Below are 558,929 nucleotides of genomic sequence, written 5' to 3' on the forward strand. Positions count from 1 at the left end.
GGCACAGAGCAAGCAAGTGACCCTCAGCCAGCATTTCTCTGTGTGGTGGCCTATGGGATGACAGACCTGTGGGCCTCAGAGGGACTGGTCGGAGGCAGTGTTGAGCTCTCGTGTTGAGGCTCCTGAAAGTAACATGATGATGACTGCATGTGGCGGTGTCCAGGTGTTCTGTGACTATGGGGCACCCAGACATAGCAAGACTCGCCACAGCAGTGACCTTACGTGGCAGCATCCAAGCTGTCCGGACATATATTAGGTCTGTGGGGCACACAGGCATGGCAAGACTCCATGTGGCAGTGACCCGACTTAGCAATGTCCAATGTCCAGGCTGTCCAGACACACTGTGACTCTGTGGGGCACTCAGATCTGATATGACCTGCATGGCGGTGGCTCCATGTGGCAGTGTCCAGACACTGTATGCCCAGATGTGGCAGCGTCCAGACACTGTATGCCCAGATGTGGCAGCATCCGTCCAGCTGTGTGGCTGCCCTCCAGGTCTTCCCATCCAGGGTGGCCCTATCACTGTGACCCCCTCTCTCAGGCTCAGCAGCGGCCGACACGGGCCAGGATGCGGGCGTTGGTGGTGGCCTGCTCCCTGGCAGCCCCGGCCCGGGCTTGCTCCAGTAAGATCTGCAAGAGGCCGATGGGGACATCCAGCGATAGGACAATGCGCGAGCCAGGGTGGCGGGTGGGGCTGCGGTGGCTCTGGGCAGCCCACGGCCATGTGGGAGCAGCTGAGGGGCTCTCTGAGGCCGCAGGTCAGGGAGTGGTCTGGGGAGAATTCTGAGGGCGGAGCTGGAAGGTTGGGATAGGGGTCACTGGGACAACCAGGACTCTGCCCAACATCAGGACCATCAGCAACAGCAGAGCAAACCTGGTCATCGTGAGGTCAGGCTGCAAGGAGAAAATGGGCTCAGGGCAGGGGCTCTGGTCAACTGGGGTCCATGAACAGAGACAGATGGCAAGGGCAGAGTGACAGAGCGGGGGATGGAGAGAGAGGAAGACACCGAGAAAGGGGTTAGAGAGGCCAGGCCAGGCCAGAGACAGAGAAGGGGAGACAAGAGGAGAGCCAGAATGAGACAAAGAGGCAGAAAGCAAGACAGAAAAAAAGAAACAAAGAAATCCAGAGACAGAGAGACAGCAAGAGAGGGAGATGAAGGAGATGGAGGCAGAGCAAAATGGAGACTAGAAGAAAAAGACAGACAGAAACCATCCCAGAGACAGACAGCATGATGGAAAGAAAGATTCAGACAGAAACACAGAGTCCACAGGAGGGCAGGCGGTTCTCAGCAGGAGAGCTTGCAGCTGATCCAGGAAACAGAAGGGCAGGAATCGGATCTCAGAGGCAGAAAAGCAGCCAGAGATCCCAGAGTCCCCTGGGTCCAAGCCCTCCATAAAGCCAAACCCCACATCCACTCAACCTCCAAGACCCTTCCCATCCCGACCCAACCCAGTCCTACTGCCACCAGCTGCTTCTGGGGTAAGGCAGCCTGCTGTGGCTGCCTGGGGCTGGGGCCAGGCACTACTGTCCTGTGGTCTGACCCTCTACCCCACTTCAGGGCCCATTTATCTCCCTCAGCCCCCTGGGGTGGGAGCTGGTACATGCTTCCTGGCATGAGGCAGCCCCCCACCTATGACTCATCCCTCCCGGGGGGCAGTGGAGACGTCCTTAGCCCCCACCCTATCTACTCTTTTCCGGGGACAAGTTGGGGACTGAGAATCACAAGACAGTGACCAGGACTGGGCAGAGGGACTCTGTACCCATGCAGAATAATACCAACCCCCCAAGGAAAACCTTCCCCCTTGACACCCCCCATCTTCCCAAACAGTCACAACAGGAGCCTTTTAAAACAGCAGCTTTAATGCCCCCCAGAATCAGCACCATGTCATCACAGGCTTGGGTCAAGGGGCGGGTCAGACACCAGTCACATCCGCTCACTGCCCACAGCCACCCCCCACAGTGAGTCATCTGCCAGGGTGGCAGGAGCCACAATGGGGGTTTGTCCACAGGGGGGAAGGCTAGACCCACGGGACCAAGTCATTGAAATAACGGACGTGCACACGCACGCTCACATGCACACAAGCCTCTAGCACCAAGGGGAGGGACAGTGGGGTTCTGCTGAGTCCCCGACTCCTCCAGGGGACGCTGAATCTCAGCTCATTATCTGGGCCTCAGTCCTGGGCAGTACCTGGTGAGGACAGGTTGGAAACGGTCGTCAGCCATCTGACCTTCCCCGGAGAAGCTCAGGCAGAGGCACCCAAGGGGAGGCTACAACAGGAAGTGGGGGCTCTGACCTCAGAGGGGTCCATACTTAGGTCTTTAAAGGAGGGAACATGGAAGGGGACCCTACTGGGGGCTCCACGGCTGGGGCTCTATATTCAGCTCTTTGGTCTGGGCGTCTGCCCCAGGTCCCCTACTGTGAGGGAGCGTCTCCTCCAGGACCCTGACCTGGAACCCTGGCCCAAGGACTCCTCCCCCAGAACCCGATCCAGGCAGGCTCAGTGCCCAGTTCCCCACTGTGGGGGCTCAGCCCATACCTGTCCCCTGGCTCTGGACCACCCGGGGTGGGCAGCGGCGCTCGCAGGCCTCACGGGTCCCAAAACGGTTGGCATTCCCTCCACAGCCACCATAGACAAAAGGGTGACAGGCCTCTGTGCTGCCTGTCACAGCCCGATGGTACCAGCGCAGGGTGTAGGCAGTGCAGGAGCCCTCATCCAGTGGCAGGGAACAGGGGTCTGGGCCAATGGGGTCAAGTCAGCAGGGTTTGTGGGAATCAGAGAGGGTTGAAAGGTCAGGGGGAGGTCAGCAGGGCTCAGCTCTGCCTGCCCCTCCCCAGACCCCGCTGGGCGCAGCCCCCCATTCTCACCATCACTATCCCAAGGAGCTTCAGGGTCCTGGTACTCCTCCACGGAATACTCGGAGTATTCAGAGTACTCATCATCCTCAGGGGGTACCCGCTCTGCAGGTAGGGCAGGGTGTGCTGGGAGCAGTGGCTGCTGGCCCCGGGGCAAGGTGGGCAGCACTGATTTCCACTGTGTGCACACAGTGCCCATGCGTGTGCCCTGCATGCAGACCCTATGTGCTTGGCGTGTGCCCTGCATTCATGGACACCCATGTGCGTGTCTCGGCCCCACCCATAGCTGCCCCACGGGTTCAGCTGTCCTCACCTTCCTCCTCTGCATGAGAGACGCGGAGCACAGGCACAGCATGGAGCTGGGAGCCGGCAGTGTCTGCAGCATAACTAGGGAGGGGTCCTGGAGCCAAGAGCAGGGGCCTCAGGGCCCTGAAGTCACCATGGGCAGCCATCCCAGCCAACCCCCCTGAGAGGACCCCAGTTGATAGGCAGGGCAGGGCCTGGGGTGAAGAAAGTTCCGGGAGTAGAAAACTACTCACGTGATCCAGATGCGATGAACTGGCCCTGGCAGGCTAGAGGGGGCAGAGAGGGATAGAGAGACAATGACAGAGAGAAGGATGTGAAGATGGAGAGACAGACAGAGACACACAGGCAGAGGGGTAGAGATACACAAAGAGATAGCAGGAGAGGGTAACAGACAGGAGAGAGAGGAAGAGAGAGGGTGGGAGGTAGATAGAGAGATGGAAAAAGAGAAGAAGGCAGAGGAGAGGGAAGTTGGGAACAGGCCAACAAAAGGCAAGAGACAGAAGCAGGCCAGACACAGAAACAGGCAGGTGGTGCAGACAGAGACGGGAAGAGACAGCTTCACTCTGATGCCCCTCCCACCGGGTCCAGGTCAGGCCCAAGGGGACCAGCTCTGCTCCCACCATCATCCCACTCCCCACACAGCCAAGCTGGACATCTGAGAGCACTGCATGGCAATCCTCATCTGCCTGTGTGTCTCCCTCCACTGGGGACACATGTCATGTGTCAGTCCTGCAGCACATGTGTCCTTCTGTGTATCCATCCATCCCCCCATCTTCTTGACTGCTTGCCCTGTAAGTTCTAGGGGCCTGCCTGCCCTTGCCTAGGGTGCTGGGGTGGAGTGGGAGACTGCGGGCTGGGCACCACTCACCACAGTGCTGACTCATCTCTTGGCGCACAAAGCCCCGGATGTCATCCTCCTGGGAGCAGAAGACCACGGGGACCATAAAGAACCCATGGCCCACAGGAAGGACATAGGGCACATAATGCAGGGACTATGGTGAGACTGCATGGAGCCAGGGCCCAGGGGTCAGGGTGCTGGGTGAGGGAGGTAGGGCCCCAGCCCACCCAGGCCCACCCAGGCCCTCCCAGGCCCACCCAGGCCCACACTCACCGTCAGTGCAGCTTCTCCCTTCTCGCCTCGAGGACCGGCAGGCCCTGGCCGCCCCTGTGTGCAACAGATGGGACCAGGCTGTGACCTCTGACCTCAGGGACAACAGAAGTCACCCCGATCTCTGACCCAAGCCTTGGAATCCATACTCACCTGCTCCCCTCTCTCGCCAGGAGCTCCAGGGGCCCCAGGATCCCCCACCACTCTCTCTCCAGGGGGACCTCGCTCACCCTGTCAGACACAGGGACCAAGTGAGCAGGGTCAGAGGCAGTGGGGATCAGGAGTCAGGCAGGTTGGGGGCCACAGCTTCAGAGGTTGGGGCAGGCAGGCTGGAAGATGGTTATGAGGTTGGAAGGGTAGGGAAGGTTCAGGGATCAGGAGTCAGAGCTGGGGCCCCTTACCTTCTGGCCCTGAAGTCCTTCGGGGCCTCTGGGACCAACACTGCCAGGTGGCCCTGGGGGACCAGCAGAGCCATCATTTCCACTGGGGCCTTGGAAGCCCCTAATTCCTGGGGTTCCCTGGGGAGATATAGGACAGAGTCAGTAATCAGAGGCCCCAAAGATGGACCCTCTCCCAAAGTGCACGCTCCCCTCAATTCACCATGACCATGGCTTCAACTCACCCGCTCCCCTTTCTCTCCCTGGTCACCCTTGGGGCCTGGCTGCCCGTCAAAGCCTCGGTCACCCTGGGAACAGAAGAAGCATGAGAAACCTTCTGCCCTGACCTCCCTCAGCTCTGGAACCTCCCTGAACTCCCATGAGCTCCCTGGCCTAATGCCCAAACCTTCTGTAACCCAAGCACCTGTGAGCCAACCAGATGTGATCTCCATGACTCCAACTCCACTATAGCCCCCTGCCCTGATGCACATGCCCCCTCCACCTCCCATGCTTTCATCCTAACTCCACTGTGACCCCAACCCACCTTGACACCTCGAGACCAGCCCCACTTCAGCCCCCAAAGTCCCAACCCTCTACAGCCTTCCTTGTCCCTACACCCCCATGACCCGACCATGAGCTTCCCTGCCCCATCCTGACTCCCTGTCATGTCCACTGTCCACAGACCCTGTACCTTGGGACCGATCAGGCCCTCCTTGCCAGGGGCCCCCGACTGGCCCGGCACACCAGGCTCCCCCTGGAGAAAAAAAGACATGAACTTGGCCCCCGTCCACCCGTGGCCCCCTCATTCTGAGCGTGCCCACACTCACCATCTCTCCTTTGTGTCCTGCCAGCCCGGGGCGGCCTGGGGGACCAGCTTCTCCCTGCAGGCATCAGGCAGTGGGGTGAGCCTTAGGCCCCAGGCCACGTAGCCCCCCAGCCCCCATCCCCTCTGTACCTTGTCTCCCTTCTCTCCATCAAGGCCACAGGCTCCCTTCACTCCCCGTTCACCCTGAGGGAGAAAAGCAGATGAAGAAGTGATTCCCAGACACCTCACTCTCTGACCCCCTTCACCCTGAAACCAACTCTCCAAACAGGCCTCAGCTACTCCAGCCTCTGACCCAGTGCCCTAATATCTGACCCCAGGTCCCTCGCCCTTCAACATTAGGCCTTCCTGACCAGAAAAAAACCAATCTTGTTTCTTTCCTACCTTGAGGCCCCGGGGACCCATGAAGCCAACATCTCCTTTTTCTCCTCGGATACCAGGCACTCCATCCTTTCCTGGGGATCCCTAGCAGGGAGAGGGTCCATGTGAGGTCAGAGGAGGTCAGTGAGGGACCAAAGAGAATCGCCCTGGATAGTGGGTAGGGAACACCATGGGGTGGGAGTCACCTCTGGAGGCCAGAGCCACTGGGGCTTGCCATGGGGACAAGGGTCACCATAGGCAGGGGACACCATCATAGGCGGCTACTGTGGAGGTGGGGGACGCTGGGTGACATGAGGACACCATGAGAGCACTGGGTCACTATAAGGTCAAAAGCTACCACACTGGTGGGACCACCATGGTGACGGGGGCCCTCTGGGGACAGGGGGCCCCTGTGGGAGCAGGGGCATCTTACCGGGTCACCAGGGATCCCTGCTGCACCAGGTTGACCCTGTGAGAAACACAGATGGGGGAGCCCTTCAGTGGGACTGTCCCCAACACTGGCCCATCCGCTGCATGTGTGGCCACTCAGATGCTCAGCGGCCGGGGCCCAGGCCACACACAGATCCCGGGTGAACACACATGGGGCCAGCAGCAAGGGAGCCAGAACCCCCAGCACTTAGAGGACCCCCAGGATATGTGTGTGTGTGATGCTGGCTCTGGACCTGGGCCTGGGCCTGGGCCTGGGGCAGGACTTGCCTGGGGTCCCGGGAGTCCACGCAGTCCTGGCAACCCGGCTGAGCCCTTGTCACCAGGCTCTCCCTTGCTGCCCTGTGGGAGTGACCAGGAGAGGGATTCAGTCAGGACCACATCAGGCTGGGGGCTTAGAATACAACGAGCCCGCCAGCTGGGGCAGAGCTCGAGTCACTCCTGAACGGCCCTAGCAGCACACCCTCCCAGCCTGTGCCATAGCGGGTGGAACTGGGGGCTGTAGTCCACAGACTGGCTCATTTCTCACCCCAAGGACTCCAGACCCTTGCCCCGCCTTCTTATCACTGGGTTCCTCATCCCATCTGAAGCACCTTCAGATGGGGACACCCACGGAGCCCCTTTCCTGTCCCTATAGGGCCCCTTCATAGGGCCGGTCCACAGAGCTCTCCTAACCTCACACCAAGGCCTTGAGCCCTCCCTAGAGCCCCTCCTCTCGGCCACTCCATAGTCAGCCACAGAACCCCTTCCCCCTGAACCCCAGAAAGCCTCCTCCTGTCCTCCCCTCCTGCCCTCACAGATGCTGTGGAACCACCACAGCCACAGGACCCCACAGAGAGTACACCACCCTCTTCCCTGTACCTTGTCACCAGGGTCCCCATTGTCTCCCCGAGGTCCTTTGTCACCATCCAAGCCCCGAGGCCCTCGTTCACCCTGGGTTGGTTTGGGTAAGAAGTCACAGTAAGGGGCTGAAGGTCCCTCACCCTCTGGGAGTTTGAACTCTCAGATGCCCTGGGCCAGCCCCACGGGGTCCCTCTCGCACCCAGGGGAGACCCAGTCCACACGTGGGCCCACTCACCATGTCCCCCTTGGCACCCCGTGGCCCTGGAGGCCCCAGGATCACGGCCGAGTCTCCCTGAGGGGGCAGGGAGGAATCAGAGGAGTCGGGAGCACCCTGGCCCCTGCCCTGCCCTCCCCATGCCCACACTCACCTTGTCACCCTTTAGTCCTGCACTCCCAACATCACCCTATTGGGCAAAAGAGTGTGAGTCCCGCCCAAACTGGGGAGGCCCCGCGCCTGAATTCTAATATCATACAAGATCCACTCACCCCCCTACTCATGCCAGGACCTTCCCCACGTTCCTACCTTCTCCCCACGCTCTCCCCTGCTGCCAGGGGGCCCCTGTGTGAGAGAAGGTGACCGTGAGCTACAGGAACCAGGGCAGTGGAGGACGGAGGAGGATCAGGGGGAGGAGGGAAACAGTGGGGACCAGACAAAGGGGACAGGGGTAGACGAGGAGGGCCAGAGGGCTAGGGAGGATGGCAGAGAGTCCTGGGGTACAAAGGGCACAGGCAAGGGACTGAAGTCACAGCACTGTCACTTTCCCCAGCGGGACCCACCGTGAGTCCTCGGGGTCCCTCCTGGCCGGGGCGGCCATCTTCACCCTGGATGGTGACATTAGGTTCATTGACTCAGAGGTTGGAAATCAGAGGCAAGAGCTGGGATGAAGGGAGTTCGGCTGTGGAGTAGGACATACGTACCCGGATGCCTGGCTCCCCACGCTCGCCTCGGGGCCCAGGCAGCCCTGCTCCAGGGTCTCCCTGGAGACCAACAGAACACCGGGGATCAGTGAGGGGAATCAGTGGGGGACGCAGGGTCATGGGAGGTCAGTGGAGGCTGGAGGGGGTGACCAGGGCACAAGAGAGAGTCAGCAGTACTTGTCCCACCTACCTTGTCTCCTTTGAGTCCAGAGGCCCCAGGTGGTCCCTGTAGGTCAGAGTGAGGTGAGGGTCCTGTGGCTCTCAAAGCGCCTCCCCCAACACCCCACAGTGTGGCCCGGCCCCCATCCTAAGTCCTCACGAGGACAGGAAATCAAATACGTGGGGCTTTAGGGCACCTCTACTCACCACTGACCCCGGTGGTCCAGGTGGCCCCAGGGGGCCTGGGATTCCTTCTCTCCCTGGGGGGCCTGCCAGACCCTACCAGAAAAATGGGGCAAGAGAGGCAGAGAGTGACTTGGGAACCCTCCTACCCTCTGCCCCCTCAAGACTGGGAACCCCCAAGACAGGGCCCCCTCCTCACCCACCATGGATTCACCATGCCCCTACATGCTGTTCCCAGCCCCTCACCCGCTCTCCACTAGGGCCTGGCTGACCCATCTCTCCTCGAGGGCCTGTCTGACCCGGGAACCCAACAACACCAGGAGCACCGGGGGGGCCAGGGAGGCCCAGATCTCCCTGAAATAAAAACAGCAAAGGGAGGGAATGGTCAATGCAGGACCCCTCCCAGGACTCTCATCAGAACTCCCTCTTCCTCCTACCTCCAGTGGCTGCCCGGCCTGCTGCCCCCACAACTGGTGATGGGGCATTGACTTACCTTCACACCTGGAGGGCCAGGAGGCCCAGGGGAGCCCGGGACCCCGACTCCTGGGTCACCCTTTGAGGAAAAGAGGCATCGGATCAAGCTCAGGGAGTCTCACGACCAGGACCCCAGCAGGGACCCTTCTGGGTACACATACCTTGAAACCTTTGGGTCCTGGAGCCCCTTTCTGACCCTAAGAAAACCCAGCAAACAGCATTTGAGAGGGTAGGAACATGAGCACAGAGTTCAGACACGGGCTGAAAATATTCCCAGGGGAGCTCTGATGTGACCATGAACACATGGGAACTCAGACATGCGACCACGAATTGGCTCACAGGAGCTCAGACATGACCATGGCCTATCTCAGGACAGCACAGACAGAGGGATGCTCAGATACGACCATAGACAGGTGGGAATTCAGGCATGGCACAGGCACAGGGAGCTCACACGCGAGTGCAGACATCTGGCTCCACAGACGTGAGTGCGGACACACGGGCGCTCAGAGGGGAACCCCAACATGTCCACTCCCGGGTAGAGCAGGCATGGCCACAGGCTGAACGCTGGCAGCCAGGGGCAGGGGAAAGGAGGATTGTAAACACAGGACCAAGGAGAGGTTCACAAGAACTCAGGTGTGTCCTGGGATCTGGGAGATCAGACCAGAGCACACGTGTGCCCAGATGTGGTGAGGAACAGACCAAGGATGGGCACACAGAAGCCAAGACAGGGCCCCCAGAGCTCAGAGTGTGGAAGCCGACAGTGTGTGGCTCCCTGTGATCCAGAGAGCAGGCTCCTGGATGTTGGGACATGCAGCCCGACTCAGGGACTCAGACATGTGCCCCGGCCCAAGAGTGGCCCCTTATGCCCGCCATCACACTCAGGCCAGGCTCGCCCTTGCCTAGGCCCCGGACTCACATCTTCCCCAGGGTCTCCGGGCTCCCCTGCACGGCCAGCTTCACCCTGCACAGAATGGCAGGTGAGGGGTGTCTGTACTGAGCCTTCTCTGCTCAGTACTCAGGCCCCAGGGCCAACCCACCTCACCTTCTCGCCTCGCGGCCCTGGCAGTCCTCGGTCACCTTTGGCTCCCTGTTGACAGAGGTCAGGAGGCAACACAGGCATCAGTCACAGAAAGATGAGACTCCAGAGGGAGGCATGGGGCCAGAGCTTAAATATGCGGTCTACTATGAAAGCTGAGGGTCATGAGGGTGGGTAAACTATGGGTCGAAGGTCAGAAGTTAGGCCACTGGAGAGACAGGACCCCCAGAACGTCTGCTGTCAGAAGTTCCCTACTTACCGGCTCACCCACCAGGTCTCCAGCAAGGCCTCCAGGGGCTCCCTGGTAAGGGGGAGAGGTCAGTGGGATTCCTTGGCCCCCACCAGTTGACCCCCCCTCACTGGCAGCCCCACACACACTCACCTTCTCTCCCTTTGCTCCAGGGAGCCCGACCACAGCCTGTGGGGAATGCTAGTGAGTTTCCTCCTCCTCCCCCGCCCCCACCCTGCCACCCCCATGGCATTTGGAAACAGGCTTGTGGGTGAGGCAGAGGAGTAGCTGCAGGGGGTGGAAGTCAGGGTCAAAGATCACCTGTCCAGGGGCCCCCGTGGGGCCAGGTTCTCCTTTAGGTCCGACAGGGCCGGGCAGACCTGGTGACCCCTATGGCAGAGCAGCGTGAGGAACTCAGTGCCTCTCCACCACCACCCCTGCTGCCCCACTCCTCATATTTCAGGCCCACAGCTGGGCACCACACCCTAGCGAGCTGCCCCCAGAACACATACTGGCACACCAGGGCTCCCTCTGTCTCCATCTTTTCCACTGGCACCATCTCGACCTGGGGCTCCCGGCTTCCCTGTCTCCCCCTGAGAGGGAAGAGCTCTGTCAGGGCTGCCTGTCGACCCTTGACCCCTGGAGCCCAACCCTTGACCCCCAGAACTCACCACTTGTCCAGGCAAACCTGGAGACCCCTGTGGACCCTGACGGAGAACAAGTCGGATGTCAGGGTGACAATGGACACAGGACGATATGAGAGAACATGGGCCCCAAGGAGTGAAAACACGGTGTCCCTACAGGGGCCACAGGGACTCACTCACCACAAGGCCTGAAGGGCCGGGGGGTCCAGGAAGTCCCACAGCTCCAGTAGGTCCAGTCAGGCCCTGGAGGAAGAGAAAGTTCAGGGCAATGCCAACCCCACCCATCTCCCTATGACCCTAACCTGTGAGCTAGGCCACTCACCCGTCCTGGAGGTCCTGTCTCTCCAGGCTCCCCCTGCAAACAACCCAGAGACTGCATGAGCAGAGCCCACGTGGTCAGGGCTCCTGGAACTCAGCCTCATTGCAGGAGATGACAGCCCAGGAGGTTGGCGCACACTACCCCAGGCATGGACACAGCTTGAAGGAGCCTCCTTCTCCCATCCACACACCTAGACTCACCTTCAGGCCAGAAGGTCCTTGGGGTCCTGCAGGGCCAGCAAAACCCTAGAGAAAAGGGTCAAGGGCAGGGAACAGGGCTCAGGGATTAACACAGAGAAGGCCTGGCTCATCAGCTGTGGCCAATGCCTATCCCAGCCCTTCCAGACCCTCATCAGGCAGTGTTCCCTGGTCACTCACCGGGGCACCAGGTGGTCCAGGGTCTCCATGACCACCCTGTTGTGGCAAAAAAGAGTCTGATGAGGGGGAGTTAGCCTCACCCCACCAAGGAAACTGAGGCAGTACTGGTCACTGGGGCAGGGCACAGGATGGGGGCAAGACAGGTGAAGGTTCTTGGGTACTCACCACTGGGCCAGGGGGGCCTCTTGGACCCTGCAGACCCTACATAGAGAGGGCACTGATGAGCCTCAATCTGGGCCTCACTTGGGCCTGTTCCCAACCTCTGGGGGCTTTTTCCTTGGGGGTCAATTTCCATACCTCACCCTTTCCAGTCACAGATAATACCTACCCATGGACTGCCTCTCATAGATAGCACACACGGGCCTGCACACACACATCCACATACAACCACACACAGACACAGGCACACACAGGCACACACAGACAGGCACACACAGACACAGGCACACACAAGCAGGCACACACAGGCACACAGACACAGGTACACACAAACACACACACACAGACATGCACACACACAGCAGCAGCAGCACCTAGCGGAGGGTCCGGAGCCTGGGGCCAGGTGCTTCAGCCACCACTCACCGGCTTCCCTTCAGGCCCAGCCACACCACGCTCTCCTGGTAGACCCTGCAGAGAACAGGTTTAAGGCCTTAGTTTCCCAGTTCCAACTTCCCCTCCACCCACCATCCCCCTAGACAGAGTCAGGACCCAGACAGTCCCAGGCAGTACAGACCCCAGCCCTGCACACAGGACAATACATGTGAGAGCCACCTTCTTGCACATGTGTGGCTGTTGGGCAAGGACTTACCGGGTTGCCGTCCTGACCCCTCGGTCCAGGCTCTCCCCGGTCTCCTTTGATGCCTGGCACACCCTGAAGGCAGAGTGTCGTGCCCTGAGCCCCCAGTCCCTGCCACGTGCCCAGGTGCATATGCACACCACCTCTAGTGTGGCCCCAGAAAGGAGGGGGACTCTATGGAAGGGTGGAGAGAGGCCTCACCCTGTCTCCTTTGGGACCTTGGTCACCATCGCTGCCCGGCTCCCCCTGTGGGGATGAGATGTCAAGTCAGTCCCTAGTGCCATGGCAGAGGGTGGCCCCGAGCTGATTCCACACACTGACCTTAGCACCCTTGAGTCCAGGGGGTCCCTGTTCTCCAGAGAGTCCAGGACCTGGCTCATCCACAGACACCTACAAACACAAGGTCACAGGGGAGAGATGTCTCTGTCATAGAGGCATGGGGGGGTCATCACAGATCTCAGGATCACAGAGGGTTATAAGGTCAGAAATTCCAGGGTTATGGCACACACTACCATATTTCTGGGGACCAAGCTAAGGGTGGCTTCCTGGTCACTAGTCACAGGACTAAGGCAGGGATGGGGTGATCACCTTGGGGCCAGGGGGTCCGGGGGGCCCAGGGGTTCCAGGGAGTCCAGGAGGGCCATCTCTGCCCTGCAGGAAACAAGAAAATGGGGTGGCAGCCCCAGCACAGCCTCCAGACAGCCTGCCCCACAAAGCCCATCGCAGCCCACCTGTTCTCCACGTTCTCCTTTCTCTCCCCGTTCTCCCTGAAATGCAAATAGCGGGTGAGGGCCAAGCCCATGGGGGGTCCCACCCCTCCCAACCCCTCTTCCCTCACTCTCCTGGCCAGCCCCCAGCCTCACCCTCTCTCCTGGCCTTCCTGCCTCTCCCACACCCCCAGCCCTGCCTGGGAGCCCGGGAATACCAGGCTTTCCAGGCTCCCCGGCAAGGCCGGAAGGTCCGGGGGGGCCCCTCTCCCCAAGGGCCAGACCAGGTGGCCCCTGAGGGCCAGGGTCTCCACGGTCGCCCTTCAGCCCGCGTTCTCCAGGAAAACCGATGGGGCCCTGCAGGAGTGGAAGAGAGAATGCTGGTGGCTGTACAGCTACACCCCACTCCACGGGGCACAACCCACTGAGCCACTTCTGCTCACCTCCTTGCCTGGGGGGCCCTGTTCGCCTGAGTCCCCCTTGGGGCCTCGACGCCGTTCGGGCACAGGCAGGAAGCTACCAGAGCTCTCATCCCAGGTCTCCACGATCTCCCGCAGGGCAGACGCCTGAGGGACAGCGAGAGGTCAGAGGAGCGGGGTGCGTCGCCGCAGCCCCTATGCCTGTGGGCACCACTAGCCCCAAGGGCCCCCACTTGTCCCTACCCCCAGCCCCTAAACAACCCACCTTGATGCCAGCAGTTTCCAGCAACCGATCCACATTCTGGGGACAAAGTCTGGGTGAAGGGCTGCCCATGACAGAGAAGCTCCTGCCTTCTGCCCCACACGGCCTCAGGAAAGCACCTTCACACCCTTTTCCCTAGGCCTCTTGCCCAGAGCACCCTTTAGCACTTGGTTGAGGCATGGCTGGAGACCCCTGGGAGCCCCTTTCTGGTGTGTCCCCACTGCCCAAGTTCCCTTGAGTGTGGGCTACAAGAACCCCAATGGGGCAGGGTACTGAACACACAGCACAGAACCTATGTAGCCTCATGGCAAGGGGAAGGGGATGGCAAGGTGGCCCCAGTGGGCATGCAAAACAGAGTCAAGGGGACATCCCAAGCCTGGCTCACCGGCACACTTCCAGGCTCTCCTCGCAGGCCACGCTCTCCAGGGAGGCCCTGGAGAGATGAAGACAAACTGCTAGGAACCAGCCTATGGGCGTGCATGTGCACATGTGGGTGCTGTGGCTACCTGGGCATGTGGAAAAGGTGGGGGCCTCACCTGCTCCCCTTTGGATCCAGTCTCCCCACGGTCACCCTGAAAACAAGAATGACCAGGTGGGGAAATGGCCCCCAGCCTGGTCAGCCCCCTCACCACGCCCCCTACCCAACATCCGCACTCACCTTGGGGCCCGTGCCTCCTGGGACACCAGGAAAACCCTGAGATACGGCAGAACACAAAGGGGTCACAAAGGCCCATGGCTTCCCAGGAGGGTTGCCCATTGAAACATCATGGCTTCTAATGCTCTAAAGTCCCAGAATGACCCAGGACACTCACCTGGCCAGGAGGGCCCACTGGCCCTGGGAGGCCTGGAGGCCCCTGGGGTCCAAGGATACCAGGAGCTCCACGCTCACCCTTGGGGCCATCACGACCCTGTGAAGGATGCAGCCAGCATCAGCACCCTGAGACCTCAGAAAAGAGTGGAGTCATATTCCCCCAGAGTCAGGGTCAGGGGTCAGAGGTTGCAGAAAACTCCAATACTCACTTCTCTCCCAGAGGCGCCTGAATCTCCTTTCTCTCCCTAAGGAAGACAAGGATGCTTCAGGCATGGCTCCAAGCAGAGACCAGAGAGACCCCAGGTGGGGGACTTTACCTTCCTCCCGTCTTCTCCAGGGTCCCCAGGTTCTCCCTGTGGGCAGAGGACTCACATCAGTGCAAACATTCACTGGTGTCTGGCTGCAAGACACTACCTTGCTAGATTTCAGAGGACTGTGACTGTATTTCTGTGCCTGTAGCTCCATGGTTGTGTGTGTCTTGGAGCATGGCCTGTGGCCGTCTGAGTGAGCTGCTACATGTCTAAGGGTGTGCCTGCATAGGCCTGCTCACCCCAACAGGCAACTGCACACATGTCCTTTGACTCTGGCTCTCTAGAGGTAGCTCCACATTTATGCATCTCTGGGTTGGTGATCGTCCACATGTCCTGGGTGTGTGCATATCCATGTGTGTCTTAGTACATGTACCCATGGGTCTGTGTGTCCTGGTCTGTTTGCACATCTTGGCCCATGTCTGCATATGGGCATGGGCTTATACATGTCTCCAAAGAGCATGGGCTTATACATGCCTTGAGAGCCATGTGTCTTGGCATCTGTCTGCAACTCTTGTGTGTAGCTCAATGTGTATGACCATAAGCGTGTGGGTGACCATATAAAGTCATGGGCCAGCATGTCCTAGCACATGTCACAGGTCAGCGCCATCCATGTGTGTCTCACCATGTCTCAACACAGGTCCACATACGGTCTTGGGTCCATGTCTTAGCACATGAGTCTGGGTGGAAGTGTCTGGGTATCAACATGTCTCTAAGTGCCCCAAATGTGGCTACACACCAGTGTGTTTGTGCCTGTCAACCTGTCTGTGGCTCTTCACCTGTGCCTATGGCTGTGGGTTATCTGGGCATGTGTCAGCCCATCCTGGCATAAATTGGCCCATTCACCTAACTCCCTATGTGTCTGTGAGGCTGCCTGTGTGTGCATATAGAACTATGTTTCCAGGCCTGGCGCAATGGCTCACGCCTGTAATCCCAGCACTTTAGGAGGCCGAGGCGGGCGGATCACCTGAGGTCAGTTTGTGATCAGCCTGACCAACATGGAGAAACCCCATCTCTACTAAAAATACAAAATTAGCCAGGCATGGTGGCGCATGCCTGTAATCCCAGTTACTCAGGAGGTTGAGGCAGGAGAATCACTTGAACCCGGGAGTCGAAGGTTGCAGTGAGCTGAGATCGTGCCACTGCACTCCAACCTGGGCAACAAGAGCGAAACTCCATCTCAAAAAAAAAAAAACTATGTTTCTGGATGCATCTGTATGTCTGGGCCAGGATGCATGTGTCTACACGTGTGCCTCATGTGTTGCTACAGATCTTGGCTGTGTAGGTGTGCTGGCGTTTCTTGGCAGGTTTCGCCGCAGCTGCCCTGGACACACTCACGTTTTTTCCATTCAGGCCAGGTTTGCCATCCTCGCCTGGCTTTCCCTGTGGGAACAGATCACTGGTTGGATGTCGGGGATCAGGTGAGGGTAGTAAGGGGGAAAAGGGGGTAACATGAAAGTCTGGTCTCACCGGTAATCCAGGGGGACCAGAGGGGCCAGGGAGGCCCTGTTCTCCACGGAGGCCTGGAAGCCCCTGGAAAAAGTCTTTGTTAAGATTTATAGGGCCTCTGAGATATCCCTTGGGGCACACCCCATGGACTAAGAGGACCCCAAAAAGATCTCCCTCCAGGGTAGAGACCCCCAGGACTGAGAGGTCCCATTGAGATCCCTCAGGCACAGATCCCATGGATGGGGGCCCCTGCTGAGACTCCCAAGGGAAGAACCCCCAGGACTTGGAGGGCCTATGAAGACCCCCAAGGCAAAGAAGGTCAGAAAGGGGGATTCTACTAAAACCTGTGTGCCAGGGACTGAGACCCTCCCAAAGGCAAGGCTGAACCGACCCCCCACCAACTCTCTCGGATGCTGTGACTATGATGATCTGGTCGGAGCTCACGCAGCCCCGAGCCCCCTCTGTCCCAGCATCTCCCCTCACTTACGTCTCTCCCTGGGTCCCCAGCTTTGCCTGCAGCACCCTGAGGAGAGACTCAAAGTCAGTTCATCATGGTCATGGGGTCAGGGGCTCTAGTCCCTGTGAGCCTAAGGCCTGCATGGCAAGAACATGACCCACCCAGGCAGGGCTCTGGGAGAAGACACAGACAACAGGTCTCGCCCTAGAGCTCGTCAAGGCCAAGACCAACCAATGAGGCTGGGGTCTAGGGTCCTCATGTGAAGGGGTAGGGGAAGGGGACAACCAGGCAGGACTACCAAGACTCACATTCGGCCCAGAGGGCCCAGGGGCTCCTGGTTTCCCATCCAGTCCGCTCCGGCCATCCAGCCCAGGGGGACCCCGGTCACCCTGTGGAAAATAGAGTGGTAAGAGGCCACCAAGGCTGAGGTGGATTTGATAACCCAGGCTCATGTCCTAAGAAACCCCCACACCCTCTCACCTTTTCTCCTGCTGGGCCTCGGACACCTGGGTCCCCCTGGAGGGAACAGGGTCAGATAAGAGGTGAGGGTAAGATGGGGACTTGGCAGACGGGGCAAAGTGCATCACTCACCTGTGGGCCTGGGGGTCCCCGAAGCCCTTCAATGCCCTGAGGATAGGGGAGGAAGAAATCAGAGCAGGCCCTCCCATGCCTGCACCCCCCAGGACCAATCATACTCACCCTTTCCCCAGGGGCTCCAGGGAGGCCAGGATCACCCTTGGGCCCTCGAGGACCCTCTTGTCCGCGGTCCCCAGGCTCTCCCTGTGGCAGAGATAAGCTTGCTGAGGAACAGCCTTGAAGCCAAGCCATGCCCAAGGTAGAACCTGCTGGGAGGGGCACTGGGGTCTTTCTTACCCTCCACCCACAGACCCTAATACCTTCTCTCTGGCTCCAGGTCCTGTGTCTACCTGTGGGGGGAATGACCAGTGAGAAGAATGGCGCAACAAGGGGAAGAGGAGTTGGCGAGGGGATACAGGGTCTGTGAGGGGCTCCAGGGATCCGTGGAGGTTTCAGAGGGACAGTGGGGGAAGTGGGAGTTAGTGGAAGGAATGAGGGGACATGATGTGGAGCCAAAGGGGCAAGTGAGAACAATGACAGAGGACCAGACCCAGCGCAGCCCTTACCAGCCGTCCCGGGGGTCCTGGGGGACCCTGGGAAAGGAAATGATTATAGTCAATAGGAGCCCTCAGGTCCCAGGCCATGGCTCTGGTTTGCCCCAGGCTCAACTCTGCCCCCAAGTTACCCGAAGCACCCCAATGCCAGCCCCCAGCAGGCATGGGTGGCCATCCATGCTTCCCACCTGGACCTCCAGACCCCTTGTGTGAAGGCACACTGGCAGCAGCGCCAGGGGACCCTCCATCCCTTCTGAGCCCAGGACACCAGCCCTACTCACCGGCTCCCCACGGTCACCCTTGGGTCCAGATGATCCAGGGCTGCCCTGCAGAAAGGCAGGGGTCAGGGCCACTCAAGGTAGGCAGCAGTTTGGGAGAGCTTTGGAAGCACCATGAGGACTCATGGGAATGTTGGTAGCCTTCAGATGCGTGTGTGCAGGGGTCAAAGGAAGTGAAGATTGGGAGGGTTTAGCATTACAGGGTTGGGGGGTAGGATCAGGTATTGGGAATTGGCTGGTTGGAGGGTTAAGGTTGGGGTGAGGAGTCATAGGCTGGGACTCACATTTCGTCCATCCTCTCCAGGATCTCCCTGGTCTCCCTTTTCACCCACAGGCCCCCGAACTCCAGGTGCCCCCTAAGAAGAGCAGCTGGCCTGAGACAGACCGTCCCAATATTTTGCAGGTGCCCCTATGACCCGCTACACTGCCCCAGGTTCCCCATTACTCCAAAATCCACATCAGAGGTTCCCATCACCCCATGCCTCCCTGCAGGGCCTCCCATCACCCCTTACCCCCCTCAGCCTTTCCTATCACCTTCATGCCCACCTCCCATCACCCCTGTTACTTCTCTCTGCCAAGACTCACCCGAAGGCCACGCTCGCCTGCTTTTCCAGGCAAACCCGGGTCACCCTGGTGATAGAGAGAAAAGTCATACTGCACAGGGCAGTCAGGATCTAACTCACTCAGGGAGAGGGGACAGAGAAGGGTCTGAGCAGCAGCTGGACAGGAGGCAGGGAGTGGATGGATGAACTGGTGGAGCACCAGCCTACTGGGATCCTAGTTCAAGGGTAAAGGATCAGAAACCACAGTGGGAAGGAGTCTCACCGGAGGACCCTCGTCACCTTTCTCTCCAACTTCACCCTGTGAAACATGAGAGTCAGCCCTGGTTCCAAGAACCCCCATGATGCTGGCAACAGCCCTACTCCCTTACCCGCCGTGACTCCCCCGACTCCAGCCTCTTACATCTCGTCCTCGGGGGCCAACAGGTCCTGGGGGGCCAGGCCGCCCAGGGTCTCCCTTCTCTCCAGGAGGCCCTGAGTCACCCTGTGGAGGAGGCAAGAGGGAGGTGATGCAGGACGCTCGAAGTAAGCAGTTCTCAAGGGGAGGGGACCCCAGAAGCCTTGAGGTTGCCCAGGGTAATGGGTACTCACTGGGGGTCCTGCTCTGCCAGTAAGGCCAATGGGACCCTGAAGGGGACAGAAGGGGGGCAGGACTTAGTCAGGGTCCCACCACCTCATCTCCCTCTGTCACACTCCCCATTCCCACATTGATTCACCCGATCTCCAGGGTCTCCCTTGGGGCCAGGGTCTCCAGGAAGAACCAAGCCGGGTGGGCCCTGTGGATGGAAGGATAAGAAGTCAGGAAGACAACCTTCACCAACTGCCCCCTAAACACTTCGCTTCACTTACCCGTTCCCCTTGGACTCCGGTAGCTCCTCTGGGCCCAGCAGGCCCCACATCTCCCTGGAGGTGACAAAGACCATCAGTGCTAGTCCCAGGCTCCAGTTAACCCCCTGACCCAGCAAGTCCTGTGACCCCCCAAGTCCCATAGATAGGCCCTATGACCTAGACCTCAACCCTGTAGAAACCTCCCCTTGCCCCATACCAGGCTTACCTTTTCTCCTTTGGGTCCAGCAACAGCAGGTCCCTGAAAACAAACAGGAAAGATACAGCTTGGCCCTGCCTTGGGGTTGTATGACCAAAGTCTTCATTGGAATGGAGGTCACATGGAATTGGAAGTCATACAGCTCAGTCCCCGCCCAGAAGTTACAGGGTCACCGCTGACAGCAGGGAAGGGGTTATACAAAATGGACTGACACGAAGAGCTCATGACCTGCATGGCGGTCTTGGGGTCACAGGATCATAGCCAAGAGTCTGGGGGCAGGTTCTAGCAGAAGGAGAGCCGCAGAGCTCCCAGCCTGCTCACGGGCCCAGCACTGTGGAATCACAGCCCAGATAGTGTTCTATAGGAGGGTCACTGCTCAAGGGCTGTGCTGTGCTCAGAGCGCCATCCTCCCGTCACTCACCACCACTGCAGGGTCCCCAGGGCGACCAGGCTCCCCCTGTGGAGAGAGGATAGGAGCAGGGACAGGTCAGGGAGTCACCTAGGAGCCCAAAATCCCAGTGTCCCACCTGCCACATCCCTAGTACCAGACAGTGCCACCCCCAGCCGAGGACCCACCTTCTCTCCTTGGCGGCCAATGGGTCCTGGTGGCCCCTGAATGTAGAGAAAGTGTGAGCCCAGGAGGGGAAGGGAAAGGGGAGGGGCACACAAAAGTCCCACTCCTGGTCCCACCACAGTCACAGACTCACTTCAGGACCCTTGGCTCCAGGACGTCCAGCAACCCCTGGCAGCCCCTGGAGGAGAGGAAGGGAAGAGCTTTGCAGGTGGGTGGGGATGGGGGATATGGACAGACAGGGCTAGAGGCTGGGGTGGGGGCTGGAGAGGGGTCAGGGAAGATTGGGATTTAGGTTGGCAGGGGTAAGACTTGGCAGGAGAACAGAGACCAGGTCAGTGAAAATCAAGGTCAGTTCAGCAGGGTCAGAGGTTCAAAGCCAGGTCCCTGGGGCTGAGGGTTAGAGCCTGTATCAGCAGGGATAAGTGGTCATTGAGGAGGGGTGAGGAGCAGGGGTAGCAGGGGTCAAGGGCAAGAAGTCAGAACCAGAAAGGGCACAGCCAGGTCAGCTGGTATGAGCATTGCAGCCAGTGGGTTTACCCGGGATCCCGCTGGGCCTGGGGGTCCACGTTCGCCCTGATGGAACAGAAGAGGTCAGAGCTGAGTTGGGCCCAGATCCTCCAGGGCCCTTGGCACCCCCCAGGTTGCACTTACCTTCTCTCCAGCCTCACCCAGGGGCCCTGGAAAGCCCCGGTCACCCTGAAGAGAGAGGGTGAGAGAAAGACAGAGAGAGGGTTGGTGGTGGGGCTTGAACGTCCAACCCCAGACAAGGGGTCCCAAACTCCAACCACCCCCTCCAAAACCACAACCTCTGACCTGGAGGGAACTCTTATCTCCTTATCTTCCAGCCTCCCCTAACACCATGGGGAGCCCAGAGTAGCTCCCCTCACACCTGAATCCCCCAACTGGTACTCACTTTGGGGCCAATAGCTCCAGGAGGTCCCCGTGGGCCCTGGAAGGGATGAATTTGGGGGTTCAGAGATTTGGGTTTGGGCATGAGGATGGAGCAGTGGTTGATGATTGAGGTAGGGGCTGGAGCTGTCCCACCATATTCAGAATCCCTGGCCCCTCCACTCACCTGCTCACCCGGAGACCCAGGTTGTCCTGGGAGGCCTGGAGCTCCATCCTCAGAGTCACCCTGAAGGAGAAACACACGGGTGGGAAGACCGAAGGGAGGCCCTGACCCCAGCACGCAGCCTCCCACCCCAGAACTGGGACATCATCAAGTCAGCCTTCCTACTTTTTCTCCTTTCTTTCCAGGGGGGCCAACGGGGCCTTGGGGTCCAGGGCTTCCGGGAAGACCCTAGGAAGAAGTGAGTAAAAATATGAGCCAAGAACTATGAAGCCCAGCACCCAACCACTGCCCCAGGAGAGACCCACACCCCTGAGCAGGGCCCCCAGCAGAGCCTCAAGGCCCCTCACCGGCAGCCCAGGCTCCCCAGGAGCAATGCCACCTTCACCTGGTCCAGGGGGACCCTGGGAGAGAACAGCAGGTCAGGGAATGAACAGGGGAATCAGACTCCAAGCCACCCCTAGCACAACCTGTCCCTCACTTACCCGCTCCCCACGATCGCCTTTGTCACCCTAGAAAACAGATGACGACCCCATGACCCTGGGCCACACCTCACTCCCAAAGATACCAGGAGGGATGAGGGTCATGGGGTCCAATTGGATTTCAAGGATTTTGGGAGAACTGAGGCGTCATGGTGAGGATGGGGGTAATCAAAGGGTCACAAGGGCCAGAGTAACTGGTAGGGGTTATGTGGGTTCAAATGGGGTCACCAGGTCTCTGCATCACATGGCACTCATGAGGCTGTCACCTTCATGGCTGTTCCAGGAAGCCCTGGGGGGCCACGGGGTCCTGGGTCCCCCAATGGTCCACGAGGTCCAGGGGGGCCCTGATGGAGGAGACAAAGTATAAGGTGCAACCCCACAGACCTCACTCTCGCCCCCCTCGTGTTGGTCCCCCCACTACACATCACTTGCCTCCACATACCCTGCACTTACCGATGGTCCAGGGTCCCCTTTCCGCCCAGGAAGCCCAGGTCCTTCACCTCCGATGACTTGTCCGGGAGCCCCCTGTAAGGACAGAGAGCAGTGGGCAGGATTCAGGCTATAGGGGCCTTGAGCTGGAAGAAGCCCCTAGACATGTCCAGCTATTCCTATTCGCGCCTTAGGCCCTGCACAGGGTCTGGTGTGGGGCAGTCCTGCTCCTCCCTGGGACATCCTGGCCGCCTCCCTTCCCCCTTCACCTACCGGCTCCCCCTTTGGGCCTCGAGGTCCTTGCTCTCCCTGAGGACGAAACAGAGCAGAGGGTGGTGCTTGGGCTCAGGCGAATGTCAACGTGGGCACTGCACCACCACCCCCAGGCTCCCACCCTGTGGAAGAACCCTGGGAAGACACTTAGAGAGCAAAGAAGGGAAGGCACCTTACCGGGTCCCCACGAGGGCCAGGCAACCCTGGAGAGCCCTGCAAATGGAGGCCAGAGGCAGAACAGTCGGAGCCACCCCACCCACTCAGGCAGCGCCCACCCTGACCTGCAGGACAAGGCTTGCTCACCTTTAGGCCAGGGGCTCCAGGGGTCCCAGGATTCCCGGGGCGGCCAGGGCTGCCTGGACGCCCATCTGCTCCAGGGAAGCCCTGAGGAGGTGAAGAGGTCAGGACAGGAAGGGACCCTCCCCCAAGGCCCCTGGTTTGCTGGAGGGGCCTCACCCCATCAACAAGGGGTCGCCTACCCCACTGACCCCCAAGTGTTATTGGGGGTGGAACAGTGAGGCAGAGAAATGGCCCCTCAGAGCTTCACAGAGCCCAATTCCAGGCACAAGGGCAGTGACAAGGCAGAGGGCTTCCCTGCCTCTGGGACTTGGAGCTGCTGCTCAGGCTCTGCAGGGGGGCTAGAGGCCCCACTGGCCCTTCTATTTCAGAGTGTCCCCCAAAGTCTCTGTGGTGGTTTATAACCTCCAGCTGGGCTTCTAGGAATTCCCGATGATTCTAACTCTGCTTCTTCCTTCTCTCTTGTAAAAACCCTGAGAAAGCTTTGAGGAGTGCCTCAGAGAAACCTCGATGGTCTCCACACTCACCCTCTCGCCCTTGGCAGTGGCACTTCCAGGGGGCCCCTGGGGGCCGGGAGCACCGGTCCTGCCCTGAAAGAAGACAGCAGTTAGGTGGGGATAAGCCAGTCAGGGTGCAGGGACAGATGTGGGGGACACTCACCGGGAGGCCAGGGTCGCCAGGAGGCCCAACTTGTCCTCTCAGGCCCTAGGAAGGGTAATCAGTGAGACCTGTGCTGCCAACCTCTCCTGCCCCACTGACACCCAACCCATTCTCTATTCCCCACCCGCAGGGGCACTCACCATCTCTCCAGGTTCCCCCTTCTGGCCCTGGGGAAAGACATGTCAGATGTGGGTCAGAGTGGCTAGCCCCAGGTGCAGCCTCTGTTCACCTCTCGATGAGGGACTCTTACCTTTGGACAATACACTGGGCAGGGCTCTGGCCGGGGCTGCGGACATAGGGTCTCTTTGAGGTTGAACATTTCTACCAAGAACCCCCAGACCCCTTATATTCTACCACCCAGTCCCCCAGAGGCCTCTTCCAAACCTGAGTAGTGAAGGATGCCTGACACAGGGCTGTGGCCAGACCACTGACTGCCTGGTCCAGGCTTGGCCCATCATCCACGGCGAAGAAGGTCTGGACAGAGTCCATACCCGGTGCCAAGCGACGCAGCTGCTCTGGGTCCGCTCCAGCCATTCCCAACATCACCACATTAAGCCCTAAGGTGGGGTCCAGTGGCTGCATGATAGCCTTTTCAGGGCCACCCCTATTCCCAGACCCCTTCCCCATCAGCCTACTCCTTACCAGCAGCCTGGGCCTCACGGATGGGGCTGAATATGTCACCTCTCAAGGGTTCATCCACTAGCAGAACCATCACCCCTGGTACGTGCTGGCGGCGCCCAGGAGCATCTGGTGCCAACATGTATCTGTGAGCTGTGACCACGGCTGTGCCTGGAAGGAAGGACATGTCAGAACCCTGGGGCACCAAGTTCCCAGTGGATAGCCCCAGGAGTCCATGCCTGCTGCAGTCCTCACCCAGGTTGTTCCCACTTGGGTCCATGTAGGGCATGTCACGGATCCTTTGCAAGATAATGCCAAGGTCATGGGAGCCATTCAGTGGGAACAGTGGGGAGGGCCGATGACTGTAAGACAGCAGGCCAACCTGGGGTGGAAGGAAACACAGAGCCTGAGGAGGATGACAGAGCAGGGATGGGGGTGCACAGAGCCTGGAGAAACACATCAGGGTGTGTGTGACCAAACCCTATCTATTAGGGAGTCAGCAGTGATGGCAGGATAGGGAGCCAGGCAGTAGGTGAGGTCTGGAGCCTGTGGGAGAGCTGGGAGAATGCCTGAACCTATTGGGTGGTCAGGAGATGGTAACTGGTATGGAGCCTGGGTGGGGGGCCTCAGGGAGAGGTAGAATCTGGCTGCCCCAGGGCCAAACCTGAACTGCCTGTGGCCCAAGAGGCCCAAGTGCCAACACCAGACGCTCCAGGACCCTCCTCGTAGCCTCCGCACGGTGAGCATTGTCTTGAGTGGCATGTGGTAGGAACACCACATCCGCCAGGCCACGGGGGCACACTGTAGGAAGGGGAACAAGTTACTGAAGCGGGCAGCCCACCCAGACACACCTTTCTGCCCTTCCCACTATGCCCACTATACCTGGCGTCTGTGTGACAGATGCCTCAGGACCCCGCACACCATCCAGGACAGGCGTCAGGGAGAAGATGTAAGAGACGCCAGGCTCTAGCCCTGTCACCCGCTGGGAGCTTGAGATCCCTGGAAGTGTCTGCGGGGACCCAGGCACTTCTGCAGGAGACAGAACTTGATTAAAAAGCTGTCTCCACAGAGCCCCAACTGCCAGCCCACCCAAATCCTGGCCTCCCCCTCACCCTGGCCAGGGCCTCTGAGTGGCCGCCAGGATAGGATGTAGCTGGATGCCCTGGACACTGGAGTCCAGGCCAAAGTCACCGAGTCGATCGAGGTGTCCACCACACGTAGTTCAATGCTTGGAACACGAGGTGACTCTGAAGGAGGAATGAAAGATCGAGGATCAGAGGCTGAGTCCTGAGAACCCAGAAGGGAGAGATCTGAGATCCTGGGTCCGGTCTGTCTTATTGAAGCATCATGGGAGGTCATGCTGGGGTCACCCAGGGTCAGAGGGTGAGGTGTAGGGGTACAGGAGGAGTCACTCAGAGTCGGGGTGCAGGAAGTCAGGGTGGGTCATCAGCAGGGGAGGAGCACGCCAAGGTGAGGCAGGCTTACCAGTGCGCGCAGTCACCTCTGCAGAGGGCCCTTCTCCAGCCGGCCCTAGGACACTCAGCCTCACGCGGTACTGTGTCGCTGGCTCCAGCCCATCCAGGTGATAGCTGCTGAGCTCGGGCCCCAGGACCCGGGACTGTTCCTGGCCACCTGGGGCAGGCGTGAGGGTGGGGGCCAAGAGCATGTGGGATAGTGACACCTGGGGGCATTAAAGGGCCTGCCCACTTCACTGGCTCTGTTAACTGGGTCCACCCTCCTGACTGATCTTCCTCATCCTCACTGACCCTGCCCACTTTACGGACCCTGCCAGACTGACCCTCCATGAACTCATTGATCCCACCCACTTCATTGATTGATCTTACCTACTGTCACGGATCCCGCAGACCCCCAGTGACAGACCCCGCCCACCATCACTGTCCTCGCTTACCTTGCGGAGTCTGCCACAGCCCTGCCCCCACTGGTCCCTAACCTCCTCCTGGGGACACCTCTCACCCTCAGGTTGCCAGTGCAGAAGGAAGCCCTGTGCTCTGGGCACCGGCTCCCAGCGCAGCCTCAGCGAGTGCTCCCCGCGCTGCACCACGTGAAGCGTCCCCAGGGCTGGCGGAGCCTCAGGCGCTGGAGAGAAAGCTCAGGAATCAGGGAGGCTCTGCCCCCATGGCCCCTGCACCAATCCCAGGCCCACCCTGGCACACGCACCCCGCCCAGCCTCTCAGACCCCTCTCCCTCCTCTCAGACCCTGCCCCCAAAGGCTCACTACCAATCCTGGTCCTTTCTCCAATCCAGAGCACAAGCCCGGATCCCCAAACCATCCACACCACCCATCCAAAGCTCTCCAGCGCATGCTCTGCCTACGCGTGGTGACAACAATGGAGACAGGTGTGCCCTCGCGGTCCCCGACAAGTGCAGTCACTCGCACTGAGTAGCTGACTCCACCTTCGAGACCCCGGATCTCTGCAGAGTCTGTGTTTCCTGGGAGTATCTGGTGTCTCATGGGGCCGCCTGGCCAGGTGGGCATACAGCAATGGTTAGGGGTGAGCAGTCCCAGCCAGGAAGGACAGGGGTGGCGTCAGGGAGCCATACCTTCACTCCGGCCCCAGGCCAGTCTGTAAGCTGTGGCTCCAGTGACCCCTACCCAGGTGATCCGTAGAACATCGCTGGAAGCATTGAGGATCTGCAGCCTCGACACACGACCCACAGGCTCAGGGGCTGGGGACAGAGGCAAGGTAAGGGGTCCTGGTAGAGAACAGAGAGGCAGTGCAGGAATGGTTGACGCAGGGGTGATCTGAAAGTCAGTGTGAGGTTAGTGTGGACAGGTCACTTTAGGCAGCCCTGAGAAGGAGGAGGTCAGTGCCTTGGGGTGGGCAGTGTGGGGCCACCAGGAGGTCACCGTGGGTGGACACTTAATCAGTGTGGGGTGGGTCAGTGTGGACAGGACAGTCACTGAGCAGGGGCGTGGAGGCAGCTGGGCAATCAGGAACACACAGCAGGGCAGGGTAGCTAATGCGGTGTGGCTAGTAGCTGGCCAGGGTCCACTCACCAGTCCTCACAACCACAGAGGCAGGGGGCCCATCCATGCCAGCCACATGGGCCCTCACATGCACTGTATACTCAGTATCTGGCTCCAGTCCATCCAGCTCAGCCACCGTGGCCTCCCCAGAAACCAACTGGGATTTCTCTGGGCCTGGGGGCAGAGATGGAGGCAGCTCCAGGGCTAGCAAACTCTGTGCCCCAGAGCCCCACCTGGACCCCCAATAAACCCCCAGCCCCCATTCCACCCTGACCTGCCCCCTCCCAAACCCCAGTCCCCACCGTGGGCTGAGTGCCAGGAAACCCTGTATCCTGTGGCGCCAGGAACCCTGGTCCAGGTAATGGTGACAGATGAGCTGCCGGCCTGAGTCACATGGACTCTCCTCACTGGGCCCAGTGGGTCTAGTGTGGAGAGGCAATGGGGAGTCTGCTGGAGCAGGCAGGAAGGAGTGGGGCTATCTGATAGGGGAAGACGATGGGAGTCTAACAGGAGACGGGAATTTGATAGAGGAGATGGTGAATAGGTCCAGTGGAGGAGTGGGGAGGTGGAGGTTTTAGGAAGCAGTGAGCGGGTCTGATGGAGGAGAAAGTGTAAATCTCAGAGGAGATTTGGGTCCAGCAAAAAAGGATGGGGGTCTGAGGGTTGAAGTGGTGGATATTTGAGGGCAAAGGCTGTGGGAGTCTTAGGAGAGAAGCGGAGGAATCTGAATACGGGGAGGGCTTAAGGGGAGACAGCTGAAACTGAAGAGGAAGCAGCGTCTCTGAGGGAGGAGGGAGTGGGAATCTGAAGGGGGAGGCAGGAGTTCTGGGGAGAAGCAAGGGTCTGCAACGGAAGGCATGGGGGTCTGAAAGAGCAATGGAGGCAGAGAGCAAAGGGATGGGGGCAGGGCCTGACCCGTTCGAGCCACGATGACTGCAGCAGGGCCCTCCTCTCTGCCTCGCAGTACCGACACAGCCAGCTGGTAGGTGGTTCCAGGCTGCAGCCCTGTGATGTCTGTGGCAGTAGAGTCTGGGGGCAGTGTCTGGCTGGACTCCGGACCTGAGGTCAGAGGGAAATGCTGGCATGGCTCCTGCCTGTCCCCTCTGGCCCCCATACCCTCATTGGTCCCTTCGGCAGTCCCCCCACACACCCCACACTGACCACTGCCTGTGCTCCAGCTAATCCGAAATCCACTGGCTCCAGGGACAGGTCCCCAGGCCACCCTCACTCGCGTTGCATCTGACACCACAACCCGCAGCCCTGGAACAGCAAGTGGAGTTTCCGGCTCTAGGAGTTACAGACAGAAGTCAGAAGTCAGAACCAGGACCAGAGTGAGGCAGGCAGCTGTCCTCCACAAGCCTCCTGCAGTACTCACCCCGGCGGACAGTGAGGACACTGGCACTGCCCTCACGGGGACCCACTCGAGCAGACACCCGCACAGTGTAGCTAAGCCCAGCCTGAACGTCATCCAAGTCGAATGCTGTCTGACTCCCAGGAAGCACCAGGGTCCGCTCAACCCCTAAGAGAGAAGTCAGGGTAGGTGGGGAGGGGTCAGAAAGAGACAGGGATGTGGGACGATGGCAGTGATGGACAGGGACGCAGAGTGAGAAGGGCCATGGGGGTGGGGATGTGGGGTTGTGGGGACCAGAGAGCTGGGATATGGCTGAAAAAAGTGAGTGCAAGACAAGGACATAGGATGAAAGGGGCCAGTGATGGTCAGGGACACTGGAGGACAGGAGTCCATGGGATCTTAGCATGTAGGATGACAGGAGTCAGTGGACTGCAGTGAGAACTGATGAGCCATTGACAGACACTGATGTGGGATGGCAGAGGTCAGTGCTGGATGGGGACATGCAATGAGAGGTTGGTGTACAGTGGTCACCACTAGGGTAACAGAAAGACAGGTGATTGAGCTTGTGGCTGTGCAGAGGTGAAAGCCGTGGATGGGGTGTGGGGCAGGGAGGAGATTGGTTGGGGTAGGGTAGGGGCAGACACACCCTGTTGACAGTTCAGGGCTCAGTGCCATCTTGGGAAGCAGATGGATAAGGAGACAGGGAGGAGACTATAGGGACCCAGGTGTGGAAGGAGAGGGCTGGAGGTACACTCAGACCCCTCAGGCTGGAACTTCAGTGTGTGTGGTGGGGGTGCTGGCTGCGTCCACCTCACCCTGGGTGCTGCGCACAATGATGCGGTACTGGGTGGCACCAGGGACTGGGCTCCAGGACACTCGCACCCGCTGCCCAGGCAGCTCGGTGGCTTGCAGGTCTGTTACAGGGCTCACAGGCAGCTCTGGTCCTGTTGGAGAGCACAGCATAGAGGCAGCCTGGGGCTCCGACACCTCCCCCACTCACTGGCCCAGCCCACAGAGCCCTCACCAGTGGGAACCACAGTTGCAGGAGTGGCCACCTCGCGGCCCTCCAGCAGAGTGTAGAGTGTGAGGCGGTACTCAGTGCCCGGCTGCAGCCCATCCAACTGGTAGCGGGTCACATCAGAGGGCAGCACCACCTTCTGCGGTGGCTCCAAGCCTGCAAGATGACAGGGTCAGACCAGCAGAGGCCATGCCCTGACCCTTGCCTGTCCATCCCTTCCCCCGCACTGACCAGTCTCACGCCGCCATTCCAACCGGAAGCCACGGGCCTCAGGCACCAAGTTCCAGGAAAGGAGGATGGATGTGGGGCCCAGGATGACCGGGCGCAGGGTCTGCTCAACAGAAGCGTCTGCCCAGGGCACATGGGATGTCAGTGGCCTCCGGGCCTTGCCCTGCCTGCCCGTCCCAGCCTGAAGAAAGTGCCCAGCCTTCTCACCAGTGCGAGCCGTCAGGGAAGTGGCGGGCCCCACACTGCGGCCAAATAGGGTGCTCACGGTCACCTCATAGTCCATGCCAGGCTCCAAGTCACGCAGCAACACTGAACCCTGCCCAGGGCCCAGCTCCTGCTGCTGTGTGGGCCCACCTGCATGGGGGGACACCAAGGGGCCAGTGGGCCTTGCAGACTCAGGACTCTACAGCCTTGTCTGAGGCGCGGGGACTCCCCTCAGCCCACATCTCTCACTCACCACTGAGGACCCGCCATGTCACACGGTAGCCAGTGGCACCTGGCACACTCCGCCAGGCCACCAGGAGGCTGTGGGCTGTGGTATTCTGGATGGTCAGTTCCAGCCCTTCTAGGGCAGCTGGGGGAGAGTCCCACCAGGGATTCATGGAGTCAGGAGTGGGAGGGGGTACTGGGGTCGGGGGTTAGGTGAATGGGGTCAGAGGCTGGCAGAATTGCTCACTGGTCCGAGCTGTCCCGCTCACAGCCTCCCCGATGCTGTTGGCGTAGAGGGCAATCACAGTCACTTGGTACTCGGTCAGTGGCCGGAGACCCTGCAGCCGCACACTGGTCTCACCAGCTGGGACGTTCACCTGCCCAGGGCAAGAGGTCACTTTATCTTGCCCAGCCAAGTCCCCAGCCACCACCTATCACTCCTGACATCCTACCTCCTGCCGCTCACTCGGCAGTGGCTGTCCCAGCCCCATCAGAGGAGTGTACTGGACCTTGTAGCCAGTCACAGGGCCACTGGCCGCTGTCCACTGTACTCTCAAGGATTGGCTGCTTGGCTCAGACAGCACCAGGTCTCGTGGAGCAGAGGTCGAGTCATCCGCTGGGAATGTGGGATCAGGGGATCAGGCAGGAAGATTGGGGTGGGCATGTATGATGCAGAGTTGGGGTCGGGGTCAGGAGCACATAGGATGGAATCAGCACTGCCAAGTGGGGATTGGGGTCCGGGGTCTAGGTCAGGGTACACCGTGTGGGCAGGAACTCACGAGGTCGGGTCACAGGCACGCCACCAGCAGTCGTGCACACTCTCCTGGAAACGAGGGGCAGTAGTGTCCTCAAGATGCTGAAGTCATTGACGAAGAAGAAGAAGTCACTGGTGGGCTGTGAGGCAACTCGCTTCAGCTCCTCAGGGTCAGCATTCTTGATCCCTGAAGTGACGACCAATCAGGACTCAGTCACCCACATGCTCTCTGACTGCCCCCACCCCCCAGCTGACCTGTCACTCCTGCTCGGTCCTTACCCACAGCAAATAGCTTGACCCCCTGCCCCTTCAGCCTTTGGGCAGCTGTGTCCACCAGGTCCTGGGACTTCCCGTCTGTGATCAGGATGCAGACCTGGGACAGGTGCAGGGGTCAAATCACGGTTCCCCTGGACACTTCATTTGGGGTCATCTTGGGAGGCATGGTAGGGGTAGGGATCACCTTGGGGACACCAGGTCGGGCCAGCTGGGGCAGGAAGACATGGTCAGCCACATGGAGAATTGCAGCCCCTGTGCGAGTGTTGCCCCCCTTGTAGCTGAGCTCACGGATGGCGCGGATCACATCACCCCCAGAGCCAAATGCATCCAGGCCGAACTCTGTCCTGTTGGAGAGTAGGGGTGGCAACAGGCTAGGACTCAGGATCTCTTCTGGCCCTGGCCTTGAGGAGGCCTCTAGGGTGAGGGTTACGGGTATCAGGCTCTCTTGAGGGGTCCCTTCGTTCTGTCATTCTCCACACCCACTTGCCTCTGGAACCCCCAGGTTAACAAACTCCCCAGGGGCTCCTTTGTGCACCATCTGCAGCTGGGCCTGGGCAGACCTGAAGGAGCCCTTAGGGGCTCACAGTCTGTGGGGAACAAGATGCTGCTTAATTAAATAATTGCAGGAGGAGGGGTCCAGATGTAGGAAAGTGGATGCTGGCCAGATGGAGCACCTCTGGTGAATGGCTGCAGGGGTTAGAGGGCTAGAACGTGGAGAATCCAACAGGCGTGGGGGCCCCCTCCTGGGCTCCCCATCTCCAGATCAGAAAACACAGCCTCACTGTCTTGCACCTTCCTGTCTTGCAGTAGCCTGGAGGTGCCTCAGGGCACGAAGGTTCTACCTAGGGAATCCTTACCTCTGTCTCCAGAGGAGGTCCTGGCTAGGGGGTCTCTAGGTTCCCCAAAACTTGTTTCTGCAAAGACCCGGCCTGGGGTTTCCAGGGTCTCCTCCCTCTCTGGGGAAGGAGTCTTGGTGGGGATCTCGTGGTCCCCAGCCCCCAGGGCCCCTACTCACCGTGGGTCATCGCTGTACTGCACTGTGGCAAAGCGCACACCCTGTGCACTGGCTGCTCCAGAGAAAGGCAGCACCAGCCCTTCGAGAAAGCTGCGGACCTCGCGGAAATTGCTGCGGCCAATGGATGAGGAGCCATCCAGTAAGAACACAATGTCAGCGGCGTAAAGGCGCGTGCAGGTCACTGGGGCGGGCAGGAGAGATTAGGGCCTCTTCTGGGAGGCCAACCACCCGCCTACCCGCACGGTGGCCTCACTGGGACTTGGGATGGTAGGGAGAGTAGGCCTCATCTTATGCAAACCAGGGCCGAGTCGGCCTGAGCCTGAGGGCCTTGGAGGGAGTTGAGCTCGGTGGGTCCCAGAGCAGACTCCCGCGGAGGGTTGGGGGTGCGCGGGGGAGGGAGAGTCGCCAGCACGGGTGTGGACTTGGGACTGAGGTCAGCCTCTAGGGGCCGGCGTGGATTGGCATAAGGCAGGGGACCCCGCACGCATCCAGGGAGCCAGAATTTGGGTCGGAACAGGATAGGAGGCGGTTTAGGGAACCCAGCACCGATCGCGGAGGGTTCGGGGAGTCCCAGAATTAGGAGGAATCCGCGGGGCGTCGTGGAGTTGGCTGGGTTGTGGGCGGGGGGTGTTGGGGATGAAGGCCGAGTGGAGCGGAGGGTGGCACGGTGCAGTGCCCCGGGCCGGGTCCTCCCTTGCGGTGCCCACCTCTCTCCCTGTGCTGGGCTCGCACTCGGGGCGCCTCTGCCAGGATCCCGGCGCAGAGCGCGGCCACCAGAAGCCGCAGCGTCATCCTAGGCAGTAAAAGCCGTCAGCTAGGACCCCCGCCTCTGTCCCTTGCTCCCCCGTGGCCTTGGCAGGTCCGAGCCCAGCGCCCCTCCAGCCCGAGTCCTGGTCTTGCCTGCGCGTCCGCCTGCTCCCGCCGCCGCCGCTGCAGTCTCTGGGGCAGAGCAGAGAAAAGTCCCTGATCTCGGGGGGCGGAGCGGCAGGCGGGAACCCAGGCACCCGCCCTCACCCATATCCCTGAGAGGTCGCCGCCCCCCCCCTCCCCCAGGCAAACGATATGACGCACTTAACTATAAACCCCCCGACCCCCCGTGGCTTCTGGGAATTTCCCAGAAGGTTCTGCATGGGCAGATGCTGAGGGAGTACCCCCAACTCCATCTAAGGTCACAGGTCTTGGCTGCTTTAGGTCAATCACAGTGACCAGGCTGAGGAGTGGACAGGTTCCTGCAGAGCCACAAGGCAGCAGTGCCGTGGGGGGTGGGGGCTGCAGTTGGGGATGACTCACCCCCAATCCGGTGGGGGTGCCCAGACAAGCCCTCAGGCCATGGGTCCCGCCGGCCACTCCTGTGATTCAGCCATCTGTCTGGTGGGCCTCCTGGGCCCCATCCGGATCTCCTTGACAGGCAAGAAGCCCTGGCAAATGAGTGACTCTGGGCCGGTCTTAGGGAAACCAAGGTCCCCTTGGCCTGGATCCAAGTAACTCACCCTCTCTTTGTAGGGGATAAGCCGGAAGGAGGAGAGAACCTGTGTCATGCTTATGCATACATCCCAGTGTCCCACATCCCCTACCATGTCACAGGCAGATGCAATCCAGCTGTGCCTGCAGGGATGGGGCCGCCCATGTGTGGAGGGCGGGACCACCCACAGTGACAGCTCATCTCTCAGGAATCCAGCCCTCCATGCCCCAGGCCAGGTCCCCCTACCTACATGTCCTCACCCACAGGCATCCTCTCCTTCCATCTACTTTTCTTGTAGGTCCCTGCCACCCATCTCCCCCACCAGGCCAAGGTCCCCTTGGGCCCCTTCCTCCTTTCCTCACTGCCCTCATGGTACCTGTAGCTTCCAGCTTCATAACTGCCCCCTACCTTACTCCTGTCCCCTTACCCAGGCTGACTTCACACCCTCCCCCAGCTTCGCTTCTGAGGCTGTGGACAGTCCTCCAACACACACCAGGCCAGGGCCACTGTCCGAAGGAGGTGGGGCTCTGTATATGCGTATCTCTCCATTAGATGGGTGACACTAAGGCAGAGAAGCACCGCTAAGAAGGGCAGGCCCCCATCTGGGTCCTGCTCTCCCTTTTTTTCCTGCTAATCCTGAATAACTCTGGGCACCCCAGAAAGCACATCTATACTCACCAAGGCTGCTGGGACCCTTCTAATATGCCCGGCCCCACAGCCTCCCCTGGGATCCACAGGGAGATATGGGGACAGCACTGGCTGGACTCCTGCACAGCCCGAGGACTCTGGTGTGGCCAGAGCTGGAGGCAGTGAAGACCATCCATGCTGCCTGCTTTCCTATTGCCCAAGGAAGGCTGGGGCTCTATCCCTTATTACTGACCCCCCAAACTATCCTAGGGCATAGTGCTGTGACCCCATGGGGCCTATAACCTTATTCCAAGGTCAGGGTCTCCTCAGCCATGTCCCAGGACCCCCCATCCCTGCAAGGTGTGCTCCAAGTGGGGGGCTGCAGAGAACCAGGTATGTTATCACACAGGCAGCCCCTTCCCCCTAAGACTGTCACCTCCTCCCGTGCAGCCAGGGCGGGCAAGAGCAGGCCAGTGGCATGGACAGTACGGTACAGACATATGTGCACACGTGGGCCAGTCTTAGGGGAGACAGGAGGCCCAGCTGGGAGGGTGGGTGCTCAGGCAAACCTCATCAGAATTGAGGTGCCTCCAAAAGAAAGGACAAGCTGCTGTGAGAGGGTCTCTCAAAGGGTGCTGGGAGAGGCTGTTGAGAAGGTAGGAGTAAGGTTGGAATGACTCCACGTCTGGAGCTTCTATGAGACTCACGAGCAGGAGTGTGGCCCTCTGAAGCCCCACCTCTGGCCTCCTGGGAGGCACACAGCCTAGGGCACAGCCCGAGGCCAGTGCCTACCTGCAACCCCATCAGGGCGGTGGAGCCCCCAGAGCACATCCTTCTCCCTCCCAAGCTTCCCTGAACATTTCCTTCCCTGGCCTCAGTCACTACCTCACCCCATCTGTTTCCAACCAGGGCCTCTTTATCAGGTCCCAGCCCCACACATCCCACTGTACCCTGGACACCACCAAACTCCTCACTGGACTATGGAAGATTACCCTCCTCCAACCCACTCGCGCCTCCGCGTCTCCCAGCCCTGCTGGGAATGTAGTTCTGTGTCCCCTACAGCTGGCTCCAGTTCGTGTGGCCATGACCTCTGTTCTGCCACAGCACAGCTCACCAAGACTGATACAGAAATATGGCCTGAGAGTCCCCATGCTGAATCTCAACTCTGACCAAGTCACTTCTCTTCACAGTAACCTCCAACACACCTCCCCAGCATGGCTCCAGGGTAAAGACCAGAGTCCCTGGCTTGGTATGCAAGGTCCCTTAGAACCAGACCACTCCTAGCAACTCAAGCTCTCGTGTCCAGCACACCTGTAGCCTCTAAGGGCCAGGCTGGGCTTAGAAATGAAGCCCCATCCTCCAGGAGCTCAAACTTGGCAACAGACTTGGCACTTGTTCCCCTGCCTGGGTGTTGCACCTCCATGAGCACCCAGGGTTGGGCCTGTCAGGGTTCTGCGCTGCCCAGCATCTTCTCTCCAGCCGTTCACAAAGTAGAATGATCTGCGCAATGCCCCAGTCCCGGGCCGTAGAAGGTGCTTAACAAATGTCTCCGAATTGGCAACATATGGCAACCAATGGTGAGGGAAAGGCAGTGGGGCAGGGTGATAGTGATACAAGGGTTCCTTGGGCTACTTCCAAGCTAGGATGCTGGGGGGACTTCTGAACAGCCCTCTTCTAAAAGACCTTGTCCCAGCACCCTGCTTGTGACTGCCAGGCAGCGACTTCCTCAAAGGAAAATTGGGCCCCTCGCTTTCAACTTCCCCCTGGGATCCCAGAGAACCTGACTGTGGAAGCACTGCGGGGTGCAGGAGGAGCAGCCTACCTGCGCACCCACCATGGGGACCAGAGCCGAAAGAGATAATAGAGGGACTAGGTAGCTAAGAGCTGTACCAGGTTCTGGCTGCCTCAGGAAAATGGGGAGGGGATTGTCAGGCCAGCAGCTCTGGACTTGCCTGGGACAGATGTAGTAGAGGGAGGGGGCTCGGGCCCCACTGAGCTCAGGGCTATTCTTGGAGCCTGAGTCAGCGGAGGCAAAGGATTCCTGCCCTGCTTGTCCAGGCAGCAGTTAGAAACCAAATGAGAACACTATGCCCCAGGCTATCCTCCTCCCAGAATGCTGAGTAAACACACACAAGAGGCATCCTTGGAGACACCCCTTGGCCCCTTCTGGTCCACCAGGGACCACCAGGGGGTGACTTGGCACAAGGTCCACAGTGAGGGGTTTCCCACCTGAGCCTGCAGGGATTGCAGGCTGGGACTCCTACGGGGCAAAGGCTGGGTTTACACTTCCTATGGACTCCCACAGCCCAATCTTGGGACCAGCTGGCTGAGGAACTCCCCTAAGTGGCTGAGTGGAAACATCTGGGCTCAGCTCCCTGTAGGCATCAAAGACTTCCGGCCTCAGCTGCAACCCCCACGCTTGCCCCTGGCTGAGGACACATCAGCCTGTGGGAAGGCAGGAGGATCCAGGAGCCACAGAACTAGAGGGAAGTCCTTGCTCCCCATCTACTGCCCCATGGACTCCATGCCAATGCCAAAAGAGGGATGACACACTTCTCAGCAGAGGATTTTATTGGTGGTCACCTGTGGCACAGGTTAGAGGAGCCGAAGTGCTGTGTTTGTGGTGGGGGGGGACCACAGAGCCCGGCCCCGCCCTCTTGCTTACACAGGCTTCCTGCCTAGAAGCGCAGCCAGAACATGCCGCTACGGATCCGGTTGTAGTCTGGGAGCTGCTCAATGGGGCCTGTGGGGATAGGGTGGAGCGTCAGGGTGGGGTACCTGGCCTGCACAGGGACACCTGGCCCTGTGCCGCACCCAGCTCGGAGATGCTGCCCAGAGCAGCACAAGACAGGCTTTGAGTGGAAAGAGAGGAGAGAACATTCCCCCAGGGGTGCTGAGCCTGTCCCTTCATGTTCTGGCCCTTGAAGCCCCACCCCACATGGAGGTGCCCGTTACCTGACGGGTGCAGGGTATTGATGAAGGCACCTTGGCAGGCAGTCAAGGAACTGCTGGGACAGGTTTTCTGAGCAAGAACTCCCTGGCAGCCAGGGGACTGGGGAGAGCTGCTTGGGGCCTTAACTGGCTGCTCTGTAAGCTGAGCAGCAGTGTGGGAGCAGAGGTGGAAGGGGAGGCCAAGAGAATGGCCTGAGGAAATAAACAAAGAGCAGACCCCCTAGGCCACTTACCATATCCAGCCACTGCTGGGCACTGATCATAGATGTACTTGGAGCAGATCTCACGTACCACACTGGCATCCACCTCCTGCAGGGTGAGGCAGAGGGCATACTGGCTAACGGGCACCTGGCCACCACCTCAGCCAGTCAACATCATCCAACTAGCAGAGATCTCCCACAGGCAGCATGCAGCTGTCCCCAGCCCAAAAGAGGAAAGGCAGAAGGGATCCCTGCTATAGACTTCCATGGGCCCCGCCCATCTCCACAGCCATCAGCACCTCTGCCCTGCCCTCCCACTATGCTACCCCTGCAGGTGACAGCTGCCTAGGACACCAGGGATGCCTACAGGAGCAGGCTGCGCTATGCCAGGCCCCAACCCTACACCTCCCAGGTGTCTGCCAGGCCAAGACTCCAGAACCTCTCCCAGGGGTCCATGTTACCGCAATCCGGCTTTCCCATTCAGCCAGGGGGATACGGCGGCCATAGGTCAGGAGGCTGCGTCCGATGTCCTCACACACAGGAGTAGTGCCTTTAAGGGTGAGAGAAGGCTCAGAGGTCCACCCAGCCCAATCCTGGACCCACAGGTACACAAACAATCTCCAGCCTCAGGTTGACAAGGACCTCCCTGACCTCATGCTGACTCAGATCACAGCCCTTTCTTCTATGGTCACCTATTACGGCAGTGATGGGCTGTGGACCTGTCTCACACCTGCCTGCATCCAAGGGTGGGGTGATGGGGCATGGCGTGGTCTTCAAAGTTTTCCTTTCTAACCTTGGTTAGTTAGGAGCAGTGGCCACCTTGGTGCTGTCGCTGGCAAGATGTACTCTACCCCTCCCCGCTGAGCTGTAGGACTCACCATCTAGATGAGATACCAGGGCATTTCTGAGGATGTTTTTGCCCCGGGCCACCTCACTCTCCGTGGCACTGGTACACAGGCGCATCCTAAAGTGGGGGGGTGGGTGGTATTCATTCTGAGCCAGTGTGTCATCTCTCAGCCTCCCACTGTGCTGGTTAAAGCCGCCATCCCACCTAGGAATACCAGGCTGCCACTTACCACTGCCCTTGCAGGACGAACATCATGTCATCGATTTTCATTCGGTCACAGACAAAGTGTGCACCCAGCAAGCCCGTCTCTGCATAGCAGATGCTGAAGGTCTGGAAACTCTGGCATAGCTTGTTGGCCACAGCACCTGAAGCCAGTGGGCTGGACAGGTGCTGCCAAGGGGATAGGTGGTCAGCACCCACCCTCTTGTCTTCAACGCACACTGTGACCCCCACGCACAGGAGCACACAGCCCCAGCACCCTCTCTTCCCTGAAGGCGAGGTCCCATGCTCGCTCTGGCACTCACCACGCCACCACCATAAGTGCAGTCATAGTGGCCGATGATGGCATTGGCCACTTGCAAGGCCACATTGTCCGGGCTGGCCCAGCCAGGACCCTCTACTGCAATGGCCACGTGGGCAAAAGGTAGAGCATCATCACGGTGGCGGATCTGAAACAGTACATGACAAGGCTGAGGGACAGCCAGACTGCCAGGGGAACAGAAAAGGTGGCAGGTGTGGGTAGAGGGTGTATGTGTGTGAACATGTGTGCCTGTGACGCAGCAGCCACAGAACCCCTTCCCAACTGCTGAGGTATCTCTGGAGTCACCAGGATAACCATGCACATGGGGGTCCTCCCACAGGCCCCCAGCTGAGCACTACTCCTGCCCAAAAGGCAGCATACCTCACTGCCAGTGAAGCGGCATGGAGTAAGAGTGGGCACAGCGTCCTCTGCATACGTCCACGGGATGCCACCGAGGTGCTTCTGGGCGAGGTCTAACAGTTGCTGGTGCTCCACTCCTGCTGAGACAGACAGTGGCATTACTGACCAGCCAGGGCCCAAGGCACAGGGTGGGGCGATTCACAGACAGGCAGAGGACCCCCATGTCCTGTCTTAGTGGGAGAAACCAGGAGTATGTGACATTAGAACTGGGTGAGGAAAGAAGGTCCTCCTCAGACAGACCCTGCCTTGTGGACAGGACAGGCACCTCAGGGCCAAATAGCTCCCCTGGCCTCAGTCCCAGGAGAGCAGCAGCGTTCAGAGTTTCAAAATGGGCTGCCATGTGATCCAAGTGTGGGTTCTCACTTGAGAAGATGCATTCCACCTACATCAAGGACAAGACTGGTACTCCTGGGCACAAAGCCACCTGGCCTGCCTTTTCCCTCTAGCTCTCCCTCAAGTATTTCTGGCTGCTGGCCCTGCAGGGGGTGGCAAGTGAGGGGGCAGAAAGAGGCGCTATTACAGGGCTGTGATTAGCTCTTGGGTCCCCTGAGAGCTGGGGACATTTGCAAATAATGTTACAAACGTATACCCTAGGACTCCTTGGATCTTGCCTCCTCACCTCCACAAGAGGAGGGCTCTGTGGTGCCACCAGTTGCATTGGCCTTTTTTTTTTTTTTTGAGACGGAGTCTCGCTCTGTTGCCCAGGCTGGAGCACAGTGGTGCGATCTCAGCTAACTGCAAGCTCCACCTCCCGGGTCCACGCCATTCTCCTGCCTCAGCCTCCCGAGTAGCTGGGACTATAGGCGCCCGCCACCACGCCTGGCTAATTTTTTTGTATTTTCAGTAGAGACGGGGTTTCACTGTGTTAGCCAGGATGGTCTCGAGCTCCTGATCTTGTGATCCGCCCGCCTCGGCCTCCCAAAGTGCTGGCATTACAGGCGTGAGCCACTGCGCCCGGCCTGCGTTGGCCTTTCATTCCTTCCTTCCATGAGCTCAAGCCCTGCTAGTCTGACACACACGTCAGATTGCTCTTGCCCCCAGGTTCCCCAGCTCCAAAGCCCCTGGTCATGCTCTTCCTATTGGTCTTTTCTGCACACTCAGCCGCCAAGGTCATAAGCTGGGAAGTATGTTTTTGTTTTTTTTTTTTTTTTTTGAGATGGAGTCTCACTCTGTTGCGCAGGCCGGAGTGCAGTGGTACAATCTCAGCTCGCTGCAACCTCCGTCCCCCGGGTTCAAGGGATTCTCCTGCCTCAGCCTTCCAAGTAGCTGGGATTATAGGCAACTGCCACCAAGCCTGGCTAATTTTTGTATTTTTACTAGAGACGGGGTTTTGTCATGTTGGCTGGGCTGGTCTCGAACTCCTTACCTCAGGTGATTCACCCACCTCGGCCTTCCAAAGTGCTAGGATTACAGGCGTGAGCCACCACGACCAGCCAAGATGGGAAGCACCTTGACCTCAGTTCCTTACCCATGTCCAGACCCCAACCAGGTTCCATCTATAAAACCACCTGGAGTCCATCTACTGCTCCCCCTTGCTCCTGCCATCTCCTGCCCAGTCCCTGCCACAGCCCCTCTCTAGCCAGCCTACCTGCACTGTGACCCCACACAGCAGCAGAGCAAACCTTAGACCATGACACTGCTCTTTCCCCGCGCTCAGTTCCCCACACCCCACCTAAATAACACTCACCACCTTTCAGGCTTCTGTTCAAACTACAGGTGCTTTAAAAAGCCCCTCCCCCAAACTCCAATTCTGAGTCCCCAGTGAAATCTTCCCCACCCTTCTGTGCCTTCCTTTCAAGGCACTTCTTGGTTTGTTATCAGGCATGCATCAACACACAACTAATGGCTGGCTCTCCCAAGGGCAAGGCCACAAGGAACAAGGCCAGGAGCTTGCATCCCCTACCAGCCCATGAACTCAGTATCCTAGAACCAGGTGGGGCTAAGACAGACCTGTACCAGAGGGACAGCATCCTGTGTAACCAGTCCCAGTGGTGGCAGCAGGGTAGAATCCTATCCCACCTCAGACAGCACAGGAGGAAGGTCATTCCCCTCAAGGTTAGGGTGGGAGCAGAGTCCCCTGGGGTGAAAGGTCCCCTATGGTGGGAACCAGGACCTCGGCTTTGATAACCAAGGCTGGGACCCCACTACCCAGGACTTCAGTGATTCCATCACTCACCTCCAGCTGCTGCCAGCACCATTCGAGGGGCCTTGTAATGTGTGCTGAGGTACTCGGTCAAGTCTGCACGAGACAGCTTCCTACAAGACATATGGTCAGTGTGTCAACACCTCTACCACACTGGAGTGAGTTGGGGTGCATGCATGAATGGGACTGAGGAGGCAGACTAGGAGACGCATGGTTTCTCCGAAGAGTGGGCCCTAGCACATTCCCCAACCCCCTTCCCCTATCTCTGCCACCCACCCCTCCAGGGCCCAGAGGGCAACCCTTGTCTGCCCTTCCCTCATGCCTGACTTCAGGACAGGCTCATAGTCTTCTCTGAGAAGGCGTGAGCCAACACTGTGGGACTCTCAAAGGGCAGCATCAAAGCTCCCGGAGCCATCCACAAAGGAGACAAGAGACCACATGGAGGGGACACCCAGACACTTCGCCCTTGGACTGTCAGGACATGCACCAAAACATACCTTAAAACAAAGCCCAAAATTCAAGTGAAGCCCACAAAGCCATTAAAAAAGACTCACTGGACCACATGGATACAGAAACTGTCTCCAGTTGCATAACTCAGGAAAATAACCCCGACAGACAGCTAGCCAACTAAAAATGTGACCTGGAAAGGGTCTGGCCAGGCCAGAATGGAGCAAGCATCCCACCACAAGGCCAGCCAACTCTCACCTGACATTCTCACTGGGCCCCTCCACAGCCTGGGCTAGAGGTGTGCCCTGGAATGCTGTGGCATGCAGGTAGTTAAAGACCACATCTCGCATAGATGCATCATTCTCCTGCATCTCCCGCAGGATCACATCACGTTCCTTCTCAATCTGTGAGTCTTCCAGACTACAGTTCTGCACAATGTCACCCAGGAGCTCCACAGCTAGATGCAAGGAGGACATGTTTAGGTGCCAGGTGGACCACTGCAGACCAACGACAGCACAAAATCCCCAGGCCTGGCATCTCCTGCTGCCCACCCCTAGTTGCCCGGCTGCAAAGCCATACGCTAAGGGTAATATGATTCTGTGGTCAGCCAGGGGCTCCTAGGTAGCTGTCCTCTGCTCCCCTGCCCTCTGTCCCCGCCTCTTCCTCCAGGTGTTACCTTTCGGCAGATCCTTGGACAGCGCCTTGATGTAGTAAGCTGTGTGCTCCCGGGTGCTGTAGGCATTAAGATGGGCCCCCATGCTCTCCACCTCCTTCTCCAGGGCACTGCCAGGCCGATTCTTTGTTCCCTGGAACCAGATATCAACCAGAACAATCAGGAGCTACACAGGAACCCAAGAACCCTGTCCTCAGAGGCTAAACACCCAGCAGGACCACTGGTCCACAGGTACCTCCCTCAGCATAGACTCTGGGGACACAGATCCCAGAGTCTGTTTACCAAGCACTAAGCAGGCCTTGAGGTGACCAAAACCATGGCATCATGCGCCAACAGAACAGAGATAGCCAGGGCCAGGACTGAAGGGCATGGCCAGAGCAAGTGTTGCCTAAAGCTCCTGTAACAGCTTACCAACAAGCTGTGGGGGTCATTACCAGTACACCTCCCCCCTCCTTATTGACAGCCATGGTCAGGTAAGCCCACACCTGTGTTCAAGTGATAGAACCCACTCCTCCCATGCCATTCCCATGACTGTATGTTTGTGAATACATGCTAGTGGCCTCTGTGGGACCCAATCCTAGTCCTGTGTGTGGAGAACAGTGGTGCTATCTCTTGGTGTGCACACACATGTTAATTCTGCACACATACCTGTGACACTGCAGCTGGCTAGGTTGCCTACTATGGCTCCATGGCCCTGCCCACCCGATAATCCTTCTCCATGTTTTTCATTCCTTTAAAAAACATGGGTCTTTACAACCAAGGGATGCCTAGATATTCCACCAGAGAAGAACATTTCATAAGCAAGCATGCATGCCCATGTCTGTGGGTTTGTTAAAATGCATGTGCATATCTACGTGTGTTCCACAGGCCTCCTGTATGAATACAAATAACACAGGCCTGGCTTCTCTGGTGAAAAGTGGGGCTCCTGTGGTTCCTTGGGTCCTCTTGGCTCTGAGGGCCTCAGGCAGGGGCTCATCAGATACGTGCCCACTCAGGAGAGGTTAAGCTCATGTGGCTCCTTTTAGGAAAGCCAGCCAGACATCAGCCCCGCAACTGAGGCCCATAATCAGGCTAATTTTTCTGACCTTCATCCTCAGAAGGGACAACAGGCAGCCCTAAGCCCAGAGGAGACAGACTTTAAGAGCCTCACCTTGAAAGCCAGATGCTCCAAAAAGTAGCCCGCCCCATTATTCTTCTCAGTCTCAAAACGGCTGCCAACATCAATCCACACTCCCACCTGGTCAAGAAGCCACCAGAAAAGGTTACAAACAAACCACTCCCCAGCCCCCTACTCACACCCCACCTGAGTGACTCAGTACAAGCCCCAGGCAGGGACTTATGAATCCTGGAGTCAGGGAGAGCTGCCCCAGCAGGACCCCTGTGCTTGGGGACACAGTCATGCCTGGAAAACAGAGGGGCAGCCGAATGACTCGTCACACCGCATCATTGCTCTCCTGATTGGCTATCAAGGACCCCCAGGGACACTTCTAACTGTGCACATTTACCTGGTCTCACCAGCATACAAATCCTTAAATTCACTCTCACTTTTCAGTTAATTATTTGTTTTTGTCTAAGCATACAACATATCATTTGCAAACAACAACTTATTTTTTCCTTTCTAAAAATTACACGCTGCCTTTGTTCTGGCAATGATTTTATCCTTTCATCATTAAGGAAGGGACTATTGGTTTAGACTGTATATTTTATCACACTAAATATTGTTCCTATAATATCTTTTTTGTTGTTGTTTTTAATCAGCTCTGAACACCAAACACAGTGTTGCCTCGGCACCCAATAAGGTAATATTAATTTTCTTGACAGCCTCCTGGTTGCTGTGAAACACGCACCACAGGCTGGGCGCGGTGGCTTATACCTGTAATCCCAGCACTTTGGGAGGCCGAGGCAGGTGGATTACGAGGTCAGCAGTTCGAGACTAGGCTGGCCAATATGGTGAAACCCTGTCTCTACTAAAAATACAAAAATTAGCCAGGTGTGGTGGCACGTGCCTGTAGTCCTAGCTACTTGGGAGGCTGAGGCAGAAGAATTGCTTGAACCCAAGAGGCAGAGGATGTAGTGAGCCAAGATCGTGCCACTGCACTCCAGCCTGGGTGACAGAGAGACTCCATCTCAAAAAAAAAAAAAAAAAAAAGTAAAAGAAACACGTACCACTCACCCCACTTGGTCACACGGTCTAGTCTTTTAATTTACTATTTGTTCACAGCTGATTTAAGTTTTTCACATCTACTTTCCTAAGTACTTTTTTTTTTTTTTTTGACATGGAGTCTCACTCCGTCACGAGACGAGTGCAGTGGTGTGATGTCGGCTCACTCAACCTCTGCTTCCTGGGTTCAAGTGATTCTCCCGCCTCAGCCTCCCGAGTAGCTGGAACTACAGGCGTGCACCACCACGCCCAGCTAATTTTTGTTTTTGTGTGTGTGTGTTTTTTTTTTGAGACGGAGTCTCGCTCTGTCACCCAGGCTGGAGTGCAGTGGTGCGATCTTGGCTCACTGCAAGCTCTGCCTCCCAGGTTCATGGCATTCTCCTGCCTCAGCCTCCCGAGTAGCTGGAACTACAGGCGCCCGCCACCACGCCCGGCTAATTTTTTGTATTTTTAGTAGAGACGGGGTTTCACCGTGTTAGCCAGGATGGTCTCAATCTCCTGACCTTGTGATTCGCCCGCCTCGGCCTCCCAAAGTGCTGGGATTACAGGCGTGAGCCACCGCGTCTAGCCTAATTTTTGTATTTTTAGTAGAGGCGGGGTTTCACCATGTTGGCCAGGATGGTCTCAATCTCTTGACCTCGTGATCCGCCTGCCTCGGTCTCCCAAAGTGCTGGGATTACAGGCATGAGCCACTGCGCCCAGCCAAGACTTTTTTTTATTGTATAAATTTATGGGGTACAAGCACAATTTTCAGAAATTTCTATCCACACCTGAAACTCCATTTTTTTCTTTTTCTTTTTTAAGACAGAGGGCCTTGCTCTGTCACCCAGGCCAGAGTACAGTGACATAATCATGGCTCACTGCAACCTCTTATTCCTGGGCTCAATCGATCCTCCTGCTTTGGCCTCTCAAAGCCCTGGAATTACTGGTGTAAGCCACTGTGCCCCGCCCACAAGTGTGATGTCATTACATGCACAGAATGCACAAGTAGTCAAATCAGGGATTCTGAATTATCCATCACCAGAATAACAAACCTTGTACCCATTAAGTAATTTCTTCTTTTTTTTTTTTTTTGAGATGGACTCTCACTCTGTCACCCAGGCTGGAGTGCAGTGGCTCCATCTCGGCTCACTGCAATCTCTGCCTCCCGGGTTCAAGCAATTCTCTTGCCTCAGTCTCCCCAGGAGCTGGGATTACAGGCGTGTGCCATGCATGGCTAATTTTTGTATTTTTAGTAGAGATGGGGCTTCACTATGTTTGCCAGGCTGGTCTTGAACTCCTGACCTCAGCTGATCCGCCTGCCTTGGTCTCCCAAAGTGCTGAGATTACAGGTGTGAGCCTCCAGGCCTGGACCCATTAAGTAGTTTCTCATCATCCACCCCTTCATCCTTCCAAGTCTTCACTGTCCATCATTCCACTCTCTACATCTGTATGTACATATTTTTTAGCTCCCACTGATAAGTGAGAACATGTGATATTTGCTTTCCTAAGAGATGTCAATGCATATACCATATATCACACAATCTTAGATGAACATGTATTTCACATCTAACATCTTGGAATGCAAGAGGCATTTTACAATCTATAGTATCCTTTGATTAAAATTGGCAACATTCTTGAGATTCTTTCTCTGGCACTGGAGCAGACAGCTCCTTACAATCTAGCACATTTTAGAGTTCATGTAATACAGCATTCTTTACTATAACAAGTGACATATAACAAGGAAGTTGCAGGCCACCTTTTCCTATGCTTAGTAACAATTTAAATCGCAGGACATTGTTTCTGGAAAAACTAAAAGGATGTGTCAATAAAACCATCTGGCCCTGGGGCTGAGGGCTGAAAGGAGGAGGAGATAATTATTTCTTGGGAATCTTCTCACCTATTCATATATCTATCTGTGACTCAAGATTTCTTGTGTCAATTTAGAGAATTTGTATTTTTTGGAAAATCACACATTTCATTGTACTGTTAAAATGCATTTCTTCCTAAAATGTATTTCTGGTCTAGCCTGGAGATTATGACCTTGGGCAGTGAGGCTGATAGACCTGGACCCCTGCAAGTCACCTAAGGTGTCTGAATCCCATTTTCCGCATTATAAGAGGAGACATGATCACTTCCCTTATATGGGCTCCTTAACAAAAGGCTGGAAAAGAATTTGGCCGCCTACTTGACGGACATTATATGCTAAATAATGTTGGCTTATAGTGAAGACTGTCCCGTGAAGCCAAGGCGTGGCTAGGATAGGGAATGGGGCCATTCTCGGGGTGAGTGGTCCTGGGTCCGAACCCAAACCACAAACGGGAAGACTCGAGCCCGAGGTCACACCCCAACCAGGGAAAAGACGGCAGGCCCAACCTGGAGGCCCTCTCCCCAAAAGCGTCCCCAACTCACCGTGCAAGTGGGCTGAGAGGACTGCTCGGAGGCCACACGCAGGCCGTTGTCCAGCAGGCTAACCTGCGTCTCCGGCACGAACTGGAGCGCCTGAGCGAAGGTTGCCGTACTCCGCAAGGCTGGCGTCCGCAGCAGGGCCGGCTGTGGAAGGGAACAGCCGCGAGTGAGGAATCGGTCAGGGGATCTCTCCCCACCTCCCAGGTCCTCAGGAGGACCCCCGAACCCCGCCCCTAGGCAAGCGGCGAGATACCTTTCCCCGCCCTCCGCCGTGACCTTCCCACGGCCCTGACCCCGCGTCCTCCCCACCTCGACCTGCCACTGCTAACAGCCCACACCCGTCCGCTTCCCGAAGCCCTGTCCCGAAGCCCCGCGCTCTCACCACCACCTCACCGAGCGGCGGGCGCGCAATAGCACTTGTGCCCCGGCGGTAGCGGCCCGACAGACCACGGACGCCGCCATTTTCCAGCTGCAGTCGGCCCTGTTGCACCGCGCAAGCGTAGACTGGGCGCGTTGGCGGTCGCGGCGCAGGCGCAGTACCGTACAGTTGGTGCTCGGCCGCCTCCTGGCGGGAACCGGGACAGTCTATTGTGCTGGCCTGGCTTTGGCTGGCTGGCTCTGACCGCGCTGCCGCCAGTCCCTGCGCACATCAGTCCACCTGCCGTCCATCAGCCCGAGCAGGTCCGCCCGCCGTGCAGTCCATCTCCCCATTCCACGCGTGGAAGTCAGAGTGCATTATGTTTCTCACCAGCCGCGCTGCGTACTCTGAGGTCTGGCGGGCGGGGAGTTGCAGCCACAGCGTGTCCGCAGGTTCGAGCCCAGGGCTAAAGTACCAGCGTGGAAACTTACCTGGGACCACAAGGCGGTGCTGAAAGTCAGTATTTTTTTCTCTTTATTTATTTTTTATTTTCTGAGACAGGGTCTCGCTCTGTCGCCCAGGCTGGAGTGCAATGGCGCGATCTCGGCTCACTGCAACCTCCGCCTCCCGGCTTCAAGCGATTCTCCTGCCTCAGCCTCCCGAGTAGCTGGGATTATGCCCGATAATTTTTGTTTCTTTAGAAGAGACAAGGTTTCTCCATGTTGGCCAGTTTTGCGCCCTGCCAGTTTTCTCTTTAAAAGAACTAAGTACAGGCCGGGAGCGGTGGCTCACTCCTGTAATCCCAACACTTTGGGAGGCCGAGGCAGGTGGATCACTTGAGGCGAGGAGTCCAAGACCAGCCTGGCCAACATGGTGAAACCTTTCCTTTTCTCTAAGAGGAAAAAGAATTCTGGCTGGGTGCAGTGGCTCATGCCTGTAATCCCAGCACTTTGGGAGGCCGAGGCGGGCGGATCACCTGAGGTCGGGAATTTGAGACCAGCCTGACCGACATGGAGAAACCCCGTCTCTACTAAAAATACAAAAGTAGACGGGCGTGGTGGCGCATGCCTGTAATCCTAGCTACTCGAGAGGCTGAGGCAGGAGAATCACTTGAACCCGGGAGGCGGAGGTTGCGGTGAGCCGAAATCGCGCCATTTCCAGCCTGGGCAACAAGAGCGAAACTCCGTCTCAAAAAAAAAAAAAAAAAAAAGACTTCTAAGGTATGCTTTGTTATGTCAACTAAAGAAAAAAAAAATCAAGCTTTTAAATATTTAAAGTTAGTTCTATTCAGAAGTCTTACCAAGAATTGCAACCCGGGAGAGCCTTTCAGGGAGTTTCTGCTAGACTGCTCCAAAGCAGTGTTTCCGACAGTTTATACACTGGTGGTGGCGGCTCTCCATGTGCTCAGAAATTACATCAAATGTGCTCAGAAGTTACATTAGAGCATAAATCTCATCAAGGTTTGGGTGCAAGAGTACATCTGTTTATAGGTCACAGAAGCATAATCATTAATCCTGTCAGACAGTATCTTAAGTACAGGAAGAGGCAAGGGCTAGGATCATTGCATTTTTTACCATGTTGGCCAGGCTGGTATCAAACTCCTGGCCTCAAGCAATCTACCCACCTCAGCCTCCCAAAGTGCTAGGATTACAGGGGTGAGCCACCACACCTTACCCAAAAACTACTCTTATACTTAAAATAAAACTATCTTTATAAAAATCATGCCAGATGCCATGACCACAGGCTCTCACACCACACCCAGCTAATTTTTTTTTATTTTTTGTGGAGACGGGGGTCTCATTATGTTGCCCAGGCTGATCTTCAACTCCTGAGCTCAAGTGATCCTCCTACCTCAGCCTCCCAAAGTGCTGGGATTACAGTCATGAGCCACCGTGCCAGGCTGACTTTATTTCTTATAAAGGGTTACAACCTGCAGGCTGGGAGGTGGGCTTCTGGTCAAAACCAGAGACAGACCCTTAAAAAGAGGCAGGAGCTTTATGTCGAATGGCTTGGCTAAACATACATATTCGGCCGGGCACGGTGGCTCACACCTGTAATCCCAAACTTTGGGAGGCCAAAGAGATTGAGACCATCCTGGCTAACATGGTGAAACCCCGTCTCTACTAAAAATACAAAAAATCTGCCAGGCATGATGGCATGTGCCTATAATCCCAGCTACTCGGGAAGCTGAGGCAGAAGAATCGCTTGAACCTGGGAGGCGGAGGTTGCAGTGAGCCGAGATCGCGCCACTGCACTCCAGCCTGGGTGACAGAGCGAGACTCTGTCTCAAAAAAGAAAAAACAAAAACAAAAAATACCATATTCAACAGGTTACAGGAAGAGCTATAGATACTCATGAAGGGGGTCCTAATGCAAGTATACTGAATAAACGTGTGTTGTATATGACCCATGTTCACTTTGGGGTGGAGACTTAACATTGAAATACATTACAGGCCGGGTGCGGTGGCTCACGCCTATAATCCCAGCGCTTTGGGAAGCCGAGGTGGGTGGCTCACGAGGTCAGAAGATCAAGACCATCCTGGCTAACACAGTAAAACCCCGTCTCTACTAAAAATACAAAAATTAGCTGGGCGTGGTGGCGTATGCCTGTAGTCCCAGCTACTCAGGAGGGTGAGGAAGGAGAATCACTTGAAACCGGGAAGCGGAGGTTGCAGTGAGCCAAGATCGCGCCACTGCACTCCAGCCTGGGCTACAGAGGGAGACTCCATCTCAAAAAAAAAAAAAAAAGAAAAAGAAAAAGAAAAGAAATACAATTAGCACCATATGTCAAAATGAAGGATACAAAAGCACTCAGTGCACAGGTTCCATAAACCAACTGAAGCCAGTCCCTGGTCAGTGGTCTCTTATTAGGAAAAAGTCACCAAAAGCCATCTCTTGTCCAATCAAAGCTATAGTTATGGCTTGTGGGGTCAGTGTCTGGTGATGGATGAACTGCAATTGTTTCTATATTGCTTATCTCAAGGCCAGTGCTTGTTTAGCTGCTGGAGAAAAAGAAAAACCTTGCAGCAGTTAGAACATAGTTTATTCTTTGGTGAACGGCTTAACTCTTGCCTGGCATGGCCTTAATGTCTTGTTTATACTTTGGTATCTTATTGCTACAAAGAGTTCATTCTCTCAGTCTTATGATCTCTATTTTTTTCTTTCTTTTTTGAGACAGAGTCTCATTCTGTCACCCAGGCTGGAGTGCAGTGGCAGGATCTCTGCTCACTGCAACCTCCACCTCCCAGGTTCAAGCAATTCTCCTGCCTCGGCCTCCCGAGTAGCTGGAACTGCAGGCAAATGCCAACGTCGCTAATTTTTGACAGAGTCTCATTCTGTCACCCAGGCTGAAGTGCAGTGGCATGATCTTGGCTCACTGCAACCTCAGCCTCCTGGATTCAAGCGATTCTCCTGCCTCAGCCTTCCAAGTAGCTGGGACGCCACACGCCACCATGCCCTGGCTCAAGTGATCCTTCTACCTCAGGCTCCTGAGTAGCTGGGACCACAGGTGCACACCATCATACCCAGCTAACTTTTATATTTTTTGTAGAGACAGGATTTCACTATGTGGCCCAGGCTGGTCTCGAACTCCAGGCTCAAGTGAGCCTCCTGCCTTGGCCTCCCAAAGTGCTGGGACTACAGGTGTGAGCCACCGCCCCTGGACATGATCTCTTTTTTTTTTTTTGAGATGGAGTCTCGCTCTGTTGCCAGGCTGGAGTGCAGTGGCATGATCTTGGCTCACTGCAACATCCGCCTCCTGGGTTCAAGCGATTCTCCTGCCTCAGGCTCCCAAGTAGCTGGGACTAAGGCATGTGCCACCACACCCAGCTAATTTTTGTAGTTTTAGTAGAGATGAGATTTCACCATGTTGGCCAGGATGGTCTCGATCTCTTGACCTCGTGATCTGCCAAAGTGCTGGGATCACAGGCATGAGCTACCACGCCCGACCTTTTTTATTTTTGAGACCGAGTTTCGCTCTTGTTGCCCAGGTTGGAGTGCAATGGCGCAATCTTAGCAGCAACCTCTGCCTCCCGTGTTCAAGCGATGCTCATGCCTCAGTCTCCCGAGTAGCTGGGACTACAGGCATGTGCCATCACGCCTAGCTAATTTTGTATTTTTAGTAGAGATGGGGTTTCTCCATGTTAGTCAGGCTGGTCTCAAACTCCCGACCTCAGGTGATCCACCCACCTTGGCCTCCCAAAGTGCTGGGATTACAGGTGTGAGCCACCGCACCCGGCCTGCCTGCTTCCTTTCCTTCCTTCCTTCCTTCCCTCCCTCCTTCCTTTCCTTCCTTCCTTCCTCCCTTCCTTTCTCTCTCTTTCTTTTTTTTTTTTTGAGAGGGTCTGGCTGTCACTCAGGCTGGAATGCAGTGGTGTGATCATGGCTCACTGCAGCCTCAACCTTCCAGCTCAAGCCATCCTCCCACTCCAGCCTCCTGAGTAGCTGGAACTATATAGGCATGCACCATCACACCCAGCTAATTTTTAAAAACATTTTTCTAGAGATGGGGTCTCACTATATTCCCCAGTCTGGTCTTGAACTCCTAGGCTCAAGTGATCCTCCCACCTCAGCCTCCCAAATGAAATATTCCTAAACCCAGTCACCTAGCCTCCCTACCTATACCCACTGCTACCCTGGGCTAAGAAGGGAAGGCCATTGAAGTAGGAGACAACTAGGAAGTGTGATGCTGGTTGGGAACGATGCGTTTCAAGGGGTTGGTCAAAACAGGAAATATTACTGAAAGGTTAAGTGCAAGCAGTGATCATTGCAATAATTTTGCAACAGTGTTTGGTGACTCATTGATTCTCTGGAATTTACTTGGTATATAGAGTGAGGTAAGGTCAAAATATCCTCTCTCCCCCTAAAAGGCAAACTAAATTTTGTAACACCGTTTCTTGATGAGGCCCTGTTTCCCTACCCATCTCTGTTGTTCTCTCTATCATCCCATAGATTCTCAAACTTGTACCAGGTCCATGCAGGCTGTGTTCTGTAGGGAGGGCTCTGGCACTCAACTTACCCTTCTTACTCTGTTTGATACATTCACCTATTTATTCTTCTAGATGTTTCTTTTTATTTTTTAAATTTACTTTTAATTTTTTTAAATAGAGATGGGATTTTGCCACATTACCCAGCTTGGTCTCGAACTCCTGGGCTCAAGTGATTCTCCTGCCTTGGTCTCACAAAGTGCTGGGATTACAGGCATGAGCCACTGCACGCAGCTTTTTTTTTTTTTTTTTTTTTTTTTTTGAGACGGAGTTTGCTCTTGTTGCTCAGGTTGGATGGAGTGCAGTGGTGTGATCTCGGCTCACTGCAACCTCCACCTCCTGGTTCAAGCAATTCTCATGCCTCAGCCTCCCAAGTAGCTGGGATTACAGGGGCCTGTCTCCATGCACAGATAGTTTTTGTATTTTTAGTAGAGACAAGGTTTCACCATCTTGACCAGGCTGGTCTCGAACTCCTGACCTCAGGTGATCCGCCCACCTCGGCCTCCCAAAGTCCTGGGATTACAGGCGTGAGCCACCACGCCTGCCTGTTCTATTCATTATTGAAAGTGGGGGGTTGAAATATGAACTATAATTGTAGAGCTGACCACTTTCAATTCTGCTAATTTTTGTTTCATTATTTTTGGGGCTCTGTTAGGCACATAAATGTTTCTAATTGTCATATTGCCTTGTTTTGAAACTTTTATTAGGTGGGTGGATCACCTCAGGTCAGCAGTTCAAGACCAGCCTGACCAACATGGATAAACCCCGTGTCTACTAAAAATACAAAATTAGTAGGGCATGGTGGCGCATGCCTGTAATCCCAGCTACTCAGGAGGCTGAGGCAGGAGAATTGCTTGAACCCGGGAGGCAGAGGCTGTGGTGAGCCAAGATCATGCCATTGCACTCCAGCCTGGGCAACAAGAGCGAAACTCTGTCTCAAAAAAAAAAAAAGGCTGGGCGCAGTGGCTTACGCCTGTAATCCCAGCACTTTGGGAGGCCAAGGCAGGAAGATCACGAGGTCAGGAGACAGAGACCATCCTGGCTAACACAGTGAAACCCCGTCTCTACTAAAAATACAAAAAAAATTAGCTGGGTATGGTGGCGGACACCTGTAGTCCTGGCTACTCAGGAAGCCGAGGCTGGAGAATGGCATGAACCCAGGAGGCAGAGGTTGCAGTGAGCCGAGATTGCGCCACTGCACTCCTGCCTAGGCGACAAAGTGAGACTCCGTCTCAAAAAAAAAAAAAAAGCAATTTTTATCAATAGATAACGTCCTTCTTTGTCTCTTGTAATCTTTTTGATTTAGAGGCTACTATACCTGACAATAATAAAGCCACCTTGACTCTCTTCTGCTTGCTATTTGCATGAAGTATTTTTTTTTCTTTTTCTTTTTCTTTTTTTCTTTCTTGAGACAGGGTCTCACTCTGTTGCCCCAGGCTAGAGTGCAGTGGTGTGATCATGACTCACTGCAGCTTTGACCTTCCTGAGATCAGGTGATCCTCCCACCTCAGCCTCCGGGGTAGCTGGGACTAAAGGTGCACACCACCATGCCCAGCTAATTTTTTGTGTTTTTTGTAGAAATGGGGTTTTGCCTTGTTGCCCAGGCTGGTCTCAAACTCTTTAAGCAATCCACCTGCCTCAGCCTCCCAAAGTGCTGGGATTACAGGTGTAAGCCACCATGCCTGGCCATAAAATATTTCTTCCATCCTTTTACTTCCGGTGTTTTTATGTTCTTATATCTGAAGTGAGTCTCTGATAGACAACATATAGATTAACCTTTTTTTAAAAACCAATCTGAAAATTCATTTATTAATAGGAGAGTTTAATCTATTTATATTTAATGAGATTACTGACAAATGATTTGCTTTCAGGTTCAGAATTTGGTCCCTTTAAAATTTTTCTCTGTATTAATTTTTTTTTTTAAGACAGAGTCTTGCTCTTTCACCCAGGCCACAGTGCAGTGGCACTCTTGGCTCGCTGCAAGCTCTGCCTTCCCAGTTCACACCATTCTCCTGCCTCAGTCTCCTGAGTAGCTGGGACTACAGGTGCCCACCACTGTGCCCGGCTAATTTTTTGTATTTTTAGTAGAGATGGGGTTTCACTGTGTTAGCCAGGATGGTCTTGATCTCCTGACCTCGTGATCCACCCACCTAGGCCTCCCAAAGTGCTGGGATTACAGGCATGAGCCACCGCGCTCGGTCCTCTTTATTAGTATTCTTTATGTTCAGACATAATTTTCCTAATTTCCTTTAGTTCTTTGTCCATGGCTTCCCTTAGTTCATTGAACATACTAAGACAGTTGATTTATTGTTTTTGATTAATAATTCCAATGCCTGGGCTTCCTGAGGGATACTTCCCATCACAATCTCTTTTTCAGCCAGGTGCAGTGGCTCATGCCTATGATCTCAGAACTTTGGGAGGCTGAGGTGGGAGAGTCATTTGAGTCCAGGAGTTTGAGACCAGGGCAACATAGTGAGACCCTGTCTCTCTTTTGACTCCAGCCCACTTCCCCTCACTTGGAGGACATCAGAGAGGCTGTGGCATTTTTGGGGTCCAGCCAAAGGGAAGGTGGGTTGAAGATGGTCCCAGGTTGGGTTCTCTAGGAATCCAACTCCAAGAGGAAGATCAGAGCACAAGATATTTACAAGAGTCCCTTGAGACGAGCACCTCAGGGAAGGAGGGAAAGGGTTGGGCAAGGAAGAAGTCTGGCTATAGGGGCTCTGCCACAGCCAGAGTGGACCTGTCTGCTGGCCGTCCCCCGAGTGGCTGGCAGCAGCTGGCCTTTGTGTGGCACATCTCTGAGTCTACCACAGGGACACACTGGGTGTTATAAGTAAAATGTTTATTCAGAAACAGAATGCTGTTCTTCAGTACCGCAAGGAAAAATTAGCATTGAGACAAAAAGTTTTCTCAGCAAGGCAAATTTACTTTCTGCAGAAAGGGTGCTCCTTGCAGATGAAACAATGGTGAGAGCACACTTGAACAAAGGAGAGAAGCAATTTTTATTCTTTATGCAGCTTGTCCTTGCTACTGTGTCCTGCCTCCATTGGCTGGAGACGGACTGCACAATCTAAGCTAAACTTGACTGGCTAATAACTTAAAATTTTCTTAAATAGGTAAAGGCAAGGGAGAACAAAGGAAAAGAGGAAATTGCTTACGAAAGGACTTAGAAGGACTTAGAAAAGTAATAACATTTCTTTTTTTCTTTTTTTTCTTTTTTGAGATGGAGTCTTGCTCTGTCGCCCAGGCTGGAGTGCAATGGCATGATCTCGGCTCACTGCAAGCTCTGCCATGGGTTCACGCCATTCTCCTGCCTCAGCTTCCGGAGTAGCTGGGACTACAAGCACCCACCACCATGCCTGGCTAATCTTTTTTGCATTTTTGGTAGAGGCGGGGTTTCACTGTGTTAACCAGGATGGTCTTGATCTCCTGACCTCATGATCTGCCCGCCTCAGCCTCCCAAAGTGCTGGGATAACAGGCGTGAGTCACTGCACCCGGCCAAAAGTAATAACATTTCGAAATAAGGACGGCACATAGGCTGCAAGCTGGAATGTGCCTGTGAGCATGTCCAGCACAAATATTTTGGTTAAAGTACAAGGACACAGAATGTACTTATTTCTTTATATCTAACAGCTACATAAGATAGGGCTTAACAAAGAGTTATTAGCACAAAGTGAGGAGGCTTAAAGGAAGTTAGTCTTTAAAAGAAACTATTATTTGTAACACTTATAATTTATTCTTTAACAAGAAGGGAAACTTTGAAGAGGAACTTTTTTTTTTTTTTACTTTCTACACCAGGTTAAGAGGGACATATTTATGTGGTTTGCTCCACCCTTGTGTAAAGTTAGTTTATTGGTCTTGTTCTAGAATAAACTAGGAATGTGGCTCGTAGGAAAATCCTGCTGGGTAAGGACAGAAGTGCAAAGTCCTATTGCCTTAAGGACATGCCCCACAGCACCCAGTGCTGGGAAAACTGTGAGCCATGGAAGGAAAACAAGGTTTGAAATGCGTGGAGCCAGAACCTCGTCTGTGGAAAATTCTTCCAAATTTCATAGTTCCTATATGAAAGAAGGCTGATGACAGTTTCTCAAATTTTACAACAATCCAGAACATTTGTATGGCACCATCAACAACAGATTAGGAAGTTTAACTTTCCTAAACTACCAATAATTAAAACACAAATTTCAACCATGTTAGGAGGAAGACTGAACTATCTTTTCTCTGTATGGAAAATATCTCCCCCAAAAATCACAAAATCCTTGTCCTCTGTAGAGGCCTTCAGAGTAAGAAGCCAGACCACGTAGGGGACCAAAGTATTAGAAATATGTCAGGAAGTTGCCACAAGTTATGTTATTTTTCTGGATTTAGTATTGTAGTATTTGTCAATTTTAAAAAAAAGTTTTCAAAAAAAAAGTTTCATCATTTCTTTTCTCATTATTTTAATTCACTTCCATTTTTGAATTCATAACGTTGTTGCCTTTTTCTAAAACAGGAACCTGGGACAGGCACTGTGGCTCATACCTGTCATCCCAGCACTTTGAGAGGCTGAGGCAAGAGGATCAGTTGAAGCCAGCCTGGGCAAGATAGACTCCATCTCTACAAATATATATATATATTTTAATTAGCTGGGTATGGTGATGTATGCCTATAGTCTCAGCTACTTGGGAGGCCAAGGCAGGAGGATTGCTTGAGTTCATCAAAAAAACAAAAAGAAACAATTTTTAAAAAGGGGAAAAAGAAAGAGAAAGGGATTAAAGTGAGGGTCTCTTCTTTTCCAGGGTCCTTAGAGCAAGGGCCGCTGAGGCACTAGAGCACGTTTGAGACTGCCATAGAAACAAAGGCAGCTAGGGCGGCCTGCCTGACCCCAGGTTGGGGCTGCTGGAGCCAAGAATCTGGGGAGGGGCTGTTATTGGAGACAGAGCAGTGGCCTCTCAAGGGAGGGCCTTGCAGGGCCTGGGAAGAAGGAAGCCAGAGCCAGCTGCTGTTTGATGGCAGGACTAAAGTCACCTCCCTGAGGTGGTGACAAGGATGGGTGAAGCCAAAGGGTGTGCGACTCCACAGTGATGGGGGCTTGGGGCTCTCAGTCCCCCATCAGAGATCCTCAGCATCTGGTTCCAGCTTCACCACTGCCCCCACCCCTCCTCAGCTGACCAGGTCCCTCCTCAGCTCACCCTGTGCACTGGAGAGGCCCAGTACCCTCACTCAGCACTTGAGGCCCTTTATCATGTGCACTGCCCACCTTGCCCATGTGCAGAGAGTACCAAACACAGCACGTGGCTTTTGCTCAGAACCAGACCGCCACCTGGATTTCCCTTCCTCACACCCATTTCCCCTCAGGGCTCAGCCAGGTTGTCGGCTCCTCTGGGCAACCCTTCCTGAGCCACCCAAGCCTGTCCCGTTGGTAAGTCCTCTCCCATCACACAGGGAGTCCCCAGGTACTGGTCAGGCCAGAGTTTTTGTTTGTTTTGAGACAAGTTCTTGCTCTGTCACCCAGGCTGGAGTACAGTGGCACAATCTTGGCTCACTGCAACCACTGCCTGCCAGGCTCAAGCCATCCTCCCACCTCAGCTTCCTGAGTAGTTGGTACTACAGGCACACACCACTATGTGTGTGCTCAGCTAATTTTTGTTTGTTTGTATTTTTTGTAGGGATGGGGTTGCCATGTTGCCCAGGCTGGTCTCGAACTCTTGAGCTCAAATGATCCCCTCCCACCTCGGCCTCTCAAAGCGCTGGGATTACAGGTGTGAGCCACCACGCCCAGCCCAGAGGAGCAGTTGTGTCTCCAGGAGGGATCCTTAGGGAGGAAAGGTCAGTTGGTGGGGGCAATGGAGCAGTGTGAACCAGCCTGTGCCCCACCTGCCCGCCCGTCCTGGACACCAAGTCAGCTGACTCTAAAAGCTGAAAAGGGACACACGGTCCAGACAGGCCTGGAAAGAGCAGACCTGGCCCAGGACCTCAGGCTGTCAGGCAAAGAGAGGCACATGTTCGGTCACCCACTCTGGGTGGAAGTCCCCTTTATTTGGATTTGCCGCTGGGTGGCTAGATGACGTAGGTGGCCTTCGATGTGGACCAGGAGGGCATCCAGCATGTGCAGGACCCCACGGAGCAGGGTGTGGTCTGAGATTGGGGCCCGCCGTTTCCAGGGTCTGCAGGGCTCAGTGGTCACCTGCGGATGCTGAGAACAGGACCGAGAGGCAGGAGTGAGAATGGTGGGCAGAGAGGGAGATGTGACAAGGGGCAGTGATGGAGCGGGGGAGCAGGGAGTAGGGTGTGGGGCAGTGCCCAGATGGGATGGGAGGGAGACTCAGGGTGATAGAGGATCACCGAGGGTCTGTTGTGGGCTACAGTGGTCATGGGGCCCACAGGGGCTGGATGAGAGCAGGGGTACTAAAGGGGAGAGTTGGGGGCAGGGTGCTGGCTGTGGGTGGTGGACATGGGTTCCACGAAGGTGTGTGGACACAGGGACAATGGGCTGTGAGCTGGGGGTGGGGGTGTGGGAGGTCCACAGGCCAGTGTGGACCCATGGGGCAGGGTTGGGTGGAAGACGGGCTCACTGAGCGTACGTATATTGAGGCAGGGGCTGTGGGGGAGAAAGAAGAGCTGTGCTCACCTCACCCTTGGTGGCCTGTGAGCGCCGCCGCCCCTGCAGTATCTTGCGGCAGATCATCAGCATCGTGGTGGTGATCATGACCGCAGCCACGGGGTAGATGCGGCTTGCTCCAGGGCCCAGCCAGTAGCCAGGACAGCTCAGGCCACCCCTACAGCCCTCCACACTCTTTGGCTGACACCCCCAGGGCTGCAAGTCCAGCCCCACCTGGTACCAGAGGGGTCTCGACCAGGCGTGGGTGGAGGCAGACGTCACCAGCAGGAGCAGCAAAGGCAGCGAGGCCAGCACATGCAGCATGGCCGCCGCTAGTGCCAGGGCCGGAACCCGGGCACCTGGCAACGGGCAAACGCCCCTCCCCCGGGAAGAGGCGTGGCTCTAAGGCAGCAGGTTCCAGCCAGGCCCATGGCCTTTCATGAGCAGCCTGGCCAGAAACTGGCTGTGGTCTGGGGGCTGGAGTCCAGGGCTTGAGGACAACGGCAGACCTGGGTTCTGGGTCCTGCTGTCCCAGCGGGCCTAGCTGGCCCCAAACTGAGGGAGCACCTCCTTTTGAAGCTGGGCCCTAGGCTGGGTGTAGTGGCACACACCTGGAATCCCAGCACTTTGGGAGGTTGAGGCAGGTGGATGGCTTGAGCCCAGAAGTTTGAGACCAGCCTGGGCATCACGGCAAAACCCCACCTCCATAAAAAATACAAATAATTAGCTGGGTATAGTGGCACATGCCTGTTGTCCCAGCTACCCAGGAGGCTGAAGTGGGAGGATCACCTAAGCCTGGGAGGTCAAGACTGCAATGAGCTGTGATTGCACCACTGCACTCCAGCCTGGGCAACAGAGTGAGATTTTTTCTCAAAAAAGATAAAAAAAGAAACTAAGTCCCAAACAGTTAAAGAAACCAGTAACTAACAGAAATTCTTTTTTTTTTTTTTTGAGACGGAGTCTTGCTCTGTCGCCCAGGCTGGAGTGCAGTGGCACGATCTCCGCTCACCGCAAGCTCTGCCTCCCGGGTTCACGCCATTCTCCTGCCTCAGCCTCCTGAGTAGCTGGGACTACAGGCGCCCGCCACCTCGCCCGGCTAATTTTTTCTATTTTTAGTAGAGACGGGGTTTCACCGTGTTAGCCAGGATGGTCTCAATCTTCTGACCTCGTGATCCACCTGCCTCGGCCTCCCAAAGTGCTGGGATTACAGGCGTGAGCCACCGCACCCAACCTTACAAACTTTTTTTTTTTTTTTTAAACTAGGCTGGGCACCATGGCTCAGGCCTGTAATCCCAGCACTTTGGGAGGCCAAGGCAGATGGATCACCCGAGGTTGGGGGCTTGAGACCAGCCTGACCAACATGGAGACCTGCCTCTACTAAAATAGCCGGGCGTGGTGGTTCATGCCTGTAATCCCAGCTACTCAGCAGGCTGAGGCAGGGGAATCGCTTGAACCTGGAAGGTGGAGGTTGTGGTGAGCCGAGATCGCGCCATTGCATTCCAGCCTGGGCAACAACAGCAAAACTCCATCTCAAAAAAAAGAAAAAGGCCAGCTGTGGTGGCTCACACTTGTAATCCCAGCACTTCAGGAAGCTGAGGTGGGTGGATCACGACATCAGGAAATCGAGACCATCCTGGCTAACATGGTGAAACCCCGTCTCTACTAAAAATACAAAACAAAAAAAAAAAATTAGCTGGGCATGCTGGCACACCCCTGTAGTCCCAGCTACTTGGGAAGCTGAGGCAGGAGAATCACTTAAACCCGGGAGGCAGAGTTTGCAGTGAGCTGAGATCATGTCACTGCACTCTGGCCTGGGCGACAGAGCGAGACTCCATCTCAAAATACAAACAAACAAAAACTAGCTGGGGCTGGGTGCGGTGGCTCACCCCTGTAATCCCAACACTTTGGGAGGCCAAGGCAGGAGGATCACTTGAGGTCAGGAGTTCAAAACCAGCCTGGCCAATATGGTGAAACTTCGTCTCTACAAAAATACAAAAATTAGCTGGACATGATGGTGGGTGCCTGTAATCCCAGCTATTCAGGAGGCTGAGGTGGGAGAATCACTTGGACCCAGGAGGTGGAGGTTGCAGTGAGCCAAGATCGTACCATTGCACTCCAGCCTGGGCGACAGAGCGAGACTCTGTCTTGGGTGGGGGGAGGTGGGGGAACTAGCTGGGTGTGGTCGCATGTACCTGTAGTCCCAGCTACTTAGGAGGCTGAGGCAGGAAGATCGCTTGAGCCCAGGAGGTCAATGCTGTAGTGAGTGGTGATCACAGCACTGCACTCCAGCCCGGGGAACAGAGCAAGAGCCGATTTAAAAAGAAAAAAAAAAAAATCCACACGGCCCCTAAAACCTTTTGCTTTCCACCAGGGGCATCACCTCTCTAGGCTGACCAAACTCGCAGGTCCCCCACACCCAACCTCAGCCCCACAGTCCACATCGCAGTTGGGTGAGTGCTCAAAGATGTGGGATCAAAATCCACAGGCAGCTCCCCCGCTGTCAGAACAAAGCCCAAAGTCTCCCCCTGGACTGTGAGGTCCCCCCACCCTCTCACCTCAGCTCATGCTGCCCCTGCCTCCCACAGGCCTGCCTCAATACCCCCACTGCCAGCACCACAGCTCCCCAGGCCTAGAAAGTCACCTTCTTTCTTATGGCTGGAATTTCAGTTCCAGGGTCACCTGCTGAGTCCCCCTCCCATGAACATCTTGGGTAACATATGACCTCTTCTATCACGTGACCCTGCTTTATTTTCTTCAAAGCATTTCTAACTACCTGCAATTTCCTGTTTGAGGTCTAAACTGCCCTCTCCAACATATAAAGCTTCATTCAAACAATATTTACTGAGCAGCTGCCAGGCACCATTTCTGATGCTAGGACGTGGTGTGACAGAGTAAATAAAAGCTCTTATTTCCTGGGGCCGAACTTCTAGGCCATGAGTTGGGGGGTGGGGGGTGATGGTGCCAGGCACCAACACAGACCATGATAAAACAGAGCCAGGCAAGGGTACCTCTGCGATTTGAAGGGCAGGGTGGCCTCTGTCCATGCTCAGGATGGTGCCCAGACCCCCGCACAGAGCCTGGCACCTGCTCAGCACCTGATGAACAGCAGTGCTCGCATGTTTGGAGGAGAGGACCTGAGCCCAGCATTGTTTTCGCATTTCCTGGCATTTCCTCATTTATTTTTGAGACAGGGTCTTGCTCTGTCACACGAGCTGGAGTGCAGCTCCCTCCAGCATGATTTCAGCTCACTGCAACCTCCGCCTCTTGGGTTCAATTGATCCTCCCACCTCAGCCTTCCCAGTAGCTGGGATTACAGGCATCCAGCACCATGCCCAGCTCATTTTTGTATTTTTAGTAGAGATGGGGTTTCACCTGCCTCGGGCCTCCCAAAGTGCTGGGATTATAGGCCCGGCATCTACTCATTTAATATTCACTGAGCAACCCCTGAAGCAAGAATTGTAGCCACTCACGCTCTACCGATGAACAGCACACTGAGGCCCAGACAGATCCTAAGACCCGGTCCCTCCCCTGCCATCACTGTCAGCTGACCCAACGCCCCACTGCCTGCTGGGTCACATGCCCAGATGTCGGCATTTAATGGCAGAAATCAACACACACTCCTTGGCTGACAGTGTTCTACCATGCCCAGGTGATCTGTCACCCATGCAGGGGCATGATCTGGGCTCACTGCAACCTCTGCCTCCCAAGTTCAAGCGATTCTCATGCCTCAGCTTCCCGAGTAGCTGGGATTACAGGCATGTATCACCACGCCCGACTAACTTTTGTATTTTTAGTAGAGGCGGGATTTCACCATGTTGGCCAGGATGTTCTTGAACTCCTGATGTCAAGTGATCCACCTGCCTCTGCTTCCCAAAGTGCTGGGATTACAGGTGTGAACCACCGTGCCCGGCCCGGTCATGCTTATTCTTAAGCATAGAGCAGCAGTGCGGGGGAACAGCTGCTCCTAGGTGTTCACTCTGTATCCTCCAGGGACTGCCCATTGGCACCCACGCTGCCCTGTACCTTCTCGGGTATTCCTGAGAGCAAATTATTCCTGAGAAGCAGCTCTGGTTCCAACTGTTTCACATCTGAGGAGACAGCGAGTGAGGGCTATGCATGGCTGGGGAGAGACCTTAACAGGGGATGCCTCCACAGCTCCCCTGCTCTGTACCCTAACCTCCCGAGTCTTTCCTACACCTTCTGCCCCATCTCACCTCCAGGGCACAGGAAGGGTCAGCAGCCACAGCTGTGGACCACCCACCACCAGGGCCCCACCAAGCCACAGCAGAGCCTGGAGTTGAGCAGACAAATCTTTATTCCTGAGGCTAAAATATGCACCAGTTCCCTCCCTGTACCGCGCCACTGCCAGCCTGACTGCATGCAGGCCCTGTCCCAGACCTGGAGCGCTGAACTTGGAGTCCAGGACCTCCTTCCCTGAGTTGTGTGTGTGTACATGGAGGGGACTCCTGGGTAGCACCTGGAGGCGGCCTAGGGGTGAGGGGCTTCTCAAGGGTGCCCTGCACCTCCAGAGGTGCAGTCTTGGGCAGGATGTAGCATGTTCAGAGTCTGGTGACCTGAGCAGGCAGAGGAGGGGAGGCTCTAGTCAGTTTCCAAAGGACACAGACCAACCCCCGCCCCTAGGAACAGCTTTATCCAAAGACAGCGGAGAAAGCACTGGGCCCACTGGGGACAGAGCCATGGCCACCAGGAAAGACTCCCTGGAGCTGGGGCCAGGGTGGGGACAAGCAATAGATTAACAAAAAAGAGCTCGGCAGGCCAGAGGTCGGCTCACCGAAACAGGGCTGTCGGGGACAGGCCTCGGGTGTTGGAGGGCAAAGGTGACAGCATCATGGACAGAGGCAAAGAGATGCTTCTTGGTGATGGATGCATCGAAGAAGTGCCCAGCCTCAAGCTGGCTGACCACAGGGCCTGTGGGCAAGAAGTAGGCCTCCCCTGACTCTCAGAACCTCTAGGAACTCAACTCCCGGGAGCCAACAGAATGCCCTGACCTCATCACCCCTGACCTCCACCCCTGAGGCTACAGCTGAATCCACATCACTTGTAACCCTGGACTCCTGTCTCCCAGGACACCTCTGACCTCCAGTTCCAGAGAAAGACTTTTTCCTTGTGCTACTTGGAAAACCCCTTGGCCAAAAGTATCCTACCCTCTTCCCAGGTCCCTCCTGCTGTTCCCACCCTACTCACTGTGGCAGGCCGCCATGTACACCTCCACCTCAATCTCCCGGAAGTCGTGGAAAATCTGTAGCGGAAAAGGGGGCCAGCCTCAGAGGGAGGCTCAGGGACTCAGAGGGGGGCTCGGGCAGGCTTGGGGAGGGAGTTTAGAAGGGGAGCTTTGAGGGTTTGGGGAGTCAGAGGCTGGGAGTGCTCTCAGGGCAAATTACAGGGTCAGTGTGGAAGCTCGAGGGGCCTTGGCCTGCCCCCGTCCTTACATTCTTCAGGCTCTTGAGGCACACAGTGTCCACAAAGGAGAGGGCACCCAGGTCCAGGATGAGGCTGTGGAAGTCTGGCTGAGGCAGGCCCAGGGCCTTCAGTGTGGACCCATCTGGGGCCTTGGAGTCTTCTTGACCATTGGCTGTTGCATCTTCCATCTTATCTCCTGAGCTCACCTGCTGGGGAGCCAGACATGCTGCCAGGGCCACCCATGAGAGAGTGAAGGCAGGACTGGCCGCACACAGACATGCGAGAACACGCAAGGTCAGATGGGGAGCATGCATGGGACACATAAGGACACAAACATGCGGGAGTCACATAGGTGTGCAAAGACAGGAATGACAGATGTGTGGGGACATGCAGGAGGGCACACCCAGATGTGCATATACTGCTCTGCTACCTCCTGGGCCGAGGCTGCACAGGGACACGAGAAGGGAGTCCCTGTCCCATTCTCATCAGCCAGGGCTGAGTGGGGAGGGGGCCCAGGAGCAGGCCAGAATAGACACAGGCATCCACATTAAACGCATGCAGACACCTCGGCACCCTGCCCTGTCTGAGTCTCTAATTAAGTTTGGCATCCTCTTTGACCCCTCAATTTTTTTTTTAGAGACGGGGTCTCGCTTCATTGCCCAGGCTGAATGCAGTGGTTATTCACAGGCACCATTAGAGCGCACTGCAGCCCCGAGCTCCTGGGCTCAAATGATTTTCCCGCCTTAGCCTCCCGAAGAGCTGGGACTACAGGCGCGTACCACCACGCCTGCCTTTGACCCCTTGATTTTCCCCCATATACCCAATCCCTTTCCTCTACCCATGAGCAGACTCTGGGGTAAGTCTCTGGGATCTACAAATTCAAGGTCTTCATCTAGGCCTGAGAATCTAAGCCTAGATTCTGTGGCATATCACGACGCTCCCTGAAGAATATCTGATCCAGCCTCCCCACTCCTCCTGCCATCGGCGCAACACCCTCGAGCCCACAGCTGCTGGGTCCATGGCATTCCTCATGAGACATGTGGATCCTGCATCTCTGCAGCTCACAGCTGTCACCTCCTTTCCCACCTCCAGTCTCACCATCATCTTGCAGTCCTCAACGTTGTTGCTCCTCATGTCTTCAAGGCTGGTGTTGACATTAATGGAAACTGAGGCGCCCTTGGAGGAGGCAGCCTACACCAGGGAAGACAGGGAATGGGAAACAGCTAGCCGGGCTGCCATGACAGCCATGTTACATAGGCCTGGTGATGCCCCCTGGTGCTGGGCAGGTGGGTGGGCCAGGACCAGAAGCTGTGGGACCTGCAGCAGCCAGGCTGAAGCTCCTGGAACAGCCGTGAAAGGGAAGAGGACTGTGACGGTTCTCACTGTCACTGGTTCAGATGATGGGAGAGAAAATGCTGCCTAGAGCCCGGACCTGCTAGGGGAGTGAAGCAGGGTCCCTGGGAGCATGAGGGAGAAAGGGGAAGGGATGAGGAGTGAGGACGAGGGAGGAGTCGGGGGCCAGGAGAAAGGCTGGGGCAGGGAACGGGGCAGGAGATGGGGGTCACCAGACAAAAGGGGCCCTGCCTGTTTCTGAAGCTTCTCCTCTTTCTGCAGTTGCTTCAGCTTCAGCTGCTCCTGCTTCTTGAGCAGTTTCTTCTTCTGGGAGATGAGGAAGTCGACATCCACACCACACTGGAGGCAAACATCAGAGAAGGGTTGGTGAGCTCTCTGGGAGCTGGGGCCTGACACCCATCCTGGGGACTCCGTCTCACCCTCTGCTTCAGCGCATCACTGTAGAACTCAGCATTGGCAAAGTACACGGTGGCCGAGGAGCGGAAGACCTTCACCCCCGGGACTTCCTTGGCCTGGGGATGAGGCAGAACTGGTGGTGGCTGAATCTCCTCTCTCCTGGCTGCATCCTGTTCTCCTGCCTTTCCTTCCCTAGTGTGCCCAGTGCCTACCACCGCCCAGCCCTCTGCTCCCCAGGCTGCAGTCCAGGCCCTCCCAGGGGCTTAGGCCACAAGCCCGACGGTGTCATCCCCATCCCCCCACAGTGCCTCTCCCTCCCCACCTCTCCTGCCACCACCCAGGCAGGCTTCACAGGCTCTTAACCTTTCTCTTGAGTTTCCAACCCCTGCCTTGTGTTCTGTTTTCTGCACCCAGACAGAGGTCCTCCTAGGCTGTCATATCAATCAGACCTTCCCCGCTCCCACCCCATTCAGGTCACAGCCCGGGTCTCTGCTGGGCTCCAGGCATGCATGGTAAGGGCTGGGCTGCCCCCTCATCCTCTCCCATGTCTCAGACCCCTTAATTCCTCCCCGCACTGCCTAATTGCACTGTGCCCATGTTGCAGGGAACAGCCTTGTTTTATTCCAGAGCCCCCCACCTATGTTCCTAGCACTTGGCCCAAGACCTCTCAGGAGATAAATGGATGACTGAGGACTTAGTAACCCCACTGATCAGATCAGGAAATGCCTCCCTTCCAACCTGGCGCCCCAGGGAGCTGCCATTCCGGCTCTCTGACCCACGGCTGCTCTGCAGGTGGAGCTTGTGCTGTTGACTCCACGACAGACCCCTCCCCAGCCCCAGACCCATTTCTGTCCACTCTCCCTCTGTCCCTTCATACCTCTAGAGGGGGTCGTAGACCTAAACTCCTCCCTTGAAATCCCAAAGACCAAAGCCAAAGTATCCTCAGCCCCCAGTTCCCTGGCCAAGTGTGGAATGAATCCACAAAGGCTCATTCTTCCTCCGTCTCCCCATCCACACCATCTCGCTCAGCCCCTGACACTCACCTCTGAGTACTCTGCCACATCTCTGTAAATATCCGTGTCTGGCACCTGCCCCAGGACAGAGTAGTGGGGCCTGTGAAGGAGAGAGAGAATGCACGAAGAGGGGGCAGAAAAAGGGGATAACGGAGGGGTCCGAAGGAGCCTGAAGTCCCCAGAGATGTGGGGAAAGCTGCGGGGAGCCCTGTGGCACTCTCTCACTAGCTGGAATGAGGGGACCAACATGGCGGACTCACATCTGTGTCCGGACCACCACGAGCAGCAGGGAGAAGATGACCGCAACCACCAAGCCAAGGTCCAGGTTCAGCAAGATGGTGGCCGTGAAGGTCACCAGCCAGATAAGCTGAGAACAGAGGGCAGCGGTTGGAGGGTGGTGAGGAGCCATGGGGCTGCCCAGTCCCTGCCCTGGGCTCCCAGTGCACTCACCAGATCCGCCCGATTGGCCTTCCAGAGGGAGCGCATGTCGCTGAGCTGCCGCAGCATGCCCTTCAGGTTCACAATGATGATGGCTGCCAGGACCGCCTGGGGTGGGGACAGTGCCACCAGGGGCCATTGAGGGCACCCGATGCTGACAACCCTCCTCATTGAGGCAAAGCCAGACTAAGCCCAAGCACTCAGGCAGTACCCCAGACACAAACCCCCACCCAGCCCCTGACCCTTGTCTCCAAATCTCACCTTGAAGATCTCAGCCTTGAAAAACAGAACCTAACCTTGTGTCCCCACCCCTCGCCTGAACCTAGACTGGCTGATTTGAGGCCTAGCCTGGCCAAGACCTGAAACCTGGCTGGGTGGGGGCTCACCTTGGGCAGGTCATGGAAGAGTTCCCCAAGTTTGACAATGATGAGGAGGATGAAAAGGGAAGAGATGGCTCCAGCAACCTGTTCGGGGAGGGGGTGAGCAGGGGAGAGACCACCTTCCCCAGGCAAAGCAGTGTGCATGCCCACACCCATGCCCACACCCAAAGCCCACCTGCGAGTTGCCCCCGGTGCTCTCCTGTACCAGGCTCCGAGACATAGAGCAACTCACGGGGAAGCACTGGAAGATGCCTCCGATGAGGTTACTGAGGCCCAGGGCCACCAGCTCCTGACGGGGGACAGTACGGGTGTGAGAAGACTTCCTAGAAGTGGCTGGTCACTGTTCCACTGTATCTAGGCCTGTGCATCCCCAATCTCCATCCCCACCAAGTGGCCCCCAGAGACTGGATGCTGTCCCACACGTCCTGCTCTCCCACCCTCAGTCCCCCACGTGGCCTCAGCACATCTGCTGTCTCCCTGTGTCCCACCTGTTCCTCCCCCACCCGTTGCTGGCGCCTCCATACACTTGGATGCCTCCTACACATCCCGCATCACCCAGACCTGGTTGCTGTCCACCCGGTAGCCGTGCCTCAGGGCGAAGATCTTCCCCAGTGAGATGGCAATGGCAAACCCAACCACAGCGATGGTGAAGGCGCTGCCCACGAGCTTTGAGAACAGCTTGGTGTTGGGGGCCACTGGGGGCACCAGCCTGTGAGAGGTATCTGTGAGGCCAAAGCAAGGTCCTGTCCTGGCTGCCCAACCCTCCCTAACCTGATGGAGGCCAGAGCTCACCCTGCAGGGATGTTGCCCACGACATCTACCTCAAATCTGTGCTTCAGACCCATGCCATAGGAGATGCCTGTGGCCCCGATGAGCTGTGGGAGAGGACAGAGTCAGGGAGGCAGGTGCTGGCATCATGGTCAGGGGGACACATAAACCACTGTGAGGTGAGGAGGGAGATACTGGGCAAAACCTTCTTCGAGGGTGGGAAAAAGTCAAGTAGGGTGAGAGACGGGCAATACCATTTCAGCTATGGGGAGATGCTGTCAGGGGCAGGAAGAAACCAACATAGGGGCTTTCTGCTGTGCCCCCCACAATACCCAAGAACCCTCCCAGCCCCCCTCCAGCTGGCCCTCAAATACAGGAGGCTGCCCACGTGGCAGGGACCCAGCCTGACCTGCCCTTCTCCCCTGCCCTCCACTCCCTGGCCCTCGAACCGTGAGCAGCTCCCCGGGTATCGGCATGGGCAGCTGCTGCTGCAGCTTGTCATTCAACAGCTTCACCACCACGAGCACCACCCCAGCCACAGCTGCAGTGACCACGGTGCCAACCTTGCTCTGGGGCAGCTTCCAGCAGACCTCCAGCACTGTCTGAGGAGAGGCCAGGTCACAGCTAGCACTCAAGGCCATGGGGCACACCTACCCCTCCCTCCCCCTACCCTCACTCACATAGATGAGGGACAGTGGCCCAGAGTGGCTGCTCAGATGGAGGCCAAACACATACTTGAGCTGTGAGACGAAGACCTGCACAGCTGCAGCTGTGGTATAGCCTCGGACAAGAGGTTCTGACAGGTAGGTGACCACGAAGCCGAAGTGGATCAGGCCCAGCCCCACCTGTGGGGTGACCAGGGGCAGTCAGGAGAGGCAGGGGTCCTGGGGTTGCTAATGAGGAGCGCAGGGCAAGTGGGATGGGAGGGGGATGAGCAGACGGCAAGAGGAGGACGACGATGGTCAGACACTCAGGGGAGTACAGACAGGACAGTGGTGGGAGCAGAAGTGGTGGGGGGGGCACATACTCCTGACTGTTCCACACCTGGAAGAGGCCAACCAGGACACTGAGTGTGGAGGCCACCGGTACCCGGGCAGCGTCTCTGGCTGTCTCATTGATCATGGAGTCGTTCAAGGCCTGCGGGGCCAGGGATTCTGTCACACTGCCCACCATCACAGACATGACAGCAAAGGTCCCTGTAAGGACGGCACGGGGCAGGTCTGAAGGGGAGAGCACACTGCCCTGCCCTGGAGCCCTGGTCTTAAGAGAGAGGCCAGGAGACTTCCAGTTCTGGACAAATGTACTCAGATTATGGCTGCATGAACAGGGACAGTGCTGGCGGTTCAGGTTTGGCCAGGCCAGGAGTAAACCCTGAGCTCACAGGCCCTTAAGCATGGCTAGAAATGCTGGCCCTGTCTCATCTACCCTGTCCCACCTGTGTCTACTGGTCCCGGGACACAGAGGCTCTCTGTGGAGTAGGGAAGGGGTCAGGGCTGGCCTCAGGCTGCTCAGGCCTCTGCCAAGTTCCAGGCCCCTTGGGCTGCCTCACCCACTCTCATCTTCCTGGAGCCAGGGCTTTGAGGTCACCTGCCTCTGTGGTCCTACAGTCAGGGGTCTAGTCCTGCCTGGGGATGACTCGTGGGCTAGCCCAGGGATGCAGCACCAATGCTGCCCTCTTCCCCAGCCGCTCCTGCCCTGCTCAGTGCCCCCTCACCCTGCCCTCCATGATGGATGTGGGCATCCTCCTGGAAGGCTAGGCCTGCCTCCACTTACCCACGGAGATGTGCCGGGAAGTGCCAAACAGGAAGTAGATGAAGACAGGGTAGAAGGAGCTATAGAGGCCAAACACGGGGGGCAATCCAGCCAGGAGGGCGTAGGCCAAGCCTAGGGGTAGAATGGTAGCAGTGCGGGCCTGGAGAGCAGATCTTGAAACGATAAGGGAATCCCAGCCCTGGGTTAGGTGCCATAGTTCCAAGGTAGAGGTCATGGCCCCAGTTTTGGGCATCACAGACCACAGGGTTTCCAGGCCGACGCACTGAAGGTGGCTCACCCTGCGGAAGCTGCATGATGGCCACACTCAGGCCGGATAACAGGTCACCCAGGAGCCAGTCACGCACAGGATACCGGGGTAACCAGACCAAAACCGGGAGGTGTTGGAGCAGAAGGGCATAGGCCTGAGCACGGGAGCACCTAGGGACATGATATGAGGGGTAGGTGTCAGGAACAGGGGCTACCTGGGCCCCGCCAGCGCCCCCAGGCCCCAATCTTGGCCTTACTGCAACCAGGTCCGCCACTGGTGGGTCCTAGGTGCTGAGCCCCAGCGCCCCAGCTCCTCCAAATGCTCCTGGTTCAGCAGCGGCCGTTCCATGTGGTAGTCTCGCATCCGCAGCTCCATTGCTTGTGTTGCAGACAGCAGTGCCTGTGTGTCCCTCGGTCTGGGGTGGCAAGACCAGAGAGACACAGTGAAGGCATCCCTGGCCCAACCTCCCCTACACCTCCACCTAGGACCAGAGAGTTACCTACCTGATTTTTCCAGGCCCTAAGATCAAGGTACAGTATTCCAGCCCCCAGCTGGCATCTGTGGGCCACATGTCCAAACTCAGACAGGGGCAGTACCTGAACTTTGGCTGGTGAGAAAGCCTCTTTCTAGGACAAAGTCCCCCAAGTAGGGACTGCAGGATGAGCACTATCTATACCTCCAGCCGAGATGTGGCAGCCCAGTGCTGAGTGTTCTACCAGTCCAGGTCCCAGGCTGCTCCCTCCCCCACCCAGTCCCTCTCCCCTAGCCAATCCCTGTCCAGTCCCCAGGTCCTCCTCCAGCTGCCCCGGGAGCCCACTGCTGGCTGAGAGCACACTCAGGGAAGGGGTCCAGCAAACCAGGGGTCCAGCTCCTCAAGCAACTCCTTTCCCAAGCCTCAGGCCTCAGATGAGACCCTCCCCTCTAAGGGAAGGAAAGTGTTGGGGCCAAGCTTGCCCCTGGGCCTCCAGCCCCAGGGTTCAGGTTGTAGACGGCTCAGGCCTGTTACGGGGAAGCCAAGGACTGGCTCTCACCTGAGAAGGAGCTTGCTCTTGGAGTGGCAATCTCTCACCTAGAGGGAGAGGCTCCCACATGGAAAGGGAAGTACCCACTTGAAGTGGGGAAAAGAGCTCACCTGGGAATAGAAGCTTTCAAGGGGAATCTCACCTAGAGGGATCTCTGACCTACCAGGGAATCTTTACCAGCCTGGCAAGTTCTGATACAGGGGGAATCTTCCCTCTGCCCAGAGGCACCTACTTGAAGTCAGAGAAAGATCTCACATGGGAAGAAAAGACCTAGAGGGAGAGGGTTCTCACCTGGGGGGTACTCTCCCATAAAGAAAGCTCTGACCTGGGGCGAGGCTCCCACGTGGAATGGGGAAAAGCTGTCACCTGGGAATAGATCTCACAGAAGGATCTTACCTGGGGGAAAACTCTAGCCTGTTGGGGAAGCTTTCACCAGTCAGGAAAGTTCTGATCTAGGAAAAGCCCTGACCTGGGGAGAGGATCCCATTTGAGGGACAGGAACTCACCTGGGAAGCGCCTCTAACCTGGCTGTACTGTTGGAGGAGTGTGGAGTGGGTGCAAGGAAGATCCTCAGAGACTCTTGGGACCGCTATCTCAAGGAGATCGTAGAGCCCCCTCTCCTTTCCTACGTGAGTCACTCAGGTCTTCTTAAAGGGCTCCCTCCCCCGACAACTTGGGACCCGCGTTTGGAGGGCGGAGCCTTGATCATTGGCCCCTCCCCGTAGGAAGGCAACTGGGGCCAGAAAGGCCGGAGCGCTCACTCCGGGGTCAGTGGAGCTGGGTGGACTCGGGACTCAGCTGAAAGCAGCTAGTCCACGGGCCGCTGCCAGGGACTCCCGGCCCCCACGCACCCCCGCCGGCACATCTCCTGGCCGGGCTCCTCCGCACGCAGCTGCCTCCCTGTGGCCCGGGATGGCCCTCGGGCGTCACACCAGCGGCTTTCCGCACAGCCCAAGGGACTGGGGTCGCGCCGGCTCCCGCCCCCACCCCTTGCTGCAGAGGGGCAGCCGCCTGCAGAAAATCGGCAGAGGTAAACCGAGGCGTCGCAAGCGGAGAATGCCTGCTCCAGCGAGGCGCTCGCGCGGGACTACCGGGAATGTGCGCTGAACTCACCCCGACGCATCCGCCAGCCCCATGGCTCGCAAGTTGTCCGGTGCGGGCTGCTCCTGCTGCTCTGGCTAGAGGCCGCTACGCTCCGGAAGGCGGCGCCGGGACCGGGTGAGGCCAGCTGCGCTCTCCCGGGGGCTAATCCCGGGGCAGGACGGGGAGGCTTGGGCCAATCAGCGCGCTGGGGCGGGGCCTAAGTGGCGCGCGCCGGGCGGGGAGAGACTGGAGAAGGAGGATTTAACCGCTTCCTCCCCGGCGACTTGGCCTATGAGGCCTCTCGCTGCTCGCCCGGCCCTCTGCCCGGAGCTGGATGGGACTGCAGAACTGGAACTAAGCACCCGCGCCGGGCTGGCCGCAGTCGCGCCCCCAGGCCCTGAGTAGGTTGGAGCTGATCCCAGGTCCTGGCTCGGCGGAAGGTGCTCACGGAGTGGGAAAAGGAAACTCCACTGGCCGGTGACCCCAGCCTTAACTCGTAGGGGATCCAGGTCTGTGGGGCCTCTCTTGCCTTCAGCTGAGAGCGCCACCCGCAGGCTTTCTGCGACTACGCATCTCTTTGAGACCCGGAGCCGACGGTCCCCAAGTCCTCCCCTTTAACTCTGGCCACCCAGGCCAGAAATGGTTGGAGGATCCCCTCCGCTGCACTAAGCACAGCCCGGACGTAGCTCCCAGAAGGTTACTGCGCGGGCCGCCGAGGAGAATGGTGGGGGTCAGTGCTGTTGGGTGGGCAAGGCAGGAACTGCAAGAGCAGTTCCTCAGGTTGGTTTCACCGCAGGTGAGGGCAAAAAATGCCGGGTCAGGGCTGCGGACCCTGAAGAATTAGGAAGTCCTGTTGCCGTTGCCTTGACCAGCGGGGAGGTTTCCCTTAGCACCTTATTTTCAGCACCTGTGCTCCAACATCAGGCCCCAATCACAAAGTGAGGGGCCAGATTTCAAGGTGAAAGAGATCTGCCATGAAATGGGCTAAAAATAGCTGGATATTCTTGGGAGGGGCTCAGATTCCTCCCAAAGGTCAGTCTGGCTTGAATCATTCACAGCTTCCATCCTACCTCCCCAGCCCCCAACAGGAAAAGGCAACAACTGTTTTCTATAGAAGTTTATTCCCAAAACAGAGCGCGGCTTCACGGAACAATTTACACAGACAGGAAAGAGGGCCGCTGGGCTGGAGGAGGGGAACCCCAGAGAGGGGCATCTACGAAACCTAGGACATAGTAAAGACACCCTCCCACCCCCAGCAGGCCACTCAGCCCTTCAAGAGCTGGGGTCCTTCTCGGTAAGGAGAGTTTGGGTCCTGGCTGGTGGGATTTAGCTCCAGTCAGGGAAGTAGAATTTCTAATCTCCCAGGAAACTGCTTCCCAAGAGTATGCATGGGGTGGTGGGTGAGGAGGTGTCTGCACAGACCACCCCCCAACCCTGCACAGCCACTCTCCCCAGTGGTTAGAGGACGCCTACTCTCAAGGTCTTCTGGGTCTGCTGTTAAACGGGACTCAAGGCTGACCTTCGGCCTGGGAGAGCTGGGGGTTAGAGAAAACCCCTCAAGATGGCCAGGTCAGGGTCCTCACAGGTGGGTCCTCCAAGTCCCTCTCCCACTTTCCCTACCTTTCACTTGTAAACAAAGGAAAAAAAGTTATCTACTGTAAACAAAGTGTAAAACTCAAAGTTTTGAGTTGTAAACAAAGTAAAAACATTTTTTGAATCTGGACTTGTAAACAGTAACAAAATTTTAAAGTCTTCAGTTCTGGACAGCAGACAAAATAGCAAAAGTAAGAGTTTTGTGAACAGGGTCGTAACAGTCATTTTTCCCTTTTTAAGGGAATAAAGGAGGAGTGGAACGGAGTCACTTCCTGCAGCCCAGGTGCCTAGGGCCACGGAGGATCCTGTAAACATAGGAGGCAGTGGCACCTACATTCTGGGTCTTGAATTCCCTTGTTTCTGCTCCCTTTGCTCACCTTCCCACCCTACCCTTCAGAATCAATTCAAGCAGGGGGCAGTGTCAGGGAATCAAATGGCACCACAGACAACTTTTGCTTGCTGCAGGGGCAGGTGAATGACCCCTCCACCGACCCTCTGCAGGAATGTCTGACTAGAGGCCCGAGCCCCTCCCCGTGGGAGACAGGGAAGCCTTGCTCTGTAAACACGACATCAGCTGCTCCACCAGCACCCCACAGCATCAGTCCTAGGTCATAAGGCAGTAAGTGGCAGGGACTCCACATAATAAACACACACATCCACCAGGAGGGGCGGTATGAGCGAGCCCCCATGAGGAAGTCAGAGGACCCCTGTTTCCAAGACCAACCCCCAGCCCCAGAAGTTTGGCCTTTGGAGCATTCAATAAAAAGCAAAGAACAATTCTGTACTTTGGGCCCCTGACGATACTCAGATCAACTTGGGGGTGGAATAGGGGGAGGAAGGCATGTGTCCCACCCATCTGAGTCCACCCCAGGAAGGAGAGAGAGATGAGCATAGGGTTTGCTCAGGACCCAAATGGGGTCAAACTGCATCTCTCCCTCTATCTCCCTCCCCCTCCCAGCCCAGCCTCAAACCCCCCAGGAGACAGAAAAGCTGAAAAATAACATAAGCATCTCTCTGGTTACAAAGGTACAAAACGTATAAAAGTCTCCCTCCAGTCCCCCGTCTCTGCACCTGTCACACGCATGCTCACAGATGCACATGGAGCCTCAGCCCTGCCACACCAGGTAGAGCTGGGGCACCCACCACTGGGGAGCAGGAGGCTGCCTTGGGATCTGCCCCCACTCCTGGAGTCTCTCCTGTTAGCCTAGATCCTCTGTCGCCCTCAGCTGTTCCTCGTCCACGCCGTCATCCCTTCAGGAGTGACCCTCACTTCTGGGAACTCTGGAGGCACATGAGGAAATCAGAGGTTGATGCCCAGAGGACTCCGAATCAGGCGGCTCTGGACTCCCCCACCACATTTGGCCTGGCTGCTTCCCTTGCCTCCACCATTGCTCTCACCTCTTAGCTCCCAGCCCCTTCATGCCCACTCCAGGGTTCTCAGAGTCCTCCATTCCGCGCCCCTAGACTCAGCAAGGCTCCTTGGCTGCCCAGGTGTTTTCTCTAAGTGCTTCAAGAGCACCTACTGTTTACAGATGCTATGCTGAGCACTTGACAGATATTATCTCATAGATTTCCACATCTCAAAGAGTTTGTTACTACAGACTTCTTTACAGATGAGGAAACTGAGGCCCAGAAAGGCTTGCCTCTGCCTAAGGTCACGCAGCTAGTAAGGTAAGACACAGAGCTCAAACTCAAACCTGTGCGACTCCAGAGCCTGGACCCCTGCTCAGTCCCTAGTCTACCTCCCAAACAGCCAGACCCCAAAGCTAGACTGCAGGGGGACCCAGGCCGTGGGTTAGCTCCCTCTGGTCCCCAGCCCCCAGCAGCCCTCAGTGCCCAAGCCCCAGGATCCCCAAACCCCTGCTCTTTCCTCCTTCCTTTGTCCTCTCTCTGCCCTGGGTCCTGCTCAGTTCTGTTGATCCCCTGCCCCACCCCTAGGGCCCCCTTCCTCCCCAAGCCATCTCTTACCCCACAAACCCCCAGAGCCTGACCCAGCTGTTTCTCCTCCTTGAAACTCAACTCTCCTCTTGGCTTACAAGAGACCTGGAAGCTCCTGGTTCCTCCCCACTCCCACCAGTCCCTCTCGGACTCCTGTGTATCCAGCTATTTCCTGGGTCTGTCCGCCATCCCCTTCCCCACAGATGCTTCACACATACCCGAGATGAACCAGGTTCCAACTCAGTTCCTGTGAGCCCCACCCCAAAGTGTCCACAGACAGGAGGAACTCAATGTTGACTGAATACATCGATGAATGAATGATTTATCCTCAACAAAGCAAGCCCTTCAGCCTGGTATATCCTGGCACCACTTCCAGCCTCTCCTTGTCCTATATGACCCCCTAGGCGAACCTTCCCAAGCAAGGCCTCCTGCTCTCCTCCCTGCCCCTTGCATATTCCAGGTCATCTCCCACTTCTAGGCCTCAGCTCCTGCCCTCCCATCCGCTAGCTCAACCCATCGGATGACACCTATTTCTCCTTAGCCTGGGAGGTGCTGGGAAGGCTGGCTGGCTCCAGTCACACAGCCAGCAAGTCCCTGCTAGTCACACCCCCATTTCTTGCCAGATTCCTGTCCCCAGCCTGTGGCCCTCTGGCTGTGCTGAGCCTGGGGTAGCCCACACCTGTCTGCCAGCCCTCATCCCCTTCTGTGGCAGAACACAGGGCAGGGCACATAGGAGGTTGCCCTAAGCTGATGAGGGTGCAAGCAGGTGGCTGGACCATACTTACTCTGAGTCTGGCGACAGCTCCGAGATGCTGTGAGATGTGGCAGAACGTGGCGTGGAGGGCCCAAGCACAGAGGCTGTGGCAGAAGGTGTGGCAGTGGTGTGAGGGCCCAAGGGTGTGCTTGAAGATTGCACAGAGGAGAGGGCCGAGGAGTTGAAAGAGGCAAGGATGGAGGAAAGAATGTCCAACTGTTCTGTGGAGGGGCCATGGCTGGGGCCACTGACCGAGTCCTCCCTAGCTCTGAGCAGCTGCGGGGGTGGCCCAAGGGCTTCTCGTGAGGGGTGCCGGCTAGGCACCTGGTCCAGCTGCTCCCGAGAGTTCGAGCTCCTAGACAGAGAGTCCAGCGGCCGGGATGGCAAGAGGGGGTCCCTTGAGAGTTGCCGCTGGGGAGACAGGGGCAGAGGTGGGGGCTGTGGGTCAAGGTCCCGGGTGCGGCGGGGCGGAGGCAGCGTGCTTAACCACTCTCGAGGTGCCCCTAAGTCGAGCGCATCCCGTGACCCGAAGCGGCCAGCCATGGTGCCAGGGTAGTCCCGAGGTGGCTGCCTCCGTGGCAGGGTGCTGCCCCGATCTCTGGGCTCCAGTCGGCCTGGTGCAGCATCCATGCATTCCTGGGACCCTGGCCGGCTCAGGGGACGTAGAACAGGGGCAGGGGCTTCCTCTAGTCGCTCACGGCTCAGTTGCCGCCGGAGGAGCAGGTCCAGCTGTTCTCTAGAAGAGTAGCGGCTGGCTGGCTGTGAAAGGCTACCCGTGCCCCCGCCAGCATAGATGCGACCGTAAGAGGCAGCTGGCACAGCACGGTGGCCCAAGGTGGCTGCACGGCACCAGGACAGCTCAGGGGCACCTCGGGTCTGTGGCACCAGTGGGTATTGCAACCGGTTCTTCAGGATGCCTGTGAGAGGAAGAAAATGGGGGGCAGGGTTTGTGTGGGAGGGGGAGAGCAGGCAGGAATTGCTGAGTCTAGGGGTGTGGCAGCCCTTGGGATCCTTCCAACACAGGGATGGGAGCAGGAACCCCTTGGGGAGCAGCAGAGGCAACCCTGGTGGTCCCAGAGAGGCAGCAGGACAGGGGTCAGAGTGGAAGGGCAGTCATCTTCCAGTTGTGGTCCCGGGGCAGGGGGAGGGCGGGCAGGTCTCATGGTGCAGGGGATGGGGCAAACTCCCTGAGGTCAGAAGAGGGGCAGCCCTCAGGTCCTGACAATACAGGCCTGGCTGAAATGCAGGAACCCCCCGGGTTGGACAGGAGCAGTCCCCAGGGTCCCTGTGATGCAAGGGTGAGGGCAGAAACCTCTTCTCTGGGTCCCCATAAAAGCAGAGTAGGGGGCAGAAATCTTCCAGATCAGAGCACGGGCTCTGGGATCTGGGTGGGGGGCAGGGGGAAGCAGCTCCTAGGGTCTCTGAAAAACAGATGGGCTGGGGCAGGAGTGGTCGCCTGTGGTCCCCCTGTGGTGCTGGCCAGGGTAGAGGGGGACAGAGAATTCCCAGGTCAGGACAGGAGCAGTCCCTGAGGACCGTGAAGCAGGCTAGAGAAGCAGAAGCGCCCTAGGTCAGAGTAAGAAGAGCTCTCAGTTTGGGATGAGGAAGCTGCAATCCCTTGGCTCAGGGCATGAGCAGCCCCCAGCGTGTCTGCGGTGTGGGCCAGGGCTCAGGGACTGTACCTTTCCTCTGGCGCTGGGCCCGGCCCAGAGAAGTCTCATCCCCACTGGTCAGGGCCGGGTCTGGCTGGTTGTTGTTAGCTGCATCCTTGCTGGTGTCCAGCCCCAGGCGCCTTTCAGAGCCCCAAGTCTGCAGAGCACAGGGGGCTGCCTCGCACTCCCCCAGGGCTGGCCAGTAGGACAGGAGGTCATTGCCATCCACATCTGTGGAGCCAGGGCAGGTTACAGGAGCTTCTGGGTTGATCCCAGTGACTCATGACCCCTGACCCTAATGACCCTTGAAACCCTGGCTGTTCTCATTGAGCAGAGGTGGGAACAGGAGGGTATCTCCTCAGAGATCAATGGGTGGGGGTGACTGGTGAGCTCCCTCCCCTTAACTGGAGGTGGACAGAGACTAAAAGTTGGGGAACCTGATGACTGAGGGGTCAGAAAGACCAGGATGAACCCCAACCGCAGGAAAGATGGGGAGCTGGAGGGATAACAAATGGGGCATCCCTTGGTCACCCAAGGGGTCAGAGGGCGCCTGGCACCTTTGGGGTGGGTGAGGAGCCTCTCACTCTGGGCTGCCCGGCAGAGTGGCCGTTGGAAGCGCCCCCGCGTCCGGCCATTGTCCTCGCTTTCTGAAGATGGAATGGAGAGACTCCTCTCCTCCTCCAAGGACAGGTCACTGTCAGAGTCGGAGTCTGCGCCTGGAGTTGGGAAAGTCAGAAGTACTTTCAGAGGTAAGGGACTTGGAGATAAGGGAACTTGGAGTTGAGGGTCTAGAGGTAGGTACAGCAAGGGGGTTAGGGTTGGGGACAGGAACCGGGGCTTGAAGTGGAGGTAGCAGCCGAAGGGCTGGGACTTATCAGAGGGAAGGACGAATCAGGAGTGGACTGGGAGAACCAGGGCTGGAGAGGTAGGTGCCTCCTGAGGCAGGGACCCTGGGGGAGATCGTCCCACCCCAGTCAGCCACTGCTTCCAGTATGGGGTAGAAGAAAAGGGGATGGGGAGAGATCCTCTGCCTCCCTCCTCCCTGCCCCAGGCCCCAACTCCACCAGCATCTCGATGGAACATGGCCACGTCCAGGTCAGTGGGGCCAGCATGAGCCTGGAGGCTGTGGTCAGTGTGGTCAGCGGCTGAGCCATGTCGAACCAGGACATTGTCCCTGGAAAAGCAGGAGCCCCCCCACCATGAAAGAGGGATGTGATGGGGTGCCTTGGAGGCTGGAGTGTCTTTGAGTGCACAGCCAGCTGCGGGTGGAATGGCATCCCTGGGTGTGTGTGGTGGGAAGCATTTAGGGCAGAGGCAGAAGCAGGGCCCCAGATGGCCAAGATGGGTGGAGCCACCCGCCCTAGGACCTGGTCAGCCAAGCCCTGGTAAGGTGGGGCTGGACTAAGCTGAGTGTTCCCTCACAAGGAGGCTCTTCCTCTCACCTGAGGTAGCTGCGGCCCCGCTGGCTGTCCTGGTCCTGGGTCCGGCCGGAGCGGGCACTGCTCACAGAGGAGACAGTGGAGGCGCCCAGAGTGATGCGGATGAGGCCACTCTCCTCAAAGAGAGCCGTGTTGTTGTAGGCCCCAGGTCCCTGGGGGTGGTGGGGACAGAGTGTGAGCCAACCCTGAAGCAGCCTAAAACTCTGGCTTCTCAGGGCCCCCATCCCGACTCACCATCCCAGGTGCTGGCCTTGCCTCCTCAGGCGCTGCCTTCCTGCCCAGACAGGCTGGCGTCCAGGCAGCCCGAGCATCTGCATTTAGGACACAGAAGAGCAGCAGCACCGCCAGGCCCTGTGGGTCAGCGAGGGTCAAAGCAGGGTCGGCAGGGATCAATCAGGGACCAGTATAAGTCACTGTGGGTCAGCAATGGGGTCAGTCACTGTAGGCTAGTGTGGGTCAGTGAGGAGCCCATGCGGGACTCAGTAAGGGAGTTGGGGAAGGTCAGCAGGGGAGAGGTTGGAGCAGCAGGAGTGGCTGGAGTCTGTAAGGTCGGTGTGGATCAGCAAGGGGGCGGGAGCCTTGGTGTTGGTGAAGGTCGATCCAAGATCAGCACTCAGTCTGGCATCAGTGCCTAAGTTAGAGTCAGCTCCAGGCCTGGGGGCAGCAGCTAGGGCCAGTGTCTGCTCTGGGGTAGTACCCAGCCTGGCAAAGTTATCCAGTAAGAGTCAGCTCCAGGCCTAGGGTCAACGTCTGCCTAGGGATGGCCCCAGCCTACTGAAGGCCCACCTGGTTCTGGGGCAAGGGAGGGGCACCAGAGTCACCTGGAGGCCGCAGAGTCCAGCATGGAGGTAGTGGAAGGCTAGGATGCTGTGGTTGACTGCCAGGAGCCCAAAGAGCCAGGAGGCACTGACCAGCAGAAGCAGCAGGAAGGAGCTGCGAAGGGTCCTGCTGTGGGGACATGGGAAGACACAGGAGGACGTGCAAGGCTCATGTAGGACTCATGCAGGGAACACGGGAGGACACACAGGGGCCACACACGAAACGTGAAAAAAAGGAACTCACACGGGAACATGGAGGTCTCTGGAGGACACTGGGGGAGATGGGAGGTCCCACAAAGAAGCAGGAGAGCAGTCAAAGAGCCATGAGGACACGTGGGGAAAACACAGGGGTATGGGAGCCACAAGGGAGGGCACGGAAGACAGGTGGGAACACACAGGGCAGGGGGCAAAGTGAGCCACCCAGGCCATGGGAGACTCTGGGGGGACCCAGAGGACAAGGAGAGACAGCAGGGCAGAAGCACATGTGGGGTCACAGTATAGCGAGGGCGCCAGAGAGGGACCACAGGTCAGGGCAGGTGTGACTTCATTCCTTCATCTAGAACTTGGAGCCCAACCTGCACCAGGGAAGATCTGGGGGCCCCAGACCCCACCCAGGAGGGACCTGCCATCCTGAGAAGCCCCCTTCCTCCAGCCAGCCAACTCACAGTGCAGAGGTCTTCTTGGCCTCCCTCTGCCCTGTGGAGCAGGATGTGCGGGCAGCGAGGAGAAACATGGTCCCGTTCATCTGGACCCACGGCCAGACATGTGGGGCCGGGCAGGGCAGAGAGAGAGAGAGAGAGAGAGAGAGGCAATGAGAGACAGAGAGAGACTAAGATTCATGGAGAGAGGCAGAACCAGTGAGAAATTCACACATATACACACACACCAAAGGAGCTTAGCATCACAGAAAAAGAAATTGGGAACCAGAGAGGGACTGAGAGAGAGAAGCAGAGACAGAGGCAGGGACAGGCAACTGAATCTCTGACCCCGCGCCCCCATCTCCATGCCAGTTGAATGGGGGTGGCTACTGACCAGAGGACAGAAAAAATGAAGGCCGAGCCCAGGAAGCCTGCAGAATGCCACCTGACCGCCCTCAGCTGAGTCCACTGCACCTCCTCCCCCCATGAGGGAGGGAAGTACAGAGGGGGCACCAAGTCCAGGGCACTCACCACTATGACCAGGACAACAGGGCCAGCAAAGCTCCAGATGAGGGGCTCGTGGACTGAGATCCAGCAGAAGTCAGGGTTCCCATAGCCCTCAGGGTCCAGGCCCACAGCAAGGCCTTGGGAAGAGAAAGGGTAGGACTGAGGGTGTGTGTTCCAGAGCTGCTGACCAGCCCATGTATGGGAGAAAGCATGGGTGAGGGCAGAGCAGCAACCCCATGAATAGATGGCTTGGGGTTTGAGGTTGGGGGTCATGAGCAGGAGTGGGGACAGGGTAAGGGGTCAGGCCATGTGATGGTTGGAGGTTGGGGGTCACAGCCCTCACCCAGCAGCACAGCAGGGACGCCCCAGCCCAGGGCATGGTAGAAGCGCATGGCGCCGCGGTCCACATTGCGTGGCTCAACCTGCATGCGGTAGAGGTGCAGCCCCTGCACGAAGAGCCACGCGAAGGTGCTGAGGAAGAAGTAGTGCAGGAGGATGGCGACTGCAGTGCACACCAGCTGAGGGCAGGGGGGCGTGTCAGGACCTCTCCTGCCTCACCCACCTCTGACCCCTACCCCAGGCATCTGCTTCCCACCTCTCACCCCTAAACCACAATATCTTACCCCAGCATCCTGCTGAAAACCCTGGCCCCAACCTGAGCATCCCTGACCTCTGACCCTGAGTTTTGGCCCCAGGCCTCCTGGGCCAGTAGGGTCATCAGGACACAAGTTCCCTGGCCCTGATCCTGCACCTGATTGTGGGTCCTGTGAATCCCCAGCAGGAAGAGGAGCTCTGCCACCCCCAGGGCGGCTGCCACATTGGCATGGATCCCACGCACATTGGACTTGAGGCTGCGCAGGCTCAGCAGGATGGCTGCAGTCAGCACCAGCGCAGCCACAGACACAGCCACGACCACGTGGGTGAACACAGCCAGCAGCTCCAGGTCGCCCTCCAGCCTCTACAGAGACAGGGATGGTTGATGGGTTGTTGGGCAGAATCCCCGTGTCCCTTTGACCCCCTACTTCCTTGGGACACTGAACACAGCCCCACCTCACGGGGAGAGGCATCCATGAGGACCCCAAAGGTCCCTGTCCGGCTGCAGCGACACCGTGCGTGGGACCCATTCCTGTGCACCAGCTCGCAGTCCCGTGCTGTCCACACACCATGCTGCTCCGCCCTGCAGCCACAGGGCAGTTAGACACAACTGTGACCCAGTGTCAGGCAGGGGTTTGTGAGAGATCATGGGAAGGGCTGAGGGTGCCTGGAGTTGGGGTACAGCATTCCTCATGGTCCGGGTTGCACAACAGCACTAGTGGGGGCCCCAGGGGAAGGCTGGGACTATTAGTTGGCCTCCCAAGGGCTAACGGGACCAAGGGTTTCCAGAATGGGGGTCCTCACAGGCCAGGTGGGTCCCACTGCACACAGATCGCCTTGCTCCGATTCGCTGTCTGTAGCAGGCGAAACTCTAGGCTGATGGGGGACTCCAGGATTCCCCTTAGGAAGTTGCGTCCGTGGAACACAGCCACGCTGACCACCGGGGAGTTCATGACGGGGTTCTGAGGAAGCCTGGGGAGACACCCATGTGGGCTTACACACTGCTGACCTCCCCATGCTCAGCCTGCTTGCCTCACCCCGTCTTCATGCCACTCGCCAGGGCTGACCCAGGGTCTGGGATGTCCCCAGAGTGGAAGCTGTTTCTAAGAATCCCTCCAGCTTCTGCTGGGCTGCTGAGGGGCTGAGCAGCTCCAGGGGACCTGCAACTGTTTGCCTCTGATTGCCCTCCCTCCTACCCCCATCGGTCAGCCTGTCCTTGTCTGTCTCTGTCAGCCCTTTGGTCTGTCTGTACCTGGCTCATGGATCCCTCCTGTGTGTGGCTCTGTGTCTGTCAGCCTGTGGCTCTGTCACTCTGCACAACTCCAGAGAATAAGATTCACACAGAACCCGGCAAGGATGGGGCTCCCTGGAGCTGTGCTCCTCTCTGTGTGTTGTGAACCTACGCATCTACCCACCAAAAAAGGGGCTGCCAGGCTGAGAAGTTCGCAGGAAGCTCAGGGGTGAGGGGCCTGAGTACCTGGCACCTCGGCGTTCCGCCTGGAACTGGGCAGGGAGCAGTCCCCCTAAGGTGCGGTAAACGAGGAGAATGATGATGGAGATCCCAGGCTCTGGCTCTGGTGGGGCTGGTGGGGGGACCACACTTGAGGTGGTGGAGTTTTCTATGCTGCTGCTTGTGGGCAGAACTGCCAGGAGAGAAGGAGGAGCTTCTGTCAGTGACCTTTGACCCAAAGCACCCACCAACCCAGCTCTGAACCCGATCAAGCATGGGGGTCTCTTCCCTGCAGGAGCAGAATTGGGGAGTGCAGGGAGCATGAACCCAGAAAGTAACAGTCAAGGCCTGGGAGGGGTCATTTGTGATGAGGGAGAGGGTCTGACAAAGTGAAGGTGTGGCAAGGTGGACAGTGGAGGGGAGATGTGGGAGGGAGGGTGGAGGGGAGATGTGGGAGGGTGGATGGTGGAGGGGAGATGTGGGAGGGTGGAGGGTGGAGGGGAGATGTGGGAGGGTGGAGGGTGGAGGGGAGATATGGGAGGGTCGAGGGTGGAGGGTGGAGGGGAGATGTGGGAGGCAGGGTGGTGGGTGGAGGGGAGATGTGGGAGGGAGGGTGGAGGGGAGATGTGGGAGGGTGGATGGTGGAGGGGAGATGTGGGAGGGTGGAGGGTGGAGGGGAGATGTGGGAGGCAGGGTGGTGGGTGGAGGGGAGATGTGGGAGGGAGGGTGGAGGGGAGATGTGGGAGGGTGGATGGTGGAGGGGAGATGTGGGAGGGTGGATGGTGGAGGGGAGATGTGGGAGGGTGGAGGGTGGAGGGGAGATGTGGGAGGGTGGAGGGTGGAGGGGAGATATGGGAGGGTCGAGGGTGGAGGGTGGAGGGAAGATGTGGGAGGGAGGGTGGAGGGTGGAGGGGAGATGTGGGAGGCAGGGTGGTGGGTGGAGGGGAGATGTGGGAGGGAGGGTGGAGGGGAGATGTGGGAGGGAGGGTGGAGGGGAGATGTGGGAGGGTGGAGGGTGGAGGGGAGATGTGGGAGGGAGGGTGGAGGGGAGATGTGGGAGGGTGGAGGGTGGAAGGGAGATGTGGGAGGGAGGGTGGAAGGGAGATGTGGGAGGGAGGGTGGAGGGGAGATGTGGGAGGGTGGAGGGTGGAGGGGAGATGTGGGAGGGAGGGTGGAGGGGAGATGTGGGAGGGAGGGTGGAAGGGAGATGTGGGAGGGAGGGTGGAGGGGAGATGTGGGAGGGTGGAGGGTGGAGGGGAGATGTGGGAGGGTGGAGGGGAGATGTGGGAGGGAGGGTGGAGGGGAAATGTGGGAGGGAGGGTGGAGGGGAGATGTGGGAGGGTCTGACACTGGGGAGGTCTAGAAAGGGGAAAACTGGCAGGAGGACAACATAGTATCTGGTTGGGGGGACAGAGAGACAGGACTTGGCCCAGGGGTCCCCCAGGGGCTCTCACCTTCAGATGGGGATGGCCGTGGGGACTGGGAAGGCAGCAACACATGGGTGTGAGGATCCCAGGCATACTGGCCTCGAAAAAGGTTGCTATGGTAGCGAGGGTAGCGATGGGCCCCCCGGGGAGAACTGGCGTGCTCCATGCGGTCAATGCTGAGCACTACCCAGGAGAAAGAAAGGGGAGGCCCATCATGGACCTCTTCCCCCTGCCAAGGGTTCTACTCCCTCTTACTCGCATCCCGCACCTGAGTCCCACAATCTGTTTTCTGTGCTACCAGCTCGGAGCCTGTCCCTACAAAACGCTGAGGGCGGTGGCTGAGTCTCCTGCCATTAACGTTGGCATTGATAGCCACAGCCCCTCGGACCTTCAGGTACCTGCCCTTTCATGGCCCCCCTGCTGTGCCCCGCCCTACCCCACCCACAACGCACTGATATTAGGCGTCACCAGCCCCATGGGATTCAGGTATGTGAGTTCCATATTCCTTGCGAGTGTGGCTGCATACTCCTCCAGGTGCCTCACCAGCCCCGCGCTGCCTGGGGAGCCCCCAGGGGCCCGCTGCCCCAGCGCCGCCCACAAGTCCCCTGTCTCTGGGGCAAGCAGTGCAGAGCCAGCCCACAGCAGATTCTGGGAAGATAGAGATAGAATTGGGTTCAGCCAGGTGGTGAGGATGTATGAGGGGATAGGGCAGGCATGAGAGGTCTGGACAGGTGCTCAGAGGGGCTCCAACAGGCAAGGGGGTGGGGCTGGAGAGGACAAGGACAGAGGGAGAGCCCAGGACCTTCACTTCCCAAGAGGACAGCAGGAACCTGAGCTGGGGATCCAGGGGCAGGAGGCTGGGAGCTGGGGGGCCAAGGCACTGAGAACATAGGGCACAGCCCCACCTCATTGAAGTGGGCATCCTGTGTGGCTGTCAGCCCGAAGCCCTGCTGATGGCTCTCGAAGGCCAGCAGGTGGGCCAGCAGGCGGGCAGTGACTCGAACATCTTGGCTAAAATAGTGGTCAGTGTGGCCAGTCACCTCCCGTAGCCGCTGAGCCAGCTTCTTGGCCTCCATGGTATCCAGTGCCGTCTTGTTCAGCTCTAGGCCATCCAGCTGCCAAGACAAGGAGATGGTTGCTCTGTGGTCCCTTAGGCCTTCCTCCAAAGCTTCACAGGGAGAAAGGCTTGCCAGATTAAAGGGCAACCAGGAAAGGCTCAGGAGTTCAAGGGCTAGGGTGTGGTATCTGGGGCCCACCACAGGCCAAGGAAGGTCTTAGGTTGCAGGAAAAGGTCTGGGCAGTCTCACCAGCAGACTGAGCTCTTGAAAGGCAGGGGAGGTACAGTTGAAGAGGTCGGGCTCCAGCCAACCCTGGGCCTCATCACACAGCCGCACAGCAGCACCTGGAGGCAGGCAACCCCTGGTCAGGCCTGGGGCCTGGATACCTTTGCTGAGGAGATAACCGCAGCACCCTCTCCTATGCTGGGGGAATCCCTGAGGCAGAAGTCAGAGTCATGAGCATCTATAGCTGCACCCCTGGAGGTAGCGGCCCAAGCCCAGGTAGGCCCCAGCTGCTTGTCGGGCAATTCCTGAGAGGGCTGTAGACCATTCTCAACCAGCAACCACACAAAGCACAAGGGTGGGGCTGCACACACTCACCCACGTGGGCCAGGACTGGCTCATAGATGTGCCAGTTCACACAGACACACACCAATGCTCACCAATTACACACAGATGTATGGACCAGACCAGTACGCAGACACACAATGCTCTCTCGCACACACACAGACATGCCAACACAGAAGAGGGCTTCTAGGAACATCCAGTGAAAGTCAGGTGGGAGAATTCTCACACAAGTTTTAACTGCCCCAGTGGTTACTTTGCTGTCATTTCTCTCCCTTGTCTCTGGGGTTGGGATGGAGGTTGAATGAGAATTGACTTGGATCTTTAAAAAGTTTGTAGCTACCAACAAGAGAGAGCCTAACTTAATCACAGAATCCCCTCCCCGCAACAGGTTCACAGACACGTGCACAGGCACAGAGATACACACGTGAGCATGCGTACGCAAACAATCTCTGTCCAGCCACTGCAGAGACCTCAAGCAGCAGGGAGTGTTCTGAGGGGACCTCAGGCAGTGGGGAGGGGCCCCCAAGCAGCAGGAAGGAGCTATAGGGTCCTCAGACTGAGGAGGGATCTTTCGTGACCTCAGGCAGTGGGGAAAGTTCTATGGGGACCCCAGGAACTGAGAAGGGGTCAGCAGGGTCCTCAGGCAATGGGGAGGGGTCTCTGAGGATCTCAGGCATCAGAGAAGGGCCCCTGGGGTACTCAGATAGCCAGAAGGGGCCTGCAGGGACTTTAGGCAGCAGGGAGGGGTCTGCAGGGACCTCAGGCAGCAGGAGGGGTCTGCAAAAGCTCTGGCAGTGGGAGGGGGCAGTGCACCTGAGCAAACACGTACCCCTTACCTGCACCCCGCAATCCTGCCCAGAAGCCAAGAGAAACAGATGGAGGCTCAATGAGGGTGTAGGGAGGGGCCCACATGGACTCCCACCCCACTTCCACCTCTTTGCAGGAACAAAGCCACCCAATTTAGGAAAAGAGATGGCTCTAGCAGTCAGAGTACAGGCCCACCCCCACCCTCAGTGATGTCCTTTCCCCCTACATACTCACCCAGGGCCCCCCGGGGACAGGGCACTGTGGCCAGGACGCCAAACTTTGTCTGGGGCCACCACACACCAGATCTCAGGGACTTAGGGCAGGCATCATAGAGCACTAGAGAGAGAAGAGGTGCTGAGCCAGGCAGTCAGGGTCCAGGGCAGTTGACAGCCACACCCACTGCCCCTCCACCACCCCCCACAAGGCCCACTGCCCGCCACTCCTGCTGGCTTCTCAGGAGCTGACCTGTCAGATTCTGTGACAGGTCAGCAAAGTACTTGGGGCAAAGGTAGGGTTCCCTGGGTGTAAGTGGTCTCCCTCAGGAGAAGCTTCCAGAGTCCCCAAGGAGCCATGTGTGCCACTGACACGAGATGGTGGCACACTGGAACCAGCCCTCTATGGGTGGAGCTGGGTGGAGCCTGCTCACCCCGGCAGCCGCTGGCTGTCACCTCTGCGAAGGGACTGTCACAGCTGTTGCACTGGCGGCCAAGGGCTCCTGGGCGACAGGGGCACTGCCCGCTGTGGGGTGCACATGAGCGCGAGGTGGAGCCCACAGGGTAGCAGTCACATGGGAGGCAAGAGTCACTGCCCCGCGGTCGGTAGTGGAACTCCTGTTTGAGGATGGGCCAGGGGCCTGAAGTCAGAGGTCAGGGCTTGGGGAATGAGTGGAATCAAGGATAAAGGGTCAAGAGAACAGTGCTCATGGGCCAGAGGACACCTGGGTCATGTGTGAAGCCAAGGGAGGGGTCACGGGTAAAGGATGAGAGACAGCAACTTGGTCACAGGACACAGGCAAGAGGTTAGGACCCAAGTCAGGTGGCGGAGGTCAGCAAGCTGGACAGGAATTGCAGATTGCGTCCAAGGAAGGGTTAAAAGGTCAGGGGCCAGGCGCACCTTGCAGTGACACTGCCCATTTGTCTTGTTGCAGTTGGGATCAAAACCTTTGTGAACATCACAGTTGCAGGGGCCACAGGTTGGGCTCCCCCACCAGCCCCGTGGGCACTGCTGGTCCATCCTGGGGGTGCAGAGCCAGGTAAGATGCCTCCATGGTATCCCAGTGACCCTCCCTGTCCCTGCCAGGTCTCCCCATCGCCTCAGCCCCAGCCTCTTACCTGTGCTCACAGTGGTGCCCGAAATAGCCACCCACACAGTCACAGGTATAGCCATGGGGGGCTCCTGGCAGGTGCCGGCATGATCCCTCGTTCTGACAGGGGTTCAGGAGGCAGGCATCCACACAGCCTGGGCCGTAGTAACCTGCAGATTGGGTCAGAAAGCTCAGGATCCTGGTCGCAGAGCATGGAAGGAAGCAGGCACCCGTCCCGAGTCCCTGCCTCCTTCAGGTTCCCCAGTCTTCATCATGGGCCCCTAACGCCTGCCCAGGTCACCCTTCCCCCAACCCTCTCAAGGCTCACCTGGCCGGCAGGTGCAAGAAAAGGTCTGCCAGAGGTCCCGGCAGTCTGCGTGAGGTGGGCAGGGCCCAGAGGCACAGGCGTTGGTCACAACACAACCAGGCTCCGCATTCACTCGGTGGCTGGGGGGTAGCAGGGCCGGGGAGCCAGAGGGTGTGGAGCCGAGCCACACCCCCTGTGGACACACAGCCAGCAAGGGGTGAGACCACGTTAAGGCACCTCAGCCTCAAGTACTGCAGAGCCAGCCACCCGGTCTGATGATCCTTGACATGCAGTCTTCTGATACCCTCAAAAAACCCAGGCCTCAAAAATATCCCCAATTTGGTACCCCTGTGGGACCCTAATTGTGCTGTTTCTGACACAGATTCCTAAAGGCCCTTGATAATCCAAGCTAGACTCCCACCTCCAATGCCACAGAAAGGCTTGACCTAGCTCTCAACTCTGGGTCATTCACCCCCTCGCACCAACCCCCACTTGAATGCTGCCTTTCAGGTCCCAAGGAGCCCCTGACTTCTGACCCCTGACCCTAATGCCCCATATCACATTCCCATGCTGACCCCCACCTGGATGCAGCCAACCAGACCCTGAGGAGCCTCCTCTGCACTGCCGGGGGGCAGGCCTCCCACGTGGAGCTGCTTTACCTTCAGGCCCTGCAGCTCACTCCCCACCGCCATGGTGTCCTGGAGGAAGTGGGGCAGTCAGCACTGAGGGAGAGGGGCCTGATGAACCCCTGTCATAGCCCAGAGTCAGTCTTGGCCTTCTTCTAGCCCTTCTAGGCTGCCCCCTCCCTCCTGGACCCACAGCAGACCTTAATATTGCTTGATTTTGACCGGGGGTGGGTAGAGACTGGGGCAGAGACTAGAAGGGGCTTCTAGGAATCAGGCAAAGTGCTGGCTACAGAGGTTCCCCAAGACCAGGCCCCAAATCTGGCACAAAGAGGGCTTGAGAGTGGACCAACTTGGCTGGTGGGTGGGCTCAGTGCAAGGATATATGGTGGGGAACTGGGGGTAGAACATCAGACTCAGTGCAGTGGAGGGAACTGAGAGGAGCTGGACTAGAGGTGGGGTCAAAAAAGGCGGATCTGGTTGGAAGGCTGAGAACAGACTACCCCGGGGTCAGAGGCCAGACCTGGAAGAGGCTAAAGTCCAGTGAGACCATAAGGACATGGTGGCCCCGCCGGCCACCTGGTTCCTCCTGCAACTCCAGCCGCAGATCGTGCCACCGGCCATCACTGACAGTCACCTGGTCCAGAAGGAGATGGGAAGCACGGCCCGAGCCCCTGGTCACTGTCACAGACAGTAACCCCCGATCTAGCTGTGGGCAGAGATGCATAGCCCTGGCGTTAGAGCCCCATGTGGGCTGGGACTTGGAGGTGAGATCAGAGGGCTCAGAGGTCAGGAATATCAGAGGTCAGAACAGTGGGGTCAAGGTTATACCTGGCACAAAGGGCACTGTGCCAGGGGACATCATGTTGCTGATATGGGGTCAGGGGGCAGAGGATAGGACCAGGTGTTGTGGGTGGGTTGGTGCAGCTTGCATAAGAGAGAGTTATGCTGGAGCCCTGCACCTGCAGAGGATATAATGATGGAAAGAGAATCAAGGGCTAGGGTCCAGAGCAGGGTCAAGTGTGGTTGGGACACCTGGCAGAAAAGTATGCTGTGTGACCAACCTGAACCCACAAGAATGTCAGTGGCGGCCTAAGAGACTGAGAACTGAGGGTATAGGGAGGGTGAGCAGAGTGGACACACCTGGCAAAGGAGCGTGCTGTGTGGCCCAGCCTGCACTTGCATCAGGACCCCCTGCGTTGCCCGTGTCCGAAATGCCAGCCCCAGGTACCATGGCACAGACACAGCCATGTCACTTCCAAAGTTCCAGCTCAGTGTGCCGTTGCCACGGAAATGGTGGGGATGGGCCATAGCTGAGTGGATAAGAGAAACAGGGTTACAGCCCCTGCCCCAGGAACAGATCTGACCCTGCAGGCCCCCCTGCCCCATGCTGCCCACTTACTAAGCCGACAGTCTTTGCCGCCAAAGCCCACAGGGCAGTCGCAGCTGAAGCCGCCCCAGCGCTCCGAGCAGAAGCCACTGTTCTTGCAGGGGCCTGAGTCACAGAAGTGTAGCTTGGCTTGGCAGCCTGGGAGAGGAAAGCACATGGCGGACATGAGAACAAGGGTTGGGGGGCACAAGTGCTGGACAGGACTTTAGTGTCCAGAGGGGCTGAAAGAGACCAAGATCTCAGCCCCATTTCCCATTTTCTTTTGATGAGTGGGGTTGGTAAGAGTCAGGCCCTAAAGTCTGGGCTGTAGCATGGTGCTTGCCACCAAAGGAGACTGGCTTGAAGGCAGGTATGGAGTCACCCCATGGAGTCCTCCACTTCCTCCCTATGATGGGGACAGGGCCATGGGCTAGGCTGGTGGAAGCTTCAGGCCTACCTGCCATGGTGCCATTATTTGCGACAAAAGCCGCCATGTCCACTCGGCGGCCATCAATGTGCAGGTCCCGCATACAGCCGATGAAGTCCTTATGGGATACGGGGAAGTTCTCGGGGAGGTTGGGGACACCTCCCAGAAGAAGAGGGCCCGTCAGGTCCAGGGACCTGGGGATCAGGGGTCTGGGTCATTGGTGGGACTGGGGCCAGAGTAGAGTTGCTCCTGGGGGGCCACAGGAAGCAGGGGGGTAGGACCCAGAGGGTAGGGTGATTGAGAGAGGAAAATAAGGCCGAGCTGTGGAAGGAGTTAGGATCTTACTTCAGTTGGGGTGCAAAGGGGCGCCCGTGATGGGCCGATGGTCTGGGGAAAGGTAGGTGAATGGGGGTTGAGAGCTATGATGAAAGAATGAGGCATCTGGCTGGCTGGGGAGGGGATGGAGACGTGAAGACTCTGGGGGACTGGACATGAGATGAAGGGACTCGGAGGGGATGTGGGACATTAGTGAGACTGGGGTGGGGAGGTGGAGGCTTTGGAGGACTGCCTGGGGACTGTGTGTGGGAGGAGGGAGTATGGGGTGGAATACAGGATTGGGGGCTAGGGTGAGTAGGCTTTCAGGATCTTTGAGAGGAGAGGGAAATCTTGGTGGTTTGGGGGAAAGATGGGAGAGTTTGGCAGGATGGGATGAGGAATGGGATGTGAAGGGTTGGAGTGGGCTTTGGTAGGCAGGGGACAAGGGGACTAGGGGGCAGGGGCCTCACTTCTTGGAGCTTGTTTGCACACCAGCAGCCGCGCATGAGTAGTTGCCAATCTCAGCACCAAACTGCAGAGCCACGGCCACATCACAATCATCCACGCTTAGCACAGCCACCTTGTCCTTGGAGGGGCCCTGTGCACCCCCTAGGGCATCTGTCCGGGGCTGAAGACGCAGGCACACCAGTCAACAGTGCCCCCAGTAACCCCTGAGGAGCAGAAGTCAGCATCCCAACTCCCCTCATACCCGATGCCAGGGATGGCCCCCACCTTGTTGTAGTATCTCAGATGCACTGTATGCCATTGGCCATCACTCAAGCCCCCTGGAACTGTGGGGCTGACCACGGTGTTGGATTCACCTGGAGGGGAGATGCATGTGGAATCATCAGGAGCAGCGGAGTCGCCCCATCCCACCCGTCATATAAGCACAACCATTCCCAGGGCCACCCTGGATGCATCAGATCAGTCCCCCCACTGGTGACCACAATGGCTGGCTCAGAGTGCCTTTGAACAGACAGGAGAAACAGACTTCTTGGAGGGAGGGACCTTCCCACAGGGAATGGCCAAGGAGCTAGGTCTTCAGGGCTTGTATGGCGTGGAGTGTGTGCTCAGGTGCACAGTGAAGCAAACCTGAGGGGACTTGGGCCCTGCGTCCTCCAGCACACATGCACCCTTTCGCCGTCACATCCGGGGCACCCACCCGTGGAATATGTGAGCCGCACTTGGCCAGCCACGAGTTCCAGGGCCAGGAAGTCGTGCTTCTCGTTCAGGCGCCCGTTGTAGAAGAGCAGCCCGCTCTGCTGCACTGTCGCGAACCTGGGCGGGGTGGGAGGGGGTTGCGGGGGTGGGAGCGTCAGGAGCAGGGTACCACTTCACACCCACCATCCCTGCGAGGAGAAGGGGCTGGGGCGAGAGAGGAAGCGACGAGGGACGGCGGGACCGACCGGGGGGACGCGGGTGCAGCGAGGTCAGGAGACCCCGGGCGGGGCGTCAGGGGAGGGGCGGTGTCTCATGGGGATGCCAGGACGGGGCAGTCAGGAATCTGAGTCAGGGCGGGTAGGTGGGGGCGGCGTGGAGGCGCTCAGACACGGGGCGGGCACCTACGAGAGGGACAGCGTAAGGTGGAATCGCTGCCGCAGGCCGCGAAACATGACGAACGAACTGGGCGGGAAGGAGCGCGCAGCCACCTCGCAGCGCGGGCCCTCGAAGGCGCCGCCTGCCGGGCACTGGCAGCGAAAGCCGCCGTTGGGCGCGTCGGTGCAGGTGCCCCCGTTGCGGCAGACGCCCGGCACGCAGCGGCCGGCCACGGTGTCCAGCTCGCAGTCCTCTCCTGGGGGCCAAGCCGCGGTCAGAGGCGGTCACGCCCACGCCCGCCCCTGCTCCGGCCCCTTCAAAGACCGCGCGCCCAGAAGCCGGGTGCCAAGACCCCCGAAAGGTCGCGCTCTTCGGTGGACACGCCCCTTCCATCTGGCCCCGCCCCCTCCCCGGTCTCATCGCTGCCTCGGCGGCGGCCCCTTCCGGCCACGCTCTACCGCTTCTGGCCTAACCGCGTCCATACCAGGCCGTGGCCTCGGAAGTGACTCCCAGTACTCACTCGCATTGTGGTCCCGCCCCCAGCCTTGGCCCGTGCTTCCCCCGGCTCTGGCCCGGCGCCCTGCTCACCGGTGAAGCGCGGGCGGCAGACGCACGTGTAGCCTCCCTCGCGCCGCGCGCAGGCTCCGCCGTTGCGACATGGGTTGGAGTAGCAGAGGTCGAGCTCGGTCTCGCAAAAGTCTCCCGTGAATCCGGGCGGGCAGCGGCAGCGCAGGCCAGCGATGGGCTGGATGGGTCGGAACAGCGTGGAGGCCGAGGCCAGGAAGGGCGCGGACGAGTCAAAGCGGAGCACGGACACGCATTTCATGTAGTTCTCACAGGGCTCTCGCAGGCACACGTTGTCGTCGAAGGGCAGTACGTCGAGCAGGGAGCGAGCCGCCAGCGCCGCCCGGCGCACGTACAACTGCTCCTGCAGCTCCTCGGAGCTGAACCAGGGCCCTGCAGCGCCCGCCCCGGCCCCACGTGGAGCCAGCGCCGAGAAACTCACATTGAGCACGGTGCCCCCTACGTCTGTGTCGTTCTGGATGTTGAAGATGAAGACGTCCTCAGCGGGCGTAGCGAGCACCGCAGCCACGCCCTCGAGGAAGCGGCCCAGCAGCGGTGACAGGAAGCGCTCCTGCCACATGTTCTCAAGGCGCACGGTCAGGCTGTTGGCCAGCAACTCCTCCGTGATGATGACCACGCGCAGCACACACTGCGCCGTCACGCTGTGCAGGCCATCTGCAGGCGGGGGCAGGGGCAGTGGTCATCCTGGGGACAGTGGCCACCCCTCCCTGGGACACAAGAGGGCTGGGGCCAGTGATAGCCTAGGCCCCCAGAACCTCTAAGTCAGCAGGCTGACCCCACCAGGACACAAGGGAGTCTGGGGCTAGTGACCACCAGCTCCCCCAGCATCAAGGTGTCAAAAAGCTGCTGCTTCCTCCCCCAATCCCCAATACACGGAGGGGTCTGGGCCAAGGATCAAGCAACCCCACACAGTGCCCATGGGTTAGCAAGTCACTCCTGCAACAGCACTCAAGTACCCTAAGTATTCAGTAACCCACACTTCCCCAAGTTATCATGGTCAGCAGGCCACCCCAACTCAGGACACAGAGAGGAGCTAGGGCCACTGGCCACTCATTCCCAGCCACCTTTCCCTTCTCCCCTCCTCCAGCATAGCAGAACCAGCAAAACATCCCCCTCCAGAAAACAGGGGTTCCAGATCAGGGATCACCTATCTCCTATTTTTGGTCAGCAAATTGCTCTTCCATGACACTAGAAGGGGCCCTGGCCCAGTGAAGACTCAATGCCATCCTCCAGAATCCTGGGTTATCAAGCTCCAGGAGGGTCTTGAACCCTGACATACACACACACACACACACACCAGCATTCTTGAGTTAGCAGCCTGCTCACCACTCCAGACCTGGGTCCTGTGGTTTCACAGTCACCACCCCAGAGATGAAGGTGAGGTGCTTAGCTGCCTTGTTCGTCTTGTCCCCACACCCTAGCACATACTGGGTGGTCAATAAGGATAGACTGTTGAGTGAGTTGAGGGATAAATGAAGGTTGTGCCTTCTCAGGCAGTGCCAGGAGTCCCTGCTCCAGAACTGAGGAATGAGCACCAGTAAAGCCTATTTCCCAACCTCTGCAGCCTCCAGTAGGCAGGACTTCAAGAGCCTCTCCCACCTGCACTCTCCTATTATGGAGGGGTTTCTGAAAGACTGGAGCAGATGGGGCAGGAAAGAGGCAAGTGGACCTCTGGACATTTTCCCAAAGGTCAGGGTCTCAGGCCCTACGAAGCCACTGTCCACCTGAAGCTTCCATAGTAAGCTGCTGTTCCTGACCACTCAAGTATTGGTCATTTCCTGCACAGATGGGGTAAGCGTCAGAATGGACCCAAAGTAACCCTTCGTCTGAACATGGGCATAGTGTGGACTGACTGGCCCATACTGGCTTTGCCTAGGACCTCCAGAGGATTACCCCAGGACCTCTGACCTTTTATCAGGAGGGGAGATATCCCTAGGTAGCAGACAGTTCTTTACAGGCTTTATGGGGTCTGCTAGATGCCTTGGAATCACTGGGATTCTGTGGAGATTATCCAGGAACCTAAGCAGAGTCCTTGTGAGGTCTATGGCAGATCTTGTAGGGTGCAGGAACCCTACCCTTAAGGGGTTCTTGGAAGGCTTAGAAATCCCTCTTTGGTTTGAGGTGCCCTGTGGAGTCCCTGAGGCCCAACAGGTTGGTGTCACTGGGTCACTTGCCTGCCCCCTGCCCCTCACCTGTGACAGTCACCAACATGGAGGCCACCAGTGGGCGGTTATTGTCTAGCTTTCGGCTGAGTCGCAGCTCCCCACTGGTCTGGTTGACTACCAGCAGCTGCAGCTCATTGCCACGCTCAAAGGAGTAGAAGAGGTGGTCGGAGACATCGGGGTCATAAGCTGGGATGCGCCCAATAATGCCCGATGGGAAGGTGTCTGAACGGTTGGATACATAGTTGTTGAAGAGGATCTGGAAGTTGTTGAGCACAGGGCTGTTGTCATTCTGGTCAACCAGGCGGATGTGCACAGTGGCCCGGCTGACCAAAGGAGCAGATGTGGCCTGCACCACAATCACATATTCTTGGCGAGCCTCATAGTCTAGGTCAATGAGTGCCGTCAGTTCTCCAGAGAAGATGTCCATTTGGAACAGCTCAGGGATGTTCCCCTCCACGATCTGGTACATTATATGGGCATTGGGGCCTTCGTCAGGGTCCACTGCAGTGATCTGGGCCACCACTGAGCCCACAATGCTATTCTCTTTCACCCGCACCTCAAACTCCTCAGCTGGGAAGACAGGTGCATTGTCGTTCACATCCTGCACCATCACCTGGATACTGACTGGAGTCCGGAGTGGGGGCACACCTCTGTCCACTGCGTAGGCAGTCAACTCATACACTGATACTGCCTCCCGGTCTAGCCGCCTTACTGTACGGACAATTCCAGAGGTGGGCTCAATGGTAAAATCTCCATCCCCGTCTTCACCATTCTGGAAAGTGTACTGGACCCGGCCATTGGCATGAGCATCCCGGTCAGTGGCTGAGATCTGCAGGACACTGGTGAAAGGTGGGGCATCCTCAGAGACCAGCCCCGTATAGTGGGAGGCCACAAATTGTGGAGCATTGTCATTCACGTCATTGACCATCACCTCCACATAAGTAGTGTCTGCCTTCTGTGGGATGCCATTGTCCCGAGCTGTGATAGCCAGGGTGTAGGTCACCTGGTCCTCATAGTCTAATGGGGCCTGTAATGTAATGGCTCCTGAGTCTGCATCAATGCGGAACTGGGGCAGGTTGTCCTCCAGGAGATAGGTGATACGAGCATTCTCACCCACGTCATCATCAGAGGCACTGATGACCACTATGGTGCTACCCACTGGCCGATCTTCATTCACACTCACTGAGTAGTGGGCACTTTGAAAGACCGGCCGATGAGTGTTGGCATCTGTGATGTTGATGTGCACATAGCAGTGATCATGAAGGGCACGGTCAGATGCAGTTAGTACCAGCTTGAAGTAGCGTTCCTGCTTGTAGTCCAGTGGCAGAGCCAGAGTCACCAGACCCACACCCCCCTGGGTGCTGATGGCAAAGCGATTCCGGGTATTGCCGCCTGTGATCTGGTAGCTGATGGCACTGTTGGCATCACGGTCTACTGCGGTCACGCTGACCACACTGGTGCCCACAGCTGCATCCTCATTCAGTCGTAGGTGGTACTCCTTCATTGTGAACTCAGGCCGATTGTCATTAACATCCAGCACAGTCACGGTGACACTGGCTGAGGCAGAGAGTGGGGGTGAGCCATGGTCTCGAGCCTCCACACCAAAGAAGTAATGCTCCACAGACTCACGGTCCAGGGGACCACTCACAGAGACCCAGCCAGTGGCGCTGTTTATCACAAAAGGAGTATCAGGTGCCACACCAGTTAGGGAGTACTCCAATCTGGCATTCTCCCCATGGTCTGCATCGACTGCCTGAATGTGGATGACTGAGTGACCCAAGGGAGCATTTTCCAAGACAGAAACTTGGAAGGGCGTGCTGACAAAAATAGGAATGTGGTCATTGATGTCCACCACCTGGATGCTGGCCAGGCCCGTGTTGTTGGACAGCGGTGGCCGGCCAGCATCCTGCGCCCTGATGCGCAAGGCATACTCTCTCTCTGCCTCGAAGTCCAGAGGTGCCACCACCTGGATCTCGCCAGTGAGGCTGTCGATGGCAAAGTGGCCACGGCTATTGCCACTGATGATGTTGTAGTGCACCAATCCGTTGGCGTCCTTGTCCCGGTCAGTGGCCGTGACGCGCAGCACGACTGTGTGGGGGCGCACATCCTCGCGCACCTGCGCCACGTAGCGCTTCTCGCTGAACTGAGGAGCATTGTCGTTCTCGTCTAGCACAGTTATGTGTACGCGCACAGTGGCCGAGCGCGGCCCGGGTTCCTGGCCCTGGTCGCTGGCTTCCACCACCAGCTCATAGCTTTCCATGTGCTCGCGGTCCACTCGACCGCTGGTGCTGATGAGGCCGGAGCGTGGATCAATCTCGAAGGCGGCGGCAGCTGCAGCGCGCGCAGCTGGCGGCCCCACGAAGCGGTAGCGCAGGTTGGCGTTGGGGGGCGCGTCGCCGTCAGTGGCACGCAGCTGCAGGATAGGGTAGCCCTCCTCCACATTCTCGCGAAGCGTCTCCCGGTACTGCGCTTGCTCAAAAACCGGCGAGTGGTCGTTGCGGTCGGCTACTGTCACGGCCACCATCGTGGTGGCCGAGAGGCGCGGCGAGCCGTGGTCCTGCGCGGTCACACGCAGGTAGTGACGCTCCATGCTCTCGCGGTCCAGAGCTGCCGCCGTACGGATAAGGCCGCTCTGCGGGTCGATGCTGAACAGCTCCAGCGAGCGGCTGTTCATGAGTGCCGCCAGCGAGTAGACTAGGCGCCCGGCCTCGCCGGCGTCCGGGTCCTGAGCAACCACGCGTAGCACCGCGGTGCCTGCTGCCTCATTCTCCGGCACCAGCGTCTGGTAGTTGTACTGCGGAAACTGCGGGTGGCGGTTTGCGGCGCGACGAAAGCGTGCCCGGTTCGCCGAGGTTATTTTCCTGGCTTCAGGACGGGCCGGGAGTCCCGGGGGACGCGGCCCGGGGCGCTGCGGAAGGAAGCGGCGGCGGAAGACACCCCGGGAGCGCATGCGCTTGGGCGCCGGCTCGGGAGCTGTCCGAGACTCGCGGGGTGCTGAACCTGATGCAGGAACTGTCCTCGCCGTGCGTGGTGCTGAATCCAGCTCGGGGCCAGATCCCGAGGCCCCTGGAAGACAGTTCCGCCGGGGGGCTGTCCTTTCTGCTCCGGATGTCGTGGCTCTCTCGCCCTGACCCTTGCTCCCTGTTGCCCATAATTCCCCACAGCAGCGCGCGGTGCCCACTCTTTTGCGGGAGCCTGTCCCAGCGTTCCGCTGGGAGGACACCGGCTTGGGACCGTGGTGCCGAATCAAAAAGTCTGAAGGGAGGGGCGAGCTGTTCCCCGAGCCCGGGACCCCTGAGGACAGAGCCCCTGGTGACAGACTACCTCTTTGCAAAGGTCCTGTCCGCCCGCAAGAGGAGACCTCTGGGCGCCAGTATAACACAGACCCTGGTCCCTGTCCTGTCTCTCGTTCGCGGCTGCCCAATGGCTGGACGCCGTGTTCAATCCCCAGCTCCTCGTTCGGCTGCTCAGGGGGCCCTCGACTATTCCGGGCGCTTTGCCTTCTCCCTCGGAGCCCCACGAAGATAGGCTCCCTGACCCCCAGGCCAGGCCCCCCATCCTCCCGGACCCCGGAAGACTCCGGACAAAGAGCTAAGGCTCCGCCACCGATATGCGCCCTTGGCCCCGTAGTGGCAGCTAAGCCTGGGTCCCAGCCCTGGTGCCCACCGCCCCCCAGCTCCTCCTGGCTGAGGGGGAACAAAGAGAGGAGAAGGAGCAGGAGTATGGGGGTCGACCGTCCCCCGAGGCCCCGCCACGGCGGCCGCCTCGCCATCATCCCCCGCCTCCCTGCACGGCCTCCACCGCCCCCCGCCCCGGTCCGGGCCTTGGGCTGGCCCCGCCGCTCGGGCCCCCTCCCGGGCCCCTGCCGCCGCCCCGGGCCCCCGCCCCTCCGCCTGTCTCTCCGCACCCCCGCCGCCCTCTGGGCACCATCTACTCCGCGGCCGGAGCCCCTCCGGCGTGCGGCCCTGGCTTTTTCCGCCCCCACCACAGCATCCCCGACGCTGCTGCCGCCTCCCGCCGCTCCAACATGGCTCCCGGCCGCCCCGATGGTTCGCTCCACCTCTGCCCCGGCGCCCGAAACACGGTGGTACAACCCATCGCGCATGGCAGCTCTGAGGACCGAAGATGTTGCCGCCATCTTTATTGAGGACGTGAGCGTTGCTCCTGGTGCTGAACAGAGCGCGGAGGTTCGCCGTCGTTGGGTCCGCCCTCCCGACTTTCGGTCGCCGCCTTCACCCACCTCCCTCCTTCTAGGGCGCTGTCCCAGCTCCGTCTCCCAGCCTTTTTCTGTCCTTCCAGATCTCTTGTTCCCCCTTCCTGACCACTAGTTCTGAACCGTGTCCCGGATTTTGGTCTGAAATTTTGGTGCCCATGAGCGTTCTCATAGCTCTGGGAGGGGGTACTGTGTGAAATCCTGGGGTAGAGGGGACGATGGCTGGACAGGGGTCTGGGGTGCCAGCACCCCGAACAATAGCTTTAACTATCCCATCAGCTAGTTTTATGAAACATGTCGCGACCACCTGCTTGTTTGGATCGCCCCTGCGGAGCAGGGACCAGAGATGACCCTCCCGAGGCGGGAGCAGAGGCCAAATTCTTCCCTGCCTTGCTGGTCCCCAGCAGTCTCCCGGGCTCGGGGACCCTTCACTGGAGGCTGCACCCCCTCCCAGGCTGCGAGTCCCGAGTGCTCTGGGATGCCACGTGGAGCCCGGCGTTGCCCCATGGCTGCGGGCCCCGCTTCTTCGGGTCCCCGCCCCTCGTCCGTCACGACCGCATGCCTTAACCCCTTGAAGGGACTGACACAGAAACTCAGTCCTCCCACCACCCTCGGTGCATTCCAGCTCTCCCTGCGTAACTCCTGGCACGCGCCGGTCTCGCCAGGCCAATGGGTGGACCTGGCGCAACAGACGTCACGAGAGGAGCGGAGGCGAGGGGTGAACGCAGAGCACTCCAATCAGTCAGTCATTGTTTCTATTGGCACAATGGGAGGCCCCGCCCCTCACGGCGGACTCATCGCATGGGGGAGGGGGCTCCGCGGGTTGCCGGCTAACCGTGAGAGATAGTCCGGGAGGTACACTATACGGACTGGCCTCCAAAGGCGGAATCGATAACGAGCTGCAGCGCCGGGTGCAGAGGACGCGGGCATCCCGAAGCCCAGGAAGAGGTCAGGGCCGGGACCCCAGAACGCTCCACAGGGTGCGGCTCCCGCGATGGGGTGGATCCTGGTTCTAACAGGCGAGGAACTCCTGGCCAAGGCCTCTGGCCCGCCCCGAACGGTCCCTATGACATCACCATCAACCAATCAGTCGGCGCATCCTTTCGCCCCTTGACTGCTCCGCTTCCGGGAGGCGGGGCTTCTGCGGGTTCCACCTCCCGAGCGCCCCTTGTGGCTACCAAGGACAGGCAACAGGTGTCCAGTTGTTCCCTCTCCTGTCTACGAATCTGACGACCTCCCCAGGATCAGAGCTCTGGGCCGGATACACGGCCGGGGTTCCTACGGGTTTGTGGGTGGGGGTGGAAGATCTGCAGAGGCACTTAGGGCTGAACTCCTTTGAATGGGAGCCAATCGGTGCAGGGGCTGGAGGAGCGAGTCCCCCAAAGTAGTTTTATTTATTTATCTATTTAGAGACAAGGTCTCACTTTTTCGGAGTGCAGTGGTGATCACAGCTCACCGTAGCCTCGAACTCCCCAGGCGATTCTCTCACCTCAGCCTCCCGAGTAGCTGGGACTACGGGTACATGTCATCACACTTGGCTAATTTTTGCATTTTTTATAGAGACAGGGTCTCACCATGTAGGCCAGATTAGTCTTGAACTCCTGGGCTCAAGCAATCCGCCCATCTTGGCCTCCCAAAGTGCTGGGATTATAGGTGTGAGCCACCGCGCCCGGCAACCCAGAAGTGGTTTTGACAGCACCAGCGCTTTCTGTGTCCACAATCTAGTGAGTAGAGGACACAAAACCTGACACCACGGAGGCAGACAGGCAGGGGCTCTGCCGGGGAAGGGTGTTGGAGTCCCAAAGGAGGCGTCTGAGTCACCTTCGCAACCTGGGAAGCCTTCTTGCGTAAGATGCCTGACCAGTGCCTTGAATGACCAAGGGGAGATCCGCATCTGCAAAGGAAGGGCAGGGAGGGATAGGGATTGGGGGTGGGCATCCTAGGTCTTGGAGACTGTGTGGGCAAATGTGCAGAGACATAAAGGGACTATGGCTGAGGGAAATCAAGCCCTGCCCTCTCACCAATAGGGCTGGCGCTGGTCCCAGCTAACATTCCTTTTGGAGAGCAAAGCTCCTCACTTCTGAGTAGTGAGATTGATTGCGGATCGCTCTCCATGTTGCTCCCTGCTGTGTGTCATCCCACTGTCATCCTCCCTTTGTGGCTGTTCTGTGGAGCCCCTCTCCCTCAATCTGCACTCACCTCTATGCCCCAGCCCCAGTGGCAGTTCCTAATGCACTCCCGGTAAAAAAAAAACAAAAACCAGATGTTAGTGATAGTGGTGGTTGTTCTTCTCTCCACCTCCAAATCTTGCCCTTGCCTCCTAATAAGACCCCTATGTGGTTTAACCTCATTTTTTTTTGAGATGGAGTTTCACTCTGTCACCCAGGCTGGAGTGAAGTGGTGTGATGGGGCTTCACCATGTGATGGGGCTTCACCATGTTGGCCAGGCTGGTATCAAACTCCTGACCTCTAGTGATCTGCCCGCCTCAGCCTCCCAAAGTGCTGGGATTACCGGCATGAGGCACCGTGCCCAGCCTATCCTCCTTCTCTTATCAGCTCCCAACTAGAGGTCCACCCAGGACCCAGAGACCTGGATTTGAGGCTGCTGGGCGGCAGATGGAGCGATCAGAAAACCAGAGGGTAAGGGTGTGGCAGATACTGCCGCTAACACTTCTCAGCCTTTCCTTCTCCTGCCTTTTCCACCCCACCCTGTGTTTGTCTACTCCCAGCCAGGTGTACCTTTCCAGGGGAAGACCTGGCCAACCTCTCCAGCTCAATTATCCAGCAGTTCTTTGACCTCACTGAGATCTCGAGTCCATTGTTCATCACCTCAGCTATTGACCTGTGTCATTAGCCTTATAGAGTTCAGTGCCACGGAAACTACCTGCCCTGTTCTTTTTCTTTTTTTTTTCTTTTTTTTTGAGACAGAGCCTTGCTCTGTCGCCCAGGCTGGAGTGCAGTGGCGCGATCTCGGCTCACTGCAAGCTCTGCCTCCCGGGTTCACGCCATTCTCCTGACTCAGCCTCCCGAGTAGCTGGGACTACAGGCGTCCACCACCATGCCCAGCTAATTTTTTTTTTTTGTATTTTTAGTAGAGACGGAGTTTCACCGTGTTAGCCAGGCTGGTCTCGATCTCCTGACCTTGTGATGCTCCCGCCTCGGCCTCCCAAAGTGCTGGGATTACAGGCGTGAGCCACTGTGCCCGGCCCGCCCTGTTCTTCTTAGACAAACTTGCTGGGCTAAAATCTAACCCCGTTAAAATAGACTATTTATGTATTGTTTGCCTCTAGCGCAGCAGAACATTGCTGGAGAAAAACAAACAACCGTGCTAATTGGTCTCATTTTATATTCATGACCATAAGCCTCAGTATTATATCGGAGGGCCTATCCAGTGCAGTAGGGCAAGAAAAATAATAAGTTATGAAGATTGGAAGGGAAAAAAAACTCATTCACAAGCAGTAGGATTGTATATGTAAAAATTTCAAAGGAACCTATAGGTAAGTTGTTAGAATGAGTTCAGCAAAGTTGTTGGACACAAGATCAATATATAAAAATCAGTTGCAATTTCTATATGTCACCAACAGTTAGAAAATAAATTTCTTGCCTGGGCATGTTGGCTCAAGCCTGTAATCCCAGCACTTTGGGTGGCCAAGGCGGGCAGATCACCTGAGGTCAGGAGTTTGAGACGAGCTTGGCCAACATGGTGAAATCCCGTCTCTACTAAAAATACAGAAATTAGCCGGGCGTGGTGGTGGGCACCTGTAGTCCCAGCTACTGAGGAGGCTGAGGCAGGAGAATCACTTGAACCTGGGAGGCAGAGGTTGCAGTGAACGAGAAAAAAAAAATTTTTTTTTCTTAAAAACAATGATGTTTACAATAGCATCAAGTAATATCAAATGCTGAGGAATAAACCTAATGAAAGATGTGCAAAGACTACATACATACATACAAAAAAACTATAAAACATTATTGAGGGAAATAAAGACATAGGCCTGGCATGGTGGCTCATGCCTGAAATCTCAGCACTTTGGAGGGCCAAGGTGGGTGGATCATTTGAGGTCAGGAGTTAGAGATCAGTCCGGCCAACATGGTGAAACCTCATCTCTACTAAAAATACAAAAAAATTAGCTTGGCCAGGCACAGTGGCTCACACCTGTAATCCCAGCACTTTGGGAGGCTGAGGCGGGCGGATCATGAGGTCAGGAGATCGAGACCATCCTGGCTAACACGGTGAAACCCTGTCTCTACTAAAAATACAAAAAAAAATTAGCCGGGCCTGATGGCGGGCGCCCGTAGTCCCAGCTACTCGGGAGGCTGAGGCAGCAGAATGGCGTGAACCTGGGAGGCGGAGCTTGCAGTGAGCCTAAATTGCGCCACTGCACTCCAGCCTGGGTAACAGAGCAAGACTCCGTCTCAAAAAAAAAAAAAAAAAAAAAAAAAAAAAAATTAGCTGGGCATGCTGTTGTGCACCTGCAATCCCAGCTACTCTGGAGGATGAGGCAGAAGTGCCTGAACCTGGGACACAGAGGTTGCAGTGAGCCAAGATCATGCCATTGCACTCCAGCCTGGACAACACAGCCAGATGCTATCTGAAAAAAAAAAAAAAAAAAAAAGTAAAAAAAATGAGAAATAAAGACATAAGTAAAGTGAAAAACTGTTCCAATATTGGAAAAGTCAATATTATAAAGGTGCCAATTTTCCCAAATTGATATATGGATTCGATGCAACTTCAGTTAAAAATCCCACTAAATTTTGGCTGGGTGTGGTGGCTCACACCTGTAATCCCAGCACTTTGGGAGGCTGAGGCGGGCGGATCACAAAGTCAGGAGATCGAGACCATCTTGGCTAACATGGTGAAACCGTCTCTACTAAAAATACAAAAGTTAGCCGGGTGTGGTAGCGGGCACCTGTAGTCCCAGCTACTTGGGAGGCTGAGACAGGAGAATGGTGTGAACCTGGGGAGGCGGAGCTTGCAGTGAGCCGAGTTGACGCCACTGCACTCCAGCCTGGGCGACAGAGCAAGACTCCGTCTCAAAAAAAAAAAAAAATCCCACTAGATTTTGTGTGTGTGTAAACTGACAAACTAGATTCAGCAGGCTGAGCAACATAGCAAAACCCCATCTCTACAAAAAATACAAAAATTTTGCACATGCCTGTAGTCCCAGCTACTTGGGAGGCTGAAGTGGGAGGATCATGTGAGCTCTGGGGAGGTCGAGGCTGTAGTGAGCTATGATCACATGCTGCACTCTAGCCTGGGCAACAGAGCAAGAGACCCTGTATCTAAAAAAAGAATGAAAATTAAAAAATAAAAAGAAACCAAGATTGTGTGGTACTGGTACGAGGATAGGAAGACTAAAGGAACGAAATCCAGAGACAGGCCTGAAGATGTGTGGAAACTTGAATTTTGACAAGGGTGGTTCTTCAGAGCCAACATGAAGAAAGGGTTGTTTTCTTTTTTTTGTTTCCCCAGGAGCAACTCTATTAACTGAAAGAATGGGCTTTTCAATAAATGATGCTGGGTCAGTTGGATATCCATATAGAAAAAATTAAATGAGATCTCTATTTCACACTGCTTGCATAATCAATTCCATATAAATTTGACATCTGAAAATATACAGTTTCTAGAAAACAGTATTGACCTTGTTTTTTTTGTTGTTGTTGTTGTTTTTTGTTTTGTTTTTTGTTTTTTGAGACAGAGTCTCGCTCTGTCGCCAGACTGGAATACAGTGGTGCAACCTTGGCTCACTGCAACCTGACTCCCTAGTTCAAGCAATTCTCCTGCCTCAGCCTCCCGAGTAGCTGCGATTACAGGCACATGCCACCACGCCCAGCTAATTTTTGTATTTTTAGTAGAGATGGGGGTTTCACCATGTTGGCCAGGATGGTCTCGATCTCCTGACCCTGTAATCCGCCCACCTCGGCCTCCCAAAGTGCTGGGATTACAGGCGTGAGCCACTGCACCTGGCCAAGAGAAGATCTTAAAGGTGACTTTAAGCAAACTTTTTATTTTATTTTTTTTTACAGAGACGGGAGCTGGAGTGCAGTGGCTGTTCACAAGCGTGAAAGCAAAGATTAAAAAATTTGTTTTTATATTTAAAAAGTTTTTAGAGATAGGGGTCTCACTTTGTGGCCCAGCCTGGAGTGCAGTGGCGCGATCATAGCTCCCTGCTGCCTCGACTTCCTAGGCTCAAGGGACCCTCCTGTCTTGGCCTCTGAGTAGCTGAGACTACAGGTATGCTCCACCACACCCAGCTAATTTCTTTACTTTTTTGTAGGGACAGGGTCTCATCATTTTGCCCAGGCTGGTCTGGAACTCTTGAGCTCAAGTGATCCTCCTGCCTTGGCCTCCCAAAGTGCTGGGATTACAGGCATGAGCCACCACAGCCAGTCAAGATTTTTTAACAGGACAGGACTGTCTAACAGGATTGTCTAATAGGACATAAAATACACTAACTATAAAGGAAAGTATTGATAAATTGGATTACATAATGATTGAGAACCTTCTTTTATCAAAAGACATTAAAAGTGGGAGAAGATACTCTAAGATAGAACATCCATGGACTCATATCCTGCATACTACAAATCAATAAAATATACACAAACAGATAAATGGGGCAAGAGATTTGAATAGTTACTTCACAAAAGAGAACATTCAAATAATATTGAAAAGGTGCTCAACCTCTTTAGTCATGAGGGAAATGCAAATTGAAAAAAATAAATACTGGCTAGGTGAGGCGACTCACATCTGTAATCCCAGCACCTTGGGAGGCTGAGATGGACAGATCACTTGAGGCCAGGAGTTTGAGACCAGCCTGGCCAGCATGGCAAAACCCTGTCTTTACTCAAAGCACAAAAGTTAGCCGGGCATGTTGGCCCACGCCTGTGGTCCCAGCTACTTGGGAGGCTGAGGCATGAGAATCGCTTGAACCCAGGAGGAGGAGGATGCAGTGAGCTGAGAATGCACCACTGGACTCCATCCTGGGCAACAGAACAAGACTTTACCTCCCAAAAAAAAAGGTGGGGAGGGGAGGACTACTGCACTCTACCAGGATAGCGAAAATAAAAATGACTTGACAATACCAAGTTTTGGGAAAGATAGGAGAAGCTTGAACTGTCTGACACTACTGAAGGAGCATACATTGGTACAACTACTTTGGAAACCTATTTGGCAGTATCTGCCTGTGACCGTGAAATTCCACTCTTTATTTGGGAATATACCCTCCTAAAATAATGCGTATGAGCAACATGAAGACATGTACAACAGTGCTCCTGGCAGCAGTATTTGCAACAGACAAAAATTGGAAACAACTGAAAGGTCATCAACAGTGGATGGATACGCTGGGTGTGGTGGCTCATGCCTGTAATCCCAGCACTTTGGGAGGCCAAGGAGGGTGGATCACCCGAAGTCAGGAGTTTGAGACCAGCCTGGCCAACAAGGAGAAACCTTGTCTCTACTAAAAATACAAAAATTAGCTGGGTGTGGTGGCGCACGCCTGTAATCCCAGCTACTCGGGAGGCTGAGGCAGAATTACTTGACCCCTCATCCTGGGGTTGGCCTTATGCATGTGCAGCTTATGGCTCAGCACATATGCCAAAGACACGGTGCCAGCACTCGCACTTTTTTTTTTTTGAGTTGGGGTCTCACTCTCACCCAGGCTGGAGTGCAGTGGTGCAACTGCTCCTGAGCATAAGTGATTCTTCCACCTCAGCCTCCCGAGTAGCTAGGACTACAGGTGCGGGCCACCACGCCCAGCTAATTTTTGTATTTTTTGTAGGGATGGGGTCTTCCTATGCTGTCCAGGTTGGTCTCAAACTCCTGGGCTCAAGCGATTTTCCCTCTGCGGCCTCCCAAAGTGCTGGGATTACAGGCGTGAGCCACCTGCACACTTACACACCCATTCCTAGCTGCAGCTTCAGAAACTTCTGACCCAGGAAGTCAGCCCAAACCCCCTCACTGTCCCCCAAAATTTGAGTTCTTCTCAACTCTACCCAAACACTCCCCTTTCTTGGGGTGGCTTAATGCTCTGTCTCATTGCCCTTCCTACTGCCTACCCACATATCACATCTACCAACCTTCCACGCAGCCATAGATGTGTTCTATCAAAGACAGTTCCCTCCCCAAGAGGACTTCTCTGACTAATCATAATCTGCCTTTGGTTGTAATTTTGTGTTGTGAGGCCACCACAAGGGTGTTTGCTGAAGAGGTCCTGGAGTCCCCTCAGAGCACGCTTGCTACCAGGAGTCAGAAGGTATGTAACTTCATCAGCTGGGGCTTCTGCTTCTCTTACAAACAGGTGCCAGGGCCCACCTTGGGCACTCCTGCAGAAGTGAGCAGAGGCTTCTGCCATGGGGCCATACCTTGTTTGACCTAGGTGCCAGCACTGGGACAGATGGCACAGCACAGTCCTGCCGTTCCCACAGGGTTTGTGTGTGCATCATGACAGGAAACACAGCAAGTCACAAAGGCTGTCCGATGTCCCTGCCTCCGCTTCCTGAGGACCTGTGCTTTTTACTGAAATACACTATCTCATAAGAATACTTCCCTGCCTTCCGCACCCCAGTGAGAAAGGAGTTGTGACTGGAAGTCAGTGTCATTGACTTTGGATATGAAAAGGAGGCAGAATGTCTCCAGGGTTAAAAGTAGTAACCAGGCCAGGCGTGGTGGCTTATGCCTGTAATCCCAGCATTTTGGGAGGCGGAGGTGAGTGGGTCACCTGAGGTCAGGAGTTCAAGACCAGCCTGGCCAACATGGCGAAATCCCATCTGTACTGAAAATACAGGAATTAGCCGGGTGTGGTGGCAGGCGCCTGTAATCCCAGCTACTGGGGAGGCTGAGGCAGGAAGAATTGCTTGAACCCAGGAGGTTAAGGGTTGCAGTGAGCCAAGATCACACCACTGCACTCCAGCCTGGGTGACAGAGCACGATTCCATCTTAAAAAAAAAAAAAGGGGGGGGGGCTGGGCGCGGTGGCTCACACCTGTAATCCTAGCACTTTGGGAGCCTGAGACAGGTGGATCGTCTGAGATCAGGAGTTCGAAACCAGCCTGACCAACATGGTGAAACCCCGTCTCTACTAAAAATACAAAAATTAGCTGGATGTGGTGGTGGGCACCTGTAATCCCAGCTATTCGGGAAGCTGAGGCAGAGGAATCATCGCTTGAACCTGGGAGGTAGAGGTTGCAGTGAGCCGAGATCACACCATTGCATTCCAGCCTGGGTGACAAGAGCAAAACTCCGTCTCAAAAAGAAAAAAAAAAAAGTTAATAACCAGGTTGTGTCCCACAGAGCTTTACTGGGGGCCAAACACTGTCAACCCCTCCTCAGGTCCGAGTGAGTTTGTGCACCTGGCCTTCTGACAGTAAGCGGTGAGCAGGGCATCCCCCACCAGGACCCCATACTTTCCTCGCGTGGGTTTCCTATGGAATGTTGCTGCTTCGACTTCTGAGAGCCTCTTGCTGGGGGGCCCCATCCCTAGCCCTCGCCTCCCTGTGCTGCTTTACCTTCTTTTTGGGAGGATAACTGCCCTCTGTTTTCAGCACCCCAATGAGAAAGAAAAAGTCATGACCAGAAGTCAGTGTCAGTGATTGCTGATGTGTGGAACCATCTGATGAATGAAGAGTTTGGGTAAAAAATAAAGGGAACTGATGAAAACCACTTGTGTGTGAAGCCTATATAGTGGTGTGTGCCTGTAGTCCCAGCTACTCGGGAAGCTGAAGTGGGAGGACTGCTTGAGCACAGGAGTTGGACATCAGCCTTGAAAAGATAGTGAGACTCAATCTAGAAAACAGAAACAACACTTCTGACTGGTGTCTGCCTGTGGGTTTCTGACTCTGCTCCCAAACTTATGGTGAGAACTTCTTTGCTAACTTGAGAGTCTGCAAGAGTGAAGTTTTTGCCAAATTTTGGCCCTTAGTTCCTCTAAAACACTAATGGAAACGTAACCCCATGCTTGTTAAGACCCTCCTTCTGCCCTACCATGATTACCAGATCTCTGCTGAGATTGCAAGATGAGGTGATCTTGCTGGACACAAGGACAAATGGGGGAAGAAAATAGGGCTGGACAGGCCCAAGCATTCACAGAGGCCAGGGCTGGGGGTAGGTAGGGGCCTGCGTCATTTGAGAACAACTATGAAGGACAATAGGGTTTCAACAGGGGAGAGAGTAGCGGTATTCAAAGCAAAGCAAAAGATGTAAGTGAAAGATGTAAGCGGGCCGGTGCGATGGGTCACGCCTATAATCCCCGTACTTTGGGAGGCCAAGGCAGGAGGATCACCGGAACTGAGGTGTTTGAGACCTGCTTAAGCAACATAGTAGGACACTGTCTCTACCAAAAAAAAAAAAAAAAAAATTAAATTAGCTGGGCATGGTGGCTACTGTAGTTTCAGCTACTCAGGAGGCTGAGGCAGGAGGATCACTTGAACCTGGGAGGTCAAGGCTACAGTGAGCCTGGGTAACAGAGTGAGACTGTCTCAAAAAAAAAAAAGAGAAAAAGAAAGATGTAAGTGTGTAAGTGAAGCCTGGAGATGCAGACACCTGCGAATGGGCTGCTGGGGGGCACTTGGCTATGGCTGGGGCTCAGGAAAAGTGGAGCTCAGGGAAGAGAGGCTAGAACACGGCTCAAAGGGCCTTGAAGGCCAGGCCTGTCAGGATCCATCACCTCCTCAGGCTGGAGAAGTCAGTGCAAGCTGCAGTGATGGGGTCCTGAGGCCCCAGTACTTCTGCCCATCCTCTCCCACTGTCTCCCAAGATCATACAGGGAAGCCTGTTTCCAGATGCCTGTGATTTATTTCCAAAGGAGAGCTACAGCACATAGGAAAATACACATGGCTTTTCGGTCTACATTTTTACAGAGAAAAGAGATTCGGTCATTGGCTTTCTCAGTGCCATCATCCTGTTCCATGAGGCTCCAGGATGGATGGCCTGTCTCCAAGATCCCGCTTTCAAAGCAGCAGCTTGGCCAAGGCCTCTGGGGGTAGGAGTGAAGGGCAGCGACCCCCATGTGCGGGTAGAGGGGAGGACATGAGCAGCACTCACTGCAAAGCTAAGGCAAAGAATAGAGCTGGTGGGAGATGCCTCCCCTCACCCCAGGGGCATGGCTTGCTGAGGCCCAGGATACAGACCAGGAGGGGTGGGGATGGGGGTCTGGTCCAGCCTGGAGCAGCAGCAGGACTCTGAGTGTACACATGGGTGTGGGGTGAAGAGGGGGGCATGCTGAAGAGGAAGCCTACCAGGGTATAGAGGGGCTTTAGCTTGCATATTCCCCCTGCCCCAGAACAGCTCCCAGACCATGGTCCCCAATCCTACACTTGGCCCCTCTCTTAAGTTCTACTTCAGGTGGGGGTCCTGCTCAGGTTCCTTCTGCCACCTTATCCCCTCCCACTGTCAGTGCAAAACATTCTTAGGGCCAAGCCCCTGAGTCCCCTGCACACTGACTGGAGCTGCAGGGAAGGGAGGACAGCAAGGTGCTAGCTGGGAGCCTCCCCCAGCACCGGGAATTCCTTGCACATCTCTCGGACAATCATGCGGTCCATCTGGCACTGGGGTGAGGTCTCCTCCTCATTCAGGATGCGTCGCAGTATGGCCTGCAGGTCAGGTAGCCGGTGGCGGTGCTGCAGGTAGGGTGTGGTGCGGACTATAGCATGCATCAGGGAGAGGTACTCCATGCGCAGCTGTGGGAAGAGCAGGCCAGCTCAGGGACCCCAGGGAGGTACTGCAACCACCACTGGACAGGGACAGGACCCCACTGTCCCACAGACCCCAGGGCTGTGGACCTGAACATCAGGGCTGCATCCCCAGCACCCACAATATACCTGGCACAGAATTGGTCTTCAATAGTTTTTGAGTAAGCGAATAAATGAATCATCCCAGCCACAGACAGCCCCAAGTATGTGGCCTGCCCAGGGAAGTCCTGCCCATCCTTTGAAGCTGGGTCTCTCAAGGTGCCTCTGTCTATCAGTCAGAGGCCCTCTGCTTCTCACCCTATCCTCTCTTACCCTGGAAGATCTCGTGCACATTCACAGCTTCAAATAGTGAACCACTCTCATACCTCTTACCTAGAACTCCCCTGTGAGCTCCAGACAAGAATATTCAACTGCCCACTTGACATCTCCTGCACATGTGACAGACCTCAAATCCACATATCTACCATCAAACTCATGATCTTTCCCATCCTCCCAGAGTTGAAGGTTTTCTCATGTTCTTACCTTTAGAAAGAGCACTGTTGCCGATTCAAAAGCACAGGCCTGAAATATGGTGTCCTCTTTGCTTCTTGTCTCCCACGTACCTCATATCCAAGCCATGTCTAAGACCTGGCCATCCTACCTCCTACATATGCCCCAAATTCATCTCCAACAGCCTCTCCTCCAACCTATACTCCCAACACCTCTGGATGAACCAGTTCCAACAGCCCTTATGATCTATATATATATCTGATATATATATATATCTCTCTCTCATATATCATATATATATATGAGATATATATATATATCATTTTTTTTTTTTTGAGACAGGGTCTCGTGCTGTCACCCAGGCTGGAGTGCAGTGGCATGATCTCGGCTCACTGCAACCTCTGACTCCTGGGTTCAAGTGATTCTCCTGCCTCAGCCTCCCAAATAGCTGGGATTACAGGCATGTGCCAAAATGTCTGGCTAATTTTTGTATTTTTTTTTTTAGAAGAGACGGGGTTTCGCCATGTTGGCCAGGCTGGTTTCAAACTCCAGACTTCAAGTGATCCACCCACCTCGGCCTCCCAAAGTGCTGGGATTACAGGCGTGAACCACCGCGCCCGGCCAGCCCTTATGACTTGACAGCTTGTTCTCACAGAGACCCCCAGTCCACTGACCTGATGTCTGCTTCCCTCAACATCCTTCATTTCTCTTTTTACCTTTAATTAGAGAAATAATACCAAAACCTCCTTTAGGCAGCACATTCTGCTAAGTCCCAGCCCTGGGAGTCATACTGAGGTGCCTGCACATCAAACGCCAGTGTCTAAGCTATAGACAAATGCAGAGCCATGTGCAGGCCTGAATGTCATTCACCACCACAAACCTCAAACGGACACGCAGCACTGCCTGAGCCTCCCGCTGCTTTTCTCTGCTGTGTCACTCTCCCTTAGAGTAGTAATAATGTCCACCTTCTCTGTCTTTGAAACCTACCTACCTTGTCAGCTGGCCTTGTGCTTCATAGAGAATACAGAAGTAATCTTGCAGAAACCCATCTTTCCCCTCAGTACCCACATCTCACCTGTCCCTACCAGAATGAGCAGCCCTAGCTCCTGTCCATGTGGGCCTGGACCTGGACTCTCCCCTCCTGCCCCATCCACTTGACTCCTGTGGTGGCTCACCATCTCCAACACATCATCCATCTCTCTGTGCTTGCTGGATCATTCCCTCCGGCTCAGAACATGCACCATCATCCGTACCATTTTTGTTTTTGTTTTTTAAAGAGACAAGGTCTGGCTTTGTTGCCCAGGCTGGAGTGCAATGACACAATCGTGGCTCAATGCAGCCTTGACCTCCTGGGCTCAAGTAATCTTCCCACTTCAGCCTCCAAAGTAGTCGGAATTACAGGTGCATACCACCATGCCCAGCTAATTTTATTTTCTACTGTGGTCCATCAGGCTATACAGAGGTCTCACTATGTTGCCCAGGCTGATCTTGAACTCATGGACTCAAGTGGTCCTCCCACTTCGGCCTCCCAAAGTGCTGGGATTATAGGCGTGAGCCACTGCACCTGGCCAACATCCCCCATCTGTCGCCCAAGCTGGAGTGCAGTGGTGTGATCTTGGCTCACAGCAACCTCCACCTCCCGGGTTCAAGCAATTCTCCTGCCTCAGCCTCCCAAGTAGCTGGGATTACAGGCTCCCACCACCATGCCCAGCTAATTTTTGTATTTTTCGTATTTTGTATTTTTAGTAGAGACCATTTTGACCAGGCTGGTCTCGAATTCCTGACCTCAAGTGATCCACCCACCTCAGCCTCCCAAAGTGCTGGGATTACAAGCATGAGCCACCGCGCCTGGCCAACATCCCCCATCTTCAAAACACTCTCCCTGGCCAGGCACGGTGGCTCACACCTGTAATCCCAACACTTTGGGAGGCTGAGGCAGGTGGATTGCATGAGGTCAGGAGTTCAAGACCAGCCTGGCCAACATGGCAAAACCCTGTCTCTGCTAAAATATAAAAATTAGCTGGGTGTGGTAGTGGGTGACTGTAATCCCAGCAACTTGGGAGGCTGAGGCAGGAGAATCACTTGAAACCAGGAGGCGGAGGTTACAGTGAGCCACGATCGTGCCACTACACTCCAGCCTTGGCAACAGTGGGAGACAAACAAACAAACAAACAACAACAACAAAAAAACACCAAAAAAACACTCTCCCTATCCCCATGTCATCTCTCTCCAGCAACCTCCCTCCCATTTTTCTCTTCCCCTTAATAGAAAATTCACAAGAGTTGTCTCCATTTACTGCTTCCAACCCTCCCCTCATTTCTACTCCCCAATAACTTCAAGCTCTCAAACTTTCATTCAGACTCTCCTCCTTGCACCCCACTGACACTGCTTGTCAGGCACCACTGACCTCTGTGTGGTGAATCCAATGGCCAACCCCAGTCTCGCTCAGGCTCCTAACGGTATAGAGATGGCTGATCGTCTTCCTCTAAACATGTGACTTTGGGCTCCTGCTTTCTTGGTTCTCTTCCTGGGTTTCTCCCTAGTTGTTTCAGCTGTGCCCAGGGCTGCAGCCCGAAATTCCCGCTGACCTGCCTATCTATCTCATTTCTGAGGCAATCACATTGTCACAGGCTTCCCATCGTATCTCTGTATAGGCCACTCCGAAATGTCTCTCTAGTCTCAACTCATTCCCTACTGCCTCCCTGATGCCCTCGGTACCTGGGTGTCTAGCAGATATCTCCTCATTCTTGACACATTCAAAACACGACTCTCTATTTTCCCCCAAGAAGTTCTCCCAGCCTCCCCAACTTCAAAAATCAGCACTTCATCCATCTAGCTGCTCAAGATAAATCAAGTGGCAAGCCCTGCCAGATCCACTTACTAAACACTCCACAGCTGGCCTCTTCTCGCCATTGCCACTGCCACGACCTATCCCATCCCCACCCCATCCATGCCACCTGGACCACTGAGGCTGCTTCCTCCCTGGCTGGCTTCTACTCTGCTGGCATGCAGTTGATTCCATGTGGGATGTTAATCACATCACATTCCCCGGTCCTGAGATCACAACCTCTTGCAGCAGCCTCCAAGGCTTTGTGTAAACTCCATCCTCCATGCCTCATCTCCCTCCACTCCCTCCTCTCCAGCCTCCTCCAGCCGCACCACCTCCAGATCACCTCATGGCTGGCTCCTTTGGGTCTTGGTGCACCTATCATGGCCTCCTACACTTACCTGGCTCCAGCAGTGGCCTTGCCCCCTCATCTCCACTCAATGTCATGCCCCCCACCATTTTGTTTCAGTTTCCACACAGTGACCCCCGCTGCTGCAGCCACCTCCAGGCACCTTGTCTCCTGGTGACAGGTCTGCGATGTGCCGCACAGTGATGTCAATGAGAGCCATCATGTCTGTGTGGTAGAAGATGGCAGCTGTGGCCGGGCTGCCAAACACGTCCTGCAGGAACTTGAGGACAGAGTGTGGTGGCTGTGGCTCATGTTTGAAGATGCGCACAGGGTCATCTAGGAGGCAGGGGTCACAGCGGTCAGGGTGGACCTTGTGGGGATCCCAGAGTCACCCCAGGGGGTTACGGGAGTCATTGCAGGGGTCATGGAGTCACAGGGCATGGAAGTGGTACCCACGCAGATTCCCGGGCCCTCACCCCCTCTGTTCAGGAGCAACAACAGCTTCTCGGAGAAGATCTTGACATTGGCGTGTTTGCTCAGGGCAGCCATGATGACATTCTGGTCAGCAGCTAAGGAAGGACATGGGTATAGACAGGGTGCTGAGCCTGAGAGCCACCATGTGCTCAGCCACCGCCCGGCCAGGCCCCACCCCACCTGGCAGGTGCAGGTTGAGAGCCAGAAGCAGGTTCACGCAGAGGTCCGGCAGCTGCTCTGTGGTGTCCAAGGGCAGCCCATCCTCGACGATGTTCAGTAGGAACTGGGCGAAAGGCGTGCCCAGGTGCTCTGGGAGAGGGGCGCACAGAAGTCTGCAGCCCCATTCCCCTCCGACCCCCGCACCACCCACCCTTCCTGGCTTTCTGTGAGCCTTGGGGATAGCCTCTCCCTGCTAGACTGTGTAGTCAGCAGGTCCCAGGCCCTCGGGCAATGGGCCCTGGCTTAGGACCTGTGATCAGCTGGTCGGTGACTGCATTCTTACCATAGTGTGCATAGGGCACTGCCTCTCCCATGGAGAAGACCATGGCCAGGATGAGGGCAGAGTAACAGAGTTTCTGGTGGTCTGGGGGGGACAAGGCAGGCAGTCAGAGTCCCCAAAGATGGCAGGAAACCCCAGTAGATGGCAGGAACACCCTCCAGATAGCAGGAAGTTCCCTCCTACCCCGCCCTCCAGCCTCACCCTGCGTGTCTGTCTGCATGTCCCTCGCCAGCTCTACAGGCAGCACGGATGACACAAGCGTGGAGATGATGGCTGCGTCCAGGCTGCACATGGCACCAAAGCACTTGAGGAGCAGCAGCCGCAGTGATGCTCGGTGTTCCTGGCAGGGAACCCTGCGTGCTCAGTACCTGGAACTCCCCCACTATCTAGGTCTCTCCATTACCCCTCCCCTCCATCCTGCACATACCATTTGGTAATAGGCCACCAAGGCCAGGACAGACTCGAACTCGTTTCTCTTGCACATTTTCTTGCAAACTTCAGGGTCTGCATCAGTCTACAGAAATGAGGAAGTGAGAGCATCAGCCACCATGAGCGGAGCTGTGCAGCCGCACAAGAGAGGGCTGAGCACGTATGTGTAGGGGAGACTCCTAGCACTGTGAGGGATGCTACAGGGTGGGGGCCACTGTTCCCCATGTGGGGTATGTGTGTGGGACCCCACCCTTACCAGAATATGCAGCAGCTCCTCTAGGTAGCAGCGGATGACACCCTCGTCCTCATATAGTGCCCAACTGCGCTGCTGGGCGTCGTCCTTCCGTCGAGCCAGGTCTGCAAAGATCACCTCCAGCCTCTGCTGGTCGTGGCAGACCTGCCCTGAGGGCAGGGCCGTGCTGAGGTCCTAGAGGGAGAGGGCAAGGTATGACTCAGCACACTCCCTGCCCTCACCATCTCCAGGGAGCCTCCAAGGCCTGGAGAGGCCATCTGTGGACTTTTACTCCATGAACTCAAGTCCCTCCTGGCCCACACTGGACAGGAGGCTCAACTCCAGTCTTGATGACCTCCCAGGACAGGAGTCAATGGGAGACTCATCTGTAGGGGGTTTTCAACAGCTCGCCTCTCATCCCAGACCTGGATAAACACCCCCAACTAGGAGGGCCATGAACTCTGTCACTGCCAGAATATGACTCTGAGACCTCACTCTCCCATTCCACACAAAATGGCACAGGCCTGTCATCTACCAACTTGCCACATTTTCCTTGAACCCTGCTTACCAGGCACTAGCTGTTGTGCCCAGCACAGCCAAGCCCATTGGCCCACTCCCCAACACCCAAACCAGAAGTGTAAGAGGAACCATGGAGCACTAAAGAGGGACCTTTGGTCTGTCTGACCCCCATCATGTATGCTGGGCTCACTGCCCCCATCCTGCTCATGAGTGCCAAGGATCCCACCCATCCCATGATGCCCACACACCTCACTCCCTCTCATCCAAGTCAGCACCTAGGACTCCATCACAGCTCTCCCAGCACCCATGTCTCTTACTGCCAAGCTCAGCAAGGCACTACCCTCACCCATGCCGTGTCCATTCCTTCCCTGCAGCCAGACAGAACTCTTGGCCACCAGCATCTGGTCTTATCTGTCACCTGCCCCAGGTCTCACCTCCTCCTACAGCACCCACTCCCTCACTCCCTGTGTTCCAGTCCTGCAGGCCTTGTTCCACTTCCTCCCACAAGCCAGGCTCAGTCCTGCCTTGTGGCCCTTGTCCAGGCTGCGCATCTGCCTGGAATGCTTGTCCTTCCTTTCTGCTTCAGAAATCAGCTCAACGTCCCCAGTGCCCAGCACAGTAAGAGCTCAGAGCCAGAGCTTGAGAAATACCTGTAATGTACAGGCTGGACAAGTGTGTGACGGTGGGAACAGGGTGGGTAGCAGGGTGGCCCTGCTGTGCCGCCCACCCTCACCTTGCCCTCTACGAGTGAGAGGAGGACCTGCTCCATGACTGGTGAGCTGGCCGGCACTGAGGCCTGGATGTGACCCACTATGATGCCGATGGCCACCCGGCATAATTCGTGGCTCAGGCCAGTGTTTCTCCGCACCAGCTCCATCAGCTCGGCCCCAATGGTCCTGGGCACAGCCGCCTCAGCTGCTGCCTTCTCCTCTGTGGTCCCCAGGCTCAGTGTACCCAGGGCTTCCAGGTCATCAGAGGCTGAGGTTGTACCAGTTGCCACTTCTTCTTCTGCAGGGGGTTCAGGTGCTGATGCCTTGGAGGGAGGGGGCTGGACTTGGGACACGGTGGTGTGGGTGCCTCGGCGGGGCACAGGTGGGGGTGTGGGTGAGCAGCTGGAGCCTGGTTCAGATGGGCTGGAGCCGGTATAGAGCGTGTCCAGGGAGGTGCTGCTGACTGAGGAGCCGCTGGACACAGAGTTACCCCCGGAGGGCATGGTGTTGTGGCCACCTGCGAGCAGTGAGTAGAAGCTGGGCCAGGGCAGCCCCCTGGAAAACCATACCCTTCACAGCCCAGATCCCCTGTCCCCTAACACAGGGCCTAGTTTCTCTGCTAGGCACTGCCTCCTCACAAAGCCCAGAGCCCCTAATTGCCCCAAAATGGGAGTCCTGTCCTCTTCCCCAGCTTAGAGCCTCCATTTCCCTAACACAGGCAGCACAACCATTCCAAGCATAGGGTGCCTCCACCTGAATTCCCCTAACCCTGCCTTCTTACCACTCCCAGAGGCCATCAGGGCCTCGCGGTCTCGGCGCTTCACTGGTGGGGGCGGTGTGGTGGGTGCTGCTCGGCGAGGCTGTGGTGGGATCTGGGAAGATGGAAGTGGGATCTGGAAGATGGAAGTAGGATCTTGGAGGACAGACTGACATCTAGAGCGTCAGCGAGGCTCGGGCCCTGAGCCCTGGCTGTGGGCAGGACTATGGCTCTGGGCCGCATCACTCCTGAGTGGACCCCTTGAGCCTCTCGATGAAGCCTCAAGTTCCACCCACCTCCTTTCTCCACGATGTCCTCACCACACACCTGGTAGAGGCCTCCATCTGCCCCAAGATGCTCAGAACTGGGTAGGCTGTGCTGCCGCTCGAACCCAGCTTGACACACCCCATTGGGCTGCCTGGCTGCAGCAGCATCCAAGTGGTGGTCACTGGTTGATGAGGTCATAACTGCAACACTGGAGGCTGAAGGGCCTCTGCGTGACAGGGTCTCTTTCCGGTGGTGGATCAGCTTCCTGATGGAAAGACAGGAAGACTATTGGGGGGTTGCATCTCACAGCTCAAAGTCCTCATATGCCCCTGTGGGATGCTGGGACCCCATAGCCCAGGCCCCTCAGACATCCCCATCTCCTCCATGCTCCACCCCAGCCTACAGTACCCCATACTATCCTCAGTCCTGCGCTCTGCACACCCCTGGTGCTCACTGAAGGACCCGACCCCACCTTGCTCGCTGGGAGGTGCCATTCCCCCACCACCCTTGCCAACCCTCGCATTTCCCAGGCCCACCTGCCCCATGACACTCATTGAAGAACCCCACCCCACCATGCTCACCGGGAGGTCCCACTTCACTCCCCTCAACACTCACTGGAGGACTCCACGCTGTTCCAGGCTGTACTTGCCACCATCCCGCATGGCTGTGTTGTGTACAGCCTCGATGGCCCGGTCAATGGCCTGGAGGACATCCTGCTCCAGGCCCTGGGGGGGGCAGGGGACAGCAGTTAGACCTGAAGGCCAAACGGAGGTGCTCAGCCCAGGCCCAGCCCGAGATAGAACCCAGGGCAGAGAACCAATATAGCTAAAGCCTGGAATGCTAGACATAGCACAGAAAGTTGAACCAGAATATGGAATGGGGTTCTCAAACTGTATCACTCAGGGAGCTGAGGCACAGGGTGACCCCCATGCTGCCACATTACATATTAGGTCCTGATCAGGATTTTACCCCACAGCAAGGCTCTTGGCTAACATGTTTCTGAAAATCAGAGGTCTAAAGCAAAAACATAGCCCAGGGGCTCCCAGCTTGCAGCCAGGAGCGCATACCTCGTCTATCCCTGGTCTTGGCTCAGAGCCCAGGTTGAGATGCCAAACAGGAAGTCTCCAGTATCTGGAATCCTTAATACATCACTCTGCATCTTGCTGATCTTTCACAAAACCAAGGTCATACCCCAGAACAGCCCTGTCCTTGTAAGGGCCCTCTGTAAGCCCTGGGAGCTGAGAATGGGTCAAAGGGACTTGCCCTCCCCAACCCTGCTGCTGGCCCTCATCCCCACAAGGTGTCTCAGTAAGCCTCCAGACCCGCCCTGGGAAGCAGTTCTGTGTTTGTGGCAAAGGATAAACATGAGAGAGGGGCCTAGCCCCTGTTCCAGGCTCTGTACTGCCATCCCCAACATTCCAGGGATCCAGTCTACTCTGCCTATCTGACATGGGGAGTGTAGGGTAGCAGCTATCAAACCAGCTACCCCCAGCCCTCCCCTGGCCCTGGCACACGTAGTCCATCAGGCTACATAGGAGTCCTGGAGCTGAGATGAACTCATTCCACCATGGGTTTGAGAAGCTTCCCTGATGGGGACAGACAGGTGGGCACAGAGGTCAGCAAAGCCCTCCAGGTGGTATGAGGTGTGCCAGAGTGCAGGGAGAGGAGACAGGGGGATAGAAAGACACGAAGACACACACACACACAGAGACAGAGAGAGAGAGAGAGAGAAAGAAAGAAAGGAATGGGGAAAGAGAGGAGCTCAGAGAGGAACGGAGAGGCAGACAGAGGGAAACAACGCAGAAAGAAACAGAGCCAGAGCCAGAGTGTGGGGGGAGCCGGAGGAAGAAACAAAAACACACACATGTGGAGTCGGAACGACACAGGCAGAGAGGCACAGAGTCGCAGCAATCCAGACAGAAAGAGACACGCAGAAAGAAACAGACAGTGACAGAGAAGATGGTAGCCTCTCTGCCCTCCCCAAACACCTTGCCCCACTGGTCCTGGCTGGGGGCAGGGGACTCACAGGCCCTTGACCTATGCCCAGTAGGGGAAGAGACAGGACTTTTCCTCAGAGGCCTTCAATGAGACCCCATTCCCAAAAAGGTTGGGTCTGACACACAGCAGCCATGGTGTCCACGGCCCCCACTCCCACCCCTGGCACTCCTAGATGGGATCACGCCAAGGGTCTATGAGGAAGCCCCTAGGCCCCCAGGGCCCATCCTTCCTGGTAAGACCAGATGACACTTCCAAATTTATCCCGTTATTTCTGTCCTGAACTGGGCTGGGACAGGATGTTTCCTAAAGGATAAGGACTAGGACGGGGCGGGGGTGTCTGGCACAGGCCCGGCAGCTCTGGGCCCTTCTTCCCCCTGTGGTCAGAATAGACCAGCTGGAGATACCGCAACCCAACCCCCTCAGCAGGGCTACTCTTAGGGAAACAGGAACTGGGACTGCAGCTTCCACTGGAAGGAAATGGGGCCACGGTCAGACCAGGAGAAGCTATAAGAACTCACTTCGTCACAATGTGAGCAGTCCCCACTCCAGGCTGGGAACAAGTAGGGATGGAGCCCATTTTCAAAGGAAGAAAGTTTGAGAAGTCAGGGTTGGGGAGTGGAGCAGACAGTGTCAGCAGGGGCATGGGTCCTTGGTTCAAATAAGGTTGGGAGAGACTTAAGAAGAGCTTAGAGGGTGGCTGAACACAGGCTAGTGAAAGACACTGAAGTACCAAAGCTTAGGTGTCACATAGGGGATGGAGGTGTCTATGGCTCTAGGGTCCAAGTTGGGGCGTTGAGGACCTGGAGGATGGCTGGGGAAACAGGTGGTGTCCAAGGTGGTCCAGGTCTCAGTGGTGGCTCCAACGGGGGGCAAGGCGCGGGGTTGGGGGAAGAAGGAAGGAAGGAAGGAAGGAAGGGAGGGAGGGAGGGAGGGAGGGAGGGAGGTTGGTTGTGGGGTCCTAGGAATCCAGAGAAGGGGCATATTAAGGATCTGGGGTCTCAGGGATTTGAATAATTGGCCAGGATTCGGTGGGGCTCAGGGTCGCCCTTCAGATGGCGGACTCGATACTGAAGGGTCTGGGGTCCTGAGAAGTCTCAGTCCCAGAGTTAGGCTTTTGGTCGATCGGGAGTTGGTCTGTCAAGGGCCTGGTCTTTTGTGGGTGATGCTGACTCTTGGGGTCTCAGTCCCCGTGGGTCCGGGGGTCTCAGGGTCAGGTTCTCAAACTCCCTGTCTGATAGAGGTCCTGGCCTCGGGTCCCGGAGAGGGTGGGGTCCCTGGGTCGGTTCCGCGGGGCTGTGAAGGGGTCCTGCCCCAGGGGCGCGGAGGCCGGGCAGGAAGGGGCGCACTCACCTGCAGGCGGCGCAGGTAGGCTGGCGGCACGTAGCCCGTCTCACCACTGCGCGCCCGCGCGGCCAGCCACCAGTGCGCGCTGCTTCGCTCTAGCACCAGGAAGGTCTCGCCCGCGGCGAACGCCAGCGCGTTGGGCTCCGCCGAGCGGAACGCGTACAGCGCGCGGTACATGAGGCCGGGCAGGGCAGGTGCAGGGAAGGTGGCAAGGGCTGCGGAGCCACAACGCCAGGCCGGGAGCGCCGAGCCGCGCCGCGGTCGTCCCGCACCGTGACACACTACGCAGGCGCGCGCGCGCGCGCGCGCCCGCCCGCCGAAGCCCCGCCCTGGGCTGTATCGTTCCATGCATCGGAGAGCAGCGCCCCCGCGCGGCCCCAAGAGGTGCGGCGGGGCTGGGGTCGACAGCTCGCTGTCTCCTCTGGTCCCTCCCGGCTCCAGGCCCCTCATCCCCGGACACCGCACCCTCACTCCTCACCCCGGCCTCAGTTTCACCCGTCCAGCCCTCTGCTCCTTTTCCCCGCTTAAGTCCGAGCGCTGCGTCCCGTCCTACCTCCCGGTGAAAGCGCGCTCCGCTCGTAGCGGGTGCGCCCCTGCCGCCCTGGGGCAGTGGGTCCCATCTACTAATTGCAAGGACGGCGACCTCGAAAGGATGATCTTGCTGATCCGACACTTGGAAGCCCCCGCGGGGCCCGGCTCTCGGTGTGTCTAGGCCTCACCACCTGTCTTCACCGAGTGCCGGTGGTGGCCAGTGGGGAGCAAGTGTGGGGAGAAGGGGGCCACAAAAGCAGAAACCAGGCGGGGCTATTCCCTGTCTAAAGCCCTCCCATCTTTGCTCCCCACCCCTACTCCTCCTCTCTCTTCAGCTATGGCTGTTTTTCTCTATATTGGGCCTTTGCATATTCTGTTCCCTCTACCTGGGACAATTTTCCCTTCCCTCTCCTATAGTATTTGTCCGTCAAGCTCCCACCCCCATCAATCGCTATCATCTTGCTGTGTTTTATTGTCTTTATAGGACTTAAGATTTGCGATGCCCCTTTCTGAGAGCATAGAGGAGGGATGAAAGAGGGAGTGGGGTACCACGGTGGCCTTAAGAGCCTATTTGATCCACCCAGCTTTCCAGTCAGCCCAGATCTCCAGATATATGAAATCCTTGTAATGAGTGCCTGGAAGACCCAGGGAAGAGGCCCTCAGGGTCCTGGAGAGACTGTGGCTGAGAATGGTCCAGCTACGCTCCACAGGAAGCCCGAGCCCAGGAAGCAGGAGGCGTGTACAGGCCAGTGTGTGCAAGTTTTCTATTTTTATCTGTATTTATTTTTTGAGACAGGGTCTTGCTCTGTCGTCCAGGCTGGAGTGCAGTGGGATGATCAAGCTCATTGCAGCCTTGACCTTCCAGGCTCAAGCCTACTGTCTCTGGGACTACAGGCATGCACCACCACACTCAGCTTTTTTTTTTTTTTTTTTTAGTAGAGACAAGGTCTTGCTATGTTGCTCTGGCTAGTCTCAAATTCCCAGACTCAAGCAGTCCTCCCACCTTGGCCTTCCAGTGTTGGGATTATGGGTGTTATCCCGTAATCTGTCTGACCCAGTTGCCTATTTTTAGGCCTAAAGTACATAGGCCTAGTGTGAGGTTCAGGTGAGGGGTAGAACTGCTAGAAACTGACATCCAGACCCTGCCTTCTCTGCACCAGGTCTGGCTCTGCAGTTCAAGACCTCTCTTGGCCCTTCCTCCTCCCAGAAGCCCTCCTGGGGCAGAGCAGAATCTCGGGGTCTGTGCTGTCTGGGACTGCCTGAAGAATAAGACTGGTGAAATTGCAATGGGGACTAGGGCTGGGCAGGAGTGGTGACAGGTGGTGTGGCCAAGAGGACCACCCTACCTACCCAAACACGCCTTTTTATGGTACCCTCCATCACCTGGGCCCCTTTACAACACAGTCCATGGCTGCCAATGGACCAGACCCGAGGCTAGAGACCCTAGTATTGCTTCCAGGACATCTATCACAATAGCCAGCCAATTAGCTGCTGCCAGTGGCATAGGAGGGATTAAAAGCTGGACCCAAGGTTTGGATCACCTGCTATCTAATTGGCTTAAGCTGCATACGGCCCATGAGAAGACCTGTGTCAAGCGTCATGTGGTTTTTGGATAGAGGTGCTGAGACACTTAGCCAGCACAGACCCCAGAAGGTATGTAAGTTGGGAATCCTTTCTGGGTAACCTTCAGGATGCTGGGTTGGAGACTGTACACCATGCCAAGAGGCTGTGCTGACTTTAGGATCCATGGGGTGGGGGTGGCAGCCAGGAGAATACTGAGCCAGGGAGGTGGTCACAGCATGTGGTGAGGCTTGGGAGGGGGACTGCCTGCCCTTGGAAAGAATGACAGGAGCACTATATACAATAAACAAAAAGATTTGTATTAGAACATATACACTCAGGGAAGAAAGAGGTATCATCATCAAATGTGGAATGTTGAAGAAATAGTTAAAATAAATAAAGACTCCAAGCACAGCTGGGACTGGCTCAGGCTGGGGCTCACAGAGGCCACTGCATATCAGCTCCAGGCTGCAGGAGCCACCACCTGGCCACACTGGCCTCCTCCCTGACGCAGCACAGCTGTGCCTGGGACACAGAGTCGCTCTCAAGTACTGGAGCAGCTAGCAAGCTCACTCCCCACTCTCCTCACTTATCTCTGTGACAATGTCTATCAGGCTCTGGAGCCCGAAGATATAGCCAGCATCCTGGCCCTCATGCACCACAGTGTCCTCGCCATACAGCCTGCAGGTGGTGTGTGCAAAGTCGATCATGCGCACATCTACAGAGCTGGCGCCGATGGGTTTGTAGGCATAGGCACCAGCAGACTCATCAGCTGATTCCTCTGACAGGTCCTCCAAATCCTCAGCATCTGAGTCCAGGACCACTTCGGGCCGCTCCTTGCCATCATAGATGACCAGCAGGGAGCTTGAGTAGAAGCGGTAGGACTCCTGTCGCTCCAACACTGCCTTGAGCTCAGTCAGCTTCTTGAGCACAGGGCCCAGGAGTTCACGGCGCAGGTACCGCCCATTGTGGAAGAACTGGAAAAGTGCCTCCTTGAAGCCCTGCACCGATAGCTTCCGTCCATGGTACTTGTTCATGAACATGAGTTGCCCACTGCCTGCTTGGTACACCTGTAGGAGAGAGACCAGCAAGTCAGGGGCTGAGGGCCATCTCAAACCCTGGACCCTGGGCAGGGGTGGGGTGGTGTGGTGGTGGCGGCATGTGACAGCCCAGATCAGATAAAGTACACCAGTTGCACATGAGCCACTGTCCACTATGCTCTCTGATCAGCCCCCACCTGGGATGCAGCCATCCAACATGGGTTTGGTCATTGTGCCCCAGCACCCCACCTCAACATCTGGGTCACTGGAGAGGACCTAACCCTTTTGCCTTCCTCCCTACTACTATCCACAGATTCTGGACTCAGCCAACCAGACCAATCTGAGAGAGGATCATGCAGGCATGCATGCTTTCTTTTTTAACCAAAAAGCAACAGACTCATGTAGGGTCGAATCTGGAACCTTTTTATTTTGAGACAGTCTCGCCGTCGCCCAGGCTGGAGTGCAATGGCGTGATCTCAGCTCACTGCAACCTCTGCCTCCTGGGTTCAAGCTGTTTTCATGCCTCAGCCTCCCAAGTAGCTGGTATTACAGCCGTGCACCACCACGCCTAGCCAATTTTTGTATTTTTAGCAGAGACAGGGTTTCGCCATGTTGCCTGGGCTGGTCTCAAACTCCTGACCTCAGGTGATCCACCCACCTTGACCTCCCAAAGTGCTGGGATTACAGGTGTGAGCCACTGCACCTGGCCTGGAATCTTTTGAGCAAACAGGACTATACCAGGGTGGGGAAGTGACAGCCACTGGATGCCCTAGCCAGCCCTAGCATCCCCCTCACCTGCATGCCACACACACGCACACCAATGACTGCAGATGTGCTCTGCTGACATTTTCGGATCTGGTTGGCTGCCTTCTCCTCTGAAGCATCATCACCATGTTGTCGTGTGCCCATCTTGAGGTCAAGGACACAAGGCACCTCGTAGCGGGAAGTCAGGTTTTCCAGTAAGATAAATTCTGAGTAGTTAAGAATAATACCCCCAAAAGGAAGTGCTACTGCATGGGTCCTTGGCACTCTCAAGGTACAGTGCCTTGATGCAGTGACCCAGAGAAGCCTGAACCCACAGGAGACTCCATTAGTCCTGCCATCCCTGACACAGGGAGTCCAGAGCTGACTATAAAGCTAAGAGACACCTTTACTTCTTGTCAGGGAACTGGCATGGAAGCAGCCTGCACCTGGACTCAACAGAGGCCTAGGCTCTTCCTGCCTGGGAGACACACACGCCATCTTCTGAACTCTTAGCTAAGTGTAGGACTAGGGTCCAAAAACAAAGTCCTCAATTACAAGTAGAACATCAAGAAAGTTCAGTAAATCCTGTAGCCTTAAATGTGAACTGGAAATATTAGTATAAACTCATGAAAATACTTTGCTCTTTAAATGTCTGCTTCCCAGCTGTGTGCACTAAAAAGGTCTAGAAACAATAACCAGAAATAATGAGTGTCTCTAGTGCACAGACCATTGTCTCATTATTCCCCATTCAAGGAATCAGTGCTCCCAACAGCAGAAACTGGTAAACTATGGCCCAGTGCTTGCTGTTTATGGCCTATAAGCTAGGAATGGTTTTTACATTTTTAAGAGACCAAAAAATAGATAAAAGGCTAGGCGTGGTGGCTCACGCCTGTTATCCCAACATTTTGGGAGGCTGAGGCAGGAGGATCACTTGAGCCCAGGAGTTTGAGACCAGCCTGGGCAACACAGTGAGACCTTACCTCTACAAAGGGGAGGGGAGGGGAGGGGCAGGGAGGAAGAGGGCTGGGCGTGGTGGTTCATGCCAGTTATCCCAGCACTTTGGGAGGCCAAAGCAGGTGGATCACCTGAGGTCAGGAGTTTGGATCAGCCTGGCCAACATAGTGAAACCCTGTCTCCACTAAAAATACAAAAATGAGCCAGACGTGGTAGCGGATGCCTGTAATCCCAACTATTTGGGTGGCTGAGGCATGAGAATCGCTTGAACCTGGGAGACGGAGGTTGCAGTGAGCTGAGATCACACCACTGCACTCTAGCCTGGGGGACGAGCAAGACTCTGTCTCAAAAAAAAAAGAAAAAAAGAGAGAGAGAGAGGAAAAAAAGAAAAGAGAAAAGAAAACCAAGATTTCCTTATGCACAGCTCATGTCCCAGTGGCGGTCTGGTGAACCAGGACTGAAAGGTCAGTCTCCTCACCCAAACACCCCAGCCCTTGGCAGGTGAGCAATGTTTTCAGACTTCTGAAAAGTCTGAAAACAGGGAGCAGCTCCTTGCCCTCTTCCTCTAGGTTACCTAGGCTAAAGCCCACCTGATGCAAGCTGGCCCCTTCATGAGGCACCCCTCACCTCCCAGAAACCCATTATACCCCACTCCTCATCATCTGCACTCCTAGGTCAGTAGCTGCCCTGAGGGAAGTGATTATTTGCCCATAATTATCATACAGGTCCTGGAATAACCCAGGTAGGAGAAACTCAACCATGACTATAAAAACCTAACTTCTCTCTCCAAGCTTCAAGGGACTTCCTCATTTCCTCTCCTCTTACCCTCAAATGCAGAGATGCCCGTGAACAAAGGATACTGTACTGGTTCCGATGCTTTGCATTCTCCTTCATTCTCTGTAACTGTTGCTGGTGACATTTCATGCTCCAAGGGTTATAGTGTTTAAGCTGGGAACTTATATTCCCCTTCTTCTCTACAGTGTAGTACAAGACTTCAGATTTCTTTAGCCACTCAAATTCTTCTTCTAACTTATGGCTATAAAGAGATAAGGACCAATAAATCAGTATGTCTTATCAGAATTCAGAAGGCCGGGCGTGGTGGCTCATGCCTGTAATCCCAGCACTTTGGGAGGCCGAGATGGGCAGATCACTTGAGATCAGGAGTTGGAGACCAGCCTGGCCAACAGGGTGAAACCCTGTCTCTACTAAAAATACAAAAATTAGCCAGGCGTGGTGATGTGCTCAGGAGGCTGAGGCAGGAGAATCACTTGAACCTGGGAGGCAGAGGTTGCAGTGAGCCTAGAAGATCGTGCCACTGCACTCCAGAGCCTGGGCAACAGAACAAGCAAGACTCAAAAAATAAATAAATAAATAAATAAATAAATAAATAAATAAATAAATAAATAAAATCCAGGGTTAAAGCACAAAGAAACTTTCTTTTTTTTCTTTTTTTGAGATGGAGTTTCGCTCTTATTGCCCAGGTGCAATGGTGTGATCTCAGCTCACTGCAACCTACGCCTCCCGGTTCTAGAGATTCTCCTGTCTCAGCTGGGACTACAGGCGCATGCCACCACACCGGGCTAATTTTTGTATTTTTAGTAGAGACAGGGTTTCATCATATTGGTCAGGCTGGTCTCGAACTCCTGACCTCAGGTGATCCGCCCGCCCTGGCGTCCTGAAGTGCTGGGATTACAGGCATGAGCCACCGCACCCGGCCAGAAACTTTCTACAGTAATGAAAAGTGACTTCTTGATGTGGTGGTGGCTTACCGTGTAAACATCTGCCAAAACTCTCTGAACACTCCAAATGGGTGCATTTTACCACATGTATACCTCAAGAAAGTTGATTTTAGAAAATAAAATTAAGGGACCAGTCAACCACTATTTTCTACAGCAAAAAGAACCTAAGATCCAAGATCAGCCCCTGCTCCCCAGCCCTGTATGTGGAGAGCCTTCACTGCCCTCTTCTAGGCAGTGGTACCACCTAGCCTCCAGTACAACCAGGTTCCCCTGACTCCAAAAGCTGGCAACTGGGAAAATAGGAACTGAAATTCCATGGGACTAAGTCAACCTACTTAGCTACATTACATGTACTTTACTTTATATATACTATTTATATTTTCACAAGCTTTGCCAAGGTGCAAGGGTAGGATGGCCCTGCTTAGGGGGATTGCTGAGTTTCAGGGATGCCCAACTGCTCATTTCATCCCCCACCACTGGTGAACAACCTGAGGTAAAAGGATGGCTCCTCTCTTAGTCACTGCTACATCTCCAGAACACAGCCTAGCACAGAGCAGTCATAGAAGAGTGAGTGAATCTCTTACAGCTGCCAGTGCAGCTGTTTGCCCAAACTGGCATGATCTAACCAGAGTCAATTAAACAAAGAGAGGCTGAGTATGCCATGTGGGAATTGGCCACTGAATGACAAGGTACCTACTAAATCCACTTCAGTCCTTAGCTCCAGGGAACTGGGCTGTAACCAAAACCCCCAACACTTCCCCTCCCACATAGCCCAGAGTTGCCCTCTGTCTACACTCACCTCTTCATTTTCTCCTCTTTACGGTGCTGACGCACCCAGTCCTTAGGGGTCTTTTCTGTTTCTAAGACATGATGTTTTTTGTTTGTTGTCCACCTTAGGAGCTTACTTTTTGGTTCACAGTCTGAATTATCTACAATGTCCACAATTCCATGGTCCCCTTTCAATGGATATGCTATTAGACACAAGTTCCTGTCTTCATCTTCTTCAAAGCGCACAGATACCACACCTGGAAGGGGGTGAGGAGCAGAAAGAACTTTTAATTTAGCAGGAAGAAGCGTTGTAAGTAACATGATTGTAACATTTGTTTTTTTCTTACCCAGTTCCTTAGTCTCTATGTTGCCAGAGGCCCCAAACTCATCTGCAAACTTAACAAATATCAAAACAGCTAGAAAAGATGACACCATACAAGACAAGCAATTAGGGAGCAAACATGGCTGAGAGTCTTCCTCTCTGATGTACTCAACGAGGCAAGAGCCAAAGAATTACAAGACACATTTTTCCATCATTGAAAATGTTTATTAATTTTTATGTAATTCTTCTAATCCTAAAAGACTGAAAACATTGCTCTTTATAGTTTGCAGGAATTTTTAATGCCCTAAACAGAAACTCCAACAGCCTCATGCCTTGCTTTAAAGCAGAGCCTGAATACAGGGGGAACACAGGTTTGCCTGAGGGTTAAGAAGCATCCAAGAGTAAGGGAAGACTGGGTAAGCAAAGCAAAATAAAGGGGCAAACAAAACAAACCACACAGCACAAGACACCCTAGCAAAGGCTTCCCACAGTGCCCCCACACGGGTAGGCACCCAGGCCTTTTGTTCTTATAAAATATGTTTTTATTGGTCTTTGCAGTCTCACGTCACAAAATAACAAAATGAACACAAGGCAGATAGAGCTGGTTGGGGAGCACAGACATGTGGTGGCCTTGAAAGCAGCTTTTCCCCTTAAGTCTCTAGAACCTGCCATGAGTAATTAGACAGTCTTTGAGGATGGGGCTGTCAGGTGGGGGCGTTTCAGCAGGTGCCGACGAGCGCCTTACAAACGACTGGCTGAACACCTTTCCTCCCAGGCCTCTCTGCCCCAGCATCACTCAATCTGCTCAGTCCTCGACTGCTGCAGGGGAATGCGTGCTCAGAGAGAGATGACACTTCTGAGGTGGCCCCCAGCTCTGGGTGCAGAGGAGCCGGGGTGGGGTATTCAGGCCACACTTCCCTGTGGCCACAGGGGAAAGGACCAGGGGAAAAAATGGGGCAGGGATGGCCAGCTAACAAGGGGCCTTTGGCTTTGTCCTGGAAAAAAACAACAGAGAAGGACCAAGTGAGGGCCCCCAACTCCCCCATCCCCACCGCAATACACATGCATATTCAGAGTACAGAGAAAGGCACCCAGTACATTCTGTCCTTAAAGACAATGTTTCAACAGTCCCAAAAGAACCTAAGTTGTTCTAGAGTCCTTTATGTAACCAGGTAATGCACATTTAAAATTAATTTCTTTAATGGATTCTTACTTGATTTACAAAAGACTCCCCCACTCCCCCCAGCAAAGACCCCACCATGCTGGTGGCTGCTGATGTCCCCTATAAAATACATTATAAAAAGAAATAAAAAAATTATCATATGTGAATCGAAGGGTTGCTTTCATATAGCAATTTTGGGGACATTCTGTAACAGCAAAGGGCTTGGGCTAATCAGCACAGGCCTCCCACTCCTGCATTCCATCTGACTCAATGCTGCTCCCCGGCCTACCTAATCACCCGGGCTTCTGGTTTCCTGGAGGACAAAAAGCAGGCGGCAAGTATTCTGGGTAAAATCCTCCCAAAGTCTTCCCCCACCGTCCCCCCAATGGGGGACTATGGGTTACTGTGATCAAGAGACACCTGAACATAAAACACAACTACACTTCTACCAAAATCAAACTCAAATCCACAAAACAAAACAGAATTGAGCAATCTTACCAGGGCTTGAAAACTGAGGGTGTGAGATGCTGGGCTGAGGGCCAGGAGGAGGAGAAGGAGGAGAGGGAGGGAAAGCACAGAGTGGGAGGGAGTGAGGGCTCCAGGGATGGCTGCCAGGGCCTTCCATGGCCACGATCTCTCACATCTCCTCGCCAGTGTGGCAACCCCTCCAGCAGCTGGGACTTACCTTTGTACTGGGGAGTGAATTTGCGCATCTCAGCAGGGAGGGTCTCGTAGAACTGATGTTCCCTTGGGACCAGGGGCTTGCACAGGGTTGTCTCATTGAAGCGGAGCACGCATGAGTGCCCCCCGACCTGGTGGACAAAGGGCTCCAGAAGGACGCCTTTGGCGCGGGGCTCCACATCCATGGCCCTGAAGGCTGGGCTCATCCTCCGGGCGCAGATGGCGGGGAGATGGGGGAGGCAGCGGAGTCCAGCGGCCAGTACGTCTTCTGTCTGTTGTTTGTCCGTGTGTCCCTCTCGTCTTGGCTCCTTGGCTTGTTCTGGCCAGGACGCTCTGCTGGAAGCAAACACAATGATGACATGGGGGTTCGAAGTAGCGTGGGAAGTGCCTTAGAGCTGCTCACCCTGCTCCTTCAGCAGAAAGACAAAGACAAACAGTCTGAGCTCTTGCGGGACTCCGCCCATGCCACCCACCTTGGCCCCGCCTTCTCCGGCAGAAAAACAAAAACACTATGAGCTCATGGGGCGGGGTTAGATGCAGACAGGCAGGGAATGGGTTCAGGGGCCCTAAAAAGGCAGAGGTCCCACTACGGTGTTAGAAAGCCACTGCCGCAGGCAAAACTGATGCCATGGTGAGGTGAAATCACAATTTCAAGCCTAATATTTGGATTAAATCTTACCATTTTCTAATAAGAGTGTCAAGCTTTAAGTGGATGATGCCCAGGTCTCCCATTAATTTTATATATTATATATAATATATATTATATATATAATAAATATATATTATATATATAATTTTTTAATATATATAATTTTTTTTTGAGATGGAGTCTCACTCTATCGCCAGGTGGGAGTGCAGTGGCACAATCTCGACTCACTGCAACCTCCGCCTCTCAGGGTTCAAGCCATTTTCCTGCCTCAGCCTCCCGAGTAGCTGGGATTACAGGTGCGCACCACCACGCCCAGCTAATTTTTGTATTTTTAGTAGAGACGGGGTTTCACCACGTTGGCTGGCATGGTCTTGATCTCTTGACCTCATGATCTGCCCAATCGGTCTCCCAAAGTGCTGGGATTACAGGTGTGAGCAACCGCACCCAGCCCCATTAATTATATTTTTATAAAATGCATTTAAATATAGGGAAAACCTGCTTACTCATTATCTAGTAAGACTCATTATTTACTTGTCCAGGTTGTCTACCCACACTGCTCCTGCCCAAGGCCAAAGACGAGCCCCATTAACCTTGTTAGCAATGGAGCTTGGGTCTAGCTTTAATGATTAACATCTGTATCTAAAAACAACTGATCAAGGCTGGTTAACTCCATTTAAAAAGATACACAGTGTTCTAGGTCACTATTTTTATCAGTTCTATCCTGATCACCAAAAGCTGGTACACACCTTTAAACCAAAGTTATGCTCTTGGGGCAATCAGAGCTCGCATCCACTCACTCAGCCACGCACTGGATGCCACATCAACGAAGCACATTTCTGCATGCACCCTGTTAACCGGTTCAGGCCATCTCACACTCATTCTCTGTTTTGTCTAATTTACAAATTAGACAGTCTCTACTAGCATTACTTACAGGGCTTGAGTTACATTTCAGTATCTGTACAGGGATTTTACTGGGAACTCCTTCAGTTCCCATGACTCCAACTGAGAGAGGAGTGAGGATGGATCTGGAAGAGATGTGCCCTCTGTCCTCTAATGTGGGGAAAGCACCTATTATGTATCAGGCTCATGACAGGAATTTCTTATGTCATTTGGTCCTGACACTTTCTTTGAGGTAGACACTACTCTCCCTGTTGCAAACAATGAAGGTGATTAGAGATGGTTAGGAAATTCACCCAGGGCCAGAGACAATAAGCCACTTCTCCCAAGTGAACCCCATACAGCTGCCTCTAGGGCACATGATATCTGGCACTGCCCAGCTGAATTTTTACTTTTTTTTTTTGAGATGGAGTCTCGCTCTGTCACCCAGACTGGAGTGCAGTGGTGAGATCTCGGCTCACTGCAAGCTCCGCCTCCCAGGTTCACGTCATTCTCCTGCCAGCCTCCTGAGTAGCTGGGACTACAGGCGCCCGCCACCACGCCCGGCTAATTTTTTGTATTTTTAGTAGAGACGGGGTTTCACCATGTTAGCCAGGATGGTCTTGATCTCCTGACCTCGTGATCCGCCCACCTCGGCATCCCAAAGTGCTGGATTACAGGCGTGAGCCACCGCACCCGGCCAGTTGTTTTTTCGTTTTGTTTTTTTTTTTAGATGGAGTCTTGCTCTGTCGCCCAGGCTGAAGTGTGATCTCGGTTCACTGCAACCTCTGCCTCCCAGTCTCATGCGATTCTCCTGCCGCAACCTCCCAAGTAGCTGGGACTACAGGCACCCACCATGCCTAGCTTTTTTTTTTTTTTTTTTTTTTTGTATTTTTAGTAGAGACAGGGCTTCACCATGTTGGCCAGACTGGTCTTGAACTCCTAACCTCAGGTGATCTGCTCACCCTGGCCTCCCAAAGTGCTGGGACTATGGATGTGAGCTACTGCACTTGACCAATTTTTAATTTTTTCTTAAAAAAATTAAACGTTTTACTGTTTTCTTAAAAAAAGTCAACAGGGTCTCACTCTGTCGCCCAGGCTGAAGTGCAATGACACGATCATAGCTCAAAACACCCTCAAACTCCTGGGCTCAAGGGATCTCCTGTCTCAGCCTCCCAAGCAGCTAGGACTACAGGCGCATGCCACCACGCCTAACTAATATTTTCTATTTATAAAGCAGCCTCTTTTAAAGAGTTTAAACTGGTGTTAATCTCTTCCTTTTAGAGAGTACCCGACTATGGGCCTCAACTGAACTCAACGGCTAGGAATCAGTAAGTTTTCCCATATGCAAAGAGCAGAGAATCTAAACCTAAGGTTCTGATTACTTGGCACTACCTTCTCATCACCACAAAAGCCTCCAGGAAGGCACGTATTGAGAAGAGTCCAGAAACTCAACACAGGCAATGGGACTGTAAATATGAGTACATTCTAACCATTCCAGGCTCTATCCAGAAGATGGAGCTCTGAGAAGTCTGGCCACACAAGCCTTTTCTCTAGGTCTATGCAGACTGGTTGACACTAGTCTACTGAAAAGACCTTTTGAATAAGAGTAATACCAAAAGAAGCTACTGATTCATGGTCCGCCGGCCAGTACTAAAGCACATGTCAGGTACCATAATTATGAATTGTTAAAGCACAAGATGCTCCTCATGGGCCAGGCTTTAGAAACACAATCCAGGCCAGGTATGGTGGCTCATGCCTATAATCCCAGCACTTTGGGAGACCAAGGTAGGAGATCACTTGAGACTAGGAGTTGACAACATAGTAAGCCCCATCTCTACAATTTTTTTGTTTTTTAATTGAGATGGAGTCTTGCTCTGTTGCCCAGGCTGGAGTGCAGTGGCGCGATCTTGGCTCACTGCAACCTCTGCCGCTCAGGTTCAAGCGATTCTCGTGCCTCAGCCTCCCGAGAAGCTGAGGACTATAGGCGCACGCCACCACGCCTGGCTAATTTTTTTGTATTTTTAGTAGAGATGGGGTTTCGCCATGTTGGCCAGGCTGGTCTCGAAATCCTGACCTCAATTGATCTGCCCGCCTTGGCCTCCCAAAGTGCTGGGATTATGGGCATGAGCCACCGTGCCCAGCCCAAAATTTTTTTAAAACTCAGCTAGGTGTAGTGGTGCATGCCTGGAGTCCCAGCTATTCAGGAGGCTGAAACAAGAGGATCACTTGAGCCCAGGACATTGAGGCTGCAGTGAGCCATGACTGAGCCACTGCACTCCAGACTGGGTGAGAGAGTAAGACCCTGTCTTTTGCTATCACAGCAATGCTAACAACAATGCAAATCCCTTATCAACTCTGCTCAGGATTCCTTAAATGTACTCAGTTACATAGAAAAATAACTCTGTGTAGGTATGTCTTACCCATCCCCACCTCCAACGAAAATAAACAAAAACAGTCCTTCATGGCGTCTCTAGAGTGTGGCTCAAGAGCATAGCTGGGGCCGGGCGTGGTGGCTCACACCTATAATTCCAGCACTCTGGGAGGCCTAAGCGGGTGGAATCACCTGAGGTCTGGAGTTCGAGACCAGCCTGACCAACATAGAGAAATGCTGTCTCTACTAAAAATACAAAATCAGCTGGGTGTGGTGGCGCATGCCTGTAATCCCAGCTACTCGGGAGGTTGAGGCAGGAGAATCGCTTGAATCTGGGGGGCAGAGGTTACATACAGTGAGCCACTGCACTCCAGCCTGGGCAATGAGAGCAAAACTCCATCTCAAAAAAAAAACAAAACAAAAAACAACAACAACAAAAAAACGTAGCTGGAGGCCAAAAGGCCCAGTGAGGGTCTCCAACTTCACTTCTCCAGAGTGTTAATTAGCTGCTGGGCATGATGTGCCACCTTATCACCCTTCCTCTTGCATCCATCTCTGGCGGTCCATAGGATGCTGCTCTTGGGAAAATCATCATCATTTTGGGTAGAAAGATAGGAAAAATCAGGCTCATCCTTGCCTGAGCCAAGTCTGATAAGAAACTTCCAAATGTGAGGCAGAATTAGGGAAACAATTGACCATCCTGTAGTGAGGTGGAGCCACATTTTAGTACCAGTTCTGCTACTCAATAGCGTGGAGAAAGACTCCAAGTCCGTGGCTCCCTTTGGGTTCGTTTTACGGTCTGTAAAATGGGAAAAGAGAGGCTTAGAGTAGATCTCTACTCTGTGGGTTGTGTAAGCAAGTTAGTGAGTAGTAACTAGTAGTTTTTTAAAAAAATTAAACAGAATACAACAAAATATGGCTGGGTACAGTGGCTCACTCCTTGTAATCCTAGCACTTTGGGAGGCCAAGATGGGAAGATTGCTTGAGTTCAGGAATTCGAGACTAGCCTGGGCTATGTAGTGAGACCTCAACTCTATAAAATAATAATAATAAACAAAATATCAATGCATTGCACATAGTAAGTCTTGCTTTTTGATCCTTTTGTTTTAATTATGTTCAATCTCTCAATATGAACATAAGTATGGTTTTACTGTAAAACATACTTCTCACATTTGGAGTTGCAAAGAAGTGGCACTTCTGTTCTAGGGTCCCTCACAGCCCCTATCTCTGCAAGGAAATGAAGGATCAATTTTCCAAAGATTACAAAGCAAATCAGCTTCCTCCCTAGGAGCCTCAACTACACCAGAAGAAAGAAAAGCCCCAAAGCACCAATCTCCATGTCACCTGTTTCTCTCTCTCTTTTTGAGCAGTGTGATCTCTAAGGTCTAAAGCTGTTTCCCTGGAAGGCTGGAAAATTAATGGTTACGATAAAGCCCATGCAATGTGTGGGCCCAGTACCTAGAAAGACAGGAAATAACTGCAAAATACTGGCTTCAGATTTAGCATCTATTTTAGCTTTCCACATTGCCTCACATTTGTCCATGAAACTATGAACAGGTAAGAAACACAGAACATCCATCCTAGCACAGCATACAGTTTTCCCACTCAGTCCCTCCCCCAAATCTATCAAATTGGTTTAAGGATCTGTTGGAAACAATGCCTTAATATTCTTAACTTTTAAAGTAATGCAAATAAAATGGCTATGACTCATGAAAGCCCCTGGGTCCTTAGTTCACTCATCCAGAATTTAGTTAAAGAGGCTACAAAATGGGATCCACTGGGGCTACTTACTCTGGCTCAAGAAAAGCCCCAGGGTCAGGCAGTCACAGAGGGGTGGCATAAGGCACACTATACTGATGGTGGAAAAACAACCCTTACCACCCATACCTCCTCCCTGTGTGTTCCAGAGCCACCACCCAGCATCTGCCTGGTACACATTCATATACAAGCCAGGGTTAATTATGCAATGCCTCATACATTGCTGGTAGCAATGCAAAGCCACTTTGGAAAACAGTCTGGCAGTTTCTTATAAACATATACTTATTATATACATAGCAATCCCACTCCTAGGTGTTTAACTAAGTGGAATGACAACGTGGCTGGGCGCGGTGGCTCACGCCTGTAGTCCTGGCACTTTGGGAGGCCGAGGCGGGTGGATTACTTGAGGTCAGGAGTTTGAAACCAGCCTGGTCAACATGGTGAAACCCCATCTCTACTAACAATACAAAAAATTACAGGGCACTGCGCCTGGCCCATAAGTATGTATTATTTTAATAATCAGAAAAGATTATGCTGGCCAGGAGTGGTGGCTCACGCCTATAGTCCTAGCACCCTGGGAGGCTGAGGCGGGCGGATTGCCTGAGCTCAGAAGTTCGAGACCAGCCTGGCCAACATGGCAAAACCGTCTCTACTAAAAATACAAAAAGTAGCTGGGCGTGGTGGCAGGCGCCTGTAATCCCAGCTACTCGGGAGGCTGAGGCAGGAGAATCACTTGAACCCAGGAAGTGGAGGCTACAGTGAGCCAAGATCGTGCCATTGCACTCCAGCCTGGGCGACAAGAGCAAGACTCCGTCTCAAATAAAAAAAAAAAAAAAAAAAAAAGATTATACTTAAAAAGATCCTGCTGGGTGCGCTGACTCATACCTGTAATTCCAGCACTTTGGGAGGCCGAGGCAGGTGATCACTTGAGGTCAGGAGTTCAAGACTAGCCTGGCCAACATGGTGAAACCCCGTCTCTACTAATAATACAAAAAATTAGCTAGGCGTGGTGGCAGGCGCCTGTAGTCCCACCTACTTGGGAGGCTGAGGCACAAGAATCGCTTGAGCACGGGAGGCGGAGGTTGCAGTGAGCTGAGATCGCACCACTGTACTCCAGCCTGGGCAACAGAGCGAGACTTCGTCTAAAAAAATAAATAAATAAAAATAAATCCTACTCATTGTCCAATAGTTTCTACATACAAACTCATTGGCTGAAATTTCCTTTTGCATCCATTCTATTTGGACTCATCTGCATCACTTTGAGTATCTTGAATCACTCATGCTAAGGTCAGCCTTGACCTCTACTAAAATAAATAAATTTTTAAAAAATGAGCTGGGCATGGTGGTGGACACCTGTAATCCCAGCTACTTGGGAGGCTGAGGCAGGAGAATTGCTTGAACCCAGGAGGCAGAGGTTGCAGTGAACCAAGATTGCACCACTGCACTCCAGCCTGGGCAAAAGAGCGAGACTCCATCTCAAAAAAAATAAAATAAAGCATCCATAGAGGAAAAAATATCAACATCAAATGTGGCCCAATTATACTGGCTTCCTTATTTCTCAAATATGCCTGATACACACGTACCTCAGGGCCTTTTTACTTGCTATTCCCTTTGCTTGATATGTTCTTCCCCCAGATATCCCCCTTGGCTCACTCTCTCAACCTCCTTCAGCCCTTTGTGCAAATGTCACCCCCCCCCCTTTTTTTTTTTTGAGATAGAGTCTTGCTCTGTTGCCCAGGCTAAAAGTGCAGTGGCGTAATCACGGCTCACTGCAGCCTCAAACTCCTGGGCTCAAGTGATCCTCTCACCTCAGCCTCCTGAGCAGCTCTGACTCCAGGAGTGCATCACCACAGCTAGCTAAGCAAATGTCATCTCTTTAATGGGATCTTCAGCCACTCTATCTAAAAGTGAGTGCCACTCCCTGGGGCACCCCTGCTTTATTTTCTCCTCAGCACTTATCACCGTCTACGTTTCTTACTTGTCTTGTTAATTGTCTCCTCCCACCCAATTTCCACTTGAAAACATAAGGTCAGATTTTTGACTGCAGTGTTCACTGCTGAATCTCCAGGATTTACAAGAGCACCAGCATAAAGTAGGCACTCCACAAAATGTGCCTCAAATCACTACTGTGTCATGAATACCTAACACATACAGATCAGCAGAGAACTCATAAGGCACCCACTGCAATCATCATCCAAATCCACACCAATCATATGGTGAGCACAATTATTAAAATGTGGCCTGCTGCACACTTTACAAAATGCATTCCAAGCACTGGCTAATATTAGTTTACTTTGCATTTATTATTTTCCACCTTATAAGTCTGCATTAACTGGGGAGTATAAATTAAGGACCCACGCCTGAACATTCATCTGAGACCTGCTGGTGTAGAAACATTTCATGTCAAACAAAACCCAAGTTCTTAATGTAACGACAACTAACCTTTTGGAAAATTCTCTCTTGTAGAAAATCAGGTGAGAAAAGACTAGCTAATGAAGAATAAATTTTCAAAATGTGGCTACAAGATTTCAATTCTATCACAGTTTAAAACAAATATATTAACCAGCATTCAAATATTCTGTGTTGATACTGAGGTCATATCCCAAAGACCCAAGGTTTTCAGGTTGCTAAATCGTCACTAAAAAATAATTATCTCGGCCAGGCACGGTGGCTCACGCCTGTAATCCCAGCACTTTGGGAGGCCGAGGCGGGTGGATCACGAGGTCAGGAGATCAAGACCAACCTGGCTAACACGGTGAAACCTCATCTCTACTAAAAATACAAAAAAAAAAAAAAATTAGCCAGGCATGGTGGCAGGTGCCTATAGTCCCAGCAACTCAGGAGGCTGAGGCAGGAGAATGGCGTGAACCCAGGAAGCAGAGCTTGCAGTGAGCCAAGATTGCACCACTGCACTCCAGCCTGGGACACAGAGCTAGACTCTGTCTCAAAAAACAAAACAAAACAAAAATATCTCTTGCTAACCATGGAGATGAGGAAATAAATATAAAAATATTTTTAAAAATAAAAACTATCAGCCAGGAGCAGTGGCTCACGCCTGTAATCCCAGCACCTTGGGAGGCCGAGGCGGGCAGATCACTTGAGGCCAGGAGTTCAAGACCAGCCTGGCCAACGTGGTGAAACCCGGTCTCTACTAAAAAATACAAAAATTAGCCAGGCATGGTAGCACATGCCTGTGATCCCAGCTACTTGGGAGGCTGAGGTAGGAGAATTGCTTGAACCCAGGAGGCGGAGGCTGCAGTGACCGGAGATTGCGCCACTGCACTCTACCCTGGCAACAGAGTGAGACTCCATCTCAAAAAAGAAAAGAAAAGAAAAAAACAAACAATAAAAAACTAAAAAGCATTTTTAGTAAAATAAAGCCAGGAAGGACACAGTCAATGTCTGACTCTGAAAGGATGTCTTGTGGGGAACACCAAATTGACCTGTCTGGGTACATGGCATCAAACTACCATCAACCTCAGGAAAACTCCATAAAAATCAAGTCCACTGCTCCATAAAATCAGGACATCTATCATCCTTGATGATGAACACATTCGCCTCCACATCCAGCAATAGGAGATGAATGAAACAAAAATATTTTTTTCATTCAATTGTATGACGGACTATTAGGATAGCATGAAGAGCTTTCTTATCAATTTTATATTTTTTAACCAGGAGAAAATGCTTATGATACACTTTTTTTTTTTTTTGAGACAGGGTCTCCATTGTTAAGGCTGCAGTGCAGTGGCGTAATCTCAGCTCACCACAGCCTTGTCCACCCAGGCTCAAGTGATCCTCCCACCTCAGCTTCCCAAGTTGCTGGGGCAGCTATAAGCACACGCCACCATACCCGGCTAATTTTTGTATTTCTTTGTAGAGACGGGGTTTTGCTATGTTGCTCAGGCTGGTCTTGAACTCTTGAGTTCAAGTGATCCTCCTGCCTTGGCCTCCCAAAGTGCTGGGATTAGAGGCGTGTGCCACCGCACCGGGCCGTTTATGATACACTTTTTTTTTTTCTCTGAGAGTCTTGCTCTGTTGCCCAGGCTAGAGTGCATGATCTCACCTCACGGCAACCTCTGCCTCCCAGGTTCAAGCGATTCTCATGCCTCAGCCTCCCGAGTAGCTGAGATTACAAGCACGCGCCACTGTGCCCGGCTAATTTTTCTAATTTTTTTTTTTTGAGACGGAGTCTCACTCTGTTGCCCAGGCTGGAGTGCAGTGGCGCATTCTCAGCTCACTGCAAGCTCCGCCTCCCTGGTTCACGCCATTCTCCTGCCTCAGCCTCCCGAGTAGCTGGGTCTACAGGCGTCTGCCACCACAACCGGCTAATTTTTTGTATTTTTTTAGTAGAGATGCGGTTTCACCGTGTTAGCCAGGATGGTCTCAATCTCTTGACCTCGTGATCCGCTGCCTCAGCCTCCCAAAGTGCTGGGATTACAGACGTGAATCACCCCACCCAGTAGAGACTGAGTTCAGTGTGTTGGTCAAGATGGTCTCAAACTACTGGCCTCAAGTGATCTGCCCGCGTCAGCCTCCCAAAGTGCTGGGATTACAGGCATGAGCCACTGCACCAGGCCTCACTTTTGATAAACTTTTAAGTTATAAGAAGGAAGATGGGGCCAGGCGCAGTGGCTCACATCTGTAATCCCAGCACTTTGGGAGGCCGAGGCGGGCGGATCACGAGGTCAAGAGATCGAGACCAGACTGGGCAAGCTGCACAGTGACAGCCAGTCTCTAAATAATTTTTTAATTAGTCAGGCATGGCGGGGAGACTGAGGTGGGAGGATCACTGGAGTGCAGGAGTTCCAGAATTCTGTGAGGTATGATCATGCCACTGCACTCCAGCCTGGATGACAGAGCAGGACACTGTCTATTAAAAAAAAAAAAAAAGGCTATTCACAAGCCTTCTCTAAAAGAATTATTCAAGGATATACTACAGCTTGGCCAAGCGTGGTGGCTCATGCCTGTTATCCCAACATTTTGAGAGGCTGAGGTAGGTGGATCGATTGAGCCCAGGAGTTCGAGACCAGCCTAGGCAACATGGCAAAAACCCCTCTCTACCAAAAAATAAAAATAAAAAATAAAAAAAATAAAATAAAAAATAAAAAAATAAAAAAAAATAAAAACAGAAGGACAGGCATAGTGGCTCACACCTGTAATCCCAGCACTTTGGGAGGCCAAGGCAGGTGGATCACCTGAAGTCAGGAGTTTGAGACCACACTGCCCAACATGGTGAAACCCTGTCTCTACTAAAAATACAAAAAATTAGCCGTGCATGGTGGTGGGCGCCTGTATTCCAAGCTACTCGGGAGGCTGAGGCAGGAGAATCACTTGAACCCGGGAGGCGGAGGTTGCAGTGAGCCGAGACTACGCCATTGCACTCCAGCCTGAGCAACAAGAGTGAAACTCCATCTCAAAAAAAAAGAGGCCAAGGCAGTAGGATCACTTGAGGCCAGAAGTTCAAGACCAGCCTCGGCAACACAGCAAGACCCTATCTCTACAAAAAAATTAGCAAGTTGCGGTAGTGCACATCTGTAGCCCTAGCTACTCAGGAGGCTGAGGCAGGAGGATCTCTTGAGCCCAGGAGTCTGAGGCTGCAGTGATCTCTAATTATACCACTGAGCTTCAGCCTGCATGACTGAGTGAGACCCTATGTCAAACAACCAAATAAAGAAATAAAAGATAGGATCAATTACCCTTGAGGAGTGACTATGGCGACCCTTCTGTTCTCTCTACAGAAAGTTGTAATATTGCTATTATAGAAAGAGGTGGTCAGGCCAGGTGCGGTGGCTCAGGCTTGTAAAAGTAGCACTTTGGGAGGCAGATCACTTAAGCTCAAGAGTTCAAGACCAGCCTGAGCAACGTGGCAAAACCCCATCTCCACTAAAAATACAAAAACTAGCTGGGCGTGGTGGCACGGGCCCATAGTCCCAGCTACTTGGGGGGCTGAAGCAGGAGAATAGCTTGAACCTGGGAGGCTGAGGCTACAGTGAACCTGGGTGACAAAATGAGACCCTGTCCCCAAAAAAAATAAAAAAGAAAGAAAGCGGTGGTCAAAATGCTGCCCCAAAATGTAGGGAGGTAAGTACTATAGAACTTTCTTCTGCATTTTTAAATGTGTAACTTTTTGTGATTTTTTTCAATCTAAACAAACATTCACTTTCTTACCTAATTTTGTTATCATATTTGTACATTATTTTGTTTAAAGATGGCATTTATAATTACACGTATAATTACAAATTATGTATTTATGTTACATATATTTATATTATTTTATATAAGCTTCAGACACCACAAAACCTGCCCTATACTAGGTGGTAAGATCATGATTGCCCGCTTTTCAGTTTTCTGAATGTTTCAAACTTATAATATCCTCCAACTCTGAGCACACATTACCTTTATAACTGAGAGAGAAAATACTGGGGGAAGAGGAGGATTCAAGATTGAAACAGGAAAACACAGATGGCTGCCTGGCTCTTGATGGTTTTAAATCCACCTAGAAACAAACACTGATCCAGCCCACCCTTCGTACTCAGAGCTTCACTCCAAGTGAGAATAACAACCACAACACCACAACACACACTGTCCTTAAGATGTATACAAGGTGCTAGAAGGTCAGAGCCCTCAATAGCATCTCATTCTGGTTTTATTTTATCTTTTGAGATGCAGTTTCGCTCTTGTTGCCCAGGCTGGAGTGCAATGGCCTGATCTCGGCTCACCACAACCTCTGCCTCCCGGGTTCAAGTGATTCTCCTGCCTCAGACTTCCAAGTAGCTGGGATTACAGGCATGTGCCACCACGCCCGGCTAATTTTTATATATTTTTTAGTAAAGACAGCGTTTTTCCATGTTGGACAGGCTGGTCTCAAACTCCCAGCCTCAGGTGATCCGCCCCCCTTGGCCTCCCAAAGTGCTGGGATTATAGGTGTGAGCCACTGCACCCAGGCTCATTCTGGTTTTAATGAAGAAACCACAGATTTTAACTGGAGTGATTACATGAAAGTCATACAATAATGTAGCTTCTTCCCCCAAAACAGCAGATTGTTCCAAAAATCTGGACAAATCTCAGGTTTTCCATAAGGGACACAGTAGCCTCTCAGCTGCTTCTCCTTTCTAGAACCACCAGCACAACTAGCTGCCCTATCTCTTTGCCTCGTCTGACCAGGTTTCTGGAATGACAGACTAGAGGGCTCCAAGGTAAAGGGAACAGGAAGAAGGAACTTTCAGTCTACCAAGAAATATGTGTATCACCAGCCTGGGCAAGATGGGGACACCCTGTCTCTACCAAATAAAAATAAAAAAAAAAATAGCCAGGTGCAATGGCGCATACCTGTGGTCCCAGCTACTTGGGAGTCTGAGATGGAAGGGTCACTGGAGCCTGGGAGGTCAAGGCTGCAGTGAGCCGTGATCACATGACTGTACTCCAGCCTGGGTGACAGAGCGAGACCCTGTCTCAAAAAATAATAATAATAATACATAAATAAATAATAAAAAAGAAATATGTTTATCAGAATAACCTGCTAGAATTAGAAAGAATTTAAGCAATTTTAAAAGCTTCTCGCTAAAACAATGATTGATTCTAAGGTCTCATATGTCCCCTTTATCAATATATCAAACTTTATTTTGAGATGGGGGCTCACTATGTTGCCCAGGCTGGCCTCGAACTCCTGGCCTCAAGTGATCCTTCCGCCTTAGCCTCTCCAAGTGCTAGGATTACAAGGCATGAGTCAACTGGCCAAATTTTCTTACAAATAGCTGAATGTATTCTATACACATACCAGGAATTTTCAGTTCTGTTGTAAAAGCCAGTTACCCCTTTTTCAAGAACAATTCTCAGTCTCCAGTCTCCCACCACATTGTAAGAAACGTAACTCAACAAGAACACAGAGAAGCAACTCTCTCAGACTAAAGCCAAAATTGCTTACAGGTCTCAATCTATGAGGGATTTTTGCAATCCTCGAGTCATGGTTCTTTCATATGCCAATAAGTAATGGTTCCATAGGGCCCGTGTGGTGGCTCACACACGTGTAATCCTAGCACTTTGGAGGCCAAGGCAGGATGACTGTTTGAGCCCAGGAGTTTGAGAACAATCCTGGCAAAATAGTGAGACCTTGTCTCTACAAAAAATAACTAGCCAGGTGTGGTGGTACATGCCTGTTGTCCCAGCTACTCGGGAGGCAGAGGTGGAGGGATCACTTGAGCCTGGAAAGCTCAAGGTTATAGTGAGCAGAGATTGTACCACCATACTCCAGCCCGGTGACAGAGCGAGACACTGTCTCAAACAACCAAAAAAGTAACGGTCCATTAGCTTCAGACAAGATTATATGTTTCCTGCCAGTGGGCAATGTTTACCCCATTTAGCTCTTAGCTCACTGCCAAACCCAAATGACACATGAATTCATCCTCTGAAATAAGGGATGCCAACAGTGATTCAGTCCCAATGGGCAGCCACAGACGCAGGGCATCCCGGACCTGCCCAGGCAAGCACCTGAGTGCTGCATTTGCTGGAGCAGGAACGAAAGTGTACCCTATGCAGCACTAGTTCCTGCGACCAAGGGAACTCTGACAATTTCCTCTGGGTCCTTTCAACATCTCGCTTAGACAAATACTCCTCGCAAGGGTCTGCAAACTATTCCAGGTTTGTGGCAGCAATCTGGCAGCTTGTATCACCCAACCCACTTGGCCTGAGTGCAGTCAGTGTTCTTCCAGACCAGCCCAGAAAAAAATGAGATACGATTCTGAGAAAAGTCTTAAGACTACACCAGTCAGGCTGGGCGCGGTGGCTCACGCCTGTAATCCCAGCACTTTGGGAGGCCAAGGCAGGCAGATCACGAGGTCAGGAGATCGAGACCATCCTGGCTAACATGGTGAAACCCCATCTCTACTAAAAATAAAAAAATTAGCCAGGCATGGTGGCAGGTGCCTGTAGTCTCAGCTACTGGGGAGGCTGAGGCAGGAGAATCACTTGAACCTAGGAGGCGGAGCTTGCAGTGAGCCGAGATCGCACCACTGCACTCCAGCCTGGGCAAGAGAGCGAGACTCCATCTCAAAAAAAAAAAAAAATTAATTAATTAAAAAAAAAAGACTGCACCAGTCACAGCACTATGTCCTAATAAAGAGACACCTGCCAATTATCCTTCAAAAGTCCTGAGTTAGCTCTCCAAAATAAGATCCAGAAAAATATTTTAAAATTTTTGTTACGGAAATCAAGTTCAATTGCATTCACAGTTCCAAAGCAAAGGTCACACTGATCTCTTCAGAATCACCCAGTTTGTGAGGAAAGCAGTGGATTCAGTCAATCAAGATCGCACGCATTTGAGGCCAGGCACGGAGGCTCACACCTATAATCTCAGCAGTTTGGGAAGCTGAGGCGGGAGGATTGCTAGAGCTCAGAAGTTTGAGACCAGCCTGGGCAACACAGTGAGACCCTGTCTTCACAAAAAATGTTTTAAAAATTAGCCAGGCTTGGTGGCATGCGCCTGTAGTCCTAGCTACTCAGAAGGCTGAGGCAGGAGGATCACTTTAGCCCAGAAGGTTGAGGGTACTGTGAGCTATGAGATTGTGCCACTGCACTCTAGCCTGGGTGACAGAGTGAGACCCTGTCTCTAAAAAAAGTAAAAATAAGATTGCATTTCAGGACCAGCAGTGAAGGTCAACAAGGTACTTCCAGTTTTAATATCTTACTCTTCTCTCGCTCATTACAAGGAGCTTAAGTTATTTTCCAAAGTAAAAACGGTCTTTGAGCGTGAGATAAATCATCCTAGGGGTCCTGTCCCTTACCTTTCCCAGGCCTCACCTGCCCCAGTCCTGCTGTTCATGTTCATTAGTTTAGTTTTTTTTTTTTTTTTTTTTTGAGACAGAGTCTCACTCTGTCACCCAGGCTGGAGTGCAGTGGCGGGATCTCGGCTCACTGCAAGCTCTGCCTCCCGGGTTCACGCCATTCTCCTGCCTCAGCCTTCCGAGCAGCTGGGACTACAGGTGGCCACCACCACACCCGGCTAATTTTTTGTATTTTTAGTAGAGACAGGGTTTCACTGTGTTAGCCAGGATGGTCTCGATCTCCTGACCTCGTGATCCATCCGCCTCGGCCGCCCAAAGTGCTGGGATTACAGGCGTGAGCCACCGCATCTGGCCTTGTTTTTGTTTTTTTAACACAGGGTCTCACTCACGTCTCCCAGGCTGAAGCGCAGTTGGTGTAATCACAGCTCACTGCAGCCTTGCCTTCCTGGGTTCAAGTAATTCTCCCATCTCAGCCTCCCAAGTAGCTGGGACTACAGGCACATGCCACCATGTCGAGCTAATTTTTTGTTATTTTTAGTAGAGACAAGGTTTCGCCACGTTGCCCAGGCTGGTCTCGAACTCCTGGGATTAAATGATCCGCCTACCTCAGCTTCCTGAAGTGCCAGGATTACGGGCATGAAACACTGAACCAGGCCACACATCTATTAGTTTTTAAGCCCCAGAATCTAAACCTGTCAGCTGCCAACTGGCACCCCTGTAAGTTCTACCCTCCCAAATCCCCCAGGACCTTGTATCCTGGATTTACAGTCCTCCTCTGGCCTTCCCAGTGTAAATGCAGCATTCTGACTAACCCATAAAGTCTTCAACATAAGACCCTGGAAGTTGCTGTGTTAGTTCCAAAGGCCCAGCAGAGAATCTACGAAGGGCAGAGGCAGCCCAAAGACCTGAGGAAGAGACAGACACTTTTATCCTCATGCTCAGATACAAACACAAAGCAAGAAAAACCCAAGCCCTTCAGTAGTGGGTTTGTAATCAACTGGGCTCTCTCTCCTTCAGAGGCACTTGCCTGGAAGAACAGATACTGTTCAAGGAATGACACCTTTTACTGCCTTACAAGTAAAACTTCCATTCATAATAGATGAAAAATTGAAAATGTTTAATAAGAATTAACTAATTTAGGAAGATCATAATCTCAGCAACATGCAAAAAGATGGTTTAACAAGTTATTTGTTATTGTTTTTCTTGTCAGGTTGTTCAAGCTCATAAAAACATACATTCCTCGGTCAAGTATACTACAATCAGCCCTCCTCTTTCTTCCTCGAGTAACTAGGCAAGTTCTCAAGAAATATGATGACTCTTCAGCACTCGAGCCAAGCAGATAACTCCACAGGGCACCCCATAAAAGCACGTAAACTGAACTTACCACCACCCCCTGCTGATGAGGAGGAAGGAACCATGGCACAGTCCACAGACACCAAGTTTAAAGCACATCTAAACAAATGGGCATCAGAGTGAAAGTGGGCAGGCTTGGAGTTAGGTTAATCCCCAAACAAATGTGGCTGTAGCCTCAGCAATACCATGTAGAAAAGGGATCTTTGCCAAATGCAGTGGCTCACACCTGTAATCCTGGCGCTTTTGGATGCTGAAGCAGGAGGATTGCTTAATGCCAGGAGTTCAAGACCAGCCTGGGTAAAAAAAAGCGAGACCCTGTCTCTACAAAAAAAAAAATTTTTTTTTTTTTTTGAGACGGAGTCTTGCTCTGTCTCCCAGGCTAGAGTGCAGTGGCGCGATCTCAGCTCACTGCAAGCTCCGCTTCCCAGGTTCACACCATTCTCCTGCCTCAGCCTCCCGAGTAGCTGGGACTACAGGCACCCACCACCACACCCGGCTAATTTTTTGTATTTTTTTTTTAGTAGAGACAGGGTTTCACCGTGTTAGCCAGGATGGTCTCAATCTCCTGACCTCATGATCCGCCTGCCTTCACCTCCCAAAGTGCTGGGATTACAGGCATGCGCCACCGTGCCCGGCCTACAATAAAATTTTTAAAATGAGCTGCGCCCAGTGACATGTGCCTGTAGCCCCAACTGCTTGGGAGCCTGAGGCAAGAGGATCACTTAAACCCAAGAGGTTGAGGCCATAGCGAGCTATGATCGCTGCACTGCCTTCCAGCCTGGGCAACTGAGTGAGACTGTCTTTATTTAAAATTTGTATGTGCAGGCTGGGCGCAGTGGCTCACACCTGTAATCCCAGCACTTTGGAAGGCCAGAGTAGGCGGATCACTTGAGGTCAGGAGTTCGAGACCAGCCTGGACAACATGGTGAAAACCCATCACTACAAAAATACAACAATTACCCAGGCGTGATGGCAGATGCCTGTAGGCCCAGCTACTTAGGAGGCTGAGGCAAGACAATCGCTTAAACCCAGGAGGCAGAGGTTGCAGTGAGCCGAGATTGCGCCACTGCACTCCAACCTGGGCAACAGAGTGAGACTCCGTCTCCAAAAACAACAATAATAATAATAAATATATAAACCTAAGACACTAGGGCACATAAAAATCTGAATGGGCAGGTGAGTAGTTATACCAAAAAGCCATATCCAATGTTAGTTTCATACTTGCAAAGCAAAAATAACCTACTATTCTTATAAAACAAATACTGAAGGGGGATGCGAGATTTTTGCAATCCCCATGAAAGCTGAGACAAGCTCACACAGCCCATGGGGCATCTCATTTGAGTGTGCAGCTTCAGTTACGAAGGCCTGTTGGCCCCGAAGCAGCCCAAACTAAAAGAGCAAGACAAGGTTCAAGGCAAGGAGCCATAACAGGTGGGCTCTTCTAACAGGTAGGGTTTTAAGGTAGAGTAATATGGCCTGGGGAACTTGGGCCACAGCACCCCAGGGCCAGAGCAGGCAACGTGGCAGCCTTCCACAAACCCAGACTTAGGAGATCTAGCCCAGGTTCCAACTGGGCACATTCTCACAAACTAAGTGCAAAAGCAACACTAGAGCCAGATGTCTGCTTCTTGGTAACTAACATGTTTTATTCCATTAAAAGAAGTTTTACTCTTCCTTAGGTTTGGGATTAGACACTCAATTTCGAAAACACATAGGAGTGTCTCAAGTAAGATAGGTGGATACATAGAAAAAGCAAACAACATTAATTAGCCGGGCGTGGTGCCACGCGCCTGTAATCCCAGCTACTCGGGAGGCTGAGGTTGCAGTGAGCCGAGATCACACCACTGCACTCCAGCCTGGGTGACAGAGTGACATTTAAAAAAAAATAATAATAATAATAGTAATACAAAAAAGAAAGAAAAAGGCCAGGTGCGGTGCAGTGGCTCACGCCTGTAATCCCAACACTTTGGGAGGCCGAGGTGGGTGGATCACCTAAGGTCAGGAGTTCGAGGCCAGCCTGGCCAACATGGTGAAACCCCGTCTCTACTAAAAATACAAAAATTAGCCAGGTGCGGTGGCACATGCCTGTAGTCCCAGCTACTAGGGAGGCTGAGGCAGGAGAATCGCTTGAACCTGAGAGGCGAAGGTTGTAGTGAGCTGAGATCTGGCCACTGCACTCCAGCCTGGGTGACAGAGCGAGACTCTGTCTCATTAAAACAAAACAAAACAAAACAAAACAAAAAACCCCTGAATCTTAAAGGGAGCATATCCCAGAAATTTGTTTAGTTTTGTTTTTTTGAGACAGAGGATCCTGCCACCACACCCAGCTAATTTTTGTATTTTTAGTAGAGACAGGGTTTCACCATGTTGGCCAGACTGGTCTCAAACTCCTGACCTCAAGTGATCTGCCCACCTCGGCCTCCCGAAGCATTGGTGTTACTGGCGTGAGCCACCACGCTCGGCCCTTTCTTTTTCCTTTTTTGTGTGTGTGTGTGTGTGTTTTTGAGATGGAGTCTCACTCTGTCGCCCAGGCGGGAGTGCAGTGGTGCGATTTTGGCTCACTACAATCTCCACCCCCTGGGTTCAAACGATTCTCTTGCTTCAGCCTCCTGAGTAGCTGGGATTCCAGGCACCTGCCACAGAGGCTGGCTAGTTTTTGTATTTTTAGTAGAGACGGGGTTTCACCAGGTTGGCCAGGCTGGTCTTGAACTCCTGACCTCATGATCCAACCGCCTTGGCCTCCCAAAGTGCTGGGATTACATGCATGAGCCACCAAGCCTGGCCCTGGCCCTTTCTTTCTTTAAAAGGTAGGGCAGGCCAGGCGTGGAGGCTGAGGCAGGCTGAGGCAGGAGAATGGCGTGAACCCGGGAGGCGGAGCTTGCAGTGAGCCGAGATCGCACCACTGCACTTCAGCCTGGGCGACAGAGCGAGACTCCGTCTCAAAAAAAAAAAAAAAAAAAAAAAGTAGGGCAGTGATGGGGATAGGCACAGTGTAGATGAAACAAGATTGGCCAGGAATTAGTAACTACTGAAGCTGGTTATGGATGACAGACCCAAATCAACTGTGCATCATCTCGGCAAATTGACTTCTCCAAATCCTGAAGTGGGCTCTAAACTCAATTTTTGGAGAGAAGGACATTTCCTTGCCACCAGAATATACTGTAAAACACAACTACTTCTTATTACTTTTATTATATGGTACACAAATAGGCAAAAACATAATTTATTTAAAAAAACAAAAACATGCTTTAAAATGTAATAACATGAGAATAATCATCTGCTTACTTTCTAATGTACAAGAGTGTGTTCAATTTGTTACCTAAGATTATCCCACTAGGTGAAATAACTTCACTTAAAGGGAAAATTCTTCCCCAATGCATCCTCTTTATGAGCCAAACAATGGAAAATTTTCACCTCAGCAAGCTGGCCTCAGGGAGGTTCAGGCTCATCCCTGTTGCCTAGATACCAGTGACATCTCAGGAGCTTACAGAAGGCTCTGGCATCCTTCTTGGAAGGGAGACTGGCAAAGGTTCATCAGTCAGTGGTTGCTCCTTCTTTCCTGGCACATTCCACTGCTCAGACAGATACAGGGCTAGCATACAGTGTACCTGTCTGTCACCTAGGAAGCTTTGAAACACAAAAGAAGTCTATTATATCTGTTACACTGATTTCTAGATCTCCCAGGTCCCTGCCTTGCTCCCTCCCTACCCAGGCCCTGCATAAAAAACAAACCAAACAAACAAAAAGCTAGTTTCTACAATTGTATTAACTCTAGTCAGTGTTCTTATCCATTTGATTTCTTTCTCTCTCTCTCTCTTTTTTTTTTTTTTTTTTGTAGAGACAGGGTGTTGCTATGTTGCCCAGGTTGATCTTGAACTGCTGGGCTCAAGTGATTCTCCATTTGATTTCTAACAATGCCTGTGAATTCTAAAGTCACAAAGCAGGTAAATCTATCGAAATGACAATGTCAGACAAGACCACAGAAAATAGAAAAAAAATTTTAAATGACAGTTAACAGTTTAACTTTTTCTCAAAAAAAAAAAGTTACTAGGCCATCAATTTGCCTATTATGTCAAATGTGATAAAGTATTCATTTGTCCCTTTCTAACTCTGATAGTGGCTAAAGTTAAAACAACACCCTGAAGCTTCTCTTTAAATACTTAACACCCAAGTTACACGATGCAATTATACAAACCCCACAGCAACAACCTATATAAATAAGCATCTTAGTTCACTTAAAATATTACCTGGCTACAACTGCAAATACAGCAAACATTTTAAACACTAGAATTCAACAAAATTACTGTAATCATGGTCCTTTATTAAAAATATCATAGAACCGATGATCTACAACATTTTTGTTACCACGTTCCAAAGTGCCAGTACTTTTTCTTAAAACTATTCAAGATGATTTTTTGTTCTGTGTACATTCTGCTACGGAAATGTTTAATTCCAAGCAGTGACTAGTTCTGTTTTCCCTGGTATTTAAGAGCACTGGATTTTACTGGTTTCTACATTTTATTTTCACTCACTTTTCTGCTAGTGTAGCTTAGTTGATATATGAGAACGAATACAATCCTAAAATGAAATAAGCCATTAGGATGCAAAAGACAAAAGTGGTCTGTAATCAAACGTAAAGAGTGGAAATATCACTATAAAGGTGTCCTCTTATCCATTTAAAGGCGTTTTTTCTATAATAAGGTTAAGTGTGTAGATTCCCTCATCGAACACCATCTGACGGGCCCAAATGGCATTCAACACTCAAAATGGCTGCACATCTGCCGACCCCAGGTAACAGTACCTGAGGCGCTGAGCTGACTCCCTATCCAAAGATCCGGGAAGACCCCTCCACCCGCCAAATATCTGGGGAGATCGTGGCCGCCACTGACCTGGGGAGACCCCTCAATGACACCGTAGATCTTGCGCTTCCCAAGACCCGGGGAGATCTCAATGACCAGGAAAGATCCTGCCCCCCCAAACCCGGGAGACCCCTCCAATGACCGGGGAGGATGCTGCACCCCCAAAACCACGGAAATCTCTCCCCCAATGATCAGAAGAAAAACCCTCCTCCCAAATGACCCAGGGAAATCGAATCCACAGGGACCCCGGGAGATTTCCCCCACAATGACCACGGAAGAAGTCTTTCCCAAATAACCTGGGAGACTCCAATGATCAGAGATCCCGTTTCCCAGTAGCCTGAAAAAATCTCCCTCAAAGCTCCTCGGGCACTAGGGCCATAGGACGCGAGCTTTACCTGCCGCCTCAGCCGGGTTCCTCGGCGTTTCCGTCCTATTGTTTCTCTCGCACCAAAATGGCTGCGGCCAGGCCGAGCCCCGCCCCCTGCACCTCGCTCCCGGTGCCCCTCACTATTGGCTCGTCCTAGGAGCTGCGCACGCGGACTGGACAGCCTGAAAGGCGCTGTTGCTAGGGTGCCAGGATTCGCCGCAGCAGCTTCCGGAAAAGGCGGTGACTGGGGGCGGGGCCAGAGAGGGCGGAGCATTGTCCTCCGTCTGGGAGGGTGGGCCGGAGGTCTGATGGGCGGTTGGGTGGATAGACTAGCTGCGGGCCGATGGACAGCAGGATACCTGGGAAACAGATGGATTGACCAACAGTCTTGGTTTGTTCAGTAGTGAGCGATTTCGCAGGATGCAGGAATTTCAGTGCTAACACAGAGACAGTCCACTACAAACTGGGAAGTTGGTCACTCTAGCAGATGGACAGAAGACTGGATGTGAATAGACGGAAAGAGGGACAAAAGAGTGCCTGTAGACGGTGGACAAAGAAATGGTTATAGATACAGACAGACATATTATTAGATATGGAAGGGTGGACAGAGAAGTGGCCATAGAGTTTTCTGGGGACTGGTGGATGACCCAGTGCCCAGCCCAGCTCCCACCAAGCTCCACACCACAGGGCTTGTCTGAGGCTCATTTGTCTTGGGCCTGTGTTGGACAGAAGGGCTCTCACCTGAGTGAATGTCAGCATAGCTGTGAAAGGCAAAGGAGAGGGTTAGTGCCACTGAGAATGGGCAGAGCCTCCTACCTGATCTCTGCTCTTTCTGTAAAGGAGAACAATGTTGCAGCCCTGTGTACTGGGCATTTGCAAAGGTGTAAATTCACTCATACACTTTTTAATTCAACAGGTATTTATTAAGCACTTACACTCGGTATTGGAAATACAGCAGTGAACAAAAAAGGAAAATAAATATCCCTGACCTTATAACAGTGGATAGGAGAGACTTCTGTGAGCAGCTCCTCTCACCTTAGCATGTGGTTTCCAGGGCTCCATGTCCTCCTGGTTTCCTCCAGTCTCACCAGTTTCTCATCTGTGTGTTTTCTCTTTGTCTACACTCACTCTTCCAAAATCTTATCCAGGCTCATGACTTCAAATGCCACCTACATGTCAATCACTCCTAAAAGTGTTTGTCCAGTCCAGACCCTTCCTGAGTGGCAGATTCACTAGTCCCACTGTCAACTAGACGTCTGCACTCTGACTTCCAGTCGCTGGCATCTCAAACGCAACTTGTGCTACCCTAACACTGGCTCATCCGCCAAACCTACTTCACCCCACTTTCCCCAAATTGAGTGATAGCATCTCAGCCCTTCTTATTGCTCAAGTCAAACACCTCAAAGTACCCCTTGACTACTCTCTTTCCCATCTATATTCAGTGCACCAGGAAGGTCTGCTATCTCCATCAGCATCATCTACCCAGAATGAAATCACTTCTTGCCACGTCCATACCTTTCACTGAGTCCAAACTGCCACCATTTCTCTTGAGTGCAATGTCACAGCTGCCTCCTGGTCTCCTCTTGCTGCCCCTGATGCCTTCAGTCTGTTCTGCACACATCAGCCTGTGAATACATGAGTCAGATCCTCCCATTCCCTGCTCAGAACCCTGGAGTACTTCCTCCCCAAGGGAAAACCAGAGACATCAGGACCTTCATAATTCCCTATCACCCCCCTGACTGTATCTCCCCGGCCAGCTTTTGGCCTTGCTGCTCAATCTCCCAGTGTTCCTCACACATCACACCCCATGCACTCTCCTGCACAGTGTATGAGTTATGGTTGTTCCCATGCCTGGATTGCACAGATTTCCAAAGAGCTGCACCCCAGCTCTCAGAGCCCCTCATTTCAGACTGTAACCTGCCCCACTCTGCCCCCAGCACTCAGTATCACCTTTATCCCCTCATCCTGGCTCTATATGTTTCCATAGCAGTTACCACCTTCTCAGAATTTTTTTTTTTTTTTTTGAGACATAATCTTGCTCTGTCACCCAGGCTGCAGTGCTATGACATTGCAACCTCCGCTTCCAGGGTTGAAGTGATTCTCATGCCTCAGCCTCCCAAGTAGCTGGGATTACAGGCGTGTGCCACCACACCCGGCTAATTTTTCTATTTTTCAATAGAGACGGGGTTTCACCATGTTATCCAGGCCAGGCTGGTCTCAAACTCTTGGCCTCAAGTGATACACACTCCTTGACCTCCCAAAGTGCTGGGATAACAGGCATTAGGCACCGTACCCGGCCGCTTCATAGCAGTTACCACCTTGGGGCCGCCCTAGCATTAATTCACTCTTCCATTCCTTTCACAAGTGCTTATCAAGGTCTGACTTAGATTAGACACCAGGGATGCAGCGTGAATAAACACAGCAAGAATTCAAATGATTTATTTGTCCGGAGGTGGGTGAGAGGCAACAGACAGTAAAAGAACAAATAACATAATTATAGGCAGAGTGACTACAATGGAGAAAAGGAACCAAGCAAAAGTGCAGAGTATGGTGTTTATGTCTAAGGCAGCAGGAGAGGTAGATCTGAGAAGGGAACATCTGAGCTAAGATCAGCCCAAAGGCACTGGCTGAGCATGGAAAGATCTAGAGGAAGCCATTTCTGACAAAAGCACAGCAAGTACAAAGACCCCGAGGAAAGAAGAAGTTTGATATTTTGAGGGAATATGAAAAAGCCACTTGGGTCTAATGGAAGAAATAGCTCAGAACTTAAGGGAAAGATGCACAGAGCTGAAAACGATGAAGGAATAGACCACAGATCTGGGGGGCAAGTCCAAGAATTCTGATGTGCAGACAGTAGGAGTCCTAAAAGGAGAAAAAGGGACAGCTGAAATGGAGGCACCAGCTAGTCAAATTACAGAAGAAAACTTTCATGACATGAAGAAAACTCTGTGTCAGCCGGGCGCAGTGGCTCACACTTGTAATCCCAGCACTTTGGGAGGCTGAGGCAGGCAGATCACTTGAGGTTAGGAGTTTGAAACCAGCCCGGCCACCATGATGAAACCCTGTCTCTACTAAAAAATACAAAAATCAGCCGGGCGTGGTGTGGTCCCAGCTACACCTGTAGTCCCAGGTGTAGCGTGGTGTAGTCCCAGAGCACCTGTAGTCCCAGCTATTCCGGAAGCTGAGACAGGAGAATCACTTGAACCCAGGAGGTAGAGGTTGCAGTGAGCCAAGATCACGCTACTGCACTACAGCCTGGGTGACACAGCAAGACTCCCTCTCAAAAAAAAAAAAAAGAAAGAGAAAAGAAAAAAGAAAAAGCTGTGTGTAGATGGGAGGGGTTGGCCACATTCCCAAGCAGGATGAAAGAGAAAGACTACAGTAAAAGTCTTAAACTCCAAGGAGAAAGAGACCATTATACAAGCTTCTAGATAGATAAAACAAATTACATACCAAGGAAGAAGGGCCAGCTGGCCTCAAACTCTTACCCGTAACACAGGTGCACTATCTGCCCACCTAGACCCAGCTAAAGGACAGTTGTCATGCCTGGAGAGGAACAATAACCATAAATGGAATGAGGAAAAAATAGTAGAATGTCCAAATTACCAAGGGGAACCATTAAATGAATGACAGTTTAATCAAAGAGAGCAAAGAGAAAGAGGAAAATATTAGGTTGACCCTGTGAAACTGCTAATATTCAACTGTTTTAACCTACAAAAACAGTAGTTTCATACAGGTCAACTAAATAAAAATATAAAACTACAAAGTAAAAAATAATAAACCTAGGCCAGGTGTGGTTGCACACGCCTGTGAGCCCGACACTTTGGGAGGCCGAGGCGGTCGGATCACGAGGTCAGGAGATCGAGACCATCCTGGCTAACACGGTGAAACCTGGTCTCTACTAAAAAAATACAAAAAAATTAGCTGGGCGTGGTGGCGGGCGCCTGTAGTCCCAGCTATTCAGGAGGCTGAGGCAGGAGAATGGTGTGAACCTGGGAGGCAGAGCTTGCAGTGAGCTGAGATCGTGCCACTGCACTCCAGCCTGGGCAACAGAGCGAGACTCCATCTCAAAATAATAACAATAATAATAATAATAATAAACCTAAATTATGGGGCTGGGCACTATGGCTGTCACCTTTAATCCCAGCTACTCTGGAGGCTGAGGCAGGAGGAACACTTGAGCCCAGGACCTGAAGTCCAGCCTGGGCAACATAGCGAGATCCTGTGTCTTTAAAAAAAAAAAAGGAATTTATGGAATGAGCAAAACTAAACATCTTTATCACAGTAAATAAATCCTGAACTCCCTTTAAAGGCATAGAGACTGGATTAGAGAGACAAAACCCAGCCACATGCTATTTATAGGATATTTGAGACCACACAAACAGAAAAGGCTGAAAAATAAAGGAGTGGGCAGAGAGATCAGGCCAGCACAAACTAGAAGAGAACAGGAGTACATGACATGAGAAAAGGTAGGATTTAAGGTGATAGGCATTGAGCAAAATAAACAGGGCCACTGTCTAACATAGAAACAGACAATTTATGAAACAGACATGGCCAGGCACTGTGGCTCACACCTGTAATCCCACCATTTTGAGAGGCCAAGGGGGGCAGATCACTTGAGACCAGGAGTTCAAGACAAGCCTGGCCAACATGGTGAAACCCCATCTCTACCAAAAATACAAAATTAGCCGAGCGTGGTGGTGCATGCCTATAGTCCTAGCTACTTGGGTGGCTGAGGCACGAGAATTACTTGAACCCAGGAGGTGGAGGTTGCAGTGAGCTGAGATCACACCACTGCACTCCTAGGTGACAAAGCAAGACTCTGTCTCCAAAAAAAAGAAAAGAAAAAAGAAACAGATATAAACTATACATAAACGATATAATAATAAGTTCAGGTACACCAGATATGCAAAACATTTTTTTAAATCAGGAACTAGACAGGGATGATGGTAACACTATTATAACACATTGCCTTAGAATTCTAGCAAATATTTCTAAAGTATTTGGCTTTGGAGGGAAAAAAAGAATCCTAACGAATATAATAAGAAAAGAAAATGGCATGTTATAAATATTGGAGAGAAAGACATTAAACTATCTCTTTAGTTAATGCCATGGTTACAAATCTAGAAAATCCAAAGGACTTTCTTGAAAATTATTACAATTAATAAGATAAAATGTTAAGGTGATAAATACAAGAAAAATAGATTAAAAATAATAGCATTTGCTACAAATTGGCCCCTAGAAATGAATAAAAATGAGAAAAATATTTAATTTCAAATATTTAAGAACAAAAATATAAAATATTGTTTTTGTTTTTGTTTTTGTTTTTGTTTTTGAGACAGAGTCTTGCTCTGTCGCCCAGGCTGGAGTGCAGTGGCGTGATCTCGGCTCACTGCAACCTCCTCTTCCCAAGTTCAACCGATTCTCCTGCCTCAGCCTCCTGAGTAGCTGGGACTACAGGCGTGCACCACCACTAATTTTTGTATTTTATGTAGAGACAGGGTTTCACCATGTTGGTTAGGCTGGTCTCATACTCCTGACCTCAGGTGATCCACCCACCTCAGCCTCCCAAAGTGGTGGGATTACAGGCGTGAGCCACCGTGCCTGGCCAAATGTTCTTTTACATGTCTTTTGGTGGACACACCATTTGTTTCTGTTGCATATAACTCAGGCTATTTGGATACTTCCACCATCATCCTTGATGTGTTGGATTCTGTCCTCAGGCTTATGGCCCTTGCATTGAAAGATAGCTGCATCCTTTCCAAACATCATATCAGTATTCAAAGTAGGAGGTAGGCTGGCACCAGCCACATCTATCCCCTTTATCAGGTAAGCAAATGCTTTCCCAGAAGCCCCAGCAGACTTCCATTTATTGTTCATTGACCAGTGACTCAGGCTTCTCAGGCTCACAAGGAGGCTGAGAAGTCAGAGAATGGGTCAGGATTTGTCTATTACTTGGGACTGGACACTTACCCTCCTGGACAAAATTGAGGTTTGTTAGCAAAGAAGGAGAAAAGGGTATTAAGAGGCAATGGACAGAACCTCACAACATGAAAAGATGTTGAAACTCATCAGAAGGCAAGGAATGGTCATCAAAGTAAGCAATATAGCAACGACAAAACTATGGAGAGAATAGGACTTCATCAGGGTGAAAGTATTGGAGTGTACCTTGCCACTGAAGATCTTTTATTTACTTCAAGAGAGATTTAAGGGTGGCAGTTTGAGATAAAACCAGGAGATATCAGTTATGATGGTTTGGAGGAAAAGTGTAAACTGGCAGTGTAAACAAGGGCAGGGCATTTACGAGTAGTTGAGAATGGTGAATAGGAGTATGACTACACAGAAGATAGTAGGGATGACAAGTTTTTGGGGCATAGTCCAAGTAGTGGGGGTGACTGCGTATAGCCCTGTTGCAAAAAGTAGGGTAGGGATGAATAGACTTAAAAGAATGAAGGGATGTATTAGGCTCATAAGGGTTGTTACGGTTTTTCAGAAATGCGAGTGAGTTTAAGGGAAGTAGGGGAGAGTACTTCCGACTTCCAGGAGGAAGAAGAGAGATCAGGCTGGCTGGCTGACAGACACAGCTTTATTCTGGAATGGTGAACCCAATGGGGAGGGTCCTGCAGGCGGATGGCAGTTGGGGTGCTATAGATGACTAAGTAGGGTCCAGTCCATCGAGGTTGTAGAGTTTGAGGGGTCAGATTTTTAATAAGAACTGATCGTCCAGCTAGGGTGTCTTTATATGTCTGGGAATCTGGAGTAGGCAAGAGAAGATTAGCAGCCTGGCCAATTTCCTGTCTAGCCTGCTTGAGGACTGGAAGATAGTCACCTAGAGGGCTGGTGTCTGGGACGAGGCTGGGGCTGAACAAGAAAGTACGTCCATATAAAAGTTTAAATGGACTGTGCCCTGTAGCATCTCGAGAACAGGCTCTAATTCTGAGAAGGGCAACAGGTAAAAATACTGTCCAGTCCTTTTTAAGTTGAAGGATGAGCTTAGTGAGGTGTGTCTTTAAAATACCATTAGTCTGGCCAGGCACGGTGGCTCACACCTGTAATCCCAGCACTTTGGGAGGCGGAGGCGGGCGGATCATGAGGTCAGGAGATCGAGACCATCCTGGCTAACATGGTGAAACCCTGTCTCTACTAAAAAAAATACAAAAAATTAGCCGGGTGTGGTGGCGGGCGCCTGTAGTCCCAGCTACATGGGAGGCTGAGGCAGGAGAATGGTGTGAACCCGGGAGGCAGAGCTTGCAGTGAGCAGAGACTGGGCCACTGCACTCCAGCCTGGGAGACAGAACAAGACTCTGTCTCAAAAAAAAAAAAAATACCATTAGTCCATTTTACCTTTCCTGAAGATTGAGGACAGTAAGGGGTATGAAGGTTTTGCTGAATATCAAGAGTCTGAGAAACTGCTTGGGTGATTTGACTAATAAAGGCCAGTCTGTTATCGGACTGTATAGAGATGGAAAGGCCAAACCGAGGAATTATGTCTGACAGAAGGGAAGAAATGGCCGCGGTGGCCTTTTCAGACCCTGTGGGAAAGGCCTCTACCCATCCAGTGAAAGTGTCTACCCAGACCAAGAGGTATTTTAGTTTTTTGACTCAGGGCATGTGAGTAAGTCAATTTGCCAGTCCTGGGCAGGGGCAAATGCCTGAGCTTGATGTGTAGGGAAGGGAGGGGGCCTGAACAATCCCTGAGGAGTAGTAGAATAGGAGATAGAACACTGAGAAGTGACTTTTTTGAGGATAGCTTTCCACAATGGAAACAAAATAAGAGGTTTTAAGAGACGGGCTAGGGCCAGGCGTGGTGGCTCACACCTGTAATCCCAGCACTTTGGGAGGCCGAGGTGGGCGGATCACAAGGTCAGGAGATTGAGACCGTCCTGGCTAACATGGTGAAACCCCATCTCTACAAAAAACACAAAAAAATTAGCTGGGCGTGGTGGCGGGTGCCTGTAGTCCCAGCTACTGGGGAGGCAGAGGCGGGAGAATGGCGTGAACCCGGGAGGCGGAGCTTGCAGTGAGCCAAGATCGTGTCACTGCACTCCAGCCTAGCCAACAGAGCGAGACTCTGTCTCAAAAACAAAAACAAAAACAAAAGAGATGGGCTAGCGGCTTGTAACCTACATTAAAGAGGTTATGAAATGATGACAGAATAGAATGGGCCTGTGAAGCTGGAAGGAGATATTCTTCTTGGTCTAAGAACCACTTGCCTTGTGTGGGAAGAGATTGACAGGTGGGAGTTTTAGTGGGAGAGTAGGTGGGAGTGACTGATAAGAGGAAGAAAAACTGGCCACGAAGGACAGAAGTTAGAATGCTAGCTGCTTGTTTAGCTGTCTTATCAGCATAACTGTTGCCTTGAGCGATGAGATCTGATGCCTTTTGATGGCCCTTGCAGTGAATGACTCTTTGGAAGTAAAGCAGCCTTGAGAAGAGTTTTTATTAAAGAGGCGTTAATGATGGAGGACCCTTGCGTAGTGAGGAAACCTCTTTCAGCCCATATAATAGCACGGTGGTGCAGGATATGGAAGGCATATTTAGAGTCAGTATAAATATTGACGTGTAGTCCTTTTGCAAGAGTGAGGGCCCGAGTTAAGGCAATGAGTTCGGATTGCTGAGAGGTAGTGGGGCGGGGCAGAGTGGTAGCCTCAATGATAGATGTGGAAGATACTATAGCATAGCCTGCCTTTGCTGGTGAGTGGCAATTAGGCCTGGTGGAACTGCCATCAATAAACCAAGTATGATCAGGGTGAGGAACAGGAAAGAAGGAAATATGGGTAAATGGAGTGAATGTCAGGTGGATCAGAGAGATACAGTCATGGGGGTCGGAGTGGTATCCGGAATAATGTGGGAGGCCAGATTGAAGTCCGGACCAGGAACAATGGTAATTGTGGGAGACTCAACAAAGAGTGAGTATAGCTGAAGGAGCCAGGGAGCAGAAAGTATATGCGTCAGGTGTGAGGAAGAAAATAGATTTTGGAAGTTATGAGAACTGTAGAGAGTGAGTTGACCATAGTTTGTGAATTTGAGGGCCTGTAAAACTATTAGGGTGGTGGCAGCCACCGCACAGAGGCATGATGGCCAGCTTAAAATAGTAAGGTCAATTTGTTTGGACAAAAAGCCCACAGGGCGCAGTCCCGGTCCTTGTGTAAGAATTTTGACTGCACAGCCCTGCACTTCAGCTGTGTGTAATGAAAAGGGTTGGGATGAGACAGGGAGAGCTAGTGTGGGAGCAGTCTCTAGAGCTGTCTTTAAGGAATGGAAACAGGAGTGGGGAAAGGATTTAGGATCTATGGGGTCAGCTAGGTTTTTCTTTGTGAGTTTATATAATGGTTTTGTTAGGATGGCAAAACCACGTATCCAAAGGTGAAAGTATCCAACCATGCCCAGAAAGGAAAAGAGTTGTTGTTTTGTAGAAGGGGTTGGGGTTTGGGAGATTAGCCAGACATAATCACCAGACATAAACACCATGTGTGTTTTTATGAAAAATTATGCCAAGATAGGTAATTGGGTGAGGAAGAAATTTGGGCTTGACTGAAGTAATGGGGGCTGTCCCTGAAGCCTTGCGGCAGTATAGCCCAGGTAAGTTGCTGAGGCTGATGGGTGTCAGGGTCAGTCCAGGTAAAAGCAAAGAGGGCCTGGGACAAGGGGTGCAGGGGAATAGTGAAAAAGTGTTTCTAAGATCAAGAACGGAATAGTGGGTTGTGGAGGAAGGTATTGAGGACAAAAGAGTGTATGGGTTGGGCACCACAGGGTGGATAGGCAAAACAATTTCGTTGATAAGGCGCAGATCCTGAGCTAACCTGTAAGACTTGTCTGGTTTTTGGACAGGTAAAATGGGGGAATTGTAAGGAGAGTTTATAGGCTTTAGAAGCCCATGCTGTAGCAGGTGAGTGATAACAGGCTTTAACCTTTTTAAAGCCTGCTGTGAGATGGGATATTGGCATTGAGTGGGGTAAGGGTGATTAGGTTTTAAAGGGATCATAAGGGGTGCATGATTGGTCACCAAGGTAGGAGTAGAGGTATCTTATACTTGTGGATTAAGGTAGGGAGACACAAGGGGAGGATGTGAAGGAGGCTTTGAATTGGGGAAAAGGGCAGCAATGAGGTGTGGCTCTAGCCCAGGAATAGTCAGGGAAGTAGCTAATTTAGTTAGAATGTCTTGACATAATAAGGAAAGTGGGCAGGTGGAAATAAATAAAAAGGAGTGCATAAAAGAATGTTGTCCACGTTGGCACCAGAGTGGGGGAGTTTTAAGGGGTTTTGAAGCTTGGCCATCAATACCCACAACAGTTATGGGGGCAAGGGAAACAGGCCCCTGAAAAGAAGGTAACGTGGAGTGGGTAGCCCTTGTATCGATTGAACAGGGGATGGACTTAGCCTTCACTGTGAGAGTTACCCGAAGCTCGGCATCCGTGATGGTCCAGGGGGCTTCTGAAGTGATCGGGCAGCATCAGTTTTCAGCCGCTAAGCCGAGCAGATCTGGGAAGGAGTCAGTCAGAGAGCCTTGGCCCAGAGCTTTAGGGACTCCAGAAGTGGCTGCCAGGCAAGATGGGCAGTCTGATTTCCAGTTGGTCCCTGCACAGATGGGACATGGCTTGGGAGTAATCCCAGGCTGCGGGCACTCCTTGGCCCAGTGGCCAGATTTCTGGCATTTGAAGCAAGATCCTGATGGAGGAGGTCCTGTAGGAATGCCTGACCACTGTGGTTTAGGCATTTTGAAGGTCTTATGTGCTGGAGGTGCGGCTGGATTTTGTCTCACAGCAGAGGCAAGTAATCGTAACTCAGAAATGTGTTGCCGTCTGGCTGCCTCCTCTCTATTACTGTACACCTTGAAGGTGAGATTGATTAATTCCTGTTGTGGGGTTTGAGGGCCAGATTCCAATTTTTGAAGCTTTTTTTTTTTTTTTTTTCATGTCAGGAGCTGACTGGGTGATAAAATGTATATTGAGAATGAGACGGCCTTCTGACCCTTCAGGGTCTAGGGCTGTAAAGTGTCTCAGGGTTGCTGCCAAATGAGCCATGAACTGGGCTGGGTTTTCGTCTTTACCTTGGGTAGGTTTTTTTTTTAAGTTTATCGTAATTAACAGCTTTGTATGCTGCCTTTTTAAGCCCTTCAACTAGGCAGGAAACCATGTAATCTTGCCTAGCTATACCTGGGGAATCTGCCTGATAGTTTCATTGGGGATCCGCTTACAGAACTGCTCTACTGCCTTCTTGGAGGTCTGGCTCATGACGCCAGCAGTTGTCAGCATGAGACTGGGCTAGAGAAAAAACTCTTTCCTGTTCATGTGGGGAGAGGGTAGAAGTTAGGACGACATTTAAGTCACTCCAGGTTAAATTGTACGACAGAGTTAGATATCGGAATTCCTGTATATATTTAGTGAGGTCTGATGAGGAAGAGCCTAAAAGCTGGCTGATTTGGGAAAGGTCTGATAGAGAAAAAGGCACATGTACCCTGACTATGCCTTCAGCTCCAGCCACCTCTCTAAGAGGAAATTGTTGGGCAGGTGGGGAAGAGCTAGTCACAGAACGAAACTGTAAGACAGACCAGGTATCAGGAGGGGAGGTGATAGAAGGGTTGTAGGGTGGAGGAGCAGAGGCTAAGGAAGAATTTGAGCCTGATTCAGACTGGCGGAGAGCGACCTGAAGAGGAGCAGTCTGGGGCGGAGGGGAGAGGTCAGATGGGTCGGTAGAAAAGGAAGATTGAGAGGACTCAAGAGCTTGGGGTGGAGACTGAAGGAACAGACAGGAGAAAAAGAAGAAAGATTTGGGACGAGTCACATTGGGAGCAGAGACCAGGGAGGGAACAAAGTGTGAAAAATGCCTGGATGTAAGACACCTCAGACCATTTGCCCATTTTTTGACAAAAATTATCTAGATCTTGTAGGATGGAGAAATCAAAAGTGCCGGTGTTTTTTTGTTTTTGTTTTTGGTTTTGGTTTTTTTTGCCATTTAGAGCCATTATCAAGTTTGTATTTGGGCCAAGCCATGTTGCAGAAGAAAATAAGACACTTAGGTTTTAGGTCAGGCGAGAGTTGAAGAGGTTTTAAGTTCTTGAGAACACAGGCTAAGGGGGAAGAAGGAGGAATGGAGGGTGGAAGGTTGCCCATAGTGAAGGAGGCAAGCCTAGAGAAAAGAGAGGGTAGAGACACTTCGGGGGGTGGGGGGTGGTACTTGCCACCCAGAGGAGGTGGTACTTGCCACCAAGGTGAAGGATCAAGGCAGGCATCCCCGCGGTGATCAGACACCTCTGAAACATGGGTGAATAATCAGGCAGGCATCCCCGCTGTGATTAGACACCTAGACAACAAGGGAAGACTGTCTTCCCGAGTCCTTGACCGGTGCCGGAGTTTTGGGTTCACAGATAAAACACATCTCCTCTGTTTCTACCAGAAAAGGAAATGAACTGAAATTGAGGGAAGGGAGAGATTGAAGGGTAGCGCAGAAATTGAAAGGAGAAAGAAGTTGAGGGATAGCGAGAGAGGTTGGAGAAGAGGGTAAAAAGAGGCTGCTTACCCGATTTAAAATCGGTGAGATGTTCCTTGGGCTGGTTGGTTTGAGGACTGGAGGTCGTAGGTGGATCCTTCTCATGGAGCAAAGAGCAGGAGGACAGGGGATTGATCTCCCAAGGGAGGTACCCTGATCCGGAGTCACGGCACCAAAATGTCACACGTGTCCATGTGAAGAGACCACCAAAAGGCTTTGTGTGAGCAACAAGGCTATTTATTCACTTGGGTGCAAGTGGACTGAGTCTGAGAAAGGAGTCAGCAAAGGGAGTTAGGGATGGGGCAGTTTTATAGGACTGGGGTAAGCAGTGGAAAGTTACAATTAAAGGGGGTTTTTCTCTTGCGGGCAGGGGTGGGGATCACAAAGTGCATGGTGGGGAGATCATAAGTCTCATTGTCCAGAAGAATGTCACGAGGTCGATCTATCGATCAGTTGGGACAGGGCAGAAACAAGTCATAATGGAATGTCATAAGGTTGGTTAATCAGTTAAGACAGAAGCTGGAGGCTGGGTGCGGTGGCTCACACCTGTAATCCCAGCACTTTGGGAGGCCGAGGTGGGCAGATCACGAGGTCAGGAGATCAAGACCATCCTGGCTAACATGGTGAAACCCTGTCTCTACTAAAAATGCAAAAAATTTGCCAGGTGTGGTGACGGGCGCCTGTAGTCCCAGCTACTCAGGAGGCTGAGGCAGGAGAATGGCGTAAACCCAGGAGGTGGAGCTTGCAGTGAGCCGAGATCACGTCACTGCACTCCAGCTTGGGCGACAGAACAAGACTCTGTCTCATTTAAAAAAAAAAAAAAAAGACGGGAGCTGGCTGTTTCACTTCTTTTGTACTTTTTGGTTGCCTCAGGCCATCTGGATGTATACCTGTAGGCTTGAGCTGACAGGCCTGACACCCAGGAGATGGAGGTTGCAGTGAGCTGAGATCACGCCACTGCACTCCAGCCTGGGTGACAGAGTGAGACACTGTCTCAAAAAAAAAAAAAAAAAAAAAAAGAGAAGAGTAACAGAGTAACAGGGCCGGGTGCAGGGGCTCACGCCTGTAACCCCAGCACTTTGGGAGGCTGAGGCGGCCAGATCACCTGAGGTCGGGAGTTCGCGACCAGCCTGACCAACATGGAGAAACCCCATTTCTACTAAAAATACAAAATTAGCCAGGTATGGTGGTGCATGCCTGTAGTCCCAGCTACTCAGGAGGCTGAGGCAGGAGAATCGCTTGAACCCGGTTGCAGTGACCCGAGATCATGCCATCGCACTTCAGCCTGGAAAACAAGAGCAAAATTCCATCTCAAAAAAAAAAAAAAAGGCCAGGCTTGGTGGCTCATGCCTGTAATCCCAGTAATCCCAGTATTCCCAGCACTTTCGGAGGCCGAGGTGGGCAGATCACAAGGTCAGGAGATCAAGACCATCCTGGCTAACACGGTGAAATCCTGTCTCTACTAAAAATACAAAAAAAAAAAAAAAATTAGCCGGGTGTGGTGGCGCGCACCTTTAATCCCAGCTACTCGGGAGGCTGAGGCAGGAGAATTGCTTGAACTTGGGAGGAGGAGGTTGCAGTGAGCCAAGATCACACCACTGCACTCCAGCCTGGGTGACAGAGTGAGACTCTGTCTTAAAAAACAAAAGAATAACAGTTGCCAGGCATTTTGGGAGGCCAAGGCAGGTGGATCACTAGGCCTGGAGTGTGAGTGCAGCCTGGCCAACATGGCAAAACCCTGGCTCTACAAAAAAATACAGCTTGGCATGGTGGCTCACGCCTGTAATCCCAACTCTTAGGGAGGCAGAGGCGGGAGGATAGCTTGAGCCCTGGGGTTCAAGACTTGCCTGGGCAATATAGCGAGACACCATTCTCCACAAAAAGGGGGAAAAAAACTGTAAAAATTACAAAAATTGGCTGGGCACAGTGGCTCACGCCTGTATTCCCAGCACTTTGGGAGGCCAAAGCAGGTGGATCATGAGGTCAGGAGTTCAAGACCAGCCTGGTCAACATAGTGAAACCCTGTCTCTACTAAAAATACAAAACATTAGCCAGGCGTGGTGGCAGGCACTTGTAATCCCAGCTACTCGGGAGGCTGCAGCAGGAGAATTGCTTGAATCCAGGGGACAGAGGTTGCATTGAGTGGAGATCGCGCCACTGCACTCCAGCCTGGGTGACAGTGCAAGACTCCCTCTCAAAAAAAAAAAAAATAGCTTTGTGGTGGCACATGCCTGCAATCTCAGCTACTGGGCTGAGGCACAAGAATTGCTTGAACCCGGGAGGCAGAGGTTGCAGTGAGCCAAGATCATGCCTCTGCACTCCAGCCTGGGTGACAGAGCAAGACTATCTTTCTCTCTCTCTTTCTCTCTCTCTCTCTCTATATATATATGTATATATGTACATATATATGTATATTTGTACATATATATATACACACACATATATATATATGACATAATATATAAGTCGCTTTATTACCAACAGACTAGCAAAAATCAAAAAGAGCTGCACCAGGCTGGGCGTGGTGGCTTACGCCTGTAATCCCAGCACTTTGGGAGGCTGAGGCGGGTGGATTGCCTGAGGTCAGGAGTTCGTGATCAGCCTGGCCAACATGGTGAAACCCCGTCTCTACTAAAACTACAAAAATTAGCTGGGCGTGGTGGTGTACGCCTGTAGTCCCAGCTACTCAGGAGGCTGAGGCAGGAGAATTGCTTGAACCCAGGAGGTAGAGGTTACAATGAGCCGAGATCGCACCACTGCACTCCAGCCTGCAGCCTGGGTGGGTGGCAGAGCAAGACTCTGTCTCAAAAAAAAACAAAAAACAAACAAACAAAAAAAAACAGAGCTGCACCAACTCTTGCTTTCAGGGATGTGAGAAAAAGGATGCTTCCAAACATTGTTGACAGAGGTAAGACTGGCTACAGCCTTTTTGGAAAGCAATTTGGCAAACTCCAGTAAAATAAAAATGCATATACTTCTGGGTCCTGTAATTCCAATCTTGGGATTCTCACTTATAGAAATAAAAGCACTGAGATGGCCGGGTGCGGTGGCTCACGACTGTAATCCCAGCACTTTGGGAGGCCAAGGTGGGCGGATCACGATGTCAGGAGATCGAGACCATCCTAGCTAACACGGTGAAACCTCATCTTTACTAAAAATACAAAAAATTAGCCAGGCGTGGTGGTGGGCGCCTGTATTCCCAGCTACTTGGGAGGCTGAGGCAGGAGAATGGGGTGAACCCGGGAGGCGGAGCTTGCAGAGAGCTGAGATTGCACCACTGCACTCCAGCCTGGGCGACACAGCAAGACTCCGTCTCAAAAAAGAAAAAAAAAAAAGCACTGAGATATGAACAATATAGTCAGGGATATTTATTGCTATATCACATGTAGTGGGAGAAAAAGCCTGCAAAGTGATGGCCCATCCACAAGGGCATAGTTAAAGACATTTTGGGACCTCTAAAGTGTTATGGCTACTACATTGTGTAACAAATTACCTCAAATTTAGTGGCTTATAACAACTTATTTTGCTCACAAATCTGCCATTTGAGCAAGATTCAATGGAGATAACTTTTCTCTGATGCATTAGCTGGGGAAGCTTGCAGGCTGGGGTTGGAATCATCTGAAGGCTCCTCACTTGAAGTCTGCCATTTCAGGCTGGCTATCATCTGAGAATTTAGCCAGGGCTGAAAACCTGCATGTGGCCTCTCCTGGACTTCCTCACAACATGGTAGATAGATTCCAAGGATGATTATACTAAGTGAGAGCAAGTAAAGTGGAAGTTCTGATACAGGGCAGGTGAGCCCCAAAGTGGAGCTTAGCCCATGAGGGTTCTTGGCTTTGCCCAGGAAAGAATTCAAGGGCAAGCCAGAAGTAGAAGAAAACAGCTTTGTTGAAGAGGCGGTGTTAGGGCTCCGTGACTGCTCCTGCAGAGCAGGGCTATCCCTTGGGCAGAGAGTAGCAGCTCAGGGCAGTTTTGCAGTCATATTTATATCCACTTTTAATTGCATGCAGATTAAGGAGCTGTTTAAGCAGAAATCTCTAGGGAAGAGGTAGTAACTTTTGGGTCATTGGATCATTGCCACGGAAAGAGGCAGTAACTCCTGGGTGTTGCCATGGCAATGGTAAATTGAAAGCACGTTGGTGGGCATGTCTGATTGAAAGCCTCTTCCTCCCCAGGCCCTGTTTTAGCTAGTCCTCAATCTAGTGCAGCGTCCGAGCCCCACCTCTGGAGTCAAGTACCCACCTCCTACCTAAGTTCTTTTTTTATTTTTATTTTTAAATAGAGACTGGGTCTATATGTTGCCCAGGCTGGTCTTGAACTTCCAGGCTCAAGTGATCTTCCCACCTTGGCCTCCCAAAGTACTGGGATTACAGGTGTGAGTCACTGTATCTGGATCCTGTTTTAGTTCTATCAACTTTTCTAACCTAGATTCAGATATCACACAGTATAATTTCTGCCCCATTCTATTCAATAGAAGCAGTCACTGAAGCTGGCCCATATTTAAGGAGAGGGAGCTTAGACTCCACTTTTTGTGGGAAGAGTATAAAAATATTCGTGGACAGGTTTTATATTAACATCAAAAAGAAGGAACTGGGATAATGCCACTTCATTTGGAGGGCCTGCCACAAAGTTGGAATGAGTAAGAAAAGTGAGATGCAGAAAAGTATGTACAAAATAACCTAAATGTGTACAACAAAGACAAACCACTTTGTGTGAATATGTGTATGCTTTTTTTTTTGAGACAGAGTCTCATGATGTCTCCCTGGCTGGAGTGCAATGGCGTGATCTCTCTTAGCTCACTGCAACCTCCGCCTCCCAGTTTCAAGCGATTCTTGTGCCTCAGCCTCCCGAGTAGCTGGGACTACAGACATGCACCACCATATCCAGCTAATTTTTTGTATTTTAAAAACATTATTTATTTAATTTTTAGATGGAGTTTCGCTCTTGTCACCCAGGCTGGAGTGCAGTGGCACAATCTCGGCTCATTGCAACCTCTTTGCCTCCTGAGTTCAAGTGATTGTCCTGCTTCAGCCTCCCAAGAAGCTGGGATTACAGGCGCCTGCCACCATGCGCAGCTAATTTTTTGTATTTTTAGTAGAGACAGGGTTTCGCCATGTTGGGCAGGCTGGTCTTTAACTCCTGACCTCAGGTGATCCACCTGCCTCAGCCTCCCAAAGTGCTGGGATTACAAGCATGAGCCACTTGCACCTGGCCGTGTGTATGCTTTTATAATTATATAAGCCAGGAGAAAAGTAGGGAACATACAGTTTGTAAACATGGGTTGCAGAAAATGGTGATAGAAGGGAGGGAAAGGAAAAGAGGAAAAGATAAAAGATTTAAAGGACAGCAGTTATGATGGGTTCTCTCTTATGCAATTAATTATAGGTATATATTTAGCTGGAGGAAGGAAGAAATTCTTTAGAGAGGCATCCTTAGGTGACAGAAAGATTAAGAAAATCAAGGAAGTGATGACCTCCTTATCTTAAAACTCAGGATAGGGTAGGGAGGGGTGACTGGTGGGCCACAAGGGGGTGCTGCAGGGCACTGGGAATGTTTTTCATCTGTGTTGGGTTTCTGAGTGTTTGGTCTGTGAAAAATAATTGAGCAAAACATCTTTGTTTTATGTACTTTTATGTATTTGTTATATCCTACACTTTAAAAATTAAATTAAAAAAACAAAACCTGCTGGGCACGGTGGCTCACACCTGTAATCCCAGCACTTTGGGAGGCTGAGGCAGGCGAGTCACTAGGACAGGAGTTCAAGAACAGCCTGGCCAAAATGGTGAAACCCCGTCTTTACTAAAAATACAAAAAATTAGCTGGGTGTGGTGGCACACACCTGTAGTGCCAGCTACTCGAAAGGCTGAGGCAGGAGAATCGCTTAAATCTGGGAGATGGAGGTTGTAGTGAGCTGAGACTGTGCCATTGCACTCTAGCCTGGGTGACAAAGCAAGACTCTGTCTCAAAAAACAAACAAAACCAAAAGCAAAGCAAAATTTGCATAAGGTTCCCAGTGGTTGCAGTGAAGGGACAGTAGATAGGCCTTGGCCCGGACCATTTACGCCTTTGCAAGGCTGGAAGGAAGTTACATGAGCACTCAGCCGAGGGCTGATGTGGCAAAAGTCGCATTTCAAAAATAAGACTCTGGCTGTTGATCCTAGAGGGTAATTAAGACTGGGACTAAGGCCAAGTATTAAGTCCAAGGAGGGGAAAGAACTGGAGGGATTTTAAAGAAGAGTTGGGATCTGAGAGTGGACAGATTAGAGGTGCTGGCAATTGGAGACTTCTTCAGGACAGAAGGGTGGTACAACTGGAGAGGGAGTACTGATGAAAAATAAGAGGATGGGCCGGGTGTGGTGGCTCATGCCTGCAATCCCAGCACTTTGGGAGGCCAAGGCGGGCGGATCACATGAGATCAGGAGTTCGAGACCAGACTGGCCAACATGGTGAAGTCCTGTCTCTACTAAAAATACAAAATTAGCAGGACGTGGTGGCCTGCACCTGTAATCCCAGTTACTCAGGAGGCTGAGGTAGGAGAATCCATTGAACCTGGGAGGTGGAGGTTGCAGTGAGCCGAGCTCATGCCACTGCACTCCAGCCTGAGCAACACAGCGAGGCTCCATCTCAAGAAAAAAAAAAAAGACAATATTTGGGACAGCTGTTTCATAGCCTAGTGGAGATGTCAAGCAGTGGGACAACTAGTTCAGGGTGAAGTGTCCCAGCTGGAAGTATAAATTCAGAGAGAGCAGCATGGTGATAACACTCAAAGCCACACTGTTCCTGACAAAATTCCATAAGGAGGGAGGGAGGGAGAAGAGCCCAGAGTACAGTCTTGGGTCACTCCAACATTTAACTATGTGTAGTTAAAGGTGGCAACAGAGATGAGGATGATCATAAGAGCTGGAAGGAAAACTAGGAGGGCTGAATGATTCCTGAGAATGTGGTCCTTGAAGCAGGAGGGAGAAGTCAATCCCAGTGAATTTTGCTGGGATTCCAGAGAGCTAGTATGTGCACTGGTTTTGTCAGCGGAAGTCACTGGGGACTGTGCCATGGGCTGTGGCAAGAATGGGAGGTGAGGAAGGGTAATGGCAACCACAGGCAAGTTTCAGAATGGGGCAGGAGCTAGAGGAGGATGGTGGGGAGCAAAGAGGGAGACCGGAGTTTCTGACCCATGGCAAGTCATTGCTGAGGGAGGCAGAGGTGCGAGAGGTTGGAGGACAGGGCTCTAGGGCAAGGCGGCAAGCACTGCAATGGTTTTGGAGATGAAGGGTACAGGTGAGATGCTGAGCACAGACCTCACCTCCAGGATGTAGGTCTTCAGGCCCCTGGCAGAGATGGGCCTCTGATCCCCAAAGAGGACCTCCAAAGGTGGAGGGGGCAAGAGTCTGATGAGGAGGTAGAGGGGTGCTTCTGCACTCCAGGTTCCTTTTCCTGCCCATTCCTTAAACCCGCTGGCTGTTCTTGCTCACCCCCACTCCCTCCTGCCTGGAGTCAGCCCAGGGCCTCCAGCGCTGAAGAACTGGACAGGCAGCTCAGCTCGGAGTTGGGAACACAATGTTCCCACTCTGGCAGAGGTGGGGCTAAGGTCTCTGATGACCCTCAGCTGCACCCACAGCCCTGGGACGTGGGCCATGCAGAGAGGGGTTGGTGGCAAATAATTCCTAGATTTTTTTTTTCCAGAACAAAAGACAGGAAAATTACCAAGAAAAGGATCCCACAAGGCCAGGGTTGGGAGGGTTCCTAGTATATCCTGGACACACACACCCTGTCCCCAGCACGTCCAGGCAGGACAAAGCTGGATGGGCCAGCTGAGGTATTCCCATTGTGCTAGAAGCCCGCCCAGTGTCAGTGGGCCCCACCCCTGCACTCTTAATATGCCCTTGCATGCACGTGGCCCTTGAACTAGTTCCCCAGTGCCAAGTGAGGGCCTTCCCGGTTTTCAGTTGTGAGGCCAGCTCTGCGTTAGGGGTGGGGGCTGCTTTTGCTGTAAGCCAGAGATACAAACCTTGAGGTGAGCACAAAGGCAGAGACCACAGCAGCGAGTGGACCCCAGACACTTGATTGTAGTTGGGTCTTGGCCCAGCCCAGGTAGGCGAGGGACTCAGGCAATGCCAGGGTCAGTGGGAGTGGACATCCTCCCATAAGCCTGCCATCTTCGTACACAGCTGCAAGCGGAGGCCCAGGATGAGGGTCCCAACCCGTTTTTGTCTGGCTAGACTGAGACAGGAGCTGTCAGCCAGGTGGAACCATCTTGAGTTCCGAGGGAGGTGCAGCTCAGGGACCCAGTGCCACCAAGGCTGGAGCTTCCTGGAGAACAACCCCTCGTGCGGGGTCTGGGCTGAGACTTGGAAGGTCAGCGGGGGCCCTGAGCCAGTGCGCAGCCTCATTTGTCACCCTGGGCTTGGGGCCGGCTGCGCAGTTCTGGGGCAGGATGCTGGGAGCTCCAGGACAGCCCGGCCCCTGCTGGCCAAAGTGGCAAAATGCAGTACTGCCGCTCACACGTGCTTCCAGCATGTCCCGCGTCCCAGGCTTACCCGTCCCAAAGGCCTTCTCCCTACCTGGCCACAGGCCAAGACTCAGCTCACAGCAGACTGGGAGTGTGTACTGCAGCTGTCCACTCGTGCCCACGCCAGCAGTTTCAGAATGAAAGTGAACAGTTTGACCATCACTGGATGTTATACTCTAAAGTGCTGGTTTGCTTATCTGGTGGGTCTAGATTTTAGCTCCTTTTTATCTGTTTAGCAGACAAAAAACAACTGCACACACCTCCCCTCCTTCCGGGAGTTGGAGGCTAGCCAGAAAGGGGATTGCTGGATCCTGGCTTATAGCAGAGTACACAGTGACCTTTGTCCCCTGGCTCAGTGCAGTTCTGCAGAGGGAGGAAGGGGTAGGCCCATGGCCAAGAAGGCCTACAGGGGATTTGGCTGGTATCTTCTGTTTCAGCAGCCTTCCCCAACAGCTGCCTGTCAAATGTGCATTCGTCTGCCTATCAGCATAGACTGACTGGTGAAGAGTCCTGCTGGTTTTCCTAGTGGGTAGTGCCAATCCTCTGGTCTCATACTGTAGCCTGGCTAGCCTCCTGCCCTGTGGTGTACAAATGGGCTGGGCAAGCCTAACTTTGTGTACTGAAAGACATGCCAGATAAATGGTTTTATAGAACAGAAAGAAATGCCCATAAGATCAAGGATTCTGGTTGGGAAGAAGTGAGAGGGAGGGTTAGAAATGTCGTAAGTGGCTGGGCGCGGTGGCTCACACCTGTAATCCCAGCACTTTGGGAGGCCGAAATGGGTGGATCACTTGACGTCAGGGATTCGAGACCATCCTGGCCAACATGGTGAAACCCCATCGCTACTAAAAATACAAAAATTAGCTGGGCGTGGTGGCGCATGCCTGTAATCCCAGCTACTCGGGAGGTGGAGGCGGGAGAATTGCTTGAACCCGGGAGGCGGAGGAGGTTGCAGTGAGCCAAGATCACGCCACTGCACACTCCAGCCTGGGCAACAGAGTGAGACTGTCTCAAAAAAAAAAAATTCACACATAAGAGACACCTTCAACTGGGCGCAGTGGCTCACGCCTGTAATCCCAGCATTTTGGGAGGCCGAAGCGGGCGGATCACCTCAGGTCTCTACTAAAAATACAAAATTAGCTGGGCGTGGTGGCACATGCCTGTAATTCCAGCTACACTAGGAGGCTGAGGCAGAAGAATTGCTTGAACCCGGGAGGCGAAGTGCAGTGAGCCAAGATTACGCCATTGCACTCTAGCCTGGGCAACAAGAGCGAGACTCTGTCTCAAAAAAAAAAGAGACACCTTCAGAAAAATTTGATTCCTAGCACCTGACCTCACAGAAGGCAATTGAGGCCAGAAATGCCTTGCTGGCCAAACTTTCTCATGATGTTTAGAATAACTAGCATAAAGATCACAATTTCTGGCTGGGCGCAGTGGCTCACACCTGCAATCCCAGCACTTTGGGAGGCTGAGGCAGGCGAATCATTTGAGCTCAGGAGTTCCAGAGCAGCCTGGCCAACATGGTGAAACCCTGTCTCTACTAAAAATACAAAAATTAGCTGGGCATGGTGGTGGGTGCCTGTAATCCCAGCTTCTTGGGAGGCTGAAGCAGGACAATCACTTGAACTAAGGAGGCAGAGAGGTTGCAATGAGCCGAGATTGTGCCACTGCACTCTGGCCTGGGCGACAAGAGTGAAACTCTGTCTCAGAAAGAAAAAAAAGATGACAGTTTCTGAGGAGTCCCTACCTGGGGGGAGTCCTTCAAATCTTAAATCTAGTTGTTCTTGGCCAGGCGCAGTGGCTCACACCTATAATCCCAGCACGTTGGGAGGACAAGGAGGGCGGATCATGAGGTCAGGAGTTCGAGACCAGCCTGGCCAACATAGGGAAACCCCGTCTCTACTAAAAATACAAAACTTAGCTAGGCGTGGTGGCGCATGCCTGTAGTCCCAGCTACTTGGGAGGCTGAGGCAGGAGAATCGCTTGAACACGGAAGGCGGAGGTTGCAGTGAGCTGAGATCACACCACTGCACTCCAGCCTAGGTAAGAGAGTGAGACTCTGTCTCAAAAAACAAAACAAAATACAACAAAACAAAACAAAACAAAAAACTAGCTGTTCTTTCACTGCTCCCCCAGAATGCTTCTATAAACAGAATTGTATGATGCAAGGTAGAGCAGCAAGGGACATCACATGCTTGTGTGTCTAGGTTACTCATTTTATGAAGACACAACAGCAGCCCAGAGAGAAAAGAGTAGCATGACTAAAGACAACAGACACTAGAAGCATAATCATCCTTGAGATAGGAGAGGGGCTGCTATCTGCATGAGTCCAGAAATGTGGAGGAACAGGCCCGGAGCGGCAGCTCACGCCTGTAATCCCAGCACTTTGGGAGGCTGAGACTGGCGGATCACCTGAAGTCAGGAGTTTGAGACCAGCCAGGCCAACATGGTGAAAACCCGTTTCTACAAAAATACAAAAATTAGCCAGGTATGGTGGCACATGCCTGTAATCCCAGCTACTCTGGAGGCTGAGGCTCGAGAATCACTTGAACCCGGGAGGCGGAGCTTGCAGTGAGCTGAGATCGTGCCACTGCACTCAAAAAAAAAAAAAAAAAAACAGAGAGAAACATGGAGGATAAACTCCATGGGCACTGGATGAAAGCTCCAGGAATCACCTGATAGATCTCAGTACCATTATTGTTGCTAATTCTTGGGGTTTAAACACAGAGTTAGAAACATCCACAGCTGGTCATCAGGATTTATTCAATGAACAAATGAGCTTAGGCAGACCTAACTTCTAACATTCCAAGTTAGAACTTGGTAATACTTGTCTGAATTCACAACTGATTAGTAGGTTCCTGGTCAACACTCAGCATTTTTTTTTTTTCTTTTTTTGAGACGGAGTCTCACTCTGTTGCCAGGCTGGAGTGCAGTGGCACGATCTCAGCTCACTGAAAACTCCGCCTCCCAGGTTCAAGCGATTCTCCTGCCTCAACCTCCCGAATAGCTGGGACTACAGGCGCATGCCACCACGCCCAGATAATTTTTGTACTTTTATTTTTTTTTTTCTTTGAGATGGAGTCTTGCTCTGTTGCCCAGGCTGGAGTGCAGTAGCACGATCTCGGCTCACTGTAACCTCCGCCTCCCAGGTTCAAGTGATTCTCCTGCCTCAGCCTCCTGAGTAGCTGGAATTACTGCACACCATCACACCCGGCTAATTTTTGTATTTTCAGTAGAGACGGGGTTTCACCATGTTGGTCAGGCTGGTCTCGAACTCCTGACCTCATGTTCTGCCCACCTCGGCTTTCCAATGTGTCGGGATTACAGGTGTGAGCCACTGTGCCCGCCCTAATTTTTGTATTTTTAGTAGACGCGGGGTTTCACTACGTTGGCCAGGATGGTCTTGATCTCTTACCCTCATGGTCTGCCTGCCTCGGCCTCCCAAGGTGCTGGGATTACAGGCGTGAGCCACAGCACCTGGCCAACACTCCACATTTTATTTATATATCAGAAAACAATCAGGTAACAGTATGTATCACTGGCCATGATTTGTCTCTAGAGAGAATGGGTAAAGGAAGCAAAATTTATACTTAATATGATGCTTTGTTAAGTGACCCCAATTTCCTCCCACTTTTTAATACTGTTTTAATTGTTGTTATAAAATTAAGTGATTCCCTATCACTATATACTCAGGTAATATATTCAGGTAACTTTGATGGGACAAATTTCTAGCTTCCTGTTAGGACACACTAACATAGTCCTCATGTAATGTTCCCTCTTCAAGGCTGAGACTACGGATGATATGATCTTGACATTGTCCTGGAATGTCTTATGTCATAGCAGTACTACCACGAAAACAAAACCACAATTTTTTTTTTTCCTTTTGGTGGAGAATGGGGTCTCGTTACGTTGCCCAGGCAGGTCTCGGACTCCTGGGCTCGAGCTATCCTCCTGCCTCTGCCTCCCTAAGAGCTGGGATTATAGGCGTGAGCCACTGTGCCCAGCCACAATTTTTTTTTAATTAAAAAAATTTTTTTAGAGATGCGGTTTCATGATCGAGACCATCCTGGCTAACACGGTGAAACCCCGTCTCTACTGAAAAAAAAAAAAATTAGCCGGGCATGGTGGTGGGCGCCTGTAGTCCTGGCTACTCGGGAGGCTGAGGCAAGGAGAATAGCATGAACCCAGGAGGTGGAGCTTGCAATGAGCCAAGATCACGTCACTGCACTCCAGGCTGGGCGACAGAGCAAGACTCTGTCTTTAAAAAAAAAAAAGAGCGAGAGATGCGGTTTCACTATGTTGCCCAGGCTGGTCTTAAACTCCTGGGCTCAAGCGATCCTCCCACTTCAGCCTCCCAAAGGGCTGAGATTACAGGAGTGAGCCACCATGCCTGGCTGACATTTAATTTTTAAAGCTTTCAAACAAAGACACTTTGGTTTTTAGAGGGTTCAGCTACCAGTTTATTGGGCCCTAGTCAGTCTCAAGATTTCCATCTACCAGTTTCTTGGGTCCTAGATTTCATATGCTCCCACAGCTTGGCCCTTTGGTACAGGCAGGTGTCTCTGTCCAAATGTGGGCAAGATCAAACTGCAACAAGGCGCTTCCTTTGGTCACCTGAAAAGAAATTGTAGGTACAGTGGGCTGTCACAGCATCCTTGCTAGTTCTGGTTATAGCCATGTCACAGAGAAGGAAATTATGTAAATAATATTGAGTGACAGATGTTTTCTACTTTTTTTTTTTAAACGGAGTCTCACTCTGTTGCCCAGGCTGGAGTGCAGTGGCGCAATCTTGGTTCACTGCAACCTCTACCTCCTGGGTTCAAGCAATTCTCCTGCCTCAGCCTCCTGAGTAGTTGGGATTACAGGCACCCGCCACCACACCTGGATAATATTTGTATTTTTAGTAGAGACGGGGTTTCACCATGTTGGCCAGGCTGGTTTTAAACTCCTGACCTCAAATGATCCACCTGCCTCAGCCTCCCAAAGTACTGGGATTATAGGCATAAGCAACCGCACCCAGCCTTTTTTTTTTTTTTTCAGACACCGTGCCCGGCTATTTTTTATTTTTTGTAGAGACAGGGTCTTACTATGTTGCCCAGGCTGGTTTCAAACTTCAATGATCCTCCTGCCTTAGCCTCCCAAAGCACCTGGATTACAGGTGTGAGCCACCATACCCAGCTCTGCTGGATTTCATTGGTGAGTTTGTCTTCCTGGCAAGGGATATACAGGATACCCTTGCACATCATCCACAACCATTCAAATACCATGTTGTGATTGCTAATTTTATGTGTTAACTTGACTGGGCCACAGTGTGCCCAGATATTTGATCCAACATTATTCCAGATGTTTCTGTGAGGGTGTTTTTGGATAAGGTTTTTTTTTTTTTTTTGAGACTGAGTTTCACTCTTGTCACCCATGCTGGAGTGAGTGGAATGATGCAATCTCGGCTCACTGCAACCTCCACCTCCTGGGTTCAAGTGACTCTCCTACCTCAGCCTTCCAAATGGCTGGGATTATAGGAATGTGCCACCATACCTGGCTAATATTTGTGTTTTTAGTAGAGACTGGGTTTCACCATGTTGGCCAGGCTGGTCTCAAACTCCTGACCTCAGGTGATCCGCCCACCTCCACCTCCCAAAGTGCTGGGATTACAGGCCTGAGTCATCGTGCCCAGCCTGGATAAGATTAACATTTAATCTGGTATAGAAGTAAAGTAGATGACCTTCCCTAATGTGTGTGGGCCTCATCCAATCAGTCGAAGGCATGAATAGAACAAAAAGGCCAACTCTTCCCCAGGTAAGACAGAATTCTCTTTCCTGCCCACCTTTGAACTGGGATGTTGTCTTTTTTCCTGCCTTTGGACTCTAACTGAAACACTGGTTCTTCCTGGGTCTTGAGCCTGCTGGCTTTTGGACAAGAACAACAACATTGGCTCTTCTGAATCTCAGGCCTTCACATTTGAACTGGAACTAAACCATTGGCTCTCCTGGGTCTCCAGCTAGCCAATTCACCCTGCAGATCTTGGGACTTGCCCACCTCTATAACTGTGTGAGCCAATTCCTTATAATAAATCTTTAGGCTGGGTGCAGTGGCTCACACCTATAATTCCAGCACTTTGGGAAGCTGGAAGCTGAGGCAGGAAGACTGCTTGAGCCCAGGAGTTTGAAACCAGCCTGGACAACATAGTGAGATCCTGTCACTAAAAAAAAAAAAAAAAAAAAAAAAAAAGAATCTTTATACACATACACACACACCCTACTGACTGCTTCTCTGGAGAACCCTGACTAGTACAAGGGGTCCCTAATTTTCAAGGGCTCATACCCTAATCCCAGATCTGCCAGAAGAATGAATCTGCCAAAGGAGTGCTATGACGGCCTGGAGCCCTGAAGCAAAATGGCAAACACGTAACGTAAGACTGCACCAGAAAGTCAGACATGATTTGTCAGCCTTTATTAATCAAGAGTAAAGCCGAGCCCTAGGGTTTCCTTAACAACAACAAAAAGAACATCAACCTTGTTTATGGCAAACAGTGACTTAATTCTTAATGACTGTTCATTATATGTTTAACACCACAGAGCAAGAATTGATCACGTTTCAATCACTTATTCTTCTGAGATTAAAATACAAGATTAAAACAGATTAAAATAAAATTCACTCCAAGGATTTAAAAAATAATTCCAATTGAAAGACATTTCAAACACTGTATATAGAACTCAGGACCAAAAGAAGACCTTAAAACATTTTTTACCTTTGAGGTAGCACAATAATGCTGAATTAGATTTATTTTATTACAGTGAGCTTAAAAAAACAACACAGAATCTACCCTTTGCTCAAGGTGGGCTAAATGGTTTTACGCAAACCCCCCCATGAGGTTAGTGACAGTTCTTGTCCTTTTTTTTTTTTTTTTTTTTTTTAAGTATAAAGATAGCCCTGCAGTGTGTAAAAGGAAACCTATGGGAAGGCTGCTTCCCATAAAATAGACAATAGAATCATTGAGGAACGTCAGCAGTCAAGACAGGAGGAACAAGAGGTCACTGTAGTGAAAAACCAAAACAACTTGTATCTTGGCAAGATTGGTTTACAAGTTCATGACAAGAACAAAAATTCCAACATCAGCCAACTGAAAATAAAAGATAAAAGATGACATTCATGGATCTTTTTATTATTCTCTGTGCAAAATGCTCTTCTTTCTAAATTAGAGAGGGTAGCTTGTACACTGTGACATGACATGAAATGCTGTGTGCCCAGGGTGCTGCTGGGTGCCAACAGCACCTCTCATTGAATACGATATCACTGTGTGCAGAGAAAATGGGCAATCAGAGGATAAACATAACCTCTCCTGGCTGAAGAACCATTTCTTGCCACTTTGCTGCTGAATTCACTCATTAAACTGCTCAAAGGAAAAGCTCTACCCTGATTTCTGAGAGTCTACAGCAATATATGTAACACAATTATATATGAAGACTATTGACTAACAGGACAATAGCACATGAACCTTTCCTTCAGAGAATTCAACCAAGAGAAGAGAGTGGGTGGGATAAGCTGGGGGCCAAAAGGAAGGCTCTCAGGAATATTCTCTACCATCCAAAATCAACAGCAAAGCCAGAAAAGGGGCATGAGCTCTAATTCATTGAAGAGAACACCACAAAACAGTTAACAAAGGGATCTCTTTCCAACACATGCTCCTCTCCATGAGGCTCAACCATCAGTGCAGGGCTTGCCTGATGTGGACAATGTGGATACCTCAGCCCTGAGTTGAACTTGGCATGCCACCTTTGATTCCCCATGCTGCAAAAAGAATTGGAACGCTGTCAGGTCCTGGCACCGTGGTAATGGCTATATCCTATTTCACTCACACACGTCCTTTTAAAGTCTCCCTTCCTCAAGCTATTAAATAGAACCCTCTAGGGATCCTGTATGCAGTGAGGGTCTGAACTGATGATCCATATGTCAATCAGTAGTTGGAGGAGGATGACTTTTTTTTTTTTTTTTGAGATAGGGTCCCACTTTGTCCCCCAGACTGGAGTGCAGTGGCACGATCATGGCTCACTGCAGCTTCAGTCTCCCAGGTTAAAGGAATCCTTTCACCTCAGCCTACTGAGTGTGCACCACCAGGTCCAGCTAATTGTTTTTTTAACTTTTCTTTTTCTTTTTTTTTTTTCTTGGTAGAGACAGGGTCTCCCTCTGTTGCCCAGGATGGTTTGGAACTCCTGGGCTCAAGCAATCCTCCCACTTTGGCTTCCCAAAGTGCTGGGATTACAGGCATGAGCCACTATGCCCAACCTGAGCAGGATGACTTAAACCTGATCAATTCTACTCCAAAACAGCAACTATCATTAAGTCAGGGGTGTCAAGGAGGACTCTGTGAAGGCAAAGACTAGACTGGGATGTGTGCGAGAGTGGGATAAGAAGGCCCATCCCTAGCAGACTGCAGGAGTGACTCTGGCATAGAATTCATGGCCAGCCCTAACTAGTGTGATGGGTGGCAGGGAGGAGGCATCTGCTCAGTGTTCAAACAAAATCCTCACAAGTTCTGGGGCTGGACCTCTGTGTCACTCCTGAATCCCAATGTATCCGTTACCTTTGCAAGAAACTGGTGTGGTTCTTGTCTGCTAAGGGCAAGACCTGTTTTCTGAATTTACTTTCTGATAATAAAGTAACACCATGGAAAAGAAGAACCTCAGAAAAATATGGGGTCACCACATGGGCTTTCCCAGTGCTAGCTGCCTGTTTTGGAAAGCTGCAATGTAGGCTACAGAGGGCAGTCTGAAAAGAGTCCTTCTGCTTTCGCTTCCTGGAGCTTAAGAAGAAAAGAGGAATTACCAAGGTTGTGGTGGGTTATTTACTCTGGAAATATCTTGGTCACACTGTCCGTGGCAAAAGCGGAAAGCCTAGCTTATGTGGACAGTTGAAGGTGACTGTGTGGGCCATCATTATCTACAACAGAAATGACTCAAGCCCTAGCATGTAATCTCTTAGGGACTTAACAAGTTAAAAAGAAACAAAAAATCATATTGGAAATGGCCTCTTGGTTTAATATAAACTTGGTTACAACATTCAAATTTATCTTTACGGAAATTTCACACTGCTCCTAGGAGCCCTTATAGCATCTGATTCTAAGTTATTCTGAAGGGAAAAAAAATTATTCTGAAATACACCTTATTAGGATGATCACTGGAATTCTACCAGATATAAGTAAAAGGCTAAATGGGTTTTAAATAAATACAAGCTAAATTACCTTCTTCTGGGGTTAACAATTAGAATCCCAAATACCCCAACATCTCAACTAGAAAGGCCTTCACAGTAATTCTATGAAATTGTAAATGATGCCAAATTTTTTTTTTTTTTTTTTTTGAGATGGAGTCTTGCACTGTCACCCAGGGTGGAATACAATGGTGCAATCTCGGCTCACTGCAACCTCCACTCCCAGGTTCAAGCGATTCTCCTGCCTGAGCCTCTCAAGTAGCTGGGATTACAGGCGCCCACCACCATGCCCGGCTAATTTTTTGTATTTTTAGTAGAGACGGGGTTTCACTATGTTGGCCAGGCTGGTCTTGAACCCCTGACCTCGTGATCCGCCCGCCTCGGCCTCCCAAAGTGCTGGGATTACAGGCATGGGTCACCATGCCCGGCCAATGCCAATTTTTGAAAACAGATTTGATCTTTAGGGTAAATGCCTGAGTCAGCTGACAAACTCCATATACATGAATATGTCCAAGTGAAATTACCTAAAGAATAATTTTTTTTCTTTTTTTTTAAGAGACAGGGTCTCACTGTGTCACCCAGACTGGAGTGCAGTGGCATGATCATAGCTCACTGTTGCCTTGACCTCCTGGGCTCAAGTGATCCTTCCACCTCAGCCTCCTGAGTATTTGGGACTACATGCGTGCATCACCACACCTGACAAATTAAAAAAAAATTTTTTTTTGCCAGGTGCAGTGGCTCACACCTGTAATCCCAGCACTTTGAGAGGCTGAGGTGGGCGGATCACCTGAGGTTGGGAGTTCGAGACCAGCCTGACCAACACAGAGAAACCCTGTCTCTATTAAAAATACAAAATTCGCCCAGCATGGTGGCGCATGCCTGTAATCCCAGCTACTCAGGAGGTTGAGGCAGGAGAATCACTTTAATCTGGGAGGCGGAGATTGCGGTGAGCCAAGACCGCACCATTGCACTCCAGCCTGGGCAACAAGAGCGAAACTCCATCTCAAAAAGAAAACAAAAAAAAAATTTTTGTTTTTGTAGAGACAGGATCTCACTCTGTTGCCTAGGCTGGTCTTAAGCGATCCTCCCAGCTCAGCCTCCCAAAGCACTACAATTATAGGCATGAGCCATTGAGCCTGGCCTGAGAATTTTCTTTAATTTCAAAAAAATAGCTGCTGCTTCTTTAAAGAGTTTAAAAATTGATGGGTTCAATGGCAAAGCTACACAACAACTCTGGAGTAGAAGGAAAGAACTCTCTTTACAGTACAACCTCTTTCCAGCATACTGCCATCAGCTAGTAGAGGCAACTGCAAACAAATGGTAGGAGTTGCCCAGGAAGGTATTTGGGCTGGACAAAGTGATAGCAACCCTCCAGACCCTGGCTCCTTATAAATGTATAGCAATTCATTCATACAAACTGCACAGAGGTTAAACAAAACCTACTAAAAAAATTAAAAAATCCCACAAAATCCCCAACCCAGAAAATGTTTCCTGGCTCTCTACTAACAGTAAAATGTGCTGAGCCCAAATTTTCTGCTCTAACATGGGTCCCACTGACCTATCAGTCTGCTCTGGGGTGCTGACCTGCTGGGTCCTGAGCAGGGTCTTTCCCTAAGCATCACTGTGGGTTTGGAGACAGCTGTAATGTGTGCAGCTGTCAGCAGAAAGTACAATGCCACTGGGCTACATATGTCCATATCATCCACCACCATTTCCCACTGTAAAACCAAAGGCTGCAACTGTGAACAAATGTGGACTTTCTCAAAGGACAAATGAGGAGACTGAAAGCTATATTTCCTCCTTTGAGAACCATTAGAGAGTGTCTACAGTTATACAACAGGTTTCTGCAGACCCTGTGGTAACTTCCAAAAGCAAGAGTAGCAGCAAGAGAGGAAAGGAGCATGTTTATACTTTGGACTTTGTATCAGGCACTTAAATTGTTGGAGAGACATGCCGTTTTGAACCAAAGATATAAAAACTGGGTTGGAGTAATCTTTACAAGTGGTCTAATGAATGGGCCTTCAGAAGCAAAGTGGAGGTGTGGGTTGAACCTCTGCCCATCCTTTAGTGCTGACTTTCAAGTTTTCTAAATGCCCATAACCACAGCAATGGCAGCAGTGGCGGCAACGGCAGGAACAGTTCTGTCATGTCTGTTTTCTGTATGTGTTCTGTGGCTGACCAGAAGGTTTTGGTGTCACACTAAGAAGGCTCTGGGGTGTGGCACACCTACTGCCCGAGGTTGCCCAGATCCACGCTGGAGCCAAACATCTTCACCAGCTGTTCCTCATAGTGTGAGATGTTCCTCTTCATGATGTCCATGCAGGGCCCCAGAAGCCTCTCGAATGCTTGTACATCCATAACTGCATTGTTAAAAAGAGGTGAGGGAGAGAATGAATTCAAGCCATTTCCCTCATGCAAACCTTTTCCTAAACATACCCATTCATGTTGTATGAGATTACACCTTGGGACACCAGCCACTTGCAAAAAGGGATGTTTCTATATGAATTCAGAAGACTGTGTCATCCAAGTTAGAGACTTTACAGAGTCCAGCAGCTCCTGTTCTCCCCATTTTCCCACAGCCCTGGACATCAGTTCTTTTCATACGGCTAAAGAGCCTGCATGCCTGTCTTGCTCACAGGCTGTCATCAGTACTCAGAAATGTTTGCTGAAAGCATCCATTCATCCATCTCTGGTTGGTCACATAAACTGCCTAGGCCTAGACAGCAGTAAAAGATGGCAGAATATGTCAAGGCTTGCTGATGGGAAAAAAATATTACATGTTAGAAAAAGAGTATTAATGCATAAAGATCTTTTCTTACCTAAGCATTTGACATCTCCAACTGCATAAGCTGAGGCAGCTCTGGGTTTGTTGGTGACCAGGGCAAGCTCTCCAAAGTACTGCCCCTTATGGCAGCGGGCAATCTCGACCTCCTGGTTCCCACCGTCCTTGTTTGATTTAGTCTACAGCAGGCAAAGAACATGACCTAGGCTGACTCCAGGATCACAGCTGGGCATGTCCAGTTGCACACACATACACTGTTCTCAGCATACTCCACACAATTATTGAGGAATTCACTTTGCAGAAAATTCACTAACTGTACCATGTAAACTCCACGGACTAATCTCAGTGGTCTGGTTTGATCAGAAGAGTCTGCTTTTTACCTAGAGCTCTGAGTCCTAACATTTTCAAGGTAATCTACAGCCATACCATTCTGAACATGCCCAATCTTGTCTAAATAAGGACAATGCTTCTCTTAGGTAATGAGCCACAAACTTGGGCTATTTCTGTGATTTGAGACTGCGCCTTGAAGAACATTTTACAGTGACAAAATCCCCCATGCCCCCCACATTTTTTTTTAAGAGACAGGGTCTCACTCTGTCACCAAGGCTGGAGTTCAGAGGAATGATCACAGCTCATGCAGCCTTCAACTGTTGGCCTCAAGCAATCCTCCCATCTTGGCCTCCCAAAGTGCTCGGATTACAGGAGTGATTCACTGCTCCTGGCCAACAAATTTCTTTTTTTTTTTTTTAATTATACTTTAAGTTTTAGGGTACATGTGCGCATTGTGCAGGTTAGTTACATATCTATACATGTGCCATGCTGGTGTGCTGCACCCACTAACTCGTCATCTAGCATTAGGTATATCTCCCAATGCTATCCCTCCCCTCTCCCCCCACCCCACCACAGTCCCCAGAGTGTGATATTCCCCTTCCTGTGTCCATGTGATCTCATTGTTCAATTCCCACCTATGAGTGAGAATATGCGGTGTTTGGTTTTTTGTTCTTGCGATAGTTTACTGAGAATGATGATTTCCAATTTCATCCATGTCCCTACAAACGACACGAACTCATCATTTTTTATGGCTGCATAGTATTCCATGGTGTATATGTGCCACATTTTCTTAATCCAGTCTATCATTGTTGGACATTTGGGTTGGTTCCAAGTCTTTGCTATTGTGAATAGTGCCGCAATAAACATACGTGTGCATGTGTCTTTATAGCAGCATGATTTATAGTCCTTTGGGTATATACCCAGTAATGGGATGGCTGGGTCAAATGGTATTTCTAGTTCTAGATCCCTGAGGAATCGCCACACTGACTTCCACAATGGTTGAACTAGTTTACAGTCCCACCAACAGTGTAAAAGTGTTCCTATTTCTCCACATCCTCTCCAGCACCTGTTGTTTCCTGACTTTTTAATGATTGCCATTCTGACTGGTGTGAGATGGTATCTCATTGTGGTTTTGATTTGCATTTCTCTGATGGCCAGTGATGATGAGCATTTTTTCATGTGTTTTTTGGCTGCATAAATGTCTTCTTTTGAGAAGTGTCTGTTCATGTCCTTCACCCACTTTTTGATGGGGTTGTTTGTTTTTTTCTTGTAAATTTGTTTGAGTTCATTGTAGATTCTGGATATTAGCCCTTTGTCAGATAAGTAGGTTGCGAAAATTTTCTCCCATTTTGTAGGTTGCCTGTTCACTATGATGGTAGTTTCTTTTGCTGTGCAGAAGCTCTTTAATTAGATCCCATTTGTCAATTTTGGCTTTTGTTGCCATTGCTTTTGGTGTTTTAGACATGAAGTCCTTGCCCATGCCTATGTCCTGAATGGTAATGCCTAGGTTTTCTTCTAGGGTTTTTATGGTTTTCGGTCTAACGTTTAAATCTTTAATCCATCTTGAATTGATTTTTGTATAAGGGGTAAGGAAGGGATCCAGTTTCAGCTTTCTACATATGGCTAGCCAGTTTTCCCAGCACCATTTATTAAATAGGGAATCCTTTCCCCATTGCTTGTTTTTCTCAGGTTTGTCAAAGATCAGATAGTTGTAGATATGCGGCGTTATTTCTGAGGGCTCTGTTCTGTTCCATTGATCTATATCTCTGTTTTGGTACCAGTACCATGCTGTTTTGGTTACTGTAGCCTTGTAGTATAGTTTGAAATCAGGTAGCGTGATGCCTCCAGCTTTGTTCTTTTGGCTTAGGATTGCCTTGGCAATGCGGGCTCTTTTTTGGTTCCATATGAACTTTAAAGTAGTTTTTTCCAATTCTGTGAAGAAAGTCATTGGTAGCTTGATGGGGATGGTATTGAATCTGTAAATTACCTTGGGCAGTATGGCCATTTTCACGGTATTGATTCTTCCTACCCATGAGCATGGAATGTTCTTCCATTTGTTTGTATCCTCTTTTATTTCCTTGAGCAGTGGTTTGTAGTTCTCCTTGAAGAGGTCCTTCACATCCCTTGTAAGTTGGATTCCTAGGTATTTTCTTCTCTTTGAAGCAATTGTGAATGGGAGTTCACTCATGATTTGGCTCTCTGTTTGTCTGTTGTTGGTGTATAAGAATGCTTGTGATTTTTGTACATTGATTTTGTATCCTGAGACTTTGCTGAAGTTGCTTACCAGCTTAAGGAGATTTTGGGCTGAGACAATGGGGTTTTCTAGATATACAATCATGTCGTCTGCAAACAGGGACAATTTGACTTCCTCTTTTCCTAATTGAATACCCTTTATTTCCTTCTCCTGCCTAATTGCCCTGGCCACAACTTCCAACACTATGTTGAATAGGAGTGGTGAGAGAGGGCACCCCTGTCTTGTGCCAGTTTTCAAAGGGAATGCTTCCAGTTTTTGCCCATTCAGTATGATATTGGCTGTGGGTTTGTCATAGATAGCTCTTATTATTTTGAAATACGTCCCATCAATACCTAATTTATTGAGAGTTTTTAGCATGAAGGGTTGTTGAATTTTGTCAAAGGCTTTTTCTGCATCTATTGAGATAATCATGTGGTTTTTGTCTTTGGCTCTGTTTATATGCTGGATTACATTTATTGATTTGCGTATATTGAACCAGCCTTGCATCCCAGGGATGAAGCCCACTTGATCATGGTGGATAAGCTTTTTGATGTGCTGCTGGATTCGGTTTGCCAGTATTTTATTGAGGATTTTTGCATCAATGTTCATCAAGGATATTGGTCTAAAATTCTCTTTTTTGGTTGTGTCTCTGCCCGGCTTTGGTATCAGAATGATGCTGGCCTCATAAAATGAGTTAGGGAGGATTCCCTCTTTTTCTATTGATTGGAATAGTTTCAGAAGGAATGGTACCAGTTCCTCCTTGTACCTCTGGTAGAATTCAGCTGTGAATCCATCTGGTCCTGGACTCTTTTTGGTTGGTAAACTATTGATTATTGCCACAATTTCAGCTCCTGTTATTCGTCTATTCAGAGATTCAACTTCTTCCTGGTTTAGTCTTGGGAGAGTGTATGTGTTGAGGAATTTATCCATTTCTTCTAGATTTTCTAGTTTATTTGCGTAGAGTTGTTTGTAGTATTCTCTGATGGTAGTTTGTATTTCTGTGGGATCGGTGGTGATATCCCCTTTATCATTTTTTATTGTGTCTATTTGATTCTTCTCTCTTTTTTTCTTTATTAGTCTTGCTAGTGGTCTATCAATTTTGTTGATCCTTTCAAAAAACCAGCTCCTGGATTCATTGATTTTTTGAAGGGTTTTTTGTGTCTCTATTTCCTTCAGTTCTGCTCTGATTTTGGTTATTTCTTGCCTTCTGCTAGCTTTTGAATGTGTTTGCTCTTGCTTTTCTAGTTCTTTTAATTGTGATGTTAGGGTGTCAATTTTGGATCTTTCCTGCTTTCTCTTGTGGGCATTTAGTGCTATAAATTTCCCTCTACACACTGCTTTGAATGCATCCCAGAGATTCTGGTATGTTGTGTCTTTGTTCTCATTGGTTTCAAAGAACATCTTTATTTCTGCCTTCATTTCGTTATGTACCCAGTAGTCATTCAGGAGCAGGTTGTTCAGTTTCCATGTAGTTGAGCGGCTTTGAGTGAGATTCTTAATCCTGAGTTCTAGTTTGATTGCACTGTGGTCTGAGAGATAGTTTGTTATAACTTCTGTTCTTTTACATTTGCTGAGGAGAGCTTTACTTCCAACTATGTGGTCAATTTTGGAATAGGTGTGGTGTGGTGCTGAAAAAAAGGTATATTCTGTTGATTTGGGGTGGAGAGTTCTGTAGATGTCTATTAGGTCCACTTGGTGCAGAGCTGAGTTCAATTCCTGGGTATCCTTGTTGACTTTCTGTCTCGTTGATCTGTCTAATGTTGACAGTGGGGTATTAAAGTCTCCCATTATTAATGTGTGGGAGTCTAAGTCTCTTCGTAGGTCACTCAGGACTTGCTTTATGAATCTTGGTGCTCCTGTATTGAGTGCATATATATTTAGGATAGTTAGCTCTTCTTGTTGAATTGATCCCTTTACCATTATGTAATGGCCTTCTTTGTCTCTTTTGATCTTCGTTGGTTTAAAGTCTGTTTTATCAGAGACTAGGATTGCAACCCCTGCCTTTTTTTGTTTTCCATTGGCTTGGTAGATCTTCCTCCATCCTTTTATTTTGAGCCTATGTGTGTCTCTGCACGTGAGATGGGTTTCCTGAATACAGCACACTGATGGGTCTTGACTCTTTATCCAATTTGCCAGTCTGTGTCTTTTAATTGGAGAATTTAGTCCATTTACATTTAAAGTTAATATTGTTATATGTGAATTTGATCCTGTCATTATGATGTTAGCTGGTTATTTTGCTCGTTAGTTGATGCAGTTTCTTCCTAGTCTCGATGGTCTTTACATTTTGGCATGATTTTGCAGCGGCTGGTACCGGTTGTTCCTTTCCATGTTTAGTGCTTCCTTCAGGAGCTCTTTTAGGGCAGGCCTGGTGGTGACAAAATCTCTCAGCATTTGCTTGTCTGTAAAGTATTTTATTTCTCCTTCACTTATGAAGCTTAGTTTGGCTGGATATGAAATTCTGGGTTGAAAATTCTTTTCTTTAAGAATGTTGAATATTGGCCCCCACTCTCTTCTGGCTTGTAGGGTTTCTGCCGAGAGATCCGCTGTTAGTCTGATGGGCTTCCCTTTGAGGGTAACCCGACCTTTCTCTCTGGCTGCCCTTAACATTTTTTCCTTCATTTCAACTTTGGTGAATCTGACAATTATGTGTCTTGGAGTTGCTCTTCTCGAGGAGTATCTTTGTGGCGTTCTCTGTATTTCCTGAATCTGAACGTTGGCCTGCCTTGCTAGACTGGGGAAGTTCTCCTGGATAATATCCTGCAGAGTGTTTTCCAACTTGGTTCCATTCTCCCCTTCACTTTCAGGTACACCAATCAGACGTAGATTTGGTCTTTTCACATAGTTCCATATTTCTTGGAGGCTTTGCTCATTTCTTTTTATTCTTTTTTCTCTAAACTGCCCTTCTCGCTTCATTTCATTCCATCTTCCATCGCTGATACCCTTTCTTCCAGTTGATCGCATCGGCTCCTGAGGCTTCTGCATTCTTCACGTAGTTCTCGAGCCTTGGTTTTCAGCTCCATCAGCTCTTTTAAGCACTTCTCTGTATTGGTTATTCTAGTTATACATTCTTCTAAATTTTTTTCAAAGTTTTCAACTTCTTTGCCTTTGGTTTGAATGTCCTCCCGTAGCTCAGAGTAATTTGATCATCTGAAGCCTTCTTCTCTCAGCTCGTCAAAGTCGTTCTCCATCCAGCTTTGTTCCGTTGCTGGTGAGGAACTGCGTTCCTTTGGAGGAGGAGAGGCGCTCTGCGTTTTAGAGTTTCCAGTTTTTCTGTTCTGTTTTTTCCCCATCTTTGTGGTTTTATCTACTTTTGGTCTTTGATGATGGTGATGTACAGATGGGTTTTCAGTGTGGATGTCCTTTCTGTTTGTTAGTTTTCCTTCTAACAGACAGGACCCTCAGCTGCAGGTCTGTTGGAATACCCTGCCGTGTGAGGTGTCAGTGTGCCCCTGCTGGGGGGTGCCTCCCAGTTAGGCTGCTCGGGGCTCAGGGGTCAGGGACCCACTTGAGGAGGCAGTCTGCCGGTTCTCAGATCTCCAGCTGCGTGCTGGGAGAACCACTGCTCTCTTCAAAGCTGTCAGACAGGGACACTTAAGTCTGCAGAGGTTACTGCTGTCTTTTTGTTTGTTTGTGCCCTGCCCCCAGAGGTGGGGCCTACAGAGGCAGGCAGGCCTCCTGGAGCTGTGGTGGGCTCCACCCAGTTCGAGCTTCCTGGCTGCTTTGTTTACCTAAGCAAGCCTGGGCAATGGCGGGCGCCCCTCCCCCAGCCTCGCTGCCGCCTTGCAGTTTGATCTCAGACTGCTGTGCTAGCAATCAGCGAGATTCCGTGGGCGTAGGACCCTCCGAGCCAGGTGTGGGATATAATCTCGTGGTTCGCCGTTTTTTAAGCCGGTCTGAAAAGCGCAATATTCGGGTGGGAGTGACCCGATTTTCCAGGTGCGTCCGTCACCCCTTTCTTTGACTCGGAAAGGGAACTCCCTGACCCTTTGCGCTTCCCAGGTGAGGCAATGCCTCGCCCTGCTTCGGCTTGCGCACGGTGCGCGCACCCACTGGCCTGCGCCCACTGTCTGGCACTCGCTAGTGAGATAAACCCGGTACCTCAGATGGAAATGCAGAAATCACCCGTCTTCTGCGTTGCTCACGCTGGGAGCTGTAGACCGGAGCTGTTCCTATTCGGCCATCTTGGCTCCTCCCCCCAATTGCAAGGGCTACTTCTTATTCAGATGAAGAACATGAGATTTCTTATTTCCTGCTGAATTAAAACCTTTTGCCAAATTCAGAGTCCTAAACAGTGTCACCCAATCTACTCTTATCAGTTCCCTTAAATGTACATTTTGCCACAACCAGATTTAGTGACTTGTAACCGCAGAATGAGCATGTCTCAGCGTACTCATGTTGCTGCTTCCCACTGAAATGCAAAGTGGCTTTTGTACAAATTTCTTTTTAAGTACTATCTGTACCTTAAGTTAGTGGTTCCCTCCTCTTTTTTTTTTTTTTTTTTTTTTTTTGAGATGGAGTCTCGCTCTGTCGCCCAGGCTGGAGTGCAGTGGCGCAATATCCGCTCACTTCAAGCTCTGCCTCCCAGGTTCATGCCATTCTCCTGCCTCAACCTCCCAAGTAGCTGGGACCACAGGCGCCCGCCACCACGCCTGGCTAATTTTTTTGTATTTTTAGCAGAGACGGGGTTTCACCATGTTCGCCAGTATAGTCTCCATCTCCTGACCTCATAATCTGCCCGCCTCGGCCTCTCAAAGTGCTGGGATTATAGGCATGAGCCACCGTGCCCGGCCTCCCCCCTCCCATTTTTTAAAATAAGAGTTAAGTAACTAAATTTAAGATAATATACTACATTGTATTAATATCTAGAGGTTTTCTTTTTTTTAACAAATCCAACTGCTAACCAAAGTGATAATTTAAGTAAATAATTGTTTAGAATTTATTAGTAAGAATTAGTCTCAATCTCTAAGAACCACTTTATGTTGTAGGCAGAAAGATAATTTCCTTTTTGGTTAATTTTTAAAAGAAACAAAACTGCTACACTAGCTTACACGGTTTGACCCTTCTTCCTTCTACACTTCTGCCCTGTTGCTCTGAAGTTGGTCTGTTTCATCTGAGCCAACTTTCCCTTTCCAATTTCAGTAGTATTCTCTGGAGTTGCAGCCATATTCGTGCCCACTTAGTCCCTTCTCTAAAACAGAAGGGACTTATCACACTGTCACATACACACCAGCTCCCATATTATGCAGGTTTTCTCGCAATGCACATTCTGATTCAGTAAATCTGGGGAAAAGCCAGGACTCTGAACTTCTGACAAACCACCCATCCCCAATATCCCAGTGCCATGCTGCTGCTGATCTTATGCACCTAACACTATGCTGTGATCATAGCAGGTGTCAATGAATATCTGAGAAATCTACAAACATCACTAGTCCAAAAACTGTAAGTAAAATGACACAGACATTTCAAACTATTGTTTTCTTTCTTTTTTTTTTTTTGAGCAGAGTCTCACTCTGTTGCCCAGGCTGGAGTGCAGTGGTGTGATATCAGCTCACTGCAAGCTCTGCCTCCTGGGCTCATGCCATTCTCCTGCCTCAGCCTCCTGAGTAGCTGGGACTACAGGTGCCCGCAACCACACCTGGCTAATATTTTTTGTGTTTTTTAGTAGAGACGGGGTTTAACCATGTTAGCCAGGATGGTCTCGATCTCCTGACCTCGTGATCCGCCTGCCTCGGCCTCCCAAAGTGCTGGAATTACAGGCGTGAGCCACCGTGCCAGGCCAAAACTATTGTTTTCAGTTGAAACAACAGATCTACTTTTTTCTTTTCTTTTTTTTTTTTTGAGACAGAGTTTGGCTCTTGTTGCCCAGGCTGGAGTGCAATGGTGCGATCTCAGCTCACTGTAACCTCCGCCTCCCGGGTTCAAGCGATTCTCCTGCCTCAGCCTCCCCTGAGTAGCTGTGATTACAGCTATGTGCCACCACGCCCGGCTAATTTTGTATTTTTAGTAGAGATGAGGTTTCTCCATGTTGGTCAGGCTGGTCTCAAAGATCTACTTTTAATTAAGAATCAAGTTATCACCTGGGCGTGGTGGCTCATGCCTGTAATCCCAGCACTTTGGGAGGCAGAGGCAGGAGGATCACCTGAGGTCAGGAGTTCCAGACCAGCCTGGCCAACATGGGGAAACCCTGTCCCTACTAAAAGTACAAAAAATTAGCTGGGCTTGGTGGTGGGAGCCTATAGTCCCAGCTACTTGCGAGGCTGAGGCAGGAGAATCGCTTGAACCCAGGGACGGAGGTTGCAGTAAGCTGAGATCACGCCACTGCACTCCAGCCTGGGCAACAAGAGCGACACTCTAGCTTAAAATAAAAAAGAATCAAGCTATCTTCAGCTACTCAGTAGGGTGAGGCACGAGAATCGATTGAAACTAGGGGGTTGGAGGTTGCAGTGAGTTGGGATTGCACCACTGCATTCCAGCCTGGGCAACAGAGCAAGACTCACTCAAAAAAAAAAAAAAAGAGAGAGAGAGAAAACAAATCCAGCTATCTTACAGACAGTAATATTCTTCTTTTTCCATACTTATTAACTTTTTTTTTTTTTTTTGAGACAGTCTTGCTCTGTTGCCCAGGCTGGAGTGCAGTGGTGTGATCTCAGCTCACGCAAGCTCTGCCTCCTGGGTTCACGCCATTCTCCTGCCTTAGCCTCCCGAGTAGCTGGGACTACAGGCGCCCGCCACCATGCCTAGCTAATTTTTTGTATTTTTATTAGAGACAGGGTTTCACTGTGTTAGCCAGGATGGTCTCAATCTCCTGACCTCGTGATCTGCCCGCCTCAGCCTCCCAAAGTGCTGGGATTACAGGTGTGAGCCACCGTGCCCGGCTACTTATTAACTTTTACTCAATATATTTTGCTAAAGTTTTCATATTAGCTCGACTTAGTATTATATATAACTGTTTTAACAAACTCTGTATTCTCAAAAAAGAAAAAAAAGAAACCGAAAAATCTGGTGATGACAGATTTACCAGTAACAGTCATTCCTCCTACTTACAGCTCCTCAGTTTTCTAGGTCACACCATCCATTAAATGACCACAGTTATCCTAGAGACCTCTTCTAACAGTGCTCTAACAAGGAAGCTTTCTTCATGTTCATCCCTTCCAATCTCTTTTTATTATATAATTTCCCTATTTTCTTTCCTTTTTTTTTTTTTTTAAAGACAGGGTCTTGCTCTGTCACCCAGGCTGGAGTGCAGTGGCACAATCACGGTTCACTGCAGCCTCAATCTCTTGAGCTCAAGAGATCCTCTTGCCTAGGCCTCCAAAGTGCTAGGATTACAGGTGTGAGACATTGCGCCCAGACCCCATTTCCTTTTTTTTTTTTTTTTGAGGGAGTCTCGCTCTGTCGCCCAGGCTGGAGTGCAGTGGTACGATCTCAGCTGACTGCAAGCTCTGCCTCCCATGTTCATGCCATTCTCCTGCCTCAGCCTCCTGAGTAGCTGGGACTACAGGCGCCCGCCACCATGCCTGGCTAATTTTTTTTGTATTTTCAGTAGAGACAGGGTTTCACCATGTTAGCCAGGATGGTTTCAATCTCCTGATCTTGTGATCCGCCCGCCTTGGCCTCCCAAAGTGCTGGGATTACAGGCGTGAGCCACTGTGCCCGGCCCCAGTCCCCACTTTCTATTAGGGTTTTTATCTTTTTCTTATTGATTTGTAGGCCAATATTCCCTAAATCATTAATTACACGGCAGAGGCAAAGGGAGCAAGAATAAGAATATGCTAAATCTATATCTAATCTAATCTAAATATGCTAAATCTATACTAAATGGGCTTAAACATGGGTCTTTGCCAGTCACACACCTCACATAATGATGGTTTGGTGTATTCAACACACTTCACATTATTTAAAACAAATAGTTACTTTTTGTGTGTACACCATCACATATAAACTGATAAACTCACCCTGCTTCTAATCAAGATGCTCACTTCGCCAGACTCTATGATGTAAAAGCTATCAGCCTTTTCACCCTGAAAGAAAAGAGAGGTCAGGTCAGAGCCATAAGTAGTATTGAAGGGGAATAAAGAAATAGATTGCTTTTTCACTGCTTAAGCTCTGATTTGAATTTATTTTTAACTCTACAAATGAATCAATAGTAAACAAATTCAGAGCAGGCAATGAGACCTTGCCTCTTAGGAAAAGGAAAAAAAAAGAGCTTGAGAAGGTGAGATTTGAGCAAATATTGGGAGGACGTCTGAGTCAGGCATGCAGATATAAGCGAAGCAGCTTTCAGGCACACTTCATTCAGTTTCTGACCCCTCACTATTAACTTCTGGAACAAACACCATCTACATCAGATAACGCATTATTACTCATGCACTCTCACTCTGTGTGGGTCTTTTGTCTTCACTGAGAATCTACTTCTGAGGCTTTCACAAACTTCATGCTCTTTGACCATCACACAGAGCCCCAAGTGGGCACCATACACAGCTAGGCTGATGTTTCTGAGTTAATCTAGTCCCAGGACGTATCACTGCCCCATATGAGTAAATGCCACAGCTTTACAAAGGGGTGCCTGTGGGTTTCTGCCCTGCTATGTTGGGTAGGTATCTTAACAACCAGCAGAGCCAAATCACCATGAAGTTCTAGCATTACACAAACAGCTTCATGATAGGAGCTGACAAAGGATGAACAGCCATGAAAGAAACTTAGTAGGAGCCAGAGGCAGAGTCACAAAGAGGGAGAGGTACTTCACCAAGAAGAGGGTGGTGAAAAGGGAAGATCTGTGTGGTAGGAAAGATCTGCAAGTGATAGGTGGTGAAGGATAGTGCTTGAGCCCTTTTTGTTTAGATAGGTGTATAACATCCACCATTTAAAGTGCTCACATTTCAAGGCTTGATGACTTTTTACAAATGTATAAACCTGTATAACCACCTCCTAGATCAAAATAGAAAATATATCCGTTCTTCAAAAGGCTCCCTCCGGAGTTCAGTCAAAACTACCACATTCCCACCCATGAAGTAACTATATCTAATTTCTGTCCTTGTAGGTTTTGGCCATTCCTTAACTTAATATAAATGGAATCATATATTTTTTGTATCTGGCTTCTTTTAGTCCATATTGTTAGATCACACTTTGAAAGTCTCTGGCTATGCAAGAAATTAGGCTGGTAGCTAGAATAGAAACAAACTGAGGGAAGGAGTGTACGTGTGTTTTGAAGACAGCAAAGGCCAGGCACGGTGGCTCACACCTGTAATCCCAGCACTTTGGGAGGCTGAGGGGGGTGGATTGCTTGAGGCCAGGAGTTTGACACCAGCCTGGGCAAAATGGTGAAACCTTGTCTCTACTAAATACAAAAACAGGCCAGGTGTGGTGGCTCACGCCTGTAATCCCAGCACTTTGGGAGGCTGAGGTGAGTGGATCACCTGAGGTCAGGAGTTTGGTACCAGCCTGACCAACATGGTGAAGCCCCATCTCTACTAAAAATACAAAAATTAGCCAGGCGTGGTGACGCATGCCTGTAATCCCAGCTACTTGGGACGCTGAGGCAGAAGAATAGCTTGAACCCGGGAGGCAGAGGTTGCAGTGAGCTGAGATCACGCCATTGCACTCCAGCCTGGGCAACAAGAACGAAACTCTGTCTCAAAAATAAATAAAATACATACATGCATACATACATACATACATACATACACAAAAATTAGCCAGGAGTGGTGGTGCACGACTGTAATCCCAGCTACTTGGGAGACTGAGGCACAAGAATCACTTAAACCTGGGAGGTGGAGGTTGCAGTGATCCGAGGTTGCACCACTGTACTCCAGCCTGGGCAAAAGAGTCAGACTCCAACTCAAAAAAAAAAAAAAAAAGAAAAAGAAAAAAAAATGGCCTGGTGCGGTGGCTCATGCCTATAATCCTAGCACTTTGGGAGGCCATGGCGGGCAGACTGCCTGAGCTCAGGAGTTCGAGACCAGCTTGGGCAACATGGCGGCGAAACCCCATCTCTACCTAAACTACAAAAAATTAGCCAGGCGTGGTGGTGTGTGCCTGTAATCCCAGCTACTCAGGAGGCTAAGGCACAAGAATCGCTTGAACCCAGGAGGTCGCAGTAAGCCGAGATTGTGCCACTGCACTCCAGCCTGGGCAACAGAGCAAGACTGTCTCAAAAAAAAAAAAAAAAAAAAAAAAAAGAGAAAAGGAAAACAAAATGAAGAAGACAGCAGAGACTAGGGTATGTGTACAGGATAAGAATGACTTAGGGCCTGAGGAGAATGAACATGGGAGCTGATATAGAATAGAAGCTGCTAATGTTGCTGTGTGCTCACTCCCAGCAGGCTCTCTGGTGAGTACTTTATGTGTATCATTTCATTTTTTTTGTCAAAGAAGTCTAAGAAAGTAGGTACTATTACTATCCAATTTTGTGGACGACTTTCCTCAGAAGCCTGGGGGATAAATAATCTTTCCCTAGCAGGTAGCGTGAGTAGTTGGTAGATTCAGGGTTGAGAGGAGATGGGAAAGAATGTCATCTAGAATACATGAGAAACAAAAAGCCTTGGTTCACCTCTTCCTCTGGACCAAATGAAGGACAGTGAAAGGACTTTGGTCCATTAAATTTTACTGATTTGGTAATACTTCACTACAATGGATTATGATAATGTGAAACAATGCAAGGGGATAAAATTTAAAATAAAACCATGTTTTGATGATTTTAACCATCAGCTGAAAACAGTTGATCTTTGTGGCAGTTAAGGGATGCACTCTTTTGCATTTCCAATCTCATGAAACAGCCTGGTTAGGCTGGGACAGGCTAAATGTGTGGGCCAAGACACACATTTCCTGTTTCCATGCTGTCCAGTGGTGGATATTCTGGGTATACTGGCTGTTCAGGCTTTGTAGGACTGCTGTCATTTTGCAGGGTAGAATGAGATGACTACCCAGTTGGAAAAGAGAGCTCACTGGAAGAGCATCCTGCCCCCATTTTTTTTTTTTTTTTTTTGAGACGGAGTTTCACTCTTGTTGCCCAGGCTGGAGCGCAATGGCGCGATCTTGGCTCACCACAACTTCTACCTCCTGGGTTCAAGTGATTCTCCTGCCTCAGCCTCCTGAGTAGCTGGGATTTACAGGCACGTGCCACCACATTCAGCTAATTTTGTATTTTTAGTAGAGACAGGGTTTCTCCATGTTGGTCAGGCTGGTCTCGAACTCCCAACCTCAGGTGATCCGCCTGCCTCAGCCTCCCTAAGTGCTGGGATTACAGGCATGAGCCACTGCGCCCGGCCAAGTATCCTGCTTTTCAAGTTCACTAATAGGCTCTGTGTACACATCTCACAGAAAGAACATTCCATTCTACATTCAACAGTAAAGAAGCCAGACTGTACTGCATTTTAGGTCTTTGTGAACATGTCATCAGGTTCTTATATGTCTCTTTTTCACAACAGATAATATAAGATCCACATTCCACCATAAGAATGACTGAAGCCCTAATTTTCAGGATATGGGAATCTTTTTGGTTTAATGCAATGGTACTTTAATAGCAAAAACATAAAACATGATTTTGTAAAACTAAAGCCACCTTCTGTCTACATTACTCTAAGAATAAGCTAAATATTCTATCAGTCATGAAAATTACTTGTGAAAATTATACAAGTCATTAAAAAACAAAAATGTAGGCCAGGTGTGGTGGCTCACGCCATCCCAGTACTTTGGAAGGCCAAGGCGGACAGATCACCTGAGGTCAGGAGCTTGAGACCAGCATGGCCAACAGGAAAAAACCCCGTTCTCTACTAAAAATAAAAAAAAATTAGCCGGGCATGGTGATGCATGCCTGTAGTTCCAGCTACTCGGGAGGCTGAGGCAGAAGAATCACCTGAACTGGGGAGGTGGAGGTTGTAGTCAGCCGAGATTGTGCCATTGCACTCCAGCCTGGACAACAAGAGCAAGATTCTGTCTCAAAAAACAAAACAAAACAAAACAAAACACAAAAATGTAGTCAGGTATGGTGGCACAAGCCTGTAATCTCAGCTACTTGGGAGGTGAGGTGGGAGGATCACTTGAGGTCAGAAGTTCAAGACCAGCATGGGCAACATAGAGAGGCCCTGTCTCTACAAAAAATTTAAAAATTAGCTGGGTGTAGGCCGGGCGCAGTGGTTCACACCTGTAATCCCAGCACTTTGGGAGGCCGAGGCTGAGGTGGGCGGATCACCTGAGGTAGGGAGTTCACAGACCAGCCTGACCAACATGGAGAAACCCTGTCTCTACTAAAAAAAAAAAAAAAAAAAATTAGCTGGGCATGGTGGTGCATGCCTGTAATCCCAGCTACTCAGGAAGCTGAGGCAGGAGAATCGCTTGAACACAGGAGGCGGGGGTGGTGGTGAGCTGAGATCGTGGCATTGCACTCCGGCCTGGGCAACAAGAGCAAAACTCCGTCTCAAAAAAAAAAAAAAAAAAAAAATTAGCTGAGTGTGGTGGCATTACTTGGAAGGCTAAGGGAAGAGTATTGCTTGAGCCTAAAGTTCAAGGCTGCAGTGAGCTATGATTGCACACTGTACTGAAACCTGAAAGACAGAGTGAGACCTTGCTTCTAATAAACAAAAACAAGGCTGAGTGCAGTGGCTCACACCTGTAATCCCAGCACTTTGGGAGGCAGAGGAAGGAGGATCACGAGGTCAGGAGACTGAGACCATGCTGGCTAACACGGTGAAACCTGTCTCTACTAAAAACACAAAAAATTAGCCGGATGTGGTAGCGGGCGCCTGTAGTCCCAGCTACTTGGGAGGCTGAGGCAGGAGAATGGCGTGAACCCAGGAGGCGGAGCTTGCAGTAAGCCGAGATCACACCACTGCACTCTAGCCTGGGTGACACAGCGAGACTCCATCTCAAAAAAACAAAATAAAAACAATAAAAATAACTCAAAATGGATCACAGACCTAAGGTAAGAGCTAAAATTCTGACTGTCTAGAGCTGTACTGCTCAATACATTAGCCACTAGTCAAATGTGGCTGAGCACTTGAAATGTTGCTAGTATAAACTTAGATGTGCTATAGATGGAAAACATACATTAGATTTTGAAGACAGTATTAAAAATGTAAAATATCTCATTAATAAAGTTTTATATCACTTAGATGTTGAAACAACATTTTAGATATACTGAGTTAAATGAAATATATTAAAATTAAGTTCACCATTTCAAATATCTACTGAAAGTTTTTATTTATTTATTTTTTTTGAGACCAAGTCTTGCTCTGTCCCCCAGGCTAGAATGCAGTGGCATGATCTTGGCTCACTGCAACCTCTGCCTCCCAAGTTCAAACGATTCTCGTGCTTCAACCTCCCAAGTAGCTGGGATTACAGTTGTGCACCAGCAAACTCAGCTAATTTTTTTATTACTTTTTAGTAGAGACGAGGTTTCGCCATGTTGGCCAGGCTGGTCTCGAACTCCTGGCCTCAAGTTATCTGCCTCAAGCTATTCAGCCTCCCAGAGTGCTGGGATTACAGGCGTGAGCCACCCTGCCTGACCAAAAATTGTTAAAATTATATATATGGCTCACATATTATTTCTATTGAATAGTGCTGGTCTTAGAAGTAAACTTAGGAGAACATATTATTGATTTTGCAAAGATTTCCTAAAATACAGCAGCAAAACTACACAACTACAAAGAAAAGATGATAAACTGGACTTGTCAAAATTAAAACCATTTTCTCTTCAAAAGATACCATTAAGAAAATGAAGGCCAGGTGCGGAGGTGCACACCTATAATCCCAGCACTTAGAAGGCCAAGGCGGGCAGATGGCTTGAGCTCAGGAGTTCGAGACCAGGCTGGGCAATATAGCAAGACCCTGACTGTAATTTTTTTTAAAAAGGCTGTAAATACTATTTATTGGTGAGAATGCAGAGAAACTGGAATTTTCATACATGGCTGGTAGGAATACAAGACAGTACAGCCATTTTAAGAAACAGTTTGTTACGAAGTTAAAATATAATTTAGCAATTGCACTCTTAAGTATTTACTAAAGAGGCCAGCCTGGCCAACATGGTGAAATCCCATTTCTACTAAAAAAACACACACATGCACAAAATTAGCTGGGCAGAGTGACACGTGCCTCTGGTCCCAGCTACTCGGGAGGCTGAGGCACAAGAATCGCTTGAACCCGGGAGGCAGAGGTTGCAGTGAGCTGAGATTATGCCACTGTACTCCAGCTTGGGCAACAGGGCAAGACTGTATCTCATTAAAAAGAAAAAGTAATGGGAGGCTGAGGCAAGAGAATAGCTTGAACCTGGGAGGTGGAGGTTATGGTGAGCTGAGATTGCGCCATTGCACTCCAGCCTGGGCAACAAGAGCAAAACTCCGTCTCAAAAAGAAAAAAAAATTACATTTGTACAATGAAATATTATTAGCAATAAAAAGGAACGATCTACTGATACATACAACACGAATAAATCTCAAAAATATTATGCTAAGAGAAAGAAGCCAGACACAGAGACTATACATTACATGATTTCATTTATACTACATTGTAGAAAGGAATTTCTACAGTGATAGAAAACATCAATGGTTTCCAGGAATGTGAGTGTGGGGGAGGGTACTGACTGCAAATACAAAACAAGGAACTGTATGGGTGATGGAAATACCACTTGGGGATGGTTACAAAACTCTTCCGATTTGTACACTTAAACTTAGTAATTTTATTGTATGTAAAGTACACTGTAACAAAGCTGATCAAAACAAATGAAACAACATAAAATGTAGTTTCTGATTCAGCAGGTCTGGTGGGGGGCTCCAGAACTTGCATTCCTAACAATTCTAACATCCTCAGATGATGCTGATTGCTGCTGGTCCTGGGACCTCACTTTGAGAAGCCTTGATCCAGTGAGAGACATTGACAAAAGGGACCTACAATAAGCCCCTTTTAATATCATCTTAATTAATGTCCATTCTGTACCACTACCTATCTACCTTGAAGATAGATAGCACTCTATCTTCAAGAGCACAGACCATGAAGAAAACACTATTGACTTCTCACATCTCCTGACATACTTCCTGAAAACCCAGTATGAGACAGGCCTAGAACCTTCAGGATGACTTGAAGGTCCTCTGAATGTTACTTAAAGCACCTTAGGTTCAGAAGCAAATGTGGCCAGTTAACATCTCCCATTTCTGAATCTCAGCACTACATTCTTACCATACCAGGATACCTGCTCTGAAACACAGCTCACACCACTGGCCTTTGCTAATATTGTTTTCTTGCTTTGAAGGACCTTTCCCTGATCCCAAACATTGAAACTGCACTTGTTTTTTAAGCCCATCTTAAATGGCATTTCCTCAATGAAACCATATGTATTACTTCCATTTCTATGTTCTCACTGTCGTTCATACTCTCCTTCATTATAGTGCTTATCATATCTGGTCCTACCTATCTTAATAAATGTTTATAGAATATTCCAATTTCTAATTAAAAGAATTATTAATAGTAACGGCTCCTAGAAAACAAATACATTTAGAGATGTGACTCAGAGTAGACATCATATTTTTGTTAGTCCTTTATCTCTTCCAAGGGAGCTTTTTTCTCCCCTTTTATGGTAAGTCTGATTAGTCCTTGTGTTCTAGTGGGGCCAACTCCACCCACAGGACCCACACCTGACCAATCTGAGCCTTTCCTCCTCGTAGTCTCAGTACTGGGTTCTAGGATAAGCATATCACCCAACCTAGACCAACCATGTATCTTCTCCGTGCTCTTGAGCCAGAACCATAGGCAGATAAGCTTATACCTGGAAAAGTCCCATACTATTTATGTTTAATTAAAAATACAAACACAGCAGACAAAGAAAATTATCAGACAATACTCATTACAATGATCTAGCCCACTGTTTAGTAATCTTTACATCTTACAAATTTGGTTAATCACTGAAGACTGTGAACTCTGATTTGTGTTAGATTAGCCAAAAGGATGCCTTTGTGTCAAATATAGAAAGTTAGAGGGCAGAACTCTTTAACCTTCCCCAGGTTCTAATAGCAATGGATGAAACTTACTTAAGGTCAAAAGAAAATGACATCAAAAGAACAAACACTAGAAGCCAAGGAAAGGTGAAAGGAAGCAAGAGATCTGCACGTGTCAGTAAGATGGACGTCAATAAGCTTCAGAGGACTACATAATAGTCCTTTGAAGTATGATCTATTACCTGGTAATAAGAGCTCCCAACAGTGGGAGAACATAGAAGGTTTTTTGGTTTTTTTTTGAAATGGAGTCTTGCTCTGTTGCCCAGGCTGGAGGCAGTGGCGCAATCTCGACTCACTGCAACCTTTGCCTCCTGGGTTCCAGCAATTCTCCCGCCTCAGCCTCCCAAGTAGCTGGGATTACAGGCATGGGCCACCACACCCAGCTAATTTTTGTATTTTTAGTAGAGATGGAGTTTTACCATGTTGGCCAGGCTGGTCTTGAACTCCTGGCCTCAAGTGATCCACCTGCCTCAGCCTCCCGAAGTGTTGGGATTACAGGCGTGAGCCACTGCGTCCGGCAAGAAGTTTTTGAGATAAATGATGTACTAGTTCTTCAGGGGTGACTTCCAGGAAAGGAGCTGCGTAAAGCCCTCACTCACCTGAGTGATTATGCGTTCTCCATCCTTATAGATCTTCTCTCCTATTACATCCACAATCTTCATTCGTTCTGACACCTGAAACAACAAATTCACAAATAAAAGGAAAAGACCTTAATTGAAAGTCACAATAGCTATGCAGCACAGAAATAGGATTAGAATAGTATGATTTGAAAACCTAACAACAGAATAGTTTTAAAAGCTTTTCCTGATCCCCATGAACAGATTCTTATTCAAGCCACTTTACCTCTAGTGATTTAAGGAGGGGCACAGACTCAATAAATGATTCAAACATCTTCCTCTTCTTTGCATTATTTTTCACTATGATTCTTCTAAAAGTCACCCGGTCCTACAAGAAAGAATATGAAAATTCTAGTAAATGCCTATATACAGGAACATCTATGGTTTAATTAACTGGCCAAAGCAAATATTAGAGGAATATGTAAGTTACTGTGTTAATTAAGTGTTTAATGATACTTCAGTCTTGAGTCATCACTGGAAGTAAAGGACCTGTAGCCTGAGCCAGCCAGATGCCCACATGCTGTTGCTTGCTATCTAGCACTCAATAGGTGCCACCTATGGGTCATAAATAGAACCCAAAACAGAAAACACCTAAACATTTGTGAGCTCACTGTCACTGTTCAATATCAAAAAAGACACCTCTAGTGAGCCGAGATCATGTCACTGAACTCCAGCCTGGGTGACAGAGTGAGACCCTCAGATCATGTCACTGCACTCCAGCCTGGGTGACAGAGTGAGACCCTCATTTCAAAAAAAAAAAAAAAAAAAAAAAAAGAGACACCTCACCAAAAGAGAGAATAAAACAATCATTTAATCCTTAGAATCCAGGATTTTAAAAAACTTAAAAAATCCAAAACAATTCGATTGTTCTTGCCTAAAAAAAGAACAATTAGATTGTTCTTACCCTAAAAAAGTTTACAATCTTAATGGGGAGATAATATAAAATATTCAAAATATGAAGGTTGGCTGAATGCAGTGGCTCACTGCCTGTACTCCTAGCATTTTGGGAGGCTAAGGTGGGCAAATTGCTTGAGCCCAGGAGTATGAGACCAGCCTAGCCAACATGGTGAAACACCCTCTCTACGAAAAAATACACAAAAAAAGTTAGCTGGGCATGGTGGCACTTGTCTGTACTTGGGTGGCTGAGGTGAAAGGCTCACCAGAGCCTGAGAGGTCAAAGCTGCAGTGAGTTGTGATTGTACCACTGCATTCCAGCCTGGGCAGCAGAGTGACACTATGTCCCAAAAACAACAATATCAACAACAACAACAACAACAAAATACATAGGAATAAAAAGTCTACATTTCAAGGACAGGTGCAGTGGCTCACACCTGTAATCCCAGCATTCTGGGAGGCTGAGTCAGACAGATCACTTGAGCTCAGGAGTTCAAGACCAGGCTGTGCAACATGGTGAAACCACATCTCTACAAAAAATACAAAAATTAGCTGGGCATGGTGGCGTTTGTCTAGTCCCAGCTAGTTGGGAGGCTGAGGCTGGAGAATCACTTGAGCTCAGGAGGCTAAGGTTGCAGTGAGCTGAGATTGCGCCACTGCACTCCAGCCTGGGTGACATAAGTTGAAACCGTGTCTCAAAAAAAAATAAAATAAAAATTAAAAGTCTACAGTTCAAGACAGCATATGAGCATATGAAATGTGCTTGGTGAAACTACAGAAGACAAGTGCCACATAAATTTCAAGGTAAGAAGGGGAGATCACAGTAGGCAGGAGTGATCAAAGATTATTTTGCAGCAAAAATGTCTGGGACCTGAAAGAGAGGTAGGATTTAAGTTAATGGAGAGACATGGGAGGAATACGCAAGATGGAAGGCAGGCATATGAAAGATACCTTGACTCTAGCAAGTCATGGATTCCTTCTGTTTTATTTTGAGATAGGGTCCCCCAATGTTGTCCAGGCTGGCTTTGAACTCCTGGGGTCAAGTGATCTCCCCACCTCAGCCTCCCAAGTAGCTGGGACTACAGGTACACAACACTGTGCCTGGCTTAGTAAGTAATGGATTCTGATCAGAAGACAGTTAACCAAACCAGGCACTTCTCAGATATGTGTACACATGTGCAGGGAGATACATGTGAGAATGTTAATTGCTTAGTCTTAGATTCCTAAATGGGCAAGCAGTTATTTGTATCTAAGTTAACTACCTTTCTTCCACCTCAGGCTATCAGGACTATACATATATACATTTTGTTAGAAAGTATAATAATGGGCTGGGCACAGTGGCTCATGCCTGTAATCCCAGAACTTTGGGAGGCCGAGGCGGACGGATCGCTTGAGGTCAGGAGTTCAAGACCAGCCTGGCCAATATGGTGAAACCACATCTCTACTAAAAATACAAAAATTAGCCAGGCATGGTGGTGGGCGCCTGTAATCCCAGCTTCTTGGGACGCTGAGACAGGAGAATCACTTGAACCTGGGAGGCAGAGGTTGCAGTCAGCCGAGATCATGCCACTGCACTCCAGCCTGGGTAACAGAGCGAGACCCTGCCTCGAAAAAAAATAAAAACAAAACAATATTTTAGGCTGTGTGTGGTGGTTCATGCCTGTAATCACTGCACTATGGGAGGCCAAGGCAGGAGGATCGCTTGAGGCTAGGAATTCAAGACCAGCCTGGGCAACACAATGAGACCTCAACTCTATTTAAAACACAAAAACAGGCTGGACGCAGTGGCTCACACCTATAATCCCAGCACTTTGGGAGGCTGAGGCGGGCGGATCACGAGGTCAGGAGATCGAGACCATCCTGGCTAACACAATGAAACCCCGTCTCTACTAAAAATACAAAAAATTAGCTGGGCGTGGCAGCACGCGCCTGCAGTCCCAGCTACTAGGGAGGCTGAGACAGGAGAATCGCTTGAACCTGGGAGGTGGAGGTTGCAGTGAGCCAAGATCACACCACTGCACTCTAGCCTGGGAGACAGAGCAAGACTCCATCTCAAAAAAAAAAACAAACAAAAAAACCCCACAAAAACAGAAAACCCCAATATTTTATTTATTTATTTATTTAAAAAAAACCCATACAGGCTGGGAACAGTGGCTCACGACTGTATTCCCAGGACTTTGGGAGGCTGAGGTGGGTGGATTGTTTGAGCCCAGAAGTTTGAGAACAGCCTGGGCAACATGGCGAAACCCATCTGTACAAAAAATACAAAAATTAGCCAGGCGTGGTGGCGTGCACTTGTGGTCCCAGTTACTGGGGAGGCAGAGGTGGGAGGATTGCTTGAGCCCTAGGAGGCGAAGTTGCAGTGAGGTGTGAGAGCACCACTGCACTCCAGCCTGGCCAACAGAGTGAGACCGTCTCAAAAGATAGATAGATAGATAGATAGATAGATAGATAGATAGATAGATAGATAGATAGATAGATACAGACAGACACACACACACACACACATAGATACATAGATAGATAAAATAAAAGGCCTGGCACAGTGGCTCACACCTATAATCCCAGCATTTTGGGAGGCCAAAGTGGGTGGATCACTTGAGGTCAGGAGTTCGAGACCAGCCTGGCCAACATGGTGAAATCTCGTGTCTACTAAAAATACAAAAATTAGCTGGGCATGGTGGTGTACACCTATAGTCCCAGCTACTTGGGAGGCTGAGGCACGAGAATTACTTGAACCCTGGAGGCAGAGGATGCAGTGAGCCGAGATCACACCACTATACTCCAGCCTGGGCAACAGAGACTCTGTCTCAAAATAAATAAATAAATAAATATTTAAAAATAAACACACAGAGGGCAGCAAAGTTAACTCCCAATATTTTACAAATCCACCTACAGTGTAACAAAGATTAGTACAATTGCAATAGCAAACAATATTTCAGCTGGGCGCATGGCTCACGCCTGTAATCCCAGCACTTTGGGAGGCTGCGGTGGGTGGATCACTTGAGGTCAGGAGTTCGAAACCAGCCTAGCCAACATGGTGAATTCCCATCTCTAACAAAAATATAAAAAATTAGCCAGTACTGTTGGCACATGCCTATAATCCCAGCTATGCAGGAGGCTGAGGCAGGAGAATTGCTTGAATCCTGGAGGCGGAGGTTGCAGTGAGCCGAGATAATGCCACTGGACTCCAGCCTGGATGACAGAGCAAGAGTCCATCTCAAAAACAACAACAACAACAAATTTCTAACTAAAGAGAAAACAACAAATATCTTTCTTTTTTTTTTTTTTTTCTTTTTTGAGACAGAGTCTCGCTCTGCCACCCAGGCTGGAGTACAGTGGCACAATCTCGGCTCACTGCAAGCTCCGCCTCCCTGGTTCACGCCATTCTCCTGCTTCAGCCTCCTGAGTAGCTGGGACTACAGGCGCCTGCCACCGCGCCCGGCTAATTTTTTGTATTTTTAGTAGAGACGGGGTTTCACCGTGTTAGCCAGGATGGTCTCAATCTCCTGACCTCATGATCCGCCCGCCTTGGCCTCCCAAAGTGCTGGTATTACAGGCGTCAGCCACTGCGCCCGACCACAACAAATATCTCTTACAGCGACTTTTTTTTTTTTGAGATGGAGTTTCGTTCTTGTTGACCAGGTTGGAGTGCAATGGCGCAATCTTGCCTCACCGCAACCTCCGTCTCCCAGGTTCAAGTGATTCTCCTGCCTTGGCTTCCGGAGTAGCTAGGATTATAGGCATGCGCCACCATGCCCGGCTAATTTTGTATTTTTTAGTAGAGACGGGGTTTCTCCATGTTTGTCAGGCTGGTCTCCAACTCCTGACCTCAGGTGATCTGCCCACCTTGGCCTCCGAAGTGCTGGGATTACAGGCACGAGCCACTACGCCCGGCAAGCGACTTTTTTTTTTTGAGACAGAGTCTCACTCTGTCACTCAGCAGGCTGGAGTGTAGTGGCATGATCACAGCTCATTGCAGCCTTGACCTCTTGGGCCCAGGTGATCCTCCCAACTCAGCGTCCCAAGTAGGTGGGACTACAGGCATGTGCCGCCGCATCAGCTAATTTCTTATTTTTCATAGAGACAGGGTTTCACCACGTTGCCCATGCTGGTCTTGAATTCCTAGGCTCATGTGATTTGCCCACCGTGGCCTCCCAAAGTACTGGGATTACAGCATGAGTCACCACACCCAGCTGGTTCTACCCCTTTTTACGCATGCTTTAACACTTCCCAAAACTCTCTTTTCATGTGGTGCAAGGCCAGTTCCCATGGCTGTGGAGAATATAAAAAAAGCACCAGACATCAACATAGCCTTTGATGAGCATCCAATCGAGCAGTGAAGAGGAAATTCCCACAGGCAGCAAGTGGTCAGAGGCAAGCAAACACCCCTGAAGTTCAAAAGAGAAAAGGAGTGCTACTCTCTCCTGTGACTGCAGGAATTTCCCAGGAAACCTTCTATTGACTTTCAATAAAGCAAGAGAAAGCAAAAGAGACTACATATAGGGGCCGTGATGGCAGCTGCCCACTATAAAAGCAGGAATGTAGGATCCAACTTGAAAAACTCAGTGACGACACCAGATCCTCCCTACTTCGACCTCAGAAGGCATTTCCAAGGCCTTGTGAGGCCCAAAGAAGAAGTCAGGCTGGAGAGGACCTTCTGTGAGTTACTTTCCTAGAGGTGGTATTGAAGCTTTGGAAGAGTCTGGGCTTGCAAAGCAAGTGAATGAACAGGAGAAAAGTAGAGGCCAAAAGGATATCTTGATAGGTCACTGACCTAAGAAAGCAAGGAGAAGAGGAAACGACTGCCAAAGGCAAGGAAATAGAAAGAATAGGAGTCTTAGGAAAGGAAGTCTCAGGAAAAGAAGGGTGGTGAGTAGCACCATGGCCATGGGGAGCTTGTGCCATCATTCTGTGAACACCCACCTTGTACCAGGCACTAAGGGAGTCACTTCTCTTATGCCCATGTATTTAATCCTCATACCCCAGCCACAAAGCAGGTGGTTTTACAGCTCAATATACAGTTTTCAATTTTCATCGAGACTTGGTCTTAGAGATTATCCAAGAATGGGTTATTTGGCCGGGTGCGGTGGCTCTTGCCTGTAATCCCAGCACTTTGGGAGGCCGAGGTGGGCAGATCACCTGAGGTCAGGAGTTCGAGACCAGCCTGGCCAACATGGTGAAACTCCACTTCTACTAAAAATACAAAAATTGGCTGGGCGTGGTGGCACACGTGCACACGTCTGTAATCCCAGCTACTCAGGAGGCCGAGGCAGGAGAATTGCTTGAACCCAGGAGGCAGAGGTTGCAGTGAGCCAAGATCATCTCAAAAAATAAAAAAAGAAAGAATGTGTTATTTGGCTGGGCACAGTGGCTCATGCCTACAATTCCAGCACTTTGGGAGGCCAAGGCAGGAGGACTGCTTGAGCCCAGAAGTTCAAGACCAGCCTGAGCAACATAGTGAGACTCTGTCTTTACAAAAAAAAAAAAAAAAAAAAAAGTCAGGTGTGGTGGTGCACACCTGTAGTCCCAGCTACTTGGGAGGCTGAGGTGGGAGGATTGCTTGAGCTCAGGAGGTCAAGGCTGCAGTTAGCCCCTGCTCACACCAAAAAGAATGTTATTTAATTTCTAAGTGTCTGGAGATCTGTTATTGATTTTTAGTTTCTTTCTTTCAATTGTAGTTGGAGAACACATTCTGATTTCATTTTTTCTTTAAATTTTCATTATTTCTTAAAATTTTAAATAGAGATGTGGTCTCACTATGCTGCCCAGGTAGGTCTCAAATTCCTGGACTCAATCCTCCCACCTCAACCTCCCAAAGTGCTGGGATAACAGGCTTGAGCCACTGTGGTTGGCCTGATTTCAAATCTTTTACATTTTTTAAGTTTTATTTTATATTCCAGGATATGGCCTATTTGGGTGAATGTTCCATGGGCTTGAAAAAAATGTTCATTCTGTTGTTGCTGTGTGCAGTGTTCTATAAATTTCAGATAGCTTTTGTTAATTAATGGTGTTAAGTTCTTCTATATCCTAGCTGACACTAGCTGATTTTCTGTTTAGCTGTTCGCTCTTTTGTTTTGTTTTGTTTTTGAGATGGAGTTTTGCTTTTGTTGAATATACCTGTTAGAAGATCTGGATTTCAGGCTTTCCAGCACCCCATCTGGGATATATGGGAACCTGGGAACTCACTGTCATGTCTTTCCTCAAGCCCCAATATCCCTAGATAGTCTGCCTTCTTCTTTCCACCTTTCAGGGTCTTCCTATGTTTGCTCTATTATGTCCATAGTTGTTTGTGTGTGTGTTTAAGTTTTTAAGTGAGAACACTAGCATGGAATAGGGCTATTCCATCTTGGTCTGAACCAGTAGTTAGCACCAGGCTTATTATTTGATTTTGTATTTTTTGAGATGGAGTCTTGCTCAGTCGCCCAGGCTAGAGTGCAGTGGCGTGATCTTGGCTCACTGCAACCTCCGCCTCCTGGGACTACAGGCGCCCATCACCATGACTGGCCAATTTTCATATTTTTAGTAGAGACACGGTTTTACCATGTTGCTCAGGCTGGTCTCGAACTCCTGACCTCAAGTGATCTTCCCGCCTTGGCCTCCCCAAGTGCTGGGATTACAGGTGTGAGTCACCGTGCCTGGCCCCCATTATTTATTATTCCCCTATACAAATCTGTTCTTGAGTTTTTCAATCATTGAGTCCCCAAGTGTGTGACCTATCCTTAAGTCACTGTATCTCTTTCAGGAGCACTCTTAATTTAACATCAAGATGTCACAATAAAGTGCTTTTTTTTTTTGAGATGGAGTCTCGCTGTGTCACCCAGGCTGGAGTACAGTGGCGCGATCTCGGCTCACTGCAAGCTCCACCTCCCGAGTTCACGCCATTCTCCTGTCTCAGCCTCCCAACTAGCTGGGACTACACATGCCCACCACCACACCTGGCTATTTTTTTTGTATTTTTTAGTAGAGATGGGGTTTCACCGTGTTAGCCAGGATGGTTGTAAGATATAGTGTAAATCAACAGCCCAAGGACAGAGACACAGAAAGGGAATTAATACTGTGCCTTGCAAGGGGAACGATTTCTCTCACTCACCAGTCCCCAAAGGGAGCCTTCTGAGGTAGCAACAATGGTAGCAGCTCTCGGGGTGTTGTACATCAGAGCTAGTTCTCCAAAACTGCCACGGTTGTCATATTGACCAACAGAGCGGGTTTGATCATCTTTTGTTACTAAAATGTCATAAGTTCCCCTAGAAGAATGACAAAGAATAATTTCATTAGTTACTTCTGATAATAAATGTTAAGAACTGGCAGGTACATATAATAGAAATGTTGTTTTAAGAGATTTCCAATGGAACTTTGCTAGTATATAAAAAAAACATATTTTTGTATTTTGACTTTGTACTGTGTCCTATAACCTTGCTAAACTCACTTATTAATTCTAGTAGCCTTTTTGTGGCATCCTTGGAATTTTCTTTTTTTTCTTTTTTTTTTTTTTTGAGACGGAGTCTCGCTCTGTCACCCAGGCTGGAGTGCAGGGGCGGTATCTCAGCTCACTGCAAGCTCCACCTCCTGGGCTCACGCCATTCTCCTGCCTCAGCCTCCCGAGTAGCTGGGACTACAGGCACGTGCCACCATGCCTGGCTAATTTTTTTGTATTTTTAGTAGAGACAGGGTTTCACCATGTTAGCAGGATGGTCTCAATCTCCTGGCTTCGTGATCCGCCCGCCTCAGCCTCCCAAAGTGCTGGGATTACAGGTGTGAGCCACCACACCCGGCCGGAATTTTCTACATAGAGGATCATGTCACCTGAAACAAAGTTTTAATACTTCCTTTCCAATCTATATGCCCCTTCCTTTTTTTCCCCCCATCTTTAACTTAAATATATATATATATATATATATATACACACACACACATATATACATACACATAAATATATATATACACATATATATATTTTTTGACATATATACTTTTTTGAGACAGGGTCTTGCTCTGTCACCCAGGCTGGAGTGCAGAGGCACAATCATGGCTCATTGCAGCCTCCACCTCCTGGCCCCAAGCAATCCTCTCACCTCAGCCCCCTGAGTAGCTGTGACCACAGACATGTGCCACCACACCTGGCTAATATTTTATTTTTGTAGAGATGGGGTCTCACTATGTTGCCCAAGCTGGTCTGGAACTCCTGGGCTCAAGCAATCCTCCTGTCTCAGCCTCCCAAAGTACTGGGATTAAAGGCATGAGCCACCATGCCCGGCCTAATTTTTTTTCTTTTATTAATATATAATATTTTACATAATTTATGGCGTACATGTGAGTGTTTGTTGCGTGCATAGAATGGGTAATGATTAAGTCAGGGTAACTGGGGTATCCATCACCTTGGATATATGTCCTTTCTATGTGTCAGTATCATTTCATGTCCTCTCTTCTATTAATAGTTACTTTGAAATATGCTAAATATTGTCACCCAAGTATAGTCACCTTATCATGCTATAAAACATTAGAACTTGCCAGGTGCAGTGGCTCACACCTGTAATCTCAGCACTTTAGGAAGCTGAACTGGGAGGGTTGCTTGAGCCCAGGAGTTTGAGACAATCCTGGGCAACGTATGGAGACTTCTCTCCAGAAAAAGGAAAAAACAAGACATTAAAATTTATTTCTTCTATCTAACTGTGTGTTTGTACCCATTAGCCAACTTTTCTTCATCCACCCACCACCCTTCTCAGTTTCTGGTATATATCATTCTATTCTCTATGTCTACGATATCAATGTTCTTTAGCATTCACATGTGAGCAAGAACATGTGGTATTTGTCTTCCTGTGCCTATCTTATTTACCTTAATATAGCAACCTCCATGTTGCTACAAATGACATGACTTCTTTCTTTTTTATGGTCAAATGGTATTTCATTGTGTACTATGCCACACTTTCTTTCTTTCTTCCTTTTTTCCTTGCCTCCCTCCCTCCCTCTCTTCCTTTCTTTGCCTTATTGCATTGACTATAACCTCCAGTACAATATTAAGTGGAAGTGGTGAAAGCAAACATCCTTGCCTTATTCTGAGTTGTAAGAAAAAACAATTTTTCACCATTAAATATGACATTAGCTGTAGGTTTTTAATAAATGCCTTTAGTCTAGTTAGGGAAAGTTATTTTTGTTGCTAGTTTACTGAGCATTTTCATCACAAAAAGATGTTGAGTTTTGTCAAATGCTTTGCTGTAGGTATTGATATGAATGCATGGGTTTTCTTTCATAGTCTGTTAAAACAAAGATTAAAACAAAGCAGGTCGGGCACGGTGGCTCAAGCCTGTAATCCCAGCGCTTTGGGAGGCCAAGGTGGGTGGATCACCTGAGGTCAGGAGTTCGAGACTAGCCTGGCCAATCTGGTGAAACCCCGTCTCTACTAAAAATACAAAAATTAGCTGGGCGGGTGGCGGGTGCCTGTAATTCCAGCTACTCGGGAGGCTGAGGCAGGAGAATCACTTGAAACCTGCAGGCAGAGGTTGCAGTGAGCCGAGATCACGTCATTGCACTCCAGCCTGGGCGACAGAACGAGACTCTGTCTCAAAACAAACAAACAAACAAACAAAACGATACAATTATTTATCTATTGATCGGCAATAATGGCTAAAAAAAAAAAAAAATCAGAGCTAACAAGCAGAAATAGGCACTCTCAACATACCACTGAGGGAAACATAAACTTTTCAGTTTCTGCAAGATAATTAAAACATATAGCAAACGCCTTAAAAAGACCCTTTGATATTGCAATTCCATTTCTAGTCATTCCAAGAGAGATAATCAAAGATACCGCAAAAGATTTAATTGCCAGGATTTCACCAGGTAATATTTATAATAATAAAAACTATAAGTAATTTCATCTGCTAATAATAGGAGATGGGTCAAATACATGTTTCTATCTATATTATGGAGTCATTAAAAATAATGACAGAGGCTGGGTGCAGTGGCTCACGCCTGTAATCCCAGCACTTTGGGAGGCCGAGGTGAGTGGATCACCTGAGGTCAGGAGTTCGAGACCAGCCTGGCCAACCTGGTGAAACCCCGTCTCTCCTAAAAATACAAAAATTAGCTGGGCGGGTGGCAGGTGCCTGTAATCCCAGCTACTCGGGAGGCTGAGGCAGGAGAATCACTTGAAACCAGGAGGTGGAGGTTGCAGTGAGCCAAGATCGCATCATTGCACTCCAGCCTGGGCAACAGAGAGAGGCTCAGTCTCAAAACAAACAAACAAACAAACAAACAAATGATACAATTATTTATCTAGTGATTGGCAATAATTGCTAAGGAAAAAATATTCAGAACTGACAAGCATTTGCAGAAATAGGCACTCTCAACATACCACTGAGGGAAACATAAACTTTTCAGTTTCTGCAAGGTAATTAAAACTTATAGCAAATGCCTTAAAAAGACCCTTTGATATAGCAATTCCATTTCTAGTCATTCCAAAAGAGATAATCAAAGATACTGCAAAAGATTTAATTGCCAGGATTTCACCAGGTAATATCTATAATAGTAAAAACTGTAAGTAATTTCATCTGCTAATAATAGGAGATGGGTCAAATACATGTTTCTATATATATCATGGAGTCATTAAATATAATGACAGAGGCTAGGCATGGTGGCTCACGCCTGTGTGTGTGTGTGTGTGTGTGTGTGTATATATATATATATATATATATAAAATAATAATGACAGAGTATGGCTGGGCACAGTGGCTCACCTGTAGTCCCAGCACTTTGGGAGGCTGAGGCAGACAGATCACCTGAGGTCAGGAGTTCGAGACCAGCCTGGCCAACATGGTAAAACCCCGTGTCTACTAAAAATACAGAAATTAGCTGGGTGTGGTGGCATGTGCCTGTAATCCCAGCTACTCGGGAGACTGAGGCAGGAGAATCACTTGAAACTGGGAGGCAGAGGTTGCAGTGAGCCAAGATCGCACCATTGCACTCCAGCCTGGGTGGCAGAGTGAGACTCTATCTCAAAATAATAATAACAGAATGCTATATTCCATAACATGCTTAAAACAGATTTAAAAAATTAAATCACACAACAATGTATGATTTAATGTAAAAAAAATTATGTAAAGATAACTCCATAAATCCCAAGACAGTCATCTCGCCTGCTATCTGAAGTCATTTTTGGATCTGTCTGGGAGCCTGCCCTGCTCTCTCTAAAAAGGCTCAATATGTGAGTAATAAACCTTTTCATACCCTTTTAGTGTATATGTAGTGTCATCAGTCTTGACATCTTAACCAAATTTTGGGTGAGGTGTCTGATCTCAACAGTAAAGCATGGAAAAAATAATGGAATCATACACTGGTAATCAGATTATGCCTAAATTAATTTCTATCCTGTTTGTATTTTATTTTATTTTGAGTCGGAGTCTCGCCCTGTTGCCCAGGCTGGAGTGCAGTGGCATGATCTCGGCTCACTGTAAGCTCCGCCTCCTGGGTTCACACCATTCTCCTGCCTCAGCTTCCCGAGCAGCTGGGACTACAGGCACCCGCCACCACGCCCGGCTAATTTTTTGTATTTTTAGTAGAGACAGGGTTTCACTGTGTTAGCCAGGATGGTCTCGATCTCCTGATGTTGTGATCCACTCACCTCAGCCTCCCAAAGTGCTGGGATTACAAGTGTGAGGCACCGCGCCTGGCCTTTTATTTTTTTATATTCTAAATTTCCTACAAAGAACTTCCAACTGTCTGACAAAATCACTAAATATCATGTATTAAAAGAAAAGCAGAGAATGTGCCACCAACCCTGCTCTCAGGGGAGCTTACCACTCAGTAGGGAAGCTGACCTGTCCTAGGCCTTTATAGACAAGGCAAAATAAGCTTATAAATAGGAAACATAGAATTCAGTGTTGTTAGCGTCTCCTCCAGACACTAGCATTTAACTTTGGAAGTGACATGAACTCATTTCAGGCAGCAGCACTGCAGAGAGCCGCTCGACCTTTCCCATTCAGGTCATCCTCTATATAATGGGGCATATGTTTTTATCATTGTTACCACCACATTATGTAATAATTATCTATTGAAAGGTCTGTCTCTCCAACTTGACCATGAACTTTTTGAGGTCAGGAACTGTACCTTTTTACTTGAACAATAATCTTTCTTTTTTGTTTTGCAGAGACAGCGGTCTCACTATGTTGCCCAGGCTGGTCTCGGACTCCTGGTCTCAAGTAATCCATATCGGCCTCCCAAAGTGCTGGGATTACAGGTGTGAGCCACTGTGCTCAGCTCTTTCCTATTTGTTTATCACCACATTCATTTTTCTTTTCTTTTTATTCTGTGACAGGGTCTCACTTTGTCCCCCAGGCTAGAGTGCAGTGTTATGATCACTGCCCACTGTAGACTCAACCTCTTGGGCTCAAGTGATCCTCCCACCCCAGCCTTCCAATTAGCTGGGACTATAGGCATGCGCCACCATGCCTGGAAAATTTTTTAAAAAATGCTTTTTTGTGTGTTTTTGTTTTGTTTTGTTTTTTTGAGATGGAGTCCCATTCTGTCGCCCAGGCTGGAGTGCAGTGGCATGATCTCCACTCACTGCAACCTCTGCCTCCCGGGTTCAAGTTATTCTCCTGCCTCAGCCTCCCAGGTAGCTGGGACTACAGGCACATGCCACCATGCCCAGCTAATTTTTTTATTTTTAGTAGAGATGGGGTTTCACCATGTTAGCCAGGATGTTCTCGACATCCTGACCTTGTGACCTGCTCGCCTCAGCCTCCCAAAGCGCTGGGATTACAGGCGTGAGCCACCGTGCTCGGCCTGCATTTTTTTTTTTTTTTGAGATGGAGTTTCACTATTGTTGCCCAGGCTGGAGTGCAATGGCATGATCTCGGCTCACTGCAACCTCCACCTCCCAGGTTGAAGCAATTCTCCTGCCTCAACCTCCTAAGTAGCTGGGATTAAAGGCGCCCACCACCATGTCCAGCTAATTTTTTGTATTTTTAGTAGAGATGAGGTTTTGCCATGTTGGCCAGGCTGGTCTCAAACTCCTGACCTCAAGTGCTCCGCCCACCTGGGCCTTCTAAAGTGCTGGGATTACAGGTGTGAGCCACCGTGCCCGGCCTAAAAAAATGTTTTGTAGAAATGAGGTTTCACTATCTTCCCCAGGCTGGTTTTGAACTCCTGGGCTCAGACAATCCTCCCACCTTGGCCTCCCAAAGTGCTGGGATTGCAGGTGCAAACCACTGTGCCAGGCTCTTATTCACCACTTTCACTGTACAAAGAATAACCCCTTTTGTTTACATATGAAATAAATCATTCCTTCTGTACAAAGGCATTTCAGTCTTTAAGTTGTGGACATGTACAGGTGGATGCTTATTTCCCAGATCATAAGTGCCCAATGGGACCTCTGTCTTGGTAGGGGAGTACACAGCAGGGCAAAGGGGAAAGGTGGCTGCTGGAGGTGGTAATATAATTTTATTATATTATAAATATAGACCTGGCATGGTGGCTCACACCTGTAATCTCAGCACTTTGGGAGGCCAAGGCAGGTGGATTGCTTGAGGTCAGGAGTTCAAGACCAGCCTGGCCAACATGATGAAATCCCATCTCCACTAAAATACAAAAATTAGCTGGGAGTGGTGGTGGGTGCCTGTAATCCCAGCTACTCAGGAGGCTATGGCAGGAGAATCGCTTGAACCCGGGAGGCGGAGGTTGTAGTGAGCCAGGATTGCACCACTACACTCCCGCCTGAGCAACAGAGCAAGACTCCGTCTCAAAATAAATAAATAAATAAATAAATAAATAAAATATATAGTTTTGTATTATATTTATAATTTTATTTTAAAACTATTCTGGGCTGGGTGCGGTGGCTCATGCCTGTAATCCCAGCACTTTGGGAGGCTGAGGTGGGTGGATCACGAGGTCAAGAGATCGAGACCATCAGGGCCAACATGGTGAAACCCCATCTCTACTAAAAATACAAAAATTGCTGGGCTTGGTGGCAGGCACCTGTAGTCCCAGCTACTCAGGAAGCTGAGGCAGGAGAATCACTTGAGCCTGGGAGGTGGGGGTTGCAGTGAGCTGAGACCATGCCACTGCACTCCAGCCTTGCGACAGAGTGAGACTCCGTCCCCCCGCCCAAAAAAAACAAAAAAACCTATTCTGTCATTACTTGTAGAATTTCTGTGTAAGAAGTATTAGCATAAAAGATGAAGACAAAAGTCTTTTCTCCGAGAAGATATTATTTATGTCATCTTTACCCTAAATCAGCATTTAGAGTAAAGAAAACATTTCCTTTGGACAGGGTGGTGGCTCACGCCTGTAATCCCAGCACTTTGGGAGGCTGAGGCGGGCAGATCACGAGGTCAGGAGTTCGAGACCAGCCTGACCAACGTGGTGAAACTCCATCTCTACTAAAAATACAAAAAATTAGCCGGGCATGGTGACGGGCGCCTGTAGTCCCAGCTACTCGGGAGGCTGAGGCAGGAGAATGGCGTGAACCTGGGAGGCGGAGCTTGCAGTGAGCCAAGATCGCGCCACTGCACTCCAGCCTGAGCGACAGAGCAAGACTCCGTCTCAAAAAAAAAAAAAAAAAAAAATTTCCTCTGAGTGTAATAATTTGTCACAGGTAGCAAGAACCCAAAGGTTACTCAAGGAGGGAGAGTATTTTCTGTTCAAGAATCTAAATAAGAAAAGGCTCAAGAAGAAAGGCAACCAATGTATCTAGTACAGCTATTTGATGGAGATTAAAAGAATCTTAAAAATGAGAATAATTAGAAAAATTTGAATAAGGTGCATACATTAGATGTAGTATTGTATAAATGTTAATTTATGTTTTTTATAATTGTTCTGTACTAAAGTAAGAGAATATCCTTTTTAGGAAATGCACACTGGGGTATTCAGAGATAAAGGGGCATTATATGTGCAACTTAAAACAACTTTTTTTTCTTTTGGTGGTGGGGACGAAGTCTCACTCTGTCACCCAGGCTGGAGTGTAATGGCACAATCTCAGCTCACTGCAGCCTCTGCCTTGTGGGTTCAAGTGATTCTCCCGCCTCAGCCTTCCAAGTAACTGGGACCACAGGTGTGCACCACCATGCCTGGCTAATTTTTTTTTTTTTTTTTCTGTATTTTTAGTAGAGCTGGGGTTTCACCATGTTGGCCAGGCTGGTTTTGAACTCCCGACCTCAAGTGATCCACCCACCTCAGCCTCCCAAAATGCTAGCATTACAGGTGTGAGCCACCACGCCCAGCCTTGCCAACAACTTAATAAAGCAAAGGGAGTAGAACGCTAACCTAGGGAACCTGTATTTACAATTCTTTTTTTTTGAGACTGAGTCTCACTCTATCACCCAGGCTGGAGTGCAGTGGCACTATCTTGGCTCACTGTAACCTCCACCTCCCAGGTTCAAGCAATTCTCCTGCCTCAGCCTCCCAAGTAGCTGCGATTACAGGTGCACACCACCACGCCTGGTTACTTTTTTATTTTTATTTTTTTTGAGACAAAGTCTCACACTGTTGCCCAGGCTGGTGTGCAGTGGGGCGATCTCAGCTTGCTGCAGCCTCTGCCTCCCAGGTTCAAGCGATTCTCCTGCCTCAGCCTCCCGAGTAGCTGGGACTACAGGCGCGTGCCACCACGCCCAGCTAATTTTTGTATTTTTAGTAGAGACGGAGTTTCACTACGTTGGCCAGGCTGGTCTCGAACTCCTGACCTCGTGATCTGCCCGCCTCAGCCTCCCAAAGTGCTGGGATTACAGGCATGAGCCACTGCGACTGGCCAATTTTTGTATTTTTTAAGTAGAGATGGAGTTTCACCACGTTGGCCAGGCTGGTTTCGAACTCCGGACCTCAAGAGATCCACCTGCCTCGGCCTCTCAAAGTGCTAGGATTACAGGCATGAGCCACTGCACCAGGCCTATGATTAATTTTTTGCACTATTTAACTTTTCTGTAACTCTGAAATTAAGATAAAAAAAATATTTTTGTTTCCTTTTTATTATCTAGCTCCAAAAACCATTTTATTTTTAAATTAATGGAAGATATCAGGTGAAGCAATATCTTATTGGTGTTAAACTCTAGTGAGAGTGTTTCTTTCAGGACTAAAGAGATCAGAAGGACACCCACCTCACTGCCACCAGCCAGAGGATACTAAACTCAAGAGATTAGGACACAGTAGGGTGAGCAGGTCAAGCCCAAATATTTCATCTTTTCCTAATACTTAGATCTGAGCCAGAGGGGTTAAGGTCAGGGCAGTGTATTCATGAGTAAAATCAGGCTCAAATACAAACATTCAAACGACTACAGTACCATGGCTAATTCTTCAAGGAATCAATTCACTTGACACTGGCAAATAACATGTTTATAAAGCACACCCTGCACTCCTTACTAACTGTAAAGGAGACTTTCTTTTTTTTTTTTTGAGATGGAGTCTTGCTCTGTTGCCCAGGCTGGAGTGCAGTGGCGGGGTCTCAGCTCACTGCAACAACCTTTGCTAGGATTACAGGCGTGAGCCTCCTAGGTTCAAGTGATTCTCCAGCCTCAGCCTCCCAAGCAGCTGGGATTACAGGCATGCACTGCCATATCCGGCTAATTTTTGTATTTTTAGTAGATACGGGGTTTCACCATAATGGCCAGGCTGGTCTCAAACCCCTCACCTCAAGTGATCCACCGGCCTTGGCCTCCCAAAGTGCTGCAATTACAGGCATGAGCCACTGCGCCTGGCCTAAAGGAGACTTTCTACTCTAAATGATTGCTCTTCAGAGTTGTGCTGAGGACTCAGGACAGCACTGGTAGAGAGGGACAAGCTGTGGACTCTCACAAGGCTTTGGGAAGCTTGTTCACCTGGCCCTTAGCCTCTCTGGGCTGAATACAGAATAGGATAAAGCATCTGCCCTGAGTCATGAATCCGATTAAGTGTGGCCACACAATTTCAAAGCTCCATCTCCTACCGTTCTATGACATAAAAGTTGTCTCCATCATCTCCTTGGTCAATGACATGCTCATCAGCTTTGACTATCCTTTCAAACATGGCATCGAGAACTTGAGAAAGCTGTTCCTGCAGGGTATGCATAAGAAGAAAAAAATAGCCTTTACATATGCTGAAAAAAAGCAGTGACCATAATTATCTCAATTTGTGACTATGTAACAGAAGTCTCCACATTCAAACAGAAACCTAAAGGTTGTCTGAAACAAATGCTTTCCTGGGACCATCCAGCTTTGCACCTCCATGTACCTCAGCAGACAGCAAACTGGCAAGTCTTCTGAGGCAGTATTGTTTTGAAAAAGCTTCCCAAAATTTACACAAAAATATTATCTAAATTATGGTCCATGTTCTCCCAGCCACACCCACATGACTGTCACCTGCCTGACGGCTCCACTATGTCATGTGTAAAGTCATATGCTGCCACCTTCCTACAGCTGTTGACCTTAACAGGAGCATCAGATCTAAAGGGCTGCTATGGCCTTAGAGGTTATCTTTTGGAACAGCACAACTTTTGACTAGCGAAACACGTCACTTAACCTCACTGAGCTTCAGTATCTTGTTTGTTTTTTTTTGTTCTGGAGATAGAGTCTCACTCTGTCACACAGGCTGGAGTGCAGTGGTGTGATCTCAGCTCACCACAACCTCTACCTCCCGAGTTCAAGCGATTCTCCTGCCTCGGCCTCCTGAGTAGCCGGGACTACAGGCCTGTGCCACCACGCCTGGCAAATTTTTATATTTTTAGTAGAGACAGGGTTTTGCCATGTTGGCCAGACTGGTCTCGAACTCCTGACCTCATGTAATCCACCCACCTTGGCTTCCCAAAGTGCTAGGATTACAGACGTGAGCCACCACGTCCGGTGAACTCCAGTTTCTTCATATGTAAAAAGGGTATAACAAAGATTCCAGGTCATCAATTTTTATGACCAAAGGAAAAAAACCTAGGAAAGTATTTATGAAACAACAGATACTCAATAAATGAGATCTATTATAAGACAGCTAATATTGCTTCATTTGCATACAGCACATACAATTACTTACAAATATTGCCTGCCATAACCAGACATCAACTATGTCAATAAGTATAATGAAAAGAAAATAATACTATTAAATTCTAATGAAACAATGGTCTCAGTCTGGGGCCAGCATCCCTGTCAGGGAAATCAGTAATTATTAGGAAGTCACTAAAGAATACCAGGTTCAATTAAAAAAAGAGACTTTCTCTTTGGAGAAATGTAGACTGAAGACCTGAAAAGAGAATAATTTTATGACTGCATAATTCCATGTGATTTTATGTTCTATCAGAGTGACTGTACTACCAAGATAATTGAGTATCACCAAAAAGTGTATTTAGTTCCACGTGCGTTGAATACTGTATAAGCTAACAAATACTAAAAAGGATGGCTTGCAACTGACGTGTTACCCACACTGACTGGAATGTGAGCCCAGTGTTGCCAGAAATCTCCTATTTAAACACTGGCAATAAATTTAAATTTTCATGTTCAATACAGACCAAACACAGACATCTGTACCTAGCCTGTGGGTTGCCTGCTGGAAGCCGCTTGTTCTGAGTAACTTTTCTTCTTCTAGTCTGGACTTTTCAAACACATGTGTCATGAGATATAGAATAACAGGGGCGGAAAGGGAGCATTTCTAGGTTAGAGGAGACTAAAATAACAACATGACAACCAAATGAAATACAGTAAGTCCTCAATGTGGTTGATAGGTTCTTGAAAACTGTGACTTTAAGCAAAACAATGTATAGAAGGTCCTCAAATAACACAGTTATAACACTGATGAGGGAAAAAAAAGGTTTCATTATAGGTTGTTTTGCTTAAAGTTGCAGTTTCCAAGACTACCAACAATGTTGAAGTACTTACTATATGTGATTCATGATGTTAGGCGAAGACTTACTGTATGTGATTCAGGATTGAAAAACAAAACAAAAAGCTATACAGAACTTTACTGGGAAAACGGGAAATCTGAGTATGGACTGTTGTTAGGTGATTTTATATTATACCAACATTAAATTTCTTGGGTTTATTAAATGGTATTGTGTTAACATAGGAAAATATTCTTTTTTTTTTTTTTGAGACAGTCTCACTTTGTCACCCAGGCTGGAGTGCAGTGGCACGATCTTGGTCCACTGCAACCTCTGCCTCCTGGGTTCAAGCGATTTCTCCTGCCTCAGCCTCCCCAATAGCTGGGATTATAGGCGCATGCCACCAGGCCTGGATAATTTTTTTTTTTTTTTTTTTTTTTTTTTTTTGAGACAGAGTCTCGCTCTGTCGGCCAGGCGGGTGTGCAGTCGCATGATCTCGGCTCACTGCAACCTCTGCCTCCCGGGCTCAAGCAATTCTCCTGCCTCAGCCTGCTGAGTAGCTGGGATTACAGAATGTGCCACCATGCCCAGCTAATTTTTGTATTTTTAGTAGAGACAGGGTTTCACCATGTTGGCCAGGCTGGTCTTGAACTCCTGACCTCAGGTAATCCGCCCGCCTTGGCCTCCCAAAGTGCTAGGATTACAGGCGTGAGCCACCGGGCCCGGCCTTAATTTTTATATTTTTAGTAGAGACAGGGTTTCACCATGTTGGTCAGACTGGTCTTGAACTCCTGACCTCAAGTGATCCACCTGCCTCGGCTTCCCAAAGTACTGGGATTACAGGCGTGAGCTACCTTGCCCAGCCAGAAAATATTCTTGTTCCTGGAAAATACATCCTAAATATTTAGTGGTGAAGGGTCATGATGTCATAAATGGCTCAGAACAAAAGAAAAGCATTTTATATACACTCCTCTTTTCTTTTTCTCTGTACATAAACTTGCACACAAGAGAAAAAGCAAATGTGGTATAATGTTAACAACTGGCCAGTCTAAGTAAAGGGCATCTGGGTATTCATGTTATTATTCTTTTGAATTTTCTGTAATTTTGAAAATTTAAAAATAGAAATTTGGGAAATAAATTTAAAATTTGAAACAAATATACTAATCAGAAAAAATACTGACACTATAAAATGTTAGTAAGGGTATGAAGCAACCTGAAATCTCATATGTTGTGGACAGGAATGCAAACTGGTAAAACTACTATGAAAAATATCTGGCAGTTTTTTGGGTTTTTTTTTTTTGTTTGTTTGTTTGTTTTTTTTGAGACAGAGTCTCGCTCTGTCACCCAGGCTGGAGTGCAGTGGTACGATCTCGGCCCACTGCAACCTCTGCTTCCCAGGTTCAAGTGATTCTCCTGCCTCAGCCTCCCGAGTAGCTGGGATTACAGGTGTGTGCCACCATGCCCAGCTAATTTTTGTATTTTTAGTAGAGAGGAGGTTTCACCATGTTGCCCAGGCTGGTCCCGTACTCCTGACCTCAGGTGATCTGCCCGCCTCGGCCTCCCAAAGTGCTGGGTTTACAGGCATGAGCCATCGCGCCCGGCTGATCTGGCAGATTTTTTTACAAAGTCAAACATATACCTATCCTATGACTCAGTAATCTTCCTCTCAGGTACTTTACTCAAGATAACTTGGGGGCCGGGCGCGGTGGCTCATGCCTGTAATCCCAGCACTTTGGGAGGCAGAGGCGGGCGAATCACGAGGTCAGGAGATTGGGACCATCCTGGCGAACATGGTGAAACCCCATCTCTACTAAAAATAAAAAATAAAAAAAAATTTTTAAAAAAAGATAACTTGGGGGAAAAGGTCACAAAAAGATTTGTACAAAATGTTGATAGTGTTAATCATAATAGCTAAAAACTAGAAATAGACCAAGTATTCGCTAACAGAAAAATGGATAAATTGGTATTTTTGAGCAATGAAATACTACTGAGCAATAAAAAGGAATGAACTAACATTGCTGGCAATAAGACATACTGACATCATGGGCCCCTTGATATGATGCTTTCAGAGGGACACAATATAATTTCTGTGGTAGTCTCGCCAAAAATATATAACCATATTCCAAAATCATGAGGAAACATCAAACTCAAATGAAGAGACATTCTATAGAATGACTAACTAGTACTCTTCAAGAGTACTAGTGTCAAGAGTACAAGTGTCAAGATTATGAAAGACAAGTAAAGACTGAAAACTGCCACAGATTGGAGGAGACTAAGAAGAAATAACTGCTAAATCTAACATGGGATCCTGGACTGGATCCTCTACCAGAAAAAAGACATTATTGAGAAAAGTAATTATTTATTTATTTATTTATTTATTTATTTAGACAGAGTTTCACTCTTATTGCCCAGGCTGTAGTGCAATGGTGTGGTCTTAGCTCACTGCAAACTCTGCCTCCTGGGTTCAAGTGATTCTTCTGCCTCAGCCTCTCAAGTAGCTGGGATTACAGGCACCTGCCACCAGGCCCGGCTAATTTTTGTATTTTTAGTAGAGATGGGGTTTCACCATCTTGGCCAGGCTGGTCTCAAACTCTTGACCTCAGATGATCCTCCCTCCTTGGCTTCCCAAAGTGCTGGGATTACAGGAATGAGCCACCGTGACCGTCCAAGTTATAACTTTTCAACACTCAAATGGTATTCTCCAACTCTAAGAAAACTGTTAGATTGACATAGAAACTTTCCTTATAGTAACTTTAATGGTATAAAATTTACAAGAGGTTTTATTCACAGATAAAGAAGCAAGCCCCTTTTCCATTTACATGGATGGGTCTTCCAGGGAAAACAGCTAACACAGACCACTGTTTCTCACAACCAGCCTTTCCTTGAGCTCATGGTCCTTGTCTCATTCAGTCTCAAACTAACAAGCTCTGAGTAAAGCTCTGGCTATTACTGTAAACCACACGGTTATTAGTCTGGTTTACAGACACCAAGGTTAGTTAACTCCTTTGACTGATGCATTGTAAGCTCATATCTGACCAGCCCAGATTCCCAAGGAGGGCTGTGGAAATGTCTTCAGAAGCCTTTTTGGTAGGAGCTGGGTAACAGAGGAAATCTAATTCCAGCCTTCCTGTCTCTGCACATTCTGGGACTCCTCAATAGGCCTAGCACCTTAGCCATTCATGCGGTTTTAAATGTTTAAATGTTTTTAATTTTAAATTTTTAGCTTTTTTGAGATGGAATCTCATTCTGTCGCCAAGGCTGGAGTTCAGTGGTATGATCTCAGCTCACTGCAACCTCCACCTCCCCAGTTCAAGCAATTCTCCTGCCTCAGCCTCCCGAGTAGCTGAGACTACAGGTGTGCGCCACCACGCCCAGCTAATTTTTGTATTTTTAGTAGAGACGGGGTTTCACCATGTTGGCCAGGATGGTCTCCATCTCTTGACCTCATGATCCGCCCACTTCGGCCTCCCAAAGTGCTGGAATTACAGGTGTGAGCCACCGTGCCCTGCCAAATTTTGTATTTTTAGTAGAGACGGGGTTTCACCATGTTGGCCAGACTGGTCTTGAATTTCTGACCTCAAATGATCTGCCTGCCTCAGCCTCCCAAAGTGCTGGGATTACAGGCGTGAGCCCCCATGCCTGGCCTCATTCTTTTAATGTGTGGCCTTCAAGTAGAGAAGAAACAGTAGAGAAGAATAGAGAAGAAACAGGAAATATGAAGATTCTCTGTTACTATGAACTAAATGTTTATGTCACCCCAAAATTTCATGTTAAAGCCTGACTCCCAATGTGATGGTATTAGAAGGTAAGGCCTTTAGAGAGTGATTGGATCATGAATGGGACTAGTTCCCCTATAAAGGAAACCCTGAGAGCTCCCTCCCTCCTTCCACCATGTGAGAACACACAGAGATGGTTATCTACGAACCAGGAAGTGGGCTCCTGATCAGACACCAAATCTGCTGGCACCTTGAGCTTGGATTTCCCAGACTCCAGAACTGTGAGAAATTTCCACTGTTTATAAACCACCCAGGTTACAGTATTTTGTTATAGCAGCCCAAATGTACTAGGACACCTATCAGGAGATAGCCCTTGTTCTTTATTTCTACCACCAAGAGAGGGAGGACAGGCCCAGGTCATAGATCCTATGCTAGGCCCTGCAGAAACACACCATTCCTAAGAAGCACTTACTACACACTGTGGTAAGCCAGTGAGTTAACTATTATCAATGAAGGGAACTACATACCAGCATCTTCAGAAAAATCAATCTCTTTGTAGGATAAATTCAGACCCTCCTAACTAAGCCAGGGTCATGCAAATCTGAGCATTTCCTTGCAACATGACAAAACTGCATGCTCTTCAAATTATCAGTATTGTCTTGGAGAAAGTGCCAAAGCAGCTCAGAAAAATACAGCAGTCCTCCCTTTATCCATGGGGAGTATGTTCCAAGGGGATATGTGGATGTCTGAAACCACAGATAGTGTTGAACCCTACTGATGTCAATTGGAACACATTTCTGTTCCACCCACAAATGTAATGCCTTTTCCATCTTAACCAAGTACTTAACACGCACTGTGGCTGTAACTTGTGCAGTCTGAGGTGCGACAGCAAAACTAGCATAAATTTCTTTTTCCTTCTTCACAGTTTCACAGATAGAAGATTCATTCTTATTTTATTTTATTTTATTTTTTTAAGACAGAGTCTTGCTCTGTCACCCAGGCTGGAGTGCAATGGTGCGATCTCAGCTCACAGCAACTTCCGCCTCCTGGATTCAAGCAATTCTCTTGCCTCGGCCTCCTGAGTAGCTGGGATTACAGGTGCACACTACCACACCTGGCTAATTTTTGTATTTTTAGTAGAGACAGAATTTCACTGTTGGCCAGGCTGGTCTTGAACTCCACCCACCTCGGCCTCCCAGAGTGCTAGGATTATAGGCATGAGCCACCGCACCCAGCCAGAAGATTCATTCTTACCATAGATTTTTGCAACCTCAGCATACAATTTCTTTCTCCCTCCCTCCCTCTCTCCCTCCCTTCCTTTTGTTCCTTCCTTCCTTTCTTCCTTTTCTTTCTCTCTTCCTTTCTCTTTCTCTCCCTCTCTCCCTCTCTTTTCTTTCTTTTCTCTCTCTCTTTCTTCCTTTCTTTCCTTAAGTTTCTCTCATCTTTTCACTTAAAGGAAGCATTTTATGGCTTATTTTTGGCATATCCGAATTGCCAGCATTGCTTCTCTTGTGCTTTGGGGCCATTATTAAGTAAAATAAGGGTTACGTGAATATGAGTACTGCTATATGGTGACTAAGTGACTAATGGGCAGGTGGCATATATGGCATGAATACACAGGGACAAAGTGATGATTTGCGTTCTGGGTGGCAGTAGAGCAGGACAGCATGAGACTCATCACACTACTCGGAATGGCATGCCTTTTAAAACTTAGGAATTATTTCTGGAACTTTCCATTTAGTATTTTTGGACTGTCATTGACTATGGGTAACTGAAACCCTGGAAAGCAAAACCAAGGATAAGGGGGACTACCGCACTAAAAGGCATCTGAAAGATCATGCCTGGGTTAAAGTGGTCAATACAATGAAAACATCTGTATGTAAGATGAATCTAAGGTTTTATGCTTAACACGGCTGTGGCTAGGGTGCTAAAAATTAAAGTTTAAATGACAAATAGGAGCAAAGCTAAAAGATCATTATAATAAAAATACTTTAGAAATCAATGTTACCTGATCAAGATTTTTGAAAAGGAGAATATCTTTGCAAGCTTCCTGAAGTCTGCATCTCTGTTCATCAGTTTTAGGATGAATCACCTGCCAATCCAAATAAAACCATGGAAACTGTTTTATTCCATTTTAAAATAACCACTTAAAGATTGGTATATTTCTTTCTCCAAAAAGTGGGAAAAATAAAGAGCATGGTTTCTATTATTTTAATTTTACATAAATATCAAGCTGCATGCTAAAGGTGGAGAGGCAATGTAATATAGGGGTGAAAAGCACCAACCCTGAAGCTACCTGCTGACTACATGGCTGGCAGCAAGTCAGCTGTTCCCTGGGAGTCTCAGGATCTTCATCCATAAAGCAGAGGGTTATAAATTTGTTCATTAAACAAATATTGAGCATCGACTCAAAAAAAAAGAAAAAGTACATCTTTTAATCTGACCAGAAATAATAGATGTTAAAAGTGTTGGCCGGGCGAGGTGGCTCATGCCTGTAATCCCAACACTTTGGGAGGCCGAGGCAGGCAGATCACGATGTCAGGAGATCGAGACCATCTTGGCCAATGTGGTAAAACCCCGTCTTTACTAAAAATAGAAAAATTAGCTGGGCATGGTGGCGCGTGCCTGTAATCCCAGCTCCTCGGGAGGCTGAGGTAGGAGAATCGCTTGAACCATGGAGTCGGAGGTTGCAGTGAGCCAAGATCGTGCCACTGCAGTCCAGCCTAGCGACAGAGAGAGACTCCATCTTAAAAAAAAAAAAAAAAAAAGGGCTGGGCGTGGTGGCGCACACCTGTAATCCCAGCACTTTGGTAGGCCGAGGCAGGCGGATCACAAGGTCAGGAGTTTGAGACCAGCCTGACCAACATGGATAAACCCCGTCTCTACTAAAAACACAAAATTAGCTGGGCATGGTGGCGCATGCCAGTAATCCTAGCTACTCGGGATGCTGAGGTAGGAGAATCGTCTGAACCAGGGAGTTGGAGGTTGCTGTGAGCCAAGATCATACCACTGCACTGTAGCCTGGCGACAGAGCAAGATTCCGTCTCAAAAAAAAAAAAAAAAAGCTGGGCATGGTGGCTTACTCCTGTAATCCCAGGTAATCCCAGCACTTTGAGAGGCCGAGGTGGGTGGATCACGAGGTCAGGAGTTCGAAACCAGCCTGACCAACATGAAGAAACCCATCTCTACTAAAAATACAAAATTACCCGGGCATGGTGGCACATGCCTGTAATCCCAGCTACCCGAGAGGCTGAGGCAGGAGAATCGCTTGAACCCAGGAGGCAGAGGTTGTGGTGAGCCAAGATCACGCCATTGCACTCCGGCCTGGGCAACAAGAGCGAAACTCTGTCTCAAAAAAAAAAAAAAAAAAGATAGTGTTAAATATTTTTAATTTGTGATATTAAATTAGAAAAAAACTGTTTCACAGTCATCGATAATTTTACAATAACTAGAATAAAAAAATTAATCTACATGATTTTTACATTCACAAAAATGGTAGCGTTTATTAGAATACTTCAGAAATCTTTCATAAGTTACTCATTTTAAGAGTAACTTGATTTAAGGGTAACATAATAGATCACTAAAGTTTTGTTTTGTTTTTTTTGAGATGGAGTCTCGCTCTGTTGCCCAGGTTGGAGTGCAGTGGCGCGATTTTGGCTCACTGCAACCTCCACCTCCCAGGTTCAAGTGATTCTCCTGCCTCAGCCTCCTGAGTAGCTGGGAGTACAGGCGGGTGCCACCACGCCTGGCTAATTTTTGTATTTTCAGTAGAGATGGGGTTTCACCATATTGGTCAGGCTGGTCTCGAACTCCTGACCTCATGATCCGCCTGCCTCGGCCTCCCAAAGTGCTGGGATTACAGGCGTGAGCCACCGTGCCTGGCCCACTAAAGGTTTAATCTTTTTTTTTTTTTTTTTTGAGATTGAGTCTCACTCTGTCACCCAGGCTGGAGTGCAGTGGCGTGATCTCAGCTCACCACAACCTCGGCCTCCCGGGTTCAAGCGATTCTCCTGCCTCAGCCTCCCGAGTAGCTGGGATTACAGGCGCCTGCCACCACACCCAGCTAATTTTTGTATTTTAGTAGAGACAAGGTTTCACCATGTTGGCCAGGCTGGTCTCGAACTCCTGACCTCAGGTGATCCACCCACCTCGGCCTCCCAAAGTGCTGGGATTACAGGCGTGAGTTACCACACCCAATCTATAACATCAATCTTTTAAAAATGATAGTTCATATATGCCCTCATAAAAGTAATTTATGTTGGGAGGCTGAGGCAGGAGAATCACGTGAACCCAGGAGGCGGAGGTTGCAGTGAGCCGAATTCACGTCACTGCACTCCAGCCCGGGCGACAGTGCGAGACTCTGTCTCAAAAACAAAGAAACAAACGTAATTTATGTCAATTGTACAGAAGTTTAAAACACTACGTTTTTTTTTTTTTTTTTAAAGCACCCAAAAATCAAACATGGTCTTGCCACAACCACTGTTAACATCTGGGGTATATCCTTCCAGACAGAATTTTCTATATATACATACATATATACAAATAAATATATATATTTCAAATTTTTTAATTTACAAAATGCTCTATAAAATACACCTCACACAAACATACATCCCATGCCATTACATACTGTCCTGTACCATCACTTTCAATGGCTACAGAGTCTCTTCATTTGAATGTACCATAATTTAGGCCCTGGTAATCCCATATTTTGGGTCATTTAAGTTGTTGCCATTTTTCATTGTTATAATACTATGATAAACTCCATTTGTACATCCTCAGGAAGGATCCAACTTTCATTGGGGATAAATTCTCCTTTAGGTAAATGCTAAATCAGTTGGCCTGACTGTAAGTATTTAAGGCTTGTTGTTGTTGTTGTTGTTTTAACAGAAATGAGGTCTAACTACATTGCCCAGGCTAGTCTCAACTCCTGGGGTTCAACTGATCTTCCCACCTCAACCTCCCAAAGTGCTGAGATTACAGGTGTGAGCCACCATGCCCAGCATTTTTTTTTTTTTTTTTTAAGACTCAAGCAGCAATTCTCCTGCCTCAGGCTCCTAAGTAGCTGTGAATACAGGCACATGTCACCAAACCAGCTAATTTTTTTTTTCCCACAGAGATGGGGTCTTGCTATATTGTCCAGGCTGGTCTTGAACTCCTGGCCTCAAGCGATCCTCCTGCCTCAGCCTCTCAAAGTGTTCGGATTACAGGTGTGAGCCACCATGCCCAGCCTGTTTAAGGCTTCTGACAGCTACAGCTAGGCATTGCTCACATACCCTCAACCAATGCAACTTTCAATTTGTTAGATTAAAAATGTCACTTCAGTGATATTTTAATTTGTATTTAATTATTAGCATGATGAGTTTTTGGTATGTAGAGAAGGGGAGTTAATGAGAAATAGAACAATTCTACCTAACATCTTTGCTTTGGGTCTTACCCTTGGATCTGTATCTTCCTCTTCCTCATCAGGGTTATAGGTCTCAGCACAGACTAAAATTGGAGAGAAAAAAACAAAAAGAATGAATTTAATAGATGTGTGGCTTTAGGAAAAATAGGAAGTGAACTCAATTTTCTTTTATTCACTGTTTTCTTTTTTTTCTTTTTTTTTTTTGAGACAGAGTTTTGCTCTTGTTGCCCAGGCTGGAGTACAGTGGCACAATCTCGGCTCGCTGCAACCTCCATCTCCCAGGTTCAAGCGATTCTCTTGCCTCAGCCTCCCAGGTAGCTGGGATTACAGGCATGCACCACCATGCCTGGCTAATTTTGTATTTTTAGTAGGGATGGGGTTTCACCATGTTGGTCAGGCTGCTCTCAAACTCCTGACATCAGGTGATCCACCTGATGTATATCCACCTGATGTATAATATAAATGCTCATGCCTATAATCCCAGCACTCTGGGAGGCTGAGGCAGATGGATCATGAGGTCAAGAGATCGAGACCATCCTGGTCAACATGGTGAAACCCCATCTCTACTAAAAATACAAAAATTAGCTGGGCGTGGTGGTGTGCGCCTGTAGTCCCAGCTACTCAGGAGGCTGAGGCAGCAGAAGCGCTTGAACTTGGGAGACGGAGGTTGCAGTGAGCCGAGATCATGCCACTGCACTCCAGCCTCGTTGACACAATGAGACTCCGTCTCAAAAAAAATGAAAAGAGGGTAAGTTGTGGGAGACATAAAGGGAAAAAAAGCAAGGTGAAGAAGAGTATATATGGCATGCTATCCCTTGCAGAAGAAAGGACTTCCATGAGAAAGGAGAGCTAAGAATGGAGGGAAAATAAATATAATATACTTTTACCGGTTAATTTTTCCAAAAGGAAACAATTTGGGAAGAATAAACCGGAAAGTAATGAAATTATTTTCTAGTGTATAGGAAGAAACAGGAAAGAAGGGATAGGGAAAGGAATGAAACTTCTCTGAGGAAACTTTTTTTTTTTTGAGACGGAGTCTCGCTCTGTCACCCAAGCTGGAGTGCAATGACGTGATCTCTGCTCACTGCAAGCTCCGCCTCTCGGGTTCACACCATTCTCCGGCCTCAGCCTCCAGAGTAGCTGGGACTACAGGCGCCTGCCACCATGCCAGGCTAATTTTCTTTATTTTTAGTAGAGACAGGGTTTCACCGTGTTAGCCAGGATGGTCTCGATCTCCTGACCTCAACCACCCGCCTCGGCCTCCCAAAGTGCTGGGATTACAGGCGTGAGCCACCGCGACTAGCCTGAGGAAACATTTTTATATAAAAAGTTTTGACATTTAAGTCATGTTAATTTTTCACATATTTTAAAAATTAAATAGATAAGAAGGACCCTAAAACTAAGTACAAAGAAAAAAAACCTACCCATATATCGGGGTGATAACATAATTAGAGAAGGAAAGAATCAGATTCTAAGTAGCTTCTGAACATAGTACTCTGACCATCCACCCTCAGTGGGATATACTGCATTCCAACAAAAAACAACTGATGTTGGTGATGGTATAGCAATTCCAAAACTCTTCTTTGAGAGAGTCTCGTTCCTTCGCTCAGGTTGAAGTACAGTGGCGCAATCTTGGCCCACTGCAACCTCCACCTCCCTGTTTCAAGTTATTCTCCTGCCTTAGCCTCCTTAGTAGCTAGGTCTAGAGGCACGTGCAACCACACCCAGCTAATTTTTGTAGTTTTAGTAGAGATGGAGTTTCACCATGTTGGCCAGGATGATCTCAATCTCCTGACCTTGTGATCCACCTGCCTTGGCCTCCCAAAGTGCTGGGATTACAGGCATGTGCCACCGCGCCCGACCTGTAATTCCAGAACTCTATGTGTATTACTGTAGGGAGTAAATAAACGAACACACAGATATTTTTTTTACTGGTGAGAAGGGGGATACAAATATGGACTGGAGGAAGAATTAGAAATGGAGATATCGATACAAATCATTATTTTAAAATCTCACCCCATGTGTTATTTGCAAAGAGACAATAAATTATCTACTGAATAAAGAGTTTTGTACTTACTAAGAAAACTGTTTTACCAAGAATGAACTAGTTGTGATTACTGTTTCTCAGAATGAAGCAAACCTACTGCCTCTTCACAATACAGGCCATTACAGCTGGGAAAAGTTTTCTTCTAATAAATCATCAGTGATCTGTAACAGCTGTGTGACCAGAGGTAATTTATTGCCTATGTCCACCCTTCCTCTGCATAATGGCATGAACAGTGGTGACTTCTCTCTGAAGACTGTTGTAAGGATTCAAGTAGACAGGTGTCAGGCACAGTAAGGAGGCAACTTGAACTATTACCATTATTATCTTGGTTCCATTTGTTCTGGGTTTTAGAAGAATTATTGTTATGTTGGTTCTGTTCTCTATTTCAGCTCCTTTAACAACTGTCCTTTCTTCCCAGCTAACCTCCATCACATATTTCTACCCTTACAACTTTGCTCTTTTTGCTTTCTCTACGGTTTGCCCCGCCCGCTCCCAAGACAGAGCTTCACGCTGTAACCCAGGCTGGAGTGCAGTGGTGTAATCTTGGCTCACTGCCACCTCCACCTCCCAGGTTCAAGCGATTCTCCTGCTTCAGCCTCCCAGGTAGCTGGGATTACAAGTGCTAATTTTTATATTTTTAGTAGAGACGGGGTTTTTTTTTTTGCCATGTTGGCCAGGCTGGTCTCGAACTCCTGATCTCAAGTGATCTGCCCATCTCGGCCTCCCAAAGTGTTGAGATTACAGACGTGAGCAACCGCGCCCGGCCAACTCTTTTTATATATTTAATTCTTGCTCATTTTTTTTTTAGTTTCCTTATAATCTTATCACACTCATTTTCTATTTCATCTCAGCCAATTTTATCCTTGGCTTTTTGCTCAGAATTCATAAGTGCAATGATTTCTTATAGTTTACTGAGCATTTTGTAGTGGACCTTTCTAGTCTTCACTCCTCTTATATCCTTAACCAGCTGAGTTCACTCATAGGCCCTGTATTGTTTATTAGGATTTATTTATCATCTATTAACAGGCAACAAACAGTTCTTGACCCTACTCTCAATCTATGTGTGATGGCTAAAAGACTCCATGTATCTACAACTACGGGACAGGCTGATACATACCACTCCCAATTTATTTATTATTATTATTATTATTATTATATTTTTTGAGACAGAGTCTCGCTGTCTTGCCCAGGCTGTAATGCAGTTGACATGATCTCAGCTCACTGCAAACTCTGCCTCCCAAGTTCAAGTGATTCTCCTGCCTCAGCCTCCTGAGTAACTGGGGCTACAAGTGCAAGCCACCACACCCAGCTAATTTTTATGTTTTTAGTAGAGACGGGGTTTCACCATGTTGGCCAGGCTGGTCTTGAACTCCTGACCTCAAGTGATCCACCACGCCCAGCCCCACTCCCAGTTATTTCCCAGTTTCTTAGAGACACTCACTGCAGTCCTGGTCTAGCTACACCCCAGCTTCCCTTTCCTCACCGATTCTCTAAACCAATAAAAGATCTGAGAAATGATGGCTTCCATTGTGTCCTATACCCAGGACTCTCCCATCCCTGCCTTAGCAAATAATACTCTACTTGTGTGGCCCATGCCACTTGTGCAGTAATGCCATCGATATCAAGTGCCCAACAGGGACCTTGTATCCTAAAACACATAAGAGAAAAATTAGGGGGGATAGAGTAAGAAAAGATACACCATTCTAGTCCCTGAAATAGCATTAGGTGATGCTCTGCAGAGGGCTGGCCCAGTTTCTGGCTAGTGTGGGCCTTGGGTTACTGAGCCAGGAAAGTAACAATGGGATATAGGTAATGACTCACTATCTTTCTCCAAGCATTTTTGTTTCCAGGAGATGAGGCCAGGGTGCATTATCTCAGTTCTTCCCTAATGATTAAGGCAGACACCTATCTTAGTTCCTAGACATTTCTTTTTTCTTTTCTTTTTTGTGACACAGTTTTGTTCTTGTTGCCCAGTCTGGAGTGCAATGGCGTCATCTTGGCTCACCACAACCTCTGCCTCCCAGGTTCAAACAATTCTCCTGCCTCAGCCTCCTGAGCAGGTGGGATTACAGGTGCCCGCCACCACACCCAGCTAATTTTTGTATTTTTAGTAGAGATGGAGTTTCGCCATATTGGCCAGGCTGGTCTCAAACTCCTGACCTCAGGTGATCCACTGGCCTCGGCCTCCCAAAGTGCTGGGATTACAAGTGTGAGCCACCATGCCCAGCCTCCTAGACATTTCTATTGTCACTTTTTGCATCATCTTGAGTATTCTGGTAGGAAACTGGGGAAGCTGCATCAAAGGCATCTAACCAGACACTATGTCAAACTTCAAGTTTCTTGGTTCTCTGTGCTCTTGATTAAATGCCATTATCAGACTAATTTTCTAAACTAGAAATTTGGAATTAATCAGACTTTCTTCTCTCACCTCTTGTCCAATGAATACATCAAATTCTGCTTCAGAAATATTCTCATATTTGACCTTAATTCAATTGCTACTCCTTGGTCTAAGAGTTCAAAACAACTACTTAGAATAATACATTTTAAAAAAACTTCATTTCAGGAAATAAATGGGTACATGGGTATTATACTAACTTTCTCTACTTTTGCGCATGAAATCTTCCTTTTTAATTTTTTTTTTTTTTTTTTTTTTGAGAGTCTCACACTCCGTCACCCATGCTGGTATGCAGTGGCACAATCTCGGCTCACTGCAACCTCAGCCTCCCGGGTTCAGGTGATTCTCGTGCCTCAGCCTCCTGAGTAGCTGGAATTACAGGCGCACACCACCAGGCCCAGCTAATTTTTGTATTTTTAGTAGAGATGGGGTTTCATCATGTCGGCCAGGCTGGTCTCGAACTCCTGGCCACAAGTGATCTGCCCACCTCGGTCTCCCAAAGTGCTGGAATTACTGCCCAGCCCTTTTGTGTATGAAATCTTTCATACACATATTTCATTGAAAAGTTTAAAAAAAATAAGCCTTCAGTGATAAGACTGATAGAATTTTACTGATAATGACACAATCTTGGGCTATTTCTAGGCTTGCTTTTCCTCCAATTTTGGAAGAAAGTACTTTGGCAACTTAGCTCATTTTAATATTTTTAGGCATTTACATAACTGAGGTAGCAAATGTTAATTAGTCTTCACATTTTCAGATGCAACACTGATTATTTTTCAGATGCAAAATAAATTTTGTTATTATTTAAACAAAAATAGTTTCCATTAAAATTGTTAGTATGTTTCTATTTGTGGAAAAACATTATGCTTCAATTTTTCAAACCTGGTTTTAAGTTTTCTTCCCTTTCTTATTGTTTATTTCTTTATTTATTATGGTAAGAACACTTAACATGAGAGCTACCCTGATAACAAGTTTTTAAGTTCACAATAGTAGAACTTCCAGATAGCTGAATACATGAAGGTTCCTGGAGGGTGGCGCACCCAGGGAGTGCATGGAAACTCCATGCACTTCCCAAATACCTCCCAAAGTGCTGGGATTACAGGCATGAGCCACTGCACCTGGCCTGAATTTGACTATTTTATTTAATTTATTTTGTAGAGACAAGGTCCCATTATGTTGCCCAAACTGGTCTCAAACTCCTGGCCTCAAGCAATTTTCCTGCCCCAGCCTTCCAAAGTGTTGGGATTATAGGCATGAGCCACTGCACCTGGCCTTGATTAATCTATTTGAGATACCACAATACCACATATAAGTAGAATAATGCAGTATTTGTCCTTCTATACCTGGCTTATTTCACTTAGCATAATGTCCTTTTTTTTCCTTTTTTTTTGAGACGGAGTCTTGCTCTGTCGCCCAGGCTGGAGTGCAGTGGTACAATCTTGGATCCTTGGCTCACTGCAACCTCTGCCTCCTGGGTTCAAGCAATTCTGTCTCAGCCTCCCAAGTATCTAGGATTACAGGCGCACACCACCACGCCTGGCTAATTTTTATATTTTTAGTAGAGACGGGCTTTTACCATATTGGCCAGGCTGGTCTCAAACTCCTGACCTTAGGTGATCCACCCACCTCGGTCTCCCAAAATGCTGGGATTACAGGCGTAAGCCCTCGTGTCCAGCCTCCCTTTTCTTTTGAACCCTGGACTTACCTCTCTTTGCCCTCTTCCTCTGTTCCCCTCAATCTCTTCACTTCTCCTTAGTCCTGGTCCTAAATTACTTCCTTTATTTTCTAGGAAAAAATCCATTTTACAGTACCTACTTGATTGTTGCTGCCCCAAGGGTTCTGCACATCTGGCTGTTTGCCTCAGTACACAAGTTACCTGGAGAAGGTCCAGAATCTGTGTGATCCCCTACGCAACCTCAAACATTATATTGTGTGTCATGAAATACTCAAGACCTACAGGAAATGAAGATTAAAATAGCAACACAGTGGCCAGGCATGGTGGCTCACACCTGTAATCCCAATACTTTGGGAGGCCTGGATGGGAGGATCACTTTAGAAGGACATCAGTCCTATTAGATTAGGGTTCTACCCTATGACCTCATTTCACCTTCATTACCTCTTTAAAGGCTCTGTCTCAAAAATATAATCACATTGGGGTTAGGACTTCAATATATGAATTTGGGGGAAACCAATTAGTCCACAACACTGGATTTCTAAATTATTTTAAGCAATACTTAGTAATATTTCAGCTGAAGGTAGCTATAGATGAAAAAAATATTGCATACTATGAAAGAATATAAGGACAAAAATCAGTATTTTATTATATAGTAAGCACATAAGCCTTAAAGGGCAGGGATGTCTGCTGAAGAGCACCTGCAATGCAGAAGTGGGTGACTGACATGGCACCAGGTTCTCAGTGGACTGTCCTGCTGCCTGTCACCGTCATCACTAGAGTCAAAATATTCCGTTCCTAAATGTGGCATGATGCCAATACACCCATTTCTGATTAATGTGCTTTGATGTTTCGACATGTATTTAATAAATAAAAGTTGGGCTTTTTTTGACAAAGAAGGTTTTTATTTGTTTTGTTTTTTGAGACAGAGTCTCACTCTGTTGCCCAGGCTGCAGTGCAATGGCACAGTCTTGGCTCACTGCAACCTCCACCTCCCAGGTTCAAGCAATTCTCCTGCCTCAGCCTCCCGAGTAGCTGGGATTACAGGCACCTGCCACCACACTCAGTGAATTTTTGTATTTTTAGTAGAGATGGGGTTTCACTATGTTGGTGAGGCTGGTCTTGAACTCCTGACCTTGTGATCCACCCGCCTCGGCCTCCCAAAGTGCTGGGATTACAGGCGTGAGCCACCACGTCGGCCGACAAAGGAGGTTTTTTAATTAAATAAAATCATACTAACATTTCCAACTCAAAGATAATTAATACTAATTTGGGAGGGCTGGGCACAGTGGCCCACATCTGTAATCCCAGCACTTTGGGAGGCCGAGGCGGGCAGATGACAAGGTCAGGAGTTCAAGACCAGCCTGGCCAATATGGCAAAACCCTGTCTCTACTAAAAATACAAAAATTAGCCAGGCGTGGTGGTGCATGCCTGTAGTCCCAGCTACTAGAGAGGCTGAGGCAGAAAAATCGCTTGAACCCAGGAGGTGGAGGTTGCAGTGAGCCAAGATCGTGCCACTGACTCCAGTCTGAGTAACAGAGCGAGACTCCGTCTCAAAAAAAAAAAAAAACTATACACACACACACACTAATTTGGGACTACATAAGAAAGCCGCATTTAAGGAATTCATGAACTCTTCATTTACTCTATCACTTGATGTAGAGGGACTGTTTTGCTAGAATGTAGAACTTGGAAGGCATGGCTTTTCTTTTCTTTTTTTTTTTGAGACGGAGTCTTGCTCTGTCGCGCAGGCTGGAGTACAGAGGCGCAATCTCCTCGGCTCACTGCAGGCTCCACCTCCCGGGTTCACGCCATTCTCCTGCCTCAGCCTCCCGAGTAGCTGGGACTACAGGCGCCCGCCACCACACCCGGCTATTTTTTTTGTATTTTTAGTAGAGACAGGGTTTCACCGTGTTAGCCAGGATGGTCTCCATCTCCTGACCTCGTGATCCGCCCGCCTCAGCCTCCCAAAGTGCTGGGATTACAGGCATGAGCCACCGTGCCCAGCCAGGCACGGCTTTTCTTTTTGTTGGCTGAGGCGGACAGTCTCACTCATCGTCCAGAATGGAATGCAGTGGCGCAATCTTGGCTTACTGCAAACTGCCTCCTGGGTTCAAGTGATTCTCATGTCTCAGCCTCTCAAGTAGCTGGGATTACAGGCGTGGGCCACCACATTGGCTTAATTTTTGTATTTTTATTATTTTTTGAGACGGAGTTTCGCTCTTGTTGCCTAGGCTGGAGTACAATGGCAGGATTTTGGCTCACTGCAACCTCTGCCTCCCAGGTTCAAGTGATTCTCCTGCCTCAGCCTCCCAAGTAGCTGGGATTACAGGCACCTGCCACCATACCCAGCTAAATTTTGTATTTTTAGTCAAGACGAAGCTTCACCATGTTGGCCAGGCTGGTCTTGAACTCCTGACCTCAGGTGATCCGCACACCTCAGCCTCCCGAAGTGCTGGGATTACAGGTGTGAGCCACCATGCCCAGCCAAATTTTTGTATTTTTAGTAGAGACGGGGTTTCACAATGTTGGCCAGGCTGATCTCGAACTCCTGACCTCAGGTGACCAGCCCATCTCAGCCTCCCAAAGTGCTGGGATTACAGGCATGAGCTACCATGCCCAGCTTTATTTTATTTTATTTTGTTTTATTTTGAGACTGAGTCTTGCTCTATAGCGCTGGCTGGAGTGCAGTGGTGCGATCTCAGCTCACTGCCACCTTCGTCTCCTGGGTTCAAGCGATTCTCCTGCCTCAGCCACGCCCAGCTAATTTTTGTATTTTTTTGTTTGTTTGAGACGGAGTTTAATACTTGTTGCCCAGGCTGGAGTGCAATGGCACAATCTCAGTTCACTATAACCTCCGTCTCCAGAGTTCAAGCGATTCTCCTGCCTCAGCCTCCCAAGAAGCTGGGATACAGGCATGTGCCAGCTAACTTTGTGTATTTATTTATTTATTTAATTTTTTTGAGACAGAGTTTCACTCTTGTCGCCCAGGCTGGAGTGCAACAGTACGATCTCGGTTCACTGCAAACTCTGCCTCCCGGGTTGAAGCGATTCTCCTGCCTCAGCCTCCTGAGTAGCTGGGATTATAGGTGCCTGCCACCACGCCCATCTAATTTTTGTATTTTTAGTAGAGATGGGGTTTCACGATGTTGGCCAGGCTAGTCTCAAACTCCTGACCTCAGGTGATCCACTGCCTCGGCCTCCCAAAGTGTTGGGATTACAGGTGTGAGCCACCGCACCTGGCCAAATTTTTATTTTTAGTAGAGACAGGATTTCACCATGTTGGCCAGGCTGATCTCAAACTCCCGACCTCAAGTGATCCACTCGCCTTGGCCTCCCAAAGTGGTGGGATTACAGGCCACCTCGCCCAGCCTGAAAAAGGTGTCCTTTAAAGGAAGGTCTGAAGAATGTGAGTGAGCAAACAACAAAGATAATTTTGGTAAGATACAGAAGCAAGAGTCTGATTAGATTCTTACCACTGAGTTTAAAAGGAAAAAAAAAAAAGTCTGATTAGAATAGGCTTAAGAGGCCAGGCATTCAAGGCCAGCCTGGCAAACATGGCAAAACCTTGTCTCTACTAAAAACACAAAAATTAGCCAGGCATGGTGGCGCACACCTGTAATCCCAGCTACTCAGAGGCTGAGGTACAGGAATCGCTTGAACCTGGGAGGTGGAAGTAGCAGTGAGCCGAGATCACACCACTGCACTCCAGCCTGGGTGACACAGCCAGACTCAGTCTCAGAATAGAAGTAGAACAACTAGAAACAACAAATACAAACAGCTACTTCATGCGGTTTTGTTTTAAAGGTATAGAGAGAAAAAGGTTGGAGAGACAACAACAGTCCAAAAAAAGTTCATTTTTTAAGAAATAGAGCCAACGATATGTTTCTTTGCTGAAAGAATTGAGTTAAAAGATAAAAGATTATGCAGGAGAGAGCTAACAGCTAAAAGGATGAAGGGATGGGATCTAGCACAGGTGGATATCGTAAACTCACAGGCAAGTGAAGAATATATATGGTGATGGGATTCTGGAAATTCTCTTCTGTTTTCCTATTTCCTTGGTTAAATAGAGAACAAGATCATCTGCTAAGGATGAGGAAGGAGGTATAGGAGGTTTTGAGAAGGGGAAGGTATGAAAGACTTATCTAGGAGAACAGAAGAGTGAAAAAAGCATGGAGCATGTGGCTCACACCTGTAATCCCAACACTGGGAGGCCAAGACAAGAGGATAGTTTGAAACCAGGAGTTTGAGACCAGCCTGGGCAACAAAGGGAGACCTTGTCTTTACAAAAAATAAATTAGCTGGGCATGGTGGTGCACACTTGTCGTCCCAGCTACTTGGGAGGTTGAGGCAGGAGGATCCCCTAAGCCCAAGATTTCAAGGCTGCAGTAACCTATAATTGTACCAACGCACTCTAGCCCAGCCTGGGCAATAGAAGGAGACACTGTCTTTCTTATTTATTTGTTTATTTGTTTATTTATTTAGAGTCTTGCTCTTGTCACCCAGGCTGGAGTGCAATGGCGAAAGCTCAGCTCACTGTAACCTCCGCTTCCCAGGTTCAAGCAATTCTCCCGCCTCAGCCTCCTGAGTAGCTGGGATTACAGGCACCTGCCACCACACCCAGCCAATTTTTAGTATTTTTAGTAAAGACAGGGTTTCACCATCTTGGCCAGTCTGCTCTCAAACTCCTGGCCTCAGGTGATCCACTCGCCTCAGTCTCCCAAAGTGCTGGGATTACAGGCGTGAGCCACCATGCCTGGCCTAAAATTTATTTTAAAAGGCCAGGCGCAGTGGCTTACGCTGGGAGGCCGAGGCAGGCAGATTACTTGAGGCCAGGAGTTCAAGACCCGCCTGGCCAACATGGTGAAACCTCGTTTCTACTAAAATACAAAAATTAGGCTAAAGCATGAGAATCACTTGAACTCAAGAGGTGGAGGTTGCAGTGAGCCAAGATTGTGCCACTGTACTCTAGCCTGGGCGACAAGGCAAGACTGTCTCAAAAAAATTTATTAAAAAAAAAGCATGAGAATATAGCATGATTGCTGGTATCAAGAGCCTACTAGAAGTTAATAATCATGAACTGAAAGTAAGATCAGTCAATAAGGCTATCTATTTTCCTCCAATCAGGTTCAGCTATTATTGGTACAGGCACGAAGTGGAGAATTGAACTTAACAAAGTCGGTTTAGCAAAGCAAATAAAAAGGGAAAAGTAAGGCCAGGTGTGGTGGCTCACACCTGTAAAACCAGCACTTTGGAAGGCCAAGCTAAGTGGATTGCTTGAGCTCAGGAATTCAAGACCAGCCTAGGCAACATGGCGAAACCCTGTCTCCACTAAAAATACAAAAATTAGCCAGGCATGGTAGCGTGCACCTGTGGTCCCAGCTACTCAGGAGGCTGAGGCAGGAGGATCACTGGAGCCTAGGAAGTTTAGGCTGCAATGAGCCGTGATCATGCCACTGCACTCTAACATGGGTACAGAGTGAGATCCTGTTTCAAAAAAAAAATTTAAAATTTAAAAAAAGGGAAAAGCAAATTGAGGGTATGTGCCAGGGAGTGATTATAATCACTGACTCAGGAATTTAAGGTTAGTAAGGAAGAAGTGGGGAATAGCAAAAAGACGGCAGAATCAACAAGTTATCCAGGTCTGAGTAGGACAGCAAAGGAGCTGAGAAGACAGCAGGCAGTGGTTGCAGAATGGGACCACTCACTGAAATGACAAAGAGTTGCAATGCTTGTCATACCAGAGTATTACCATTGGGAATGAGTGGCTGAAGTAGGGTGGACAACTGGAGGACAAGATCCTTGGAGGAGAGGAGGTCAAAGAATGGAAGGCCAGACATTGGAAGAATCATCTATATGTGGAAATAAGAAGGAACAACCTGGGGATTGTTAGATGACTAAAACAAGGAGAAGCAGTGGCTGGTAAAATATAATAATGTTAAGTTTAATTTTAATTTTTTTTTGAGATAGAATCTCACTCTGTCACCCAGGCTGGAGTACAGTGGAACGATCACAGCTCACTGCAGCATTGACCTCCCAGGCTCAAGCAATCTTCTTAACTCAGCCTCCTGAATAGCTAGGACTACATGTGTGCACCATCATGCCCAGCTATTTTTTTTTAATTTTTTGAGAGATGGGGTCTCACTGTGTTGCCCCAGCTGGTCTCAAACTCCTAGGCTCAAGCAATCCTCGCACCTCAGTCTCCCAAAGTGCTGGGATTACAGGTGTGAGCCACGATGGCCAGCCATAATGCGAAGTTTTAAGAAGCTTTCAGGGAGAAGGGAGAGAGAATGCTCTGGAAGCAGCCAAGAGAATCAATAGAGACATTCACCCATTTCCTGTCAGTGTTACAAGGAAGGTAGAAGAGGACAGAGCCATTGTTTGAGAAGCCTACAGGGCAAGCCAAGCTTCAACTACTGCTGGAAAGTGAAAGCTGCACTGAGAGAACAGGGTGAGAATTTGGCGGATTTAGCTGAAGACTAACCAAGGAGTTCCAGAGGGTGCAAGAAAGAATCTTAGAGATAGCAAGGGTGGTACTTAGGATCCATGCTACCTATGGGCATATGCTCACCTCACCTATTGCAAGTTAACTTAACCTCTGCTTTGTTCCCAGTTTCCTTGTCTGTAAATTGGGGATAATCATGGTATGGACCTCACTCAAAGCGTTATTTTGAAGATTATATTCAACAATACAAGGAAGGCATTTAGAAAGTCCTTAAAACTGTGCACCTAGCACACGGTCTGCACTTAAAAAATGTTACGTATTATTATAGGATACTTTCTCTCCTGTATCATCCTATTGAATTATTTGAAAAATCTTTTATTTTCATTTAACATTTCAATGATATGAAAAGGTTTTAAATCCTAAGATTATAAAATCTAAGGAGGAGGGATAATACCATGTACTTGTCTGAGTCTTCTACAAGGTTCAAGATTTGAACAACAATGGCAGAGGGCCAAACAAACACCAACTGTGACCTCAGGAGGAGGTATCACTATAGTCTCCATCTCCCAGACCTATCCTACAGATGTCAAGGGATTTAACTAATCTTTCAGAGGAAAAAAAGGTGCAGGGCAGACATGAACAAAAATGGAAGATAATAGCTCATGGGTATCAAACTAACCTTAATCCCTACTCTCAGGATATTGACTCTCTTAACGTAACATATTCTTCAACCTCCTTTCAACAGATTTTTATGTAGAATGATAAACGCTTTCTGAAAACATAAATGAGCCGATTTTCTCAAAGACAAGGATTGAGGGATAGAAAAGCAATTCCTAGCCCTATGATAGGCCAGATGACAATTTCAAATCAAGAAACCTTCCTAAAACAAGGAAATATGAAAGAACATACCACTTGCCTAGCAATTTTAAAACACATTAACATTCCACTGTACTCCCAAATAAATTCCAGAGTTATCAAAAAGTCAAACACTTGAAGAAAAAATTTCATAAAATATATTTACCAGCTCTATGAAAAAAAGGGGAGCCTTCTCAGGAACAATCATTGTTTTTTTTTTTAAAAAAAGATGATGTGCATATTCAATAAATATTTACTGAGTGCCTATGTGTCCAGCAGTGTTTGAGGTTATCAGTCATATATTAACATCTCTAACTCAATTTAAAAAATAGCATAACCACCTAGGGAAATTTTGCATTAAAAATTTCAAAAGGTCAAAAACTTGGATAGAAAGTTTACCCAAACTTATTTTTAAAATAATATGGACTATACCAGATAAAAGGGCAAAATATTACCAAACTAGTACCATATAAGAAAATACAAATAGATTTCTCATATTTGGAAAGCATTCTTTTTTTTTTTTTTTTTTTTTGAGACAGAGTCTCACTCTGTTGCCCAGGCTGGAGTGCAGTAGCGTGATCTTGGCTCACTGAAACCTCCACCTCCTGGGTTCAAGTGATTCTCTGCCTCAGCCTCCCAAGTAGCTGGGACTACAGGGGCGCGCTACTGCGCCTGGCTAATTTTTTTGTACTTTTAGTACAGACGGGGTTTCACCATGTTAGCCAGACTGGTCTCAAACTCCTCACCTCGTGATCCGCCCGCCAAGACCTCCCAAAGTGCTGGGATTATGGGTGTGAGCCACTGCGCCTGGACAGCATTCATTTTTTTAACAACCAAAAGAAATGCCATATAAAATGATGTGAAGTACTATTTTACATTTAAATTCCATATTATTAAGATAATGGTGGAAAAGAGGCAGGTACAGGGTGCCTTTCTCCCAGCAGCCTAATCTGTGGACTCTCTCTAGAAAACAAGACAGAAAAAGCCAAGGCAATGCTCAGTCTCTGACCAGAGAATGCCACTTCCAGCACCAAAACTGAGGAAATAATTCAAGTGGCTCAAAAAGGTATATGTAAGAGTTAATGGCAGCATAAGCCAGAATACCAGAAAAAGGAATATGAAAAATCATTTTTTGAAGCTGTAATTATAAACATGAAAAAACAGTAATGACATAAACGCAAAGAGACAAACTGTAGCAATTATAGTATAAAATATGTACATACATACTCAGAACTTAAAATAAAAACAGAATAAAGAAACCATAGGTAATTTTACTTTTAGATAATGTTCTGTGATGGGAGCTTATCTTTTTATTCAAAATATCTGTTTTTTCAATATATTCCTATCTTAAAATAACATTTTATTAGTATGTTATGAAATAGAACACATACCTGATACTCGTCTATTAAATCTGCTAGGAACTGGAACTGCAAAATAAAGAAGCAACATTTAGTCATTATTATGTCACCAGGCCACATTTTTATCCTCCCTTTTTGCAAAAGTCTTTTACAATAGACCTAAGCCCCTCAAAACCAAGCAGTGGGTCAGTTCATAGTCTTCCACACTCAATCACAAATAGTTGTTCAATGTGATAATATTAAGACAATATAGGAAATACAGTATTTCTTTGAAAACAAACTATACCTTCAATATATTCAACCTGGCAATTTTATTTCTGCTCACATCTATATTCCATCTAATTTGTATCATTCCAATTGAATAAGAAGTCTACCAAATTTATTGATAATGTTATGATATAAAGTAGTGAAATTTTCTTTTTTTCTTTTTTTTTTTTTTTGAGACGGAGTCTCGCTCTGTAGCCCAGGCTGGAATGCAGTGGCGCGATCTCGGCTCACTGCAAGCTCCGCCTCCCACGTTCACGCCATTCTCCTGCCTCAGCCTCCGGCGTAGCTGGGACTACAGGCGCCCGCCACCATGCCCGGCTATATTTTTGTATTTTTTAAGAGATGGGTTTTTTTGTTTTTGTTTTGTTTTGAGATGGAGTCTCGCTCTGTCGCCCAGGCTGGAGTGCAGTGGTGACATCTCGGCTCACTGCAAGCTCCGCCTCCCAGCTTCATGCCATTCTCCTGCCTCAGCCTCCCGAGTAGCTGGGACTACAGGCACCCGCCACCACACCCAGCTAATGTTTTGTATTTTTAGTAGAGACGGGGGTTTCACCGTGTTAGCCAGGATGGTCTCGATCTCCTGACCTCATGATCCACCCACCTTGGCCTCCCAAAGTGCTGGGATTACAGGCGTGAGCCACCGCGCCTGGCCTGTATTTTTTTAGAGATGGAGTTTCATCATGTTGGCCAGGCTGGTCTTGAACTCCTGACAGGTGATCCGCCTGCCTCAGCCTCCCAAAGTGCTGGGATTACAGGCGTGAGCCACCGTGCCTGGCCTGTTAATTTTTGTATTTTTAGTAGAGACAGGGTTTTGCCACATTGGCCAGACTGGTCATGAACTCCTGACCTCAAGTGATCCACCCACCTTGGCCTCCCAAAGTGCTGGGATTACAGGTGTGAGCCACCGCGCCTGGCCAAGCAGAACCATTTTGAAATGTTCCCTGTGAGTGGATCAGCAGCGGACATAGCACTTCTGTTACAATATAAAGTACCTGGAGAAAAGGAGTCATTGCAAATTAGATTGTATAAAGATCACTTTGGCTATAGTTGATAGACAAAGGTAGTGGCTTAGGTTAGATGTGTGGCTTATGAACAGAAGGAAAACAAATAGATTCCAGAGATGAGAAAAAATCTATACAGTTTAGGCCAAGTACGGTGGCTTACAATTGTAATCCCAGCACTCTGGGAGGCCGAGGCGGCTGGATCATTTGAGGTCAGAAGTTCGAGACTAGCCTGGCAAACATGGTGAAACCCTGTCTCTACTAAAAATACAAAAAAAAATTATCTGGGCGTGGTGGCGCACTCCTGTAATCCCAGCTACTCGGGAGTCTGAGGTAGGAGAATCACTTGAACTTGGGAGGCAGAAGTTGTGGTGAGCCAAGATTGCGCCACTGCACTCCAGCCTCGGTGACAGAGCAAGACTCCATCTCAAAAAAACAAACAAACAAACAAAAAAACTATATAGTTTAGTGACAGACTTAATGTGTCAGTGCTTGCTCTATAAATGCCAATCAAATGAAATTATATCTCTACTGCTATAAAAGACACAGTATTCAATATGGATCTCATTCAATCTATAAATAAGGGTGCTGTCATAAATTCTAAAATCATAAAATGTCAGAGTTACAGAGTATCTGTGAAGTCATCTGGTCTGGCCATGACAAGTAGGCTTCATCTCACATAGCAACTCTAGTTGAAGTCACAGATTCACCTGAGTCATTCTAGACTCCTTCCTTTCACTACTCACATCTACTTCATTAACAATTCCATCTGTTCTCCCTCCCACTTCATCTCTTAAATCAGTCTACCTACCTTGATCTCCATTATCATCCTAGTCTGAGGCACATCATTTCTTGTTTGGATGACTTGCAGTAGCCTCCAAACCTTTTTTCCCATTGCCAATCAATTCTCTTCACACTTATCAGAGTGATCTTAACATTGAGAAGGACAATTTGACAGCCTTTGTCAAAATTTTAAATGTAAACTGCCTTTAACCCAGCAACAATTCCAGTTCTAGGAATATGTTCTAAACAAAACTCACATGTGGAGAGAAATAAATGTGTGTGTGTGTGTATACACACACACACGTATAGATGAATATATACATATATTTGTGTATACAATCATCCCTCAGTATCTATGGGGAATTGGTTCCGTAGACCCCCATGGATACCAAAATCTGAAGATACTCAAAAATATAAAATAGCACAGTATTTGCATATAACCTATGCATATCTTCCTGTGTACTTTAAATCATCTCTAGATTACTTATAATACCTACTAATATGCCTATACACTACTTCATTCCTGTGGATTTAATGTAGTACTTGACACAGCAAATTCAAGTTTTGCTTTTTGGAACTTTGTGGAATTTTTTTCCTGAAAGTATTTGCATGATGGCAACACTACACTTCAGCCTGGGCAACAGAGTAAAACTGTCTCTTAAAAAAATGTTTTTTTAATTTTTAAAATTAAAAAAATAAAAATCCACAGATGTGGTACCCACGCATACAAAGGGCTGACAGTAAATACATATATATGTATATGTGCATATGTACATACATGTGTATATGCAAACACCATAATCATTATATTATCATATATAATATTCAAAAGGGAGAAACAAATTGCCTAGAAAAGGAAATTAAGGGAATATTGGTACAGTTATAGTACAAACCTCTATGTAGCCATTTAAATGAATGCAATGGTCCTATAAGAATTGACAAGGGGCCGGGTGCAGTGGCTCATGCATATAATCTCAGCATTTTGGGAGGCCAAGGCAGGAGGATCATTTGAGCTCAGGAGTTTGAGACCAGCCCGCACAACACAGAAAGACCCCGTGTCTTTACAAAAAATTTAAAAATTAGTCAGGCGAGGTGGCATGCACTTGAGTCCCAGCTACTCAGGGGGCTGGGGTAGGGGATCCATTGAGCCCAGGAGGTCGAGGCTGTGATGAGCCATGATTGTACCACTGCACTTCAGCCTGGGCAACAGAGGGAGACTATCTCTTAATTTTAATTTTAAAAATTAAAAAAAATGGGGCAGGTGTAGTGGCTCATGTCTGTAATCCCAGTGCTTTGGGAGGCCAAGATGGAATGATCACCAGCCTGGGCAATATAATAAGACCTCGTCTCTACAAAAACAAACAAACAAACAAAATTAATTAGCCAGGCACAGTGGCTAATGCCTGTAGTCACAGCTACTTCAGATGCTGAGGTGGGAGGATGGCTTGAGCCTGGGAGGTCAAGGTTGCAGTGAACTGCAATCATGCCACTGCACTCTAGCCTGGGTGACAGAGCAAAAGACCCTGTCTTCAGCCATAAAAAGGAATCATTACTGACATATGCGACTTGGATGAACCCCAAAAACATTTAAATAAAAGCAGCCAGACACAAAAAAATCACATATTGTATGATTCCTTTTATATGCAATATCCAGAATAGTTAACCCATAGAGCCAACTGATGGTTGCCAGGAGATGAAAGGAGGGGAGAATGAAAAGTGATTATTTATTGGGTACAGGTTGTTCTTCTGAGGGAATGAAAAGATTCTTCAACTAGAGAGCTGCAGTGGGTGCATAACATTGTGAATGCGCTAAATGCCACAAAATTATACACTTTAAAAGATTAATTATATGTTATCCGAATTTCACCTCAATTAAAAAAAAAGGCATTATGCAAAGTAAAAAGTAAGCCAGGCTCAAAAAAGACCACATATTGAATGATTCCATTTATGTAAAATTCCCAGAGAAGTTAAAACCAGAAAAACACAAAGTAGATGAGCGGTAGGCTGGGGCTGCAGGGGGAATGGGGAGTGACTGCAAATAGACACAAAAGAGGGAACTTTTGGGGGTGAAAAATGTTCTCAAAGTGTGGTGATAGCTGTACAAGTCTGTAAGTTTACTAAAAATAAATTGTACACTTAAAATGGGTGAATTTCATGATATATAAATTATATCTCAATAAAGCTCTGAAAAAAAAAACTATTGAAAGTCCTTCAACATGAGTCATGTAAATTTTAAGTACAAGGAAAATAGGAAGGAAAAGAAACAAAGAGATGCAGAAATAAGCAGGAAAAAACTAGGACATTTTTCATCCATTTAGTAAATATTTACTATATGCTAGACATTGAGATTAGGGAGGGAGCAAAACAAACCATCTGTCCTCATGGAACTTATAATCTAATTGTGACTAACAATAAAAAAGCACATCCTATAACACAACGCAGCAATGACGCAGTAGGTTCTGAGGTGTAGTAACAGGAAGAAAATAATTTACCACATCCTTTATTCATTTGGTGTTACAGGCAACTTTGAGCAGAAAAAGCTTTTTTTTTTTTTTTCGAGACTCTCACTCTGTCGCCCAGGCTGGAGTGCAGTGGCACAATCTTGGCTCACTGCAAGCTCCGCCTCCCAGGTTCACGCCATTCTCCTGCGTCAGCCTCCTGAGTAGCTGGGATTACAGGCGCCTGCCACCACGCCTGGCTAATTTTTTGTGTTTTTAGTAGAGACGGGGTTTCACCGTGTTAGCCAGGATGGTCTCAATCTCCTGACCTTGTGATCCGCCCGCTTTGGCCTCCCAAAGTGCTGGGATTACAAGGCGTGAGCCACTGCGCCTGGCCAGAAAAAACTTTTACTACTTTATTTGATACCTTATGTTCTAATTAAACTTGAAAAAATTTAGTTCTGAAATACACGTGAATTTTTTAAACTCTGAGAACTTTGTAAACACAACTGTGTTCTACAGACAGCAAAAGCTTCTCTAAACTTGTGTTAGTCACATGGTCAAATTAGACATAATGCTCCATACATATTGAAGCACAAAGAACTAAAGATAAGAGGCAAATAATTCTGACTGGAAAAGAATAGGAGGTACCTCTTCTAGTTTCTGGATACAGAAGACAAAAGTCCATTTGCATAGAAATTTGGGCAAGAGAGCCTTAATTCTTCCTTGGGTATAATGAAGTTGTCCGCCGGGCATAGGGGCTCACACCTGTAATCCCAGCAAGAGGACTGCTGAGACCAAGGGTTCGAGACCAACCTGGGCAAGGTGGCAAGACCCTATCTCTACCAAAAAAAAAAAAAAAATTAGCTGGCAGGATGGTATGCACGTGTAGTCCTAGATACTTGGGAGGCTGAGGCAGGAGGATTGCTGGAATCCAGGAGTTCGAGGTTTCAGTGAGCTATGATCAAGCCACTGCATTACAGCCTGGGCTACAGAGTAAGATCCTGTCTCTTTAAAAAAAAAGGCTGGACACGGTGGCTCACGCCTGTAATCCCAGCATTTTGGGAGGCCGAGGCGGCGGATCACGAGGTCAGGAGATTGAGATCATCCTGGCTAACACAGTGAAACCCTGTCTCTACTAAAAATACAAAAAATTAGCCAGGCGTGGTGGCACGCGCCTGTAGTCTTAGCTACTTGGGAGGGTGAGGCAGGAGAATCACTTGAACCCGGGAGGCGGAGGTTGCAGTGAGCCGAGATTGTGCCACTGCACTCCAGCCTGGGCGACAGAGCGAGACTCCATCTCAAAAAAACAAAACAAAACAAAAACGCTAAAAGCTGTCTACTGTCTCCAGAAAATTTTATATAATTTAGGTAGCTGCTATGAGCCATGTTAAAGATCCTAAGTAAAGCCAGATAAGATAAAGGAGGAAAGTGGGGCCAGGTGTGGTGGCTCACACCTGTAATTCCAGTACTTTAGGAGGCCAAGGCGGGTCGATCACCTGAGGTCAGGAGTTCAAGACCAACCTGGCCAACATGGCGAAACCCCATCTCTACTAAAAATACAAAAATTAGGGCCAGGCACAGTGTAATCCCAAGAGGCCGAGGTGGGTGGGTCACGAGGTCAAGAGATGGAGACCATACTGGCCAACATGGTGAAACCCTGTCCCTACTAAAAATACAAATATTAGCTAGGCGTGGTGTCTCGTGCCTGTGGTCCCAGCTACTCAGGAGGCTGAGGCAGGAAAATCACTTGAACCCAGGAGGCACAGGTTGCAGTGAGCTGAGATAGCGCCACTGCACTCCAGTCTGGCGACAGAGCGAGAATCCGTCTCAAAAAGATTAAAAAAAAAAAAATTAGCCTGGCGTGGTGGCTTGCACATGTAATCCCACCTACTCAGGAGGCTGAGGCAAGAGAATTGCTTGAACCACGGAGGTGGAGGTTTCAGTGAGCCAAGATTGTGCCGCTGCACTCCAGCCTGGGCAACAAGAGTGAGACCCCATCTCAAAACAAAAAATAAATAAATAAATCAAGGAGGAAAGTTATTAACGTTAACAGAGAAGGGTCACTGAGTGGGATATTCAACTGACTTTAACAATCCTTTCTATCCACACAGAAAGTTAACAGGTTTTCAACATTTTAAGAAAAATATTTTTTGAATCTTGATCTAAGTTTGGCCATTTTGCTGATTTTAAACATTCTGTAATGCCTTGTTCCATTTGTATTTCCAGAAAGTTCCATGAGTCTGACATGCACCAGAGTAGAAAATCATTGCTACAAATTGAAAACATATCATAGAATCAGAGGAGTTCAGAGTTTATTCAGCCTTGAAATTGGGGAAGCCCTCCAGCAACTTACAGCACAGCTCTAATAGGAAACAAGCAGATCATTTTTATTTTCTAATTTCAAGCTTTGTGCTTTATAAATATTGTTATTAATTTCAACAGATTTTTCAGGATATAAAGAAAATGGCTGCAGTTTCAATTTACCAGTTCTTTTTGTTTGTTTTGTTTTATTTTTGAGACAGAGTCTCGCTCTGTTGCCCAGGCTGGAATGCAATGGTGCAATCTCAGCTCAATGCAGTCTCCACCTCCCAGGTTCAAGTGATTCTCCCACCTCAGCCTCCCAAGTAGCTGGGAAACTACAGGCGCCCACCACCACGCCTGGCTAATTTTTGTATTTTCAGTAGAGACAGGGTTTCGCCATGTCAGCCAGGTTGGTCTTGAACTCCCGACCTCAGGTGATCTGCCTGCCTCGGCCTCCCAAAGTGCTGGAATTACACGCGTTAGCCACTGCGCCCAGCCTTCAATTTACCAGTTCTAAAGCCCCTTGATATTCAAACAGTGCTGGCATGGTTTTGTTATGTACAAACATACATACACACACATACACATACATATAAAATATATGATATACATACATATTTTATATATTATATATATATATGACTTAGCTCATACCTGACAAAGAATAAGTCAGCTTTATTATGCTTTAAAAAGGAAGCTGGACGGGCAAGGTGGCTCACACCTGTAATCCCAGCACTTTGGGAGGCTGAGGCGGGCGGATCACGGGGTCAGGAGATTGAGACCATCCTAGCTAACAGGGTGAAACCCCGTCTCTACTAAAAATACAAGAAATTAGCCAGGCGTGGTGGCGGGCGCCTGTCCCAGCTACTCGGGAGGCTGACGCAGGAGAATCGCTTGAACCTGGGAGGCGGAGGTTGCAGTAAGCCGAGATCGCGCCACTGCACTCTAGCCTGGGTGACAGAGCAAGACTCTGTCTCAGCGGAAAAAAAAAAAAAGTAGAAGAAAGAAGAAGAATGAAAACAGGGCCAGGCGTGGTGGCTCACGCCTGTAATCCCAGCACTTTGGGAGGCCAAAGCAGGCGGATCACAAGGCCAGGAGTTTGAGACCAGCCTGACCAACATGATGAAACCCCATCTCTACTAAAAACACAAAAATTAGCTGGGCGTGGTGGCATGCGCCTGTAATCCCAGCTACTCAGGAGGCTGAGGCAGGAGAATCGCTTGAACCCAGAAGGTGGTGGTTGCAGTGAGCCAAGATCACACCATTGCACTGCAGCCTGGGTGACAGAGCGAGACTCCATCTCAAAAAAAAAAAAAAAAAGAAGAAGCTAGAAGCTGGCTTTATTACTAATACTTCTCCAAACTTGCCTCCTATACCTCTCTCCCCTGTTCCCATCTGACCATCTAAAAACCTCCTTCTGCCCAGAAAAGGAATATTTTCACAGCCTGTGTGTGTACATCCACTGATACCCTCCTTCTCATTCTTCCAGGCAGTTCCTATATCCCTCCCCTAGAATCCTGTACATTTATAAGTGAAAACACCCTAGGCACATTGAAACTGGTTCACTGTCTGTCTAGAGTATAGACCATGAACTCTTAGAAGACTGGCATTTTGTCAGACTCATTTCTAAATCTCTAGCATCTAGCACAGTGCTCAGCACATGGCGGATTAAAATTTACTAACTGGGGCCGAGGCAGGCGGATCACAAGGTCAAGAGATAAGAGACCATCCTGGCCAACATGGTGAAACCCCATCTCTACTAAAATACAAAAATTAGCCGGGCGTGGTGGCGCGTGACTGTAGTCCCAGCTACTCAGAAGGCTGAGGCAGGAGAATTGCTTGAACCCGGGAGGTGGGGGTTGCAGTGAGCTGAGATCGCACCACTGCACTCCAGCCTTGCGACAGAGCGAGACTCCATCTCAAAAAAAAGAAAAAATTTACTAACTGGGTATACAAATTATCCTATCCAAACTTCAGCCTGCAGATAGTCTCTCAACAGCAGTACAGTATGGAATCAAAGCAATGTTCACCTCACCTAAGCCCCTCTTTTTCCAGGGCAACCACAGAGCAAGTTTACCCACCCAATGCAAGTTTAAAAGGAGAGCTCCACTGTAAACCCAAAGTATTATGAGGTTCCTTCTTAAGTTTATAAGCTTAAACATTTAGCATTAAACCAATTAAGGAGACTGGGTACAGTGGCTCATGCCTGTAACCCCAGCACCTTAGGAGGCCGAGGCAGGAGGATCACTTGAGCCCAGGAGATCAAGACCAGCCTGGGCAACATAGCAAGATCTTATCTCTTTAAAAAATAATAATAATAATAAGGTAATAGGCTGGGCACGGTGGCTCACGCCTGTAATCCCAGCACTTTGGGAGGCTGAGGCAGGTGGATCACGAGATCAAGAGATTGAGACAATCCTGGCCAAGATGGTGAAACCCCGTCTCTACTAAAAATACAAAAATTAGTTGGGCATGGTGGCACATGCCTGTAGTCCCAACGATTCGGGAGGCTGAGGCAGGAGAATTGCTTGAACCCAGGAGGTGGAGGTTGCAGTGAGCCGAGATTGCGCCACCATACTCCATCCTGGTGACACAGCAAGACTACGTCTCAATAAATAAATAAATAAATAGGCCAGACGTGGTGGCTCACGCCTGTAATCCCAGCACTTTGGGAGGCCAAGGTGGGTGGATCACCTAAGGTCTGGAGTTCGAGACCAGCCTGGCCAACATGGTGAAACCCCATTACTACTAAAAATACAAAAAATTAGCCAGGCATTTTGGCGGGTGCCTGTAATCCCAGCTGAGGCTGAGGCAGGAGAATTGCTTGAACCTGGCGGGTGGAGGTTGCAGTGAGCCAAGGTCGCACCATTGCGCTCCAGCCTGGGCAACAAGAACGAAACTCCATCTTAAAATAAATAAATAAATAAAATAAATAAATAAAAATAAAAAATAAGATAATAATAATAAAATAAACCAAGTAAGGACTGAGGGAGAAAAGAGAGAAAAAACACTTCATATTTTAAAAACAAAAACAATGGAGACATCTTAACCAAGCAAAAAAAGATTTGGTATGCTCTTTACAGCACAAGAGCTGTGAGCCCCAAATAAGAAATGACATATCAATTTAAAAAAAAAAAACCTCCATTTTAAGATTTTTGTTTCTTTTGAAAGCATTAGCATGTAGAGTTGCTATGCCACTGAGAAAGTGGAAGATTCTTATTCCTCCAAACACATAAATCTTGCAATCTACAAGAGGGGAGAAATCCAGCAGAGGAGAGAAATTGTTTTCCATTCCCAAATGTGCTAATTAATTATACATAAATATTAACACTCTCTACAGCCAAAAGGTACCACCTAACAAACTCTGCTATCTCAGCTGCCCTCTGCTCTGATGCAAAGTTGTAAAGAGGCAGATCAGATTTCTCTATCATTTACATGCCAGCCAGGCAGGTAGGCACTTCCAACCATACCCAAGGCATCCTGTTAAAAGCAAAAATCAGCCTATTAAGAAACCAAAAGCCGAAGAGCTGCCCTGCCGAATTATTTGTACAAGAATTATCTGCTATATTTTCAAATAATCAAAACTATACCACTAATCTTTAGTCTGTCATTTTACAATATAAGCCATTCATTTTTAATATCTGACAACACTCTGGAGAACAAAGCAAGGGTAACAGTAATAAGATTTCACCACAAAAGACAGGTTTGCATTCTAGCTTCAGAACTTAAACCTGGCCAGGTGCAGTGGCTCACACCCATAATCTTTGGGAGGCCAAGGCAGGGAGGACTGCTTGAGCCCAGGAGTTCGAGACAAGTTTGGGCAACAGAGTGAGACCCTGTCTCTACAAAAAAAAATGTTTTAATTAGCCAGACACAGTGGTGTGCACCTACAGTGCCAGCTACTTGGGAGGCTGAGGTGGGAGGATGGCTTGAGCCAGGGAGCTTGAGCTGTGATTACACCACTGCACTCCAACCTGGGTGACACAGCAAGACCCTGTCTCAAAAAAAAGAAAAGAGAACTTAAACTTCTCTGAGCCTCAGTATTCTCACAAATAAGGGTAGTACCACTTACCACAAATGACCCGAGGGCAGACTTAATGACCCTATGTATAGAAGTACTGAGACAGTAAAATGTTAGGGATATCATAGTTTTGTGGAGGGTTTGTTTGCTGGTTTTTCAAAATTATCTATCTTTAAAATACTGCAGTTTCACATTTTTTTTCACAGCTGCTATTTTGCCACGTATACCCTGTTCAAACACTTTTTTTTTTTTTTTTGAGACAGAGTTTCGCTCTTGTTGCCCAGGCTGGAGTGCAGTGGTGCGATCTCTGCTCACTGCAACCTCCCACTGCAACCTCCACCTCCTGGGCTCAAGCGTTTCCCCTGCCTTAGCCTCCCAAATAGCTGGGATTACAGGCGCCGACCACCACACCTGGCTAATTTTTGTATTTTTAGTAGAGACAGGATTTCACCATGTTGGCCAGGCTGGTTTCGAACTCCTGACTTCAGGTGATCCGCCAGCCTTGACCTCCCAAAGTGCTGGGATTACAGGCATGAGCCACAACGCCCACCCTCAAACATTTTTTGTTAGTTACAATTTTTGAGTCCCACTACGTGCAAGTATTATGCCAACCATTTTAAATGCATCATCACATATACCCTTCACAACAACCCTATTACCATCCCATTTTGTAGCTGAGGAGACTGAGACTCAGAGAATTGTACCCAAGGTCACACAGCTAGGAAGTGGTCAAGCCAGAATCTGAGTCATCTAAATTTGACAACTGAGGAAAAGTAAAAGTGTGAATCAATAAAATACTTGTTTTACATTTTTTGAAATAAATTCCACCATTCCATTATTTAATTATGGATCCTTAGCAATATAATGTTTATTAGAATCCCCCCAGCTTTTTCCTGTGGAAGGATCATGTTGCCTGTTTGCTTACTGCTGCCCCTACCAGACAGATGATAAGCTCCTATAGTCAAGAGCACTTTTATCCTCCCCTGTCCCAGTGCTGACCAGAGTGGACATCTGCTGAAATAACACAGGAAGGCAGTGGGGAGGCTGAAGGCCACAACAGTGTTTAGCCATACCACTGTGTCAACCCACCTCCTGTGACACTACTCCAAATCCCTACCTTCTCCTAGTTAGGTAACCAGAGTTATCCTTTAGGAGTGGCCTCTCACAGATGTGAAGTCCTTGTGGGACTTCACTCCCAACTCTGCCTACTACTTCCAATTTGGTCATAGGATAGGGTGCATGATCCAAGCCAGGCAAATCAGTGTTCTTAAGCATGGTAACTTGCTTGGAACAAGCATAGAACATTCATGGTAACTTATTCCAAAAACGGAATATGACCCAACCCAAGCCATTCCTTCTCTGGAATATTCTAAACTGGGGATACAGAATAGCTCGCTCTTTAGTTTGGATCAGGAACTGCTTTAGGCACTGTGGAGCCAATGGAGTAGATCTACCGCAAGGGAATAAGAGGGTCATACATGCATTTTGGAAAGATTATTCTAATAATAGTATCACCAATGGAATAAGACACAGAGTGGGAAGACCAGTAATGGGCCTACTGTAATATTCCTGACAAAAAAATGAAGAAAGCTTGAATGGTAACGGGAACGGAGAAAAGGGAACACATTAGGAAACATTTGGGGATTGCCTTTTGTCTCACTGGAAATACTGTCCTAAAACAGAGAACCTGACTCCTTAATTCTCTTGCACATAGATGACTACTGTGAACACTTGATTCATATAAGTACTTACCAAGTACTTAGAAACCAGTAAGAATGAAGTAGTTATAAGCATAGATTCTGAGCCAGGCTGCTTGGGTTCAAATCCAGTCACCTCACTTACTAGCAGTGTGACCTTGAATAAGTTACTTAACCTCTGTGCCTCACTTTCCTCATCTATAAAACCAGGATAATAATAGCACCTACCTCATAGGGTTGCTGCTGTGCAGAAAAGGAAACCCTTGAACTGGTTGATAAAAGACAAGTAGCAGTTCAGCAGAGAAACAAGAAGGGGAGGACAGCATTCCAGGCAGAAGGGAAGGCATATGCAAAGGAAAAGAAATATGAAAAAGTGAGCTTGACTCATGACCATTGTGCTCTCCAGACCCACATTCCCAATGTTGGCTAAATGCCAGCTGGAACTCCAACTCCATGAGTTGGACCTGAAATTCAATAGGTCCAGAATAGAACCAATAAACTTCACAGTTCCTGTTACTCCAGGCTCCCTATGTCAGGGGCAATGCCATGACCATCTCCAATCACACAGTTTTAATTACTCCCCCATTTACTCCTAAACACAGACTGTAACAGTAGGACAAGGGTGGAATGATTAGTCCAGCGTAAGCCATGCCTCACAGAAAGAGAAAGAACGTCTCCCTAAGTATAGGATCTGACTGTGGCAAGATCAGAGCAAGGAGTGGTGGGGATTGTGGGTCAAGTCAGAGATGACACAGAGCACTACTTACCCAGGGGCAGAAACTTCAACTCTAGGAACACCAGCTATCCAGACCTAAAAGGATCATTGTCTGCTGTAAAGACCAGCTTTGCTTCATGCTCCCAGAACTAGGGAAATACCTCCTCCTACCCATCCCCACTCCCTTCCAGCTATTGCTATTTTTCCTGTTACAATTCTGTATTTTCCAATCAAAATTCTTACTGATAATCCAATTTCCCAAGAATTTTTAAATATGCAAGTTCCCTGGTTTTTAGAGATATGAGTTCTTGAGAGATATGAGTTCTAGGATCAATAGAAATGATTACACAACCAATTACAGTTATCACACCAGACACTAGATATTTAGCATACATTATCTTTAAGTTTTACCATACCCTTGAAAGACAGTCAAGAACTCCCTTTTGAATGGAAACAGGGCCAGGCACAGTGGCTCACGCCTGTAATCCCAGCACTTTGGGAGGCCGAGGTGGGCGGATCGCGAGGTCAGGAGTTTGATACCAGCCTGGCCAACATGGTGAAACCCTGTCTCTACTAAAAATACAAAAACTAGCCGGGCATGGTGGTGTGCGCCTGTAGTCCCAGCTACTAGGGGACTGAGGCAGCAGAATCGCTTGAACCTGGGAGGTAGAGGTTGCAGTGAGCCGAGATTGCACTACTGCAGTCCAGCCTGGGCGACAGAGCAACACTCCATGTCAGAAAAAAAAAAAAAAAAAAGAATGAAAACAGGGCCAGGCGCAGTGTCTCACGCCTGTAATCCCAGCACTTTGGGAGGCCAAGGCGGGCAGATCACTTGATGTCAGTTCGAGACCAGCCTGGCCAACATGGCGAAACCCCATCTCTAATATAGCTGGACATGGTGGCGCATGCCTGTAATCCCAGCTACTCGGGAGGCTGGGGCAGGAGAATCCCTTGAACCAGGGAGGCAGAGGTTGCAGTGAGCCAAGATTGCACCACTGCACTCCAGCCTGGGTGACGGGGCAAGATTCTGTCTCAAAAAAAAAAAAAAAAAAAACATGGAGTTTCCCAGCATCCAGCCTGGCACTGCCTCAGACCAGTTCTTCACACAGCTTGTGTGGGGTATAAATATGGTGATGTTCCTTCCCTTTATAAAGCTGTTTAATGTGTCCCTGGCCTGTAGAAGCATCTCCCAAACTTCCATGGCCACAGAACCACTTCAAATTGATAGAACACCAGCTAGCACTCACAATATCTACTGAATTGAATCTATATGCTTAGATTAGAGCAAAGAGAAGGAAAAAATGGCCTCGGTAACTGATGCCAAAAGAAAAAAATTATACTCTAATAAAAGAAAAAGCAAATTAGCAAAATTAAGCCATTTTCATTTTCCTAAGAACATAATTTCACATATTCTGTAATTAAAACACAAGACACATGTCACAGACTAGTAATCAAATGAAAATAACAAATCAGGCTAGTTAGTACATCTGAATCATGCAATAATATGCAGATCCCAAGTCAAATGTGTTCATGATGCCCCAGGATGTTGGTTTTTTTTTTTTTTTCTTTGAGACAAGATCTCGTTCTGTTGCCCAGGCTGGAGTGTGGTGGTGCAATCATGGCCTTGACTTGATGTGGGGCCATTATCAATATTATTTAAAAGCTCCCAAGGCTGAAAACCACTGCTATAGGGGAAGGGAAGAATTGAGTGGAGGCTACAAGGGTAGAAGCCAGTCTTCTCTGAATATACCTTGTTTTATAGATTTGGCTTTGGAATCACAAATATTTTAAACAATTATGAAATTAAATTAGAAAAAGCAATCCCTAAAGCATAAAGCAAACGTACTGCATACTGAATTGGAAAGAGAATCACACAAAGGACTATTTTAAGTGACTTTTTTTTTTAACATAGAGACGAGGTCTCACCATGTTGTCCAGGCTGGTCTTGAACTCCTGGGCTCAAAGCAATCGCCCGCCTCAGCCTCCTGAAGTGCTGGGATTACAGGTGTAAGCCACTGTGCCTGGCCCTTCAAGTGACTTTAACTGGAAATCCTAATAGGGTAAAAGATAAGAACTCAAGAAAATCTGCAGTTTTTTCAGAAATCATACTTGGGACTGGTGTCTAAAGGGGGTGTGGGGGGGGGCGCTGTCTTACGGGTTGAGCCCTCAACCTGTGAGATCTGTTGCTGTCTCCAGGAAGACAGTCAGAAATAAATGTGAGAATACCCAGCTGGTGTCTGCTGCTTGGTGTGTGGAGGAAAAAAAACCACATATTTGGTCACAGAAGTCTTCCATGTTGATGTCTGTTGTGGTATGGTGAGAGGAGAAGAAAAATACGGTTGGAGAGTTTTTTCTAATCACAAGTCTAAAACCAAAAATGTCATAAGACTTGAACATCTTCCAGCCTGGGCAACATAGGGAGACTCCATCTCTACAAAAAAAATTTTTTTTAATTAGCTGGGTATGGTGGCGCACGTCTGTGGTCCCAGCTACTGGGGAGGCCGAGGTGGGAGGATTGCTTGAACCTGGGAGGTCGAGGCTGCTGCAAGCCATGATCACACCACTGCACTCCAGCCTGGGCAACAGAGAAATACCCCGTCTCCAAAAAAAAAAAGAAAAAAAGAAAAAAAATCTTCTACCAGAAATCAAGGACACTACGGAAGTCTACTAGGACCGTAGCAAAAGGAAATCAGGAGGAAATTTGAAGAGGTTACCACTACAAAAAGACAGGATAATATGAACATCAAATAAGAACAAGGGCCAGGGCCGGGTATGGTGGCTCACGCCTGTAATCCCAGCACTTTGGGAGGCTAAGGCAGGTGGATCACTTCAAGTCAGGAGTTCAAGACCAGCCTGGCCAACATGGAGAAACCCTGTCTCTATTAAAAATACAAAAATTAGCCAGGCGTGGTGGCAGGCGCCTGTAATCACAGCTACTCGGGAGGTTGAGGCAGGAGAATCGCTTGAACCTGGGAGAAGGAGGTTGCAGTGAGCTGAGATCACGCCATCACACTCCAGCCTGGACGACAAGAGCAAAACTCCGTCTAAAAAAAAATATACAAAAATTAGCTGGGCATGGTGGCACATGCCTATAATCCTAGCTACTTGGGGAATCACTTAAGCCCAGGAGGCAGAGGTTGCAGTGAGCTGAGTTCATGCCACTGTGCTCCAGCCTGGGTAACAGAGCGAGACTCTGTCTCCAAAAAAAAAAAAGGGAGAAGGGTAAAGGTTGAAAAAACTACCTATCCAGGTACCATGTTCATTACTTGGGTGATAAGATCATTCATATCCCAAACCTCAGGTGACATGAAATTTACACATGTAACAAACCTGTACATTCCAAAATCATAAGAAAGAAAGAAAGAAAGAAAGAAAGAAAGAAAGAAAGAAAGAAAGAAAGAACCCTGCACATGTACCTCCTGAACCTAAAATAAAAGTTGAATAAGAATGGCTATGAGGACAAGCATGATGGCTCACGCCCATGTAATCCTAACACTTTGGGAGGGCGAGGCGGGAGGATCACTTGAGGTCAGGAGTTTGAGACCAGCCTGGCCAACATGTGAAACCCTGTCTCTACTAAAAACACAAAAATTAGTCAGGCATCATGGCACACACCTGTAATCCTAGGTACTCGGGAGGCTGAGGTAGGAGAATCACTTGAACCCAGGAGGCGGAGGTTGCAGTGAGCCGAGATCGTACCACTGCACTACAGCCTGGGCGACAGAGTGAAATTCCGTCTCAAAAAAGAAAAAGAAAAAAAAGGCAATGAACTCAAACATATCAAATATGGTTAAGTTCTTGAATTTATACTGATTTTCTTTTCTTTTTTTTTTTTTTTTTTTTGGAGACGGAGTTTCACTCTTGTTGCCCAGGCTGGAGTGCAATGGCGCAATCTCGGCTCACCGTAACCTCTGCCTCCCAGGTTCAAGCAATGCCTCCTGCCTCAGCCTCCCAAGTAGCTGGGATTACAGGCATACACTGCCACACCCAACTAATTTGGGTTTCTCCATGTTGGTCAGGCTGGTCTCAAACTCCCAACCTTAGGAGTCTGCCCGCCTTGGCCTCCTTGGGATTAGAGGCATGAGGCCACCACACCCGGCCTGATTTTCTTTTTCTAAGAAACAGTCTTGCTAGGTTGCTCAGGCTGGAGTGCAGTGGCTATTCAAAGACACGATCCACATGTCTACTGCATCACACTAAGGACTCTTAAGGAGTAGGGATGGAGACTTTCCTGCTACCTTTTGTTGAGTACAGACCCTGGCACACATAGACATTAAACGTAAATGATTAGCTGGGCATGGTGGCATGCGCCTGTAATCCCAGCTACCTGGGAGGCTGAGGCACAAGAATTGCTCGAACCTGGGAGGCAAAGGTTGCAGTGAGCCAAGATTGCGCCACTGTGCTCCAGCCTGGACAAGAGAGAAATTCTGTCTCAAAATAAAAAAATTAAATTAAATTTAAAAATAGACTGAAAGAATGATTTCCTATTACCCAAGCTGGAAAGGACCAAAGGCCACATCCCCCTTCTAGTGTATGTCTTCTCATCAGTTCACATCTGGCCCCTAATTTCAGTAGAATTATATATAATAGGAATATAAAACTATTCTGTCACTAACTGGTATACTTCCATACAATTCTGATGCTAACACTAGGTGGTTAACATCAGACTCTAGAAGTTAAAAGGCAAGATGCCCAACAAGACTGCCCTTACTTCAGATGGTAGTTATACTTTGGGGATCCCAGGCCACCTGTACTTCTAACCAACTCATTACAAATTCAGGGATTCCAGCAGGGCATGGTGACTCCCAGCACTGAGAGGCTAAGGCAGCACGATCACTGGAGCCCAGGAGTTTGAGATCGGCCTGGGCAACACAGAGAGACCCCCATCTCTATGAATAATTTTTTAAAATTAGCCAGGTGTGGTGCCACGCACCTCTGGTTCTAGCTACTAGGGAGGCTGAGGTAGGAGGATTGCCTGAGCCCGGGAGGTCAAGGCTGCAGTGAGCTATGATCGCACCACTGCATTCCAGCCTGGGTGACAGAAGAAGACCCTTGTCTCAAAAAAATTCAGGGGTTCCCATGACCCCTCTGGTTCAATATTCACTAGAACTCACAGAACTCAGAAAAGCACTGTATTTACAATTATAGTTTTATTATAAAGGATACAAATTTGGGCCAGTGAAATGAAGAGACATACGGCAAGGTCTGTAAGGGTCCTGAACACAAACTTCTGTCCCCTTTCCCCATGGAATCACCCTCCCAGCCCATCAATGGATTTACCTACCAGGATGATCCACCAATTTTGTGTTGAGAGTTTTTACTGGGGTTTCCTAACATAGACACGATTGAATCATTGGCCACATAACTAAACTCAACCTCCAGCCCCCTTTCTCTCCCCAGAGATTAGACTGCCTCAAAGCATCAGCCCTCCTATCACATGGTTGGTCTTTCTGGTGACCAGCCCCCATCCTGAATCATCTCATTAACATAAACTCAGTTATGATCCAAAAGGCTCATGAATAACAAAGAAAGATACTTCTATCACTTGGAAAATTCCAAAGGTTTTAGACACATTATGCCAGGAACCCCAGGAAAAAGGCTAGTCACATTCTTTATTATACACCAAAAAACAAACTTAAAACTCTCTACTCCAGGTGAATAGGGTTGTAAATTAAAAAAAAAAAAAAAGTAAACTTAAAAAAACCTCTCAACTTACAAAAATAAAGATAAACATAGAAAAAGATATCCAAGGCCACTGATGCCCACTCATTTTAGGGGCACTAAACTCCACTCTGAAGTAAGAGCAGTCTTGCTGAAAATTATTAGGATTTCAGATACCACTCATCTACTAACCATTTTTAAAATTTGGTGTGCATTAAAGTTAACCATATCCAGAATTCTCTGATGATGGCTACAAAAAAAGCCCTGGAGTACCGCCAACAACATAGGGCTTCTTTTTTTTGGGCTGAGAAACCAACCAACTAGTCGAACATTGGATGCTTGGTCTAGAAATGCCAAGACAAATCACCTGCCCTGTTAAAAATCATGGAGTCACCAAACACAAAGCTCCAATAATCTTCCCCAAAATAACCCTCAAGAACATGACAATTCTTACCACTGAGTTTAAGATGAAAAAAAAAAAAAAAGAACAGAGTAAGAAAGAACATAAGTATGTCTGCTGATAGCATGAAGTAAACTCTTTGAATTATAATTTTACTTTTAAAATATTGGATGCCCCCAAAAAACAAAAGCACATGTATCACTTCATTCTGAGAAATTTGTTAGGCAATTTCATCATTCTGCAAACATCACAGAGTGTACTTACACAAACCTAGACGGTACAGCCTACAACACACCTAGAATATATGGTAAAGCCTATTACTCCTAGGCTATTTGTATATCTAAACATAGAAAACATATGGTAAAAATATGGTATAAAAGTAATTTTACACTTGTGTATGGCACTTGCAGGACTGGAAGTTATTTCGGGTGTAGTCAGTGAGTGAGTGGTAAGTGAATGTGAAGGTCTAGGACACTACTGTACACTAAGGTAGACTTTATAAACACTGTATCCTTAGGCTACACAATCTATAAAAAATACGTTTTTTCTTCAATTATAACCTTAGCTTACTGTAACTTTTACTATATAAACCTTAATTTTTTTTTTTTTTTTTTTGAGATGGAGTCTTGCCCTGTCACCTAGGCTGGAGTCCAATCATGGTACGATCTCAGCTCACCTCAATCTCCACCTCTCGGGTTCAAGTGATTCTCCTGCCTCAAGCCTCCCAAGTAGCTGGGATTACAGACGCCCGCCACCACACCTGGTTAATTTTTGTATCTTTACTAGAGATGGGGTTTCACCACATTGGTCAGGCTGGTCTCGAACTCCTGAGCTCAGGCGATCCACCCACCTCTGCCTCCTAAAGTGCTGGGATTACAAGCGTGAGCCAACGCACATGGCCCAACTTTAAACTTTTTTCTAACTTTTTTTCTCTTTTTTAAAGAAATTAGGTGTTCCTATGTTGCACAGGCTAGAGTGTAGCAGCTACAAACAGGTGTGATCATGGCCCACAACAGCCTCAAACTCCTGGGCTCAAGCAATTCTCTTGCTTCAGCCTCAGGGTAGCTGGGACTACAGACACTCAGCTCTTCTTTTGACTTTTTGACTCTTTTGTAATAACATTTACCTTAATACATAAAGGCACTGTACAGGTATACAAAAATATTTTGCTGGATGGGAATGGTGGCCCACACTTGTAATCCAAGTACTTTGGGAGGCTGAGGCAGGAGAATTGCTTGAGCCCGAAAGTTCAAGACCAACCAAGGCAACATGGTGAGACTCCGCCTCTACAAAAAAATAGAAAAAAACTAGCTAAATGTGGTGGCCAGCGCCTCTGGTCCCAGCTACTCCAGGCTGAGGTGGGAGGATCTTGCTTAAACCCAAAAAGCTGAGGTTGCAGTGAGCTGTGATCGCACCCGGGCAACAGAGCGAGCCCCTGTCTCCAAAAAAAAAAAAAAAAAAAAGAAAGAAAGAAAAATTGATTTATATTATTATCCTTTAAGCCTTTTTTTTATTTTTTTACCAGGTGCAGTGGTTCATGCCCATAATCCCAGCACTTTGTTTTTTTCTTGTTTTTTGTTTGTTTGAGACAGAGCCTTGCTCTGTCACCCAGGCTGGAGTGCAGTAGCGCGATCTCAGCTCACTGCAACCTCTGCTTCCCAGGTTCAAGCAATTCTCCTGCCTCAGCCTCCCGAGTAGCTGGGACTACAGGCACATATCACCACACCCGGCTAATTTTTTATATTTTTTGGTAGAGACGGGGTTTCACCATGTTGGCCAAGCTGGTCTCGAACTTCTGACCACAAGTGATCCACCCACCTTGGCCTTCCAAAGCGCTGGGATTATAGGCGTGAGCCACCACACCCAGCTCAAGTGAGGCAGGTAGATCACTTGAGCCCAAGAGTTTGAGACCAGCCTGGGCAACAGAGCAAAATCTCCTCTCCATTAAAACAGAAATAAATGAAAATGAAGGCTGGGCGCAGAGGCTCACGCCTGTAATCCCAGCGCTTTGGGAGGCCCAGGTGGGCAGATCACCTGAGGTCAGGAGTTCGAGGCCAGCCTAGCCAACATGGGGAAACCCTGTCTATACTAAAAATACAAAAATTAGCTGTGCATGGTGGCACGAACCTGTAGTCCCAGCTACTTAGGAGGCTGAGGCAGGAGAACAGCTTGAACCTGGGAGGCAGAGGTTGCAGTGAGCCGAGATCATGCCACTGCATTCCTACCTGGGCAACAGAGCAAGACTCCATCTCAAAAATAAATAAATAAATAAGAAAAACATATATATGTGTATATATACACACATAAATATATATGTGTATACACACACACACGTGTGTGTGTGTATATACGTGTGTGTATACACACACACACGTGTGTGTGTATATACGTGTGTGTATACACACACACACGTGTGTGTGTATATACGTGTGTATACACACACACGTGTGTGTGTATATACGTGTGTATACACACACACGTGTGTGTGTGTATATACGTGTGTATACACACACATACGTGTGTGTGTATGTACGTGTGTATATATACACATAAATGTGTGTGTGTACGTATATATTCTCATATATACATATATATTTTATATATACGTTTATATATACGCATATATTTTATATACATGCGTATATATACGTATGTATATAAAATATATGCGTATATATACGCATATATACATATATATGTGTGTATATACATACATATATATGCGTGTGTGTATATATATATATATATATATATTTTAAGCTTTTTTGTTAAAAACTAAGACACAAGCCGGGCACAGTGGCTCACGCCTATAATCCCAGCATTTTGGGAGGTTGAGGCAGGTGGATCACCTGAGGTCAGGAGTTCGAAACCAGCCTGGCTAACAGGAGAAACCCCATCTCTACTAAAAATACAAAAAAAAAATTAGCCAGGCATGGTGGCACACACCTGTAATCCCAACTACTCAAGAGGCTGGGGCAAGGGAATCACTCGAACCTGGGAAGCGGAGGTTGCAGTGAGCCAAGATTGTGCTATTGCACTCCAGCTTGGGCGACAAGAGCGAAGCTCCGTCTCAAAAAAAAAAAAAAAACTAAGACACAAATGCATACATTAGACTAGTCCTATACAGGGTCAGGACCGCCTAGACCTAAGCAGGGTCTGGATCATCAATATCACTGTCTTCCACCTCTCCATCTTGTACCACTGGAAGGTCTTTAGGGGCAAAAACACACATGGAACTGTGAGCTGTCATCTCCTTTGATTACAATGAATTCTTCTGGAATACCATTTGAAGGACCTGCCTGAGGCTGTTTTACAATTAACTTTTTTTAATAAGTAGAAGGTATACACTCTTAAATAATGATTAAAAGTACAGTATAACTAAATACATAAACCAATAACATAGTTATTATCATTATCAAGTATCATGTACTACAGCAGTCCCCAACCTTTTTGGCACCAGGAACTGGTTTCATGGAAGACAATTTTTCCATGAAAATTGGAGAAGGGTTGGGGGATGGTTTCAGGATGATTCAAGTGCATCACATTTATTGTGCACTTTATTTCTATTATTATTACATTGTAATATATAATGAAATAATTATACAACTCACCATAATGTAGAATCAGTGGGAGCCCTGAGCTCAACTAGACAGTCCTTCAACTAGACAGTCCCATCTGGGAGTGATGAAACACAGTGACAGATCAGGCATTTGGTTCTCATAAGGAGAGCACCACCAAATCCCTGGCATGCACAGTTGACAACGGTTCACGTTCCTATGAGAATCTAACGCACCACTGATCTGACAGGAGATGGAGCTCAGGCGGTAATACAAGCAAGGGAAGTAGCTATAAACACAGATGAAGCTTCACTTGCTTGCCCACTGCTCACCTCCTGCTGTGCGGCCCAGTTCCTAGCAGGCCACAGACCAATACTGGTCCATGGCCCAGGGGGTGGGGACCCGGGATGTACTATACATAATTATATGTACTATACTTTTATACAACTGACAGCAGGGTAGGTTTGTTTACACCAGCATCACCACAAACATGTAATGTGTTGTAACACAACATCATAATGTCACTAAGCGATAGGAATTTTTTAGCTCTACTATACTCAGGGGATTACCATTTTATAATGTAATCCCTCATTAATCAAAACATCATTATGCAGTGCAAGACTGTATAACATTGCAAACTGAACAATAACTCTCTAGCCACTGGTTTATCCAAAATCTCTTTTTTTTTTTTTTTTTTTTTTTAGAGACAGAGTCTTGCTCTTATCCAGGCTAGAGTGCAATGGCATGATCACGGCTCACTGTAGCATTGACCTGCTGGGCTCAAGTTATCTTCCCACCTCAGCCTCTCTAGTAGCTACAACTATAGGCATGCATCACCACACCTGGCTATTATATTTTTTGTAGAGATGGGGTCTTGCTATGTCACCCAGGCTGGTCCTAGGCCCCTGGACTCAAGCGGATTGCCTCCAAAAAATATTTTTTCTTTTTTTTGAGACAGAGTCTCACTGTGTTGTCCAGGCTGGAGTGCAGTAGCTCAACCTTGGCTCACTGCAACCTCCACCTCCTGGGTTCAAGAAATTCTCATGTCTCAGCCTCCCAAGTACCTGGGATTACAGGTGTGTACCACCACACCTGGCTAATTTTTGTATGTTTAGTAGAGACGGGGTTTCACCATACTGGCCAGGCTGGTCTCAAACTCCTGACCTCATGTGATCCCACCTGTCCTGGTCTTCCAAAGTGCTGGGATTACGGGTGTGAGCCACCACAACTGGCCTCCAAAAAATCTTCATCCGAATTTCTACATCGTTAGTAACTGTCTTCGCACACAGTATCTTGTGGTCATCACATCTTAAAACTGCTGACAAATTAGGCCGGGTGGGGCGGCTCACGCCTGTAATTCCAGCACTTTGGGAGGCCGAGGCAGGTAGATCACCTAAGGTCAGGAGTTCGAGACCAGCCTAGCCAACATGGTGAAACTCCATCTCTATTAAAAATACAAAAACTAGCAGGGCGTGGTGGCGGGCGCCTGTAATCCCAGCTACTCAGGAGGCTGAGGCACGAGAATTGCTTGAACCCGGGAGGCGGAGGTTGCAGTGAGCCGAGATCATGCCATTGCACTCCAGCCTGGGCAACAAGAGTGAAAAACTTCATCTCAAAAAAAAAAAAAAAAAAAAAAAAAAAAAAAACTGCTGACAAATTTCCAGGCAGCTATCTGGGCTTGGACCAAGAAAAACTCAAGCCATTTATTTTCAGATCTAAAATTCATTTAAATGGCACCTCAAATGCAAAATAAATAAGCTAAAAGTTTTAGTTACCAGCCTCTGAACACGCACATTTTTTCTTTTAATTCCAAAGAAACATATACTAAATTTTACTCCAAAGAGGAAAAATTACACAAGAAAAACTTAGTGAATATACAATATACAAGAACAGTCCTAGCAAGACACATGCTTTAAGAGACACAAAACAGCTGTCCCAACACCTGTAATGATTCCTGAAAGTACATCATCTAAAATTATTACAAAACGATTTTTTTTTAAATTTTTTAAGCTGCTCCTTGAGGATAAGGGCTAACTCACAGGCAGTGCACCAAGAGCCACTATAAAAAGATCCTTAATGAGCAAAATATATCCCCTATTATTTTCCTACAAGTTGCTTTTTACTTCAGTAGGAACCCTTGATTGATTTTTGCTGAGGAAACAGTCTTGAAATAATTCCATTCTTTGACAGAGCTAAAAACTAAGGCTGCTGTGTGCCAAAGACAATGAAAACAAGTTCCTCATACAGTCTCCAGATTGTGCAAATACATCCAATCTGCCCTTGCCCACATATTATGAGTCTGTAGCTTGTCCAACAGCCCCAAGTGCATTTGATCCTTCCAATGACAACATTTCAAAAGCTGCTTGTAGGTTATTGAAAATGAATTAGCAAAGCTCACTTTTTGTATTAACACTGGCACAATCACAGCTCACCATAGCCTCAAACTCCTGGGCTCAAAGAATCCTCCTTCCTCAGCCCCCCAAGTAGCTGGGAATACAGGTGCATGTCACCATAACCCAGCTAATTGTTTTAATTTTTTGAAAAGATGGGGGGTCTCGCCATATTGCCCAGGCTGGTCTTGAACTCTTGGGCTCAAGCAATCCTCCCACCTTGGCCTCCCAAAGTACCAAAATTACAGGCGTGAGCCACTGCACTCAGGCTAATTTCTTAAAATAATCATATTTCCTTAAGAAGCGTCACCATATAAACAGCCCACGGTTCCTCTTGTGTTTAGAAAATTGTTTCTTGCCAGGCGCAGAGGCTCACCCCTGTAATCCCAGCACTTTGGGTGGCCAAGGCGGGCGGATCACCTGAGGTCAGGAGTTCAAGACCAGCCTGGCCAACATGGTGAAACCCCATCTCTACTAAAAACACAAAAATTAGCCGGATGTGGTGTCAGGCACCTGTGTAATCCTAGCTACTCGGGAGGCTGAGGCAAGAGAATTGCTTGAACCCAGGAGGCGGAGGTTGTGGTGAGCCAAGATCGCGCCATTGCACTTCAGCCTGGGCGACAAGAGTGAGACTTGGTCTCAAAAAAAAAAAAAAGAAAGAAAAAAAGAAAATTGTTTCTTCCGGCCAGGCGCAGTGGCTCACGCCTGTATTCCCAGCACTTTGGGAGGCCAAGGAAGGTGGATCACCTGAGGTCAGGAGACCAAGACCACCCTGGCCAACATGGTGAAACCCCTTCTCTACTAAAAAATACAAAAACTAGTCGGGCATGGTGGTGTGCACCTATAATCCCAGCTACTTGGGAGGCTGAGACAGCAGAATCGCTTGAACCCGGGAGACAGGTTGTAGTGAGCTGAGATCGCGCCACTCCACTCCAGGCTGGGCAACAAAGCAAGACTCCGTCTTAAAAAAAAAAAAAAAAAAAAGAAAAAAAAGAAAAAGAAAATGGTTTCTTCCACCCAGCCATACTCTCATAGCCACTTTACAAAAGGGCAAGACAATCAAAAGTTTACTGCCATCCAGCAGTAAAAGCTCAGAAGGAGAGGAAAAATAGGCCACATACATTTTTAGCGAAACAAGTGGAGGTCAGGGTCCATACGGAGCAGCAATCCCATATTCTCATACCTCTTCATACCTCTTCAGTGTGAACCAAGCAAAGGAGGAGAGTAGCTCTACTGTGAGGTAGAGGCATAAATCAGACTGTACTTCAGGTATGTGACACCTGAAGCACAGCAACAAGGAAAAAAAACAATAACAAACAAAAAAGAGCTAAAATTGTACTTCATAAAAATTTTAAAAACTTTTATGCTTTAAGAATGTGAAAAGAAGGCTGGGCGCAGTGGTTCATGACTGTAATCCCAACACTTTGGAAGGCTGAGGCAGATGGATCACTTGAGCCCAGGAGTTCAAGACCAGCCTGGGAAACATGACAAAATCCCACCTTTACAAAAATTAGCCAGGCGTAGTGGTGCATGCCTGTAGTCCCAATTACTTGGGAGGCTGAGGCAAGAGGGTTACTTGAGCCTGGGAGGTCAAGGCTGCAGTAAGCCATGATCATCGCTGCACTCTAGCCTGGGCAACAGAGTGAGAACCTGTCTCAAGAAAAAAAAAAAAAAAAAAAGTGAAAAGACAATTCACAAAATGGGAGGAAATATTTGCAAATCACTTATATAAGGAACTAGTTTCCAGACAAAGAATTATTATAACTCAACAACAAAAAGACAAATAAACTAATAAAAAATAGACAAAAGACTTGAATAGACTTTTCTACCAAAAAAACATACAAATGGGGGCAGGCCACAGTAACTCACAAATTCCCAGCACTTTGAGAGACTGAGGCAGGAGGATCACTTTTTTTTTTTTTTTTGAGACAAAGTCTCATTCTGTCACCCAGGCTGGAGTGCAGTGGCACGATCTCAGGTCACTGCAATTTCCGCCTCCCGGGTTCAAGTGGTCTTCCCACCTCAGCCTCCAGAGTTGCTGGGACTACAGACGTACACCACCACGCCTGCAAATTTTTGTATTTTTAGTAGAGACGGGGTTTCCCCATGTTGGCCAGACTGGTCTCGAACTCCTGATCTCAAGTGATCTGCCTGCCTCGGCCGCCCGAAGTGCTGAGATTACAGGCGTGAGCCACCATGCTTGGCCTGGCAGATAACTTTTGAAACCAGGAGTTCGAGACCAACCTGGCCAACATGGCGAAACCCTATCTCTACTGAAAAAAAATGGCAGGGTGTGGCCGGTTGCTGTGGCTCACGCTTCTAATCCCAGCACTTTGGGAGGCCGAGGCGGCAGATCACGAGGTCAGCAGATCGAGGCCATCCTGGCTAACACGGTGAAACCCCATCTATACTAAAAATACAAAAAATTAGGCGGGCATGGTGGCAGACGCCTGTAGTCCCAGCTACTCGGGAGGCTGGGGCAAGAGAATGGTGTGACTCGGGAGGCTGGGGCAAGAGAATGGTGTGACCCGGGAGGCAGAACTTGCAGTGAGCGGAGACTGCACCACTGCACTCCAGCCTGGGGGACAGAGCAAGACTCCATCTCAAAAAGAAAAAAAAAAAAAGCCAGGTGTGGTAGCTTATATGCCTACAGGCTGAGGCAGGAGAATTACTGAACCCAGGAGGCGGAGGCTGCAGTGAGCCTATCGTGTCACTGCACTGCAGCCTGAGTGACAGAGCAAGACTCAGTCTCAAAAAAAAAAAAATTCTAGGGACCCAAAATAGCCAAAACAATTCTAAAAAAAGAATGAACTTGGAGAACTCATACTTCCTGATTCCAAACCTACTACAGAGTTATCTATAGTAATCAAGACAATGTGATATTAGCATGTGGTCAGACATATAAATCAATGGAACAGAACTGAGTCTAGAAACAGACTCACATTTACAGTCAATCCATTTTCTTTTTTTTCCCCATGTTACTGAGTCCATGCATAACAATCAATTTTCAACAAGAGTACCAAGACAATTAAGTGAGAAAAGAATAGTCTCTTCAACAAATGGTGCTGAACAACTGGATATTTACATGTAAAAGAATAAAGTACTGGGCTAGGCACGGTGGCTCATGCCTGTAATCCCAGCACTCTGGGAGGCCAAATCAGGTGCATCACGAGGTCAGGAGTTCAAGACCAGCCTGACCAACATAGTGAAACCCCATCTCTACCAAAAATACAAAAAATTAGCCAGGCATGGTGACGGGTACCTGTAATCCCAGCTACTCGGGAGACTGAGGCAGGAGAATCGCCTGAACCCAGGAGGCGGAGGCTGCAGTGAGCCAAGATTGTGCCATTGTGCACTCCAGCCTGGGCGACAGTGCGAGACTCTGTCTAAAAAAAAAAAAAAAAAAGAAGAAGAAAGCTTTTTTTATATATATATATTAAAAAAAAAAAAACTCAAAATGTACCAAAGACTTAAATGCAAAAGATAAAACTATAAACTTCTAGAAGAAAATACAGGGGTAAATTTTCATGACCTTGGATTTGGCAACGGTTTCTTAAATATGACACCTATAGCACAAACAAGAAAAGAAAAAAGACACATCGGATTTCATCAGAATTAAAAACATTTGTGCTTCAAAGGACACCAAAAAAGTGAAAAGGCTGGACACAGTGGCTCATGCCTATAATCCCAGTACTTTGGGAGGCCAAGGCAGGAGGATCCCTTGAGGCCAGGAGTTTATGACCAACGCTGGCAACATAGTGAGACCCAATCTCTACTAAAAAAAAAAAAAAAAAAAATTTGTTTAGTTAGCCAGAGGCCAGGCACATTGGCTCACATCTGTAATCCCAGCACTTTGGGAGATGAGGCGAGCAAATTACCTGAGCTCAGGAGTTCGAGACCAGCCTGGGCAACATGGTGAAACCCCATCTCCACAAAAAATACAAAAATTAGCCAGGCATGGTGTATGCCTGTAGTCCTAGCTACTTGGGAGGCTAAGGTGAAAGGATCACTTGAGCCTGCAAGGGTTAGGCTGCAGTGAGCTATGATTGCACCACTGTACTCCAGCCAGGGTGACAGAGACCCTGTCTCAAAAATAATAATAATAAAAATAAAAATTAGCCAGGTATGAAAAAAAAAATTAGCCAGTTATGGTGGCGCATGAGCCCAGGAGCCCAGCTATGGTGGCGTGAGCCCAGGATTTCAAGGCTGTAATGACCTATGATTCTGCTAATACACTCCAACCAGGGCAACAGAGTGACACCCTATCTTAAAAAATAAGAAGAAGAAATGCAACTGACAAATACATGGAAAGATGTCCATTCAACATCATTAGTCATTAGAGAAATGCAAATCAAAACCACAATGAAGTACTACTTCACACCCACTAGTTTGGCTATAATAATTTTGGAAGACAGATACGTTCGGACAAGGATGTAGAGGAATTAGAATCCTCAAAACACTGCTGGTTGGAATGTAAAATGGTTCAGCCACTTTGGAAAACAGACTGGCAATTCCTCAAAAGGTTAAACAGAGCTACTATATGGCCCAGCAATTCTACGCCTATGAGAAATGAAAACAGCTCCACACAGAACTTGTACACACAAATATTCGTAGCAGCATTATTCATAATAGTCAAAGAGTGGGAACAATCTATATGTCCATCAACATATGAATGGATAAATGGTATATCCAGAAATGAATGGTATTTCCAGACAACAGAATAGTATTTAGCAATAAAAAGAAATGAAGTTTATTTAGAACAAGTGGAAAAAGGAAAAAAAAAAAAAGAAGTACTGATACATGCTTACAACATGGATGAACCTTGAATACATTATGCTAAGTGCCAGCGGCAAAAGACCACATATTGGCTGGGCACGGTGGCTAACGCCTGGAATCCCAGCACTTTGGGAGGCTGAGGCAGGCGGATCACAAGGTCAGGAGATCGAGACCATCCTGGCTAACACAGTGAAACCCCATCTCTACTAAAAATACAAAAAATTAGCCGGGTGTGGTGGCGGGCGCCTGTAGTCCCAGCTACTCGGGAGGCTGAGGCAGGAGAATGGCGTGAACCCAGGAGGCGGAGCTTGCAGTGAGCTGAGATCATGCCACTGCACTCCAGCCTGGGCAACAGAGCAAGACTCCGCTCAAAAAAAAAAACAACACATATTATATGATTCCATTTATATGAAATATGCAGGATAGGCAAATGGTAGAGACAAAAGTAGATTAGAGGATGCCTAGGGATGAGGGGAATGAGGGTGTTGGTGAGGTGATGACTAAAGTGTATGGTGACCGGGCGCAGTGGCTCACACCTGTAATCCCAGCACTTTGGGAGGCCGTGGTGGACAGATCACCTGAGGTTGGGAGTTCGAGACCAGCCTGGCCATCATGGTGAAACCCCATCTCTACTAAAAATACAAAAATTAGCTGGGCATGGTGGCACATGCCGGTAATCCCAGCTACTTAGGAGACTGAGGCACAAGAATTGCTTGAACCCAGGAGGGAGAGATTGTAGTGAGCTGAGATCTCACCACTGTACTCCAGCCTGAGCAACAGAGAGATACTCCATCTTTAAAAAAAAAAGAAAAAAGAAAAAAAAAAACAAAACAGTATATGGGACTCTTTTTGGAGTGAGGAAAAATGTTCTAAAAATTGTTATGGGGCCGGGCGCGATGGCTCATGCCTGTAATCTCAGCACTTTGGGAGGCCGAGGCAGGCGGATCACGAGGTCAGGAGATCGAGACCATCCCGGCTAACACGGTGAAACCCTGTCTCTACTAAAAAAAAAATACAAAAAATTAGCTAGGCATGGTGGTGGGCGCCTGTAGTCCCAGCTACTCGGGAGGCTGAGGCAGAAGAATGGCACGAACCTGGGAGGCGGAGCTTGCAGTCAGCCGAGATCGCGCCACTGCACTCCTGCCTGGGCGACAGAGCAAGACTCCGTCTCAAAAAAAAAAAAAATTGTTATGGTTGGTCAGGTACAGTGGCTCATGCCTGTCATCCCAACACTTTGGGAGGCCGAGGCAGACAGATCACCTGAGGTCAGGAGTTCAAGACCAGCCTGGCCAACATGATGAAACCCCATCTCTACTAAAAACACAAACATTAGCCGGGCGTGGTGGCACGCGCCTGTAATCCTGGCTACTCGGGAGGCTGGGGCAGGAGAATTGCTTCAACCCGGGAGGCAGAGGTTGCAGTGAGCCAAGATCACATCATTGCACTCCAGCCTGGACAACAAGAGCAAAATTCCGTCTAAAAAAAAAAAAAAATTATTATGGTGACGGCTGCACACAGATATGAAAAACCAATTATACATTCTAAATAGTTGACTTGTATGTGAAGCATATCTCCATAAAGCTGTTACCTAAAAAAAAAAAAAAAAAAAATGCTGAGAGACCGGCAAGTATAAATGCTTTATGGTAATTACAGAAGTGAAACAATTCTGAACGTCGATTTATTGTTTGTATGTAGCTACAGTAATTTATTAATAAGTTTATACTCTTCAGGCATCTCTCAACATTAAATACTCATTATAATACTTTATACTTTGAAGTTATGTCCTGTTTGATATTAAAGCTGTTATTAAAATAACAGCTAGTAAGTTTTTTGACTCTTTCCAATAGGATACAATTTTATAAACTGAATTGGTGGTTAGTCACAAGGACCTCACTAAGCAAAGCTTCCTTGCTATATACAGTTATTACATATGATACTTCTTGTTCTTTTTTTTATTGGCTCTGGAGTTGAAACATATCCTATTTCTAATTTAAGTAGTGTAGACTTATTCTAATGTCATTGGGTATACAATTCATTTTTTCTTCCTTTTTAAATTGTGGTAAGATGTACATAAAATGTGCCACTTCACCATTTTAAGTGTACAATTCAGTGTCATTAAGTACATACATTGTGCAACCATCACCATTATCCAACTTCAGAACTTTTTCATTATCCCAAACTGAAACTCTGTGCCTATTAAACAATAACACCCTATTACACCTTCCCCCAAGCCCCCGGTTAGCTCTCTTCTACTTTCTGTCCCTATGAATTTAGCTATTCTGGTTACCTTCTGTAAGTGGAATCATACATTATTTGCCCTTTTGTATCTGGCTCATTTCATTTAGGATAATATTTTCAATGCTGTAGCATGAATAAGAATTTCATTCCTTCTTAAGGATGGTCAGGTATGGTGGCTCACGCCTGTAATCCCATCACTTTGGGAAGTCGAGGCGGGACGGGTGGATCACCTGAGGTTGGGAGTTTGAGACCAGCCTGGCTAACATGGTGAAACCCCGTCTCTACTAAAAATACAAAACTAGCTAGGCATGGTGGCACACGCCTGTAATCCCAGCTACTCGGAGGCTGAGGCAAGTGAACTGCTTGAACCCAGGAGGTGGAGGTTGCAGTGAGCAGGATCGTGCCACTGCACTCCAGCCTGGGAGACAGAGCAACACTCGGTCTTATGTATATATATACCATATTTTGTTTATCCATTCATTTATGGATGTATACCTGGATACCTGGTTTGTTTTCACCTTTTTTTTTTTTTTTTTTTTTGAGACAGAGTCTCACTCTCTCACCCAGGCTGGAGTGCAGTGGCACAATCTCGGCTCACTGCAAGCTCTGCCTCCCGGGTTCACGCCATTCTCCTGCCTCAGCCTCCCGAGTAGCTGGGACTACAGGCACCCGCCACCACGCCCGGCTTATATTTTGTATTTTTAGTAGAGACGGAATTTCACTGTGTTAGCCAGGATGGTCTCGATCTCCTGACCTTGTGATCCACCCACCTCGGCCTCCCAAAGTGCTGGGATTATAGGCATGAGCCACAGGGCCTGGCCCACTTTTTTTTTTTTTTTTTTTTTGAGACAGTTTCGCTCTTGTTGCCCAGGCTGGAGTGCAATGGCGTGATCTCGGCTCACTGAAACCTCCACCTCCTGGGTTCAAAAGATTCTTCTGCCTCAGCCTCCCGAGTAGCTGGGATTACAGGCGCACACCACCACACCCAGCTAATTTTTTTTTTTTTTTAATTTAGTAGAGATGTGGTTTTACCATATTAGTCAGGCTGGTCTCAAACTCCTGACCTCAGGTGATCCGCCCGCCTCAGCCCCCCAGTGCTGGGATTACAGGCACGAGCCATGTTTTCACCTTTTGACTACTGTAAATAATGCTGCAATGAGCACTGGAGTATAACTATCTGTTTAACTCCCTGCTTAAAATTATTTTGGGTAGGCCGGGAACGGTGGCTCACACCTGTAATCCCAGCACTTTGGGAGGCTGAGGCAGGCAGATCACAAGGTCAGGAGTTTGAGACCAGCCTGGTCAATATGGTGAAACACCATCTCTACTAAAAATACAAAAAATTACCCAAGTGTGGTGGCGCATGCCTGTAATCCCAGCTACTCGGAAGGCTGAGGTGGGAGAATTGCTTGAACCAGAAGGCAGAGGTTGCAATGAACCAAGATCCCGCCACTACACTCCAGCCTGGGTGACAGAACAAGACTCTGTCTCAAAAAAAAAAAAAAAAAAAAAAAAAGGTGTTTTGGTTATATACCTAGGAGTGAAATTGCTCTACCTATGATAATTCTATGTTTAACTACTTTTTGAGGAACCACCAAATTGTTTTCCACAGCAGCTGAACCATTTTACATTCCCATGAGTAATGCACAAGGGTTCCAACATCTCCACATCTTGGCTATTTTCTGTTTTTAATACCAGCCATCCTAACAGGTATGAAGTATCTCATTGTATGCAATGTATTTTTCATTTATTATTTGTAAATAGAAATCCACCTTGTAGTGATTTCTATAATTATGTGGCGCAGCCACCTGAGACACCAAAAATACTTAAATACCAATAAAATAGGGTACAAAGATTTTAAGTCAACTCAATTTTGAAAAAGGTATCAAAGATGACAAAGAATGAAGATATAATACAAAAACTTGTCACTGAATTATAAATTACCTTGGGCAGTATGGCCATTTTCACGATATTGATTCTTCCTATCCATGAGCATGGAATGTTCTTCCATTTGTTTGTATCCTCTTTTATTTCATTGAGCAGTGGTTTGTAGTTCTCCTTGAAGAGGTCCTTCACGTCCCCTGTAAGTTGGATTCCTAGGTATTTTATTCTCTTTGAAGCAATTGTGAATGGGAGTTCACTCATGACTTGGCTCTCTGTTTTTCTGTTATTGGTGTATAAGAATGCTTGTGATTTTTGTGCATTGATTTTGTATCCTGAGACTTTGCTGAAGTTGCTTATCAGCTTAAGGAGATTTTGGGCTGAGACAATGGGGTTTTCTAGATATACAATCATGTCGTCTGCAAACAGGGACAATTTGACTTCCTCTTTTCCTAATTGAATAGCCTTTATTTCCTTCTCCTGCCTAATTGCCCTGGCCACAACTTCCAACACTATGTTGAATAGGAGTGGTGAGAAAGGGCATCCCTGTCTTGTGCCAGTTTTCAAAGGGAATGCTTCCAGTTTTTGCCCATTCAGTATGATATTGGCTGTGGGTTTGTCACAGATAGCTCTTATTATTTTGAGATACATCCCATCAATACCTAATTTATTGAGCGTTTTTAGCATGAAGGGTTGTCGAATTTTGTCAAAGGCCTTTTCTGCATCTATTGAGATAATCATGTGGTTTTTGTCTTTGGTTCTGTTTATATGCTGGATTACATTTATTGATTTGCATATATTGAACCAGCCTTGCATCCCAGGGATGAAGCCCACTTGATCATGGTGGATAAGCTTTTTGATGTGCTGCTGGATTCGGTTTGCCAGTATTTTATTGAGGATTTCTGCATCAATGTTCACCAAGGATATTGGTCTAAAATTCTCTTTTTTGGTTGTGTCTCTGCCTGGCTTTGGTATCAGGATGATGCTGGCCTCATAAAATGAGTTAGGGAGGATTCCCTCTTTTTCCATTGATTGGAATAGTTTCAGAAGGAATGGTACCAGTTCCTCCTTGTACCTCTGGTAGAATTTGGCTGTGAATCCATCTGGTCCTGGACTCTTTTTGGTTGGTAAGCTGTTGATTATTGCCACAATTTCAGATCCTGTTATTGGTCTATTCAGAGATTCAACTTCTTCCTGGTTTAGTCTTGGGAGAGTGTATGTGTCGAGGAATTTATCCATTTCTTCTAGATTTTCTAGTTTATTTGCGTAGAGGTGTTTGTAGTATTCTCTGATGGTAGTTTGTATTTCTGTGGGATCGGTGGTGATATCCCCTTTATCATTTTTTATTGCATCTATTTGATTCTTCTCTTTTTTTCTTTATTAGTCTTGCTAGCGGTCTATCAATTTTGTTGATCCTTTCAAAAAACCAGCTCCTGGATTCATTAATTTTTTGAAGGGTTTTTTGTGTCTCTATTTCCTTCCAAGGTAATTTATAGATTCAATGCCATCCCCATCAAGCTACCAATGACTTTCTTCACAGAATTGGAAAAAACTACTTTAAAGTTCATATGGAACCAAAAAAGAGCCCGTGTCGCCAAGGCAATCCTAAGCCAAAAGAACAAAGCTGGAGGCATCACACTACCTGACTTCAAACTATACTACAAGGCTACAGTAACCAAAATAGCATGGTACTGGTACCAAAACAGAGATATAGATCAATGGAACAGAACAGAGCCCTCAGAAATAACGCCGCATATCTACAAATATCTGATCTTTGACAAACCTGAGAAAAACAAGCAATGGGGAAAGGATTCCCTATTTAATAAATGGTGCTGGGAAAACTGGCTAGCCATGTGTAGAAAGCTGAAACTGGATCCCTTCCTTACACCTTATACAAAAATTAATTCAAGATGGATTAAAGATTTAAACATTAGACCTAAAACCATAAAAACCCTAGAAGAAAACCTAGGCATTACCATTCAGGACATAGGCATGGGCAAGGACTTCATGTCTAAAACACCAAAAGCAATGGCAACAAAAGCCAAAATTGACAAATGGGATCTAATTAAACTAAAGAGCTTCTGCACAGCAAAAGAAACTACCATCAGAGTGAACAGGCAACCTACAAAATGGGAGAAAATTTTCGCAACCTACTCATCTGACAAAGGGCTAATATCCAGAATCTACAATGAACTCAAACAAATTTACAAGAAAAAAACTAACAACCCCATCAAAAAGTGGGCAAAGGATATGAACAGACACTTCTCAAAAGAAGACATTTATGCAGCCAAAAGACAAATGAAAAAATGTTCATCATCACTGGCCATCAGAGAAATGCAAATCAAAACCACAATGAGATACCATCTCACACCAGTTAGAATAGCAATCATTAAAAAGTCTGGAAACAACAGGTGCTGGAGAGGATGTGGAGAAATAGGAACACTTTTACACTGTTGGTGGGACTGTAAACTAGTTCAACCATTGTGGAAGTCAGTGTGGCGATTCCTCAGGGATCTAGAACTAGAAATACCATTTGACCCAGCCATCCCATTACTGGGTATATACCCAAAGGACTATAAATCATGCTGCTATAAAGGCACATGCACACGTATGTTTATTGCAGCACTATTCACAATAGCAAAGACTTGGAACCAACCCAAATGTCCAACAATGATAGACTGGATTAAGAAAATGTGGCACGTATACACCATGGAATACTATGCAGCCATAAAAAATGATGAGTTCATGTCCTTTGTAGGGACATGGATGAAATTGGAAACCATCATTCTCAGTAAACTATCGCAAGGACAAAAAACCAAACACCGCATGTTCTCACTCATAGATGGGAATTGAACAATCAGAACACATGGACACAGGAAGGGGAACATCACACTCTGGGGACTGTTGTGGGGTGGGGGGAGGGATAGCATTAGGAGATATACCTAATGCTAAATGACGAGTTAATGGGTGCAGCACACCAGCATGGCACATGTATACATATGTAACTAACCTGCACATTGTGCACATGTACCCTAAAACTTAAAGTATAATAAAAAAGAAAAAAAACTTGTAAACTTTTACTCATTTGAGGCTAATTTCTAAAATCTTAAAGTGTTGTGTAAATAAAAATTGTTTCAAAGCAGGTTACTGCTTTGTGATTTACAGAGATGACAGTGAAACAAACCTGAAATAAAGCTTTTAAAAACACATTTGTCCCTGGAAGATTGTTGTCACTGTCCTCATCTTAAAGATAAGAAAATCTGAGATCAAACAGGTTTGAGAATTTGTCCAAGACCACAAAGCAAACCTGTGGCAGAGTTTAGAAAATAATTTCTGATTTCCCAAAAACCCATGATGTAATGTGCAATAAATCAAGGGAAACCCAGAAAAGCCCTTGTTACTCTTTTAGCATGAATACACTTAGGGAGATTGCCCAGTGCACTGAAGCTTGTAACCTCCCACAGCAATGACCGTTAATTAACTCCTTCCCTGCCGTGACTTGAATACTGGGCCAGACCAGATACAACTCAGAACTAGTTTTGTGTGTGTGTGATCTAATAACACTAAGATCCTAACTTGGCCTCTCAAATGGTTTCATTGTTTTGTTAAATTTTAGTTGTTCAAAAGTAGGCTAATTCTACTGTTAAATTGACAAAGCATATGTTGAAGCAACCAAGGAAACTGTAATTGCTTCTTAACACTCTTGCGTAGATCAGATGTAGAACGTGTTATTTTGGCCAGGAGCAGTAGCTCATGCCTGTAATCCTAGCACTGTGGGAGGCCAAGGCAGGAGGATTACTTGAGGCCAGGAGTTCAAGACCAGCCTGGGCAACACAGGGAGACCCCGTCTCTATAAAACACTTAAAATTAGTAAGGCATGGTGGCACATGCCCGTAGTCCCAGCTACTTGGGAGGCCCAGGTGGGAGGATACCTTGAGCTTGGGAGGTTGGGGTTGCAGTGAGCCCTGATTGTGCCACTACACCCCAGCCTGGGTGACAGAGCGAGATCCTGACTTAAAAAAAAAAAAAAAAGGTGTGATGATCTTGGATCACCAAATCTGTGAGGGGAGGGACAGTCTCCAACTTGTTTCCTGCTCGGTCCTTATTGCGTACTCTTGGAGAAGTTTATTGCAAACTCTTGGAGAAGGTTTACTATTACTAAATGATAAATCCTGACACAGCAAGTAGAGCCAATGAAGCTGCTCTCCTGATCTCAGTCTCTGCTGGGATCCTTTCCTTTAAAGCTACAACCCACACACTAAACAAGAATATAGTTACTGGGTTTTTCCTTTTTCTTTTTTTTTTTTTTTTTGAGACGGAGTTCGCTCTGTCGTCCAGGCTGGAGTGCAGTGGCATGATCTTGGCTCACTGCAACCTCCGCCTCCCAGGTTCAAGCGATTCTCCCTGCCTCAGCCTCCCAAGTAGCTGGGACTACAGACGCCCGCCACCACGCCCGGCTAATTTTTGTATTTTTAGTAGAGACGGGGTTTCGCCATGTTGGCCAGGCTGGTCTCGAACTCCTGACCTCAGGTGATCCACCCGCCTCGGCCTCCCAAAGTGCTGGGACTACAGGCGTGACCCACCACGCCCGGCCAGGTTTTTCGTTTTCAAAAATGAGGTAGGGTGTCTTATTTTGCCCAGGCTGGTCTCGAACTCTTGGATTCAAGCGATATTTCCTCCTCAGCCTCCAGAGTAGCTGGTATAGACTATAGGGGCCCACTGCCCCGGCCGGCAAGATAATTATTTACTCTCACCAAATTTGATTCAATCGTTTCGGCCAAGTTTTTAAAAATAGGAATATTCCCAGGGACCATGTTTGAAGAAATACAAACTCAAGTAAGCAGAGGTGAAATGACCTGAGAGATTTGCTTTAATACACTTCGGCAAAGAAAGAAAAAAGGTATGGATGAAACTTTGTGACAAACACAACTGTTAAATGTAGGTGATGGCATATAGGGATTCATCTCACCTTTCCTCTTTTGTCTATGCTTAAAAGTTTTCACAGTAACTTTTCAAAAAAATTATTATTTCCAAACAAACTTACTGTCCTATCAATTAAACACAAGTCACTGGATGAGAACGCTATTGTCTTCGAAGCCAAAACTGGTGAAGGGTCTTAAGCAAAGGCGAGGGATCCTCTAGCAGGGCCGACAGCGCGCACGTTTCCTTCAAGGCTGGATCTGACAAATCACTCGGTGCGCTCTAGGGCTCGCAGGACCGCGGAGCTCAATTTGGAAGTGGCGCACGCGGGCTCACGCCGGTGTCTCAGGGAAACGCTAGAAACGCGGCTACAGAGCTCCCAATCCCAGCCTGCGGTCGGCTTGGCTCCGGCGCGACACCCGGCTCCCTGCCACCCCTCTAGACCTCTGGAGACCTCCTGCACCACTCCCCAGGGCCCCGCCCACAGCCTACCTTCCAAGTCCTCGTCCTCCTCCGACTCGCTGTCCCCTTTGGCGTCTGCGACACGGTCCGGGCCGGGTTCTGGCGGGGGGTGGCCCAGGCTCTGGCGTGGGGTGGCGGCGGGCAGGACTGAGGCTGGGGCGCGGGCCTCGCGCAGGCGGGTGAAGTACTCCACTGCGAATTCGACGAGGTCAGGCGGCTGCTGTCGCAGCACCTCCACCGTGTAGCCCTGCAGCAGCTCCGTGAGCCCCGGCGGGATCTGGATGTGGCTCATGCCGGCGGCGGCCGAAGGGATAGACGGGTTGGGCCGCCGGCGGCCACTGTCTCCGCGCTCACTCACGCTGGCCTTTCGCTCCGCGCCCGCGAGGTCTCTTCGCGCACGGCCCCGGCTCACGTCGCGCCGCTCTTTGGCCGGCTCTGCGTTTCCGGGCCGCGCAACCCTACGCTACCACGGCCGACCTGGCACCGCCGCCGCTGTCACTGGGCAGCCGCCGCCGCCGCGGGGACCGACGGGCAGGCGAGCTGGACGGGCGGGGCAGGCGTCCTGGTTGTGACGCACGCCACCGCGGGCGTGCGCGTCCCCGCTTAGCACCGACCCTCAGTGCGCTTGCGCCACTAGATGACCCGCCCCCTCGGGCTGTCGGGGGGTCGAGGCAGTGGAGGGTTCGTGATGCCAGCTCACGGAGGGAATCCAGGGAATTAGGTAATGAACGGTCTACCCATGAAGGGGACCGATTAGTGCCTCTCGCCTGGTCCTGAAGACCTTTAAATTATTCTTTCAGCTGATGCCAAGAGCCTCTTTTTGGCCAGCACTTACTAAGCACCAGAGACACAGCGAGAAGCAGAAGCATACGAGCACATCAGTGTGATTCTGCTGTGATGAAGGGCAAGAGAGGGCTCACTTTCCGGGGTGACATTCAAGCTAGCCCCGAGGCCTGAGCAGGACCCGCCCAGGGGAAGATCTGGAGGAAAGCCATCTGAACATACAACAAGAGCAAAGGCCTGGTGGAGTCAGGACCACCTTGGCTGCCAGGTGGAATGGTGGAATAACTCAGGAGTCTGTCAGGTCTCTGAGATGTCAAACGGGGAAGGCCTTGTAGGAAGTAGGCGTTTGAATGAGATCATAATTTGAGAGCCACAGACAGAAAAATAAATTTGAAAGAGTTCACTCAGCCAAATGTGTACAGTGAGAAAGGGAAATAAGGCCAAAAGCAGCAAAGACCTCTGTGCCTGTTCCTCCTGGAGCACTTTCACCAGGGTCCCCAGATCTAGGTCTGCCCATTCCTCTCCCCACATTCTACACTGGGCCCTAGGTCAACACTGCTTGATGAAGTTGAGCAGACCACAGGCATTGTTATCCTTTGCCCATGGGAAGATGGTATAGGTGAACTGTAGAGGCCAGACTATTTCCCAAATTGCCCTCCTCCTCCTACCAAACTGGAAGGGTATTGAAAAAGGTGGAGACCTTCCTGGGATGTCCAGTCTACAGCCTACATGCTAACCAAAGGCCCACTGGGCATAGAGCAGAGTCCCCCTCTCCTTACAGGCCTAGCCAGGAAGAGAGTAGCTGTAGGTTTGGGAACCTGAGGGCATTTGGGATGCTTAAACACCGCCTGGTAATTACTCAGCATTAATTAAAATCCTCCCTATCACCTCCCATACAGGCTTGGCACACACCCAGGAGCTCAATGCTGCTGGGAGCTGAGCAGCTGGGAGCAAGGAGCCCTCATCCCCAGTGATGAAGAGGCCAGCCCAGGCTCTAGGCTAAGCGGGCCTGTGATTATAAACAGCAGTGTCTCCCTGGACAAGTTTCTTGACCCCTGAGAAGAATGTTAGACCATCAACTTTGTGAGGGGAGAGGCAGTCTCCAACTTTTTTCCTGCTCAGTCCTTATTGCATACTCTTGGAGAAGGTCTACTGACTTGTTCTCAGATGCCCCACGGCTCAGCCAACCACCCATCCAGCAGAGCATTCAAAAGGCATCCTGGAAGGAATGAGGGCCACCGTTCTGCCAGGCCCCTATTTTTTTTTTAGAGGAGTCTCACTCTGTCACCCAGGCTGGAGTGCAATGGCACGACCTCTGCTCACTGCAAGCTCTGCCTCCCAGGTTCAAGCGATTCTCCTGTCTCAGCCTCCCAAGTAGCTGGTACTACAGGCGTGCACCACCACACCCAGCAAATTTTTTCTATTTTTAGTAGAGATGGGGTTTCTCCATGTTGGCCAGGATGGTCTCAATCTCTTGACCTCGTGATCCACCCGCCTCAGCCTTCCAAAGTGCTGGGATTACAGGCGTGAGCCACCGCACCTGGCTTTTTTTTTTTCTTTTAGATGGAGTCTTCCTTTTGTCGCCCAAGATGGAGTGCAATGGCACAATCTCAGCTCACTGCAACCTCCACCTCCCAGGTTCAAGCAATTCTCCTGCATCAGCCTCCTGTGTAGCTGGGATTATAGGCGCCTGCCACCATGCCCAGTTAATTTTTGTATTTTCAGTAGAGACGGGGTTTTGCCATGTTGGCCAGGATGGTCTTGAACTCCTGACCTAGGGATCTGCCCGCCTTAGCCTCCCAAAGTGATGGGATTACAGATGTGAGCCACTGCACCTGGCCATTTTGTTTGTTTGGGTTTGTTTGTTTTTGAGATGGAGTCTTGCTCTGTTGCCCAGGCTGGAGTGCAGTGGCATGATCTCGGCTCATTGCAAGCTCCAACTCCCAGGTTCATGCCATTCTCCTGCCTCAGCCTCCAGAGTAGCTGGGACTACAGGCGTGCGCCACCATGCCCAGCTAATTTTTTGTATTTTTTAGTAGAGACGGGGTTTCACCATGTTAGCCAGGATGGTCTGGATCTCCTGACCTCATGATCCGCCTGCCTTGGCCTCCCAAAGTGCTGGGATTACAGGCGTGAGCCACCGCGCCTGGCCTGTTTGTTTTTTTGAGACACAGTCTTACTCTGTTGCCCAGGCTGGAGTGCAGTGACGCGATCTCGGCTCACTGCAACCTGCACCTCCCAGGTTCAAGCGATTCTCGTGTCTCAGCCTCCCAAGTAGCTGGGATTATAGGTGCGCACCACCACGCCCGGCTTATTTTTTGTATTTTTAGTGCAGATGGGGTTTCACCATATTGGCCAGGCTGGTCTTGAACTCCTGACCTCAGGTGATCCGCCCACCTCAGCTTCCCAAAGTGCTGGGATTACCGGCATGAGTCACCACGCCCGGCCAAGAAAGACCCATATTTTGTTTTGTTTTCTTTTTTGAGATGGAGTCTTGCTCTGTCGCTCAGGCTGGAGTGCAGTGGCGCAATCTCTGCTCACTGCAACCTCCACCTCCTGGGTTCAAGCCATTCTCCTGCCTCAGCCTCCCGAGTAGCTGGGACTACAGGCGCACACCACCACGCCTGGCTAATTTTTGTATTTTTAGTACAGACAGGGCCAGACTGGTCACGAACTCCTGACCTCAGGCGATCCACCCGCCTCAGCCTTCCAAAGTGCTGGAATTATAGGCGTGAGCCACCACACCTGGCCACCAGACCCCTATTAACTTCAGTAGGGATGGCACCAGGTTCGAGAGGCCAAAAGAGATCCAGAGCCAGCAAACAAGACTTAGGTTTGATTGAGGGGAATTTGCATACAGAGCAGTCCAGTGGAGGTGGGCTAGATAGGAGAACTGCCCCACCTGCAGAAAGTATGCAGTATATATAGCATTTTCACTTAACACCCTCCCCCTAACAACTTTGATTTAACCCAAAACAAAGGGGCTCAATCCCCTGTACATCCACAGGACAGAATGGGGGCTCAGATATTCCTCATGGGTAAGTAATGAATCTCTGGCTTGTCCTTACTTGGAACTCCTAACACATTCAGGTGCATCTGCCATACAGGGTCATTCTCAGAGTATGCTTAAGTTATTGCTGTCAGGTGCAGCTACCATACACAGGTGTGTCTGCCATATAGCCACAGAAAGCAGGAGTCCTACAGCTGCTCCTCATGGGTCTCCATAGACTAGTCTTAGAGCAAGGATGGGCAGCCAGCCTCCAGGTTTAACCTGGCACTCTCCCCCAGCACTTGGTCCCCAGAGCAGGGGTCCATCTCTCCCACTTCTGGTCAACCCTTCAGTAACAAGTAGAGCCCCCAGGGTCTTCATGAATGTCTAGTTGAACTGGCTAAAGAAAAGGGCCCTGTAACAGGACAGAACACCAGGAGCCTGAACCCCGCATCTTCTACCCTTATCCTGCATTTATCCTGCCTGCATTCAAGCCTGTCCAGCTGCACCACTGGAGGTTACCATGGCAACTAAACCCAGAGGCAGCCCGTAACTGAGATACAGCTGCCAAGAGCAACTGATGGTGGAAAAGGCCAACAGCAGAGACTCTTAGAAGGAAGAGAAGTACACAGGAGGAGGCCCCAGAACCCTGAGGGTGCTACACTCAAATCTAATCCTACTCACAACTCAGCAGGCAGTCAACGTCTTGCACAAACTGCCATATCACCAACCAGAGGCATAGATATGGACACAATGGGGCCAATTTGCAGAGATGTTTGCAACTATGGATGCAGAGTAGCACAGGTGGGACACATGTTGTTTAGCCCAAAAGCAACGGGTCTTGGTGAAAACGAAAATGGGTAGGGTACCATTGCTGTTTCCAATAAAACAATGAATTTTGTGTGCTCTTGATAGGTTTGTTATTCAAACGTTTCTGCCTGTCTCTCCAAGATGAAGAGAGGGGCCTAAACTTCCCTGAACTCCTCTGAAGGCCTGCTCTTGGCTCAGATCCTCCAGCTTAAATACCTTATGCCCTCTGCATACTTGCAGGACTCAGGTCCAGCAGGAAAACCTCCCTCTTACTTGATCAAGGGACCACTTTTCTAAGCCATTCCAGTCCCCCACCCATTTCCTGGGATCCGCTGGTCACCTGACCACCTCTACATGCCAGGCCTTCCTGGATTTAGTACTCCCAGCTCACTTAGTTCCTACAAGCAACAGTTTCTATGTTGCCTTAGAAGTGTTCATGAGCCTTTAGTTGGCAAGAGAGATTGAGGAAGTGGGCTATGTTTTCTCGGCCCTTACCCAAGCTGTCTTTCAGCCTCTACTGTGGCTCCTCCAGCGAGGCCATTGCCTTTTGCCCAGGAAATCTAATCTGTTTTAACAAGTGCCCATGCTCCAGGGAGCAGTTAGCTCCCAGGCCACGTTTGTGTACCTGTGAGCCATCCCCATGCCTGAGACACTATGTCCTGAGAAAATGTCAGTCTCTGCAGTGGACCCAGGGTCTGCATCTGAGACACCTCAGGGCAAGGACAGAACCTAGAAAGCACAGGGAAGCTGGCTAGAAAATCACAGGTCTGCATGCTTACCATAGCAGAGAAAGCAGAAAAGGGACCCCTCAGGGACACCTGGCCCTGGGGCCCTCCCAGTGCTGTCAGGACTCTGTGTGCCACTCCTGATCTGACTCACAGGCCAAGTACCTAAGCTTGGACCAGGTGGTACAGACAGGTCTCCTGGAGCCTGGATCAAGCCTCTGATAGCATCACAAGTCTTTCTTCAGGAGACCCAGACAATCCCCACTTTATTATCAATTTGCCAATGACCTTTGCAGATCAGTTTACCCTGTCTGAGCCTTGGCATCCGCATCTGAAAGTGGAAGTCAAAATCCCTACTCAGAGGCTTGGTGCAGTGGCTCATGCCTGTAATCGCAGCACTTTGGGAGGCCAAGGCAGGCAGATCACCTGAGGTCAGGAGTTTGAGACCAGCTTGGCCAACATGGTAAAACCCCATCTCTACCAAAAAATACAAAAATTAAGGCCAGGTGTAGTGGCTCACACCTGTAATCCCAACACTTTGGGAGGCCGAGGTGGGTGGGTGACTTGAGGTCAGGAGTTCAGGACCAGCCTGGCCAAAATGGCGAAACCCCATCTCTACTAAAAATACAAAAATTAGCTGGGCGTGGTGGTATGCACCTGTAATCGCAGCTACTCGGGAGGCTGAGGCAGGAGAATCACTTGAACCTGGAAGGCAGAGGTTGCAGTGAGCCAAGATCCAGCATCGTGCCACTGCACTCTGGCCTGGGTGAAAGAGGGAGACTCCATCTCAGAAAAAAAAAAAAAAAAAATCCCTACCCATTAAACATTGAGTTACAAGGGGATAAAGAAATAAGAGAATAAACTTATAAGGAGGTTACAAAAGATGTAAGGGGTTCCAGCCTCAAAAGGCTGTAAGGAGGCTGGGCACGGTGGCTCATGCCTATAATCCCAGCACTTTGGGAGGCTGAGGCAGGCGGATCGCCTGAGGTCAGGAGTTCGTGACCAGCCTGGCCCCGTCCGTACTGAAAATACAAAAATTAGCCACGCGTGGTGGTGGGCACCTGTAGTCCCAGCTACTCGGGAGGCTGAGGCAGGAGAATCACTTGAACCCAAGAGGCGGAGGTTGCAGTGAGCTGAGATCGCTCCACTGCCTCCAGCCTGGGTGACAGAGCAAGACTCTGTCTCAAAAAAAAAAAAAAAAAAAAAAAAAAAAAAGGCTGTAGGGAAACAACTGTGGGGTAGAGATAGTATGACTTTATAGCTGAAATGGTGCTACTGTGCTTTTAACAATCACTGTTGCAACAACCTGTGCTCCTTCCCTCACCTTTGGCCCAGTTATATGCTTCTTGATGCCTGGGTGAGGCTTTTATCACCAATTGGTTGTTTAAAAAAATCACTGTCTGGCTCCCAGTTGTGACTGTCTGTGAAAGAGAAATTGCTAGGGAGGCCCCAATTTTCCCCTACTCCTTACCCCTGTCAGGAAGAGAAGAGATATATCAGGAACAGGTGGCATTTCAAAGTGCATCATAAAAAGGAAGCACCAGCCAGGAGGGAGTTACTCAACATCTGCTCTGCTCCCGTCACAAATATGCCTCCAGGGGCTTCCCTATTTGACTTAACATCTATTGAACACCCAAAGGACTAAAATAATCTACCATCACTAACATCAAAGAACCAAAATACTCCATTTTAAAATGGAAAATTTTTCAAAGGGCAAATTATCCAGAGGCACAGACTGTAAAAGTGATCCTAAGCCATGGGAATGGCTGGCATTTGGCTGAAATGCAAATACATTTACAGGGGCTTCTAGGCAAAAGCTGAGGTTTTTGAATAGTCTCAGCCGGGTGTGGTGGCTCACACCTGTAATCCTAGCACTTTGGGAGGCTGAGGCGGGTGGATCACTTGAGGTCAGGAGTTCAACACCAGCTTGACCAACATGAGGAAACCCCATCTCTACAAAAAATACAAAAATTAGCTGAGCGTGGTGGCAGGTGCCTGTAGACCCAGAGGCTGAGGTAGGAGAATCTTTTGAACCCGGGAGGTGGAGGTTGCAGTGAGCTGAGATCATGCCACTGCACTCCAGCCTGGGTGACAGAGCAAGACTCCATCTCAAAAAAAAAAAAATTTAAATTTAAAATTTAGAACAGTCTCAGGACTGGGTGATATCAAGAAGAGCTTCAGGCTGAGCACAGTGGTGCATGCCTGTAATCCCAGCACTTAGGAGGCTGAGGCAGGAGCCCAGGAGTTCAAGACCAGCCTGGGCAACATAGGAAGACTCCATCTCTACAAAAAATAAATTTAAAAAATTAGCTGGGCATAGTAACACATGCCTGTGGTCCCAGCTACTCAGGAGGCTGAGGTGGGAAGATCACGTGGGCCCAGGAGGTCAAGGCTTCAGTGAGCCATGACCATGCCACTCCACTCCAGCCTAGGTAACAGAGTGGACCCTATCTCAAAAAATTTTTTTCTAATAAAATAAGATTTAAAAAGAAGAGCTTCAGGAGACACATATATGGCCATCTTCAAATCAATGAGATATTAAACAAAGACATCCTGCAGCGTTAGAGGAAGCAGGCTTAACATTTAATTAACCTTGCCAGACAGAGGATACACGATTTTCATCTTTAAAAACTGTTCATCCTTGGCCACATAGTGAGACATCATCTCTACAGATTTTTTTTTAATAGCCAGGCACAGCAGTACACTACAGGTGTACTGTACAAGTGTCTATAGTTCCACCTTCTTGGGAGGTGGAGGTGGGAGGATCATTTGAGCCCAGCAATGAGCTGAGCTCTGATCTCACCACTGCACTCTAGCCTGGCCGACAAAGTGAGACCCTGTCTCTAAAAAATTTAATTAACAAAAAATAAATTTTTTTTTGAGATGGAATCTCACTCTGACACCCAGCATGGAGTGCAGTAAGGCGATCTTGGCTCACTGCAACCTCTGCCTCCCAGGTTCAAGTGATTCTCCTGCCTCAGCCTCCCGAGTAGCTGGGACTACAGGCATGCCCCACCATGCCTGGCTAATTTTTGTATTTTGAGTAGAGATGGGGTTTCACCATGTTGGCCAGGCTGGTCTTGAACTCCTGACCTCAAGTGATCCACCCGCCTCGGCCTCCCAAAATGCTAGGATTATAGGCGTGAGCCACTGTGCCCGGCCAAAAATGTTATTTTCTCCTCGGCCATAATTCCTATCTGGTCATTTAGAAACATATTCCAAGCTATAAAGCCTCCTTCTTTAAAGTCCCAAGTCTTCAACTTCCTGCTGGGTTGACACAGCCCCAACTCCCAGATAGGGGTATGTCCCTGCCCTTCTTACCAGGTCTTATTCTGTTGCCCAGGCTGGAGTGCAGTGATGCACACTCGGCTCACTGTGGCCTCAACTTCTTGGACTCAAGTGATCCTCCTACCTTAGCGTCCTGAGTAGCTGGGACTACAGGCACACACCACCATGTCTGACTAATTTTTTAATTTTTAAAAAATTTTGTGTACAGACAGAGTCTTACTATATTGCTCAGGCTGGTCTTGAACTCCTGGACTCAAGTGATCCTCCTTCCTTGGCTTCCCAACGTGTTGGGATTACAAGCGTGGCATGATCCAGTGCGCCCAGCATTTTTTTTTTTTTTTTTTTTAACAGTTCAAAACTAGAGACAGAGAGAGTGATGGTTCTAAAGCCAAAGTCCAGGAGTCTCTATGCAGCTGCAGTGAGACAGGAAGTGCCAGTGGAACTGTAACTGTAACTGTGACCACCAGATGGGACAATGCCAGAAAAGCCCAGCTCCAGTAGCTTCAGCAAGCTCTCCCCTCCACCAGAAAGTAATAATCTAGCTTATGACTCTCCAACTCCCTCACCTTTTCTGGACACACCTGGATAGCATAATCTGCCTGATTAGTAAAGTTAAGCTAGCTACCTCAGATCGCACAGCAACTCCAAAGCCCACATGAAAACCCGAGATTGCTTTTGTCCTTTTAGAACAACTGACTCTCCATCTGTTAGCTCAGACACCCATGGTGCTCAGGGAAGAGAGGGGAATAAATGAAGGGATGGGTTGCAGGCTGGGCCTTGGGAGGGCCTGCCTGCCAGGCTTGCATTGAGGCCTGTGTGAACAATTACCAGTCGGGTCACACCACCCCACACACCCTCCCTAGAGCAGCCGGGGCTAGGGCAGTCAGAGAAGGCAGAGTCAGCCAAAACTTCCTCCTCCTCCACCTCCTCCTGCTGGATCCCCAGCCTAAGGTTCCCAGGGAAGAATACTGGATCCCTGAAAGCCTCCACCAAGGCCACAGGCTGCCTGCTGAAATGTCCCAGAATCAAAAGAAGAAAATATAACACAATGCAAAAATTAGAAACAACGTTTATTGTTTATTGTTAAAATAGTGAGCTCTCATGAGAAAAGAGTATGTAAAAAGGGCCTTCCTACACCCTGGGCTTTCTCACTTATCCCAGCAGACTGGGACTGTCCTCACTGTGTAGGAGGGAAAGTTCTCCACCTGCTCCCAGAAAATTAGGCTACTCCAGTTTTACTTTTGATTACTTGCACGCGTAAAAAAAAAAAAAAAAAAAAATCAAAATCCAACGATTAACAGTCTATCTCCTCCTAGGCATATATGCTCAATCCACTTGGACACAGAGGTGGGCCTCAAGTCCATATCCACATGTACAGCCCAGGATTAGATGGCACCCTGGAAATCAAATGGGTATTCCTGGCTAGGGACTGAAGAAGATCTCAGCTCCTGGTGATCTGGTTGAAAATATGCACAGTGCCTCCAGTGAGAACCTGAGATTCTCTCTTTAATGAGGAATACTTTGACTGTGGTAGGACCAGCAGTTAACTGGTAGGCAGCATTCTTGCCACAGGTAGTATCTGGTCTGGAAGCTACTTGTTCCATTTCCAAATCCTTTTAAGATCCCTTAAATTGATAAGAATGAATTCAAGTTTCAAAATGACACACTAAGTTATACACGGTGCAGGATGTCATTAAGGCAACAGTCTCACCAAGTCCATGCACAGGGCTCGGATCTCACCATTCCCCTCCCCTTGCCCTCCAAGACTGCTTAGTTCTGCCTACTACTCCTTCTCCTCAACGACAGCTTCCAGCATCCAGAAGTGAACTTGAGCAGCCTTCAGCCTCACAAGTTGGGGGTGGCCCAATTAAGGAACTTCATGGCAACTTCAAAGCCAAGGAAACAGGCCTAAGAAGGGGTTGGGAGGAAGAAAAAAGCCAGCAGGAATAACTATTCATAGACTATTCAAAGCACTATGCTTTGCTGGCCCTGTCAGGACCAGAGCCCCTCCCTAACCCCACACCCACTCCACATCAAGGATGCAAGCTCTACTCTCTCATTTTTAAGAGAAGAAGAAAATTTATATTCCACAACTGCCCACTTCTTTTTTTTTTTTTTTTTTTTTTTTTTTTTGAGATGGAGTTTTGCTCTTGTCACCCAGGTTGAAGTGCAATGGTACAATCTCGGCTCACTGCAATCTCTGCCTCCCGGGTTAAAGTAATTCTCCTGCCTCAGCCTCCTGAGTAGCTGGGATTACAGGCACCCGCCACCATGCCCAGCTAATTTTTGTATTTTTAGTAGAGGCGGTGTTTCCCCATGTTGGCCAAGCTGGTCTCAAACTCCTGACCTCAGATGATCCACCTGCCTTAGCCTCCCAAAGTGCCGGGATTACAGGCACTAGCCACCATGCCTGACCTCACAACTGCCCACTTCTAATGGCCAGGTCAGGAAATCAAAGCCCCTCACCTCAGAGATCCCCAAAGGCAAATCCTCCTGACAGCTTTCAAGGAAGGGAGCAAATAAGGAATGCTCTGGCTGAAGATAGGGCTTTGGGAAAACTGAGACCCCAGTCCTATCCCAGGAACAAGCAAAAGTCAAACCACATGCACCCTGCCCTGAGCCCCAGAGGGAAAGCACAGCCCTGCCAGCTACTCACCGCATTGGCTGGGAAGGCTCGGATCATCACTGCATTGAACCCTTTGTACAAGGATGTGACTCCTTCATCCCGGATCAGCTCCCTCAGCACATCTCTGAAACCATTAGGATATTTCCCAGGAGGTGCTGTGGGGCAGAACCCAATTTTTAAGGCTTCAGGAAGGAGAAACTAGCAGTTAAGTCTTCCTGAAGGGTCAGGACTAGCACAGGGAAAGGACACCTTGCAGGTCATGTGGGACCAGTCCATAGACAACAGTTCACCTTGGGACAAATGCACAAATGCCTGAATTACTTGTGCCAAGGGAATAGAAAAGAGGGAAGAAGAATGAAACAGCCCTTCTGTTCATGTGGGGGAGGAAGAGTGGACTTGACTTCTTATCACACTTACCTTGTGTTTAGGCTGTCATTAAAATGAATCTAGGGTTCCTAGAATGCAAATGACTGTGAGGGAGAATATTGGTCAGGCAGATGCTAGGTGCTGCCATGGAGAGTGAGTATCCCTAGGGCCTTATGAGCTTTGCACCCCAGGATTAGCCAGTGCTGGGGACCCACTCTCCCCCTGTCCACCCCACTACCTTCCACTCACCAGTCTGGAATCGAGACTTGAGCACATCTGGGGGGATTGCCACAGCCCAGTTGAAGATCCCTGCAATGCCCCCAGCCACCAAGATCCGAGGGGCACTGAGCTCACTGACCCTGTATAACACCAACCACAGCCCCAGTTAGACAAAGGCTGTGAGAGTGGCATTCAGACTATCCTGTCTGTGGCAGACAGGGCAGTTACAGACAGGCAGAAACTGGTTGGAGGGAGGAGGTATAAGGCCAGTGCTGCTGGCACTCCTTGGAGGAGGTTTCATGCACCTGTTTCAAATATTTGCTCCACTGGCTGAGGCACAGAGTAAGAAGAGCTAGCTGGACCTCAGCAGCCACAAGAGGAAAGCAGACATGGAGCCAGGAACAACAACTACTTCTGCTTTCAGATTCACCCACAGGAGAGGGCAACGCACCCATGACTGGGGAAAGTGGCTTCCAAGTTATATTTTCCTCACCTCTTTCCCTCCGGAGTGAAGATATTTTTCAGCCATTCATATGTCATGAAATACATTCCACTAGCTGGGACATCTGTTAGTGGCAAGAAAGAGGTGAATTAAAGTACATAAACTCTTCGCCAAGCATGGTGGTACACACCTGTAATCTCAGCAATTTAGGAGATTGAGGCAGGGGGATTGCTTGAGGCCAGGAGGTCCGCGCTTGGCCTGAATTATTAGTAAAATTGTTTTTTAATTGGGTGACCAGATTTGGTTCAATTTATTTGCTTTCTAAACATTAGCCTATGGTAGTAATTTATGTAGACTAAAAAAGCATTAAAAAGAAAAAAATGCCAGGCATGGTAGCTCATAACTGTAATCCGAGCACTTTGGGAGGCCGAGGCAGGCACATCGCCTGAGGCCAGGAATTCAAGACCAGTCTGGCCAATATGGCGAAAGCCTCGTCTCTACTAAAAATATAAAAATGGGCTGGGCATAGTGGCTCATGCCTTTAATCCCAGCACTTTGGGAGGCTGAGGCGGGCGGATCACGAGGTCAGGAGTTTGAGACCAGCCTGACCAACATGGTGAAACCCCGTCTCTACTAAAAATATAAAAATTAGCCAGGCGTGGTGGCGGGCACCTGTAATCCCAGCTACTCAGGAGGCTGAGGCAAGAGAATGGCTTGAACCTGGGAGGTGGAGGTTGCAGTGAGCTGAGACTGCGCCATTGCACTCCAGCCTGGCTGACAGAGTGAGACTCCATCTCAAAAAAAAAAAAAAATACAAAAATACAAAAATGGCCAAGCATGGTGGCTCACACCTGTAATCCCAGCACTTTGGGAGTCCGAGGTGGGCGGATCACGAGGTCAAGAGATTGAGACTATCCTGGCCAACATGGTGAAACGCTGTCTCTACCAAAAATTAGCCGGGCATGGTGGTGCATGCCTGTAGTCCCAGCTACTCAGGAGACTGAGGCAGGAGAATCGCTTGAATCCAGGAGGTGGAGGTTGCAGTGAGCTGAGATCGAGTCACTGCACTCCAGCCTGGTGACAGAGCAAGACTCCATCTCAAAAAAAAATAATAATAATACAAAAAATACAAAAATTAGCCAGGCCTGGTGGCACATGCCTGTAATCCCAGCTACTCAGGAGGCTGAGGCACAGGAATCACTTGAACCCAGAAGGTGGAGGTTGCAGTAAACCAAGATCACACTAATGCACTCCTGGCTGGGCAACAGAGCAAGACTCTGTCTCAAAAAAAAAAGAAAAAGAATATAGTATTATTATTACTTTACATTTTTTTATTTTTTTTTTGAGACGGAGTCTCGCTCTCTCGCCCAGGCTGGAGTGCAATGGTGCAATCTCGGCTCACTGCAACCTCTGCCTCCTGGGTTCAAGCAATTCTCCTGCCTCAGCCACCTGAGTAGCTGGGATGCATGCGCCACCACGCCCGGCTAATTTTTGTATTTTTAGTAGAGATGGGGTTTCACCATATTGGTCAGGCTGGTCTTGAACTCCTGACCTCGTGATCCGCCCGCCTCGGCCTCCCAAAGTGCTGGGATTACAGGCGTGAGCCACCACGCCCAGCTATTATTATTTTAATAGAGACAGGGTATCACTATTTCACCCAGGCTGGTCTCAAACTCCTGGGCTCAAGTGATCCTCTCAACTCAGCCTCCCAAAGTGCTGAGATTACAAGTGTGAGCCACCATACCCGGCCCCCACAGATTTCTTGAATGTAGAAAAGCCAAGCTTGGCACTAGACCCTTCAGGGATTCCTGAGAAGTTCCTTAGCAGCCACATCCTATTTGCAACAATCACTTTGCAGCTATGGGATGCTGCTCTGGGCCAAGCACTGGTGTAAGTGAGTACAAACACACATGATATAATTTCATTAAAGTTCCCTCAGCTGGGCTTAGTGGCTCACGCCTATAATCCTAGCACTTTGGGAGACCAAGGCAGCTGGATCATCTGAGGTCAGGAGTTCGAGACCAGCCTGGCCAACATAGTGAAACCCTATCTCTGCTAAAAGTACAAAAATTAGCCAGGCATGGTGGCACACACCTGTAACCCCAGCTACTCAGGAGGCAGAGGCAGGAGAGTCACTTGAACCCAGGAAGTGGAGGTTGCAGTGAGCTGAGATTGCACCACTGCATTCCAGCCTGGGTGACAGAGCAAGACTCTGTCTCAAAAAATAATAATAATAAGGCCGGGTGCGGTGGCTCACACCACTAATCCCGGCACCTTGGGAGGCTGAGGCAGGTGCATCACCTGAGGTCAGGAGTTTGAGACCAGCCCGGCCAACATGGTGAAACCCCATCTCTACTAAAAATACAAAAAAAATAGCCAGACATGGTGGCATGTGCTTGTAATCCCAGCTACTTGGGAGGCTGAGGGAGGAGAATTGCTTGAACCTGGGAGGCAGAGGTTGCAGTAAGCCAAGACTGTGCCATTGCACTCCAGCCTGGGCAACAGGAGTGAAACTCCATCTCAAAAAATAAAATAAAAATAAGTAAAAAAATAAATAAGGTTTTCTCTCAGTGTGAAAGTCCATGTGGGCAAGTGACATGCCCACAGTTATAAGCACAGTTGTTGTATCTGGCCTTCCTCTAAGCTGCCAGCTCAGGACAAGAGTGAGACTGTCTCTGCCTTTCCTACTGCCACTAAAACAGGACATACTTCTCAAAACCAGGGAGATCACCACTGTCCCCAAGTCACACTTTCTTCCCACTCCTCCCTCCAGAGATGATTTCTATCTACTTGCCACTCCCCTCCAACTGTGATGCCATGACTTCTACCCCTGCAGACACTTGGGAAAGACGGAAGGTCCCCTCATCCTAATCTACGTCCATGCTGGCCAGGGGGAGATGCTTACTGCCAGTATTGTCAGAGATGTGACATGCATGGTGCCAAGGCTAATCTGGCAATCCAGGCAAGACCTTCTGCAGCAGACCCACCTCAGGTGACCTCCCCAGGTGACCTCAAGTGGAGGCCTCAAAGGTTACCTCGCATAAGGGTAAGCACAGTCCCTTTGTAGATGCCTCGGATCCCAAACTCCTGGTACAGCTTCTTTGCACAGTCCAAGGTACCAGTGTACTTGCTTTCTCCTGAAGAAGCCTGAATCTGGGAGGGAGGAGAGGATCATTAAGTCAGAAACATCAGAGTCACAGACCCAGCAGGTTACAGGAGACTACAAAGTAAGTATGGCCATTATGTGTTAGAGCAATAAAGACTTCACTGTCAAATTGATAAGTATCTGGAATGTGTGATCTTGGGGCAGGTACTATGAAATAAGGCTAGATGAAAATATCAGAAAATATTCACATTGACTAGAAATAAAACCAACAGAAAATTTGAAAAACAAGTTGAGGAGGCCGGGTGCAGTGGCTCATGCCTATAATCCCAGCACTTTGGGAGGCCAAGGCAGGCAGGTCGCCTGAGGTCAGGAGTTTGAAACCAGCCTGGTCAACACGGTGAAACCCTGTCTCTACGAAAAATACAAAAATTAGCTGGGCATGGTGGTGGGCGCCTGTAGTCAGCTGCTCAGGAGGCTGAGGCAGGAGAATCGCCTGAACTTGGGAGGCAGAGGTTGCAGTTAGAAAACATATCGTACCACACTGCACTCCAGCCTGGGCAGCAGAGTGAGACTGTCTCAAAATTTAAAAATAAAAAATAAGTTGAGGAAATCTGTCAAACACAAGCTATTTGGAAGGTCTAAAAAGGAAGCGACAAATACTTTAGTCATTCATTTATTCCTTCAACAAATATCCCCTGAAGACCAACTGCATTCCAAGCCTACCTGGTCATGAGAGTTGGTTAAGAAAAGGTGAACAGAAAATTTCACTCAAAGCTCTAAGTGCCCAGACAGGGGTCCTGTTCAGAGAGGGCTCCTATGCAGAGCCAGAGGAGGGCCAAAGAGAGGCTCCTACCCCGCCCCTGAGAGCCAAGAACCTGGGGGTAGGCAGGGGTAATCCCAGGAAAGATCTGAAAGACAGCTCCATGCAGGATCCACACAGGGATCCCGCTTGTTCAGGACCAAGAGGAGTCAGAACACACAAGAGCATCAACCAAACAATAATTAAAGCTGGAAAGGGAGTTCAGCTTTAACAGTTCCAAAGAGAAACACTTACAAGTACATAAACCAAATAGCTTTCTTACATATCAGGATTAACCAGTTAAAAAATAATAGAAAAGGCCGGGCACGGTGGCTCACACCTGTAATCCCAGCACTTTGGGAGGCTGAGGCGGGCAGATCACGAGGTCAGGAGTTTGAGACCAGCCTGACCAACATGGTGAAACCCTGTCTCTACTAAAAATACAAAAATTAGCCAGGCGTGGTGGCACATGCCTGTAATCTCAGCTACTCAGGAGGCTGAGGCAGGAGAATCGCTTGAACCCAGGAGGCGGAGTTTGCAGTGAGCCGAGATCGTGCCACTGCACACCAGCCTGGGAGACAAAGCACAACTCTATCTCAATCAATCAATCAATACAAGAAATGGATCCCATTCAAAATAGCAATAAAAGCCGGGCACGGTGGCTCACACCTGTAATCCCAGCACTTTGTGAGGCCAAGGCAGGCAGATCACCTGAGGCCAGGAGTTCGAGACCAGCCTGGCCAACATGGTGAGACCCCCATCTCTACTAAAAATACAAAACTTAGCTGGGCGTGGTGGCAGATGCCTGTAATCCCAGCTACTCAGGAGGCTGAGGCAGGAGAATGACTTGAACCTGGGAGGCGGAGGTTGTAGTGAGCCGAGATTGCACCACTGCACTCCAGCCTGGGTGACAGAGTAAGACTCTGTCTCAAAAAAAAAAAAAAAAAAAAGCAACAAAATATATGTGAATTAAGCAACAGGCTTTGTATAAATAAAACTCTAAAATATCTGAGGATTACAAAATAAGAGGTCAATAAAAAGAGTCCTAATTCTAGTTGGGAAAAGTTTTCAATAAGAAAGATTTCTATTTTCTAAAAATAATAAATGTAAGATAATGTCAATTGAGTATCAATGGTTTTTTTTTTTTTTTTTTTGGTATAACTTCCCCAAAGTATCCGGACATATGTACCTGGTATGTCTGAGGAACAGAAGGAAGGTCATGTTATCTGAGAATGCTGGAGCCGATTCACAGTGACCTGGGGGGCCGTGGAGGATTGGGCATAGGAATAACATATTTACAGAATCCTATCATTGTTATGTATGTACAGACTATAAGAAGGGAAACAAGTAAGGAGGCCCTCACTGTCATCCAGGACAGCGATGAAGGTGGCCTGAAGTAGTATGGCCACAATGGAGATGGTGTGAAGGGATGGATTTGGGATAATGTTGAAAGCCAGCCTAATTGCTCAACAGATGGAATCTAAACCATGGGAGAAAAAGAGGAATTTAAGAGGACTCCTGGGCTATAATCTTGAATAATTACAAGGATACTATTGTTACCAACTGAACTGGAAAATGCTGAGAGTAGAGGAGGTACAGGGAAGACCAGGAGCTCAGTTTTGTACATGATGACTTTGAGGCACCTATTAGCATCCACATAGAAATGTTGGATAAACTAGTCTGGAGTTCAGGAAAAGTCTGAGTTGGAGATATAATTTTTTTTTTTTTTTGAGACGGAGTCTTGCTCTGTCACCAGGCTGGGGTGCAGTAGTGCAATCTCAGCTCACTGCAACCTCCGCCTCCTGGGTTCAAGTGATTCTCCTGCCTCAGCCTCCCAAGTAGCTGGGACTACAGGCACGTGCCACCACACCTAGCTAATTTTTGTATTTTTAGTAGAGATGGGGTTTCACCATGTTGGCCAGGATGGTCTCGATCTCTTGACCTCGTGATCCATCCGCCTCGGCCTCCCAAAGTGCTGGGATTACAGGCGTGAGCCACAGCGCCCACAGAGATATAAATTTGAGTCATCAGCATAAAAATGGTGTCTAAAAGTCATGAGACAAGGCTGGGTGTGGTGACTTACTCCTGTAATCTCAGCACTCTGGGAGGCTGAAGTGGGCAGATCACTTGAGGCCAGAGTTCCAGACCAGCCTGGTCAACATGGTGAAACCCTGTTTCTAAAAAAAAAAAAAAAAAAGTCCCCCAAAATTAGCTGGGTGTGTGCCTGTAGTCCCAGCTACTTGGGAGGCTGAGGCACAAGAATCACTTGAACCCAGGAGGCCTGGGTTGCAGTGAGCTGATATCGTGCCACCGCACTCCAGCCTGGGAGACAAAGCGAGACTCTGTCTCAAACAAAAAGAAAAGAAAAGAAAAGAAAGATAAGTACTGAGAACTAACCACTGAAGTGTAAAAGTCACTAGTGACCAGCTGGGCATGGTGGCTCACGCCTGTAATCCCAGCACTTTGGGAGGCCGAGGCAGGTGGATCACGAGGTCAGGAGATGGAGACCATCCTGGCCAACATGGTGAAACCCTGTCTCTACTAAAAATACAAAAAAAAAATTAGCTGGGCCTGGCAGCGTGTGCCTGTAATCCCAGCTACTCGGGAGGCTGAGGCAGGAAAATTGCTTGAACCAGGGAGTCGGAGGTTGCAGTGAGCTGAGATCATGCCACTGCACTCCAGCCTGGCGACAGAGCGAGACTCTGTCTCAAAAAAAGGAAAAAAAAAAGTCACTAGTGACCTTGATAAAACCACTTTATTTGCAGTTGTGAGACAAAAGCCAGATTGGAGCAGGTTTAACAATTAGAGGAGAGGAACTGGAAATGGCAGGTAGAAAAAAACCAGAAACAGGCTGGTGTGGCAGCTCACGTCTGTAATCCCAGCACTTCGGGAGGCCAAGGTGGGTGGATCACCTTAGGTCAAGAGTTCAAGACCAGCCTGGCCAACAAGGCAAAACCCCATCTCTACTAAAAGTACAAAAATTAGCAGGGCATGGTGGTGTGCACCTGTATTCCCAGCTACTCGGGAGGCTGAGGCAGGAGAATTGCTGGAACCTGGGAAGCAGGGGTTGCAGTGAGCCGAGATTATGCCACTGCATTCCAGCCTGGGTGACAGAACAAGACTCCATCTCAAAAACAAAAACAAAAACAAAAAAAAAAAACAAGAAACAACTTTTTCAAAGAGTTTTTGTGTAAGAGGGAGCAAAGTCATGAAGCATAGAAATTGGTGTGGAAAAGACTAGAGAGAAGTTTTTTTGAGACAGGTTCCCACTCTGTTGCTCAGGCTCAAGTACAGTGGCATGATCTCTGCTCACTGCAGCCTCAACTTCCTGTGCGCAAACGATCCTCCCACCTCAGACTCCTGAATAGCTAGGACTACAGGTGCATGCCACCACACCTATTTTTTTTTTCTTTTTTTGAGACGGAGTTGTAATCTTCTAGCCCAGACTGGAGTGCAATGGCGCGATCTCGACTCACGGCAACCTCTGCCTCCCAGGTTCAAGCAATTGTCCTGTCTCAGACTCCCGAGTAGCTGGGATTACAGGCACCTGCCACCATGCCTGGCTAATTTCTTGTATTTTTAGTGGAGATGGGGTTTCATCATTTTGGCCAGGCTGGTCTTGAACTCCTGACCTCAGATGATTCACCCACCTCGGCCACCCAAAGTGCTGGGATTACAGGTGTGAGCCACCGCGCCTGGCCCATGAATGGCTAATTTTTGTATTTTTTTGTAGAGATGGGGTTTTGCCATGTTGCCCAGGCTGGTCTCAAACTCCTGGGCTCGGGTGATCCATACACCTCAGCTTCCAAAAGTGCTGAGATTATAGGTGTGAGCCACTGTGCCCAAAGTTTGTTTGTTTTTGTTTTCTTTTTTGAGATGGAGTTTCGCTCTTGTTGCCCAGGCTGGAGTGCAGTGGCGAGATCTTGGTTCACCACAACCTCTGCCTCCCGGATTCAAGAGATTCTCCTGCCTCAGCCTCCCAAGTAGCTGGGATTACAGGACGCGCCACCATGCCTCGGTAATTTTTTTTTTTGTATTTTTAGTAGAGATGGGGTCTCTCCATATTGGTCTGGCTGGTCTTGAACTCCTAACCTCAGGTGATCCACTCACCATGGCCTCCCAAAGTCCTGGGATTACAGGCGTGAGCCACCGCACCCAGCCCAAAGTTTGTATTTTTAAGATGAAAAATGCAAGCATGTTTATGCCTTTATTCCTGATGAGAATGATCAAGTGGAGAGCAAAAACTGATGTCAGTGGCTGAGGGAAAAAAAAATCAAAAAAACAAATAATGTCTGTGGCTGGGCAAGAGGAGATGGGATCCAGTGCACAAAGAGGCCTGGGATCAAGCGGAAGCACAGGCCATCCTTGGTAGAAACAAGCAGGGCGGCCGGGCATGGTGGCTCATGCCTGTAATCCCAACACTTTGGGAGACCGAGGCAGGCGGACCACCTGAGGTCGGGAGTTCGAGACCAGCCTGACCAACATGGAGAAACCCCGTCTCTACTAAAAATACAAAAATTAGCCAGGCGTGGAGGTGCATGCCTGTAATCCCGGCTACTCGGGAGGCTGCGGCAGGAGAATTACTTGAACCTGGGAGGCGGAGGTTACGGTGAGCCGAGATGGCGCCACTGCACTCCAGCCTAGGCAACAAGAGCAAAAACTCCATCTAAAAAAAAAAAAGAAAAGAAAAGAAACAAGCAGGGCGGCAGCAGGTAGGTACATGGAGGTAGCAGAAGGCATCTGGTGAAATCCTCTTCTGATGGTTTCCATTTTCTCAGTGAAGTCAGAAACCAGCTCATCCACTGAGAAGGTGGGGGGTTGAGAAGAGGAGAGGTACGAAGCGGTCACACAGCAGAGTAGGAGGGTGCAAGAAAAGAGTAGGGCTAAGTGAATGTCTGATGTAGGAGTAGAAAAGGACTTCAGGCATAGACAAAATGGAAGAAGCCATAAGGGAAAAGAGCGATGGACAAAGCCACTGAACACAAACATTCCCTAGGTCAAAATCAATAGATAGACTTCTACTTCTGGGAAGATGGAGTAGATGTACTTTTCCCTATTCCTCCTGCTAAGTACAACCAAAAAACTCTGGATGTTATATTTAAAATAAACATATGAAGGGTCTGAAAGTTTGGACCAACGGCAGCAGAGAAACCCTGGGACTTGAGGAATGAGATAGTGGTGAGTTCCTTGGGTTTTCCTTTTACCCTGCATATGTCAGCTGAAAAAGCTGACAATCCAAAAATATCAAAAGGTACAAACCAAAAAGAAGCCCCAACAAAAGCATGCATTCTCTACAAAAAGGACCAGGAAAGATCCTCTACTCCAGCCAAACACCATTTAAAAAGCTGTGACCCCCACCCACACCAGCAAAGACTTAGTGGGAAGCATAGACTTTCACCTTTATGGAGTTGTAATGAAGTACCCAACATGTTACCAGCGTGGAGTCAGAGAAAGCCAAGTAAGAAATTAGGGGAAGGGCTGCAGCCAAGGCCTTGTGCAGCCCTGCACCCTTCTGTTTAAAAATAAATTAAATTTTAAAAAAAGGAATTAGGACTTGCATCCCTGACAGCTGGTACCAGCACCTTGCCACCCTAGAGTGCTAGTGGACACACTGGAACTCCCACACTTACTTAGCAATAAAAAGGAGCACCCCATCGTCAGGTGTCAACAGAGGCCAAATAGGAACCTTGATTTCTACCTCCACCTAGCTGTAATGAGGCTGCATCCTTCCCTTCCTGCTGGAGCAGTATCAGAAAAACCCTCAACTCAATATGTAAATATCCAGGTTGCAATTGAAAAATCACTTGTCATATTCAAAACAAGGAAGACCTCAAACTGAATGAAAAAAAGACTAGCAATATTTGCCAACACCAAGATGTCAGAGACATTAGAATTATCTGACAAAGATTTTAAAGCAGCCATGATAAAAATCCTTCAATGAGCAATTATGAACATGCTTGAAAAAAATTTTTTGGCTGGGCACGGTGGCTCACACCTGTACTCCCAGCACTTTGGGAGGTGAAGGCAGCTGGATCACGAGGTCAGGAGATCAAGGTGACCAACCTCAGGTGATATGCCCACCTCAGCCTCCCAAAGTGGGATTACAGGCATGAGCCACTGTGCCCGGCCGAAAAACCTTTTTTTTAAATAGGCCAGGTACAGTGGCTCATGGCTATAATCCTAGCGTTCTGGGAGGTCAAGGTGGGAGGATCACTTGATCCCAGGAGTTGGAGATCAGCGAGGGCAATTAAGCAAGACCACGTTTCTACAAAAAGTTAGCCAGGCCGGGTGACACCTGTAGTCCCAGCTAATAGGAGGCTGAGGCAGGAAGATCATTTGAACCCCAGAGTTTCAGGATGCAGTAAGCCATTATCAGACCACTACACTCCAGCCATGCAGCAGGGTGAGTCTCTGTCTCTAGAAAAAAGAGAAAGAAGAAAAGAAGCCAGGCATGGTGGCTCATACCTGTAATTCTAGCACTTGGGGAGGCCAAGGTAGGCAGATTGCTTGATCCCAGGAGTTTGAGACCAGCCTGGGTAACAAAGGAAGAGCCTGTCTCTACAAAAAACTAAAAAATTAGCCAGGTGTGGTGATACATGTCTGTAGGCCCAGCTACCCACGGGCTAGGTGAGAGGATCGCTTGAGCCTGGGAGATCAAGCTACAGTTAGCTGTGATGCATGTCTCTGCACTTTAGTCCAGGCATCGTCTTAAAAAAAAGGAAATAGGCTTGGCATGGTGGCTCTCGCCTATAATCCCAGCACTTTGGGAGGCCGAGGCGAACGGATCACTTGAGGTCAGGAATTTGAGACCAGCCTGGCCAACATGGTGAAACCCAATCTCTACCAAAAAATACAAAAATTAGCCAAGGGTGATGGCATGAACCTGTAGTCCCAGCTACTCGGGAGGATGAGGCAGGACAGTTGCTTGAACCCAGGAGGCGGAGGTTGCAGTAAGGAAGTTCAGAAAGGTTGTAGAATACAAGATTATACAAAAATCAATCGTGTTTCCCAAACAAGCAATGAACATGTGGACAACCAAATAAAATTATAATATCATTTACAACACCATTTTACAAGGCAAACAGAAAAAGAAACACTTAGGTGTAAATGTAAGAAAACCTGAAAACTACACAATGCTGATGAAAGAAATCAAATTTTTTTTTCTTTTTTTTTTTTTTTTTTTGAGACAGTATCTCGACTTTGTCATCTCCTGGGTTCAAGCTGTCTTCCTGCCCTAGCCCACCACGTAGCTGGGACTACAGGCACGCAACACCATGCCCAGCTAATTTTTTTTTTTTAAGAGATGGGGTTTCGCTATATTGCCCAGGCTGGTCTCAAACACCTGAGCCCAAGCGATCCACCTGCCTTGGCCTCCCAAAGCGCTAGAATGATAGGCCATCAAGCTTGGCCAGGAATCAGATTTTTTTTTTTTTTTTTTTTTTTTTTTTTGAGACAGGGTCTTACTCTATAATCCAGGCCGGAGTGCAGTAGTGCAGTGGCGCAATCTCGGCTCACTGCAACCTCCACCTCCCGGGTTAAGTGATTCTCGTGCCTCAGCCACCAGAGTAGCTGGGATTACAGGCCTGCACCACCATGCACGGCTAATTTTTGTATTTTTATTAGACACGGGGTTTTGCCATATTGGCCAGGCTGGTCTCAAACTCCTGGCCTCATGTGATCCACCTGCCTCAGCTTCTCAAAATGCTGGGATTACAAGCGTGAGCCACCATGCCCAGCCAGAAATTGGATTTTTAAATAAATGGAAAGATATACCATTCTTCCTGGATTGGAGGATTCAAAATAATAAAGGTGTCAATTCTGCCCTAATTGATCTGTACGTTTAACATAATTCCTATCAAAATCTCACCAAGATTTTTCTAAATTTTCTAAATTATCCCACAATTTATGTGGAAAGACAAAGGAGTAGAAAATTGTTCTAGGAGGCTGGAACAATTAAAAAAAAAAAAAGAGAGAATCAAGTGGGAGGAATAAGTCTGTTGAATTTCAAGGTTTATTATACACAGCTATAGTTATCAAGACTGTGTGGTGTTGGTGAAGAGATAGACATATAGATAAATGGAGTAGAATAGAGAAACAAGGCTGGGCGCAGTGACTCACGCCTGTAATCCCAGCACTTTGGGAGGCTGAGGTGGGCGGATCACCTGAAGTCGGGAGTTCGAGACCAGCTTGACCAACGTGGAGAAACCCCATCTCTTCTAAGAATACAAAATTAGCCGGGCATGGTGGCGCGTGCCTGTAATCCCAGCTACTCAGGAGACTGAGGCAGGAGAATCGCTTGAACCCGGGAGGCAGAGGTTGCGGTGAGCCAAGATCGTACCATTGCACTCCAGCCTGGGCAACAAAGAGCGAAACTCCATCTCAAAAAAAAAAGAAAAAAAAAGAGAGAGAAACAAATCACACAAATATGTCTAATTGATTCGTTTTTTTGAGACGGGGTCTCACTCCGTCACCCAGGGTTTAGTGCAGTGGCACAATCCCGGCTCACTGCAGCCTTAACTTCCTGGGCTGATCCTCACACCTCACCACCCCCAAGTAGCTGGGACTACAGGTGCATACCACCATGCCCAGCTAATTTTTTTTTTTTTTTTTTTTTTTAGAAATGGGGTTTTGCCGTGCCACACAAGCTGGTCTCAGCCTCATGGGCTCAAGCAATCCACCACCCTTGGCTTCTCAAAGTCCTGGGATCACAGGTGTGAGCCACTCTGCCTGGCCTGCCCAATGATTTTTTTTTTTTTTTTAAGACAGTATTGCTCTGTTGCCCAGGCTGGAGTGCAGTGGCACAATCTTGGCTCACTGCAACCTCCAACTCTCAGGTTCATGCAATTCTCCTGCCTCAGCCTCCCGAGTAACTGGGATTACAGGTGCACGCCACCATGCCTGGATAATTTTGTATTTTTAGTAAAGCCAGGGTTTTACCATGTTGGCCAGGCTGATCTCAAATTCCTGACCTCAAGTGATCCACCCATCTTGGCCTCCCAAAGTGCTGGGATTACAGGTATGAGCCACCATGCCCGGCCCCCAGTTGATTTTTTAAAAGGTGCAAACACAGTTCAGTGAAATGAAGACAGTCTTTTCAATAAATGATATAAGCGGAGGTCAAAGGTAAAAGAAAAAAAAAAGAACTCTGTCCTACTACTCATATATTATACAAAAATTGGTCAGGCGTGGTTGCTCACACCTGTAATCCCAGCACTTTGGGAGGCCAAGGCAGGAGGAATGCTTGAGCCCAGGAGTTCGAAGTTAGCCTGAGCAACATGGCAAGACCCCATCCTTACAAAAAAAAAAAAAAAAAAAAAAAAAAAGGTGTTTAATTAGCTGTTTTTGGTGGCACATGCCTGTAATCCCAGCTACTCAGGAGGCTGAGGCAGAAGAACTGTTTGAGCCCAGGATGCTGAGGCTGCAGAGAGCCATGATTTTACCACTGCACTTCACCCTGGGCAATAGAGTAACACCTTGTCTCAAAAACAAAAACAAATTGACTCAAATGAGGTCACAGGCTTGAATGTAAAACATAAAATGATAAATAAAACCTATAGAAGGCCCGGGTGCGGTGGCTCATGTCTGTAATCCCAGCACTCTGGGAGGCCGAGATGGGCAAATCACCTTAGGTCAGGAGTTGGAGACCAGCCTGGCCAACATGGTGAAACCCTGTCTCTACTGAAAATACAAAAACTAGCTGGGTGTGGTGGTGTGTGCCTATAATCCCAGCTACTGGGGAGGCTGAGGCAGGAGAATCGCTTGAATCTGGGAGGCAGGGGTTGTAATGGGCCAAGATCACGCCACTGCCCTCCAGCCTGGGCAACAGAGCAAGACTCCGTCTCAAAAAAATAAAATATGCCAGGCGTGGTGGCTCATGCCTGTAGTCCTACCACTTTGGGAGGCCAAGGCAGGTGGATCGCTTGAGGCCAGTTCAAGACCGGACTGGCGGCTGGGCGCAGTGGCTTATGCCTATAATCCCAGCACTTTGGGAGGCCAAGGAGGGGGGATCACGAGGTCAGGAGATCGAGACCATCCTGCCCAACATGGTGAAACCCCGTCTCTACTGCAAATACAAAAATGAGCTGGGCGTGGTGGTGTGTGCCAGTAATCCCAGCTACCTGGGTGGCTGACGCAGGAGAATGGCATGAACCCAGGAGGCAGAGGCTGCAGTGAGGAGAGATCGCACCACCGCACTCCAGCCTGGGCAACGGAGTGAGATAATGCCTTAAAAAAAACAAATAAAATAAAATAAAACTTGTAAAAAAAATACAAGAAAATCTTCAGGATCTAGGTTTAAGTAAAGAATTCTTAGACTGACCAGGCGCAGTGGCTCACGCCTATAATCCCAGCACTTTGGGAGGCAGAGGTGGGCGGATCACGAGGTCAGGAGATCGAGATCACGGTGAAACCCCGTCTCTACTAAAAAAATACAAAAAATTAGCCGGGCACGGTGGCAGGTGCCTGTAGTCCCAGCTACTCGGGAGGCTGAGGCAGGAGAATGGCGTGAACCCAGGAGGCGGAGCTTGCAGTGAGCCGAGATTGCGCTACTGCACTCCAGCCTGGGCGACAGAGCAAGACTCCATCTCCAAAAAAAAAAAAAAAAAAAAGAGAATTCTTAGACTTAGGGCGAGCATGATGGCTCATTCCTATAATCCCAGCACTTTGGGAGGCCGAGGAGGCGGGTGAATCACCTGAGGTCAGGAGTTCAAGACCAGCCTGGCCAACATGGCAAAACCTTGTCTCTACTAAAAATACAAAAATTAGCCAGGCATGATGGCGCATGCCTGTAATCCCAGCTACCTGGGAGGCTGAGGCAGGAGAATCGCTTGAACCCGGGAGGAGGAGTTTGTGGTAAACTGAGATTGTGCCACTGTACTCCAACTTGGGCGACAGAGCAAGACTCCATCTCTAAATAAATAAATAAAAATAAAAAATTAACCTGGCATGGAGGAACACACCTGTCGTCCCAGCTACTTGGGAGGCTGAGGCAGGAGGATCACTTGAGCCCAGGAGATCAAGGTTACATTGTGCTATGATCACACCACTGCACTCCAGTCTAGGCAACACTGTGAGACCTTGTCCAAAAAAAAAAAAAAAAAAAAACTAAACTAGAGATACAACTACAATAAAACTCAACAATTACATTCCTAGGCATTTATCCCAGAGAAATGGAGAAATGAAGACTTACTTTCTGACAAAAGCCTCTGTGTACAAATGTTTATGGCATCTTTATTCCTAAAAACCTCAAACTAAAAGCAACACAGATGCTGTTAGGTGGAAGAATAGTTAAATTATGATAATCCATACCATGACTACTATTCAGCAATAAAAATGAATGCAGTAGTCATATATGTGATAATACGAATGAATCTCTAGAAAATTATGCTGAGGGCTGGGCATGGTGGCTCACACCTGTAATCTCAGCATTTTGGGAGGCAGAGGCAGGAGGATCACTTAAGGTCAGGAGTTCAAGACCAGGCTGGCCAACATGGTGAGACCCCCCCCCCCCAACACCACGGCCCCCATCTCTACTAAAAATACAAAAATTAGCCAGGCTTGCTGGTGCATGCCTGTAATCCCACGGGAGGCTGAGGCAGGAGGATCTCTTGAAACCAGGAGGCAGAGGTTGCAGTGAACCGAGATCGTGCCACTGCACTCCAGCCTGGGCAACTGAACGAGACTCTGTCTCAGAAAAAAAAAAAAAAATTATACTGAGTTTATTTATTTAATTAATTTATTTATTTTTGAGACAGAGTCTCGCTCTGTCGCCCAGGCTGGAGTGCAGTGGTGCAATCTCGGCTCACTGCAACCTTCACCTCCCGGGTTCAAGCAATTCTCTGCCTCAGGCTCCCAAGTATCTGGGATTACAGACGCCTGCTACCACACCTGGCTAATTTTTGTATTTTTCGTAGAGACAGGATTTCACCATCTTGGCCAGGCTGGTCTTGAACTCCTGACCTCGTGATCCACCCCCTCGGCCTCCTAAAGTGCTGGGATTACTGGCGTGAGCCACCGCACCCGGCCTATTTATTTATTTTTTAATTTATTTTTTGATTTATTTTTTCACTTTGTCACCCAGGCTAGAGTGCAGTGGCACGATCTTGGCTCACTGCAACCTCTGCCTCCCAGGTTCAAGCAATTCTCGTGCCTCAGCCTCCCGAGTAGCTGGGATTACAGGCGTGCTTGTACCATACCTGGCTAATTTTTGTATTTTTGGTAGAGACGGGGTTTCTCCATGTAGGCCAAGCAGGTCTCAAACTGCTGACCTCAGGTGATCAACCTGCCTCGGCCTCACAAACTGCTGGGATTACAGGTGTGAGCCACTGTGCCTGGCCAATGCTGAGTTTAAAATCCAGTCCATGCTGGGCATGATGGCTCATGCCTGTAATCCCAGCACGTTGGGAGGCCAAGGCAGACAGATCGCTTGAGCTCAGGAGTTTCGAGGCCAGCCTGGGCAACGTGGTAAAACCCCATCTCTAAAAAAATAAACAAAACTAGCAGGGCATGGTGATGCACACCTGTAGTCTCAGATACTCAGGAGCCTGAGGTAAGAATGGCTTCATCTCAGGCGGCAGAGATTGCAGTGTGCTGAATCCAGCCACTGCACTACAGAGACTGGGTGACAGCCAGCCAGACCCTGTCTCAAAAATAAAGAAATAAATAAAAAAAATTTTAAAGCCAATCCAGGCCAGGCACAGTGGCTCACGCCTATAATCCCAGCACTCTGGGATGCCGAGGTGGGTGGATCACCTGAGGTCAGGAGTTTGAGACCAGCCTGGCCAACATGGTGCAACCCCATCTCTACTAAAAATACAAAAATTAGTCAGACGTGGTGGCAAGCGCTGTAATCTCAGCTACTGGGGAGGCTGAGGCAGGAGAATCACTTGAACCCAGGGGGAAGAGGTGGCAGTGAGCTGAGATCGTGCCACTGATCTCCAGCCTGAGCAACAAGAGCAAGACTCCATCTCAAAAAAAAAAAAAAAAAAAAGCCAATCCAAAGACTTTACATACTGTACAATTCCATTCATATAACATTGTTTTTCTGTTTTGTTTTGTTTTTCTTTTTGTTTTTGAGATGGAGTTTCACTCTTGTTGCTCAGGCTGGAGTGCAATAGCACAATCTTGGCTCACTGAAAACTCCGCCTCCTGGATTCAAGTGATTCTCCTGCCTCAGCCTCCCGAGTAGCTGGGATTACAAGCATGCACCACCACTCCTGGCTAATTTTTGTATTTTTAGTAGAGACGGGGTTTCACCATGTTGGTCAGGCTGGTCTCGAACTCCTGACCTTAGTGATCCACCCGCCTCGACCTCCCAAAGTGCTGGGATTACAGGCATGAGCCACTGCATTCGGTCTCATATAATATTTTTAAAATTTAAAAAAAATTATAGAAATCATTACACTCTAAGGGCTCTGAGATTCTGGACAAATGTTAGAAACACATGGCTGAGCACAGTGGATCATGCCTGTATCCCCAGCACTTTGGGAGGCCATGGTGGGTGGATCACCTCAGGTCAGGAGCTCAAGACCACCCTGATCAACATGGCAAAATCCTGTCTCCATTAAAAATACAAAAATTAGCCAGGCGTGGTGGTGGGCACCTGTAGTCCCACCTACTCGGGAGGCTGAGGCAGGAGAATCGCTTGAAGCCAGGAGGCAGAGGTTGCAGTGAGCCGAAATCATACCACTGCACTCCAGTCTAGGCAACAGAGTGAGACCCTGTCTCAAAAAAATAGAAAAGAGGCCAGGCACGGTGGCTCACAGGCCAGGCACAGTGGCTCACTCCTGTAATCCCAACACTTCGGGAGGCTGAGTCAGGCTGATCACCTGAGGTCAGGAATTCGAGACCAGCCTGACCAATATGGAGAAACCCCATCTCTACTAAAAATACAAAATTAGCAGAGCATGGTGGCGCATGCCTGTAATCCCAGCGATTCAGGAGGCTAAGGCAGAAGAATTGCTTGAACCCAAGAGGTGGAGGTTGCGGTGAGCCAAGGAGTGCAATGGCACCACTGCACTCCAGCCTGGGCAACAAGAGCGAAATTCCATCTCCAAAAATACAGGAAAAAAAGAAAAGAGGGTTGGGCACGGTGGCTCACTCCTGTAATCCCAGCACTTTGGGAGGCCGAGGCGGGTGGGTCACAAGGTCAGGAGATTGAAACCATCCTGGCCAACATGGTGAAACCCCGTCTCTACTAAAATACAAAAAATTAGCTGGGCATGGTGGCGCACACCTGTAGTCTCAGCTACTCAGGAGGCTGAGGCAGGGGAATAGCTGGAACCCAGGAGGTGGAGGTTGCAATAATCTGAGATCATGCCACTGCAGTCCAGCCTGGCAACAGCAGAGCAAGACTCTGTCTCAAAAAAAAAGAAAGAAGGAAAGAAAAGAAAAGAGAAAGAAAAAAAAGAAAGACATGACATCTCAGGCAGAAGCAGCCTCTGTTCTAAATTTGTTAAGACATGACTCACCTTTCAGAGTTCCTGAAATGGTTGCTAATAAGGGTTGGTAGGCCCAGGCTGACGCGTTACACTTGTGACATTTTTGTTGGTTTGTTATAATGTACTAGTTCTTGATTCTACTACGATTGCTTTTGTTTCTGAAAACCTTGAAATAGTCCGGGCGCGGTGGCTTACGCCTGTAATCCCAGAACTTTGGGAGGCTGAGGCGGGCAGATCACAAGGTTAAGAGATAGAGACCATCCTGGCCAACATGGTGAAACCCCATCTCTACTAAAAATACAAAAATTAGGTGGGCGTGGTGGCACGTGCCTGTGGTCCCAGCTACTCAGGAGGCTGAGGCAGGAGAATCGCTTGAACCCGGGAGGCAGAGGTTGCAGTGAGCCAAGATCATGCCACTGTACTCCAGCCTGGCGACAGAGCGAGACTCCATCTCCACAAAAAAAAAAAATATATATATATATGTATATATATAAATTGTTTTGTACACCGGGTGTGAAGACTTTATGTTTATTTGAGACAGGGTCTCACTCTGTCACCCAGACTGAAGTGCAGTGGCACAATCATGGCTCAGTGCAGCCTCAACAATCCAGGCTCAAGTGATCCTCCCACCTTAGCCTCCTGAGTAGCTGGGACCACAGATGCACACCACCAAGTCCAGCTAATTTTTAAAAATTTTTGGGGCTGGGCGTGGTGGCTCACACCTGTTATCCCAACACTTTCAGAGGCCGAGGCAGGTGGATCACTGGAGGTCAGGAGTTCAAGACCAGCCTGACCAACATGGCAAAGCCCTGTCTCTACTAAAAATATAAAAATTAGCCGGGCGTGGTGGCAGGCGCCTGCAATCTCGTCTACTCAGGAGGCTGAGGCAGGAGAATCACTTGAATCCGGGAGGTGGAGGTTGCAGTTAGCCAAGATCGTGCCACCGCACTCCAGCCTGCGAAACAGAGCAAGACCCCATCTCAAAAAAAAAAAAAAAAAAAAAATTTGTAGAGATGGGATCCCACTATGTTGCCCAGGCTGGTTTTTGGTTTTGTTTTGTTTTGGTTTTGTTTTTTTGAGACAGAGTCTTGCTCTCATGCCCAGGCTGCAGTGCAGTGGCGTGACACAGTTCACTGCAACCTGTCTCCTGGGTTCAAGTGATTCTCCTGCCTCAGCCTCCCAAGTAGCTTGGATTACAGGTGCCCACCACTATACCTGGCTAATTTTTGTATTTTTAGTAGAGACGGGGTTTCACCATGTTGGCCAGGCTGGTCTCAAACTCCTGACCTCAAGTGATCCATCCTCCTCGGCTCCCAAAGTGCTGGGATTACAGGCGTAAACCACTGCACCTGGCCGCCAGGCTGGTCTTTAACTCATGGGCTCAGGCAATCCTCACACCTTGGTCTCCCAAAGTGCTAGGATTACAGGTGTGAGCCACTGCATCCGGTCCTGAAGCCTTTATTAAGGGTGAAAGGACATAAACATGCACACAAAATTATAAACTGAAAGGAAAAAGCTATTTCCCCTCCAATCACAACCTTACCTGTAATAAGCACTTGATCCGTTCTCCAGGAGTCATGATTCCTGTGGTGAATACGCCAGATAACATCCCAGCTGCAAAAAGCTGGGGATAGCTGCATTGAAAACAAAAAGCAGAAGCAAGCACCTGTGACTAACCACCGAGGACAGAGGCCAATCCCAGCAAAGGGGACAGTTTTGTAAGAAAAAAAATAAGTACTTGGACTGGGTAGAAGCCTAGCCACAAATGAATCAGATTTCGCACAAAAACTCAGTTCTAGGTATATTTTAATGTCAAATTTCCCAGAGCAAGGGTCTCAGTGGCAAGAGCAATGGGAGTCTGGCCACAAGGCCCACCCCATGTGGTGCACGCTCAGAATCCCTCACCTGTAAGAGAAGTTTTATATAGTAAAACATGGCTTCCATCCATGCGCCTGCCAGGCACAGTGACTATGGACAAGTTTCCAGGCCTCTCTGAGCCTCAATTCTCCTTAGTTAACATGCTGGGGTTTTTGTGGGGGAAGTCTCTAACCCAGGATCTGGACTTTAATCTCCCCCAGTAGTTCCCCTCCAGTCTCACTTCCCCTGGATTACCAAGGGCCTGAGAACACTCTAAGCCAAGATTCAAGCAGGACAACTTCAAGGCCAAGGAGGATGGCTGTGGCCACTTCTAAAGGCTAAGGGATAGCCAAGGCAACTGCATGCAACGTGCTGTAAGACGCTGAGAAAGGACCAGACAGGGATGATACCCAGGCAGGCATGACAGGTCCTGTGGACCCTGTACAGGGAAATAGTCCCCCAGTGTCAAGAGGTATGGGTCTTCACTCTGGCCCCCACAGAATGAACAACCCTGAGTATAAAGAGCAGTCTGAGGCTCCTACCATCTATCACCCAAAGCTGTCTGTGCCACCTCTGGCATCTCCCTTTCTTTTCTTTTCTTTCTTCTTTTTGTTTGTTTGTGTTTGTTTTGAGACACGGTCTCACTCTGTCCCCAGGCTGGAGTGCAGTGAAGCAATCTCGGTGCAACCTCCACCTCCTGGGTTCAAACGATTCTCCTGCCTCAGCTCCCGAGTAGCTGGGATTACAGGAACCTGCCACCACACCCAGCTAATTTTTGTATTTTTAGTAGAGACGGAGTTTCACCATGTTAGCTAGGATGGTCTCGAACTCCTGATCTCAAGTGATCCACCCACTTCGGCCTCCCAGAGTGCTAGGGTTACAGCATGAGCCACTGTGCCCGGCTCTTTTTTTTTTTTTTTTTTTTTGAAACAGGGTCTTGCTCTGTTGCCCAGGCTGGAGTGCAGTGGTGCAATCTCAGCTCACTGCAACCTCCATCTCCTGGGCTCAAGTGACCTTCCCACCTCAACCTCCTGAGTAGCTGGGACTACAGGCAAGCCGGGCTAATTTTTGCATTTTTGTAGAGACAGAGTTTCGCCATGTTGCCCAGGTTGGTCTCAAACTCCTGGGCTCAAGTGATCCTCCTGCCTTGGCCTCCCAAAGTGCTGGAATTACAGGTGTGAGCCACTGTGCCTGGCTACCTCCTTTTCTTTCTGGGATTAGCAATACCAGCACGGTTTGGAGGCAATGGGGCACAAAGTTACATTCAGCATTTCAACAGAGTTCCACAACTTAGCAAATGTTACTGAAAAACTTCACATACTGTCCTAAGCTTCGGTGCACTCTTGACACCAAGCCTCCAACAACTGAGCCTTCAGGTCAGTCCCATCCAACAAGGAGCTTATGAACAGATGCCAAATGGGGCTAGAGGGACATCCACTGTAAAGAGTTCACTCCAGGCAGGGCACCAGTTTCAACAGCGCTATTTCTCCCTGCATTCAGCCCAGGCAGGGCTCATGCATCTACCTCAGGCACACAGCCAAGCTGACTGTCAAACAGTCAAGAGACTTGCTTTCCAACACGGCCATCTTCACAGTCCCAGTTCACATGACTATCCCTGAGGAGTCCTCTCAGCAACTAAATTCTCCCTATGAGACCAACATGTTCCATTTTCCCCATAATGCCCAACCCTAGGCTCAGCAAACCTCATCTCTTGGGACTGGAGACTGTCTCTGAATAGGATCTCTGTGTGTGCACAGGGTGTCATGTGGACACTCAATAGCTGCCTGGCCTATTCTCCCACTCCCCACCCCCATCTCCATCCCAGGGAGGCATCTTTGAGAGCTAGACTCTCCTGGACTTCCACCCCAAGGCCCTGGTAACACTCCTTTCCATACCATCCCCAAACACCATTCCAGGGAGGTGAACACAGCAGGGCTGACAGGATTGTGGGAGTGGGGTCCTGAGTGTCTTAACTTTGTTCAGTCAGGAAGACTGTTTTTCTGAGTGCTGATGTGACTGTACAGGAACACAGCCCATAGTCCAAAGTACCAGAAGTGACCCCACGGGGGTCATGCATGGCCCTGATACATCCGTGAGCTGGCACACATGCTAAAAGACCAGGCGCTCAGAGAGGGCATGTGTCTGTGAGACACAAGGACTATCAATGGGCAAATGCAGCTCCAAAACAACCCCATCCACATTTCAGGACACTTGCAGCTATTTATAGAATCTAGGGACATTCAGAGAGTCATAAGGATCCCAGAAATAGAGTTTCACTCTACAAGCACCTCCATCTACATCCTAGACCCTCACTCAGCCTGCTGTGGCCTGAAGTGGTGACAGAATACAACCACATGGCGCCCTGGGCTTCCTCCCTTGAGCTCCTGGATCTGAGGGCAGGCCAGCCTCTGTGGCTCCTGTACTGCCTATAGCCCCTCCCAGGGGCTGGCATCCTGCACAGCTCAGATTGTGGATACCTTTTCACCCAATATTTCCACTCAGAATTTCCCTGCCTCCTGAGAAGCCTCTGTTTTCATTAACTACTTTGTAAATTCTGAACTATAATTCTGTCTCAGGTGACTCTTCATACCCAAATCCAACTTCTTAAAGTTTATTAAAGGAAAACACATTAACTTATTCCACTTTAACAGAGAAACTAATACCTGAAATCTTTATAGTCATATTAGCATGTTGTAAAAATGAAGCACAACAAAAGTTGGAACCTTCTCTTCTCTCAATCAGGTGATAGAAAGCAAGGCTGTTCTTGTCTTTAGGGCAGCACCAGGTGCTGCCTATGACATGTCACATATATTTAAGCATTCAGACCTCTCAACAGCCTCGTGGGGTTGGTATTACAAATCTCTCCAGTAATTGATACTACCTTATAAAAGAAATACGAAAAACTGGTCAGGTGTGGTGGCTTACACCTGTAATCCTAGCACTGTGGGAGGCCAAGGCAAGAGAATTGCTTGGCTCCAGGAGTTCAAGACCAGCCTGGGCAAGATAATGAGAGCACCCCCCCCCCCCCGCCCCGACACACACACACCGACCATCGCTAAAAAAAATTTAAAAATTAGCCCAGAGTGATGGTGTGTGCCTGTAGTCCCAGCTACTTGGAGGGGCTGAGGCAGAAGAATCACTTGAGCCCAGGAGTTCAAGGTTACAGTGAGTCGTGATTGCACCACTGCATTCCAGCCTGGGTGACAAAGAAAGACCCCATCTCAAAAACTCAAGTACTTGGGCTGGGCACAGTGGCTCATGCCTGTAATCCCAGCACTTTGGGGGGCCGAAGGGGGCGGATCACGAGGTCAGGAGATCGAGACCATCCTGGCCAACACGGCGAAACCCCGTCTCTACTAAAAATACAAAAAAAAAAAAAAAAATTAGCCGGGCGTGGTGGTGGGTGCCTATAGTCCCAGCTAGTTGGAAGGCTGAGGCAGGAGAATGGTGTGAACCTGGGATGTGGAGCTTACAGTGAGCCGAGATCGCGCCACTGCACTCCAGCCTGGGTGACAGAGCAAGACTCAGTCTCGAACAAACAAAAAAAAATTTTAAATTAAAAAAATTAAAAACTCAAGTACTCCTTCATGTATAACTCCCAGGAGTTGGGCCAGGCACAGTGGCACACGCCTGAAATCCCAGCACTTTGGGAGGCCGAAGCGGGTGGATCACCTGGGGTCAGGAGATCGTGACCAGCCTAACGTGGTGAAACCCCCTCTCTACTAAACACACAAAAAAATTAGCCAGGTGTGGTGGTGCATGCCTGTAATCCGAGCTACTTGGGAGGCTAAGACAGGAGAATTGCTTGTACCTGGGAGGTGGAGGTTGCAGTGAGCCGAGATTGTGCCATTGCACTCCAGCCTGGGCAAAAAGAGCAAAACTCTGTCTCAAAAAAGAAAGAAAAAAAAAAACTCCCAGGAGTCAGGCTTAGGGGCCCAGGAAGACCCACCAAGGTCCTTTTTTTTTTTTTTTTTTTTGAGATGGAGTCTTGCTCTGTTGCTCAGGTTGGAGTGCAGTGGTGCCATCTCGGCTCACTGCAACCTCTGCCTCCCAAGTTCAAGCGATTCTCCTGCCTCGGCCTCCCAAGTAGCTGGGACTACAGGCGCCCGCCACAACGCCCAGCTAATTTTTTTGTATTTTTAGTAGAGACAGGGTTTCGCCATGTTGGCCAAGCTGGACTCGAACTCCTGACCTCAGGTGATCCACCCGCCTCAGTCTCCCAAAGTGCTAGGATTACAGGTATGAGCCACCGCGCCCTGCCCAAGTTTCTTTATTTTAACCCATGTCACGCTACCAGGCAGAACAGCAAGTGCTCCTGACCTGTAAGTACTCACCTGAGCACATCTTCTGGGTGTTTCTGTTGTAGTTTCTTCCCCAAACCAAACCCAAAGAAGCACACGGCAAACATGGGAGTGACCCCGATGATAGGGGCAGCCATTCCCCGATATAGCCCCGTGATGCCCTGCAAGGAATCACAGAAGCAGAAGCTGTTTACAGACACCACCACCTTTTAAATCACTGAAAGAGGAAAGCAGTGTGTCCTCCAAACTGTGGCTTCCTTCACCTCTTCTTGAAGCAAGGAGAACTTTAAATGGAAGAAAATCTCACACATTTATCAGAAATAATTTTCCTATTATGCTGGAGAAACTGAAGGCAGTTTCCATTCTCAAAGGCAATCTGTTTTTGTTTTGGGGGCTTTTTTTTTCAGACGGGGTCTCACTCTGTCGCCCAGGCTGGGGTGCAGTGGTGCGATCACAACTCATCACAGCCTTGATCCCCTGGGCTCAAGTGATCCTCCCATCTCAGCCTCCCAAGTAGCTGGGACTACAGGCGTGCGCCACCATGCCCACCTAATTTTTGTATTTTTTGTAGAGACAGGGTTTTGCCATGTTGCCCAAGCTGGTCTCGAACTCCTGGGCTCAAGTGATCCTCCTGCCTTGGCCTATTAAAGTGCTGGGATTATAGGCATGAGCCACTGCACCCGGCCAGCAATCTGCCAATATGTAGCATACCCTTTCACCTAGAAATATTTTGTGTGGAAAATTTATTGCAAGGAATTTATTCTAGGGAAATACTCAGAGGTGTAAAAAGAATAACCTCAGGCACTTATAAGGTACCAAAATTTTGGGGAAAAAAACAAAAGCTACCAAATAGAAGATAAATTATAAACACCATAAATGGAGTCACATGGCCAAGAAATCACATTATAACATGAGAAGAGATTATTAAGTTAAAAAAAAAAAAAAAGCTACAAAACAAGATACACAACGTGATCTACCTTCTTTGGGGTAAGATTACAAGTGATTAAGAAAATGTTTTATATTTTCCAGGTATTAAGATGGGACTTTTGTTAGAACTGCACAGCAATTTTCACTAGCACAGTTTAGTAATGAAAGGGAAGATGAGCCTGGGCAGCATAGCAAGACCCTGTCTCTACAAAAACAAATAAAAAATAAAAGTTAGCCAGACGTGGTGGTGTGTGCCTGTAGTCCTAGGCAGACAGGAGGCTGAGTTGGGAGAATAACTTGAGCCAAGGAGTTCAAGGCTGCAGTGAGCTATGATCTTGCCACTGTACTCTACCCTGGGAGACAGAGTGAGACCCCATCTCTAGAAAAAAAAAAGAAAGTGAATTATGTGGTAACCAATAAATAATTAGACAGACAGACAAATACATAAATACCCTGCCAAACAAGGTGGTAAACAAGGAGGAAGATTCAGGACCTGGGAGACCAGGGGGCCAGTCCAAGAGAGATGAAATGCGTTTCTAGGATGGCACAGGGTGCAGTGGACCTGGGAAGCAGTCAATCCACAGGGCAGTAGAGGACTCCAAAAGCGATGTTTCCAAGAAAAACAGAACAAGGCCGGGTGCAGTAGCTCATGCCTGTAATTCCAGCACTTTGGGAGGCCAAGGCAGGTGGATCACAAGGTAGGAGATCAAGACCATCATGGCCAACATGGTGAAACCCCGCCTCTACTAAAAATACAAAAATTAGCTGGGTGTGGTGGTGCATGCCTGTAATCCCAGCTACTCAGGAGCTGAGGCATGAGAATCGCTTGAACCTGGGAGGCAAAGGTTGCAGTGAGCCGAGATTGTGCCACTGTACTCCAGCCTGGCAACACAGCAAAACTCCATCTCAAAAAAACAAAACTAAACTAAAACAAAAACAGAACAAAACAATACACACTAGAACAACAGAAAATAACTCCTTAGGCAGTGTGTAGCAAACCAAACAGAAAGGTACACTACAGAGCATTTAGGGTACAGAATGACAGAGACAGTGATTCAAAGACAAACAAAACAAAAGATTTAACACAATTATTAACCCAATCCCAAGGGAAACAAGAAGTTACACAAGGAATGGAATGCACATCATACTTCATACTTACTTAAGAGAAAAAATATATATAAAGTTGTAATCATGAAAATGGTGAATTGGCTTAAACCACAAAGGGTGATAAAATCATATGGATGGGCAGGGCAGAAGGAGGGGATAGGGAGAGTAAGAGCTAAAATATAAAATAATGTACCACAAATAGGTAGCTAAAAAATATAAAAATGTATAAAATATAATAGTAATGGCCGGGCGCGGTGGCTCATGCCTGTAATCCCAGCACTTTCAGAGGCCAAGGCGGGCGGATCACCTGAGGTCGGGAGTTCGAGACCAGCCTGACCAACATGGAGAAACCCTGTTTCTACTAAAAATACAAAATTAGCCAGGCGTGGTGGCAAATGCCTGTAATCCCAGCTACTCAGGAGGCTGAGGCAGGAGGATCGCTTGAACCCGGGAGGCGGAGGTTGCAGTGAGCCGAGATCGCGCCATTGCACTCCAGCCTGGGCAACAAGAGTAAAACTCCGTCTCAAACAAAAAATAATAATAATAAAAATAAATAAATAAAATATAATAGTAAATGTATATTATGTAGATAGGTGGAAACAGCATAAACAACTGAAAAAATTGAAAGTAGTTGCCTCTGGAGAATGAAGGAAAGAGATAAATATCACTTTGTTACTTTGTCATAAGCTTCTCAGTAACAAATGAAGTGCCTGTATCAGGGCCTATAATCTCAGGTATGCAGGAGGCTGAGATGGGAGGATCACTTGAGCCCAGGAGTTCAAGACCAGCCTGGGTAAAATAGCAAGACCCCATCTCAAAACCATTTTTTTAAAACAAATACAAAAAAATTTTAAAGTTTCTCCTTATAGAGAGTAGCAGGAGAATCAGGGTGAGGCTGCACACTGGCAGGGCTCCACAGACCCAGGCTGAAGAACCTGCCTCACTGCAGACCCTGGGTATCCAAACTTTCTTTTCAGAATCAAAGTGGCACAACTGTACCTGTCAGCATTCCTCCTAATTCCTGCAAAAGCCTAAACTGCTGCAGGCTGCAGGTGGACTCCAAGAACAAAGTACAGAGGCAGTAAATGGGAAAAGGACAGAGATCTGAGGAGGATCTACAAAAGTAGCATATGACAAAGTCCATTCAAAGCCATTCCCACAGCTCCCTACATGAGCTAAAAGGATGACCAGGTCCTGAGAGGTCAAGCCCATTCCTCCTGAACAACTTGTCTAGTCTTCCTTCCACTAGAATGGCCAACCCAGTTCCATGTATCACAACCTACAGACCCCTGCCTGGCAGCTCCAGAAAGCAGAAAGCTCAAATCTGGCACAGGAAAAACCAGGACATGCACAAATATGGACTAAGGAAGCCTATTCAACTCTTCAAAGACTTGGGTTTATACAAGACATTCTCACCACAACTCCAGGACCCAACACATTGCCCACCCCTAGGCAGGTGTTCAATAACGTCTAATGACCAAGAGGCAGGTAAGCCTACCTTCCTTCTGTAAGGGTAGAGGACTCTAAGTGGACCTGAAGCCTAGAACCTCCATCAGACACTGCTCAGACTCTACCCTGGGCACTAGAGATGTAAGGAGGAGGAGCTTAAAGAAGAAAGAACAAGGCCAGGTGCCATGGCTCACGCCTGTAATTCCAGCACTTTGGGAGGCCAAGGAGGGCAGATCACGAAGTCAGGAGTTCAAGACCAGCCTGGCCAATATGGTGAAACCCCATCTCTACTAAAAATACAAAAATTAGTAGGGCATGGTGGCAGACGCTTGTAGTCCCAGCTACTCGGGAGGCTGAGGCAGGGAGAATTGCTTGAACCCGGGAGGCGGAGGTTGCAGTGGGCTGAGATCGTGCCACTGTACTCCAACCTGGGTGACAGAATGAGACTCCATAAAAAAAAAGAAGAAGAAGAAAGGGCAGGCCGGGCATGGTGGCTCATATCTGTAATTCCAGCGCTTTGGGAGGCTGAGGCAGGCAGATCACCTGAGCTCAGGAGATTGAAACCAGCTGGCCAACATGGCAAAACCCATCTGTACTAAAATTATAAAAATGAGCTGGGCATTGTGGCAGGTGCCTGTAATCCCAGCTACTTGGGAGGCTGAGGCAGGAGAATCACTTGAACCCAGGAGGTGGAGGTTGCAGTGAGCCAAGATCGGACCACTGCACTCCAGTCTGAGTGGCAGAACAAGACTCCATCTCGGAAAAAAAAAAAAAAAAAAAAAGAAGGGTAGCACCACCTCACTCAAGGACGGTTGGGCAGGCACTGCCTCAAGATCTTTCTAAGCCAGATGCAGTGGCTCATGCCTGTAATCCCAGCACTTTGGGAGGCTGAGGCAGGCAGATCACAAAGTCAGGAGTTTGAGACCAGCTTGGCCAACATGGTGAAACCCCATTTCTACTAAAAACACAAAAATTAGCCGGGCATGGTGGCAGGTGCCTGCAATCCCAGCTACTCGGGAGGCTGAGGCAGGAGAATCACTTGAACCCGGGAGGCAGAGTTTGCAGTGACTGAGACTGCGCCACTGCACTCCAGCCCGGGCAACTGAACAAGACTCTTGTCTCAAAATAAATAAATAAATAAATAATAAAAAGTTTAAAAAGATCTTCCTTCTGCACCCAAGTCCTACAGGAATCCTGGGAACAACTTCGCCAAGGCTGAGTCCATCACTTACTATCACTCCCTTTTTATCTGGATGACTACTACTTAGTTTCTGTATATTTAATCAAGGCTATAAATTTAGAGACTATAATAGAGTGTTTATATGAAAGTTATATTTTAGGGCCAGGCGTGGTGGCTCATGCCTGTAATCCCAGCACTTTGGGAGGCTGAGGCGGGTGGATCATGAGGTCAGGAGATCGAGACCATCCTGGTTAACATGGTGAAACCCTGTCTCTACTAAATATACAAAATTACCCAGGCATGGTGGTGCATGCCTATAATCCCAGCTACTCACGAAGCTGAGGCAGGAGAATCACTTGAACCAAGGAGATGGTTCAAGAGATTGCGGTGAGCCAAGATTGTGCCATTGCACTCCAGACTGGGCAACAAGAGCAAAACTCCGTCTCAAAAAAAAAAAGTTATATTTTAGGAAGCAAAGGAAAAGATCTCAATGAGGTCTTTAAGACCTGTGTTAATGAAGTTATTTATTATTATTATTAATATTATTCTTATTTTGAGACAGAGTTTTATTCTTTTTGCCCAGGCTGGAGTGCAATTAGCCAGGCATGATGGCACATGCCTGTAATCTCAGCTACTCGGGAAACTTAGGCAGGAGAATCTCTTGAGCTTGGGAGGCAGAGGTTGCAGTGAGCCAAGTTCATGCCACTGTAGTCAAGCCTGGGCAACAGAGTGAGACCGTGTCTCAAAATATATATATATAATAATAATAATAACTCCAAACCAATTTAATGTCCCTGTCTAGGGGAACTGGAGACTGATAGCTTTTCTCAGTGTTTCTAGGACTGGCTGACTTTTCCTTCAGACTTCATTCATATGCGCTTCTGACATGGATCCCTATCAAACTGACTGATCCAGATGCAGGTGTACATTTTCTTTTTTCTTTTTCTTTTTTTGAGACAGAGTTTCACTCTTGTTGCCCAGGCTGGAGTGCAATGGTGCAGTCTCAGCTCACTGCAGTGTGGGCAAAGGATTACCTAGGTGCCGAGGCAACAGACTGAAGGCACAAACTGTTTCAGTATAATAAAGAAAATAGAATAGTTATAATACAAATTAGATATAGAGATGATCATGGACATTATCAATCATTAGTATAAACATTATTAATCATTAGCTTTTAATATTACTCTTTGTTGTATTACTAATATAAACAAGAAATAACTGGCAGATATAGGGTCCGGTGCTGAAGGGACATTGTGAGAAGTGACCAAGAAGGCAAGAGGTGAGCCCTCTGTCACGCCCACATAAGGGCCGCTTGAGGGCTCCTTGGTCAAGCAGTAACGCCGGTGCCTGGGAAGGCACCCGTTACTTAGCAGACCATGAAAGGGAGTCTCCTTTCCTTGGAGGAGTCAGGGAACACTCTACTCCACCAGCTTCTTGTGGGAGGCTGGATATTATCCAGGCCTGCCCACAGTTTTCCAGAGGCCTAAACCCCTCCCTGTGATGTTGTGCTTCAGTGATCACGCTCCTTGTCCACTTTCATGTTCCTCCCATACTCCTGGTTCCTCTTTGATCTCGCTCTGTCACCCAGGCTGGAGTGCAGTGGCAGGATCTCGGCTCACTGCAAGCTCCGCCTCCTGGGTTCACACCATTCTCCTGCCTCAGCCTCCTGAGTAGCTGGGACTACAGGCGCCCACCACCATGCCCAGCTAATTTTTTGTATTTTTTTTTAGTAGAGACGGGGATGGTCTCGATCTCCTGACCTTGTGATCCACCTGCCTCAGCCTCCCAAAGTGCTGGGATTACAGGCATGAGCCACCGCGCCCGGCCTGATCTTTCTTATAAGTGCATAGAGGAAAATGCTGACGTATGCTGCCTTCCCTCTCTGCTTCAGCTACCTAAAACAGAAGGGCTCCCTGTCCCATGATCACGTGATTTGCCTGACCTTATCAATCACTTGGATAACTCACCCTCCTTACCCTGCCCCCTTGTCTTTTTTTTTTTTTTTTTTTTTTTTTGAGATAGAGTCTCGCTTTGTAGCCCATGCTGGAGTGCAGTGGTGTGATCTCAGCTCACTGCAAGCTCCGCCTCCTGGGTTCACACCATTCTCCTGCCTCAGCCTCCCGAGTAGCTGGGACTACAGGCGCCCGCCACGATGTCCGGCTAATTTTTTGTATTTTTAGTAGAGATGGGGTTTCACCGTGTTAGCCAGGATGGTCTCGATCTCCTAACCTCGTGATCCACCCGCCTCAGCCTCCCAAAGTGCTGGGATCACAGGCATGAGCCAGCGCGCCCAGCCACCCCCTTGTCTTGTATTCAATAAATATCAGTGCGCCCAGCCATGCAAGGCCACTACCAGTCTCCATGTCTTGGTAGTGGTCCCCCCGGCCCAGCTGTTTTCTCTTTATCTCTGTCTTGTGTCTTTATTTCTTATGATCTCTCATCTCCGCACATGGGGAAAACATCCGCTAAGCCCCGTAGGGCTGGACCCTACACTGCAACCTCCCCGTCCTGGGTTCAAGCGATTCTCGTGCCTCAGCCTCCCAAGTAGCTGGGACTACAGGCGCATGCCACCGTGCACAGCCAATTTTTGTATTTTTAGTAGAGACGGGGTTTCACCATGTTGGCCAGGGTGGTCTTGAACTCCTGAACTCAGGCAATCTACCCACCTCGGCCTCCCAAAATGCTGGGATTATAGGCGTAAGCCACCATGATTGGCCTTTTTTTGTTTTTCAGGCAGGGTCTCACTCTGTCACCCAGGTTGGAGTGCAGTGGTGCAATCTTGGCTCACTGCAAACTCTACCTCCTGGTGGAGTGATCCTCCCACCTCAGTCTCCTGAGTGGCTGGGACTACAGATGTACATGCGCCACCATGCCCCTCTAATTTTTGCATTTTTTGTAGAGATGACACTCTCTACATGTTGCCCAGGCTGGTCTTAAACTCCTGACCTCAAGTGATCCACCTGCCTTGGCCCCCAAAGCGCTAGGATTAGAGGCGTGAGCCACCACACCCAGCTCAGATGTACATTTTCTTCCATTTCACATCTCAATTATTACTCACTAGTTCTCCATTGTCTAAATTCCATCTTCCAAAAGAGAGAACCATTTTATTAGCCTTAGTCATCTGTATAAAACAGTAGCTAGAACTATCAGAGACTCCAAAGCAGATGACAACAGGGGGGCACAGGGTGGCGTGGTGAAGGAGCGGCAGCTGTGAGCTAGCTGTCCAGCAGAACCACACAGTTAACCTACTCTCCTTGGGGGTAACAAATCAACCCCGTGAATGTGTTCTGAGTAAGAGGAATGCCCAGCACCATATACCAACCTCTCTAAAAAGAGTCTTCCGGAAACAGTCAAAGGTCCCAGAGTACATGGGAGGCTGTCCAGGCAAACTCGGTGGCTGTGTCTGCAGTCGGACCTGAAACCAGAAGTTAAAATGCAGTCACCTACCAGAATCAGAACTGCCTGTCAGCAGCAATGGCCCAACTGTTTGCCAAACTGAACAGGGAAGGCTGTACCCTTGTACCTGTCTTTGGCATTCACTTAACCTGCTGGATTCAAACTTCTCTTTCATTTCATTAGTACTTCATTCCTTTTATTGGCAAATAATATCCCATCGTATGAATAAATCACATTTTGTATGCCTGCCTATTCATCAGTTCATAGACATTTGTGTTTTTCCTACTTTTTGATTATTATGAATAATGCTGCTATAAACATTTGTGTACAAGTTTTTTGTGTGGATATATGTTTTCAGTTCTCTTCGGTATTGTATTGGTCAGAATTCTCCAGAGAAACAGAACCAACAGGAGATATATATCAAGAGATTTATTATAAGCAATTGGCTCATACAATTATAAAGGTTGAGAAGTCCCAAGATCTGTGGTCGGCAAGTTTGAGACCCAAAAAGAACCAATGATTCAGTTCAAGTCTGAAGGCGGGAAAAGACTAATGTCCCACCTCAAGTATTCAGGCAGGAGTTCCCTCTTACTTGCAGGAAGTGTCAGTCAGCCTTTTGATCTATTTAGGCCTTCAACTGGATGAGGTCCACTCACATTAGGGAGGACAATTAGCTTTAATCAGTCCACAGATTCAAATGTTAATATCCAAAACCACCCTCACAAGCACACTCAGAATAATGTGTGACCAAATACCTAGGTACTCTGTGGCCTAGTCAAGGTGACACATAAAATTAACCATCACAGGTATTTATCCACTAGCATAATTTCTAACTTATATGTCAACTCTGTTTAAACCTTTTGAGGAACTGCCAGACTGTTTTGCAAAGTGGCTGCACCATTTTATATTCCCATAAGCAGTCTAGGAGGGTCCCAATTTCTCCATATCTTCAATACTTATTATCTTTATTTATATATATATATATATACACTTTTTTTTTTTTTGGAGATAAGGTTTCACTCTGTCACTCAGGCTGGAGTGCGGCGGTGTGGTCAATAGCTCACTACAACCTTGACCTCCTGGGCTCATGCAATCCTCCCACCTCAGCCCCCCAAGCAGCTGGGACTACAGGTGCACACCACAATGCCAGGCTAATTTTTATTGTTTTTGTAGAGACAGAATCTCACTATATTGCTCTATATCTAACTTTTTTTTTTAAGCCATCATAGTGGGTATGAGGTGGTATGTCATTGTGATTTTGATTTGCATTTCCATGATGGATAATGACACTGAACAACTTCTCACATGCTTATTAGCCCATCTTCTTCAGAGAAATGCCTATTTAGGTCCATGGCTGGGTGTGGTGGCTCACATCTGTAATCCCAGAACTTTGGGAGGCAGAGGTGGAAGGATCACTTGAGGCCAGGAGTTCAAGATTACAGAAAACTGTGATGGTGCCACCACACTTCAGCTTGGGTAAAAGAGCAAGACCTGGTCTCTTTTTATTTATTTATTGAGACAGGGTCTCACTGTCTCGCCCATGCTGGAGTGCAGTGGTATGATCTTGGCTCACTGCCACTTTCGCCTCCCAGGCTCAGGTGATCCTCCCACCTCAGCCTCCCAAGTAGCTGGGACCTCAGGTGCATGCCATGCTCGGCTAATTTTGGTTTTTTTGTAGAGATGGGTTTTCACCATGTTGCCCAGGCTGATCTGGAACTCCTGGACTCATACAATCTGCCTGCCTCAGCCTCCCAAAGTGCTACGATTACAGATATGAGCCACCATGGCCAGCCAAGACCCAGTCTCTTTAAAAAAGAAAAAAAAAAAAAAAAAAAAAAGGAGGCCAGGCGCGGTGGCTCACACCTGTAATCCCAGCATTTTGGGAGGCTGAGGTGGGTCAATAACCTGAGGTCAGGAGTTCAAGACCAGCATGCCCAACATGGCAAAACCCTGTCTCCACTAAAAATACAAAAATTAGCCAGGTGTGGTGGCACGCACCTGTAATCCCAGCTACTTGGGAGGCTGAGGCAGGAGAATTGCTTGAACCCGGGAGGCAGAGGTTGTGGTGAGTCAAAATCGCACCTTTGCACTTCAGCCTGGGCAAGAGTGAGACTCCTTCTCAAAAAAAAAAAAAAAGAAGAAGAAGATTCTCTCTCTCTCTCTCTCTCTCTCGACAGGGTCTTACAGGCTGGAGTCTTTGCCCATTTTTAATTGGATTGTCTTTTTTTTTTTTTTTTGAGGCAGAGTCTTGCTCTATCACCCAGGCTGGAGTGCAGTGGCTCAATCTCAGTTCACCACAAGCCTCCTGGGTTCAAGTGATTCTCCTGTCTCAGCCTCCCGCGTAGCTGGGATTACAGGTGCGTGCCACCACACCCAGCTAACTTTTGCATTTTTTTTTTTTTTTTTTTAGTAGAGACAGGGTTTCGCCGTGTTGGCCAGACTGGTCTCGAACTTCTGACCTCAGGTGATCCACCCGCCTCGGCCTCCCAAAGTGCCGGGATTACAAGCATGAGCCACCGGCCCGGCCCTGATAAATGTTCATTGTTGTTTTAAGCCATTAAGTTTTGGGGTAAGTTGGTTTGGTTTTTTGGGTTTTTTTTGAGACAAGGTCTTGCTCTGTCACCTAAGCTGGCATGCAGTGGTGCCATCTTGGCTAACTGCAGCCTTAAACTCCTGGGCTCAAGTGATCCTCCTGCCTCATTGGAGGAAACTGTTAAACCGCAATAGATAGCTGATATATCCAGTTACTTCTGCAGTCTTTTTCCTGAATTTTGTTTTGTTTTGTTTTGTTTTGAGACAGAGTTTCACTCGTTGCCCAGACTGGAGAGCAATGGCATGATCTTGGCTCACTGCAACCTCTGCCTCCCAGGTTCAAGCGATTCTCCTGCCTCAGCCTCTCAAGTAGCTGGGATTACAGGCATATGCCACCACTCCCGGATAATTTTGCATTTGTATATTTATTTTTATTTATTTATTTATTTTTTGAGATGTAGTTTCACTCTTGTTGCCCAGGCTGCACAGCAATGGTGCGATCTGGGCTCACCGCAACCTCTGCCTCCCGGGTTCAAGCGATTCTCCTGCCTCAGCCTCCCAAGTAGCTGGGATTACAGGTATGCACCACCACGCCCAGCTAATTTTGTGTTTTTAGTAGAGATGGGATTTCTCCACATTGCTCAGGTTGGTCTCGAACGCCCAATCTCAGGTGATCTGCCCGCCTCAGCCTCCCAAAGTGCTGGGATTATAGGCGTGAGCCACCATGCCTGGCCTAATTTTGTATTTTTAGTAGAGACGGAGCTTCTCCATGTTGGTCACCTGCTCTTGAACTCCCAACCTCAGGTGATCTGCCCGCCTCGGACTCCCAAAGTGGGATTACAAGCATGAGCCACTGCGCCCAGCCCTTCCTGGATGTTTTTCCTGCTCACTGTTCTGCTTCCAAATCCTTCTCAAGGTTGCTATTATACTAACCTTTCCAAAACATCATTTTTACCATGTTGTTTCTTTATTTCTTTGGAATCTCTTATTCTTGTATTTGTCAGGTCCTTCTATATCATCATTTTTACCATTTTTTTATAATTTCTTTAGAATTTATTATTCTTGTGTTTGTCAGGGCCTTCCATATCAAACCAAGGAAGTCCCTCTCTGGGCAACAGAGGCGACACGTAAGTCTGAGGGGTTTATGGGACACAATAGAAATGCCCAGAGGCCACCATACCTTTACATCCAAAATCCCTCATATTGTCCTTCAGATCTCCCATAGTCAGGCATAATCTCCCCTAGTTAGTAGAGAGAGAGAAATGGATCAAAGCTTCTGACTAGACCGGGTACAGTGGCTCACACCTATAATCCCAGCACTTCAGGAGGCCAAGGCTGGAGGATCACTTGAGGCCATGAGTTTGAGACCAGCCTGCCCAACATGGAGAAACCCCATCTCTACTAAAAATACAAAAATTAGCCAGGCATGGTGGCGGGCACCTATAATCCCAGCTACTCAGGAGGCTGAGGCAAAAGAATTGCTTGAACTCGGGAGATGGAAGTTGCCATGAGCCAAGATCCTGCCACTGTACTCCAGCCTGGGTGACAGAGGGAGAGTCTTGTCTCAAAAAAAAAAAAAAAAAAAAAAAAAAAAAAAAAAAAAAAAATTCTGACTAATACCTTGTTGTGATTTTTTTTTTCTTTTGAGACAGTGTCTCATTCTGTTGCCCAGACTGGAGTGCAAAGGCTCACTGCAGCCTCAAACTCCTAGGTTCAACCGATCCTCCAGCCTCAGCCGCCTGAGTAGCTGGGATTACAGATGTGCACCACCATGCCCAGCTAATTTTTGTATTTTTTATAGACATGAGGTCTTGCCATGTTGCCAAGGCTGCCTTTTTGTGATTTTATATACACTTCATACCTCATACCTGTCTCAACAGGATATCAGCCATCCAAACCAGCAAGAACATTAAAGTCCTTTGCAGGTGGTTTTTGTTTTGTTTTGTTTTGTTTTGTTTTTGGGAAGGAGTCTCACTCTGTCACCCAGGCTGGAGTGCAATGGTACAATCTCAGCTCACTGCAACCTCCGCCCTGTGGGTTCAAGTGATTCTCCTGCCTCAACCTCCCAATTAGCTGGGATTACAGGCACCTGCCACCACACGCAGCCAATTTTTTTTTTTGTATTTTTAGTAGAGATGGGATTTCACCATGTTGGCCAGGCTGGTCTCGAACTCCTGACCTCAGGTGATCCACCTGCCTCAGCCTCCCAAAGTGCTGGGATTAGCAGGCATGAGCCCACCGTGCCCGGCCTAGGTTGTCTTATTTTATAATATGATCCCCACTTGCAAGCCACACTCACCTTCACTCCTGCCTTCCCATCAGACTGTCTGGGTCTCCCTACTCCTTCAGTCTGAACTCACCCAGCACTTGAATGCCTGTTCTAACGCACCACCTTCCATAGAGCCTTTTCATGACCCACTCTGAAGCGCTGCAGCTTTTGCCTTGTCAGGACACACAGCCCACAGCTCAGTTATACTATCTTGGACTTCTTTTTTTTCTTCTTTTTTTTTTTTTTTTTTTTAACCTTGGACCTCTGAAAGTACCTTAAGGTCAGGCTTTGATTGGAGCCCACCCAGCTCACTAAGGCCAAAAACACAGCAGTCAGCAATTTGTGGTTTTGGTTTAAGCTAAAAAGAGGCTTTCTGGTTGCTAAATATGCCAGTGAGCATTTCAGTTATTTGCACTTCAGTGCAGAGGTCATCCAGTCCTTCTTGGGAGTGACATCAAGGACAAAGGTGATATGGAGGTAGGAGCAATATTTGTGTGTGTGTGTGTGTATATATATATATATATATATTTTTTTTTTTTTTTTTTAAGGGCGGCCCCAGAGGCCTAGAACTAATAAGATATCTGCCTATATGGACCAAGAGCAGGAAGAAAGGCCAGACAATCGTCCCTCAGTAGACAGTGCCGCTTGGAATGACCACAGTCTGGGAAGCACTAACACGTGGCATTTACCACCAGCTAAATAAACATTTGATTTCATGTTGCACAATGACCTAGCCAGTCCAGCTACTTTAACCCTGGTCTTCCTATAGAATGACCCCAGTATGAGCTCTACTTCAGGGCAGCTCCTCTCTTGGATGAAAGGCAGCAAAGGGCTTGCTGCCCAAGCTGGCCAAGAGGAAGTGCCCACAAAACTATTTCGCTGTGGAAGAAATCTGACCCAACATCCTAACAAACCCCCTCACATGGGCTTCCAATCTTTTAAAACTCATGTCTGCTCCCCACAGGCCCACCCTGGCAATGACTTGTCAATTTCCTTCACGTCTACGTCCAGAAAAAAAGTGAGAAAACTGGATGCAGCTTCGAGTGCTAAGCCATGGGGGATGGACTTTGGTCCCCAAGCAAAGCATTAATGAAGGTGTTGCAAGGGGAATAGTTGAGATATGATATGAGGAAGACCAGAGAACAATTCCTGATGAACGTCCTCCCTCCCAAGCCTCAGTCTGACCATAGCTTCCTCATCTGGGAGTTGTGAGAATGAGGCTGGCCTTGTGCAAAGCTGATCACCTTGCTTTCCATGGAAGGGGCTCGGTCACTGAGGTCATCATTGCTTCTCACAGGGATGCCTCTGCCCAGGAGGCTGAGCAGGCCACCGTTGGGTGACAGGCCGAAGAGTGTCAAGTATCTCCCCGGGCCGGGAAAGGTGCGAAAGAGATGGGTACTCTTGCCCCAGGGGAATGTATCAAAGGACACCTCCAGAACAACCGTACCGCTCTGTCTTTAGTTGTCTTCCTGGGGCAGGCTTTACAGGGGACCTGTTTCAACCTTAACGATAATATTAGTGTTGGCTGAAACCAAAACTATGGAGAGACGTTTATTCCTTCCCATCCCTAAAGAAGTGGCGCAGGGTCAGAAGAGACTGCGGGACAGGGAACCTTACATCAGAGCTCTTGACAGGCGGTTAGAGGCTGCTCACTTTGCGCCGCCGCCTGGCTCTTTGGGGCGCAAGGTACAGCTTCCTGCCCACCCCTGAAAGAGAGATTCCCTAGACTTCTCACGGAAGCTCACACATGCCCCTCTTCTGCCCAGCGTCCGCGCCTCGCGGGGGACCATGCTTTCCGCGCCCCGCCCGGGCCTCCTCCCCAAAGCCTGCGACCCAGCCTCCCGCACCTTGACCGTGTCCAGAGGGTGACCGACGAACACCAGGCACACACCGCCAAAGCCGCCGGCCAGCAGGTTCTTGAGCGGGCTGATGGGTTTTGGCTGGTCGGCCATGGTCAGTCCGTCTGTCACTCCGTCTGTCAGTTCTCGGGCCGTCCTGGCTTCTCAGCCCCAGCTGCAGTGCCGGCGCCGCCGACCTTTCACCCACTTTCGGGTGGGCGGGGCACGAGCCCGGGGCAGGTCGGGAGGAGGGCCCAGTTGGCACGGTAGGGCTTCCGCCCGGGGCTGCTTCCGGCCTCGGCCCCGCTTCGATGGGCGTGGCAGAGCGCGAAGCCGCATGGGCGGGGTTTGGGAGTGTCGGCCAGCGGGCCTATTCCTCCAGGAAGCCTTCCCAGACTTCAATGTTTCCTCTGAGCTCCCATTCATCCACTCACTCCAGAGAGATCAATTGCGCCCTGCCATATGCCAGGCGTCCTTCTAGGTGCTGGAGGCACCCCTGGTAGTACAACACACAGGTCCCTGTCCTCCTGGAATTTACAGACCATAACAAAGATAAATAACTAAAAAATGCATAGTGTATCAAGTAGTAATAAGTACTACGGAGAAAAATCCAGGAAGAGAGTTAGAGGGTGTGTGGGACAAGTGATTTGCAATTTTAGTTAGTTGAATAAGGGAGGGTTTAACTGAAAAGGTGACAGGATTCAAGACCTGAGAAGATGAGAGAGGGAGTTCTGTTCACACATAACAGGATCAAGGGTGAGGAACCTTCCACCCAGAAGAAAAAGAAAATGCAAAAGCCTTGAGATGGTCTGTGCCTGACATGTTTGAGAAACCACAGGAAGAGGGAGGGTAGTAGCTGATGAGGCGACAGAGGTTTTGGAGGCACTAGAAGACAGGTTTGGGCCTGGTGTTATGGCTCATGTCTGTAATCCCAGCTCTTTGGGACGCCAAGGCGAGAGGATTGCTTAAACCCAGGAGTTTGAGACCAGCCTGACTTATATAGTGAGACTCTTGTCTCTAAAAAAAAAAAGTTAGGCCGGGCCCAGTGGCTCACACCTGTAATCCCAGCACTTTGGGAGGCCAAGGCAGGCATATCAACTCAGGTCAGGAGTTTGAGACCAGCCTGACCAACATGGAGAAACCCCGTCTCTACTAAAAATACAAAATTAGCTGGGCGTGGTGGCGCATGCCTGTAATCCCAGCTACTTGGGAGGCTGAAGCAGGAGAATCACTTGAACTTGGGAGGCAGAGATTGCAGTGAGCCCAGATCATGCCATTGCACTCCAGCCTGGGCAAAAAGAGCGAAACACTGTCTCTAAAAAAAAAAAAAAAAAAAAAAAAAAGTTAAAGGCCCAACGCAGTGGCTCATGCCTATAATCCCAGCACTTTGGAAGGCCAAGGCAGGTGGATCACCTGAGGTCAGGAGTTCAACACCAGCCTGGCCAACATGGTCAAACCCCGTCTCTACTAAAAATACAAAAACTTGCCAGCCGTGATGGCAGACGCCTATGCCTGTGATCCCAGCTACTCGAGAGTCTAAGGCAGGAGAATCGCTTGAGCCCAGGAGGCGGAGCTTGCAGTGAACCGAGATCTTGCCACTGTCTCTGCTCTGAAGGACGTAGAAGTCATTGCAGGATACTGAGTGGGGAGCGACATAGTCTGACATCGTTATCAGGATCCCCCTTTGATTGCTGGGTGAAAATAGACTCCAGGGGGCAAGAAGAAACAAGGAGCCTTAAGGAGGCTAAAAGCCATGGCCAGAGATGTTGACTTGCACGAGGGCATAACAGAGGAGGTAGTAAGAAGTGGTCAGATTCGGCCGGGCGTGGTGGCTCACGCCTGTAATCCCAGCACTTTGGGAGGCCAAGGTGGGTGGATCTCAAGGTCAGGAAATCGAGACCATCCTGGCTAACATGGCGAAACCCCGTCTCTACTAAAAATACAAAAAAAAAAAAAAAAATTAGCCGGGCATCATGGCGGGCATCGTGGCGGGCATCTGTAGTTCCAGCTACTCGGGAGGCTGAGGCAGGAGAATGGCGTGAACCTGGGAGGCGGAGGTTGCAGTGAGCTGAGATCGTGCCACTGCACTCCAGCCTGGGTGACTGAGCAAGACTCCGTCTCAAAAAAAAAAAAAAATAAATAAAAGAGGTGGCCAGATTCTGGATATAGTCTAAAGAAAAAAAAATTTTAAGTTGTCAATTAATAGGATATAAAGCGGCTAGGCACAGTGGTTCACGCCTGTAATCCCCGCACTTTGGGAGACCGAGGCATACAGATCATGAGGTCAGGAGATCGAGACCATCCTGGCTAACACAGTGAAACCCCTTCTCTACTAAAAACACAAAAAATTAGCCAGGTGTGATGGCACAGTGCTTGCAGTCCCACCTACTCAGGAGGCTAAGGCAGGAGAATCACGTGAACCTGGGAGGTGGATTTTGCAGTTAGCCAAGATCACGCCACTGCACTCCAGCCTGGCAACAGAGTGAGACTCTTTCTCAAAATAAAATAAAATAAATTAAAATAAATAAATAAATAAAAAGGATATAAAAAGGATATAAGGGGTGTCAAAGAAGATTTAAGATTATGGGGCCGGGGCTGGGCGAAGTGGTGGTTCACGCCTGTAATCCCAGCACTTTGGGAGGCCGAGGTGGGCGGATCATGAGGTCAGGAGATCGAGACTATCCTGGCTAACACGGTGAAACCCCATCTCTACTAAAAATACAAAAACTTAGCCGGGCGTGGTGGCAGTAGCCTGTAGTCCCAGCTACTCAGGAGGCTGAGGCAGGAGAACGGCAAGAACCTAGGAGGTGGAGCTTGTAGGGAGCCAAGATCGCGCCACTGCACTCCAGCCTGGGCAACAGAGTGAGACTCCGTCTCAAAAAAAAAAAAAAAAAGAAAAGAAAAAAAAGAATTATGGGCCGGGCACAGTGGCTCACACCTGTAATCCCAACATTTTGGGAGGCCCAGGCAGGCGGATCACGAGGTCAAAGTTCGAGACCAGCCTGGCCACCATGGTGAAATGCTCTCTACTAAAAATACAAAAATTAGCCAGGCGTGCTGGCATGTACCTATAATCCCAACTGCTCAGGAGGCTGAGACAGGAGAATCGTTTGAACCCAGGAGGCAGAAGTTGCAGTGAGCCGAGACCACGCCATTGCACTCCACCCTGGGTGACAGAGCAAAACTCCGTCTCAAAAACAACAACAACAACAAAAAAACAACTATATGCATTGGAGCAAATTTTTAGAAAGGGATTCATAAATGCCTTCACACAGGAAAAAATAGGCAATCAAGCATTCTCATTCGAATGAGGGGCCAGGCGCGGTGGCTCACACCTGTAATCCCAGCACTTTGGGAGGCCAAGGTGAGTGGATCATGAGGTGGGGAGATCAAGACCATCCTGGCCAACATAATGAAACCCCATCTCTACTAAAAATACAAAAATTAGCTGGGCATGGTGGCATGTGCCTATAATCCCAATACTAGGGAGGCTGAGGCAACAGAATCACTTGAACCAGGGAGTGGGAGGTGGCAGTGAGCCGAGATGGCACCACAGCACTCCAGCCTGGCCACAGAGCAAGACTCTGTCTCAATAATAATAATCATCATCATCAGGGCCAGGCACCATGGCTCATGCCTATAATCCCAGAAATTTGTGAGGTCGAGAGAGGCAGATCATTTGAGGTCGGGAGTTCAAGACCAGCCTGACCAACATGGTGAAACCCCATCTCTACTAAAAATACAAAAAAAAAATTAGCTGGTGTGGTCGTGGGCGCCTGTAATCTTGGCTACAAGGGAGACTGAGGCAGGAGAATTGCTTGAACCCAGGAGGCAGAGATTGCAGTGAGCAGGGATCGCTGACAGAGTGAGACTCTGTCTCAAAAAGAAAAAAAGAATCAGAACACATTATATATATATACTTTTTTTTTTTGAGGCGGAGTCTTGCTCTGTGGCCCAGGCTGGAATGCAGTGGTGTGATATTGGTTCACTGCAACCTCCACCTCCAGGGTACAAGCGATTCTCTTGCCTCAGCCTCATGAGTAGCTGGGATTACAGGCACCCACCACCACACCTGGCTGATTTTTGTATTTTTAGTAGAGACAGGGTTGGCCAGGTGCAGTGGCTCACATCTGTAATCCCAGCACTTTGGGAGGCCGAGGTGGGTGGATCACCTGAGGTCAGGCGTTCAAGACCAGCCTGGCCATCATGGTGAAACCCCATCTCTGTTAAAAATACAAAAACTAGCTGAGCGTGGTGGTAGGCACCTGTAATCTTAGCTACTTGGGAGGCTGAGGCAGGAGAATTTCTACAACCCGGGAGGTGGAGGTTGCAGTGAGCCAAGATCGTGCCATTGCACTCCAGCCCAGGCAACAACATCAAGACTCCATCTCTGGAAAAAAAAAAAAAAAGATATAAAAATTAGTCAGGTGTGATGGCAGGCACCTGTAGTCCCAGCTACTTGGGAGGTGAGGTATGAGAATTGCTTGAACCCAGGAGGCAGAGGTTGCAGTGAGCCAAGATCTTGCCACTGTACTCCCACCTGGGTGACAGAGAGAGATTCTGTCTCAAAAAAAAAAAAAAAAAAAAAAATTGAACCTCATACTCAGCCAAACTAGCATCCAAGCAGGAGGATGAAACAGTATCACTCAACTATGCAAACAGACACGTGGGAAGTTGGCTCATGCCTGTAATCCCAGCACTTTGGGAGGCCAAGGCGGGCGGATCACAAGGTCAGGAGATCGAGACCATCCTGGCTAACATGGTGAAACCCCGTCTCTACTAAAAAAACAAAAACAAAATTAGCCAGGCATGGTGGTGGGCGCCTGTAGTCTCAGCTACTCGGGAGGCTGAGGTGGGAGAATGGTGTGAACCCTGGAGGCGGAGCTTGCAGTGAGCCCAGATGGTGCCACTGCACTCCAGCCTGGGGGACAGAGCAAGACTCCGTCTCAAAAACAAAACAAAACAAAACAAAAAAAAGTAGGAAGTTTGCTATACATGGCTGGGCATGGTGACTCACACCTGTAATCCCAGCTCCTTGGGAGGCCAAGGTGAAAAAAAAAACACATAAAAGTTAAAAAGCAAAAAGCAAAACCAAGAAAGAAGACATGGCAAGCAAATAAATTTGTGAAATCTGAAACCTGTAGTTATCTTTATGATCATTGATGTTAAAGTTTGCTATATGTGGGAAGGGCATAGTGGCTCAGGCCTGTAATTCCAGCACTTTGGGATCCTAAGATAGGAGAATTGCTTGAGCAATTCTCAAGTTAAAGACCAGTCTGGGAAACATGGCAAGACCCCCCCACATCTTTAAAGAAAAAAAAAAATTGGCTTTTTTTTTTTTGAGACAGAGTCTGGCTCTGTTGCCCAGGCTGGAGTGCAGTGGTGTGATCTCGGCTCACTGCAACCTCTGCGTGAGCCACCGCATCTGGCAACTTTTTTTTTCCTTAGAATCTCACTCCAACACCCAGGCTGAGTGCAGTGGCGTGATCTTGGCTCACTGCAACCTCCAGTTCCTGGGTTCAAGCGATTCTCCTGCCTCAGCCTCCTGAGTAGCTGGGACTACAGGCATGCACCACCAAATCTGGCTAATTTTTGTATTTTGTAGAAATAGGGTTTCACTATCTTGGCCAGGCTGGTCTCAAACTCCTGGCCTCAAGTGATCCAACTGCCTCAGCCTTCCAAAGTGCTAGGATTACAGGCATGAGCCACCGCGCCCAGCCTCCACTTTCTTTTTTATTTTTATTTTTTGAGACAATCTTGCTCTGTAGCCCAGGCTGGAGTGCAGTGGCACGATCGCGGCTCACTGCAACCTCCACCTCCCGGGTTCAAGCGATTCTTCTGCCTCAGCCTCCTGAGTAGCTGGGACTACAGGTGCCTGCCACCACGCCCAGCTAATTTTTTGTATTTTTAATAGAGACAAGGTTTCACCATGTTAGCCAGGATGGTCTCGATCTCCTGACCTCATCATCTACCCATGTCCGCCTCCCAGAGTGCTGGGATTACAGGCATGAGCCACTGCACCTGGCCAAGCTTCCACTTTCTTTTTCTTTTCTTTCTTTTTTTTTTTTTTTTTTGAGACAGATTCTCGCCCTGTCACCCAGGCTGGAGTGCAATGGCGAGATCTGGGCTCACTGCAAACTCCGCCTCCCGGGTTCACAGGATTCTCCTGCCTCAGCCTCCCGAGTAGCTGGGATTACAGGCGTTCGCCACCACGCCCAGCTACTTTTTGTATTTGTAGTAGAGACGGGTTTCATCATGTCAGCCAGGCTGGTCTCCAACTCTTGACCTCCTGATCCGGCCGCCTCAGCCTCCCAAAGTGCTGGGATTACAGGCGTGAGCCACTGTGCCCAGCCTCCTCCACTGTCTTATTTGAAAAACACATTAAATTTTTTTTTTTTTTGAGACGATGTTTTGCTCCTTTTTCCCAGGCTGGAGTGCAATGGCCAGATCTCGGCTCACCGCAACCTCCGCCTGCCGGGTTCAAGCAATTCTCCTGCCTCAGTCTGGCGAGTAGCTGGGATTACAGACGGGTGCCACTACGCCAGGCTAATTTTTGTATTTTTAGTAGAGACAGGGTTTCACCATGTTGGTCAGGCTGCTCTTGAACTCCTGACCTTGTGATCTGCCTGCCTCAGCCTCCCAAAGTGCTGGGATTACAGGCGTGAGCCACCGCGCCAAGCCCAGAAAACATTAATTTTTAAAAAACAAAAAGGATAAAAAATAAAATGTCACTGTCCTCTAGCCTGGATGGGAGTGTAAGATCCTGTCTCTACAAAAATAAAAAACAATTAAGAAAAGAAACATGGCCAGGTGTGGTGGCTCATCCCCTGTAATCCCAGCACATTGGAAGGCCAAGGCGGGAGGATAGCCTGAGACTAGGAGTTCGAGACCAGCCTGGACAACATAGTGAGACCTCGTCTCTCCAAAAAAAAAAAAAAAAATTGGCTGGGAGCGGTGGCTCACGCCTGTAATCCCAGCACTTTGGGAGGCTGAGGCGGGCGGATCGCCTGAGGTCAGGAGTTCAAGAAAAGCCTGGCTAACATGGTGGAACCTTGTCTCTACTAAAAAATACAAAGATTAGCTGTGCGTGGTGGCGGATGCCTGTAATCCCAGCTGCTCTGGAGGCTGAGGCAGGAGAATCCTTTGAAAATGGGAGGCGGAGGTTGCAGTGAGCCAGGATCGCACCATTACACTCCAGCCTGGGAGACAAGAGCCAAACCCCATCTCAAAAGGAAAAAAAAAAAAAATTAACCTGGCATGGTTATGCATGTCTGTGGTCCCAGACACTCATGAGGCTGAGGTGGGAGGATCCCTTGAGCCCAGGATGTTGAGGTTGTAGTGAGTCGTGATTGTGCCACTGCACTCCAGCCTGGGTAACAGAGTGAGACTCCATTGCCAAAACAAAATACAAAAAACAAAACAAAACATCAACCTGAATCTAAGGTTTTTTTTTTTTTTTGAGATGGGGTCTCACTCTGACGCCCAGGCTGGAGTGCAGTGGCACGATCTCAGCTCCCTGCAAACTCTGCCTCCCGAGTTCACGCCATTCTGCTGCCTCAGCCTCCCAAGTTGCTGGGACTACAGGTGCCCGCCACCACGCCTGGCTAATTTTTTTTTTTTTGTATGAGATTGTCTAAGAATTTTTTTTTTTTTTTCTGAGACGGAGTCTTGCTCTGTCGCCAGGCTGGAGTGCAGTGGCAACTAATTTTTGTATTTTTAGTAGAGACGGGGTTTCACCATGTTGGCCAGGGTGGTCTCGATCTCCTGACCTCGTGAATCTGCCCACCTACGGCCTCCCAAAGTGCTCGGATTATAGGCGTGAGCCACTGCGCCTGGCCAGAAATTTTTGAAAAAGACCAATAAGGGCTTCAACCTGAGAAAGCTGATGGAAAGAAAAAAAATCAACAAAGGCATCTTGTTCTACCATACAGCAAAAAGAAACCGGCCAGTCATGGTGGCTCACACCTGTAATCCCAGCACTTTAGGAGGCCGAGGCGTGTGGATCACCTGAGGTAAGGAATTCGAGACCAGCCTGGCAACATGGCGAAAACCCATCTCTACTAAAAATACAAAAAGTAGCGGGACATGGTGGCACCCGCCTGTAGTCCCAGCTACTCGGGAGACTGAAGCAGGAGAATTGCTTGAACTCGGGAGGTGGAGGTTACAGTGAGCCGAGATCACACCAGAGCACTCCAGCCTGGGTGACGGAGCAAGACTGCATCTCTAAATAAAAAATTGGCCGGGTACGGTGGCTCATGCCTGTAATTCCAGCACCTTGGGAGGCCGAGGCAGGCGGATCACTTGAGGTTGGGTGTGTGAGGCCAGCCTGGCCAACATAGTGAAACCCTGTCTCTACTAAAAATATAAAAATTAGCCTGGCATGGTGGCGGGTGCCTGTATTCCCAACTACTTGGGAGGCTGAGACAGGAGAATTGCTTGAACCCAGGTGGTAGAGATTGCAGTGAGCTGAGATCGTGCCACTGCACTTCAGCCTGGGTGACAGAGTAAGATTCCATCTCAAAAATAAAATAAATAAATAAATAAAATAGAAAACAATTTTTTAAAAAGAAACCATGAAGCTGAAATTAAAACATTGTAGTATTGGACTGGGAATAGGCAAACAGACCTTCAAAACAGAACGAAGAGCCCAGATAACAAATCCATGGGAGACTGAGGCAGGATTGCTTTTTTTTTTTTTTTTTTTAGAAAGAGGCTCACTCTTTCCCCCAGGCTGGAGTGCAGTAGCAGGATCTTGGCTCACTGCAACCTCCGCCTCCCAGGTTCAAGTGATTCTTCTGTCTCAGCTCCCCCAAGTAACCAGGACTCCAGGCACGTGCCACCACGCCTGGCTAATTTTTGTATTTTTTGGTAAAGATGGGGTTTCACTATGTTGGCCAGACTGGTCTTGAACTCCTTACCTCAGGTGATCTTTCTGCCTCAACCTCCCAAAGTGCTGGGATTACAGGCGTGAGCCACTGTGCCCAGCTGAGGTAGTATTGCTTTAACCCAGGAGGCAGGGGTTGCAGTGAGCCAAGATAGCACCACTGCACTCCCGCCTAGGTGACAGAGCATCACCTAGGGTCTTTTGAGACAGGGTCTTGCTCTGTTACCTAGGCTTGTCTCCTAGGCTAGGCCTCAGAAAAAAATTAAATAAATCAATAAATAAAATATTAGCATTTTGTACATATCTTTCAGGGCCCTTTCAATGAGTTAACATACATATTTATATATACAGCTATACACACTCACACACACACTTACACAAACTGTTTTCATTGATAAAAGGCTATATTGTAAATACCAGTTTGCTTTTTTCACTCAGTAGAGGCTGCTATTATTCTCCTAATTTCACAAATGAGTAAACTAAGTCACAGAGAGGTAAGGTTCCCTGCCCAAGGTCACATGGACAGGAAGATGTGGAGTTGGGATTCTCTTTAAAGTATTATTTTAATTTTAGTTTTATTTTTTTGAGACAGGGTCTTGCTCTGTCACCTAGGCTGGAGTGCAGTGGCACAATCTCAGCTCACTGCAAGCTCCACTTCCTGAGCTGAAGCCATTCTCCCATCTCAGCCTCACTAGTAGCTGGGACTACAGGTGCGCACCACCATGCCTGGTTAATTTTTTTTTTTTTTTTTTTTGAGATGGAGTTTTGCTCTTGTCACCCAGGCTGGAGTGCAGTGGCACAATCTCAGCTCACTGCAACCTCTGCCTCCCAGGTTCAAGCGATTCTCCTGCCTCAGCCTCCTGAGTAAGTGGGATTACAAATACCCGACACCACGCCTGGCTAATTTTTGTATTTTTAGTAGAGACAGGGTTTCACCATGTTGGCCAGGCTTGTCTCAAACTCCTGACTTCAGGTGATCCACCTGCCTTGTCCTCCCAAGGTGCTAGGATTATAGGCGTGAGCTACCGTCCCGGCCGAGGTTACTTTTTGTATTTTTTGTAGAGATGGAGTTTCCCTATGTTGCCAAGGCTAGTCTTGAACTCCTGAGCTCAAGCGATCCTCCTGTCTTGGCATCCCAAAGTGCTGGGATTACAGGAGTGACCCACTCTCCCAAGCCTCAATTTTGATTAATTAATTATTTTTGAGACAGGGTATCCCTATGTTGCCCAGGGTGGTCTTGAACTCCTGGACTCAAGCAATCATCCCACCTCAGCCTCCTGAAGTGCTGGAATTACAGGCATGAGCCACTGTACCCGGTCAAGGGTTTCTAATCCTAGCTGTCTGGCTCTAGACTATGCTTTGTTGGTCCGTAAGGCCAAAGCTTGTGATAGAGCTTTAGAGGATGTTGAAAAGAAAAATGACATGTTTTGTACTTTAAAAATACATATATTTTTTGAGACAGAGTTTCGCTCTTGTTGCCTAGGCTGGAGTGCAGTAATGTAATCTTGGCTCACCGCAACCTCTGCCTCCCAGGTTCAAGCGATTCTCCTGCCTCAGCCTCCTGAGTAGCTGAGATTAGAGGCATGTGCCACCACGCCCGCTAATTTTGTATTTTTAGTAGAGACGGGGTTTTGCCAGGTTGGCCAGGCTGGTCTTGATCTCCTGAGGTGGCTCACACCCATAATCCCAGCACTTTGGGAGGCTGAGGTGGGTGGATCACCTGAGGTCGGGAGTTCCAGACCAGCCTGGCCAACATGGTGAAAACCCATCTCTACTAAAAATAACAAAAATTAGCCGGGCGTGGTGGCAGGCGCCTGTAATCCCAGCAATTTAGGAGGCTGAGGCAGGAGAATCGCTTGAACCTGTGAGGCAGAGGCTGCGGTGAGCCAAGATCATGCCATTGAACTCCAGCCTGGGCAACAGGGCGAGACTCCGTCTCAAAAAAAAAAGGAAAAATCCCACCTTCTATCTTGAAAAAAATAAATCTTTTTTTAAAAAAGAAAAAGAATAAAAATAAAATGTACTGGGCTGGGCACGGTCGCTCACGCCTGGAATCCCAGCACTTTAGGAGGCCAAGGCGGGAAGATTACCTGAGGTCAGGAGTTTGAGACCAGCCTGGCAAACATGGCGAAACACCATCTCTACTAAAAATACAAAATTAGCCAGGCATGGTGGTGCATGCCTGTAGTCCCAGCTACTCGGGAGAATGAGGCAGGAGAATCGCCTGAACCTGGGAGGTGGAGGTTGCAGTGAGTCGAGATTGTACCGTTGCACTCCAGACTGGGCGGCAAGAGCAAAACTCTGCCTCGAAAAATAAAAATAAATAAATAAGTAAATAAATAATAAAATATACTGCACTCCAACATGGGTGACAGAGTGAGATCCTGTCTCTACAAAAGTAAAAAATATTTTAAAGCAGGGCGACTAGTTAAGGGACTACTGCTCACATCCAAAGACACATTGAGGGTGGCTTGGAATAGAGCTGCAGGTAGTGGTAAGTGCTAAAGTCAGGACATATCTCAGAGGTATAGCTCATGGGAATTGCTTGTGGACTGAATGTGAAATTTGGAAGAGGAAAGCTCATGGAAAACTTGTGATTTGTTTTTTCTTTCTTTCTTTTTTTTTTGAGACAGAGTCTTGCTCTGTCGCCCAGGCTGGAGTGCAGTGGTGCAATCTTGGTTCACTGCAACCTCCTGGGTTCAAGCAATTCTCCTGCCTCAGCCTCCCGAGTAGCTGGGATTACAGATGCCCGCCACCATGCCCAGTTAATTTTTGTATTTTTAGTAGAGACAGGGTTTTGCTATCTTGGCCAGGCTGGTCTTGAACTCCTGACCTCAGGTGATCTGCCCACCTCGGCCTCCCAAAGTGCTGGGATTACAGGCGTGAGCCACCATGCCTGGCCAAATTTGTGAATTTTTGGCCTGAGTAAATGGAGAGAGAGTGGTATTGAGCTGGGAAATATTGGGGGAGTGCCAGGTTTGGAGGTAAATTTGAGAATTTTGTTTTATTTAAGACATGTTAAATTCGAGTGCCGATATGACATCCAAATGGAGGTATTGAATGGACAACTGCATATACTGAGTGTGAAGTATAGGAAATTTGGTAGGATTAGAAATGAAAACCCGGAAGTCATCAGTGTATGGGAGGTCCTAAGGCAAAGAGGTTGAATGAGATCACTGGGGAAGGAGCGTAGATGGAAGAGAGGCTGAGGATTGAGTCTACCAACTCTCCTATGCAGCACTCCTCACGGTGATAATTTTTTTTTTTTTTTTTTTTTTTTGAGACGAAGTCTCACCCTGTTGCCCAGGCTGGAATGCAGTGGTGCGATCTCGGCTCACTGCAAGCTCCGCCTCCCGGGTTCACGCCATTCTCCTGCCTCGGCCTCCCGAGTAGCTGGCGCCTGCCACCACGCCGGGCTAATTTTTTTTTTTTTTTAATTTGTAGTAGAGACAGGTTTTCACGGTATTAGCCGGGATGGTCTTGATCTCCTGACCTCGTGATCCGCCCACCTCAGCCTCCCAAAGTGCTAGGATTACAGGCATGAGCCACCGTGTCCGGCTCACGGTGATAATTTTTATTTTTATTTTTCTTGTATTTCCATCCAATGCACTCACAGTGGTAATTTGATACTTATTGTTGAATTATTCTACTAATTTCTGCATCTCCTATTAGAACAAAGCTCCTTGACCACAGATATTGTGGTCCTCTTTACTTACCATCTATAACAACTTGGTGCCTGGCCTTTAACCAGTCTGAAAGAACAAAGCATTTAAGAAATGTGATTTGGGCTGGGTGTGGTGGCTCACGCCTGTAATGCCAGCACTTTGGGAGGCTGAGGTGGGCGGATCACGAGGTCAGGAGATGGAGACCATCCTAGCTAGCAAGGTGAAACCCCGTCTTTACTAAAAATACAAAAAAATTAGTCAGGCATGGTGGCAGGCGCCTGTAGCCCCAGCTACTCGGGAGGCTGAGGCAGGAGAATGGCGTGAACCCAGGAGGTGGAGCTTGCAGTGAGCCGAGATCGCGCCACTGCACTCCAGCCTGGGTGACAGGGCGAGACTCCATCTCAAAAAAAAAAAAAAAAAAAAAAGAAATGTGATTTGGCAGTATCCATTACAGTGTAAAATGAGCATAGGAGTTGACTGAGCAATTCCTCTATTTCCATTTCTAGAAATAAAATCAAAAACGTGTTCACAACTATGCAAAAAGAACTACAGGCTGTGGCTCACACCTATAATCCCACCACTTTGTGGGGCCAAGGCGGGAGAATTGCTTGAGCCCAGCAGTTTGAGACCAGCCTGGGCAATATAATGGGACCCCATATCTATTAAAAAAAATTCTCCAGGCATGGTGGTGCATGCCTATAATAGTCCCAGCTACTTGGGAGGCTGAGGCAGGAGAATCACTTGAGCCCAGGAGATTGAGGCTGCAGTGACTGCACCACTGCACTCCAGTCTGGGTGACAGAGAGAGACTACATCTCAAAAGAAAAAAGAGGGCCAGGCACGGTGGCTCACACTTGTAATCACAACACTTTGTGAGGCCTAGGCGGGTGGATCACCTGAGGTTGGGAGTTCAAGACCAGCCTGACCAACATGGAGAAACCCTGTTTTTACTAAAAACACAAAATTAGCTGGGCATGGTGGCGCATGCCTGTGATCCCAGCTACTCCGGAGGCTGAGACAGGAGAATCGCTTGAACCCGGGAGGCAGAGGTTGTGGTGAGCTGAGATCATGCCATTGCACTCCAGCCTGGGCAACAAGAGCGAAACTCTGTCTCAAAAAAAAAAAAAGAAAAAGAAAAAGAAAGAAAGAAAGAAAGAAAAGGGAAAAAAAAGGACTACATCCAAGGGTGTTCACTGAAACACTCTTTATAATTGTGAAAAATTGGAAACAGATAGCCGGGCACAGTGGCTCACGCCTGTAATCCCAGCACTGGGAGGCTGAGGCGGGTGGATCACAAGGTCAGGAGTTCGAGACCAGCCTGCCCAATGTGCTGAAACGCCGTCTGTACTAAAAATACAAAAATTAGCCAGGCATGGTGGCATGCACCTGTAGTCACAGCTACTCGGGAGGCTGAGGCAGGAGAATTGCTTGAACCTGGGTGGCGGAAGTTGCAGTGAGCCCATACAGCGCCACTGCACTCCAGCCTGGGTGACAGAGTAAGACTCTATCTCAAAACAAAACAAAATTGGAAACAGATGACTTGCAATTGGAGACTGCTCAAATATAATACATTTATACTGTTATATACTCAGAAGGGTTACAGCACTGTCAAAAGGGTAGGCTCTGGATTCAGATGCCTGGGGTTAGAATCTTAGCTTGGATGGGCATGGTGGCTCATGCCTGTAATTGCAGCACTTTGGGAGGCAGAGGTTGGTGGATCACTTTAGGTCAGGAGTTCGAGACCAGCCTGACCAACATGGTGAATCCTTGTCTCTACTAAAAATACAAAAATTAGCCAGGCATGGTGGTGCGTGCCTGTAATCCCAGCTACATGGGAGGCTGAGGCAGGAGAATCGCTGGAACCCGGTAGGTGGAGGTTGCAGTCAGCCAAGATTGTGCCACTGCACTCCAGCCTGGGCAATAGAGGTAGACACCGTCTCAAAAAAAAAAAAAGTACTTTAGTTTGATCACTTGTTTGTGAAATGGGGATAATAATAGCAGCTTCTACTAAGTGAAAAAAGCAGCAGAATGATATTTGCAATAGCCTGCTACTAATGAAAAGGTTACTAATGAAAAGCTTTGTGTAAATGTGTGTGTGGGTAGCTATAAATATAGACATACACTGAATTTATTTATTTATTTTTTATTTTTATTTTTTTGAGACGGAGTCTTGTTCTGTTGCCCAGGCTGGAGTACAGTGGAGCGATCTCGGCTCACTGCAACCTCTGCCTCCCGAGTTCAAGCAATTCTCTTGCCTCAGCCTCCTGAGTAGCTGGGATTACCGGCATGTGCCACCATGCCTGACTAATTTTTGTATTTTTAGTAGAGACGGGGTTTCACTATGTTGGTCAGGCTGTTCTCGAACTCCTGACCTCATGATCCGTCTGCCTCGGCCTCCCAAAGTGCTGGGATTACAGGCATGAGCCACTGCACCCGGCCGACATGTACTGTATTTAGATGCGTAGAAAGGGTCCTAGAAGGATGTACACCAAACTCTGGACAGTGGCAACAACCCCAATAGGAGAAAAGAGAGGTGGAGTATATTAACGGGAGTATTCACAAGCTGCTATCAGTATTCTTGTATTACATTTTTACAACTTCATGTTATCATTACATTAGTTGCATAATTAAATTCAATAAAAACAAAGATGAATAAGATGAGAGATATACTGATATATGCAATATGTGCTTTGTGACAGATATTTTCCAAAAATGGCTACACCAACCTGTATCTCATTTTATATGCTTTGCTTATAATGCAGTGTTGGTGTTTCTCCATTGACGGTGGAGCTGCATTCCCTCCCCTTGAACCTGAGAGGATCTTTGTAACTGCTTTGACTAATAAAATGTGGCAGAAGTAATGCCGTGTGACTTTGAAGGTTAGGCCACAAAGGGCAACATGGCTTCCACTTGGCTCTCACTCTCTTAAGACCCTTGCCCTTGGCCAGCCAGAGTGGCTCACACCTGTTATCCCAGAATTTTGGGAAGCTGAGACAGGCAAATCACTAGAGACCAGGGGTTCTAGACCAGCCTGGCCAACATGGTGAAACCCCATTTCTTTCTTTTTTTTCTTTTTTTTTTTCTCGAGACAGAGTCTCACTTTGTCGCCCAGGCTGGAGTGCAGTGGCATGAGTGGCGCGATCTTGGCTCACTGCAACCTCCACCTCCCAGGTTCAAGCAATTCTCCTGCCTCAGCCTCCCGAGTAGCTGGGATTACAGGTGCCCACCACCAAGCCCGGCTAATTTTTGTATTTTTTAGTAGAGACGGGGTTTCACCATGTTGGGCAAGCTGGTTTCGAACTGCCGACCTCAGGCAATCTGCCCGTCTCGGCCTCCCAAAGTGCTGGGATTACAGGTGTGAGCCACCGCGCCTGGCAGTGAAATCCCATTTCTACTAAAAATACAAAAATTGACTGGGCCTGGCGGCTCACATCTGTAATCCCAGCACTTTGGGAGGCCGAGGCAGGCAGATGGCTTGAGGTCAGGAGTTCAAGACCAGCCTGGCCAACGTGGAGAAACCCTGTCTCTACTAAAAATACAAAATTAGCCAGGCATGGTGGTGCATGCCTGTAATCCTAGCTACCTGGGAGGCTGAGCGGGGAGAATTGCTTGAATCCGGGAGGCGGAGGTTGTGGTGAGCCGAGATCGCGCCATTGTACTCCAGCCTGGGCAACAAGAGCAAAATTCCATCTCAAAGAAAAAAAAACAGAAAAAACAGCTGAACATGGTGGTGCACGCCTGTCATCCTGACATCTCAGCTACTATGGAGGCTGAGGCACAAGAATCACTTGAACCCAGGAGGTTGCAGTGAGTTGAGATCATGCCACTGCACTCCAGCCTGGGCGATAGAGTGATACTCTGTCTCAAAAAAAAAAAAAAAAAAAAAAAAAAGACCTTTGCCCTTCAAATCCAGCCACCATGTTACCAGGAAGCACAGGCCACATGGAGAGATCATGCATGTGTATGTTCTGGCTGACAGCCCCAGCTAGGCCCCCAGCTGACATCACCCACCAGAAGTATGAGTAAACAACTTTGCCTATGATTCCACTCCCCAGTCTTTGAGTCTTCTTGCTGAGGCCCCCTCAGCTGTGGAGCTGAGATAAACCTTCCCATTGTGGCTTGTCTGGATTCCTGTTCCAAAGAAACCATGAGAGACTTTGTATATTTTATATGCATTCATATTTTATTTACTTTTTCTTTTTTGAGACAGAGCTACTGTGTTGCCCAGGCTGCAGTGCAGTGGTGCAATCTCGGCTCGCTGCAACCTCCGCCTCCCGGGTTCAAGTTATTCTCCCTGCCTCAGCCTCCCAAGTAGCTGGAATTACAGGCACGCACCACCATGCCTGGCTAATTTTTGTATTTTTTAGTAGAGACAGGGTTTTGCCATGTTGGTCAGGCTGGTCTGGAACTCCTGACCTCAGGCGATCCGCCCGCCTCCACCTCCCAAAGTGCTGGGATTACAGGTGTGAGCCACCACACCTGGCCCCTATCCTATTCTTATCACTTGAGTATATCACAAATAACCTTTCCTTGTCAATAGGTGCCTTAGTACAGCATTTTTTTTTCTTTTTTTGAAGACAGGTTCTGGCTCTGTCCCCCAGGCTGGAGTGCAGTAGCCCGATCTCTTGCTCACTGCAGCCTCCACATCCTGGGTCTTAAGTGATCCTCCCACCTCAGCCTCCCAAGTAGGTGGAGCTATAAGCACATCCAGCTAACTTGTATTTTTTGTAGAGACGGGGTTTCACCATGTTGTTCAGGCTGGTCTTGAACTCCTAGGCTCAAGTGATCCACCTGCCTCAGCCTCCCAAAGTGCTGGGATTACAGGCGTGAGCCACCACACCTGGCCAAAACTTTTTTTTTTTTTGTAGACATGGAATCTCACTATGTTGCCCAGGCTGGTCTCCAACTCCTGGGCTCAAGCGATCCTCTCACCTTGGCTTCCCAAAGTGCTGGGATTACAGGCTTGAGCCACCATGCCCTGCCACCCAGTATGATTTATTTCATTTTTTTTGGTAAAGTGAAAGCAAGTTTATTAGAGAAGTAAAGAAACAAAGGAGGCCAGGAGCAGTGGCTCACGCCTGTAATCCCAGCACTTTGGGAGGCCGAGGTGGGCGGATCAAGGGGTCAAGAGATCCAGACCATCCTGGCCAACATGGTGAAACCTTGTCTCTACTAAAAATACAAAAATTACCATCCTGGCTAACACGGTGAAACCCCGTCTCCACTAAAAATACAAAAAAAATTAGGCGTGGTGGCGGGCGTCTGTAGTCCCAGCTACTCGGGAAGCTGAGGCAGGAGAATGGCGTGAACCCGGGAGGCGGAGCTTGCAGTGAGCCTAGATCGCGCCACTGCACTCCAGCCTGGGCAACAGAGAGAGACTCCGTCAAAAAAAAAAAAAAAAAAAAAAAAATTAGCTGGGCGCGGTGGTGCGCGCCTGTAGTCCCAGCTACTCGGGAGACTGAGGCAGGAGAATCACTTGAACCCAGGAAGCGGAGGTTGAAGTGAGCCGAGATAGCGGCTCTCTCACTGCACTCCAGCCTGGGCGACAGAGCGAGACTCCGTCTCAAAAAAAAAAAAAAAAAAAAGTAATTGCTACTCCATAGGCAGAGCAGTCCACCCGACAAGTTTTTTTTTTGTTGTTGTTGTTTGAGACAGAGTCTCGCTCTGTCGCCCAGGCTGGAGTGCAGTGGCGCGATCTCTGCTCGCTGCAACCTCCGCCTGCCGAGTTCAAGCAATTCTCCTGCCTCAGCCTCCCGAGTAGCTGGGACTACAGGCGCCCACCATCACGCCCGGCAAATTTTGTAAATTTTTAGTAGAGACAGGGTTTCACCATGCTGGTCAGGCTAGTCTCGAATTCCTGACCTCGTAATCTGCCGGCTCCGGCCTCCCAACGTGCTGGGATTACAGGCGTGAGCCACGGTGCCCGGCCACGCGGCATGATTTTTAATGGCTTTCTACATTGTATGGTTTGTTATTGTTGTTGTGAGACAGGGTCTCCTTCTATCACCGATGCTGGACTGCAGTGGTGCGATCTCGGCGCTCTGCAGCCTCGACCTCCTCGGCTCAAGCGATCCTATATCATCACCTCAGCCCCCTGAGTAGCTGGGACGCACAGGTGTGTGCCACCTCGCCCAGCTAATTTTTAATTTTTTTGTAGAAAGGAGGGGGGTCTCACTACATCAAATTCTTGGGCTCAAGCGATCCTCCCACCTCGGCTTCCCAAAGTGCAGGGATTACAGGCATGAGCCACAGCGACCAGCCAGCACAGGTGTCTTTATTTGTTTAATTTTTTATTTTATTTTATTATATTTTATTTTGAGACGGAGTCTCGCTCTGTCGCCCAGGCTGGAGTGCAGTGGCGCCATCTCGGCTCACTGCAAGCTCCGCCTCCCGGGTTCACGCCATTCTCCTGCCTCAGCCTCCCGAGTAGCTGGGACTACAGGCGACCGCCACCACGTCCGGCTAATTTTTTTGTACTTTTAGTACAGACGGGGTTTCACCGTGTTAGCCAGGATGGTCTCGATCTCCTGACCTCGTGATCCACTCGCCTCGGCCTCCCAAAGTGCTGGGATTACAGGCTTGAGCCACCGCGCCCGGCCTGCACAGGTGTCTTGAATATGTATATACGCGACTCCAGTATGGCTGGAAATGATTTGATTTGTTGTCTATGGAATTGCACAACTTGGAGCCTTCCTAACATCAGCGGCTTCATACTGGCATTTCCATTGTGGTGCAGCAACAATCTGAGTGAGCCTCCGTCTCTAGCCACACCATTTGACAACCGGTCCCAGAAGGTAACTGGAAGTCATGATGACAACTCCTATACTGTGAAAAGAAACTGCAAGCAAGGCAGTTAAGATGCAATCTTGCACGGTGACCGTAAGTCGGAGAACTGCGCGGCGAACGAGGCCTCGGCAGGGGAAGCGAAAGCCTGGTGTGGTTGCGGCTCTGGGGCCACCCTGCGACCGCCTCGGGGTGTAGGCAGAAATTCCCGGCCCAGCTCCCCTCTGACTAGATAGCCGCCGAGAAACAATGGTTATCTGCTCCACTGACGCCAGGATGTCTTCTCCGTGCCCGATCCCGGAGTACAAACAGTGAAATGAGAAGCCGGTGAGAAACGCGCTGGTTAAAAACATCTCGACGGGAGACGCTGGTAGGCGAATAGTGGCTCCAGACGCGGTCGGCGCCTGCCGTACCCTGGTCAGACTCTGGGTCAGAGCGCTAAGTTTCAAGGAGGCGGCGCTAAACAGGCCCTCTAGCCGGGAGCCTGTCGCGACCCGAGCGACCGTGGGTCGACCCCGATCCGGAAGTGACGTAACGGCGCCAAGCACTTCCGGAGCTGTGGGGACGACTCTTCTGGAGGAAGCAGCGCGGGCTTGACCGGCGTCGGCCCGCCGCCTCCGCTGCCGCTTCGCCCCAATCCGGTCCCTCTGACCCGGCCTGACCCGGTCTGGCTTGTTCGGGCTCAGCGGCCGCGAGGCCGCAGCTCCCGGTAAGTGCGCGGCGCACGTCACGGCCTTGTTTACCTTGGCGGGCCGCTGGGGGGGCCTCTCCGCGCGCCTCCCTGGCCGGGCCGGGACTCCGCCTTCGCCGTCGCCCGGGAGGCCCGGGCGCTCCCCGTCGCCGGTACGTTGTCCGAGCATTACCCGCCGTAGCGGCCGGGCGACCAGCGTGTGTCTGCCTTTTTTCCTCCCGCCGCCTTCTCAGCTCTCGGAAAGGTCAGAGGCCACCGCCTCTGACCAACCGGCGCCGGCACATCTAGGCCCTCTCTCCCTGTCTGGCGCGGCGGGGAAACGCGCCGCCTCGGGGCTCACCACTCGAGTCATCTTTGGGAGCTCTCGCAGCGCTGCCCGCGCGGTTTAACGCCCGCCTGTGGAGGGTATCCCCAGCTCGCGGGCTCCGCGTCCGCGCGAATATCCCGGAGCCCGCGGCGCCTCTAGGGATGTGCGGCCCCGGAGCTGTGCCGCCGCCTCGCCAGAAGCTGGTTGGGCAGCCGCGTTCTTGGATGACTTCTCCTTAGTACTGTTCATTGCCAGGTCCCATAGAACTTTCTGTCATAGCGACATGTTCTTTACCTTTGCTGTTCAGCATGGTAGCTACTAGCCACACGTGGCCGTTAAGCATTTGACCTGTAGGCTAGTGCACCTGAGAAACTAAATTTTAAATTTTACTTACTTTTTAAGTGTAATTAAATTTAACCACATGTGGCTAGTGGTCACCGTATTAGAAAAGACAGATACAAAGTGTAGGATTTTGAAACGAAATTGCTGATTTCTAGTTTTGTGCCAAGTCGTTTTTCTTCGGAGGTGTAGTTAGTAAATGACCTGAATTCAGCGCTAGTGATCATATCTGGAGTAAACGTCTTCAGACTCACTAAAACTTACGTGTTCTGTGCGTGGTGGGCAAGCCCCGGATGGTTGGTTGTTAGGTCCCCTGAACATGTGACTTTGGCTCTGGAGGAATTTTTTTTTTTTTTTTTTTTTTTTGGTGGGCGGGACAAAGTTGCTGTCACCAGGCTGGAGTGCAGTGGCGGCGATCACAGCTAACTGCAGCCCCGACTTTCTGGGCTCAAGTGATCCTCCTTTCTTAGCCTCCTAAGTAGCTGGGACCACAGGCACGTACCACCACACCTGGCTAATTTGTAAAATTTTTTGTGGATACGTGATCTTAATAGGTTGCCTAAGCTGGTCTTGAACTGCTGGGCTCAAGCGATCCTCCCAGTTTGACCTCCTAAAGTGCTGGGATTACAGGCGTGAGCCACTGTGCATGACCTTTAAAAAATTTTTTTTAGAGACAGGGCCTCACTTTGTCACCCAGGCTGGTTGGAGGGCAGTGGCGTGATCGTGGCTCACTGCAATCTCCTGGACTCAAATAATCCTCCTCACTTTGGGAGGCCGAGGCGGGCGGATCACGAGGTCGGGAGATCGAGACCATCCTGGCTAACACGGTGAAACCCCATCTCTACTAAAAATACAAAAAATTAGCCAGGCGTGGTGGCGGGCGCCTGTAGTCCAGTGAGCCGAGATCGCGCCACTGCACTCCAGCAAGACTCTCAAAAAAAAAAAAAAAAAAAAAGAAATATTGTCCCCTTGGAACAAGATCAGCACTTTTTCTTTCTTTCATTTATTTATTTATTTTTATTTATGAGTCCCGCTCTGTCGCTCAGGCTGGAGTGCAGTGGCGCGATCTCGGCTCACTGCAGCCTCCGCCTCCTGGGTTCAAGCGATTCTCCTGCCTCAGCCTCCTGAGTAGCTGGAATTATAGGCGCATGCTACCACGCCCAGCTAATTTTTGTATTTTTAGTAGAGACAGGATTTCATCATGTTGATTAGGCTGGTCTCGAACTCTTGACCTTGTGATCTGCCACCTTAGCCTCCCAAAGTGTTGGGATCACAGGCGTGAGCCATCGTGCCCGGCCCACTTTTTCAAGTAGAATTTGGATATTTAACTTTGAGATGATTAAAAATTAAATTTTCATTTAAATCTGCACCTAGAACATTTAGTATGAAATGGAGTTCTCTCTCTTTTTTTTTTGGAGGAGCCTGGAGTTTTCCCCACCTATATATTTGGTTGGTGAGAAGCCTGTGGGCAATTTCTTTTTTTTTTTTTTTGACACGGAGTCTCACTGTGTTGCCCAGGCTGGAGTGCAGTGGTGCAGTCTCGGTTCACTGCAGCCTCCATCTCCCAGATCAAGCAATTCTCCTGCCTTAGCCTCCCGAGTAGCTGGGATTACAGGTATGCGCCACCATTCCTGGCTAATTTTTGTGTTTTTTGTAGCAGTGAGGTTTCACCATGTTGCCCAGGCTTGTTTTGAACTCCTTAGCTGAAGCCGTCCACCCACCTTGGCCTCCCAAACCAAAGTGCTGGGATTACTGGCATGAGCCACCACACGTGGTCCTGGAATTTTTCTTTCTTTTTTTTTTTTTGAAGACAGGGTCTCACTCTGTCGCCTAGACTGGAGTGTAGTGGCGTGATCTTGGCTCACTGCAGCCTCAACCTCCTGTGCTCAAGAGATCCTCCCACCTCAGCCTCCCAAGTAGCTGGGACTGCAGGCATGCACCGCCATGACATTTATGAGTAATGTGACATAAATGAGCCACGACAGCATGAGTAAAGTGAGATCTGAAATATTAGCATTATTCTGTGTTAGATTACCACAGTGGAGGTGATTTTGTAGTAAAAGTTAAATTTTAAGTCAGTTACAATTTGCTTGGTCAACATCTACATAACATTTAGGATTGAAATTGTGGTAGTTGAGAATCTGAAGGACAGAAATACTGGAGTAAAGAAGCAGGCTTTCAGCTGGGTGAGGTGGAGGTTACAGTGAGCTGAGATGGCAACACTGCACTCCAACCTGGGTGACAGAGGGAGACCCTGTCTCAAACAAACAAAAAAAAGAACTGGTCTTTCAAACTGAGAGAGAGAATTGAGATTAAATTATTGCTACCTGTTTACTTAGATTACTTTCTTTTTTTTTTTTTTTGAGACGAATTTTCTTGTCATCCAGGCTCGAGTGCAGTGGCGCGATCTCACCTCACTGCAACCTCTGCCTCCCTGGTTGGAGTGATTCTCCTGCCTCAGCCTTCCGAGTAGCTGGGATTACAGGTGCTCGAACTCCTGACCTCAGGTGATCCACCAGCCTTGGCCTCCCAAAGTGCTGGGATTACAGGCGTGAGCCACAACACCCAGCTGAATACTTTCTTTTTTTAGAAGGTCATGTAACTCTTGTCAGTATAATTATGACATGGATTTTTTTTGTTGGCACTTTAAAAGAAGATAATTAATTTAATAGTTACTCTGTCCCTTGTTACTTGTCCTTTAAAATACCTTTGCTTTAAAAAAAAAATAAACTTGCAAAAGCAGTATACCAGCTTTAAAAATATAAATATAATTCTTTTCATTTTAGATGGAAATCATATTATGTAGAATACTTGGGTGACATCTGCCTGAGAGATCTCCAAGAATTACAGGTATCTTTAATTTAAAGATTAACTTTTTCTCCTAAAGAAAAAACACCATCGTTAAGTTTAGTTGTGATTATGTGGCTCTACCATACAGAAGAGTTTGTTAAAAGTCAAACTGCTGGCCAGGCACGGTGGCTTGCATCTGTAATCCCAGCACTTTGGGAGGCTGAGGCGGGCGGATCACGAGGTCAGGAGTTCGAGACCAGTCTGTCCAACGTGGTGAAACCTCATCTCTATTAAAAATACAAAAAAAATTAGCTGGGCATTGTGGCATGTGCTTGTAATCCCAGCTACTGAGAGACTGAGGCAGGAGAATTGCTTGAACCCGGAAGGCAGAGGTTGCAGTGAGCTGAGATCGTGCCACTGCATTCCAGCCAGGGTGACAGAGTGAGACTCTGTCTCAAAAAAAAAAAAGATCAGACTGCAAACATTATTTTTATTGCCCCACAATTAATAGGGTTTTTTTTTTTTTAATTTTTAGAAATGGGAGCATTTATAGTTAACATATCAACTTAGATATAGTGAGTTTTTTTTTTTTTTTTTTTTTAAGATAGAGTTTCCCTCTTGTTGCCCAGGTTGGAGTGTAATGATGCAATCTTGTCTCACTGCAGTCTTCGCCTCCGGGGTTCAATCCATTCTCCTGCTTCAACCTCCTGAGTAGCTGGGATTACAGGCATGTGCCACCACGCCCAGCTAATTTTGTGTTTTTAGTAGAGACGGGGTTTCTCCATGTTGGTCAGGCTCGCCTTGAACCCCCGACCTTAGGTGATCCACCCGCCTCGGCCTCCCAAAGTGCTGGGATTACAGGTGTGAGCCACCGCGCCTCGCCGATATTTTTATTATATAAAAATGTGACTCTAGGCTGGGCACAGTGGCTCTTGCCTATAATCCCAGCGTTTTGTAAGGCCAACGCAGGAGGATCGCTTGAGGCCAGGAGTTTGAAACCAGCCTGAGCAACATAGTAAAACCCTGTTTATACAAAAAATAAAATTAGGTATGGGGGTGGCGTATGCCTGTAGTCCCAGTTACTCAGGAGGCTGAGGCAGGAGGATCTGTTGAGCTCAGGAGTTGGAAGCTGCAGTGGGCCATGATCATGTTTTTATATCTCAGACTGGGTGACAGAGTGATACTATGTCTCAGGACTCCATAGTCTTTTAGACTGGTTACAAATTCTTTTTCCTTTTGGTAGACGTGAGTGTCACTATGTTACCCAGGGTGGTTTGGAACTCCTGGTTTTGAATGATCCTCCAGCCTCAGCCTCCCAAAGTGTGGGGATTATGATACAGGCGTGAGCCACTGATACAGATGTGAGCCACTGTACGTGGGCCTTTTTTTTTTTTAAGTAGAAGATTATTTACCTGAATTATTATTATTATTATTATTATTATTATTATTATTATTATTATTATTTTTGGAGACAGAATCTCTCTGTTGCCTAGGCTGGAGTGCAGTGGCACGATCTCACTGCAGCCTTGACCTTCCAGGCCCAAGCAGTTCTTTGATGTAGCCAGGACTACAGACGCATGACCGCTATGCCTGTCTTATTTTATTTATTTGTTTATTTTTTGTGTGTGTGACAGTGTCTCACTCTTGCCCAGGTTGGAGTGCAGTGGCATGATCTTGGCTCACTGCAACCTCCTCCCTAGTTCAAGTGATTCTCCTGCCTCAGCCTCCCAAGTAGCTGGGATTGCAAGTGTGCACCACCCTGCCAAGCTAATTTATTTTTTATTTTTTATTTTTTTATTTTTTCAGATTGAGTCTCGCTCTGTTGCCCAGGCTGGAGTGCAGTGGTGCAATCTCTGCTCACTGCAACCTCTGTCTCCCGAGTTCAAGCAGTTCTCCTGCCTCAGCCTCCTGAGTAGCTGGGATTACAGGTGCATGCCATCATGCCCAACTAATTTTTGTATTGTTAGTAGAGATGGGGTTTCACGTGTTAGCCAGGATGGTCTGGATCTCCTGACCTCGTGATCTGCCTGCCTCGGCCTCCCAAAGTGCTGGGATTACAGGTGTGAGCCACTGCGCCCAGCCTAATTTTTGTATTTTTAGTAGAGATGGGATTTTGCCATGTTGGCTAGGCTGGCCTCAATCTCCTGGCCTCAGGTGATCTGGCCACCTTGGTCTCCCAAAGTGCCGGGATTTTTTTTCTTTTCTTTTTTTTTTTTTTTTGAGACGGAGTCTCGCTCTGTCGCCCAGCCTGGAGTCCAGTGGCGCGATCTCAGCTCGCTGCAAGCTCCGCCTCCCGGGTTCACACCATTCTCCTGCCTCAGCCTCCCCAGTAGCTGGGACTACAGGCGCCTGCCACTATGCCCGGCTAATTTTTTGTATTTTTAGTAGAGACGGGGTTTCACCGTGTTAGCCAGGATGGTCTTGATCTCCCGACCTCGTGATCCACCTGCCTCGGCCTCCCAAAGTGCTGGGATTACAGGCATGAGCCACCACGCCCAGCTGATTTCTTTTTTTTTTTTTTCAAATGTGTTGTAGAGACATGGTCTCACTAGGTTGTTCAGGTGGATCTTGACCTCCTGGCCTCAAGGGATCCTCTCATCTCAGCCTTCCAAAGTTCTGGGATTATAGTTGTGAGCCACAACCTCAGTCTTTGTTTTAGATTATGGTTGGTTGTTTTTTTCAGACAGATTACCTACTTCAAGTAGACTTTATATTTGCTTTTGTATTTAATCAAGATTTGTTTATATAAATTGTTTATGTACCGTTAAATCCAAATGCTCTTACACTTTAAGGTTCTATTAGTTTTAGATTTTTTTTTTTTTTTTTTTTTTGAGATGGAGTCTCACTCTGTTGCCAGGCTGCAGTACAGTGGCGGGATCTCGGCTCACTGCAACCTCCGACTCCCTCGTTCAAGTGATTCTCCTGCCTCAGCCTCCTGAGTAGCTGGGGATTACACGCACGCACCACCACGTATAGCTAATTTTTGTATTTTTAGTAGAGATGGGGTTTCACCACGTTGGCCAGGATGCTCTTGATCTCCTGACCTCGTGATCCGCCCGCCTTGGCTTCCCAAAGTGTTGGGATTACAGGCGTGAGCCACCGCACCTGGCCTAGTTTTAGATTTTAATCGCTAGTTGATATTGTTCCTTTCAGCTCATCAGTTGAAATGGTAGTTGTGTAGAAAAGTTAATGGGTGTTTGCCACAATCTTCTGTGAGTTGAAGTTAGGGTTTGTGACTGTTTCGCTTTCTCAACTAGTATTCTCTTTTCGTTTATATGTAATTAAGTAACATTTCGCTGTTTGCGGGCTTTTCTTTTTTGAGATGGAGTTTCCCTCGTGTGTGTGTGTGTGTGTGTGTGTGTACACGTGTGTGTGTGACGGAGTTTTGCTTTTATTGCCCAGGCTGGAGTGCAGCGGTGCAATCTCAGCTCACTATAACCTCTGCCTCCTGGGTTCAAGCGTTTCTCCTGTCTTAGCCTCCCGAGTAGCTGGGATTACAGGTGCCTGTCACCACGCCTGCTTAATTTTTTTGTATTTTTAGTAGAGACAGGGTTTCACCATATTAACCAGGCTGGTCTCGAACTCCTGACCTCAGGTGACCCACCCATCTCAGCCTCTCAAAATTCTGGGATTACAGGCGTGAGCCACCGCACCCAGCCAATGGAGTTTCACTCTTGTCATCCAGGCTAGAGTGCAGTGGCGCAATCTTGGCTCACTGTAAACTCTGCCTCCCGGGTTAAAGTGATTCTCCTGCCTCAGCCTCCCGAGTAGCTGGGATTACAGGTGCATATCACCACACCTGGCTAATTTTGTATTTTTAGTAGAGATGGGGTTTCGCCATGTTGGCCAGTCTGGTCTTGAACTCCTGACCTCAAGTGATCCACCCGCCTTAGCCTCCCACAGTGCTGGGATTACAGGCATGAGTCACCACACCCGGCCAGTAGAACTCTTTAAACCTGAAAAATCAGTCAACTTTGCAGACTAGAGGAGGATGTTGAACACCTATGTGTGTTTTTTTTTTCTTTACCAACTATGCACCTATTTTTCAGACACCTAAAAGTAATGTCTGTGAAACAGTGGTTTTCTTTTTCTACATATTACAGCAGGAAGTGTTCCTATTTATGTACTGTCTGTATCAATACTAACGGGGCATGATAAGCAAAATTTTAAACTTCGGTAGTTAAACCTTTATGTTGACTCCCCTCTGGGCGGCCAGCTGTGGGGATGTGCTTCTCCCGTAAGGACTTTGGCAAGAATAACAAGTTCATTGGAATTTGACTTTCTGACATAGAGCAGACAGCCTTGCCCTGTCATGCCAGGCCTTTCATGTGAAGTTACCATTTATCAGCTGCTTCTGTCTCTCCAGGGAAGGATTTCCCTTTTATAAGCCTGGGCCAGGGGGATGATAGTAAGATTCCCCATGTGATACCAGAGTTGGAATAGGCTGTAGTGAGATTAGGGCCAGGACTGTCCCATTTTGATTCTTGAATGGTTTCTGTTACAACTTGTCATGGGGAAAAAGTAACACTTATTTTTTTTTTTTCCTCCCTTAGAAGACAAAAATACTAATGCATTTGAGAAAGCGGTAGTTTTGGGGGGAGGGGGAAAAAGCAACTGCTTTCCTGATCTGCAACTTGGCTGGATGCTAAGATGTCAGTGGACATGAATAGCCAGGGGTCTGACAGCAATGAAGAGGACTATGACCCAAATTGTGAGGAAGAGGAAGAAGAAGAAGATGAAGACCCTGGGGACATAGAGGACTATTACGTGGGAGTAGCCAGCGATGTGGAGCAGCAGGGGGCTGATGCCTTTGATCCCGAGGAGTACCAGTTCACTTGCTTGACCTACAAGGAATCTGAGGGTGCCCTCAATGAGCACATGACCAGCTTAGCTTCTGTCCTAAAGGTGAGCAGTGTTGTAAACTCCAGTGTAATCCCCCCCAGTTAAATCTAAGGATGAGCTGTTGTTAATTAATGTCTCCTCCAGACTAATTGAATAGCCTTGTAGCTTGAAACCAAATTTAAGTGTATGTCAACATCATTTGGACATTTTGTTACATTTACTTTGTTTTCTAATATATGCATGTCTAAGGTCCTCAGATTCCCAAATTAGTAAGAATTAGAAAGTAGGGGTGGGACAGATTCAAGAAAGATGTACCATACCAGAAATGTGTAGTGGCAGAATTGCACAACTTTGCACGTTTCAGGAAGTGAGTTTTCAGAATTTTATGAGGTTGATACAATAAGCATCAGAATCACCATCTTCTGTACGACTGTGAGTGACTGATAAATGGCTTGAGAGTATACAGATCCCTCTGGTTTGCCCTGAATAGTCATTGCCTTTGGGCTAATGAGCTCATTTGTTTCATGTACTGATTTTAATAATAATTCTTTCTTATAGCTTGTATTTCATTGATTTAGGGGGTGTTAGTATGGAAATTGTAAAGAATGAACAAAGTTGATTACCCCATCAGCAAGCATTTTATTTAACACATAAGCTAAAACATACCTTTGGATGTCTTGTACCTTAGGCCAGTTATTATCCTATTTACATTTTTTATGATCATTTTGACAGTTTCCCAACAAGCATGTTTCCTTCTCTAACACTGGCCATTATGGGAAATTGGAAATATTTCTCTTTAGTGTTTTCACTAATCTTTTTTCATGAATTGTTACTTGGATTTTGTTTCTGATTAAATTGGAGGTCAAAAGGGCACCTTGGCATGATGTCAACCAAATAAATTTTATTGGAACTTAAACAGAAATAACTAAGGTGTGCCTTGTATGATTTCTATAAAATTTGCTTTATCTACTAGTTTAGGGATTTTTTTTTCCCCCAGATGGTTGGCAAAGGCGAATACCTTGAATTTAGATACTCAGGTCTTTATTAGCAACTGGCTGGAAGCTGAAAGCTAAGTTGTTTTTTTTTTGTGTGACTAATTTCTAGAAGTGATTGTAGACTTCCTCTCTTGTGCTGAGCAGAAAACTCTGAAGAATGAGGACCTATGGATCCTCTGGGTTTGGGATTTCTGCGCTATGGCTATAACAAAGCTGCTGGACCCCTGCCTCCAGAGGGCATTTCCCTGGTAGAAAACAATAATCGGGTTTCTCTTCCTCACCATGCACACCTCTCCCTTGTTGATCAATAGTTTTCTTGTGCTTTAGTCATACTGTCAGGTTATATACAATGTTGGTATTTAAAATAAGAAAAGGATATGTTCATAATGTTAGGTTAGAAAAAATAATATTAGGAATTATGTAGTGTGTAACCATGCTCTGGACAGTGTCAGTTGACCAAGTTCATGAGGATGTTCCTGTCTATACACAGGAATTCTCAGATTGTCAAGCCTCTGTGCTGGCTTTTTCTGCCCTGCTAGAGACAGCTGAGGGGCCCAAGCACCTGTCCGTCCGTCCGTCCGTCCTTCCTTCCTTTTTTTTTTTTTTTTGTTTTTTAATTGTGGTAAAATATATGTAACATAAAATTTACTGTTTTACATTCTTCCTTCTTATACATGGTCAGCCTCCTGGAAAGCTTTCCCTTCGCCACCTCATCTCTTACTGCCCTTAGGAGGCCTCAGAGTCTAGCTCATGCTTTCTCTGAGTGAGTTTCCTTGAGAGACCCTAGAGCACAGTGGCCATGCCTTCTTTGGTCTGTGTCCAAAGAATACAGCTCGTTTATTTTTTTAGGTTATGTACTGCAGTCTTCTGACTGCTTTATGTTTTACCTGTTCACACATTTTGGCATGATCTCTCCAACTAGATTGTCAGTTCTTGGAGAGCAATAACTGTCTTGTACCTTATCTCCTCCATCATTCTTGTCACACTATTTCATCTACAATAGGTATTGAATAATTGCTTGGATACTTGTGGATTTTGTTGATTGTTGGTGATAGTAGCAGCTGCTGCTGTGGGTGTGAGCTAGATTTCCTAGTCCCTGATACATTTTGTTTCCTGTTGGAAATGAAATGAAAGGGCATTGTTCTGGCCTTTAAGACTGAGAAGAGTAAGAGCAAAAAGAACTTGTAGCAGAGATGAGGGAATAAATAAGAGAAGGAAGAGAGTTGAAACAGTATGAAAGGGTTAAAGAGAAAATGGAGCAAAGAGGAAAATAATCCACAAAAATTTAGATGTTGATAGAAGACAGAGTTTATTTTTTCCCTTCTGCACTTCACTGAGAAATATGTTAACACCATTTACTTTCTGGGGCTGGGCAAAAAAAGGTTGTGGCTCTTTTGGTTGGGTTGACTGTACCTAAAGGGACTCTGGTGTTTTAAGTGATTCAGAAACTTGACCAAAGAGACTGGACAGAAAAGCAGCTTGCTTAAGAGTAAAGGAGAAGGAATCATATACAAAGTTTTTTCTTTGAGGCAAGATACAAGCTAGCATTGTTTTTATTTACTTATATTTTTAAAATTATATTTTAAATACAAAAATTAGCTGAGCGTGCTAGCATGTTCCTGTAGTCCCAGCTACTCAGGAGGCTGAGGTGGGAGGATCACTTGGGCCTGGGAGCAGAGGTTGCAGTGAGCTGAGATTGCCCCCACTATACTCCAGCTTGGGCTACAGAGCAAGACCTTATCTCAAAACAACAAAAATTTTTTTTTTGGTAGAGATGGGGTCTTGCTATGTTGCCTAGGTCTTAAACTCCTGGCCTCAAGCCATCTTCCCACCTCAGCCTCCCAAATTCCTTTACAAGCATGAGCTACCACTCCTGGCCTGTTTTTATTTTTGTAATTAATATTTTTTGAGGATGAGAGGGAATAATTTAAGTGCTTAGTTTACCCAATGGTGTTCTGGCTACTCTGGTTGTCTTGTTGCACATGTCTCTGAAAGTGTGATTGATAGTGATAGTCACCCAGATCACTACTGATATCTCATTGGTCGTAGTGCTGATTGCACAATTCCGTGGCATATTGAAACATTTAATTTTTTAACGTAATTTAAGTTCTGTGGCTTGTAGAAAATGTTGTGTATATGTAATTGAAAATTATAGCCTTACGAATTCTAGTCTATGAGTAAAAACTATCCAAGTTTGAGGAGTGGCTTAAATTTTTCACTTGATTCTCATGTCTGTGTACTCATTTTGTTGTGTCCAGGCAGTTGCATGTGGATTATTTATAGTATAGCATAAAATTAAGCCTTTTACTGCCATTTGGGATTTGAAGTCTCTTTTTAAAAATTATTATTAAAAAAAAATTTTTTTTAGAGATGAGCTCTTGCCCTATCTCACAACTGGAGTGCAGTAGCATGATCATAGCTCACTGTACCCTCAGACTCCTGGGTTCAAGCTATCCTCCCATCTTAGCCTCCCAAGTAGCTGGGGCTACAGGTGCGTGCAACTAATTAAACAAAAATTTATTTTGGCCAGGCGCAGTGGCTCACGCCTGTAATCCCAGCACTTTGGGAGGCCGAGGCAGGTGGATCACGAGGTCAGGAGATCAAGATCATCCTGGCTAACACGGTGAAACCCCGTCTCTACTAAAAATACAAACAAAAAATTAGTCGGGTGTGGTGACACATGCCTGTGGTCCCAGCTACTCAGGAGGCTGAGTTAGGAGAATGGGTGTGAACCCGCGGGCAGAGGTTGCAGTGAGATAAGATCGCACCACTGCACTCCAGCCTGGGCAACAGAGTGAGACTCTGTCTCAAAAAAAAAAAAAAAGAGAAAAAATTTTTAAGTGGACTCAAAAAGCTGCAAAAAAAATTTTTTTTTAAGATACAGGATCTCACTATGTTGCCCAGGCTGATCTCAAACTCCTGGCCTCAAGTGATCCTCCTGCCTCAGCCTCCTGAGTTAGCTGAGTAAAGTGTCTTAAGTAGAAAAATCACAATTTTCAGCCGGGTGCGGTGGCTCACGCCTGTAATCCCAGTACTTTGGGAGGCCAAGGCGGGTGGATCACGAGGTCAGGAGAGCCCTGGCTAACACAGTGAAAACCCTGTCTTTACTAAAAATACAAAAAATTAGCCAGGCGTGGTGGTGGGCACCTGTAGTCCCAGCTACTCAGGAGGCTGAGGCAGGAGAATGGCGTGAACCCAGGAGGCGGAGCTTGCAGTGAGCTGAGATCGTGTCACTGCACTCCAGCCTGGGTGACAGAGCAAGACTCTGTCTAAAAAAGAAAAAGAAAAATCACAATTGTCTGGGACACTGAGCTTTTAGTTTAATGAGGGCCCTGATGTCAGAGGGTAACTTCCTGTATATGTTCTGGGACCAGTCTATGAGTAAAGTCATTATTGAGAGAGGAAGGTGCCCAGAAAATCAGATCAAGGGCTCAAGATAGAGAGCAGAGAAAATGCTTATCTGTTAGTGTGGTGGGGAAGCTGCTGGCTTTCAAATAGTGGCAAAACAGAAGCATTATTTGAGAATGAACTATCCTACACAAATCACAAATGGAATAGTCAAATGAGATGAAATGATTGCCAAGTGAGGTGTTGTGTTGTAGGAGGAGGGGATCTCTGGGGAATAAGTAATTTTAGTGATCATGTATGAGTCTTTAAAGAAAAGAAAGTTACCTTTTTCTACAGTGTATTTTTATATGAGACTTATACAAAGATTATTTTGTCTTTATAGATGAAAGAGGTCCTTCTTGTAACCATAAGCATTTTTATTACAAAATGTGCAGTAGTTAGCCAATAATTTTTTTCAGTTATTCAGTGAGTCCTTTTAATTACCATTCCATGGAACTCTTGAGATATTTGCTGACAAGCTGCTCAGGAAGAGGCTCAGCCAGAGCCCCAGACAAAGCCCAGGCAGGATCATGACTGTGGAGCTGGCTTTGGTTTGTGATGGGTCAAGAGTCTTTTTCTCCTAGTGCCCTCATCTTAGCATCATGTTAAGAGTGTGGGCAGGAGAAGTGAATGTTGTTCGGGGACCCATCCCATTGCTTCAGGAGGGGAAAGAAATAGGCCACTTTGAGCTAGATCTAGTCCAGGAGGTGTAGTGAGCTACCTGAGCTTTGTGTTGAGGCCAGAGGACCTTGAAGGTGGTGTAGAAGGGCAATGCAGGTTATAGAAGTCCTGGCTCCACAGGGCAATGGGCATGGGAGTGGGAGGGTTATCTTCTGGGCTGGAATGAGGGTCAAAGATGTATAGGTAGAAAGGAATATTATGATTGTAGCCTCAAGCATCTTTACTGTTGGTGGAAAGGAATAGGTTTTGTAAACTATAGGAATAGGTTTTTAATAGGATTTTTTGTTTTTGAGACAGCGCCTCACTCTGGCACTCAGGTTGGAGTGCAGTGGCACGAGGTTGGCTAACTGCAGCCTCCAACTCCCAGGCTCAAACAATCCTCCTACTTCAGCCTCCCAAATAGCTGGGACCACAGGTGCGCACCACATGCCCGGGTGTGTGTGTGTGTGTGTCCGCAGGTGTGCACCACATGCCCGGGTGTGTGTGTGTGTGTGTGTGTGTGTGTGTGTGTTTTTGGTAGAGACGGGGTTTCGCCATGTTACCCAGGCTGGTCTCAAACTCCAGAGTTCAGACGATCCACCCACTTCAGCCTCCCAAAGTGCTGGGGTTACAGGCGTGAGCCACCGCACTGAGCCTAGGATTTTAAATAGGTATTTAAATAGATTTTTAAAACTTATTCAGCACATGTGTGGCATAGTGAAGTATATTGCTCACTTTTTTTTTTTTTTTTTTTTAGTTGAGACGGACTCTCGCTGTGTCACCCAGGCTGGAGTGCAGTGGCACGATCTCGGTTCACTGCAAGCTCCGCCTACCGGGTTCACACCATTCTCCTGCCTCAGCCTCCCAAGTAGCTGGGACTCCAGGTGCCCGCCACCACACCCGGCTAAATTTTTTTGTATTTTTAGTAGAGACGGGCTTTCACCTTGTTTGCCAGGATGGTCTCAATCTCCTGACTTCATGATCCACCCGCCTCAGCCTCCCAGCGTGCTGGGATTACAGGTGTGAGCCACCGCGCCTGTCCCTATTGCTCACTTTTTAAGCCTGTTCCCAAGATAGGATTGGAGAAATATGCCAATTATCACAAGTGTTTTTACTACATTTCTTCTTGCTTTATGAGTTGCTGTATTAACTGCAGTAAAGCTATGAAAATATTTCCTAGAACACTCTATTTCTGCCATACTCTTTTGTGAATTTTTTAAAAAATCTGGTGTTTGCTCTTTAGCAAAATGTGACTGGAAAATCTCTCTAAGATTCTGCTGTGGATAATTTTTCCCCTCTGTAGATGAATAGTAATGAGTTGTCAGGGCTTCTGACTCTTAAGTGCCAAAGTCTTTATAGTCCTGCGTTCAAAACAACCTGGCTTTTTTGCCTTTTTCACTTGTAACATGATCAATTGGTGTTCATAACAACAAAATACATTATTTTAGCCATTTTCTTAATTGGTACTAAATACTTATATAATGCCAAGTTAAAAGATAACAAGTATCTGGTGAAAACTTTAATTATTAAATCGATTTTCTTTTATTCTGATATAGCTGAATTTTAAGATCATTCTATTTTTATTTACTTACAGTCATTAATTGACCAATAATGGTTTTTTGTTGTTGTTGTTATTATTGTTGCTACTACTCATGGGAAAGTATCTTCAAGCTGGGCCTGGTTACACTGAGTGTTTGTGTGCTGAGCAGCCCTCTGATTTCTATTTTTGTGATCTGATGTGAGCTGTCTTTGCATGCCTCTATCTAAGTAGAACTTAGGTTAAATTCCTGCGTTTCAAATAGCTGGCCGTTAATAGGTTTGTTAACATGTTTCACAGTGTTTTAGTCCGGAAGTCTGAGGTGTGTTTACTGATGTGTAAATTCATTTTTAAAAGGCGATGAGAAATGTCCAGAGTGACATTGAGAATGGCCTAAATACAAATGGTGCAAAGTTGTCCTTGTCTTGCCAGCTTAGAAAAGTTATTGTCATCGCTGTGTACCTGATACCATACAAAACATGCTCATCATCTTCCAGAAAAGAAGCTCTTCATCAGATTCAAGGCCAGCTTTCATTCTAGTCTTTTTGTTGTGCTTTCTGTCTACCTCAGGAACCATGGAAGTCATGTGTAATCAAGGGGTGATACGGTATTTGTGTTTGTTTGTTTTTTGTGACATTTATATTTTAATCTTGAGTTTATAAATTTTTTTGTCAAGATGTTAATACAGTATTTAAGAAAATAATATCATTCATGTTTTCATTAACCTAAAATAAGTTTTCTTTCTTGCTTATCATCCTTCAGCTCTTGTCCATATTCATACATAGCATTATTGTTCAGTATTTCATTCAACCAATATTGGGTATTTATTGAGAACCTACTACACCTCCTGTTATGTTCCTGTGCCAGGCACATAACAGGAAAAATAACTGTGAACAAAACAGACAAAAATCTCTGCCCTGGTAGACATTGCATTATAATAATCAGTAGATATATGTATTTTATGCATTCTGCTTTTTTCATGTATATTTCAAACATTTCCCCATTTTTACTTTGTCCTCATAAATACTTTAAATGGCTGTGTAGCATGCCATCTTGTTTTTGAACTGTAATTTGCTTAAGCTTTCTGCATTGGGCATTTAAGTGAGTACCTATGTATTACAGTTGTTGGGGGACTGGTTACATTGTTGTGAATGTCTTTATGGATATGACTTTTATGTCTGTTGGGCCTTGTCCAGAGTCTGGGCTAGTGGTCAGATGATTGGGTTGCAGTCCCATTTTTTCCATTTAATATAATATGACCTCAGATAAGTCTGTCAGCATCTCTATGCTTGAGTTTCCTCATCTGTAAAATAATGATAACACCTCCTTCACAACATTAAATGTGATGATAATGCAGATAAAGTGCCTGGAACATGAATGTTCAAATCGATTTTGCTTGGTCATGGTAGAAGCGGGGCAAAAGTGGAAGGATGGGAGTGTTATTTGTCTTGATTCCTTAAAACACATTCTCAGGGTTGTGTGTCTTGAATCATAGGGTAGGAGCCTACACATTGAGGATGGTTCTGGGCAATGTATTGCTGACTGGTGCCTCTGAGTGTGCGTATGATATTGGGTCATATACTTTGGATTATTTTACCTTCCCCTAGAGCCTCTGGTTCTCTTCTCCTGGGACCCACCAAAAGAAAAGTAAAAACAACACAAAATGAACTTTGAATTGGAGCCGGGAAAAAGATACAGGGAAATAATAGCTTGTCTGTACCTGTATTTGTGGTTGACTGCAATGTTTGGTCTTATGCCTATGTTAATAGCACTACTTAGTGTTTACTTGTTTTGGGGGTTCTTGTTATTGAGACACCTCCGTACTTTAATTTTGCCTTGCTCCAATCTAATTATCTTTTTTTTTTCTTTGCCCTTGCTGCTCTAGGAAAAATTTGAAGGATTAGATTTGTCTTCCCCAAAGAGGGAAGAATTGTAGGAAAGATTTGAAAAAGGTGCAGAATGAGGAGCATTTTGCTCCTCCTGAAATGTATCTGCCCTCTATTTCTTAAACTGACATCAACTGTCAAACATGAAGTTCCTTTTCTATCTAAACTTTAAACTTTTATAAAGTTTAAATCTTTATAAACATGAATGATTTCCACCGGGCATGGTGGCTCATGCCTGTATTCCCAGTACTTTGGGAGGCCAAGGCAGGCGGATCACCTGAGGTCAGGAGTTCAAGACCAGCTAGCTAACATGGTGAAACCCTGTCTCTACTAAATATACAAAAATTAGCTGGGCATGGTGGTGCATGCCTGTAGTTCCAGCTACTTGGGAGGCTGAGGCACGAGAATCGCTTGAACCTGGGAAGCGGAGGTTGCAGTGAGCCAAGATTGCACCACTGCACTCCAGCCTTGGCAACAGAGCGAGACTCTGTCTCAAAAAAACAAAAACAGGCCGGGCGCTGTGGCTCATGCCTGTAATCCCAGCATTTTGAGAGGCCAAGGCGGGCGGATCACGAGGTCAGGAGATCGAGACCATCTGGCTAACATGGTGAAACCCTGTCTGTACTAAAAGTACAAAAAATTAGCCGGGCATGGTGGCAGGCGCCTATAGTCCCAGCTACTCGGGAGGCTGAGGCAGGAGAATGGCGTGAACCCGGGAGGTGGAGCTTGCGGTGAGCCAAGATGGCACCACTGCACTCCAGCCTGGGCAACACAGCGAGACTCCGTCTCAAAAAAAAAAAACATGAATGATTTCACAGTGATGACCATGTTATTGATCATAAATAGAGAAAAATATAGGCAGGATGAGCAAGGGGTTTGTTTGGAGATTTTAAAAGGAAAACAGAGCTGTTCTTATAATTGTGAACAAAGTGTGGTCTCTATCTGGAAAAGTTATTCTCTTTGACTAGCAGTTTCTTTTCCTGGTGAGCTAACAGTCTCTTCAATTCTGTCACCATCCTTTCCAGGAGTCTGTAGATAACCTTGCCTCTTTTTACAAGAAATCTTTCTAATGCCGTCAAGCTTGGTTTCCTGGATTCTCTATCTTAATTGTTGGTACCACCATCCACCAACCCGGAAATAGAGGATTGACCCTCTACCCCTTGTTTACATGAATCCCTCCCTGATCCCCAGACAGAGTCTGTCACTCTTGCCTCTGTACCACTGTGCTTCTTCTTGGTGTGTGCTTACAGTGTTTGCCAATTAGTTGTAAACTAGGATATAAACTCTTTGAGATAGAGGTCCATATTTTTTCTTTACCTAACAGCACCTGGCAGAAATGTCTGGTTATGTTATGTTCTCAGTAAGTGTTGCTTTTTAATATGTCTAAGCCCAGGCCAATAAATGCACAGTTGAAAATTTAACTCCAAACCTCTACTTCTGTGTGCTTCAATTTGTAAACAGAAGACATTCTCTTCAAAGGACTTTTTCATGAAGCCAGCTGACCTCCAAATAAAGATGGTGTAAACCTGGCCAGGCGCGGTGGCTCACACGTGTAATCCCAGCACTTTGGGAGGCCAGGGCGGGTGGATCATGAGATCAGGAGATCAAGATCATCCTGGCCAACACAATGAAACGCCATCTCTACTAAAAATACAAAAAATTAGCTGGTCGTAGTGGCGGGCGCCTGTAGTCCCAGCTACTCCGGAGGCTGAGGCAGGAGAATGGCGTGAACCTGGGAGGCGGAGCTTGCAGTGAGCTGAGATTGCGCCACTGCACTCCAGCCTGGGCGACAGAGCCAGACTCCGTCTCAAAAAAAAAAAAAAAAAAAAAAAAAAAAAAGTGGGTTCTGTGTCCTTTTTGATGATGAGAAATGGGGTTTCACCATGTTGGCCAGGCTGTCCTTTTTGATGATGTAGAGATGACTGATGGCATCTTTAGTCATAAATACAATGTGGTTTAAAAGTTTTGAATTTTATGATACTGTAGTAGAATACACCAAATTTTCTTTTGCAAATTTATTAACACTGCTACTTCAAGATGGTTGGCTGCACATGCCTTTGCCCCACCTCTGCTTCTTCTGTTTGTTTTGGTATTCAGATGTCTGTGGTAGTTTTATTTGCAATGGCCAAAAACTAGAAGCAGCTCACTAAACAAACAGTGGCATACCCGTAGAACTGCATACTTCTCAGCAGTATGAAAGAATGAGCTACTTATATAAGCATCATTGATAAACCTCAAAAAAAAAAAAGCCACATGAAGAAACCCAAAGGGGAGAAACATAAAAACTTTATATGTCAGTCATATAAAATTCTAGAAAATGCAAACTAATCCATCATAAAGGAAAGTAAATCAACAGTTGTCTGGAGGACCAGAGAGAGCAGGAGGAGAGAGATTATTAAAGGGGATAAAGTAAATTTGGGAGTGCCCTTCCATTTTTAAATACTATGAAAATGAAAGTAAAGGCACATGCATGTTGTAAACTAATAGTAACAAACAGAATGGGTTGGAGTGGGGTGTTGTCTGGGGACATCATTACAAAATGTAAGCCAGTTTATCTAAATTTTGAAAAGACCGTGGACTCTGATCTGACTGATGAATGTTGGAAGAGATAAGTGTGCTGCAAATGGGGGAATTAATAAAACAGCTGTATATAGACTAGTCATCCCTGTCCCCACTGGGTCTTTAGACCAAAAAAAAAAAAAGAAAACCAACTACATAAAAACAAAAGAAACCCATTTATTTATTTATTTAATTTTTTGAGACAGAGTGTTGCTCGTCCCCCAGGCTGGAGTGCAGTGGCGTGATCTCAGCTCACTGCAACCTCTGCTTCCCAGGTTCAAGCAATTCTCCTGCCTCAGCCTCCTGAGTAGCTGGGACTACAGGCGCCTGCCACCACACCTGGCTAATTTTTGTATTTTTAGTAGAGGTGGGGTTTCACCATGTTGGCCAGGCTGGTCTTGAACTCCAGACTTCAGGTGACCTGCCTGCCTTGGCCTCCCAAAGTGCTGGGATTACGGGGGCGCCTGGCCAAAACCTTTATTTTTAAGAAATGAGATAAACTGCAGAGAAATAGGACCCTTAGAGTGTGAGATTTGGCTGATCTCATTTATCATCTGGGGGCCCTTGAGTCTGGAATAATATCTGTCTCTCATGGATCACCCTAAAATGACAGGTTCTGTTTATGTACACAGAGCTTAGGATGCATTTTCCTGATCCTTCTTCCCTTTAAAAATTTGAAGTAATAATTAGCTGGGCGCGGTGACTCACGCCTGTAATCCCAGCACTTTGGGAGGCCGAGGCAGGTGGATCATGAGGTCAGGAGATAGAGACCATCCCGGCTAACACAGTGAAACCCCGTCTCTACTAAAAATACAAAAAAATTAGCAGGGTGTGGTGGTGGGCGCCTGTAGTCCCAGCTACTCGGGAGGCTGAGGCAGGAGAATGGCGTGAACCTGGGAGGAGGAGCTTGCAGTGAGCCGAGATTGTGCCACTGCACTCCAGCCTGGGTGACAGAGCAAGACTCCATCTCAAAAAACAAAAACAAAAACAAAAAAAACTGAAGTAATAATCACATAACCTAAAACTAACCATTTAAAGTATACAATTCAGTGGCATTTAGTACATTCACAATGTTATGCAACCATCATCTTCATGTTGTTCCAGAACATTTCCATTACCTCAAAAAGAAACCCCCAGGCTGGGCACAGTGGCTCATGCCTGTAATCCCAGCACTTTGGGAGGCCGAGGCAGGTGTTAGAGACCAGCCTGGCCAACATGGTGAAACCCTGTCTCTACTAAAAATACAAAAAATTAGCCAGGCATGGTGGTGGGCGCCTGTAGTCCCAGCTACTCGGGAGGCTGAGGCAGGAGAATGGCGTGAACCCGGGAGGCGGAGCTTGCAGTGAGCCAAGATCGCGCCACTGCACTCCAGCCTGGGCGACAGAGGGAGACTCCGTCTCAAAAAAAAAAAAAAATTAGCTGGGCGTGGTGGCACACATCTGTAATCCCAGCTACTCGGGAGGCTGAGGTGGGAGAATCACTTGAACCCGGGAGGTGGAGGTTGTGGTGAGCCCAGATTTTAAAAAAGATAGATAGATTGATTTTAAAAAGATAGATAGATTAGATAGATAAAAAGAGAGAGAGAGAGAGTGCGCAAGTGAGCCAAGTCTGGATGCGGTGGCTCACTCCTGTAATCCCAGCATTTAGGGAGGCCCAGGCGGGCAGATCACTTGAGGTCAGTGTTGCGGGAAGTCAGGGACCCTAAATGGAGGGAATGGCTGAAGCCATGGCAGAGGAACATGGATTGTGAAGATTTCATGGACATTTATTAGTTCCACCAGCCTGGCCAACATGGTGAAACCCCATCTCTACATCTCTACTAAAAATACAAAAATTAGTCAGGCGTGGTGGCGCGTGCCTGTAATCCTAGATACTTGGGAGGCTGAGGCAGGAGAATTGCTTGAACCTGGGAGGCAGAGGTTCCAGTGAGCTGAGATTGCACCACTGCACTTCAGCCTGGGTGATAAAGGGAGACTCCGTCTCAAAATATATATATATATATATAAAGCCACATACATGGCATGAGTATGAGTCATTGGTGGCAATCAAAAAATATATTTGTGCAGGCTGGGCGCGGTGGCTCACGCCTGTAATCCCAGCACTTTGGGAGGCGGAGGCAGGCGGATCACGAGGTCAGGAGATCGAGACCATCCTGGCTAATACGGTGAAACCCCGTCTCTACTGAAAATACAAAAAAAAAATTAGCCGGGCGTGGTAGCGGGTGGCTGTAGTCCCAGCTACTCGGGAGGCTGAAGCAGGAGAATGGTGTGAACCCAGGAGGCAGAGCTTGCAGTGAGCAGAGATCGTGCCACTGCACTCCAGCCTGGGTGACAGAGCAAGACTCCGTCTCAAAAAAAAAAAAAAAAAAAAAAAATTTGTGCCTGATGTATGAACATTCTCCTTTGAATGGCCCAAAGGGTTGTTGACATTGGAACCACAGTGAAGAAAATGCAATTCTGGTCCTACAAATAGCATCCTAAAGCTACAAAAGTAACTGATGGAGGAACTAAAAATAGTGATTTATATATCAAAAAGTTGGGACTTGAAAGTGGGAGATAGGGAGCAATTTAAGTAAGTTACATGTCATAGAGAGTTAGGGTTATACTCAGTGATGTTGGTGACCACCAGAAGAATCTTAGACAAATGACTGGAAAAGATTTCTCCTGGATAGGAAGACCTGGTGGTGGTAGTGGTAAAAAGGAATGAGGTCGCAGTGTTGTTCCTTTCCATCAAAGAGCCTTTTATGTTTTATGAACTATTGATTTTTCTTTTTTTTTTTTTTTTGGAGATGGAGTCTCGCTCTGTTGCCCAGGCTGGAGTGCAGTGGCACAATCTCGGCTCACTGCAAGCTCCACCTCCCGGGTTCACGCCATTCTCCTGCCTCAGCTTCCCGAGTAGCTGGGACTACAGGTGCCTGCCACCACACCCGGCTAATTTTTTGTATTTTTAGTAGAGACGGGGTTAGCCAGGATGGTCTCGATCTCCTGACCTCGTGATCCGCCCCGCCTCGGCCTCCCAAAGTGCTGAGATTACAGGCGTGAGCCACCGCGCCCAGCCCGATTTTTCTTTTCTTTTTTTTTTGTTTGAGATGAAGTCTCACTCTGTCACCCAGGCTAGAATGCAGTGGCATGATCTTGGCACACTGCACCCTCCGCCCCCCGAGTTCAGGTGACTCTTCTGCCTCAGCCTCCCGAGTAGCTGGGATTACAGGCACACGCAACCATACCTGGCTAATTTTTTTTTTTTTTTTTTGAGGCAGAATCTTACTCTGTCACCAAAGCTGGAGTGCAGTTGAGTTATCTTAGCTCACTGCAACCTCTGCCTCCTGAGTTCAAGCAATTCTCCTGCTTCAGCCTCCTAAATAGCTGGGATTAGAGGTGCCTGCCACCATGCCCAGGTAATTTTTGTATTTTTAATAGAAACAGGGTTTCACCATGTTGGCCAGGCTGGTCTTGAATTCCTGACCTCAGGAGATCTGCCTGCTTCAGCCTCCTGAAGTGTTGGGATTACTGGCATGAGCCACTACGTCCAGCCAAGCCTCAACTGATTTTCTTTGTTCATTGGCCATTAGGATAGGTTTAATAATTATTTCCCAGTAAACAAGTACTTCCTGGATTTCTGATGTCATTTTAGCTTTCAGGTAGATGTTGGGAGAGATGGAAAAAGATAGTTTGATCTCTTCTTTTCCTTTTTACTTTTTTTTTTTGGAGACGGAGTCTCCGTTGCCCAGGCTGGAGTACAACCTCCGCCTCCCCGGTTTAAGTGATTCTCCTGCCTCAGTCTCCTGAGTAGGTGGGATTACAGGCGCCTGCCACCATGCCCGGCTATTTTTTTTTTTTTTGAGATGGAGTTTCGCTCTTGTTGCCCAGGCTGGAGTGCAATGGCATGATCTCAGCTCGCTGCAACCTCCGCCTCCCAGGTTCAAGCCATTCTCCTGCCTCAGCCTCCCGAGTAACTGGGATTACACGCACGTGCCACCACACCCAGCTAATTTTGTATTTTTAGTAGAGATGAGGTTTCTCCATGTTGGTCAGGCTGGTCTCAAACTCCTGACCTCAGGTGATCTGCCCGCCCCATCCTCCCAAAGTGCTGAAATTACAGGAGTGAGTCACCGTGCCTGGCCCTAATTTTTTTATTTATGGGGTTTCACCATGTTGGCCAAGCTGGTCTTGAATTCCTGACCTCAGGAGATCCACCTGCCTCGGCCTCCCAAAGTGCTGGGATTACAGGCATGAGCCACTGCGCCTCGCCGACCTCTTCTTTTTCAAATAACTTAAAGATCTCTCTGCCTTTAATATCTGTCCCCTCCTTTACTTCCACTTTTTGTTTTTCTGATACATCCACTAAAAGTACCACTTTATTTTGCTCTGTTGAAAAATTTAAAGTGGATTCTTCAGGCTCCAGCCTGATTTCCTTATTGTTCCTCTCCCTAACTCATATACTTGATTTTAACCTCCTCCAACCTATTGTCAGCATCTCCGCCCTTCTTGCAACCCTCGAGAGACTGCTAAGCCCTCCAACTTTTTTTAACCCGTCTCAGAGAAGCTGTGTCTGACCTCTCCTGTATCCCTGTGCATTCCTGAGGGCTTGGAAGACCTTGGGCACCTTCATACGCTCTTGTGGTGGATGTGGGTGTGGTGACAAGGCTGGACCACCGGAGACAGACAGAGAATGGTCTTGGCGTATGGGACCTAATGCTAGCACAGATATTGTTCCAGGTTCTTGGGTTTGGCAGAGAAGGAATCAGTCAAAAAATTTCTGCCCTCAATGGGCTTTCATTCTGTTCCTGTTTATATAGTTGTATATAAACAGAAAGGTTATAAAAATAGGGTTATATGTTTCTAGCAAAAAGGGGTAGCTAAGGAAAGCAGTCGATGAGGTAGTAGCTCTGTCATTGAAACATGCTGTTGGAATCTGGCTTTTTCATTAAGATGTGCTGGCCTCTGAAGTACCCTCCTTTTGGAGAAGATAGTACTACCATCTTATTGGTAGTACTTGGATGGTACTACCTAGCTGGTTATTTGGCATTCCCTGTCTTTGCCTCCTTACAGTAGCAGTAGCTGAGACATAGCATTGTTTCAAATAACTTTTGGACAGGATGGGCTGTGGCTGCAGGAATGGACACAGCTTTTAGTCCTACTCTGTGCAGTTCATTTGATGTCAGCTCCCATCTGCATTTCTTTTGGTTGGGTTTGCTGGACATGATCTGCCTATGTGGCATTCCCCTGGAAGTCTGTTAAGAGTTCTAGGAGGGGCAGTAACCAGCCCTTTGTACTGAGTACTTCTCAAAAAGTTTCCATTAAATGCACCCTAAAAGATATGCTGGCTGGGATTTACTTCACAATAATCTGAAGGGAGGAGGGGAGGGCTGGAATGGAGACATAGTGGGTCTGGCCACCAGCTGGTTAATGGGTTTCATTATACTCTTCACTTTGGTAGATGTTTGAAATTTTTCATAATTAAAAAAAAAATACCCTTATGGTCAAGGAATGATTACGTTAGTATTTTTACATTATTATATTTTGTATAAATAACCTTATATTGAGTGAGGTCTTTGGTTTTTTTGGTATTGATTTTAATGATTGGAGTCCATAGCAATTAGAACTGAATCAAGGTTAGGCTGGTGAGAAGTCTTCAAATGTGTGTTTATTAATCAGACTTAAAAACATATATAACATTTGGGTACCTCAGTTACAAGTCAACCCTCCTTCCATGTCCCTGTAAAGAAAAGTGGAATGGGCAAAGTTATGATCAGGTGCCAGAGAGTGGGCCTTTTAGAGGCTGAGAATATTTAGGTGTGAAGTATGGGAGAAATGAAATCCTACCACTTAAATTAGATTCAGGGGTGAGCCTGGTTTAGGGTCAGAAGCCCTATGAGACCCCACTACCACCACCACTACTGATGCTAATTTTGCCCCATCGTAGGCTGGTGTTTACTTACTCCTTTGTCTCTGTGCTTTAACCTTCTTTCTTCCTCTTGTCCCTTTAGTACTTTCTTGCCTCCCTCCACATCATCCCTTGCCCCCCGGACCCAAATCCATCTGTCTTGATCTCTTTAGGCTGATTTTCCTATATCATGTCCCATTCTAGCCATTCTAGCCCAGGCCCAGAAGCTGGCCCACAGTTCACTACCTTTCTTCATTTCTGCTTTTTAATGAGTGACCACTAGTGTTTGTTAACAAAAGTCATTGGACCACGAAGTGGCAGGCTGAGGCATGAAGACCCATTCATGTAGCCTTAAAAGATTTCAGGCAGTTGGCAAGTAAGAATTCTAAATAAAAATTGAAACTACCACCTGTATTTTTTCAGGCCGTTGATGCTCACTGCCATCAGCTGCATCCTCCCTATGGCACTGGTAAGTGTGGGAAGGGCTGGTGACAGTTTTGGTGGGCTGCTGGATTTCTTTTTTCTGGGGGAAAAGTCTATTTGCAAGCTATGTTGTTAACTTGTCCTTGAGGGCTGGAGAGCTTCAACCAGCTAGAGGAGACTAAAAAGATAAAGAAGCCACTGATCATGTTCATGGATATCCTTGGGGAACTGTTGTCAGGAGCAGGGGCTATTTTAGCATGTGCCTTGATCCGTATATAAAATTAGTATGTTCTGTGCACTATTTTGAGTAATAAACATGTACTATCCAAGTGCTCTGGGGTGTCAAATAACTGTTAAATTTCCTGGAACTCGCAAAACATTTTTTTTTGAAGATAGATGTTGGTTGTGTACTAGAAAGGGTCCTAAATGTCATATGTGCTTACCATTTCCTTCAGTAGCAGGAATTTATCTCTCTCTGGTATTTTAAGTTCTTTGTGGTCAGGGGACTCGAATGTTTGTTCCAATGACTAATTTAAACTTCTGATAAAGACTTGCTTGAATGCGGTGGAGGGGAAGGGACTTGGTAGAAATCAGAAAATAAATTTGTGGCTGTTATTAACAAACTTCAGGTGGACTTGCAATTTGTGATCTGAAAAATGATATCACAATCTGCTTACACTGAATAAAGCTGAAACAGAAGTAGGGCAGCAAGTCACAGAATTGCTAGTCTAAACCCACAAGCAAATTGCTATTGGAATTGCCTTACTTAAGATCCTGAACCCTGCAGCCGTCTCCTTGTAGCAAGCGGGTCAGAGGACACAGAGATTCAAAGTTTTATCTTATAAGGTAGTCTCCATTCTAAGCTGACAGTTTGATTTCAGTTCTCTAGTCTCTAACACCCTTAGACTGTGGAAGAAAGTGCCTCCAGAACAAAATGCTGAGATTGTAGTTTTGCATGCTGCTAACCACGTCAGTAACAGTGACTAAAGCATTCATATTCACTTCATTACATCTCTGTGAGAAAATCTTAGCATTATTGGCCCACAGCCTGAATTTCCCCTGGTCTTCATCCTCCATTCCTCAGTCCTGCTTGTGAAGCAGGCATAGAACTGTGTGACACATTTACTATGTTCTTCATTTAAAAAACAGAAAGGAGAACTTGACTCCCAAGCAGCCATCTACTCTAGGTTTCTAGGCCAGTGTAACCAGGTGGTAACTACTGAACATGTTTTGAGGGCCTGTGTCAGATAGTATTTTCCAAAGGTCATGAGCAAACACCTTCTGTCATCCACTATAGTCTGTGCATTTTAGAGTTTCAGTCAAAAACAGACTATAGAGGATGACAGAAGGTGTTTGCTCATGACCTTTGGAAAATACAAATGACCATAAACAAAGTCCTTTTTGACATGCATGTAGCACATGCTTCCTGAAGTAAAGATCTGGAAACCATCTGAGAGTATTGACATTGTAAATGCAATGGCAAAACAAAGCCATATTGGATTGAGGGCTACGGGTAATGCAGAGCAATGTGTAGGGTAAATGAGAACAGAGGAGAGAGAGCTCATTTCAAGCTGGAAAGAAAGCTCCCCAGTAGCGTCTAACCCATTGTGGTGCAGGTTTGGAGGACTCAGGGGAAGTGGGAGCATGGGCTGCGCTTGGTCTCTGCTCAGACCCCATCTTTGACTCTGTGAAAGCCTTCTCTGGACTACCCAGAAACTTGAGGGTACCCTTCACTCTTCACAATAAACTTTATGCTTGCCCCCACTTCTCTACCTTGCTCATACACTTTCCTTCCCTAGCTCCCAGTAAAATGAGAGAGTTCTTATCTTTGGGGCTTATGTTCATACTAAGAGGCAGGCACAAATGTGATTGCCCAAAGACAGTCCAGGGAGTGAGAAGGCAGGCCTAAAAGCTGTGCCTGTGGAAAAGTGATGTTTAAGGAGCTGGCTGAATGGGAGCAGAACATCCGGTGAAATACTCAGAAGCCTTGGTCAGGGAGATCAAGAAAGCCAGAGAAGGCCAGGCACAGTGGCTCACGCCTGTAATCCCAGCTCTTTGGGAGGCCGAGGCGGGGGGATCACCTGAGGTCGGGAGTTTGAGACCAGCCTGACCAAAATGGAGAAACCTCATCTCTACTAAAAATACAAAATTAGCCGGGCGTTGTAGCGCATGCCTATAATCCCAGCTACTCGGGAGGCTGAGGCAGGAGAATCACTTGAACCTGGGCGGTGGAGGTTGTGGTGAGCCGAGATCGTGCCATTGAACTCCAGCCTGGGCAACAAAAGCAAAACTGTCTCAAAAAAAAAAAAAAAAAGGAAAAAGAAAGCCAGAGAATATTGTAAAGTTATCAGCATTATAGGCCTATATGGAAATGACTTTATACTAGCACTATTATACTGTACTCTATAGTGTATACAGTCAGTTAACTTTAGTGAAAACTGTGTTAAAACTGTAAAGCGGAATTTGTTATTTTGAGGATTATAAATAAAAAGTCAAAGTATACTGTTTGATGCAGTAATATAAGGGTCAACCCTTTGTATATTGTGACATATGATTATGTGAGTGATTGCCATTGAATTAAATTTGACAAACTTTCCGCCCTTTTATTATGAAAAATTTAAAAGAAAGAGCTTTAAATAATTGTACAGTGGACATTCATATACTATACCATCTAGATTATATAATTGCTAATCTGTTGCTGCATTTGCTTCATCATTTATCTGTCCATCAGTCAACTCATTTTTGAAACAGCTCTATTAAAGTTTTACATGCCATTAAACTCATCCATTTTATCTTTTTATTTTATTTTTATTTTTATTTTGTTTATTTATTTTTTTGAGACAGTCTTGCTCTGTCACCCAGGCTAGAGTGCAGTGGTGTGATCTCGGCTAACTGCAAGCTCCGCCTCCCAGGTTCACGCCATTCTCCTGCCTCAGCCTCCTGAGTAGCTGGGACTACAGGCGCCCACCACCACGCCTGGCTAATTTTTTTATATTTTTAGTAGAGATGGAGTTTCACCATGTTAGCCAGGATGGTCTCGATCTCCTGACCTTGTGATCCGCCCGCCTCGGCCTCCTAAAGTGCTGGGATTACCGGCGTGAGCCACTGCGCCCGGCCTTCTTTTTATTTTATTTTATTTTTTGAGACGGAGTTTTGCTCTTGTTGCCCAGGCTGGAGTGCAATGGCGCGATCTCGGCTCACCGCAACCTTTGCGTCCCAGGTTCAAGCGATTCTTCTGACTCAGCCTCTGAAGTAGCTGGGATCACAGGCATGTGCCACCACGCCCGGCTAATTTTGTGTTTTTAGTGCTAATTTTATATTTTTAGTAGAGATGGAGTTTCTCCATGTTGGTCAGGCTGGTCTGGAACTCCCAACCTCAGGTGATCCGCCCACCTCGGCCTCCCAGGAGTGCTGGGATTACAGATGTGAGCCACCACGCCCGGCCGAACTCATCCATTTTAAAGTGTACCATTATTTGAGTTTTATTAAATGTATACAACTATGTAGTCATTACCATAGTCCCAGTTTTAGAACATTTCATCACCTAAAAAATTCCCGTGTTCATTTATAGTTGATCCCTGTTCCCAAGTGACTACTGATCTTCTGTCTCAGTAGTTTTGCCTTTTCTAGAAATTTCATACAATTTGAATTATACAATATGTAATCTTTTGTTACCTGGTTCTTTCTCTTAGCATAATGGTTGAGGTTCATCCATATTGTATCATGCATCAGTAGTGTGTTCTCTTTTATTGCTGAATAATGATTTTCCATTGTATGGATAGTGCCACATTTTGTTTACCCATTCATTTGTAAGTTGAAGGACATTGGGTTGTTTCTAATTTTGGGCTACTACGCAGTATGCTGCTGTGACCATTCATGGCCAGGGCTTAATATAGCCATGTGTTTTCATTTCTCTTGTATAGATAACTAGGAGTGGGATTGCTGGGTCACATGGTAAGTGTATGTTTAACATTTATTTATTTATTTATTTTTGAGACGGAGTCGTGCTCTGTTGCCTAGGCTGGAGTGCAGTGGCACGATCTCGGCTCACTGCAAGCTCCGCCTCCTGGGTTCATGCCATTCTCCTGCCTCAGCCTCCTGAGTAGCTGGGACTACAGGCGCCAGCCGTGACGCCCGGCTAGTTTTTTGTGTTTTTAGTAGAGTCGGGGGTTTCACCGTGTTAGCCAGGATGGTCTCTATCTCCTGACCTCGTGATCCGCCTGCCTTGGCCTGGGATTACAGGTGTGAGCCATCGTGCCCAGCCGTGTTTAACATTTTAAGAAATAAACTGTTTTCCAAGGTGGCTCTACTACTTTACATTCCCACTAGCATTATGTAAGGGTTCCAGTTTCTCTGCTTCCTTGTTAGCACTTGGTATTTTAGGTCTTCTGGATTATAATCATTCTAGTGAGTGTGTAATATCTTGTGGTTTTAATTTGCATTCCCTAATGACTAGTGTCATTAACCACTAATGTAATTAATGATCTTTCCTTGTGCTTATTTGCTATTCATTTATTTTTTGTGGTGAAATGTCTGTTCAAATACTTTGTCTGTTTTTAAAAATTGCATTTTGTGCCTTATTGAGTTCTAAGAGAGAATTCTTTACATAGTTTGAATTATTTTATCAGATGTATGATTTGCAGATATTTTCTCCCATCCTGTTACCTGTATCTTTTTTTTTAAATCTTTTTTTTTACTCCATCTAGTTCTGCTTCCTACTTTTCCATTTTCTAAATGGTGTCTTTTGAAGAGTAAAAGCTTAATTTTGATGAAGTCCAGTTTATCTTTATTTTCTTTTTTTTTAAATTTTTTCTTTTAAGGATTGTGCTTTTAGTGTCATATCTAGAAATCTTTGCCTAAACTAAGGCACAATTTTCTTCTGTGTTTTCTTTTAGCAATTTTATAATTTTAGGTTTTACATTTAGATATGTGAATTCTTTTGAGTTAATTTTTGTGTGGTATGAAGTAATGGTCTGTGTTCTGTGTTTTGTTTGTTATGTATAAACAATTATTCAGTTGTTCCAGAACCCTTTGTTGAAAAGACTTTTTTTCTCCATTGAATTACATTGGCACCTTTGTTGAAAATTTACCATACATGTATGAGTTTCCTTTTAGACTCTGTTTTGTTCTATTGATCTATAGGTCTGTCTATTCCATTTTCTTTTTTTCCTTTTTTTACTCCATCTAGTTCTGCTTCCTACTTTTCCATTTTCTAAATGATGTCTGTTGAAGAGTAAAAGCTTAATTTTGATGAAGTCCAGTATCTCCACTGTCTTGATTACCGTATGTAGCTTTATAGTAAGTCTTGAAGTCAGATGGTGTAAGTCTTTCAACTTTGCTCTTTTCTTTCAAGATTGCTTTGGATATTCTGGATCCTTTACATTTCTACAGATTTTGCAATCAACTATTAATTTTATTAAAAAGCTTGTGATTTTGATTGGGATTTTCATTTTGATTGGTTTTGATTGTTGTGTTCAAAATCTGTAGCTGTGCTGCCCGGTATGGTAGCTATGTGTGGCCATTGCTCATTTGAAATACAGTCAGTTTGAATTGAGATGTGCCGTAAGTCTAAAATACAGACTGGACTTAGAATTAAACAAAGGATAAAAATAGATTATCAATGCTTTTTTATGTGTTACATGTTGAAATAATACAATTTCAGATATATTAGGTTAAATAAAATAAATTATTAAAATTCACCCACTTAATTTTTCAATTTGCTGCTATATAGAAATACTTTTATGGCTCTTTATTTGAATTCTAACATTTGGTTTTTGTATATATTGACTTTGTATTTTCTTTCTTCTTTTTTTTTTTTTTAATTTTTATTTTGTGACAGTGTCTTGCCCTGTCACCCAGGCTGGAGTGCAGTAGAGCAATCATGGTTCACTGCAACCTCAACCTCCCAGGTTCAAGTGATCCTTCTACCTCAGCCTCCCAGGTAGATGGGACAACAGGTTCATGTCACCATGCCCAGCTAATTTTTTGTACTTTTTGTAGAGACAGGGTTTTGCCATGTTGCCTTGGCTGGTCTTGAACTCCTGGGCTCAAGTGATTTGCCTGCCTTAGCCTCTGAAAGTGCTGGGATTACAAGCGTGAGCCAGTGTACCAGGCCAACTTTGTATTTTTTTTACCTTAGTAAATTCATAAATTCATTTATTAGTGTTTTTTTTCCCCCCCCGTGGAGTTTCACTCTTGTCCAGGCTGCAGTGCAATGGCAAATTTTTAAATTAAGGATTTTTGTGTCTATGTCTGTGGAATATTGGGGTTTTTTTTCTTGGTTATGTTTTATCATGGTTATGCTAACCTCATAAAATGAGTTTGGAAGAAATGTCCCTTTCTTCTCTAGTTTCTAAAAGTGTTTATGTAAAATTAGTGTTGATAGAATTCATCAGTAAAATCCCTGGGCCTGGAACTTGATGGGAAGGGTTTCGATCATGACTTCAATGTCTTTACTATATAAAGAGCTGCTCAGTTTTTCTTTTTCATTTTGTGTCATTGTTGGTAAGTATTCTTCAAAGAACATGTTAATTTCATTTAAGATGTCAATTTTATTAGAATTAGTTTATTCATAACATTTTCTTATTTTCCCTTTAATGTCTGTAAGAATTGTAGGGGGTGGTCCATCTTCTACCTCTGTTATGGATAATTTGTTTTCTCTTTTTTCCTAATTGTTCTGTTTTATCAACTTTGTTGATATTTTTAAAGAATCCATTTTTAGACTTCGTTAATTTTTGCTGTTACTTGGATTTTATTTCTTTCTCTTTTTAATTGTTACTATTTTCTTCTTTTTACTTCGTTTTAACTTAGTCATCTTTTTCTAGCTTCCCTTTTTTAGCTGTAATACACGGCAGTGACTAAATTTTTCTAGCGTCTTAGGTTAGATCTTTATGTCATTGATTTTTGGACCTTTTTTAATATATACATTTATAGTTTTAAATTTTTGTGTAGGCATTATATTAGCTGCATCTCACAAATTATGTAGTATTTTTGTTATTCAGTTCAAAACATTTTCTAATTTCTCTTTTGATTCCTGCTTTGACACAGGGGTTCTATAGAAGTATGTTCTTTAATTTCTAAATGTATGCTACAAAGAAGGGCATTATTGGTAGCCGACAGTTAAGAAAAACGTGGGGGTTCTGGAATCATTCAGTGAATTGCTGTAGGGAGGAATTAGGTGATGGGTCCTGAAGACTCTCTTCTACTAAGGCATATAAAGTTTGTCGTGTCAATACTGGAGAGCAGTGATGGGTTTTAAACAAGGTAGGAACTGATCCTGGCAAGAGTTAAGGGATCTGCAAGAATTGTGTTATTATTACTGTTGCATAAGGGTGTCAGGAAGCTCATCCTGAGGATGATGGAGTGGAAGGGATATACATTAAGATGCCTTTCCATGTGAGTGAGGCCCTTCTGATGGGAGTGCTGAGGAGAGGAAGAACTAGAGATTGGACACTGGAGTGGTGATGATGGGAGAGGGTAAAGTGGTTAAGGAAGAGTGAGACGTGGAGGAAAAGGCCAACAGTCCTACCTTGAGAGGAGTGGGAATGTGGTGCCCCCCACTGGCAAGATGGGGATACAAGAGGAAGAGCACAGAGTACCTGAACAGGTGCTGCAAAAGACATCATAGAGATCAAGAGGGGGTCATTAAGGCAGAAGGAAGTTAAGTATCTGATTTCTGTCAGCAAGATAAGGTATGAGAAATGTTTGAATTTGGCAACAAGGGAGTTTATATTGTCTGGTATATGTGCATAAAGAAAGAATATCTTAGTATTTCTACTGTCAGCAATTTTTTTTTTTTTTAAACACAGTCTCGTTCTTGTCACCCAGGCTAGAGTGCAGTGGCGCGATCTTGGCTCACTGCAACCTCTGCTTCTCGAGTTCAACCAATTCTCATACTTCAGCTTCCCAAGTAGCTGGGATTACAGGTGCCCACCACTATGCCCGGCTAATTTTTATATTTTTAGTAGAGACAGGGTTTCACTATGTTGGCCAGGCTGATCTCAAACTCCCGACCTCAGGTGACCTGCCCGCCTCGGCCTCCCAAAGTGCTGGCATTACAGGTGTAAGCCACCGCGCCTGGCCAGCAATTCTGAGTAGATTGAAATTCATCAATTGAAATCAACATCTTATCAAATTATGAGCCAAACTGAATTAAAATCAGGAATAATCTGTGAATTTTTAATTTATGATTTTGGCAGTTAGACCCCATAAACTTTGAAAAGTATTATAGTTATTAAACATGATTATTCATTTTCTTTTTTTTATTTTTTATTTTAGATGGAGTCTCGCTCTGTCTCCCAGGCTGGAGGGCAGTGGTGCGACCTCGGCTCACTGCAAGCTCCGCCTCCCGGGTTCACGCCATTCTCCTGCCTCAGCCTCCTGAGTAGCTGGAACTACAGGTGCCTCACAACGCCCGGCTAATTTTTTGTATTTTTAGTAGAGACGGGGTTTCACCGTGTCAGCCAGGATGGTCTCGATCTCCTGATCTCATGATCCGCCCACCTGGCCTCCCAAAGTGCTGGGATTACAGGTGTGAGCCACCACGCCCAGCCATTATTCATTTTCTTGAAACAGTGTCTTGCTGTGTCACCCCGGCTGGAGTGTAGTGGCGTGATCATGGCTCACTGCAGCCTCCACCTCCTGGGCTCAAGCGATCCTCCTACCTTAGCCTCCTAAGTAGCTGGGACTACAGGCACATGCCACCATGCCCAGCTAATTAAAAAAAAAATGTTTTGGCTGGGCATGGTGGCTCACACCTGTAATCCCAGCACTTTGGGAGGCCGAAGCGGGTGGATCACCTGAGGTCTGGAGTTTGAGACCAGCCTGGCCAACATGGTGAAACGCCGTCTCTACTAAAATACAAAAATTAGCTGGGAGTGGTGGCAGGTGCCTGTAATGACCGCTACTTGGGAGGCCGAGACAGGAGAATTGCTTGAACCTGGGAGGCGGAGGTTGCAGTGAACCAAGATCGCGCCATTGCATTCCAGCGTGGGGACAGGAGCGAGACTTTGTCGCAAAAAAAAGAAAAGGCCGGGCTTGGTGGCTCACGCCTGTAATCCGAGCACTTTGGGAGGCCGAGGCAGGCAGATCACGAGGTCAGGAGATCGAGACCATCCTGGCTAACACCGTGAAACCCCCGTCTCTACTAAGAAATACAAAAAATTAGCCAGGCATCGTGGTGGGCACCTGTAGTCCCAGCTACTCAGGAGGCTGAGGCAGGAGAATGGCGTGAACCCGGGAGGCAGAGCTTGCAGTGAGCCAGGATCGCACTACTGCACTCCAGTCGGAGCAACAGAGTGAGACTCTGTCTCAAAAAAAAAAAAAAGTTTTTTTCTACGTATAGGATCTCACTATTTGCCCAGGCTGGTCTCAAACTTCTGAATTCAAGTAATCCTGCCACCTTGGCATCCCAAAGTGCTGAGATTACAGGCTTGAGCCACCACACCCAGCCTGTAACTATTCTTTACTCATGGTTTTATGAATATACAAAATGACTGTCAAAGAGATTCCACCATCTTAGGGTTTGCTCTTTAAACAGGGATGAGATTTCCTCTGGGGAATAGTGGAAATGAATTGGAGAATGGGTTTGCTGGAAACAGTAACCTAATGAATGGCACCCTTTTTGGCCCTTGATATGGAGGGAACAATAGATACCTTTTTTATCTCTGATCAGAGACTCAGATTACTCAGTAATTATCTTGAGACTCCTTTTGGACAAGAAACTTTCTAGTTCTTAATTTCTAGTTTTTTCCTCAGTTAATGTTTCTAGAAATAGAAAAAGCATTCATAGTGCCGGGCGTGGTGGCTCATGCCCATAATCCCAACACTTTGGGAGGCCGAGGCAGGACGATCACTTGAGGTCAGGAGTTCGAGACCAGCCTGGCCAACATGGTGAAATCCCATCTCTAGTAAAAATACCAAAAATAGCTGGGCGTGGTGTTGAGTGCCTGTAATCCCAGCTACTTGGGAGGCTGAGGCAGGAGAATCACTTGAACCCGAGAAGCAGAGGTTGCAGTGAGCCAACGTCGCGCCACTGCACTCTAGCCTGGGCGACAGAATGACACTCCATCTCAACAGAAACGAAAAAGAAAAAGCATTCATAAATAAATAGGACTTTTAATCCTCTGGTTACATGTTGATCTAATAGAACTGCAAGTTTCTTCTGAACACCACGTTGGTCACATGTGTTCCTTCTAAGTCATTAGTCTTTTTTTTTTGGCTTACATTGGTTGTTTACTACCCTGGATCCATTTTTCTTTTGGAAAAGATTTGGCCTTTTCTTTATAAGTTGTCTTGATAATACTTAATCCTAACTACCAACAGGTTGTTAGCTCCTTCATTAAAACAGCCCAGCAAGAGCTCTTCTTGATTCTACTGAAAGGTTTTCTCTTCACAATTGAACAAATTATAAAGGGTAACAAGGGGACAGGGGGTGAAGGACTCAGTTATGAAAGTGTTGACTGTGATAGATTCTAAATGGATTGTTGAGCTCTTTCAAGCATTAAAGACTAATGGTGTGAATACTAGTTCGTTCCTTAGAAAGCTCAGCTGTTTGCACTCAGACAGATTTTTACCTTTAATCTGGCTTAATATTGTTTAGAAGATTTGTCTTGGCCCTCCTGCCAGGAGGCCAAGATGGCTCAAGGTGGCCACTGCTTCCTCTGGAAAGCTGCTGGGGAGTTGAGATGGGGGTTCAGTCAGTTCTCTCTTGTGACCCAAATCAGGGAGAAGGTAGCCTCCTTGCTGAGACTACCTTTTAGAATATATTATTCTAGAGTATCATTTTCTCATTGTTTTTCTCCATCTCTGTGCTGCTTTTGCTCAGAGGACTCTGGGGAATCTGGCTTTCCTGTAGATCCTTCCTGGTGTCCATTACTGGATGAGGTGCAGTGACACTACATTTTCCCTTAATTAGTGGTCTCAGAATCTCATCAGGTTTGTAGTAGATTTTTGAGAGAGAGAGTCTCCAATCTTCTGTGTACTATCAACCTAATATGTGTAATTATCTCCTTTACTTTTTTTTTTTTTTGAGACGGAGTCTCACTCTGTCACCGAGGCTAGAGTGCAGTGGTACCATGTCGGCTCACTGCAACCTCCATCTCCTGGGTTCAAGCAATTCTACTGCCTCAGCCTCCCGAATAGCTGGGATTACAGGCGCCCGCCACAACACCCAGCTAATTTTTATATTTTTAGTAGAGACGGGGTTTCACCGTGTTGGCCAGGCTGGTCTCGAACTCCTGACCTCAGGTGATCCGCCTGCCTCTGCCTCCCAAAGTGCTGGGGTTACAGACGTGAGCCACTGCGCCCGGCACTTTTTTTTTTTTTTTTTTTTTTTAAGAGACAGGGTTTTGCTGTGTTGCCAGGCTGGCTGTGGTGTTGAACTCCTGGGCTAAGCAGTTCTCCCGCCTCAGCCTCCTGAGTAGCTGGGACCACAGGCATGAACCACTGTGCCTGGCAGTCACCCCCACCTTGATGTGGGGATCCCAGTAGTGTCTCTTACAGAAGGCTGCTGGGAGATGCATACAGCTGACGTGTGTGTGTGTGTGTGTGTGTGTATTTATTTTTTATTTTTTTGAGATGGAGTCTTGCTCTATCACCCAGGCTGGAGTGCAGTGGCACGATCTCGGCTCACTGCAACCTCTGCCTCCCGGGTTCAAGCGATTCTCCTGCCTCAGCCTCCTGATTTCCCAAGTAGCTGGGATTACAGGCGCCTGCCACTATGCCCAGCTAATTCTTGTATTTTTATTAGAGACGAGGTTTCACCATGTTGGCCACAACTTAGCTGGTCTCAAACTCCTGACGTCAAGTGATCTGCCCGCCTCAGCCTCCCAAAGTGCTGGGATTATAGGCGCGAGCCACTGTGCCTGGCCTATCCTATACGTATTGATGTACTCTTGGCTGTTGCCATTAAAAGAATAGATTTACACCTCACCACTGTCCATTTTATAAAGTGGTAGGCATATCTCCCTTCACATTGTTTGTTCTCACCAGAACTCAGCTCTGCTGGGATATTCTGAGTTGGTCATTATCAGACTTGTAATCATTAGGAAATTCTTGGCTTCAGTAGAGGGTTATGTTGTTATCTGTAGGTGAGCACTACCTAGTGTGTTAATTCTGAGGCTTCCCTGTGGCTGTTGGTGCTGTTGAAATCAAGAGATCAGTGTTAAACTTTCTTGACCTTTCTAATGAAACAACAAAATTTTATTTTAAATCCACAGCTTAAAGACATACCATTTAATAATCAGCATTTGTTGAATGGCTACCCAGTGTCCAGTCCATTTCTGGGCTTTGTGGATCTGTGAGTCAACCCTGACCCCTGTTCTTAGTGTAAAGGGCCCATCTGTAGTGAAAAAAGATGGCAGCTGTTGGACATGGTCAGAATTCCTCTGAGTTCCTAGGTGGCATAGTATCTTTGCTAGGACTTGGTGGTCATGCATAATGAGACATGTAGAAGTCAGAACAGAAAGCATGGTGTAAGGCTGATTGGGCCCCACTGAGTACGAGAAGAAAGAAAAGGTTCCAGCAGGGAGTTCATCTAAAACAGTATCACTTCATTGTTTTTTTTTTTTTGAGACAGAGTCTTACTCTGCTGTCGCCCAGGCTGGAGTGCAGTGGCGCGATCTCAGCTCACTACAACCTCCGCCTCCCGGGTTCAAGCGATTCTCCTGCCTCAGCTTCCCGAGTAGCTGGGACTACAGGCACCTACCACCACACCCAGCTAATTTTTGTATTTTTAGTAGCGACGGGATGTCACCATATTAGCCAAACAGGTCTTAATCTCCTGGTCTTGTGATCCACCTGCCTTGGCCTCCCAAAGTGCTGGGATTACAGGTGTGAGCCACTGCGCCTGGCCCCACTTCATGTTTTTTAAAACTATTCGAGGGGTGAACTGACGTAGGTTGGAAACAGAGCAGGTCAAAACTCCCGTGCTGCAGGAGGATCACTTGAGACCAGGAGTTTGAGACCTGCCTGAGCAACATAATGAGACCCTCTCTCAACAACAACAACAAATCAACTGGGAGTGGTGGTGTGGGCTTGTAGTCTTAGTGTCTTGGGAGGCTGAGGTGAGAGTATTGCTTGAACCCAGGAGTTCTTGGTTACAGTGAGATATGATCATGCCACTGCATTCCAACCTGGACAACAAAACAAGACCCTGTCTGTAAAAAACAGAACAAAAAACTGTTGTGCTTATCAGTAGTAGGATCGTGTCTGTGAACAGCCACCGCACTGTAGCCCGCATGACCTCATCTCTATTTAAAAAAATAGATAGGCCGGGCACGGTGGCTCATGCCTGTAATCCCAGCACTTTGGGAGGGCGAGGCTGGTGGATCACGAGGTCAGGAGTTCAAGACCAGCCGGGCCAAGATGGTGAAACCCCGTCTTTACTAAAAATACAAAAATTAGCTGGGCGTGGTGGCGGGCGCCTGTAATCCCAGCTGCTTGGGAGGCTGAGGCAGACAATTGCTTGAACCCGGGAGGCAGAGGTTGCAGTGAGTCGAGATCGTACCACTGCACTCCAGCCAGGGCAACAGAAGGAGACTCCGTCTCAAAAAAAAAAAAAAAAGAAAAAAAGGTAAGGCCGGGCTCAGTGGCTCACACCTGTAATCTCCGCACTTCGGGAGGAGGCTGAGGTAGGCAGATTGCTTGCGCTTAGGAGTTCAGGACTGAACTAGGCAACATGGAGAAACCATGTCTCTACAAAATATAAAAAAATTAGCTGGACATGGTGTCTTGCACCTGTAGTCCCAGCTACTCAGGAGGCTGAGCTGGGAGTATCACTTGAGCCCAGGAAGTGCAGATTGCAGTAGCCGAGATCATGCCACTGCACTCCAGCCTGGGAAACATAGTGAGATCCTGTCTCAAAAATAATAATAATAAAATAGGCCGAGCGCGGTGGCTCACGCCTGTAATCCCAGCACTTTGGGAGGCCAAGGCGGGTGGATCACGAGGTCGGGAGATCAAGACCATCCTGGCTAACACGGTGAAACCCCATCTCTACTAAAAATACAAAAAATTAGCCCGGTGTGGTGGTGGGCGCCTGTAGTCCCAGCTGCTAGGGAGGCGGAGGCAGGAGAATGGCGTGAACCCGGGAGGTGGAGCTTGCAGTGAGCCGAGATTGCACCACTGCACTCCAGCCTGGGTAATAGAGCGAGACTCCATCTCAAAAAAAAAAAAAAAAAAACAATAAAAAATAAATAAAAAAGCTGTTTGTATCAAAGACTGTATTTCAGCAGTTGTTAAAGTTTAAACAAGATGTCTTGTCTCTCTTTTCATTTTGTGATAGTGTCTGTTGGGGACGAATAGCTTTGTTAAGGACACAGAAGAAATATCAGCCATAATTTGGGAAACCTAGGCCTAGAGTCTATGTGGGCCTCTGCAAGAAAATACTGTGGCTGGCTGGCCAGCACTTTGGGAGGCCGAGGCGGGCGGATCACGAGGTCAGGAGATCGAGACCATTCTGGCTAACATGGTGAAACCCCGTCTCTACTAAAAAATACCAAAAAAAAAAAAAAGAAAAGAAAATACAGTGGCAGCATGCACGGGTCAGATGCCACTTACCTTGGAAGGAAAATAGAGACCCCCATCCTGAGTGAAGTAAGCTGTCTTGAGTCCTTGATTTTTCTCCAGATGTACCTGGACTGTAGGACAGGAAGGCACTCACTGATTGCATAGCCTTTGACACTCATTATATGCTGGGATGTGCCCTTGTTTAGTAGGTGCGCACTTGTCTCCTTTCAGGAGTGACTTGAGCGCTAGAAGGAGGGATCATGTGGTGTTCACTGTGTGTCTTCCCTCTGCTGCAGTTCTTATCTGTGGACCAGGCACATACTACCTTACAGGTCCATGGTAGCTCTTGTTTAAGGACTCAGTCCAGTGAGCAGACAATGTTCTGTGTGTTTTCTTGTCTCTCTAGCCGTAAATATGTTCCTACTTTCTCCTTGCTTTAGTAGTACCCTCATGGTTGTGTATTGCTCTCTCTGGGAAGCCTGATCTAAGGCTTCCAAACACATCCCAATCTTCTGTGATCTCACCCAAGTCTTGACACTTAGGGTGTTTTGTAACTAGCTTAACTTCCCAATTACAATTATAACATGTAGATGCTTATTTGCTTCTTTAACCTAACATTAAAATGTGAACTTCTAAGGCGGGTGAAGTGGTATGCACCTGTAGTGCCCGAGAGGTTGAGGTGGGAGGATCACCTGAGCCCAGGAGTTCAAAGCTGTAGTGTGCAATGATCATGCCTGTGAACAGCCTTGTATTCCAGCCTAGACAACCGTAGTGCAGCTCATTATTTAAAAAAAAAAAAACAAAAAACGTGGCTGGGCACAATGGGTCACACCTGTAATCCCAGCACTTTGGGAGGCCAAGGCAGGTGGATCACCTGAGATCAGGAGTTCGAGACCAGCCTGGCCAACATGGTGAAACCCTGTCTCTACTAAAAATACAAAAATTAGCTGGGCATGGTGGCGCATGCCTGTAATCCCAGCTACTCGGGAGGCTGAGGCAGGAGAATCGCTTGAGCCTGGGAGACAGAGGTTGCAGTGAGCCGAGGTCATGCCACTGCACTCCAGCCTGGGTGACAAAGACTGTCTCAAAAAAAAAAAAAAGTCTTTCTATGTCAATAAACTTCTCAGTCTTTTAAAATAACCATGTAGTAGTCCATTGCATAGATCTGTCATATATTATTTAACTCATTTTTGTTGGATATTTAGGTTATTTCTAATTTTTTACTATTGTAAGTAATCCTGTGGTAAACATATCCTCTGTCATTTCCTCAGGGAGACTTTACAGAAATAGAATTGCCAGCTCAATGCACCTTCTGAGGTTCTTTAGTAGCTATAACCATGTGCTTTAAATGTCCCCTGAGAGCATATAGAGGCCAGAAAGGCTGCCCACAAATTTCGAAACTGTCCTTGCAACTAGGACTGATTGGCTGCTGGGAATTCAGTGATTTTAAACTGAGTTTTGGGTTTTTATATTTTGTTTGTTGTTTTCTGGTGTTTCTGTAGGGTTTATGCAAACCCAGGCCTGGGGATTTTCTTCAAGTAACAGGCCTAACCAGAGATGTGCTTCTGGCGTACAACCTCCTACAGCAGCTTGAGGGAACATATATGACATGAAGGAAACTCCAGCCCTGTTGCTTATATTATTAATAGATGCTAGGTTGTTATTTACTGTAAAATGAGTGTCTTTAAGTTTCAGATAAAATTAATTTTCTTGAAAGATTTATTAATGAAAACAAAGATTGAAAATCAAGAGATTCATGAAATCACTAAGATTGTAAGAGTCTGAACTTAAAAGACAAAGCAGAGAACCAAGAGGAGGAATTTGGTAATCCAGCCTGGGCTTGGCATAATAGACATGAATGTATACAGTTCTCAAAATGCGAAACACTTTAAAAGAAAATGCAGTTATAATTCTATTTTTTTCTTTCTTCTTTCTAGGTATCTCATTCAGTTGCTAAACTTATATTAGTTAATTTCCACTGGCAAGTTTCAGAGATATTGGACAGGTAAGGTATTTGGGGGAGGAGAGAGAACATTGCCCATAGCTCCCCTCTCCGTGGTGATTATTGTTTACATTTTGGACCATATTCGACTATATTCCAATGTGCATAGTATATTTTTAAAACATTGGATTCTATTTTACATCCTCTTCTCTTAATATGTTGTGAACTTTCCCCATGTCTTCAGTATATTCTTCTACCCCAGTTTTAATACTAGCACAGTATTCTATCATAGATATTCCATACTTTTCCCAAACCTCTGTTGTTGGACAGTGAATTCAGATTTTCTTTCCCATTGTTAATTTTTAATCAGTGCCTTTCTAGGTAACACGCGCCAACATCTTTTACTTCTTTTGGATACGTCAACTTGAGGATTGTATCATAGTACGAGTTGTATTTCCTTTAGAAAATGTAGGCTGCTGGCCGTACGTGGTGGCTCATGCCTATAATCTCAGCACTTTGGGAGGCTGAGGCGGGCGGATCACCTGAGGTCAGGAGTTTGAAATCAGCCTGGCCAACATGATGAAACCCCGTCTCTACTAAAAATATGAAAATCAACCTGGCGTGGTGGTGCACTCCTGTAGTCCCAGCTACTCAGAAGGCTGAGGCAAGAGAATCGCTTAAACCCTGGAGGCAGAGGTTGCAGTGAGCCGAGATTGTGCCACTGCACTCCAGCCTGGTGGCAGAGTGAGACTCCATCTCAAAAAAAAAAAAAACAGAAAGAAAATATAGGCTACTTTACCACCCACCACCTCTACCAGCAGTGTATTTGAGTATTTCTTTCCACCTCCTCCAGAACTAGAGATCTTAAGATACAGACCTTAGAGTCTCAAGATGTCTTACAAGTTGTCAGGAAAAGGGGCACCTCCTCCTCTGCATCCTCTGTAGAGATCTCCTATGCTCACCCTCGGAGGCATGTGCCCCTGTCTAGCACAGTGTTTCTCATCCTCAGTATTATTGACATTTTAGGCTAGATAACTCTTTGTTGTGGGGGGCCTGATCTGTGAATTGTAGGATGTCTGGCAGCATCCCTGGGCTCTATTAGAAGCCACACCTCTAAGTCCTTGGCAATCAAAATGTCTCCAAACATTGTCAAATAACTCGTGGGGAGCAAAATTCCCTCTGGTAAGAAGCACTTGTTACCATTCCTACTCTTTCACACTGCAGTAAGTCTTCCTTTCTCGTATGGTATTTTTTTTTATTTTTATTTTTTTGAGACAAAGTCTCACTCTGTCACCCAGGCTGGAGTGCAGTGGCACAACCTTGGCTCACTGCAACCTCCATCTCCAGGGTTCAAGCAACTCTCCTGCCTCAGCCTATGAAGTAGCTGGGATTACCAGCACTTGCCACCATGCCTGGTTAATTCTTGTATTTTTAGTAGAATTTATCTACAGAGGAAGATCGTGCCTTTCCTTCTCCGGGCTGAACACAACTGGGAAGGACAAACCAGCTGGAGCAGCTCAGCACAATCAGGAAAGAGCAAATTCGTTCCTGATTCACTAACTGCACTCATCCTGTGTGCTCAAGAACGAAATACATTTAGATGGAATTGCAGATGAACTGCTGCTGCCTTATTATTATACTACTGCCCAAAACTCTGGAACCACATAGGTTCTGGCAATAGGATATCTCTCACTGCCCACACTCTTTCAGCATAACTCAGGAGTGGAGATTTGGATGGCAAAAGATACTTAAAATATTACTGTGGGAATTAGGAATAAAACGGGCCCTTCAATAAGGATAGCTGAGGGAAGCATTCTGACTAGGTAGAAATCACATAGATGAGACATAATTCTTTTCTGCTCCAATTCCTGGTATCTTGGAAATATGTTGACCTGGGCTTTGTGTGGCACTTTTATTGCCACTTGATAATTCTGTTATAAATGGAAAATTATTGTAGGTGACTCTTACTGTCACGTAATTTTTCTGGAGTTAAATATAGAAAAGGAATTATTGGCTATAGCATACGCGTAGTTTTGTCTTTGCTAAATAATTCCAGGTTGTTTTCCAGAGTGATTTACCACTTTACACGCTCAGCAGTGGTATATAGGTGTTCCTGATATTGTAAGACTTAAAGTTTTGCAGTTTGGTGGATGTAAATGGCATCTAATTGTTTCAATGGTCCTGTATTATTAAGGAGGTTGAGAATCTTTTCATATGTTTAATGGCCATTTGTGCTGCCTCCTCCTTTGAAATGCCTGTTAAGTCTTCTCCCCATTTTTTATTGAGTTATTTTGTTATTCCAAATGGATCCTTCCCCCTTCTCCCATGTCCAGTTCCTAGAACCAAATGGATTTTTAGGAGTTTTGTTTACTCTGAATACTGATCCTTTGCCAGTTATTTTTTTTATTTTTATTTTTTTTAAAGACAGAGTCTTGCTCTGTCTCCCAGGCTGGAGTGCAGTAGTGCAGTCTCTGCTCACTGCAACCTCCACCTCCCAGGTTCAAGCAATCCTCCTGCTTCAGTCTCCCAAGTAGCTGGGATTACAGGCATGAGCCAACACTCCCGGATAGGGTTTCACCGTATTGGCCAGATTGGTCTCAAACTCCTGACCTCAAGTGATTTACCCACCTCGGCCTCCCAAAGTGCTGAGATTACAGGTGTGAGCCACTGCGCCCAGCCATATATATAGATTTTTTTTTTTTTTTTTTTTTTTTTTGAGACAGAATCTCGCTCTGTCTTGCAGGCTGGAGTGCAATGGCACAATCTCAGCTCACTGCAACCTCTGCCTCCCGGGTTCGAACGATTCTCTTGCCTCAGGCTCCCAAGTAGCTGGGACTACAGGCACGTGCCACCATGCCCAGCTAATTTTTGTATTTTTAGTAGAGACGGGTTTCACCATCTTGGCCAGGCTGGTCTCAAACTCCTGACCTCAAGTGATCTGCCCGCCTCGGCCTCCCAAAGTGCTGGGATTGCAGGAGTAAGCCACTGCGCCTGGCCTAGAAGTTTATATATTGAATTATCTTCCAGCTTATGGCTTGGCTTTTGACTTTGGTGTCTTCTGATGAATTGAGGTTCTTAAATGTAGCATGATTTATTGGGCTTTATATTTTTTATTATTCCTTTATATTTTGCATTTTCTGTCTTGAGAAAAAAAGTCTTTGTACTGAGATAAAAGGAAGCTTGGTTCTGTGAGAAAGTAGAGACAAAGATGCTCTAAACATCTTTCTCTCTTCTGTTATTGTTCAGGGGTAAAAATGTCTTTAGCTTCTGATTGCCTTCATTTCTGCTTTTTGTTTTGTAGATACAAGTCCAATTCTGCTCAACTGCTTGTTGAGGCTCGAGTTCAGCCTAATCCATCAAAACATGTGAGTGTCTATTACTTGAATGAGGCTTCTCCTAATTGCATGTGGTTCTTGCTTTGGCTTACAGTGTCCTTAAGAGCTATCTTTACTTGGCTGGGTGCAGTGTGGCTCACGCCTGTAATCCCAGCACTTTGGGAGGCTGAGGCGGGTGGATTACGAGGTCAGGAGATCGAGACCATCCTGGCTAACACGGTGAAACCCTGTCTCTACTAAAAATACAAAAAAAAAAAAATTAGCCAGATGTGGTGGCAGGCACCTGTAGTCCCAGCTACTCGGGAGGCTAAGGCAGGAGAATGGCATGAACCCGGGAGGCGGAGCTTGCAGTGAGCTGAGATCATGCCACTGCACTCCAACCTGGGCGACAGAGCGAGATTCTGTCTCAAAAAAAAAGGAGCTCTCTTTGCTTTGTTTATAGTTCAACATGCCCACAATATTTGTTCTAGTATTGACTTAAATCTTCTGTTATGGTTTGAAAAGTTTCCTTACAGATAGGGACTAAGTCATTGCCTGTCCTTGGGCCCTCTCCAGCCCCACTTTCCTCTCTGCACTTTCAGCCTGCACTCCATTCCTTCTGGGTGCTTTGGTGTGTCTGAGATTACTGCATATGTCTTCTGTTTGTGCCTTCCCTTCCTAGAATGTCCAGACTCTGGCTCCACCTTTGCTTATAGGGAGGGAATTCACCTTTAAAGACCCCAGTCCGGCCAGGCACGGTGGCTCACGCCCATAATCCCAGCACTTTGGGGGGCCGAGGCGGGCGGATCACTTGAGGTCAGGAGCTTGAGACCAGCCTGGCCAACATGGTGAAACCCCATCTCTACTAAAAATACAAAAATTAGCCAGGCCTGGTGGCGCATGCCTGTAATCCTAGCTACTTGGGAGGCTGAGGCAGGAGAACTGGTTGAACCCGGGAGGTGGAGGTTGCAGTGAGCCAAGATCGCACCCCTGCATGCACTCCAGCCTGGGCGACAGACACTCCATCAAAAGAAAAAAAAAAAATCTAAGCCACCTCTGACAAAGCCTGTCTCCTGGATCATTCCCCTGGAAACTCACCTAATTATATCTATAAACTTTTACATATGTGTTATAGTGATTAACTCATATCATTTTACCACCCCTACCATAGAAGCTGTATTTTAACAATGCATAGCAATTTCCTGTGTATCTAGGAGCTAAACGAACATATGTCGAATATTTTTTGAATGAGGGCCATGCTAAAAGAGATCTTGGAAGGCAGAATTGGGGCTTAGATCACCACATAATTTCTGCAGCCTCTTAAGACAAAGGTTTCCAGAAGCAAAATGGATAAACATGAGAATCCAGTTCTTTTCCTCAACTTGTTTTTTTATATTCCCAGTAAACTAAAAAGAACCTAATGTTCTTGTAAGTGGACTTTTCCATTGGTTTGTGGTTTTAGCCAAGGTCCCCAGATTGTCTTTCTCTGCCAGTTTGTGTAGCATGATGTGGATTCTGGAGTTCATGCTATACAGTTATTTGCACACATTCTAGAAGAGTTTCTTCCCCTAGTTGGTGTCTCCACATCCCCCCCCCCCAATATTAATTACATGTGACATCTGGTGTATTAAGGATGAGTTGTAACTTGGTAAAGGCTGTAGTATTTTGTGGTTTGGGTACGTCGATATAGTGAAACCACTGTCCTTGACAAGTAAAACTACAGTGTTGGCTGTTAGAAGATTTATAAACTCATCCTCTAATAACCTTTGTGACTAGGTTTCTAGTAGTTGTGAGGGGCAACTCTGCTGTGCTTAACAGGGGTAGTCTACAAAAGAAACCTGATAGCTTCTAAAAGAATTTGGACTAAGTGACTTCTAAGGACCTTGGCAATTCTGAAACCCTGAGTTTTTCAGTCTGCCATTATAAACCACTGTAAGTTCTCATTTCAGCCTTGTTTCTGCCTCTGAATCCTGGTGATTTTGCAAGCCCAGCCCAGCTGCCACCTCCTTCAGGAAGCCTTCCTGGTATATACTTTTAGCTTAGTACCCTTGGGACTCAGAGTCCACACATTGCAGTTGAGCTCTGATACTTGTTGCAGGGTGAGGATCGCTTTCCATGCACCCGGCTGCATGAGGTACCCTTATGGCCTCCTGGACCTGACTCCTCTTTGGCTCATGTGGCTCTGTTTCTCTCCAGGTTCCCACATCCCATCCCCCTCACCACTGTGCAGTGTGTATGCAGTTTGTGCGAAAGGAAAACCTACTCTCTCTGGCCTGTCAGCACCAGTTTTGCCGTAGCTGCTGGGAGCAGCACTGCTCAGTTCTCGTCAAGGACGGCGTGGGCGTGGGTGAGTCTGCCACAGAACTTATAAAAAGCTGGCATGAAGTGTTTATCTTTGACTCTGCCTTTTCATGTACTCAAGTAAACTGAGTATTTTCTTCTGAGCCTGATTGGGGTTTTTATCATCAGCACTAGTGATTTTCAAATACATCCATACAAACAGTGACAAAGTTTTCCCCAGTCCTCAGCAAAACGAGAAAACTAAATATACTGTTGTAAATGTTGGCGTGAGTGCAGAGCTACCTTCTCTCACCTTTTGGGAGAACGATCCTTTAAGCTGCCTACCTTGATTCCACAAGTGGCAGCCATAACTCAGAAATGCCCACAAGAGTTTGCTGCTATTTAGGTAACATAGCACAAATCAAATTTGATGATTAGTTACAGAAGTATTTGTTATACTGTGATTTGATGATACTGAAACACATTAGCATCGCATTAATTGATATCTGCAAAGTCCCACAATTGGTGATAATCACCTCTAAATAATGTTAAACATCACAAAACTCAATTGTTAGTCAAGAACCTATATAAGGATTTTTAAAATGGTTTTGTTATTTAATGGTGCCGTTAGTGATACAATTTGGGATAATATTTTAGTTTCATTGCTGTGAAAATATGCTAATTTCTCTCTTCTCTTTGAATAAATTCTGTTGCTTGAAGAGTTTCTTTTATGCAACTTGGATTTGTTGACAGAACTAGGTGGGCAAGTTGTGTCTTCTGCAGTATGCTTGCCCATCACTTTTTTGGTTTTTTGTTTGTTTGTTTGTTTTGAGACAGAGTTTCGCTCTTGTTGCCCAGGCTGGAGTGCAATCGCATGATCTCAGCTCACCACAACCACTGCCTCCCGGGTTCAAGCGATTCTCCTGCCTCAGCCTCCTGAGTAGTTGGGATTACAGGCATGCGCCACCACACCTGGCTAATTTTGTATTTTTAGTAGAGACTGGGTTTCTCCATACTGGTCAGACTGGTCTCGAACTCCCAACCTCAGGTGATCTGCCTGCCTTGGCCTCCCAAAGTGCTGGGATTACAGGCATGAGCCATCGCACCCGGCCCCATCAGGTTGTTTTTGTTCAACAGGAGTCTCTTGTATGGCTCAGGACTGTCCACTCCGTACACCAGAGGACTTTGTGTTTCCATTGCTTCCCAATGAAGAATTGAGAGAGAAATACAGGCGCTACCTCTTCAGGGACTATGTGGAGGTATGGCCAGCCTTTGTTCTGCCCTGTCTTCCCGGGCCTACCTTCCATCAGAGGGTCACCACAGTTACTTACTTTGTAGACTAGGCTGACATTAAGTGATAGTGTTCAAAGAAAGCGCTCCATGGCTTTAAAAAAAGTTTGAAAACCACTGGAGTGATAGTGAAGAGTACAGGCCTTAGAATCAGACACATCATTGTGTGAAACTTGGATACTTCCTTTCTTTGTGACCACTCTTTTTTTTGCGTGTGTGACTGCCTTGCTGTGTTGCCTGGCTGGAGTGCAGTGGCGCAATCTTGGCTCACTGCAACCTCCGCCTCCCAGGTTTAAGCGATTCTCCTGCCTCAGCCTCCCAAGTAGCTGGGACTACAGGCATGCACCACCACTCGCAGCTAATTTTTGTATTTTTAGTAGAGACGGGGTTTCACCAGGATGATCTTGATCTCTTGACCTCATGATCTGCCCCCCTCGGCCTCCCAAAGTGCTGGGATTACAGGCGTGAGCCACTGCACCCAGCCTCTTTCTTTCTTTTTTTTTTTTTTTTTAACCTCTGAGTCTTGATTTTCTCTTCCATAGACAGACCTCCCCACCTTATACATAGTTGCTTAAAGAAGCTATTGTGTGTCAGCGGGTGAATCCAAATTAGGCATATTTAGGAGCTGCTGTTACATTCAGTTTCCTGTGTGGTTGAGCAGAGAGAAGGGGTATTGCTTTTTGAGTAATTGGAAAACTTGTCCAGGATTCAGCATGGTCACTTTTGGAGTCCTTTCCCTCTATTAGGCCATCTGCTAGGCCTGCTGATTCCATGCAATATAATTTTCTTTTCTTTTTCTTTTTCTTCTTTTTTTTTTTTTGGAGACAGGGTTTTACTCTGTCACCCAGGCTGGAGTATAGAGGCACAAACATGGCTCACTGCAGCCTCTGACCTCCCAGGCTTAAGCAATCCTCCCACCTTAGCCTCCCGAGCAGCTGGGACTACTGGCACGCACCACCAAACCCAGCTAATTTTTGTATTTTTCGTAAAGATGGGTGTTTCACCATCTTGCCCAGGCTGGTCTTGAACTTCTGAGCTCAAGCCATCCACCCGATGCAGCATAACTTTCATCTTTGTCTTTTTTGCCTAAGCTTTTCAGATTAATTTATGGTCTGGGTCTTGTCATGCACATGCCGCAGGATAAACAGAAGGCCTTGTTCTTTATGCTGTTCGCTGCCTTTGAGGGTCATTGAGCTCCTCAGATATACGTTGTTGTTTTTTTTTTTTTGAGATGGAGTCTCACTCTGTCACCGAGGCCGGAGTACAGGGACACGATCTCAGCTCAATGCAACCTCTATCTCCCAGGTTCAAGCGATTCTGCAGCCTCAGCCTCCTGAGTAGCTGAGGTTACAAGCTCGCGCCACCACACCCAACTAATTTTTGTGTTTTTTAGTAGAGACAGGGTTTCACCATGTTGGCCAGGCTGGTCTCAAACTCCTGACCTCAGGTGATCCGCCTGCCTCGGCCTCCCAAAGTGCTGGGATTACAGGCATGAGCCACCGCGCCCGGCCTTATTTGTTATTTTTTAATTTTTTCAGAGACAGAGTTTCACTGTCATCCAGGCTGGAATGCATTGGTGCAATCAGCTCACTGCAGCCTCAAATTTCAGGCCTCAAGCAGTCTTCCCACCTCAGCCTCCTGAGTAGCTAGGACTATAGGCAGGAGCCACCATGCCTGGTGCAATTCTATATAAACTTAGATCATTCCAGTGAGTTGCTACCTGGTTTAAGCTAAACGTTCTAAATTCCTCTTTAATATCTGGCTTACGTTTGGTCTTCACATCCTTTCTGAATTTATATAGCCCCTTCGTATAAGTCATCAGCTGGGAGAACAGAAAGTGTTTGAATATTCAGGGGGTTCTGATTTTTAGACAGCAACTAAGAGATGTCCTCATTGTCTCCTCTTGGTGTGTTCACAGAGTCATTACCAGCTCCAGCTGTGCCCTGGTGCAGACTGCCCCATGGTTATTCGGGTACAGGAGCCTAGAGCTCGCCGAGTACAGTGCAATCGGTGCAACGAGGTCTTCTGGTAAGAGTGAGTGTGAGTGCTGAGCAGCCCTGGGCTCATGCCCCATCCTCCAAAGCACCACTGCTGTTGCTCCATGTGAGGGCGGCACTGGAAGAGGCAGGGTCTCTGAGCCAACAGAGCAGCTGTGCTCCAAGTGGGTAGGTTTATGTCCAGCATCTCATATTCCACTAGGTCTTCAATACATGCTCAGTCTGGAGGCAAGGAAGTGACACAGGTTCTTGGAGAATGTGTTGTGGCTTATGCTACTAGGTCTCATGGCCCAGAGATTGTGTGGGATGTATCTGCCTGCATAGCTAATCACATATTACTGTGTTTGAAAGGTATAACCTTCAACATTTTAATCTTTCTCTGTCTTGGCCTTTCTTGGCTAATTTTTGTTAAACTAAGTCATAAATATATTCTACATCTACTCAAGGTTCACTTCATTCAGTAGATACCATGGGAATAACTAAAGTTTACCTAAGGCTTACCAGGTGACAGGCACTATCCTGATCACTTATCCTGCATTATCGCAACTGTATATGACCCTTATATTCTCTCTTTTTTTGTTGTTTTCTTGAGACGGAGTCTTTCTCTGTAGCCCAGGCTGGAGTGCAGTGGCACATACTTGGCTCACCACAACCTCCGCCTACCAGGTTCAAGTGATTCTCCTGCCTCAGCCTCCTGAGTAGCTGGGACTACAGGCATGTGCCACCATGCCCAGCTAATTTTTGTATTTTTAGTAGAGACAGGGTTTCACTGTGTTGGCCAGGCTGGTCTCAAACTCCTGACCTCGTGATCTGCCCGCCTTGGGCTCCCAAAGTGCTGGGATTACAGGATTGAGCCAACCGCGCCTAGCCATGACCCTTATATTCTATGAATAAATCAAGGTACAAGGTAAACCTAGTAAATCGTAGAGCCATAATTTAGGCCCAGATCTGTCCTAATCATACCTCCCTGGAATATTCATGGTGGGGCTTCAGAGAAACTACATGGAAAATGTGAGGTGTGTGTGTGTGCACATGCCTGCATTTCAAGACATTATTGACACCAAAGGTTAAGAATCACTAATGCAGTGGTTCTTTCATTTTAAATCCGGCAGCCCCCAGGATCACAGCAGATTCAGAAGACTCCTTGTAATTGTTCTTTATCCTTGTGTCCCACTTTATGAAATTCTTTCCCTGGGTATTTGCCTGAGGGCCTTTTCTAGCCACAAAGTACTGTTGGCCTCCACAAAAGAAAATTTCAAAATATGGAAGCCTAGCCCGACGAATATTGGAGTGTCTTTTTTTTCTGTTTTAAGTTTCGGTGTCATCAGATATATCATGACCCTACAGATTTTGCACGTTCTGGCATTTGTGCATTCTTGTGTGCATATCTGACTAAGAGATCCGATGAGACTCCCAGAAGTGGGTCTCAATCCTGCCTTAGGTCTGAGCTAAGGAGTCCTTCTCAGAGCACCTCACCATGCCCTTTGAGAGTCATAGCTCTGTGTTTGACATCTTGGGAGTTGGTAAACAAGATGTTTAAACAAGGTATTTAACATACATATCATAGCTCACTGCAGCCTCAAACCCCTGGGATGAAGTGATCCTTCTGCCTAAGCCTCCCAAGTAGCTGAAACTACAGATGCCCAGCTAATTTTTTTAAATTTGTTGTAGGGGCCAAGTGTGGTGGCTCACACCTGTGACCCCAGCTTTAGGACCCCTGTGACTTTAGGAGACTGAGGCGGGTGGATCACCTAAGGTCAGGAGTTCAAGACTAGCCTGGCCAACGTGGTGAGATCATGTCGCTACTAAAGATACAAAAATTAACCAGGCATAGTGGCAGGAGCCTGTAATCTCAGCTAGTCAGGAGGCTGAGGCAGGAAAATCACTTGAACCAGGGAGGCAGAGGCTGCAGTGAGCCAAGATCATGCCATTGCATTCCAGCCTGGGTGACAAGAGCGAAACTCCATTTCAAAAAAAAAATTGTAGAGACAGGGTCTTCCTACGTTGCCTAGGTTGGTTGGTCTCAAACTCCTGGTCTAAAGCAATCCTTTTTTTAAAAAACAGGGTCTCTCTCAGTTGTCCACGTTGCAGTACAGTGATGCGAACACAGCTCACTGCAGCCTTGACCTCCAGAGCTCAGGCAAATCCTCCTGCCTTAGACTCTCTAGTAGCTGGGACTACAGACACATAGCACTACACCTGGCTAATTTTTTCATTTTTTGTAGAGATGGGATCTCACCATATTGCCCAGGCTGGTTTCAAACTCCTGGGCTCAAGCAGTCCTCCCATCTCAACCTTCCATAGTGCTAGGATTACAAGCATGAACCACTGCACTCGGCCTACAGAAATATTTTATTTGTGCGTGTTAGAGCATGTCTTACAAAGGCTTAAGTTGAAGAGACATTCATGCAGTATTTCAGTATAACTCTGGGTAGGTAAAGGTTCCACAAGCCTTGAGAGATAACTTTACCTATTTGAAAAGCTCTAGGCCGGGCACAGTGGCCCACGCCTGTAATCCCAGCACTTTGGGAGGCTGAGGCGGGCAGATCTCGAGGTCAAGAGATCAAGACTATCCTGGCCAACATGGTGAAACCCCATCTCTACTAAAAATACAAAAATTAGACTGGGCGCGGTGGCTCACGCCTGTAATCCCAGCACTTTGGGAGGCCGAGGTGGGTGGATCACGAGGTCAGGAGATCGAGACCATCCTGACTAACACGGTGAAACCTTGTCTCTACTAAAAATACAAAACATTAGCCGGGCGTGGTGGCGGGCACCTGTAGTCCCAACTACTCGGGAGGTTGAGGCAGGAGAATGGCGTGAACCCGGGAGGCAGAGCTTGCAGTGAACCGAGATCACGCCACTACACTCCAGCCTGGCGACAGAGCAAGACTCTGTCTCAAAAAAAAAAAAAAAAAAAGAAAAAAGCTCTAATTCATGATTTGTTGGCTTGGATAAAAGGAAAATTTTGAACATGGGACCCTGACTTAATGAATATTTGAATGTTTTTCTTTTCCAATTTTAAGTTTCAAGTGTCGTCAGATGTATCACGCACCCACAGACTGTGCCACAATCCGGAAATGGCTCACGAAGTGTGCAGACGACTCTGAAACAGCCAACTACATTAGTGCTCACACTAAAGACGTAAGGACCGTATTTTACCTCTCATGGATTTGCCCTCCTTAGTGCTGCCCAGGGCCTTGCCTTGGAGATTTGCCATCTGAGAGCAGAATACCCAGAGCCCCAGGACCCTTCCTGAGGACTGGGGGTTTGGGGACCCTCACACAGAGTTGGCAGCTTGTAGCAGTTTATCATAGGATGCATTGGGTGCATATTTTCTTTATTATGATGAAATGCCAAAATGCCAGGAAAGGGGGACCCAAAGGGGGAACTAATTAGAAGAGAACTAATTATGATTGAACGCCTACCAGCCTTTAACAGCCCTGAAAAGGAGGTGGTTAATAGCCACACTTGATACATATAAGGCTGTAATGCAAGCCCAGACCTGCACGATACTCATTTTGAAGTCTCCCATGGGAAAGTATGGCCTGTGGGCTCTAGGGGCCACTGTACCCTTTGTCAGTCACTCGCCGAGTCAGTGCACTCACAAGCACAGTTACGATAACGACATTATTAAACATAGTCGACTTCACGGCAGTGGGAGATCACAGCATCAGACTGGTGTCTGCATTGCTGCCTCAGGTTGCTGGCATCTCTCAGATGGGAGAGATGAGCTTTAGATGTGGTTTCCTTGCCCTCTTCTCGAAGCAGAAGTTCAGGCAAGCTGACCAGGACTGAATCCATTGTGGCAGCTCCTGTGCTGCTTTGGCAGTCCTCTCAAGAAGGCAGGCTTTCTGCTGATTCAACTTGTGCTTAATCTGAGTAGCTTCATGGCAGGGGCAGATGGTGGAAGACTTAGTGGGGTTCAGCTGGTGCTTGAAGTGTTTCAAAGCTAAATGTGCTGACCTCATTTCCTTGAATTGCTGTTCCAGCCTCAGCGACCTGCCACATTTAAGTGAGATGCTCCTCCCCAGAAGTGCTCACACCATGAGCAATTGGGCACAGGTGCCAGGAGCTTTGTGTAATTTGTCTTAAAACCAACCTGGTGGTGTGTGAGCCTAATGGCACCCTTCTGTCTCCTCAGTGTCCCAAGTGCAACATCTGCATTGAGAAGAATGGAGGCTGCAATCACATGGTGAGCAGAAGCCTCTGCAGTTTGCATGTGTGACATGGAAGCTTTGGTCAGTGTGCCCTTAACGTGTTTTCTTCTGTTTCCCTCTGACAGCAATGCTCCAAATGTAAACACGGTGAGTTCCAAGCTTGGTGTGTAAGGCCCAGTGGCACTTTCTTGTGGTTGGGTCTCTGTTACTATTTAAGTGAGTACTTCTGCCATGAAATGACAAAACATAGAAGAACCTCAGTCACTTAACAGTCACAGTAACTGGCATAAAGTAGCTTTTTATTTTTATTTTCTGTTTTTTGGTCCCTTTTATAATCCCACTGCTATCTTGCTAACACATATAGTCAGAAGTCAAGTTTGGGATAAACCTCATGATCCTCAGTTATCCAAGAAGATGATTTCAGGGTGTTGCTTTCATTTTTTTTGCCAAGGCAGGTAAGTAGCTTGGGGCTTATCTGTGCTACGTTGTAGATACCGTTACCAGAAGTAGTAAAATAATGGTTTTCCCTTGCTGTTTTACAAAGTTTCTAGTGGGGGTTTTGATTTAGCCTTTCAGACCTCCTTCATCCATCAGGAATAATTTACATAGCTAGAACCCATGTATGCCATCCGGCCAGGTCAACTGAAGAAACAGAATCCCTTCAAGTAGAAAATATGTCCAAGTGGGTCTCCTACACAGCTGCTTTGATGCTCAACAGGAGCCCCTGACAGTTTCTTTTCTTTTTTTTTTTTTTTTTTGGAGAAAGAGTCTCACTCTGTCACCCAGGCTGGAGTGCAGTGGCGCAGTCTTGGCTCACTGCAACCTCCATCTCCTGGGTTCAGGCAGTTCTCCTGCCTCAGCCTTCCAAGTAGCTGGGATTACAGGCATCTTCCACCACGTCTGGCTAATTTCTGTATTTTTAGTAGAGATGGGGGTTTGCCATGTTCGAGGCTGGTCTCGAACTCCTGACCTCAGGTGATCTCCCTACCTTGGCCTCCCAAAGTGCTGGGATTACAGGAGTGAGCCACTGTGCCCGACCGAGAATTTTGCTTTGTAAGGGCCTATGCAAATGCTATTTCCAGGAACCCTCTTTTCTTTATTTTTTGAGACAGAGTCTCACTCTGTCGCCCAGGCTGGAGTACAGTGGTGTGATCTTGGCTGACTGCAACCTCCACCTCCTGGGTTTAAGCAGTTCTCCCACTTCAGCCTCCTGAGTAGCTGGGATTACAGGCACTCACCACCTCACCTGGCTACTTTTTTATATTTTTAGTAGAGACGGGGTCTCACCATGTTAGCCAGGCTGGTGTCCAACTCTTGACCTCAGGTGATCCGCCTACCTTGGCCTCTTAAAGTGCTGGGATTATAGGCATGAGCCACCGAGCCTGTCCTTTTTTTTTTTTTTTTTTCCCCAAAGATGGAGTTCTGCTCTTGTCGCTCAGGCTGGAATGCAATGGTGCGATCTTGGCCCAATGCAACATCTACCTCCTGGATTCAAGCGATTCTCGCTCCGCCTCCCCAGTAGCTGCTATTACAGGCGCCCACCACCACACCTGGATAATTTTTATATTCTTAGTATAGATGCGGTTTCACCATGTTGGCCAGGCTGGTCTCGAACTTCTGACCCCAGGCAATCCGCCTGCCTCGACCTCCCAAAGTGCTGGGATTACAGGTGTGAGCCACCGCTCCCGGCCCCAGGAGCCCTCTTAATCAGAGTGGTCATGGCAGGATCTTAGACAGCAACATTGACTCTGCAGTGCCAAACGAAGATAGGCCATGGGTAGTGGCATATTTCTTCTGTGGGGCCACATTCTTTCGCTCTCTTTTTCTTTGTATATATCAGAGAGAGAAGTGTATCATACACTTAGAACAATGCAGAAGACACAGAGTTTAAAGAATAATGACAAACATCCCAGCACCCACCACATTCCTAGTGCCTAAGAAGCCCCCTGGGTGTCCATATCCCTTGACACCCAGAGTTCACTGCCATCTCACGAGAATCACTTGAACCCAGGAGGTGGAGGTCACAGTGAGCCGAGATTGTGCCACTGAACTCCAGCCTGGGCGATAGAGCGAGACTCTGTCTCAAAAAAAAAAAACTGGCTGGGCGCAGTGGCTCAAGCCTGTAATCCCAGCACTTTGGGAGGCCGAGGTGGGCGGATCATGAGGTCAGGAGATCGAGACCATCCTGGCTAACATGATGAAACCCCATCTCTACTAAAAAAAAATACAAAATTAGCCAGGCGCAATGGCGCACTCCTGTAGTCCCAGCTATTCGGGAGGCTGAGGCAGGAGAATCGCTTGAACCAGGGAGGTGTAGGTTGCGGTGAGCCAGGATCGCGCCACTGCACTCCAGCCTGGGCAACAGAGTGAGACTCCGTCTCAAAAACAAACAAACAAACAAATAAAAAACTGCCATCTCTTTCTTTGCTGTATGTTTTATACCACCTATATGGGCAACCGTAGGGAATGTGGTTTTTTGTTTTGTTTTGTTTCGTTTTTTGAGATGGAGTCTCACTCTGTCACCCAGGCTGACAGGCTGAGTGCAGTGGTGCGATCTAGGCTCACTGCAACCTCCACCTCCCAGGTTCAAGCAATTATCCTTGCTCGGCCTCCTGAGTAGCTGGAACTGCAGGCACATGCCACCATACCCAGCTAATTTTTGACAGAGTCTCACTCTGTCGCCTGGGCTAGAGTGCAGTGGTGCGATCTCAGCTCACTGCAACCTCCGCCTCCTGGGTTCAAGCGATTCTCCTGCCTCAGCCTCCCAAGTAGCTGAGATTACAGGCGCCCGCCACTATACCCAGCTAATTTTTTGTATTTTTGGTAGAGACGGGGTTTCACCATGTTGGCCATGCTGGTTGTGAACTCCTGGCCTCATGATTAGCCCACCTTGGCCTCCCGAAGTGCTTGGATTACAGGCGTGAGGCACCGTGCCCGGCCTGTATTGTTCTTTAAAATGGTAGCAAGCACACCTAGCTAATTAAGGAGAGGGCATTGTTGCCACTATTAGGTGAAGGCTCCCAGGAGGAGAAAAATTGAACAACCTCTGGGTCTCCGGGTTTTGCTTTGGCTTCCCTAAAATGATTCAAGAGCCTCATTTTTGGGGAAGTCAGTAAGCCAAGTTATCCCAGGAGAGTGAATCCTGGGAAACAGGATTTACCACTGTCAGGGTCTGGAAGAGGCAGAATAGGCCAGATATAAAATCGAATAAGGTATTATTAGAACAATGTGTGTTTCTAGACAACCAGGAGGACCTCAGACAAGTTTTGCTTCTCATAGCAGCCTTGACACAGATATAACAAGGCACATAGCCCATGTGCTCATGGAATGCAGAATATCAACAGGCCATTGTTCATCCAACAAAACTGTGGTTGGCTTCTCTCCATTAGACTGCAGTAATTCTTTGAGCATCTAACAATAATTCTTTGAACATATGGGGGATTTTTTTTTTTTTTGAGACACAGTCTCGCTCTGTCACCTAGGCTGGAGTGCAGTGGTGTAATCTCGGCTCACAACCTCCGCCCTACAGGTTCAACCAGTTCTCGTGCTTCAGCCTCCCAAGTAGCTACTGGCACGTGCCACCACACCTGGCTAATTTGTGTGTGTGTGTGTGTGTGTGTGTGTGTGTGTGTGTGTGTGTGTATATATATATATATATATATATATATTTTTTTTTTTTTTTTTTTTAGTAGAGACGGGTGTTTCACCATGTTGGCCAGGCTGGTCTCAAATTCCTGACCTCAGGTGATCCACCCGCCTTGGCCTCCCAGAGTGCTGGTATTACAGGTGTGAGCTACCGCGAAAGCAGAATCATAATTCTGATTATGAACCATTGGATAGCTCTAGGTTTTATAGAAATGTGTTATTTGCCAGGCGCAGTGGCTCACGCCTATAATCCCAGCACTTTGAGAGGCAGAGATGGGCGAATCACTGAACACTGGGGGTTCTCGAGACCAGCCTGGCCAACATGGTGAAACCCCATCTCTACTAAAAATACAAAAATTAGCCAGCATGTTGGCAGGCACCTGTAAGTCCCAGCTACTCGGGAGGCTGAGGCAAGAGAATCGCTTGAACCTGGGATGCAGAGGTTGCAGTAAGCCAAGATCGCGCCACTGCGCTCCAGCCTGGGTGACAGAGTGAGACTCTGTCTCAAAAAAAAAAAAGAAAAAGAAAAAGAAAAATAAGAAATGTGTTTTTTAAAATAGAAGAAAAAGGGGGAAAGCCTTTATTCTTAGTTTCATATACAAAAATCTTTCTAGGACAAGTGTGAGGGTAGGCAGCAGTAGGGAGGTCAGTTTGTACTGATGATGTGCGTTTAGACAGTCAGGTCGGCCTCAGTTGGACTAGTTCCTCCTTCTCGTAGTGGCATTGACATAGCAGACCAGTAGTCTGTATGGTCAGCATCTGCCTGTGTTAGATTAATAAGGCGCATGGCACATGTGCTCATGGAATAGAAATTATCCATAGGCTTTTGTTCCTATCAGCAAGTACAGGCTACAAGGACAGTAGGATGTGACAGGGATGAGAGGTGCACATTCCTTCGGGAAAGAGGCACCCTTGGGAAGTTGTGTTCAGGTGACCCCTTTGGGAGCAGGGTCTGTCTGTCTCACTCCTCTGCCTATGGAGGAAAGTGGAGTTGTCTTGTAGATGTAAATGACTCTTCCTCTGTTCTGCACAGACTTCTGCTGGATGTGTCTAGGAGATTGGAAGACTCATGGCAGTGAATACTATGAGTGCAGTCGTTACAAGGAGAATCCTGACATTGTGAACCAGAGCCAACAAGCCCAGGCGAGGGAAGCCCTCAAGAAGTACTTATTCTACTTTGAGAGGGTAGGTGTCCTCTCCTGTACCTTCCCCTACAGGGTAGGCTTCTTCCACTTGGCCTGCTGGTCGGATTCCCAGGGACTGGTAGACAGAGCTAGCCTGTGCACATAGAAGTCAGTGAATGGAGCTCCTGCAGTATCCCTGGTGCTGCCTCTATAGATGTGCCTTTCAAGCTCTATAGGGTATATCCCCAGCCAACAGGGAAGGACCTGGTACTCACCTTGGTTGAATGATGGATTGAAGGACAATGAAGGGCCATCAGACAGTCTTTTCCATCTAGTACCATCTTTTTTTTTTTCTTTTTTCTACGTTTTTAATTTTTATTTATTTTTTTCTTTCTGTCCTCACAATCTGTTCCCATAGTATCATCTTAGTAGTCAGATTTGGAAGGCAGTTTCTCCCAGGGAGCCCTTTAGAAGCCCAAAGAGCCCCATGCATAATGGTCTCTAAGCATAGTAGACCATCAGGGGCCTAGCTTTGCAGAGTCCTCAGGGCTCGAGTCCTGTTGCCCCAGAAGGGTAGAGCGATCTGGCAGTAAGCATACAGCTGCTCTGGACAGGTTAGAAGGATGGACTGAAGAAGACCTGCTCTTGCACTTTGGGGAATAAGTTAGAGGAGTCTGTGGCCATGTCCTGCCAGCAAAGTGTCTATCCTGAACTCCTGTGTAGACCTCTGCACCTTCGTGGGACTCCTGTGGTTTTCTTCTTCTTCTGTGCCCTGTAGTGGGAAAACCACAATAAAAGCTTGCAGCTAGAGGCACAGACATACCAGCGGATTCATGAGAAGATTCAGGAGAGGGTCATGAACAATCTGGGGACATGGATCGACTGGCAGTACCTACAGAATGCTGCCAAGCTCTTGGCCAAGGTATCTACCACTTCACTCATCCTATCCCTGGTCCAGTGCCTGGCTCCGTCAGGCACAGACCTCTGATGATGGGAAGCTCTGTTGAAGGAGGGTATTTTAGCACCCTGTGCAGCCTTTCATGCTTCTGCTTGTGGATCCACATTTTCATGTGCTGTGCCCATTAAGGACCCAGTCCTCTGATGGATGTCCAGGGGATTTATAAGAGTGTTGCACTGCCTCTGCCTGCAGGGAAAACTAGAGCACTTTTCTTCTCCTTTTGTCCTGTTTATGTATCACTCAAAGGAAAATAAAAGATTGTCTGATCACTTGAGGTCAGGAGTTTGAGACCAGCCTGGCCAACATGGTGAAATCCTGTCTCTAATAAAAATACAAAAATTAGCTGGGCATGGTGGTGCATGCCTGTAGTTCCAGCTACTTGGGAGGCTGAGGCACGAGAATTGCTTGAACCTGGGAGTCAGAGGCTGCAGTGAGCCGAGATCACACCATTGCACTCCAGCCTGGGTGACAAAGCAAGACTCTGTCTCAAAAAAAAAAAAAAAAAAAAAAAGATTGGGCAGGATGCAGTGTCTCACGCCTATGATCCCAGCACTTCGGAAGGCCAAGGCAGGTGGATTGCTTGAGCCCAGGAGTTTGAGACCAGCCTGGGCAACATGAGAAAACCCCGTCTCTACAAAAAAAAAACAAACGTTCACCTGGTGTGGTGATGCACACCTGTAGTCCTGGCTACTTGGAAGGCTGAGGTGGGAGGATCACTTGAGTCTGGGAGGCAGAGTTTGCAGTGAGTGCGGATTGCACCACTGCACTCCAGCCTGGGCAACAGAACAAAACCTTGTTTCAAAAAAAAAAAAAGGTTGTCTTTGGCTAAGCATTGAGATAGATATGTTGACTCTGATGTCCTACTCAAGAGGGAAAATCCATTGAGGCAGCTGCTGATAATCAGTTTGTAAAAGAAACTGTGGGTGTTCTGTGAGCATTGTTGTTTGTTTTTTCCCTCATGTCTTTTCCCAATTCATCCTCTATTCGGCCTAGTATCATTTCTTTCAGGCCTATATCTATAGAGCTGGGCTAATTTGCATGTTGAGGGTAGGAATTGTAAGAGCCACCTGAGATGCAGGTAGCTTAGAATCACAGACACAGGTTCCTTCTCTTCTCTCCTGTTGCAGTGTCGATACACCCTGCAATACACCTACCCATATGCATATTACATGGAGTCCGGACCCAGGAAGAAGCTGGTAAGGCAAAGCAATTTTTCTACTCTGTCCCGTTAGCCTCAAAGGTGCCCTTCTCTACCAGCACTTTGCAGGAGAGTGAGGACCAGACCTTGGTCATTGGGAGGGCAAAGTTAAAACAAAACTCTAATTGCAAAATTCCACTTCTGCTCTGGGCACCTCCAAAATAGATCTCAGGTGCTATTATTTTGTGTCATATAAGGCACATGCACCTAATCCTCTGAACAACTATATTTAAAGTGCGATTGGCTAAAAAGGTCTGTGGCCAGTGGGAGGCCAGTAGTGCCCATGCTTGGGAGGGATATTTAGCATGCATGTCCTTAAGATACATTTGACTGTTTTATACCTTGTTTAATTCTTCATCTTAGAGTTGAATTTGAATATGAATTTATTGTTATTACCAATAGTGTTAATAAACTAGTAATTAACATTTTTGTTTAAATGCTGGAAAACAGAAAAGCATTTACATTGTCCAGAGAGAAATTAACACTGTCAGCATTTTCCAGCCTTTTAAAATTAACATTGTGTATATATAATCAAGGTTATATATAACATTTTATTGTTATAACAGTTTATTGTTATAGCTGTTATGATTTACCTGCCTGGTAAATACCATTTTGTTAATGGTTGCATAAATGTGTCATTACATGATTGTACCATCACTTGGGACATTTATTCTTTCTTTGTTTCACTGCTATAAATAGGACATTGAGGAACATTTTTGTGCATAAAGCTGTATATCTTCTTAGATGTATGATTACTAAGTATTTAAGTTTGAATATTTTTAAGGCTCTTGATTTGCTGGAGGACTGAAAAAAATGAAGTGATAGTGTCTGAGAATATTCATTTGACTTATTTTTTACAGCATCCATTCCCTTTCATGTTGGGAGTGTTCTCTTTAGTGGCTTAAATTCTTTGCCTGCCTTTGGGAGTGTGGAGGGTGGAGTGGACCTTTTGAGGGTGGAGGGTGAGTGTGGCCTTGCTGTTTGGATAGCCTTTTGTTTGGATTCTGGCTCTGGGCACAGGGAATAACACTACTTTCTGAGGACAGTATCAGGATTGTCTGTAGTTCCTGTGAGCCTGAGGTGCTGCATGTGCCCACCCCCGTGTACAGGCCCTGCCCGAGCCACAGCCCACTCACCTTTTGACCCTCCTGCTCTGCCTATACAGTTTGAATACCAGCAGGCTCAGCTGGAGGCTGAGATCGAAAACCTCTCATGGAAAGTGGAGCGTGCAGACAGCTATGACAGAGGGGTAAGTGCCCACTGTCCTCTTGGATTCTATATTGCAGGTAGAGGACTGGCATGGTAATAGGTGACAGCGTTGTTGGCTTGTGCACTGGAAGCTGCTGCTAAGAATGGGAAGGGCAGTGTTTTTGACTCCTTGGAGGTCCTGGAGGGTGTTTGTGGCTTTGGCTACTCCTTGCTCCCAGGCCTGGGCCATGCAAGCACACACCTTGTTTCTCTGATGCAGGACTTGGAGAACCAGATGCATATAGCGGAGCAGCGGAGGAGAACCCTGCTGAAAGATTTCCATGACACCTAAGTTGGGATGTGGATGTGCCGGGGTGAGGAAGATGTGGCTGCAAGGTCTCCCGGCTGCCATACTGCATGCTGCAGGCTCTGCCTTTCATGACCCCAGGCAACAGCCAGGGCCCCACTCCTGAGAGACACTGGCAACACCTCTTAGTTGATTTCTGTTTTCTTCTCTTTTCACTTTTTGTTTCTACCAGGGTAGAGGCCATGTTGAACTGGCCTCTTTTCAGGACTTTTATTTCCCCCTGGATGGTTGTTGGGAGGGAGGGAAAGTGTTTTCTGAATGGCTATTAATAGTATTAGATCATTACAACTTATGTAACTTTCAAAGGTTGTACAATTATACAAAAAAAAAAAAAAAGGCAAACTATAGGATAACACAGAGCCCTTTTTGAAAATAAATTGGCATTGGAGTGTTTTACCCTCTAGCTGTTTTACTTAGAATGTAACATATGCTGCCTACCCACCTCAAAATGTCTGTACTGCAAGAGGGCCCTGGGCCTCTGCTTTCCATATTCACGTTTGGCCAGAGTTGTAGTCCCAAAGAAGAGCATGGGTGGCAGATGGTAGGGAATTGAACTGGCCTGTGCAATGGGCATGGAGCACAAGGGGTCACAGCATGCCTCCTGCCTTACCGTGGCAGTACAGAGACAGTCCAGAACATGGTCTTCTTGCCACGGGGCATTGTTGTCTCTGGTGGTGCTGCATGTCTGTGGCTCACCTTTATTCTTGAAACTGAGGTTTACCTGGATCTGGCTACTGAGGCTAGAGCCCACAGCAGAATGGGGTTGGGCCTGTGGCCCCCCAAACTAGGGGGTGTGGGTTCATCACAGTGTTTCCTTTTGTCTCCTAAAGATAGGGATCTACTTTTGAAGGGAATTGTTCCTCCCAGATAAATTTGCTTTACCTTGGTCCTTTCTTTTGTGCCAGTATTCAAGTGGTATAGCTCTGAGCAGGGTCACATTTGGCCAAACCTGACACTGTCTTGCTGCACTCTCCTTTGGCAAACATCAGGGTCAGAATTCAGGATAGCCCTCCCTAGGGCACCGGACTTTCTGGCATGGGGGCTGTGTTTGCACAAGTTATTTTCATGTTACCTGGAGAGTGTCCAGAGGCTGCTCTGAGGCTGAGGTGTGTTCCCCCTTGCCTGGTTCCAGCTGTCAGAGGGATACCATCCTAGGGTCTGGGAATCCAAGGCCACGGGACTCCTTGGTTTGTGGTCCGAGATCCTGTACTAAGGAGGGTCTGGCCAGAGGAACAGACCAGCTTTTGCACAATGAAGCGCGAGGGAACAAGTGGTTTGCCTGGTGTCCTACCTGTCCTGAACCTGGTCCTGTGGGCCATTGAAAAGTTAGATCTGTGATCTCTGGGGTTTTTGTGGCTTTGTTCAATGCTTCCACTCTAGGGCAGGCAGAGCAGTCTATACTCTCCCAAGCCTGCTTGACCTCCAAGTAGAGCTGATACAGAGATCTGTGAATATTGTGATAGAAATTCTTTGGTATTCATACATTTCAGCTGCAAGTCAGCAATTTCCCAGGTACCATGTAAGCTATAAAACAGTCATTCTTAAAGACAGAGGATAGCTGTGACTCATGGGATCATGAGGTCCATGGCTGGTTGCAGGTTCCCTTTTTCCTTCCTCAGGTTTTGTCTCTTCCTGTGTTGTCCCCAGCAAGGGAGAGACTGTGGGGTGGATTGGGAGAACAGATTAGGAGTATAGCAAATGAACCCAGAATGGAACAGTGGGGAGCTAACTGTGAATGAGGAGAGTACCTGCTGCAGGACCTGGAGGTCAGGTGTGAATGCTGTATTGGCACAGGGAATAAATATCCTGGCGTCTGGAGCCTTCACCTCTCCGTCAAGTCCTTCCTGTGATACTGCCATGGCACAGGATCTGAGTTGCAGCTCTGCACCCTAAATCACACCCTGGGCATTGTCTGGGCTGCAGGGCTGCCAGGTTCTGTACTTGTGTCCAGCTGTGGCCCTGGATGCTGGAGCTGGAGGGTTTTCTGTGCTCAGACTGTAGCCTGTAGCTCTTGGCCTGTGTAGAGCCCCCTCCTGTGCCCTCAGTGGCTGTCGTTTGTTAACATCATCAGGAAGATGGGAAAGGTCAGGCAGAATTTTTCTGCCCTACAAAGGGTGGAAGAGAAAGGACACAGTATTTTCATGAATTTACCATATATCTTTGTTTTTCTTCAACGAAAAAGTTAATTGAGGCAATGTCATCTGCTCAAAGTTGAGTGGTTTATTCACAATAAACTGTAAGTTTCTGATTATAAAAATGTGTCTAGAGTCTTTCTTCATGGGGTCTAGGTAGTCTTCTGAGCCCACAGGGGTCTGGCCAGTGAACACCAGAGGAGTGCCTTCCTATCAGTCAGCCCCTTCTTCCAGAGGGCTGTGGAGGCCCCAGTGGCCAAACTCGGCTCTGTTTTCCCTTTCTGGCTGTTGGGGGAGAGGGCACCTGTAAGTGATCCCTGTGGAATGAAGTAGAAAATCCTGCCAGTTTTCAGCTCTCCTCTCCCTCAGTACAGGCTGAATCATTCCCCACCACAGATAGATCCCAGGGTTGTGGTAGAGTACTGATATAAATGGCCCAATCCCCCCATTCTGAGACCTCTGGACCCCTCCAAAGCAGACATGGGAATGTAGGGCTGTGGAATATGGCAGGGTGAACTCCAGCTTCACGGGAGCCCTAAGGGTTATGAAGAGACAACTTGGGGCAGAAACAAGTGTGGAGTCTAATCTCAAGGGTGAAGGACAGGAAATGGGGTTTGGATTGATTAAGGGGGTCCACATTTGTGGTGTCAGAAGTGGCAGTAGTGTCAGTGATAAGTAGCTCAGGGGTAGAGTGGAGGCTCCATAGCTGTGGGCAACATGCACAGGGCACCTGTGGCTAGAAGAGGCCTCATACATTGCCAGTCTGAACTCCGCAGCTCTTCCTCTGGACCTCAGGTGTGCCAAGCCCCACGCTTGGCACCTGGGCATACAGTGGTATGCAAGTGATTCACGTGCTCTAGCTTCCAGGAGCTTCCAATCCATGGGGAACATAGAAGGAATTGATCACTAGTGAATGTTTGTTTTTTGTTTTGAGACAGTCTCGCCCTATCGCCCAGACTGGAGTACAGTGGCATGATCTCTGCTCACTGCGGCCTCCACTCCTGGGCTCAAACAATTATTCTGCTTCAGCTCCCCGAGTAGCTGGGACCAGTGTGTGCCACCATGCTCTCCTAATTTTTGTATTTTTTTTTGTAGAGACAGGGTCTTGCCATGTTGCCCAGACTGGTCTCAAACTCCTGAGTTCAAGCTATCTTCCTGCCTTGGCCTCCCAAAGTGCTGGGATTACAGGCATGAGCCACTGCACCCAGCCCACTAGTGAATGTTTTTACTGGAGCAGCAAGGCCAGGAGCAAAGGACCACCCATGCTCAGGGCCACTCCTGCAGATCAGTGGGGCCAGGGTACTATGGCCTTGGCACCATACCTTTGGCAATCCTAAAAAGAGACGAGATAGCACCTTCTAGCGAAGTCAGGAGGGATTTTCCATGTAGCCCACAGGGGTTTACACAATAAGCATCTGAGCATCTCCTGTATAACAGGCTCTGCTTGGGGCGGGATAGAAAGTGATAGAAGTGGGACCTCACAAGACAATCACACTAATGTTAACTGAGAACATACCCATTTAGTCCTCACAGCAGCCCCTTGAGGTAGGTGCTGTCATCATCCACATTACACAGCCATTTAAAATGAGTGGCCTGGCGTGGTGGCTCACGCCTATAATCCCAGCACTTCAGGAGGCTGAGACTGGAGAACTGCTTGAGCCCTGGGAGTTCATGACCAGCCTGGACAACAGGGAGACCTCTTCCTACAAAAATAAAAAATAAAAATTAGCTGGGTGTGGTGCTGCACACCTGTAATCCCAGCTACTTGGGAGGCTGAGCTAGGAGGATTGCTTGGGCCTGGGGGGTAGGTGCTGCAGAAAGCCGTGATCACACCACTGCACTCCAGCCTGGGTGACAGAGCAAGGCCCTGTCTTAAACAGGCCAGGCGTGGTGGCTCATGCCTGTAATCCCAGCACTTTGGGAGGCCGAGGGGGGCGGATCACCTGCAGTCAGGAGTTTGAGACCAGCCTGACCAACATGGTGAAACCTCACCTCTACTAAAATATACAAAAAATTAGCCAGGCCTGGTGGTGGGTGCCTGTAATCCCAGCTACTCTGGAGGCTGAGGCAGGGGAATAGCTTCAACCAGAAGGCAGAGGTTGCAGTAAGCTGAGATCGTGCCACTGCACTCCAGCCTGGGCACGACAGAGCGAGACTGTCTTAAAAAAAAAAAAAAAAGGCCAGGCACAGTGGCTCACGCCTGTAATCCCAGCACTTTGGGAGGCCAAGGCAAGGAGATCGAGACCATCCTGGCTAACACAGTGAAACCCCATCTCTACTAAAAAACAAATACAAAAAAATTAGCCAGGCGTAGTGGCAGGCACCTGTAGTCCCAGCTACTCAGGAGGCTGAGGCAGGAGAATGGCGTGAACCCGGGAGGCAGAGCTTGCAGTCAGCCGAGATGGCACCACTGCACTCCAGCCTGGGCGACAGAGCGAGACTCCACCTCAAAAAAAAAAAAATACAGATCAATAGAAGGCCTGGATTTGGTAGTATGTATTGTCATGGCATCAAAGGGCCAGGCTTTTAAAAGACTGAGAAATTCTGGTTTCTGATGTGGTTGTGAAATTCCCACAGCTGACAGCAGGTGGAGCAGCCCTGCAACCTGCTTGCTTTCTGTTGTCTGGCAATGAGCTATCAGTACCTGTGCTTAGTGGTAGGCCTAATTCAGGTAATAGGTTTAAGAATGGAGTTCAGGAAAATAGGTTAAGCAAAGTACAGATTTTATGGTGATCAAATTCTAGTTTTTAAAAGGCTAGAGGGGCCAGTCGCGGTGGCTCATGCCTGTAATCCCAGCACTTTGGGAGGCCAAGGCGGGCGGATCACGAGGTCAGGAGTTTGAGACCAGCTTGGCCAACATGGTGAAACCCCATCTTTATTAAAAATATAAAAATTAGCTGGGCGTGGTGGCACGTGCCTGTAATCCCAGCTACTTGGGAGGCTGAGGCAGGAGAATTGCTTGAACCCAGGAGGCAGAGGTTGCAGTGAGCCGAGATCAAGCCACTGCACTCCAGCCTGGGTGACAGAGCAAGACTCTGTCTCGGGGAAAAAAAAAAAAAAAGGCTAGAGGGAAATAGTCTCAACTTCATTCCAGAAAAGGTATGAGAAAGCCATGAGATCCTTGGTAAAATTGTGGTTCTGTTGGTTGGTATTTATTATATTTAAGAATTTAGGAGATTTGGTCTGGGTGCGGTGCCTTATGTCTGTAATCCCAGCACTTTGGGAGGCCAAGGTGGGTGGAACACCTGAGGTCACGAGTTTGAGACCAGCCTGGCCAACATGGTGAAACCCCGTCTCTACTAAAAATATAAAAATTAGCCGGGCATTGTGGCGGGCACCTGTAGTCCCAGCTACTTGGGAGGCTGAGACAGGAGAATTGCTTGAACCCGGGAGGCGGAGCTTTCGGTGAGCTGAGATCACACCACTGTACTCCAGCCTGGCGACAGAGCGAGACTCTGTATCAAAAAAAAAAAAAAATTAAAAATAATTAAAAAATTAAAACTAAATAAAAATACAAAAAAAAAAAAAAATTGGCCCGCCATGGTGGCGCATGCCAGCTACTTGGTAGGCTGAAGCAGAAGAATTGCTTTAACCCGGAAGGCAGAGGTTGCAGTGAGCCAAGATCGCGCCACTGCACTCCAGCCTGGGCGACAGAGTGAGACTCCGTCACACACACACACAAAATCTTAGAAGAAAGAGGTGGGCCTGCCCTTGGAGCCCCTGGCCTGCCTTGACTTGAGGGGACTAGAAAATGCAGACTATGCTTTGCTGTGGGGAAGGGAGAGGAGATGGGAGTAGAGGTAGGGGGGGGTCTTAACCAGGGTAGGGAGAAACCACCAGTGTGACCTGCCTTAAAAGTGTTGCTCTTGCCTGCAAGTCCACCTCGGGGAGGGGGGTCAGCTTCTGCCCTGAGGGCGTGTAGTAATCTCTTCCTGAGGATAACCAGCTCTAGAAGAGCAGGGATGCCTTGGCACTTGACCACTGGTAGGTATGTCCTCCCCCCACCCCCGTTTTTGGTGATAATCTGTTTTTCTCTGAGGTAATGGTGTCTCAGTTATGGAAGAGTCCCTTCCCGCCTCTTCACACGTGCCAGCTTTGATGCAAGGAGTGTTCCATATACCTGAGCACTGGTTCATTCCTGCGGGCTGCCATGGGGGGCTCACTTTCCTGATGCCAGGGCTCCTCCAGGATGCCCCCTCTGACGGCCTATGAAACCCTGCACATCAGGCAGCTTCTTCCTAAGGCCTGCCTGACTCCGGCGAGACTTCCCGGGAGATCCGGACCGACCGCGGAACCGAGCTCCAAGAATGCCTGCGAGGAGGCTGTGGGTCCTACCCTATCGCCGCTTACGCAGTCCCAGCCTCCGCGGCGCCCCCAAATGCCGCACTGTTGAGTCATCTCAGCACTGCCTCCTCCGCGCTGCGCTCCCCACCCCCGCTCCTGAAGCAAGAAGATGCAGACGATACTTTTCCCGGAGGCAAGAGGGCGTCTTCACGCAGGCACCGAGAAGCTCCCACTAGTATATGCCTTAATGGTGCCACTCTTGTCTGCGTCTACGCTTGGGGCCTTGGCTTCTGACTTGGAGAGTGTACAGCTCTGCCCGACGGCAACCCAGCTTGGGAAGAGAAGCCCCAGCGTGGGCTGGGGCTCAAGGCGCAGGAAGGCCGAGCCCGGCGCGGACACAGGCGGCTCCGGGCGGGCTCAGCACCCCCAGGCACCGTCTCCTAGTGACCGCGGCGCTCGCGGGCCTGGCGGCCGTTGTCCGGGCGACTGCGCAGCGCGGGCACCCCCGCGGCCCCTCCCCTGGGCGCGCGCGCGACCTGGGTGCCATGGCGGCGGCGGCGGTGACAGGCCAGCGGCCTGAGACCGCGGCGGCCGAGGAGGCCTCGAGGCCGCAGTGGGCGCCGCCAGACCACTGCCAGGCTCAGGCGGCGGCCGGGCTGGGCGACGGCGAGGACGCACCGGTGCGTCCGCTGTGCAAGCCCCGCGGCATCTGCTCGCGCGCCTACTTCCTGGTGCTGATGGTGTTCGTGCACCTGTACCTGGGTAACGTGCTGGCGCTGCTGCTCTTCGTGCACTACAGCAACGGCGACGAAAGCAGCGATCCCGGGCCCCAACACCGTGCCCAGGGCCCCGGGCCCGAGCCCACCTTAGGTCCCCTCACCCGGCTGGAGGGCATCAAGGTGAGGACCTCCCTGCCCCGCCGCGCTCCAGGCCCTGCACGGCTGAGCCCGAGAGGACCGGCGCTCAGCCCGGGTCCCCACGCTGCCCCCGGCACTGCTCTGCGTCGGTCCCGCGCGCTCCCACTCACTCGCCTGCTGTCGCGCTCCGGGCCGGGGCGACTTGGCCCTTCTTGGGCAGCGCGGTCTGGCGCCCCAGCTGTCCGCTGTGCGCCTTTTCCTTAGGTGGGGCACGAGCGTAAGGTCCAGCTGGTCACCGACAGGGATCACTTCATCCGAACCCTCAGCCTCAAGCCGCTGCTCTTCGGTAAGTCCGCCAGATACTCCTGGGAAGGGCCAGGGGCTGCGGTTTGGTGGCCACCTTGAGGCTCGTTGTGACCACGTGACCTCTATTTTGAAAATGGCTGCTTCAAAGCAGCCCTTCCAGAGGATTACCAAAGTGAAGGACCTTCCCGGTCCTCGAAATAGGGTAACACTCCCTCTTATCCCAACTCCCTGCAGTCCATTCTTCCATCACAGGGCTGGAAGGGTGAGCCTGAGGCTGGTGTCTAAACATTTCATTGCACCTGTCTTCCGTGCCACCATTAATTCTGTCACCCTCTAGAACTGGGAGGAAGGTGGGAGACTGATAACCAGCTTTCTGCCGACCTCAGGACCTCTGGGGAAAATCCCACTGCCGAAGTGGGCCTTGTGGTCTGATGAGAAGCAGGCCGTCCAAATGCAGATAAACTGGTACCCCCCCAGCCTCCTCCACTGGAGTACCAGTCAGAGGCTCAGCTTTTGCTGCCAGCACTCTGAGATTCTTCTTAAGGTGAAGTCTTTGTTCAGCCATCATGGGCAAAGCTTTCTAGGGTGACTCCAGTTGGAGCCACAACATAGCTCATCGTTTCTGAGCGCTAGTTATGTGCTTGCCTTCATATGATTATTTCATTTAATTCCTGCAACCCCTCTGTGAAGTGGGTGTAGATCCTACTCAGGCCAGTGAGGGGGAAAGTTAGGGACAGAGAGCTGCTGTGGCTTGGCCAGGCTGACATGGTTACTTCAGTGGTGAAGCTAGGATTAGAACCCACATAGCCTGCCTCTAAGGCCTATGCAGTAAAGCCACAGTGCGAGCTGTGAAGACCCCAGAGTCCTTCAAAGACCACCAGTGTCAACTGGGTGGGGACCCCTAGTCCCATGGACATCGTCCAGGGTGTTTGTGTAGCCCAGCCCTGGGTACCTGGCCTCTGTGACAAACATATTTGCAAACCCAGGGCCATTCCTGCCTGCCGGGGGATGGAATGGGTTAGGAGCTGGGGCCAAAGTAGAACATCTGAGCACAAGTCATTACCTCCAAGGCAGAGGGTCCTGGTTGGGGATTATGCCTAGACCTGTCAGAATGATGTCATATGCATGCTGTTTGTAGGGAAATAGATTATGCTGTCAGTCCTGTTGTGGGAGAGGCACCCAAAGCTGGTTGTTGTTATTATTACTATTACTATTGAGTAACGTTGAAGTCTGTGCCAGGCACTATTTTAGGTGCCAGGAACACAGCATTGAACTAAATATAAACAATGAAACAAAACCCTGAAGCTGACATTCAAATGAAGAGGAAACAGACAATAAACAAACAAATAAATATATACATTGGTGTGTCAGATGGTGATATGTGATTGCAAACAAGTAAGGCAGATTTTTTTTCTTTTTTCTTTTTTGCCAACATAAAATAGCAGACAGGGCCGGGCGTGGTGGCTCATGTCTATAATCCCAGCACTTTGGGAGGCTGAGGCAGGCAGATCACTTCAGGTCAGGAATTTGAGGCCAGCCTGACCAACATGGTGAAATCTCATCTCTACTAAAAATACAAAAATTAGCCGGGTGTGGTGGTGTACACCTGTAATCCCAGCTGTTCAAGAGGCTGAGGCATGAGAATTACTTGAACCCAGGAGGCAGAGGTTGCAGTGAGCCAAGATCGTACCACTGCATTCCAGCCTGGGCAACAGAGAGAGACCCCTATCTCAAAGAAAAAAAAAAATAGCAGACAGTAAGGCAGAAGTTCAGCTGGGATTAGAACTCTTTTTTTTTTTTTTTTAGACAAAGTTTCTCTCTTGTTGTCCAGGCTGGAATGCAATGGTATGATCTCAGCTCACTGCAACCTCTGCCTTCCGGGTTCAAGTGATTCTCCTGCCTCAGCCTCCCAAGTAGCTGGGATTACAGGCATGCGCCACCACATCTGGCTAATTTTTTGCATTTTTAGTAGAGACGGGCTTTCACCGTGTTAGCCAGGATGGTCTCAATCTCATGACCTCAGGTGATCTGCCCTCCTCAGCCTCCCAAAGTGCTGGGATTACAGGTGTGAACCACCATGCCTGGCTGGAACCCTTAATAAGGTAGCCAAGGTGGACCTGCCTGAAAAAAATATTTGAGCAAGGCTGGGTGCGGTGGCTCACGCCTGTAATCCCAGAACTTTGGGAGGTCGAGGCGGGTGGATCACCTGAGGTCAGGTTGTTCGGGACCAGCCTGACCAACATGGGGGAACCCCATCTACTAAAAATACAACATTAGCAGGGCGTTGTGGCACATGCCTGTCATCCCAGCTACTTGGGAGGCTGAGGCAGGAGAATCGCTTGAACCCAGGAGGCAGGGGTTGTGGTGAGCCAAGATCGTGCCATTGCATCCAGCCTGGGTAACAAGAATGAAACTCCATCTCAAAAAAAAAAAAAAAATCTGAGCAACGACTTGTGGGAAGTATGGGATAAAGCCAGATGACTGTCAGGAAAGAGGGGTCCAGGAAGGAACTAATACTCACCCCATTACTACTACACTGCTAACTAGACTACTATGAACGGACACATCTGAGGAGGCACTGTTTTCTCTCAGCAGCCTTCCTGGGATCTGTATATATCTAATTCATATTGATGTTAGGTTAAGTAAGCCATGAAGCCAAAGTCTCCCTAATAAACAGCTTGTCCTATAAAGCAGAGAATGAGCCAGGCTTGGTGGTTCATGCTTCTAATCCCAGCACTTTGGGAGGCTGAGGCGGGTGGATCACTTGAGGTCAGGAGTTCGAAACCAGCCTGACCAACATGGTGAAACCCCGTCTCTACTAAAAATACAAAAATTAGCTGGGCATGGTGGTGGATGCCTGTAATCCCAGCTATTCGGGAGGCTGAGGCAGGAGAATTGCTTGAACCCGGGAGGCAGAGGTTGCAGTGAGCCAAGATCGTGCCACTGTACTCCAGCCTGGGTGACAGTGAGACTCCATCACAAAAAAAAAAAAAAAAAGCATAGAATGAGAAACCCAGATCTAAAGTCACCAAGGGCAAATTATGAAAAGCAGAAGAGATTTGACAAAAGGTAAACTGGTTCTGGTTAAGCCATCAGATGGATCTCTGTTTCTGCAGATGAACTTCAAAAGGCATAACCAAGAGATTGCAATCAATGATTACAGGAAGTCCAGATGTGTGAGAGGGAAGAGGGTGGTCATGGTGGGGCAGTTCCTGAATACTGTGGTATTGGATGACTACAAAGAAGGATGCCTCATCCCCAGCAGGAGCAGTGTCTGTCTTCTGGGCCTGCCTGTCCCTCTGTCCATTGGTCTGCTACCCAGTTATTCTAAATGGGCAAGCAGGGCCCGAGAAGAGTGGACCTGCTATAGATTCTGCCCCCTCTGCCATGCTGTTCTTGGATCTAAACCTGTGACCTGCCAGCTTCAGGGACCCAAGATACCTGGGATCGAAGAGTGGATGCTAAAGATGTGAGCTGGGGCAAGGGAACTGGGGTCCACCCCAAGGTGCCTCCATCTCTGTAGAAGGGAACCCTAGCACTTCTCAAGGAAGACCCCGTGCAGCCCCCAGTCTCTCCTTGAGAAATATTTCCTGTTTCCCACCCTTGTTTCTAAAGACACTTGGCAATTGGGACCTGGGCCACAAAAGGCCCAGGCTTGAGCTCCTGGCAAATACTTCCATGACTGGTAGGTCATTTTCCCTTGGTAGGGAAATAAAGGATTTGGAATATTGGGTGTCAGCTGAGGGCACCATCCTGTTCAGAACAGAAGTGCTCCATTTCTGAACCATTGCCACCTCTCTGGGGACATTGCTTTCTTACATGTGGCCCACTTCTCCCGCTGTCCTACCCCACCCCACACTGATTCTGTCATAGCAGATCAGATCTCATCGCTCTCTCTTTTTGTTTTGTTTTGTTTTGTTTTTGTTTTGAGATGGAGTTTCACTTTTGTTGCCCCGGCTGGAGTGCAATGGTACCATCTCAGCTCACTGCAACCTCCGCCTCCCGGGTTCAAGTGATTCTCCTGCCTCAACCTTCCAAACAGCTGGAACTACAGGCACCCGCCACCACACCTGGCTAATTTTTTGTATTTTTAGTACAGATGGGGTTTCACCATGTTGGCCAGGCTGGTCTCAAACTCCTGACCTCAGGTGACCCACCCACCTCGGCCTCCCAAAGTGCTGGGATTACAGACATGAGCCACCGTGCCCAGCCGCTCATCACTCTCTTAAATGTCTCCAACAGTTTCCATTTCACTTCTAAGTCTCATTTGATGCCTAAAAGCCCTCTCGCCTCTTAGACTCATCTCCTGCCCCCACCCCCGACTCCATTTACTCCCTGCTGATCCTCAGACACCACAAGCTCACTACTGCCTCAGGGCCTTTGTATGTACTATTCCCTCACTAAAAGGCTTAGACCTGGCTCTTCCCACAGAGCGTGCCTTCAGCTCCAGCAGGCCTCTGCTCACACATCCCATCTTCAGAGACCTCTTGTCCTCAAACCCATCTTAAAAGGTTCCCAGGCGCCCTGTTGCATCAACCTGCTGGGTTTTGTTCTCAAATGCTTAGGACTGCTGGAAACTATTTTCCGTATTTATTTGTGTCATTTGTACCTCTGCCCACAAAGGTGAGCTGCATATGTAAGAGGATTGATTTGTCTCAGCTGTGTGTCCAATGGCCAGAGTTGTATCTCCTGCTGATTTTTTTTTTCTTTTGAGATGGAGTCTCGCTCTGTTGCCCAGGCTGGAGTGCAGTGGTGTGATCTCGGCTCACTGCAACCTCCGCCTCCTGGGCTCAAGCCATTCTCCTCCTGCCTGAGCCTCCTGAGTAGCTGAAATTACAGGCGCCCGCCACCATGCCCAGCTAATTTTTGTATTTTTACCAGAGGCAGCATTTCACCATGTTGGCCAGGCTGGTCTCGAACTCCTGACCTCAAGTAATCCGCCTGCCTCGGCCTCCCAAAGTGCTGGGATTACAGGCATAAGCCTCTGTGCCCGGCCTCCCGCTAATTCTTGGCTGGCTGGAGGAGTTCACTGGGTGCTCTCAGCCCAGTCCAGCATCTGCCTGCTGGCTTAGAGCATCCTCCACGTATCCTTCTGACTTGGCACCCTCTTCAAAGGCAGCAGGGGGTACTACCAGTGGCCAGCAAGAGTTTCAATCCATTTTTCTTAACAATTTGAGGTAAATGAGTAATTGCCACCAGTATACAAAACAATTTATTTTAAAATCATGACTGCTTTATCTTAGGATTTCTAAATGTATTCTTTTTCAGCTTAAGAAAACAATTAGGCAGCTACATCAGACCATAGTCCTCATGACAAACACTGGAGGCCCAAAAGTAGAGAAAGAATTTTAGTGTGCGTATCAGTTCAAGGTTGTTGTTTTGTTTTGTTTTGTTTTTTGAGACGGAATCTCGCTCTATGGCCAGGCTGGAGTGCAGTGTGGTGCGATCTTGGCCCACTGCAACCTCCGCCTCCCGGGTTCAAGCAATTCTCCTGCCTCAGCCTCCCATGTAGCTGGGACTACAGGTGCGTACCATCTCGACTCACTGCAACCTCCGCCTCCTGGGTTCAAGTGATTCTCCTGCCTTAGCCTTCCGAATAGCTGGAAATACAGGCACCCGCCACCACGCCCAGCTAATTTTTGTATTTTTAGTAGAGATGGGGTTTCACCATGTTGGCTAGGATGGTCTCAATCTCTTGACCTCGTGATCCGCCTGCCTCAGCCTCCCGAAGTGCTGGGATTACAGGTGTGAGCCACTGCGCCTGGCTAGTTCGAGTTTTTAAGGAATTTAGCTCAGGCTTCTGCATTGCCACACACACCCCTGCTCTTTCATAGGCCTGCTGCTTGGCAAAGCTACGGACCGGTAAAGGTTAATCAGGTATAATTAAGTCTGTCCGGGGTTCGACAAACAGCATCTTGTCCAAGGTGAGCATAGCCCAAGGCTATGTGCCTGCCCGGAGACTCAGCTTGGGGTTCCGAGGCATGTGGGCAGTAGTAGCAGGCCACTAGCCAGGCTGTCATCCTAGGCCTGGGAAGGACAGAAGGTGGTTCTCCCTACCCAGCATAGACAGCTGCCTGGGAGCCTGTCTGTCCTCTTGGCCAGACGGAGGACTACCTGCTCAAGAAGCAGTTCCTAGCTGTGTCCATGGAAAGTGTACTTCCACCCTGTTTGAGACTTGTGCCTCTCTGGATTCTGGTTTGTAAGTCTCCTTGGGGGGCAGCAGAAAGAGGGTTGTATGTGTTTCCATGGAAGCACACACAATTTGCATGGCCACTGCAGAGGCCATGGCTACAAAGTCCCAGGCTCTCCCTGGCGGGGTTAGCCCCTATTCTTGGCACTGGTGAGGGTGCCAATGGCGCACAGCCAGTCGAAAATTTTGGTGGCCCTGGCTCCAGGCATAGGCCGTGGTTACCAACAGCCAGCAGGCCTCCATCTTCCCACTCAACACATAGGTCCCTGTGTGCCTTCCTCGAAAAAGATTGTACACACATGTGACATCCAGCTGCAGCCAGCGTTGCAGGGTGGGCTCCAGCTCTGCAGGGGGCAGTGGTCCCATCTTCAGCACCTCTAGTCTGGAGTAAAGGTTGCAGTCCCAGGGGCCAGAGGAAGTACTGTTGGGCCTGGAGAACTTGACCTTCACTGCTGAGTGGGAACAGAGGGGCCGGTGAGGAGATGGGCCTCTAGGAGTCCTCCCTAAACCCCCAAGAGTGTTCAGTCCATCAGTCCCCTCCACCTAGTAGACTAAACCCTTTTGTCTGATGCTCTGCCCTTAGAATCAGTCTGCCACCTTCCTTAGCAGAATTTTTGGTTTCATTTTGTTGTTTTAGCAATGTCCTATGCTTGTAAAGGAATTTTTTCTTTTTGTTCCAACCAGGCATAGCATTTGGATATTCCCTCTTACACTGCCTCAGCCCCGAGCCAGGAGCTGCAATGGAGGCACTTGGAAGGGGTGTGTAAAGCTACAGGCCCAGGACTCATCAAAGTCACTGGTGCAGAGAGTGTCCAGAACCTCCTTGGAGGAGCCTGCATCCTGCAACTCGCAGTCCCTGCAGCTGGCACGCAGCGCTGGGAAGAGGGGCAAGGCGAGGCACTGGCCAGTGTGGTTGGGGGTGGAGTGAGGAGGGGGTGGAGGGGGCTGATACCTCCACTTTTCCCCCTTTTTTACCCTTTTTGAGACAGATGCCTGCTGTAGGTGACATTGAGTACAGTTTACCTGATCCCTGTATGATTTGAATGATTTGAAAGGGGTGGGGCCGAGCAAGGTGGAGACCAGCCATGTGCAGACTCACATGGGCGGTCCAGGCGGGAGCTGTTGTTGGCCACAGCAGTGATACAGAGATCATGGCCCAAGGGGAAGCTTCCACAATGCAGGATGGCTGGCCAGGGGTAGCTGTAGCAGGCCATGATGGGCTCGCAGCTGGCCTGCATGGCCTCGCACAGGCTGTAGGAGGGGTAGATGACCCTTTGGGGGAAAGGGTCGGGGGCTGCACCGCCACAGGCTGAGCACCCAGATCAGCTGGAACCTCTCCATGTTCCTACCCCTGTCTCGTGGCCTGGAACTCTCTGCTTGCTGGGCAACGACACTGGTCGCCTAGCAACAGCCCTGTAGCCTGGCTTTCCCACTTGCCCCACATCTCAGCCCTCAGCTCTGCCTCTTCACTCCCCCCCTCCCACTCAGGTGCCTTGCCAGCTTTCCAGTGCACCTCTCCCTCCGGCTCTGTGGCCATCCATTGTCTGCGAGAGGTGGCCTGCACCTTGGGCCTTTACTCTCTATCTTAAAGTGAGGAAGCAGGGCCCTCCCTCTTGTCCTGAAAGGCCTTCAGGGCACCGCAGCCAGGGCTGGGGTTGGCAAACAGTTCAAGGGCTTGATCCTGAGTTCTGCTGACATGGCCACCCAGAGGCTCTTGGGAGAAACCATTGTTCACAGGATAGGTTAGGCTGGGGAAGAGGAAACAGCCTTGGGATCTCTGGACTCTCTGGGAGAAAAGGCCACCAGAAGGGCCTCTGCTCCATCTCTTGCCAGGGTCTCTTTGGACAGACATAGCTTCCACGCCTCATTGGAGAGGAGGTTCCAGCCCGCCTGCCCCCAACCCCCAGCCTGAAGCGACTTGTCCACCTGCCCTATCTTGACATTCAAGAGCCCTTGACCACCATTGATGGTCTCCTGCCTAAGGGCACCTGGTTCCCTCTGTCTGGAACACTCTAACAAAACGATCCATTTTCCTCTCTGTGCCTGTCAGCGCCCAGCCCTGATAGGTGCTCAGCAAGGATTACTGAAGACCTGAGCCACCAGAGCAGGGCCCTGAGGGAGCCCTCCAGGGCCCTGCACCTGGGAGCCCCTGTCCTACCTGTCAAGGCATACAGGGGTAAATAGCAGAGGAAGAGGTGGGCATCAGGGTGGCACTCCCAGGCAAGCAAGAGCAGCCAGCTGACCAACTGCTGGATGGCCTCAGCCGCTGTGATGTGGTCCAGCAAGTTGGGCAGACGCATCTGTGTAGCCAATGTCGTGGCATAGGGCCATGGCTTGGGGAATGGGCATGCACCTCATGCAGCCCCAGGGAGCCCCTGACCCTGCTGTCATCCCACAGCATCACCAGTGTCACCAGCAGCCACAGCCCTTGCTCCATCACTGCCTTCTGTGCTTTGGCCTTAATGAACTGAGGTTGAGGGTTTTATAGGGCTGTTCCTGCACCCAGGGAGCCAACAGAGGAGATCCTGCAGGGGTTTGCACAGCTCCGAGGTGCCTGGACCCACCTGGTGAGGCCCCAACATGCTGACTGGGCTGTTTGTTTTTGATTAGCACACAGCAGGGGACTGTAGAGGCTGGAGGCACCTCCACTGGGCTTGCAGATTACTGGCACCTAATAAACTGAAGAAACCTGGGCCTGTGTTTTCGTTTCTTTTTCTGGCTTCCTTTTTCTTTCTTTTTAAATTTTGTGTGTTAAGCAATCAAGAGGTGACTCTGTTGATTTGCAATTTGATCTAATCCATTGTTCCACAGGGCTGTCTCCCCTTGGATCACACCCTTTCTGGGTTTGCTGGGGTCACGGGATCATGCAGGCCAAGAGTGGGGGCCTTTGTCCTATCCTCAGTGTTATCACATCAGGGTCACCTGCTCCTAGTAGCTGAATCTGGTCATGAGCATGGTTTCTGGAACACAGCAGGCTGGGTGGCCAGTGGCAAGGCACTGATTTCTCTGTGCTTGGGTTTCCTCTTAGATAGGAAGGTTGAATTAATGGGGCCTGGCCTCCTAGGGTAAGTATAAGGATTAAGGAGTTGATGTGTATGAAGTGCTTAGGACAGTGCCTTGGGCAGAGTCTGTGCTACCTAAGTATTTTCTGCTGTAATTACTATTAAAAACCACTCCAGGCCAGGTGTGGTGTCATATGCTTATAATCCCAGCACTTTTGAGCCCGAGGTGGAAGGATAGCTTGAACCCAGGAAATTGAGACCAGCCTGGGCAATACAGGGAGACTCCATCTCTACAAAAAATAAAAAAAGCTCCAACCCTGGTGCTGAGTGACCATTTTCCTTCCTCTTGGCAATGACTGGAACTTTGTGCTGGAAGTGTAACTGAGAGAAGCGGCAGGCCACTCCGCAGGTAGCAGTGCCGCCCTTCCTCCAATCAGCTCCTCTGCGTACTTCTTGTCCCCCAGTGAAGTCCGCTCTCCCAGGAACAAGGGAAGGAAGCAGGGCCCATGCTCCTGCTCTGGAAGTGTCTGGGGCTACCAGAATGTGGGCTCCCTAGATGTGAGGCTCAGGTTCTAGCTCCACCAAGCCACCTACCAGCTGTGCCTGGTGTGCAGGCAGCCAGCCACTGAAGCCAAGCCCCAGGCCTGACTGATCTTTACTCAGGGGTGTAGAGGCATAGAGTAGGCACTAAGTGAACATTTGTACCAGGGAAGGAATTGAGGAAGCAAAGGACACCTGGGACATCTTTTCAGAGACCAGTATCTGCCCAAAACCTGAGTAACCCTCACTGATCTTCCAGCACTGGGCAACTCAGCCCTGGTCAGATGGCCAGCACCCATCTTTGCAGGAAATTGGAGGGGAAGGCCCTTGGACTGGCCTGAAACATTGGATGTCTTGTGCTGTTTTTATTTGAATAATGCTGAAAAGTTAAAATGAAAGCAAGAAGCAGCCACCATCTCCCCACTTTAAATATTTATACCCAGTAAAAAGTAGCAATCAACCCTCTGCCCTTCAGGATCACTCTCTAGCCTTCAGTCCCAACCCAAAGATGGGTCAGCCCATATCCAGGTTAGCTCTGGCTCACCTCCCAGGGCTCTCCTGGAAAATGTGTGCTCTCATCATCAAGAGAGGTCCCACATTTCCAACGCCAGCCAGCCTTTGCAGGACAACTCAATCTTGACAAGTCAGAATCAAGGGGTCTGTAAAGTCCTCCATCCTCCAGACCTGGTGGCCACTGATGGACATGCAGTACCCCAGGAACCCTGAAGGGAGGAAGGTACTGGGTGCACCGGCGCCCTGGCTCAGTCCTTGGCCTCACCCACCTCCTCTTCTGGCAGAAATCCCTGGCTTCCTGACTGATGAAGAGTGTCGGCTCATCATCCATCTGGCGCAGATGAAGGGGTTACAGCGCAGCCAGATCCTGCCTACTGAAGAGTATGAAGAGGCAATGAGCACTATGCAGGTCAGCCAGCTGGACCTCTTCCGGCTGCTGGACCAGAACCGTGATGGGCACCTGCAGCTCCGTGAGGTTGGAATCCTGGGACCTGAGTAGGCTCAGGGTGGGAGTGCCCAGAATCACCTTTCTGGTGGCCAGGTCACTTGTCCAGCCCAGGCCTGGTCCCAAAAGTCAGATACTACCCAGACCTGCCTGGGCATGCCCAGACCCAGGAGGTCCCCTTTCCCTCTGGAGAGCTCTTGGCTACCCTGGGAACCTCAGAAGATGGCAGGAGAATCCACCTGGGGGTGATGGCATTTATCACCATAGTTTTGGAGGGATGCACCTCTGTAGCCTGCATTCCTTGCTCTCATGGCTGGGGGCCCCACAGAATTCATGGTGGATGGGGTGGCAGCTCTGAGGTGGCCAGCAGCCTGCCTCTCTCTCTGCATAACTCTCACACACTCTACAGCCAGGCTGGAGGGCCAAGCTTCTGAGAGAAGTCTGGCAGGGTGGTGGTGCGGGGCACTGCCCACACAGAACACCCCACTGAGCCTGGTCTTTCTGAGGGGTCTGGTGGTCATGCCCTAACCAGGTCTCCCCCTGGTGCCTGTTCTCCCTTAACACCCAGGACTTGGCTTTCCCCATCTCACCCGGAGTATCTGAGTGGGACACAGGCCTGTCCTTCACTCTGCTTCCAACCAACAGTGCTCTCCATGAAGGCCACGGGCCCTTAGTCCGGGAATGCAAATGGCCTACGCCTCTTGACCCCCAGCCCCCGGCCTTCTCCTCAGATGCTCTGTACCTTTCTACCTGCACTCATTTCGGCCCAATGGGCTCTGCCCTGTGTCCTCATCCATGCCCTCACCTGAACACTTTGCTCCACAACAAGCACTGGGCCATCTGTTCTCTGCTGGCTCTCCATCACTGGGGTCACCCACTGAGGGACCCTCTTATGCTTTAGGTTCTGGCCCAGACTCGCCTGGGAAATGGATGGTGGATGACTCCAGAGAGCATTCAGGAGATGTACGCCGCGATCAAGGCTGACCCTGATGGTGACGGTGAGCTCACACCTCTGCACAGTCCTATCCCCGTGAGCCTCCTGCCCACTCCCAGGTGCACAATTTTGAAAACTTGGGCCCTTCCCCCACAGCCAGGCAGCCTCTCTGCACCCCTTTATAGTGACCAGAGATGGGGAGGCGAAGATCCAGCCTTGCTTTTTACCCCTGGGAAGTAGGCAGGCAGCCAGGCCCCCTGTTCCCCTTGGTGATGGTCTTGAGGGCAGTTCTTGGAGACCCTTTTGATAACATCAGGCAGAGTTGAGAGCCTGGGGACAGGAAGTAGGGCTGCTAGTTGGCAGAGAACAGAGTGGGTGGAGCAGGAGCAAGGCGACAGTGAGGCCAGCTAGAGCTTGGCTGTTTACCCTGCTCCATCCATCTCTCCAGCCAGACACGAGGTCCACCCCAGCAGACAGCTTCCCTGGTCTAAGTGAGATCTCCCTTGCCTTCCTCTTGTCCACCTGGAGTCATGCCGAAGCGCCTAAAATGGTAGTGCTGCTAACTGTGCTAACTGCTGGGGAGGGGTGGGCAGGGAAGCTGTCATGCAAGTGGTGCCCCCTCTGGTAATAACTCTCAGGAGGTTTCTGAGGTGTGATCATCACCCTCATGCCCAAATTCTGGACCAAGAGAGGAAGATACAGCAGTTAGAAAGGACTTGGAAGAGTGGCTTTGCGGCTGGTGAACCAGAGTGAAGAATCTGGCCATGACCTGTGGCTGGATGGCTGCCACACTGCTACAGGCCCCAGAACAGAGGTGGTGACAGTCTCACAGCCCTTGAATGTCCCCCACCCTCAGAGGAATCTGGGCCAAAGAGTGGAAGGTGACGTCCTTGGGTCAGCCAGAATAACATGGAGCAAAGATACCAACTACTCTTCCAGAACCCCAAGAGGGTAGAACCCCTGCTTAATGGTTTGAGCAGGGACAGTGGAGAATGTTCTCATGAGAGGGGGTGGCCTGACTTTCGTCGCTAAGGTGGGCTGGTAACGCAGTAGGCAGGGCTAGCGAAGTAGGTTCCACCCAGGATGAGACCTGGGGTCATGAGGAACTCCCCGGGGGCTGGCCCTGCTTGCACCCTGGCGTATGTATGTAAGGCCCTGGATGAGGCCCAGCACTGCCTGCTCTCTCCTCACCCTCCACAGGCCGGAGAGTGGCCACCACTCTATATAGCCAGGCTGGAAGGCCAGGGCCCTGGCCATATGGCTCAAGCTTCCTTTGGAGAACCTTCTCTGGCCACTCTAATAGGGGGTGGGCCTCTTCCTTCTTAGGGCCAAATTAGGGCTTAAACTGAGAAAAGGAACTGCTCTGGGTCTTCCTGTAAGGCCTGATGTGACAGAAACCAGGTTCATCTGACCCAAAAGTCCAGGTGGGGGACAAGTGTACAAGGCCCCTCAGTGCCTGAGGTCAGGGGCTGCTGCTGCCTTTGGGGTAGGTAGGGAAGTGCAGCCTGCCACTGTTGCCTCCCAATATGGGCTTGGCGGGCATTGATGGTGGGTGCCCTGTGCAGGAGTGCTGAGTCTGCAGGAGTTCTCCAACATGGACCTTCGGGACTTCCACAAGTACATGAGGAGCCACAAGGCAGAGTCCAGTGAGCTGGTGCGGAACAGCCACCATACCTGGCTCTACCAGGGTGAGGGTGCCCACCACGTCATGCGTGCCATCCGCCAGAGGTGAGCACCTGAAGCTTTTCTCACTGGAGCAGGGGGAGAAGACTGGGCAGGGCTTCCACAGAAGTCCTTGTCTGGGGCCAAGAGGACAGAATGGATTAACCCATTTGGGATTAAGTTCCATTTGTTAGACCAGGATTGGGACCCACTGAAAGACAGGCAATTAACAAAGGCAAATTAGCCCTCCTTGCAGGCACACAATGGGCAACTGGGATTAGAGATTGAGCACTTCTTTCTGATTAGATAAATGACCCCTTATCTTTGACCCCTTATCTGACCCCGTCACAGCAGGAAAAGGGTTTTTAAATAAACAACTTTCTTCCAGGGAGGAGGACCTCAGGACTCCCTGCCCCCTTTATTTAGTGGAAATGTCAACATTTCCACATAGCAGGTGTCTCTGTCTTTGGCATCTGAGGGAGAAGGATCATCATGAGTAACCCCCTCCTGCTCTTACAGGGCCAGTCTGAGATGGCTTAAGGGACTTCCAGGGGAGGTGGGTAGGGGCAGAGCTTGTGGCAGGCCTAGGGTCCACCTTGGCCAGCTCCTTCAGATCACCACCTTGCCTGGGGCTGCCCAGCCAAATGCCTGCTGCCCACCAGGGTGCTGCGCCTCACTCGCCTGTCGCCTGAGATCGTGGAGCTCAGCGAGCCGCTGCAGGTTGTTCGATATGGTGAGGGGGGCCACTACCATGCCCACGTGGACAGTGGGCCTGTGTACCCAGAGACCATCTGCTCCCATACCAAGCTGGTAGCCAACGAGTCTGTACCCTTCGAGACCTCCTGCCGGCAAGTATCTCCCAACTGGGGGCTGCCTTCAAACCTCAGACCAGGAACACCCATGACACAGGCGCAGCCCTGCACTGTGGGCGTGCCCCTTGGCATGGGGCCAGGAGATCACTGGGTTATCCCGGTTAGTGATGCCCTCACCTCTCCCCACAAGTTGTTTACCCAATGGCTGGAAAGGGGTGGCCACTGGCCATCGTGACCACTGGAGTCAACACAGACTGAAGTACCCACAGACACCAAAACTTGCCCCCTGAGTTCTGAAGCAAGGGGCAAGGCTGGGCCCCTAGCTTGTCCTGCCCATTCCTCCAGGTGTTGATCTTGATTCCACTTAGAGAAGCTGAAGCTGTGCCTCCCTCCCCTGTCAAGGCAGTTCTTTCCTCTTCAGGTGGCTGTTCTGGCCCAGCCCCTTCCCATCCCCAAGGAGTCCTTCAGCGCGCCCTGTTGCTTCTGCTAGCCTACCTTTCCCTGCCAGGCCCTTGCTCGGGGCCATGGCATTTAACTGAGTGCACCTGTGATCTTGGCCAAAAAACCATTGCAACTCACAGTAAGAGACTGGGTTTCGGGGAAGGAGGGGCTAGGGACATTTTGGCACTGGCCTGCCCTATTGTCTCCCATCCTAGTCTGTCCTGGTCCCTGGCAACAGGAACCTGGGCAGCTTATCCTGCCCACAGGTAAGCCCCTGGGAGCATCCACAACTGGGGACCTGCTCAGTGGCCCCCCTGCCTTACAGCTACATGACAGTGCTGTTTTATTTGAACAACGTCACTGGTGGGGGCGAGACTGTTTTCCCTGTAGCAGATAACAGAACCTACGATGAAATGGTAAGGGTCAACTGGGCTATTACTCTTGTGGGCTGGCAGGGGCTTAGACAAGTGAAGTACACACCTCTCCAGGTCTAAGGATGTGGGCCCAAATTATTCCTTGGGCATATCTGGTTGGTTTCCCTTTGGTCACCCTTGGCTGGCCTGGCCATAGAGTGGGGACAGGTTGAACACCCCACCACCCTGCTGCCCACAGAGTCTGATTCAGGATGACGTGGACCTCCGTGACACACGGAGGCACTGTGACAAGGGAAACCTGCGTGTCAAGCCCCGACAGGGCACAGCAGTCTTCTGGTACAACTACCTGCCTGATGGGCAAGGTGAGGGCCTATGGCCAGGCCTGGGGGGGGTGCCCTGAGTACAGCTTCCCTTTACCCAGCCCCCGTCTGCCACAATGGAGGGCTGTTTCTGGCTGCTTTCCAAATAGTTTTCTGCTCCTGGTGCCTCCCAAAGGCCATCCTTAGTGACTTTAGCAGACTGCCCCAGGACCTGTACTGCTTATTGGGTTATATCCATCCCTATCATTCCCTGATGCCCCAGCCTTCCTACTCCCTGGGGCTTGGGACACATGTCCCTTGCTAACCCAGGATGGGAAGGGATATGGACAGGCCCAACAGCAAGAAAGCTGGTTTCAGAGGGCCAGTAGTGTTGACTATACATTAGTGGGGTGAGATGAGGAGCCTCCAAGGAAGCCTTAGGTCTGGGTGTTTGCTACACAAGGAATGCATAGCTGGACCCACCTTGGTCATGCTCTTGGTGCCTATGAGGCCAAGCTCTGGCCAGCCCAGCCTAGGATCTCACGTCACCCTCCTCTTCTAGGTTGGGTGGGTGACGTAGACGACTACTCGCTGCACGGGGGCTGCCTGGTCACGCGCGGCACCAAGTGGATTGCCAACAACTGGATTAATGTGGACCCCAGCCGAGCGCGGCAAGCGCTGTTCCAACAGGAGATGGCCCGCCTTGCCGGAGAAGGGGGCACCGACTCACAGCCCGAGTGGGCTCTGGACCGGGCCTACCGCGATGCGCGCGTGGAACTCTGAGGGAAGAGTTAGCCCCGGTTCCCAGCCGCGGGTCGCCAGTTGCCCAAGATCGGGGGTCCGGCTGTCCTTCTGTCCTGTTGCAGACTAAAGGTCTGGCCAATGTCTTGCCCCACCCCGCCAGCCGCGATACGGCGCAGTTCCTATATTCATGTTATTTATTGTGTACTGACCCCATCTGCCCCGTCAAATAAAAAAACCACAAGGTTCGAGCCGCCGGGCCCGACAAACTCCGGGTTGGCGGAACAGAGTCCGCGCTAGGTGCAGCGGGCTGGCAGCTGGGAGCGCCCCGCAAGCGTCACGTGAGGGGGCGAGGGGCGGGATGCCCCTCCGCGGGCCCCGCCAATGATGAGCTGGATTGCGTGGGACGAAGGGTCGTCATTGGACAACCGCCGCGGGCGCCCTCGTCTCTGCTACCTGTAGCTGAGGGCGCTGTTGATGGGCAGCGCGGCGCGCTGGGAAGGCTCGTTCTCGCGAGAGTTCAGCTCCCTTCTTAGCCGTGGCTGCCTCAGAACCCCGAGGATCGACATGGACGCTCTCGAGGACTACGTTTGGCCGCGGGCAACCTCGGAGCTTATACTCCTCCCAGTGACGGGTCTGGAGTGCGTGGGGGACCGGCTGTTGGCGGGTGAGGCTTGGCTTGTGGCACGCCTGGTGGAAAGGGGGGAAGAAACAGCGCCTCCCAGGGGCGGTGCCACAGGGACAAAAGGGGTGCCCTGAGGAGAAGGACGGGCAGCAGGTTGAGGCCGATCGGAGGTGGGAAGGGAGCCCCGGAGATGGCGGGGACGAGGGCCAACCTGAGGAGGGCGGGGCCCGAGAGACAAAGCTGATGTGGCCGCCGCGGCGCTTCATAAACTTCAGCCCGCGTGGAAAGGGCGGGTGGAACCGCGGGAAGGTGCAGGGGAACGCGGCCGCGCGGAGGCGGAGGCGGAGGCCCGGGAGCGGAGGGTTGAGGGGGTGTGCTCCCTTCTAGGAGATGGGCGGGGGCTTGGCCTCTCCGAAGGAGACGGGGAGCCGGGAGGTGGAGGTGGAGGAGGAGGAGGAGGAGGAGGAGGAGGAGGAGGAGGAGGAGGCCCCTCAGGGGGTGTGGCCTCTTGGGGAAGGCGGGGCCGGGAGAGGGCAAGGGTGTGGCCTCTCGAGGGCGGGATGAGTCTCTTCCCCCTAAGGTGGGGGTGAAGATCCTCTGAGGAGGGTGGCGTCGCGGAAAACGGCGGATAAGACCTTTCCGAGTAGGGGGCGATGCCCGGGGAAGCAGGGGCTGAGACCCCCTCCTGAGATGGTTGAGGTCCAGGAAATCAGGTGTGGAGGTCCCTCCAAGGAGAACCGGGTCGCAAAGGACAGGCGAGGCCTGGGACCTGAGGTGTCAGAGTCCAGGCTGGTCTCGAACAGTCATTACATGAAGCCACTAATGACCCATGTTGGTGCTGCTGAGTTGTATAAGGGTCCTGAGGCAGGGCCTTGGCGGTCAGGCCTTGAGTAAGTTGCCACCAGTCCTAAGAGGGTGTGTGTATGGGGTGGGGATGATCCAGTTTTGATCTGGTGTGGGGGTTCTTGGAGCGCGGAGTTCCTACCGCCAGCTAAACTCCTAAGGCTCCTTGAGGGGGAACAACGAAGCAGAAACTCAAAGAACCACAAGAGTGAACTAGGAAAAGGGGTGAGTTCCTGGCAAGAGGGTAAGCATGCCAAAGGCCTTGAGGCTGGAAGAATCTGTCATTTTGGGGGAAGGAGGGAATTCTTGTGAAGTTAGAGCAGGAATGGAGTCTGGGAGGAAAGGAGGCTGGACAAGCGAGCAGAGGCCACATTGTTTCAGGCCTTGATCTGACTTTATCCCTAAGGGCAGTGGGGAGAACCTATTGAAGGGTTTTAAGGTGGGGAATAACTTGGGAAATGCAGTTTAAGAAGCTCTGCAAGTGAATTCACCTACTTCTGTGGCTTCCAAAGTGACTTTTATATAGCTACAATTCTGTGTGTGTGTTTTTTTGTTTGTTTGTTTGTTTGTTTTTGAGACAGTCTTCCTCTGTCACCCAGGCTGGAGTGCAGTGGCACGGTCTCGGCTCCCTGCAACCTCCGCCTCCCAGGTTCAAGTGATTCTCCTGCCTCAGCCTCCGGAGTAGCTGGGATTACAGGTGCCCACCACCATGCCCAGCTAGTTGTTGTATTTTTAGTAGAGATAGGGCTTCACCATGTTGGCCAGGCTGGTCTCAAACTCCTGACCTCAAGTGATTCGCCTGCCTCACTTGAGCCCCCCAAATTGCTGGAATTATAGGCATGAGCCACCATACCCGGCCTCTCTAGCCTCTTCCTGAGCTCTTCATTTCCTGTTCCATCCACCATATTCAATGCTCTTGCCCATCTCAGGGCAATCATACATGCTGTTTTCTCCACCAAGAAAGCTGCAAACCCTCCCATTGCTCCCCACCCCCCCGCCCCAACATTTCCCAGTCCCCCTCTTCCGCCTCCTTTCCTCTGGCTAACTGCTGCTTATCCTTGAATCCTAACTCTAAATATTGTGTCCTCAAGTTGGCCTCCCCTTACACTCACCCAGTCTTGTTAGATTAGACCGGGGTTTTCTCAATCTTGCCTCTATTGACCTTTTAGACCAGATAATTCTTTGTTGGAGTGCTGTTTGTGCATTGTAGGATGTTTAGCATCATCCCTGGCCTTACTTGCCAGTAGCACAACCCCTGGAGACAGCCGTAAGTGTCTCCAGCTATTGCTAGATGTCTCCTGTGGGGAAAGTTGCCCCCTGTGGGGAACCACTGGATTAGACTTTCTCATTTTACATCTTTTATTCTCTTTTTGCATTGTCAAAATCCTTCTCATTTTATTTTACTTTTTTTTTTTTTTTGAGACAGAGTCTTGCTCTATTGCTCAGGGTGGAGTGCAGTGGTGCAATCTCAGGTCACTGCAACTTCCACCTCTTGGGCTCAAGAGATCTTCTCACCTCAGCCTCCCAAGTAGCTGGGACTACAGGCATGTGCCATTATGCCCAGCTCATTTGTATAATTTTTTTAGAGGTGGAGTTTTGCCCTGTTGCCCAGGCTGGTCTCAAACTCCTGGGCTTAAGCGAGCCTCCTGCCTTCCAAAGTGCTGGGATTATAGGTGTGAGCCACTGTACCAGGCCCCATCTCTATTTTTTTTTAAATTAAAAAAAAAAGTGAGGTGAGGAGGAGGCTCTGAGTTTGAGAAATTTGTGGTTGAACTGAACATCAAGCGTGACTGATGAGGCTGGGCGCGGTGGCTCACGCTGTATTCCCAGCACTTTGGGAGGCCGAGGTGGGCGGATCATGAGGTCAGGAGATCGAGACCATCCTGGCTAACAGAGTGAAACCCCGTCTCTACTAAAAATACAAAAAATTAGCCGGGCATGGTGGCGGGTGCCTGTAGTCCCAGCTACTTGGGAGGCTGAGGCAGGAGGATGGCGTAAACCTGGGAGGCGGAGCTTGTAGTGAGCCAAGATCGCGCCACAGCACTCCAGCTTGGGCGGCAGAGTGAGACTTTGTCTCAAAAAAAAAAAGAGTGACTGATGAGGGGGCCGGGCACAATGGCTCACGCCTGTAATCCCGGCACTTTGGGAGGCCAAGGTGGGTGGATCACCTGAGGTCAGGAGTTCGAGACCAGTGTGGCCAACATGGTGAAACCCTGTCTCTGCTAAAAATATAAAAACTGGTCGGGCTTGGTGGCTCACGCCTATAATCCCAGCACTTTGGGAGGCTGAGGCGGGCAGATCAGGAGGTCAGGAGATCGAGATCATCCTGGCTAACACGGTGAAACCCTGTCTCTATTAAAAATACAAAAAATTAGCCGGGCATGGGGGCAGGCCCCTGTAGTCCCAGCTACTCGGGAGGCTGAGGCAGGAGAATGGCCTGAACCCGGGAGGTGGAACTTGCAGTGAGCTGAGATCGTGCCACTGCACTCCAGCCTGGGCTACAGAGCGAGACTCCGTCTCAAAAAAAAAAAAAAAAACTAGCCAGGTGTGGTGGTGGGCGCCTGTAATTCCAGCTACTTGGGAGGCTGAGGCAGGAGAGTTGCTTGAACCCAGGAGATGGAGGTTGCAGTGAGCTGCACGGTGCCACTGCACTCCAGCCTCAGCGACAGAATGAGACTCTGTCTCAAAAAAAAAAAAGAATGACTGATGAGGGAAGCACAAAGTCAGCACTGAAAGTCCAGCTGAAGCTGAGACCAAGGATTTTCTTTTTTCTTTTTTTTTTTTTGAGTCTTTCGCCCAGGCTGGAGTGAAGTGGTATGATCTTGGCTCACTGCAACCTCCACCCGCTGGGTTCACGCGATTCTCCTGCCTCAGCCTCCTGAGTAGCTGGGATTACAGGCACGTGCCACCACACCTGGCTAATTTTTTAGTAGAGATGGGGTTTTCACCTTGTTGGCCAGGCTAGTCCTGAACCCCTGACCTCAGGTGATTCATCCGCCTGGGCTTCCCAAAGTGCTAGGATTACAGGCGTGAGCCACCGTGCCTGGCCGAGACCAAGGATTTTCTTTTTTTTTTTTCTTTTGAGACAGAGTCTGGCTTTGGCTTTCCAAAGTGCCCAGATTACAGGCGTGAGCCACCGCACCCGGCCGAGACCAAGGATTTTCTAAGATTCAAGCTGCAGGATTGTGTGTCCTGATGCATTCATAGGCTACATGCTGAGAAGTTTCCCTGATCCCCATCTCTTCCCTGTGGGTCATCAGAGTTAGGTACCTAGCTCTGACATGGCTCTTTGCCTCTGTCTAGGTGAGGGTCCCGATGTCCTGGTGTACAGCTTGGACTTTGGTGGGCATCTGCGGATGATAAAGCGAGTGCAGAACCTGCTTGGCCACTATCTTATCCATGGCTTCCGGGTACGGCCAGAGCCTAATGGAGACCTTGACTTGGAGGCCATGGTGGCTGTGTTTGGAAGCAAGGGACTCCGAGTTGTGAAAATTAGCTGGGGACAGGGCCACTTCCGGGAGCTTTGGCGCTCTGGCCTGTGGAACATGTCTGACTGGATTTGGGATGCACGCTGGCTTGAGGGAAATATAGCCTTGGCCCTGGGCCACAACTCAGTGGTGCTATATGACCCTGTAGTAGGGTGCATCCTGCAAGAGGTGCCCTGCACAGACAGGTGCACCCTCTCTTCAGCTTGCCTGATTGGAGACGCCTGGAAGGAGCTGACCATAGTGGCAGGTGCTGTTTCCAACCAGCTCTTGGTCTGGTACCCAGCAACTGCCTTAGCAGACAACAAACCTGTAGCACCTGACCGACGAATCAGTGGGCATGTGGGCATCATCTTCAGCATGTCATACCTGGAAAGCAAGGGATTGCTGGCTACAGCTTCAGAAGACCGAAGCGTTCGTATCTGGAAGGTGGGCGACCTGCGAGTGCCTGGGGGTCGGGTGCAGAATATTGGGCACTGCTTTGGGCACAGCGCCCGTGTGTGGCAGGTCAAGCTTCTAGAGAATTACCTTATCAGTGCAGGAGAGGATTGTGTCTGCTTGGTGTGGAGCCATGAAGGTGAGATCCTCCAGGCCTTTCGGGGACACCAGGGACGTGGGATCCGGGCCATAGCTGCCCATGAGAGGCAGGCCTGGGTGATCACTGGGGGTGATGACTCAGGCATTCGGCTGTGGCACTTGGTAGGGCGTGGGTACCGGGGATTGGGGGTCTCGGCTCTCTGCTTCAAGTCCCGTAGTAGGCCAGGTACACTCAAGGCTGTGACTCTGGCTGGCTCTTGGCGACTGCTGGCAGTGACTGATACAGGGGCCCTGTATCTCTATGACGTCGAGGTCAAGTGCTGGGAGCAGCTGCTAGAGGATAAACATTTCCAGTCCTACTGCCTGCTGGAGGCAGCTCCTGGTCCCGAGGGCTTCGGATTGTGTGCTATGGCCAATGGGGAAGGTCGTGTCAAGGTTGTCCCCATCAACACTCCAACTGCTGCTGTGGACCAGACCCTGTTTCCTGGGAAGGTGCACAGCTTGAGCTGGGCCCTGCGTGGTTATGAGGAGCTCCTGTTGCTGGCATCGGGCCCTGGCGGGGTAGTAGCTTGCCTAGAGATCTCAGCCGCACCCTCTGGCAAGGCCATCTTTGTCAAGGAACGTTGTCGGTACCTGCTGCCCCCAAGCAAGCAGAGATGGCACACATGCAGTGCCTTCCTACCCCCAGGTGACTTCCTGGTGTGTGGTGACCGCCGGGGCTCTGTGCTGCTATTCCCCTCCAGACCAGGTCTGCTCAAGGACCCTGGGGTGGGAGGCAAGGCTGGGGCTGGTGCTGGGGCACCTGTAGTGGGTAGTGGTAGTAGTGGGGGTGGGAATGCTTTCACTGGGTTGGGCCCAGTGTCTACCCTGCCCTCTCTGCACGGGAAGCAGGGTGTGACCTCTGTCACATGCCATGGTGGCTATGTGTATACCACAGGGCGTGATGGCGCCTACTACCAGCTGTTTGTACGAGACGGCCAGCTCCAGCCAGTCCTAAGGCAGAAGTCCTGTCGAGGCATGAACTGGCTAGCTGGGCTCCGTATAGTGCCCGATGGGAGCATGGTTATCCTGGGTTTCCATGCCAATGAGTTTGTGGTGTGGAACCCTCGGTCACACGAGAAGCTGCACATCGTCAACTGTGGTGGAGGGCACCGTTCGTGGGCATTCTCTGATACTGAGGCAGCCATGGCCTTTGCTTACCTCAAGGATGGGGATGTCATGCTGTACAGGGCTCTGGGTGGCTGCACCCGGCCACACGTGATTCTCCGGGAGGGTCTGCATGGCCGTGAGATCACTTGTGTAAAGCGTGTGGGCACCATTACCCTGGGGCCTGAATATGGAGTGCCCAGCTTCATGCAGCCTGATGACCTGGAGCCTGGCAGTGAGGGGCCCGACTTGACTGACATTGTGATCACATGTAGTGAGGACACTACTGTCTGTGTCCTAGCACTCCCTACAACCACAGGCTCAGCCCACGCACTCACAGCTGTTTGTAACCATATCTCCTCGGTACGTGCTGTGGCTGTGTGGGGCATTGGCACCCCAGGTGGCCCTCAGGATCCTCAGCCAGGCCTGACTGCCCATGTGGTGTCTGCCGGGGGGCGGGCTGAGATGCACTGCTTCAGCATCATGGTTACTCCGGACCCCAGCACCCCAAGCCGCCTCGCCTGCCATGTCATGCACCTTTCGTCCCACCGGCTAGATGAGTATTGGGACCGGCAACGCAATCGGCATCGGATGGTTAAGGTAGACCCAGAGACCAGGTAATATATGCTCCTGGGCAGGGTGTGGTATGGGTCATGCAGATGCTCCCAGGCTTGCAGGCTCCACCTGACAGCTGCATGTTGTCTCTGCAGGTACATGTCCCTTGCTGTGTGTGAACTTGACCAGCCCAGCCTTGGCCCCCTTGTGGCTGCAGCCTGTAGTGATGGGGCCGTAAGGTGAGAGCATAGGGCCCAGTGGGACAGGAGACAAAGGAAGTAAGGTTGGCTAGGATGCGTTCTGAACTGGGCCACCCCCCGCCCCCCAGGCTCTTTCTTTTGCAGGATTCTGGGCGGATTCTGCAGCTCCTTGCTGAAACCTTCCACCATAAGCGATGTGTCCTCAAGGTCCACTCCTTTACACACGAGGCACCCAACCAGAGGCGGTGAGAGGGGCTGGATGATGGTCCTGCATGGGCTGGGTTGGGGGGGGGTTCCTGTTGAGCTTCATCTCTGTTATTGACCAGGCTGTCTTTTCCTGGCTCTCAGGAGGCTCCTCCTGTGCAGCGCAGCTACTGATGGCAGCCTGGCCTTCTGGGATCTCACCACCATGCTAGACCATGAATCCACTGTCCTGGAGCCTCCAGTGGATCCTGGGCTTCCCTACCGTGAGTAGCTAATGTGCAACCATGGCTGCCCCTCCTCGCCTGTCACATAGCCCTCACACATGTGGCAGGCGGGGCCCTGACAACTACCCTCTTCCTCTTCCTTCAGGGCTTGGCACCCCCTCCCTGACTCTCCAGGCCCACAGCTGTGGTATCAACAGCCTGCACACCTTGCCCACCCGTGAGGGCCACCATCTCGTGGCCAGTGGCAGTGAAGATGGATCCCTCCATGTCTTCGTGCTTGCTGTGGAGATGCTACAGCTAGAAGAGGCTGTGGGAGAGGCTGGGCTGGTACCTCAGCTGCGTGTGCTAGAGGAATACTCTGTCCCCTGTGCACATGCTGCCCATGTGACAGGCCTCAAGATCCTAAGCCCAAGCATCATGGTCTCAGCCTCCATTGATCAACGGCTGACCTTCTGGCGTCTGGGGCATGGTGAACCCACCTTCATGAATAGCACTGTATTCCATGTGCCTGATGTGGCTGACATGGACTGCTGGCCTGTGAGCCCTGAGTTTGGCCACCGTTGTGCCCTTGGGGGTCAGGGGCTTGAGGTTTACAACTGGTACGACTGAGGTATCCTGCGGTGGCTGGCGTGCTGGGCATGGGGCCTGCTCACAGACAGCATGGAGCAGGGATGGGCTGTTTGTGCCCATGCTCAGCATGCCTTGAGGGGAGGAGGTGGTGGCCGTGGGTTCCTGATGTCGGTGCAGGAGCTGAAGGTGAGTGGAGTGCTGCCAAAAGAATATGCCCCACTCCCCATGACAAGACAGAACTTTGTAACAAACAGTACCAATTTATTTTGGCCGTGAGTTTTTGCTTTTTTTCCAGTTGATGACTTTGTGAACATTCCCAGGTATTGGAGCCTCTGTGGCCTTAGATGTGGCTCAGTGGAGGGAGACCCAGCATAGCCAGGCCAGTATGGAGCACCTCACGCACAGCTCTCAGAAGCTGCAGGCGGACGAACATCTGACCAAAGAGGTGTGGTCGAGGCTCCTGAAAGAGAAAGGGCCTGCTGGTCTCATCCTCTGCTTCCTTTGCCTTTACCCTGTACCCCTCTGCACGTCCCACCCCGTTTTGCTGTGTGCTCACCCCCAGGATGTGTACCCGGTTGTAGTAGGAGCTGAAATCCATGCTGAGCTGTACCAGGAACTTGCATATCTAGAGACAGAGACTGAGTCACTGGCCCATCTCTTTGCTCTTGTGCCCCAGGCCAGAATAAAGAATAGAGTGTAGAGTGTCCTGGTTGTCTATGCCTCACCATCTCTGTGCGTACAGCAATGTGGAGCCCCGGGGCTGTGCAGTCCAGCACTGCTGTCCGGCTCAGCAGATCCGGAAAGGGGAGGATACTGTTGAAGAGCAACAACCACTCACCCTGTGGGGGAGAAAGGTGCTGGGAGGGGAAGTCCAGGCCTCCTTGTGCCAGCTACCAGGAGGGACACTCACCTCATCATGTAGCAGTGAGAAGTCCAGACTGCTCACAGGAGGAAAAGTGGGGTACAGACCTTGTTCCATACTACACTTGTAACTCTCAAAGAGTGTGGCAAGACGGGCACAATTATACATGACAAAGGTGCCACTCTTTGTGCCCTTCGTGGAGATACTGCTGTCAGCCAGAGCCAGGAAGAGCTGGGGAACAGAAGCACAGCTGCAGAGAGAGAAGGCAGCCACCACACCCTGTGCCCCAACACTGGCCCTGTCAGGCTCCCAGGCTCACCTGACTCTGTGGGGCTGTGCTCAGCATCTCAAACTTGATGGTGGCCACAGAGAGAACACCAAAGATCTCTGTCCAGGCTGGGTCTGAGGGAGTAGAGGGTTGGTCAGTCAGTCTGCAGGCAAGGGCAGGGATGCAAAAAACCTGCCCCTAACCCAGAACATAGCCAGGGTTTCCCAGGCACACCTTGTGCCAGATCCCCACCATGCTTCAGTGCTGAGGCCTTGCACACCTGGGCATGCCGGAACCTGTGTTTGGAAGAGAGGAAGGCCAGTGGGCAGGGTCCTGGGTAAAGAGTCCCCCCTCATTACCCTGGCTTAAGTTGGTGTTCCTCCCAGCCTCACTCACTCGTAGTACTCAGGGGCAGTCATCAGAGTGCCAGGTGCACCAGCTACTTTCACAGGGCCACAGATCAGGTGCTTCTGTCAGAAAGATGTCAGGGGCTCAGCCTAGTTGGCGCTACTCTCCAGGAAGTCCCTTGAGGAGCCCAAATCTGGTGCCTCTACTCAGCCCAGACTCCCTCAAATTGGAACTGCCAGGTTGAGTGCCTCCTTCTACCCAGCCACTCAGGCTACGCATGGTTCATCCTTCTCAACCTGGTCTTCAGTGTTCTTGGGATGTGTCTACAGACCCCCCTTCCCCAGAGCCTCTGCACCTGTTGTACATGCCCTCTCAAGTCCAGCAACTCCCACAAGGTCAAGTGTTGGTTTCTGTCAACTAACAAGCCCCTCGGTGGGTTTTCAAGGGCCCTCTGAGGTTGGGGGTTAGGTGGTGGGGAGCTCCACCATCATTAACCTACCTGTCTGAGTGGAGCCTTGTCAACCAACTTCTGCCAAAGCAGGTCCAACTTCTGTTGCTGGAACTCCTCCTCACAGCTAACAACATGTACAACCAGGCAGCCGCCTGTACCGGTATCTGAGGCCCCAGCCTAAGGGAGAACAATCATAACTGTGGAAGTACAGTATACTTGGTTTGGGAGAACCTACAGGGCTGGGAGTCACTAACCAGGCCTGGGTGGCTGTCCTTGGGCCAATGCCATAGAGCCTCTTGCAGCTCAGCCAGCACAGAGAGGAGATCCTCAGTCACTGAAAAGAGAACAGACAGGTGCTGAGACTGACAAGAAGCAGAGATGTCCCCCTAACCCCCTCCTGCCTTTTCTGGCCCTGCTAGGCTTCAGGTCCTACCCAGACAGTTGTCCAGGTTGGGGTCATAGCCAGCTGTGCGGCCCTGTTCTTCCACCAGCTCCTTCAGACACAGTCTGCCTAGGATGCCAGGGGACAGTGTCCTCCCGTCATTAGCAGAGGTAAGTTCTTCAAGGGCGTGGCTCCTCAGGGTGTGGGAGGAAGCTCTCTCCGAGGCAGCGGGCCAGTCCACCCGCAGTTGCTGCAGGAAGGTCAGCATGTGCGGATCCCGCACAGCTGGCACTAGGCGCACGCACACCCTGCGAAGGGAGGGCGGCCGCCTCAGCCTGAGCACCTGGTCCAGCTCGCCACGACTTCCCACCTCCAGCCGCAGTCCCCACGGGCGGCGCCGCTCGCTCTCTAGGTCCCCGGCAGTCCCACTTTCTCCATTCCGGCCCCGCGGCCCCGCGGCCCCGCTCACCCGTGAGCGCGCAGGGCTCGCGCCAGGTGATCGGCCACGAGCACCGTACGCAGCTGGCTCAAGCGGAGTGCGCAGGGGGAGCTGCGCAGTGCTGGGCAGTGTAGTAAGACGCGCTGGCCCAGCGAGGCAGGCGAGGCGGGCGTGGCATAGGCGGCCACGGCGCTGAGGACGCGCTCGAAGACGGCGGACCGCTGCAGTTGGAGAGACAGACCCGCGGGGGTCGGCGCGCAGCGCAGCACCGGGGCCACACCGGGGCCCTGCACGCAGGCGAGGGCATGGAGCAAATGCTCCGGAACCTGCGGGAGAACGGGCGTGTAAAAGGGCCACGGCACGGGGCCCATCTCCCGGCCGCACGGCCCCGCCCGGCTCACGCCCACCTGGCCGTCATCGAAGCGCGCCTGCAGCGCGCGGTGCGGTGCCAGAAAGTCTCGGGAACGCAGGTGGCGGGTGCGCGTCTCCTTGATCCACACCGGACCGCCTGGCCCCAGGGCCGCGTTGAGGGCCCCCAGCGTCTCCCCCACCCCAAGGCGCCTAGTCGCCATGGTGACCGGAAGGAGTAAGCGGAACCGGAAAAAAATTTAGGGAGGTGGAACTTCCGGAAAGGACCGACTAGCTGGGGCGGGGATGCGGCGGTGGTCCCCGTAAGTGGACAGGTGCGCCAGTGGGAGCCCTGTCGGCTGCTTTCGACCTACCGCCCCCAGCGCCCCTTCCGCGTGGTCCACCTGCACAGCCGGGCCCCGGATCTGAAATCTCGGGGCCCTCCCTGGGCCTAGGGTTCTTTCGCTGTGACCAGGCCTTAACCAGGAAAAGGATCCTCGCGACCCGGTGGGCGCTTAGACCGGGTACCGTCTCTTCTCATCGAAGTCTCACATGTTTGTTTTAATAACATTTCATTTCTCCCATTTTACACATGATGAATATTCGTCACTGGAATAAGGCAGTATAACATTAAGGCCACTTTCACGACCTACTTAAAACAACTCGTTTTAAAAAGAATAGTGTTCCGCGGTTTCAGGTTATTTGCAAGCATTTTCTCGTTTGAGATATGGGTGTTTTTTTGTTTGTTTGTTTGAGACGGAGTCTTGCTCTTGTCTCCCAGGCTGGAGTGCAGTGGCACGATCTCGGCTCACTGCAGCCTCCACCTCCAGGATTCACAGGATTCTCCTCCTCAGCCTCCCGAGTAGCTGGAATTACGGGCGCCCGCCACCACGCCCGGCTAATTTTTGTATTTTTAGTAGAGACGGGGTTTCGCCATGTTGGCCAGGCTGGTCTCGAACTCCTGACCTCGTGATCTGCCCGCCTCGGCCTCCGAAAGTGCTGGGATTACAGGCATCAGCCACTGCACCCAGCCTGGGTGGTCTTTATGCCCAATAAATAAGCACTCTGATACAATTGGCGGTTTTCTTCTCTTGATACCTGAGAAATCACAACCATCATGATGGCTTCCAGAATGACCAGATTTTTTTTTTTTTTTTTTTTTTTGAGACGGAGTTTCGCTCCTGTTGCCCAGGCTGGAGTACAGTGGTGTGATCTTGGCTCACCGCAACCTCCCCCTCCCGGGTTCAAGTGATTATCCTGCCTCAGTCTCCCAAGTAGCTGGGATTACAGGCACGCGCCACCACGCCCGGCTACTTTTGTATTTTTAATAGAGACGGGGTTTCTCCATGTTTGTCAAGCCTCGAACTCCCGACCTCAGGTGATCCGCCTACCTCGGCCTCCCAAAGTGCTGGGATTACAGGCGTGAGCCACCGCGCCCGGCCCAGAATGACCAGCTTTTAATGTGACTCCTTTAACCTGGTGTGCTTTAACAACGATCCTTAACGCTTCCTGTTTTAGGCAACAGCCATTTACGGGCCAACCAAATAATACGACCATAATAGAAAATAGGCCTCAGTTGGAGTATCTTGCTCCTCTACCAATAGGAAAGGTCTTTTTCTTTCTCCCACAAAGGTTCCCAAATGTTTTCATTTCACTGTAACATACTCACCCCCCACCCCACCCCCATTCCTTTTAATAGAGAAGCTAACTCAGTAGAGAGAGTTGGGAAATCCGGAGAGCAGGGAAACCCAGGGGCAGGAAAAGCTTGGCAAGGTCCCTTTCTGGGCCAGGGCTGAGGCCCTGCTGGGAGGCGCCGAAAGAGCACTGGGCGGACACGACATTCCCGATGGCTTCTCGGGTGCCCACTCAACGGGAGTGATCGTGTCATTCCAAAGCGCTTTCCATTCTGAAGGTGCATGACCTGGAGACAACTGCTTAGCAGGGTTGGGAACCCTCAGTCAAACTGAGGACTTCAGATACTCTCATCCACGAAGACGGTTGGGGTGGTTTTTCCCCAGGAAGTAAGAGGGCTATCTTTAGCGAGATGCGGGCTGAGGCAGCCCTGGGGGAGTCACTACCATTGCAGCCCTACCCAGAGGTCCTGGGTCCACCCTCCCTCGTCAATGCTCCCCAGGGTTCCAGAGATGGCCACCAGCCTCGGCTCTCCCACGTCTACACCCATCACCTCCAGCCTGAGGGCGCAACTGAGAGGAACTGAGACCCAAGCAGCTCAGTAAAGTATGTCTGGGGGTCAGGGGCACCCCATCTGGGCCAGGGCGCTGCTCAGGCAGGAGAGCAGGGGACGAAATCCAAGCGCAGCTGGAATGCTCTGGAGACAACAGCTGCTTTTGGGATTCCGTTGCCCGCTGTCCAGCCATTGGCGGGGGGCGGGGGAGCTCCTGCCCCCAGGTCACTCGCCCTGGGGCCACATCAGAACCCGCCCATCCCCAGTCCCAGGAGGAAGACCCGGGAGTAGGTTGTGAAACCGAGTCTAGAGGGAACAAGACGCTCACCTGGGCCACAGAACAATAGAAGGGGAGGTGGGGGCCTCCCCTGGGACCGGGTCCCGATCCGGATTAGATCCGTGGGGCAGGATTAGCCCTGTTGGTCCCACGAAGCCTGGGCCACTGGTGCGGTGACGGTGGTGGGGCGGGCTTCGGAATCCGTCAGGAGGGAAGCGCGCCCGTGGGGCCGGAGAGGAAGTAAACCCGCGCGTCCACCTCGGGGACACCCCCGCGCTCGGTGGCCTTTGTCCGGTGACGCTGCCAGCGCCCGGAGCACCAGGGGCCGAAGGGGTCCACAGAGCAGCCGCGGGACCCCCGGAAACCCATTGCGACCGGCCCCAGGAGACCCACCACCAGGCTCCCACTGTGCCGAGCTTCCCGCTCGCCCGGCCCCGCGGGTAGCGAAAGCGACAATGTTCCCCTGAGGCCACGACAGAGCCGGCGTGCCGAGATGCTCAAACCCCGCGCGGGGGCCAGCGACTCTCGCGCCAGTAGGCCCTTGACTTGGATCAGGACGGGGGACTCCCAGGACGCGAGCAGAGTGAACGAGGACAAGGTGATGCTCCACGCGCTTCTACTTCAAGTCTGGTCCGGTTCGGCCTGGTCTGGGCCAGCCGAACAGCCACCCAAACACTATCACAGCTTGCCCTTCCGCTTGCTCTGGCTGCCTGCAGACTTGGAGCCATTTTAAGGAGAAACCACCTGGCCACGCCCCCTAGAGAACCCGAGAAGCCAATCCACGCTCGGCCACGCCCCTCTCCGCGCGCTGCGGAGAGGCCAACGGTCGCGCGGGTGACGGTTAGGGCGGGGCGTGCTTCCGCGTCTAGCCGAAGAAACTTGAGCCGGCTGCCCCGCCCACGGTGCCCGAAGCCCCAGAGGCTGGAATTAGGGGCTAGAAGTCTGGCACCCACCGCCTGGCCAGGTGTTCGGGACGCGACCAGGTGGGCGGCCGCCCCGCCCCGGGAGCGCGGCTTAATAGCTGAGAGCCCGGGGGCCAGGCCGCGGCTGCGGCCCAGGCAACGCCCTGAGGGCAGCCACGCTGCCAGGTGTTCCACTCCCCCGGGACTATGGGCAAGGGCCCGGGGCGGGGAGGGCGGCAGGTGCTGACACTGGAGCTGCGCCGGAGGTCAGGGAACTCGGCCTCCTAAGACTGAGGACACTCGCCTGCTGGGCCGGTCGAGCTGTGCGGTGCCCTCCGGGACGCAGGGGGCGCTGCAGCCACGCTGGGTCAGGCTCCGCAGGGCCCTCCCAACCCGGGGACTAACGGCGCCGGTGACGACTTCGCCGCGCGTTGGTCAGCCATGGCCACCGCTCTCGCGCTACGTAGCTTGTACCGAGCGCGACCCTCGCTGCGCTGTCCGCCCGTTGAGCTTCCCTGGTGAGCTTGGACCCCGCGCCCTCGACCATCCAGCCCCCTAGGGCCGGCGACTGCCAGCCCAGCACCTTCCAGCCTCTCGGGCTGCCCGGCCCGGCCCCGCGCCCCTGACCCTTTACCTCCGCAGGGCCCCGCGGCGAGGGCATCGGCTCTCGCCGGCGGATGACGAGCTGTATCAGCGGACGCGCATCTCTCTGCTGCAACGCGAGGCCGCTCAGGCAATGTACATCGACAGCTACAACAGCCGCGGCTTCATGATAAACGGAAACCGCGTGCTCGGCCCCTGCGCTCTGCTCCCGCACTCGGTGGTGCAGTGGAACGTGAGTCCTGGCCCGCAGTGTGGAAACTGAGGCCCAGAGTCACAGGCCCTCACCCTGCTTGGTCCCTGCAAACTTGGCTTTCCTCTGTCTCCTCCTGTAGTGGATGGAGGTGGGGAGAGGCTGCGTGGATTTGTCGTATTAAATGTGCCTCCTCCCTGCACAGGTGGGATCCCACCAGGACATCACCGAAGAGAGCTTTTCCCTCTTCTGGTTGCTGGAGCCCCGGATAGGTACTGGGGGAGGGGAGGGAGAACAGAGGTGTTCTGGGCCCCAAAAGGCGACCCCCACTGCAGCCTCTCAACAGAACTGTAGACTAGCCACACTCACCCTTCCCTAGAGATCGTGGTGGTGGGGACTGGAGACCGGACCGAGAGGCTGCAGTCCCAGGTGCTTCAAGCCATGAGGCAGCGGGGCATTGCTGTGGAAGTGCAGGACACGGTGAGTCCCGGGACTGGGGCATGCTGCGGGGAGCACAGGCCTGGCGCTAGACAGGCTGATGCTGGCCTTTTCTTTGCAGCCCAATGCCTGTGCCACCTTCAACTTCCTGTGTCATGAAGGCCGAGTAACTGGAGCTGCTCTCATCCCTCCACCAGGAGGGACTTCACTTACATCTTTGGGCCAAGCTGCTCAATGAACCGCCAGGAACTGACCTGCTGACTGCACTCTGCCAGGCTTCCCAATGCTTTCACTCTTATCTACCCTTTGGCACTTAATCTTGCTTATCAACATAATAATTTATACACTTCTCCCATTTTGTATCAGGTGTGTTGCTGGCCAGGAGCTGATGGCTCACTGGGCTCTTGGAGGGGAATGTGAAGAAACCAAGGAGTCACTTTTTCATCTAGATTACTTAGGATTCCTTGACTTTTCAGAAGTCGGGAAGCAGTATGTTTGCCTGTTGTAGACCTACTTGCTCACATGCAGATTTGAGAGGACCTCAACGGCTTTTCTCACAAAATCGCTGATTTTTTTCTTTTTTTGAGATGGAGTCTCGCTGTCGCCCGGGCTGCAGTGCAGTGGCGTGATCTTGGCCCACTACAACCTCCACCTCCTGGATTCAAGCGATTCTTGTGCCTCAGCCTCCTGAGTAGCTGGAATTAGAGGCCCCTACCACTACACTGGGCTTTTTTTTTTTTTTTCTGGAGACGAGTCTTGCTCTTTCGCCAGGGTGGAGTGCAGTGGCGCAGTCTCAGCTCACTGCAACCTCCGCCTCCTGGGTTTCAGTGATTCTCCTGCCTCAGCCTCCTGAGTAGCTGGGACTAGAGGTATGCATCACCATGCCCAGCTAATTTTTGTATTTTTAGTAGAGAAAGGGTTTCACCACGTTGGCCAGGATGGTCTCGAACTCCTGACCTCAAGTGATCCACCTGCCTCCCAAAGTGCTGGGATTACAGACGTGAGCCAATGTGCCTGGCCGAGAGAAATTCAAGTTAGGGAATATGTATGTGTGTTGACCTGGTCCTATATGGCCAAGCTATGGGCTAGCAGGATGCCCTGTGTATGCCAGTCCCAGAGCTTGTTCTTTGACCCCTTGGGAGCCAGAGTCAGATGCTCAGTGTGAGACTGAAACCCCAGGAGCCATAGCTATAGCTATAGTCAGCTGTTTTGTGAGCAGCCTCAGGAGGAACTTTTTGGACCTGGAACTACCCGCTTCCAGGTCCATGGAGCACATTTATCTCGGGGCCTGAGGCTCCCCCTGGAAATGAGGGTGCTGTTTTTGTGTGCATCTGTGGTAGTGGCAGCTACAGAGCCCCACCTGTCTGTTGAAAGATCAGGCATCACTTTTTTCTTTCTAAACTTTTATTGAAAAAAAAACCGAGGAGGTGTGCTGGATCCCTTTTCAGAAAAGCCGCTTCTCATACCTGCAGGCAGAAGGACCACCTGTGAGGTGAGGGCAGGAGAAAGGAGGCATGAGGTATGGCAGAGGCCCCACCAAGGACAGGGTGACTTACGAATGGAGGCTATGGACGCCACCTTCCACCTGGGCTGAGGACGTTCTCTTCTCAAACTTAAGCTCCCCAGAGTACATCATGGCTCTGAAGAAGGGCAGAGGTCAAATGTGGGTAGCTGGCCCTGGACCAGCCCCTCTACCCATGTCCCAGCTCCCCAAGCTCACCGGACTTGGGTCAAGCTCTTGGCACCAATGTCCTGGCATGAGTGTTGGATGCCAGCAATCAGGTAAGGGACAAATTTGTGGATTGACCCTTTGTCCTGCACAGCACCAGACACTCCCTGGGCCACTTTGATTTTGTCAGCTTCACTGCAGGGAGAGGCAGAGACACGGGCAAGGTCACAGCAGAGATGAGACTGTCAGTGCAGGATTAGGGTGGGGTAACTGGCTTGCCTGTCCCACCTGAAATATCTGTTCTGGCTGCTGAGGTGCTTGTCCATGGCATCGAGAGAACCCATACCGCGATATTTCTTTAGCCGGATCCCATCGGAAAAGAAGTATTCACCAGGGGCCTCAGTGGTGGCAGCCAGGAGAGAGCCCATCATGACTGCGGACAGATGGAGTGCTTGGGTTAGAGCCTAAGCAGCACTAGGGAGGGGTCCCACTGGCCTTCATGGGTACTGGGCCTCACCTGTGGAGGCCCCAAGGGCCAAGGCTTTCGCAATATGACCCACATTTTGGATTCCTCCATCAGCAATGACCGGAACACCAAAGCGCCGTGCATACTCTGACACCTTGTACACTGCTGTTGCTTGGGGCCGCCCACAGGCCAGCACTGTTGAGATGGAGGAACACATGGGTGGATAGGGTTAATGGGGACAGGCAGTGGACCCTGTGGCCATATTTAGGACCCAGGAGCTTTTGGCTACATCTGCATCAGGACTGCAGCTTGGCTGAGGAACAGACGTGTCTGGGATGGCTGCTGCCACATCTGCCTTAAATAGTACAAACAGCTGTGCTGACCTCTACTCACCCCCACATGTGCACGTGCATGTGTGCAGTGCCCAGGGCAGCCTCAGGCACATGCAGTCTTAGCAGCCGGGAAAGCCCCCGTCCAGCTGGTATCAGATGGGGCAGGAGTCACCGTGCAGTTAGTCCCCAGAGGCACTGAGGTCAGGCCCAGCCCTTCCTCCCTGAATGGTGGGCAGCTCAGGCAAGATAAGGGCAGTGGTTGTGTAGGAGAGCAGGCTGTGGTTGTGTGGAGCAGGCAGTGGTTGTGTGGGAGAGCAAGGACCACACAAAGGAGTTGGTCCCTGAGCTATGCCTACTGCAGAAGATGTGGGCAGAAAAGGTCCTGCCTAGGGAAGAAGGTCCTGCCCTATCAGCACCCCAGAAGGAAGAGGGAGCTATGTTCTTGAGCACCACCCCCAAACCATGGTCTGTGTATCAGTTGGCCTTGCCCACCCATCAGCACCACAAACCCCGGGAGCTACAGCTACGTCAACCAAGCAGCCGGGCAGTGGGCAGCTGGGCCGGGCCAGTGGGCCGGGCTGGACTTACTATAGCAACCCGTGACAGTAGAAGGGCATTTGGGGCTGTGGGACTTTATGTCTGGAGGGATCTTGGGAGCCACTAAATAAAACAAACAGACCAGAGTTTAGAGAAGGTGCAGAGCAGGAGCAAGAAGGCCAGGCTAGGCAAGGGAGTGGCAGGTGATGGATGACAAGACCTTGTCTTGCTTCCAGCCATGTCACCCATCCAAGAGGCCAATTTGGCCCCAGGGTTGCCCCCATTGGAGGGCTCTATTGTCCCCATAAGAGTGCTTGGTTCCAAGGTGTATGGGGCCTGAAACTGGGGTCTCTGTGGGCCCTATCAAAGTATATTCTTACCTTCCTGCGTAATGCAGATGGAGCCACTTCCCATGCCCACCCGCAGGGCATCCACACCTGCATCAATGAGGTTCTTGGCCTGGGCAGCAGTGACCACTATGGTGAAGGAAAGGAAAATGCTCATGTGAAGGTTAAGGTGGGAGCCCAGCTTACCCACTCCCACCACACATCCTTCAGGGCACAATCTTGCCTTACCATTGCCTCCAATGACTTGGAGATTAGGGTATTTGTCTTTGATGTACTTGATCATATTGATCTGGAAGATGGAATTTCCCTGGGAAGAGTCCTAGGACAAGAAGTAAGTCTCAGACTGTGATGTGGCAGCTGCCCCTATTGCCCCAACCCACCTGTGTAGCAGCTCACCAAAACCACTACATCCACACCAGCCTGGGCGAGCAAGTCCAGCCTATACTTGTCATCCTCATGAGTGCCAATGGCTGCCCCACACAGCAGCTGTTTCTTGGCATCTTTGGAGGCTAGTGGGTAGTCCCGATTCTTCTTCAGGTCTGTCCGGGCAATGATGGCCACAAGCTCATCATCTTCATTTACAATGGGCAACTTTCCTGTGGTCAGGGCAGGACATGAATCAGGACCCTAGGCATTAGTTCCAGGCCCTTTCCCAGCTCTAGGACTTACCCTTCTTGCTGCGCTGCAGAATTTCATTTGCCTCCTTCAGTGTGATGCCTGCAGGGGCTACCACCAAGTCTTCCCTCTTTGTCATTATCTACGTGGCAGGTGAGATGTGAAGAAGGGCCAGTCATCGACTATGACCAGTTAACTCTTTTCTTTCCTTCCCAAGTAGCTGAGATCACAGGCACGCGCCACCACACCCAACTAATTTTTTGTATTTTTAGTAGAGACGGGGTTTCACCATGTTGGCCAGGCTGGTCTCAAACTCCTAACCTCATGATTTGCCTGCCTCAGCCTCCCAAAGTACTGAGATTACAGGGGTGAAGTTCTATGGACCACCACGTTCATACATTCACACCCAAAACACCCTTCCTCAAGGGATCCCAATAATTCTTAGCAGTATGGTATTGAGTGAGGGATGAGTAGAAAGGACAACATGGCACAGGGAGCACCCTCTTACACTATGGAATAAGGAGGACAACACAGGAACAATGGCAAGAAAATCAGGGCAGACCTCAAGCACTGCCCCTACCTTAGGGGTTTAAAAGAACAAAGCATGAATACTAGCAAGCATTTGGGCAGTTTGAAAGCCTCTGGTGGGGAAAGGATGCAGGAACCCAATAAAGGAGTCAGAAACTTGGTTTGACACTCCTTTCCCAGAGAGAGGCTATCAGAGATGTCTTAGACAACAGAAGCCCCTTGTCTTCAACCTGGGCTGCTAGAGCTTGGATCTACTCTGCCAGTGGCACCCACCTCTTCCAAGAAACAGTCATGTTCCTCCTCTTTGAGAAAATCAATGTCCCTGGAGGAGATGATGCCCACCAAGCGGCTCCCCATCCGGCCTGTGTCTGTGATTGGGATACCGCAGAAACCATGCCGGGCCTTGGCCTCAAAAACATCCCGCACGCGATCCTTGGGGCTGAGGACCACAGGGTCTGTGATGAATCCCTGTTCATATTTCTGGAAAGGGATGGTGAGAAAGGGCATCGCATCTTTGAACTACTTTCATCAGGCTCTTGATCTGAAGCATGGGTCTCTGCTTATTGATCCCTTTGGCAGTGCCACAAGACCAAATCACACCAACACATCTTAGAGACATGGGTAGGCTGGAGGCACTGTACACCTGGTCTATTGCTGCTGCTTTAAGAAACAGAATCTCAGGGTCTTCTCAGTAACTGAACCCCACGGTGGGAAGAAAGAATACTAAATTAATAGAATAAACCCCTACTCCCACCCCACCCCACCTCAGTGCAATTCCCAGGAGCGCTTGCTAATGATCCTTGCCCTTCTGACCTTCACTTTCCGAACTTCATTGGCCTGGAATTCAGGTGTACAGTTGTGGTGGATGAAGCCAATACCGCCTGTAAGCTACAGGATAAAAAGAGACTACTACTAAGTGACAAGAAGCAGGATTGAATGCCTTTGGGGAAAGGCGATGGAGTCCTTGCTCCTTCCCCCACACCCCATGGGGCTCACCGCCATTGCTATGGCCATCCCAGCCTCTGTGACTGTGTCCATGGGAGAGGAAACCAGTGGGGTCTTAAGAGTGATTTTCTTGGTCAGAGCAGAAGTCAGGTCCTGAGGAGACAAACGTCAACCAGTGTGGGAAAGCATCCCTTACACCTCAAGGTGTTACTGAGTCCCCCACAAAAAGGCACTTTTGTATGACCTGCATGCTAACAAGCAACATGATCCCATAAAATCCACCCCCAAGCCCAATCTGGTGAGTTAGCCCAGAGACCAGGTGACAGTAGCACCTTAGCTCACCTTGATGTTCAGGACCCAATTCCTGATCGTACTCACCACCTGGTCTGCAGTGAAGTCGATGTACCCAGGGAGAATGAGAAAGTCACTGCGAGGGAAGGGAGTGAATTGGGAGTAAAGCTCTCAGCTTAGGGCAACATGAGACTCCATCCCCATGTATCAATCAACCCGTAACGCATGTGAGCAGAGAGCGGCACTGACAAAGTCTGTGTGTCACAGGCACAGCACAAGGTGGAAATGGGTACAGGGGACCTTTTCTGCCACCGAGCTGTCATCAGTGCTCCTGGCACCCTGACAATTCCATGTGTCTGGAGCATGGAATCTCCGGCCTGAGATTCCAAGCACTACTGAGATGCTTATCCGTACCCCAAGCACCGCTCCAGATGTCTCAAAGTGAGCCCCGGAGGTGGGTGGCCAATTCCCGAAACCTGTCCCCCACGCCCACGCCCACGCCCACGCCCAAGAAGGCTCTCGGAAGCGCCCATCTGGCCTTTTCCCCAGGGTGCCGCCCCTCTCTTCGCCCAGGTGAGCCCCATAGGCCCGCACTTGTAGGTGAGGCCGTCTCCGCAGTTGAAGAGCTGCTGTGCTGTGAGTCCGTCGTCTGGCACGTAGGACGTGCCCCCACTAATCAGGTAGTCGGCCATGGCCAACAAAGGACACCGCCGCGTGTCTCCGAGGACCGCGCCGCAGAGACCTCTGCCGTCTGGGCCGCGCCAATATAAACCAGCCGATTTCGTCACTGCGCTGCGCGCGACGCTGACGTCAGGGCGTAGTGCGCGCGGGCGGAAGCGACCCGCCTCGCTGCGGCGGGGGCGGAGCTGGCGCTGAAGAAACAGCGCATGCGTATAGCACATAGTGGCCTTGTCACTGAGGAGCTGCCACTTCACGTCCCACCCCACACTCCCCGCAGGACCTCGGCCAGTTCAATTAACAGGCAAGGCTTTACTTCTACTGTCCCGCCGGGCTCCTCCCCAAAATAAAGAGACGTTGTTCACTAACATGTTGAAAAGACGTGCTTGTCATTCTTAATAAACAACTAGAGTAAGAATACATAAGAGAAACAGAGTGGTATCTTTATATGATACACAAGTGTATGTTACAAGAATTCCATCAGGCACAGGAGCCTCAGGTTTTAAGGCCTCAATGTTAGGCCAAAAAAAAAAAAAAAAAAGGCATGGTAAAGTTTTTACTTTTACATCTAAAATGTCACTTGTCATAAAGGAGGGTGTAATAGAAATTGTCTTTAATAAATCATAATTGAAGTTCCCCTCATTTTTCTTCCATTAAGATGCTAAGTTTATGTCTGAGCATGAAGAAAGAAAAGAACATCGTTCCCCTGTGGTCAGCAAAGTCTGTCAGCCCAGTGGAAGTCGGCTGGGGAGATTCCCTGCAGGGTCCATCCATCATTAATTCCATCTCTCTTGAAGATGGAAAGGGGCCACATTTCTTTTCACAGTCCAAGCCCTTTCCCCAGGCCCCAGACAAAAAAGAGTCAGCCAGCAACTTTCTAGGACATACGACACTCAAGGAAACCCAGAGCCACCATCGGCTGAGGAGTCTGCTGCAGCAGGTTTATGAAGATGCAAAGGGGGCAAAGTTTTCTTTTATATTTTAAACAGAAGCAGCCTGAAAGGCTTCGTAACTACACCAATAAAAAAAAAGAAAAAAAAATGGAGGCCTCTTCTTTAGTGTGAAAGTCTGTCTGGTTTTTCCTGGCTGGTTTCTCTTGTGCCATGGCCAAGGCATCTCAGTGCATAGTGCTTGCATTGGCCACTGCGATGGCCTCCTGAATTTCTCTTATCACCAGGATCCGCGTCAGCATTTGTCCCATCTGCTCTCTGCTGATAGGCTGGACTGAGTACCAGATTGGGCTGTTGGGGGCCACCACCGGCTCAGGTGTCAGGTAAAAGGTGTCATTCCGGCCTTTCACACTCTGGGGGCTGAAGAATATGTGGATAAAAGTTGGGTACCACCAATATAACTTCAACCCTCCCACCTTGAACTTCCTAGACAGATGCTGTCTGCAAACAGTAAGGCCCCACAAGTTATTGTGGCACAGCTACTGAATTCCATGCAGCCACCACACACTACATCCTGGTCCTCCTTTGGGACTACTGCAAATCCCCCAAATGTTGGGTTACTTCCCCTCTGCCCCTCCTTCCCACAAACCAGCTGTGATCCATCACTGACTGCACCAGCCTAGGGCTCTCATGGACTCATGTGAGTCTATCCTTATCCTACTTGAAGCCAGCTTCACTGCTCAAAGCGTCTATCTCCAAGTCTTTGCGCTTTTTTTTTTTTTTTTTTTGAGATGGCATCTTGTCTCCAGGCTGGAGTGCAGTGGGGTGATCTCAGCTCACTGCAACCTCCGCCCCCTTGGTTGAAGCGATTCTCCTGCCTCAGCCTCTGGAGTAGCTGGAACTATAGGCACAAGCCACCAAGCCCAGCTAATTTTTGTATTTTTTAGTAGAGATGGGGTTTTTCCATGTTGGCCAGGCTGGTCTCGAACTCCTGACCTCAGGTGATCCACCCACCTTGGCCTCCCAAAGTGCTTGGATTACAGGCGTGAGCCACGGTGCCCAGCCTCATGTTGTGTTTTCTACCCAATAATGATGGCCATTACACTGGGGCCCTAAACTTGGGTTCACTCCCCTCCCCCGAACTGTGCTGTACCTCTATTAAGTACTTGGCATGCTGTATCCTCTAACAGTTATTCATCCATCCATTCAAGATTTATTCAAGGGTTACCAGTGCCAGGTCAGCACTAGGTGCTGACATTTAAAAAAATGGGCAGGAAAAGTATTTCCTACCCATGGAGCTTACAGATAGGAGGGGACACAGGTAGCAATTAAAGTTAAACAAATACAAAATAAAAAACAGTGATAAGTGCTACCGAGGAAAGAGTCACAGGAAAGAGGTGGGGAATCTGGAAATGCTTCCCTGATAAGCTGTGTTTAAGTTGAGAAGAGGCATAATATGATGTCCTTGAGTGGAGAGGAGCTAGTGTGGCTAGGGAACTAAGAGCTCCACAGACATGAGGTTAGCAAGGGGGAGTGCATCAAAGGAGTTGTCTGCCATAAAAGAATTACTATGTAATGAGAAACCATTGAAGGGGCAAAAGGGAGAAAAAGCTGAGAGGAGTCTCACCTAGATTAATGGTGGCAGTGACAAAAGGTCAAGGTCAGGAAGCAGGGCCATGCTCAATATGTGATGAAGGTAGATTCTCTGTACCTTCATACCCTTTTCATGAAAGGTGACTGTAGGGACCCGGGACCCCTTTTTCTATCAGTGCTAGGCACATCACACACCTTTGGAAAGCCAGAGCAAGGCTGCTTCTAAATTTAGCTTTCTGGAAGTGTTTTTAATACTTGGTTTGGGACTAGAGAATGCCTCTCCCCTATGATAAGTGATCACACAAGTGAGCATGCACACGCATACACACACATGCGCACACATGGACAGCAAGTCATAATAAAGCCTCACCATTTGAAGAGGTAGAAATCATAGAGCTTGATGGGACATCTCAATGGATTCTCTGGATTTTCCGTCTGTTCTGCATACATGTCATCTGTAACTATAAAACACACATCCCCACCACCACAGACCTGGCATCAGACTGCCTTACCTCAGGCCCAGATCAGGAACCTTAGGCTTTCAGCCAGCCCAACTAGGAAATACAGGGTCGGGGGAGGGAAGGTATGAGGCATGGGCAGTGACTACTAAGGGAAGAGGCAGCTATTCTGTCTGGGGCTTCTCTGCTTCTAGGAGGAAAGTTTGGAATTTTTGGCTGGGGAGAAGGGAGTGGAGAATTTTATCCAGCAAATCCCAACCTTTACACTTATCACTAGCCTCACAGGCACAAGGGCAGGACAGGGCAGGACAAGTAGCACCTGTTTTTGCCATCCCTGCCTCCTTTCCCTACCTTTCTGGCCAGTCTGGTGTATTCCAAGGGCCTTCAAGTACCGGATACTCGTGCTTTTATCCTTGGGATTAGAGGGGTTCTTCTTTGTCTGTCGCAAGACCTTGGAGAAGGCCAGCTTCATGTGCTGGTCCACTGTCTTCAATAGGAAGTACCTGGATCACAAGTAAAATGCAAGGCAGAGGGAGGGGTGCCGGGAGGATACCATGACTCATCCTCTGCCCACTGGTGCTTCAGAGGAGCCACTGCCCACATTCCCAAAATCTGGGCAGGCCCATACCCAAGCAGTGTCCAATGCAGGAACCACATCAAGATGGATGGTAGGGGTCTGGCAAGGGTGTTTGCCTCACTGGTTACCAAATAAAATGCAGCCAAGTGGGGTTAGGGCTTTCAGTAGCCCAGTTTCTCAAATATATGTCAGAGGAATTCAGAAGGCCTCTTGGATAGTTTCCACACTCTTCACTGGACAGATGCCAGCAGTGGAGCCTCTAGAACACTTACTTGGTATTAAAGAACATGAGGGTGGTCAGCAAGGTGGAGGGGGAGTGAGCCCCAAGCTGCTTGCACTCCCATAGCATCTCCTCAGTCACATGGCTGGGTAAGACATAGCCTAGGAGGAATAGAGTACTGTCACAACAAGAGGATGGCAGGTGATCTCTCAAAGGCACAATATGGGATGTGTGAAGCATAAGGACCACACAGGAGTATAAATTTCATCAGGGGACTCTCCCTAAAGTGTGGCAAAAATCATCTGGAAAGCTTCTTAAAACACAGATAGCTGGGTCCCAATCTGTTTCTGAGGTGGAACCTGATGATGAGCACTTCTAACTCCACACTTGAGAACCACAGCCTTACATGATTGTTGTTACCCTCTAATCCAAGGCTAACACAGGGCAAAAAGACTGCCCTCAGAGACAGTGAAGTATAGAAAACTATAAACCAAACTCTGCATATATGCATACTTCTCTGAGAGTGTACAGAGCTTTGCATATTTTCAAAGGTGGTCCAGGACCCAAAGAACTGGCATGCAAGCCCGTTTGCCCTTACCAAGTCTTCTCTCATCTCAACTGTCTCTAAAAAGCAAGGCCGGCCAGGCGCAGTGGCTGATGCCTGTAATCCCAGCACTTTGGAAGGCCGAGGCGGGTGGATCACGAGGTCAGGAGATTGAGACCATCCTGGCCAATATGGTGAAACCCCGTCTCTACTAAAAACACAAAAAATAGCCGGGTGTGGTGGCGGGCTCCTGTAGTCCCAGCTAATCGGGAGGCTGAGACAGGAGAATGGTGTGAACCCAGAAGGTGGAGCTTGCAGTGAGCCGAGATTGCACCACTGCACTCCAGCCTCGGCAACAGAGCGAGACTCCCATCTCAAAAACAAAAAAACAAAAAAACAAAAAAAACAAAAAAACCGGCTATTGCCATTTCTTCTCTAGATAAAGAGACTGATACTCTTTGGGGGATATTATTATTATTATTATTATTATTAGCTAAGATACAGGGTCTCTTCTACAATATCTTTTTTTAAAAAAGGAAGACCAGGCATGGTGGCTCACGCCTGTAATCCGAGAACTTTGGGAGGCTGAGGTGGGAGAATTGTTTGAGCCCAAGAGTTGAAGACCAGCCTGGGCAACATAGCCAGACCTCATCTCCACTGAAAATCAAAAAAATTAGTCATGTGATGGTGCACATCTGTGATCCCAGCTACCAGGGAGGCTGAGGTGGGAGGATTCCTTGGGCCTGGGAAGTCAAGGCTGCAGTGAGCCGTGATCGCACCACTGTACTTAAGCCTGGTGAGATCCTGTCTCAAAAAAAAAAAAAAAGGAAAAAAAGAGATGAGGTTTCGCTCTGTCACCCAAGCTAGAGTACAGTGACACAATCATGGCTAACTGCAGCCTTGAGCTCTTGGACTCAAAGACTCCTCCTACCAGTTTCCTGAGCAGTTAGAAATACAGGCGTGAACCACCACGCCTAGCCAATATGCCAGTATTTGAACTATTACAAGATCCCCCCCACAGGGCTGGTGTTACTGTAAGACCCTGGTTCATAAGTGAACCCAGAGCTAGGCACAGGCAAAGGTCAATAATTTGAATAAGAGCCCTGGTCAGCCAGGTCTGCACCAAAGAAAGATGACATTTGAATGACTACCAAGCCCCTTCATGTGCTGAAGTCAGTCAGTATGCACATGTTTGTGCACTGGGTGCATAATGAGATAGGAGCAGGCAACAGTATTCTCCTGCAGGGTTTCGGGATTCTCCAAGCAAGCACAGTGTGTGACACTTCCTGGAAGCAGAAAAAAGAACATTCTGCCCGATACACTCCTCTTCTGTGTTCTATGCTCTTGCCAGAACAAAGCTGGCTCTCTAATAGTGCATTTCCATCTCTTTAAGGCAGTTCTGACTCTATTTTTTGTCTACTTTTCGGCTATTTTGTGACCCAGTGGCAATGGGAAAAGCTTTCCTGCTCTTAGACATATCTGAAGCCCCCAAGATCCAGGATGAGCAGAAAACAGCCCTTCTCAGCAAAGAAGGATTCAAGGAATCCTCCCACCTCAGCCTCCCTAGTAGCTGGGATCACAGGTGTGCACCATCACACTCGATTAATTTTTTTGATTTTTAGTGGAGATGAGGTCTTGCTATGTTGCACAGGCTGGTCTTCAAATCTTGGGCTCAAGCAATTCTCCTACCTCGGCCTACCAAAGTTCTGGGATTACAGGCGGGAGCCACCACGCCTGGCCTTCCTTTTTTTAAAAAATAATTTTTCTCCTGGGAACAATTATTGCCATACTTTGGCATGTTCCACTTCTCTGGGTTCGCTCTGCCACTTGCTCCCTCTGATGTCACTTCCCTAATTTTATTCTCTTCTCTACAATTTGTAATAAACTTGGCTGGGCGTGGTTACTAATGTCTATAATCTCAGCACACTGGGAAGCCAAGGTAGGAGGACTGCTTGAACCCAGGAGTTCAAGACCAGCCTGGGCAACATAGGGAGACCCTGTCAATACAAAAACCTTAAAAAAAAAACAAAAAACAGCTGAGTGCAATGGCTTGAGCCTGGGTCCCAGCCCGAGCCCAACAGGGTGAGGCAGCAGTGAACTATGATCATGACATTGTACTCCATCCAGCCTGGGAGACAAAGCAAGACCCTGTAAGAAAAACTAAAATAGCCTGGGTATGGTGGCTCATGGGTGTAACCTTGGGAGGCCAAGGCAGGTGGATGACTGGAACCTAGGAGTTTGAGACCAGCCTAGACAACATGGCAAAACCCCATTTCTACAAAAAAAAGAAATACAAAAACTAGCCAGATGTGGTGGTATGCACCTGTAGTCCCAGCTACTTGGGAAGCTGAGAGGTAGAAGGATTGCTTCAGCCCAGGAGGTAGAGGTTGCAGTGAGGCAAGATTGTGCCACTGCACTCCAGCCTGGGAAACAAAGCAAGACCCTGTCTCAAAATAAAAAAATAAATCAAAATAAAATAAAACAGACTCTATTGACTGAGGGCCAGGGCTCCTAGCATGGAAGTAAGGGGCTATATAGATAAAAAAAAAACCTAGGTATTAGCCTTATAGTTCTGAATCTGAACTACAGGCACCAAAATGATGTATTTTATCTTTAAAAACAATTTCTAGTTCTGCCCACTGAAGATCCTAGAAACAAAGACCAATCTAGGAACAATAAGCACCCCTGGCATACAGAGTAAGGCACTGAAATACCATTCCCCAATAAAAGGAACCAGGCTCCAGAACTGAAGGATTCTACACTAGAACAAGAAATGTCCAAGATGGGACTAAACATTCTGTGAAATCAGAAATCAAGAAAGACAACTAGGGTCATGTCAAAAGGACTTAGGGGTCAATTTAAAGAGGCTTCTAATGGCCAATGATGGGACATTTGTGCATCAGTAAAGATGACTGCAAAGAGCTGAATCTCATTAAATATGTTTAAATCTGTAAATTCACAATGACTCTTAAAACAAGAAAACCTTAATTGGACATCACTGAGAGAAGCTGATGAACTAACTCATTTTTGTGAAAACTGGCTAAGCAAAGAAAAAAAGAAAAAACAAAACAAAAAAAACAGCTGTTAACCCTTCCTCTTCTATACAATCTATACCATTATGAACCCAAAGAGTTAAAGAGGGAAAGTTAGGGCCAGGAACAGTGGCTCATGCCTGTAATCCCAGTACTTTGGGAGGCCGAGGTGTGCGGAATGCCTAAGCTCAGGAGTTCGAAACCAGCCTGGGCAACATGGCAAAACCCCATCTCTACAAAAAATACAAAAATTAGCCAAGCATGATGGCATGTGCCTATGGCCCCCAGCTACATGGAGGGCTGAGGTGGGAGGATCGCTTGGGCCCAGGAGGTTGAGGCTACAGGCTACAGTGAGCCGTGTTCCCATCACTGCAATCCAGCCTGGGTGATAAATCGAGACCCCCGTCTCTTAGAAAAAAAAAAAAAAAAAGGAAAGTTTATCTTTATATTCCAAGTAATTATGAAGTAATAACAACATTAGAATACTGTTTTGCAACCCATAAAGAATCAATGGATTCAGACATTATGGGCACTGTGATCAAAAAAAGGCCAACTATGAAGTAATCTTGCCAAAAACAAAACAAAACAAAAAATCCGGAATCAATCTGTATATTCAATTACCAATCAATTGTAGATACATGGGGAAAAAAGAACATGTTAAACTACACCACAGAGTGCAATCAGCAAAAATTAGACTGTGTGACAATTTCAAAGGCTAGTTTCTTCCATGAATATACTGTAAGACAAAAGGGAGGGGGGCAATTAAAGATGAACAGTAAATATTAAGGCCAGGCAAGGTGGCTGACACCTGTAACCTAGCACTTTGGGAGGCTGAGGCAGGCGGATTGCCTGAGCTCAAGAGTTCGCGACCAGCGCGGCCAACATGGTGAAACCCTGTATCAACTGAAAATACAAAAATTAGCTGGGTGTGGTGGCAGGCGCCTGTAGTCCCAGCTACTCTGGAGGCTGAGGCAGGAGAATCACTTGAACCCAGGAGGCGGAGGTTACAGTGAGCCGAGATTGCACCACTGAACTCCAACGTGGGCAAGAGAGAGAGACTCTGTATCCAAAAAAAAAAAAGGCCAGGGGGCGGGCAGATCACAAGGTCAGGAGTTCCACACCAGCCTGACCTGGTGAAATCCCATCTCTACCAGACATACAAAAATTAGCTGGGTGTGATGGTACGCGCCTGTAATCCCAGCTACTCAGGAGGCTGAGGCAGAATTGCTTGAACTTGGGAGGCGGAGGTTGCAGTGAGCCAAGATCAAGCCTCCGTCTCAAGAAAAAACAAAAACAAAAACACAACAGCCAATTTCAATATGTAGACTTAATTTTGACCTTGATTCAGATAAATCAAAATAATGAAATTTATAAGACTATTAACAATTTTAATAAAGGGTAGATTTTTTTTTTAAACGGAGTCTCGGTCTGTTGCCCAGGCTAGAGGGTAGTGGCGCGATCTTGGCTCACTGCAAGCTCAGCTCCCGGGTTCACACCATTCTCCTGCCTCAGCCTCCATAATAGCTGGGACTACAGGCACTCACCACCACGCCCAGCTAATTTTTTTGTATTTTTAGTAAAGACAGGGCTTCACCGTGTTAGCCAGGATGGTCTCGATCTCCTGACCTCATGATCCACCCGCTTCGGCCTCCCAAAGTGCTGGGATTACAAGCATGAGCCACTGCGCCCAGCCTAATAAAGGGTAGATTTTAATTACATTATGGATTTACCTTTTTTGTTGATTTATTTAATTATTTTTTTTTTGAGACTGAGTCTTGCACTGTTGCCTGGGCTGGAGTGCAATGGTGTGATCTCGGCTCACTGCAAACCCCGCCTCTCCTGGGTTCAAGTGATTCTCCTGCCTCAGCCTCCCGAGTAGCTGGGATTACAGGCTCCCACCACCACACCCGGCTAATTTTTGTAATTTTTTTTAGTAGAGATGGGGTTTCACCATAATTGGCCAGGCTGGTCTCGAACTCCTGACCTCGTGGTTGGCCCACCTCAGCCTCACAAAGTGCTGGGAATTCAGGCATGAGCCACTGTGCCCAGCCATTTTTTAAAATTATTTTTTAAAGTATGAGCTGGGCTCCGTAGTTCACGCCTGTAATCCTAGCACTTTGGGAGGTTGAGGCAGGTGGATCACCTGAGGTTAGAGGTTCAAGACAAGCCTGGGCAACACAGTGAAACCTCGTCTCTACTAAAATACAAAAAATTATCCGGGTGTGGCAGCATGCACCTGTAGTCCCAGCTACTTGGGAGGCTGAGGCAGAAGAACTGCTTGAATCCAGGAGCCAGAGGTTGCAGTGAGCCAAGATCGTGCCACTGCACTCCAGCCTGGAAGACAAAGTGAGACTCCATCTCAAAAAAATAAATAAATAAATAAAAAGTAAATATTAAAAGACATAACCGGGCCAGGCGCAGTGGCTCACGCCTATAATCCCAGCACTTTGGGAGGCTGAGGCGGGTGGATCACCTGAGGTCAGGAGTTCAAGACCAGCCTGGCCAACATGGTGAAACTCCATCTCTACTAAAAATATAAAAATTATCTGGGTGTTGTGGCACATGCCTGTAATCCCAGCTACTAGGCAGGCTGAGGCAGGAGAATCGCTGGAACCTGGCAGACAGAGGTTGCAGTGAACCGAGATCGTGTCATTGCACTCCAGCCTGGGCGACAGAGTGAGGATCTGTCTCAAATAAATAAGTAAATAAATAAATAAGTAAGTAAGTATGATAGGCTGGGCCCGGTGGCTCATGCCTGAAATCCCAGCACTTCGGGAGGCCGAGGCGGGCCGATCACTTGAGGCCAGAAGTTCGAGACCAGCCTGGACAGGTGCCTGTAATCCCAGCTACTCGGAGGCTGAGGCACGATAATTTCTTGAACCCAGGAGGTGGAGGTGGCAGTGTGCTGAGATTGCACTACTGCACTCCAGCCTAGGCAACACAGAGACTCCACCTCAAAAAAAAAGTATAGATAAAGTATCTGGAATTTACTTCCAATACAGGAGAGGGGAAACAGGTGGTGGTATATATAAGGTTTAAAATGGAAAAAATAAACTTAAAAACAAACAAAAACAAACAAAAAGGAATTAAACAGCAACAGGCCAGGCTCGGTGGCTCATGCCTGTAATCCCAGCACTTTGGGAGGCTGAGGCAGGCGGATCACTTTAGGTCAGGAGTTTGAGACCAGCCTGGCCAACATGGCGAAACCCTGTCTCTACTAAAAATACAAAAAAATTAGCTGGGCGTGGTGGCACATGCCTGTATTCCCAGCTACTTGGGAGGCTGAGGCATGAGAATCACTTGAACCCCAGAGGCGGAGGTTGAAGTCAGCCGAGATCATACCATTGCACTCCAGCCTGGGCGATAGAGTGAGACTCCGTCTCAAAAGCCAAAAAACAGCAACAAAAAAAGATTTGCCATGGAAAATGGGTACATGGGGGAATTCATTAATCTATTGTTTATTTTATTTATGTTTGAAACTTCCATAATAACAGACTGAAAAGTGAAGTCTGCATATCCATACTTGGCTTGAAAACTTCCAAATTATGTAGAGTGATGTAGTCACTCATGTCTCTGTTCCAACAATAGCCCTCCCTTGTAATACTCTTAACACTTTCCATTCCTTTGTGTTCTGTTCTTCAAAGTACTTAAATTGCTAGGCGCAGCAGCTCACGCCTGTAATCCCAGCTCTTAGGGAGGCAGAGGTGGGAGGATAGCTGGAGCCCAGGAGTTGGAGACCTGCCTGGGCAATACAGCAAGACCTTGCTCTCCACAAAAAAGGAGGGGAAAAAAAAAGACAAAGTACTAGAGTTAACTTACTTATTTATACACTGTCTCGCCTTACTATAGTGCAAGCTCCATTTTCTTCACTGCTATATTATATTCTCCGGCACCTAGCAGACTGCCGGGCACATAGTAGGCACTCAAAAAATTTGTCTAACCAGTAAGTTTCTTAAGGGTAAAGCAGCATACATTTTAATAAATGTATTTTATTAAATTAAACAGGGATTAAAACTCGGATATTTGCGTGAACACAAGTTTTAAACTTCTCTGAATGTCAAGGAATGCAACTGCTGCATCATAAAGCAACAATGTTTACTTTTGTAAGAAACTGCCAAATTGTCTTCCAAAGTGGTTGTGTCTTTTTGCATTTCCACAAGCGATAAATGACATGTTACTCCCTATCTGTGTCAGCATTTGGTGCTGTCGGTGTTTTGAATTTCTGCCATTCTAATAAATGTACAGTAGTATTTCATTACTTCAATTTGCAACTCTCTGATGACACCTGATGAGAGCATCTTTTTTTTGGAGACAGAATCTCATTCTGTTGCCCAGGCTGGAGTGCAGTGGCAAGTGATCTTGACTCAATGCAACCTCCACCTCCTGGGTTCAAGTGATTTTCTTGCCTCAGCCTCCCAAGTAGCTGGGATTACAGGCACGTGCCACCACACGCAGCTAATTTTTGTATTTTTTTTAGTAGATATGGGTTTCCCCATATTGGCCAGGCTGGTCTTGAACTCCCGACGTCAAGTGATGCACCCACATTTGGCCTCCTAAAGTGCTAGGATTACAGACGTGAGCCACCGCACCCAGCCCATCTTTTCATATACTCATGTGCCATCAATGCATTTTCTTTGGTGAGGTATCTGGTCAGATATTTAATATGTGTGTGTGTGTGTGTGTTTTATTTTTTGGTAGAGATAGGATCTCACCATGTTGCCCAGGCTGGTCTTGAACTCCTGGGCTCAAGCAATCCTCTCACCATGGCCTCCCGAAATACTGGTATTACAGGTGTGAGCTACCAGGCCCAGCCTAGACATTTATTATGAATGAGATGGGGGTCTCACTTTGTTGACCAGGCTGGTCCCAAACTCCTGGGCTCAACTGATCCTCCCACCTCGGTCTCCCAAAGTGCTAGGATTATGGGTGTGACCCACTGCAACCAGCTGCTAGTCCTTTTTTTTTTTCTGAGACGGAGTCTCACTCTGTCACCCAGGCTGGAGTGGAGTGGCGTGGTCTCAGCTCACTGCAACCTCTGCCTCCCTGGTTCAAGCAATTCTCCTGCCTCAGCTTCCCGAGTAGCTGGGACTATAGGCACATGCCACCACGTCCACCTAATTTTTTGTATTTAGTAGAGACGGGGTTTCACAGTGTTAGCCAGGATGGTCTCGATCTCCTGATATCATGATCTACCTGCCTCAGCCTCCCAAAGCTCTGGGATTATCTGGGATTACAGGTGTGAACCACCGCTCCCAGCCAATTTTTGTATTTTTAGTAGAGACGTTTTATGTGTTGGCCAGGATGGTGTCGGACTCCTGGTCTCAAGTGATCCACCTGCCTCGGTCTCCCAAAGTGCTGGGATTACAGGCGTGAGCCACCGCGCCCAGACTCTGTTTTTTTTTTTTTTGGGGTGGGGGGGGGAGGCGGGTGGCACGGGGCAGACTCTTGCTCTGTCGCCCAGGCTGGAGTGCAGTGGCATGATCTCAGCTCACTGCAAGCTCTGCCTCCCAGGTTCATGCCATTCTCCTGCCTCAGCCTCCCGAGTAGCTGGGACTGCAGGCACCCGCCACCACACCCGGCTAATTTTTTTGTATTTTTTAGTAGAGACGGGGTTTCACCGTGTTAGCCAGGATGGTCTCGATCTCCCGACCTTGTGATCCACATGCCTCAGCCTCCCAAAGTGCTGGAATTATAGGCATGAACCACTGCACCCAGCCAAAGACACACAGGAATCTTAAAGGCATATTGCTAAATGAAAGGAACAAATCTGAAAAGGCCACATGCCGAATTATTCCAACTATATGACATTCTGGAAAAGGCAAAACTGTGAAGATAGTAAAAACATCAGTGGTTTTCAGGGTATCTGGGGGAGGGAGGGATAAACAGGTGAAAAGGTTTGTGTTTTTTTTTTGAGACGGAGTCGCGCTCTGTCACCAGGTTGGAATGCAGTGGCGCAATCTTGGCTCACCACAACCTCCGACTCCCTGGTTCAAGCGATTCTCCTACCTCAGCCTCCTGTGTAGCTGGGATTACAGGTACCTGCCAACACACCTGGCTAATTTTTGTATTTTTAGTAGAGATGGGGTTTCACCATGTTAGCCAGGCTGGTCTTGAACTCCCAATATTCAGTGATCAGCCCATCTCTGCCTCCCAAAGTGCTGGGATTACAGGTCTGAGCCACCATGCCTGGCCCAGAAGAGGTATTTTTTAGGGCAGTGAACATTCTATATGACACCATGATGGTGATACATGTCATCATACATTCATCAAAACTCAGAATGTACAACAGATACAGAATGTAAACCAGAACGTACAACACAATAATATAGTTCATAGCACTATGAACTATAGTTAACAATAATGTATCAATATTGGTTTATCAATTATAACAAATGTACCACACTAACGCAACATGTTATTGATAGGAGAAACTGTGTGTGAGGGTATATACTTAAGGAGTTAAATGGAAATTCTCTGTACTTACTGCTAAATTTTTCTGGAAACCTAAAAGTACTCTAAAACATAAAGTCTATTGGCTGGCCGTGGTGGCTCATGCCTGTAATCCCAGCATTTGGGAGGCCGAGGTGGGCGGATCACCTGAGGTCAGGAGTTCGAGACCACCATGACCAATATGATGAAACCCTGTCTCTAGTAAAAATACAAAAATTAGCCAGGCGTGGTGGCATGCTCCTGTAATCCCAGCTACTTGGGAGGCTGGGATAGGAGAATCACTTGAATCTGGGAGGTGGATGCTGCAGTGAGCCAAGATCACACCATTGCACTCCAGCCTGGGCAACAAGAGCAAAACTCTGTCTCAAAAAAAAAAAGTCTATTAAAAACAAAAATAGGCCAGGCACGGTGGTGGCTCACGCCTGTAATCCCAGCACTTTGGGAGGCCGAGGTGGGCAGATCACAAAGTCAGGAGTTTGAGACCAGCCTGGCCAATGTGGCAAAAGCCTGTCTCTACTAAAAATACAAAAATTAGCTGGGCATGATGGCACATGCCTGTAATCCCAGCTGCTCAGGAGGCTGAGGTAGGAGAATTGCCTGAATTGGGACCTGGGAGGCGGAGGCTGCAGTGAGCCAAGATCGCGCCACTGCACTCCACCCTGGGCTACAGAGTGAGACTCCGTTTCAAACAAAACAAAACAAAACAAAAATAGCTGAGCACAGTAGCGCATGCCTATAGCTCCAGCTACTCAGGAGGCTGAGGTAGGAGGATCGCTTGAGCTCAGGAGTTTGAGGCCCATCTCAGCAACATACCAAGACCATGTTTTTTTAAGAACAAAGAAAAACACTGAATAACCTATGCTTTTGTTCCAATAGAACATGCTGTCCAGAAGGCTGCCTGTGAGTAAAGCAAAAATTATGCTCTACAGATAAAACTGTCCATAATCCTTAATTGTTATGATTCTAATTTTAATCAATACATTTTAATAGGAAAAAAAAGATAGTAACTACCCCGCTAGTTCTGCTTGTTCCTGTGTCCTTCCCACACTGGAACCAGCAGGCTTCTCTGGTGAGCAGTGCCTCTTCCCTATCAGGGCAAGTAGCACAGTGGCCAATGCTGCTGCAGTCTGGGATTTATATCCCCCTCACCCACATGCTTTTCATAGCCAACCACAGAAGCTATTGATCTTTCTTAAATCCAGGTAGGAAAGATATCCAAGGACAAGGGAGACTCTTACCAAGTGGAGTGACCCGGGGCTGAACATCCTTCAGAACTTCATGTAGCCACTCCGTGAACCGAACATAATAAAGATCGGAGAAAATGTCATCTACCCTTCCATTTTCAAAAAGATACTAAAAGAAAGACAATTAATAGAAGTTATTGGTAGTCTCCTGAACAAGGATTTCAGGGGAAATAAATATATTTTTCTACCAGTACTACTATCCTTCCCTACCCATTCACACCTCAACAAACCAAGGCACCAGCATGTGACACTTCCATAGTGTGCCTAAGCTCATGTGACTGATTCTCATGACATTCTTGAGAGTTGGGTAAATAAGGCAGATGTTGTGAATGCTATATCACCCAAGAAAGGCATTGTTTTGTGTTAGCAAAAATCATGAATAGGCTCTGGGGTCAGCCTTCCATTAGATATTGTATAAGTTAAACAACATGTGCAAGTCTTTTAATTTCTGAGACTCAGTTTCCTTGCCTGTAAATGGAGATGATGGTATCTGCCTTCCAGGACTGGGAGAGCATAGAATGAAAGCATGTAAAGCAATTCACATAGTACTTAGGTTAGGACCACCAAGAGAGGAAAAAACTAGGAGGCAGACATTTCTCAAGACTAGGCAACAGAGTAAGTCCCAACCAGTAAGCCCTATTCTATTATACTGTGGGTTTCTCCTCAAGAGCCTTCAAACACTAAGAAATCCACCTCTGCTCCCTTGAACTGCCAGTCTGCAAATTTCTGTTATGCTTCACCACAGATGTCCTGGAAACCTAACTACATTGGTATATTATTCTAGCTAGACTCCTTCAAATAAGTAGTTAGTGCGGGGAACAATGAGAAGAAAACCTCTATGCTGGCACAAGACTCTGTTTTGAATAAATTACCTTCATGAAAATCAGGTTTACTTTAACAAAAAGAAAAGTGTTACATAAATGCTTTGTGAATTACAAAAAAAAAAAAAAAAAAAAAAAAAGTCAAGGTAATTACCAATAATGTAATAGAAGTTTCTCTAGGTAGTAGGATGAATAATGTTTGTTTTCCTATTTTATTATTTATTTTATGTATTTATTTTTTAAGAGGCAAGGTCTTGCTTTGTAGACCAGATTGAAGTGTGATGGCACAATCATAGCTGACTGCAGCCTCGAACTCCTGAGCTCAAGGGATCCTCCTGCCTCAGCCTCCCAAATAGCTGGGACTACAGGTGTGTGCCACCACACCCAGCTAATTTTTTTTCTTTTCGTTTTTCAGACAGGGTCTCACTCTGTCACCCAGGCTGGAGTGTAGTGACATAATCATGACTCACTACAGCCCCAACCTCTGGGGCTCAAGCAATCCTCCCACCTCAGCCTCCCAAGTAGCTGGGACTACAGGCATGCATTACCATACCCAGCTAATTTTTTGTAGAGATGGGGTTTCACTGTGTTGCCTAGGCTGGTCTCAAACTCCTGGGGCTCAAGCGATCCTCCTGCCTGAGCCTCCCAAAGTGCTGGGATTACAGGTGTGAGACATCTTGCCTGGCTCTTATTTTTTTTCTTTTTTCTTTTTTTTTTTTAAATTTTTGAGACAGAGTCTCGCTCTGTCACCCAGACTGGAGTGCAATGCTGTGATCTCAGCTCATTGCAACCTCTACCTCCCGGGTTTAAGCGATTCTCATGCCTCAGCCTCCCAAATAGCAGGGATTATAGGCAGTGCACCACCACACCTGGCGAATTTTTGTATTTTTAGTGGATGGGGTTTCACCATGTTGGCTGGGCTGGTCGTCTTCAACTCCTGACCTCAAGTGATCCACCTGCCTCGGCTTCCCAAAGCGCTGGGATTACAGGCGTGAGCCACCAGCGCCCGGCCCCAGCTCTTATTTTCTAAAGTGAACATGTAGGTTTTTAAAACTTAAAAAAAAAAAACAACAAATGTGTATTTTAAAACTCACTGTATACCTGAAAGAGAACTTCCTTATTTTAACTTCTTGCTTATCAATTTATTAACTAAACTAGCAAACATCCAATAGGAACACAGCTCAAACATGTTCTTGTGAAGATCTGTTTCCTACCTTTTGAATACACAGGAAAATATAGTAGAGCACATCTGGGTCATAGGGTTCACCTTCTCCATTTCGAGCTTCCCGTGTCATTAGACAGAGCCCATAATTCAACTCTGCCACAGCAGAGGAGATGAGATCTTCCTGGAATCGCAGCAGTTGGCGCCCTGCAACGGAAGCCCCCAAAATGAATGAAGGTCCTGGGGGTCCATATCTGGAAGGCTCAGAACAGATACTGCCCATCAGGGTGCTGGGATAGAAATGCTCACTTGTTATCTACTAGAATGTTTCATGCCTATAATGTCAGAACTGGCCTATAACATGAGTATATGAGCCTAATGCCAAGAAAGAAGGGCTTGAGTGCCTATCCCTGGTTCCCATTTCCTCCCAGAAGCCACTCTGCTTAGGTCTGGTAGGGTCAACTCCTGAAACCCGTATGTCTAAAAATGCCTGGTTTTGGGCAAACCCCACATATCCTGCTTATTATGTACACAAGGTCAGTACTGCTTGTTACTAGGCTTGAATTCAACATACTATTACATACTATTACAGATGTTGCTCTCTTGTCCCCAAGACAGGGGACACCACTTTTCTGGCATTTTGTCCTCCTGTTACTTTAGTACCATTGCATTTTAGACACAGCCCACTCTTCTTCCCAGACACTCACTCCCAATGGGTGCCAATCTGTTCTGAGCATCCTTCTCTAGTTCAGCATTCTTGGTCTGGGCCCAGTTTTTCCATACTTCAAGCCCTTCTTCTGGCTTCAAAGAATTTGGAAGCAGAAGTTCTGGGGAAGGCTGTGGCTGTGACTGTGGTTCAACTTCAGCAACCTGGACAGTTTGAGCCTATAGGAGAGAAACCATGAAAATGTGTCAATATTGTTTTATATTAGATCCTTCTGCAAAATTGCCAGAAAAATGTTATGTATAGTTCATTTATTTAAGAAAATATTTCTCTACTCATTGCTGTCCTACTTTTAAGAAGCTTTGGAGTTCTACCTCTTGCCCCAGGGACAGCAAAAGCAGCACTGCAACTGGGCTAGTGCAGTGCTTCTCAGCCTTGGCTGCACTTTTAAATGTTTTTTTTTTTTTCTTTTGAGATGGAGTTTTCCTCTTGTTGCTCAGGCTGGAGTGCAATGGCGCAATCTCAGCTCACTGCACCCTCCGCCTCCCGGGTTCAAGTGAGTCTCCTGTCTCAGCCTCCCGAGTACCTGGGATTACAGGCATGCACCAACACGGCCAGCTAATTTTATAATTTTAGTCGAGACGGAGTTTCGCCATGTTGGTCAGGCTGGTCTTGAACTCCCAACCTCAGGTAATCTGCCCGCCTCAGTCTCCCAAAGTGCTGGGATTACAGGCGTGAACCACTGTGCCCGGTCAAATCTTTTATTTAAAAACACTAATAGCCAGACTTACCCCAGAATCTCTCTGAGGGGGAGCCAAGGTATCAATTGTTTAAAAACTCCTTGAGTAAGATTGCACCACTGCACTCCAGCCTGGTGATACAGCGAGACTCTGTCTCGAAAAAAGAAAAAAGAAAAAACAAAACAAAACAAAAAAACTCCTCAAGTAAAAAAGTAATTCTAATGTTTGGTCACCACTGAGAACTACTGGCTCAAAGCACTGCTCCCACAATCTTTAATGTGCAAACAAATCACTTGGGGATTTTATCAAAATGCATATTCTGATTGAAAAGGGTAGGAACTGAGACTCAACATTTCTTTCTTTCTTTTTTTTTTTTTTTGGCGGGGAAAGAGTTTCGCTCTTGTTCTTGGATGCTGGAGTGCAATGGCAGGATCTCGGCTCACCTCAACCTCTGTCTCCCGGGTTCAAGCTATTCTCCTGCCTCAGCCTCCCAAGTAGCTAGGATTACAGGCATGTGCCACCACGCCCGGCTAATTTTGTATTTTTAGTAGAGATGGGGTTTCTCCATGTTGGTCAGGCTGGTCTTGACTCCCATCTTCAGGTGATCCGCCCTCCTCGGCCTCCCAAAGTGCTGGGACTACAGGCTTGGGCCATCGGCCCAGAGCACTGATTCTTAAACTGGGTCTCACCTTAAAATCATCTGGATTGCTTTTAAAAAAAAACAAAAAAACAAAAAACCCACCCTGGCCGGGTGCAGTGGCTCACACCTGCAGTCCCAGCACTTTGGGAGGCCGAGGTGGGTGGATCACGAGGTCAAGAGATTGAGACCATCCTGGCTAACACGGTGAAACCCCATCTCTACTAAAATACAAAAAAATCAGCCGGGTGTGGTGGCGGGCGCCTGTAGTCCCAGCTACTCAGGAGGCTGAGGCAGGAGAATGGCATGAATCCAGGAGGCGGAGCTTGCAGTGAGCCGAGATCGCACCACTGTACTCCAGCCTGGGTAACAGAGTGAGACTCCCGTTCACAAAAAAAAAAAAAAAAAAAAAAAAAAAAAAAAAAAAAAACCTCACACTTGGGCCTTATCTCCAGCCATTGTAAGGTAGAGGCACATTGTCAGTATTTTTAAAAGCTTCCCATGTGATTTTTTTTTTTTCCCTCTGAGATGGAGTCTTGCTCTTTCGCCTAGGCTGGAGTGCAGTGGCACGATCTCGGCTCACTGCAACCTTCACCTCCCAGGTTCAAACGATTCTCCTTTCTCAGCCTCCCGAGTAGCTAGGATTACAGATATGCACCACCATGCCCAACTAATTTTTGTTGTTTTCGTAGAGACGGCTGTTATTGAACCATCTTGCTGGCTGGTATCGAACTCCTGACCTCGAGTGATCTGCCCGCCTTGGCCTCCCAAAGTGCTGGGATTACAGGCATGAGCCACTGTGCCTGGCCTTCCCAGGTGATTTTAATGTCCAGCCACAGTTGAGCCATCATTTAAAGAAAAAAAAAGTGGTGAAACCCCATCTCTACTAAAAATAGAAAAATTAGCCAGGCATAGTGGCTCATGCCTGTAATCTCAGCTACTTGGGAGGCTGCGGCACAAGAATCACTTGAACCCAGGAGACGGAGGTTACAGTGAGCTGAGACAGTGCCACTGCACTCCAGCCTGGGTGACACAGAAAGACTCTGGCTCAAAAAATAAAAATAAAAAAGTGAATGTTTGAATAATGTTAAAATATTTCCAACTTTTTAAAATTCTGTTTTTGAGCAAAGTCTTGCTCTACCACCCAGGCTGGAGAGCAGTGGCATGATCTTGGCTCACCACAACCTCCGCCTCCCAGGTTCAAGGCATTCTCCTGCCTCAGCCTCCTGAGTAGCTGGGATTACAGGTATCTGCCATCATGCCCGGCTAATTTTTGTATTTTTAGTAGAGACGGGGTTTCACCATGTTGGCCAGGCTGGTCTCAAACTCCCGCTCCCGACCTCAGGTGATCCGTCTGCCTTGGCCTCCCAAAGTGCTGGGATTACAGGCGTGAGCCACCATACCCGGCCAGATTCTAAAGAGATCTTTATACCCTAAAAATATTAAAATTCCAAGATTTTCCATTTTTTTAGTTTGGACTCTGATTTTGAAAGGCAAGAACTGAGTCACCACATGTTCAAAGAATGTGCTTGAGCTGGGCGCGGTGGCTCACACATTAATCCCAGCACTCTGGAGGCCGAGGCAGGCAGATCACTTCAGGTCAGGAGTTGGAGACCAGCCTGGCCAACATGCTGAAACCCTGTCTCTACCAAAAATATAAAAAATTAGCCGGGTGTGGTAGCACGCGCCTGTAATCCCAGCTACTTGGGAGGCTGAGGCAGGAGAATCGCTTGAACCTGGGAGGCAGAGGTTGCAGTGAGCCAAGATGGTGCCACTGCACTCCAGCCTGGGTGACAGAGCCAGACTCTGTCTCAAAAAAAAAAAAAAAAAAGAATGTGCTTGGATTCTCAAAGGTGCTATAAAATGGCAAAAAATGAATTCAAATCACCCAAAGCCCTAGTTTCGCTCACTCACTAATTCAAAAAACATGTGCAAAGCTTTGCATCAGGCCCAGAATACTGCGATATATTAAATTACAGTCTAGGGCAAAGAGCTGATTCAATCTGCAGCGTTGTGAAGAAAATCTTTGGCATCAGTTTTTCTCCTTAATTGCACTGACTAATCCAAGGATCACAAAAAAACAACAACAACAACAACAACAAAAACCTATTACTCAAACCATTTCTTTGAAACAGTTCCATGAACTGCCAACCATCATGCCCCTCTAAGACATCTAGCACAGACCAGGAGGGCAGCTGAGCTCAGGGCCAGAGGACCCAATAGCAACAGAAGCCGCTGAGTGACCCATGCAGACATCCCCTCCTCCCCACCACCCACAGGCCCAAGCCTCCCTTTACCTAGTCAATAAGTACTTTCTTAGCTCAGGGAGCAACCCATCTTTCCCCCATTGTTTTATTAAAAAGTTTGTCACCAATTACCGTCTTGCTCAAAGCCAAGTCTCTAGCTGGGCCCAGACATTCTTGCCCTTTCTTCTACTTTTAATCTGAGGACTCATTCTCTGATTTCCATAGACCTTTGATCCGGATGCTGCATTCAGGGCTCCAATCACTATTCTGTCTACCCCAGAAATGAGCAATCTCTTCTTGGTGGCCTGTAGTAGCTGCTGCCACCACTACCAGCAATACCACCCTCCTTGTACTCCCCAGTCACATACACCTGAAATGAAAGGGTCAAATGCAATGGATGCTTTGGCCTTAACCTACTGGACCTTTCTGGCACATCCAACAATGTCACTCACAACATTGTCCTTTGCACACTGCTCGGCTTCCTGATATATCAGTCTCCCGGACCTCCCTCAGCTATCTAGCAGCTATTTCTCTGTATGCTTTGGGTTTTTCTCTGCCAGGCCCTTACGTGTTTGTCAACCATGGAGCTCCTCTATAGACCCACTTCTCATTTCAACTACATGTTCTCCCTGGTGAGTCTCACCCACTTTTCCAGTTTGGATATCCATATTTGTCAAAGTGACCACTATGTACCTTCAAGCTAGAAGCCCCCCCTGCGCCCCCCCACCTCCGCTTAATATACCTAGTGGGTACTATACATCTCCAACTGAACAACTCATAGCCACCTCAAACTAACATCTACAAAGAGTATTCATTAGCTTCCCTGCCCAGATCTATTCTCCTGAGTTACCTCTCTCCTTCATTCAATGGCAACATCATTTACCCAAAGTGGAAATCCAGGAGTCTGGCTGAACAAGTAGGCAGTGGCTAGAGCATGGGAGGCAGTGCTTCTGTAGCAGGCCCCCTTCACTGTGTGCTTCCAAACACTAAATGTCAGTTAACATTCCCAAGCATCTTCCAAAAATTCTTCCAAACGTGTTCAAATGTCTATCAGTGGGTGGAGGAGGCAATAATGCAACCCAGGTTGAAAGCTACTCATACAGAGTATTGTACATTGTGGTGTAAATTTGTTCCTACATATAATGGAAGCCTTGGAGAGTTTTAAGCTAGGAAGTGACATAATCTTATATTTTATGATTATTCTATGAAGAATAAATTGAAGAACAAGAATGGAAGCAAGTACTGGTGGCCTATAGTGGTGGCAGTGGAGATGATATAAGAGATTTTGAGAGGTGTGATGGTAGAACCAACATGGCTTGTTGATGAACTGGTTGTGAGGAGTAAGGGAAAGCAGACACAAAGATGACTCCTGGGTTTCTGGTTTGAACAACTAGGCGGAGAGCAGCACTACTTTCTGAGACAAGGATGTTTGACAGTTTTAGAAATGGTGCCAATGAAGATCTGAGGTATTGTCAATAAGTCCAAGTAAATGCTAAGTAGGCAGCTGAATATGTGGAAAAGGTTCCAAACAGAGGAAGGCATGGCCGAGAGACTTATGTGTCAGTGCAGCACAGGGATTAAGACACAGGCTCCAGGGCCAGCCTATGCAGGGTTGAATCTCAATTCTGCCACTTTTTTTTTTTTTTTTTTTTTTGAGATGGAGTTTCGCTCTGTCACCCAGGCTGGAGTGCAGTGGCGCGATCTCGGCTCACTGCAACCTCCACCTCCCAGGTTCAGGCAATTCTGTGCCTCAGCCTCCCAGGTAGCTGGCGCCCACCACCATGCCCGGCTAATTTTTTTATTTTTTTATTTTTTAGTAGAGACGGGGTTTCACCATCTTGGCCAGGCTGGTCTTTAACTCCTGACCTCGTGATCCACCCACCTCGGCCTCCAAAAGTGCTGGGATTATAGGCGTGAGCCACCACGCCTGGCCAATTCTGCCACTTTTTAAGCATGGCTTTGGCCTTGTCACTTAATCTCTCTGTGCCTGAGTTTCCTCATCTGTAAAACAGAAGTATCAGTACATACTTCATAAGGTTAATGTGAAAATTAGAAGAATATGTTAAACATCAAGAACAGTAGTACTGGCAGATAGTATCAGTGATTATCATCTTCAGCAGCAGCAAGAATCATCTGGAGGATGCTGAAAACCATGGCAATGGAAAGAAATCCCTTAGGGAGAAGAGGGCCAAATACTGAACCCTCAGGAACATCAACATGTATGATTCAGAGAGAGGAGGAGAAGGCACCGGTAAGCCTCCTGGGAATAAAGAAGATTCAGATGGGTAGGAGGAAAATCAGGAATGTGTAATAACATGCAAGTCTAAAGAAAGTCTCAGCCAGGCGCGGTGGCTCACGCCTGTAATCCCAGCACTTTGGGAGGCCGAGGCAGGCGGATCACGAGGTCAGGAGATCGAGACCATCCTGACTAACATGGTGAAACCTTGTCTCTGCTAAAAATACAAAAAATTAGCCGGGTGTGGTGGCGGGCGCCTGTAGTCCCAGATACTCGGGAGGCTGAGGCAGAATGGTGTGAACTCGGGAGGCGGAGGTTGCAGTGAGCCAAGATCGCGCCACTGCACTCCAGCCTGGGTGACAGAATGAGACCCCCTGTCTCAAAAAAAAAAAAAAAAAAAAAAAAGAGTCTCAACAATGGGCTGCTGTGTTGTATGTTGCTGTAGGATAAAAACATACTTGCTGGTCTGAACTGGCTATAGGGGGGTCACTGCTGACCTTGACAAGAACAGATTTAGTCATGAGTTGAAGGGAAAATTTTACAGCATCTAGAGCCCAGCTTGTGTAGATAATGTTTCTTTAGAGTTCTGGCAATAAAGTAGAACAGAGAAATGGGGCCACAGATGGCGGTCGGTGTGAGGAATTGAGATTTCACCATAAATCTGGTTTTAAAGACAGAAGATATGATAGCTTTCATAAAAGGTATGGCCCTCTCCAACCTGTGGCAGATGAAGGAACACATTTTGTCACTAGCTCCCCTTAGGGTCCAACTTGACTGTCTTCTGCATGTGCTGTAAAGTGGTCCAAGGGTAGAAAAGACTGTCTTATTCATCTCTATTCCCCAGCTCCTAGCACAGAGCCTGCATAAGAGGGGAGAGGGATGTCTGTGGTATATATAGACAAACTCATCTTTCCCTTGGCATCTTTCCCTTGGGATGGAAAATCGGGATTCTTCACAATTTTTCTATTTCTGGTAATAATAACTTCATATAAATAACTCTAAGACTTTCCCAAATTAGATACAGCCTCTGAAGAACACTGGCCCACTAAAATGAGCTCCAGAAAGGATCTTCTCCTGCTGAAGACCCAGACATGGAAATTATAAACAGAGACCACTAAGTACCAAATGAGGCACTGACCTGCAATTGCACCATCAGGCCCAGGAGAGCTAGGGGAGGCCTAATGGGCTCCATCTCTGTGAACAAAAGCTGAGCATAGAGACCTGTTACAAATCTACTGGCTAGTTTCTCCTATATGCAGTCAATTCTACACACATCTACTTGATTCCTCCTGTTACCACAAATCTAGGAAATTCCTGATTTCCTACCACAGATTAGATCAAACTCAGTTCTACTTTGGGAAGGCAACGACCCCACCCCCACCCCTCAATACTAACTCCATTCTCACAGTTCCCTTCTCAAGTTGCCTTAGGGCATGTCCCTTCTGTCCATCCTTGGCTCTGTATTTATGCTGTTCCATTCTTTTGTTTATCTAAACTATAAACTACAGTTCAACAGTTCAAGGCAGGGTGCAGTGGCTCATGCCTGTAATCCCAACATTCTGGGAGGCCAAGGTGGGAGGATCACTTGAGGCCAGGAGTTCAAGAGCAGCCTGGGCAACACAGTGAGACCCTGTCTCTACAAATATATATATATGCCGAGTGTGGTAGTCTGTGCCTATAGTCCCAGCTACTTGGGAGGCTGAGGCGGGAGGATTTTATGAGCCCAGGAGTTAGAGGCTACAGTGAATTATGATCACTACCATACTCCTACCTGGGAAACAAAGCAACAACCTGTCTCAAAAATAAATAAACTACAGTTCAAACGTCATTTTGTCCACAAAGACACCTCTGTTGACTTCTTAACCTAGAATTTCTAAATTCCCAGTTTGTCTTTGTGTATATGTCATAATTATTCTGCCTTATAAATAATTCGAAGGAAAAGAAATCCTAAGTTCTTACTTTTCACAACTAGACTCTAAGCTATATGAAGCAAAAAATCTTCTCTTATTCTATTTCTAGGCCCAACAGCTAGATATTTAGCAGGTCCTTAACAATGTCACCTAGGATAATATGGTACTGCCTCTATGAAACCACCTGGTCAACCTTTGCTTAATTAATCACTTACAGCCCATGTTTCCAAGTGCAGTCCCTTATCTAACTTGTTTGTACCAGCTCCCACAAACATATGCATGCTCAGGAGCCTATGCCCACTGAGGCATAGCACCTTCATCAGTCCCATAAGACCAGAGGCCCTATATCCCACTCTAACGGGACCAGATATTTTACCAATCAGTTCTTTTAGACAGGGTCTCACTCTGTTCTCTAGGCTGAAATGCAATGGCATGATCATAGTAGCCTCAACCTCCCAGGCTCATGCAACCCTCGCATCTACGCTGGGACCACAGGTATGTGCCATCACACTAGACTATATTTTTTAATTTTTTGTAGAGGTAGGGTCTTCCTATGTTGCCCAGGCTGATCTCAAACTCCTGGGCTCAAGCATTCCTCCCACCTCAGCCTCCCAGACTGCTGGGATTACAGGCAACTGCCACTGCACCCAGCACTAATAGTTTGTTTGTTTGTTTTGAGACAAAGTCTTGCTATGTTGCCCCAGGTTGGAGTGCAGTGGCACGATCTCAGCTCACTGCAACCTCTGCTTCCCAGGTTCAAGCAATTCTCCTGCTTCAGCCTCCCGAGTAGGATTACCTGGGATTATAGGTGTGTGCCACCACACCCAGCTAATTTTTGTATTTTTAGTAGAGACGGGGTTTCACCATGTTGGCCAAGCTGATCTCAAACTCCTGACCTCTGGTGATTCACCCGCCTTGGCCTCCCAAAGTGCTGGGGTAACATGCATGAGCCACCGTGCCTGGCCCCTACTTTTTTTCTTTTGACAGAGTTTTGCTCCTGTTGTCCAGGCTGGAATGCAATGGCACAATCTCAGCTCACTGCAACCTCTGCCTCCCGGGTTCAAGTGATTCTCCTGCCTCAGCCTCCTGAGTAGCTGGGATTACAGGTACCCGCCACCATGCCCAGCTAATTTTTGTATTTTTAGTAGAGACGTGGTTTCATCATATTGGCCAGGCTGGTCTCAAACTCCTGACCTTGTGATCCGCCTGCCTCGGCCTCCCAAAGTGCTGGGATTACAGAAGTGCACCACCTCGCCCGGCCGCCCCCGTAACACAAAAATTCTTGGGAGGTCCCACCGCATAGACAGCATATTCAAGCCTCCCAATGGTGATCACTTTTAACAGGCTCCTTATGAGTTATTTTAGCTTTTCTAATTCACCCACACTGTGTGCCCAAAGATGAAAAACAGAATGAACAATCTCACAGCCTCTCCAGTGATGAGTTTGTAATCTATGTGATAAACTACAAGTGTTTTGCTAAAACCATTTACTTATGATACAAGGAAACAGCACTGGGACACACTTGAGGTGTCCCATTCATCTACACCTGTAACTTTACTCTTCCTGAGAAGAGATTACAAAGAAGTGTCCATGGTACTTAAACCCAAAATGTCTCCAAAACTCCAAAGCAATTCCTGGCCATCTCATTTACCTCCAGGTACCAGGATAAACTCTTTTTTCTGTTGCATAGCCTCACGTGATGTTTCTCCCCCTCTTCTCCCAAATACTAAATACTGCATCACTGTAAGAGTAACAGCAGTAAATAAGCCAGAGGTTGCGAGGCAAGCTCTGTGCTGCACTGGGCCCTGAGGGACCAGGCTGCCTGCCGTACTGATAAGTCTTCACTTACTGAACAAGTAACTTGGAGTTGCTGCTGCTGCTGCTGTGGTGGTGGTGTCTGTTCCTGGGGAGTTTGCTGCTGCGGCTGCTGTTGGGGGTCCCATATATGGACAGTTTGAGCCGTATTCTGGTACGTGCCTGCCACAGCCTGCACAGCCACTGGAATGTGGATGTTGCCATTCATGAACTGTGCTGGAAAGAGAGAGTTTGCAAGGGTCTGCACTACCTCTTCATGGGAGTTTTTCACTACAGATGTGGTGCCCACCATCTTCTCCTTGTCATCCTCCAGCTTAACAGCTGCCAGGGCCGTGGGTGAGCCACTGACGTGAACTGCGTTGTAGGCTTCCTGGGGAATGGCAATGTGGGTAATGCTCTGCTGCTGAGGGTCCCCCCGGGGCTGGGCAGAATAAACAGGGATGGTCCAGGTTTCTCCTGTAGGGCTAGTAATGGTCCCAGTGGCACTGTACAGATGGGCACTGTCTACTGTCAGTAAGTCTGGCCTCAAAGACACATAACTCTGCTGCTGGCCCTGTGGAATGGCCAGCACGGTGGCCACCGGCTGCCCTGAGATGGCGTAGGACACAGTGATGGGCATGTCCACTTTGCGCTTCTTCACTGGTTGGAGGACACTGGCCGTGCCAACCCGCCGCTCCCCTTCCCGGGGTGAGCCCTGCTGGGATGGTGGTGGGGAAAGGGCACCCACGGTCTGGATTTGGATCTGCTGACCACCAGCAAGAGACTGGCCAGCCACCAGCTGAGCCTGGATTTGCTGATGTGGGATGTGCTCCTCCGGGATTTCTGCAGCCTGGATCTGCTGGGCTGCTTGCACGTGCTGCACCTGGATCTGAGCTGCTTGCAGCTGCGAGGGACTGGGACTCTGCAGAGACGGGGTCTGAATGGAGGGGGCTGCTGACTGTGGTGCCTGGCCTTGAATCTGCACCTGGACCTGGATGGGTTGCTCAGTAGGCTGGTGAACGGTGAGTTGTGGGGAGAGCTGAGCCGAGACCTGTTGCGGAGACTGCTGTACCTGCACCTGGACCTGTAAGCAACAAGATTCATCAGTGAGTGAACCAGGCAGCACTGAAAATCCAGTACCCAAGGAAAGAAAGAAAAGAGATCCCAGACAGGGGCCCTGCAAAATGTGAGAAAACACTGGCATACTCAAGGCTTCTGAGAAGGACACAATACATAAGACTAGATCCAGAATTGTCCAGCAGCACATTACAATAACAGGGACATACATCCACCCCAGAGAGCAAGCAAGACAATTAACTGGGGCCTAAAAAGGAAATACCAAAAAAAAAATTTTTTTTTTTTTTAAGATGGACTCGCTCTGTCGCCCAGGCTGGAATGCAGTGGCGCGATCTCAGCTCACTGCAACCTCCGCCTGCTGGGATCAAGCGATTCTCCTGCCTCAGCTTCCTAGAGTAGCTGGGATTACAGACATGCTGGAGTCTAACAAGGAAATATCAAAACTTTGGTTCTTTTTTTTTTCCCCCAAATTCTCATTGTGTCGCCCAGGCTGGAATGCAGTGGTGCCATCTCAGCTCACTGCAATCTCCACCTCTCAGGCTCAAGCAATTCTTGAAGCCAGCCTCCCGAGTATCTGGTATTATAGACATGTGCCACCATACCCAGCTAATTTTTGTATTTTTAGTAGAGATGAGGTTTCACCATGTTGGCCAAGCTAATCTTGAACTCCTGACCTCAACTGGTCCACCCACCTCGGCCTCCCAAAGTGCTGGGATTACAGGTGTGAGCCAAAACGGCCGGCATTTTTATTTCCATTTTCTTTGAGGCGGAGTTTTGCTCTTGTTGCCCAGGCTGGAGTGCAGTGGCATGATCTTGGCTCACTGCAACCTCAACCTCCTGGGTTCAAGCAATTCTCTTGCCTCAGCCTCCTGAGTAGCTAGGATTACAGGAATGCATCACCATGCCCAGCTAATTTTGCATTTTTAGTAGAGACAGGATTTCTCCATGTTGGTCAGGCTGGTGTCGAACTCCCGACCTCAAGTGATCCGCCCACCTTGGCCTCCAAAAGTGTTGAGATCACAGGCGTGAGCCACCACGGCCAGCATTTTAAAAATTGTTTTTGAAATGGAGTTTCACTCTTTTTTTTTTTTGAGACGGAGTCTCGCTTTGTCGCCCAGGCTGGAGTGCAGTGGTGCCATCGCAGCTCACTGCAAGCTCCGCCTCCCGGGTTCACGCCATTCTCCTGCCTCAGCCTCCCGGGTAGCTGGGACTACAGGTGCCTGCCACCACACCCGGCTAATTTTTTTTTTGTATTTTTAGTAGAGATGGAGTTTCACCATGTTAGCCAGGATGGTCTCCATCTCCTGACCTCGTGATCCGCCCGCCTTGGCCTCCCAAAGTGCTGGGATTACAGGCGTGAGCCATCACACGGGACCCTTTTTTTCTCTGAAGATAGGGTCTTGCTCTGTTGCCCAGGTTAGAGTACTGTGATAAGATGATAGGGCACTTTAAACTTCAAACTCCTCAAGTGATCCTCCCACCTCAGCCTGCTAAATAGCTAGAACTACAGGTACACCACCACCACACCCAGCTAATTTTTTTTTTTTTTTAGACAGAGTCTCGCTGTTACCAGGCTGGAGTGCAGTAGTATGATCTCAGCTCATAGCAACCTCCGCCTCCTGGGTTCAAGCTATTCTCCTGCCTCAGCCTCCTGAGTAGCTGGGACTACAGACGCACACCACCACCCCCAGCTAATTTCTGTATTTTTAGTAGAGATGGGGTTTCACCATGTTGGTTGGCCAGGATGGTCTCGATCTCTTGACCTTGTGATCCGCTCACCTTGGCCTCCCAAAGTGCTGGGATTACAGGCTTGAGCCACCATGCCTGGCCTTATTTATTTATTTATTTTTTGAGATGGAGTTTTGCTCGTTCCCCAGGCTGGAGTGATATGGTAGTCACGGCTCACCATAACCTCTGCATCCCGGGTTCAAGCTATTCTCCTGCCTTAGCCTCCCAAGTAGCTGGGATTACATGTGCCCGCCATCACATGCAGGTAATTTTTTTTTTTTTTTGAGACGGAGTCTCGCTCTATCGCCCAGGCTAGAGTGCAGTGGTGCGATCTCGGCTCACCACAACCTCCACTTCCCCGGTTCAAGCGATTCTCCTGTGTCAGCCTCCCGAGTAGCTGGGACTACAGGTGCGTGCCACCACGCCTGGCTGATTTTTTGTATTTTTAGTAGAGACAGGGTTTCACCGTGTTAGCCAGGATGGTCTTGATCTCCTGACCTCATGATCTGCCCACCTCGGCCTCCCAAAGTGCTGGGATTACAGGCGTGAGCCACCACGCCCAGACCTAATTTATATATACATATATATGTTTTTGAGACCAAGTCTTGCTCTGTTGCCCAGGCTGGAGTGCAGTGGTGTGATCTCGGCTCACTGCAAGCTCCGCCTCCCAGGTTCATGCCATTCTCCTGCCTCAGCCTCCCAAGTAGCTGGGACCACAGGCACCCGCCACCACGACTGGCTAATTTTTTGTATTGTTAGTAGAGACAGGGTTTCACCGTGTTAGCCAGGATGGTCTCGATCTCCTGACCTCGTGATCTGCCTGCCTTGGCCTCCCAAAGTGCTGGGATTACAGGTGTGAGCCACCACACCCAGCCCTAATTTTTGTATTTTTAGTAGAGACGGGGTTTCACCATGTTGGCCAGGCTGGTCCAAAACTCCTGACCTCAGGTGATCCACTGGCCTCGGCCTCCCAAAGTGCTGGGATTATAGGCGTGAGCCACCATACCCAGCCCCCAGCCTGATTTTTTGGGCAGAAGTCCCCAACCCTGGGGCCAAGGACTAGTACTGGTCCGTAGGCAAACAACACAGCACAGAGGTGAGCATTACCACCTGAGCTCCGCCTCCTGTCAGATCAATGGTGGCATTAGACTCTTGTAGGAGCACAAACCCTATTGTGAACTGCAAATGTGAGGTATCTAGGCTGCATGCTCCTTATTAGAATCTAATGCCTGGCCAGGTGCATTGGCTCACACCTGTAATCCCAGTACTTTGGGAGGCTGAGGAGGGCAGATCACTTGAGGCCAGGAGTTCAAGACCAGCCTGGCCAACATGGTGAAACCCCACTTCTACTTCTACTAAAAATACAAAAAATTATCCGGGCATGGTGGTGCATGCCTGTAATCCCAATTACCTGAGAGGCTGAGGCAGAATAGCTTGAACCCAGGAGGCGGAAGTTGAAGCGAGCAGAGAGAGCACCACTGCATCACAGCCTGGGTGACAGAGTGAGCCTCCATCTTTAAAAAAAAAATCTAACGCCTAATGATGTGAGGTGAAACAGTTTCATCCCAAACCACCACCTCCATCAATGTCTGTGGAAAACTGTCTTCCACAAAACGAGTCCCTGGTGCAAAAAACGTTGGGGACCACTGCTTTAGAGTGCTTACTTAACATATGTTTAATGGGAAAGGCATTTAAATAAACAGAATCCCAATAATTTAATCTGAGCAATATTACCATAACCTGGATGACATGTTTCTGATAACAATACAGTTAGTCTTATTATTATGTCAGCATGCAAAAGAGCATGAAAAGAAAAAAATACATAGTATGCAACTTTTAAAAAACAGCTTTTACCATCAGACACATAGATAAATTACCCTAACCACAAGTAGGAATTAGAAAGGTAGAAAACAAGAAGGCAGAAAATGAGGCCAGGCACAGTTGCTCATGCCTGTAATCCCAGCTCTGTGGGAGGCCAAGGTGGGTGGATCACCTGAGGTCAGGAGTTTGAGACCAGCCTGACCGACATGGTGAAACCCCGTCTCTACTAAAAATACAAAACTAGCCAGGCATGGTGGTGCATGCCTGTAATCCCAGCTACTTGGGAGGTTGAGGCAGGTGAACTACTAAACGCAGGAGGTGGGGGTTGCAGTGAGCCGAGATGGCACCACTGCACCACAGCATGGACAACAAGAGTGAAACTATCTCCCAAAAAAAAGAATATATGCGAATGGCCAAGAACCACATAAAAAGTTGCTCCATATCACTAGCTGTGAAGGAAATTCCAATCAAAGCCACAATGAGAAACCACTTTATATCTAATAGGTTATAACTAAAAAAGACAGATAACAAGTATAGATGAGGATATGGACAACTTGAAACTGCTGGTGGGCATGTTAAATTGGTGTAGTTGGCCAGATGCGGTGGCTCACACCTGTAATCCCAGCACTTTGGGAGGCTGAGGCTAGTGGACACAAGGTCAGGAGTTCCAGACCAGCCTGGCCAACATGGTGAAACCCTGTCTCTACTAAAAATACAAAAATTAGCTGGGCATGGTTACACGTGCTTGTAATCCCAGCTACTCGGAAGGCTGACGCAGCAAAATTGCCTGAACCTGGGAGGTGGAGGCTAGTGAGCCGAGATGGCGCCACAATACCCAGCCCAGTCAAGGACAGAGTGAGACTCCATCTCAAAAAAAAAAAAAAAACAAGAAAAAATTGGTGTAGTCGCCTTTTTTTTTTTTTTTTTTGGGAGGTAAAGTCTTGCCCTGTTGCCCAGTGGTGGAATCTCAGCTCACTGCAACCTCCGCCTCCCTGGTTCAAACAATTCTCCTGCCTCAGCCTCCTGAGTAGCTAGGATTACAGGCACGCATCACCACGCCCAGCTAAATTTTGCATTTTTAGCACAGACAGGGTTTCACCATGTTGGCCAGGCTGGTCTCAAACTCTTGACCTCAAGTGATCCACCTGCCTTGGCCTCCCAAAGTGCTGGGATTACAGGTGTGAGCCAGTGTGCCTGAATTATACATTTCAAATGGGTAACTTATATCTCAATAAAGCTGTTACTAAGTATATTTTTTAAAAAAAGGCCTGGCGCTGTGGCTCACACCTGTAATCCCAGCACTTTGGGAGGCCGAGGCAGGCGGATCATGAGGTCAGGAGATCAAGACCATCCTGGCTAACATGGTGAAACCCCATTTCTATTAAAATACAAAAAATTAGCCAGGCGTGGTGACGGGCGCCTGTAGTCCCAGCTACTCGGGAGGCTGAGACAGGAGAATGGCGTGAACCTGGGAGGCGGAGCTTGCAGTGAGCCAAGATCGCGCCACTGCACTCCAGCCTGGGTGACAGAACGAGACTCCGTCTCAAAAAAAAAAAAGGCTCAGGTTTTGAGATCACAGACTTCAATGTGAATTGATGCTGCACTTTTCTGCCTGTGAATCCATGGGGAAATTTAACCTCTAAACAGTTTCTTTAGGTACAGTAAGTATAAAAGGGGAGAGTGTCTACTTCCCTACAGTGTTTTGAACATAAAATAATATTTAGTTACAGATAATAGGTGCTCAAATAAGTAGGTTTATTATTTCTCTCCATGAAGTAAAATATTATTTCCTTGCACCAGTGGTTCTCAAAATGTAGTTTCCATGCCAACAGCAGCAGCAGCATCCAGGCACTCAGAAATACAAATTGTCAGGTACCACTCCAGACCTACTAACTCTGAAATTCTAAGAAGTGGTTTTATCAAGTCCTCCAGTGTAATTACATGGTCAAATTTAAGAACTAGGGCTATATGCCAAAGACATAAGAGGAAACTATGTAGCCAATTACTGCAGAACAGCAGTTTTCAAGATTTCTTAGTCAAAGCTTGAATTTGGGGCTGGGCATCGTGGTCATGCCTATAATCCCAGCACTTTGGGAGCCCAAGGCAGGAAAACTGCTTGAGCCCAGGAGTTCGAGATCAACCTGGGCAACATAGTGACACCCCTATCTCTACAAAAAATTTTAAAAATTACCTGGGCGTGGACACACACCTGTAGTCTCAGCTACCTGGGAGGCTGAGGAAGGAAGACTGCTTGAGCCCAGGAGATTGAGGCTGCAGTGAACTATGAACGGCACGTGCCACTGTACTCCAGCTTCGACAACAAAGTGAAACTCTAACACCAAAAAACTTGAATTTGGTCAAAAAATATTGAAGACCCAAAAGAACTTGTTTACATAGGTTATATCTAGTAATATTTACTTGTACTCTAAATTAAAACTAGGAATTTAATTTTTTAATTCTTTTTTTATTTGAGATGGAGTATCACTCTGTTGCCCTGGCTGGAGTGCAATGGTGCCATCTCAGCTCACCGCAACCTCTGCTTCCCGGGTTCAAGCGATTCTCTTGCCTCAGCCTCCTGAGTGGCTGGGATTACAGGCATGCGCCACCATGCCTGGCTGGTTTTTTGTTGTTGTTGTTGTTTGTTTTTTATATTTTTAGTAGAGATGGGGTTTCTCCATGTTGGTCAGGCTGGTCTCAAACTCCCAACCTCAGGTGATCCGCCTGCCTCGGCCTCCCAAAGTGCTGGGATTATAGGCGTGAGCCACCATGCCTGGCCCTAATTTTTTTTTTTTTTTTTTTTTGGAGACAGAGTCTCAGTCTCGCCCAGGCTGGAGTGCAGTGGTGTGATCTTGGAAGTACAACTTTGTCTTCCCGGGTTCAAGAGATTCTCTTAACCTCTGCCTCCCGAGTAGCTGGGATTATAGGTGCCCACCACCATGCCTGGCTGTTTTTTTTGTTTGTTTTTGTATTTTTAGTAGAGATGGGGTTGCCCCATGTTGGCCAACCTGGTCTTGAACTCATATCCTCAAGCAATCCACCTACCGCATCCTCCCAAAGTGCTGAGATTACAGGCATGAGCCACCACGCCTGGCCCAAAACTAGGAATTTTAAAAATTGTAAACCATGCTGGGCGCGGTGGCTCACACCTGTAATCTCAGCACTTTGGGAGGCCAAGGTGGGTGGATCACAAGGTCAGGAGATCGAGACCATCCTGGCTAACACGGTGAAACCCCGTCTATACTAAAACAAAAAAAATTAATTAAAAATCAGATAAAGCCAGATGCAGTGGCTCATGCGTATAATCTCAGCACTTTGGGAGGCCAAGGCAGGCAGGGTCACATGAGGTCAGGAGTTCGAGACCCGCCTGGACAAGATGGTGAAACCCTGTCTGTCCTGAAAATACAAAAACTAGCCAGGTGTGGTGGTGCATGCCTGTAATCCCAGCTAATCAGGAGGCTGAGACAGGAGAACAGCCTGAACCCAGGAGGCAGAGGTTGCAGTGAGCCGAGATCGTGTCACTCATGCCAGCCTGGGGGACAGAGCAAGAGTTGTTCTAGAAAAAAACAAACAAAAATAAAGCCATTATATGTTAACATAAATAACATATTCTCATGAAAAATAACTATTTGCCAAAATAATTATAATAAGAACTGCATTGTTTTACATTTTTGGAAACCTTTTTTTTTTTTGGAGATGGAGTCTCACTCTGTTGCCCAGGCTGGAGTACAGTGACGCAATCTTGGCTCACTCAGCTCAATGCAACCTCTGCCTCCTGGGTTCAAGCAATTCTCCTGCCTCAGCCTCCCAAGTAGCTGGGATAACAGGGGCATGCCACCATGTCTGGCTAATTTTTGTATTTTTAGTAGAGACAGGTTTTTGCCATGTTGGCCAGGCTGGTCTCAAACGCCTGACCTCAAAGTGATCTGCCCACCTCGGCATCCCAAAGTGTTAGTATTACAGGTGTGAGCCACTGCGCCTGACCCATTTTTGCAAACCTCTTTAATGGCTGAGTTAATATAAGGTAGCTGAATTCTCCTATCTGCTTCCACACTCAATCTGTTGTGCTATTATACATCACACATGGCCTCTGCAAAACTCCAGTACATGGTCAGGAGAGAATGAAAGTGAAAAAGGCAAATAATACATTGGCATTGTAATAAAAACAGCTTTGACCTTGAGGAACCCTAAAAGGTGCTTGGAGGCTACCAGGAGTCTCTCTTTTTTTTTTTTTTTTGAGACGGAGTCTCCCTCTGTCGTCCAGGCTGGAGTGCAGTGGCGTGATCTCAGCTCACTGCAAGCTCCACTTCCCGGGTTCACGCCATTCTCCTGCCTCAGCCTCCCAAGTAGCTGGGACTACAGGCACCCGCCACCACGCCCACTAATTTTTGTTTTGTATTTTTATTAGAGATGGGGTTTCACCGTGTTAGCCAGGATGGTCTCGATCTCCTGAACTCATGATCTGCCTGCCTTGGCCTCCCAAAGTGCTGGGATTACAGGCCCCTACGAGTCTCTTGAACTACCATTTGTGAATCACTTCTGGCCAGGAATGGTAGCTCATGCCTGTAACCTCAGCACTTTGGGAGGCTAAATCTGGTGGACTGCTTGAGCTCAGGAGTTCGAGACCAGCCTGGGCAATGCGGTGAAACCCTGTCTCTACCAAGAATACAAAAAAATTAGCCAGACGTGGTTGTGAGCCAACTGCGGTCCCAGCAACTCAGGAGGCTGAGGTGGGAGAACTACTTGAACTCAAGAGGCAGAGGTTGCAGTGACGCAAGATCATGTCACTGTACTCTGGCATGAGTGACAGTGAGACCTCCATCTCAGAAAAAAATAAGGGTAAGGAAAAAAAAAGAACCACTACTATTGTGTTAAACACATAGTATGTTTTTAAATTATAATACGGCTTGCTTAAAACAAAATGTCAAAAATCTGGTTACTATCACTGAATCATAGCTCATATGCTTCATGCTTTACTGTATTTCTTAATTTACTTTTCTTTTCTTTTTTTTTTGTTGAGGCAAGAGTCTCACTCTGTCGCCTAGGCTGGAATGCAGTGGAGCAATCTTGGCTCACTGCAACCTCCTCCTCCAGAGTTCAAGCAATTCTCCTGCCTCAGCCTCCTGAGTAGCTGGGATTACTGGCACCTGCCACCCGTGCCTGGCTAATTTTCATATTTTTAGTTGAGACAAGGTTTCACAAAGGCATGAGCCACTGCACCCAGATGATTTTTCTTCTTTTAAAATGAGTTATTATCTGATCAATTGATTTTTCTTAGAAATCATTTATCAGGCCAAGTGAAGTGGGTCATGCCTGTAATCCTAGCATTTTGGGAGGCCAAGGCAGGTGGATCACCTGAGGTAAGGAGTTCGAGACCAACCTGGCCAACATGGTTAAACCCCATCTCTAATAAAAATACAAAAATTACCCAGACGTGGTGGTGTGCACCTGTAATCCCAGCGACTCAGGAGGCTGAGGTAGGACAATAGCTTGAACCTGGGGGGCGGAAGTTGCAGTGAGCCGAGAACATGGCACTGCACTCCAGCCTCATCGACAGAGACTCTGTCTCAAAAAAAAAGAGAGAGAGAAATTACTTATCAATGCTCAAGCTTCCAAAATAAACAATTAAATGGCTAATGTGGCTAATGGCTATTGTTAGCAGAAATACTAGGGAGTTAGAACCTCCCAATCCACCTCCTAAGTGGTGGCACCTGTCTGTCACTCCAGAAATAAACAAAATTACAAATAATCTGATGTCACTTTATATCCAAAATAGTAAGAATTTAAAATTAGGGGAATAAGAGTTAAGAGTAAATTTAACGGCTGGGTGCGGTGGCTCACGCCTGTAATCCCAGCACTTTGGGAGGCCAAGGTAGGCAGATCACAAGGTCAGGAGATCAAGACCATCCTGGCTAACATGGTGAAACCCCGTCTCTACTAAAAATACAAAAAAATTAGCTGGGTGTGGTGGTGGGCACCTGTAGTCCCAGCTCCTTGGGAGGCTGAGGCAGGAGAATGGTGTGATTCCAGGAGGCGGAGCTTGCAGTGAGCCGAGATAGCACCACTGCACTCCAGCCTAGGTGAAAGAGCAAAACTCTGTCTCGAAAAAAAAAACAAAAAAGAAATTAAATGTTATTTATATTACTTCCCTTCAATTTTTTAAATTTATATAAGAGCCAAGCTTTTTCATTGGGTAGAAAATTACTAAGTAATCATATTAAGAATCTGGCAAAAGGCCGGGCATGGTGCCTCAGGCCTGTAATCCCAGCACTTTGGGAGGCCAGGGCAGGCGGATCACGAGGTCAAGAGACTGAGACCATCCTGGCCAACCAACATGGTAAAACCCTGTCTCTCCTAAAAATACAAAAAAAATTAGCTCAGAAGGCGGAGGCAGGAGAACCACTTGAACCCAGGAGGCAGAGGTTGCAGTGAGCCTAAATCATGCCACTGCACTCCAGCCCAGGCGATAGAGCGAGACTCCGTCTCAAAAAAAAAAAAAATTTGGAAACAAACAAACAAACAAAAAACAACCCACAACAATTATTTCATTCAGATATAACAACTGTCAACACCTTTTTTTAAAAAAAGTATTACATTTTACTTGAAATTAAAATGAAATGAGGTGCTAAGTGCTGTGCTCATGCCTGTAATCCTAAATCAGGAGGCTATGGCAGGAGGATCACTTGAGGCCAGGAGTTTGAGGCCAGCCTAGGCAACATAGCAACACCCCTCTCCACAAAAAGTAAAAATATTAGCCAGGCGTGGTGGTGCATGCCTGTAGTCCCAGCCACTCCAGAGGCTGAAATGGCAGGATCAATTGCGCCCAGGAGTTCAAGGCTGCACTGAGCTATGATTGTGCCACTCTACTCTGTAGCCTGCAGTCCCAGCTACTCAGGAGGCTGAGGTGGGAGGATCCCTTATGCATGGGAGGTTGAAGTTGCAGTGAGCCTCTGATCACACCACTGCATTCCAGCCTGGGTGACAGAGCAGGACTCCGTCTCAAAAAAATTAAAAAAAAAAAAAAATTAGTTGGGCGTAGTAGCTGTAGTCCAAGCTACTCAGGAGGCTGAAGCAGGAGGATCACTTGAGCCCAGGAAGTCCAGACTGCAGCAAGCCATGATCATGCCACTGCACTCCAGCATGGATGACAGAGCCAAGCTTGGCTAAAATGTCTTTCTTTTTTTTTTTTGTGATGGGGTCTGTGCTCTATTGCCCAGGCTAGAGTGCAGTGGCACGATCTCGGCTCACTGCAACCTCCGCTTCCTGGGCTCAAGTGATCCTCCAGCCTCAGCCTCCTGAGTAGCTGGGATCACAGTCATGCACCAACATGCCTGGCCAATTTTTTGTATTTTTGGTAGAGATGGGAGTTTTGCCATGTTGCCTAGGCTGGTCTAGAACTCCTGAGCTCAAGCAATCCACTCACCTTGGCCTCCCAAAATGCTGGGATTACAGGCATGAGCAACCATACCCGGCCAAACTTGGCTAAAATTTAAAGTAGAAAGGAATAAAACTACTCTTGCAGGTATCATATAGCACAAACCATCTCTCTAGCATCCTGTAGGTTAGAAATTTGTGATAAGACTTTTAGAACTACTTGAATAAGGCAAAAAAGCCTCAAGTAGAAAATTTATTATTATTATTATTTATTATTTTTTTTTTTGAGATAGTCTTGTTCTGTCGCCCAGGCTGGAGTGCAGTGGGGCAATCTCGGCTCACAGCAACCTCCGCCTCCCGGGTTCAAGCAATTCTCTGCCTCAGCCTCCCGAGTAGCTGGGATTACAGGTGCCCACCACCACGCCTGGCTACTTTTTTGTATTTTTAGTAGAGACGGGGTTTCACCATCTTGGCCAGGCTGATCTTGAACTCCTGACCTTGTGATCCACCCGCCTTGTCATCCCGAAGTGCTGGGATTAGAGGCATGAGCCACCACACGCAGCTGAAAATTATTTTTTACAGAAAAAAAAGACGTTTCCTCCAATTACACTTATAACTTGCATTAATAGTTGATAATCTGTGTGGGCGAGGGGACCACAAAGAGCACTCTAAAAGGCTGGCGAAAATACAGATCCATGGGGGGGAAATTTTTTTTTTTTTTTTTTTGAGATAAAGTATTCTCAAGCAATCCTTCCACCTCAGCCTCTTCAGTAGCTGGGATTACAGGTGTGTACCACTACCTCTGGCTAATTTTATTTTTAGTACAGACAAAGTCTCACTATGTTGCCCAGGCTGGTCTTGAATTCCTGAACTCAAAGGATCCTCCTGCCTCAGCCTCCCAAAGTACTGAGATTACAGGTATGAGCCACTGCACCCAGCCTATGATTCTTACTCAAAAGAGCAGTAACAATTATCATCAAACTAATGTATCTCTAACTTGCTCATCAAGGTAATGTGAGCTGTAAGTATACATATGTGTATGTGTGTGTTTTGAAGTCTCTAGTCAATTCCCAACCTTTAGTTCTAAAGCTACCCCAGTGGACCTCTACTCTGTGTATCCTCTACTTCTCAGCTTAGGGCACTCTAAGAACTGCCCCACTTTCCCCAAAAGTTCTTTCCTACATGTATTCGTCACCAAATTTTTTTTTTTTTTTTTTTTTTTTGGAGACAGAGTTTCGCTCACATTGCCCAGTCTGGAGTGCAATGGTACGATCTCAGCTCACTGCAACCTTGGCTTCCCAGGTTCAAGCAACTCTCCTGCCTTAGCCTCCAAATAGCTGGGACTATAGGCACCTGCCAACATGCCCGGCTGATTTTTGTATTTTTTAGCAGAGATGAGGTTTCACCATGTTGGCCAGGCTGGTCTCAAACTCCTGACCTCAGGTGATCCGCCTGCCTCAGCCTCCCAAGGTGCTGGGATTACAAGCATGAGCCACCACGCCTGGCCTCTCATCACCTAATTCTGTCTACTTATTCTCTTTTATCAATTTCTTAGATTTAGTGGTTTTTAAATGGTATTCATTTTTTCCAACACTCTTAAAAATGCTTTGTTGTTCTGTTTTTTATAGAGACAGGGTCTTGCACTTTTGCCCAGGATGGAGTGCAGTGGCGTGATCACAGCTCACTGCAACTTCGAACTCCTGGGCCCAAGGAGTTCCTCAGCCTTCTGAGTAGCTGGGACTGCAAGTGCACACCACCATGCCAAACTAATTTTTGTGTTTTTCTGTAGAGATGAGGTTTTACCATGTTTCCCAGCCTGGTCTCAAACTCCTGGGCTCAAGTCATCTACATACTTCAACTTCCCAAACAGCTGGGATTACAAGTGTGAGCCACCATGCCTGGCCTGGCCAGAATTCTTTATTTTTTAAAAGTATCTTTTTAGTCACTTAGGGAAAACATACATTCTTATGATTCTATCACACTGAATCTATCTCATGGATGTCATTATATTTGTTTCTTCTTTCATTTACATAGAGTTTAGGGAGAAAGACGACGTTAATAGTGATCTCGGTCAGTGGCTTTTCTTTCTTCTGAGACAGAGTCTGCTCTGTCACCCAGGCTGTGGTGCAGTGGTGTGATCTTGATTCACTGCAACCTCTACCTCCCAAGTTCAAGCATTCATCAGTTTATCTTGAACATAAAGTCTCAAAAAACACTCCAAACTTAAATCCCCAAACTTTTTTTTTTTTTTGAGACAGACTCTTGCTCTCACCCAGGCTGGAGTGCAGTGGTGAGACCTTGGCTCTCTGCAAGCTCCGCCTCCCGGGTTCACGTCATTCTCCTGCCTCAGCCTCCCGAGTAGCTGGGACTACAGGCACCCGCCACTAGGCCTGGCTAATTTTTTGTATTTTTAGTAGAGACGGAGTTTCACTGTGTTAGCCAGGATGGTCTCGATCTCCTGACCTGGTGATCCGCCCACCTCGGCCTCCCAAAGTGCTGGGATTACAGGCATGAACCACTGCACCCAGCCCCAAACTCTTTAATCTAATGAGAAAGCGGGGCAAGGTGTAATGGCTTGTGCCTGTAATCCAAACACTTTGTATTTGTAATCCAAACACCCACAAAGTGGGTGGCTCAGCTGAACTCAGGAGTCCCAAGACCAGCCTAGGGGCCAGGTGCAATGGCTCATGCCTGCACTTTGGGAGGCTGAGGCAAGTGAATCGTTTAAGGTCAGGAGTTCAAGACCAGTCTGTCCAACATGGTGAATGAAACCCCACCTCTACTGAAAAAAGTACAAAAATTGGCCAGGCGTGGTAAGAAAGAGGAGGTCAAAGCTGTAAAAACCAGCAGAATAATTTGAGCCAGAAAATCAGCCTTCTTTTCTCCTTTTTTTTTGAGACACCTTTCCTGTCCTTAGTGTAAAAGGCTAGAGTGCAGTGGCACAATCACAGCTCGCTGCAACCATGACCTCCCAGGTTCAGGTGATCCTCCCACTTCAGCCTCCCCAGTACCTGGGATCACACAAGCAAGCCACCACACCCAGTTAATTTTTGTACTTTTGTACAGACAGGATTTCGCCATGTTGCCCAGGCTGGTCTCAAACTCCTAGGCTCAAGGAATCCACTCACCTCAGCCTCCCAAAGTGCTGAGATTACAGGTATGAGCCACCATGCCTGGGCCAGCCTTCTTTTACTTAACCTTTCCTGTACCTTTTCTTCCTTACAAAGACAAAACAAGGCTGGGCGTGGTGGCTCATGCCTATAATCCCAGCACTTTGGGAGGCCGAGGTGGGCAGATCACTTAAAGTCAGGAGTTCAAGACCACCCTAGCCAACATGGTGAAACCCCATCTCTACTAAAAATATAAAAATTAGTCGGGCATGCTAGCTTGAACCCCAGAGATGGAGGTTGCAGTGAGCCAAAATAATGCCACTGCACTCTAGTCTGGGCAACAGAGTGAGGCTCTGTCTCAAAAAGTAAGTAAATAAATATAAAGATAAAAAATGAGTAAATCTCAGCCTGGGCAACATGGTGAAATTCTGGCTCTATCAAAAATACAAAAAATTAGGCAGGTGTTGGTGGTGTGCGCCTGTGGTCCCATGTACTCGGGAGGCTGAGGTGGGAGGATCGCTTGAGCCTGGGAGGCTGGGGTTGCAGTGAGTCAAGATCATACCACTGCACTCCAACCTAGGTGACAGAATGAGACCCTGTCTCCATTACAAAAAAAAAAAAAACTCTCCATATGCCAGATACTTTATTATCTTATTCAGTCTCATTAAATGGTATTATCCCTATTTAACTGATGAACAAACTGGAGGTAAAGATTAATAAGCTCATGCCAACAATTGAGTGGTCAAGTCAAATTTAAACCCAGTACTGAAGCTTCAGAGGCTATGTCCTTCCAATATACTCGTCTGCATTTTTGAGGAGCTACAGTGAAACCTACTTCAGCTGGGAACAGTGGCTCATGCCTATAATCCCAGCACTTTGGGAGGCTGAGCCATGAGGACTGCTGGAGGCCAGGAGTTCAACACCAGCCTGAGCAACATGGCGAGAGTCCATCTCTACCAAAAATGAAAAAATTAGCTGGGCATGGTGGCACGCACCTGTAGTCCTAGCTACTCGGGAGGCTGAGGTGAGAGCATCACCTGAGCCCAGGAGGTAGAGGCTGCAGTGAGCCATGATCATGTCACAGCACTCCAGCCTGGGCAAGTGAAATCCTGTCTCTTAAAAAAAAAAAACAGAAAAAATGAAGGAAAGGGAAACCTTCTATCTCACCAGGCACACCTCTCCATACTCCTGCCTCTCCAGCATGTTTCAGTCCCTTTCCTATCCTCTTAGTATAAAAAGACTTCCAGAATACAATGAAATTAAACCATAATAGACAATGGCAAGAAAACTGCATTTGCAACTGGAGGAGCCTGTTATCTCACATAAAGACCTCTAAAGAGGAAAACTTTGTCCAGGCACGGTGGATCACACCTGTACTTTGGAGGCCAAGGCCGGTGGATCACCTGAGATCAGAAGTTCAAGACCAGCCTGACCAACATGGTGAAACCGTCTCTACTAAAAATACAAAAATTAGCTGGCACAGTGGCAGGTGCCTGGAATCCCACCTACTCAGGAGGTTGAGGCAGGAGAATCGCTTGAACCCAGGAGGCAGAGGTTGCAGTGAGCTGAGATCATGCCACTGCACTCCAGCCTGGGTGACACAGTGGGACTCCATCTCGAAAAAAACAAAAAAGGAAAACATTTTACCCTCTCAACAAATGTACTAGTTTCTCGTCTTTCAGAAAGCTTATCATCAATTAGCATTATTTTTTTGTGCCTTACAATTTTTATTTTTATTTTTTTTGAGATGGGATCTCACTCTGTCACCCAGGCTGGAGTGCAGTGGCACGATCTCAGCTCACTGTAACCTCCACCTCCCAGGCTCAAGCGATTCCCCCATCTCGGCCTCCCTAGTAGCTAAGACCATAGGCGTGCATCACCACACCCAGCTAATTTTTTCTTATTTTTGGTAGAAACAGGGTTTCACCATGTTGCCCAGGCTGGTTTTAACCTCCTGGGCTCAAGCAATCCTCCCACCTCAGCTTCCCAAATAGCTGGGACTACAAGTACATACCACCCCTGGGTAATTTTTTTTTATTTTTTGTAGAGACGGGGTTTTGCCATGTTGCCCAGGCTGGCCTCAAACTTCTGGACTCAATGATCCGTCCACCTTGGCATCCCAAAGTGCTGGGATTACAGGCATTCACAAATGCACTTAGCCATTTTGTGGTTTAGAAACAACAAACACAGACCCAGAAATCCATACGTAATCTGAGTTATGGAATCACACAAGTTAATGAAGATCACTGAAATACATCAGCCTTTCCATTTTTAAATTAATTTCAAATGTTACACTATCAGTAATCAGCCAAGACCAGCCCTCCTGTGTTCTGTCTCTATTCAGGATGACACAAATAGAAAGGAAGCCTCAGATAGGCGTGGTGGCTCACACCTGTAATCCCAGCATTTTGGGAGGCCGAGGTGGGCGGATCATGAGGTCAGGAGATCGAGACCATGCTGGCTAACATGGTGAAACCCCGTCTCTACTTAAAATACAAAAAATTAGCCAGGCGTGGTGGCTGGCGCCTGTAGTCCCAGCTACTCGGGAGGCTGAGGCAGGAGAATGGCGTGAACCCGGGAGGCGGAGCTTGCAGAGAGCCAAGGTCACACCACTGCACTCCAGCCTGGGGGACAGAGCGAGACTCCATCTCAGGAAAAAATACAAAAGAAAAGAAAGGAAGCCTCAGTCATATGAAGCTATCACATCTAAACCCAGTACCAAAAGATCTCTAATTTCAAAACTATTCAGCTCTCCACAGCAAAGATCAAATATTTGGGCCGGGCGCAGTGGCTCATGCCTGTAATCCCAGCACTTTGGGAGGCCGAGGCAGGTGGATCACGAGGTCAGGAGATCGAGACCATCCTGGCTAACATGGTGAAACCCCGTCTCCACTAAAAACACAAAAAAATTAGCTGGGCGTGATGGCAGCTGCCTGTAGTCCCAGCTACTTGGGAGGCTGAGGCAGGAGAATGGCGTGAACCTGGGAGGCAGAGCTTGCAGTGAGCTGAGATTGCACCACTGCAGTCCAGCCTGGGCAACAGAGCGAGACTCCATCTCAAATAAAAAAGACCAAATATTTGTGGTGTTTTTAGTTTACAGTACTCGAAAATATTTTTAAGGCCAGGCATGGCAGCTTATATTTGTAATCTCAGCTATTTGGGAGGCCAAGGCAGGAGAATATCTTGAGGCCAAGAGTTCAAGACCAGCCTGGGCAACATAGGGAGACTACATCTCTACAAAAAAAAAAAAATTAATTAATTAGCTGCATGTGGTGGTACATGCCTGTGGTCCCAGCTACTTGGAGGTTGAGGCTGGATGATCGCTTCAGCCTTGGAGGTCAAAGCTGCAGTGAGGAGTGATCGTGCCACTGCACTCCAGCCTAGGTGACAGAGCAAGACCCTGTCCCTCAAAAAAAAAAAAAAAAAAGTCAGGCGCCGCGGCTCATGCCTGTAATCCTAGCACTTTGGGAGCCCGAGAAGGGCAGATTACCTGAGGTCAGAAGTTCGAGACCAGCCTGGCCAACAAGGTGAAACCCAGTCTCTACTAAAAATACAAAAATTAGCCGGGCGTGGCAGCACATGCTTGCAATCCCAGCTACTCAGGAAGCTGAGGTAGGAGAATCGCTTGAACCCAAGAGGTGCAGGTTGCAGTGAGCCGAGATGGCTCCATTGCATTCTAGCCTGGACAACAAGAGTGAAACTCCAACTCAAGGAAAAAACAAACAAACAAAAAAGGCTGGGCATGGTGGCTCACACCAGTAATCCCAGCACTTTGGCACTTTGGGAGGCCAAGGCACGCAGATCTCTTGAGGTCTGGAGTTCAAGCCCAACATGGGGAAACCCAGTCTGTATTAAAAATACAACAAAAATTGCTGAGGGTGGTAGTGCACACCTGTAGTCCCAGCTACTCAGGAGTCTGAGGCATGAGAATAGCTTGAACCCAGGGGACAGAGGCAAGAATGCACCACTGCACTCCAGCCTGGGTGACAGAATGAGACTCTGTCTCAAAAAAGAAAAGAAAAAAACAACCCAGGTGTGGCCGGGTGCGGTGGCTCATGCCTGTAATCCCAGCACTTTGGGATAAGGAGGCAGGTGGATCATGATGAGGTCAGGAGTTCAAGACCAGCCTGGCCAACATAGTGAAACCCCGTCTCTATTAAAAGCATAAAAAATTAGCCGAGTGTGTTGGCAGGCACCTGGAATCCCAGCTACTCAGGAGGCTGGGGCAGGAGAATCCATCCTGGACCACCGTGCAAGACTCCATCTCAAAAAAAGAAGAAACAAACAAAGAAAACAACCCAAGTACAATGACATAGCAGCACCACAGTGTTGGTCAGCCTCGGAAAGCCAGTCCCCCACCATCACTGACATCACTGCCGGCGGGGTCACGTGCCGGGACCGGGTTCCGGTGTGGAGAGCCCCTCATCCTGGGAAAAGGTGCTGCCAGAAAGGTGGCGCCCCCTCACTCATCACGCAAGTCACGTTGAACCTGATGCTAAACCAATCATAGATGACCCGCTTCTGGGTTGGGGTTTCCTAGGTAGCTAAGCAGATCCCTGGCTGCAATCTATTCAAAGTCAGTCCTTGACACTGGGGTTTGTTTAAAAAAAAAAAAAAAAAAAAGCTTAAAGAAAAAGGAAAAGAAAGAAAATACTTTTAGTCCACATTAACTTTGAAAATCTTAGTGTTAAATAACCTATAACATCCACATAGATGTGATGATCCCACTAACTAAAACACTGACAACAAATAAAGTACATTAAACAGGCTGCACCTCAGCATTTCCCATATACCTGAACCTGCTGCGGCTGCTGAACCTGGATCTGCTGTTCTTGCTGGGTTTGTGGCTGAACACTGGTGGTGACTGGACAGGCAAGTTCAAGCAAAGACCCAGCCACTTCAGTGCTGTCTGTGTATATGCAGTTCCCACCCTGTTGGTACACCATGGTAGTGGTGGCTGTCTGCTGGAACTCCTGAAGGGCTTCTGGCCCCTTAGAGGCCAGTGAGTCCAGAAATTCCTTCATCCTGTGTTGCGGGACAGACCGTGCCTTTACTCGGATGTACTCTTCAAAGGAGATGGTGTTCTCTAGGGAATTATTCATATTGCAGAGTCCTTAGGGTTCCTAGAAATAAACAGAAGTCAAAATTATGTTACTGTTTTTAGCAGGAAATGCCCAGAAGCAATTACCCTTGCACAAGAGTGGAATATATTCAGGGCAGCTGTATACATATAGAATCAAAAAATAAAGTTTTATTATACCACCTTATTTTTTCAATTAATGGATGTTTGAAAATTATTTCTATTAACATTTCTTAAATAAAACTATCACACTGAAAACAAAAAAACAAACACATGCTTCACAATACTGGATGAAACAGGCTGAAAACACACTTCCTACCCAGCACTAGGTCAATCCCATCTTCTCTGCAGAGGCAAGCACTGGACAGTAAATGTCACAGGCAAAACTGCTCTGTGACCATCACAGAGAGGACACCAAGCAAGGAGGAAGCTAGGGGCAGGGATTCCTATGGATATGTTTTATTTCCAAGTATTTCCTATAGCAGAGATAGGTATGCCACCTAGTTGTGGCAAGACACAAGAGGCAGAGGATATGTTCTTCATTTCCCATCAGAAAAACCAAAAATACTATTTTGCCATGTGGTGCTCACATTCTTTTGCAACACAGCTTACTGGTTAAAAGCATGGACTCTGGAGCCAGGCTGCCTGGGTTCAAATCCCAACTTTATGTCTCCTTTATTATGTAACTCTAGAAAAGTCAATTAACCTTAGTTTTCTTGTGAGTAAATGGGGACACAATAGTACTTACCTCACAGTTGACATAAGGATTAAATAAGGCATTTAGAAAATCATCTAGCACATAGATAGCACTACAGAAATGTAACTAATACTATTAAAATAATTCTGGAAAAAAGGTAAATAGTGCTTTAAATATCCAGGTCACTACTAAAATTCAGAAATAAATTCTACAAGTTTTCATCAGGTATTTAATTACCTTAAGAATTAACCTGCAGACGTACAGTTAACTCTCATCATCTGAGGGAAAAGTGTGCAATCTGTGGACTGCTGACCCGTCGCTGCTACCTTTGTACCATCCTCCCTTCAACAGCCCGACCTCCAGAACAAAAGTAGCAGCAGGATGAAAGAGTAACAGAAAACAAGCGAACGTTTTTGCCAAAAAGGATTATCAGACAATTCTGAATGTCTGGAAAGGTGATTTGTTCCCTTGAGCAATCAGGATAGATACACTAGACTGACCAGATGCTCTACCTTATGTTACAGATATAAAATATGTGGGTAAACATCTCCTTTCTTCTACCTAGGCTCTAAGTTCTTGGTAGACAAGACTATGTCCTGGTTCTCTCCGAATAGCTCACCCATGGTAGTTGCTTCATATATACCTGCTGCATTTGAAATTCAATGTGGAAAAGGAAGAATTATGGTTCCTTTTTTTTTTTTTTTTTTTTGAGACGGAGTCTCATTCTGTTGCCCAGGCTGGAGTGCAGTGGCTTGATCTTGGCTCACTGCAAGCTCCACCTCCTGGGTTCACACCATTCTCCTGCCTCAGCCTCCCGAGTAGCTGGGACTACAGGCGCCCAACCACCACGCCCAGCTAATTTTTTTGTATTTTTAGTAGAGACGAGGTTTCACCATCTTAGCCAGGATGGTCTCGATCTCCTGACCTCATGATCCGCCCGCCTCAGCCTCCCAAAGTGCTGAGATTACAGGCGTGAGCCACCACACCCGTCCTTTTTTTTTTTTTTTTTTTTTTGAGTTGGAGTCTCCCTCTGTCGTCCAGGCTGGAGTGCAGTGGCACGATCTCGGCTCACTGCAGCCTCCCAGGTTCAAGTGATTTTCCTGCCTCAGCCTCCCGAGTAGCTGGGACTACAGGTGCCCACCACCATGCCCAGCTAATTTATGTATTTTTAGTAGAGACTGGGTTTTGCCATGTTGGCCTGGCTGGTCTCAAACTCCTGACTTCAGGTGACCCTCCCGCCTTGGCCTCCCAAAATGCTGGGATTATAGACGTGAGCCACCCAATTGGTTTCTGTAATATCCATAGCTCCACGGACTCAAGCAATCCTTCCACCTCAGCCCAGGCAACATGGAGAAACCCCATCTCTACAAAAAAAATATAAAAATTAACTGGGTGTGGTGGTATGCACCTGTAGTACCAGCTACTACGGAGGCTAAGGTAGAAGGATTGCTTGAGCCCAGAGATCGAGGCTGCAGTGAGCCGAGATCACTCCAATGCACTCCAGCCTAGGCGACAGAGCGTAACTCTGTCTAAAACAAACAAACAAACAAACAAACAAAAAAACTAAGTTATCAGCTGGTCACAGTGGTGCACACATGTAGTCTCAGCTACTCAGGAGGCTGAGGTGGAGGACTGCTTGAGACCAGGTCTTTGGGCTGGGAAACCTAGACAGACTTTCATCTGTTAAAAGAAATAAATAAATAAAATAAAATAAATAATTATAATAAAATATTATAATAATTACAATTATGTAATATAAATATAATTTTTACATAAATATAAAAATATTATAATTATAATAATTAAATATTGTAACAATTACAATAAAATACTATAATAAAATAATAATAATTAAGTGGTCAACGATGTCCACATCACACATAAAGAGAGCATCAGGCCAAGCACACTTTGCCTAACTACAGATTCAAAGAAGGCTACTTGGCTTAGGTGATCCGAGAGCACTCATTTGCCACACTTGCACAGAATGTATCAAAGTTCCCCTTTGTTAATAGCACAGTAGCGATTTCCTTAAGAAGGCATCTTTCAGCCCAGTGCGGTGGCTCACACCTGTAATCCCAGCACTTTGGGAGGCAAAGGCAGGCAGATCACCTGAGGTCAGGAGTTTGAGACCAGCCTGGCCAACAAGACGAAACCCTGTCTCTACTAAAAATACAAAAATTAGCCAGGCATGGTGTCAGGCACCTGTAATACCAGCTACTCGGGAGGCCGAGGCAGGAGAATTGCTTGAGCCCAGGAGGCAGAGGTTGCGGTGAGCCGAGATCGTGCCACTGCGCTCCAGCCCGGGCGCCAGACTGAGACTCTATCTCAAAAAAAAAAAAAAGGCATCTTTCATAATAGAGATCCGGTAACATTAGAAAGTTATGAAACTCTAATATCTAATCACATATACCCTTCTGCTCAAAAGGGGACAAAGGAGAGATTATATGAGCAGCCATTAACAGGTCCTCTACCATGCTGGTACATAATTTCAGTTTTTCATCTCCATTATAAAAGAGCAGCAGAGGTCAGCTGGAATTTACATTTCCTGAAATGTATTTTCTTCAACTATCAGTTGCATTCACATAATATACTGAGACTGATTAAATTTTCAAAGCTACTATAAAAAGCAATTTTTTTTTTAAGGTACAAAAGTAAAGCGTTTTTACATGCAGCAAAAATCTGTTTTGTCTGAAGTCTGGGAAAAAACAAATGACTAAACACCAATACAAAGAAACACTGCTTCCCAACGGAGTAGATGGGAATTCAATATCAAACAAAACAAAAACAACAACAACAAATAATTAAAAAAAAAAAAACAAGAAAAAAGAGACACCTCAAACAAAGTTTACAGAACTGAAAAACCTTCGTGACTATTGCCCAGTAAAGCCAGTCTCTATGATCCTCCTAGTAACCCTATTTCTCCTCACTCTTGTATTTCAAGTTTCAGAAACTCAGAAGGGGCAGCTTAAGCCTCACCTCAACTCTGATATTAAGTGTAAAGGATAATTTCACCGACTTTTCTTCTTTTCTTCCTAGAAACAAGCTTTCTTCAGTATTCAGTATAGAATTCCACCTAGTTTTTGTTTTGTTTTTGGAGGTTTCTTGGGGGGTTGGGGACAGGGATATGAAACTCAACTAAGAAAAACCATTATAATAGTATAAAAAAATATAAAATAAAAAGTAAAAACAGCTAAGTATGCTTTGACCTCTAGTTCTTCATCATGCCATTGCACTCCAGGCTGGGCAACAAGAACGAAACTCCATCTCAAAAAAAAAAAAAAAAAAAAAAAAAAGCCTAAAAAAATTATAAATAAAAAACTAAAAATCACCCTCCTCTCACCAAACCCTGCCAATCACATTTTTATTCTTAGTTTTGTTATGATTACTTTCATACCTTTAAGCCTCTACTTGTAGACTCATTAATTTTAGAGTATTGGCCAGGTGTGGTGGCTCAGGCCTCTAATCCCAGCACTTTGGGAGGCTGAGCCGGGTGGATCGCCTGAGGGCAGGAGATCGAGACCAGCCTGGCCAACATGGTGAAACCCTGCCTTTACTAAAAATATAAAAATTATCCGGGCATGATGGCACATTCCTGTAATCCCAGCTACTCAGGAGGCTGAGACAGGAGAATCACTTGAACCCAGGAGATGGAGGTTGTAGTGAGCCGAGACTGCACCACTGCCCTCCAGCCTAGGCAACAGAGTGAGACTCCATCTTAAAAAAAAAAAAAAAAAAAATTTCAGAGTATCTATGGAGTTCTCACTATGTAAGATCAGGAAATTAAAGTTCCACACCCCTGATTTTTTGTTGTTGGTTTCTTTAGACAAGGTCTTATTCTATCACCCAGGATGGAGTGCAGTGGTAAGATCTTGGTTCACTGCAACCTCAACCTCCTGGGATCAATTGTTCCTCTCACCTCAGCCGCCCAAGCGGCTGGGACTACAGGCGTGTACCATCACGCCCAGCTAATTACTGTATTTGTTATAGAGACAGGGTTTTGCCATGTTGCCCACGCTGTTCTCAAACTCCTGGGCTCAAGAGATCTGCCCACCTCGGCCTCCCAAACTGCTGGGATTACAGGCGTGAGCCACCATGCCTGGCCGAAGCCTTCTATTTTTTATTTTTTTGAGACAGAGTCTTGCTCTGTAGCCCAGGTTGTAGTGCAGTGGCGTGATCTCTACTCACTGGAACCTCCGTCTCCCGGGTCCCAGCCATTCTCCTACCTCAGTCTCCAAAGTAGCTGGGATTACAGGCATACGCCACCATGCCCAGCTAATTTTTGTATTTTTAGTAGAGACAGGGTATCACCATGTTGGCTAAGCTGGTCTCGAACTGCTGACCTTGTAATCTGCCGGCCTTGGCCTCCCAAAGTGCTGGAATTACAAGGCACCTGCCCCCATACCCGGCTAATTTTTGTATTTTCAGTGGAGATGGAGTTTTGCTATGTTGGCCAGCCTGGTCTTAAACTCCTTGCCTCAAGCGATCTGCCCAACCTCCCAAAGTGCTAGGATTACAGGCATGAGCCACTGCGCCCAGCAAGGTGTCCTCTATTTTTGACAAACATTTAGCTAAGTGAATATAACTTCTATTTAATCAATATTTTAGTTTTAGAATACATTTCATACCAAAGTCCAGAACATATTTTTTGTCAATCAAGGTTCCAAAGATATGATAAAAACAATTCTGCTGCCTATGTCATCTCCAAATAAATCCTACTAGCCAGTATTTCTAGAATAGTACCTTTAAAAAGTTACTATAAGAAACTCTAGTCCAAATATACATTTATTTCCTGAGCAAAAAGGCAAATAAGCTAGATATTCAGCTGTCAGAAAAAATAAAAGCTTCAAAAAGTTACTTGCTATAAACCATCAAAATCCATTCTTTAAGCCTTCCATTAAAAAAAAAAAAAAGCCGGGCACGGTGGCTCACGCCTGTAATCCCAGCACTTTGGGAGGCTGAGGTGGGTGGATCACGAGGTCGGGAGATCGAGACCACCGTGGCTAACACGGTGAAACCCTGTCTCTACTAAAAATACAAAAAATTACCCTGGCGTGGTGGCAGGCGCCTGTAGTCCCAGCTACTCGGGAGGCTGAGGCAGGAGACTGGCGTAAACCTGGGAGGCAGAGCTTGCAGTGAGCCGAGACCACACCACTGCACTCCAGCCTGGGCGACAGAGCAAGACTGCGTCTCAAAAAAGAAAAAAAGGCCAGGTGTGGTGACTCACGCCTGTAATCCTAGCACTATGGACTTTGGGGGGCCAAGGAAGGTGGATAACCTGAGGTCGGGAGTTCGAGACCAGCCTGACTAACATGGAGAACCCCCGTCTCTACTAAAAATACAAAATTAGTTGGGCATGGTGGAGCATGCCTGTAATCCCAGCTACTCGGGAGGCTGAGGCAGGAGAATCGCTTGAACCTGGGAGGCGGAGGTTGCAGTGAGCCAAGATCACACCACTGCACTCCAGCCTGGCGACAAAGTGAGACTCTGTCTCAAAAAAAAAAAAAGGGGGGCCTGGGATGATGGTGCACGCCTGCAGTCCCAGCTACTCAAGAGGCTGAAACAGGAGGATTGCTTGAGTAGTCCAGGAGTTCTGGGCTATAGTGCTCTATGCCAATCGGGTGTCCACACTAAGTTCAGCATCAATATGGTGACTTCAAGGGAGCAGGGAATCACCAGGTTGCCTAAAGAGGGGTGAACCACCCCAGGTTGGAAATGGGGCAGGTCAAAACTTCCATACTGCAGTAGTAGAATCCTGTCTGCGGATAGCCACGGCACTCCAACCTGGGCACCACAGTGAGATCCCATCTCTTAGAAATAATAGTAATAATTTAAAAGACAAACAAGCTTGAGGTAGGAAAAATTCCATAAAACCATTAGAAAATATCAATACTAAGCTTGGCATGGTGGTTCTCGCCTGTAGTCCCAGCTACTTGGGAGGCCGAGGCAGGAGGATAGGATGGCTTGATCCCAGCAGTTTGAGCCTGCAATGAGCTATGATCATGCCACTGCACTCCAGCTTGGGTGACAGAGTGAGACTCCATCTCAAAAAAAAAAAAAAAATTAGCCAGGTGTGGTGCTGCATACCTGTAGTCCCAGCTACTTGGGAGGCTGAGGCAGGAGAATTGCTTGAACCCGGGAGGCACAATCTTGGCTCACTGCAACCTCCGTGCCCCCCAGGTTCAAGCGATTCTCCTGCCTCAGCCTCCCGAGTAGCTAGGATTACAGGCACCTGCCACCGTGCCTGGCTAATTTTTGTATTTTTAGTAGAGGCAGGGTTTCACCATCTTGGCCAAGCTGGTCTTGAACTCCTAAACTCATGATCCACCCGCCTCAGCCTCCCAAAGTGCTGGGATTACAGGTATGAGCCACCACACCCAGCCCACATCCGGCTAATTTTTATATTTTTAGTAGAGATGAGGTTTTGCCATGTTGGCCAGGCTGGTCTCGAACTCTTAACCTCAGGTAATCCACTCGCTTCCACCTTCCAAAGTGCTGGGATTACAGGCATGAGCAACCACACCCAGCCTAAATTCTTTTTTATTTTTATTTTTATTGAGACACAGTCTTGCTCTGTCGCCCAGGCTGGAGCGTAGTGGCACGATCCTGGCTCACTGAAACCTCCGCCTCCTGGGTTCAAGCAATTCTCCTGCTTCAGCCTCCAAAGTGGCTGGGATTACGGGCACCCGCCACCATGCCCAGCTAATTTTTGTATTTTAGTAGAGACGGGATTTCGCCATGTTGGTCAGGATGTTCTCAAACTCCTGACCTCAAGCGATCCACAGCATCGGTCTCCCAAAGTGCTAGGATTACAGGGGTGAGCCATCACATCCAGCCAAGATTGTGAGACCACCCTGGCCAACATGGTGAAACCCCATCTCCACTAAAAATACAAAAACTAACTGGGCATGGTGGCAGCCACCCGTAATCCCAGCTACTCTAGAGGCTGAGGCAGGAGAATTGCTTGAATCCGGGAGGCGGAGGTTGTAGTGAGCTGAGACTGCGCCACTGCACTTCAGCCTGGGCAAAGAGTGAGACTCCACCTCAAAAAACGAAAAAAAGGAATGCTAACAGTAGTTATGCCTAGATGATGGAACCACAGAGTATTTAAGTTTCTTCTGTTAAACACTCTTCTGAATTTTCCACAAGTGGTATTAATCTAAGGCTCACGCCTGTAATCCCAGCACTTTCCGAGGCAGGCGGATCACCAGATCAGGAGATCAAGACCATCCTGGCTATCACGGTGAAACCCCGTCTCTACTAAAAATACAAAAAAATTAGCCGGGTGTGGTGTTGGGCGCCTGTAGTCCCAGCTACTCGGGAGGCTGAGGCAGGAGAATGGTGTGAATCCGGGAGGTGGAGCTTGCAGTGAGCCAAGATCGTGCCACTGCACTCCAGCCTGGGCGACAGAGCAAGACTCCGTCTCAAAAAAAAAAAAAAAAAATCACCTTTTTCTACACAGTGGCTATAGAGTAGTAACGGTAACAGACACATAATTCTGGCTGATCATAGTATGATTTTCTTTCAAAATCTGAAAGAAACTAAACCGGCCGAAAGAGGTGGCTCATGCCTGTAATCCCAGCATTTTGGGAGGCCGAGGCAGGCGGATCACCAGGTCAGGAGATCGAGACCATCCTGGCTATCACGGTGAAACCCCATCTCTACTAAAAATACAAGTGGTTATAGTGTAGTAATGGTAACAGACACGTAATTCTGGTTGATTATAGTATGATTTTCTTTCAAAATCTGAAAGAAACTAAACCGGCCGAACGAGGTGGCTCATACCTGTAATCCCAGCACTTTGGGAGGCCGAGGTGGGTGGATCACCTGAGGTCAGTAGTTTGAGACCAGCCTGACCAACATGATGAAACCCCGCCTCTACTAAAAATACAAAAAAAATTAGCCAGGTGTGGTGACACGTGCCTGTAATCCCAGCTACTCGGAAGGCTGAGACAGGAGAATCGCTTGAACCTAGGAGGTGGAGGTTGCAGTGAGCCAAGACCATGCCACTGCACTCCGGCCTGGGCAACAAGGGCAAAACTCCATCTCAAAAAAAAAAAAAAAGAAAAAGAAACTAAACCATAAAATACCAAAAACTTATACAAAATAATGAAGACTTAACTTCAAGATGCTGCACATAAGACACAAAAGTTGAGCCTTCGTAATAAAGAGAAATGGAGAAACTTCTAAAAGAGACAAAAGATTCTTAATTAGCTCCAAGTAAAAGACTTAGTGAGAAGCAATAAAGAAATTAATTAAAGTATTTCTGAAAAACATGCAGCCATGAGGATATTTGAGTGTTCCCAATTTCTGGGACTCTGATGAGACTAATAATGAAAAAAGAAAATACTCTAATGCTCTTGGGGTGTATGAGGTCTGTAAACAAGCATCTACTTCTAAATGCTTTTAAATATAGCTGCATTGTAAAAAATAAATAAATAAATAACAATAAAGGAAAGCCAGCCCTCCCTTAAACAGACCCTGGACATTTTTGCTGGTATAAAATCAAATTGTTCACTGGTATCTCCTCTGTATCTCCTTCTTTTTTTCTTTTTTTTTTTTTTGAGATGGAGTCTCACTCTGTCGCCCAGGCTGGAGTGCAATGGTGCGATCTCGGCTCACTGTAAGCTCCACCTCCTGGATTCACACCATTCTGCTGCCTCAGCCTCCCAAGTAGCTGGGACTACAGGCACCCACCACCACGCCCGGCTAATTTTTTTGTATTTTTAGTAGAGACGGGGTTTCGCCGTGTTAGCCAGGATGGTCTCGATCTCCTGACCTCGTGATCCTCAGCCTCCCAAAGCTGGGATTACAGGTGTGAGCCACTGCGCCTGGCTCCTCTGTATTTCCTCCTACTGGAGCTTAGCATAGTGCCTGATGCACAGCAATTCTTCACTACATGAGTTATTATTTTTATTATTTTATTATTAGAACATAAGATGGTACCATGGACAAAGGTTACTCCAAAACAACAATCTATTACATTTCTATAGGTCTGCTTGCTAATTTTTTTCTTTTTTCCGTTTAGGTACCAAGGGAAGATCTTATTGCAATCACCGTTTCTTGGGTTTCTTATCCCTGATACCTCTTTTGGGCCCCCTGTATGGCTCTGCAGAGTGAGTCTTCAATCCGTGATGGACTAAAAGAAGAAAGTCTGAACTGCCTCAGAACCTTACCTCTTCCTTGGGCTTTGAGGCCCCTCAAGGTTCACATCTACTCCAACAATGGCTCTTCATAGCTTAGTCCAGTTTGAATACATTCATATGGGGCCCGGTGCAGTGGCTCATGCTTGTAATCCCCAGCACTTTGGGAGGCTGAGGTGGGCGGATCACCTGAGGTTGGGAGTTCAAGACCAGTCTGGCCAACATGGTGAAATCCCATCTCTACCAAAAACACAAAAATTAGCCAGTCGTGGTGGTGGGCACCTGTAACCTCAGCTACTCGGGAGGCTGAGGCAGGAGAATCACTTGCACCCAGCAGCCAGAGGTTGCAGTGAGCCGAGATCGCGCCACTGCACTCCAGCCCGGGCAACAAGAGCAAAACTCTGTCTCAAAAAAATAAAATAAAATAGGCCAGGCACAGTGGCTCACGCCTATAATCCCAGCAGTTTGGGAGGCCGAGGCAGGCAGATCACAAGGAGTTTGAGACCAGCCTAGCTAATATGGTGAAACCCTGTCTCTACTAAAAATACAAAAATTAGCCAGGTGTGGTGCCTGTAGTCCCAGCTACTAGGGAAGCTGAGGCAGAATTACTTGAACCCGGGAGGCGAAGGTTGCAGTGAGCCGCGATCGCACCACTGCACTCCAGCCTGGGCAACAGAGCAAGACTCCATCTCAAAAAATAATAAGAAAAATAAATTTAAAAAAATAAAAATAAAAAAATAGGCCAGGTGCAGTGGCTCATGCCTGTAATCCCAGCACGCTGGAAGGCCGAGTCAGGCATATCACGAGGTCAGGAGTTCAAGACCAGCCTAGCCAACATGGTGAAACCCCATCTCTACTAAAAATACAAAAATTAGCCAGGCGGGGTACCATGCGCCTGTAGTCCCAGCTACTCGGGAGGCTGAGGCAGAAGAATTGCTTGAACTCAGGAGGCGGAGGTTCATCTCAAGAAAAAAAAAAAAAAAAAGAACAATGTCTTCTATGCTTCTTTGAAATAACTCCACATGTTTATAAGACAGACATGACTCCTTAAAATGGAAATTGATTTTTTTTCCATGTGAATATATTCATTTTATTTCATTTATTTTTTTTTTGAGACAGAGTCTCACTCTGTCACCCAGGCTGGAATGCAGTGGCACAATCTCGGCTCACTGCAAGCTCTGTCTCCCGGGTTCACGCCAGTCTCCTGCCTCAGCCTCCCGAGTTGCTGGGACCACAGGCGCCCGCCACCACATCCAGCTAATTTTTTTGTATTTTTTAGTAGAGAGAAAGTTTCACCGTGCTAGCCAGGATGGTCTTGATCTCCTGACCTCATGATCTGCCCGCCTCGGCCTCCCAAAGTGCTGGGATTACAGGCGTGAGCCACAGTGCCCGACCAGAATTGACGTATTTCTATTCTTTTGCCTGGGTTTTGTTTCTTTGTATTTTTATTTTTTTGAGACGAAGTCTCATTTTCTCACCCAGGATGGAGTGCGATGGCATCATCTCGGCTCAATGCAACCTCCGTTTCCCAGGTTCAAGCGGTTCTCCTGCCTTAAGCCTCCCTAGTAGCTTGAACTACAGGCGCACGCCACCCAGCCCAGCTAATTTTTTTGTATTTTTAGTAGAATCGGGGTTTCACCATATTGGCCAGGCTGTTCTCGAACTCCTGACCTCAGGTGATCCGGCCCCCCTCGACCTCCCAAAGTGCTGGGATTACATGCCTGAGCCACTGCACCAGGCTTTTGTCTGTTTGTGTTTTTTTTGTTTTTTTTTTTTTATGAGACAGGGTCTTGCTCCACTACCCAGGATAAAATGCAGTGGTGCATTCATAGATCCCTGCAGCCTCACACTCCTGGGCTCAAACAATCCTCCTGCCCCTGCCTCCCGAGTAGCTGGGACTACAGGTCCATGCTACCACATCCAGCTATTTTTATTTTTCTGTAGAAATGGGGTCTTGCCATCTTGCCCAGGCTGGTCTCCAACTCCTGGGCTCAAGCAATCCTCCCACCTTGGCCTCCCAAACTGCTGGGATTACAGGCATGAGGCACTGTGTTCCACCCATATTTCGATTTTTAAGGATACTAGCCAACTGCAGGGTTTGTGATAGAAGTTATCCCATTAGGCCACTTATATGCCCCATGCCAGAGGAGTCCCTGGTTTAGGGGCATTTTCATCACGGTTCTATTTTCTTTTCTTCTTTTCTTTTTTTTTTTGAAATGGAGTCTTGCTGTGTCCCCCAGCTTGGAGTGCAATGGTGCCCTCTCAGTTCACTGCAACCTCCGCCTACAGGTTCAAGCGATTCTCCTGCCTCATCTTCCCGAGTAGTTGGGATTACAGGCGCCCATCACCATGCCCTGCTAATTTTTGTATTTTTAGTAGAGACGGGATTTCACCATGTTGGCCAGGCTGGTCTGGAACTCCTGACCTTAGGTGATCCGCCCGCATTGGCCTCCTAAAGTGATGGGATTACAGGCATGAGCCACTGCACCCGGCCATGGTTCTATTTTCAATCAGGAAACTAAAATTTGTATTTTTCCCAAATATTGACGGATTGTAAACTAGCACAACCACTTGCATTATCTAGTGAAGCTGAAAATATCCATTCCACGAATCTGAGCAATTTTACCCATCAGTATATATGAAGTAACTTTTTTTTTTTAACAAGGGTACTTAATACAAGAATGTTCACAGCAGCATTGTTAACAGCCAAAACCTGGAAGCAACCCAGATATCTATCAATAGTGGAATAGATAAATACCTTATGGTGTATTCATACAACAGAATACTACATAAAAAATGGAAATGAACAGCTGCACACAATGTGAACAAATTTCAGAAACATTATGCTAAGACAACATAATACAGCATGACTCCATTTATACAAAACTCATAAGGAAAGAAATCTAAACTAGGTTAAGGGCTACGGAGATGGTAAATGTAAAAAGAAAAAGAATGTTATCACAGAATAACAGCTGTCTGTACGGCTTGAGAAGCTGTGATCAGGAAGGGACCCACGAAGGGTTCAGGGATACTGGCATTGTTTTATTTCTTGAAAAAGTAGTACTTTCGCCAGCATTTACTTTATAATTTGTCATTAAATTGTACAGAGATCGCCTAAATTTACATGGATGGATAAATATTTCACAAATTTTAAAATAAAGAAAAACATGGGCGGGCGCAGTGGCTCACGCCTGTAATCTCAGCACTTTGGGAGGCCAAGGTAGGCAGACCACGAGGTCAGGAGTTCAAGACCAGCCTGACCAACATAGTGAAACTCCGTCTCTACTACAAATACAAAAAATTAGCCGGACATCAGCCAGGCACAGTGGCTCACGCCTGTAATCCCAGCACTGTGGGAGGCCGAGGTGGGCGGATGCCGAGGTGGGCGGATCACGAGGTCAGGAGATCAAGACCATGCTGGCTAACACGGTGAAACCCCATCTCTACTAAAACTACAAAAAATTAGCCAGGCGTGGTGGCAGGCACCTGTAGTCCCAGCTACTCAGGAGGCTGAGGCAGGATAATGGCGTGAACCCAGAAGGCGGAGCTTGCAGTGAGCCGAGATCGTGCCACTGCACTCCAGCCTGGGCAGCAGAGCGAGACTACGTCTCAAAAAAAAAAAAAAAAAAAAAAAATTAGCCCAGCGTGGTGGCGGGCACCTGTGATTCCAGCTACTCCAGAGGCTGAGGCAGGAGAATTGCTTGAACCCGGAAGGTGGAGGTTGCAGTGAGCCGAAATCGCGCCACTGCACTCCAGCCTGGGCGACAAGAGTGAAACTCCATCTCAAAGAAAAAAAAAAAAGAGAAAAGAGAAAAAGAGAAAAATATTAGCCTTCTGACACAGCCACCATTTCTACCTACAGTTTTGCCCTGGCCTGAAGAGTGAGACCAAAGGAGCACTCCTTCCCTCTTTCAGCAAAGGAAGAAATTAATCTACCATTTCTTCATGCAGCCACATCAATTTAATAACAGAAATCACAATCTAATGTAATAACTAGGAAAAAATACAAAGGAAGCATTTAAGAGAAGTCTGAAGAGGACTTAAAACATCTGGAACAAAATGCAGTACAACAGAATAACAGAAAAGAACAGGAAATAGGCCAGGCGCCGTGGCTCACACCTGTAATCCCAGCACTTTGGGAGGCCAAGGTGGGAGGATCCCGAGGTCAGGAGATTGAGACCATCCTGGCTAACACAGTAAAACCCCATTTCTACTAAAAAATACAAAAAATGAGACAGGCATGGTGGCGGGAGCCTGCAGTCCCAGCTACTCCGGAGGCTGAGGCAGGAGAATGGCGTGAACCCAGGAGGCAGAGGTTGCAGTGAGCCAAGATTGCACCACAGCACTCCAGCCCCGGCAACAGAGCGAGACTCCGTCTCAAAAAATAATAATAATAAAAAGAAAAAGAAAAGAACAGGTATTCATGTAACACCTAATTCTAAGGCTAATTCAGAAATCAGAGACCCTTACAGATCGAGTAGCCATTTAAAAAGCAGACAAGAAAGAAATATGGCACATGAAGTATAAACCACAACTAATTAAACTAAAAGAAAGCATATCCAAAAAAAAAAAAAAAAAGCATATCCAAAGTAAGGAAAGACATCCCTGATTCTGAAGCTGCCTTAAAGAAAGGCAGCCACATCCAGAGCCCCTGACTTTGGTTACTTTCCTAGAGCAATTCAAATTTACAAGAAAATTAAACCACTATTTGATCTTTAGTTTGAAATGGCAACATAAGCTGGAGAGAGGATGTGGAACTGCAGAGGTTCTCGAAGAGTTATAGGAAATTCATCAGAGAGGACCCGAAGGAAGACATCTAATAAGTAAATCTTAGTTGACAAACTTGGAGAAAAAGTATTTATAAACACCAATTTAAAAGGAAGATCTCAAGCTTAATAGTTAAAAATAAAGATAACCCAGAACAAGCAAGCCTAAAAAATTAATCAAAATTTGGTCGGGCGCGGTGGCTCACGCCTGTAATCCCAGCACTTTGGGAGGCCGGGGGGGGGGGGGGCGGGGGGGTGTGTGGATCACGAGGTCAGGAGTTCGAGACCAGTCTGATCAACATGGTGAAACCCCGTCTATACTACAAATACAAAAAATTAGCCAGGTGTGGTGCTGCATGCCTGTAATCCCAGTTACTTGGGAAACTGAGGCAGGAGAATCGCTTCAACCAGGGAGGCGGAGGTTGCAGTGAGCCGAGATCACACCCCTGCACTCCAGCCTGGGTGACAGAGTGAGACTCCGTCTCAAAAAAAAAAAAAAAGTCAAAATTTTAAGTGTATCCTAGAAAAACTTTACAGCTTTTCTTTGAACCATTTAGGTCCTTTTAAAAGCTGAGCCTGCAAACGCTTAAATCTGCGGGTTCCACTGACTTATATCCTAAGAGGAGAAAACTGAGCAAGTAGCGAACTGTGGCTGAATTCAAAGATGCCGTTCTCCCACATCTTCATTTTACAGCACCTAATAGTTTCTGGAAGACAGCACCCAGAATTGACAGGATTTGTAATGCTTCAGTATTACCAGAAAAAAAACTGTGCACACATACTTCCAGGATATGAACAATTTTAACTCACCAGTCACCATGTTGCATGTATTTCTGCTGCTTGTCCTGAGTTCTTAAGACTTCTAATATTCTGAAGAAGATAGAACAAAAAAGTTCCTTCCATCCTCAGCCTCTTTTTATTAATTTTAACTTTGTTCTTAAAAACAATACAGTACATTAGAAAGAACTACCCCACCATTATCAAATTTGATGGCTGATTTTACTTCCTCTTAGCTTCCTTTTCCTTAAGCTTAATTGAGCAAGACTGTAAATCAAACTAGCAGATGTTTTGTATTAGAAAAAAGAGGTGCCTATTTCTCTAGAACAAACCAAAACACAGCGGCAGGGTCAAAAAAAAGAGCTGAAAAGGACTGAAATCCTACACCAAAAGTGACTTTTACAGTGATACACTATCAGATTTTAGTAATTTCTGCTGGGATTTCTGCAATTTCAAAAAAGGTAAAGCACTGATTCTCAGGTTGTTCCATTTTGTTTAAGGCCAACTTTTTGGCTGAGGCAAAGGTGGGCCCTTAATAGACTAAAGTAAGCCCCTCCCACTTACGCAAAAGAAAAGCTGCGTTTAAGGATTTAAACTGGCATTTTAGACCTCGGAGTTCACATGGGCCACATAAGCGAATTCCCTTCCGGAGCGCACAGAGGTGACGTGTATGAATTACGCTTATGGACGTATTAGTTTCTAATGAAAGATAAGCAGGTACCACTCAAGGGCCTTCTAATATTAACCTTCCCTGCCCGGCACAAAGCCCAGTACAAGGTGAGGAAATCCGAAGGGGCTCACTGCCCTCTCAAGCCAAGAGGGCTTGGTTTCCGAAGCAGAGAAACACCCTACCCAAGCACCCACACCGTACGTGGGCCTCAAGTAACGGCATTCTTCGAGGAGAACGGGCAATCTCGCCCCCCTCACAGAGGAGCGGAACCGCAAGCCAGACAGCAAAGCTGGTTGGTTTCTCTCCAGGCCGAGGCCACGGATGCCCGGGAACGTCACCAGACCAGAAAGGACCCAATCCTCAACCTTCCCAGCGCAACGAGCCGCGGCCGGCCCTCTGCTCAGCAGAAGCCTCCTGCGCGCTCTCGAGGCAGCACCGCCACCCGACATCAGAGCGCGCGCCCCAAAACTGGGGGTCGTGACAGGCGCGCGCTCCAGAAAGCCGCGGTTGCCCACGGGCCACAGCTCCTAGAGCAGAGATATCCGGGCCGGGAACGCGCACGTCGGCGGCCACGCGCACCGAGAGCCGCACAGCGCGCGCGCGCGCGCGCGTAAAAACAGGCTCAGCCGCGCGCCCGCACCGGCGCGCCATCTCGCGCCGCGCCCACCCAAATCCCCGGGCCACCCCTCCCCCATCCACAGGGCGGGGTGCGCGAGCCCAGGAACGTTTTCGGCTCCGGAGCCGCCCCGAACTCTCCAGGGCCCAGCGGTAGCGGCCCGCCCGCCCCCGCCCGCCCCCGCCCGCCGTTGTGTGGGGTGGGCCCCCCCGTCTCAGGCCTACAGCCTCGCCGCATCCCCACCCGCACTGGAGCCCTCACCCGGCGACGTCACCGCCGCCGCCGCCTCCGCTGCACCCGCCGGCCCCGCCGCACCGCCAGGGACCCTGGTTCTGCCGTCGTCGCTCCAAGACCGACAGGGTTTTCTCCTCACAGCTCCCTGGGCGCCATCTTACATTCAACCCTCACAGCCAATAGGAGCCGATTGCTCCTCTCGCGATAATCGGGGCGTCGGATCCCGCGAGATCTGGGACTGCCTACCGGCCAGAATTAAAGTGAACGCTTCAGGAGGGGAAGGTGGCCGCGCTTCTGGCCGCTAGAGTGGATAGTGGATCCTAGGGTATGGAGCGGCTCGCTCCGCCCATGGACGCCTCTCCATGTGGGGCGGAGCTAGGGCCGTGGCTTGGCCTAGTAGTGGAGTCTCGGAAGGATAGGGCTCCAAGCTAGCTCTTTGGACCCACCTTCCGTCGCCCGCCAGAGCCTCCTTTGGTCTAGCACCCCCACGCGGGGCGGGGCCTGGCCGGGCTCGGCCTCTCGCTTAAGGTGGAGCCCACAAACTTCTGTCCTGGGCCTGGCGTCCCCAGCCGTGCCCTGCCTGGGAAGCCTCTAGGTTGCTCACCTCCTGGAGGAGTCAGCATCTGGTACTCCCGCTGTCTGCTGCCATCTGAGTTCAGCCTTCCGCAGTTGGGTCCACCTTAAAGCGGGCCCCCGGGTAGCCTAGTGTTTGTATACAGGGAAAATGTGGAAGGCGTTAAAGCTGCAGGCACACTCGGGCCTCAGCAGCCTACACTGCCCCCAGAGGGCTTCCAGCCTGCTGTAGACTCTTTGCCTCGGAGCTTTTGCCCTTGTTCCTCTTATCCTGGCAAACTCCCCGTAGTCTTTCGTGATTCCCTTCAGAAGTCACTTCGTTAGAGTAATGTTTTCTGAGGCCCAGGCTGGGTCAGGAACCTCTTCCAGTCTTGCACAGGCCCCAGGGAGACCTCTCCCATACAGTGCTTGGTCACCCATTTCCCCTCCCGTGAACTTGGAAGGCCACCACAGCACGTATGCCCCATCTCACTTTGCCTGGCACGTAGTAGGCACTCAAAAATTATATGCCGAATGGGCCGGGCACGGTGGCTGAAGTCTGTAATCCCAACACTTTGGGAGACCGAGGCGGGTGAATCACCTGAGGTCAGGAGTTTGAGACCAGCCTGGCCAACATGGTGAAACCCCGTCTCTACTAAAAATACAAAATTAGCCGAGTGTGGTGGTGCATGCCTGTGATCCCAGCTACTTAAGAGGCTGAGGCAGGAAAACTGCTTGAACCTGGGAGGCAGAGGTTGCAGTGAGCTGATATCACGCCATTGCACTGCAGCTTGGGGGACAAGAGTGAGACTCCGTCTCAAAAATAAAAAAGAATTATAGGCTGATTGGGTGCAGTGGCTCACGCCTGCAATCCCAGCACTTTGGGAGGCCGAGGCGGGCGGATCACCTGGGGTCAGGAGTTCCAGACCAGTCTGGCCAATTTGGCAAAACCCCGTCTCTACTGAAATTACAAAAATTATTCAGGAGTGGTGGCGCCCGCCTGTAATCCCAGCTACTTGGGAGGCTGAGGCACGAGAATCGCTTGAACCCGGGAGGCAGAGGTTGCAGTGAGCCAAGATTGAGCCACTGCACTCCAGCCTGGGCTAGAGTGGAACTCCGTATCAAAAAAAAAAAAAAAAAAAAAAATTATATGCTGAATGATCAGACTGGGAGCTAGGCCTCTCCACACCAGCAGAAACAAACCTTTTAGATCCCTCTGGCACAGGGGTCCTAACCATGGACAAACACCCCAGGGCCCTCCATTCTCTCAGACCAGGTGCGGAGGGTATGAATCCTACCCAGGCCCCTGCCTTTAAGCACCAAAAAGTGCACCGGTGCTTTCAAAGCTGTCAGTACCACTCTGTTCTGGGAAAGTCCATTCCCACAGACAAAATGTGCAAAAGGCACATCTCCATCCCCCAATCATACCACCACCACCAGCATGTCTTCAGGGCCTTCAGATGCTAGAAGTGCAGAGATAACACACAGACTCTAGGAGAATTTAGCTGTTCTTTATTGACATGGAATTTGGGGTGGCGAGGGTAGCCACACCCTCCAGGAGGATGAGGTAGGTTCAGTGCTTCCAGCTCACACCTTTCCCGGGTCTTCCTTCAGTGTGACAGTTCGGTTAAAGACAAGCTGGAGGGCAGAGGGAAAAGGATGACCACCAACCCAGAACAAGGCCAGGGAGGCCTGGGCAGGTTTCACCACAGACACCTCCCCCTAACATCCTTCTTAAGCCAAAGAAGCCGAGGGACTAAGGGTCAGGAGGCCCGGGTCCTCAATAACTTTGTGACTTTGGGTAAGGGACTGAATGGGGCTCTAGGCTATAGTATTATATGGACCATAACAACCACCGTGGGGGTCTAGGGTATAGTTTTATATGGATTATAACAACCACCATGTTTGCCCCCTACTTTAAGGAGTAAGAAAGACAGGGTGGGCTGGTGCAGTGGCTCACGCCTGTAATCTCAGCACTTTGGGAGGCTGAGACAGGCAGATAATCTGAGGTCAGGAGTTCAAGACCAGCCTGGCCAACATGGCAAAACCCCGTCTCTACTAAAAATACAAAAATTAGGCCAGGCGCAGTGGCTCACGCCTGTAATCCCAGCACTCTGGGAGGCCGAGGCGGGCGGATCATGAGATCAGGAGATCGAGACCATCCTGGCTAACACGGTGAAACCCCGTCTCTACTAAAAAATAGAAAAAATTAGCCGGGCATGGTGGCGGGCGCCTGTAGTCCCAGCTATTTGGGAGGCTGAGGCGGGAGAATGGCGTGAACCCGGGAGGCAGAGCTTGCAGTGAGCCGAGATTGTGCCACTGAACTCCAGCCTGGGCGACATGTGAGACTCCGTCTCAAAAAAAAAAAAATTTGCCGGGCGTGGTAGCATGTGCCTGTAATCCCAGCTACTTGGAAGGCTGAGGCAGGAGAATGGCTTGAGCCTGGGAGGCGGAGGTTGCAGTGGGCCGAGATCGTGCCACTGTACTCCAGCCTGGGCAACAGGGCGAGATACTGTTTCAAAAAAAGAAAAAAAAAAAAAAGGATGGCAGGGTGGCTGGGCACAGTGGCTCATGCCTATAATCCCAGCACTCTAGGAGGCTGAGACAGGAGGACTGCTTGAAGCCAGTAATTCAAGACCAACCTGGGCAACACAGTGAGAACTCGCCTCTACAAAAAGTTTTAAAATTAGCCAGGCATGGTAGTGTGCACATGTAGTCTCAGCTAAGGCAGGAGGATAGCTTGAGCCCAGTAGTTTGAGGCCACAGTGAGCTATGATTGCACCACTTCACACCACCCTGGGCAAGAGTAAGACCCCGTCTCTTAAATAAATAAAAAGAAAGGTTATTAGCTGCCTTAACGAACGATATTAAAAATAATATCTTTCGGGTGTTTCACCATGTTGGCCAGGGTGGTCTCGAACTCCTGACCTCTGGTGGTAAGCCCTGACCTCTGGTGATCAGCCTGCCTTGGCCTCCCAAAGTGCTGGGATTACAAGTGTGAGCCACCATGCCCGGCCTCAAAAAATAATAATTAAAAAAAAAAAGAGGTCGGGTGCAGTGGCTCATGACTGTGATCCCAGCACTTTGGGAGGCCGAGGCGGGCAGATCATGAGGTCAGGAATTCGAGACCATCCTGGCCAACATGGTGAAACCCCATCTCTACTAAAAATATAAAAAATTAGCCGGGTGTGGTGGCAGGCGCCTGTAATCCCAGCTACTCGGGAGGCTGAGGCAGGAGAATCACTTGAACCTGGGAGGCAGAGGTTGCAGTGAGCCGAGATGGTGCCATTGCACTCCAGCCCCGGGCGACAGTGCAAGACTCTGTCTCAAAAAAAAAGGCAGCCTTCATACAAAATTTTGTGCCTGGAGTTATCCTCAGTGCCAGTTTCCTCATTAGTAGAATATGAATACCAACTCCCTCAGGTAGTGAGGATTAACTAAGGGAATGTATGCAGAGCACTTGGCACAATGAACGGCAGCCACTGTCACTGCTGCAGATGAGGGCAGGTGAGTAAAGTCAAGCACCTTTCCCTGATGGCTGTCTGGATCCACGGAGAAATATCCAAGACGCTCAAACTGGAACTTGTCGAAGGGTTTTGCCAGGGCCACAGAGCAGTCCACTAATGCTGCATCCACCACGTGTAGTGATGCCTGCAGGCAGGGAACTCAGGCAACCATCCAACCAGGGAGGCCTACCTCCCTCACCCCAAACCTCACGAACCTACCAGGTTCAGGTCACTTAAAAATCCACCAGGCACCTCAGTAGGATCTTCAGGGTTCTTGTGCTGGAATCTGCAGCCAAAGTGAAGGTCATACCCCCAGCTGGGCAGCCACAGCAGGCAATGTGCATCTTGTACCTGCCCCCACCCCAGCTCTGTTCACTCACAGTCGCTCATAGAGGCGAACCTCACACATCAAAGGCTGTGACACCCAGTGAATAAAGGCCTTTGGCTTCTCTCCAGCATCTGCCCGTCTGCAGGTCACCTCCAGACTCTCTACACAACCACTGGGGCCCTGGAAGTGGGGGGAGGGGAGCAGCAATTAGACCCGGGAACCACAACCAGGACTGCAGGCTATACTCACATCTTGGCCCCAGCAGGCACTGCAGTAGGAAGGCTGCAGCTGGCTCTCACCTTGACAACATGCTGCAGCTCAATGACGTAGCCTGTATGCCTCAGGCCCACAGGCTGGCCCCAAGCCAGGCGCTTAAATCCTGGCTCTGGCTCCTAGAGATAGGAAGTAGGGTAGACACATGAGGCTGCAAGGGTCAAACAAGTGGGGAAGCTTCCCTACCCCCGTGTCTGGCAAAGATTGGTTCATCTGAAGCAGGAAGTAGATGGACTGACAGAGATGAGGAGATGAAAGGTTCCCAGTACCAGACTCAGCAGCAAACGGGACCCTCCACCCCCACAATTTACCTCCTTGAAGTCAGTCCTCTCAATGAAGACAATGGGTGCAAAGGGAACCTGATGGAAGCCTTTGGTCTCATCAGCTGGGAAGTTGGGCACCTGGATGTCCAAGGACTATAGCAGGAGACAGGAGACAGGTATGAGTCATACTCAGCATTAGGACCCCCATGCCCAGAGCCAAGTGTACCCCCAGCTACACACACACATGCGACACACATGTTGAGGCAGGCCCACCTTGGCAGCAGGAAAGTTGGTGATGATGACCCGTAGTGACTCCAGCACAGCCATGGCTCGTGGGGCTGTGTCATTCAGTACATCACGCACACAGGCTTCTAGAAGATGTGGCTCCATTGTGGTCTGTGCCACAGTCACTCCCACCTGGCAGGAAAGTTCAGCATCAGTCACAGCTACAATCACAAACTGCCACACTCAACCCCCAATGTATCTACCCAACCTGCTGGGCTATACCCGGGCACAGAAGTTGTTGATGGCCTCAGGTGGGAAGCCCCGCCGTCGCAGGGCCGTGAGTGTAAAGAGCCGTGGGTCATCCCAGTCCCTGTGGATAAGAAGGTGGTGAGAAGGCCTTTGGGAGCATATGCCATTAACCTTTCATAAGCCAAACAGCCGCACCTACCGCACAGCACCAGTTGCTACAAGCTGGAGGATCTTCCTCTTAGAGACAACAGCATAGTGCAGGTTGAGGCGGCCATACTCCCACTGCACAGGGCAATAGACGTCCAGTGCATTGCAAAGCCAGAAGTAGGAAGAGCGTCTGGGGTGGGAGAGTAGGGTTAGCACTGGCCAGCTCTGGAACCAGGCAGAGACCACAGGAAGGGCTGCTGGAATTCCACTGGCCCTACCACCCCATGGACCCAGCTCCCTCACCGGGCCTGGAATTCCTTGGTGCAGAGTGAGTGAGTGATGTGCTCGATGGAGTCACAGAGGCAGTGTGTGTAGTCGTAGGTGGGATAGATGCACCTGTGGGGCATAGGCAGTGGGCCCTACCATCCAGCCCTACTCTGCCCTACCCCATGGCCCATCGCCCTGCTCGGCAGCCCCACCACCCCACCCCATTCTACACCCACCATTTGTCCCCTGTGCGGTGGTGTGGTGTATACTTGACTCGATAGGCTACAGGGTCCATCTTGCCATCCTCCATCACCAGCTTCATCCGTAGTGTGGCCTCGCCCTCTGAAAACTTGCCCTTGCGCATTGCCTGAGGGGAACAAGGACTCAGGCTGTCTCTAAGCACAGGAGCATCTCATTCTCAGCACCTTGGCCCACCCAAACCCAGATGCTCCTCTAGGACCCCACCTCAAAGAGCAGCAGTGACTCCTCCATGGGACGGTCTCTCCAGGGTGAAGGCAGAGTATTATGGCCTTTGAGCTCCTCTCCTCGCTGGTGGCACACATAAGCCAGACCCCTGTGGGGAAGCGGTGTGAGTGCCCAGCATGGCTGTGACCTAGTCAGCCTGCCTGGCTCTACGTTATGGCCCTGGCCTTACCTGCGGATGAGCTCCACAGCCCACGCATATAGCTGGTCAAAATAGTCAGACGCATATGTGACTTTGTAAGGTGTGTAGCCTGGGGCAAAATGAAACAAAGTATGAGCAGCCAGCCACAAACACCCAGTGGGCAGGCCATGGCCCAAGGAGAGGCCCACTAACCACCAGCCCTTCTAGGCTTTGCCTAGTTCATACCTAGCCAGGCCACCATGTCACAGATGGCCGTGAAGAACTTTGCTTCCTCCTTCTCAGGGTTGGTGTCATCAAAACGCAGAAAACAGATGCCATTGTTGGCCTAGGAAAGTTGCACCATCTGTGAACTCCCACATCATCCATCAGCCCCACAATCCTGTTTATCAAACTAGGATATTCACAGAGCACTCTCATGTCAGAATTTTCTTTTTTTTTGAGATGGAGTCTTGCTCCATCTTGCACCATCTTGGCTCACTGCAGCCTCCACCTCCTGGGTTTCTCCTGCCTCAGCTTCCCAGTAGCTGAAACTACAAGCGTGTGCCACCATGGCCAGCTAACTTTTGTATTTTTAGTAGAGATGGGGTTTCACCATGTTGGCCAGATTGGTTTCGAACTCCTGACCTCAAGTGATCCACCCACTTTAGCCTCCCGAAGTGTTGAGATTACAGGCGTGAGCCACCCCACCCGGACTCATGTCAGAATTAAAAATGCCTTCAAGAGCTTCTCTCACCTTCCTGTATCTAACCTAGCATCTTTCTAAGCCTAGGGACTGCACTGGCAACTCCCCCAAATTTGAACTCACTGACTCCTCAGAGGGAGGGAGCTATTTATTCCAATAAGCTCAATAGATTCCTAGGTATCTGTCACACGTGTGGTTCCTTTCCATGGCCTCTGCCCACCTGGGTACATTATTGGGAGCAGACAGCAAGGCAGGGATATGGTATCCACTCATGGGAACAGCAAGTGGTCATCTTGCTTGCCAGGTCCCTAGACACATGCTTACCTTGGCATAGCCAAAGTTGAAATTGATGGCTTTGGCATGTCCAATATGCAGGATTCCATTGGGTTCTGGCGGGAACCGGGTACGTACCTAAAATAAGGGGGATGGGAAAAGAGAAATAAAGTCTGAGCTCAGATGACCTTAAAGAAACAGATGTTCCCTCCCAGGAAGGCCATGGTGATGGGTGAGATGGGGCAGTATGGACGCAGCCCAGGCACTCAGGCAGGTGTTTGATGGCACAAGCTCACATGGCCACATCCCCACACACCTGCCCACCAGTAATCTCCAGGTGCTGCTTTAGTAGATTCATGGTGTGTGGAGTGACCACATAGCCTGGGGTCTTGTAGTTCTCACCTGCCAGGACCAGAATAAGCCTAAGGACCAGGCTGCAGCCAAAGCCTCTGACCCCAGGGGCCTGACTATAGGAGCTGCTGCCAAGATCCAGCCCTCCCCAGGGTTTTGACATGCCCACTAACCAGGCTTGTGGAACTTAAGGGCCTCCCCCCGGAGCTGCTCAATCAGAGACAGGGTCTGGTCAGCAGTCTCGCCTGTGGGGAACAAAACAAGGAAAACTTGTCCTCTGGATACATTTACCATATCCTACAGCCAGAACAGAACTGAGTAGACCCCTATTCCCTCAATTCCAGAGACAAGATATCTAGAGCCAGACATCTGAGGCCTCTCATGCCAGTCTCTGGGCAAAGGGAACAAAAGAAACACCAGGAATCCCAGTCTTGAGACAGAAGTCAGGGTACTGAGTAAGCCAAGGGCCTGAGGAGCCTGTAAGGACTCTTCTGGGGAGGTTCACAAGTCAGGGAGCTGAATGCTGTGACAGGAGTCTCAAGCTTCTCACCATTCTCCATCACATCCTTTGCCGTCCTCCGGTCTGTTTCTTCTAGCCGAGCTTTTGCCACCTGAAAGAAGCCCCAGGTGCTTCAGAAAATGGCATCAAATTTTCTCTTGGATAGGGTCTTGGGATCCCTGTGGTCAGACACTTCCTTCCCCAGCCTGAAGTCTCACCATACCTCACCTCACCCTCAGGGACTCAGGGCCATGCCCATCCCTACCTTGAACTTCTTCTCCAGATCAGCCTCCATCTTGGGGCCCAGAAGGTGGAGGACCTGAGCAGAGACCAGAATCAGGCAGAGGCAGGAGTATCCTCTTTCAAGGAGCCCCTGACTGATCCTACCCACCAACCCAAGGCTTCCTGGCCTATCTACCAGCACTGACTGAAAAAACCTACCTAGCCCATCCCATCTCTTCTCCTCATGTGGGTCTGCTAGCTTAAAATGCTCTTGCTCTTGTTGCCCAGACTGGAGTCTTGCTCATGTTGCCCAGGCTGGAATGCAATGGCACAGTCTCCGCTCACTGCAACCTCCGCCTCCTGGATTCAAGCGATTTTCCCACCTCAGCCCTTCTGAGTACCTGGGACTGCATGTGCCCGCCACCACACCCAGCTAATTTTTGTACTTTTTGTAGAGATGGGGTTTCACCATGTTGGCCAGGCTGTTCTCAAACTCCTGACCTCAGGTGATCTGCCCACCTCAGCCTCCCAATAGTGTTGGGATTACAGGTGTGAGCCATCATGCCCAGCCCCCTCCCACCTTTTTTTATTGTTGTTGATTTTGAGACAGGGTCTCACTCTGTACTCCAGGATGGCGTGCAGTGGTCAAGCAATCCTCCCACCACAGCCCCACAAATTGCTGGGACTACAGGTATACACCACCATGTCTGGCTAATTTTTAAATTTTCTGTAGAGAGGAGTTCTCAATATGTTGCTCAGGCTGGTCTTGAACTCCTGGGCTCAAGTAATCCTCCTGCCTCAGCCTCCCAAAGTGCTGGGATCAGAAGCGTGAGCCACCATGCCCAGCCCTCTTCCTGCCTTTTATCCCTTAGTGGATTCCAGGCTCTGTTCATGCCAGAGTCTTTGCCAGCTTCAGCTTAGTGAAGCACGCTCACCTGCATGTCCACTTCATTCTTGATCATTTTGCCATCTGCCCACTTCAGCACAGCCCGAGCCTCTCCTAGAAGCATAGGCACAAGGAGCTGCACAAAGGCAAAAAAGAGTACTCCCCCCACCTCTTTCCCAAGGAAAGGTCCTGGCTGACCACCAGAACCAGAGCCTGAGCCCAGCCAGACCACTTTAAGTCACTCCTGTTCCTTCCCCCAACTCCTTCTCACTCGTGCCCAGAAGAAAAGGCATGACCAGAGAGAACAATATAGCCCCGTTCCAGGCCCTGCTCACCCATCAGCAGCCCCATGTTGAAATGGTAACGTTCCACCAGGAGCTGGGGCCGGTGCCTGTTAATAGCAGCCTCCACCTGCAGAAAGCCAAACCATGTGGTTCAGGAAAGCCACCTTTAGAGATATTCTGGGAACCCACACCCTCACTCTGGGTCTTCCTGAGGAGGGAAACTGAGCCACTCCTTTCCATGGCCAGGACTGGGGAGGCAGACGATGCCTGGGGAAAGACTCACAGCCTCCTCAATCTGCTCTGGGGTCACAATGACACCCACGCCACATTCCCGCTCGAAGTCCACAGTGTCGATGGGGTCCAAGGGGTGACTCCGCACATACTCAAGGGCAGCTGAGAAGAAAGAGCCCGTGAGTTTGTGGCATCTCTGCTCCAAGAAGTGGACAGACAGGGTCCTAATCTCATGAAACTCCAAGGATAGTCTGGCCTCCTGAAAAGTTAAGCCCTGGCACCACCACCCTAGAGGACACAGGGAAGAAAGAAGCACGTGTCGAGAGTGGATCCCCCCTCAGACTCTGACAGTTCCCGTGTCAGTCTCACCATAGGCCACCCCTTCCATGCCTCAGTGCCTGTGCAGAACTAGGTGTCTAGAAAGAAACTGGAGGACTTGGCAGAAAGGGAAGACAGGGGTCTTGGCTGAAGGGAGGCATTGGTGCGAACTGGCAGGACAGGTAGGGGTCTGTCTCACCGCTTAGCTGGGGCTCAGTGTGGATCTTCTTACTGGCTATGTAGCTTACAAGGAAGGAGAGACGCCGGGTATCCCTGAGTCGGGAGGCCAAGCCATATAACAGGATCCCGGTAGCTTTGTCAATGGTGGAACCCAGGGTCTGCTGAGCCTGAGGTCAGAGGGGTCAAGAGAGAAGCCCCGCGCTCAGTGAGAGGAAAGGGCGGGACAAATGGGGCAGGTCGGGATCTGGACCCCGCCCCGCGCTGCGTTGCAGCATGGTCTGCAAACCAGGCCGGGGGCAGAGGGGCTCGCACCTGAGTAGCGGCCTCGCGCAGCTGCGCGCTCAGAGCCGAGTTCTTGAGCGTCTCACGGGCCTTCTGCTCGCTCAGGCCGAGGCTAGTGAAGAGCGACAGGGAGTCTAGAGCCGCCATTGCAGAGACACCGGAAACTAAAAGAAACTTAGGCCCCAGTCTGCAGGTCGGCATTCACTCGCTGACCAATGAGAGTGAAGCCTCCGGGGAGAGCCAATGGGGTCCTTCCTTGGCGGGAGGGGGCGGGGCGCTCCAAGGTCGTCTATCCCCTTTAAACAACACAGGGCGGACAAACCGGCCTTTCCGGGGGCTTTGCTTCCGCCTCCGTGGAACTGGGAACTTGAAGGGGTGTTGGCAGGCGGCAGGGCTTTTGGAGATATTTGCCACGGACCTGGAAGGAAGGTGTTCGTCCCTGAGGCAGGAGGAAGACACAGGCGTGGTTTTGCTCTGACTTTTCTACTTCAGCCCTGGTAACTCCATCTCAATATAGTAATTGTCCTCGGGGGCAAATGCGAGTCCCTGTCACGCTTTTGACGCCACAGCTTTGGAGTTGTCATGGAAACAGTTGAACAAATGAAGCCCAGGAAATCCCTCATCCAGACTCCATCGTAGAGAATGTGTGGAATGGCCGATCCAGGGGCCCCATAAGTCCGCCGGTTTTCAGGTGCCCACTTGGACACAGCTGGCCAGGAAAGGGAAGGGACGGGTCTGGGCCAGGAGGGACCTCACATAAGTTCTATGATGATTTGGTTTAAAATCTTGGCCGGGCGCAGTGGCTCAGGCCTTTAATCCCAGCACTTTGGGAGGCCGAGGCGGGCGGATCACTTGAGGCCAGGAGTTCGAGATCAGCCTCGCCAACATGGTGAAACCCTGTCTCTACTAAAAATACAAAAATTAGCCGGGCGTGATGGCGCACGCCTGTAATCCCAGCTACTCAGGAGGCTGAGGCTGGAGAATCGCTTGAACCCGGGAGGCGGAGGTTGCAGTGAGCCGAGATTGTGCCACTGCACTCCAGCCTGGTCAACAGAGTAAGACTCTGTCTCAAAAAAAAAAAAAAAAAGAAAAAAAAATCTCATCCCACACTTACCCTCTTGCCAAAGCATTATCAGGAAAACCACAAGCAAATTAGACCTTGAAATCCCTCTGCAGGCCTTTGAGAGGATATTTTATTGAGCTTGTGAGAGGGTGGGACAAATGAGATGGTTATAGCTTCATGATTATAGCTGTTGTGCTTGGGGATCTCTCCACAGTCTCTCTGGACTTCCAGGACCTGCTGGCTAAAACAGAACAGAGACTTTGTGTGTGTGTGAGAAAAGGGACTGAGGTAGTAAGGGACTGAGGTAGGGGGTTGCAGAGAATGAGCAGCTGGTGGTGGGATGGTGGAAATCCCCAAATTTGAGATTGGAGCTCTTGCAGGAATTGGTGATGCTCATACTTCTGGACCTTCAAGGAATAGGCAGGATCCTGACTAGTCTTTATCTATATTCTGTGTCCTTTGTGCCCACATCCCATTATTAATGACCAACCTCCAAGTCTGGGCCTACATCTGGATACCACCTAATGATCACATGCCAGGTGCAGACCAGGGCCACATGCTGTATCGCTATCCAGGTCCAATGCTGTCCTGGGGCTTCCCACATCTCCATGGCCCCGTGGCCCCAGCAAGATGCCTAGCCCCGCAGTGTACTGCATGAGAAAGGCCAGGTGCAGGAATTAAGCAGGGGATGCAGACCAGTGGTGCTAAGGACAGGTACCAAGAAGCAGAGCCATAGCCACACCAGCCGTGCACCAAATTTGAAGCTGCAAGTACCCAGTCCACCATAAAGGTGCCCATGGTGAGCAAAGCCATGCAGAGTGCCTGCCACTGCCACTATTTCCTCAGTACCTGATGCTGCCAATAGATTCACTGTAGCACCATCACCAAGTCCTACAGGTCTAGTGATGGCCCCCTCAATGAGATCAAGATCTGCACTCCCTTCCCTGGTTACTTCATGGTACACTGTGGACGCCATGGCTACAAGTCATAGGATGAGGCAGTAGCCCCACCAGTGTCACCAAGAATGCCACAAGTGGTAGTATACCAGTGGATATCCAGCTAGTGCCCTAGATGTCTATGACTTGCACAAAGCAGAAATGTTAAATTGTATGGGCCCAGTCTGGAGGTTAGCCTGCCTGCATAAGCCCCTGGCACTGCTTCCAGGAAGTCAAGACAAAGATGACCAAGTGGAAAAACCACGCAGCAGCCAGCAAGGCCCAGTCGTGGAATGGACAGAGGTAGGGTCCAGCAACCTCCTGGGCTCAAACGATCCTCCCATCTCAGCCTCTGAAATATTTGGGACTACAAGTGCATACCATAAGAGCCAGCTAATTTTTATATTTTTAGTAAAGACAGGGTCTCACTATGTTGCCCAGGCTGGTCCTGAACTCCTAGGCTCAAGCTATCCTCCCACCTCGCCCCAAAGTGCTAGGATTACAGGCATAAGCCACCACACTTGGCCAGTTTCAGAAACTTTTTTTTTTTTTTTTTTTTGAGACGGAGTCTTGCTCTGTTGCCCAGGCTAGAGTGCAGTGGCGCGATCTCGGCTCCCTGCAACCTCCGCCTCCCAGGTTCAAGCGATTCTCCTGCCTCAGCCTCCCAAGTAGCTGGGATTACAGGTGCCCGCCACTGCACCTAATTTTTGTATTTTTAGTAGAGACGGGGTTTCACCATCTTGGCCAGGCTGGTCTCGAACTCCTGACCTCATGACCCACTCGCCTCGGCCTCTCAAAGTGCGGGGATTACAAGTGTGAGCCACCATGCCTGGCCAAAGAAGGAAGGCTTCAGGAACTCTTAAGGGAAGACTCTTCAGGCTGGCAGGCCCCAGCACCCTCCCTCCAATAGAAGTCAGACAAGATTCACTCTGGTCCTCTCTGCTTGTCCTCTTTTCAGGGCAGCAAGATCTGCCCCACAGCAGTTTTCCTCCTGCTCTGTTACCTGCAGGGATGCAGTTAGTGTTCAAGTTACAGCAAAGAAAAAGCTGAGGACAGGAGAGGAGGAGGAAGATCTCCCAGTACTTCTGTCCCTCAAGTCCTCCCTGACTTGTCAGCCCCAGGCTGCTCTGGTGAATGCACCTTTTACTCCACGCTGTCAGCTCCAGTGCTTCATATACTCCTCTGTCCCTTGACCATATTGAGATCCTGACGATGCCTACCACAGCTGCCTCTTATGTAGGATCCAGAACCAGTGGGATGAAAGAGCAGCAGGTAGGCTCCAAAGAGCTGATAGCACTGGGGGCTTCATGACCCATAGGACATGAGCTGGGACCCCATCATCTCCCTTCAGACTAGAGCACTTTCAGGGTCTCTCATATATAAACACACATACACACACATACACACCGCAAATGATGGGGCGGGGAGGTGGCCCCAGCATGTGGTGGATCACAGTCACTAAGTCTACTTACTTATTATTTATTTTTAAAATATATTTAAACAGCAGCAGTCACTTCCAAAATGCAAAAAAAATTACAATTTTTAGAATAAAATTATAATGTTTATAATGCGGGTCAGAAGAATTGAAGGTACAACAGAATCAAATCACGCAGCACTGGAGGCGGCTGGAGAAGCCAAAGCCCACTGGTCAGGGGTCCAAGCTGACAAGAAGTCCCAACCTGAGAGGTCTCCACACCCAAATCATACCCCTCAGCTTCCCGTTGACAGAGCCAGTGTCCTCTGGGTTAGAGAAGGAGAAGCGGCAAGGAGCTGGCCCTCTGTGTGGGTGTCCCAAACCCAGTCCCCCCCATCAGCCAGGGACCTGCTAATCCACCTCCTCCATGTTGCTGTAGGTGGGGGCTGGCCGATCCACAGGGGGGGCGAAGCGTTCAGGGGCTGTCCGCGTGGGGGCCACCTCGGGGGCCTGGCCAGGGCCTAATCCCTGCAACAGAATACGAGGACAGGGGTTGGGGGCTGCCCAGCATGCCGCCTGGCATCCCGGGGGTGCTGGCTTGGAGCCCTGGCACCCAAGGGAGGGTCCCAAGGCAGGCGCAGACAGCAGCGGCGTTGAGACAGAGAGACGAGATTGGGCCTGAATAGTCTGGTTTTATTAACACTTTAAGTACAGGAAGTAGCTTGGGCAGGGCCAAGCCCGAGGCCAAGGGTCAGAGCAGCAGGACGAATGGACAGACAGCCAGATGGATACACACCCTAGGATACTCTGCCCCTGCAGGGGCCACAACCTCCCCACCCTCTCCCACCAGATGCATAAGCTGAGGCCCAAAGCCCAGAGGTGTTCCCCACAACAAAGGCAGGCATGGCCTGGGGCAGGCAGGTAGGCCAGCTCACAGCAGCTGCCTGCAGGCGAGCTCATCTCCAGCGACTCTGGGATACCAGAGGATAGAACACGTTGAGCACGAGGGCCACCAAAGCCGCCACGGTGCCCAGGACAAAGTACCGGAGGCAGCCCTCATCTGGTGTGGTAGGGCCACGTGGTAGGGGGCCCACCCAGTCTTGGGGCCCCCAGGGACCCAGGGGCCCAGACCCCTCAGGCACCGGCTCCTCCTCAGCCTCCAGCTCCTGCCAAATCCGGGAAGCCTAGGGTATGTGGAAACGGCCATCAGCACCCCGGGGGTGGGGAGGACCCAGTGTCCCTGAGACCCTTAGCCATGACAGTCCCACCTGGGGTGACTGGGGCTAACACCCTGCATTCTAGATCAAACAGCAAGGAGGAAGGCAGGCAGCCAACCTCAGGGCTGTCCAGAGTAAGAGCACAAGGGTAAGAGAATCTTGACAGCATTTTGGCCTACCCTAAACAGCTCTCAATCCACATGCAGCTCCGCATGGAGGTGGCAGGGGAGTTATCTGGTTAGTATTTCAGTCCAGGCCTCCCCAAAGGACACTGATTCATAGAGAACAGGGCTGCCAATCCCAGAGCAATCTCCTTGCTCCTTCCCACCCATACCCAGATCCTGACCAGTCTTCTGCAAGGATTTCTCTAAGCTTGACAGAGAAGGCTCAAGAGAAGATGGAGCCAGAAAGGAGGAGGCCAGTCCAGAAAAGAGATGTGCCTACACCCACTAACTGGGCCTATGGCACACCATGTCACTAAAAGAGAAGATCCTGAAGGCTCAGCAAAGACAGATGCTTACCTCAGAGAGTATAACAGCCACCAGAGGCCATGGCCAGCCCAAATAGGCCTTGTCTTGAGTGCACACTAGAACTCAGGGACATCACAAGTGAGGGTGTGTGGGCCAGCATGTGGGGAATGTGCAGAGGAAATCTAGGAGAGTGTCAGGTATAGTTCATTCACAGCATAGTGCCCAGTGAGGTTCAGAGCAGTTGCCTGACCTGTGCCAAGTAGGTGCCAATGTGCTTGCCAGTGGCAGCATGTTAGTGTACTTGTATGTTTGTTAGTGTCCCCAAGGCATGGGGATGCCTCTGGCTAAAGCTTTGATGTTAAGAGAACTCTGCAATTCTCGTGAATCCCAAGGCTCAATGGGCCTGTGGCTGGAGGAGAGGAAGCTATATCCCCCAACCCGGCCCCAGTCTGTGAACTGTCCCCCAGTATTCTGTAAAGCCTCCCACATGCCTCACCTGGCTGGCAGCAGCCTCAGCTGCAGGGCCTAGGTCTGGGTGGTGCTCAGAGTGACCTGCCCTGGGGGGCCTCTCCACAGGAGAGTTCCGCCGGCGGTAGAAGAGTACATAGGCGTAACGCGTCACAACCTGGCTCTCGTCTACCGTTGTCACTGTGCTGTCATCAAACAAGCGCCAGCCTACAGCAGGGTGGGAAGAGTGTGAACAAAGTCTGCACCACCACCCCTACCACCTATCCTGCTGGCTGTGTGTGCCCTCACCCACGTCACTGCGCTGACTGCTACGATCATTGGGCAGGCGTGCACAGGCAGTGTAGTGGCCACCAATCATGCCTCCATAGTGGTTGATGACAGCATATAGATCGTAGCTGGGCAGCTGCTCCTCTTTCTGACCAATGCAGAACTTGCTCAGGTCCAGGTTCCTGCAGGTCAGGTCCAGTCAGGGAGGGGTGAGACAGGCAACAGGCGCTCAGGATGCCCATCCTGGTCCTCACACCCCACCCACAGTTACCAGGGTCCATTGCTTACCTAACAGGGAACTCCACCAAGTCATTGATCTTGTCACGCCAGATAAAACTACGAAAGGAGAAGCGCTTGAGCTGCACAATGAGAACATTTGGCAGGCGCCATAGCAACAGCTGCTTGGAGGCCTCACGGTGCTGTTTGCACTGTGGGCAGTACCTGGTGGGGACAGAGATTGGGTCAGGACCAGCAAGTCTCTCTCTTCTCCATCCTGCCCCCTTATCTACTTGCTGCTCTGTTCTCACCAGGCCTCCTCGGGTGCCAGCACCTCAGGCCGTGTGAAGAGGTTGAGGCACTGGTCCAGGGTGAAGTGGCCGGCCCGGGCAGCCTCACCGGCAGAGCCTGGATCCTCAGCACATTCCAGCTCCTTGGAGGCTACCAACACAAACTCCTGCAAGCGCTCATTGTTCCGCCAGACGAGAGCCAGGCTACAGTCGTCACCCAGCTCCAGTGGGGTGTCTCCTGGAGATTCGCAGGGAGAGAGGTCATGCAGCTGTGGAGAACAGCCAGCTCAACCCACCCCATGGCTCCCACCCACAGCCTCAGACACCTTTGTCCTCTAGCCGCTGCTCTCGGTTGGATGAATCAATTTTATAGATGAAGAACAGGGGTGTGTGGGCATTCATAGCTTCACTTGGATGCTGGTACCCAGGCACAGCAGCTGTGTGAGAACATGATAATCAAAGCTTCCCTGCCCATCAGGGCCTCACCAGGCCCACCAGGCCCTAAACAACAGCCCCCTCCATCCTCCCCTATCCTCCTCCCCAGCTTCCAGAGCCTTTCACTGGATCTTACCTTCGGGTCGGGACACCCTCTCGCCAGCAGGCAAGGAGCCAACCTCAATGGGCCCACTGGCCAGCATCTCAGAAGAAATTCCACTGGTGCTGGGCACAGGACCCCGGTCAGGGGCTGCCCACACCCGGGGAAGCCCTGTGTCCCCCTCAGCCATAGGGGTCACCAGCTGGAGCTCAGGTGGCTGAATGGGGTCTCTCTCGCTGTCCCCAGCCTCCAGGGAGCCAGTGGAGAGCAGTGTGGTGCAGCCAGGGCTCTGAGACTCCAAGGCCATGCGGCCTGGCTGAAAGGGTGGCTGGAATACACTCACAGAGTACCTGGCAACAGAGAATAACGCAAGTAAGACTCCTGACCAGCCCATCTAGCACCTCTGCCCCCACCTACACCACTCTAGTCCAACCACTGGGCACTTACCGGGCATAGCCCTCTAGCAACTGAGCGAGGCGGGCATAAGTGAGGCGCGAGGCAGGTACACTGACCAGGAAGGGGTAGCCAATGTTCTCAGGTCGGCAGAGGCCCTTGTGGTCAGGCCAGTGGGTTTTCTGGCAGAGCCTGACGGGAAGAGGAAGACAAGGATAGGCCCTTAGCCCCATCTCCTATGACTCCATACTGGGGGCTAGTCATAGTCCCTGGGAACTGGGTACGCCAGCCCTGCCTCCCCCAGAGCCTGGTAAAGTAGGGTGGCAAGTAGAAAGCTTAAGCATATGTGCCTTGGTGTGAAGGGAAGGAGCAGGGTGGCACATGGAAGGTGGAAAGAAAGGGTAGGGGAGACCATGGGGGTCCTCACTGGTTGCAGTAGCCCACACGGTAGCACCGGGTACAGCGCTTCAGCTTTTCATCCTCCGACTGTTGCTTCCGCTGGCAGGCTGCACACTTGGAGATGGGGACGCTGGGCACCTGGGGGCGCTAGGGTGGGTCGTCTGGCTCAGCAAGACCAGGAAGAAGTGCCCCACCCACCAGGGCGCTGTGCCATCAGGTTGGCCCCCACTCACCTGTTGCACCTCTAGCACCACTACCCGCTCCTTAGCCAACTCTGAGGATAGCAGCTCAAAGCAGAGGAGCATATCAGATGGGGACACAGTGTCCAGTGAGTGGGAGGGTAGGAACACACGATGGAAACGATTCTTAATTACCTGGGGACAGAGAACACACAGATCCCACGTGAGGATAAGCCCTTTCCCTAGCCCTGCCCCAGAGTTTAAGAAGGCTTGGCCCTGCCTTGGGTCTATGTGGGCAGTGGTGAGGTCTGTAGGCCCAAATAGGCTTATGCCTCTGCTGGCACCTGTCTCAGTGCCCAATGCCATAAGGAGCGTGGTGCATCAGAGGGCCTGAAAGACCAGGTGTGAGGCAGATATCAACCACACCAGCTCTCCACACTGAGGGACTCTGCCCTGCTATAACTAGCATAGCCTTATAAGACTGTAACATATTATCATGGAGGGTCCACATTCAAAGAGCCTCCTCCCCACTCTTACCCCTAAGAAAACCAACACTGTCAGGCTAAAGGCTAGGAACCCCTGGGGAGAGCTAGCACACACAACTGGGATAAAAGGAGAGAGCAGCAGGATAGAGGGAGAGGCAGAGCGAACATAGGGATAGTCCTGCAGCTCAAGCTCCTTGTCTAAAAAGGGAAATGCAGTTGGGATCCACCACCACAAAGGGGAATAAACCCTGATAATGGCTAGGAACTGACGGCACTTCTGTTGCACAGAAAAAATAACAGCACATCGCCTGTTTTTGTACAGTCACAGGCATACTCATGTGTATGTCTATTTTTATTTTATTTTATTTTATTTTTGAGACAGAGTCTCACTCTGTCACCCAGGCTGGAGTGCAGTGGCGCCATCTCGGCTCACTGCAACCTCTGCCTCCCAGGTTCAAGCGATTCTCCTGCCTCAGCCTCCTGAGCAGCTGGGACTACAGACATGTGCCACCACACCCGGCTAACTTTTTCTGTATTTTTAGTAGAGGTGGGGTTTCACCATGTAAGCCAGGGTGGTCTGGATCTCCTGACCTTGTGATCCATCAGCCTTGGCCTCCCAAAGTGCTGGGATTACAGGCATGAGCCACCGCGCCTGGCCCTATTTTTATTTTTTATCTATTTATTTATTTATTTTTGAGACAGAGTCTCACTCTGTCACCCAGGCTGGAGTGCGGTGGTGCAATCTCTGCTCACTGCAACCTCCACATCCCGGGCTCAAGTGAGCCTCTTGCCTCAGCCTCCCAAGTAGCTGGGACTATAACACGTACCACCATGCCCAGCTAATTTTTTTATTTCTTGTAGAGACAGTGTTTCACCAAGTTGCCCAGGCTGGTCCCAAACTCCTGGGCTCAAGTGATCTGCCCACCTCGGCCTCACAAAGTGCTGGGACTACAGGCATGAGCCACTGTGCCCAACCCATGTGTATGTCTGCAGATGCCAATGACTGTACACACGTCTGTGGTGAGTACACCCACACATCCACACATGTGATAGCCCAAGGAAGGACAAAGATACCTCCGCCAAACGCAGGTTCTCAGGCTTCACATGAACACTCTGAGAGAGGGAGTCCAATACTTCGCTCGCAGTGGAGTTCTCCTTGCTGACGCTCACCAGGAACTGTGGCAAAAAGGGCAGTCAGTGAGGGAGGTGGGCCACGTTCTCTAGAACAGCCCAGAGGGTAGGGGCTTACTCCTCACCTTGATGGGCTTGCTGTGGGGCTCTCGGGCAAAATAAAAGACAGGGAGAACCTTTTGCTTTTGTGGCAAGGGCACCGGCAGATAAAGAAACGGGTCAAAAGTGATGGAGACCTGTGGATGTAGAGGTGGCACTGGGTAGCTGCACACAGAGTGGGAGATAAGATGTTCATGCTCAGAGAGCCCATTCCGGGGCTTCTGATGGCTCTCAGGGCCCCCACAGCCAACCAGCAAACTCTCAGGCTTCAGGACACTAGACAGGGCAGGAGGACCACCAGGAAATAACAATCCTTCTTTCTGGCACTCAAAGCCCTACTCAGCTTAGCCACTTTAAGAATTTGCCTCACACTTGCACCCCATGTGCCCACAACCCTGCCACAACACCTTTGAGCTCTAACATCACTTTTCCCTCAGTCAGGAAGCCTACCCTGAGTGGGCTCTTCAGCCCAAATAGAATCCTAAGGCCTCCCTGCCAGCTTCTTTGCCCAAACCTTGCCCTGTAGCACCTTAAGATGCACATGCCTCTGAACCTAATGTGACCAGAATAGCTGAGCTGAACTAGGGGGTCTCTTTCCAGGGGAGCCCATCACACCTTGGCACACACAGGGCACACCAGCTTCGACTTGTACTGCCCCTGAAATAAGTCCACGATGAAAGAGTCATTCCTCATCTTGTGCCGCTGCCATGCTTCCTCAGCTACCACCTGAGAGGCAGAGTGGTGAGAACCAAAGAGTACCGGGGGCTGGGATGCTCATGAGACATGCCCACCCTCTGTCCCTAACCCTGACCTCATCGGGCCGCCCATCTGAATCCACGGTCTCTGTGTAGGGCTTGTTCTGAATGCGATTCAGGTCCTCGTGCAGCCCATCCAGCAGGAAAGCCATGAACTCCTGGGCATCATGCTGTGCATAGCCTGTGAACTGGCTGGCCTTACTCGCCACAATGGCCTGGATACAGGAGCCAAGGTGTGAACATGAAGCCCTAGCACCCACTGCACACCCAGCTGGCTGGCCCTCCCCGCCCCCTCCAGCCAAGGGTGACAGTGGTCACAGATCACCTTCAACTTGGAAGGCTGGAAGGCATGGTGGGTGCCCTTCCACAGCGCCCGAAGCAGCACGGCAAAGCCAATGGCCAGACGCCCACCAGTCCCTAGTGGGTTGTTGTAGTTGATCTCAGCCTCAAAGGAGCGGTCTAGGAATAGTAGCCGAGCAAAGGTGTGAGGAACAAAGGCACTCTCTCTGCCCATAACCCAGGCTCCAGGCCCTGCCCTCACCATGGAAGAAGTCCCGGAGTTCCCGAGTGTTGGACAGAGACTGAATGACGCTGTTCATGAAGCAGGTGTTGCCTAAATTGACGAGGCCAGTGAAGCCTGGCAGACACACCTTCTTCTCTTCCTCTTCCTCCTCCTCCACGCTGTCTCCACTAACTGGGCTGTGGGGCATGGGAGGCACCATGCATGTAGGCTTGGGCTGTAGGAGCAAAGATGGCATGAGAGAACAGCCCCAAGACTCTTCAGCCTCCATTCTTCGTCCTTCCCACCCCAGAATTCTCACCGAGGCCAGGTGTGTCTCTGGCTTTGGGGTTACATGCTCCATGGGTGTGCGGGTTGCCACACTGTCTAGCCCTGTGTCCTCAGATCGTGCCTTGGATTTATCCTTCTCCACAGCCCGGGCCTCCTCCTGGCCTGTCAGCGGGTGGGGAGCACCTCCTGGTGGGGTTGAATCCAGAGGGGTTGGACCTGTCGGCACGGCAACCTTTGCACCACCCACTGCACCTTAAAAAGGGGGAATGAGAGGGCTGGTGGTTAGCAGCATGTGACAGGGGTTTGGGTCCTGGTCACGTGGAACTGGGCAATGAAGGGAGCTCGTGTGCAGACCTCGTGCAGCTGGGGCCTCCAGGCCCCCCCAGCGCTGACTCTGCCTCTTACGAAGGCAGATGTCGATGCGAGAAGCCGTGAAACAGAAGGTGCACTGCTCTGGCTCAATCAGATTCCTGTGGGAAAAGGCTGAACTCAGGGACTTAGGAGGAATGAGCATCAGGATAGATGAGCCAGGGAGATGGAGCCCAGGGGGTAGGACAGGCACAGTGGTGGGGCCGGGCACCACCCACCTGAGCTTCACCTGCCAACGGAAGGTGGCGTGGGGCCCACAGCCCGGGTGCAGCCTCAGGAAGTTTCCATCCCTGCAGAGGCACAGCAGGATAGGAGGAAGGACAAGAGGAAGAGCATGAGACATACTGTCCCACCTGAGGCATTGTTTGCCCCATCATCTACCCACCCACCTGGTCTGGAAGATGAGCGTGAAGTCCTGCTCACGGAAAAGTACTCTTGAGGTGTCCCTGCAGATCTCCTTCACGTACACGTGCACCACCACTGAATCCGGGCCCTTCTCATACGAGTCATTCTTGACAAACGCCAGGTTCACCATCGACTCGGGCTCTATATTGAGACCATGGCTCAGCCCCAACCAGGACAGGTTCCAGCCTATTGCTACTCTCTATCCACCTACAAACTTTGCAACCCAACCTAGGGCTCTGCCTGCCCACCCCCACCTTTACCATCCACCAAGGTTGCAGCATCTGCTGCCACTGCCATCTCCTCCTTGGCACAGTCATCTTTCCCAGGGTTTCTGCTCCGGACCATGGCTGGAGAGACTGGGTCATTCCCGGGAGGCACTGCTTTCTCTCCTGCCAAAGGGGCTAAATTCTCCTCTGAGCCCAGGAGGCAGGTTTGGGAGTTCAGCGGTGGTATGCAAAGCTGTTCATCAGCCTCAACCTATTAATGGCAAGATTGTGGAAAGAATCAGCCCTGGGTCTGCCAGGTGGCTCCCACTCCAGTGCACACCCTTTCCCCCCTTTTCCTAACACCCAAACAGGTGCCCAGCTCTCACCTGGGTGGCTGGGTCAGCCACGAAGGGTGGGGCATCACCCTGGGGTCCAGGGTCATCCCTGGACCCGTCCCCCTCTGGCCCTCTGCAGAGATGCACAGCCCTCTTGGCGCTGGGCCCTGCCTGGGCCCCGGGGCCAGCCCCTGAGCCTACCTCACCACGGCCCTGGGCCCGCTTCTGGTTCCGGGCCTCCTGCTTAGCCCGGTGGGGCTCAGGGCCTGGCTCCAGGGCAATGGGAGACAGTTCCTGCCCATTCT

The 558,929-nt window shown here is 49.2% G+C and overlaps 21 protein-coding genes, 1 long non-coding RNA gene and 1 other non-coding gene across 129 annotated transcripts in view; 5 read left to right on the plus strand and 18 right to left on the minus strand.

Moving 5' to 3' along the window:
* Nucleotides 1–501: 501 nt before the first annotated feature.
* Nucleotides 502–1,386, minus strand: UCN2 (urocortin 2). Its single transcript, XM_008971829.4, is given in 1 exon segment — nucleotides 502–1,386. A coding segment is annotated over 1 exon segment (339 nt). The 5' UTR covers nucleotides 883–1,386; the 3' UTR covers nucleotides 502–543.
* A 454-nt stretch (nucleotides 1,387–1,840) lies between these two features.
* Nucleotides 1,841–33,934, minus strand: COL7A1 (collagen type VII alpha 1 chain). Of its 5 annotated transcripts, XM_008971712.4 has the most exons (120): nucleotides 33,433–33,902; nucleotides 33,043–33,081; nucleotides 32,850–32,935; nucleotides 32,143–32,323; nucleotides 31,312–31,471; nucleotides 31,131–31,224; nucleotides 30,877–31,038; nucleotides 30,550–30,713; nucleotides 30,345–30,474; nucleotides 30,126–30,242; nucleotides 29,876–30,022; nucleotides 29,672–29,788; nucleotides 29,447–29,596; nucleotides 29,238–29,366; nucleotides 28,447–28,590; nucleotides 28,233–28,358; nucleotides 27,987–28,130; nucleotides 27,374–27,493; nucleotides 27,102–27,245; nucleotides 26,645–26,770; nucleotides 26,417–26,563; nucleotides 26,057–26,179; nucleotides 25,568–25,714; nucleotides 25,195–25,329; nucleotides 24,965–25,111; nucleotides 24,747–24,883; nucleotides 24,338–24,464; nucleotides 24,107–24,253; nucleotides 23,849–24,021; nucleotides 23,715–23,750; nucleotides 23,605–23,631; nucleotides 23,465–23,509; nucleotides 23,332–23,394; nucleotides 22,811–22,891; nucleotides 22,685–22,720; nucleotides 22,508–22,543; nucleotides 22,259–22,330; nucleotides 22,072–22,149; nucleotides 21,809–21,835; nucleotides 21,674–21,727; nucleotides 21,492–21,554; nucleotides 21,330–21,389; nucleotides 21,168–21,203; nucleotides 20,906–20,950; nucleotides 20,792–20,827; nucleotides 20,388–20,432; nucleotides 20,257–20,292; nucleotides 20,102–20,137; nucleotides 19,690–19,722; nucleotides 19,485–19,538; nucleotides 19,352–19,411; nucleotides 19,227–19,262; nucleotides 19,039–19,119; nucleotides 18,901–18,936; nucleotides 18,661–18,705; nucleotides 18,360–18,431; nucleotides 18,079–18,123; nucleotides 17,810–17,836; nucleotides 17,564–17,593; nucleotides 17,367–17,447; nucleotides 17,259–17,294; nucleotides 17,148–17,183; nucleotides 16,976–17,056; nucleotides 16,698–16,733; nucleotides 16,232–16,294; nucleotides 16,100–16,144; nucleotides 14,771–14,806; nucleotides 14,663–14,698; nucleotides 14,455–14,550; nucleotides 14,301–14,336; nucleotides 14,179–14,214; nucleotides 14,028–14,075; nucleotides 13,646–13,681; nucleotides 13,405–13,527; nucleotides 13,118–13,318; nucleotides 12,986–13,021; nucleotides 12,843–12,905; nucleotides 12,576–12,644; nucleotides 12,456–12,500; nucleotides 12,267–12,329; nucleotides 12,041–12,085; nucleotides 11,624–11,659; nucleotides 11,459–11,494; nucleotides 11,282–11,326; nucleotides 11,085–11,117; nucleotides 10,943–11,005; nucleotides 10,790–10,825; nucleotides 10,631–10,711; nucleotides 10,440–10,508; nucleotides 10,272–10,307; nucleotides 10,149–10,190; nucleotides 9,896–9,940; nucleotides 9,770–9,814; nucleotides 9,015–9,050; nucleotides 8,873–8,932; nucleotides 8,626–8,733; nucleotides 8,404–8,475; nucleotides 8,228–8,263; nucleotides 8,038–8,097; nucleotides 7,897–7,941; nucleotides 7,643–7,678; nucleotides 7,488–7,523; nucleotides 7,355–7,411; nucleotides 7,138–7,209; nucleotides 6,547–6,618; nucleotides 6,263–6,298; nucleotides 5,854–5,934; nucleotides 5,602–5,655; nucleotides 5,474–5,527; nucleotides 5,338–5,400; nucleotides 4,892–4,954; nucleotides 4,671–4,787; nucleotides 4,423–4,500; nucleotides 4,273–4,326; nucleotides 4,030–4,078; nucleotides 3,395–3,427; nucleotides 3,169–3,255; nucleotides 2,868–2,960; nucleotides 2,539–2,736; nucleotides 1,841–2,189 (listed from the first exon to the last, which is right to left on the minus strand). In XM_008971712.4, exons 3-120 carry the CDS (start codon nucleotides 32,932–32,934, stop codon nucleotides 2,173–2,175), a joined length of 8,835 nt encoding a protein of 2,944 aa, XP_008969960.2. In that variant the 5' UTR covers nucleotide 32,935; nucleotides 33,043–33,081; nucleotides 33,433–33,902; the 3' UTR covers nucleotides 1,841–2,172. The 5 variants fall into 5 exon arrangements, 4 of the variants coding, with proteins under 4 accessions (XP_008969960.2, XP_034812269.1, XP_034812270.1 ...); XM_034956378.3 differs by lacking the exon at nucleotides 10,272–10,307 and having other exon boundaries at nucleotides 33,433–33,904; XM_034956379.3 differs by lacking the exon at nucleotides 27,374–27,493 and having other exon boundaries at nucleotides 33,433–33,900.
* A 2,850-nt stretch (nucleotides 33,935–36,784) lies between these two features.
* On the minus strand, nucleotides 36,785–47,509 carry LOC100977575 (cytochrome b-c1 complex subunit 1, mitochondrial). 2 transcript variants are annotated; one of them, XM_008971711.3, is made up of 13 exons: nucleotides 47,376–47,509; nucleotides 46,986–47,126; nucleotides 43,584–43,670; nucleotides 42,437–42,566; nucleotides 42,019–42,217; nucleotides 41,347–41,426; nucleotides 39,132–39,247; nucleotides 38,755–38,898; nucleotides 38,460–38,620; nucleotides 38,262–38,347; nucleotides 37,845–37,933; nucleotides 37,417–37,492; nucleotides 36,785–36,974 (listed from the first exon to the last, which is right to left on the minus strand). In XM_008971711.3, the coding sequence occupies exons 1-13, from the start codon at nucleotides 47,442–47,444 to the stop codon at nucleotides 36,910–36,912; spliced, it is 1,443 nt and encodes a 480-aa protein (XP_008969959.1). In that variant the 5' UTR covers nucleotides 47,445–47,509; the 3' UTR covers nucleotides 36,785–36,909. The 2 variants fall into 2 exon arrangements, with proteins under 2 accessions (XP_008969959.1, XP_063458411.1); XM_063602341.1 differs by having other exon boundaries at nucleotides 36,785–37,492.
* Nucleotides 47,510–55,229: 7,720 nt separating this feature from the next.
* Nucleotides 55,230–62,918, minus strand: TMEM89 (transmembrane protein 89). Its single transcript, XM_003818398.6, has 2 exons — nucleotides 58,936–62,918; nucleotides 55,230–58,500 (listed from the first exon to the last, which is right to left on the minus strand). The coding sequence occupies exons 1-2, from the start codon at nucleotides 59,227–59,229 to the stop codon at nucleotides 58,315–58,317; spliced, it is 480 nt and encodes a 159-aa protein (XP_003818446.1). The 5' UTR covers nucleotides 59,230–62,918; the 3' UTR covers nucleotides 55,230–58,314.
* Nucleotides 62,919–63,202: 284 nt separating this feature from the next.
* SLC26A6 (solute carrier family 26 member 6) lies at nucleotides 63,203–73,066 on the minus strand. Of its 4 annotated transcripts, none has more exons than XM_008971708.6 (21): nucleotides 72,830–73,066; nucleotides 70,951–71,109; nucleotides 70,725–70,864; nucleotides 70,448–70,558; nucleotides 69,719–69,870; nucleotides 69,355–69,519; nucleotides 69,124–69,276; nucleotides 68,699–68,781; nucleotides 68,468–68,615; nucleotides 68,082–68,195; nucleotides 67,913–67,990; nucleotides 67,539–67,634; nucleotides 67,349–67,455; nucleotides 67,119–67,188; nucleotides 66,099–66,191; nucleotides 65,911–66,018; nucleotides 65,425–65,517; nucleotides 64,356–64,532; nucleotides 64,111–64,165; nucleotides 63,698–63,834; nucleotides 63,203–63,479 (listed from the first exon to the last, which is right to left on the minus strand). In XM_008971708.6, the coding sequence occupies exons 1-21, from the start codon at nucleotides 72,850–72,852 to the stop codon at nucleotides 63,465–63,467; spliced, it is 2,277 nt and encodes a 758-aa protein (XP_008969956.2). In that variant the 5' UTR covers nucleotides 72,853–73,066; the 3' UTR covers nucleotides 63,203–63,464. The 4 variants fall into 4 exon arrangements, with proteins under 4 accessions (XP_008969956.2, XP_054965862.1, XP_008969958.2 ...); XM_055109887.2 differs by having other exon boundaries at nucleotides 69,238–69,276; nucleotides 72,830–72,988; XM_008971710.6 differs by having other exon boundaries at nucleotides 64,356–64,535; nucleotides 69,238–69,276; nucleotides 72,830–72,988.
* An 835-nt stretch (nucleotides 73,067–73,901) lies between these two features.
* Nucleotides 73,902–102,109, minus strand: CELSR3 (cadherin EGF LAG seven-pass G-type receptor 3). 6 transcript variants are annotated; one of them, XM_024928056.3, is made up of 36 exons: nucleotides 96,699–100,461; nucleotides 94,510–95,160; nucleotides 93,952–94,177; nucleotides 93,548–93,663; nucleotides 93,118–93,206; nucleotides 92,856–93,013; nucleotides 92,101–92,264; nucleotides 91,677–91,802; nucleotides 91,418–91,587; nucleotides 90,798–90,983; nucleotides 90,233–90,349; nucleotides 89,673–89,844; nucleotides 89,373–89,514; nucleotides 89,155–89,275; nucleotides 88,688–88,871; nucleotides 88,276–88,377; nucleotides 88,071–88,085; nucleotides 86,917–87,011; nucleotides 86,515–86,724; nucleotides 86,062–86,257; nucleotides 85,637–85,792; nucleotides 84,210–84,375; nucleotides 83,537–83,704; nucleotides 83,189–83,315; nucleotides 82,890–83,096; nucleotides 82,482–82,656; nucleotides 82,163–82,275; nucleotides 81,659–81,738; nucleotides 80,997–81,120; nucleotides 80,410–80,526; nucleotides 80,179–80,327; nucleotides 79,801–79,910; nucleotides 79,294–79,452; nucleotides 78,767–78,967; nucleotides 77,116–78,001; nucleotides 73,902–75,673 (listed from the first exon to the last, which is right to left on the minus strand). In XM_024928056.3, exons 1-36 carry the CDS (start codon nucleotides 100,444–100,446, stop codon nucleotides 75,646–75,648), a joined length of 9,954 nt encoding a protein of 3,317 aa, XP_024783824.3. In that variant the 5' UTR covers nucleotides 100,447–100,461; the 3' UTR covers nucleotides 73,902–75,645. The 6 variants fall into 6 exon arrangements, 5 of the variants coding, with proteins under 5 accessions (XP_024783824.3, XP_008969952.3, XP_003818440.5 ...); XM_008971704.3 differs by having other exon boundaries at nucleotides 80,997–81,123; XM_003818392.6 differs by lacking the exon at nucleotides 88,071–88,085 and having other exon boundaries at nucleotides 96,699–102,109.
* A 129-nt stretch (nucleotides 102,110–102,238) lies between these two features.
* On the minus strand, nucleotides 102,239–123,792 carry NCKIPSD (NCK interacting protein with SH3 domain). Of its 8 annotated transcripts, none has more exons than XM_034956381.4 (13): nucleotides 123,466–123,769; nucleotides 120,733–120,842; nucleotides 120,178–120,382; nucleotides 119,875–119,986; nucleotides 119,117–119,610; nucleotides 117,889–118,059; nucleotides 117,631–117,717; nucleotides 117,405–117,543; nucleotides 117,207–117,287; nucleotides 116,885–117,013; nucleotides 116,707–116,799; nucleotides 116,394–116,566; nucleotides 102,239–102,778 (listed from the first exon to the last, which is right to left on the minus strand). In XM_034956381.4, the coding sequence occupies exons 1-13, from the start codon at nucleotides 123,634–123,636 to the stop codon at nucleotides 102,455–102,457; spliced, it is 2,289 nt and encodes a 762-aa protein (XP_034812272.1). In that variant the 5' UTR covers nucleotides 123,637–123,769; the 3' UTR covers nucleotides 102,239–102,454. The 8 variants fall into 8 exon arrangements, with proteins under 8 accessions (XP_034812272.1, XP_034812273.1, XP_034812278.1 ...); XM_034956382.4 differs by having other exon boundaries at nucleotides 119,875–119,965; nucleotides 123,466–123,764; XM_034956387.4 differs by having other exon boundaries at nucleotides 120,733–120,871; nucleotides 123,466–123,603.
* Nucleotides 123,793–125,849: 2,057 nt separating this feature from the next.
* On the minus strand, nucleotides 125,850–156,595 carry IP6K2 (inositol hexakisphosphate kinase 2). Of its 9 annotated transcripts, none has more exons than XM_008971695.5 (8): nucleotides 156,491–156,595; nucleotides 155,004–155,334; nucleotides 153,238–153,376; nucleotides 132,965–133,293; nucleotides 130,827–131,052; nucleotides 129,149–129,324; nucleotides 127,386–127,561; nucleotides 125,850–126,620 (listed from the first exon to the last, which is right to left on the minus strand). In XM_008971695.5, exons 3-8 carry the CDS (start codon nucleotides 153,282–153,284, stop codon nucleotides 126,120–126,122), a joined length of 1,455 nt encoding a protein of 484 aa, XP_008969943.1. In that variant the 5' UTR covers nucleotides 153,285–153,376; nucleotides 155,004–155,334; nucleotides 156,491–156,595; the 3' UTR covers nucleotides 125,850–126,119. The 9 variants fall into 9 exon arrangements, with proteins under 9 accessions (XP_008969943.1, XP_008969942.1, XP_034812280.1 ...); XM_008971694.4 differs by having other exon boundaries at nucleotides 132,965–133,296; XM_034956389.2 differs by lacking the exon at nucleotides 127,386–127,561 and having other exon boundaries at nucleotides 129,114–129,324; nucleotides 132,965–133,296.
* Nucleotides 156,596–182,398: 25,803 nt separating this feature from the next.
* PRKAR2A (protein kinase cAMP-dependent type II regulatory subunit alpha) lies at nucleotides 182,399–291,267 on the minus strand. 2 transcript variants are annotated; one of them, XM_008971691.5, is made up of 11 exons: nucleotides 290,213–291,267; nucleotides 250,705–250,740; nucleotides 235,929–235,981; nucleotides 232,500–232,583; nucleotides 224,922–225,028; nucleotides 215,107–215,260; nucleotides 207,346–207,447; nucleotides 207,102–207,176; nucleotides 198,475–198,540; nucleotides 187,994–188,135; nucleotides 182,399–187,534 (listed from the first exon to the last, which is right to left on the minus strand). In XM_008971691.5, the coding sequence occupies exons 1-11, from the start codon at nucleotides 290,472–290,474 to the stop codon at nucleotides 187,401–187,403; spliced, it is 1,215 nt and encodes a 404-aa protein (XP_008969939.1). In that variant the 5' UTR covers nucleotides 290,475–291,267; the 3' UTR covers nucleotides 182,399–187,400. The 2 variants fall into 2 exon arrangements, with proteins under 2 accessions (XP_008969939.1, XP_008969941.1); XM_008971693.5 differs by lacking the exon at nucleotides 187,994–188,135 and having other exon boundaries at nucleotides 290,213–291,259.
* Nucleotides 291,268–293,356: 2,089 nt separating this feature from the next.
* On the plus strand, nucleotides 293,357–293,972 carry LOC129397398 (zinc finger protein ENSP00000375192-like; the record flags this gene model as incomplete). The annotated part of the gene is made up of 1 exon (XM_055109889.1): nucleotides 293,357–293,972. A coding segment is annotated over one exon (537 nt), but the record flags the coding sequence as incomplete, so codon positions are not given.
* A 5,858-nt stretch (nucleotides 293,973–299,830) lies between these two features.
* SLC25A20 (solute carrier family 25 member 20) lies at nucleotides 299,831–341,947 on the minus strand. Its single transcript, XM_003818391.5, has 9 exons — nucleotides 341,639–341,947; nucleotides 334,917–335,009; nucleotides 326,965–327,092; nucleotides 322,317–322,407; nucleotides 305,466–305,583; nucleotides 302,482–302,554; nucleotides 302,019–302,128; nucleotides 301,434–301,558; nucleotides 299,831–300,685 (listed from the first exon to the last, which is right to left on the minus strand). Exons 1-9 carry the CDS (start codon nucleotides 341,741–341,743, stop codon nucleotides 300,623–300,625), a joined length of 906 nt encoding a protein of 301 aa, XP_003818439.1. The 5' UTR covers nucleotides 341,744–341,947; the 3' UTR covers nucleotides 299,831–300,622.
* A 16,095-nt stretch (nucleotides 341,948–358,042) lies between these two features.
* Nucleotides 358,043–364,677, minus strand: LOC103786080 (ARIH2 opposite strand lncRNA). The gene has a single exon (XM_008971684.5). The coding sequence runs from the start codon at nucleotides 361,818–361,820 to the stop codon at nucleotides 360,939–360,941; it is 882 nt and encodes a 293-aa protein (XP_008969932.1). The 5' UTR covers nucleotides 361,821–364,677; the 3' UTR covers nucleotides 358,043–360,938.
* ARIH2 (ariadne RBR E3 ubiquitin protein ligase 2) lies at nucleotides 361,533–427,490 on the plus strand. 8 transcript variants are annotated; one of them, XM_055109935.1, is made up of 16 exons: nucleotides 365,082–365,147; nucleotides 366,894–367,015; nucleotides 369,641–369,992; nucleotides 403,708–403,775; nucleotides 407,014–407,077; nucleotides 409,223–409,373; nucleotides 410,444–410,565; nucleotides 412,515–412,624; nucleotides 415,620–415,737; nucleotides 416,738–416,788; nucleotides 416,879–416,900; nucleotides 421,432–421,583; nucleotides 422,301–422,444; nucleotides 423,608–423,676; nucleotides 424,844–424,927; nucleotides 425,147–427,490. In XM_055109935.1, the coding sequence occupies exons 3-16, from the start codon at nucleotides 369,738–369,740 to the stop codon at nucleotides 425,216–425,218; spliced, it is 1,482 nt and encodes a 493-aa protein (XP_054965910.1). In that variant the 5' UTR covers nucleotides 365,082–365,147; nucleotides 366,894–367,015; nucleotides 369,641–369,737; the 3' UTR covers nucleotides 425,219–427,490. The 8 variants fall into 8 exon arrangements, with proteins under 8 accessions (XP_008969933.1, XP_034812292.1, XP_008969936.1 ...); XM_055109937.3 differs by lacking the exons at nucleotides 365,082–365,147; nucleotides 366,894–367,015 and adding exons at nucleotides 387,263–387,308; nucleotides 391,186–391,216 and having other exon boundaries at nucleotides 369,918–369,992; XM_008971685.5 differs by lacking the exons at nucleotides 365,082–365,147; nucleotides 366,894–367,015 and adding an exon at nucleotides 361,533–361,669.
* LOC103786081 (uncharacterized) lies at nucleotides 427,439–431,640 on the minus strand. Of its 2 annotated transcripts, none has more exons than XR_010111431.1 (2): nucleotides 431,486–431,640; nucleotides 427,439–429,068 (listed from the first exon to the last, which is right to left on the minus strand). It is a non-coding gene; the product is annotated as an uncharacterized LOC103786081 (long non-coding RNA). The 2 variants fall into 2 exon arrangements; XR_008624741.2 differs by having other exon boundaries at nucleotides 427,439–430,820.
* Nucleotides 431,641–431,825: 185 nt separating this feature from the next.
* P4HTM (prolyl 4-hydroxylase, transmembrane) lies at nucleotides 431,826–449,016 on the plus strand. Of its 2 annotated transcripts, none has more exons than XM_008971827.4 (9): nucleotides 431,826–432,548; nucleotides 432,771–432,852; nucleotides 443,342–443,532; nucleotides 444,404–444,500; nucleotides 446,002–446,164; nucleotides 446,761–446,946; nucleotides 447,677–447,767; nucleotides 447,964–448,087; nucleotides 448,587–449,016. In XM_008971827.4, exons 1-9 carry the CDS (start codon nucleotides 432,195–432,197, stop codon nucleotides 448,805–448,807), a joined length of 1,509 nt encoding a protein of 502 aa, XP_008970075.2. In that variant the 5' UTR covers nucleotides 431,826–432,194; the 3' UTR covers nucleotides 448,808–449,016. The 2 variants fall into 2 exon arrangements, with proteins under 2 accessions (XP_008970075.2, XP_034812282.1); XM_034956391.3 differs by having other exon boundaries at nucleotides 431,828–432,548; nucleotides 446,761–447,070; nucleotides 447,618–447,767.
* Nucleotides 449,017–449,127: 111 nt separating this feature from the next.
* WDR6 (WD repeat domain 6) lies at nucleotides 449,128–457,860 on the plus strand. Of its 4 annotated transcripts, none has more exons than XR_010111430.1 (6): nucleotides 449,128–449,432; nucleotides 453,537–456,018; nucleotides 456,112–456,195; nucleotides 456,285–456,401; nucleotides 456,483–456,623; nucleotides 456,730–456,871. XR_010111430.1 is itself a non-coding variant. In XM_008971690.4 (6 exons), exons 1-6 carry the CDS (start codon nucleotides 449,243–449,245, stop codon nucleotides 457,191–457,193), a joined length of 3,456 nt encoding a protein of 1,151 aa, XP_008969938.2. In that variant the 5' UTR covers nucleotides 449,169–449,242; the 3' UTR covers nucleotides 457,194–457,860. The 4 variants fall into 4 exon arrangements, 3 of the variants coding, with proteins under 3 accessions (XP_008969938.2, XP_054965900.1, XP_054965899.1); XM_008971690.4 differs by having other exon boundaries at nucleotides 449,169–449,432; nucleotides 456,505–456,623; nucleotides 456,730–457,860; XM_055109925.2 differs by lacking the exon at nucleotides 449,128–449,432 and adding an exon at nucleotides 450,833–450,930 and having other exon boundaries at nucleotides 456,505–456,623; nucleotides 456,730–457,860.
* On the minus strand, nucleotides 457,395–462,993 carry DALRD3 (DALR anticodon binding domain containing 3). 7 transcript variants are annotated; one of them, XM_055109931.1, is made up of 13 exons: nucleotides 462,766–462,993; nucleotides 460,312–461,350; nucleotides 459,935–460,230; nucleotides 459,517–459,773; nucleotides 459,338–459,417; nucleotides 459,132–459,260; nucleotides 458,681–458,754; nucleotides 458,519–458,580; nucleotides 458,336–458,418; nucleotides 458,065–458,247; nucleotides 457,880–457,993; nucleotides 457,711–457,779; nucleotides 457,395–457,614 (listed from the first exon to the last, which is right to left on the minus strand). In XM_055109931.1, the coding sequence occupies exons 2-13, from the start codon at nucleotides 460,474–460,476 to the stop codon at nucleotides 457,495–457,497; spliced, it is 1,632 nt and encodes a 543-aa protein (XP_054965906.1). In that variant the 5' UTR covers nucleotides 460,477–461,350; nucleotides 462,766–462,993; the 3' UTR covers nucleotides 457,395–457,494. The 7 variants fall into 7 exon arrangements, with proteins under 7 accessions (XP_054965906.1, XP_034812285.1, XP_054965905.1 ...); XM_034956394.2 differs by having other exon boundaries at nucleotides 457,880–457,967; nucleotides 462,766–462,895; XM_055109930.2 differs by having other exon boundaries at nucleotides 457,395–457,779.
* MIR191 (microRNA mir-191) lies at nucleotides 462,551–462,614 on the minus strand. Its single transcript, NR_163090.1, has one exon. It is a non-coding gene; the product is annotated as a microRNA mir-191 (primary transcript).
* A 415-nt stretch (nucleotides 462,994–463,408) lies between the features above and the next one.
* On the plus strand, nucleotides 463,409–465,202 carry NDUFAF3 (NADH:ubiquinone oxidoreductase complex assembly factor 3). Of its 2 annotated transcripts, none has more exons than XM_003818390.7 (5): nucleotides 463,409–464,134; nucleotides 464,259–464,451; nucleotides 464,615–464,681; nucleotides 464,789–464,889; nucleotides 464,969–465,202. In XM_003818390.7, the coding sequence occupies exons 1-5, from the start codon at nucleotides 464,058–464,060 to the stop codon at nucleotides 465,083–465,085; spliced, it is 555 nt and encodes a 184-aa protein (XP_003818438.1). In that variant the 5' UTR covers nucleotides 463,409–464,057; the 3' UTR covers nucleotides 465,086–465,202. The 2 variants fall into 2 exon arrangements, with proteins under 2 accessions (XP_003818438.1, XP_008969931.1); XM_008971683.5 differs by having other exon boundaries at nucleotides 463,436–463,697.
* A 9-nt stretch (nucleotides 465,203–465,211) lies between these two features.
* Nucleotides 465,212–471,394, minus strand: IMPDH2 (inosine monophosphate dehydrogenase 2). 4 transcript variants are annotated; one of them, XM_063602346.1, is made up of 15 exons: nucleotides 471,172–471,342; nucleotides 470,665–470,713; nucleotides 470,338–470,439; nucleotides 470,155–470,229; nucleotides 469,615–469,821; nucleotides 468,868–468,955; nucleotides 468,595–468,794; nucleotides 468,427–468,517; nucleotides 468,232–468,327; nucleotides 467,903–467,974; nucleotides 467,034–467,177; nucleotides 466,805–466,949; nucleotides 466,568–466,711; nucleotides 466,404–466,487; nucleotides 465,212–466,313 (listed from the first exon to the last, which is right to left on the minus strand). In XM_063602346.1, exons 1-15 carry the CDS (start codon nucleotides 471,267–471,269, stop codon nucleotides 466,292–466,294), a joined length of 1,617 nt encoding a protein of 538 aa, XP_063458416.1. In that variant the 5' UTR covers nucleotides 471,270–471,342; the 3' UTR covers nucleotides 465,212–466,291. The 4 variants fall into 4 exon arrangements, with proteins under 4 accessions (XP_063458416.1, XP_008969928.2, XP_063458417.1 ...); XM_008971680.4 differs by lacking the exon at nucleotides 467,903–467,974 and having other exon boundaries at nucleotides 471,172–471,394; XM_063602347.1 differs by lacking the exon at nucleotides 470,155–470,229.
* A 231-nt stretch (nucleotides 471,395–471,625) lies between these two features.
* QRICH1 (glutamine rich 1) lies at nucleotides 471,626–536,018 on the minus strand. Of its 6 annotated transcripts, none has more exons than XM_003818386.8 (11): nucleotides 535,588–535,973; nucleotides 534,074–534,133; nucleotides 518,374–518,703; nucleotides 498,529–499,557; nucleotides 488,954–489,131; nucleotides 488,299–488,453; nucleotides 486,258–486,372; nucleotides 475,046–475,154; nucleotides 474,548–474,699; nucleotides 474,109–474,199; nucleotides 471,626–472,565 (listed from the first exon to the last, which is right to left on the minus strand). In XM_003818386.8, the coding sequence occupies exons 3-11, from the start codon at nucleotides 518,680–518,682 to the stop codon at nucleotides 472,373–472,375; spliced, it is 2,331 nt and encodes a 776-aa protein (XP_003818434.1). In that variant the 5' UTR covers nucleotides 518,683–518,703; nucleotides 534,074–534,133; nucleotides 535,588–535,973; the 3' UTR covers nucleotides 471,626–472,372. The 6 variants fall into 6 exon arrangements, with proteins under 6 accessions (XP_003818434.1, XP_054965901.1, XP_008969930.1 ...); XM_055109926.3 differs by lacking the exon at nucleotides 535,588–535,973 and adding an exon at nucleotides 534,239–535,478; XM_008971682.6 differs by lacking the exon at nucleotides 535,588–535,973 and adding an exon at nucleotides 534,893–535,305.
* A 1,584-nt stretch (nucleotides 536,019–537,602) lies between these two features.
* On the minus strand, nucleotides 537,603–549,572 carry QARS1 (glutaminyl-tRNA synthetase 1). 2 transcript variants are annotated; one of them, XM_003818380.5, is made up of 24 exons: nucleotides 546,234–549,572; nucleotides 545,941–546,088; nucleotides 545,476–545,585; nucleotides 545,244–545,319; nucleotides 544,958–545,022; nucleotides 544,066–544,119; nucleotides 543,852–543,912; nucleotides 543,475–543,546; nucleotides 543,267–543,352; nucleotides 543,002–543,088; nucleotides 542,221–542,320; nucleotides 542,026–542,104; nucleotides 541,836–541,944; nucleotides 541,607–541,737; nucleotides 541,407–541,499; nucleotides 541,156–541,293; nucleotides 540,990–541,077; nucleotides 540,756–540,899; nucleotides 540,531–540,635; nucleotides 540,246–540,338; nucleotides 539,999–540,126; nucleotides 539,838–539,904; nucleotides 539,638–539,763; nucleotides 537,603–537,750 (listed from the first exon to the last, which is right to left on the minus strand). In XM_003818380.5, exons 1-24 carry the CDS (start codon nucleotides 546,402–546,404, stop codon nucleotides 537,700–537,702), a joined length of 2,382 nt encoding a protein of 793 aa, XP_003818428.2. In that variant the 5' UTR covers nucleotides 546,405–549,572; the 3' UTR covers nucleotides 537,603–537,699. The 2 variants fall into 2 exon arrangements, with proteins under 2 accessions (XP_003818428.2, XP_008969927.1); XM_008971679.3 differs by lacking the exon at nucleotides 546,234–549,572 and having other exon boundaries at nucleotides 545,990–546,088.
* A 92-nt stretch (nucleotides 549,573–549,664) lies between these two features.
* USP19 (ubiquitin specific peptidase 19) overlaps nucleotides 549,665–558,929 on the minus strand; it is a 12,848-nt gene continuing 3,583 nt past the window's right edge. For 8 of the 50 annotated variants that reach the window (XM_057301765.2, XM_055109917.2, XM_057301762.2 and 5 more), the window contains exons 6-27: nucleotides 558,676–558,929; nucleotides 558,344–558,560; nucleotides 558,068–558,224; nucleotides 557,897–557,968; nucleotides 557,664–557,779; nucleotides 557,341–557,555; nucleotides 557,061–557,256; nucleotides 556,845–556,978; nucleotides 556,576–556,734; nucleotides 556,380–556,490; nucleotides 555,791–555,901; nucleotides 555,609–555,710; nucleotides 554,104–554,244; nucleotides 553,899–554,017; nucleotides 553,526–553,663; nucleotides 553,115–553,428; nucleotides 552,870–552,980; nucleotides 552,565–552,781; nucleotides 552,326–552,478; nucleotides 552,059–552,219; nucleotides 551,799–551,977; nucleotides 549,665–550,143 (exon numbers count right to left, since the gene is read on the minus strand). The exon at nucleotides 558,676–558,929 is cut by the window's right edge. In XM_057301765.2, coding sequence (XP_057157748.1) covers nucleotides 550,027–550,143; nucleotides 551,799–551,977; nucleotides 552,059–552,219; nucleotides 552,326–552,478; nucleotides 552,565–552,781; nucleotides 552,870–552,980; nucleotides 553,115–553,428; nucleotides 553,526–553,663; nucleotides 553,899–554,017; nucleotides 554,104–554,244; nucleotides 555,609–555,710; nucleotides 555,791–555,901; nucleotides 556,380–556,490; nucleotides 556,576–556,734; nucleotides 556,845–556,978; nucleotides 557,061–557,256; nucleotides 557,341–557,555; nucleotides 557,664–557,779; nucleotides 557,897–557,968; nucleotides 558,068–558,224; nucleotides 558,344–558,560; nucleotides 558,676–558,929 — 3,494 coding nt within the window. In that variant the 3' untranslated portion in view covers nucleotides 549,665–550,026. Of the gene's footprint in view, nucleotides 550,144–550,287; nucleotides 550,800–551,798; nucleotides 551,978–552,058; nucleotides 552,220–552,325; nucleotides 552,479–552,564; nucleotides 552,782–552,869; nucleotides 552,981–553,114; nucleotides 553,429–553,525; nucleotides 553,664–553,898; nucleotides 554,018–554,103; nucleotides 554,245–555,608; nucleotides 555,711–555,790; nucleotides 555,902–556,379; nucleotides 556,491–556,575; nucleotides 556,735–556,844; nucleotides 556,979–557,060; nucleotides 557,257–557,340; nucleotides 557,562–557,663; nucleotides 557,780–557,896; nucleotides 557,969–558,067; nucleotides 558,225–558,337; nucleotides 558,561–558,675 lie in introns of those variants that run through there. The other 42 variants (XM_055109916.2, XM_057301764.2, XM_055109913.2 and 39 more) reach the window with 13 other exon arrangements.

This window comes from Pan paniscus, chromosome 2 (assembly GCF_029289425.2).
Source record: "Pan paniscus chromosome 2, NHGRI_mPanPan1-v2.0_pri, whole genome shotgun sequence".
Lineage (NCBI taxonomy): Eukaryota > Metazoa > Chordata > Mammalia > Primates > Hominidae > Pan > Pan paniscus.

What these genes read in the sequence shown, in the direction of transcription:
- SLC26A6 (XM_008971706.6), bottom strand. Translation starts at nt 72,852, where the DNA reads ATGGGGCTGGCGGATGCGTCGGG. An exon ending in TTCCCGGCACATCTCCGTGG is followed by an intron (nt 69,871 to 70,447) that starts GTAAGTGGAGGC and finishes CCGTCCTTACAG; the next exon opens with GGACCTTTGCTGTCATGTCT. An exon ending in AGGCCAATCGGGCGGATCTG is followed by an intron (nt 67,456 to 67,538) that starts GTGAGTGCACTG and finishes CTCTGTTCTCAG; the next exon opens with CTTATCTGGCTGGTGACCTT.
- QRICH1 (XM_003818385.7), bottom strand. Translation starts at nt 518,682, where the DNA reads ATGAATAATTCCCTAGAGAACACCATCTCCTTTGAAGAGTACATCCGA. An exon ending in AGCAGCCGCAGCAGGTTCAG is followed by an intron (nt 499,558 to 518,373) that starts GTATATGGGAAA and finishes TGTTGCTTACAG; the next exon opens with GTCCAGGTGCAGGTACAGCA. An exon ending in GATTTCTACCTCTTCAAATG is followed by an intron (nt 472,566 to 474,108) that starts GTGAGGCTTTAT and finishes CATATTCTTCAG; the next exon opens with CCCCCAGAGTGTGAAAGGCC.
- ARIH2 (XM_008971685.5), top strand. Translation starts at nt 369,738, where the DNA reads ATGTCAGTGGACATGAATAGCCAGGGGTCTGACAGCAATGAAGAGGAC. An exon ending in ATGCTCCAAATGTAAACACG is followed by an intron (nt 416,901 to 421,431) that starts GTGAGTTCCAAG and finishes TGTTCTGCACAG; the next exon opens with ACTTCTGCTGGATGTGTCTA. An exon ending in ACTTATTCTACTTTGAGAGG is followed by an intron (nt 421,584 to 422,300) that starts GTAGGTGTCCTC and finishes TGTGCCCTGTAG; the next exon opens with TGGGAAAACCACAATAAAAG.
- COL7A1 (XM_008971712.4), bottom strand. Translation starts at nt 32,934, where the DNA reads ATGACGCTGCGGCTTCTGGTGGCCGCGCTCTGCGCCGGGATCCTGGCA. An exon ending in CTGGAAAGAAAGGAGAAAAA is followed by an intron (nt 21,390 to 21,491) that starts GTAGGAAGGCTG and finishes TTTCTCCTTCAG; the next exon opens with GGTGACTCTGAGGATGGAGC. An exon ending in CTGGGCCTGAAGGGAAGCCG is followed by an intron (nt 11,660 to 12,040) that starts GTGAGTGGTGGC and finishes CTCTCTATGTAG; the next exon opens with GGTCTGCAGGGTCCAAGAGG.
- WDR6 (XM_008971690.4), top strand. Translation starts at nt 449,243, where the DNA reads ATGGGCAGCGCGGCGCGCTGGGAAGGCTCGTTCTCGCGAGAGTTCAGC. An exon ending in GGGGGACCGGCTGTTGGCGG is followed by an intron (nt 449,433 to 453,536) that starts GTGAGGCTTGGC and finishes GCCTCTGTCTAG; the next exon opens with GTGAGGGTCCCGATGTCCTG. An exon ending in TGTAGTGATGGGGCCGTAAG is followed by an intron (nt 456,196 to 456,284) that starts GTGAGAGCATAG and finishes CCCGCCCCCCAG; the next exon opens with GCTCTTTCTTTTGCAGGATT.
- CELSR3 (XM_003818392.6), bottom strand. Translation starts at nt 100,809, where the DNA reads ATGGCGGCAACATCTTCGGTCCTCAGAGCTGCCATGCGCGATGGGTTG. An exon ending in ATCTGAGATACTACAACAAG is followed by an intron (nt 93,014 to 93,117) that starts GTGGGGGCCATC and finishes CTGCGTCTTCAG; the next exon opens with CCCCGGACAGATGCCCTAGG. An exon ending in GCGGAACGCCGAGGTGCCAG is followed by an intron (nt 83,705 to 84,209) that starts GTACTCAGGCCC and finishes GTGTCTCCCCAG; the next exon opens with GCTTCCTCAGAACCCCGTCA.
- TMEM89 (XM_003818398.6), bottom strand. Translation starts at nt 59,229, where the DNA reads ATGCTGCATGTGCTGGCCTCGCTGCCTTTGCTGCTCCTGCTGGTGACG. An exon ending in CACAGGCCACCAAGGGTGAG is followed by an intron (nt 58,501 to 58,935) that starts GTGAGCACAGCT and finishes TCCTGTTCTCAG; the next exon opens with CATCCGCAGGTGACCACTGA.
- NCKIPSD (XM_034956381.4), bottom strand. Translation starts at nt 123,636, where the DNA reads ATGTACCGCGCGCTGTACGCGTTCCGCTCGGCGGAGCCCAACGCGCTG. An exon ending in CAGATGGAGGCCTCTACCAG is followed by an intron (nt 119,987 to 120,177) that starts GTGTGTGGTGAG and finishes TCCATCTTCCAG; the next exon opens with ATCCCACTTCCATCTTCCCA. An exon ending in TGGTGGCCTATTACCAAATG is followed by an intron (nt 117,544 to 117,630) that starts GTATGTGCAGGA and finishes GTTCCCTGCCAG; the next exon opens with GAACACCGAGCATCACTGCG.
- IMPDH2 (XM_063602346.1), bottom strand. Translation starts at nt 471,269, where the DNA reads ATGGCCGACTACCTGATTAGTGGGGGCACGTCCTACGTGCCAGACGAC. An exon ending in GGATGGCCATAGCAATGGCG is followed by an intron (nt 470,230 to 470,337) that starts GTGAGCCCCATG and finishes TTTATCCTGTAG; the next exon opens with CTTACAGGCGGTATTGGCTT. An exon ending in AAGAGCTTGACCCAAGTCCG is followed by an intron (nt 466,488 to 466,567) that starts GTGAGCTTGGGG and finishes GCCCTTCTTCAG; the next exon opens with AGCCATGATGTACTCTGGGG.
- PRKAR2A (XM_008971691.5), bottom strand. Translation starts at nt 290,474, where the DNA reads ATGAGCCACATCCAGATCCCGCCGGGGCTCACGGAGCTGCTGCAGGGC. An exon ending in AAGGCTCCCTTTGGGGACTG is followed by an intron (nt 207,448 to 215,106) that starts GTGAGTGAGAGA and finishes TCTTTCTTGTAG; the next exon opens with GACCGGGTGACTTTTAGAAG. An exon ending in TGGAGATGTCAAATGCTTAG is followed by an intron (nt 187,535 to 187,993) that starts GTAAGAAAAGAT and finishes TTAACAATGCAG; the next exon opens with TTATGGATGTACAAGCATTC.
- DALRD3 (XM_055109930.2), bottom strand. Translation starts at nt 460,476, where the DNA reads ATGGCGACTAGGCGCCTTGGGGTGGGGGAGACGCTGGGGGCCCTCAAC. An exon ending in CAACCTGGACAACTGTCTGG is followed by an intron (nt 459,418 to 459,516) that starts GTAGGACCTGAA and finishes TTCTCTTTTCAG; the next exon opens with TGACTGAGGATCTCCTCTCT. An exon ending in AGGACAGCCACCCAGGCCTG is followed by an intron (nt 459,261 to 459,337) that starts GTTAGTGACTCC and finishes GTTCTCCCTTAG; the next exon opens with GCTGGGGCCTCAGATACCGG.
- SLC25A20 (XM_003818391.5), bottom strand. Translation starts at nt 341,743, where the DNA reads ATGGCCGACCAGCCAAAACCCATCAGCCCGCTCAAGAACCTGCTGGCC. An exon ending in TTCACTCCGGAGGGAAAGAG is followed by an intron (nt 302,129 to 302,481) that starts GTGAGGAAAATA and finishes GGTGTTATACAG; the next exon opens with GGTCAGTGAGCTCAGTGCCC. An exon ending in GAGCCTTCCCAGCCAATGCG is followed by an intron (nt 300,686 to 301,433) that starts GTGAGTAGCTGG and finishes ACCCCTTCTTAG; the next exon opens with GCCTGTTTCCTTGGCTTTGA.
- NDUFAF3 (XM_003818390.7), top strand. Translation starts at nt 464,058, where the DNA reads ATGGCCACCGCTCTCGCGCTACGTAGCTTGTACCGAGCGCGACCCTCG. An exon ending in ACTCGGTGGTGCAGTGGAAC is followed by an intron (nt 464,452 to 464,614) that starts GTGAGTCCTGGC and finishes CTCCCTGCACAG; the next exon opens with GTGGGATCCCACCAGGACAT. An exon ending in GTTGCTGGAGCCCCGGATAG is followed by an intron (nt 464,682 to 464,788) that starts GTACTGGGGGAG and finishes ACCCTTCCCTAG; the next exon opens with AGATCGTGGTGGTGGGGACT.
- LOC103786080 (XM_008971684.5), bottom strand. Translation starts at nt 361,820, where the DNA reads ATGCTCGGACAACGTACCGGCGACGGGGAGCGCCCGGGCCTCCCGGGC.
- IP6K2 (XM_008971694.4), bottom strand. Translation starts at nt 153,284, where the DNA reads ATGAACCTTTGCCAGTCTCCCTTCCAAGAAGGATGCCAGAGCCTTCT. An exon ending in GAAGGATGCCAGAGCCTTCT is followed by an intron (nt 133,297 to 153,237) that starts GTAAGCTCCTGA and finishes GTTTGCTTCCAG; the next exon opens with CAGAGCGTCCTGGCCAGAAC. An exon ending in ATTCACTCCCCAGTACAAAG is followed by an intron (nt 131,053 to 132,964) that starts GTAAGTCCCAGC and finishes ACCCCCTTCCAG; the next exon opens with GTGTGGTATCTGTGCGCTTT.
- P4HTM (XM_034956391.3), top strand. Translation starts at nt 432,195, where the DNA reads ATGGCGGCGGCGGCGGTGACAGGCCAGCGGCCTGAGACCGCGGCGGCC. An exon ending in GAGATCACTGGGTTATCCCG is followed by an intron (nt 447,071 to 447,617) that starts GTTAGTGATGCC and finishes TCCTGCCCACAG; the next exon opens with GTAAGCCCCTGGGAGCATCC. An exon ending in ACAGAACCTACGATGAAATG is followed by an intron (nt 447,768 to 447,963) that starts GTAAGGGTCAAC and finishes TGCTGCCCACAG; the next exon opens with AGTCTGATTCAGGATGACGT.
- QARS1 (XM_003818380.5), bottom strand. Translation starts at nt 546,404, where the DNA reads ATGCCGACCTGCAGACTGGGGCCTAAGTTTCTTTTAGTTTCCGGTGTC. An exon ending in CAGAGCAGATTGAGGAGGCT is followed by an intron (nt 545,320 to 545,475) that starts GTGAGTCTTTCC and finishes GGCTTTCTGCAG; the next exon opens with GTGGAGGCTGCTATTAACAG. An exon ending in AGAGGACTGACTTCAAGGAG is followed by an intron (nt 540,339 to 540,530) that starts GTAAATTGTGGG and finishes TCCTATCTCTAG; the next exon opens with GAGCCAGAGCCAGGATTTAA.
- LOC100977575 (XM_063602341.1), bottom strand. Translation starts at nt 47,444, where the DNA reads ATGGCGGCGTCCGTGGTCTGTCGGGCCGCTACCGCCGGGGCACAAGTG. An exon ending in TATTGCGCGCCCGCCGCTCG is followed by an intron (nt 47,127 to 47,375) that starts GTGAGGTGGTGG and finishes TCCCTTCCACAG; the next exon opens with CCGGCCCTGCTGCGGACGCC. An exon ending in AATGGGAAAGCCGGATTGCG is followed by an intron (nt 37,493 to 37,844) that starts GTAACATGGACC and finishes CTCACCCTGCAG; the next exon opens with GAGGTGGATGCCAGTGTGGT.